At 45.7% G+C, this 485,724-nt stretch overlaps 5 protein-coding genes, 1 long non-coding RNA gene and 1 other non-coding gene across 31 annotated transcripts; 4 read left to right on the forward strand and 3 right to left on the reverse strand.

Moving 5' to 3' along the window:
* Window positions 1–1,329: 1,329 nt before the first annotated feature.
* On the reverse strand, window positions 1,330–207,005 carry LOC128332064 (sodium channel protein type 5 subunit alpha-like). Of its 17 annotated transcripts, none has more exons than XM_053266311.1 (31): window positions 206,665–206,999; window positions 191,834–191,987; window positions 191,271–191,381; window positions 188,940–188,974; window positions 180,508–180,790; window positions 177,308–177,428; window positions 168,560–168,647; window positions 155,455–155,583; window positions 154,567–154,658; window positions 146,616–146,804; window positions 141,154–141,264; window positions 130,817–130,907; window positions 129,579–129,726; window positions 108,375–108,569; window positions 106,813–106,989; window positions 103,834–103,936; window positions 97,884–98,113; window positions 81,508–81,669; window positions 76,405–76,788; window positions 73,511–73,939; window positions 70,243–70,344; window positions 61,005–61,113; window positions 52,509–52,663; window positions 49,932–50,105; window positions 40,805–40,942; window positions 36,259–36,495; window positions 33,481–33,537; window positions 22,514–22,655; window positions 18,641–18,741; window positions 9,307–9,577; window positions 1,330–3,614 (listed from the first exon to the last, which is right to left on the reverse strand). In XM_053266311.1, exons 5-31 carry the CDS (start codon window positions 180,775–180,777, stop codon window positions 2,485–2,487), a joined length of 5,535 nt encoding a protein of 1,844 aa, XP_053122286.1. In that variant the 5' UTR covers window positions 180,778–180,790; window positions 188,940–188,974; window positions 191,271–191,381; window positions 191,834–191,987; window positions 206,665–206,999; the 3' UTR covers window positions 1,330–2,484. The 17 variants fall into 17 exon arrangements, 15 of the variants coding, with proteins under 15 accessions (XP_053122286.1, XP_053122283.1, XP_053122280.1 ...); XM_053266308.1 differs by having other exon boundaries at window positions 180,508–180,793; XM_053266305.1 differs by lacking the exon at window positions 191,271–191,381 and having other exon boundaries at window positions 180,508–180,793; window positions 206,980–207,000.
* LOC128332068 (uncharacterized) lies at window positions 109,863–130,562 on the forward strand. 2 transcript variants are annotated; one of them, XR_008310545.1, is made up of 5 exons: window positions 109,863–109,946; window positions 123,333–123,440; window positions 123,527–124,092; window positions 124,777–125,004; window positions 127,441–130,562. It is a non-coding gene; the product is annotated as an uncharacterized LOC128332068 (long non-coding RNA). The 2 variants fall into 2 exon arrangements; XR_008310544.1 differs by having other exon boundaries at window positions 123,527–125,004.
* A 69-nt stretch (window positions 207,006–207,074) lies between the features above and the next one.
* WDR48 (WD repeat domain 48) lies at window positions 207,075–245,594 on the forward strand. 2 transcript variants are annotated; one of them, XM_053266323.1, is made up of 19 exons: window positions 207,080–207,331; window positions 215,309–215,449; window positions 216,375–216,453; window positions 219,596–219,678; window positions 221,815–221,944; window positions 229,292–229,380; window positions 230,233–230,334; window positions 230,904–231,128; window positions 232,663–232,737; window positions 233,218–233,320; window positions 234,352–234,449; window positions 236,056–236,163; window positions 237,160–237,256; window positions 238,045–238,140; window positions 238,416–238,521; window positions 240,872–240,959; window positions 241,684–241,760; window positions 241,864–242,056; window positions 243,273–245,594. In XM_053266323.1, exons 1-19 carry the CDS (start codon window positions 207,284–207,286, stop codon window positions 243,366–243,368), a joined length of 2,034 nt encoding a protein of 677 aa, XP_053122298.1. In that variant the 5' UTR covers window positions 207,080–207,283; the 3' UTR covers window positions 243,369–245,594. The 2 variants fall into 2 exon arrangements, with proteins under 2 accessions (XP_053122299.1, XP_053122298.1); XM_053266324.1 differs by lacking the exon at window positions 230,233–230,334 and having other exon boundaries at window positions 207,075–207,331.
* Window positions 245,595–254,511: 8,917 nt separating this feature from the next.
* On the reverse strand, window positions 254,512–273,907 carry GORASP1 (golgi reassembly stacking protein 1). Of its 3 annotated transcripts, XM_053266326.1 has the most exons (10): window positions 273,422–273,480; window positions 269,962–270,042; window positions 266,028–266,181; window positions 263,909–264,112; window positions 262,991–263,077; window positions 261,970–262,100; window positions 259,307–259,457; window positions 258,668–258,803; window positions 257,654–257,803; window positions 254,512–255,990 (listed from the first exon to the last, which is right to left on the reverse strand). In XM_053266326.1, exons 4-10 carry the CDS (start codon window positions 264,026–264,028, stop codon window positions 255,713–255,715), a joined length of 1,053 nt encoding a protein of 350 aa, XP_053122301.1. In that variant the 5' UTR covers window positions 264,029–264,112; window positions 266,028–266,181; window positions 269,962–270,042; window positions 273,422–273,480; the 3' UTR covers window positions 254,512–255,712. The 3 variants fall into 3 exon arrangements, with proteins under 3 accessions (XP_053122301.1, XP_053122300.1, XP_053122302.1); XM_053266325.1 differs by lacking the exon at window positions 266,028–266,181 and having other exon boundaries at window positions 273,422–273,907; XM_053266327.1 differs by lacking the exon at window positions 266,028–266,181 and having other exon boundaries at window positions 269,966–270,042.
* TTC21A (tetratricopeptide repeat domain 21A) lies at window positions 273,868–376,685 on the forward strand. Of its 3 annotated transcripts, XM_053266320.1 has the most exons (30): window positions 273,974–274,123; window positions 274,642–274,771; window positions 280,185–280,298; window positions 287,539–287,705; window positions 288,702–288,824; window positions 290,222–290,379; window positions 299,083–299,167; window positions 301,015–301,113; window positions 301,434–301,629; window positions 304,332–304,429; window positions 305,228–305,428; window positions 307,220–307,349; window positions 313,139–313,296; window positions 316,055–316,264; window positions 320,082–320,320; window positions 320,714–320,786; window positions 325,295–325,405; window positions 326,388–326,526; window positions 328,180–328,283; window positions 334,675–334,863; window positions 342,099–342,209; window positions 343,671–343,752; window positions 346,708–346,858; window positions 354,494–354,655; window positions 356,631–356,826; window positions 365,989–366,213; window positions 367,619–367,739; window positions 370,074–370,141; window positions 370,578–375,860; window positions 376,464–376,685. In XM_053266320.1, the coding sequence occupies exons 1-29, from the start codon at window positions 274,097–274,099 to the stop codon at window positions 370,653–370,655; spliced, it is 3,945 nt and encodes a 1,314-aa protein (XP_053122295.1). In that variant the 5' UTR covers window positions 273,974–274,096; the 3' UTR covers window positions 370,656–375,860; window positions 376,464–376,685. The 3 variants fall into 3 exon arrangements, with proteins under 3 accessions (XP_053122294.1, XP_053122295.1, XP_053122297.1); XM_053266319.1 differs by lacking the exon at window positions 274,642–274,771 and having other exon boundaries at window positions 273,868–274,123; XM_053266322.1 differs by lacking the exons at window positions 273,974–274,123; window positions 274,642–274,771 and adding an exon at window positions 275,203–276,108.
* A 26,645-nt stretch (window positions 376,686–403,330) lies between these two features.
* TRNAP-GGG (transfer RNA proline (anticodon GGG)) lies at window positions 403,331–403,402 on the forward strand. The gene has a single exon. It is a non-coding gene; the product is annotated as a tRNA-Pro (tRNA).
* Window positions 403,403–412,306: 8,904 nt separating this feature from the next.
* Window positions 412,307–446,545, reverse strand: CSRNP1 (cysteine and serine rich nuclear protein 1). 3 transcript variants are annotated; one of them, XM_053263834.1, is made up of 5 exons: window positions 446,409–446,545; window positions 423,423–423,627; window positions 417,536–417,795; window positions 415,403–415,699; window positions 412,307–414,147 (listed from the first exon to the last, which is right to left on the reverse strand). In XM_053263834.1, exons 2-5 carry the CDS (start codon window positions 423,601–423,603, stop codon window positions 413,122–413,124), a joined length of 1,764 nt encoding a protein of 587 aa, XP_053119809.1. In that variant the 5' UTR covers window positions 423,604–423,627; window positions 446,409–446,545; the 3' UTR covers window positions 412,307–413,121. The 3 variants fall into 3 exon arrangements, with proteins under 3 accessions (XP_053119809.1, XP_053119810.1, XP_053119811.1); XM_053263835.1 differs by lacking the exon at window positions 446,409–446,545 and adding an exon at window positions 444,065–444,413; XM_053263836.1 differs by lacking the exon at window positions 446,409–446,545 and adding an exon at window positions 423,933–423,950.
* Window positions 446,546–485,724: the final 39,179 nt, after the last annotated feature.

The raw sequence follows: 485,724 nt of genomic DNA on the forward strand, positions 1-485,724 counted from the left end.
AAAAACATGGGGGTGGGGCTAAGTTGAGCAGGCCTGTTCTAGAGGAATAGGGTGTGGATTCTTCCTTTTGGGGATTTTCCAAACCTAACAAATAAATATGGAGACTAATGCTGTAATCAGTGGAAAGCAGTGACAACTTCCACAAGTTATGGCTATCATGAAGTCTATGATACTTCATGATTTCTGTAGTTGGGAGAGCATGGAGTTTGTTGGACACTCCATATAATGTGTGCCAAACGCCTTTATGCTTCATACCTTAGAAGATGCTGCCACCTAAAGGTGTTTGTTGCACTATTATTAACCAAGCTGTGAGGCAGAATAACTGAAATAGCCAGTCATGAATAGAATAAGCAGGTTGGTCCACAGCCCAGAGCCCATGAATGTCTGAAAGGCCCCCACAAGCCAAGCTCCAAACCAATGCATACTGTGGAGGCTGTGCTCCAAAAATCCCTGGAGCACAGATAAAGGAGAGACGTGTATGTGAGGCCTATTGCTGACTGGGCAAAGTCATTTTTGCATAGATTACACTTCTAGGAAAGTTCAAGAAATAAAAGATCTGTCACAGAATTCTATATTAATGTGCTTGTAAATAAGAAGTGAAAGAACAGTTTGAATTCATCAGATGTCAACTTCAAACTTCATTCATTTTATTTTATAATGAACATATGTGATAAATTTGAATCTGAGAAAGATCTTTTGCTTTTCTTGGCCATTGTGTCATTTATTGAGTGTTAAAAATCTGTTAAGAATGATTAAAATATTAATGGTTAATTAAGAATTTCTGCTCATTAAAAATACAAAAAAGTCGCTAAGTGGGTCACTAAGCATATTCCAGTGTAAAAGGTAGTGCATTCTGCTAATTAAAGTAGCAGGAGTGTGTATGCAAAATTTGATTTCTGTAGGTCATCGGGAAGTATGACTTTATTTTTCACAAACAAACAAACAAATTCTTCAAAATATATAATAGAGGGGTCTGGTGCCTGAATACCTGCTCTCCTAGGAGCTGCAGAAATGCATAACAGGCATGCTCACAGTATGAGAAGAAGATATTCCAGATATGCCACACTCCATTGCACCCTGGCAGTCACCCCCTCCTCCAGGAAGAGCACTGTGTGTTCTTCTGAACAAGGACAATCTTGAGAGTATGGCCACAGGACTCTTGTCTGGGAGCCCACAAAAGCCTGACCCTGTTGCCACTCCCTTTCCCCCCTCATTTGATATAGCGATTAGCGATGCAAGGCTTGTACTTGAAGTTGAACTGCTTTATGGTTAAGCACCTAAAAAGTAATCCCCAGCACCCACAATTCCCATTAAAAACAGCAACAAATCTGAGAATCCATTTTTTTTATTTAAGTACTATAGTTTGTGAAATATCCACTGTTATAATATAGATGAAACAGGTACATTGGTTTGCTTGTTTATGCAAATATTCATACATATGTATCACGTTGATATAAGAATGTTCATTTCTCGTATGAAAACATTAAATGAATGCATGCAGTCCGGCTCCTACATGTAGAGATAGGCAACGATTGCATTGTTTTACAGCAGTTGTAATACAGTATTTATACCCAGATAATATAACTGGCATGTTGTGCAAATATTTTTATGCATGGGAACTTAAAGTTCATGTTAAGGGCGGGGTAACTCCTATTCAATAAAAACTAATTTGGATTCAAAGAGAGATATCTCTTCCTAGCCACCATGTCTTTTCTTACTACTAACACTCCTTTAAGAGTCAGAACTTAATCTTGAAGCCACAGCAAATCTTGAACTGGTGACCTGAAGAATATCCTTCAGAAATCCACCATCCAGAAAGTCAGATGATACTCCCCGACTCTATAATAATTTTCAGGTCAAATTTGCTAGTTGGTCTGGACAACTGGCCAGATCACCTTTGCTGGTCACAGACCAGTTTTGCCTTAATGGACAACTGAACTGGAGAAGAATCTGCACTTTCTTGTCCCCAAGTTAGTCCAATAGTAGCCTCCATGCCTCAGACCGATATTTTTCTGAACAGCTGGGCACTCTCCAGAAATATTTTTGAAAAGGCATGAGGGTACTCTGGAAGCATGCAGAGATAAGAGTTAGGACATTAATGGTTCATGTTTTAGAATAGCAAGAGTCCCTAATAGCCATCAAAGCTCATTTTTTTTACAACTTCTCCAGTGATCTATAGGATTCCCAAAGCAATATGCTAAAAAGCCTGGTCATTAAAAAGTTCATAAAAGGTAAGCAACACCCCCCGCCACACACACACACAAATACACATCTTTCCCCCCTTCAAATATTATGGATAACCCTTTAACTGTGATTGATGTTGCAATCTTTACTTCTGCTGAGGAGTTTTCCTACAATCATCAGTGAAAAAGCCATGCAGTTTAATAAAGGTGGCTATAATTGCAGCCTCCTGCTGTAATTATTGTTGCATTATTACATTCCCTGGAAAAGTATGATGTGCCAAGAGAAACAGTGAGTTGTAAGTCACTTGGTGGCATTTCTACTATCTGTGATTATCATCTGAGGAATGTTATCGGTGGTACCTGAGACATTACTGTAAGATGGAGGAATAGATATAGAAGATGGACTTTGGGATCTGACTGACTGACTGTCTTCACTTGCATTCAGCCTGAATTCAGAGCCACCTTCCTCCTCAGGAATGTCTTCCAAGGGTGTATGAGCTTCCCGTGTCACACGTTGAAGTAGGTGCATCCTGAAAGCCCTCTGAATAATGATGGCCGCTTCATCTTGTTTCCGCCTGAGAGTTGTTACGATGGGTTCATAGGCTATCTTCTTTGGATACTTTCCCTCTATCTGGGTCTCAAGAGCATCCATTTCCCCAGTCTCTCCCAGAACCCTTTTGGTGAAAGCAAACAAAATATCCAAGCAGTGAATTTTACTTCCATTGACCATTGGAAGATCCATTGCTATCAGCTGCTGTCTGTTTGGTTTTGGGATACGTAAGGGTTCCACCAGAGCATCAGCAAAGTCTGAAAGCGCTGAATAAGTAATAAATTGGGTTGCTTGAGGATCAAATTTTGCCCAAGTCTCATAAAAAATGTCAAAGTCGTCTTCATCTAGTGGTTCTGTGCTTTCTTCAGAGGCAATACTGAAGTTCTCTATGATGACAGCAATGTACATATTAACGACAATAAGAAATGATATAATGATGTAGCTTACAAAATATCCAATTGCTACACCATTAGTTACAGAGGCACGATTTAGGTGCATCATAGTTACATTGGGAAAACAAGAAGCGTTTATACTGTCCAGCATATCATGAAGAAGTCCATCCCAGCCAGCAGATGTGGTCATTTGCAAGAGGCAAAGCATACTGCCACCAAAAGTTTGGAAGTTGAAAATGTTGTCAATGTGATCCCCACACCCTGCACAAGCAAAGTTTTTCATACCAAAAATAGCATAAATAAACATGATCAGGAAAAGCAGAAGCCCAATGTTTGCGAGAGCAGGAAGGGACATCAGCAGCGCAAAGAGAAGGGTCCGGATCCCTCGGGCTGCTCTTATAAGCCTTAATATCCGGCTAATCCGCACCACACGGATGATTCTCAGGATTGTAGGAGGGAAATTAATTGGAAGGTTTTTAATGGCAGCACCTGTTTTTTTAAAAATAAATAAATAAATAAATAAATAAAAATCCATTTACAAAGCAATCTGATTTTCAGTTTAGACTAAATAGACTTAAGGATATAACTCTACCCTTGGTGTTGCCTAAAGTCATTCACATTTGCATGCCAATCTAGAATAATTTCAAAAATTATATTTCACATAGTCACCAACAGAGAGAGGGATGGTTTTATTTATTTCTATTTATTGTTCCATTTTTATACCGCCTTTCATAAGGTATCTCAAGGTGGTTTACAAAAGCACCTTGATTATTTATTCTGCTGTATTTTAAAATACAATAAAACTCCATAGAAATCTCATTCAAAACCTGTTAAACTCTGTTAAACAGTAAAAACCATAACACCCCCCGCCAAAAACCCCCACAAATCACCGAAACCCACCAAGCCATTAAAAAGACAAAGAGAAGCAGGAGAGCTTGCTGGGCTTCGGAGCCCGGGCCATGCCCCATGCCCCCTTTGCGTGTGATGTCCCATGCAAAGGGACATCCACTCCTCTCCCCCTCACATTTCAGGCAGCCGTTTGCTGCCTGAACAGTGTTTATTTCCCTTTCTCTCCAGCAAGGGAGAGAAAGGGAAATAAACACTGTTTATTAAACACTGTTAAAAGAGAGCGGGGAGGGAGCTCACTGGGCTTTGGAAGCAGAGCCCAAGCCTGAGAGGTGAGCCATGTGGCACGGATGTTATTGGAGGGCTGGGCGGTGGGGCTGGAGACAGGTCACCACCGCTACTGGCATTTTAAAAGGTAAAGAAAAGGGGAAACTCTTCCCTCCTTGCCCCCTCCCCCACCCTCCCTGCAGGCAGCCACCAACACTGTGCCCCATTGCACGCAGCAGCAATATTTAAGTGAAAAGAAGGGATTTCCCCTCAACCCCCCCCCCCCCCACGCAGGGGCAAATAGGGATGTGTGAACCAGTTTGAATTTGAACCAGGGTGGTTCGATGGTTCGAATTCAAACCGAACCAACTATCAGGTTCGAGCTGGAGGCACTCTCGCTCTGGGCCACCCCAGCACCCCCCAAGTGCAGTTATGGGGATGCTGAAACCTCCATTCTTCCCTATGGAGAAAAACCCAAAGTGAGTGGTGGTGTAGTGCACAGAGGATGCTAATCACCCCCATGGGTTGCTAACCCATGGGGTAGTGGGTTTTGTTGTTTCTGAAGTGTTCTGAGTGTGAGGAACCATGAATCTACTCTCATTGCTAAACTTAAAGACACATAAACTTCAAAAATCATTAAAAATTAGCCCTTTGCCCAATTCCTTTCAAATAATTCTGATAGCTTCCTTGCCCCCCTTGGGCACTACCACCCACCACACTCCACTCTAGGCCACCCCTTTGCCCCCGACGTGAAGCTATACATTTTCTGCAATCCTCATTATTCCCTATGAGGAATTCAAAAATACTTTTAAAATTCACCAATAATCAGAGGAGTGTCTGATTGCTTTGGAATTTTGTGGGTGCCTACCACCCACCCCACTTTTGTGCCCCTAGGTGCTCCACAATAGGAGATATGGGCTGGTTTGCATCCCATTATACCCTATGAGAAAAATAATTAAAAATATTTCAAATATTCATAAAAAATCATAGGGGTGTCTGAATGCTTCGGGGTTTGGGCGGTTGTTGGCACCCATGGGTTCTCCACAATAGGGAATAATGGGCTGGTTCAAGTCCCATTATACTCTATGAGAAAAAAATATAAATACATTTCAAAAATTCATAAAAAATCGTACGAGTGTCCGATTGCTTTGGGGTTTGGGTGGCAGGAATCCATGGGTGCCAGCTACCACCCCACCCACTTTTGGAGGTTTGAACCAGTTAAAACCGGTTAGAACCAGTTTGAAACAGTTCAGATTTGAACTGAACCAGAGGGGGGTTCAAGCAAAACCAAAACTGAACCACCCCCTCCTGGTTCAAACCCAGTTTGAATTCAAACTGAACCGGGCAAACTGGTTTTATACACATCCCTAGTGGCAAAGTCCTCTTTGCTTATGGGCGGCAAAGAGGTTAATCCGCTCCTGGTAATAACCAACACCTTGGACCAGTGAGACGATCAGTGAGACCCGGTTTCCTTGGGTGAGCGGGAAGAGAGGGCTAAGCCTGCTCTCCCCGTTCATGAGCGGGCAGGGAGCCTTGGGCGGCCGGATCGGCCACCCACACGATGGCCAGCTCCGTAATGGAGCCAGCAGGGGGTGGGGGGAGCAGGGTCCGCACGGACCCCGCAAGCTCCAGTATGCCCTGTGCAAACATGCAGGGCACACTGGGGAGACCCCCGGAGCCGGGAGGCGGCTTTTTGCCTCCCGGCCGGGGGTCTACTCATTAGCAGGTGCGGCGCCAAGGTGCACCACGGCTATTCATGATCGTAAAAAGCAGGTTTGCTGGAGCACCCGCTCCGCAAACCTGCTTTTTACCAGGGGTTCTCGAGCGGGTTACCCACTCAAGAACCACCGAGCTCGGCTGCGAATCCGGTGGTTCTTACGGTCAACAAAAATCGGGCTAGCCTCTGCTAGAACGATTTTTGTTGATCGTGAGAATTGCCCTCTTGAATTGAATCTGGAAACAAATTGGTTGCCAGTGCAGTTCTTTCAAAATAGGTGTAATATGCTCTGAGTCAGCAGTGCCAGAGAGAAAGCTGGCTGCTACATTCTGCACCAGAAACTCTAGAAGTTTCTGAATATTTTTCAAGGGCAGCCCCACATAAAGCTCATTGCAGTAATCCAGCTAGACGTGACTAAAGCATGGGTAACCATGGCTGGATCTGCCTTCTGACGATGATATAACCTGAGGGTTAGGGTTTAATCCTAGCCCTAATCTTGAGGGTTAGGATGTGCACTCATTGTACTACCTCTTTGAGGATTAGTTCCAGAAGCTGGTGCTGGCCATTGTCCTAGGTGGGATGCTATAGGGTTCCACCTTGTCTCCCATGCAATTACTGTGGTCTCACCAATATGCTGATGGCACCCAGGTCTACCTCTCATTTCCAACAGCTAGCCCTAGGGAGGCAGCTGAAACCCTGGATCAGTGTTTGGAAGCAGTTCTAGTTTGGATGAAGGCAAACAAGCAGAAACTTAATAATCCAGATAACACGGAAACGCATCTGGTTACAGATTCCTTTGCTCTGGATGGTAGTACACAACCCGTCTTTGATAGATTAGTTCTCCTCCTTAAAGACAAAGTGTGCACTTTGGGGGTGCTGCTGCTCAGTCTAGCATTATCAATGGAAGCCCAGGTGATTGTTGTGGCCATGAGTGCCTTCTACCAGCTTCAGCAGGTGTGGCAACTTTGACCATATCTAGTGAGAAGACTTGGTTTCAGTTATCCATTAACTGGTGACATCAAGACACCTACTTGGAAGACTTTCCAGAAGCTTCAGGTGGTACAAAACGTGACCACCAGTAGGGAGCAAACTGCCTGGAGCACGCCATCCATTGTATTCCATCTGTAGTGGCTTCCAATTTGCTTCCAGGCAGAGTTTAAATGATTGGTGCTAGCTTTTCAGTACTACATGGTCTGGGACTGGCTACCTTAAAGACTGCCTTTTAGCAATAGCAATAGCAATAGCAATAGCAATAGCACTTACATTTATATACCGCTCTATAGCTGGAAGCTCTCTAAGCGGTTTACAATGATTTAGCATATTGCCCCCAACATTCTGGGTACTCATTTTACCGACCTCGGAAGGATGGAAGGCTGAGTCAACCTTGAGCCCCTTGGTCAGGATCAAACTTGTAACTTGTAACCTTCTGGTTACAGGGCGGCAGTTTTACCACTGCGCCACCAGGGGCTCCTTTTAATGTGGTGATTCTCTTTATTTAGCAGGGGGAGAGTAACTGGCCCTATCCACCCCCAGCACTGTACCTCCAGTGACTGTTGCTGGTAGGGATGTGAGAAACGTTTCGGATACAAAACGTTTTGTACCCAAAACAACCCGTTTCGGGTGTTTTGTAGACAAAACAAAACACCAGTTTTTCAGATTGTCCCGGTTTCGGCTACAAAACTTTTTGTTGTTTCGGACCTCCATTTTGTGGTGATCTCTGAGTCAGTCTCCATTTTGTGTTTGACATCTCTTTGAATTTCCTGCCCTTCCAGCCTTCCCATTGAATCTACAAGAGTGGATTCTTGTTTTTTACTGAAAATCTCATATGCTACCAGAGAATCTACACTGAACACCTCAGAAACCACAAAACCCAGTATCCTACAGGCTTGTAGGTATGGGGTGGTTGGCACCCTATATGCACTACACCACTACTCGCTCTGGGCCACTCCAGTGCCCTCCAAGTGGAATTATGGGGCTGCTGAAACCTCCATTATTCCCTATGGGAGAAATCTTAAAGACACGTAAACTTCAACAAATCACAAAAAATCAGCCCTTTGCCCAATTTCTTTGAAATAATTCTGGTAGCTTCCTTGCCCCCATTGGGTACTACCACCCACCACACTCCGATCTGGGCCACCCCTTTCCCCTAGATGTGAAGCAATACATACATTTGCTGGAATCCCCATTTTCCCTATGGGAAAACTCCTAAAGATGTGTAAACTTTAAAAATTCACAAAAAATCAGCCCTTTGCCCAATTCCTTTGAAATTTGGGTGGTAGCTTCCACCATTGGGCACTACCACCACCACCCCACTCTTTTGCCCTGGGACCCTTTTTAAAAATCCAAATCGATTCGGATTCGGATCCTGAATATTCGACTACAAAACAAAACGGGTGATTCGGATTCAGAAAATTTGGGTACAAAACAAAATGGGGGTGTTCAATTTGGATACAAATCGAAATGAGAAAATTCCAAAATGCACAGCCCTAGTTGCTGGTGTCTATCTGATGTTTCTTTTTAGATTGTGAGGCCTTTGGGGACAGGGATCCATCTTACTTATTTATTATTTCTCTGTGTAAACCACCATGAGCCATTTTTGGAAGGGCAGTATAGAAATCAAATAAATAAATAAATAAATAAATAAATGAATGAATGAATAATCCAGACATCGAGTCCTTCCCAAGGACCTGGGATGGCTGAATTTTATTATCAATGTTGTTGCTGTTATTATAGATATCGTCTCAGAATAACAAACGAGTCAATAACACCTATCCTGTGTAAACAACAACAACAACAATAATAATAATGAATAATGTAATCATTGGAACAGGTAAAATAAAGCTTTGCTTTACCCGCCCCCCCGCCGAGAAATGTACAGAGGGGAGTGGGGTCTCAGTGTGACTCTAACCCTCCTCCAGTTATGAAGTTTTCCTTACACCTGGAAGAGCATCCCCCTCAAACCTTCCCTTGCTAATAACTGTTAGGCAAAAGCTCTGCCCATAGTTGTAGACTTTTCTCCAGAATACTGAGAACTAGAAACTTGCTATCATATATAAAAAGAATGTTCAGATTTATAGAATTTTTCAGGAAGCTAACAGACTCTGGTCTTAGACCAAAAAGGACCCATCTGTGTGTGCAAGTGCACCTCCTCCACCAAGCAGATCCATAATGGCTCAGGATATGGGAGGGGAAGAGGGCAAGGTGATTCACTCATTCCACCCCTCCCCCACAACAGGTAACAATCAACATTTGGGCAAGAAAGCTTTTTAGATATGTTGGGCCCAGCTGCCCTTTGTATCTGCTTAATGTCAACAAGTAGCAACAGATTGGACTGTTGGTTTTTTTACTTACTAAGTATTGAAAGAATAACCACCACAAAATCAAATATGTTCCAGTTGTCTTTGAAGAAATACAACCTCAGAGCCAATATTTTCATGAGGCACTCTCCAGTAAAGATGGCAACAAATACTGCATTTATAATTTCAAGAAAGTTTCCAACAGCTTCTTCTTGGCCGTCATGTTCCATTGCCATGACCACCACATTAAAAAATATGAGACTTATAATGAAAATATCAAATGCTTGCTTGTTTACGATATCAAAAAGTAATCCCTGGTACTTGTTCTGTGATGAAGAAAGGAAACATTGGCATTAATGGAGGAACTCCAAAATAATGCAGAAGCGATGGCCAATTTTTTATATTCCCTACCTAATTATTTTTCCCTACCTCTGGGACATCTGGCTTACTATGAATGGAAAGGGGGACGATGGATTCATTGAGGCAGACTTTTGCTAGAGGACCAAGATAATTCTAATTTGATATGCTAAGCAGATAGGTATTTGCTTAATCACAGTATTTAGGTTTAGAAAGCAGTTTTCCAGAACATCATCCTAAATTATGGACGATGCAAGTCACTTAATGGTACTAGAGAAAGACATGTTGTTCTGGTAGCTCCGGGTCTTAACACTCACATCCATTTCGGAGGATGAATACAACTGAAGGAAGCCCGGGCGGGTGCTCAGCTGGGGGAGTCAGTCATGTGACTATCCTCTGGGCCCCCCCCCAAGGCAGTGGGCCCCCAGGCAACAGTCTCCCCTTGCCCTATTATAGTTACACCCCTGCTGAAGTTTTCTCCAAGGTTCGCTGCCGATAACCACAGTTGCCGCTGAATCATTACACCCAAAGGCAGACCCGTCCATAACCGCGGTTAAGCACCAATTTTCAGACTCCAAACATAGAGGCAGCAGTGCAGACCCACCCAAGGATACAGCTGCTCCATGCTTTTGGCACTTTTTGCTGGCAGCCACTTGGAAAGCCAGCCCTGCCCTCACCCCCGTCAGCTGCCCAGCTATGGAGTTGCCAGGCTACAGGGAAGCAATACACATCCCATCCTGGACCGTCCATCCTGTCAAGCTGCTCAGCCACTCGGGGCGAGCAGTCATGGGTGTCCACAAGTACAAACAACCCAAATTGAAGCACAAGCAGGGGAACAAGAGGGGGAGGCCGAGCAGCAGACCCAAGCAGGGAAGCTGGAGCAGCCAAGTTCTATTGTTCACAAAGAAAGGGTGGAGAAGGTGCTCCCTAAGTCTTACTCATGAGAAGAACCATCCAGGTGATCAGAATTATCTTGTGTTGCTTTATTTATTTATTTATTTATTTGCACAGTCAGACAGGTGTTATTGACTGGTTTGTTTTATCCAGACATCGAGTCTTTCTCAAGGACCTAGGATGGCTGAATTTTATTGTCAATGTTGTTATAGATATCATCACAGAATATAGACTGTTCCCAGTAAAGTTGCTTTTTATAATTGGCTGATGGTGATTTCTGTGGCCCCTATGGTGTTGAGGTGCTCTTCAAGGTCTTTTGGAACTGCACCTAGGGTGCCAATTACCACTGGGATTATTTTGGTCTTTTTCTGCCACAGCCTTTCAATTTCAATTTGTAGATCTTTGTATTTTGTGATTTTTTTCTATTTCTTTTTCTTCTATTCTGCTATCCCCTGGTATTACTATGTCGATTATTTTAACTTGTTTTTCTTTCTTCTCGACTACAGTTATATCTGGTGTATTGTGTGGCAGATGTTTGTCTGTTTCTGGTTGAAAGTCCCATAATATTTTTGCATCTTCATTTTCTACAACTTTTTCAATTTTATGCTCCCACCAATTTTATGCTCCCACCACGTAGTTTGTATTTTTTGCAGATGTTCCAGTGTATCATCCCTGCTACCTTGTCATGCCTTTCTTTGTAGTCAGTCTGTGTGATCTTTTTACAACAGCTGATTAGGTGGTCCACTGTTTCATCTGCTTCTTTACAAAGGTGGCACTTGCTGTTTCTTGTTGACTTTTTGACTTTTGCTCTTATTGTATTTGTTCTTAGTGCCTGTTCTTGTGCAGCCAGTATTAAACCCTCTGTTTCTTTCTTCAAGTTGCCATTCTTAAGCCATTGCCAGGTCTTGGTGATGTTTGATTTTCCACTTATATTGTGCAAATATTGACCATGCAGGGGCTTATTTCCCCATTTTTCTGCTCGGTTCTTGACTTGTTCTTTCTTGTAGGCCTGCTTTGTTTCATTGGTGTTGAATAGTTTCTCGTTCTTGAGCATTTGAAGTGCATCTTCTTCACTGACCTTGATATATTCTTCAAGGCCTCTTTTCTCCTCCTCTACTGTTTGATGCACTTGCAGCATTCCTCTTCCACCTGAACTGCGAGGGAGGTATAGCCTATCTACATCACTGCGGGGGTGCATGACTGATGGTTATTTTTTTCCTGGTCTTACGATCTAGCATCTCTAGCTCTGCCTGGGTCCAATCTATTATTCCTGCAGTGTATCTAATAACAGGTATAGCCCAGGTGTTTATGGCTTGTATGGTGTTCCTGCCAATGAGTTTGGACTTTAGGATTTTTCTAACTTTCCTGATGTATTCACTTCCAATTTTTCTTTTAGCTTCAGTGTGTGCAATGTTATCAGCCTGGAGAATGCCCAAGGATTTGTAATGTTCTTTCTCTTCCAGGTTCTTGATGTTGCTTCCATTGGGCAGTTCTATTCTTTCTGTTTTTCTTATTTTCCCTCTGTTCATTATTAATGCAGCACACTTGTCTAGTCCAAACTCCATTGCTATATCGCTATTGAATATATGGACAGTGTTTAGCAGTGATTCGATTTCTGACTGGGACTTTCCATACAACTTCAGATCGTCCATGCACAGCAGATGGTTGATTTGACTTGATGTTTTAGATGTTTGGTGTCCGAGGCCTGTTTTGTTTAGTATTTGTGCAAGTGGGGTCATGGCGATTACAAACAACTGAGGGGATAGTGAGTCCCCTTGGAAAATGCCTCTTCTAATGCTAACCTGTCCAAGTGTCTCACCATTGATTGTTAACTGTGTACTCCACATGCTCATTGCTTTTTTTTATAAATATCTGAATGTTTTTGCTGACACCAGTTGTTTCTAAACATTTTAGTATCCATGTGTGGGGCAATGAATCAAAGGCATTCTTGTAGTCAATCCATGCAACACTTAGATTTGTTTTTCTTCTCTTGCAGTTTTCTAAAATCAATCAGCAGCTCGTCTTTTGTGCCTCTGGTGTTCGGGCAATTTCCTTTCTGTTCAACTGGAAGATGTTTGTTAGTTAATAAGTGTTGCATCACTTCATTTGTTATTATTCCAGTTAATAATTTGAACATGGTTGGCAGGCAGGTGATCGGTCTATAATTACTGGGAACTGCACCTTTTGCTGGGTCTTTCATGATGAGATGAGTTTCCCCAGTTGTTAGCCATTGTTCAACATCACCGCCTTGCAAAATGTGATTGAACTGTTTTGATAGTTGTTTATGAAGGCTTGTTAGGTGTTTAAGCCAAAAGCCATGCAGTTCATCGTCGCCTGGCACAGTCCAATTTTTAACTTTCTTTGCTCTTTCACTTATTAATTCTGGTGTTATTATTAGATCTTGCATTTGTTAGTTACATTTTTGACCTCTTTCATCCAGTCTGCTTTTTTATTATAATCTATTGGATTGTCCCATAATTTTCCCCAGAATTGCACTGTTTCTTCTTTATTTGGTGTTTCTACGTTTCTTGCAGTTTCTCCTTCTATACTTTGGTAGAAACGTCTCTGATTCGACTGGAATTGGAGATTCTGCCTGTGTTGTGTAATTCTGGCTTCATATCTGCTAATTTTCTTTGACACTGCTGTTATTTGCTGCTTTATTATTTCCAGGACTTCTCTAATTTTCCTTGAATCTAGGTGGTATTTTTGGATCAGATACTGTTTGGTGTTTTCATTCTTCAGCTTCTTGTCTTTCATATCTTTCAATTCACTAGCATCCGATCTAAGCCTGGAGATTTTATTTTCTAATCGAATCTTCCATTTAGGTGATGTACTGCTTTCTTTTTTTTTACAGGTCCGCTGATATTATTATTATTATTATTATTATTATTATTATTATTACATTTCTATCCCGCTCTTCCTCCAAGGAGCCCAGAGCGGTGTACCACATACTTGAGTTTTTCCTCACAACAACCCTGTGAAGTAGGTTAGGCTGAGAGAGAGGTGACTGGCCCAGAGTCACTCAGCAAGTCTCATGGCTGAATGGAGATTTGAACTCGGGTCTCCCCAGTTGTAGTCCAGCACTCTAACCACTACACCACACTGGCTCTCATCTATTGCCCTGCCATTACAGACCAGGACTGTTCTCTCATGAGAGTGACAGGCCATGGAGGCATACATGCAAGCCGGAGGGCTGCAGAAGCCCAGCCGGGAAACTATGTCCTTGCAAGCCCCAGGGAAGGGTACTCCAGCAACACCTCTACCTTTAGTCTTTACTGCAAGATTACAAGCACTCACCTGGCAGTCAGGTTGCCCTACTGTACTTATCCATGGATTTCTCTGTCCACTATGCCCATGCGGCTTGGCAGGGATAGCTGGATATGCCATCTTCCCTCTCTGTGGTGGCTCATCTACATATGCCACAATGATGGCTCTGGCCCGGGAATTTTGAATGGCTGGTTCATTCCACAGCCCACTGCCGCACCATCCATACAAATGGTTTGTGTTGGGGTGCTATTGGAGGGGTCTGAAAGGCAGACACCCCCTCACACAGAAGGGATTCCAGAGCAGCCAAGTTCCATTTTTCACACATAAAGTGTGGCGGGGGGGGGACTCGGTCCCTTCCTCTTTTGGGGGTAGATGCCCACAGAGGACAGGTCACTGAGGAAAATCTTGGGTCAGCTGAGATCCTTTTTCAAGGAAACCACTACTCAACCCTGGGTGCAGTGGCCAGGCATGAGAGTGACCATGGGGACACCCCCAGACATCTCATAAGATGGACCATCAAAGTGGAGAGGAAAGAAGTGAATTGCCTGGGAAAATCTGCCATGATGCCAGATGCCAAAACATCCCCTTCTCCACTTAACACCACCCTCATGAAAGCGTCAGGCCATGGGTGCTCTGGATACAGCAAGGATGGTTTCTGGCTTGTGGCTGTGGGGACTGCTATCCCAGGGAACACATTCCTAGTCTTGAGGACCATGGGCAAGCTGCCGCGACAACGTGCCCCCTTCCTGCTCCACACCCTGGAATGGCAACTCCACTCTACAGCATTGCCCGGAGAGCAGGGAGGCTCCATTCTCCCATCCATCCCCATGCCTGCAGATTTGCATACAGCGATAGGACAGACTGGGAACCGTGAGTTCTGAATGGCCAGAAAGCTTCATGCCTGTGTCCATCCCTCCACCAACACTCTGCACACACCAGAGAAAGGGGGCATCTAGATTGTCCTCTGGGTGCTTGCAGGTGCGCACAGGGGAGGAGTGTGGGGAGGTTTTGCGGGGATCTGTTCTATTTTAAAATAAAGGTTGGGGAAGTGGGGCCCAGCCACTTCCCAGCAGGGGATTGCATTTATAAAACTGGCTTACTCATGAGCAGGGCCAGAAGGATAAGAATCACTCCAGTGACATTTCCTCTCTGACGAGGATGGGTACCAAAGCCCATACGGACTTTGCACGCATACGAGAGTGTCCGTCCATGGGTGCTCTAAGTTGAGGTGCGTTGGGATCCGATGGGCAGGGGTGTCCCAGAGACTGCTTTCCTGCTCCTGGGGACAGCAGCCGAGGCACCAGGGAAACCAGCCCCCTGCCCAGTCATTTGCACCTGTGGACAGATGTGCCATTGCTAGCGGCCCCAGCAGTCCACCCAGCTGCCCTGGGGTTGGGGAAGCAGAGGAAGGTGGCCTCTCCCGTGATTTCCTGCACCCACTCATCTGCATACAGTGCCCAGAGAGACCAGACCTGGGAACTTTCAAACTTGAGTGAATGTGCTGTCCCATTCGCCCAACCCATGGCCGTGCACTCAGCCAGGCTATGGAACATGAGGTGTGGGGAAGTCCTCTGAGGTGCGTGCAATGCTGAAGAGGGGTTAGGTGAGAAGAAAGTTTCATTTTTCTTCTTCTATTTTTCAACAAGGATAGCTGAGAGTGGGGTGATAACTAGAGTGGGGGGCCCTTGGATTCCCTGGTGGTTAAGTGGCCGGCTCACCTCATGAGCTCGCAGTCCACTCACAACAGTGGGGATGACACTTTAATAGGTTTGTGCATATCCCCAATATTATTATTATTATTATTATTATTATTATTATTATTATTATTTCGATTTCTATACCGCCCTTCCAAAAATGGCTCAGGGTGGTTTACACAGAGAAATAACAAATAAAAAGATGGACTGGCCCTCTCCAGGGGTGTAACTATAATAGGGCAAGGGGAGACTGTTGCCTGGGGCCCACTGCCTTGGGGGGGCCCCAGAGGAAAGTCACATGACTGACTCCCCCAGCTGAGCACCCGCCCGGGCTTCCTTCAGTTGTATTCATCCTAGAGCTACTAGAACAGCTTGTCTTTCTCTAGTACCATTAAATGACTTGCATCATCCACAATTTACAAAACCTTTAAAAAAATAATTTAGGATGATGTTCTATTGTGCAATTGTGGCATATATATATATATATATATATATAGAGAGAGAGAGAGAGAGAGAGAGAGAGAGAGAGAGAGAGAGAGAGCTTTTGAGCATCAGTGAGGGGGGGCCATTTTAAAATCTTATCTCTGGGCCCACTCCAACCTTGCTATGCCCCTGGCTCTCTCATGAGATTGTTAGCCCACTGGGCAGCAAGCTGCTTGCAGCAGCTTAGCGATGGGTCTGGCTGGGGTGCTCTGCCATGGTCTCCCCTCACAACATCTTCCCTGGTCATGGTGGGACAGACCACCCCAGCATCCTTTGCCCTGGTCCATCTGCATATCCCATTCTGGCAAATATGGGTTCTCCCCTTGTATCCCGCAAAGAAAGTAGGATTCCATTCCTCCATGCCCCCGATTGGATTGGAGTTTAAGCTGGGGATTGGAGTCTGAGTGGTGCTTTCAGGTACGGGGTCACTGGGGGGGACAGGGGTGCCATAGCTGGCATAAGCAGCACTGGCATAGTGGGGTATTTAAAGGGCTTTTGATGTGCTTCCCCTGCCAAGGGTGGGCAGGGCATTAGGGTGCGCACAAACCGGGTTCCCCGATTTGGTTCAAGTCTGAATCGGACTTGAACCAGACCAGGCATGTTTGGTTTTGGACACCTTCAAACATCCCCAAATACCCGCCCCCCAGTTTGGTTTGGGTTCAGGCGGTGTGTGTGTGTGTGTGTGTGTGTGTATACACACACACACACACACACACACACACTTACACACACACCACACAGAGGCCCATTGGGCCTCCAAAATGGCTGCCGCCATGGAGGTGAGGCCCACAACAGTCTGAAGACCATCAGAACTGGGCTATTTGTGAATAAATGAAGGCCAGTGGCGGGGAACCTCTGGAGACACACACCCCACGGCCTTGGAGAAGCCCCCGGAGTGGGAGGTGGTGAGTTTTATAACTTTAAAAACATTTTTTAAAAATTTTTTTAAGAGAACCCCCGAACCGCGGGGTGTTCTGTCCAAGATCTGGCCTATCAGGGGCCAGTTCTGTTCAGGGTTGGTTCGACATCGAACCACCAAACCGGCCATGTTCGGTGTCGAACAGGTTTTGAACCAGTTTGCACATCCCTAGCAGGGTGCTCCACAAAGGCACTATTTTGCTCAGCACGCCCCACTGGATATCATCGCCAATCACGGCCAAGTGGCTGACAAGGTGGCACTTTGCCCACAGTCTAGCTGCAGAGCTGGCTGGGATCAGGCTGGGATGCTGAGCGGCAGGGAGGGGCTCCCCTCTCCCTCTACTCAAGTTAGGCTAACGGCGGTTAGTTGTATGTCTGCGGTGCGAAAGGAGTTTGTAATTTTAACTCTGGTTAGTGTTAATTGCTGTTAATGTGTGCACCTGAAGCTGGCCATTATCTAAGAAGAAGATATCTAATTTGCGCTATTAAGCTATGTATTGAATTATGCTCCCTGCCGAACTAAGAGCATCTCCTTCTCTGCTTGTTTTAGGGAAAACCCTCAAGACTTTCCTGTTCTTGCAAGCTTTTAATTAGAATTTTAATAATTTGTTTTATATTGTTTTTATCTTGTGTTATGTATTTTAACCTGTTATTTAAATGTTGGGATTTGTACACTGCCAAGAAATTTATATATCAGGTGGTATAGAAATATGATAAATTATTATAATTATATTATATTATATTATATTATATTATATTATATTATATTATATTATATTATAACATAAGTGATGGCATAAATCACCGTTTGCTTCAGCTCTCTAGTTGCAATTCATATCACGTGAACCATGTGCGTCAATCAGCAGATGTCTTGTTTTGTTGTGTGTACATAGTACAGAGGCAGGGCAGGGCCAGTAACTAATTGTCCAGACTGAGAGAAGTCAGCAGTTTGAGAGCCTGTATATCTCTCAGTAGCAGGTTCCTCCAGCATCACCTGACTCCTTAGGCCAGGAGAATCATGGGCTGTCATGGCTGACTCCCAGCTGGATTGGCCTGTCTTTCCCTGATCCAGCCATCAGTCCTATGCATAAGGATGTGAAAGCTTCTCAGCTTGAGTGTAACAGTGCCTGACCAAGTCCCAGCGCCTGTTTTAGAAATCTCTTCCATCCCTATGAGCCTATAATTCTATAAAAAGATATTCACGACTGGAGATAATGTAATATATCTAATGCAAGTTTTTAGAAAATTAACTCAAGCTCAACATCTATTGGTATTTTCCCATTAAAATCAACATTCTGCAATGAAAACAGAGAGCCCTCGGGTTTGAGCAGTTCTGTCCATATTTCCTGAAATCTTTTTAAAAATTCTACAGATCAATTCAACAGCAATTTTTTTCTAGCACAGTCAACTTGCTGCTTCCAATTCATAGTCACTGATATCAGATGGGGCTACATACCCAGTCACTGATTTTAATTAATCACATGAGAGCAAATACAATTAAATTCATTGAGAAATTAGTCTGTTTAAAGATTCATTTTCTTCTCAACCAACACTACATACCAGCTTTTTAAGAAATGTCACAATTTTTTTGCTTCCACTTACATAGACTTACAAAGAGTAAACCTTTGTAAGCCATTCTGACTCCATAAACAAAAGGAAAAACTGTTTTATATTAAATAATGTGGATTACTATTTTCTTTGTAAAAGATCTTTCTGAATTAGTATTTAAATAGAAGAAGAATCAGGCAGATACATTTCAGTTTCTGACTGCCCTACCAGTGGCCGTGGAATGCGCTTATGCGGTTTCTTGGTACTAAGTTTTTTCAGTGCATTATAATACTTCTTCTGTTCATCTGACAAAAAAATGAGTTCACCACCTAGGTATAAGGACATAAACATTTTAATTAAACATACCTTTCTGCCTGCAAAATATGCATTTTATTTGAGGCACAAGACCTGGTTTGTGAACAATAAATTGGTACTTGCTATCAGTAGGGAAATGTAACAGGTAAAACTCTTGACTAGTTTGTATAGATCTTGCAGAATAATAAAGATGGTGTCTGCATGCTGAAGATTGTGGCTGGACATTCTTTCTTTCTTATATTTATAGACTGCCCACCCAAAGGCTCTGGGCGGTGCACAACAAATTTAAAAAGACATAAAACTAACACCATCTAAAACATACTACTTAAAATATAAAAACAATTCAAAACCATTCAAAACCATTCAAAACCATTAAAACACCCCAAATCAATTTTAAAAACCATGGAAGGCCAGGCCAAACAAATAGGTTTTTAAACTAAACCAATTCCATCACTTGTGCATGAGAGTTCAGGATAGATTATCATATGATCCCCGAACTGCAAAATTGTTGCAAAGCAAGGAGTGAACAAGACCTTTCTGGTTTACAAAACAATCAAAACAGCCAATAAAAGATTAAAACATTTCAACAATTAAAATTAAAAAGTTAAAATTATTATAACACAACACAATTAAAACAGTATGTGTGGTTATGGATAAAATGTTCCCACTTCCCACACAACCCTCACCCTCATTCCGGGAACTTTGAATATGCTCCCTAGGACCATTTTATTTTGCTTTCTGTTAATGAAGTAACGCTCTGGGCCCCTTGGAGGAAGAGCGGGATATAAATGTAATAATAATAATAATAATAATAATAATAATAATAATAATAATAATAATACAATGTTCCTGATGGGATGCAAGGAATTCAATTTTTTCAGTGGTTACTGCTCAAGACTCTCCCACCAACTAAAGTTGCTGTTTTTCCACAGAAACGAATGGTAATTACTCAACCAAGGTTAGCCATGGTTTCCATGACTGAATTGGGTCTGTTTTCAGGAATTCTAACTGATCAAATCAGATATCATTTACTTTTCCTTCAATAACAAAGCCGACTCTCCATTCCTATTGCAGACAGATTCCACATCCCTGAAAATCAGAGTAGCTTTATTACATTTATACATCTTCTTATATATAATATGCCCAGTGTATTCTATCCTATGCACAGTACCAAATGTCCTGTGCATATGAAATAGGGTAGGATGGGATTTAAATTATTGCTTTTGACTGCGATTATTTAACAATGATTGACACAAGCAGTAAATGTTTTGGAAGAGAGCAATCCATTTCAGACCACTGCCCTTGGTAAAAATGTTGTTAACTTCAGAAGGTACCTCAGGTACTCTGGAAGCCACCCAAATGAAAAGTGGAAATCTTGACCATGGCTGGAATATCTCAAGAAACAATGCTAAGACGAGCAATGATGTCAGATGAGGAATATGCAGTTTGGTTTGAAAGAGAGATGTCCTATATGGAACAACCTTTTGGGATGCAATTCAATTGACCCTAGAGACAAGTCTATTCAAAGCAGCTAGGTGTTCTCTTACCATCTTTTTAGCAATCTTGACCCATAATCCCCACCTTTCTTCATTAGTGCAACTGTTGCAAATTTCCATTGTGGGAGAAGACAGATGCAAAATGGCAGGTCTGCCTTCTCTCTGTCACCTATTACCTTACCATCTTCTCCCAGCATTATGTTCAGAGGAGAGCATCCATTGCTCAGTTCCTGATTGACCACTGTGAAGATCTCTTCTTCATTTAACTAGTGATGAGCTAAGTCAGTTCACTCTAGTAACATCCAAGTAGTGGGGAGGTGTTGTGAATGAACACAGATCACCTAAAGATAACCTGTTACAGGTAAGCAACCTATTTATTTTTAGGGTGATCCATGTCCCCTCACAATGTGGGTGATTAGCAAGCTCAGTGAAAGTGGAGGATGTTACTAAAGTACCTTCTTTAAAACTGCCCACCCAAAATTGGCCTCTGCCACTGCATTATGCCTTAGTTTGATGACCAAGTGGCTGCTTTGCAAATGTCCACTATGCTTATTCCAGACACGCGGGCACAAAAGTTGCTATTGCTCTAGTGGAGTAAGCTTTGATAGTAGATGGAGGTTTAACTTTATTCAGAGTATAGCATAGGGATATCAACTGCACCGGCCAGTGTGATAATTGTTGGAGCTAGGACCCTGGCAGCATCAGCTCTCAGCTGCAATGTCTCATAGTGACCACTGGGGGTGGGGAAGGGTCATGGATAAAAGTGCTGGACTCCTCCCTTCTTTGTTCTCCCAGTGTTAGTCTCCATTTTGTCTCTCCAGAGATGGCTATTTGTTTTGGTCTCTCTCTTCAGCCATGAGCTGAAATAAGCAGCAGGCTCTTTCACATTTGTTTGTAACTCTTTCTTTAAATAAATCATTGTAGTTCTTCACTACTAAAGAACTGTCTCAAAACCTCTGGCTTTGCTGCTTTCTCACCAAACTGGTTTTGCTGTGCTATTTGGGGACTGAACTGCCATTCTTCCCCTACAATATCCCCTGTCTAGAAATTGGATTCCTTTCTTATTCCTCTCGTAGGCTATAAGAAACTGATGAGAGTTTCTGAAGTCTTTGGTTCTGCTCATATAAAAAAAGATTGCCCTCCTGACATACATGGAATGGAGTGATTTTTCTAGAAGAGTTGTTGGGTTCAGTAAGAATGAGGGTAAGACAATGAAGCTATTCCCACGATCAGCTGATATCAGGCTAGGGGAGCCTAGCCCAATTTTGGCTGATTGTGGGAGCCACTGGGCTCGAAGGTGAGCCCGGATGCCTCCCGGCGGTTAACCTGCCAAACAACCCCTCCCCATAAACCGGGTTTGCAGAGCAAGCGTTACACAAACCCATTTTTAAAAAATCATGTGTGGCACAGCTCCGTGCCACGGCTACTCGTGAGTAGACCCCCGGAGGGGAGGCGAAAAGCTGCCTCCCGGCGTCTCTCCAGTATGCACTGCGGGCTTCTGGGGGCTGCGCAGCCGCCAATCCTCCCAGCCCCGGCCAGCTTCATCACGGAGCTGGCAGTCACGTCACGGAGCCGGCAGTCGACTCCCGCCCTGCTCATCTGCAGGGAGAGCTGACTTAGCCCGCTCTCTCCGTTTACCTTCACAAACTGGGTCTCACTGATTGTGAGACCCGGCTCCCTGTCTTGGTTAATATGAAATGCAGACACTACTTCAGGTTGGAAGGTAGGGTCTGTTCTCATTACCAGAGGATCTTTTTGCCGCCTGTAGGCAAAAAGGATTTGTCGCCTTGGCTTGAGGGCTTATGGGGGTCGGGGGCAAATTAAATATTTTTAAAACTAATTAAATTAGTTTATCTAACCAAGAGAGGAGAGCTGGTCTTGTGGTAGCAAGCATAACTTGTCCCCTTAGCTAAGCAGGTTCCACCCTGGTTCCATAAGAAAGGGAGACTAGAAGTGTGAGCACTGGAAGATATTCCCCACAGGGGATGGAGCCGCTTTGGGAAGAGCAGAAGGTTCCAGGTTCCCTCCCTGGCATCTCCAAGATAGGTCTGAGAGAGACTCCTGCCTGCAACCTTGGAGAAGCCGCTGCCAGTCTGTGTAGACAATACTGAGCTAGATGGACCTATGGTCCGACTCATTATATGGCAGCTTCCTGTGTTCCTAAATATTAAAATGAAATTAAATATGTTTAAAACACAGAAGCAATATGGACCTAATCCAGATACCACACATGCTTTGTGGGACTGAAAGATTTCATAACTAATGTGTTTAAGTCACTCATGCTGAGTACTTATCTTTTTTCTTTGTTGGTTAAAATTGTCAATAACAACACCAATGAAGAGGTTCAGCATGAAAAAAGATCCAAAGATGATAAAGGCAACAAAGTAGAGGTATGCATATTTATTCCTTTCAAAAGCTGTTGGCGAACATTTCTGAAATAAAGCAGAAAGGAAAGAAACACATAATGATATGGTAGTAGAGGACATAACATGTCAGGTCAATGAATATTTCATTAGCATGATGTTTGATTTGTTTACAAATACAAATGGAGGCCATGCAGATAGATGCTTTGGAGGCCATCAGAGACAACACATTCTCCACTTTGGTATTGCTCTAGGGTTTATAGTCATGGAGGGTGGTATACATTATAGACTTTTTGGCCAAACTGCATGTGACAAGAGGACTGTCTTGATGCTGCAACCTTCTTATAAAGTGGGCATGGGTGGAAAAAGCTGGACCTTTCTCAGCTCACAGAAAACCACTTTTTAAAGCTGTTTTTCTCCAGGTGAAACGTTTTAATTGGAAGTACTGTCCACTAGGAGACTAATAGCTGTAATAGTGGTTTGGGGGTGGGAAAGAACAGGCAGAAGTGGATTATTCCTCCTACTTGCTTCAGAAGCAGGGCTATGAAATGCCGTTGTGCTTGATTCCCTATGGTGGTAGGATCAAGCACCCCACCCCTACATCATTTCAGGACATAATACAGCTGAATAAAAAACAGAATGTCGAATCTCATTTTATAGGCAATCTTAATAGGCACACAACTTGGATCAAAGCCCCTCTATCCCACAGTCATGGTCTTGATTTGGATTGCACCTTGTGCACTCTATTTGTCCTAAAAGTGCTGTTAAAAGAGGGGCAGGTTAGAGGGTTTAGAAAGAATGTTTTTCAGGTCCTTTGAGTCTGTGAGAAGATTCTATTTAAAGAGTAGAACAAAAAAACATTCTCCAAAAGGAGCACTGCCCAAGGAAAGGATAAATAAATTAGCCTTTGATGTAAAAGTAAACACTCATTCCACAAATTCATCACATCTGCTGTCCTGATGCAACAGGCAGAATAATGTGTAACTAGCTAGAGGAGAGCTAGTCTTGTGGTAGCAAGCATGACTTGTCCCTTAAGCTAAGCAGGGTCCACCCTGGTTGCATGTGAATGGGAGACTTGATGTGTGAGCACTGTAAGATATTCCCCTCAGGGGATGGAGCCGCTCTGAGAAGAGCATCCAGGTTCCAAGTTCCTTCCCTGGCTCATCTCCAAGATAGGGCTGAGAGAGATTCTTGCCTGCAACCTTGGAGAAGCCGCTGCCAGCCTGTGAAGACAATATTGAGCTAGATCGACCTATGGTCTGACTCAGTATATGGCAGCTTCCTATGTTCCTATGTTCCTAGCTGGGCCAGGTGCAGAGCATCTGTGCCTCCTCTGGCCCGCTTCTCCCCTCTCCCCACTTCTCCCCCCCCCGTGCAGTTTCTGGCTGGTGGGCCAGCCAGAAAGCTGGCCCTCTACCTCCTCCCGCCCACCAGTTCCTGGTGGCCGGGCTGGCCCACCGCCCCCTGTTGCTTCTGGCGGACGGCCCGGCTTGCCGCCTGCTCCCACTGCTGTCTGTTCCTGCCAGCCAACCGCTGACAGGAGCAGCCCGCTTCTTCGCCCGCCTGCAGTTTCTAGTTGGTGGGCTAGCTGGAAAGCCAGCTCGTCGCCACCTCCTCTCGCCAATTCCTGGCAGCTGCCTGGCCTGCCACCGCCTGCTCCCAGCCGGCCACATCCCTATTTTCTCCCCTGTCCCTTCACTAATCGGCAGCTGCTCATGAACTCTTGCGAGAGCTGCCACGCATGGGATTAGCGATGGGCACACCTAGGAGAAATAAATATATAGATGTCTATGTCTGTATCTGTAATAAAAGCACCAGCCTTGGCAAATTTATGTAAACTTACAGAAGACTAGATTCTCCTGTAGTACATGTTCCAGGAGTTCCTTAGGCCAAATAATTGAAACCCTGGTAAAAAGAGAGATGGCTAAGACTAAGGCCTCATGAGAGTTGCATAAGCCCTGCAGGAGAGGAAGAGACCATCTGCTTCACAGATGGCTCAGGGTGAGAGCCTGCATTGTCATCTGCTGTCGCTGCCTCCTGCCTGCTTGCTGCCCACTGCCTGTCTCGGGGTGACCTGTGGGACTGTGGCTGCTATTCTTTGTGGGGAGTTTGAGCAGTTCCTGTGTACCTCCTGCCCAGACTTGCCACCCCTGGGCTTATTTTAGAACGCTGCCTGTGGCAGTGGGCCTGCCACTGGCGGGGTCACCACCAAAGGGGTGACACCAAAGGGGGTTGCCCCTTTGGGGGACAATGAGGGTAAGAGCTAGTACCCCTGGCCCAGGAATTTACATGTCTCTGTGTGTTCTAGCTAGTTGGTAGTGGTGGGTGGGTATTTTATATTTTAGCTTCTAAGTCTTGGGAAAGATTGGTTTCTAAGGTGTTTAGGTTTGTCTGGTGATGGGAAGATTGGGGGTGTATCCACTGATTATGGGGTGGCTATACTGGTGGTGGTGTGGAATAGAAGAAGTAATGTTGGCAAGTCAGCAGCCATTACAGGGGAAGGGAAATCAGAAATCTAACAACTGTTTCCCCTTATGGCTATCCTGCCAGCTCTTTGACTATGGGGAGCAGTGTGAACCACCCACAGAACCTCACCTTGCTTCTTTGTAATGCCAGGTCAGTCCACAATAAATCATAAATCATTCATGATCTGATTATGAATGAAGGGGCCAACCTGATATATATATTACAGAGATTTTGGGGGGGAGGCTGGTGGTCCAGTCTGGTCCCAGCTTCTCCCTCCAGGGTACTCTGTTAAGGAGCAGGTAAGGGGATGTGGGCGGGGAGGCAGAGTGGCTGTGGTCTGTAAGAACTTCTCCCTTACCAGGATCCTTGTCAAAGTGTCTGACCATATCGAACATTTGTACTTAAGTTTGGGGACCAAGAATAGACTGGGACTTCTGTGGGTGTACCGACCACCTCACTGCCCAATGGAGCCCCTAACTGAACTGACAGATTTGGTCTTGGGCTTGGCGTTGGAGTCCCCCAGGCTTGTGGTGGTGGGCAACTTCAATGTTCACTTCTGGAACAATCTGTCCAGGGCAGGGCAGGAGCTCATAGCAGCTATGACAACAATGGGCCTATCCCAAGCAGTCTTGGGACCAACACACATTGCCAGTCACACGCTTGATCTGGTCATTTGCTCTGATCAGGGTGGTGTTCTGTGGGTGGGGACTCCTGTGATTTCCCCACTGTCATGGACAGACCACCATATGGTTAAGGTTGGACTCACAATCTCTGCCGGGTTGAGGGGACTATTAAGGTGTTCTGCCAAAAAAGTTTGTTTGTTTGTTTGTTTATCTGTTTGCATTTCTAGCCCACCCTATACCCCAAGGTCTCAGAACGGGTTACAATAAATCCAATATAAAACATAATTTAGTTTACATAAAACTTCAAAAAAGCCAAAAATTAAAACCATTAAAACTGTTTAAACCAACAATTAAAAACAATTAAAACAATATAATCTTTAAAATAAAACTGGTATGTCTTGAGAACTTTCTTGAAGGTGGCCAAAATGGAGAAACTCTTCTCCTTATAGGGAATGCATTTCCAAGTCCCAGGGTGGCTATAGAGAAGGCCAGGCTCTGAGGCACCCACCAAATGAGCCAGTGGCAACTGAAACCAGACCTCTTCTGATGATCTCAGTAGGCAGTGAGAAATGAGACCCCCATGCACCCACACTTTGCCTTTGTCTCTCAGTTGGACATTGGGCTGGGGAGGGATGCATTCAGGCAGACATTTAACAGGTGCAGTTTCCCCAATCCCTTTCTAGAGATGCCCCTGATGAATTTCTCCCTGATGTAACTCTCAGCAAGGCAAAGTGTGGGTACATGGAGCCTCATTTCTAAAGCCATCATCAGATACCAAACTGTACAAAGTATTAATTTAATACAAATTAAATGGTATTAATTTAATTGTATTATTTAATACAAAGTATTAAATGTATTTCTATACTGCCTGATATAGAAATCTTCAGGCGGTGTACAAATTAAAACATAAAAAATATAAAACAGTTAAAATTCATAAAACAGATAAAATCTCAATAAATAAAAACACATTGAAATTTAGTTTTCAATTAAAAGCCTGGGAAAACAGGTACGTCTTCAGGGTCATCCTAAAAGCAAACAGAGAAGGAGATGCTCTTATTTCAGCAGGGAGCACATTCCAAAGCCCCAGGGCAGCCACAGAGAAGGCCCAGTCTCGAGTCGCCACCAAACAAGTCGGCAGCAACCATAACTGGACCTCTTCAGATTATCTTAATAGGCAAAAGGGTTCATGACAAAGAAGGCGCTCTCTTAAGTACCCTGGACCCAAGCCTTTAAGGGCTTTATAGGTAATAATCAGCACTTTGCAATTCATTCGGAAACATATCAGCAGCCAGTGTAGATCTTTCAAAATCGGCGTTATATGGTCCCTTCATGTTGTCCCAGAGAACAATCTGGCTGCCGCATTCTGTACCAATTGTAGTTTCCGAACTATGCACAAAGCCAGCCCCACGTAGAGTGCATTACAGTAGTCAAACCTAGAAGTTACCAGCATATGCATCACCATTTTAAAGTCATTTGTCTCCAGAAATAGACATATCTGGCATATTAGCCGCAGCTGATAAAAAGCACTCTTGGCCTCTGCCCGAACCTGAGAAACCAGGGAGAGTTTAGGGTCCAGGAACATTCCCAGACTAGGGACATGCTTTTTAGGGGGAGTATAACCCCATCCAGAACAGGTAGATCTAAACCATCACCCTATAGATAGTATCTCTGTCTTATTTGGATTCAACTCCAGCTTGTTATCCCTCATCCAGCCCATTATCGCCTCCAGGCAGACATTCTTTGGAACACTCTTCCCCCCCAGATTCATTCAGCCCCCTCCCTGGCTTCTTTTAAGGCCCTTCTTAAGACCCACCTGTTTCTCCAGGCGTCTGCCCTTTATTATTATTATTATTTCTTGTTTACACAGTCAGACAGGTGTTATTGACTGGTTTGTTTTATCCAGACATCGAGTCCTTACCAGGGACCTGGGATGGCTGAATTTTATCATCAACACTGTTGGTTATTATAGATATCGTCGCAAAATATAGGCTGTTCCCAGTAAAGTTGCTTTTTGTAATTGGCTGATGGTGATTTCTGTGGCCCCTATGAGTGTTGAGGTGCTCTTCAAGTTGTTTCGGAATTGCACCTAGGGCACCAATTACCACTGGGATTATTTTGGTCATTTTCTGCCACAGCCTTTCAATTTCAATTTGTAGATCTTTGTATTTTGTGATTGTTTCTATTTCTTTTTCTTCTATTCTGCTATCCCCTGGTATTGCTATGTCGAGTATTTTGACTTGTTTTTCTTTCTTCTCGACTACAGTTATATCTGGTGTATTGTAGGGGTGTGCATGTTCCGGAGTCACCCCCGGTCTGGCAGGGGGGGACTGTGACTTTAAGCGGGGGGATGGTAGTACTTACACACACACCCCGCCGCTCTTCCCCCTCCGGCGTTTGTCCGCTGAAAAATCTTCTTGGGGCGGCAGAGTTCCCCCTGCTGTGCCTGCCCCCGTCGTCGTTTGTATTAGGCTGAAAAGAGACGAGCGCTCGTGGCGCGCATGCGTCCTGTGCGGCGCGTGCGCTAGTCTCTGACGCTGACGCACGCGCGCCGCAGTGACGTATGCGGCACGCGTGTGGCAGCATCAGAGATGAGCGCGCGCCGCGCAGGGGGGGGGAACACTGTGACTTTAAGTAGTACTCCCCCCCGCTGCTCTTCCCCCTCTGGCGCTCGTCCTTTGAAAAAGTGCGACTTCTCTAATTTTCCTTAAATCTAGGTGGTATTTTTGGATCAGATACTGTTTGGTGTTTTCATTCTTCAGCTTCTTGTCTTTCATATCTTTCAATTTACTAGTACCTGATCTAAGCCTGGAGATTTTATTTTCTAATCTAATCTTCCATATAGGTGATGTACTACTTTCTTTTTTTACAGGTCCACTGATCTTATATCCGAGTTCTTGTGTTGTTATTGTTGCTGCACTGTACATTAGTTGGTTTGTTTCTTGTAAGTTATTGGTTGATATTTCTGCAAGTGCAGCGTTTATATCTTTTAATGCCTGAGCAAGTTGTTTTTTGGGAACTGTTTTTAGCGCTGGAAGTCGAACCCTGGTGGTTGTTTGGTTCATGTGCTCAGTTATTTTTTGCTTTAGTTCTTGTTGCTTTTCTGTTAAACGGCATTCGGGTTTTTGAGGTGAAGGCAAAGGGTAGGTGCATCATGATGATGATGATTAATTGATTGTTGTTGGCATTTCTGTTGTTCACTTCCTAGAATCTTTGGAGGAGGCAGTATATAAGAAATTTCAATAAACATATTTAGGGGAATCATGCCATTTCCTGATGAAGTTAGTATGGAGAAATAGATCTGGGTGTCATCATCAGCATATTGATAATATCCCAGACCAAACCTCCTGATGATCTCTCCCAGCAGTTTCATGTAGATGTTAAAAAGCATTGGAGACAGTATGGAGCCTTGTGGAACTCCACAAGTTAGCTCTTGCTTTGCAGAATAACAGTCTCCAAGCGACACTACCTGGAATTTGTCCGAGAGGGACATTTGCTGGAACAGAGTGGCAAGTGGGCATGATCCCTGCCAGCTGCCCCAGCCTCTGCCTCCAGGACTCAGATGGCCTCCGTCCATGTGCGGAGTCTGCAAATGCACGGAGACCATCTGAGTCCTGGAGGCAGAGGCTAGGGCAGCTGGCAGGGAATGCCGGTTTGCCAGGGCGACTTGCATGCTGAAATGGGTGAAGGGTGCATGTCAGAATGAAGTGGCGGGCAGGAGCTGTGGACAGGAGCAGTGGCAGGGCAGGGGCGAGCCAGTGGGCAGCAGGGTTGGGGCAGCTGCAGCGGCAGAGCTGTGAGTCAGATGACATGTTTATTGTGGGCAGTGCTGTGAGCACCGTAACTTCAAACTTGCTACTGCACAGACTCTGTTAGTACTATGAATGAATTTTTCTGCCTCTTAATCCAATTTTGAGGATTAATTTTTAAATAACGATCAGTTGGGTCCCTGGGGGGTGTACAAAATGGACTTTTCTGGTATGCAGTCTAAAGACTGGAACTAAGCAAATGGGCTACAAAATAATGTAAATGGCACTTCCTCAGTCTGAAAAAATGTAGCCAACCCTTTAAACCCGTTCAAAAGACAAAAACTTTAAAATGCTCTATCTAAGCCATTTTCCAATGGATCCTCACCAAATTTGCAGAGGAGGTGTCTCTCCCTAGTGAATGTGTGCTGGTGAGCAGGTAGATCAGACAAATGATTTTGATTTTACAAGCAATACAACATTCTTAGCTTATAATGGTGGAATGTTGAAAACACTTTCCAGCTTAACTATACTGGCCCAACAATGCCAGTATAATAAGCAGCACTTTGTATTTGGCTTGGAAACATATTGGTAGGCTGTAAGATTATTCCAGAATAGGAATATTATGGTCTGGAGACCAACCTGGCTGTCACATTCTCCACCAATTGCAATTTCCAGACTATGTACAAAGGCAGCCCAATATAGAGCTGTGATGGACCATGGATTATTCTATGCTTTGCTGGGATCTACCATCAGTAGAGGGGTTCCTCTGATTCCAATTTAGGAGCACACCACTCCTTTGAAGTAAGCTGCCACCAGTTGTAGCCTGATCTAAAGCCACTGACCAGGCTCAGACACCAAATAAATCACTTTCATCTCTGTGTTTGTTTATTCATTTCCACTTTTCTGTGCAACCTGGTTCTGATTCTCGGTTAGCTTTTAGCAAGATTCTTTCAAAACAATTCAATTTTGATCCAACCCATTGCCAATCAATTGTGATGGACCTGGTGTTACTCCATGCTTTCCTGGGATCTACCCTGAACAGAGAGATTGTTCTGATCCCAGTTTAGGAGCAAGCCACTCCTCTGAGGGCCTACCAGTTGAAGACTGACCTAAAGCCTCTGATCAACAACCTCCAACAACTTAGAACTCTCTGGCTTGGGACTTACAGACACTGTAAAGTCGGAATCCACACACCCCAGCTCTAAACAAACAGTATATTAATCTAAAAACCAACTTAGTGTATGACCTTATGAAACACATGGGGAAGAGTTTTGCAAGTAACCCTCCAGAACCATTTAAACCAGACTTTGCAACTTCTAAGTATATGAAATGTATTAAGAAATAAGAAATGCACATAGAATAAGAAATGGGGGAAAGGGGGAAATTGGAAGAAAGGCACACATGAATTCAAAAGAAAATACAAAAACATGAACTAACTAGCACTAGAAGTTGATGTCTGTACATTGAAACATCTGTTCTTTATTTGTAGTTTTAAATTTTCTTTTAATCTGTGCAATAAAAAGGTCTGGAGAGAAGAATTTGGTAGCTAGCTCTGAGTTTTACTTTAGTCTAGTAGTAGGCAGGTCCTTGGTTAAGAGAGCATTAATCTCCACAGTGTCTCCCTTGGGAGACTAGTAGCAGCTGGTGATATTTTGCCTGGTACACTCATGACTGTACTGATGACAAAATGGTGGATGTCTGGGCCCCTATTTCACAGTGATTAAAGAGGGGGAAGGCTTTCTTTCACTTCCAGAGATAGTGAGCTCTGGGATCCAGTGAAAAGAGCCAGTGTATATCTGATGTAACGCTGGTCATAGTCCAGGGTTGAGCTTATCCCTCCAAACTGGAGGTTGCTCCTCCTTAATGTCTCTGAACTTACATGTCTAAAGATAGGTCTGGTTTGAGCAGGCCAACTATTGTGAAAAAAGTTTTAAGACTATAGCTTAATGGTTCCATCCCTTCAATGACAAAAGGCAAGGAGTGCCCTCAGGGTCATAGCAAGGTTGTAGTGGGCCCAGAGAAAAGATTTTAAAATGCCCCCCCCCCCCGAAGCTCAGCTCATGAAGTAAAGAAATCTTAAATGAGGCTGAATAGTGGTAACAAAAAGCATAGTAAAGTGATAGATAGATAGATAGAACCCTATGTGCCACAATAGAATATCATCCTAAATTATTTTTTTTAAGTTTTTGTAAATTTGGACGATGCAAGTCATTTAATGGTACTAGAGAAAGACATGCTGTTCTGCTAGCTCCAGGTCTTAACACTCACATCAGATTTGGAGGATGAATACAACTGAAGGAAGCCTGGGCGGGTGAGCGGCTGGGGGAGTCAGTCATGTGACTTGCCTCTGGGCCCCCCCCCCAAGGCAGTGGGCCCCCAGACAACTGTCTCCCCTTGCCCTATTATAGTTACACCCCTGATTATCCTCATTTAGTAACAAAAGGGAGGAATGCCCCACATTCAGAGTATTCAGGGTGGAATGGAAGTACCAGACATACTTGAGTTAAAATTGAGATGTGTGTTTCATCACAAGATCACATTGCAGTAATCAAGCCTGGAGATTACCAGCATATATACCACCGGTTTAAGGTCATTTATCTCAAGGAATGGACACAGCTGGTGTATCAATCAAAGCTGATAAAAAGCACTCCTGTCAACTACCTCAACCTGAAACACCAGGGAGAGATTCAGATCCAGGAGTACTTCCAAACTATGTATGTACCTGAACCTTCTGCTGGAGTGTAACCCCATCCAGGACCGAAAAATCTAAACCATATCTTCAGTTCCAACGCCCCCCCCCCCCAAAGAAGTACCTCCATTGTACTTGGATTCATTTTAAGTTTGTTATATCTCATCCAGCTGTCATGGCTCAGACTTCAGAATCAGAAGAATCAGAGCAGGAGGACTCGCCTGCTAGTGAGCCACAGCAACAAGAACTGGCAGAGAAACCAGACTCTGGAGCTGAAGATTCTTAACAGCTGCCAGACTTGGTTTCTGATGAGGAAGAGCCTGGGATTTCCCCTGTATTGAGATGACGTATCAAGAGACAAGCTCAGTGGGACTCATGCAGGTGCAGGAGCTAACAAGAAAGAAAGCCAAACTGCTGACTCAGGGAAGCCTGATTGGTCATTGGTTCTGTGGAACCATATATATTCAACAGTCTCCCATGGCTGAGTTGCTGTTTGCAACTTCGCTGGCAGCTTATAGTGTGCTCTTGCATATTATATCTTTACCGTGTTCCAGTTTGTCTTGTCTGTACTTCCCTGCCTTGTTCCCTTAATTCCTTGTTCTGTGTCCTTCGCTTGTTTCATTCCTTGTTTTGTCTTTTCCTTCCACTTATTACTCAGTTATGGGGGGGGTACCTAGTTTCAGTTCAGGGGACTTTATTCATTTACTGCTTTCTTTGTGAGCCTTTTATTTTCCTTTATCCAGTTTCGTTGCTGCTTTCTGTTTACTTTCATGGGGTTGTAAATCCTGTAGGGTTAGCCAGGCTATCAGTTCACAACACCAGCCCAGTTCCAAGCAGGTATTTAAGGAGGCAATGCCATTTCCCAATTAGATTGACCTAGAGAAATAGATCTGGGTGTCATCAGTGTACTGATAGCACCCTGCACCAAATCTCCTGATGTTCTCTCCCAGTGGTTTCAGGTAGATGATAAAAAGTACAGTGGAGGTGGAAACGGGGGTGGGGGGCCACAAGAAGAATCACTACAGTTGTGTTTGGCTTTAGAGGAACTCAGAGGGCCTTGGAAGTCCAGGGCAATGGCAGGGATGGTCTCCCCACCCTTGGAAGTGGAGCTTGCTTGTTATTGTGTTGGGCAGGCCAAGTGGCAAGTCCCAGCCTCCCTCTACTGGAGCTGGAGAGGGAAGGAGCCATTTTCTCCAAAGTTGTGCTGCACTCTCTGAAACACAATGCAGCTGCAGGGATGGTCCCTGTCCCCTTGCCAGCTCAAACCAAAGAGGAAGGCTGAGGTTCTTCTCATCACCCTTGTCACAGTGAGACTGGTGAGCAGATTCATGAGCCTCAAGAAACATAAGAATTTCATTTTCGCAACTTACCCTGTCAGGTGCATCTACAGCAGCATCCATAATAGGTATCCAACCTTTAAATGTTGCCTGGAGAAATATATAAGAAAAACCAAGTTATTAACCATGCAGTGCAAGTGATTTTTCCTAATTTGTCTGGCAGAGCCATAAACAAAAGCCAAGATGGAGATGAGAATATATATCCCCACCTATTTCTCACACCACAGCTACCTTCTTTTCTTAAGTGAGAGAGCCTTCTGCAGCTAGCCAGGATTCTGCTAAGGGCCAAACTGGAAACAACAGGGGCAGCCACATTAGTTCATCCTCATGTCTGACCCATCCTCTCTAATAAAACGCTTGGTGTCCGTCCGTGGACGGACACCAAGCGTGCGTTCGTGCCTGGCCTGTTCTGGGCATGCATGCAACGCATGCCCAGAACAGAGCAAGGCAGCCGCGAACGCCAGCACCCGGAGGCCATGTTGGGGCCGGGAGAAGGAGAAGTGGCCGCCGCCCACGCCGGGAGGAGAGTGCGGGTGAGGGGGCGGCGGCGGAGCCGTGGCCACGGCCAGAGGTGGCGGTGGCAGTGGCGGGGCAACTGGCGGCAGGAGTGCGGGTGAGGCGGCGGCAGGGCCAGAAGCGGCCGCCGCGAAAAGAAAAAAAAGCGGCGTGGGAAACGGCGGCCCAGAAGCGGCCGCTGCAAACAAAGGAGAGAGGCGCCGGGGGAAGAGGCGGCGGGGAAGCTGGCCGAGGTGGTGGCGGAGCCACCGCTGAGGCCTGGCGCCGCCGGTAAAGCCGGGCGGGGGGGAAACCTTGGGGCCCTAGCCCAATCCCACCATTCCTGTCCCCCCCCATATTACTAAGGGCCAAATTGGCCCTAAAAAATGCCGCCGCGGACGCCGCCGCCGAACCACCCTCCCAGCTGCCCGATCCCACCATTTCTACAGGAGAGAGGAGCTCGCTAGCAGAGCTCCTCTCTCTGCAAAGGCTCTTCTCAAACTGGCGCTTTGAGCGGAAAGGACGCCCTTCGGCGGGGGCCGAAGCCATTACTAGCGCCCGTTTTTCAACGGGCTAAAATTCACTTGTTCAGCTATAAAGCCAGGGATATGGTGGAGAGTATGTATGTGAGCTTTTCATATCAAGAGAGATGGACCACCAAAGGGCAGCAGAAGCTTCTGCAACCTGGCCTCTACACATTCCATCATGTCAGCTTGCCCCAGTTGTAGTAGGAAAAGAAAGTCTAGCACAGCTTGCCAAAGGCAGCGAGGCCAAGCTGCACCAGTGGCTTGTAGTGCTACTTCACTAGGTTACACGGGTACAACACCTCCTGGACAGAGGTCATGTGGCCACATACCCTAGTAACATCCAAGACTTGACTATTGCAATGTGTTGGATGTAGGGTTACCCTTGAAGACCTCTTGGAAACTACAGCTGGTTCAAAATGCAGCAGACAGGTTACTGACTGGCAGATTATATATGGCTCACGTCTAACCAGTATTGAAACAGCTTCAGTGGCTTCCCATGTATTTCCAATTGAAGCCGATGATCCTAATCTATAAAATCCTATATGGTTTAGGATTTGGATGCCTCAAGGTCAGCATGCTCCTGTATAAACCTGCTTATGCTGCCACTTGCTGAGGTCAGACAGGTGAGGTGGGACCAGGGAAAAAGAACCTTTCTGTGGTAGCACCCCACTTTTGCAATGCTTTCCCTAGTTCTGTACACCTGGCGCCTACTCTGTACACCGGGCACCTACTCCTGGCACCAGGTTCAGACTTTATTCACTGAGGCTGCTTAATTCAATGCAACATTTACTAAGGCTGCTTAATTCAATTCATTGTGTTTTACTGCTGCAGTTGTTAATTCCCCCCTCCCTTTGCTCCAGGTGGTGGCTGTGGCCAAGACTGCCTTTCAGCTGCTGTGCCAGCTCTGCTGTTTCCTGGAGAAAGCAGATCTGCCCCTTTATTAAGATGGGCCTTTAGAAGTACCATGTTACTATGGCAGTAACATAGGACAGGTTCTTCTTAGTAGCAGCGTCTGGTTTGTGGAGCTCTTGAGGCTCACATGACCCCTATGCTGCAGGTCTTCTGGAGAGCTGCAAAGGCCTTTTCATTTTGACAGGTATTTACAAATTATCTAGTTATCACAGGCAATTTTATGGTTGTTTTAGGACATTTTTAATTATAACCACTTTGCAGGCCCTTATTGGGTGGAGAAGCAGACTAAAATATTAACATAACATGAGCCAGCAGTGTAATGCTACTACCAATAAAACTAATGCAGTTTTAGACTGCATTGACTGAAGCATAGTGTGCAGATCACAAGACACAGTTTTTCCACACTATTCTAAGCTGGTCAGACCTGACTTGGCCTCAACACATTCCATCCTGTGTTCAATTCTGGACCCCACATTTCAAAAAATACCTTATTTTTAAACAGGATTCAGGGAGGGCAACAAGATGTTTTAATTTTTTAAAAATCAGATTTGTTTATATATATATATATATATATATATATATATATATATATATATATATAAGCTCAATATTTTAATGTGTCTTTTTTATAATCTTGTTTTTAAATTTTATTGTGAGCCGCCTTGGGATTTTCTTAATGAAAGGCGGGTTATAAATTTAACAATAAATAAAAAAAATGGTGAGTAGTCTGGAAACCAAGTCCTATGAAAGGTCCCTTCCAACTCTAAAATTCTGTGTTTCTAGTACTAATAATTATGCCTGCACCAGAAGAAGGCAACTTTCCAAAGTTGTCGTCTTCCCACCCACCCCTCCAAAATCGGAGTGCCGTTGAACATACCACCTGGAGGAGAGCCAGATACCCCTTCCCAACATGATCAAAGTTGATACTGCTAGGTTCCCAAGTGGAATTAGGCAATTCACAGATATGTTCAGCAGTAGCATTTGTGGCGACATTCCCAAATTTTCCTCTAAACAGACCCACTCCTAGGACATTAAATGGGAGCCAGAGAACAACGCAGACAAGCAGTACGTTTCCAATGGAAGGGATGGCACCTATGAGGGCATTCACAACAACCTTAAATAAATAAAAGACAAACAAGACCATCAATTCTGCATACAGGCAAGCAATTTGAAAAACATAGGGCAATTACATGTTTGGGGGTGGCCCTTTTTTCACAAATGAGCATCTGAGCAATCTGGTGAATAATATGATGCTGGGCTTTGCTACGAAAACCTACATTCAAACTGCAGCTCATTGTGGCTTTGGGAAAGTCAGTCTCAATTTGCCATTTATAAAACCAGAACAATCAGACTTTGTCTGGCATAAAAATCATGGAGTATCAGCAAGCCCGTTGTCAATCTCATTTGTAGTAGGAGAGGATTGTTTTGTCCTATTATGCTTCTTTCTCCCCTCTGTGATTTTGTCCTGACTGCTGTTTAAACATATAGGTTTCTATAACATTAAAATACTGTGCCACATTTTAAAATATGATAATTCAGGGGAATAGTAGTTGAACAAAAGGCCCATTAATATGATCCATGAGTAAAAAGGTGTTCTAGGCAGCTTTTGATACATTGATTATGGTATCCCACTGAGAGGCTGTTGGATTGGAGGCACTATGTTCCAGTGTGCTCCTAACTCGGGGAACCCTATCTAGAAAAATGGTGTTTGGACACTGTTGCTCTGCCCCATGGCAGTTATTAGACCTGTGTAAAGTTGGATAAAAAATGTCAGAATTAATTCAAAATTGTTTTTTTAAAAATCCAACATTTCTGATCCCATTGACTTTCTGGTATCAGTTCAGAAATACCCAATATGATGTCAGAATTCATGTTAGGAGTCACACCGGAGGTACAAAATGGCAGAAACCACCATTTTAAAAACTTTTAAAAATTGGTTTTTCCCCATAGAGGTCAATGGGGGGGGGGATTGGAAAAAATCCAATAAAAATAAACAGTTGGGTCAAGAGCTTTTAAACTTATCAGAAATGTAAAGAAGAAGACCAGATTCCCTTGTGGTGAATTTGAAGTGAATTGGTCAATCCTATGGTTTGGGGGGTGGGGTGTATTTATTTATTTTTAATCTGGCTTGTTTCAAGCCAGAATTTTACAAAAACTTCTGGAATTTAAACAGAAGAGTACTTCACACATTTTAATCCCTTAATGGCTAGAAGGGAAAGTGAGAAATTCTTTCTAACCACAAAAACAAACATTCAAAGCACTTTCACTGAGTGCTACCTGTTCCTGCAATGGGGAAGGAAAAAAACCTGATCTTTAGTTAATCTCTTTCTATTTAGTGAAACAGTTGGCCTTTAGTTAATTTTTCTTTCTTTCCAGTTTTCCTATTGACCTATGTGGAGAAAAATCTGATTTTAGTTGGATTTCTGACTGGAAATCCGACTCCAATCTGATAAGACATATCCAGGGGGCAAGGAATCTGATTCCAACATTTTCCAAATCGGATTGGGTCAGATTCAGACTGGATCTGACTTTTTCAAACATGCTCAGTCCTAGCAGTTATGCCTTCTAACATCTGCATGAAAATGGTAAGTGAGGGTCTTCTGGGAATGAGGACTGGGTGCATTTTTTTCATCAAGCAAGTGTGGCAGGGAAGGGGCTGAACCAGCACAGAGTCTATAATGAATTGGCTAAAGGGCCAGTAAATGTCAGCTCGATCCAGGCAAAATGAAGGCTATGTTTGTGGACAGTTCTTTCTTAGAAGGTGACATTATCTAGGTGGGGTTACACTCCCTTTAAAGAATCAGGCTTTCAGCTTCTTGCGGCTTTTAGATCTGACTCTGTCATCGAAGGACCAAGTGACCACTGTGGCACAAAGCACCTTTCACCACTAATTTGTGCACCAGCTTCAATCTTTCCTCGAACAGGGTTAGCAGCAACCTATGTAGCTAGCCCAATTAAAGGGGCTAGCAGAGTACTTGGCTCTGGAGGGCTGCATGGTGGAAATCAGGAACCTGTGGGTCAGGGGCGTAACTATAATAGTTTTAGTGTAAACCACCCTGAGCCTTTTGGAAGGGCGGTATAAAAGTTTTAATAAAAATAAATAATAAATATAATAGGGCAAGGGGAGACAGTTGTCTGGGGGCCCACTACCTGGGGGGGGGGCCCAGAGGCAAGTCACATGACTGACTCCCCCAGCCGCTCACCTGCCCAGGCTTCCTTCAGTTGTATTCATCCTCCAAAACTGATGTGAGTATTAAGACCTGGAGCTACCAGAACAGCATGTCTTTCTCTGGTACCATTAAATGACTTGCATCGTCCACAATTTACAAAACCTTTAAAAAATAATTTAGGATGATATTCTATTGTGGCACATAGGGTTCTATCTATCTATCTATCTATCTATCTATCTATCTATCTATCTATCTATCTATCTATCTATCTATAACTTTACTATGCTTTTTGTTACCACTATTCAGCCTCATTTAAGATTTCTTTACTTCATGAGCTGAGCTTCAGTGAGGGGGGGCCGTTTTAAAATCTTGTCTCTGGGCCCACTCCAACCTTGCTATGCCCCTGCTGCGGGTCGTCTATAAGGGCCTGCCCTTCTTCCTTCTGCTGATTTCCAACATACAGCCCTCTAATTTAGCCTTGCTGCTGAGTCAGAGAGAATTCCTCTCTGGCTCTGCTCCAGGGGTGGTTTTCATGGGCTGCATGCTGGAAATCAGCAGAGGGAAACCCACCTTCAGGAGGTGGTGGCATAACTTTCTCATCCAAGAGAATCTCTCTGTCATAGTTGTCTCTTTGCTGATCGAGAGGAGAGGATGATGGTAGCAGCAGAACTCCTACAACTGAGTCATGTCATCACTGTGGCTTCCAGATACCCACCCTGTCCACAAAGAGATAGTAGTGGTGCAAGTTCCATTGGCCAGAGAAGAGAGAGGAGGAAGAAGAAGCTACCATACAAGTCAGGAGGACTTAAGCAGCAGCTCCTCCCTCCCTTGCCTTCTCTACCAGTCAATTGGAGCATTCCCCAGACACCTTGCAATGGTACATGGGCTGCTGAGTGATGCTTCCATCTGGTGGGTGCCCAGTGGCAAAATTAGTAGCAGTATAAGCTAGTTGGCCAAATTGTACTACTGCGGCCTTCACAAAGGGATTAGCCAGGTCCAGAGGAGCTCTTGCCCCTGGACTTCCAGGCAAAGGTCCAGGGCCTCCACATCCCCTGGGGGCCCCCATATCCTCTTTAGTTTGTCACGGGTGGTGTGATTGCCATGCTGCACTGCCAGCTGTGCTAGGCAGATGAGCATGACCTCTGCTTTAGAGACAAAGGGGGGCGTGGGGAAAGAAATATGGGGGATAGGTATATGTTAAGTTGTGTGTTGAAACGTTTCTGCTAATGCATATTTGCATACATATACCTATTTTATATTCTTACATTCTTGTGAGTTCAGTTGCTGTTAGTGCCCTAAAGAACTGCATGTGTCATGGGTGTGTGTGTGGGGGGGGGGGATGATGCTTAACTTGCAGCTGGGGTTGGGGGGCAAGGTCTCCAAAGGCCTTTAGGACCAGGCTCCAAAATTACCTTGGTGCACCGCTGGCCAGGTCTCAGATGGGCAGGCCATTGGACCTGTGCCCAACTTGACCCACCTGTGTTGCCAGCTCTGGTCTTCTCCTAGACAGCTAAATGCTGTATTCTCCTTCTTCACTCCATCTTAAAACTGTTATAAATTGCAGACTTTGGAGCTTTTTCACCATGTCTATTTTCCTATCCCTCACCTCCTTTTTAACCTTAACATTTAGACTAGAGAACTGGAAGGTGACTTTTAAAAGTCACATTTATGACAGTTTAGTTGATCCTAAAAAACTGCTGTGGTTTGGGATTTTTTTCTGACTCTGACATAGTTATAGATTATTATTAGGACTAGGAATCATTCCCATTGGGGTGGCATTTTCAGTAGCTTTCTGTAAGGCAGGAGTTCTCAAATGGGCCTCCAGATGTTGCTTGATTATAACTCCCCCATCATTCTGGGAATGATGGGGAGTTGTAGTTATAAAACATCTGGAGACTCAAATTTGAGAACCTCTGCTGTAAGTGCTCTCACTCTTACGTTCTCTAGACAGGAATCATGGTGAGTGAGGGGGAGAGGTGGTATAGAAATATAAAAATACATAAACAAAATATTAGACATAAGAAAAGAAGTGAAGGAGGAAAAAAGTTGGGACACTGAAGGAAGAAAGCAGCCTAATGGATGACTTATCAGAAAGAAACCGGAAAATTAACTGATTCTCTGCTTTAATACTAACTGGCTCCAAAGGACAGCTATAATATTTTTTTAAAAAAAATCAAATCCAGCTCTTTTGCCTGTTCACTGGTACAATAATATAAATATAGGTACAGTATGCAGAAAAACTATAGTTGGTACCTTGATCCCTTTAAATCTGGATAGTGCTCGAAGGGGTCTCAGGGCCCTCAGAGTTCTGAGAGATTTTACAGAGCTCTTGTTATCACACATGATTTCTGATGGTGTTCCGATCGTTTGATACAGAGAAACAAAGGAAACCTGTGATCATTGAAGAAAAATACAGTATTGGTTGTATAACTGTAAAACATACCCCTGGAGTTACGGCTTTTGAACTTTCAATTTTCAGGCAACCTTTTCCACCATGTTCACTTCCCCCTCCCCCTCTATTAACTTCCCTTCAACGTGCATTTATATTCGCCATAAGAATCTGCCTTATACTGACTTTAAAATATTTATTTATTTATTTATTTATTAAATTTATAAACCGCCCAAGTCAAAGGCTCTGAGCGGTGTACAAGTTTTAAAAGACATAAAAGCACACACCACTTAAGACACAGTGCTCAAAACAATATAAAAACAATTTAAAAACAATTCAAAACCATTTAAAACCAATTAAAATACTTTTAAAAACAATTTAAATACCTTGGAAGGCCAGGCCAAGCTACTAAGTTTCTAGGGCTCTCTTAAAGGCCAACAGCGAGCCTAAACTGTGGATATCTGCCAGAAGTGCATTCCATAAGCCAGGAGCTGCTACAGAAAAGGCCTGGTTCTGAGTCGCCACCAGACATACAGTGGTAACTGGAGATGGACCTCTCCCGATGACCTCGACGTGCAATGGGGAACATACAAAAGAAGGAGCTCTCTAAGGTAGTCCGGACGCAAGCCGTTCAGGACTTTAAAGGTAATAACCAGCACTTTGTATTTTGCGCAGAAACATCAGCAGCCAGTGCAACTGTTTCAAAACAGGCATAATATGGTCTTTCTGGGTTACCCCAGAGACCAGTCTGGCTGCCACATTTTGAACTAACTGAAGTTTCCAAACTATGTACAAAAGCAGCCCCCTTCATGTAGAGTGCATTGCAATAGTCGAGCCTGGAGGTTACCAGCTGATGCACCACGGTTTTGAGATTGTTCTCTTCAAGGAATGGACACAGCTGTCGAATCAACCGAAGTTGATAGAAAGTGCTCCTGGCCATAGCATCCACCTGAGATACCACAGTGAGGCCTGGATCCACGAGCACACCCAAGCTGTGTACCTGTTCCTTCTGGGGGAATGTAAAGCCATCCAGCACAGGAAGATCTACAGTAATTCATCCCTCAAATTCAGATCCCCCACAATAAGCACCTCTGTCTTGCTTGGATTCAGCTTCAATTTGTTATCCCTCATACAGCCCATTACTGCCCATAGGCAGGCATTTAGGGAGTGAATGCCATTTCATGATGATGATGATTTACATTTTATATCCCGCTCTTCCTCCAAGGAGCCCAGAGCGGTGTACTACATAGTTAAGTTTCTCCTCACAACAACCCTGTGAAGTAGGTTATGGTGAGCGAGAAGTGACTGGCCCAGAGTCACCCAGCAAGTATCATGGCTGAATGAGGATTTGCACTTGGGTCTTCCCGGTCATGTACAGTAGTTGTTATAAAGCATTGGTGAAAGAATGGAGCCCTGAGGGACTCCATATAATAGCTCCCATTTTGAAAAGGAACCATCACCAAGCCCCACCATCTGTAATCTGCCTGAGAGATAGGAGCGGAACCACTGCAAAGCAGTGCCTCCTTTCTCCAATTCCCTCAGGTGATCCAGAAGGATACCATGGTTGAGGGTATCAAACACTGCCGAGAGATCCAAAAGAACCAACAAAGTCCTACTGCCTTTGTCGATTCCCTGGTAAAGGTCTGCCAACCAAGGCAGACTCAACCCCATAGCCCACTCCAAAGCCAGTTTGAAATTTGTTTCCTCCAAAACTGCCTGGAGCTGGTCAGCCACCACTCTCGCAATCATCTTGCCCAACCATGGGAGACTGGAGATTGGCCTATAAATATCCATCACTGAGGGATCTAGGGAAAGCTTCTTAGGAAGTGGTCTAATCTCCTTCAAACAAGGAGGTGGGTCTTCAAACAAGATCGGGGTTTTTCGCAGCTCTAAGAGCTGATACCAGGAGCTGCTTATTAAATCCTATGGATCTTGGAGCAGGTAACCACTTTTCAAAATTCTGCTGTTGTAGATTGCCTTTATTAGACATTTTTTCACATATTCAGCATTCTAATCAGCCTTAAGCTTCTTTAGCAAGCTGAGGAGTGTGAAATCCTCTAATTGGAGAATACACTACTAGGCAAGTCCAAGCACACTAGGGTATTGTAAATTAAAGGTAAAGTTGTGCCGTCGAGTCGGTGTCCACAGAGCCATGTGGTTTTCTTTGGTAGAATACAGGAGGGGTTTACCATTGCCATCACCCATGCAGTATGAGATGATACCTTTCAGCATCTTCATATATCACTGCTGCCCGATATAGATGTCTGGGAAACATACCAGTGGGGATTCGAACCAGCAGCCTCTTGCTTCCTAGGCAAGTTACTTCCCCGCTGTGCCCTTAGGTGGCTTAGGGTATTGTGCTGACAATTAAAATAAGAACTCAAGAGACAACACTTCTGCTTCTCTAGTTTTCTTAAATAAATTCTCTAGTTTTCTTAAATAAATAATTCTGCTAGCCAGAGCAGAAGGGGGAAGGCCATAATGGGTGCAAGCAGAGCTAGGAGAACTGAAACCCTTAGAAGGTTGGGAAACACTGGGCTCCAGATATCTTAAAACATCCCCATTAACAATCTCCTACAATACAAGCAGCCCGGCATGCCTGGAAGGAATTGGCAAGACAACTGAATTTTGACCCCTATGTCCACATGGATATGACATTGTGGGGAAACCCGCACACACTGATAGGCAAGCAGCCAATTTTATGGAAGCATTGGGTAGAAACAGCAATTAGTCGGCTATCACAGCTGATAAATAAAGATGATTATTATAAATCCTCTTACCCCCATCAAGTGCATGGCAGCATATGCAACTGAAAAATAGTATATTTGCACAATTCGGACCAGATGCTTTGGCAGCCCCAGAAACTCTGGATAGATAGATACAGTAGATAGGCTGATTGATTGATTGATTGATTAAGTGCCGTCAAGTTGGTGTCGACTCTTAGCGACCACATAGATAGATTCTTTCCAAGATGATCTGTCTTCAACTTGGCCTTGTCTCTCAGGGGTGCATTCATAGCTGTTGTAATTGAGCCCATCCACCTTGCTGCTGGCCGTCCTCTTCTCCTCTTTCCTTCAACTTTTCCCAGCATTATGGACTTCTCAAGAGAGCTGGGTCTTCGCATAATGTGTCTGAAGTATGACAGTTTGAGCCTGGTCATTTGTGCCTCAAGTGAAAATTCTGCATTGATCTGTTCTATGATCCATTTGTTTGTTTTCCTGGCTGTCCATGGTATCCTCAAAAGTCTTCTCCAGCACCAAAGTTCAAAAGCGTCAATACTTTTTCTATCTTGTTTCTTCAAAGTCCAACTTTCACATCCATAGAGTGTCATGGGGAAAACCATTGTCCGAATGATTCTAATCTTTGTAGGTGTAGACACGTCATAGCATCTAAATATCCTTTCCAAGGACTTCATTGCAATCCTACCAAGTGCTAGTCTGTGGCGTATTTCTTGACTCCTGGGTCCTTTACTGTTGATGGTCGATCCTAAAAGGCTACATTAGTGCATGCCATTAAGATGTATGTCCTCTCTCCCAAAACTAAATAAATATTTTTATGCCTTTGTCCATGGAGAGAGGAACTCTGGATTGGATATACTTAGGGACAAATGGAACCTGGAACTCACTCATAAATTGTCACCAGTGCAATAGCAAGATATTTTAGATAGTGTTAAATGCGCAAGTGGCACAAGTGAGTGTATGGTGGTGTCACTAATTTTTTTCCATTGCAAAGGCGTGGGGGTGTTGGGCTGTGGTGGATGGGGCATGGTCTCAAGCAAGTGTTGAGGGGTTTCTTTTACCCAAGATACTCATGGAGGGAGGGGTGCAGATAGTGGGAAATTAATGCGGAGGGATGTGCAGCAAAGATTGGATGACCTTCTTTGCATACTGAGAGAGTGTGGCAAGGTGGAGGAGGCTGGTGGGTCTTGCCCACAGGGTAGTGGCATTGCTTGTTCTAGGAGTCTTGCTTTGCTCCCCCCCCACACACCAAGAACACAGAGGAAGGAGGACCTGGGACAACCCTTGACCCCGCCCGAGGAACAGCCAGAAGAGCCCCACCTGCCATGCGACACCCCCTCAAGAAGCAAGACGAAATGCAGAGGCCCCTAAACAAGACTGTATGCATTACCCAGCTGAGAAACAGGAGGAAGATAGATAGACCACCTGCAGCTCGCCAAGGAGACCTCACAGGACACTGCAGCCAAGTAAAGGATACCTGTGAGGTGCTTCGAGAGCTTGACATGAGGGAGGAAGAACATCGAGTGGAGGACTGCCGGGTATTTGAGGCAGCCATGAACAGTAGAGTGGATGCCTAAGAGACCACTGTGTGGCATGTCGTTGCTGCCCAGGGGGAGACAGTGAGGGAGTTGGTGGGAACAATAGAAAGCAGCGACATGGCCACGGAACAGCATTTCGGAACACCTGAAGAATATTCCCGCAACCAATCTGGCTTTTTCAATCTGGTTTCCGCCCCGGGTATGGGACTGAGACTGCCTTGGTCGCTCTAGTGGATGACCTACGCTGGGAACTAGACAGGGGGAGTGCGTCCCTGTTGGTTCTGCTGGACCTCTCGACGGCGTTCGATACCATCGACCATGGTATCCTTCTGGGCCGCCTCTCGAGTATGGGAATCGGAGGCACTGCGTTGCAGTGGTTCCGGTCCTTTCTTGGGGGGAGGGTCCAGAAGGTGGTGCTGGGGGACTACTGCTCAGCCCCGTGGCCGTTGGCCTGTGGGGTCCCGCAGTGATCGGTCTTGTCCCCCATGCTGTTTAACATTTACATGAAGCCGCTGGGAGAGGTCATCTGGGGACTTGGACTGAGTTGTCAGCAGTATGCGGATGACACTCAGCTCTATCTCTCCTTGTCATCTGATCCTAGGGAGGTGGTGGATGTCCTGAATCGGGGGCTGGAGGCCGTGATGGGTTGGATGTGGGCTAACAAACTGAAATTGAATCCGGATAAGACGGAGGTACTGTTGGTCAGTAGGAGAGCCAATCGGGATGAGACGATTCTACCGGTTCTGGATGGGGTTGCACTCCCCTTGAAGGAGCAAGTATGCAGCTTGGGGGTACTACTGGACCCGGCTCTGCTTTTGGAAGCTCAGGTGGAGGCGGTGGCCAGGGGTGCCTTTGCACGGCTTCGGCTGGCCAGGGGTGCCTTTGCACGGCTTCTCCCTTTCTCGAGAAGGCAGATCTGGCCATGGTTACCCACGCCTTAGTCACGTCGTGGCTGGATTACTGTAACGCGCTCTACGTGGGGCTGCACTTGAAGAATATCCGGAAACTGCAGCTAGTGCAAAACACAGCAGCGAGGGTTTTATCCGGAGCTGCCCGTTGGGAACATATCACCCCCATTTTGAAAGAGCTGCACTGGCTGCCGGTTCGTTTCTGGGTCCAATTCAAGGTGCTGGTTTTGACCTTTAAAGCCCTAAACGGTTTGGGCCCGGGGTATTTGAGGGACCGCCTGCTCCCAAGGGTTGCTGCCCGCCTGACGAGGACATCTGAGGGGGCCCTGCTCCGGGTGCCGACAATGAGGGAGGCCAGGCTGTCGTGCACTTGGGACAGGGCCTTCTCTGTTGCTGCTCCTAGACTCTGGAATGCTCTCCCAGTGGCCATTCGTTCCTCGGACTCCATCACGGCTTTTAGAAAGCTTGTAAAGACTTGGCTTTTTACCCAGGCTTTTACATAATTTTACTGCGGCTTCTGTGTGTTTTTATGGCTGTTTTTATATGTTTTTAGCTTGATGTTTTTTATTGCTTTTTTATTGTATGTTTTAATTTTTGTAAACTGCCTTGCGGTTGTGTTTTTAACAAAAGGCAGTATAGAAATGTAAAAATAAATAAATAAAAATAAATAAAACCATCAAGCAGATAGCCAACCAGCCACAAAAGTTTGCTTTCTGCCCCCCACCCACTGCTGATGTAATCCCACTATAGCATTAACTATATGAATCATCATAATAGAGCACACCCATGTTCAGGAAATTATTGTTAAAACTGGTTTCCATTCATTGCACTATTGTTCAATGTTAAATATTTTGGAAGGGCAGTATAGAAATCAAATAAATCAAATAAAAATGAAAATAAATAAAGCTTTGGGTTATTGCTGGCCACCATCTGTGTGCTGCAGCAATATACATTGCATAAACAGCAGGATGGGGGTCGGACATGGTTTTGTGGGTTGTGAACCACTGGGTTTGGGGGAGATGGGGGCAGTTGCCGGATACCCATATGGTAATAATGGACGGAGGAGCCCTCCACATAGATGGGTCCTGGGTAGCATGTCCTGCCCAGGTGTGAGTGCATGCCCAGGGTAGTGTTTGGGTCGGGGTGGGGGAAGGTGGGGTACATGTTTGCTTTGCTGAGTGTTTCTTGCGGAAAGGTGGGGGTGTAGGTGGCGGCATGGTGGTCGTATTTGGTTTTTGTGGGCCTTAGCAGACCACCATTTAACTGCGGCTAAGTAAAGGGGGAAGTGGAAGAGTGGCACAATTGGGGAGTGGGAAGGTGCTTGGAGACACGGGGATGAGAGAGGTGTCCCACATCCTGGCTCTTATAACCCCACCCAAACACAATACACCCATATTGTTCTCCTTGAGTGTCCAGCAAGAATTTTTTCATGTGGGCGGACAGTGGAGCATCTTTGGCTGCTGCTGTTTTGGGGACACATCATTTCAATGATGTTTGCTCCCAGGTTCCTGGCCTTCTCGACCAGTTGTGAGCATTTGTTTGTGCAGTCCAGGGCAGCTGTGGAGGTCAGGTGGAGACAGCTGTGTGCCCTCACCGACACTGTGCATGCCTTGGACGAGGAGTGATCGGAGGGAAGGAGGTGGTGGGAGCTGCTAACGCACAACAGTATCTGGAGGTTCTTGGAGAATGTGGACGAGTGGGAGAACACTTCCGTGCAAGCTTCAGGATCTCCAGGGCAACCTTCAACTACCTGATGAGGGAGATGGAACCCTATCTCGTCCAGCAGGTCATGGTCATGAGGAGGGCAATCTCTGTGTGGAGGAGGGTGGTCATTGCTATCTACAGGCTGGACTCCAACTCCACATACCTGACTCTAAGCAATCTGTTTGCAGTGGGCAGGTTCACCATTTTTGAGAGCTTGAGGGAGGTGGTGAACCTGATCATGGAGCTATTCACTGATGACGTGATCCACGTGGCTGACATTAGGGAGGTGATGGCTGGCTTTGAGACCCTGGGAATCCCCGTGGTGTTGGGCTGCATTGACGGTACTCACATGGAAATCTTGGGGGGCCCAGGGCGGAGTGAGGAGTACTTCAGACACAAACACTGCTACACCATGGCATTGCAAGGTGTTGTTGACTCCACCGGGCACTTCAAAGATGTCTGCATCAGGGTGGCAGCACTTCAGGAATCCTAGGGCAGCCCTTAAGGTGGCTCAGAATGGATCTAAAAGGGGTATTGGGGTGCTAGCCACTTTAAAGCAATGCCATATAAGGCATGGCAACCCATCCCATCCCCTGCCCCACAGTGCCCCATGGTGGAGACTGGAAATGAAGGCTACCATGGGCTCTGAGCAGAACACACATACACACCAGTGGGGATGTGTGTGGCATAGCAGTGGATTTCTCTGCCCATGGGTCTGTTTGGGGAAGTTCATTTGCAGAGACAGCATCGTTGGCAGCATGGAGAGGAAGGGGTTAAGCTGTCTGGAATGCCAGAGGGCTGTCCAGCGAAGCCAGAGAGAGGGAACGCCCCTTGCAGATGGTGTCCAATCACAGCTGAGAGAATAATGTGGTGACGCTTTGCCCACAGGCTGGCCGCTGGGCTGGGCAGGATTGGGCTGTGAGGGCAAGCTGTGAGGTGAACCGGCCTCTCCCTGTCTCTCTCTCTCTCTCTCTCTCTCTCTCTCTCTCTCTCTCTCTCTCTCTCTCTCTCTCTTAGTATGTGAGGTTGTTTCTTTAAAAAATCTTTGGTTTTTGAACTCAACCTATTGTCTCCAGATAATCGCTTGGGCTAAACCTCTTTACCAGCAGAGCATACTTTGCTGTGTGAGGATTTTAATGTCCCTCCTCACACCCCTCAACATGGGTTGGGGCAATCTTTAGCTTGGCATTTATCTTGTGAGGAGGCTGGAGCAAACAGCAACTAAGCAGCTACAGCCTGCATTGGTCCCTTCACAAACGCTGCTCTTCAGAGGGATTCTGGGGCCAGGATCTTGTAACCTAGATCCAGATAGGGCATGGCGGACAAGCATCGGCAGGAATCAATTCCAGTTCATCCCCTATGGGATATACTATAAGCTAGGTAGCACTTGTGCCATTAAACAAAACCTATGTAAACATATATTATTGCATTGCAATTTAATAAAGCTGTGGCCGGGTGTTTGCTGCACCATTTAACCATACAGGCTGTGTTTGTTTTGTGTCCTTATTGATCTTGAGGCAAAGCACTAAAAAAATAGTATATTGCAAAGGACAATATAGGACTATATATGAAAGATATCTTCTAGGAGCTTGGTCTGAATTCAGAATCTTGCCCACAGCTTTCCTCAAGCTGCCCAGAGTCAGACGAGGTGGTCTGAAGGACATCCTGACTTTCCATCTGGGTTTTCATACTTTTATCTTAAAATTCATCATGATCGGGTAGAAAGTCATAACTAGAAAATACATTCAGGATTCCAATCATTAACCGAAAACAGGCTGCCACGTAGCCTTGTTTACATACTTCCTTAGTTCTACTATTTCTCTAACTCAGATATATAATTCACTCATTTCATGTATATACACACATTCCCTCACTGATCCTTATGTATCAAGAACAGAGAACAACTGGATCTACAAAAACAACTTATTCAACAAAATCATATTTTTAAAAATGGGGTTTCAGGTGAAAAGATTACAGATAAGAAGGTCATCACTTTCTAGACCAGAACTGCATCAAAGGAAAGAAGAGGCAATTTTATTTTTAATACTCATGACACAATTTTGCAGCAATATGCAGAAGAACATTATTAAATGTGATACTTACACATACAATAAAGAAATCAAGCCAACACCAAGCACTGGTGAAATACTTCTTGAAGCCATAAGCCACCCATTTCAGAAGCATCTCCAGGAAAAAGATGTAGAAAAAGAAACTATCTGCATACTTCAAGAGGTTTTTTATGAATGGTCTCTCCTCGAGGTAAACATCTTCAAAGATCTAGAATTTCAAGAATAAGTGCGAATTTAGAATTATGTAGTGAGATATTTAAAATGTGTGCCAGGTGATATATGATGCAATGCACTGATTTGGCTTTCACTGGGGACTTATTCCAACTGCTTCAAGTTAAACATGGAAGCATTCAAAACTGATTGTGCTCCCATGATCAAAGGCTAACTGAACTTCTCCATGACAATGTAAGAAAACCCATTTATTAAGCCACAATGTAGAAATTTGATTTAAAATTATTTGTCATGGATTAACCAGGTTCTATTGAAATTCACTCTAAAATTATGTTTTCAGACAAAATGAATGACCTTTAAAAAAAAAAGAGGTAAATTATTCTTACTTAATCTCTAATTTAATTTAATTATTATATTACATTAAATTTAATTTTGGTCAGAATTCAAAGAGCCACATTAGGTGCGCCTGAGGGCATGGTCGTGTCCAGTATGATTTCTAAAACATTTCAAAAGTGGTTTGCTATGTTATACAAAGAGCTGTAGCTTAAGGAACAAAGTCCAAAGCCCCCTTGGGATTTTGAACTAGTCCGTATGGTTCCTTGAATCCTGGCCATGGTTCTAATACAGAGCCGCCTTTATCATGAATCCTACTACTTACTGAAATCTTATGGGGAGGTAGGGATGTGCAATTCGATTTGACCTTGAATCGATTCGGGTGATTCAAGCACCATTTTTCTGGAGTGAACTGGTCTACCAATTGGGGTCAGTGGGTAGACCAGCCCTCCGCTCCGGACTTGGCATGTCAGCCCACCATGCTAGAAATCATTAGGAAGGGAAGATTAAAAAGCTAATATTTTAATGCCCTTATACAAATCTGTGGTGGTGCCACATTTGAAGTACTGTGTTCAATTCTGGTAACCATATCTTAAGAAGGAAATTGGCCGCCCAGGGACGTAAGTTTGAATGGGGTATAAATTTGATAAGTAAGTAAGTAAATAAATAAATAGTAGAACTTGAAAAGGTGCATAAGAGGGCAACCAAGATGATCAGGGGCCTGGAGCACCTTCCTTATGATGCAAGGCTACAGCATCTGGAGCTTTTTAGTTTGGAAAAGAGGCAACTATGGGGAGACATGATAGAAGTGTGTACAATTATGCATGGAATAGAGAGAGTGGACAGAGAGAACGTTTTCTCCCTCTCTCACAACACTAGAATCACGGGTCATCCCATGAAACTGGAGGCTTGGAAATCTAGTTCCAACAAGTACTTCTTCACACAATGCATAATTAACTTAATTACTCTCTGCCATAGGATGTGGTGATGGCCACCAGCTTGGATGGCTTAGACAAAGTCATGGAGGACAGGTCTATCAGTGGCTACTAGTCTTGTGGCTATAGGTTACCTCCAGCCTCAGAGACAAGATTCTGTTAAATACCAGTTGTAGGGGAGCAATGGCACGAGAGGGGGCAGGCCCTCACCCCCTGCCTGTGGACTTCTTGAAGGCATCTGGTGGGCCACTGTGTGAGACAGGATGCTGGACTAGATGGGCCTTGAGCCTGATCCAGCAAAGCTGTTCTTATGTTCTTAGAGGAATGGTCGATCCGGGTAGACAAGTCCTCCAAGAAGGGCTGACGCGCTAAGTCCAGAGCGGAGGGCTGGTCTATCTGCCAATCCCAATTGGCAGACCTGCTCTCTCTGGAAAAATGGCAACATTTGAGGCTTGTTTTTCCAACTCTCCCCAGAAAAAATGGGCCTCAAAATGGCACTCGAATCACTCAAATCAATTTGAGTGATTAGAGGTTGATTTGTTGAGGCAGTCAGCCAAGCCAGCTGTTTTCAATGAATCAATTCGAATTTTTGTGATTCGATTCGAGCTCAAATCGAATCACAAAACTTGATTTGTGCACACCCCTACGTGGAAGTTTGTTTAAGGCTTCCACCAGCTCGTTTGGTGGCGATACAGTAGGGCCTTTTCTGTGGATGTCCCAGGGCTTTGGAATATGCTCCCTGTCAAAATAAGATTTTCTCCATCTCTGGCTGCCTTCAAAAAATTCACTAAAGATGCACCTGTTTTCTCAGGCCTTTTGCTAAAGTATATTTTTAGAAATGTTTTTGTTGAAACTATTTTTTTAAAAAAATATGATTTTAACATTGTTTTAATTTTTTTGTTTTATGTTGTGTACACTGCCTCAAGATTTATGCAGTTTCTACATGTAATAAATAAATACATACATACATACATACATACATACATACATACTAATCCATAGCACTGAATATGCTCGACATAATGGTTAAATAACAAGTACAAGTATCACCTATTCTCCTATCAAACAAATTGCAGCCAAGAAGCAAAGGAAAAAAATTGACCAAAAGGCCAACCACAAAATGATATTAGCCATAATATTCTCATTTGGGGAAGATATTAAAATACACTTACCAGAGTAACACTGCTGAACAATATCATGAATATGATAAAAGACTCAAACCAACTGTGTATTATAATTTTGTAGCAGGTTTTTCTAAGGTTCCACCACCTGTTGCTTAGAAATGTATCAGTGCTTATTACACAACTTGGGAATAATTTGATCAAGGCTGAAATAAAGAACATAGATGTTACCAGTATCCTGAAAGCATGATAGCAAAGCAAGGGTGTGTGTACGGTAGGTGAGTTCACAAGGCCATTTCGAAGGGGGTAGGAGGATACATGAGCAGCTATCCCATCAGCAGCAGATAAGCAACACTATTGTTTGAGTCTACAAACCCAGGAAGCTGCTGAACTTGTCGGCTTCAAGCCATGCCACTCCATGGCAAGTTCTCCAAGGATGTGCATGTCTTCCCAGAATTACTTTTGCTGCCAGCAGACTGGGGAAAAACTTAATGACATCAGAGGCTGCGCTCCCATTGGCCATAAAGGAGGAGGAGGTGGACACAGCCCTGCCAAATCATTTTGGGTGTCTCTGTCAGACCCCACCAGGCTGCAGCTCCACCCTAAGTTGCCTGTATGGCGGGAACCACAGATGACGAGGCAGTTAACCCTTCCCTGACTCCCAAGGTTGAAAACTCTGCATTGACCTACAAGCTACCCCTGAGATCAGGATGGGGACAACAGGAAAGGAAGGACATCTAGTACCACACAGATAGACTGGCAGTCCAGTCACACACTACTCTCATACAAGTCCCAGGTGGGATTAGGCAAACACAACCCACACAGTGCATTCTGGTTGTCACCTGCACACCTGCATGGCAGGGTAGTGGCAGAACTAGCAGATGTAAGACTGAGCACAGCACAGGTGCTGTTCCACAGGGCACCCAGCTGCAGCATACTCTCCCTGCACCAGCCACCATGGAAAGAAAAGCTCCCCGGAGGAAATGGGTGAGGACACCAGCAGCCCCATTGCTCTGCAGCTGGACATGCATGCTTGTGGGTGCCCTCCCCAATCAAATCGGGCACCCACCACTCACTCTAGCACGATGAATTGAAACAATGTTTGCTTCCACCAACCAAGCAGCAATGCATACTTCATCCTACTGGTTCCTTTGTGAATCCATTTTTTGGAAGGAGGCTTGTATCTCTGCTAATCTGGTTCAAAAGTAGAACTCACAAGCAACACAAAAGCAAGCAGGGGTTGTTGCTCCACCCCATCTCTCTGCACACACCACTGCAACAGAGCACCCTGATGCCACTGCCACAGTGGAAGGCAGGGATGAAGGCTACAGCAGGAAGGGGTGTGCTCCAACAAGGAGCCGTGATGATGGCGTCCGCAGGTTCACCCATGGCCCTGCAGCCCTGACAAAGAAAGAATGCATACACACCACACATACCCCCAGCACACTCCAGAGGGTGATTACCCACCTCAGCTCCCTTGCACCTTGCCGAAGCCAGCACTAACTTGTTTTCTCCCCACATCCTGATGCAGTGACCCCTAGATGTCAGCAGTGCCAACTACTGCTGCATATGATTATACAGGCACAAGAGCGCCTCTGTATTATGGGTGTGTGTTATTTGCCAGGGCAAGCATTTGCCGGGGCTAGCAAGCTCCAGTGTTTTAGTTTGTCCCTGCCTGGAGGGGGTGGAGTGAGCTAGGGCTGGGGGAGGACCCACATTCCTTTGAATGACATCCTGTGTCTCAGCTGGAAGACTACTCTCTACATAAGAGGTGAAGGCCCGAGAGCATAGCTAACAGGGATAGCAAACAGGACATTGGAGTTTTGCGGGAAGTGTGTGGAGGATCCTGGAAAAAGCCCCAGTGATCACAAGGAGCCTGGTGGAGAAGAGAACGTAAGTACAAATCCCTCCCTCATATCCCTCATATTCTTGGGAAAGGCTGTTTGGACTGTTAAATAGCTGACCATTGCAGCTGAGACCTATCCTTCTAATAAACTCTCTCTAAATACTGTAAACAGCCAACAAAAACAGCATGAAGATAAATAGCCAGCAGGGGAGGGGGCACGTCCCAGTGTATTGCACAGAGTGCGACATGTATGACTATTTGCCCCATGGGCAGAAGTAATGGGTGTGTGCTCAGTGCAAGGAGCTCCTGGCTCTCAGAGAACAAATTTGTTTCCTTGAGAACAAGGTGGCGGATCTGGAGAAGCTCAGAGAGACAGAGAGGTATGTGGACGAGACCTTCAGGGACGTGATAGAGGCATCCCACTCCAGGGCTAATAGCTCCTCTGCTGTCAGGGAGAATGGAGGTCTTGGGCAAGGAGGAAATTTGTCTGAGGAAGAGGGAAATGCTCCTTTAAAAGGGACTCCTTCCATGGATGATGAGCCCATATCCTCTTGCACAGGGGATACTCCTCTAGGGGGTGGGGGCCTCCTTGTAGTGGATGATTCGATCATTAGAGGTATAGAGATATGGGTTTGTGACCCATATGTTGACCGCACGGTGACTTGCCTGCCTGGTGCAAAGGTTGCGAACATCACGCAGCATCTAGATAGGCTCTTAGGCAGTGCTGGGGAGGAGACAGCTGTCGTGGTGCACGTCGGCACCAACGATGTGGGGAAATGTAGTTGGGAGGTCCTGGAAGCCAAATTTAGGCTGATAGGTAGCATTTTGAAGTCCAGGACCCCCAAGGTAGCATTGTCAGAAATGCTACCTGTTCCACGCGCAGGTACTGTGAGACAGGCAGAGCTGAGGAGTTTCAATGTGTGGATGAGACTTTGGTGTTGAGAGGAAGGGTTTAGATTTGTTAGGCACTGGGATACATTTTGGGGCAAGCAAGGCCTGTACAAAAGGGACAGGCTGCGCTTGAACCAAGATGGAACCAGTCTGCTAGTGCTTAATATCAAAAAGGTTGCAGAGCAACTTTTAAAATGACGCCTGGGGAATAGCTGAAGGGAACTGAGCAGTATCCCATTTGGCAAAAGCCATCCTTTAAAGTGTGAGGGTGCAAAGGATTCAGATAAAACAGAAGGGGACAGAGCAGAACCGCATAAAGAGCAGACGGGAGCCTGTGCCAGCTGGTCAAAGAGTCAAAAGAAAGATAGCACACATCAGGTGAGACATTCAGCATATAGGTGTTTATATGCCAATGCCAGAAGCCTCTGAGCCAATATGGGTGAGCTGGAGTGCTTGGTTGCTAATGCAGAAATAGATATAGTGGGCATAACAGAAACATGGTGGAACTGTGAGAACTAGTGGGACACTGGTAACTTTTCCCTGAAATCGGGCTCTGTACCAGAGGACTGGAGAGTAGCAAATGTAACACCAATTTTCAAAAAGGGATCCAGGGGCGATCCGGGAAATTACAGGCTGGTTAGCCTAACATCTGTTCCAGGCAAATTGATGGAAAGCATCTTAAATGAAAAAAATTGTAAAGCACATAGAAGAACAGGCCCTGCTGGGAGTGAACCAGCATGGCTTCCGCAAAAATCTTGTCTCACCAACCTTTTGGAGTTCTTTGAGAGTGTCAACAAATGTGTGGACCAAGGTGATCCAGTTGACATTGTATACCTGGACTTCCGAAAAGCTTTCAACAAAGTTCCTCATCAAAGACTCCTGAGGAAACTTAGCAGTCATGGGATAAGGGGATGAGTACATGTGTGGATTGCTAACTGGTTGAAAGATAAGAAGCAGAGGGGTAGGTATATGGAGAGTTTTCACAATGCAGGGAAGTAAGAAGTGGGGTCCCCCAGGGATCTGTACTGTGACCAGTGCTTTTTAATTTATTCATAAATGATCTAGAAGCAGGGGTCAGCAGCGAGGTGGCCAAATTTGCAGATGATTTTGGGTAGTGAAATCCAAAACGGATTGTGAAAAGCTCCAAAAGGATCTCTCCAAACTGGGGGAGTGGGCAACAAAGTGGCAAATGCGGTTCAGTGTTGGCAAGTGTCAAGTGATGCACATTGGGATTAAAAATCCCAACTTTAAGTACACGCTGATGGGATCTGAGCTGTCGGTGACTGACCAGGAGAAGGATCTTGGGGTTGTGATGGATAGCTCGTTGAAAGTGTCGACTCAATGTGCGGCAGCTGTGAAAAAGGCCAGTTCCATGCTAGGGAACATTAGGAAGGGGATTGAAAATAAAATGGCTAATATTATAATGCCCTTATACAATACTATGGTGCAGCCACACCTGGAGTACTGCGTACAATTGTGGTCACCACATCTAAAAAAGGACATTGTAGAACTGGAAAAGGTGCAGAAGAGGGCAACCAAGATGATCAGGGGCCTAGAGCACCTTTCTTATGAGGCAAGGCTACAACACCTGGGGCTTTTTAGTTTAGAAAAAAGATGACTGCGGGGAGACATGAAAGAGGTCTATAAAATCATGCATGGAGTGGAGAAAGTGGATAGAGAGAAATTCATCTCCCTCTCACATAACACTAGAACCAGGGGTCACCCCATGAAACTGATTGTCAGGAAATCTGGGACCAACAAACAGAAGTACTTTTTCACACAACATATAAACAGCTTATGGAATTCTCTACCACAAGATGTAGTGACAGCCAATAACCTGGATGGCTTTAAGAAGGGTTTGGATGACTTCATGGAAGAGAGGTCTATCATCAGCTACTAGTTAGAGGACTAGATTCCATTTCCAGCCTCAAAGGCAGGATGCCTCTGAATACCAGTTGCAGGGGAGTAACAGCAGAAGAGAGGGCATGCCCCCAACTCCTGCCGGTGGCTTCCAGCGGCATCTGGTGGCCCAATGTGCGAAACAGGATGCTGGACTAGATGGGCCTTGGGCCTGATCCAGCAGGGCTGTTCTTATGTCTATGGAGGAGGTGTCCAGCAATCTTTCTTGCAGTATTAGGTTGGATCAGTTTCAATCTGTGACCCTGAGGATGTGGACAAGGTGCTTGGGGTGGTGCGGCCTACCACCTTTTCTCTGGATCCTTGCCTGACTTGGCTGCTTCTATCTAGCAGGGAGATTGCTGGAGGTGGCCTGATTAATAACATAAATGCATTGCTGAGGGAGGGTAGGGTGCTTGTCTGATAGAGGCAATGGTTAGACCATTCCTTAAGAAGCCTTCCCTGGACCCCTTAGCGATGAATAGTTACAGGCCAATCTCCAATCTCCCTTGGTTGGGCAAGGTGATTGAGAGGGTGGTGACCAACCAGCTCCAGGCAGCTGATTATCTAGACCCATTTCAAACTGGCTTTAGAGCTGGCTCTGGGGTTGAGAGACAGCCTTGGTCGGCCTGATGGATGACATTTACCGGGGAACCGACAGAGGAAGTGTGACTCTGCTGAATCATCTGGATCTGTAGGCGACATTCACTACGATTGACCATGGTATCCTTCTGGATCGCCTGGGGGAGTTGGGGATAGGGGGCACTGCCTTGCAGTGGTTCCATTCCTATCTCTCAGGTAGATTCCAGATGGTGGAGCTTGGTGACAGTTCATCCTCAAAACAGGAGCTGTTATATGGAGTCCCTCAGGGCTCCATTCTGTCACCAATGCTTTTCAATATCTACATGAAACCGCTGGGTGAGGACATCAAGAGATTTGGAGCTAAGTGTTATCAATATGCTGATGACACCCAAATCTACTTATCCTTTCCATCTTCAGCAAATTGCACTCATTCTCTAAATGCCTGCCTACAGGCAGTAATGGGCTGGATGAGAACTAACAAATTGAAGCTGAATCCAAGCAAGGTGGAGGTGCTCATTGTGGGGGCTCCGAATCTGAGGGGTGAGTTAGATATTCCTGTGCTGGATGGGGTTACACTCTCCCAAAAGGAATACTCCTGGACCCAGGACTCACCCTGGTATTTCAGGTGGAGGCCATGGCCAGGAGTGCTTTCTATCAGCTTAGGCTGATTTGACAGCTGTGCCCATTCGTTGAAGAGAATGACCTCAAAACAGTGGTGCATCAGCTGGTAACCTCCAGGCTTATTGCAATGTGCTCCATGTGAGGCTGCCTTTGTACGAGGTTCGGAAACTTCAGTTAGTTCAAAATGTAGCAGCCAGATTTGTCTCTGGGGTAACCCGGATAGACTGTATTATGCCTGTCTTGAAACAGTTGCACTGGCTGCCGATATGTTTCCAGGCAAAATACAAAGTGCTGGTTATTACCTTTAAAGCCCTGAACGACTTAGGTCCAAGTTAGCTTAGAGAGCTCCTTCTTCTGCATGATCCCCACCGCATGTTGGGGTCATCTGAGGAGGTCTGTCTTCAATTACCACCGGTTTGTCTGGTGGGAACTCACAGGCAGGCCTTCTCTGTAGCTGCTCCTGGGCTATGGAATGTACTCCTAGCAGAAATCCATAACTTGAGTTCATTACTATCTTTCAGGAGAGCCCTTAAAACCTATCTGTTTGGCCTGGCCTTCCACGGTTCCTGGAGAAAGCATATTATGCCTGTTTTGAAACAGTTACACTGGCTGCCAATATGTTTCTGGGCAAAATTTCTGGGGTTAGCAGAACCCCTGCTAACTTGGCAATGAGGCACCTTTTAATGTGGTGATTCTCTTTATTTAGCAGGGGGAAAGTAACTGGCCCTATCCAACCCCAGCATAGGATCTCCAGTGACTGTTGCTGGTGTCTATCATGTTTCTTTTTAGATTGTGAGCCCTTTGGGGACAGGGATCCATCTTATTTATGTATTATTTCTCTATGTAAACCGCCCTGAACCATTTTTGGAAGGGCGGTATAGAAATCGAATGAATGAATGAATGAATGAATGAATGAATGAATGACTAAAATACAAAGTGCTGATTATTACCGTTAAAGCCCTGAATGGCTTAGGTCAGAGTTATCGTAGAGAGCGCCTTCTTCTGCATGATCCCCACCGCACGTTAAGGTCATCTGAGGAGGTCCGTCTCCAGTTACCACCAGCTTGTCTGGTGGCAACTCACACGTGGGCCGGCCTTTTCTGTAGCTGCTCCTGGGCTGTAGAATGAACTCCCGGCAGAAATCTGTAATTTGAGTTCATTACTGTCTTTCAGGAGAGCCCTTAAAACCTATCTGTTTGGCCTGGCCTTCCTGGATTTTTAAACTGCTGTAAACTGTTTTAAATTGTTTTAAATATTTGCCCTGGTTTTCCAGGGTATTTTTAGCTGTTTGAATGTTTGATTGGTTTTATTTTGTTTTTATAGTTTTGATTTTAATTGTTAATTGGTTTTAATTGGTTTAGTTCTATTGTAAACTGCCCTGAGCCATTTTGGAAGGGCGGTATATAAATCGAATAAGTAAATATCTATACAGGTAGGAGAGCAATCCTCTCCTCCTCCCTCAGTTAAAAGCAGGGTAGCCCTGTTGAGAGCAACCTGGGCTGGAAGAAAATATGTGTAGCCACCATTGCGAGGGTGTGTGTGTGAAAGAACCTAGGTCGACATGCCCAGGGTTCGTGCCTACCACCCCAGCCACACACCCTGCATCTGACGTAAATGCAGGGGATGTAGCCATGTCGCAAATGGGGCCCCATGCCCTGTCTCCAGGTAAATTTCAGCCAGCACCACATTTACAAGGCAGCTGGGAGCACCTCTCCCTGCTTGCAAAGGCAGAGACGCACGTTCCCGGCCAGGCTGGGAACCCAACACTGGCTGAAGCTTCTCAGTAACGGAGCCGCATGGCTCCTTTGCTTTTGCAAGTAGGGAGAGGCACTCCCAGTCACACTGCAAACATGGTGCCAGGCAAAGTTTACTTGCAAATGGGCTGCATGGCCCCATTTGCAAATGTGGCAAGAGTGCCTGTGGAGCCTGGTTGTGACCACTTGATCACAAAACTTGACTTGTGATCACATACCCTTTGCAGCCACAAACGGTTTGAAGGCAGGTTCCAAAAGGAAGTTCTTCTCCTGTCAATCAACAGGACAGAACTATTAACACTGAACTGATGCATCATTTTTGTTCCACTTGTCATACTCTGTGCTTAAGTGTACATTATATAATTTCTTGATAGCATCAACTTTATTGTGGAGCTGACCATTCCAGAGGGGGTTCGTTTGTGCAACCAAATATATTTGTAGATCACTACTGGAGAACAGAATGGCTCCCAAGAATATCAACATCCCTGGCTTTTCTGAACAGGTGGGTCCATGAGCCTGGTTATGGTGAAGAAATAACTTGTGCTCCCACCTGCCTATTTTGCTCTATGCTACTTGTCAGCAGCAATATAGGAAGATGCTGACAGGCATAATCTCATACTGCACGGAGGGAGGCCATGGTAAACCCCTCCTGTATTCTACCAAAAGAAAACCACAGGCCTCTGTGGGTGCCAGGAGTCAAAATTGACTTGATGGCACACTTTATCTTTATTTTACTTGTTTTTCAAGTGAATAGATTAGAAACAAATCATACCACAGTTCCGAGGGCTACATATGTTCTTTGAGGCACACTGAAGTGGCTCTGACTTGTATTTCCACTTGTACTGTGCACTTACCTTCTGGCACATTTGCCAAATAAAGTTGGCTTTAATAGAACTAAATGAATGATCAAATTTTTAAAAAAAATTGAATTCTGCACCAAGAAAGCCAGTCTTTTACCTTGCGGAAAACAATCTTCAGGCTCCTTCTTTTTTGAAGGCAAAAGGCAGGCAGGAGCTGTCTGATCTATTGTGCTGGTCTCAGAATAGCTGATGTCATGATCAGACCACTAGACATGAAAACAAAATAAAAAAAATCAGCATCCTCTTAACATAATTGATTATCACAGCTATAGATACTAGCCAGGACCATTAAATAATGTAATATGGGAGACTTGCAATTCATCTTCTCTCAAATTTAAAACAAAAACAAAACTGAAACACAGTCTTGGAGGCTATGAATATAAGGGCTGCAGAAGCACTGGGGAAAGGGGTCTTTAACTCTTTCCCAGGTTCTGTTTTGGCAATCTCTACATTCAGCAGGCATTACAGACTAGATACTTTTGCTTCCACAGAAGTATCTTTTAGAAGAACGGCACTTCAGAGACTAAAGCCCAAACAACTGCTCTGCCTATCTTAAATACTCTACGTGGGGCTGCCTTTGTACGTAGCCTGGAAACTACAATTGGTACAGAATACGGCAGCCAGATTGGTCTCTGGGACAACTCAAAGGGACCACATAACACTGGTTTTAAGGGAACAGCACTGGCTGCTGATATGTTCCCAGGTGAAATAAGAAGTGCTGGTTATTACCTATACAATACCATCGACTCAGAGGTGGGCCTTCTCTGTAGCTGCTCCCGAGCTGTGGAATGCACTCCCAGCAGAAATTTGCAATCTTAATTCCTTACTGACCTTCAAGAGAGTCCTTAAAACCCATCTCTTTGTCCTGGCCTTTCAGGGTTTTTAATTAGTTTTAATTATTTTAATGCTAACCTGGTTTTCAGGGCTTTAATTGTTCTGATAGTTTAATTGTTTTTAAGATGTTTTTAATTGGTGTTTATATTTATATTTCTGTTTTAATTGTTATTGGTTTTAATGGTTTCTGTTTTTAATTGTAAATCCCCCTGAGCCATTTTGGAAGGGTGGTATAAAAAAAAATCGAATAAATAAATAAAATCCTTAACGGCTTGCATCCAGGGTATTTAAGAGAGCGCCTCCTTTGTCATGAACCCTGCCACCCGATACCATCTTCTGGAGAAGTCTGGTTAAGGTTGCCACTTGCTCTTTTTGTGGTGACCCAGGACCAGGCTTTCTCTGTGCCTGCCCTGGGGCTTTGGAATATGCTCCCTGCTGAAATAACAGCATCTCCTTATCTGTTTTCAGGAAGACCCTCAAGACTCACCTGTTCCCACTGGCTTTTAATTAGAATTAATTTTAATAAGTTGTATTAATAACTGTTTAATGCTACTGTTTTTATTTCTGTTTTATGTTACTGTTTTAATTGTTTTGTGTATTTTAATCTGTGCTGATCTTTAAATATTATTTTAAATTAGAGGTGTACACATCAGGTGGTATAAAAATATGGTAATAGAAATAAATGAATAAATAAATGAATGAATAAATAAATAAATAAATACTGCCACAGTAGCAGCCACTCCAGTTGAATGGGCATTTTGGGTTTTCAAGGTTCATTGATTCATTTCATGGGCATTTTAGGATTTTCTGGGTTTCTTCCAAGGATAAATTTACGAGAATTTCTTAGAGCGTTTCTCTACATCCCTGTAAGTTGGAGGACTCCCATTCAGAGACTTCAGATGAGCAGGTAGGCATTGCTCACTTGTGTTTCTTATGAGAAAGCAGCTGGTGGCCATGGCTGAAATTCTTCCTTTTCTCCCAATGACAGTGCAGACTAGAGGAAGAGAAATTAATTCTGCACATTCTTCTTTTTTGGCAACCTTTTCTCCCCTCCCCCCCGCCCGCCAACCCCCCCCCCCCAACAACCTGCTGTTCAGATGTTGTTGACAATTACCTTTTTACCTTGGAAAAATGTGGGTGGAGAGACTCTAAGGGGTGGGTGGGTAGAGAGTTCTATTTGAAATTTGAAGCAGCAGAGTATAAATTAAATCCACTGGCATAAGACCAGAAGGGGCAGGCAGGAGAGATGCAGAGTAATCAAGAGTAATTTTGCCCAGAATCACAAACATCCAAAATAGCCTCCGATGGTCTCCTAGGGGCACTGAATGAACTTGAGTTTCACTGCTAAAAATGGAATGGAGAGGAAAGGACTGCAGGCACAGGCCCTCCTTCATATTAGTTAGTGCAGAGAGGCAAGGCCCTACTCTGTAGTCTTCCTGATTTATGGTGTTGGACGAGGCATAGGAGCAAGGTCTCTCCCTTCCTCTCACTGGACTGAAGAGTACTGCTGCTGCCTCTGATGAAGTGATAGAGGAACGCAAACAAGGTTCTGAGAGGCATCTGCTTGCCTCCTCCACAATGCAGAGGTAGTGCTGTCTGGAGAAGCTGGAAAAGGAGTTTTATAGGCAGCCCTGTATCACCCCTGCAAAGAGAGAGAAGCGCTGGTCTGGTCTGGCATTGTTGGCAGGAAACCTGTCTAGAGCCAGCAGTTTTCTGCTTGCCCACTCCAGATCTCAAGCAGAGGGCCTAATATTTGCTCTGAAGAAGCTGAACCAAATTAGAAACTTGTTTGCTACCCTCCTGCCCTAAGTTTGAAGAAGGAGAAAACTTTCCATCATGAAACCCAGCTTAAATGGAGGAAGCTCCATGGGAAAAAACCTCCTGTCTCTTGAGCAGGCAGGACTGGAACTGGGAGAAGTCTCCTGGTGATAGACAACCTGCCTAACTGGCACAGCCCTGCTCGAGTGGGAGGAAGTGGTGCAATTTGGATACACTCCTCTCTGGTGGTGGAGAATTATCTGAGCCATGAAAACCTAGCCTTTTACAGCTTTCTTTAAAGGCTGGTTTACAGTCCAGACATCCAGGCTCCACTCTTCCTTGCTCTACCCCATATTGCTTTATGAACCCATTCCCCTCCGTGCTCCACCACCTGACCCAACCTCCTCCCACCCATCCCCACTTCCGCAGTCTGCCTTCTCAGATGGCTTCGCATGTCGGACATCATCAGCGTGCGCCTGCTGCATCGAGCCAACATGCTGATGACAGTATTCTAGCTGTCTGGGCTGCACACGACACCTCTGGGATATGGCAGGGAGGAAGCTAGGGAATCACCCACTGTCCTGGTGGTGCTGCACCATGGCTAGGGCATCACAGCCAGGCCGTTTGTCACAGGCTGGGACTTTTACCATGCCATGTCTAGCCTAAATTTTCCTCGGGCTTGCAGAACAATCTGTCTTCTTCATTGGTTGCTTCTGCTATTGGAAGTTGGCTATCGTTAAGGCTGTTTGATCTTTTGACACTGCATCTCTAACTAGTGATGCAGAGCTTCTACCATACCAGTCTCTACGGATTTTCAACCATGATGTTTTCCTTCTTCATTCCCTCCTCCTGCCCTTGATTTTCCCTTGCAATATTAATTGCAGAAGACAATATCTCACCACATGCCCCAAATATTCGGGATGTGTGAAACGTTTCGGATACAAAACATTTTGTACCCAAAACAGCCTGTTTCGGGTGTTTTGTAGACAAGACAAAACACCCATTTTCCACATCCAAAAGTTTTGTATACAAAACAAAATGTCCCTGTTTCGGCTACAAAACGTTTTGTTGTTTTGGACCTCCATTTTGTGGTGATCTCTGAGTCAGTCTCCATTTTGTGTTTGACATCTCTTTGAATTTCCCACCCTTCCAGCCTTCTGATCGGTGACCTAAATCATGGGCTGACCTGCTGACAATTCTCTCCTTGTTCCCCATTGGCTCTTTTGCTTCTTCCCACTCTTTACTGACCCCACATTGGCCAGCGGAAGGGTTGCTAACCCATGGGGTGCTGGGTTCTGTTGTTTCTGTGGTTTTCTGAGTGTAGATTCTCTGGTAGCATATGAGAATGGATTCTTGTTTTTCACTGAAAATCTCATATGCTACCAGAGAATCTACAATGAACACCTCAGAAACACAAAACCCAGTACCCCAAGGGCTTGTGGGTATGGAGGTGGTTGGCACCCTATGTGCACTACACAACCCCTCGCTCTGGGAAACCCCAGTGCTCCCCAAGTGGAATTATGGGGCTGGTGAAACCTCCATTATTGCCTATGGGAGAAATCTTAAAAGACACATAAACTTCAACAATTCACAAAAGATCAGCCCTTTGCCCAATGGAGAGGAGAACTGGTCTTGTGGTTGAGCATGACTTGTCTCCATAGCTAAGCAGGATCTGCCCTGGTTGCATATGAATGGGAGACTTGAGGTGTGAGCACTGCAAGATATTCCCCTCAGGGGATGAAGCCACTCTGGGAAGAGCAGAAGGTTTCAAGTTCCCTCCCTGGCTTCTCCAAGATAGGGCTGAGAGAGATTCCTGCCTGCAACCTTGGAGAAGCCGCTGCCAGTCTGTGAAGACAATAGTGAGCTAGATAGACCAATGGTCTGACTCAGTATATGGCAGTTTCCTATGTTTCTAATTCTTTTGAGCAGTATATAAATGTAAGTGCTATTGCTATTGCTATTTTGAGATAATTCTGGAAGTTTCCTTGCCCCCATTGGGCACTACCACCCACCACACTCCGCTCTGGGTCATCCCTTTCCCCTTGATTTGAAGTGATACATTTGCTGGAATCCCCATTATTCCCTATGGGAAAATTCTTAAAGATGTGTAAACTTAAAAAATTCACAAAAAAGCAGCCCTTTGCCTAATTCCTTTGAAATTTGGGTGGTAGCTTCCACCCATTTGACACTACCACCACCACCCACTCTTTTTGCCCTGGGACCCTTTTTAAAAAACGAAACAAAACAGGGCTGATTCGGATTCAGAGAATTTGGGTACAAAACAAAACGGTGGTGTTTCAATTCGGATACAAATCGAAACAAGAAAATTCCAAAATGCACACCCCCTACCAAATATTCCAGTTTCCTTTCTTTTATTGTTCTTAAAATTTCCATGTTTTTATTCATTCTTCACAGAACTTCTAAATTGGTGACTCTATCTACCGAAGATATTTTCAACGTTCTTCTATAAATCCATGTTTCAAAAGCCTCAAGCCTCTTACACATATCTTTAGTGAGCATCCAACTTTCAGAACAGTCTGTGCAGACAGTAAAACGATCTGCTGAAGAAAACCTTGGACAGTGGTGCTGATTTACACACGGTGTTACTTATTTACTGAATTACTCTTCCAGAGCATGATTGGTCTCCTGCTCTGCTCAAGGTGTCTTAGATCTAATTTGCCCATAGCTGAACAACAGCAGCAATCAGAGTTTTAGGCAGATGAAGATAATTCAGAAGCAGAAACAAAATTATTTTGACAATGGAGCTTGTGAACTTCCAGAACTTAAATCAGGGGACAGGTTTGCATGAGAAATCATGGCTCTGGTACATGGGATCAGAAAGGTATGGTGGTGTCACATGGACTACTGCAATGTGCTCTACATGGGGTTGCCCTTGAAGACTATTTGGAAGCTTCCACTGGTTCAGAATGCTGCTTCAAGGATGCTCATGGTGCAAGTCATTTCATGAGCATCACACCCATCCTGTGGCAGCTTCATTGGTTACCAGTCTGCTTCTAGGCTAGACTCAAGGTGCTGGTCTTGACATTTAAAGATCTACATGGCTTGGGGCCAGGGTACCTGTCAGAGCGCGTTCACCCATATTAATCTGCCAGGGCCCTCCGCTCATTGTCCAGGTCCTGCTCATGACCCTGCCACTGACAGAGATCCGGTTGGCAGGAAATAGAGACAGCACCTTTTCAGTTATGGCCCCTCAGCTTTGGAACACCCTTCCTGAAGAGATTCACCATGTCCCCTCCCTCAGTGTTTTTAAAAAAACAACTTAAAACACACCTTTTTAAGGAGGCTTTTTAATGCTCTATTTTTTGTTATATCTGGTAGGTTCTTTAGTTTTTTACAATTTTCAGTTTTTAGCTTTTAAAATAACTTTTAATTTGAACCTAATAATGAGTAGGGATGTGCGAATCGATTTGGATACAAATCGATTTGTACCCGAATCTAGCTGATTCGGGTGATTCGGAGACAAAATGAATCACCCCTGTGGTCCTTTGGCTAGATTCAGGTACAAATTGAATCGCGGCTGATTCGATTCGAATCGATTCGGGTTTTGGATCTGTCCTATTAATTTCCCCAGATTCCCAGATTTCATTTTTTTAAAAAGCTAAGCTCTAGCCCTTATAGAAGTGGAGTTATGGAGCAAAATGTATGGTCACTATTTTTCAAGTGTTCGGATTCTTTGGTGTATAATAACTTTCACTCAGTGAATCCTTATGAGGATTCATTACACACCTTCATTTCTTCTGTTCTTTTTGACTGTCTTTTAGACAGTGCCAATTGTCAACTGCCATGTGCCAACTACACCCCACTCCCACCCGCAAAGCAGTGAGGTACTACTCAGTTTAAGTTAAGTGCCTAATGGTTAGAGGCTACCACCCAGATTGCAGAGGGATTTGGCAAAGGGCTGATTTTTGGTGAATTGTTGAAGTTTTCCATAGGAAATCATGTAGGTTTCAGCAGCCCCATAACTGCACTTGGGGGGTGCTGGGGTGGCCCAGAGTGAGTGGTGGTGTAGTGAACAGAGGGTGCCAGCCACCCCCATGGGTTTCTAGCCCATGGGGTACAGGGTTCTGTTGTTTCTGAGGTGTTCTGAGTGTAGATTCTCTGGTAGCAAATGAGATTTTCAATACAAACCATGAATCCACTCTCATTTGCTACCATAGAATCTACACTCAGACCACCTCAGAAACAACAGAACCCTGTACCCCATGGGTTAGCAACCCCATGGGAGTGGTTGGCACCCTCTGTGCACTACACCACCACTCACTCTGGGCCACCCCAGCACCCTCCAAGTGCACTTATGGGGCTGCTGAAACCTCCATTATACCTTATAGGGAAAAACCTTAAAGATGAATAAAATTCAACTATTCACCAAAAACCAGCCCTTTGCCCAATCCCTCTGCAATTTGGGTGGTAGCCTCCACCCATTAGGCACTTAGCTTAAACTGAGTAGTACCTCACTGCCTTGCGGGTGGGAGTGGGGTGTAGTTGGCACATGGCAGTTTACAATTAGCACTGTCTAAAAGACAGTCAAAATGAATAGAAGAAATGAAGGTGTGTAATGAATCCTCATAAGGATTCATTGAGTGAAAGCTATTATACACCAAAGAATCCGAACACTTGAAAAATAGTGACCACACATTTTGCTCCATAACTCCACTTCTATAAGGGCTAGAGCTTAGCTTTTTTTTAAAAAAAATTAAAGCTGGGAATCTGGGGAAATTAATAGGACAGATCCGAAACCCGAATCGATTCGATTCGGATCAGCCATGATTTGGATCCGAATAGAATTTGGGGTGATTCGGATGGGTCAGATTCGGATCCAAATCAAATCAGGGCTGTTTTGATTCGGTTACAAATCAAAACACAGAAAATCCGAATTGCACACCCCTAATAATGAGTGTGGTTTTAACCTGACATTTTATTCTTTGTTAATTTCCTTACTTTATTGTGTCTTGTATCTATTATATTGTTGTGAGCTGCCCCAAGCAGTAGTGCACTTGAGGGGCGGGGTATAAATCTTTTAAATAAATAAAAATATCCATGGTCTTATGCAATCCAGACTGACAATGGAAGTGATCTCAGAGTCATCCCAGAGTGCTTTCAAGAGTCTTCAGGAGGTGAGTATTCCAGTTTCAGCCAACTGACAGAAAATATAGTTCATCAAGACAATCCTGATAAGCCACAAAGCTGAGCATCAGGTTCCCATGTTGAAAAATTCTACCAGGAAGATAATAACTCCACAAAGACAGATAGAAACGTGTTGAGATATATAGATATAGATATAGATATAGATATAGATATAGATATAGATAGATAGATATAGATAGATATGCTTAATTTTGTTAATATGCATTTTTTTGTTATTTCAATAATTAAGGGGGAAGTTGTAGTGATATATAGTTATATTAACAGACATTCCCCTATAAGACCAACATTTTCTTAGAAAACAATAATTTGCGGACATGCATCTGCAAAGTTACATGCATCTGTCTGCTAGGTGGAAGGATTTGGCCTAGTGATTATTGCTGTCCAGACTTGCAACAAATAAAGCTATATTCTATGCCTCATTCTTTAATTTGCATTTATGGACTCAAAAATCATTATAGCCAGGGATCAGGAAGATTTGCAAGTCAACACGATCCCTGACTATCAGAGCCTTCACACTACTCAGTGGGAACTCTCCTGGGAGCGTTAAAGCTTTGTGAGCCAATGTACATGGCTGGGAAGGCAAGGTATCAGTTGGGAATTCTTCTTTGCCTCCAAAGTGGAGAAGAAGGGAGTGGGCTTTTCTAATGTTTGCCATTCCTTTGAGACAAGCATGACTAAACCCTGAGAACTCATTTCTGGGCCTCAGACCTCCAAACTTCTCTAACTGCTATTGATTGATGATTGATTGCTTAAGTGCTGTCAAGTCGGTGTCAACTATTAGCAACCACATAGAACTGCTATTACAAATATTTATATACTACTTTTCACCAAAAGTTCTCAAAGATGGTACATCTCTAGTTAGGGAGTTCAGAACAGAATACAAAATGCACGGAATGGTCTGCCAGCCAACAACCTGGATGGCTTTAAGAGGGGTTTGGATAACTTCATAGAGGGGAGGTCAATCATCAGCTACTAGTTGGAGGGCTAAAGGCCACCTCCAGCCTCTAAGGCAGGATGCCTCTGAGTACCAGCTGCAGGGGAGTAACAGCAGGAGAGAGGGCACATCCTCTGCTTCTGCCTATGGTTTCCAGGGACATCAGGATGCTGGACTAGATGGGCCTTGCGCCTGATCCAGCAGGGCTGTTCTTATGTCAGAACAACTGGTCAAAAACATTCCAAGTGCCATACTGGAATCCAAAATGGCATTATTCTGGCCTCTGCACACACATGGCAGCTATTTGTGTGGTGGTGCTAACCATGAAAATGGCCACTGTGCATGCGCAGAGGTGAGAAGAGCAGCATTTTGCCAGAAGAGCAGCATCAGTATGTTCCAATTCGGGATGTGATCATTCCATTCCAAGCTCAGAACAAGCCCTTCATCTGAAGAGCGTTCTGTTCTGAGCTCAGACCTGCTTTGAGGTGGAACATTCCAGCTGTGATTTGTAAGGACGACCATGGAGGGAAAGCACACAGAAAAAAATACTTTATACCATTAAAGTGGAACACGTTTGCTAGAAATGTAGAACACCACATCCTCAACAAGAAATTAAGCCATTAGGCATTTTTGTTTACTTTACCTTGGGAACATCCAAAGACCAAACACTTATACTTTCAGAAATCTGAGAAGACCGTCTTCTTGTCCTCTTTAACTGCTCTCTCCTATTTTTCAACTTGTTCTCCTGGGGAAAGGTATCCAAACAAACTATTTCTAAACTTTCCGTATCAATTAGGCAACAAAGTACCCTATCAATTTTTAAGACCATATTTAAGAAATTAAATTCAATCCAGAAGATATGGATTTTAAAAACTTAAAACAAAACTTCCCAGAATATATATCAGAGATCAATAAGAACAGATAAACTGGTAATACGAAAAACTATTTCCTTACCACAAAATTCATGAGCCATGTTATGGAAAATTGTGAGTTATCTCTATGATGAATTGTTTTGGCCATTGGCCATAAATAAAGTATCTATCTATCTATGATGAATAATATAGAGAGTGATTTTTTGGTAAGATCCACATCACAAGAGATGGCAAATAGAAGACAGAGTTGCAGCACAAACACACTTGTGTGCAAAAATAAATGGAAAAACCATTTGTTTAACATGGATTTCATTAGACACTCACCTTGTGAATATCCCAATAGTATAAGATTTCAGTGATACTCTGTTCTGTTGCTAACTTTGGTGTTCCTCATGCTATTAACATGAGATGCCTAGCCATTTTGCAACCCTTCTATAGGATCAGACTTTCCAAATTTCAAGGACAGAGGACAAAGTCAGACAAACTTAGTTTTTTTAAAAAAAGTTTATCCTTTCTCTAAATAAGTACAACTTGGGAAACCTTAAGGGTTTTCAAACAATATTGTATTTTAGTGCTAATCCAAATACTTATTTGGATACATTTTCATCTTCCTGTTTGTAGGTGGCAAAAAATGGGGGGCCATTTCTGCCATGTCTGGCAGATGGGGGGGCATGAAAGCACCATTAATCAGACTAGAATGTTCACATCTAATTATCTTTTACTTTCTGACACACCTGCACTTCAAATATTTTTACAAATATGTTTTAAGTATTTCACATTCAGAAGCCTGAAAACGGGGCAATTTTGATTTGTACTGTGACTGTGCTTACAATTTTGCTGCTCTTCCTCCTGTATAAAAGGCTGGCATGATACCCCATTACCCAGCTGAGCCCCAGTTCCTCTGCTGTGGTCTAGTATTAAGTCTTTTAAAATTACCCATAAAATTGACTTCTAGAAACCAACCAGTCTGAAATTTGGCAAGCATGATGCTTTAAAAGAATGAGACAAGGTCTGACAATGTTGTAAAAATCGGTTGGAAAACATCATTTACAGTCATCAGCTGCAAGTCCATTGAAATCAATGTAAAATTATTTTTCCATTCATTTACACACAAACTGTGTGAGTTTTGTGTGCAAAACTACATGTCTATCACCTATTTTCCTTCTCTTGCCAAAATCACTATTACATTGCAGATAGTGGGGTGGGGAGTCTCAAGTTGAGTTCATGAACTAATGGATATTGCATGAATATAGTTGAACTGTCAGGATTCATCCATAGCCAGAACCTGACTTTGACTAGACCTCCTTCAATGAGGAGGAGGATCTGGCCTCTGCAGGGTCTTCCAGCACTGACAAGGATTCCATGGTGCCTTAAGTCCCCTGAAAGAGAGCTGGGGCTCACCTCTCCTGTGAGTGTTTCTTCTGAGGAGGCCAGGCTCTTGGGTGATCTAGCTCACCCTCCATCTGGACTTCTGCTCTAGTTGAGGTACCCCCTCCACCAGTGCTGGGACCCCAATGATGAATCAGAGCTGAACTCCAGAAATGGCATGCACTTCCAATGGGCCTTCTTAGGAGGAGGAAGCAAGCTCTGATGTGTGCCCTGGATTGGTACCAAGCTAGATCCAGGAAGGAACATACTGTATATAATATTTTGCTGTATACATTCTTCTGTCTCAGTCAGGCTTTTGCTTGTGCAGCAGCAATACACTGGGAGCTCAACACAGAACAAACTACCAGTTATCTCATCCAGTCTTCAGCTTTGGTCCTCGCCCTCTGCTTCAGCCTCCCACTAGGCATGTGCCCTAACCGCAGTTTGAGCACTCCAAGGGAAATTAGGAAGGGAACTTTAAGACAAAGAAGAGCAGGTGCTTACCTGCTCTCTGCCACCCCCTCCAGCTTCCTGCTGGGGTGGCACATGTTCCAAAAAACACTGTGCCCGTCAGCATGCACATGGTGCCGGTGAACAGAAAGCAGGTAAGCACTTGCTCTCCTGTGTCTTAAAGTTCCCTTCCTAATTTCCCTGGGAGTGCTCGAATTGCAGTTCAGGCACATCCCTACCTCCCCATCCAGTCCCTTACCTCATTCTGGTTTCCATCATACAGCTACACCCCAGCTATCCTGCCTTCTGTTCCAGCTGCAGCCCTCCTTGACCCAGAGTCCATATCCTGAAACCTGTGTGACCCACTTCACCTCTATGGAGCAGCAGGTATGAACAGAACATTGAAATGCTCTGCCATGTCCCATAAACACGTAAAAGTAGCCATGATGGATCAAAACAAGGGTCCATCAAGCCCAGTATTTTAGGTCCAATTATATTTCCATCATTCCTCTAGGTGCTCATGAGCAAGGTGTAAAGGTGCTGGCCTTCCCCTATTGTTTGTTCCCAGCTTGTTCCTATTCAGAGGCATATTGCTTCTGAACATGGAGGTTCAATTTTGTCATCATGGCTAATACCATAGCTCTTGATGGACTTATCATGCATTAATTTGTAGGGATGGGCGGACGAGGTTTGGGATCAAACTGAACAGCCCCCACCCCCCGGTTCCTTCCGGACCGGAACCGAACCTCTGGACATGTTCGCGAATTATTATTCTTCAATTTTTTAATTAATAGATTTATTTATTTAATAAGTGCCTTTAGCCCCTTCAGGGGGCTTCCTGTATGCTATGGGTGGGGGGTCCATGAGGGTTCCCCTCTCCCCCTCCAGCCTCTGAAGTCACTGCCGCGGCCCGGGAAATTGATCATTTTTAAAAAATTCACAATCATGTCTAGACTCGGACCAGACCCGGGGTGGGTGGGTGGGTTATGGGGGCCGGACAGGACTTGGCCGGTCTGGTTGGAGCCTGGTGTGGACTCGAACCGAACCGGGCCATCTGGTTCCGTGCACACCCCTATTAATTTGTCTAATCTTTTTTTAAAACCATGTAAGCCAGTGGCCATCATAATCATATCATACCTCCTGACAGGAATTACCTAATAATGTGCTATTAGAGGTTTTTTTAAAATGATTCCAGTTGGGAAGCCTAATTTGATACAGTACCTCTTCCTTGTAATCCACTTCTATGACTGTGTGCTCTTCCTCATCAGTTAAATACTCCATTTCAGCCAAGGGGGCATGATCAACTTTCTTAGAGTTTGTCACAACATCCTCTTGTTTCTCATTCACTGATGCTCTCTCCAAATTTCTGAAAGTTTCATTTCTGGCATTTGCTTGGATCTCCTCCATCAGCTCAATGGTGTTGTCCTTTTGGGTAGTAATTGTCATCTGCCTATGCTTTGTGCATGCTGTCTTCTTCTTCTGCATGAATACATTGCAACATGAATCCCACAGCAAATGTTTGATTAATTGGAAATTTCTACGAATGTAAGTCAAGGCCATCTGAACATTAGGATCTTTTTCTTCTGCCTCACTTTCTGGAATGCTGCTACTGAAAGAACTCAGCAGCAAAGCAATAAAGAGGTTGAGGACCTGTGTGAAAAGTTACCAGATGAAGCCAAGAGTGAGGAGACAAAAGCATTTTCAAAAGTACTGTATTACATTTAAGCAATCTTGCTTTGTTAAATATCCTGTAGCCAGTATTAAAACAAAGAGCCAAATATTTTATTTATTTATTTATTTGATTTGTATACCGCCCTTCCAAAATGGCTCAATACACTATCAGCTGCCTCATGCAGCATAAAAATGAATTGTTGTGAAGGGTTCAGACGCAGCTTCTGTGGGGAAATCACCCCCATTGCCCCTAGGCACAGCACCATTGCTGGGTTCAGACTAAACTGTAGTGGAGTTTAGTCTGAACCTGGTGGAGTGTAGAGTTGGCAGCCCATCAACTCTTACCAGAAGGCTCTCCCCATGATGAAGAAGAGTCTCCTTGAGAGGAGGAATCAGTCAGGTCCCGTTGCATTAGATGAGGCCGAGGAGAACTAGGAGTTGTGGGTGGAGACTTCCTGGCTCCTATTTTAAACCTTGCTGCTCCAACCTCTAGTAACTGTGCTTTCTGGCTCTAGCTGAAACATAACTAGCCCGATCCAGCCTGCTGCTTAAGCTTTGCAATCAGCCCAGTATGCAACACCAGCTTGAATCCTCCTCATATTTCTGCCTTGCCTTCCAGTGGTCCAACCTGTGGGTTACTGCCAGCTCTGCTACCAGACTAGGTGGGGAGTGGGAACAGAAGGGTTGGCACAGGTCTATTCTTCAGCTGCAAAGCCAGTATGATGGAAAGGGGAGGCCATTTAGACTCCGTGATCTGTGTGCACAACTAACTGTCCTTATAAAAGGCTCTGAGCTGCTTGGCTTCACTCAGCATATCTCTCTACCACTATTTACCAGTGATACTGGGTATTATTTAAATCTTGCATACAGAGGCAGCTGGTGAGGGCAGTGCGGGGGGAGCAGTGAAGAGTGGTGGGAGGTACCTTTAAAAATCATTACCTTTGTTACCTTTGTCGCACCTGACAGTTTACACAAGCAGTGGTGCCCCGCGCTGCACCTCACACAGAGGATGAGCTGCCTATGGCACTCATCTGGCCTCTGCGCATGTGTGGTAGCCACTTGCATGGTCAGCCATACAAATGGCTGCTGCACATGTGCAGAAGCCATATGAGTGCCGTAGGCAGGGCAGCCTCTGCACGCGATGCTGGGTGGGGTGCTGCCACTTTCCGAGGCTGCCAGGCACGAGTGGTAACAAAAATAATGATTTTTTAAGGTCACTCCTGTCACTCCTCGCCATCCCCTCTGGTGCCACCCTTATCAGCTGCCTCTGCTGACATAGCAATACTGGATATGTACATATTCATCACCATACATATATATATATATCCATGTAAAGGAGGAGGCAAAAAAAAATATTATCTTCAATTATATTACAAGTGCACACACAACTATTGCTGGTTTCTTTCTCCACAAACTGAAATTATCTGAGAAAGTTCTCTGAAATCTCTCCTTGTGAAGAACCCTGAACTCCTCTTCAAGTAATGTTGGAGAAGAGAGCTGGTCTTGTGGTAGCAAGCATGGCTTGTCCCCTTAGCAAAGCAGGGTCCACCCTGGTTGCATATGAATGGGAGACCTGATGTGTGAGCACTGCAAGAGATTCCCTTCAGGGGATGGAGCCACTCTGGGAAGAGCAGAAAGGTCCATGTTCTCTCCCTGGCATCTCCAAGATAGGGCTGAGAGAGATTCCTACTGCCTGCAACCTTGGAGAAGCTGCTGCCAGTCTGTGAAGGCAATACTGAGCTAGATGGACCAATGGTCTGACTCAGTATTTGGCAGCTTCCTATGTTCCTATAAGCCAAGCAATTTCAGCTATAGTATGACCAAAAAAACTCTGTATCACAGGCAATGATCTCTCCACCTTACTGCCTCAGAGTAACTGATTGCATTTATATGTGATCCATCCAAAGCTATTTTCTCTATCTGGAGACAGTCTTTATAGGGGTGTTAAAAGGCAGTACATCTCAACATTGAAACCCCAAATAAATAAGACTATACAGGCCTGAGATATCATCAGTTAAGACAGAACTCCTTCCCCTTATGGAGTAGGCTTTTGCCATCTCTAGGGGGTCTGTGAACACATATGGAGACAAGAGACTATGAAAGAAATCCCTTCTTCCAGAACAAATCATTAATCATGACCAGTTACTGCACAAGTGTGTACATGAAGTTCTGCTTCATTATACTCAATGGCCACACTGTCACAAACTTCAGTTTGTGCCATTTTTGCACTTGCACAATAACACTCCTGCTCAGCCATGGAAATGCAATGTTCCACCACACTCATATCATTACACAGTATGTCAGCCAGAGAGAAGAAAGTGGGTTGTTGAGGCTCAAATGAACTTTCTGCCTCTAAGCCTCTCAGATTCTTAAAAAGGCTGGGAATGGAATAGATTTGCACATTTTGCACACATTTCACATAATTAGGAAATCTTTAAACTCACCACCAGGTTTCCTATCACAAGGACCAGCATGAACATAATGATGCACCATCCATGGTGAGCTACTCGCATACAGTCCCACATGGTTTCAATCCATTCTCCACACAGAATTCGGAATATTATAAGAAATGAATGCAAGAAGTCCCCCATATGCCAACGAAACTGACATATTTCACTAGTGTCATAGCTTGACTTATGGACACACTTGGGATCAGTTCTATTTATATTGTAATAGTTCCCAAAGCCCTGCTTGCCAACCACAGCAAAAATAAATATGGTGAACATCAGAACAAGTGTGAGGTTACCCAGTGGGCCCACTGATTTCATCATGATTTTCATTAGCTTATTTAAGGCTGGCCAAAACTTTGACAACTTGAAGATTCTCATCTGTAGAAGAAAAAGAAATCACCATCAGAAAAAGAGAGTTTTTCCAGCACTGGGTTATTTTTTTAAATGGAGAAACTGATGCGGGGGGGGGGATTTGCACTCCAATCCAGATCTATTTAAATACATACATGCCTGGTTCTATCAGAACATGGACAGGGATGCACATCTGGATATTCATGCAATTGAAAGCAATGTGGTGCAGGGAGATGGCACTTACATTTGGATGTGAATCTGATTTATATCTGTAGCACCTGATCCAGAAGAAATCAGCATATGAAATCATGCTCTTTCACATGGATTGATCTCTCTGGATCACAGCACAAATAAACATTCTGCTTTGTAGAACACTGCTCTGATGAAACTAGATTATTCTGGAACAGCCATATATTTATAGGAACACCTACTCAACTATGGTGTTCTACAGTTGTGCTCATCACATTTAATATCACTTTATCTTGCCATTTCCTAGCACTGTACTTACACCACATCACACACTAGGAGGCTGACAATGTGCTTTAACCTTTCAAAAGGTTATGGTCAAATGCATTATATTTAAGGCAAAATGATTCTATTTGCTGCTAACACTGCCATAACTTGCAGTCATTATATGCAGGAATATGCTGAGAATTATAATAACTCTCAATTTTATAGTGTCATTTACAAGACATTTTTATAAATCATAGAGGGCTTCATAACAGCCCTATTATACTAAGCAGCACTGTTGAACAGTTTATCAACTTCTTGGAGTTCATCATTGTACCCAGATCCAATGAAGACATAAGACAAGTAAATGATGAAGGAGAATGGGGCTTGCATTATTTAGTATATATACATATCTCTCATAAAGCAAGTCTCGTTATGTAATTGCTTTATCACATTATTTTAATCATATTATCACATAAGTTATTTAGTTTTTATAATTCTCAATTTTTAGCTTTTAAAATAACTTTTAATTTGAAACTTAATACTGATTGTGTTTTAGCCTGACTTAACTTGTTTACTTAATTTGGTTAATTTTATTACTTTTATTTTGCATTGTATCTACTTTATAGTTGTGAGCCACCCCGAGCAGTAGTGTACTGGAGGGGCCGGGTATAAATATATAAAATAATAAAATAATAAAAATAATGGGCTTCTATGCTTTTAATCAAGAATCCATATATGAAGAGTTTGGTTTAAATCTATTCATACTAACTATTACTGACAAGTTCTCTTGAAAATTGATTTGCAAGCTTTGTGAAAAGAGAGGAGAGCTGGTCTTGTGGTAGCAAGCATGGCTTGACCCTTTAGCTAAGCAGGGTCTGCCCTGGTCTCATATGAATGGGAGACGATGTATGAGCACTGTAAGATATTCCCCTCAGGGGAGGGAGCTGCTCTGGGACGAGCAGAAGTTCCCAAGTTCCCTCCCTGGCTTCTCCAAGATAGGGCTGAGAGAAATTCCTGCCTACAACCTTGGAGAAGTCACTGCCAGTCTGTGTAGACAATACTGAGCTAGATGGGCCTGGCAGCTTCCTATATTCCTATAGAGAAATTTAGACGGGTACAGGTCAATTAGGCAAATCACATTCCGTAGACAGCTTACTTTCTAATGGGAAAAAACCACATGAACACAGCTGGGGGTTTTTCTGCTAAGGTTTGGCCATCTTGTCCTAGTCAGCTGACTGGTGAGGTCTCCTAATCGAGATATATAATCCAGATATACAAACGCTGCAACAACCAGCAATTCATAATTTTTGCAAACAAGGCAATCAATTTTAAATCATATTCTGTAATGACATCTTTCTGATTAAGATGGGTGGTGTCTAATTAGAAGTGACCTATCAAAACTTAACAAGTACCCCAAAACCATTCCCTTGGGAGGCTAAGACTTTTCCCTGAAACAAGGGATTATGAGAGTTTAAGCAATGGATTTGATTTGGGGACTTTTCTCCCCTTTGGGGGATTTTTCTCCCTCTTTTCCTCCACCTTTCCTCACTTGAGCCTTAAGCTCTGACTACAGTCTCTTTTGATTTTTCTTCTGATTTCTTATCAGGTCTCCTGTTTTGGGTTCTATCCTTTGTGTTGTGGAGACTGATTTGCAGTCTGATTTGGCAAGAGTGGTGAGATTCTTAAGTATGTTTAGACTTTTAGCTCTTTTAACCTATCCTAAATATCCTAGACATTCCCAAATAAAATGTTAACTTAATTTTTGGAGTGTATGCTTCATTTTCTGAGCAGTGGGAAAGCAGCTGGTCAGGACCCAACAACCCCATAGTTAAAATTTGGCTTCTAGGGAATATTATTAATAAAAAAAAATTAACAATTGGGCCACAACTTTATTCAAATTATTCTGGACAAAGAATAAAGATTGGCTCTCCATCCCCTATAGTAGGGGTGTACACAGAACCAGCTAGTCCGGTTCGGTTCAAGTCCTAACCAGACCTGAACTGGACCGGGCCAGTTTGGTCTGGCACCCCCTCGAACCTTGGAGAGGAGAGCTGGTCTTGTGGTAGCAAGCATGACCTGTCCCCTTAGCTAAGCAGGGTCTGCCCTAGTTACATATGAATGGGAGACTTGATGTGTGAGCACTGCAAGATATTCCCCTCAGGGGATGGAGCCGCTCTGGGAAGAGCATCTAGGTTCCAAGTTCCCTCCCTGGCTTCTCCAAGACAGGGCTGAGAGAGACTCCTGCATGCAACCTTGGAGAAGCCACTGCCAGTCTGTGAAGACAATACTGAGCTAGATAGACCTATGGTCTGACTCAGTATATGGCAGCTTCCTATGTTCCCATGAACCCCCCCGGTTCAGTCCGGGGTGGGTGGGGATTGTGAACATCTTTAAGGTAATTTTTTTTAAAATATATTTTTTAAACCTACCCCTTCTGGGGGGTTCTCCAAGGCAGCAGGGAGGGGGTGTCTGTGGAGGTTCCCCCTCTCAGCACAGGCCCTTCTTCCTTCAAAAATGGCCCCATTAGGCCATTCTTCAGCCCGCTCGAGCCTTTCCACCAGTGTGGTGGCCATTTTGGAGGCCACTGTGCCTGCGCAATGGGCCTCTGCATGGCCTGGGTCATGCCAAAATGGCCGCTGGGCTGCGGCAAAGGCCCGAAAGGACTGAAGAATGGCTGAATGGTGCCATTTTTGAAGTAAGGTCGGTGGGGGAGGGGGAACCTCCATGGACCCCACACCTTCTCAGAGAACCCCCCTGGAGGGGGTAAGTTTAAAATTTAAAAAAATATTCACCCTAAAAAGGTCCACGAATCCCCCGAACAGGCTAGAGTGTTGGGCTGGGGTCGAGTTGAACCGGGGGTGGTTTGGCTCAACCCCGCACCCTCAAACTAAACCACTTTGACTTCAAACTGGTTCAGTTCCAAACGTGTTTGCGCATCCCTACCCTATAATGCAGAATGTAGACACTTGCTGTCCACAGCAAGTCTACCTAAGCACAATGAGCGATACACCTTGGCTGCGGTCAGCATTAGCCCTGTGGTTGATGCTGCCATCTTAGCTAACCTATTTTCAAAGCTCTTGACTAAGGGATCACTGCCCCCGAGCCAGGGGCAGATTAATCTCTTTGCTACCCATAGGCAAACAGGCTTTTACTGGTGCAGGGAGAGGGGCATGAGGGAAAATCCCCCCCTTTGCCTCTAAATATTGCCGCTGTTGGCGGTGGGATGGGGCCCGGTGTCGGAGGCTGGTGACAGGGAGAGTGGAGGGACAAGGAGGGAAGAGTGACCCCCTTTTAAACCTTTGAAAAAGCCTCAAGAGTGATTGAAGCCTGTCCCTAGCGCCACCGGCGGCCCCTCCAGTAACATCCCACGCATGGGGATATGACTCACCACCCAGGCTCTTAAGCCAAATGAGCTCTCCCTCGTCCTTTCAGGCAGCATTTTAAATGTTGTCAGGCAGCAAACACAGCCTGAAAAGATGGAGGAGAGCTCACTTGGGCTCTCCGGAGACCGGGCCATGCCTCCTTTGCGTGTGACAGTGGCCACGCCCCCTCCCTGCAGCTACCCCCACTCTCACAGAGGCACTGCAAAATATGAGGAGTGGCAAAAGTTGCTGCTCCTCGAATTTTGCCACTGTAGGCAGATGCCTCCTCTGCCTCGGCCTTAATCCACCACTGCTCGAGCCATAGAGCCCTTTAAGGTTGATGATTCCCCAGCAGGATGGAGAAAGTCCCAAGTAAGGACTATCGAGGACTCTTCCCAGTATCAAACTCATACTTTAAGATGCTCACTACTTTACACTGCTCATTTATGGCACACTGTACCTGCCATTGTGACTGCAATGCCTAACTGCTTAAGAGACAATAGTGCGAGGTAGGCAAAAAAAAAAAAAAAAAAGCCCAACATAGGCCAATCTACTGGGGGCCAAAAAAATTCCTACCCAGTCCCCCAAACACGGTGACCAGCCAAAGTCAACACTATGCCAGGGGAAGCGGGGGGTTGCATCTCAATGCAGACTGAGAGGAAATGGAGGAAGGGCCAGGCACAATCGTGATAGCCTGCCTCCAAACCTCCTCCAACCAATCAAAGTGCCCCAATTGCCTCGTGCTTCATTTTAAGTGAGGCTGGGGCAAGGAAGCTGGGGCATGTGAGGCAAGGATGTGCTGGGGTGCGTGGCTGCATTTTTGCTACATCCATTCAGCCCGTTAACATGAATTTGGGGGAAATAGGCACAAGGCTTCATAAATCCACATGAAAAGTTTATATTTACTATAACAGAGGAAAGGCATCATTACCATTCTAAAAATTGATAGTCCTGATACATCAAGACCCATGCTTATCACAGTTATGATAACCACTGTGAAGTCAAAAATATTCCAAGCCTGCTGGAAGTAGTAGTAGGGATCGAGCGCAATAAGCTTGAGGATCATTTCTGTTGTAAAGATGCCAGTAAAAATCTGGAAGAAGAAGATTGTCAGAACTAAACCAATGTGCCATGTAGTAAATAATATTTATCATATTTGTATACAGCCAGTAGGGGTGTGCATTTTGGAATTTTCTTGTTTCGATTTGTATCCGAATCGAAACATCCCCATTTTGTTTTGTACCCAAATTTTCTGAATCCGAATCAGCCCTGTTTTGTTTTGTAGCCAAATTTTCCGAATCCGAATCTGAATTGATTTGGATTTTTAAAAAGGGTCCCAGGGCAAAAAGAGGTGTCCAATGGGTGGAAGCTACCACCCAAATTTCAAAGGAATTAGGCAAAGGGCTGATTTTTTTTGTGTGAATTTTTTTTAAATTTACACATCTTTAAGAATTTTCCCATAGGGAATAATGGGGATTCCAGCAAATGTATCGCTTCAAATCAAGGGGAAAGGGATGACCCAGAGCAGAGTGTGGTGGGTGGTAGTGCCCAATGGGGGCAAGGAAACTTCCAGAATTATTTCAAAGGAATTGGGCAAAGGGCTGATCTTTTGTGATTTGTCGAAGTTTACGTGTCTTTTAAGATTTCTCCCATGGGGAATAATGGAGGTTTCAGCAGCCCCATAATTCCACTTGGGGGACACTGGGGTTGCCCAGAGCGAGGGGTTGTGTAGTGGACATAGGGTGCCAACCACCCCCACACCCACAAGCCTGTGGAGTACTGGGTTTTGTTGTTTCTGAGGTGTTCATTGTAGATTCTCTGGTAGCATATGAGATTTTCAGTGAAAAACAAGAATCCACTCTCATATGCTACCAGAGAATCTACACTCAGAACACCACAGAAACAGCAGAACCCAGCACCCCATGGGTTAGCAACCCTTCCCCTGGCCAATGTGGGGTCAGTAAAGAGTGGGAAGAAGCAAAAGAGCCAATGCGGAACAAGGAGGGAATTGTCAGCAGGTCAGCCCATGATTTAGGTCACCGATCAGAAGGCTGGAAGGGTGGGAAATTCAAAGAGATGTCAAACACAAAATGGAGACTGACTCAGAGATCACCACAAAATGGAGGTCCGAAACAACAAAACATTTTGTAGCCGAAACAGGGACGTTTTGTTTTGTATACAAAACTTTTGGATCTGGAAAATGGGTTTTTTGTTTTGTCTACAAAACACCCGAAACAGGCTGTTTTGGGTACAAAACATTTTGTATCCGAAACGTTTCGCACATCCCTAACAGCCATTGCCTATGTGTACCTCTAGGCAGTGTATACAATTTGACACACAAATATAAAACAATTTCACAAAATAAACACAATTAACAGTTTCACAGAATAAAAACAGAGTTTTAAATTAATATTAATTTAAAGCCTGAGGAAACAGATATGTCTTGAGAATCTTTTTTAAAGCAATCAAAGATGGAGATGCTCTTGTTTTGACAGGGAGCACATTCCAAAGCCCTGGGGCAGCCACAGAGAAGGCCCGGCCCCAAGTCACCACCAGACAAGCCGGTGGCAACTGTATCCTGACCTCCCTAGATTATCTTAATACGCAGCAGGGTTCATGACAAAAAAGGTGTTGTCTTTATCCTCAAACCAAGCTGTTAAGGGCTTTATAGGTAATAAGCAGCACTCTGTATTTCACTCGGAAACATATTGGCAGCCAGTGCAGTTCTATTAAAATTATTGTTATATGGTCCCTTTGGGTTGTCGTAGAGAACAGTCTGGCTGTTACATTCTGTACCAGTTGTAGTTTCTGGACTCCGTACAAAAGCAGCCCCACATAGCGTGCATTACAGAAATCAAGCCTGGAGGTAATATACAGAAGATAAGAACATAAGAACAGCCCTGCTGGATCAGGCCCAAGGCCCATCTAATCCAGCATCCTGTTTTGCACAGTGGCCCACCAGATGCTGCTGGGAAGCCTACAGGCAGGAGATGAGGGCATGCCCTCTCTCCTGCCATTACTCCCCTGCAACTGGTATTCAGGGGAATACTGCCTCTAAGGCTGGAGGTGGCCTATAGCCCTCCGACTAGTAATAATAATAATAATAATAATAATAATAAGAAGAAGAAGAAGAAGAAGAATAAGAATAAGAATAAGAAGAAGAAGAAGAAGAAGAAGAAGAAGAAGAAGAAGGAGAAGATGAAGAAGGAGAAGATGAAGAAGAAGAAATTGAAAGGCTGTGGCAGAAAAAAACCAAAATAATCCCAGTGGTAATTGGCGCCCTGGGTGCAGTCCCAAAAGACCTTGAAGAGCACCTCAACACCATAGGGGCCACAGAAATCACCATCAGCCAATTACAAAAAGCAGCTTTACTGGGAACAGCCTATATTCTGTGACGATATCTATAACAATTGACAATAAAATTCAGCCATCCCAGGTCCTTGGGAAGGACTCGATGTCTGGATGAAACAAACCAGTCAATAACATCTGTCTGACTGTGTAAAAAAGAAATAATAATAATAATTCGATTTCTATACCGCCATTCCAAAAATGGCTCAGGGCGGTTTACAAAGAGAAATAACAAATAAGATGGCTTAGGATAAGATAGTAACCACAAATAAGATAGTAACCATTGATAGACCTCTCCTCCATGAAGTTATCCAAACCCCTCTTAAAGCCATCCAGGTTGTTGGCTGTCACCACATCTTGTGACAGAGAATTCCACAAGTTGAGTATGTGTTATGTGAAAAAGTACTCCTTTTGTTGGTCCTAAATGTCCCGGCAATCAATTTCATGGGATGACCCCTGGTTCTACTGTTATGGAAGAGGGAGAAGAATTTCTCTCTATCCACTTTCTCCACTCCATGCATGATTTTATAGACCTCTATCATATCTCCCTGCAGTTGTCTTTTTTCTAAACTAAATAGCCCCAGGTGTTGTAGCCTTGCCTCATAAGGAAGGTGCTCTAGGCCCCTGATCATCTTGGTTGCCCTCTTCTTCACCTTTTCCAGTTCTACAGTGTCTTTCTTTAGGTATGGTGACCAGAATTTTATTCAGTACTCCAAGTGTGGCTGCACCATAGTATTGTATAAGGGCATTATAATATTAGCAGTTTTATTTTCTATCCACTTCCTAATGATCCCTAGCATTGAATTGGCTTTTTTCACAGCTCCCGCACATTGAGTTGACACTTTCAACGAGCTGTCCACCACGACCCCAAGATCGCTCTCCTGATCAGTCACTGAAAGATCAAATCCCATCAGCGTATATATGAAATGTGTGTGGGTGCCCCAATATGTATCACTTCATACTTGCCAACATTGAACTGCATTTGCCATTTTTCACCCACTCATGCAGTTGGGAAAGATCCTTTTGGAGCTCCTCACAATCTGTTTTGGATTTCACTACCTGACAGAGTTTGATATCATCTGCAAATATGGCCACCTCACTGCTTACCCCAACTTAGATAATTTAAGAATAAATTAAAAAGCACTGGTCGCATTGCAGATCCCTGGGGGACCCCACTTCATACTTCCCTCCATTTTGAAAACACTCCATTAACACCTATCCTTTGTTTCCTGTTCTTCAACCAGTTACATGTACTTGTCCCCTTATCCCATGACTGATAGGTTTTCTCAAGAGTTTTTGATTAGGAACTTTGTTGAAAGCTTTTTGGAAGACCAAGTATACTATGACAACTGGATCACCTTTATCCACACACCTGCTGACACTCTCAAAGAACTCCAAAAGGTTGGTGAGGCAAGATTTACCTTAGCAGAAGCCATGCTAGTTCTTCCCCAGCAGGGCCTGGTCTTTTATGCGCTTAACAATTTTATCCTTGAGAATGCTTTCCATCAATTTGCCCAGAACAGATGTTAAGCTAACTGGCTTGTAATTTCCCAAATCGCCCCAGATCCCTTTTTGAAAATCGGTGTTACATTGGCTACTTCCCAGTCCTCCAGTACAAAGCCTGATTATAGAATGAGTTATATATTTTTGCAAGGAGGTCAGCAATTTCACATTTGAGTTCTTTAAGGACTCTTGGATGGATGCTGTCTAGCCCTGGCGATTTGCTAGTTTTTATTTTTTTTCAGACATTTTTGAATGTCAATGCTTGTCACTTCTGTCTGACTCAGTTCTTTGGCCTCTGTCCCTGAGAAGCCCAGTTCAGGAACAGGTATATGCTCAATATCCTCTGCCATGAAGAGAGATGCAAAACTCATTTAGCTTCTCTCCAACCTCCATATCCTCCTTAATAATCCCTTTTACTCTCTCATTGAGGCTATTCACATGATCGGCTAAAATCGGGCTAGGGGACTGTGAGTAGCACTGGACTCGCAGGTGAGCCCGGTTGCCGCAAAGCAGGTAACCCACTTGCTAAATCCTCCTCTAAGCCCAGGTTAACGGAGAGAGTGCTCTACTAACCTGGGCTCTACGATCGTGTGTTGCCGTGGCGTGGCTCTGCACCCCAGCAACTCACGAGGAGACCCCCGACCAAGAGGCTAAAAAGCGATCTCTCCAGCATGCTCTGCGCACTTGCACAGAGCATGCTGGAATTTCTGGGGGCTGCAAGGCCCCCAATCCCTGCAGCCCCCGCCAGCTCTGTGATGGAGCCAGCAGTTGTGTGGGTGGCCAATCTGGCTGCCCAAGGCTGCAGCCTGCTCGTGTGCAGGGAGAGCGGGCTAAGTCTGCTCTCCCTGCTAACCCTCTCAAGGTGGGTCTCACTGATCGTGAGACCCACCTCATTTTCTCATTCTCCAACCACCTCCCTGGCAGGTTTCCTGCTTCTGATGTATTTAAAGAAGTTTTTGTTATTCCTCTTGCCGCTTTTAGCTAAATGTTCCTCAAACTCTCTTTTCGTCTCTCTTATTGTCACCTTGCAGTTCTTTTGCCAAGGTTTGTGTTCCTTTATGTTCTCTTCATTTGGGCTGGCCTTCCAATTTCTGAAGGAAGTCTTCTTCTCCTTTATAGCTTCCTTAAGTTTTCTTGTTAGCCATGCTGGCAACCTCCTGGTCTTGGTGGTGCCTTTCCTCCTTGTTAGTAATGCATTCTAACTGGACTTCTAGTATTGTGGCTTTAAGTAAACTCCATGCATTCTGGATAGAAGTGACTCTCCTAATTTTCCCTTTCAGTTTTCTTTTCACCAAACTCCTCATTTTAAAGAAGTTTCCTCTTCTGAAATTCAAAGTGTCTGTGTTAGATTTCCTTGCTATTCTATCCCTGCATTGTATGCTGAATTTGATCGCACTACTGTCACTGTTCCCTAAAGGGTCCATGGCACTGACATCACTCACCAGGTGTGTGCCACTCAGGATTAAGTCCAAGGTCGCCTTCTCTCTGCTTGGTTCCATGACCAACTGTTCTAGGGCAGAGAGAGACCCCCATGCCTGGGAGGCTACTTGCAGCCTCCCAGTCAGGGGTCTACTTGTGTGTTGCTGCGCGCCGTGGCAACACACGAGCAAAAAGATGAGGTTAACCGAGTGCTCGCTCTGTTAACCTCATCTAAGGGGAGGGGTATTTATGGAGGCTAGCTGCCAGGAGCCGCACAGCTCCCGTTGCAGCACACGATCACCCAAAAGCAGGCTAGGCTCCCTTAGCCCACTTTTGGGCAATCGTGAGAAGAGCCTCATTATGTAGCTGATAGATAGGATAGGTCTTTCCTATCTCAAATGTACTTCACCAATAAATCAATTTATTTTAGACTCTACAGTGATCTCCATGTGTGTTCCTTAAATAGCTGCAACAACTAAGCTCTGCACTCTGTAACTGGAGTGGTAGTTTCCTTCGTGCTTTGCTAAATAATCACAAACCCCAAAACGAACAGCCTATCTAGATGCCGCGTGATGTCTGCAAACTTTGCACCAAGTAGGCAAGTCACTGTGCGGTCTACATGCAGGAGCTTACAGGAGCATGTGCAAGATTAATCCCTTGTACATGCTACTGTAAGCCAACTGGGGTAATCACATGCCTGAGGGTAGGGGTGGGAGGAAAGTAGCAAAAGGTGCAGTTGTTTGCATGTTTACAGTCATAAAATGATACAAGAGGCATAATATAAATTCTCCATTCAATATTTCAGTAACTTATTTTTTATATAGAACCAATGCTCTGTTCTCCATTGAATTTTCACTTCCATGCAGAACGCACCAAATAGTACAGAGCACAAAAGTGGGTCCAATAGTTTTGTACAACAGATGTCAAAGGCATTTGAACAATGAAATATATAGAAGTCTAGGGAATCATGAGAAGAAGTTTACAGAGCAGCCACCTAGAAGTGATCATCCTCATGATGGAATACATTATCTCTCATGCGCACACACACGAGTGGGAATTCTTGAAGTCTTGTAGGTTATTTGGATCAGGCTTCCATCTACAGTATGAAATACTGGAGATGCTCTCTTACCTCTTGTTCTTCATTAATTAGGTTCAATCACAGAAAGTGATTAATGAAGAGGGCAAAATCTTTCAAAAGATATCCCATACAATGCCAACACTAGGTTTTGCGTATGTGTGGCTCAGATAAAGTATGCTCACTGGACCCCCTCCACCTCCTTCCATGTTTGTGTGCAACCAAGATTCCTCATGGTCAATTCCCAGTGCCTCATCTCCTGTACCACCCATGTCCTGGCTCTTCAGCAAGCTACACAGATAAAGATTCTATGGTGCAAGTGTATTCTCTAGCCTATGATGCTGGACTGACCACTGCTAGTCGATTCCTAGATTGGATCTGGACACTTGACTCCTTAATACAATGGGATTGTATCAGGCTTTATAAAACTAACTTCAAGTCAACGTGGCAGTCTGGGCAACTTGTCGTAGCAAGTGACCATGCAGACTCAACTCATTCTTATCCTGCTTGCTTGCTTTATTTAAATGTGTAGACCACCCCAAGCTTCCATCTCTGGGCAGTCTGCAACACAACACAAATTAAGACAAAAATAAAAACCTTAACACAATTTAAAACAGTGAAGTTAAAAAGCTTGGGTGAAAAAATGAGTTTCACTCAATGCTTTGCCTTCTCCCATCTCTCCCTCCTCACCTACGCTAGTATCCAACCCAACCACCAGTCCAGATCTGACCACAACTCCAGGCTCTGACCTTTTGGGGGTGGGGCTTGATCTGACTCCAGGCTCCCCTTGACCATGCCCATTGCTGCCAACTCTCCACTTCATGTCTGCACCAGACCTCCTCACCACAGCCTAGCTTGGATCTTGGCCAAGTCCTGATACCACCACTGCCACCAGTTACTCCTTCTCCTTGCCAGTGCTATTACTCTCTTGCTTGCCAGACAGAAAGTGAGTAAGGAAGTGGGGGAAAGCAACTACTGTTGACCCACCTTCTCCTCCACCACTATTGCTGGTTTACTCCTTCTGGACCAGAGAGAGGGGAGGTGCATGAACCGTGCTCCCACATAAGTGTGTATCCTAATATCAGAAACTGCAGGTTGCTTAACTGTAACTGGAGTTCTTCTGGTGGTCACCTGTCCAGTCACACAGATGGGCTTCACGCCTGCATGGAAAATCTAGCGGAACACTCACAAGCTTTTTTTTTTTAAGCTAGGCTCCACCCAGATGCACCTTAGTCACGTGATCTACACCCTTTACCTCAGTTCTAGAGTCCGCCAAGCAAGAGGGGATGGCTGGGTGCAAAAGGGGATGGCTGCAGAGGGGATGGCTGGGAGGGTGTGTGACTGGACAGATGACCACCAAAAGACTTCCACTTACAGGTAAGCAACCTGCAGTTCTTCTAAGTGGTCCCTGTCCATCACACAGATGGGTGCATCACAAGCTCCAGAACCTTGGAGGAGGGGCAGAGCCACAGTCATAAAAACATAGGTAAGCATGTAACCTGGCTGCGGGAAAAAGAATTGGTTAGCCAATTAAGTAAGGTACACATAACACCTGGCTGGGTGCAAAAAGTTCCCCTTCTTTAATCAGAACAGAATACATGAACAACAACGGTAGAAACAGTTGGACAATGAGCAAAGAGCATTATGGGCAAACGGATTGCAAAATACGCTTCCCAAAATCAGCTTCGCGGCAAGCCCTAACATCCAGGGCATAATGTTTAATAAAAGAGGAAGGAGAGGACTATGTGGCTACCTGACAGATAGAGGCTAGGGAGAGACCCCTGTCAAAAGCTGTTGACGTGGCGACTACCCTAGCTGAGTGGGTCTTAATGGGCATGGGAGGGGGCAGCCCTGAGACTTCATATGCTAAATGGCATGAACAATCCAAGGAGAGATAGACTGCGAGGACTCCTGGTGACCCTTGCCGGGCAGTCCATACGTGACAAATAACGCTTTAGTAGTACAAAACAGGGCCGTGCACTCTACGTAAAAGGCCAAGGCCCTCCGAACGTCCAGGGTATGCAGACTACGTTCTAATTGCGGCGGATCTGGATGCAGATGTGCTAAACCCTTCAGAAACTGTTTTAATTCTTTCAGTGCGAACAAAGAAATAGTGTTACCATCAAAGATTCTATGGGCAGAAATAGCAGCCAAATGAATGCGCACTGAAGACATAGACAAATCCAACTGTTTTAGTTCTAGCAAGTAAGACAAAATACACGGTACAGGTGCTTCCATAGGATTGTAGTCCCAGTGCGTGGATACAAAGTTCATGAAATGCTTCCATTTGAAGCATAAGAAGCCATGGTGGAACTTTTCCAGCAGGCAGCTAGAACTGTCTTTAACTCTGGGGGCCAGGAGGCAGGATTCTCCACATCGTTAGGTACATTCCCTGTGCATCCGGAGGGACCGTAACGTTGTTAAGGAGGGAAGGCGGGAGAACCGACTGTGAGATAAATAATAATAATAATAATAATAATAATAATAATAATAATTATTATTATTATTATTATTATTATTATTATTATTATTATTATTATTTTATTTTATTTTATTTTTAATTTTTTTACATTTATATCCCGCTCTTCCTCCAAGGAGCCCAGAGCGGTGTACTACATACTTGAGTTTCTCTTTCACAACAACCCTGTGAAGTAGGTTAGGACTTTGCGATGGTATTGTCTGTCATCAGAAGTACATGGCAACCTCTCACTTCTAGCAGGAAGCCCTTCAGGGCTTTGAAAATTGCCAACAGTTCTAAGTAATGTATGTGATGACAGGACTCTTGCGGAGACCAGTGACCATTGAGGTAGGATGATGTAGGTGAGTTCCCCATTCTCCTTCTGAGGCATCTGTCGTAAGACATACCAGGGCAGTTCCTTTTTGAAAGGGGTTGACTGTGCCAAGTTGAGATCTTGAGTCCACCAATTGAGAGATTCGTGGACACGGATCAGGATAGAAATCTACTTGGAATTGGAGTCCCAGAGTGGATGGAAGGAGTCCAAAAATCATCTTTGAAGGGGATGCATAAACAGTCTGGCCATCGGAATGTGGTTGAAGCCATGAAGCCTAACATGCGCTGTACATCGCGCACTGTGTGCACAGGAGTGTGGCTCAGCTTGTGTGCTAGGGTCCGAATGTTGTTTATTATGATCTTGAGGCACAGACACTCGTGCAGTCACTGAATCGAATACAAGACCCAGAAATCTTATGTTTCGTGTAGGCTGTAGTTGCAATTCTTGTAATTAATGGTTAGTCCCAAGTCCTGCAAGAGAGAAACTGTCGTATGAAGGTGCTGTAACAGTTGCTCTGGTGAGTTTGCTGTCAAAAGCCAGTCATCTAAATAAGGAAATATTTGAATGCCTTTTTCCTGGAGGTGCCCTACTACGACCACCATACACTTTGTAAATATTCTGGGGGCTGATGAAAGCCTGAAAGGCATCGTTCTGAATTGGAAGGTATCTCCGCCGACCTGGAAATGGAGATACTTTCGATGATGTGGCTAGATTGTTATGTGATAATATGTGTCCTCCAGGTCGATGAACACAAACCACAGTCCTTTGGTGAGGAGGGGTAGACTCTCCGAAACTGTCAACATACGGAAGTGATGATACTGGACATATGTATTGAGGAGATGGAGACCTAGGATAGGCCTCAGTCCCCTGTCCCTCTTCGGAACTGTGAAATAGCGAGAGAATAGGCCGTCCTGTAGATGGGGAGGAACCCATTCTATGGCTCCCTTACTTAGGAGGGTACATATCTCCTTGTCTAGTACAGTAGTTGGTGGAGTGGGCCTTACATCGGAGTCTGGGAGCTGTTCTAAAAATTTGATAGCGTACCCAATGCATACAATGGTCCAATCTTGGCAGCAAAAGCAGGCAGAATTCCAGCAATTTATCACTAATCACGCTGAGAGGTGAGCTTCTTGAACTTCAACCATTAATTATAATCCAAACTGAAAGAGATTGGACACCAGACCGGTTTCTGTCCATTGGATTTCCGATGAAGGAGTGTAGCTTGATGAATCCCAGCCCCCACCGCTCGACTTAAATCAAAGCTGTACTTTCCAGCGCAGCCTTGAGATAAGGAGCAGGCTCCGGGGGATACAATGGTCAATCTTGATCCAACCCTTTAATCCAGGGTGGTGAGGGGGGGTAAACTCCCCAAAATATCTCCTCCTTGGTCTCCCCTGTCAGGAAGCATGCAGCCTCATTAGCAGTCCAACCAAAAGTGCAATGCATACAATGGTGAGGACCCAAGCGTCTGATGTAATGTCCTCCCAGTAGTCCAGGTAGGGCCGTAGTCTTGAAGTCGTCCATGGGTAGTCATGCCCACTTGTGGGGGAGTCCGGACTTAAACTTTTGGTGTCCCTGTTTGGGAGCTTGGTAAGGTCTCTTGCGGTACTGATTGTTGGGCTGGTTGTATTGAAGTTGGCAAAAGGGCTGGTCATAATTTGAAGTCGACACAGCTAGCTGTTGATACGGTCATTGTGGGCAAAAGGACCTATTGTAATGGGAGGAGGATACAGAAGAGGAAAAGCTCATTGATTTTGTGGTCTTGCACATCTTTTGTACCCTCTCCATGGTTTCATTGGTCTGAGACCCGAACAAGGCTGCTCCGTCGAAGGGTAGGTCCTCTATTTGGGATCGTACCTCAGCATGCAAACCAGATGACTGAAGCCAATTATGTCTACATAATGAAATAGACATAGTAAGTGACCTCACAGCACAATCTGTGGAGTGCTTTGATGTATGTAGGAGTTGCTTGCTCAATCTAAAACCTTCTTTCTGCAAGGTAACAAACACTTCCTTTGCAGCAGGTGGTAGCGAGTCCAGGTACTCCAACATTCTTTCCCAGAGTAAGTGGTTATATCTCGACATAAAGGCCTGGTAGTTAGCTATTCTGATCATCATGGATAGAATATAGTCTCTTGCCAAATGAGTCCAGTCTATGGCCTTCCTTATCTACCGGAGTCGACAGCTGCTTGTTTTTAGACTTGCTCTGTACAGCCTCCACCACTATGGAGTTCAAAGAAGGATGCTTTAGAAGAAACTGGGAGCCTTCAGGTTGGAACTGGCACAAATTGTCCAGTTTCCTGGAGGTCGACGGGTTGTTCCCAGTAGCTCTGGGCGATCTCCAACAAAGCCTGGTTCATAGGGTATAGCCACAGCCTGGAAGAATCATTGTCCAAAATGTCGAAAAGAGGGTTAGTGGAAGGAGCGGTCTCTTCCTGTAGTAATACACCCAGGGACCCGGCCATTGCAGACATATAAGCGGGAAACAACTTGGTATCACCAGATGGAGAGGACGGGGCCAAAGCATCCTCCTGTTTTCACTGCTTCACGGTGGGGGGGGGGGCATCCTCATCAGAGGACGAGAGACTGGAGTCTGACTCTGAGTTAGAAGTATTCAAAACCTTTTCTGGGAGGACCGGGTCGACTGGGTCAATAGCTGGAATGCCAGTGAAGGCGGAAGTCTGTGGAATGCCAGCCACCTCAGAACCTTGGGTTTGAGTGATGGGAGGCACAGCCAGTGGCAGTGGCAGTTGGGCGCTGGCCACAGGATGCTCCATCCGTGGTTCTAGGTATAGGGCTGCCTTCTGGGCCAGGGTGTGTGCAGCCCCTTGGGTTCTTGCCTCCAAAGCTTCCCTGTTTTTCTGGCCAAAGAAGGCAGAAGAGAGGTACCCATAAGGAGGAGACCAGTTCCTGTAAGCAGAGACCAGTTCGTCTGGTCGTACATGTGGAGAGCACGACCTTGATGTGAAATATCTCAGAGGTGACCTAGAGCGGCACCTATGCCTCCACCTTGCACCACTAAAAATGTATCCCCTATGATAAGTATCATAGTCTTTTGACCTGTGATAGCGATCTTTGTCTTCAGAATAATCACTTTCTGCAGTTGATGCAAAGTCATGAGTAGGGTAATATTTTATAGAATGGTGAGGAGGCAGCTGCCCATCCCCATGTATACTAATGACAGAACAGGAGTCTTTGTCTGAATCATAACAATCTCTGTCCAGGTCAGAGTAATAGAAAAGGTTCTCCTGTTCATATTGAAGAGCCCTGCTATGTGCTCTAGTGAAAGGCTGTTGATGGGAAGCCTTGTGTATGGGAGGAGGAGGACCAGGCAAAGAGGGAAGCCCCACATTTTGTACAGTGACTGAACCTTGTGCTGGTATTGACGTGCCCTGCCAATTCTGGTTGGCACTAGAAACATGTTTCCTCTTCTTTTGGGACTTTCCAGGCTGCGATCACAAATCCGATTGTTTGCTGGGCTCCGAGGTTATTTGCGCATGCGTGGAAGCAGCTAGGGGCGCAGTGGATTCCAACTTCACCGGTACTGGTGACTCTTTCAGTACTGAGTGGGACTGTGCTGCCTTCTTCTTCTTCTTCTTCTTGTGCCCACTGGCAGCTTGCGAAGGAGAGTCCTTGTCAGCCTGCAAAGGCTTTGCTTTTACGGAAGCGGCTGAGGGAGAAGAGGCAGGAGGCTTTGCCAACGTCTCCAGAGATCACTGGGAGATCTGATTAACTGGCACGGTGGAGATAGAGGGAGTCCCTGAGGGAATCCCAGGTCCTCCTGGTGGTATATTGGCCACCCCATATGCAGTCGCAGCAACAGTCAGGATTTGTGAAGAGGTAGTGCCTGCTTGGTTGGTCGCTGACATAGCTGTTTCCCAGAGGTGTAGACGTAAGTGGGAAGCTCGGTTCCGTTTAGCTTGTCTCAAAAACTTCTCTCAGTAAATGCAGTTTGAGGTCTGGTGAGATTCCCCCACGCAAATTAAGCAGAGGCTATGGCCATCTGAGGAAGGGAACACTGTTCTACACTGTAAGCAGTGTTTAAAGGCCACTTTATCGGCCATACACCACTGGGGTTTACCTCAGCGATTCCCTCACCCGTAGAGGGTGAGGAGAGAAAAGGGTGGGGGTTTACAATTATCCACGAGGGGGGCAACTAAAATACAAAAATAAATAGAGAGAAGTATATTCAGGGTAAGAAACAGAATGGAATACACCTAGAAATTAAATAATGTGACAGAGTACAGAAATTACGGAAGCCTGTGAGCATCCTAAGAGGTGACCTCTTCGGTGGATGAAAAAGAACTGAGGTAAAGGGTGTAGATCACATGACTAAGGTGTATCTGGGTGGAGCCTAGCTTCAAAAAAAAAAAAAAAAAAAAAAAGCTTGTGAGTGTTCCGATAGATTCTCCATGCAGGCGTGAAGCCCATCTGTGTGATGGACAGAGACCACTTAGAAGAACAAAATCAGAATTGTCTTGCAAGAACATACCAAGGTCCATCTAGTTCAGCATCTATCTATATATAATTCTCTAAGTCGTACTCGTGGCTAATCCTGTGCGTGGCAGCTCTCATGAGAGTTCATGAGCAGAAGCACTGTGGTGATTGGGCAGTGGGGATTCCATATGCAGATAGGGAGGAGGAGCCTTTGAGAGCAGAAGCACCATGGTGATTGGGCATTGGGGATTACATAGGCAAATAGGGGGGAGGAGCCTGTGACACCATGGTGATTGGGCAGTAGGGATTCCATATGCAGATATGGAGGAGGAGCCTGTGATGGTTAAGGTCATTTGGAATGCAACTGTTACTGGTGGGAAGATGTTCTTGATCGTAGAGGAGAGGAATCTATATATATAAAAGCATAGTGGACAGGGTTGTGCGAAGAGGGAGGAAAGAGCCCAATCAGGAGAAGGAGGCTGCCGTTGTGTGAATTAGATGAGGAAACAAGATGAACAAGATCTGTTAACTCAGAAAGGGAGGGAGGAAGGGAGGGAGGGAGGGAGGAGGAGAAAGACAGGAGAAGACCGAGTGGAGGAGAGAGAATGAGAAAGAAAGGAGGGGAAGAGAGAAAGAAGGAAGGGTGAGGGACGGGCCCAAGCCTGTTAGCGTCATGAGGGAAACAAGCAGCCGTGGTGACAGAAAGGAAGGGCTCAATCAACCACTGCTGCTGTTTGGGGCTACCGAGGCCATTGGCAGAGGGAGGCAGGCAGGCAAGGGATGGGCCCGGGCCTGTCAGTAGCCTGAGGGGAACGAGCGGCCATGGCAGTGGCGTCAGAGAGGAAGGGCCTGGTCAATTGCTGCTGCTGCTGCTCCTATAGGGAGGAGCAGGAGTGAAACTTGGGTGAGGGTGGGGAGGTCTCTGGGGATAGGAGGCTGCAGCTTGGCCAATAAGCGCCACAATGCTGCAGCCATGACCAAGAGGGGTGAGGGGGATGGAGTAAAGGGTTGGAGGAGTGACCAAGAGGGGTGAGGGGGATGGAAGCAACGGGATGGAGGAGGAGGAGCAGGAGTGTGGCTCAGGTGAAAGTGGAGAGATCAGTGGTGAGGGAGGCTGTGGCAGGGGGTGAGGGGAGCAATCAAGTACTAGCATGCAGATGCTCTGCGCGGATTAAGCTAGTTCTAATTAATAGTAGGCAACCAGCTGTCTCTCAGTGGTCACAGTCAGGACATGAAGGTGATGGCCAGTCTCTTCCCATTGTTACCAGTTTTTGGTATTGCAAGGCATACTGCCTTTGTACATGGCAGTATATTTTCCTTATGAAAGGACATTGGACAGGAAAAAGAAATTGCAGTATGATGCAAACAGTGGTCCTTTCTCAGTAGACAGTGGGACTATTCTCACGACCAGCAAAAATCGAGCTAGGAGAGCCTAGCCCAATTTTTACTGGTCATGTAAACCACCGGGCGAGCCCGGTGGTTTACAAGTGGGTAACCCCCTTAATTGCCCCTGCCCTTAGCCAAGGTTAGCGGACTGAGCGCACCGCTAACCCCATCTTTGTGCTCATGTGTTGCTGCGCCGCGGCAATTCACGAGTAGACCCCCGACTGGGAGGCTGAAAAGCAGCCTCCCGGCTTGGGGGTCTCTCCAGCATGCCCTGCGCACTTGCGCAGGGCATGCTGGAGCTTCCAGGGGCCACGCGGCCCCCGATCCTCCCAGCCCCTGCTGGCTCCGTAATGGAGCCGGCAGTTGTGTGGGCAGCCAATTTGGCCACCCGGAGCAGACTGCCTGCTCGTGTGTAGGGAGAGCAGACTAAACCCACTCTCCCCGCTAACGCACTCCAGGGTCTTCTCACTGATCGTGAGAAGAGCCTCAGTGTGTAAGGAAACTGAATAGACAAACCCCTAACCAGGGTTATCCTGAATCGGTGATTGCCTCAAGTAGTATATTGGTCAAAGCGGCAGATCCCACCACCATCTCCAGTTGCCTTATTGCACCTGAACCCAACATCAGTCCCCAAAATATTTTTCACTGCAGCAGGCCAGCCATTACCATTGTCCTGCTCTCCTCTTTCCTTCTGGCCATATCCTACAGCTGTTAAAATGTGTCAAGTGCCTTTTGAACACACTTCCTGCTGCCCCAGCTTCCCTGACCCATGCTTTCCAATCAAGGCCTTGAATTTGTAAGCAGAGAAGTACTAGAGTTTAAGACTATCTAGCTATGCCTTCTGACCCAGAAGCATGAGAATACAGAGGCCCATACAAAGAATACCCCAATTCATGTGATCTTTCCTGCTCAAAAACAGGACAGGGGAAAGAGGTTGATACTGACTAATCATGCAAATCCAGCTGCCATGTGTATGGGGCTCTGCTTGGAGGCTTTAGGTTTTCGCACCTTTTGGTGCATGGTGGAAGAAAGGGCGTCCTAGTTGCTCCTCCAAATGTGAAGTAATTGACATTTACTGCCATTGACAGTAATGTATGAAGTGGGGCTCAGGCACTGGGAAATTCTAGTAGTAATGTTGGCTGTTGCAGATTTGCAACATTATTTTCACCTGATGATGTTCACATCCTTACTTCATATAGGCTGGAGAATAACTGTACATTTTAATCAATGAGATCAGCCTGTGCAAATTGTAGTTTAAAACCACTTGAATGACAGCAACAACATTATCTCAGAGCAATGCAGTACAAAGCTGAATCTTGGCATGCAGCATAGTATGACTTCACTTACTTTGTTCCATTTTTCAACACATTCTTCTGAAAATAGAATGTACTGTAATGCTATTAGAAGACTATTCATTATAATACACAGTATGATAAATAGTTCAGTAAATGGATTTATTATCACTTTCTTCACCCTTTCTTTTATGTGCAACCATAGTGGGCAACACTGCCATATGAGGAACTTTTGAGTAGCACGTTTCAAGCCTGGAGGGAATTCCAGTTTTGATTCTTCCCATTCTAAACAGAGGGAACACAATTTCAAGTATACACGCTGAGTTAGGAAGCAAGAGAATAATTTAAGTTCAGGCATCACAGGTAATTCTTCACACATCTACACACAAGACAACTTGAAAAGCTACACAGGCCCCAGTCAAAAGTCGTATCCTTTGTAAGCTGCTCTTTTACATCCCTTCTACAGTAAGTTTTAAAAATAACTGAGGAAAAGACACAATGACATATTACTATTGTAAATTGCTCCTTTCTAAATACAATAATTCAAAACCTATATTACACTTAAGTGTTCTATGAAGGATGATAGAAAAGGCAAGGTTATAATAAAATATTGCTTGGATTTATTTTATTTTTTTTAAGACACGTGGATAAATAGAAAAGACAGATTGCTTACATGTAACATTAGTTCTCCTAGTAGTCTTCTCTGCATTCACACTGATGGGTGTTCACACCTGCACAAAGACTTGCTATGGAATCCCAGCACTTGAGAGGGATATTTTGGTGGTAGCCCAAACATGAATCGCATGAGTCATGGGAATGCACAGATGACTACTAGAGGAACTAACCTTATAGGTAAGCAACCTGTCTTTCTTTTGCATGGTCTCAGTGCATCACACTGAGAGGATATTACCTCTCATGGTGGGGCAGCTGTGGAGAAGATCTAAAGCGTTGCTTGGAGAACAGAGGTACCAAAGAATGCATCCTTCTCTGCTTGCAGATCCAGTACATAATGGAGGATAAAGGTAGTAGTTTGTGACCAGGTCATGGCTCTGCATGTTATATCCAGAGGAAGACCTGCTAAGAAAGCCATAGACTCCAGATCTTGCTGAGTGAGCACACATCTCAGTGGGATATAGTTTCTTTGCTAACTCATAACACAGTTTAGTAGTGGAGAAGATCCAGGTCATTGAGCCGATACTAAGAATCACTTATGAGGCTCCCCATAGCAGAGAAACAGTCCTGCAGACATGAAATGATGCTGTCCCATGTATGTAGAAGGCAAACAACCTGCAGACATCAAGGGAATGCAATCTCTTCTCCTCCAATATTTGAGGCACTGGTACTGGTAGGGAGATCTGACACAAGTGGAATTGAGAAATCACTTAGATACGAAGGTGACATCTGCTATTAGGGTCACCTTGTCTCTGTGGAATCGTAGGAAGGGTACATTTGCACAAAGGGCTCTCAGCTGATATTTTACTTGAAGTTAAGGCTACTAAGAAGGCCATTTTAAGGGAAAGGAGTCAGAGGTCTGTTTTGGCCAAAGGTTAGAAAAGTTTTCCTTGGGACCAGGAGGAAAAAAAATGAATTAATTCCTTTAAAAAAATTATTTACAGCAGGAAAGGAGCCATTAACATGGTGTGCCAAGATGGCACCAAGATGAACCTTGATTGATTGATTGATTGATATACTGCCTAGTATAAAAATATGAGGAATAGATCCCTCTTCTTTAAATCCAAAAGGTGGATTCGCTATTGTGGTTTGATTAGGGTACAAACCATAGTTACTAGAAAAGCTATAAAATCTCCTCTTAGCTATGTAAATACAGCACATTTGTAGACATTATGCAATACTGCACAAAGGGTTCTCACATACAAGTGGTCAGGCTCCACACAGACAGTTGGAGACTGAGGAGATTGGGGTACTCCAGATTTCTTTCTGGCAGGGTCAAGAGATCAGGTCTGTAGGGAAGATGAATGTAGGAGTCATATGGCAGATGCATCAGAACCAAGCCCATTTAGTCCAGCATCCTATTTCCCACAGTAGCCCACTAGATGCCTTTGGCAAGAGGTGAGGGCATGTGGCTAGTGGTGGAATTGGCTCTCTTGCCAGTTGAGTCTAAATTCCTACTGTTACAATCAAAAAGTGCAGACAGTGGCTTCTTTCGTGAATTACTGAATGGGGGATCAGATGTCTGAACAAAAACATAGTGGGTTGGGTGCCAAACAAATGCGCCAGGCACCTAGTTGTGGGTGAGATAGTGACTGGTTTGTCCCAGACATGTTAACGACATCCAAAAGTGTAGAGATAATTGGTAAAGACAATGTTTCTCTGACTCAATCAAATAGAATCCTTCATTGAGCCCCTGGTGGTGCAGTGGTGAAACTGCCACCCTGTAACCAGAAGGTTGCAAGTTCAATCCTGACCAAGGGGCTCAAGGTTGACTCAGCCTTCCATCCTTCTGAGGTCGGTAAAACGAGTACCCAGAATGTTGGGGGGCAATATGCTAAATCATTGTAAACTGCTTAGAGAGCTTCCAGCTATAGAGCGGTATATAAATGTAAGTGCAATTGCAATTGCAATTGCAATTGCAATGGTAGTTTGATGTGCATCTATCCCTTGGCTATGCACAAAAATAAGATTTTCCTCAGTTGGGGAATCAGGTTTAGAGTCTAGTTCCAGGAGATCTGGAGAGAATTCCATAGTAGTGATGAAGAAAAACTTTATTTGGGTCTGGTTTGGGCCTAGGCAAGTTACTAAACTTGGCCTGTGAGTTATGAACTTCAGTACTATTGCAAGGGTTGCTATGGTAACGTAATGTATCAGTATGTTGTCTAGAAATAATTGGGGGAATTGGAAGTGGAACAACATACAGATTGGAATAACATACAGATTGGAATGTTAAGAACTGCTGGCAAATGGTGATTGGTGCATACTCTCAATGTTATTAGTTACATGGTCTGATGTTTGACCTTTACTGTCATTGGGTAACTAGTTATGTTATAAACTCCTGGTTGGGGGGAACTTTACAATCCTTACTTTGCATAATGCTGATACTTCGTTCTAACACAATTGGGTCAGACAGTGTGCTGTAAGCACGATTGGTGGGCCTATGTTTGTATTAAGATCTGTAACTGTATAAATCACTCTTGCCAAGACTACTGGGTGTGCAGGCACCTGGCATGTTGTGATAATAAAATTTGAACCTGATGGATGGTGTGGCTTCCGCTCATTAAAATGAACTCCTGGAGATTTCTCCATCAGTTAGATCTGAGGCAGTTTCTGGCACTGCTGATTGAGAATTGTCATAATCATATTTGGAATGTGAGGCTTCCTAATGTCCAATATTTGTTGATCCTGAAGAGGAAGATGGACCTGTTTGGTAGCCTCTGGGATTAATATGAATTTGTGTGGGGTCAGTTTTCATGGGATGTTGGCATCCATGGGTTTCAAAGGCTTAGAAATCTCGGGCACAGTAAGTTGTACAATATCCACATTTTTCTTGGTTGAACCATGCAGGCAGTCAATTTCTCATGGTAGCCTCACTGGTTCCTGCCCTTAGAGCAACAGGATGGGCTTCTGTGATGGTAATGGTCAGTGTGTGCGCGTGTGTGTGTGTGTGTGTGTGTAGGGAGAGAGAGAGATCTCAACTGAGACTGATGCCAATGACAGGAATGAGAGTGACATCTTGGTGAGTGGTGGTAATAAGATTCTTGCTCCCAATCACAATGTCTGGATACATACCTCTCGCCTATGACATGGTGGATAGTGTCATGATGATCATAATCATGGTGATGGTGTCAACACGGATCTGGCGTATAGTATTCTTCATAAAGGAGATGTTTCCAGAAGGGAGAATGCCAGGTACTGTCATGTTCCCCTTGACGATTGCATTCCCTGGGTCGGTCCTGAAGAGGGGAAGGTCCACTCTGCATCAGCATCCTGATCATGGAATTCTAGGTCTGGGTCCAGCTCTACCTCCAAGATGTAAAGTACATCCGACTCCAAGTTGGAGGGTAGTACTTCAATGATAGGAGTGGTTCCAGGGTTTTCTCCAGTAGTGGAGAAGGCAGTTTAGAAAAATCCACATACTGTTTATTTTTAATCTATGAGGTTTCCTGTAAGACAGATGGGGCATTCTTTGGGTACTGAGCTGATTTTACTCCTAGGTACTGAAGCTTCTGGTTTCAAGAAAGTAGGTATCAAAGCTGAAGGGGAAGACTTGAAAACCTTGGGGATAATAGGTTTCAGCATCTTTGTTTGGTTTGATAGGGTTGACTGACCTGGTAATGCAGCTGGGAGTGAGGATATTGTGCCCAAGAGGGCAGACTCCTAAACCATCACCATGGTAAAAGAAGGAGCAGGCACTGAGGATTTGAGTGCTGATTCAGAAGCCATTGCCCGGGGAGTGTATTGGCTACCTGGGAAAGCAATGTTGAGGGTGGCCCACCTTATAGAGCTGTTTCCCAGAGTAAAGAATGCAATCAAGAGGCTTTATTCCAATGAGCTTGGTGGTTAAATCCATGGCAGTTTAAACACATCTCAACCTTATGCCCTTCCTCAGGCAAGAGAGACACTTTGAATGTCTATCTGAGGTGGGCAACTGGCCATGGCAAATAATATATTGTTTAAATGTAGTCTTACTGGCCATAGACCAATGACTAAAAGAGGGGAAAGGGGAGAAGCCAAAGGAAATGAAAACACAAAAGGAAAAATGAGAAGAAAGCAATAATAAACTATGAACTTAAAAAGGATTGGAAGGGTTCAGAAAATTTCTCTCAAAACTTTCTCTCTTTTTAAAGACAACAACAGTGAATAGAAGGTTCAAAACATTGCAACTCTATGGCAGTCAGTGAAAAACTGAGGTGCTAAGGTGAGATGTGCACTGAGTGGATACAAAGGGGCAGGGCTTCTGCCCAAGCAGCTCTCTCAAGCTCTGGAAAGTTCCAATGTGGGTCCCTGCACAGGCATAAACACCCATCAATGTGATGCACAGAAACCATGCAGAAGAAAAAAAGCTTTCCATATTGAGCTTAATGCATCTTGTTCTTGAGGGTTTGTTTGTTTTTTAAACCAATCTCCATGCTTAGCATTTCTTTAAATGCTAAGCATTTCTTCAAAGCAACATACGACAAAATTTAAAAATGGAATTAAACAGTCAAACTATTAGAAAATTGAGCATCGATACAAACCCAGTCAGCAGCACAAACCAAACCGTTATCAAAAGAGCATACAAGCAAGATGATATCACTACTCAGACTAAAGGCTTGAAAAACAGTAGAGTCTTCACTGAATGTTAAAATGTCAATAAGAAGGAGGCCAAATGGGAATCCCAAGGTGGGGAGTTGTTTTTAATCAAAGAAGATGGAGATGTTGAACAAAAATGATTGGTTTGGTAAGCTAATAAAGTTCTAGTGGTTAAGCACGTAGTTTCACTTTATACAATGGAATTCTTCAGAACAAAGATTACAATCCAATACAGTTACATGTGCCCACTGCAATCAAATGGGCTGAAGTCTGCTTAACTGTGCTGAGTCTCCCTTCTGACTTCTGAAATTTATATGAAAAAATGATGGAACTAAATGGTAATGGCTTAGAAATAAAGCAACAACAAAAGCTTTTGTTTGTTTTTTAAATGTCATTAGTTCTTTAGACATACAAACCATATATAAAAACCACTTCAATGAGTCTGAATCTCTGATAAACTAAATTAGACACTGACCTATTTGAATGCCTGCCAAATGTTCAGTCCTTCCATAATTTTATTTATTTCTAATAAAAATAGATTTAATCTGGCCTTTCTGTTTTGAGGGCCCAAGCTAAGGTTTTCCAGTGAATGGTGCTCACTGCTCTCAGCCAATTAATCTCCCAATTTTTCAGCATAATTTTCAATATATACTCCATACATTTTTAAAAGAAGGATAATATGGAACATTTTAATTTTTCATACAATAACAAGAAGAACTTACTCATAGTGATTTTTAAAACTATTTATTTTAACTTACCCATGGTTTTGCTGAGGACATGGGCTGCACTTGTTAATTTTTGTCTTTGAAATGGATCATTAAGAGTGTCAATGGGTAGGCGATAAGACATTAACACCTCCTTCTGTGGGTATAGAAAACAATTCAAGGGTTAATGTTATGAAGTGACACGATCAACTCGCCACTGATTTACACAATCCCTACAAAGAAAATAATTCCCACTTGCACTGAGGTATAATGGGAAAAGGTTAATAGTGTAAAGTCCTTCTCAAAATAGCTAACACCAGACTTGGTAGTTGGTTACTTACACAAGCCTTTGTAAAGTAACTGGGGGAAAGGTAAAGAAGCATTCTATCACGTTATTTCATTTAACCTTCTGTAGGTTTTCAAAGTTTTCTATTTGTACTGTTAATGCTAGAAGGAGCATTTTAGAATTGCCTGCTACACAAATGTATCAAAATTTTAGTGAATCAGTAGACAACTGTAGACAATGTAGACAACAGGAGCACAAATGGAGGAGGACTTGTCTTGAATTAGACAAGACACAGCATAGATCAGAAGACTGACCAAGACAAGGCAAACTGCATCCTCATCACACTGTGGTGGCCATGGCACCACTGGTTACCCCAGTTGCTCCGCTTGTCAGCAAGTTGCTTCCTCCGATTCCCACCTCACCCCAAGCTATTGTCTCAGCAACAGGGCAAAGGCCTACATCCGGACATGGTCACTCTATGTGTCACAATGTGGAGAATTCATTTGTCCGGTCACCTGAACTTCAAGAAGTACTGATGGCCTGTTGGAAGCCTTCCACTATGGCTTCGTCTAAAGAAAAATGGACAAGTTTTTCAGAATATGCCGGACTGTCGGAGTTGCCTAATCCTACTTGTGCCCCCCGCCCCGGCTCTCATTTTACCTCATCTGTTACAACTAAAGAGAATGGTGTTGTTGATGTCTTCTATAAGGGTTCATTTGGTGGCCATTGCAGCCTTTTGGACTTCACCTATGTCGACCTCTCTTTTTGCAGTGCCACGGGTAAAGCAATTTTTGAAGGGCTTGGCATATTTGCATCCTGATGTCCGTAATATTGCACCACCATGGGATCTTCCCTGGGTTTTATCTACCTTCACAGGCAAGCCCTTCAAACCCTTAGTCACATGCGACCTACTACTTCTAACTTTTAAGACAGTATTTTTAGTAGCTTTAACATTTGCCTGCAGGGTGGGGGAGCTGTAAGAATTATGCTCTCACTCCTCCTTGATCTTTCAGAAGCAAAAGGTTACTCTCAGACCAAACATTTCCTCTCTACCTAAAGTAGTCTCTTCCTTTCATAGGTCACAATTGATCTCCTTACCTGTGTTCTTCCCTAACCCTACATCATCTGAGGAATGCATGTGGCACACGCTTGATATTAGGAGAGCATTGGCCTTTTACATTCAGCGCACAGCACCTTTCAGAAAATCTTCATTGCTGTTTGTGACTTATGGAGAACCCCCAAGGGTCTCAAGGGCTCTGCACACTGTATTTCAGTGTGGATAGTGCAGGCAATCAAACTTGCATATCCGGTGGCTAAATTGGAACCCCCATTTAGGATTAAGGCCCACTCCACTAGGGCCATGGCTACGTCCACTGCTTTTGATCGTGGTTTACCTCTGGAATCGATCTGTCAAGCTGCCACCTGGTCATCACCAACATCATTTATCAGACACTATGCCCTTGACGTGTAGGCAAGAAGGGACTCTGCCTTTGGGATATCAGTTCTGCAGCCTCTTTTCTACGGATGTGCAGGGGCTGTTCAACTGATTGTCTGGGTCTATGGCAGGCCTGCTCAACTTTGGGCCCCCAGCTGTTTTTGAACTACAATTCCCATAATCTCCAGCCACAGTGGCCAATAGCCAGGGATTATGGGTATTGTAGGCCAATTTCTACAGTAGGGCCAAAGTTGAGCATCCCTGATCTATGGAGTGGTCTATCTTGCTCCATTATCACTCACTTCTTGCCCTGCACTGTGGTCCCCTTCCCCACCCTGATTGAGGCCAGGCATGATAACAAAAGCTGTCCATGCTCCTCCTATGGGCCAATCTAGGGGGCACAGGCAGCAATGGGAAGGAATGTGCAGCAGCCCTCTCACTATCTACAGCTGGAAAAGCAAGTGCTTCACAAGCTGGAGAGAGTGAGGGGATCACCATGTGTTCCTTCCCACTGCCAGCATGATGATACAGGAGCTGGAACATGTCCAGCATGTATTACAGCATGCTAATGCAGGGGACAGTTCTCTCTCTCTCTCTCTCTCTCTCTCTCTCTCTCTCTCTCTCTCTCTTCTCTCTCATTTTAAAAATTTTGTTTGTTTTTACAATATCTTAACAGTCAAATTACATGTCTATCTCATAATACAAAATGAAATTATTAAAGTTTATTTATAAGGATAAAATTCTGAGTTCAAATATTACATTGTGAAATTCTGATGAATGTTAATTTGTCTTGAATTTTTCATCTCTAAAACATATTTTTACATTTGTGACCCTATTAAACGAAGGTGTTTAATATCCAGCTTGGTTTTTAATTAATCCATCTTAGGACCAAGCTAAACATTATGTTAAGGCTGTCATTAGGGCTTAACTTTCATTTCAGAAATGGGAACTGGATCATCTCCCTCCCATGCTCAGAATTCAGCGGGATTAGGGAGCATTAACCCTATCCACAGCCATGTTCCTGCTTCAGATCCCCTCCCCCAGGTGCTATTTCACAAGGAAAAAATGGCCACATTGATACCAATGGAAACTTTTTTTTCTTTGAGAAATACCAACTGTAGGTGGGCAGGATTTGGACTGAGTTGGTTGTGGGAGGGTAGGGATGAAGTCCTGCACCTTTGTCATGTTCCCAATCCATGGTGGGGGACAATCTTGCTGCTCTTTTTGGAACAAACATTAAGTGGTAGCCTCCAGTTCAGCCCATTTCACCCATCTAAATCCCACATATAAAGCAGAGGACACTAAAACTTACAAGCTCCTTTTGATTTTTATCTGGTGGTGAATAAAACATGGTTTCATCTTCTCCATAAGTTTTGGACTTTATGCTTTTGTATGCCTTCTTCCACTTGCTTTTGCTTTTCTTATTATTTTTTGATTCTTGAACTGGCATTTCCACATTTTTATCAACATGCCTTTTGATAGACAGTTCCTGTAAAAGATACTCAGGTGTAATCACAGTATTCGTGAATAAAATGAAGAAATACTGGATTTACCATACCTGCTCTTTTTAAAAGTAGGAGAACAGCTAGCATACAGAGAAACCTTCTCTGGGGCCGAGCAGATAGACCCCCTCAAAGATAGATCCAGAAGAGGAGAGCCTTTCCTCAGTAGATCGAGATCTAGTGACATTTTTGTCTGTGTGATAGGGAACCTATTTTTCATGCACTGCAACATATATAATTTTGTACACTCACAGAATACATTACTTTGTATACAATAAATACTAGTCATAAACAACTTGTGAGCATTTAGGACCATTGGGACCAGTGTTGCTGAGAAAATGTCTATTGTTGCCCTAAATAACATACAGCCTTTATTTTGGCCAGGAGCACAATCCAAACCCACTGAAGATGTCTTCTGTGCTACAGAACTTACAGCAACTTAGATACAAGAGGGAAGTTGTGAAATAAGATATTGTCAGGCCCTCCCGCCAACTCCTGGGAAGCCCAGACACCTACTGGGCGGCGCAGCGGCAAAAGGGGAAGCCGTGGAGCATCCAGTTCCATAGGGAGCTGGCAGTGCCCTCCCCCAGACAACAGAGAGAGTGAGGAGGCTGGGAGCGAGCCACTCAGGGCTGGGCAGGCATAGCCTGATGGGCCATCATTGGTGGCGACAAGGAGGGGACTGCCCCGCCCCTCTGCTACAGCACTGTGTTATGGCACCAGAAGTGGGGGCGGTACCTAGAATGATGGCCACCCAAGAGGCAGCCAAGGTAACAAGTAGAGCATCAGCTGAGTGCATGATGGCGGGGCAAGGGGGAGAATTTCAGGACTGCCCTGTATGCAGGGCATTGTTTAAGGGGCGATTGGCAGGGGATGAGGAGGTATAGGAATTGGCTGGTCCTGGGAGGAGCAGGGCAACCCCTTTCATTGATGGGTGAAGGAGGGCCAGAGTGAATACCAACCCCATCCCCATCTGAGGCCACTTCAACCTCTTCAGCAAGGGGGCAATGGGAGAGATATAGACTACCCAGCCAGCAAGGAGAACATTGACAAACACGAAAGGACATTATTAGATAAACTAGGATATATAGGCTGTAAAAGTAAAAGGAGCACACAGGAGAGACATAACATTTTAACACATAACACCAGTCAATAGCAGCAAGAGGTTTTATTGTATTTACTGACACCTATATTCATATTGCAGTATATGGATATCATTAACTGCATAATTATTCATATATCAATTATTGCAGTGCTTTCCTCTTCTCATTTTAATTGTTATGGCTTAAACAATAAAATTATGTATATTTCCATTGTTAATAGTGGCTACAAAAATAAAGGAAGTTGTATTTGGTATAATAGTTTTACACACCTGTTCTTTCTTTAGTATTTCTTTTGCCTTCTGAAGTAACATCTCCCTTGCTTTTGTATGTGCAAGAGTAGCTTTATGTTGCTCTTCATATGCCATTATTACCACAGCCAGGATTAAATTAAAGAGATAAAATGAGCACAGAAAAATGACTATAACAAAAAAGATACTGTAGCTTTTCCCAGATGTTCTGATTACCTGTAAATAAAATAACTGATCTGATTAGTTTCTAGGCAATTCCAAGATATATAATACCTTTTATATTTGCTAAAACAAGATCAGTTAGTTATACGTGGAAGAAATTGCAAACCACAGTACAAAGACACACAGCAGACTCTTTCGTAATTATAGCTATTGATGGGTATATCCAGTTATAAAGTTGAATAAAGGCATGCATGTTGCCATGCTGGCTCAAACCCATGTCCAATACATGTGTCAGCTCTGGGTGATGAGCAGCCACTGGAAAGTGGTTTGGAGCCTGAAGTCAGGACTGGGAGGATCCAGCAGAGAATCAAGAATGAGGATCAACTGGAGTTGGAAGCAAGCCTCAAGTCAACACTGAAGCCAAGCATCAAAGCAGAGTAGACAAACCAGGAACCAAGACCAGAAGTCAAGCTGCTAGTTGGAGCTAAATTGACAAACAAGAACCAAGAGTAAAAGACAAGCTGAAAGTTAGTGTCAAAAACAGAGGTCAAACTAGTCTTGAAACTGAGGCAAACCCTGAGTCCAGGTAAGAAGCCTTTATATTCTTCCTGCCTTGGAAAGATTCAATGAAAGGCTTGGCTGGGTGAGGTTAGTCATAGGAACATAGAAAGCTACCATATACCGAGTCAGACCATTGGTCTATCTAGCTCAGTATTGTCTACACGGACTGGCAGTGACTTCTCCAGGGTTGCAGGCAGGAATCTCTCTCAGCCCTATCTTGGAGATGCTGCCAGGGAGGGAACTTGGAATCTTCTGCTCTTCCCAGAGCAGCTCCATGCCCTGAGGGGAATATCTTACAGTGCTCACACTTCTAGTCTCCCATTCATATGCAACCAGGGTGGACCCTGCTTAGCTAAGGGCACTAGTTATGCTTGCTACCACAAGACCAGCTCTCTTCTGTGTCCAGGGTCTGAGAACTTTATATTAGGGATGTGCATAGAACCGGGCAGGGGTGGCTCGAAGAAGTGGGGTGGGGTAGGACTTTAAGGGCGGGAGAGGGTGCACTCATAGGCGGAACTTGGGGGGCAGGCAGGGCATGTGCCCTAGGTGCCAATGGGGTGGGGGCGCCACGCCAGTTCCTGCCACCCCCACCCCATTGCCCAGCCCCAGGGCCCCTCAGCCACTTGCCTCCAGCTCCGGCATAGGATCGGCGAGGCCTAGGATCGGAGCAGCCTGCAAACTGCAGAGCTCTTCTCTCCCCGCCTCTCAGCTGATCGGCGGTTGGGCGGGGCTTCCAGAGAGGCCTCCGAGTAGGCCTCCCTGAAGCCTGAACTTGGCAGGCCCCAAGGGAGGCAGGAAGCCAGGAAGGAGGCTGGCAGTGTTCCCTGCAGCAGACCCTCTGCCCAGACCATCCAGTACAGCCTTTGCCAGGTAGGCTGTGAATTCCATTTTGTGGTTAAACCCCCCCCCCATTATAGGGATCTGCTTGCCATAGGGCTTTGATATGGGGGGTGGGGCGAGACTGAGAAGTCTCTGAATATTTAATTTAAAACAGACTGGAAAATGTGCTGGCTTTAAAAACAAAAACTATCTAAAAAGGCCTATAAGTGCCTTGTTTCATGTCAGAAAATTACAAACACTTCTGGAACAAATATTTATTTATTTATTCATTCATTCATTCATAAATGCACTTATGTTCAAGTTGTTTTGCAACCCAGAAGGTCTGTGTGAGAACTGTGAAGCATGTGCTGTGCTTTTATTTTATTTTATTTTTCTTGTGTGTGAACTGCTCTCCAATAACTTGCAGGGACTTCAGGGTAAATCTGGCCAACATGTGAATGCAGCACCTCCATTCCAGAGGAGATGTGTGTTAAAGGGCTTTAAAAGCCTCGTGTGAAAAACCTCCTGGAGTCAAACTTTACTGAATTTGTTTAGAATTCTGAGAAAACAAACATAGGCTCACCCTGCATGGTTGAAAGTCTCCTTTGCTAATCTGCAGCGAGGGGACAATTTTAATAATTAGCGTTGCTAGTGTGTTCTAGGCATTAAAAGTAGCACAAATATATAGTACTCAATGTATATCACTATATACTGTGAAGTGTGCATGTGTGTATTCAGTGAAATGTATTTCCAGGCAGCATACTTATTTTGAAATATCAGACTTAAATCCTTGGGGGCCTGGGGTGTGTGGAGGCCCTGGACTTTGAGGGGCTGGGGGCCCATTTTAAAATCTCATCTTGGCCCATTCCAACCTTGCTATGCCCCTGGTGGTCACTACACATGGGTTTCTGCACAACACCTGCACAGAAGAAACTTCCATGTAGAAAATGTGTCTCTTGTAAATTGACCCTGAATTTTCCATCCATGACTGGGATATCTGAGAGTTAGAGTCAATAATAAAAGAACAGCACACTACTTGAGGCAAATTACAATGATTTCTTAGTCTGGCAGGGGCTGGTTTTGGCCCTGGCAGAACTTGGCTGTCTGCTCCTGTTGCAAATGCCTCTGTCTAGTGTGGCACACTAATGTATCCTCCTCCCTCTTGGTGTCAAAGTAAGCACTGGTGTGATGAATGCACATATACCCCATCATTAGCCAACAGTCATCATAAGACAAAGGCTGGCAGGAATCATTCACTGGTTTATAGACACACACACCCCTTCTTCCCCTATTATGCTAGTGGCTATTTGGGCAGGTGATCCTCTAGGACAAAGTCATGTTTTTTAAAAAGAATGAGATGAGACAGAGAAAATGACACTTGGAATCCTTGCATAACTCCTGACTGTTGTTCTAAGTCTTTTACAGAGATGGCTCATGTTTTCAGGTTTTGATCAACAACCATGTCTAGATGGTACAGTGTTCCTTTTAACAGGGATTTCCAGATATTGTTGACTACAAGTCCCATCATTCCTGTTTGGACAGGGGCGCAATTTCAGTGCTTGCCCTAGGCGCTATTTCCCCTAGTTACGCCTCTGGGTGCACTTACTCCTCCCCCTGATTTCCCCCACCGGCGCTGGAGTTCTGTAAAACCCTTCGGGGCAGCATCGGACCTCCCTGCTGCCCTTTCCCCTCTTCGGCCGGAAGTGGCCAGAAGTACTGGGCACGCATGCTCTTGTGCACGTCAGACAGGCTCGTGTGCAATCGCAATGTGTGTGCGCACCTGGCATGCACATGCATGCCCAGTACTTCCGGCCGAATAGGGGAAGGGGTGGCAGGGAGGTGCACTACCGCCTTGAGGGATTTTACAGAACTCTAGCGCCGGTGGGGGGAAATCGGGGGAGGGGCGTGCACCCTCCCCCATCCTTAAAGTCCTACCCCCACCGAACGTACAAACTGGCCAATGTTCGAACCTGTTCGGGGGGCTGTAAAAGGGCCTGTGAACAGGTTTGTGCACATCCCTACTTTATTTATATATTTATTTATTTACTTACTTAAAATATTTATACCCCACCCTTCTAGTGCACTACTGCTCAGGGCGGCTCACAACATTAAGATAGATACAAAATACAATAAAAGTAATAAAAATAACTAAATTAAACAAAAAAGTTGTCCGATTAAAACCACAATCATTATTAGGTTCAAATTAAAGGTTATTTTTAAAGCTAAAATCTGAGAATTATAAAAAGCTACAGAACCTACCAGATATAACCGCAAAATTGAGCATTAAAAAGCCTCCTTAAAAAGATGTGTATTAAGATTTTTTTAAAAAAACAACAACACTGAGGGAGGGAACATGGCAAAGCTCTTTGGAGAGGGTGTTCTAAAGCCGAGGAGCCACAACCGAAAAGGCCCTGTCTCTAGTCCCGCGTACTGGATCTCTGTTAGTGGCGGGGCCATGAGCAGGGCCTGAGTTGATGAGCAGAGGGCCCTGGCAGATTCACATTGGCGAATGTGGTCTGATAGGTACCCCGGCCCCAAGCTGTGTAGTGCTTTAAAGGTCAATACCAGCACCTTGAATCTAGCCAATGAAGCTGATGCAGGATGGGTGTAATACTCGTGAAGTGACTTGCACCCATGAGCATCCTTGCGGCAGCATTCTGGACCAGCTGAAACAGTCTTCAAGGGCAGCCCCACGTATAGTGCATTGCAGTAGTACTTTATACTTGACAAATATGCTGTCGTTCAGCTGCTTGCCACACAGGGCAGCACTGTGCAGGTTCTCAGATTCCCAGCCTTCACACAGGTAATTCCGGACAACCCTTTGTTGTGTGCACCCTTTGTTGTGTGTCTATGATGCAGGACACCAATTTGATCAGAAAGTCTATGCCCCAAAACTGAAGAAATCATTAGTTGCTAGGGAAAACCCTTTCCCCTACCAGTACTAGCCAGGGAGACAGGCAGCTATCTGTTTGGTGGGATAAACCTAGAACTACTAGCAGCAAACCTGCAAGCATTAATAACTTCAGGTCTAGATAGTGAAACCTTACCCTAGAGTACTCCAGAAAGCAAGCAGTCAGATACAAGTACTTTTGGAAAGACAGGACATTTGTTTTACACAGCACATTTCAAAAACTGGGTGATGAATAGGTTTGAGCCCGAAATGTTTTGGAGGCCATTATAGAGGCCTCCAAAATGTTTCAGCCACCGGGGCCATTTGGGCTTTCAGAGGTGGCAGGGGTGTTCCCTTAAGGGCAGGGGAAGGTGCACTTACCCCTCCCACCGCATTTCTCCCACCGGCGCTCCGTTATATCAAAGCTCCTCAGGGCGGCAGTGTACCTCCCTGCCGCCCCGTTGCCCTCATCGGCCGGAAGTGGCCGGAAGTACGGGATGCACATGCGCCCATTGCGTGCACAGCAGATGGGCAAGTGTGCGCACACGATGGGTGCAAGCATACCCAGTACTTCTGGTCACTTCCAGCTGATGAGGGCAACGGGGTGGCAGGGAGGTACACTGCCGCCCCAAGGGGCTTTGATACAACGGAGCTCTGGTGGGGGAAACGTGGCAGGAGGGGTAAGTGCACCCTTCCCTGCCCTTAAGGGAACACCTTCACCACCTCCAGAACGGTTCTGGGCACTTCCCTGGTGATGAAGATTGGCGAGAGACTGAAAGAGAAGTGGGGAAGTGGCGGCTTGAGTATTCCAGCTAGTGGTGGTGAGAGTTAGAAAGGTAAGCAAATGGAGGAGGAGGAAGGAAGAAAGAGTCTTCCATGCTTCTCTTAAGTCTGCTGCTTTCAGAGGAATGAAGAGGATGGGCCTCTGGTGAGGAGATCCAGGGTTCCATAGTACAGTACTCTCTACTACTGAAGGGGCAAGGAGGAGGTAAGGTCGTCCAATTGGTATCTCAGGGAGTAGATATCAGGCAGGGAGACCCAGGAGTTTCATACCACAGTCGTGTCCACTACTATAGGGCTAAGGAGGTATGGTGGCTACATAGACAGGCACCTCGGTCTACAGCAACCAGCTTGCAGGCAGGCACTAGGTTCCAAGAAGGCTTATAACATACTCAGGTCATTCTCATGACCAGCACTTGCATGGTAGGAGGCAGGAAAGCACACCTTCACAGTCTTGTGTGGAGGCAGGAGATTGCTGCCTACCTGCCGCCCCAGACCAGGGCTACCCTACAATTATGCCTTGGACTTTACCAAGGTAAGTAGAGAAAAGCCACATCCTACTCCACAGCCTCAATCAGTTTGCATGATTGGACTGTTTTCAACAGCTCCCCGCAGTCTGATGCGATCTCCACCAGGCAGTGTTGTGTCCAGCCAGGAAGATGGCAGCTAGCTGCACTGATGTGGGCAGCCTCTCCGCTGCCCACGCAATGCATTGTGGAGGACTTTCTCTTCCAGACCCCTGCTCTGGACATTGCTGCTGCTATGCTCATGTGAGTGCACGAGCATCAGCATCAGGAGTAAGTTTGGATTTTCTGGCTGTGGGAAGGTAAGACCCTGCCTTCCCCACAGCTGACCCAAGTTTGGTTGTGTGCACGACATTGCTGTATTCCAACAACCAGTCAGGGGAGCAAAAGGAGTTCCTGGGCAGTTGAGTGCCAAGTGATCTGCAGCAAGCCCAAATCTGAAAGCACGCCACTCTCAGTGATTCAAGCACAAGGCTAAAGGCAGCTAGACCAAGCTTGTACAGAATTATCTGCAAACAAGCCCACTTCTAGGATTACCCTACTTCACCTCATCGTGATTCAGGCTCTGTGGTTTCTGCACTGGTATAGGGCATAGCATTTGTCTTCATCCAAGAGCATAGAGCAGGCACTCCACTGGGATGCTTTCCAAGGCAGTACTGGGCAGGAAGTCCCACCAGTAGTCCCACTTTCAGAAACCAAAGAAGGTTGCCAGATCTTTGGCATCAGCTCCTACATTACTTTCTGATCTTTGGTCCTGATTTGTCTGCTCAGCTTTGACCCCTAGTGTTGGCTTTGATTCTCACCTTGTTTCCTGCTTCTGGTTGCTGGTTAATCTGCTCAGCCCTATCCAATGGTGATTACCCTCAGCGCAACCATGAGAGTTCCAAAATAGAGGGAAGATTGTATAGCAATATGGCCACATCCACACGTAACATGAACCCGGATGTTACTGAAACCGCGGTTAATTTTTCTAACCATAAATTGCATCACAGACATTCGTCCAACCGCAGCCTAGCAACCTCCATTTTCAGGGCTGGGGAGCCCCTTCCTCCTCCTGACCTGCTGAGACCACATCCCAGCAATCTCTGTAGTGCTCCCATTGCCAGACTGTGAGCAAGGCATCAGCATGTCCCCAGGGCAGCAGCCATTGGCCACAACCGTTCCTTTCCAGGATGGTCTGCCTGCCCTAGGCAGGGAAAGGGCATTTAAATCCCTTTAAATGCCATGCAAGCCCTTCATCTGACAGCAATTGCATCACTGTGCTTGTAAGAACCCCACAACAAAACAGTTCTGCACAAGCACAATTTCTGGTGCGGGGGGAATGCTGGGGGACACTATTTTTCTGTTACTCAGGAGAGGGAAGGAAACATGATGACTCCCTCAGAGGGGATACATACATGAGGGAGGACAAAGGATCCTGGGGTTTGGCTTGTGACCAAGGATGCTCTTCCAATGGCTCACCCTGGCAAAGCAGGAATTGGCCTCTCATGAGAGGGCCAGTCTACTGGAAGGGACTTTAGGCTCATCAACCTTCTGTCTTCTATCAATGTGCTCATGAGTTGAGCTATCCAAAAAAGGGGGGGTACATTTGCATAGAGCCCTCTCCTGGTTAACATTTGCTTGCAGCCCCCTCCTCTCCAGGGAAGCCTTTGACACGCTCAAAGAAGATTTTGATGCTCCATGTGCCCGGGTATAGCCGGGTGGGCAAACTGAGGAAACGCCGGGGACATCATCTGCCATCCGGCCCACATGCATGTCTCCATGGCCTGACACTCTCGTGAGAGAGTACATCATGAGAGAAGGGATTTTATCGCACATTATTAGCAATTCTACCTGGCACACCCGTCCCCCTGGATAGTTCTTCTCATGAGTTGTGAGGGGATATCACCATAGCCTTCCACTCTCATGAGAAAGTGGTCTGCTCAGGAGCAGTATCCATCACCATCACACATGAAGAATCTCCCCGGTCACTTCAGGCGATGCTGATCCTGCTGTTTGGCCCTTCTCATGAGTAAGCCTAGGAACTGCATGTGTTCACACAAGGAGAAAGGGCTGGGCAGGTGCGGAGCCTGACCGCCAGTGGCCGGTTTGGGAGTTGGGAGTCAGGCAGCGCCGACCATTTAACTAGTCTGGGGCCAGGAACGGCCTTAAGGCAGGGAAGAGCTGCTCCTGGCTGTGCTGCGAATGCAGTGCTGGCCATTTAACTCCCGAAGGGGCCATGCGGCCCCTTCAGGGGCTAGACTTGGGCTGGTGCTGTGTTTGCAGCGCAGCCAGTAGCGGCTCTTCCCTGCCTTAAAGGATGCAGATGCAGCGGACATTTAACTCCTGAACGGGGGCTGTGTAGCTCCGCTTGGGAGCTAAACCAGCACCCCCCGTCTGATGTCAGATGTGGGGTGTGTGCTGGGCCCGCAAGGCGCGGCCTCTGATTGGGCATGGCCCTGGTTCTTTGAACCCGTTTGCCCAATAGTGGCTTCACCCCTGGGGCTGGGCCCTGCTTCCCCAACATCACTGTACAAAAAAATAGACCTGAGCCATTCAAGAATTCCTGGTTAGGGCTGCCCTTTAAACCCAACCCTGGGTATTGCCGCCCTACTATAAATTGCCATTCCAACAATCTAATGGGATTGCCCTGATTATGTTGCCATCATGACTGCTTGCAGTTATGAACATACATTTTGATTGCTTCGTTTTTGGAGAGCAAAGCACATACTGCCCATCTTGCTGTTCCATCCTCTTTCTCTCCTGATTGCCAAGAAGGGGAAACAAGGGACACAGTGGGAAGAGGGCATGCCCCCAGTTGACTTTCCAATTTGACAGGCTTACAAGCTTGGGATGGGTGTTCTGAAGACCATGTTGCAGCTCTCCTGATTTCTCCCAGAGAGGCTCCAGAGAGGCTGGTGGTGGATGAGGCCATTGCTCTGGTGGAATTGGCCTTGATGCCAACAGGTGGGTCTTTGCCCTGACATTTGTATGGATGTGCCCTGTCAAGGCAAAAGGCTAGTGCTCTGAGCACATCCAAAGTGTGCAACAACCTTTCCAAGTTGGAAAGGGGGTCACGGAAAAATGCAGGCAGAATAATGACTTGGTTTATGTGAAAACTGGAATTGATTTTTGGAATAAATGACAAATAGTACACATAGCTACTTTGTGCCTGTGGAATCTAATGTAGAGTGGATCAGATCTTAGGGCACACAACCTGCTGACTTGATAAGCCAATGTAACAGGTATAAGAAAAGCTGTTTTGATAGATAAGAACCAAAAAGGTATGGTAGCCATAGGTTCAAATGGATCCTTCATTAGGGCAGCAACACCAGAGAAAGGCTCCATGGGGTAGCAGGTGAACGCACATGTAGGTACAGATTCCCCAGACCCTTAAGAATTTTTTTAGAAAGAAGGTAGAAGAAAAATGTGTTAGTGTACCTTGTTGTGTGGCAACTAGATATAGCTGCCAGGTGGACTTTGAGGGGTGAAACTGAGAGGCCAGCAATTTTAAGATTGGACAGATAAGTTCAGAATTTGCAAAACAGAGGCCCTGAAGAGGAAAAGAGTGTGCAGCTGCATAAGAAGCAAAATGTTTACATTTTGCTGCTTAAGTCTTTCTGGTAGAGGGCTGCCTTTCATGAAAAAAATGCACTCTAGTAGGATCTCACTGGGTTCTCAGGCATAATCCTCCAAGTGGTGAGTTTCAGCATTTTCACATCTGGGTGTAGGACTTGTTCCTTGTGCATAGAAAGTAAATCCGGAACTAGTGGTAGAGGTCTCTTCCTGCCTCTGGAGAGTCTCAGTACCATAGGATACCACACCTGATGTGACCAATCTGGAATGATCAAGATGCAATTCATCCCTTGATGTAGGATTTTGTTTAGAACACATGGGATCACCGGAAGAGGAGGATAAAGATAATACAGAGCCCTGTCCCATGGTAGGAGGAAGGCATCCCGTAGGGATCTGGTGCCCACACCAGCCCTTGAACAGAACAAAGCATAGTGCACATTCTCCTCTGACACAAATAGGTCTGCTTTCGGAAACCCCCACATGTGGAAGATGGGTGACAGGTAATTAATGGACAGGCTCCACTTGTGTGCATCTGAGTGATGCATTGTATGACTCAGTGAATCGTCTTTTACACTGTCACCCCCTCTGATGTGGATAGCTATGGGGTGAATGTTGTACTAGATGCACCAGTCCCATAGTTTCAGTGTCAGGCTGCATGAAGGGTGTGATGTGGTATCTCCCTGGTTGTTCACATAGGCAATAGCCATTGTGTTGTCCATTACAAGTTGGACCACTTTCCCTTGTATCATGGGCCTGAATGCCTTCAGACCTAGGAAGCAGGCCAGAAGCTCTAGTGTATTTATGTATGTTTCTGGATTGCTGTACAAGTCCCATTCACACTATGAGTAAGGGCTCTCCATCCATCGTTGGAGGCATCTGAAGTCATTATGATTTGAAGGAAACATGGCTGGAAAAGGATTCTTTGTTCCAAGTTGACTCTTAGGGGCCACAATAGGAGGAAATTCTGTACTGATTGTGTAGGGCATTCTGATTATGCAGGATATGCATAATCTGTGTTGGTGACCCTTCGAGGAGGTTGAAATTCCTCAAGAACCAAAGTTGTAGAGGTTGCATGTGAAGTTTTGCATGTGTGACTGCACAGGTACAGGAGGCCATCAGGCCCAATGGAACCTGTACCTGGTGGGCTGTTCTCACTGGCAAGATCAAGGTCAGGTTTAGGTGGTGTCCCAGTTTGAGAATCTGATATTCCGGCAGGAAGACTCTTTGTCCATGTCCAGTAGATCTCCTATAAAGAAGATAGATTTTGAGGGGGTCATTTTGGACTTCTTGATATTGTGCATAGGTGTCTGCAAGTTCCAGTCCAACTTGCCCTTTGACTGGGCTGTCAAAAGCCAATCGTCCAAGAACGAATACACCTCCATCCGTGGTCATGGAGATGTGCTATGACTACTGCCATGACCTCTGTAAATATTCTCGGAGCAGTAGAGATTCCCAAAGGCAGGAATTTGTACAGATAAACCTGGAGGCTGACAGTGAAGCGAAGGTACTTGCGATGCACTGAATGGATCCTGACATGAAAGTACGCATCCTTCAGGTTGATGACAATGAGCCACCTGTTGCCTATCAGAAGTTGGATGATGGATGTGATGGAGATCATACAAAACTCTGTCATCTCCATGAAATCGTTCAGGGCTCTTAGGTCCAATATTGGTTGAATTCCACCGTCCTTCTATAGTAGTTGGAAATATCTGAAATAGCGATGCCTCTCCATGTGAGATGTAGGTGGGACAGGTTCTATTGCATCTTTTTCTAAGAGTGATACAACTTCCAACACAGTGGGGGTTGGGGCAGTGAATCTGATTCTCACAGAGTGGGGTTAAGTGTGGAATTGTATTGCATACCGTGATTGAACTATGGCGATAACCCATCTGTCCATTGTTATCTGATTCCAGGTCATTAGGTGGTTTCTATTCCTGGGGATCGGGTATGTGGAACTGGGAAGGGAGTTCTGATGGCATCAAAGGTTTTGTTTAGGGGCCTCACATGGTTTAGTGTGGAGAACATTGGATTTTCCTCTGTGTTGGTAAGGTCTGGAAGAGGGCCTGGTAGACTTCTTAAAGTCCCATTTGTCTGCTGTCTTAAACTGAGATTTGTATTTCCCATACAAAGTACCAGAGGAATACAGTGGTTTTTGTTTTGATTGGTATCCTGACTGAGTAGTCAATACAGCAAAAGACTTGACAGTGAATTTTGACTTTTTAAGTTTTTCCAAGGTTGTTTCCTTACTGAAGAGTCCCTAACCCTCAAATGAGAGGCCTTCCAACTTTTCCCTAGTGTCATGTTGGAGTGTGGAAGACCTCAGCCAAGCATGGTAACAAGGTGCAACTGCAACTGCCATGTTTTTAGACTTGCAGTCCATCAAGTGGTGGACTGTACTAATTTGTTGCATTGTTATATCAGCAGATTTTGTCTGAAGCTCTTTAGCCTTGGTTGCCATTGCTTCTGGCATAGTTTCAGCCAATTCCTCCCATAGGGAATACTTGTAGCAAGACATGCAGGCCATATAACTGATGATGCACATTGCTAGAGTGGAGGTTGAGTAAAACTGTCTACCTAGAGAGTCCAGTTTACATCCCTCCTAGTCTACAGTGTTTCTTGCCTGAGCAGGAAGAGGATGAGTAGTCCACCACCAGAGAGTTAGGCTGTTAGATGTTTGAATAAGTACTCACAGCCATCTTCCTGTACCTTATACATGTTCTCCAAATGTCTGGATGTAGGAGTTGTGGAGGATAGCTTTTTCCATACTTCCATAGAGGCTTGTAGCAATATAGGCAACATGGATAGGGCAGTAGGCTGGGAAGTTTTTGCAGTCTGCAAAAAATTAAATACTGGATCCTGTAGGTTGAACAGGTGGAACCAATGGTACAATTGGAGGCAGAGCCAGAATAGGCAGAGCCGGAGTTGTAGTTAAGGAGGTAAAAAGGTGTCAGTTAGAATTTCTATAGTCAACTGACTAGCAAATATGTGGATGATCCAGAGGTCACAGTGTGGGTCACAACTCGTGATTGACAAACCCCTTGTGGGTGTAGGAAAATATCTTCGTCCCTAGAGGGCTCAAGAACACACGTAACCCATAATGGCTGGGTGTAATGATCAGTATGAACATAACCAGTGAAAGTTGAGTGAGTGGCTGAGGAGAAGGGTGGGTATGTTTTTCTGTGATAGTCAAAGTCACCTCCTTCCTAATGGCACCATTGGGAAGATGGAGGTTGTATAGGGCTATAATGGGAGTTATGCACACTCCATAGTTTTTCAGTCTTCCATTGAATTACACTGTTCCTCTTCTAGAAGCTTGATTTGTGGGACAGAGATGGTGTTTTGGGGACTTCTATTACATCATCTGTGTCTCCAAGGTCAACAATGTCAGGACCCATGGGAGAACTAGGGTATACACCCTAAGCCAAATAAAGCAATACTGGCTTTAGATGGCAATGCCAGTATGTTGCATGGAGGGATCTCCATAGTCACAGCCAAAGACTGAGTGGTCTTCAGAGAGTCAAGGGTCAAGATCTCTGAAGACTTTTGTTGATGCTGAGCAATGGGAACTATACTCAGCTTTAGTATCTTAAAAACCGAGTAATCTATATTGGTACTGGTAGCTCCATCAACTTGGGACTATCGGACTTCAGTGTAGATTGTGATTTCGAATGGCCTTTGATTCTTCTCTTACGTTGATGGTTTCAATGTTGGGTCCATTTTCTTCTGCTTCTGGTCACTCAATGTAAAGGAAGAGTGTGGCCTTTTCTTGTCCTATTTAGACTTCCCCTGTTTAGCTTCTTTTGAAGTCAAGGGGATAGTCTTGGAAGACACATGATGTGATTTTGATGTCAAAAGTTTCAGCATCAAGGATAGTTGGGGCTTGGAGTTTTATGCTTTGTGGTCAGCACTGATTTATTGCCGGATTCCCTAGGTGGTTCTGTAGTCAGTGTTGAAGTCTTAGGAGTTGGCTTCAGTGTCAAGCTAGAGGTTGGGGTCCACATCGGTTCCTCAGGTAATAATGCCAAATTATAAAGGCCGTCTTTCAGTCTTAGATCTCTATTTTTCCTTGTTTGCTTAGAACCTTTTTGGCAAATTTTACAGTGATCGGTTTTGTGTTCCTCTCCCAGAGGAGACACAGGGAATGTTTATCTGAGGAGGAAATGGCTTGGCACTTCATGCACCTCTTTAAAAAGTTTTTCTTTCTGTCATGAAATGACATTATTTTGAAAATGAAGGCAATAAACATTTTTCACTTTTCAGTGGATCTGAGGCAGCGAACCTTCAAATCCAAAAGCAATAAGAACCTTCCGATGCATCCTCACTTGGCGGTCAGAGAGAACTGCAGGTTGCTTACCTGTAACTGTAGTTCTGCTGGTGGTCATCTGTCCAGGCACACAAATAGGGCTTCACACCTGTGGGAAGAACAATCTGGAACACCTATCAAGTTGATCTTTTTTCTTTTTTTTCTTTTTGATAGCCTCAGCTAGGCAGCTGGGCACCTCCCCACACACCTTGGTCACATGACCCTGCTCCCTTCTTCTCAGTTCTGGAATACGCTGAGAAGCAAGGCTCTGCAGAGGGGCAGGCTGGGAGGGTGTGTGACTGGACAGATGACCACCAGAAGAACTACAACTACAACTAAGCAACCTGCAGTTCTTCTAAGTGGTCTCTCTCCATCACACAAATGGGCGCATAGCAAGTTCCAGAATCAAGGAGGCGGGACAGAGCTCTGGACAAGATAGTATACCCCAACAGTAGGAGGCAAACACATCAGAAATAGCTGCGGCCATATAAAAAACAGAAACCTAAGTTGGAAAGCAAATCAACCTTTGTTTCAAACACTGTAACAGACAAAACCCTTTTCTTTCTTTCTTTCTTTCTTTCTTTCTTTCTTTCAACCAGGATAAAATACCGATATAGAGCAGTGTAGTCAGGTAAACAACTGCAGGACAGCCCTGCCAAAACATGGCAGCCCTGCCAAGCCCTAACATCCAAAGCATAGTGCTTAACAAAGGTAGAGTGGGAATACCACGTTGCAGCCTGACAGATAACAGACAGTGGGACAGCTCTATCAAAGGCCGTGGAGGCAGCTGTAGACCTGGTGGAATGAGCTTTTAGTGGGGCCAGCGTGGACCGCCCGGCAATTTCATAGACCAATTTGATCATGTGCACAATCCGTGAAGAGATTGACTGGGCAGAGGCCCTGTCGTCCCTAGAGGGCAGACCGTATGTCACAAACAAGGCTTTAGTTTTCATGAATGCGGCAGTGCGGTCAGTGTAAAAGGCCAGGGCATGTCAAATGTCGAGGGCATGCCAGGCGCACTCCAGTGTCGAAGACGGATTAGGGAAAAATACAGATAGGGAAATAGGTTGTGACCTGTTGAAGGTAGAGACAATCTTGGGAAGAAAAGTTATGTCAACTCGCAAAACAACCTTATCCTTATGAAAGTGGAGGAAAGGGGGGTCACACCGTAGGGCCCTGAGCTCACCCACCCTTCTGGCTGAAGTAATGGCCACTAAAAAGACAGTCTTAAGAGTCAACATTCTCCAGTCACAGGTACCCATAGGCTCAAAAAGCTTATGCATCAGGGCAGTGAGAACACATTGTAAGTCTCAAGTGGGGACTGTCAGTGGGGGGTCTGGGTAGAGGTGGGACAAACCCTTAACAAACTGTTGAACTTCTTTCAGGGTGAACAGGGATGTTTCTGGGGCAGCCTCATGCCTAAATGCTGTGATTGCCGCCAGATGGACCCGAATAGAGGCCTGCGAAAGCCCCGATCGCTTCAGGTTGATAAGGTAAGACAAAATCAGCTGAAAAGGAGCTAGATTGGGGCGTGATTCACCCCACGCCCCCACAAACAAGGAAAAACATCTCCATTTAGCAGAGTATGACTTCATGGTGGAGGGTCTTCGAGAAGCATATAAGACCTCCTTCAATTCCTGGGACCAGAGGGTTGAATCCTCCAAGCTGTCAGGCGCAGGGTGCATATGTCAGAATGCAGTATCCGACCATCCTACATGGAGAGCAGCAACGGTGATGGAGGGAGACGTACAAAGCAACCCCCGGAGAGGTTCAAGAGGCGTGGGAACCAGGGCCTCTGTGGCCACCAGGGCGCTATCACGATGCAGTTCCCGGAGTCCACCTCTAGCTTTTGGAGTACTATCGGAAGTAGCAGTACTGGAGGGAAGATGTAAGAGAACTCCTCTGTCCAGAGAATTGCGAAGGTGTCTCCCAGTGATCCCTTTCCCACTGCCATCCTGGAGCAATACCGAGGGCATCGACGGTTGGTCTCACTCACAAAAAGGTCTATGGTTGGAGATTCCCCCAGAGACGGAACAGGCGGCAGAGGACGTGGGTGTCCAGTTGCCATCCATGGGGGGCATGAGGCGTGCGGCTGAGAGTGTTGGCCAATGAGTTGGTCAGGCCCTGGATGTAGACTGCCGATAGGTACAGTATATGCTGTGGGAAAGGGCCCAGCCCTCTGTCTAGGGCTAGAGAGAGAAGGGCTTGAGAGCCGGTCTCCCCCGGCCTGTTGGTATAAGCCTTGGACATATTGTTGGTCATAATTTGGATGTGTTTCCCGCCCACCATTGGGAGGAAGGCTTGCAGCGCTTTGAAAACAGCCAGGAGCTCTGGGTAGTTTGTGTGGCGGGACAATTGCTTCCTGAACCAGTGACCGTTCACCTGGAGGTTGTGGAGGTGAGCTCCCCAAACTTCCTCTGAAGCATCCGTGGTAACTTGAAGGTGGGGAAGGGGCTATCAAAATGGGCATGGATGCTGCAGATTCTGTAGCAACATCCACCATTGGAGAGAATAGCGAATGCTCGCTGGGATGCAGAAGCATTTTGAATTGTCCCAATGTGGGCGGAATACATCCAGAAACCAGCATTGCAAGGGACGCATGTGGAGTCTTGTGGTTGGCAGGACAGAGGGCGTAGCGGCCATGTGTCCCAGCATGCGCTGGACCTGCCTTGCAGGGCGAGTAGGAGACCCTTAAATGGTCATGGCAAGGCGGTGTATTGTGGTGACTCGCGGGGAGTGTCACGACTGCTGACACGGAGTCGAACATGACACCCAAGAACTTTATGTACTGGGTGGTTGTCAATGTGACTTCTTGTAGTTGATTTTTAGCCCCAGATCGCCCAGCAACAGGATGGTGAGCTGAAGATGTGAACGGAGTGTTCTTGGAGACTCGGCTGCCAAGAGCCAATCGTCGAGGTACGGAAAGAGTTGGACCCCTCTTTCCTGTAAATGGCCCACGATGATGACCAAACATTTTGTAAATACCCTTGTGGCAGATGACAGTCCGAAGGGCATTGCACGAAACTGGAACGTGTCGACTCCCAGTTGAAAATGCAGGTACTTTCTGTGTTGTAGGCAGATGGTAATATGATAGTAAGCGTCTTCTAAATCTAGGGAGACAAATCACATCCCCCTCGATATCAGTGCTAGGATGTCTGAAATTGTAATCATCTTGAAACGATTGCAGTGGACATAGACGTTTAGTGGGCGAAGGTCCGGGAGAACAGACTGTCCTCCACGTGAGGAGATACACATTCTATGGCACCCTTGCTGAGTAGTGATTGAATTTTGTCCTGAAGGGCAGGTGTCAAGGGGGTGGTCTGCCTGCCAGAATCTGGAGGGTGTTGTGTAAATTTGATGGCATATCCTATCCGGATGATGGTGAGAACCCACGGGCCTGTTGTTATGGATTCCCACGCAGCCAGGTAGGGACGCAGTCTCGAGTTCACCCATGGATAGTCAGGTTTGCTTCGGGAAGGAGTCCTGCTTACGCTTCTGCTGAGCGACCTTCTGGTGCTGGTAGTGTCGCTTTCTGTATTGCTGAGGAGGCTGTGAGTATTGAGAGGGGTGAAAGGAGTGGTCATATCCATGCTGGGCTGGCATACGGCCTTGGTATGACCGCTGCGGATGAAAGGGCTGGTTCATTCTTCCAGAAGAGGAGCCCGTGGTGAAACCCATAGACTTGGCAGTCTTATGCATCTTTTGGATGCATTCCATGGTGTCGTCTGTTTGGGCGCCGAACAATGTGGAACCATTGAAAGGAAGGTCCTCAATCCTAGTTCTGGCCTCCATGTTCAGGCCAGAGCAACGAAGCCAGGCATGTCGGCTGAGGGCTATGGATGTGGCAAGAGATCTGCCCATAGCATCTGTGGTGTGCTTGGAAGTATGCAACAACTGTTTGCTAAGTTCATAACCATCTGCCTGAAATGCTGTAAGGGTAAGGTGAAGAGATGGTTGCATGCCCTCAAAGTGCTCTGCTAGTCTCTCCCAGAGGAGGTGATTATATCTGGCCATGCAGGCCTGGTAGTTAGCGATCTTGACCCCCATGGAGGCACAGGTATAAAGGCGTTTACCCATAGCATCTAGGCGACGGCCCACCCTGTCCATGAGGGTAGAGAGCATTTTTTTTTTTTTAGATCTGGTTTGAGCTGCCTCTACAACGATAGAGTTCAGAGAAGGGTGCTTATGTAAAAAGGGAGAGACTTCCTGATGGACTCTATACAGATTTTCGATCTTCCTGGAAACAGGAGCCACAGATGATGGTTTCTCCCAGAAACTCTTAGTGATGTCTGTGAGAGCAGGGTTCATAGGAAGTGCCACAGGCTGCAAAGAATCATCTTCTAGTATGTCAAAGAGTGGGTTCGCTGAGGGCTTAGCAACCTCCTCAGATTGAATGCCCAAGGCGTGGGCCATGTTGGCCATATACTTAGAGAAAATTTTAAGGTGGGAGCAAGGAGGAGAAAATTCCCCATTCTTGTCCTGCTTCCGACATTTAGGTACAGGAGTAGCTGGGCGGGTTGAAGATGTAGAAGTATCAGAATCAGAGTCAGAGTCAGTGGCAGATGACTCCAAAATCTTCTCAGGCAGGACAGAACCCAATGGAGCCAGGAGTGGCAGGTTAGCAGGTGGAGTCTGGGCTGGAACCGTAGGCTGGTCAGTCATTCTCTCCTTTGGAAGGGCAGCAATGGCACGAGCGCCCTCATGGGGCATCACGTTGGGTAAGGGGGAGTCCCTAGAGATAGGGCTAGAGAGCACAGTTCTGAGGTGCGTGCGATCTGACAGGCTGCGGGAGGGGCAGTGCTCATGGCTAAAGTGGTGACCCCACGAGTGGGACAGCTGCCTGCTCCTGTAGGAAACCTCCCTCCAATCAAAGTAAGGGGAGCACAATTGTGAATGTCTGTGAGAGGGATAGGGCAGTTCATAAGCGGAGTGTCTCCTGTGCCCATAGCCTGAGCGATAGTGAGGAACAGCATAAAAACCTCTGAGCAGAGAAGCGTTGGTAACAGAGCTCCTTTGCACTGTCTCCAGACACTGAGTCATAAGGAGAGTAGTAGGTTGCAGAGTCGTAGGGAGAATATGAATGGTCGTCGCGGTATGCCCATTGGTATGGAGAGGCATCTGAGAGGGAGAGAGCAGGGTCCGACTCATTGGAGGACTCTCCTGCTTGCACAATTGTCTCGGTGCTGGTGAGGTGGGGCATGACAACAGGCTGAGAGGCAGCATGTAGAAGCTGCCTAGCTGGTCTCCCTGGGAGATTGTGGGGGCGTCCCCCATGTCCAGAAGAGGCTGAGGGATGCGCCTGGGAGTGATGCTGATCCTCGGCACCATGACGTTTCTTTGTCTTCTTCTTAGCTTCGGTGCCAGGGAGCGCTGCGCTCTGAGCATGCGCAGTTCGCATATCTCCCCGATTGCATCTGCTGTCTGCTGGGGCCAATTTCGGCTTTGCTGCCGATGGCTCCTTAAACTTGTCTTTTTTCTTCTTGTGCTTCTTAGGTCCAGCCGCAGGAGGGAGGGGCATGGAAGAAGCGGCCTGATGCAAGGGAACCGGAGCTTTGGAGGCTGGGGCTTCCTGATTCTGTGAGGTAAGCCGGGGCACCATAGGGGTGGAAGGGAGAGAGGAGGCAGAGGGAGTCCCTGTGGGCATCCCAGGCCCTCCAGGAGGCTGTGCCAAGGCTGGCAATGATCTGCTCATTTCATTGGAAGGTGGTGTAGGTTCGGTGTTCATACACTCCATTGCCTTACACGATAAGGTGCTCTCCCATAAAAACGAGCGTAGACGGGATTCTCTATCCAGGCTTGGCCCTCTGTGAAAGCTTTTGACAGTGATTACAGGAATCAGGGCGATGTGCTTTGCCTAGACAAAAAAGGCATTTACTGTGACCGTCAGCTGAGGGAAATTGTGAGCAGCAGTCAGGGCAGCGCTTAAAGGTAAATTTACCGGCCATAAACCATATGTGGAGAGCACCGCATCAGGCGAGGGTGGTGGCTGTCTAAGTCCCCCTCTTATCTGCCTTGCTCTTCTCCCTCTCCCTCTCCCTCTTCTTCTTGTAAAGTATACACAAATATGAAATTATAACGCAAAATGAGAAAGAGGTGAAAACCAGAGGGGAGATGTAGAAGAATAAAATGAAAAGAAACAAATAATAAGCCTGAAGAACAACTAGACAGGTGACCAGAGATGTAGCTTCTCCAGTGGATGAAAAAGAACTACAAGAAGGGAGCAGGCTCATGTGACCAAGGTGTGTGGGGAGGTGCCCAGCTGCCTAGCTGAGGCTATTTAAAAAAAAAGATCAACTTGATCGGTGTTCCAGATTGTTCTTCCCGCAGGCATGAAGCCCCATTTGTGTGATGGACAGAGACCACTTAGAAGAACTGAGGATAGTGATGCTCCAACTGCCTCTACACATGGTGGGTGGAGTCAGGAGTGTCATGCAGAGCTTTAGAATCTTCCTGATTTGTCTTCTGCGTAGGCACAGATCCCCAGTTGTGTGGATTCAATGGGATCACGTCAAGGATCTGTGGTTATAGCAGCATCCATGTTTGGATGTAACACTCCCGCCGAAAAACCTCAGGATGAGACAGCAAAACTCACTACAAACCAAAGGTTCAAACTGGAGTTTGGCGAGGGAAACAGCGGTTTCACATATTCGGGCATACGCAAATTTCATCTGTCCCATTTAACTGCAGTTGTGTGTTACATGCAAATGTGGCCATATTGTGCTAAACAGAACTATGATAGTTCTGGATTTCAGAAATGCTTTCAGAGCTGGGCAAGTCTCCATCTGGAATTTGGCCAGCAGATTGCATAGAGAAACTCAAAGCTCAGAGAGTTAGGGAATCCATGCATGAAATCTGCAAAGATCTTTTCCACAGCCCCTCTACTCACATTGTTGCTGTTCCTGAGGGAGGAAAGAAGTTGTGGACTTATTGGTGCTACTTATTGGTTCTGGCAGGGTCAAAAGGACAAAATGAAAACTACACTCTGCTCCCTCGAGGTATTCATCCTATTGGCACAGAAACTGAAAGGGCAGCTGGTGACGGCAAGAAAGAGCTGTCTTGTGGTCTGTTAGTTTTGCTATCATTTGGCATAATCTCTGATTAGGAAATGAAAGAATGCCATTTCAGGTGCCTCTAGAAGGATCTCCTTTTTATCAGTGGGAGGGGGCCCCCAGTTTTCTATAGCACAGCGATTCAGTACTGGGCCCTAGGCCAATCCTTAGAGCTCAGTAGATGTCTGACTAGGCTGACAACTGATGCTGGTCTTGAAAAAACCTAAGTCACTAGTTGCTCACTCAGAAGTAATTACTATTCAAACCTATTCTGTGCAATATGGTTCAAATATATATGAAGAATGGTGCTGGTCTTTGCTTGTAAGAAGAGTGAGAAAACATTATTAAACTTAAGCTGTATTAATGAATCTAAAGATATACTAAGCTTATTTAAAATATCAATTGTATACATTATCAGAATGTGAATGTATTTGGTATTATTCATATCATTGCGAAGATAAAAAATGTAATACAAAGTATTATGGCAACGAAACATTTTTACCCTAACACAGATTTTAAAAATATGGTATTTATGGGCAACAGGCTCTTGCAATAAAAATCAATCAATCAATCAAGTTTTACCTTCCGATAGAGAAGTTCCCAGCTATCCTGTGTCATCAGCCGGAACATTGATAGAAAAGCCCATCCAAAATGATCAAAACTTCTGTCCTCATAGTCAACATCATCTCCACATTTCAGACATTTATAGCCGTTTAGACATTCAGTTTTACTAATAACAAATCAAACATGTTACTGATAGCTTTTAGGTAAAAGGTTTCTGTCAGATTGTTTACCTCACAACCAAAAGCTTTACTGAAGCTGGACATTTATATCCTCCTCATTTTGTATTTCTTCAACTTCTGTGCCACCCTTTAATATAAATAGGGCAGCTTACAATAAGTACAACATGAGCTGCTAGGTTTTATTTCAGTTTTAATATAAAAATGGTTTTATTTGGATGAGAGAGCACTGGTTGTTTTCAGCATTTTTGTAACATTTGCTGTATTGTATATAAATACAATCTGAGCAAAAGTTGAACATGCATACCAAAATATTCTATATCTATGTCTATATCTATATCCATATCTATATAAAATACAAAGTGCTAGTTATAATTTACAAAACCCTAAACGGCTTAAGCCCTGGGTATTTAAGAGAGCGTCTTCTTCATTACAACCCCACCGCCCATTGAGGTCATCTGAGGAGGTCTGTCTCCAATTACCACCAACTCATTTGGTGGCTACACAGAGACGGGCCTTCTCGGTTGCTGCCCTGGGATTGTGGAATGCACTCCCTACTGAGATACGATTCTCCCCATCTCTGACAATTTTCAAAAAACACCTGAAAACCCATCTTTTCGCCCAAGCTTTCTCAGCTTCCTAATATTTTTGGGTTTTAATTTCTGGTTATTTTTAAATTTTTATTTTTAAATTGTTAAAGTGTTTTTAAGTTTTTGTATATGTTTTTAACTGGTTTTATGTTATTGTAAACTGCCCAGAGATGAACGTTTGGGGCAGTATACAAATTTGATAAATAAAATAAATAAAATATTTCTATATCTATCTACCTACCTACCAAACCTTCAATATATAGTTCTCTAGCACTCTGAACTACAAACAATTGAAGTCCTGAGTATAAATAATTGTGTACTTGAGAATTGAGTGACACCTCTGGAAAAAACAGAGACTTCTGTAATAGGCAGTATACAAATGTACTAAACAAAGAAACAAAGAACACTGTGCTAAAAATAGCATAAAGTAGAAATGTGCAGAAATATGAATGACTGTTAGTCACACTTACTTACAGTGAGTCATACTTACTTGGGATCCCAACTGAATCCACAAGGCAATGGATTAGAATGATCACAATTCATTTTATGATAGATGGAATTTTCTTCTTGAGGTAAGATTCCTACAGAGTAATATAGGATTATCAGTTATCAACTGGACAATAACTGTATATAAAGATCAGTTTTTAATCAATTAAAGAAATCACAGCTGACATCTTAAGTGTCTTATTTAAGGCTAAACCAGATGTGATAGGACCATAATTCACAGAGCCCCATTTACAGAGTAGGGTGGGATTCTAACTTTAATAGTAAGAGGAGCATGTAGAAGAAGAGGCTCAGACTCTTCTAGCTCCTGCACCTTACTTCCCCACAGTTAATTGCTCCAGTCACTTTTCTCCATTTGCTGTTCTGTTACCAGAAGTCAGCCAGGAATAGAGAAAAGTGCTTGGAACAATGGACTGAAGAAAGGTTTAGTTCACTTTATTGCGATCTTTGATCAAATATGGATCCAATAAATCTACCCTGAGGGTAGATATCAATATAAACACATTCACGCATATACATATTAAAAATCTGTTACATAGAAGATTGAGATAAAAATATAGGATAAAACAAAATTAAAAAGAAAAAGGAGGGACGGTTAAAATTGACCGTTTCTGACACACCATGAGTGAATTTTAATTGCAGCTGTACAGAATTTGGCTACTGAATGCGAGACATAAGTGTGTTTATCAGAAAGAAATAAGTTGATATAAAATTCAGATGAATTTTCAGGCTTTTATCTTTGGGAAATAAAATTGATGTTCAATATAGTGAATAATAGTGTTTATGTTATATTTTTGATTAATGAAAGTACTTCATAGATATGATTCCATTAACCATTATAAAAGTACTGAAAATATACTGCTACCCTTTGATTCTTAAACTAAAGAATCAAAGAATCTTAAACTAAAGAACCAAAGAATCTTAAACTAAAGAATCAAAACTAATGGCTTGTTTTTGGCATACAGTGGTTATCCAGAAGTGTGCATCTCCACACACAAAAACCAAAATCACCAGTCATCATTGGTGGGGGGTGGTGGAGTTGCAGGAGAACAAGCTGGTTCCCCAAGGGTGGAATGTAAGGGGGTTCTGCTGCCCTAGGTTTGCCTTAGAGAAAGATCTGCTCTCATCTTCATTTTGTCTTTATCGTCTATCTATCTGTATATAAAAAAGGCTTAGGTGGTCTGTGGCAAATGGTGCGGATCAAGCCCCGCCCACACAGTGCTTTACCAATTGGAGGCAGCAGAGCAGGAGTACCGTGGTGATTAGGCAGTGGGAATTCCATATTCTGATAGGGAAGAGGAGCCTGTGATGGTTAAGGTCAGTTGGAATGCAGCTGCTACTGGTGGGAAGATTGTAGAGGAAGGAAGAATCTATCTATATATATATAGAAGGATAGTGGGCAGGGGCCTGCAAAGAGTGGGGTTGCGAGGGAGGAAAGAGTACCTTCAGGAGAAGGAGGCTGCCACTGTGAGAATTAGATGAGGGAACAAGATCTGTTAAATCAAAGGGGGAGAGAGAGAGAGAAAGGAAGGAAGGAAGGAAGGAAGGAAGGAAGGAAGGAAGGAAAGAGAGGGGAAGAACGAGTGGAGGAGAGAAAGAAAGAAGGGCGAGGGATGGACTTGGGCCTGTCAGCAGCCTGAGGAGAATGAGTGGCCATGGTGGCAGTGAGGAAGGGCCTGGTCAACTGTTGCCACTGCTTGGAGCTACAGAGGTCACTGGCGGAGGGAGGGAGGCAGGCAAGGGATGGTCCCAAGCCTGTGAGCATCCTGAGGGGAACGAGTAGCCATGGCGGTGGCAGTGACAAAGGGCCTGGATAACTGTTGCTGCTATGCTACGGGGAGGAGCAGGAGCAGGGCATGGGTGAGAAGATCTCTAGGGTCAGGGGGCTGCAGCTTGGCCAATTGCGCCGGCAACACAGCAGCCGCGACCAAGAGGGGTGAGGGGGATGCAGCAACAGGATGGAGGAGCAACCAAGAGGGGTGAGGGGATGAGGAGGAGGAGGAGTGCAGCTCAGGTGAGGGTGGAGAGAACTCTGAGGTGAGGGGTCTGTGGTGGGGGTTGAGGGGCGCAATCAAGTACTAGTGTGCAGATGCTCTGCATGGGTTAAGCTAGTTAACATTATAGCTAATGAGTTCATCCAGGCAGCACCAATCAGAAAAATACATGCAGTGTGGAAGAATTCTAATAGTGCATAGACTGAATGCATTACTTTTCATTGGTGCTCTCTGTAGTTAGCTACTCTTCAATACTTTGGCTATAATAAATTTGTTTTAATTTGTGTAAAATTTTATTTTAGATTGTGGGCTTAAATTTACAGAGTGAAAAAATATATTCCATTTTAACGCTATGTGATCAATTGTTGATGAAGAATGATCTACAGAAATATAAACAATGCATACATATACATGGTTGGGCAAATGGTTGAACGGGTGGTGGCCTCACAGCTCCAGGCAGTTTTGGATTATGCAGATTATCTAGACCCATTTCAAACTGGCTTTCATGTGGGCTATAGGGTTGAGAAAGCCTTGGTCGGCTTGATAGATGATCTCCAACTGGCTATCGACAGAGGGAGAGTGACTCTGCTGATCCTTTTGGATCTCTCTGAGGCTTTCGATACCATCAACCATGGTATCCTTCTGGATCGCCTGAGGGAGGTGGGATTGGGTGGCACTGTTTTACAGTGGTTCCGCTCCTACTTCTTGGGCAGATGCCAGATGGTGTTACTTGGTGTCATGGCTCAGACCTCGGAGTCAGAAGAGTCAGAGGAGGAACGGGAGGACTCAGTTGGGAGTGCAGGCTCAGAGGCACAGCAGCAGGATTTGGCTGGGGAAACAGACTCTGGACCTGGGCTGGAACAGCAGCATACAGAGGAATCTCGACAGTGGGCAGACATGAGTGCTGAAGAGGCTGATCAGGAGGAAGCTGGAATTTCACCTGTGTTAAGAAGGCATCTCAAGAGAAAGGCTCAGTGGGAGACACGCAGGTGCAAGATATCACAGGAGAGGAAATAGAAGTGCTGTGTCAGGAAAGCCTGATTGGCTGTCGGTTATCTTGCGCGCTATATTAAGCAGATTGTTATTGGCGCAGATTGTTATTGGCACAGATTGCTGTTAGCAGCTTTCGCTTACCGCAGACGGTTTTCATACTTAGCATTCTTCAACCTTTCGTGTTCCAGCCTGCCCTTGTTCTGTTCATTCCTTGCTCTGTTGTCCCCTGTTCTGTTCATTCCTTGCTCTGTTGTTTTTTCAGTTATTTCTCAGTTATTGTGGGGGGGGGGGGTACCTAGTTTAGTTCAAGGGTCTTTATTTTGTTTGCTACTATTTTTCTTTGTGAGTCTTTTTTGCTTTCATTCATGCAGCTTCGCTGCTACTGTTATTTCCAGACTTTCTGTTTAACTCAAAGAAGTAGAGCTGAAGAGGTTGTAAATCCTGTCGGGTTAGCCGAGCCAACAGATTTACGACACTTGGAGACTGTTGTTCTGTTAAGTGAGAACTGAAATGTGGAGTCCCACAAGGCTCCATACTGTCTCCAATGCTTTTAAACATCTACATGAAACCACTGGCAGAGATCATCAGGAGGTTTGGTGCTGGGTGTTATTAATATGCTGATGACACACAGATTTACTTCTCCATGCCGACCTCATCAGGAAATGGCATATCTTTCCTAAATGCCTGTCTGGAGGAAGTAATGGGCTGGACGAGGGATAACAAACCACAGTTGAATCCAAATAAGACAGAGGTACTGACTGTAGGGGGCCAGAACCCAAGAGATTATTTAGATCTGCCTGTTCTGGATGGGGTTACACTCCCCGTGAAAGATCAGGTACATAGCTTGGGAGTGCTCCTGGACCCAAAGCTCTCCCTGGTTCCTCAGGTTGAGGCAGTGGACAGAAGTGCTTTTTATCAGCTTCAGTTGATACATCAGCTACATCCATTTCTAGAGGTGAATGTCCTTAAAACAGTAGTACATATGCTGGTAATGTGCTCTATGTGGGGCTGCCTTTGTACGTAGTCCGGAAACTACAACTGGTACAGAATGAAGCAGCCAGATTGGTTTCTGAGACAACACAAAGGGACCACATAACACCAGTTTTAAAAGAACTGCAATGGCTGCCAATATGTTTCTGGGTGAAATACAAAGAGCTGGTTATTACCTATAAAGCCCTTAATGGATTGGGTCCAGGCTATTTGAGAGAGCGCCTAATTTGTCATAATCCCTGCCGCCTGTTACAATCTTCTGGAGAGGTCCGGTTGTGGTCAACCAAGAACTGGGCTTTCTCTGTGGCTGCCCCAGGGCTTTGGAATAAGCTTCCTGCTGAAATAAGAGCATCTCTTTCTCTGTTTGTTTTCAGGAAGAATCTCAAGACCCTCCTGTTCTCTCAGGCTTTTAATTAAAATTAATTTTAATAATTTTTAAAACTCATTTTAATAATTTTATTCTATTTTTTAATTGTCATGTATTTTAATTTGTGAATTTTAAATATTTTAAATTTTGTACACTGCCTAGAGATATGATAAATATGATAAATAAATAAATAAATTTAGATGAATATGCCTAGCCCTGTTCCCCTCCCCCAGAAATTGAGATGTCTACACCCCTGCTCCCAAGCCCTAGCCCAACTGGTCTTGTGAACGACCTTATAGAATATTAGGTTTAGAAGGGATCTTGAAGGCCTTCTAGTCAAAACCTCTGTTCAGTGCAGGGAACTTCTACACCATCCCTGATAGATGGCTCTGTTTGAAAAACCCCTGTGAAAGACAGCCTATGACTGCATGAAGCAAACTGTTCGACTGCCTCATTATGTTTGCACCAGCCCAAAGTCTATTAATCAACAATGTATGTGGCACAAACTTTCTTCCTGTGTTCAGACAGGTTTTGAAAACCCATTTGTTTAAATGGGCTTTAGTTGTACGTGTGCAATGTTTTAATTGTTTGACTGTTGTCTATGTTTCTGTATGATGCTTGGATGATAAAATCATGATAGAAAGCAGGATATAAACAAATACATGACAGCTAAATTGAGGGATTGCAAAAATGACTGAAGTAAAAATTCAAAATGATCTTATCTCAAAGAATTAGGTCTTTAATAAAAGGTAATGCAGCCGGCCAGTGCCTTGTCTGCAAACCACTGCTAACCAGCAAAGAGGCACCAAAGTGGTGGTTCTCTTTTATTTAGCAAAAGGGTAGTGACTGTCCCTTTTCATCTCAGCACAGTATCTTTTCTAGTAGCTCCTTGCAGGCATCTTCCTTGCAAAGAGACACCTTTTAAAGTGGTATTCTCTTCTGTTTAGCAGGGGGAGAGCAACTGGCCCTATCCATCCCCAGCACAGCATTCCTCCAGTGGCTGTTGCTGGTATATGCCTTATGTTTCTTTTGGGTTGTCCCTTTGGTGACAGGGGGCCATTTTATTTATGTATTATTTATTTTTTCTTTGAACAGCAAGAGAGCAAGGATACATCCCTGTCTAACTCCTCTAGAAACCAATACTTCCTTAGTGAGATGTCCAGATCTAGAACAGCGAACTCTAATCCGAGAATTGTCATGAAGCTTACGAATGAGGCATAAAAGGCAATGATCAATTGTGGATTCAGACAGTTTAGGCCATAATTTATCATGTGGGATTAAATCAAATGCAGCCCTAAAGTCAATAAAAGCGGCAAAAAGGGCAGCCTTGTGGGCAAAAACATATTTCCCAACAAGATATTGAAGGATTAAAGCCAGATCCAATACTGATCGATCCACTCTGAATCCAAATTGCTCGTCCAATAGAATGTTTTCTCTGTCGCACCAGTCCACCAGTTTACCATAAAAATGCCTAGCATAGAGTTTATGGGGTCTGCACCCAGACCCCAAGGAGACACGGAGACATTGCTATGGTGGAATCGGCCAATTTTTATTGAGGCTTAGTTGTATTGTGCATACAGGCACATTAGCTGGGATTGGTTCCTCCCTCATTGCAGTGTGGTCCCTAGTGGGCAGGCCACATCCGTGGCTGCCCTCACCTAAATGACCGTGGCAATAGCACCTTGGCTCCAGGCAGTTCCTCCACTCTAAAGCGGGGGCGCCCTTCGTCGCTGACCTAGGGTCAGGTCCCAAATATCAAACGCCACCCCTCCAATGCTGCACAGCCATACGGAAAGGATGTTGCCTGCAGAGAGGTAGGAGTTAAGCAGCATCCCTGATATGTCAAGCCTCAAGGGATCCACCCCTCCTCCTGGATGTAAAAGCTTACCTAAGGTGCCACAACCATTTCTTAGCTGTTGTCCACCGCACTGTACCTGCCATGGCGGGCATTAGCCTAGCTTAACGCCTCGCACCCCACAGCCCCAGCAGCACCGCCGCCAATCCCAACCTCAAATCATCGATGAAAAGCCTCATGCCCATGGCTGAAAGGTGGACCCTGTCACCCCGGTAGAGGGCAGGCTAAGAGAACATAATGTCATTGTGCGGGATGCACCCTCCACCCCTAGAGGCCAGAAAGCGGGCCATTGCCACATTGACTCCATGCCTAGCCCTGTCCACCTTGTTCTGCCTAAGCACCCCCTTCCATACCCTGCACTGTGTTATGTCAGACTAGAGTAGGACCATGCCTGGGCACCACGCTAAAACTACCCCCAGATCCTGCGTGGTCTGCTGTGACAGTGAAATACCTGACTGACTAATTAGGTTGTTCCCCCTGAAATGCAAGAGCAGGATATCCGGTGCTGGATTCTCCTCCAGGTACTCTCACAGCATTGGCAGCAGCTGGGCCCTCCACATTCCCCGCCGCCCCCGCCGCTCAATGGAGGCCCATTGCCCCAAGCCCAATTGTTTTCCTGGATCTGTGCTCTGCGCCTACTTGAGGGCCCAAAATATAAAGGAGTGGCCCAGGACGAGGACTCTGGCCTGCTTCACCTGAGGCTTCGCCCCTGTTCAGGAGAGATAAAGGGGGGGGCAGGGGGGGTCCTGGGTGCAGGGAGGTGTGTAAAAAACCCTACCTACTCTCAACGTAAATATCTGTGGTAGGCTGTGGACCGCCATCGGCCTAAGCTCTTAATGGCAGCACCCGAGTAGCCCATACCTGCTGCTGCCAACGCTGCGCCGATTCTGAAAGAGTGTGATTATATGTGACATGTGGACACACCTGCCACATTGAAGGCTCTCTTCATCACTGCCCAAAGCTGGTACTGGCACAAATGGCCACTGTCATCATGCACAAGGAGGCATCCCTCTGCCTCGCCTCTCAGCTCCATATAGGCCCCCAGGGCCTGTACCGGGCACATGTTTTGGTTGACCGCTCTGTGAAGGGTGACCAACTGCCCCTTGCCCCTCTGGTTGGTCCTTGAGAAGCGGAGCTTCAGTGTTACCGAGGTTGGGCCCAAGGCCAGGTCACACTTCTGCAGGACCCTTCCTGCCAGGCTGTGTGCTCCCCTGGGGAAAAGTTCCCCAACCCTGAACTCTCTGTAGAAGACCACCAGCGCCTCCTCATAAGGGGAAGAGCATACCTCCTCAAGGCGCCACACGGCACGCTGCAGCGCCTCCGGTGTAATAGGCCGCCGCTGATCTGGCTGGGCAGGGCTCTCCCTGGCCCAGCCTTCCAGCATGTGCCGGACTCTGAAGTTGCCTGAGTGGTCAGGAAGCCCCCTGGCCTTCCCATAGAAGGCCAGTGCCGCCAAATGGCCAGCCATGGTGCTTACCACCAGCCCGCTTGCCCGGAGGTGCACCAGGTACTGCATCAGGTGCTCGGGCGAGGCCAGCCACTCCTGGTCGATCCCTACCTGCAACCTAAAGCGCTGAAAAGCCCTAACTCTCCTGTCATAGGCTACCCATTTCCTAGGCGCTATCGACACCTCGATTGCCCTGAGCACCTCTATGCTCCAAGGCTCCACAGCCCCTCGGGCATCTTCTCAGGCAGGGGGGCCGCATCGGAGGCCAGCTGCCGGAAACGCCGCATCTGAAAATGAGACAGGGCATCTGCCAGATCGTTCTGCACTCCGGGCATGTGCTGAGCCGTAAACAGTATGTTATTGCACAGGCAGTTTAGCACCAATGCATGCACCAGGCCCATGACTCTGGGAGATTTGGAAGTCTGGCTATTGACAACCCACACAATGGCCAAGTTGTCACACCAGAAGCGCACAACCGAGTTGCTGAAACAATCTGCCCAGATGTGCACGGCCACCACTATGGGGAATAATTCAAGAAAGGTGAGCTCCCTCGTAACTCCCCTCTCAGCCCAGTCACGTGGCCATCGCTCCATGTACCACCGCCCCCTCAGATATAGCCTGAAGCCAAGGCCACCTGCCGCGTCAGACTGCACCTGAAAGTCTGCCTCCAGTTGTGAGGAGTGCCAAAAAGAAACTCCGTTGAAGGAATCGAGGAAGCTCAACCAGAGCCTCATGTCCTCCCTCATGGACGCAGTTACCCTGATTCGGAAGTGCAGCAGCCTGCACCCCACTGTGGCATCGCAGAGGTGCCGCAAGAAGGGGCCACCTGGGGCCACCACCCAGCAAGCAAAGTTGAGGTGACCAATTAGGGACTGCAGTTGGCACAGAGTCACCTTCTTGGCCTGCACGCAAGCTCTCAGGAGTACCTTCAAGGCCTCCAGCTTATCTGTGGGTAACCTTGAGAACTGCCCTTGTGTGTCTAGTTCTATACCCAGAAAGGTAAGCCTGGTGGAGGGCCCTTTGGTCTTGTCTTTTGCCAGGGGCACTCCCAGCTCCTGGCAAAGGGCAATGAACATGTGTGGCAGTGGTGCATTGATTAGAGCCTGCCCTCCCTCCAAAAAGGTAGTCACCTAGAAAATGTGTGGAGGAGCTGACCTGCGCTCTTTGGCGCAGCACCCACTCCAGCATCATGCTGAATGCCTCAAAGGTTGCACACAACACGGAGCAACCCATAGGCAACGCCCTGTCAATGTAGTATTTTCCCTCAAATGCAAACCCCTGCTGGTCAAAGTCAGCTGGGTGGACCGGCAACAGCTGGCAGACTCAATGTCACACTTGGCCAGCAGTGCCCCAGGCCCACACGCCCGGACCATAGCCATCGCCTCGTCAAAGGAAGTGTAACGGACTAGCCGGTATGCTGTCATTGATGGAGGTGCCCCTAGGGTAGGACAAATGGTGTATCAGCCTATATTCCCCAGGAGTTTTCTTGGGCACTGCACCCAGGGGGGATAGCCTCAGAGTCCACAGGGGAAGCTCGGTGAAAGGGCCTAGTACCCGACCCAAGACTACCTCCTTGTTGATTTTCCTCGCTACTACATGCTTCAACCCCTTTACTGGTTTTAAATTGTGCGCAAAACTAAGCCTATGCGGAAACTGGGATGGGATGGGATCCTAAAGCCCTGGGAGAAAGCAGCTTCCATGTATTGTGTGTGCTCCCTCTCCAGGTAATCACGCAACAACCGCCGCAGTGCAGGAATCCTAATTGGGGTGGGGCCCTTTTCCCGCACTGCCTCCATGGGCCGCTGCAGGCCCTTTGCCCCCACCTGAGTGGTGGCCCCCGGCTCCCCCTCTGAAGCCCTTTGTCTGGGAGCCGGGGTGCTGGCCCCTGCAGAAGCCACACACATGCCTGAATTTGCAGGGAGAGCAGGAGCGCTTCCTGTTCCTGTTGAACTCCCAGCACACCAGGGGACTTTGAACCCCCTGGGTGCCCGCAGCTGAGGCCGCTGATGCTGCTGGAGTCCTTGAAATTAAGAGGCCTCTTTCTGCGCGCAACCTGGTCAAGGGCCTAGCTGGTGTCATGATTCTGAGCCACAGCTTGGGATGTTGCTTCTCCCAAGACAACCCCGGGTTATTAGACACCCGTTCTCTAAAGGCCTGGTCGTAGGACTCCCATGCATTGCCTGCAAAGTCCATAAAGGCCCTATGAATGGTGTCAAAATACTTGATGAGCGCAGGGCCCTTTTCAGGGTACTTTTGTGTGACCACACCCATGTATATAATAAACCCGGAAACCCAGTTGTTCCAGTTACGCTCAATGGGCTTCCTCTTTGTACGTTCTTTGTCCTTTTCCTGCTCCCCCTCCTTGCCAACAAGCTCGGGTTACTTGAAAAGCAGTTGGAAGACATCCATGTATTCGCCCTTCCAAATGCGCTCCTCAACTTGAGACAGTAAGTGGTCACCCAAGGGGACAGGCCCGTCCTCAGTGCTGCTGCCGGCACCTGCCGGACAGCCTGTGTGGAGGTGGTGGTTGCTCCTGCTTGCCTGGCCCCCACTTGCCAAACCTGGTTACAGGTAGCGTGAGGTGATGCCCAATTCATTGAGCCTGGAAACCACCCGTAAGGCCCGATAGGGGGGCTAAAAGGCAAACAACTAGGCCACACCCCCTGGGGAGACTCACCGGATCCAGACCCTTGTCCCTCAGGTTCCTCAGTGGCGCCCCTTGGTGCAGGTCCCACAGTTGTCCCGCCGTCTCCTGGACTGGGCGATGTTAACACAGCCGCCTCGAATGCTGTTAAACAATCGGTAAAGCCCTGCATCAGTTTAGCTTGCTTTGCTGCCCTGGACAACCTATGCGGGTGTGCAGGGGCTGGGCCCCCCTCTCCATCCACCCTCTGAGTAACAACTCCAGATGGACCACCACCATTGCCGTCCCCTTTGTGTGCCGTGCGCTCCTTCTCCAAAGCCTCCAGCCAGGCAATAAGCGCCTTTATGGCTACTACCCTGTTTCCCCGAAAGTAAGACCTACCCCAAAAGTAAGACCTAGCAGTAATTTCTGATGTACCGCTAATTGCCCTAGTGCATTTTGGGGGGCTAAAATTAATATAAGACACTGTCTTATTTTCGGGGAAACACGGTATCTCCATGTCGTGCTCATCCTCTGAAGAGGAGTCGGGATGGGCTGGAGGCCTCTTAGGTGTTTTGGCTGGCCTCTTCCCCTTCCCTGATGGTGCCTTCTTGGGCCCCATGACCAGGCACACCCGCTAACTAGGACACAAGGATAAGGAGGGGGGATGTGTGCGCAGAGTGAAGGTTCCCACGTGCACTTGCCGCGGTGCTGCTAAGTAAGTAATGAACGGGGGGGGGGAGGTTGTTGCGAGCTGCCACTTTTATTAGGGCCTATGGCCTGGACTCCCTCCAGCCTGCCACACAGGCCTTATCCTGGCTTACGCACCCCCCGATCTGGGCCTCCCAAACCTGGGCCGGGTTAACTTTGGCCTGATGTGCTGCGCTGTGCTGCTCCTCGCTGCAGTCCCTTGCTGCCCAGCCATTCCAATTCTCCACTACAGGAAACTGCCATGGGGGGGCATGAGCCCGAAGAGCCCAAACCCTCTGTACAGTCCCCAGGCGAGCAGGACGGCCAAGCTGCAATGCCAGCCACCTGCCGCAGGCCATGCGGCCAAAATGGCGGCCAGCGCTTCCCGCGCCGAGACGCACTACCCAGGCACCTCGAAGCGCTGGGAGAGACGCGGGTGGGCCCAGCCCCAAACTCTCCACCGTTGCTGCCCCGGCTGAGCCACTCCTCCCAAATGGCAGCTGGTACTTCCTGCGCCAGGCTGCACCGCCAGGACACTTCGCCAAGCATTGGGCGAGACACAGGCGTGCGGGCCTTGGCCTGAACCCTCCGCCACTGCCCCCCAAGCTGAGCCGCTCCTCCTTGGGCCAGGCCACGTGCTTGGTGGCCGACCCAGAGTTCCTGCCCGGCACGTCTGCCGTCTTCACAGTCAAGAGGCGGACTGGTGCCGGCGCAGGCGCACTGCATCTCGGCTCTTCCATCCCCACCCCCGGAAGTGGCCAGGGCCAATGGGAGCCGGCTCCCGGTCCCACATGTGCTCCTCCCAGGGGGCTGCGGGCAAATTGGCCATGCCGCCGATAGAGGCGGAGAGCAGCTTGCTTCCCAACAAGATATTGAAGGATTAAAGCCAGATCCAATACTGATCGATCCACTCTGAATCCAAATTGCTCGTCCAGTAGAATGTTTTCTCTGTCACACCAGTCCACCAGTTTACTATAAAAAATGCCTAGCATAGAGTTTAGCAATAGTGCTAAGCAGACTAACTGGATGATAGTTCTCTGGGAGTCTCCTATCTCCCTTTTTATAAATAGGAATAATAATCACTATGCCCCAATCACTTGGGATCTGAATAATTTGATCTATAAAGGTAAATAAGGAAGCTAGAAAAGGAGACCACCAAGCCATGTTACTCTTAAGTACCTCCACGGTAATGTGGCCAATACCTGGGGTTTTGCCTGATTTCAACTGAGTAATAAGAGCATTAGTTTAACTGCATGACACTGGAGGCCATTCCAGTAACAGGGCCAAGATGTCTATTGAATGGAAAGCAAAATCATCCTCCCTTTGAAATAAATTTGCAAAATGATGCTCCCAGACTAATGGGGGAATTACATAATCAGAATGAATGGTATTACAACATAACTGACAGGTAATCAATCTCCAAAAAACCGCAGAATTTCTAGCTCTAGCTGCTATAATTAATTGGTTCCAGTCTGCCTTAACAGCTTTGCCCTTTTTTCACTTTAAAAGAAGTTTATATGATTTTTTTTTATCCATTGCCTCAGCCAGAAGACAAAGTATTTCTATGTACCAGGAGGGTGGCAGTGAGTTGGTAACACGCCTTTATAAGACTCCTCATCAAACCACCCATAGGAGCACCTTAAAAACCCACTGGCTCCCCCAGATTTTGGCTGGGTAAGAATAGGTTGTAAGGCCTGTATGATTTTATCATAAGATCTTAAATGATCTGGCCCAGATTCACAATCACTGGATAATATAACTGAGTGAAGCATACCAGTATTATGAGAAGTCAATAAGGACTCCACCCTAGCATCCAGGCTGTCTGACCATCTCACCCGAGAGGGACAAACCTCTAGATCAGAAGTGGGGGTACAGATCACATCCAATTTAAGTAAGGTATCACCAAAATTTAAAAGTAATTCCCTTGGGAGGTGGTCACTCTCACACCGAATAACAATTCTAAAATTAATAAGTTGAGAGAAAAGAGAAGGCAAGACAGCCATATAATCAATTGTTGAAAAGCCAGTACTGGACCAATATGTATATTCCGCTGGATAATCACCATATATTGCCCCATTAAGAATTTGCAGGTTTAGTTCATTGAAAGTTTGTAATAGGCATAGCCAAGCAAAATTTCCTTTGGAGTCTTTAAATTGACAAGCTAACAATGGGGGTTGAATTTCCCCATCAAATGAGTAAGATTTAAATTTAGCAAGTAATTTTAGGTTGTTGTTGACCAGCCTGGCATTAAAATTGCCAGCGATCAACAAGTTATATATTGAAGATGTACACTGAAGATCTTCTATATAAGATTTCAATTTAGACCATATTGGCTTAATGCAAACAATCCGATTCAAGGGCGGAATGTATACATTAATAAGTAACAGAAACAAGGCCTTAGATTTAATAATGAGGGCCATAGCCATCTGGTCACAACTTGATAATGAGAGACATTCAAAACTGAGAGCAGTGTTAACTGATATGCAAAGACCACAAGTCGCTCTGCCTCTATTCATTAAAGGGATAGCTGCAAGTGAAAAGGTAACAAAATTGTTCAAATACGGGTCCTCAGTCATCCAAGTTTCCTGAAGAAAAAGAAGATCAACTTCCACCAAAAATTTCCGAAATTCCAGATCCAGCAATTTTGATCTTAATCTGGCTACATTCCACAAGAGACTTCTGAGAAAACGATTCTTACAGAGTGGTCAATCAGAATGCTCAAATAAAATATTAGCATGCTCCAAAAATTGCCTATGTCCCAGATCTGGACCAATAGAATCAGCAAAAGCCTGAGGATTGTCTACCTCAGGCTGAAATGACTGGTCAAATAGAGAAGGAAGAAGAGCTGGAGAGCCAGAATCTTGCAAATTCAATGGTAGACATAGGAGAAAGTGCTGCCTTAGTCTGAATAGCCTCCTGTAAAGTTTGTCGGGATGAGCCTGGATTTAAAAATAAAATGCATTGGCCAAAATGTGGATCCACAGAAAAAGGCAGTACTTGACCCTTCAATATAAGCTCCATCTTGTCTTGAGATAAACTGTCTAATGGACTTGGTGATTTTGACAAGATATCTGATTTGATACAAATCCTTTGACTAGGCTCCAGTTCATCCTGCATAGCAATTAATTGTCCATCTGTTCCAGGAGTGGAAGGAGAAGAATAATCAGGAAAAGAATTTCTCTCTGATAAGGTCAAAAGCTGACTGCTATTCAGTTCATCTGAGGAGATACTAAAATTGTTTCCAGAATTATTAAAAGGCTTACAGTCCATCTTAACCGATAAAGTTTGCATTTGATTCATGAGAATCAACCAAAGGGAAAATGTCCTGAACAATATCCTGGGGAGACACAGATCATTTGGCAGCTGAAGGAGGATTACTACTCAACACTTCAGGGGAGCTCTTCCTTTTAAACAGTTTGGAATAAACATCAGCAAAAACAATTTGAGATTGAATGTTGTAAATAGCCAAAAAAAATGTGCATACGCAGGAGAGAGAGCAGGATTAAGGAGGACTTAAAGGTAAGGAGAAGCTTAAGGGTATTCGGTCTTCTGGTAAGTTGTTTATCATATGACTGAAGAGCAATAAAATTAATATGAAATGAGAGGAGTTGTGCAAGGGAATGTTTAATTAAAAACCAGCTGGACCATTGATTTGAATTCAAACGATTTTTAAAAATTGAATTGCTTCAATTGTAAAACTTTATTAAAGCAGCCTATAGGGGCCGCCCTCTCCTTAGGAATCTCCTTATGGTAAATAGAGGCAAAATTGGAATTAGTATTATCCAGATTACCTGAATTCTCTTGACAAATCTTATGAGAGCCTTCAGCAGAATGTAAATCAGACTTCATAGCCTCATGTTGAGAGGAGGTTAAGGTTGAAAATAAAGGTAATTTATTGAATGCAACCTTAAGTTCATCAACCTTAGCAACAATGGTAGACAAACACTGAAATAAACAAATAAGTGTCTCTGATGTAAGAAGCAAGAGTTTAAGACACGGATCAGTAGCAGCACTAGCCATGGGAAAGAAGGACTCTTTAGTCGGATCAGTCAGATTCTCTGCTTGAGGAGAGTCTGTATGCAAAAAGGGAGCGGAAATTGGTGAAGATAAAGACAAAGACAAAGACGAGGGAGAAGCAGAGTTCTCTCTAACTCCATCGGATCCCCTTTCTGCCTTCCAGCCACATCTGATTCGGAAGGAAAATGAGTCGCATTCCCCAGGAACTTAAATTCATGACATAGGCTAACTTCATCATTACTATCACTCAAATGAGCATTCTGTTACTTCAATAGAAAAGTATCCATTTTGGTCTGAACAAAGGCATGTTTTAAGGATCTGGAATTCAGCCCTTGCTCTCGTAATTTATGTCTAGGAGATTTGCTCTTAATCATAATGCATCAGGAGACCAGTCAGAAAACCTCTTTGAAGTAAAAAAAACCCCAAACAAATAATCATTCTTAATGCTCAGTACTCAGCTCTCTCTCACGTAACTGGCCAAATAAATATTAACTCAAATAAAACAAAACAAAGCTGCACACAAGCTTTCCTCGAAGGCAGCCAGCCAAGTTAATAAAAAGCAAGATAAGCAAATAGCTAAAAGATTAAAAGAACTAGCTCACAAAAACGCTGTCCTCCCCTTGGCATCTCAAGTGGAAGTCAGTGGCTATATTGTAAAGTGATATATCGTAAATGCCAGATCAGATACCAATGTTTTCAGAATGGATAAAACTGTTCACACAGCTACCCAAAAAGAAACACTATATATTTCAATAATATATTCAGCACAAATAATTAAAACTTGTTAAAAATACTGACATACAATGTACCTGCACAGCTCCAGGATGTGTTTTTGTCAAACGCAATGCAATTAGGGTTGACACAATAATGTCTTAAGTTGCCCATGAAGAGCTGGAGGCCAACCAGAGCAAAGACAGCCAAACAGAAAACTGTCAGCAGCATCACATTTGAGAGTTGCTTGACAGAGTGAAGGAGTGAGGCTATGATGACTTTCAGCCCTGTGGAGAAAGAGGTCAATTTATATAGACTAGCACAAAAACTGCAGTCCACTTTGATAACATTTCTCCTTATTATTCTTAGAAAAATGCTCTATGGTTTTTGGAAAGCAACCCCCCAAACCAACATGTTGTTCAGCCCTCCACTGCTATATAAATCAAATGAATGAATGAATGAATGAATGAATGACGGAGCGGCACCCCTGCACAGTGAGGCTGCTCCATGCTAAATCAAGATCTTGTCGAGCTGCAGAGTGCATGCAGGGTAGGGGCAAAGCACTTTTTGCTGATTCCCTGATGCTCTTTGTGGTCCGGAAATTTGTCCCTGGGATTCGTAAACAGAACTACCAAGACTTTAGGTGATAACGGATAAATGCAACCTTCTACAGCACATGAAAGAGAAAGTTCTTTTATATCCTTAGAATCACAAGGCAAATTTCAGATTATATAACTACTTGGTTCAGAAGGAACAAAATCTATCCACCCGAGGCAATTTATTTATTTATCATATTTTTATACCACCTGATATGTATATCTTTAGGTGGTGATCTCTTAATGATCTCTTAACACAGAATCAGTTATTCAAGTCAAGCTGCTTTTCATGCACCTGAAGTCAAATGCCGGTTATGCGAGTTTACATAAAGATCCCTAGCCATGCTTGTTTCCTATTTCCTTTGCCTTGCTTACAAGTAAACATGTGGACAAATGTGTTGGTACCCCTCCACGAAATAAGAAGAACCCACAATTGTCTCTGAAATAACTTGAAACTGACAAATGTAATTGGCACCCATCATTGTTTATTCTGCATTTAACAAAAATCAGACTTTGCTTTAGAGGTTTGATGCAAAAGAATATTTCAAATAATAACACAAATGAAAATGGTATGGACAAAAATGATGGGACCCTTAACCTAACATTTTGTTGCACAACCTTTAGAGGCAATCACTGCAAACAAGCGATTCCTGTAGATCTCAATGAGACTTCTGCACCTGTCAACAGGTAGTTTGGCCCACCCTTCCTGAGCAACCTGCGCCAGCTGTGTCTGGTTTGAAGAGTGCCTTCTCCAGACTGCATGTTTCAGTTCTTTCCATAGATGTTCGCTAGGATTCAAATCAGGGCTCATAGAAGGCCACTTAATAATAATAATAATAATAATAATAATAATAATATAATATAACTGTAGTCGAGAAGAAAGAAAAACAAGTGAAAATAATCGACATAGCAATACCAGGGGATAGCAGAATAGAAGAAAAAGAAATAGAAAAAATCACCAAATACAAAGATCTACAAATTGAAATTGAAAGGCTGTGGCAGAAAAAGACCAAAATAATCCCAGTGGTAATTGGCGCCCTGGGTGCAGTTCCAAAAGACCTTGAAGAGCACCTCAACACCATAGGGGCCACAGAAATAACCATCAGCCAATTACAAAAAGCAGCTTTACTGGGAACAGCCTATATTCTGCGACGATATCTATAACAACTGATAATAAAATTCAGCCATCCCAGGTCCTTGGGAAGGACTTGATGTCTGGGTAAAACAAACTAGTCAATAACACCTGTCTGACTGTGTAAACAAGAAATGATAATAATAATTCAATTTCTATACCGCCCTTCCAATAATGGCTCAGGGCGGTTTACAAAAAGAAATAACAAACAAATAAGATGGCTCCCACCCTGACCCCAAAGGGCTCACATTCTAAAAAGAAACATAAGACACACACCAGCAACAGTCACTGGAAGTACTGTGCTGGGGGTGAATAGGGCCAGTTACTCTCCCCCTGCTAAATAAAGAGAATCACCACGGTAAAAGGTGCCTCTTTGCCCAGTTAGCAGGGGATGTTTAATGGCTAAGTCCAATGTTTTGTACTTAGCCATTCTTGGATGCTTTTAGCTGTATGTTTTGGTTCATTATTCTGTTGGAGGATCCATGACCTGTGACTGAGACAGAGCTTTCTGACACGGAGCAGTACGTTTCGCTCCAGAATATCTTGATAGTCTTGAGATTTCATTGTTCCCTGCACAGACTCAAGGCACCCCGTGCCAGATGCAGCAAAGCAGCTCCAAAACATAACCAAGCCTTCTCCATGTTTCACAATAGGTATGGTGTTCTTTTCTTTGAAAGCTTCATTTTTTCGTCTGTGGACATAGAGCTGATGTGACTTGCCAAAAAGCTCCAGCTTTGCCTTATCTGTCCAAAGGACATTCTCCCAGAAGCATTGTAGCTTGTCAATATGCATTTTAGCATATTCCAGTCTGGCTTTTTAATGTTTTTCTTTCAACAGTGGAGTCCTCCTAGGTCTTCTTCCATTGAGCCCACTGTCACTCAAAAAGTGACGGATGGTGTGATCAGACACTCATGGACCTTGACCTTGGAGTTCTGCTTGTATCTCTTTGGAAGTTGTCCTTGGCTTTTTGTCTGCCATTCTCACTATCCTTCTGCCCATTCTGGGGTCGATTTTCCTCTTGCGGCCATATCCAGGGAGGTTGGCTACAGTCCCATGGACCTTGAACTTCTTCATAATATTTGCGACTGTTGTCACAGGAACATCAAACTGCTTGGAGATGGTCTTATAGTCTTTGCCTTTAACATGCTTGTCTATAATTTTCTTTCTGATCTCCTCAGACAACTCTCTCCTTTGCTTTCTCTGGTCCATGTTCATTGTGGGATACACAATGATACTAAACAGCAGAGTGACTACTTTTCTCCATTTAAATAGGCTGAATGACTGATTGCACGATTGGAGTCATGTGTGATACTAATTAAAGAAAACAGCTAATTTGAAAAATCACTCTAATCCAATTATTCATGATCTTTTCTAGGGGTACCAAAAAATGTGTCCAGGCCACTTTAGAATATCTTTGTAGAATAAGCAATGCTTTATCTCTTTTCACACTTGCTTTGCATATCAAAGGTATGCAGGTATACATGGGACAATTGCTTTTCATTTAATCACTTTTCAGGAAGCATAAAACACTTTTTCAATGAGCTGTAAGGGTACCAACAAATTTGTCCATGTGTGAAGGCTTTTATTCTTGACCAGGGTCATGAGGAAGTCTCCTGCCTAGGAAACCTGCCACCTGGGGCAGCCAACTGCCTGCTTCACCTGCAGCAGGGCTCTTCTTCCCATAGGGCTCCTGTCCCCACTCAACCTTCCATTTTCTTCCAACATCCATGCCATAGATCCTGTTCTCATACTCTGGGACTCTGGCAAAGTTGGAATGTGCCTTGAACTGCCACAGGTTGTAGAACTCATCATCAGTGGATAGAAACAGTAGCTTATAAAAAACAGGTTGCTCACCTGTAATTGATGATCTGGTAGAGAGCCATCAACATCCATAAGAATGGGTTCTGCACCTGTGCAGGAAACCCACGGTAGCCATGCCTCAGCTTGCCGAGGCATCCAAGCCCCGCCCACACGCAGAGTGTGCTATTTAAGAGTGGGCTGGACGCGACGTGCCTCAGTTATTGGATGATCGCCAAGTAGGACAACCATCTGGAAAAGCAGGTGAGCTCAGTTGCTTCAGTAGAGTACGCCAAGGAAAAGAGTTTGCACACCAGTACGCACATAGAGATACTACTACTACTGCAAAGGGGAAGGTTGGGAGGGTCTTATGGATGTCGATGGATCTCTACCAGATCATCAGTTACAGGTAAGCAACCTGTTTATCTGTATTGAGATCCGTCGACAGCCATAAGAATGGGTTTTTAGCAAGCCCCCAAAGGAGGAGGGTGCAGTGGTGCTATTGTAACACCCACTTAAGGGCGCTGCTCCCGAAGCTAGCCTCTGCAGCAGAGCGCACATCTATGGCATAATGTTTCACAAATGGGAGGTTTGAAGACCAGGTTGCTGCCTTGCAGATATCCAGGAAACTGACTCCCAAAAGGTGTGCTGCTGAAGAAGCGTAGGCCCGAGTAGAGTGGGCTTTAATGGCTGCTCCATGATGCAATAGAAGCTTTCCCGTTTCTTGGATGTAGGGGTGGAGGTATGGAGCACCTCCCAAGCACATTTTGCTGTGCGTATAATAACAGGGAGCATTGGAAGTGCCACTGGCTCGGTTGACTGTAATTTAAGCATGAAATTGTACACTGGATCATCTATAGTGGCCAATTCCGAATGGAGGTCTATACCCAGCGCTTCAGCCATGGTCTGAATGTGCCTGTGATAGGCCTTAAGCTCATCATTTGGAGAGACATGAACAGTCGGGGCCACATCTGTTGGTGGTTCTACAAGATTGTCCTCATCCTCCGGATCCGACTCAAAATCTGAGTAACCATGATGTTCTGACAGGGAGCTTGTCGATGAAGAAGGAACCACAGTTTGCATTTCTACTGCGGCTACCAGAGAAAGAGGAAGGCACAGAGTTTGCGTAGACACAGAGCGCATTAGTGGAGGTTTAGTTTGTGCAGCCTGGTGTGCTATGCATGGATGGCTAGTTTGTGTTACCACTGAGACATAGGTGGGCACACGAACCAGCTGGATATCTGGAGGCAGCGGTGTTAATTGTAGAGCTGAAGGAAGAGGCATTGCAGGCCTCCAAGGGCGGGCCGGGTTCTCAGCGGGCGGAGTCATAGAAACTGCTGGTCTGGAACCTGGGATGTGTACTGGTGCAGAATGAGCATAACCGCAGGTATTTCAAGAAGTGTGGAGTTGCACTGCGAAAAGAGTCGAGCAAGGCTGTGTTGGAGGGTTTGGCTCCAACAGAAAACCATTAAAAGTCGATGTCGAAGGAGTGCTTGTAGAGGAATCTAGCAGAGACAGGAGCGACTGCGTGGTGGTTTCCTATAGACCAACTTTGGCGTCCTCTGTGTCGAACTCAACATCGAAGGTTGGAAGTGGGGAGCAACGTTGTGGAGTTACCAGTCTCGACTCCGAAACGTTAACGTTAAAGAAGTTAACGCTAAAGAAGTTAACTTTAGCGAGCGGGCGGCGGGAGAACTCCCTGCCGTCCGCTTGCTTTGCCGGCTGGGCTACAAATGGCTTCTAGGAAGCCTTTTGCGCGCACGCGCGAAAGGCTTCCTAGGAGCCATTTGCAGCCCAGCCGGCAAAGGAGAAAGGGGACGGCAGGGAGTTCTCCTGCCGTCCTCCTGTAATGGGGGGAATAGTTGGCAAGAAGGGGGCGGAGGGGAGGGGGGAAGCCCTTGGTATCCACAGGGGGCGGCCGCCAGCCGACGGGGGGGGGGGGGGCTTGCTTAGCATGAAGAGGGCGGGCGGCAGGGACTTGGAGCGATCCTGCTGCCCGATTATGTCTACCAAGGAGCCCGCGGCCAGAGTCGGAGATTGAAGCGGGTGGCACCCTGCTGCCCAATTACTACAAGAAATACGTTTTTTTACTGGAAGGGGTAAGTAAAGCTCCCCCTTTTTAAATTTGAACCCCCCACCCCAGTGCCGGACCGGTTCCGTGCACACCCCTAGAGGTAGGAGCTTGCCTCCCCACCAACCCTTCCTCAGCTTGGTTGTGAGAAATTAAAATCAATTAAACAACAAATAAATAAATATTATTCAATATGTAATCAATTTGTTGATTATAATATGTAATCAATTTATGTTATTTACCATGACAAAATGCTACTTTAGATGGCTTCAGAGGAGATTAGACAAATTCATGAATGAGAGGTCTATCTGTGGTATTAGTGATGATGGCTATGCGGAACCATTATGATCAAAGGCAATATGCCACTGAATACAGATTGTGAGGAGCAACAGAAGAGCTCCTGCAATCATGTCTTACTCATGACCTTCTCTGGTTGGGTCACAGAGAGGAACCGGGCACTGGAGTAGCTGAACATCTGGTCTGAGATCAGGGTCCTTCTTTCAGTTGCCCCACAACTACAGAATGGGAGGCTTCCCCTAGAGCTCTGCCATAACCTTAGCAAGACAACCTTACCAAAGGGCAAGTCTTATTGATTTCAGTGTGCTTAGAACGACAGCCTTTGTTTTTGACCTATGCCCCTATCCTAAGGCCTATGCTACATCCTCCAAGAGATATATTGGCTTCGAATCTATATAATTTGAGTTCCAGTTATATTGTATGTGCCACTGTACATCTTTTGAAGAGTAAAGGTATTGGGGACTGCAACACTATTGATTGCAAACATTGAAACCTAGCAATGAAAAACGCTTTACTGCTGTCAGCATGCCTAACTTCTAATGAGAGAGAGAGAGAGAGAGAGAGAGAGAGAGAGAGAGAGAGAGAGAGAGAGATGCTGTTATTCAGGGCAAGTATCTGAAGTTATTTCATTTATTATATGCTCTAAATCTTATATACTGTACATAATCCTCCACTGCTTCTTAAGGGAGCATTTCTCAGCACATCTTGCCTTCTAAAGTTTAGGGTTTTAACACAGGATATTACATCTACTTTTTTCTTCTTCACTTTTTTTTTTAAAAGCACGTGTGTCCTGGTTTTTGTAGAATGGTTTGCATGCTTTTGCACAGGGTCTTTGGTATAGTTTTGATATATACTGTAGCAGCTCACCCTAACATTCTGTATGTGGGTGTGGGTGTATGCCAAATCAGCCACAGTTGCCTCTCATTCCCGGCAGCTCCAGTTGCAACTCTCTCCTATGCTACTCTGCCCCAGCATTAAAGAGAGCTGTGCTGCCTGCAGGCTGACCATTCATCAGGTAGGGATGTGTGACCTGATTAATCATTGACCAGCCCACACAGCTCTACCTGCTGAATTGCCACCCTGCAGGCAGGACAGCTCCCATTAACATCAGGGCAGAGCAGGATAGGAGAGAGAGGCACACTTGAAGCTGCCAGCAATGAGAGGTAGCTGCACCTGGTTTAGAGCATACATACACACCTGGCTCGTTGGGGTGAGCCACTATTACGTATATAGTATACAACACTGGGAACATTTTAACGAAGAAAGAATACAGTAAAATAAATAAAATTAAGCGAGAGGCAAGGCAGTTGGAGAATCTGGCAGTGCTCATTCTAGACCCTCTAACCAAACAGTTCAAAAGCCATGAGAGCCCACTACATGCTTTAGGTGCCAGGGTAAAAGATAGGGAATTGAGAACTTTATATAATTCCCTTCTCCCATCAGCACTGACAAATGATAAGAATATAAGAAGAGCCTGGCTGGATTAGGACCAAGCCCATCTAGTCCAGCATCTTGTTTCCCACAGAGGCCCACCAGATTTCTCTGGGAAGCCCAAAGGCAAGAAATGAAGGTATGCCCTCTCTCCTGCTATTGCTTCTCCTGCAACCGGTATTCAGAGGCATCTTGCCTCTGAGGCTGGAGGTGGCCTATAGCCTCAGATAAAAGGGGTATGAGTCACAGCTTCCATATTTCTTAGTTTGAGTGACTTACCTACTTCAGTAGGGAGGAGAGCTGGTCTTGTGGTAGCAAGCATGACTTGTCCCCATAGCTAAGCAGGGTCTGCCCTGGTTGCATATGCATGGGAGACTTGATGTGTGAGCACTGGAAGATCTTCCCCTCAGGGGATGAAGCCGCTCTGGGAAGAGCAGAAGGTTTCAAGTTCCCTCCCTGTCTTCTCCAAGATAGGGCTGAGAGAGATTCCTGCCTGCAACCTTGGAGAAGCTGCTGCCAGTCTGTGAAGACAATACTGAGCTAGATAGACCAATGGTCTGACTCAGTATATGGCAGTTTCCTATGTTCCTAGTTGACAAGTGTGTTTGTAAATAAAATGTCAGTTGTAAACACTGGCAAGTAAATGTTTTGATCAGGCAATGGGGAAAGTACAGTAGTCTCTTGCGACTGTCAATAAATAAGGAGGAAAAAAATCAGCTTCTCACCTGGGATCACAGAAATAGCTTTTAAAGATCTCAGAACCCTGAAAATCCGGAGAGCTGAAAAACTACCCAAACTACTAGATAAGGCTACATATCTGAAAATGAAAAAAAGATATGTCACATAATTGACAGGCCAATAATGACTACTAGTCATCATAGTTTGCTTTTATAGCTACAACTACCGGTAAGTATGTGATGGTAGAAGTCCCACACGCCTCCCATTAATAGCAGTGAGATTTACATGTGTGTAAACATGCATGGCAGTGGGCTTTTATTTAAAAATAAAAATAAGGAGGGCAGAATATCATAATAGCAATAAAATTTGCCTTAGTTAAAAGAATGCAAAGGGCAATGACTAGAAGCAAAGTGGCAAAAGCATGCTCAGGTGCAGAAGGGTGAGGCCTTGTGAGCCAACCGCTCTTCTACATCACCACCAGGGGCATGGCAACCGTTGAGCAAGGGGAGACAATTGCCCCCAGGCCCCAAGGGTCTGGGACCCCCACAAGGCTTGCCCTCGGCCAGGGCACCCCCTTCCCCCCCCCCCCGCACCCAGCTGGTAAGCAAAGCACTTGGCCGCTGGGAGAGGGAGACACATCCCTCTCCACTCCAGCCAGCATTTCACACTGGCTGGAGGAATAAACTCTCCCCCCAATCTGGGCATTGGCCCCTCCCATGGATCTGACATCATGGGGCTGTGACAGCCCCAACAGAGTTTCATTTTCCTTGTCAGCAGTTGGTGCAATCGCTGAAAGGGAGCTCCTTTCCTTTCCCTGGACTAGTGTGGAAGCTATCTCTAAAGGAAAATGGAGCACTGCATAGTCAAATATTCACCTGACAGGGAAAGCTAGAAAAAGTATTCTGATCTAGAAAAAAATAAACACTGAAACTTACGTCATAATTAAAACAAAGAAATCCAAGATGTTCCAGGGGTCTCGAAGATATGTGAATTGATTCAAAACAAATCCTCTTGCCACCACTTTTATTGCAAATTCAGCTGTATAAATGGTTGTGAAAACCGTCCTGAAAATCAAAGCATCAAAGAAAATAGAATCATTAAAAGTGTGGATGGAATAATGCACTAAAAGGAATAATGCATTAAAAGTGCGGATGGAATAATGCACATTGTATTGTTTCCTAAATGAAACTCAAGAAAAAAATGTGGGTATACATTACAAGCAGAGTGTGTTTGTGTACATTTCATTATATTATTAAATTATTATTATTATTATTATTATTATTATTATTATTATTATTATTATTAAATATTCCCTTTCTGCACTGATCCAGATGCTGGACTAGGCCCACACAGTTTGTGATTCAAGAAAGTGAACACAGAGACATATACTGAGGCCTGCAAGGTGCATATCCCCCTCCCCCATTTTGCGCTACGCTGATGATGCCACTCTGATAGCCAAGAATGTGGATGATCTGCAAGCTCTATTAATGAAAGTTAAGGAGCACAGTAAAAAAAAAAGGGGGGGGGACTACAATTAAATGACAAGAAGACTAAATTAATGAAAATGGGTATAGCAACCAGCCTCAGAACTGAAAATGAAGAGACTGAAGTGGTGGATAGCTTCTGCCTTTTAGGATCGACCATCAACAGTAAAGGATCCAACAGTCAAGAAATACACTGCAGACTAGCACTTGGTGGGGTTGCAATGAAGGCCTTGGAAAGGATATTTAGATGCCTACAAAGATTAGAATCATTTGGACAATAGTCTTTCCTGGGACACTCTATGGATATAAAAGCTGGACTTTGAAGAACCAAGATAGAAAAAGTATTGATGCTTTTGAACTTTGGTGCTGGGGAAGACTTTTGATACCATGGACAGCCAGGGAAACAAACAAATGGATCATAGAACAAATCAATCCAGAATTTTCACTCAAGGCACAAATGACCAGGCTCAAACTATCATACTCTGGACATTTTATGCGGAAACCCAGCTCCCTTGAGAAGTCCATAACGCTGGTGAAAGCTGAAGGAAAGAGGATGACCAGCAGCAAGGTGGATGGACTCGATTACAATAGCAATGCATGGACCATTGAGAGACCTTAAAGGCTAAGGTGAAGACATCATCCTGGAGAGAATCTATGTGGTTGCTAAGAGTCGACACCCACTTGATGGCATTTAATCAATCAATCAGGTAGCAAGCTGAAAGAAAGTGTATCCACCATCTCTGCTGAGGTGCCTGCCACTCAAGGCTGGCAGGCTGCAACTAATTTGGTTGGTCACAAGTTGAGCAAACAGACACATGGCTCCTCTCATAAGCTGATACTCTGCTCTTACACACACTTCCTTGGAAGTAAGCAGAATTTATTTCAATGAGATTAAAATAATCTCATTAGACACTGTCTCTATATGAAACTGCAGATTACAGACGAGTCTGATGAAGTGCAAGAAATAGCACATATGAAGGGAGGAGGATATTAGCCACACTAACAGTCTGACTAAAAGAAAGAAGGTGCTCTCAGGATTTTGGATTAAGAATACATTTAGTATGGGGGTTTGAGCAACCAGGAAAATTCAGTGTGGTTGGATTGCACTTACAATCTGCTGTTTCTTATCCCTGCCATCCAATATGGACTATTTCTACCAAACCTGGTTTAGTGTTCTGGATCAACTGTTTGTATCTTTGCTTTTCCAATCTAGTTTGGATGCATCACTATATGTCTGTAGAACAGGACATTAGTTTTTGAAAATAGTTACTCTAGGGGTTAAGGCCATTGTGACTGGGGGTGGTTGGAATAGACGTCCTGTGAAGACCCATTTTTAAGAACACCTGAGTTATTGGCCACATTTGCACATAACACAAAACAGTGGGTCCAATGGGCCCACAGTTCCTCTCCCCCCTCACCCTACTCTCCCATCCAAATTCAGATGTCACGGAGAGCTCAAGACTGCAGAGAGGAGGGGAACTGACTGCCTTGGCTTCCTTCTTTACTGAAGGACAGCCCTGGCAGCCAATAGCCGCTGGAGTGAGGGAGGAGCTTCCTCCCTCAAGATGCCTCTAAATGCCAATTGCAGGGGAGCAACAACAGGAGAGAGGGCATGCCCTCACCTCTTGCCTGTGGGCTTCTCAGAAGCATCTGGTGAGCCACTGTGAAATGGGATGCTGGGCTAGATAAGCCTTTCGCCTGATCCAGCAGGGCTGTTCTTACAATATGTTCTCAACTCTGGCTGAGATGCAGCCAGACTGCAGTGCCACTTTAGGACCTAATGCTGGCACTGCAGAACTGGAGGTCCAGGTGGGAAGCCTCAGTGCAAACTGAAGGTACACATCAGAATCTGGGGAAGGAAAGTGCAGGTCCATTTTCTGTTGTGACTGCAGTTGCCTGCATTCAGATGTGCAGGTTTTGAAACCAGAGGTCCCTTCACCTCTGGTTTCGTGTTATTTGCAAATACAGCCATGTAAATTAAAATGAAACTACAAGTACAAGAATAAATAAATATTAACTGCTTATTAAATTCTAGAGGGACAAAATCCTTGTGTGTATGCAGTATACAAAGTTTTTCTCCCTCAATTTGGTAGTCTATATTTTAAAAATAAAAGGAGGCAGTGGAAGTTCCCAGAGACATAGGTTTTGGGAAGTATATAAATACGTTAAATAAAATAAAATAAATAAAGCACTTTTAAGTCCCAATGATTTCAAAAGAAGAGAATTAAGTGTACGGTTAACCCTCCCACTGAAATCAATAGAGCTTAAGGTGTCTGCGGTTTGGCGGGATTGCACCCAGAAGAGTACAATGTGGCTGGATTGCACTTACATTTTGAGCCCTTTCTCACGATCAGAGAAAGGGCTCCAAAAGGGTGAGAAGAGAAAGCCTCAAAACACTTACTTCCCCTGCAGATGATAATCTCTCCCTTGGTGAGCGAGCAGATCTCTTTCCCAGACGATTCCCAGCTCCTGCTGGCAGCAGAGAGTTTCTGGGGCTGGGAAGCCCCCAGAAGCTCCATAATGCACTGTGTGAGCGTGTTGTGCATTATGGGGAGCCTCACAATGCCAGTCGGAAGGATACTTGTGTGCCGATGCAGCACAGAGCCGTGTGGCACTGACACAGGATACATTAGCCCAGGTTAAACTGTGGTTAATAGCTGAGGCACCCGACAGGGTTTGCCACCGTGCTGCTGCCAGGAGCCGTGCAATTCCCAGCAGTTCACGCCTGCAAGCAAAGCCGGGCTGGGCTTTCCTAGCCCCGGTTTGCCTGTGTGTGTGAATAGCCCCTTTGATTCTCTTGCAACCTCATTAAATGCTTCTTGCACCAAACTGGCTCTTGGCATTTTATAGTCAATACAAGGATTCTCAAAGTCTGGAGGCAGACAACAGTTTATCCAGAGAGTTTAATATGATGCAATAAGCCACTGCTGATTATGGAATAAGCACTTTTTTCTTTTTCTTTTTTGTCTCACTGTTCACTCTGGTCAAATAGGTTTTGTGGGGTTTCATACTACTACTTGAAACAAAATAAATAAGTATCCATTTGCAACAATTCTCTCTGTTATCTTCAACGGTTTTAGGGCCAAACTGGATGAGAGAGTGAAAATCTGTGATCAAATTTCCCATAATGTTTTTTCTAATTAAAGCAGCTGAAGGAGCATTCATCTCAGGACCACAGTGCTGGGGGAAGAGGCATTTTAACTCTTTTACCTGTATTACTTTCATAATGTAAATCACCTTCCCTAGGTTGCTATTTGACCTATCCTGGAAAATTTATGGATGCCCCTAAAATCAGGTTGCTTACCTGTAACCAATGATCTTGTCATGATCCATTGCAATCATAACAATGGGTTCTGTGCCTGTGCAGGACCATTCAGGCAGAATTGACTAGCTCCCCAAAGCTTTTAGCCCTGCCCCTTGCACGTGGTGCATTTCCTCAGTTTGGGCAGGCTAGCGTTTTTTACTCAGTTCCTGGAGGACCGACAGTGGAGTCCAAATATTGTATGGCAGCAGTGTACAGTTCCACAAGGTAAGTAGTGTCTCTTTTACTCTGCAAACATACATTTTGATACTTCGCATACGGCAGTGGGGCCAGCAGGAGGATCTTATGACTGCAACAGATCACTACCAGATCAATGGTTACAGGAGAGCAACCTGTTTATCTGGATCATGATCCATTGCAGTCATATGAATGGGGGACTAACGAGCTGTCAGTCTGGAGGTGGGCATAGTATGTTTAAGGTAAGACCCTTTTCAGCACATTCATCCCGAAGTTGTCCTGAGCTACAGAGCAAAGGTCCAAGGCATAATGCTTGACAGGTATGATCAGAGGCCCAAGTAGCTGCAGTGTAGATGTCCCTGAACCTGATTCCTGCCATGTGGGCAGCAGAGGTAGCATAAGCCCTAGTAAAGTGGGCCCGTATAGACTTTGGAGGGCCCACTTTTTGGTGCTTGTAAGCCAAAAAAAATCAACTACATGATCCAGTGCAAGAGTCTCCATCTTGATATTTGGCAACCTTTCATGTTATCCTTGTAACTCACAAAAAGCCATTTTGTCTTTCTATAGGGCTTGGTCAGTTTCAAGTAGAAGAGGAGAGCACGTCTCACATCCAGGGAATGCAGCAAGCGCTCGAGAGGCATTGTGGGATTCTGGAAGAAAGTAGGTAAGACTATGTCGCTATTAATGTGCAAGTCAGAGGCCACTTTGGGCCTGAATTCGGGGTCAATGTGAAGCACAACTTTGTCCTCATGGAATTTTGCATAGGGGACATTTATACATAATGAACTTGCTGACACAGTGAGCCAACGTTATGGCTAACAAAAAGGCCATCTTGCGAGTCACCAATTTTGAAGGTGCCCTGGCCATGGGCTCAAATGGAGGCTCCGTCAGGGCTGAAAGGACGAGGTATAGGCTCCATTGGTCAGTGGGACGCTGGATAGGCAGGTAAACGTTGTTTAACCCTTTAAGGAATCATTTCGAGTCCAGATGAGAGAAGACGATTTTACCATCCCATTTGGGATGGCAAGGAGAGAGAGCAGCCAGGTGTACTTTGATGGAGACATTGGCCAGGTTACTGTGTTTCAGAAATGTGAGATAGAGCAAGACTTCTCAGGAAGTAGCAGCACTAGGCAGGAAACGGTGTTCCTGAGCATAAAGTCTGAACTGCTTCCACTTGCTGTTGTAGTTTACACGAGTAGATTTCTTTCGGTCATTAAGGAGGATGTCAGTCAAGAGTTTATCCTCCACGCAGTCAAGTTTAGAGTTTTTAGGTCGGGGTGGTGTAGCCTTCCGTTTTCTTGTAGGAGAAGATCCTCACGTTGGGGCAGATGCCTGTGGCGACCCTTCGACAGTCTGAGTGCCTGTTGAAACTATGTCTGCCAGGGCCACCATGGAGCAATCAAGATGCAGTCTGCAAACTCCTGAAGGATTTTCACTAGTACCATGTTTAGCAGAGGGTAGGGTGGAAAGATGTATAGAAACCATCGACCCCAGTCAAACTGCAAAGCATCTTTTCTGGAGCCTTGACTGATGCTTGCCCTCAAGCAATACTGGGGACACTTTTTGTTTGTGGGCATAGCAAACAGGTTGATTTCTGGTGTACCCCAGGCCCGTAACAACAGACAGAGGTATTAAAGAGATTTCTGTACTAGGCGGTATAGAAATGCAATAAATAATAAAGGTTGATCTCCCATTTGTGTTGCTGCGGATAAAATGAGGACCTGCTGAGATGGTCCGCCAAGGTGTTCTCCACTCCTTTGATGTGGATTGCAACCAGGCCTATCTGTCATGGTATGGCCCAGTTCCAAATTTGCAGGCTGAGCATGCAGAGGGAGCAGGACACTGTCCCTCCCTGGTGGTTTAAGTAGGAGATAGCCGTAGTGTTGTCTAGGCTGACTTGGATGTGCTCACTTGCCAGGGATGGCTGAAAGGATTTGAGAGCCTGCAACACCACCAGGAGCGCCAAGAAGTTGATGTGCATCTGGCATTGGCTTGGAGACCATAGTCCCTGAGCTCAAAGATCCCTGCAATGGGCTCCCCAGCCGCATAAGGATGCATCCGTCATGAACCGTGCAGAAGGTTGGGATACCTGGAACGGGGCTCCAGACAGCAGGTTGATCTGTTTTGTCCACCATCGTAGGGACACTAGGATTGCTATTAGCATCTGTGTAATGTCTACATTTGGATAAAACATGGAGAGAAACCAAAGTTGGAAACGTAGGAGACACAGCCTGGCACAGTGGAGTTGCACAAAGCCATGAGTCCCAGCAGCTTCTGTACTTCATGGGCATTTTGTGTGGGTTGGCCCATGAATGAAGTTACGAGTGTCTTGATGTGGAGGAAGTGCTCCTCAGGAAGGAATGCACATTGCAACTGTGCATCGAGGACTGCCCCTATGGAGTCCATGCGCTTGGCTGGCTCCAGTCTGGATTTTGACTAGTTGACTTGAATGCCCAGTTCTTTGAGTAAATTCAGGACTGTCAACACCTGCAAATCGAATTTGCTTTTTTGTCTGCCTGTCAAAGGCCAGTTGTCTAGGTAGGAGAAAATGGCTATGCCTTGTGTTCAAAGGTGAGCGACAATGATGGCCATGCATTTCGTAAATACACGGGGAGCCATTGCCAACACAAAAGGTAGGACATTGTATTGGTAGACATGATGACCCACCGTAAACTGTAGGTATTGTCTGTGGTTGGTTTGGATCCTGATGTGGAAGTACGCATCCGGGAGATCCAACGCTGCGAACCATTCCTCCTCGTGGAGAAGAGGAACGATGCTCTGCAGTGTCACCATGTGAAACTTGCACACATCTACATGATGGTTCAGCCACTGTAGGTCCATTATTGACCTCAGTCCCCCATTTTGTTTGGGGATCTGGAAGAAATGGGAGTAAAACCCCTGCCAGTGAACTGTCCACCGAACAGGCGATATTACCCCCTTGTCCAAGAGAGTCTGAACTTCATCCATCAGTAGTGGGGATGCAGGCCTGTACTTGATCCCAACGAATGCCGGAAGGGTCTCAAACTCTGTGGCATAGCCCATTTGGATTATGCGAAGGACCCAAAAATCTGATGTTATGTTGCGCCATGCGAAGGCATGACTCACCAGCCTGATGTTGGAGGTGGCTATGAAGGTTTTTCAAAGTAAGGTAGATGGTAGAGACTCTTGGGTAAGGTGAATCAGTGGACTGGCCCCCTGATCAAAGATGCTGCTTGTTGGAATCAGCAGGTTTAGGGCAGTGAGGCCCTTTACTTCTGGTTAGGAGGTTTTCTCCTGAAACACTGATAAGGTTTGCAGAAGTCCCTCTTGTCGGATTGTTTATATAAATATTGCCATCGGCCTTATTGGCAGTACTTAGACATGATGATTGAGCAGGTGTCGAAAATGTTTTTGCCATTGACTGACTTTTTAATGACATCTGACCATAGCGACATCTGTTGTCTCACAGAAAAGACCCTTCCCATGGAAGGGCAAATTTTCTACTCTGTCCCTATGTCGGGCTGCAGCGTGGTAGACCATAGCCAGGCATGCCTCCTCAGTGCAATAGCTCCCGCTAGAGTTCAAGACTCTGTCTCCACTAAGTGCTTGGCATTGGCCAAATGTTGGCGAGTAAGAAGTGTCACTCTGGTATGTATGTCATTAAACTTTGCCAAGAACTCCTCTGGCGAAAGGTCAACTTGTTGTTAGAAGAGTGTGTATATTTGGCAAAGCAGGCCACATAAATTAGCAATTTTTACTCCCAGACAATACACGGGATAAGTTTTTCGTCCTAAGACATCTAACTTGCAACCCTCTTTGTCCCCTGAGGTAGTGTGCCATCTACCAGATTTAGAGGAAGATGCACAATCTACCACAATTGAGTTTTTTGGGGGATGTTTCAGGAGGAAATCATCCTCATCTTCCTGAATCCTATACAAATTCTCCAGATGCTTAGAGGTCGGAGCCAAAGTTTGCAGGGTTTGCCATGCAGATTTGGCCGCTGTGGATATAACTGGCAGGATAGGAAGATGTACTGACTGGGTCGAAGCTGTGCAGTTGAGGAACTTGTAAAGTGGATCCTCTATGTCGAGAGGTTGCTTTTTCTTTTTTAGTTCCAGTCCAAGTGCCAGTGCCATTTCAGAGATTTGTCAATGGTACAACCACATCTCTTCATTCAAAAAAACATTGTTGGAGGGTACCATCTTGAGATGCGGATCATCAGAATGATCGGACGAAGTTGAAGAACTGGAAGAGTCAGAGTCCTAATCCTCTGTTAGTATCACGGTGTGAGGTCCAGAAGGGGCAGGGACCTTCTTTTTGGACACTGTTTGCGTGGTGGAGGAAGTCGTGTCAAGGACTGTAGTTTGGGTTGTTTGGCTTTTAAGGAGTTGAGACCGAGACATCTCCGTGGTCTAAGTGGACATGCAGGAAAGTAAGATTGGACTTTTCGGTACTGTGTCAGTTTCTAGAATTGGAGGGGTAACCTGCGTCAATATCAAAGTCAGAACCAGAGTCAGCATCAGCAACGTGGTAACTTGAGTTTATGTTAAGATCACCAACGTGATTGGGGCAGGCAGTTCCGGAGGAGGAATGACTTGGGTGCTGTTGGAACCATCGATGTCAACAGCTAATGTCGAGCCTTCCAAAGTTTGTAATCTTGGTAGTCTGAAGGAAGGTGTCATGGCTCAGACTTCTGACTCAGAGGAGTCAGGGCAGGAACGGGAGGATTTGCCTGCTGGTGAGGGCTCAGAGGCACAGCAACAGGACTTGGAAGGGAGCCCAGACTCTCAGGGGCATATCTAGGGGTAGGGCAGGCAGGGCACGTGCCCCGGGCGCCACTTGAAGGGGTTGCCATTTTGTAAAATTAATTTTTTTTAAAAAAATGGCTGCCAAAAACAAAATGGCCACCGTGCATGCTCAAATGGCCTCTGTGAGGCTCTAGGTCATGCCAAGCTTTGCAGAGGCCATTTGAGCATGTGCAGTGGCCATTTTGTTTTCAGTGGCCTTTAAAAAAAGAAGAAGATTATTTTTAAAAACGGCCACTGCACATGCTCAAATGGTCCCTGCGAGGCCCTAGAGGCCAGCGGGGTGAGGGGGAATCTTTGCAAACCCCCCCAGCCTTTAGGAAGCCCCCCAAAGGGGCTACGGGTAAAAATAATAATAAATATATAATATAAGACACTGTACACATATTCAGATTGGCACTATGTACAGAGAATCAGGGCTTGTGAATACTGAGCTGATTCTTAAGAGCTAGGATTGTATTCATTTGCTCTTACTTTGCTTCTTGTGATAAGTGAGTTAAATGTGATGTCTTGCTAATATGGCTATTAATGGTGAGTTTGTCTTTGAATCAGTGTGAAACCCTTAATATTAAGGCCCACTGGGAGTTTCTTGCTCTCTTTCTCTCATTTTAACTGTCTTTCTGAAAGACTAGAATATATTCCAAGCAGTGACAGTTTACTCTGCATATCCTTTAATTATTTTCAGAGTATCTGGGAAAAGTCAAATTCTCCATTGATTTTAAAAACTTATGTAATGGTGATGCTACAATGCATAGTAGAGAATTAGACAGGCACTTCTGTTTAGTTTTCCAAGTACACCTCCACATAGTATTTGGGTATTTCATGAGCCCCCACATACTGAAATTTGTAGTTTTCCAGCATTTTTTGGTCTGGCTAAGTCCACTGCTAAATAGTTTTTGAAATATTAAAAGATTAATGAGCCTGACTTGTATTTTTCAGCTAATATTATGGTAAAGTTATCTGAAAGATGGGTGTCAGATGCTTGGACAGGGGGTGCAATTTCAGTGTTTGCCCTAGGCGCTATTTTCCCTAGATACGCCTCTGCAGCTGAGGATTCGCAACAGCTGCCAGACATGATTTCTGATGGGGAGGAGCCTGGGATTTCACCTGTCTTGAGAAGACAGCTCAAGAGGGAGGCTCAGTGGAAGTCACGCAGGTGCAGGAGATCACTAGAGAGGAAGCCGAAGTGCTGACTCAGAGAAGCCTGATTTGCTGCTGATTCTCTTGAACCCTATATATTTGGTACTCTCTCAATTGCTCAGGGCTGTTTGCAACGTTTCACTGGCTGCAATAGACAGTGTGTTATTTGAATACCAAAACTTTGTCCGAGTTCTAGTTTGCCTTGTTTGTGCTTTCCTGCTTTGTTCTGTTAATTCCTTGCTTCTGTCGTCCTTTGCTATTTTCATTCCTTTGCTCGATGTTTTCTTTCACTTATTACTCAGTTATTGTTAGAGGGGGGTACCTAGTGCAGTTCAGGGGACTGAATTCATTTCCTGTTTTCTTTGTGAGCCTTTTATTTTTCACTCGTGCAGTTCCGCTGCCACTTTCTGTTAACTCACCGGGGAGTGCTGAATAGGGATGTGCAAGGGTCCAGACTGGTCCGGACCGGCACGAGGGGGGCGGTCTACCTTTAAGGGCGGGGGGTAGAACTTACCCCTCCCGCCGCTCTTCCCCCTCCGGTGCTGCATTTTAAATCGAAGTTTTCGGGGCGGCAGCGTTCCTCCCTGCCACCGTCGTTGCCCGGAAGATGCAGTAATACAAGCACGCATGCGCGCCCGTTGTCGCCATGCACGCGCCGGCGACAGGCACACACGCACCGCAACGCGTGCTTGTATTACTGCATCTTCCGGGCAACGACGGGGGCAGGGGCGGCAGGGAGGAACGCTGCCGCCCCGAAAACTTCGATTTAAAACGCAGCACCGGAGGGGGAAGAGTGGCGGGAGGGGTAGGTTCTACCCCCCGCCCTTAAAAGGTAGACCCCCCGCAGTGCCGGACCGCCGGACCGGTCCGTTTCCGAACCGGTTCGGAGGCCTCCAACATGGTCTCTGAACCGGTTCGTGCACATCCCTAGTGCTGAAGGGGGTTGTAAATCCTGTTGGGTTAGCCGAGCTAACAGATTTACGACAGCAGTCCTGGGGAAGGAAAGTATGCAGCATCTCTGCCACCCCCCTCTCAAGAAGTAAACCTTGAGTGGTTACGTATTCTCCGGCTGCCCTCCAGACATGTGGGCTTGTAGGTTGTGGTGTTGACAGTCAGCTTGCTGTGTGGAAAGGCTGACAAAATCAAAGCCCCTGGCGTCTTCAGCATCAACAAAGTTATGCCATCATCCTCAACAAAGCTATGCCATTGTCCTCGGTATTTAGCCTATGGTTCAAAAACCCATAAATGGTGGAGCTCGAAGGCATGCTTTCGCTCAAGTCTAGTAAGTTCAATAATCATTGGGCATCACCCAGTCCCAAGATGGCTTCCATGTCATTGTCTTCGACCTGCTAACTCTACTAATTTGGCAAAGAGGCACCTTCTAACGTGGTGATTCTCTTTATTTAGCAGGAGGAGAATAACTGGCCCTATCCACCCCCAGCACAGTAGCTGCAGTGACTGTTGTTGGTGTCTATCTTATGTTACTTTTTAGATTGTGAGCCCTTTAGGGACAATCCATCTTATCTTATTTAATTATTATTTCTCTGTGTAAACTGCCCTGAGCCATTTTTGGAAGGGCAGAATAGAATTCGAATATAAATAAATAAATAAATAAATAAATAGGTGTGAAAGGAAATTGGTGAAGGACGAGAAGCTTGTGAAATTGGGTGAACCGCTGGAGAAGGTGACTGCCTCGGCGTTGAGGCCAGTGAAAGGGAACGCTCTTGATGGCGAGCGGAGTATGTTGTAGTATTGCCCTCGATGTCGACGCAGATGTCAAAGCTCGGTGTCGAATCCAGGATCACAACATCAAGGATCGCAAGACAGGGATAAGGCATTGCGGGCACTGACTGGAGCGCCTTCGGAGAAAGAGAAGCATGGGACGTAGTCTCAGTGGAGGTCTTCAAACTTTTCAGCCAGTGCCTCATGTGAGGGGGCTGCCCATTGGCATCAAAGCCTCAATGCTGGGACTTATGTTTCTTCTGACAGGAAGACTCCAAAAGCGGTTTGGTAAAAGTTGCCGCAGAAGTCTGGGTCGAGGATTTAGAATGTGCGGCAGAAGTCCTTGACAACTGACTTCAGTACCGTGCTCGATGCTGACTTAATTTTCCCGATGTCGAGGGCATGGGAGATTTTGGTATTGTGGTGCTAGGGCAAAGCACTTCATCATAATGAACTGCCCTCAGTCGTAGCACTCTGTTCTTTCTTGTTTGGTGAGAGGAAGTTAAACAGATCTTACAGGTGGAAGTATTGTGCTCTTCACTCAAACAAAGTAAACACAAGTCATGATCACCTGCTGATGGGAGTTTAGCGTTGCAGTGAATGCAGCATTTAAAAGTCATTTTTGTATCCATTATGGGATTGGGAAATAAGGATTTAAAATACTCAAGCGTATGTTCGAAGTCCGAGTCCATCCAAAGTCTTAGCCGAATAAAATGTTTGTTCATTTTCGTCAAAGTTAAGGGATTTAGAATAAGAATTGTCTGGTCCAGCCCAAGGTGGTAACACGTTATTAACTAATCTTTTTACCTTTTTTCTAACAGAAAACTGTTCCGGTCCGAGAAGTTAACTGTCTGAGATCAGAAAGGAACTGAGGAGAAAACACTAGCCCACCCAAACTGAGGAAATGCACCACATGCAACGGGGGGTGGGGGTGGGGGTTAATCGCTTTGAGGAGCTAGTCAATTCTGCCTGAAAGGTCCAGCACAGGCACAGAACCCATTCTCATGGCTGAAACGGATCACGATCCAGATTATAAGTTTCCCCTGGTGAGATAAATAGCAAGGTAAGTGGGGTTACATCAGGAAATGACACAGGAAACAGTTAGTGCTGCTCTTCCCCAGAACCATAGTCCTAATCCCACACACAAGCTGTTTTTAAAAGAGGTTTTTAAAAGACAGATCAAATCATGGCCCTCCAATGTCTCATTCAGTTTTGCCTTTAAAAGCCATTGTCTGTCTCCTGCTAAAGATTATCAGAAGCTACAATGCAACCTACATTTCATTGTCATGTAGCTCCCATATCACACTACAGTTTTTCCTAGTTACAGTCTTGCAATGCTGCCTAATTCAGTCCAATAGATCAGTTTACAATTGTTTGAGGGGAGTGCATAAAAGTTTACAGTAATACTTACTCAGTGATGTTGTTATCTTGTGGCAATTTGTTCAAAGTCATAAACACACAGTTGACAAGAACAACACATGTTATGAATGTCATGAATAATGTAAATAATCAGTTAAGGAAATGACATTTCACTGAAAAATACAAAAGTACTAATACATTCAACATTTATTAATATACGTAGTAAAAGGTGAATCATCAGACAAATATGACTAATACTTTTATTTATTTATTTATCAAATTTATATACCGCCCAAACTTTTGTCTCTGGGCAATTAACATAAAACAATTAAAACACATAAAAAGTTAAAACAATTCAACAATTTAAAATCAATCACAAAATTAAAACCAACAAATTTTTAAAAGCTGAGAGAGCTTGGTTGAAAAGATGGGTTTTCAGATTTTTATTTTTTTTTAATTTGCCAGAGATGGGGAAGATCATATCTTAGTAGGGAGCGCATTCCACAATCTCGGGGCAGCAACCAAGAAGGCCTGTCTCTGTGTAGCCACCAGACAAGTTGGCAGTAACTGGAGACGGGCCTTCTCAAATGACCTCAATGGGCAGTGGGGTTCATAGTGAAGAAGACGCTCTCTTAAATACCCAGAGCCAAAGCTGTTCAGGGCTTTATAAGTTATAACTAGCACTTTGTATTTTGCCCTGAAACCTATTGGCAGCCAGTGTAGCTCCATCAGCAAAAGAGTAATGTGGTTTCGCCAAGATGACCCAGAGACCAACCTGGCTACCACATTCTGAACCAACAGAAGTTTCTGGACTATGTACAAAGGCAGCCCCATGTAGAGTGCATTACAGAAGTCAAGTCTGGTGGTTACCAACAAATATACCACTGTTTTGATGTCATTGATCTCGAGAAACGGGCGCAGCTGGTGTATCAGCTGGAGCTGATAGAAAGCACCCCTGAGTCCGACCACCGCCTCAACCTGAGAAACCAGAGAGAGATGTGAATCCAGAAGTACCCCCAGACTGCGAACCTGTTCCTTTTGGGGAAGTGTGGCCCCATCTAGAACAGGTAGATTAAAATTGTCTCTAGAGTTCTGACTCCACACAATAAGTACCTCTGTCTTATCTGGATTCAGCTTCAGTTTATTCTCCCACATCCAGCCCATTACTGCTTTCAGGCAGGCATCTAGGGAGGATATGCCAGCTCCTGAAGAAGCTGACATGGAGAAGTAGATGTGGGTGTCATCAGCATATTGGTAAAACCTGGCTCCAAATCCCCTGATGATCTCTCCCAGCGGTTTCATGTAGATGTTAAAAAGCACTGGAGAGAGTATGGAGACTTGAGGGACACCATACTTAAGCTCAGATTTTGAAGAGCAACAGTCTCCAATTGACACCATCTGGAATCTGTCCGAGAGGTAGGAACGGAACCACTGTAAAACAGTGCCTCCCACCTCCAACACCCTCAGATGTTCCAGAAGGATACTATGGTCGATAGTATCGAAAGCCGCAGAGAGAGCCAAAAGGACCAACAGAGTCGCACTTCTTCTGTCCATTGCCAATTGGAGATCATCCATCAGGCCGACCAAGGCAGTCTCCACCCCATTGTATGCCTGAAAACCAGTTTGAAATGGATCTAGATAATCAGTTTCCTCCAAGACCGCCTGGAGCTGAGAGGCCACCACCCTCTCAATTACCTTGCCCAGCCATGGGAGGTTGGAAACAGGCCTATAATTGCTCACCTCTGAGGGATCTAATACAGGCTTCTTTAGAAGAAGTCTAATTGCCTCCTTAAGACAAGGAGGCATACTGCCCTCCCTCAGAGAAGCATTTATGATTTCCACCAGGCTGCCTACAACAGCCTCCCTGCTAGATAGAACAAGCCATATTGGACAAAGGTCAAGAGAACAAGTGGTAGGCCTCATCACTCCAAGCAGCTTGTTCACATCCTCAGGAGTCACAAACTGAAACCAATCCAGTCAAATCGCATAAGTGGAGTTGTTGGAAACCTCCAGTTTAGACATCAAATTAATTGTGGAGTCTCCATCTAAGTCGGCCCGAATCCGAGAGATTTTATCTGTGAAAAATTCATTAAACACATCGCAGCGGGTAACTGATGACTCCAAATTCTGGTTCAAGGGAGGGGGAGCAGATATTAGTCCCCTCACAACCCTGAACAACTCCGCTGGACATGAACTCGCAGAGGCAATATGGGCAGAAAAGAACCGTTTCTTTACCACATGTATTGCCTGAGCATAGATCTTTAAATGTGATCTATGTCGTAATCTGTCGGATTTGATTCGAGTCTTTCTCCACTTGCGCTCCAGTTGCCTACCTTGCTGCTTCAGCCCCTGTAGATCTTCCGTATACCAAGGGGCCAATTTTGAAGCAGGTCGGGGGGTACGCTTAGGAGCAATCGTGTCTGCTGCCCTGGTGAGCAAGTTGTTCCAATTCTCAACCAGGGTATCAACAGGATTACCGGCAAAGCCAACATTGAATCCCTCCATGACAATGGGGAAATCACAGGAGTCCCCACCCACAGAACACCACCCTGATCAGAGTAAAAGACCATATCAAGAGTGTGACCTGCAATATAGATCGATCCTGAGACCGTTTGGGATAGGCCCATAGTTGTCATGGCCACTATGAACTCCTGAGCTGCCCCGGACAAATTGGTCCCCAAGTGAACATTGAAGTCCCCCAATACCAAAAGTCTGTGAGACTCCAACACAAGTTCCACAACCAAGTCCTTGAGCTCAGTAAGGGATTCCGTTGGGCAGCCAGGCGATCGGTACACCAACAGAAGTCCCAATCTATCCCTGGTCCCCAAACCTAAGTACACACATTCAATATGGTCTGATACCCTAACAGGGACCCTGGTATGGGAGATATTATCCTTATAGACCACAGCCACTCCACCTCCCCGCCCACGTCCCCTCACCTGCTCCTCTACAGAGTATCCTGGTGGGAGAAGCTGAGACCAGACTGGACCACTAGCCTCACACGGCCTCCTCCAACCAACCACAGCACTTATTAGTGCTGTGCTTTTTTAAAATAACATGAACTTTTAAAAACACATTTCCCCCCAAAGCAAGATAAAAAAGAACAGAACAGAAAATATGCATTTTTGGATGAAAATAATAACAGACAAAGAATGACCTCAAATTTGAGGAACAAAGAGAAAGGTAGAAGCATATCAATAACTGTAGACAATTAGAAAGATACACATTTGTACCTAGGAGGTACATACTCACTTGCAGTTCTTCCTTGTTTTTTATTTAATAAAAACTTTATTAGAACAAAATTTACATTGCAGAAAAAATTGATCCAAACACAAACAGCAAAACATCATACAACAAACCCCGATTCATCAATCCATTCACACTCTCATGATGTCTGGGGGAAGAAAACAACCATAATTCTCCAATTGGTGTAAAGAATGAAATCTAACAGATTAAATAAAAAACGTTATTTGTGGTCTGCTTGCATGGGACTGAATAATATGGGTTAACTTTTCTGAAATCGTGATATGCCATAAGTTCTTATACCAGATATCCATTGACATGTACTGATTTTTCCACTGCTTGGCTATAGCTAACCTGGCAGCAGTTACCATAAACACTATTTTTTTTTTAATGATACATCACAATTGACCCCAGAAAAACAGGTTGCTTACCTGGAACAGGTGATCTGGTAGTGGTTCCATACATTCATAAGGACTGGGTTCTGCGCCTGCGCAGACCATACTTCGGATAGAATTCTCTAGCTCCTCGCGACGCCCTACCGCCGGCAGTGCATGGCTGCAATACCCTTAAACGGTGGTTAGGTGTCCCCTTTCCTCAGTTTCTTGGTGCCCCCTTTCCTCAGTTTCTTGATGCCATTCAGTGTGACTGAGGACGACTGGCACTATGATCTTTAGTAGAGTCAGACAGTAGGTTAGATAGAAAATTGTTGCTAAGCAATCAACGTAGCTTAATCCTCTTGTTCACCCCAAATATGCAGCGGGGATGGACGGGCGGGTCTTATGAATGTATGGAACCACTACCAGATCACCTGTTACAGGTAAGCAACCTGTTTATCTGGATAGTGGTTCCAACATTCATAAGGACTCGGTGAATCACAAGCTGTTAAGTATGGATTGGGTGCATGAAGCTACGGTAGGATTCTCTTTAAAACCGCCCATCCAAATTCAGCCGCAGCTGCTAATCTAATGTCCAAAGCATAATGCTTGATGAAAGTCTGGTGTGACGCCCATGTGGCTGCCACACAAATGTCCTGAAATCTAATGCCCGACAGGTGTGCTGCAGAGGTTGCATATGCCCTGGTGGAGTGTGCCCGTACTTTAGAGGGCGGATCAACGTTCTGTAATTCATAAGCCTGCCTTATCTAATCCACCAGCCAGAAAGCTAACTTCTGGTGGGATGGGGGCTGTCCCCTATATCGGCACTTTTCACAAACGAATAGAAGTTTCATCTTACGCACTCGCTGTGTAGCTTTCAAATAGTACAGTAGCAACCTTCTTACATCTAGAGAATGCATTGCTTTGTCGTTGCATCTCTGGATCCTAAAAGAAGGTTGGCAAGACTATATTTGCATTGAGGTGGAAATCAGTGATAACCTTTGGTCTGAAGTCCGGGTCTAAACGCATTATCACACAGTCGGGGTGAATCACAGTGTATGGTTCATCAATCCGGAGGGCCCCGAGTTCACTCACTCTTCTTGCTGTGGTTATTGCCACTAAGAATAAAGTCTTAAGAGCTGTTAACTTCAATGACGCTGAGGCCATGGGCTCAAAAAGGGCTTCTGTCAGTGCCCCTAGCACCAGTGAGAGGCCCCATTTCTAAGCTGGCTGCCAAACAGGTGGGTAAAGATTATTTATCCCTCTGAGGAAGTCCTTGCATTTAGGATGCATGAAAACAGTCTTGCCATTCCAACCTGTGTGCCATGCTGACAAAGCTGCCATGCGAACCTTTATGGACACATTAGCTAACCCCACTCTCTTCAATGAGGTGAGATAAAGGAGCACTTACTTAAGTTCAGCCTTCTTTGGTTGAAATTGATGTTCTCGCGCATAGGCGGTAAGTCTATGCTACTTAGCATTGTAGTTCTTTCTCGTAGATTCCCTACGAGTGTTCAAAAGGATCTTCTTCAGAAACCTATATTCCAAGCTGTCAGGTTTAGTACTGACAGGTTGGGGTGGAGGCTCTGGCCCTGATTCTGTGAAAGTTGATCTTCCTACTTGGGGAGGCGTTTGTAAATTCCCTTCGAGAGTTTGAGTAGCTGAGTGAACCAGGGCTGGTGAGGCCACCAGGGAGCAATCACGATTGCCCACGTACGTTCCTGAAGGAGTTTGGCCATGATCCTGGGAAGGAGCGGAGTTGGTGGATATATATAGAAGAAGCTCTTCACCCATTGAAACTGAAAGGCGTCGCCCTTGGAATGTCTGCCCAGTCCCATTCTGGAACAGTAAGCATCGCATTTCCTGTTGAGTTCTGTTGCAAACAGATCCACCTCCGGCCACCCCCAGGTTGTGAACAGATCCTGAAGGATCTCTGTGTGCAGTTCCCACTCGTGTTGATGCAGTACAATTTCCCTGCTTAACGAATCTGCTAAACAGTTTAGACTCCCCTTGATATGTATTGCTTGTAAGTGGAGGCCGCTTGGAATAAACCAATTCCATATCTGCAAGCACAGGTTGCACAGTGCACAAGATACTGTGCCCCCTTGTTTGTTCACATAGGCTATTGCTGTGGTGTTGTCCATCTGTAGTTGGACCACTGTGTCCCGAAGTTCGTTTCCCAACGTGAGCAAAGCCCTGTATGCAGCTAGTAGCTCTAGGATTTTGCATGTCGCTTTCCTTTCGATTCCACAGACCCTGAGCCTTTCTGACTCCCATGTGAGCCCCCCCTGCCCCTCATGGATGCATCTGTCGTTAGGGTACAAGATGGTAATGGGTTCTTGAATGGCACCCCCTTCAAGAGATGAGTCTCTCTCGTCCACCAACGTAACGATAGCAGAACCTTTCGCGGCAGTAGCAGCCGTTTGGTCTGTGGATCGTGTTTCGGTTGAAAAAGACGGAGGAACCACAGCTGTAACTTGCACATCCTTAACTTTGCATAGGGTACTGTAGTGGTGCATGAAGGCATCAGGCCCAGAAGAACTTGTATTGATCTCGCCCTCTGTAGCGGTGTAACTTGGAATCCTCATACCAAGGCGGCAATTCTTAGGTACCGTTTCTCTGGCAGATACGCCATCTGCTGCAGCATATCTAGACGTGCTCCGATGTATTGTAGGCTTTGCGCTGGGTTCAGATGAGATTTCTTCCAGTTGACCTGGATTCCCAATTCGATTAATAGAGATTTCATAATCTCTATGTCCAAAATTAATTGCTCCCTGGATCTGGCTGTCAGGAGCCAATCGTCGAGGTACGGATATACTGATAGGCCAAAAACCCTTAGGTGCACCACAATGACTGCCATGCATTTTGTGAACACTCTTGGCGCCGTCACTAGTCCGAATGGCAGAACATTGTACTGATAGATCTGCGTCCCTAAGATGAAGCGTAGATATTTTCAGTGGTTTTGCTGTATGCCTACATGGAAGTACGCATCCTTGAGATCGAGCGTTGCAATCCATTCCTCCTCGTGGAGCAGGGGAAGGATGCCTTGCAACATTGTCATGCGGAATTTTTGCACTTCGATTAATTGATTGAGCCAGCATAAGTCCATTATTGGACGGATCCCACCGTCCTTCTTTGGAATCTGAAAGTATCGGGAATAGAATCCCGATTGGTCCTGAGACCACTGAACTGGAGATATGGCCTCCTTCCGTAGCAATTCCTGCACCTCATCCCGTAGGACAGGAGTATCTGGTGTGAACCTCATCCCCTGGAATGGAGGTAGCTCCTTGAACTCTATAGCATAACCTGTCGAAACTATTCGTAAAACCCACCGGTCTGATGTTATGCAGTGCCATGCTTGAGCATGACTGGCCAGTTTGATGGTATTTCCGGCAGGCGACAAGGTGATCTTTTTCCTCGCGCTCTTGTTGGTGTTGAATGTCTCGCAGGGATTCGGGGCCAAGACGTTGTCGGTCAGTGGGCTCTGTAACAGATCAAAGCTGCTGTTTTGGTTGCTGGGACGCTTTATTGCGGCCTTGCTGGTTAGACCGGTTCCGTGGCTGGAACTGACGTCAATTATAACATTGGTACTGGCGCCTATAATCTCTTCGCTCCAGTTGGCTATAGTAACCCTGCCTCTTTTGATAGGGTTGGTACCTCTGATATGACTGGTACCGCGTAGAACTAAATTTTTGGTTCGTGAAGGAGCATGCCGTCTATTTGGATTTTTTCCACTGCTCCATGGTTGTATCAGTGTCATCTGAAAATAGACCTTTTCCTCCAAAAGGCAAAACTTCAATGCGGTCTTTCATATCTTGTTGTAGTTGAGTAGCCCTCAACCAGGCGTGATGCCTCAAAACAACTGCAGATGTTAAAGCACGTGATTCGGACTCAGCTAAGTGCTTTGCATTAACTTGTTGTTGTCTTGTTGTCGTAGTGGTACGTAAAAAGGTAGCTTCGAATTTCTTCAGAAATGTTTCGTGATCCAATGTGGCCCGTTGGTCATACAGAAGTTCCCATAGCAAGTGGGTGTACTTAGCTTGGCAAGCAATATAGTTCACAATCTTTATTGATAGGCAAGCAGTTGAATAAGTCCATCTTCCCAACACGTCTAGTTTGTGTCCTTCCTTGTTTGCCGGGGTCGTATGGTGTTTACCCCCTTTAGTGGTCGTAGCACAGTCTATCACCAATGAGTTTGGTGTGGGGTGCCTTATTAAATACTCATTGTCCTACTCCTGGGCACGGTATAAAACCTCCAGCCGCTTGGCTATACATCACAATTGACCCCAGAACATATATTTACTAATGCTAGCTGGGGACATAATCCTATTTTCTGATTTGTGATCTTACTCATCTTTGTGAATACCTCTGTCCAAAAGTGTAAGACCCTGGGGCAGGTCCACCAAAGATGAAAATAGGTTCTGTTCATCCCACAACCACTCTTAGTGCTGTGCTCTAAAATTTAGTGCTGTGCTCTAAAATTAGACATTTATAAATATGATGAATTTTCATAAGTGGAACTTTAGTTATTGAATTTGTGTTTGTTCTGCATAATTATCAGAAAATGTTGTGAAATCCATGATTAGAACAATCAAGCTATCACAGACTCTGACTTCAAGTAACCTGAGTCACAAAACAAGTTCCTCTCAGGCTCTTAAAATTCTTGCCTTCATTTCCTGAGTAACCACATTCATGCCTGCCCCCAAACCCAGAATTCCTGAAGATGCAAACAAACAAACAAACAAACAAACAAACAAACCCCAACCCCAAAGACTGCCTTCTTAACTCATACCCCAAAGCTGGCCAGTTTACCAGTGTGCCCCACTAGTGATTTCATTCACACAATCAAAAACTGTGTTCTACCCAGGTTTGGGAGCTGTGCGTGTTCCCTGTCTTTGGTTGTCTGGAAGCAAGGTAGGAGGAAAATCTGGGTGGGAGTGGGGGAATCATTTCCACATAAGGTAATCAGGTCTGGACCATGAAAAGAAGCTCATTCATTAGGTCCCCAGATAAACGTTTACTGAGACATACTTCTCAACCTAATATACTCTTTCTGGTTGTGGTAAACTTTGATGACTTTTCCCCCCCTAGAAGATAGAAAAAATGCCCATATGTTATTATAAGTCCCAGTTTTCCATGAATTCATAATATAAAGTAAGAATGAAAAAAACCACAAAAAGGATATAGATGTACCAAAACTTTAATAGCTAGTCTTCTTAGTGGATGGAAAGGACTAAGTAGAAATAAAGCTTTGGTGGCAGTAAAACGAAAGATTCTGTTCCTGGCTGTTAACACCATAAATGACTGTAAAAATATATGTAAATATTGTTTAAATATCACATAGCATTTAGAAAGAGACCAAGTTTAAAAACAACAACCCTACACCTAAGGTATACTGTAATTACTAAGATTTATTTATTTATTAAGTTAAGCTTAATGTAACCTCACAAATACTTACTTCTGGGGGGATACCAAAACATCCTGGAATTGCCAGCAATTACAGCACACAGTTTTTACAGCAAAAACTGTGTGCTATAAATCACCAGTCACCAACAATTACAGTGATTGGGTTTATGGAACACACTAACAAGATCCCCAGCATCAGGACAAACAGAGGCATATAAAACAGGGACACCTGGAATAGCCATTAATTGACATAGGAGAAGTACCCTTGGGGTTACTATGGCAGAGGATTGTTTATGACAGCAGTGAGACTACAAAGAGAGCTTGAGGTCATTCATACAATCAAAATCTGTGTTCTACCCGGATTGGGAGCTAGGGATGTGCACAAAAGCTGTTTGCCCGGTTCGGTTCAAATTCAAACCAGGTTCGAACCAGGAGGGGGAGGTTTGGTTTTGGTTGAACCCCCCTGGTTTGCTTCGAATTTGAACCATTTTGAACTGGTTTGAACCTCCAAAAGTGGATGGGGTGGTAGCTGGTACCCATGGGTACCTACCACCCAAACCCCAAAGCAATCGGACACTTGTACGATTTTTTAATGAACATTTGAAATATTTTTAATTATTTTTCTCATAGGATATAATGTGACTCGAACCAGCCCATTATCCCCTATTGTGGAGCACCTAGGGGCACAAAAGTGGGGTGGGTGGTAGGCACCAAGGGGAATAATGAGGATTCTAGCAAAAGTATAGCTTCACGTCAGGATAAAAGGGGTGGCCAGGAGTGGTGGTGGGTGGTAGTGCCCAAGGGGGGCAAGGAAGCTAATAGAATTATTTGAAAGGAATTGGGCAAAGGGCTGATTTTTAAGTGATTTTTGAAGTTTACGCATCTTTAAGGTTCTTCTTCATAAGGAAGAATGGAGGTTTCAGCAGCCCCATAACTGCACTTGGGGGGTGCTGGGGTGGCCTAGAGGGAGTGCTAGTGTAGTGCACAGAGGGTACCAACCACACCCATGGGTTGCTAACCCATGGGGTACTGGTTTTGTTGTTTCTGAGGTGTTCTGAGTGTAGATTCTCTGGTAGCAAAGGAGAGTGGATTCATGGTTTGTCATTGAAAATCTCATTTGCTACCAGAGAATCTACACTCAGAACACCTCAGAAACAACAAAAACCAGTACCCCATGGGTTAGCAACCTATGGGGGTGGCTGGTACCCTCTGTGAACTACCCCACCACTCACTCTGGGGCACCCCAGCACCCCCCAAGTGCAGTTATGGGGCTGCTGAAACCTCCATTCTTCCTTATGGAGAAGAACCTTAGAGATGTGTAAACTTCAAAAATCACTTAAAAATCAGCCCTTTGTCCAATTCCTTTCAAATAATTCTGGTAGCTTCCTTGCCCCCCTTGGGCACTACCACCCACCACACTCCACTCCAGGCCACCCATTTTCCCCTGACGTAGGAGTGTCCAATTGCTTCGGGTTTGGGTGGTTGTTGGCAGCCATGGGTGCTCCACAATAGGGAATAATGGGTTGGTTCAAGTCCAATTATACACTATGAGAGAAAAAATAAAAATAAAATTCAAAAATTCATTAAAAATCATACGAATGTCCAATTGCTTTGGGGGTTGGGTGGTAGGTACCCATGGGTACCAGCTACCACCCCACCCACTTTTGGAGGTTCAAACCAATTTGAACTGGTTCGAATCGAATCCCCCCAGTTTGGTTCAAATTCGAACCTGCAGCTTGAACCTGATGGCCGGTTTGGTTCAAATTCGAACCATCGAACCAAACTGGTTCGAATTTGAACCAGTTTGCACATCCCTATTGGGAGCTGGGTGTGCTCCCAATTTTCGGTTGTGTGGAAGCAAGGTAATAGGAAAACCTGGGTAGAGGCAATTTTGTGATGGAAGCATGATTGTGTGGAGGAAAAGCTACCCAGGTTTTCCTCATACCTTGCTTCCAAAAATTGGGAGAGCACACAGCTCCCAAACTGGGTAGAATAGTTTTCGATTGTGTAAATGTCTTTTTCCGGAATCCTGGGGGAGGAGTTGCCAGCTTTATGCATTATTGGAGCTGGGTTTAAACAAATGGATCTTCATCTACATCAAGTGTAGCCTGAGACTCCAAAAAGGTGATTTTGTGGATGTTTAATAGTGTCAATTATTTCTCTCTACATCAAATAAAAGTGCCAATACTTGCCATAGATGAAATGATTAGCTGCCATTTAGTGTCCCCATCTTATATTAGACAAAGCTAGATGAGGTATACCTTCTCATTATTATCACAATGATAAAAGCAGTAATTACAGGACCTCTGTTCAATTCTTAATCTGATGATTAAGATTTCTGGATTATGGAATATGTGTATCCTATCTTCATCATACCGTCTTAATCTGATGCATTAAAACAAGGATGGTGTTCCAGCAGAAATGAGTTTGTAGATACTCAATTAAAAAATTCTCTTAAGTAAATGATGCAGTATTCAAACTGTAATGCTGCACATGCTTATCTGAAGCAGTGGCACTGAAAAAATTGTTTTATCTGGATCTATTGGTTGCAATATTGTACATAATTAAGTGCACGTAAGTACCATCAAAATTAACAGGACTTGAATGTTCATAACTGCATACATTTCTACAGTTTTGTTATCTGGATAATGCACATAGAATATATTGGCTCCAATCAACAGATCAGTGGAAGCTCCAATGTGCATGTGGTACCTTAAATGGGTATAACTGTACATGAATAGATGACTTATGTCAATGCAGAACAAGCTTTCCAGTTAAAACCCATAAATTAGGCTTAAAGATTTACCACAGATCAATTAATGCTTTCCCTATTCTGAAGAACATGGTTTGAATGTTAGAGACTGTGTGTGAAAATCTTATTTTGGCTGCCACCAGAAGATTCTACTGCACTTTAGCCTCATGGGAACTTATATCAAAAATGACTTTATAATTTATTTATTTTTTAAAAGTGTATAACCTTGCGATCTCTATAATAGGGATCCACATCTTCCAACGGTTCTCCAATTAGCCATGGAGGGGGTTTTCCATAAAGAGCAGGCAACTTTTTGAATACTTTCAGATCAAGCTGTGGCCGAATATTTTCTTCTTCTTCCTGTTCATCTCTACCCAGTTCTAAGTTCCTGGCACGTTTTGCTTTCTTCTCAGCAATTCTCTTTCTAATTCCATCCAAGGTTTCCGGGGTGAAACGGAGAAAATTATTTGCCGTTGAAAAAGAAAAGTTTGGCATCTTGTTTTCACTGCTACTGCAGATAGGAAGAGACAAATGTGTTTATCACAGTGGAAATAAAATTTTACAGTAAAAGTCACATAAACTAGATTATTTTCTATTAGCTGGTCTGCCATTACTGGTTTTCTGACTGAGGAACCCTTGATAAATTCCTAAGGAACTCTAGATTTCCCTGGAACACAGTTAATACCATATTTACCCAAATCGAAGACAACTCTAAATTTAAGATGACCCTTAAAAACACAGGTTAAATACAGAAATGAATACTCTGAATTTAAGACAACTCTCTGAATTCTTGCTAGAAAGTTTGGAGGGGAGCGTTCTTTATCTACCCCAGCTGCAGCAGAAGTGCACAGGTAAGAATAGCGGTGCTAATTAATATTGTCTAGAGACAGGTAGTTAAAGTTCTAAATTGAGTAGTTTATTTAGAAATCCATCATGGAGATAGATAAGGCCTACATGCCTTGCTGCTAGCTACATACAGGAAGAGGAGAGGGAGAAGGAGGAAGTCTCTCTCTCCAGATGAGAGAATGAAACCTTAGACTATCAGTCTAACAAAGGGGAATCAGAGTAGAGAAAGCATAGTCAGAGAGGGGTTCGCACAGAGGCCAGGTGAGTGGAAGAGCCGATCCCTTGCTGCAAGGTGTGCTGGGCAGTACGCCATTGCTCAGAGCATCCTTCAGGTGCAGCAGCACTGGGAGTAAGCACCTACTAATTCACGTTTAAAGGCGCCTTTCGCTGCCCCACTACTGGCACCCTCACTGGCTGCCACTGACACCTCGTGCCCCTAGTGGTCAATAGGATTGCTGGTGCTAAGAGTTGATGCCATCAGGAGTTACATCTCCAACATTTCTAACATCAAAGAACTTAGTAAAAGTCTTGGATTCAGGTAAATACAGTGAATTAGAACTAGCACATTGATTCACACTGTTTTCTTTTCATTCTTTCTGAAACCCACAGACATACACCATGCAAAGGTACAATGTGAATTTTCTCCACTGATACAGGCATCAAATTAGATGTGATGGTGGCATTTTCATTTTATAATTGTGTGTTTACTGCATTCACATACAGAGGGTACGTGCCATATGTTCACATGGAATTCCTTAACAAGTGAACATGGAATTACAGCCTGTGTCTGCTTTTAATGTCAAAAGAGGCATGTGGGGAATCGAAATCGAAATAATGTGGTCGAGGGGCTGACTGACCTTTCCCTGCCTCACCTTCTGGCAGTCACCTTCTGGCCCTAGGCACTTTTTGCCCAGTTTAGCTTACACACTGAAGGTGAGCTGGTCTGGGAGAAAAGTGCTTGGAGCAATGAACTGCAAGAAAGTACTGTGAGAAAGGCTTCGGTCCCCTAAGCCATATACTCCTTTTGAAATTAAAAGCGACTTGCTGTGTATGAGTTCTCTCAATGAAACTGCCTCAAATCCCCATTATTCCCTATGGGAGGAATGCAAAAAATGGGAAAAATCTAAAATCACAGAAGTGTCCAATTGCTTTGGGGTTCGCTGGGTGCTTGGCACCCCTGGGTGCTCACCAACCACCACAGTTTTGTGCCCCTAGCAGGCCACCATACCAACTCACAGTGACACAACTAAGAAGACAACCAACTGGGAACCAAAAAACCACCACAGAAACAGACCTGCTGCTTTGCCCGCACAACTGCAAAGCCAAGGGGACCAAACCAAACAACAGCACAGACTACACAACAACAGCCACAAACCAACAAGATCTAACAAGATGATGCAAGGCAGTAAAACCAACTCAGCATGCAAACTGCAAAGAAAGAGGGGCAAGGCAAAAACACACCAACACACTGAAAGAGAACTTAAAGTAACACACACCATGCACTTGGTTTTTCTGCTCTTCTCTTTGTGTGCAAGGCATGTTTTTTGCCTGTGGGGAAAGAAACGCCTCAGAGTGTCTGGTCCACCACCTCTTTGCTGAAGGCTACACAGGGCCCCAGGCACATGGTGGCACCAGAGTACATATAGTCATCAGTGGTGTGCATGTGTATTTGCATTTAGTGTGTGCGTGTGTGTGCTGCTAGCTAGAAGAGGAGGAAGAGAAGGGGGCTCTGAAAAAATTAAAGGGATAGGCAAGTCCAGCTCAGTGGCAGGTCAGTGGAGGCCACACACAATGTGGTGTGGCAGGAGACCACTTACTCATCATGGCCGGTGCATGTGTGTCTGGTGTGTGTGTCTGCATGCGTGTCAGCAGAACCAAACGAGAGGGGAAAGGGACCCAATTAAAACAATTAACAAATACATATATACACAAGCATATTTACAAATCCATCTATACAGCAGCTATACAGTAATATTTACACCAACAACAACTATCTACCTACACAAACCAGACCAAAACCACTATCTACAGAAAGGAAAGAAAAAACCTCTACTGCTACTACTGACAACATCCACCACTTACATACACACACACACACAACAGAAGAAACCTCCATGCACACACACACTCACATGCACACACTACACTTCTATCTACACAAGCACATATTTACAGAATCTGAAATATATACAAATATACATTTTGGCAGGCCCCCTGCCCTCCCTGCGCAAGTCAACTATGTACAACAGCAAGCATCACAACACACATCAACATATTTACACATCTACACAGTGCCATACTGGCACAAACTGCTTAGTGTCTGTGTGTGTGCTCATGGCCCTCCAAGTGCTGTGGTCAGGTGGAACCAGGGGCTAGTTCAGCATCAGGTTATGCCAGTGGTGGGGCGTGTATCCAGTTGCCAAGTCACAGCACTAGCGGGCACACTACAACATGGCACAGCTGAAGGAGGAAGGGGAGGGATGAGCGGAAGCTGCTGCTGGGTAGGTGACCAGCACCATGGGTCAACCATGGGCCAATCACTCACCCAGCTCAACCTCCAGCTCGGAGTAGCCCAGTAGCGGGATATTAACCTCGAGGAAAACCAGCTGCTCAACCAAGCCAGGATCCAACCGGGACCGAGCGAGTGTTACCACGTTGCCAGCATGTGAAAATACCCACTCGTGCTGGACACTGGTTCGTGAGCAGGTGAGGAGGTATGTAACAACCACCACCAGGTCCGGCCAGACTTGGAGCTGGGTTGCCCAGAACTGTGCACAGTCCATCTTGGGGTCTTCCACCACAGTCTCCTCCAAGTATTGGGCAGTACATTGCACAGCACTGGTGGGCCTGGTAGGCTGATCCTCCCACAAGCCAGGCAAGGCACACCCACTTAAACCACTGGGTTGATTTAGCGGGAGGAACTGCCTGCTGCGTAGGCACTGCTGCCTGGGATGCCGTGCCACCAGACTGGGAAGAAGGGGTGGGAGCTGAAGGGTCGCCCACAGTGCTGCTGCTGGGTGTGGGTCACACACACTCGGGGGGCTAACCATCACCACCCTCCTGGTTTCTGCTAGTCCTAATGACCTCCTCTTCCCTAACTCTATCAACCAGGAGGTCCCTCCGCCTGGGCAAGTCAGCCACACATATGGCATTGCCCTTGATGGTCGGGTCACAGAGACAAGCCAGGACGTACTCCTCCCTGTCACCCAACTCATTGACCAGCCTGCTGACAACCCCACCCTCAGCCTTCCAGCCAGAGCACGCCCCTCTGGTGTGGTCAACGAAGTCTGGCATTCGCCCATCAGCTTCTCCAGGAGGAGAGCTGTGGGCAGGGCCTGGTTCAGAGGAGTGGTGTCACCACACAAGCTCTTCATGGCAAACAGGAAGGGCTTGAGTGCAGACACCATCTCGGACATAAGCTTCCACTCTGCGTTGGTTAGGTCTCACACGCTGAAGGACTAGTTTCTTGCCAGGTCGTTGAGGGCCACCTCCTTCTCCAGCAGGCGCTGGAACAAGAGGAAGGTGGACTTCCACTGGGTATAAAACATCCATGGGGATGAGATGTTGTGGAAGCCCATGGACACATTGCTGTTCGCAAAGCAGGCACCTGGACTTCTACTCCAGTGGAAGTGGGCTGCAATCTTGCAGGGCTTCTTCACAAGCACAGCTGTGGCAGCTACAGCACCTACCATGGGGCAGCCATGTTCACCTTTGCCTCCTTGAGGCCAGAGGCATCCCTAACAGTCAGGTGGAGTGTGTGTGCCATGCAGCGGATGTTCACAAACTCCAACACTGACTCTACTGCTGCTGTTACATTGGAGCCATTGTCTGTCTCAATAAACCCCTTTTTGAGGTGTGGCAACCTGTCTATCCACCCCGCAATTTGGCAGCCGAGTACAGCTGCCAACCTCCTCCCTGGTGTGCTTGACATCCAAGGTCTCCACGTGCAAGACAGCCCATCTGTGCTGAAATGCGGTGTGGGACATGCTGGAGCCAGAGGCAGCACCAGAAGTCTGCTCTCTCTCCGGACCCCACCAGTGGGCAGTCATGGCTAGGAAAGTAGCGTGCATCCCACTCACACTGTTCCACAGATCAGTGGCGAAATGCACGCAGCATGGCTGACACGAGCTCCCTGCACCGCCTGTACAGCAAGGGGACTACACTCAGGTTGAATGTGGTCCTTGAGGGGCACTGTAATTGGGCACTAGCAGCTGGAGTATCTGGTGGAAGCTGGAATTCTCAACTAACTGAAAAGGCTGGTCATCAATGGCCATCACCTCCCCTATCAGGCAGGTGAGGAGACGTGGGTCCATGTGACCAGGGCGCTTCTTGCCCGACAACTGAGTCCACTGCTTGACTGGCAGTGTGCCCTGCTTCATGGAAGCTGGTGCACTGCCCTGGTCAGCGCTAGTCGCAGGCACACGAGGTGCACTAGCACTGCCAGCAGAGACAATGAGATCCAGGTGATGCTGTTGCATGTGTCACCACATGGAGGTCATCCCCAGATGCTTAGCATCCTTGCCCCAACTGACCTGTGCCCTGCAGTGGACACAGTGAGCAGTGGTTGTGGCATCTTGAAGAACCTCAAAATGCCACCAAACATCACTGCTTTGGGTGGCCTCTAACATCCTGGGCACCATCTTGAGTGACAGCAGACCTAGAGGGGCTGCTGTTGCTCGCCCACTGCCATCACCCACCCCCCTTCCACTCTGCGCGTAAGAAAAAGGACCCGGCTTAACTGGGGGAGGGGCCACCCCCTCCACCTCAGCAGCAGACCCTTCCCCCTCGGAGTCAAACTGGGAGGACCCAGCACTGGACTCCACCATAACCTGGGCATCATCAGGGGGGCCCTCACTGAGTGTGAGGAGTGCTGGAGCAGCTGCAAGGGGGAGGTAACATCTGGCTGCAATGCCAGCCGTCAAGCCCCTGCCCTCCACCCCGACCACGACAGAAGCTTCCCTGGCAGGAAAGTCCCCCGCACTGCCAGGCTCCACACAGGGCAGCAGCACTGGTGGTGCACCACCTGATGGACCTGCCAGTGCCACCACTGGTCCAGGACCTGGCTCAGCAGCAGCAGGCTCCTCTGGATAGGAGAGTCTTTGCACCACTGCCTCTCCTGGGACAAAGAATTCATTGATGGGGACCTGTGGGACACCAGGATGGCATCTTCTCTGCTCCCCACCCCGGCTTCCCACACCAGCTTGGGGAAGGGAACACCTCCCACCTCTGCCTGCCAGCTTGCTGCGAGCTCTGATCGCCACATGCCGCTCAGACATTCCCAAAGACCCTGGGAACTTTTTAAAAAATTGGGAAAATGTAAAAAAGGGGGGGTTATTTTTAAAAAACCTATTGGGGGGCCTTTTTAAAAAAAACCCTATGGTGGGACCTTTTTTTAAAAAAGAAAACAAAAACCCATATTTAAAGAAAACACTTTTTAAAACAAGCCTACCCACTAGGGTTGCACGTTTTGTATTTTTTCTGTTTCGATTTGTACCAAATCTGAATCAACCCCATTTTGTATTTTGTCCAAAATTAAGCTTTCCGAATCACCCCAGTTTTGTTTTGTATCCGAATTAATCCAAATCCGAATTAATTCAGATTTAAAAATCGGTCACATGGTCAAAAGAGTGTGTGGGGATTATAGTGCCCAATGAGTGGAAGCTACCAGAAAAATTTCAAAGGAACTGGGCAAACTGCTGATTTTGGGTGAATTCTTGAAGTTTGCACGTCTTTAAGATTTTCCCCATAGGATATGATGGAGATTTCAGGAAAAGTATAGCTTCACGTGGGGGGGCCCAGAGTGGAGTGTGGTTGGTGGTAGTGCCCAGTTGGTACAAGGAAGCTACCACAATTTTTTCAGAGGAATTTGGTAAAGGGCTGATTTTTAAAGAATTAATGAAGTTACGCGTCTTTCAGATTTTCCTCGTAGGGTATAATGGAGGTTTCTGCAGTCCCATAACTCCACTTGAGGGGCACTGGGGTGGCCCAGAGCAAGTGGCGGTGTAGTGCACATAGGGTGCCAACCACGCACATGGGTTGCCAACCCATGAAGTACAGGGTTTTGTTGTTCTAGAGGTGTTCTGAGAGTAGATTCTCTGGTAGCATATAAGAGTGGATTCATAGTTTTTCATTAAAAATCTCATTTGCTACCAGAGAATCTAAACTCAACACCTCAGAAACAACAAAGCTAACCAATGGGTTAGCAATCCAGGGGCGTGGTTGGCACCCTCTGTGCACTACAACACCACTCATTTTGGGCCATCCCAGTGCCCCGCAGGTGGAGTTATGGGGCTGGAGAAACCTTCATTATTCCCTATGGGGAAAAATTTTAAAGATGCGTAAACCTCAAAAATTCCTAAGAAACCAGCCCTTTGCCCTATTTGGAATCAGGGTGCACCACCCTTGGGGCACTGCCACCCAACCCACTGTTTTGCCCCTGAAGCCCAATATAAACAAGTTGAAAGAGTGAAGAGAATGATGAACAACGACACTTAATTTTTTGGCACAGTTATTTGAGAATTTTGCAGCAGGTGGGAGCCTGTCCCTGTGGCACTAGCACAGCAGCACAACCCATTTGTGGATTCAAGCAATCTTTCAATAAAAACACTCTCTCCCCATGGAACAGTGACCACAGGTCATTTGAGATAGCAAGACAGAGCAATGAACTGCCTTGGTACTATGGAACAGCTTCAAATGTTTTTAACTGAAGTGGAGTGAGCTGTAGCCCAAACAAATCAGCCTACTGTTCAGAATTGTTAAGATTTACCATCACTGCATTTAAGAAAGTGCAAAACCATGGATCATGGTTACAAGAAAAAGAGAAGCAACTAAGATTCCTGGGGGTGTCAACAGATTGACAGGGGTATTCCCCACCCCCCTCCTTTTGTCTTCTGTAGTCCCATGTGGATGACCTGTCCCTGCAATGGCAAAAGGTGTGAACCACTGGTTTAGACATCATGTCCCACCAAATTACATTGTGGCCTAAATTACATTAGACTGCTCAACTTGGGCAACAAAACTTAGACACCACTATAACTCATAAAAATCAGAAGAAAAACAAAATAGCTCTTCAAAAGAGCCCTGAACAAGTCAAGAGATTCTTTCTAAACCTTTGGAAAGAAAAACCTGTGTAATTTCAGAACTTTCCTAACCAGCTTCTCGAAAAGCTTTTCCACACAATTTATACCATGGCTTTTAGCAAGAGCTTTGGAATTGCATTGAGCTCCCAAAGATATGTGGGTATTTCTGTCTCAAAATGCTGTCTTCCAAATCCCTTTGCAAGGTCAGTTTGCATTTCAATCACACTGAATACAACACATACTTAACTAAACCATTCAACAGCGTTTTGCATATTTTATCTTCTGCTAATCACTCACTGCCTCAGCTGGAGTGGAGAGAGTCAGAGAAGTCAATTTGAATTACAATGCTTTTCCAAAGAACAAAGCATTCTGTCCGAAACACAGTCATTTCGATTTGGAAACAAAAATATCTGTTTTTTAATTCTTGATTTTGTTTTGGTTACAAAACTTCCAAAATTGCCATTTTAGGGCACAAAATGTTTTGTACCTGAATCAAAATTCACAAGCCTACTACCCACCCACTCCACCCACAACAATACAATACAATTTTTAAAAATGCAATAAAGTACACAATGGGGGGGGGGGCAACTAAGGGGGAATCTGTGGAAACAAGAAACAACCTGTAAAGAAAAAAACACAGAAAATATACCTACCCACACCTGATCACGAAATGAGGCCCTATTTAAGAAACACTAAAGGGGATAAAGGGGGCAACAAAAAGTAATCACTTACCCCCTAGTTGTCCTGGAGATCTTCTGCCCTCCACACTGGAAAAAATAAAAGCAGCAGAACAAACACACACACAGTCACACCAGGGGAGAAAAGGTTTAAAGCAGGGGAGAGAATGGGGGGGGGGCAGAAAAAGAGGCAGAAGGGAGGATTGGGAACAGAAACACACAGCAGTGTCTGCCAGGCAGACTCTCACCACACTAGCAGCTGCAATAGGCCAGAAGGAAGCCAAGGAAGACTGCAGCCAGAGTGATTTCGCTTGACCAGAGGCTTGGCTTTAAATAGGATTTGAAACTCCCTCCTTTGGGAGCCCCCACCTTTGGCCTCCCCCCTGGCCAATAGGGTGCCAGTTCTCAAGGACTGGCATAGTGCAGAGCCTACCAGAGAGCCAGACGCATCTGGCCAATCAGGAAAGCAAGAGCTCAGCCAATGAAATCAAGCAACACAAGTCACACAAAATGGAGGACAACATCTAAAATGGCCTCTAGAACCTTCAAACCGGCTTGGACCGAACCTGGCTCAATCGGTTCGAACTCAGACCGGCATTGCCAATGCAATGCCCTATTTGGTCCGAGTTCAAACCAAGCTGGTTCGAATTAGAACCGGTTTGAGTTTGAACCTGTTTGCACATCCCTACAGACATAGAGTTACAAATGTGTCTGTCACTGTCACACTAGAAATCCTAGGATCTTAAATACTGAGATTCTGAAATGAGTAACACAGAATAGATGGTGGCCTCCTTAATAGTTAAGGGATGTCACTGTACATCTAGTGGGTTTTTTCCCTTCCGGTGAAACAATACTTCAGAAAACCAGGATTTATGATGAGTACACAAAACAGCAATTTGGAGCATCCATTAAGAAGTCAAATATACTTGTTTATTAGCATGCTAGCATTCTGTCTGAAACAGCTAGCCAGGGGCACTAACTCACAAGCAAATGACTTTCTCTGATCTGTTGTCCTTCTCGCCTGTCATTCCTGCCTGCTATTTAGACTCTGCAACTACCTTCAGTAGTTTCTGCAGCTACCATCGGTGTTTTTACTGCTGCTGCTTTGTGTTTTATGTATTATTGTTTTTAATGGGTAATTAAATTTTTAAATAGGGATATTATTTTTATATTTATATTATCTGTACTTTTGTATTTTAATGCATTGTTTTAATTATATAGTGAACCGCTTTGAGGCTATTTTAATGAAAAGTGGTATAGAAATTGAACAGTAAATAAATAAGCCTGGCTCATGCACTCCATTCCATATTTCTATTCATATTTTCATGTAGCTGAATGCCTCTGGAGAAGAAAGTGTTTATTTTAAAAAAATCTATACCTGTCTCTTCCTTCCTAATAACAGATGCTCAAAGTGACTAAGTATCATCAAATTCAATTAATAAAACCACATATAATGTCATTAACAAAACAGAACTCACAGAAGAAACAGAGATCTAGGGGTAAAATAACAGACTTCACCAACAAACTGAAAGCCTGGCATAGCATAGTGGTTAGAGTTTTGGACTAGGACCGGGAAGACCCAAGTTCGAATCCCCATTCAACCATGAAACTCACTGGGTGATTCTGGGCCAGTCATGTATTTCTCAGTCATGTAACTCTCAGCCTAACCTACCTTCACAGGGTTGTTGTGAGGATAAAAATAACCATGTACACTGCTCTGAGCTCCTTGGAGGAAGAGCAGGATATAAATGTTAAATAAATAAATAAATAAATAAATATTTTTTAAAAAATTATTTAAATAATTTTACTGAATGAATGAGCCCCTGCCACCACAGGCAAAAGCAGTGGAATACCCAATCCTCATTTACCCCAAATAAAGTCTGAAGCATTATAATGCCTCCAGCTGTATCAGCTATCCAATCTATGCATGCTCAGGGCCTTTCGACAAGGAGCTACCCCACTATGAGGAGGAAGCTGCAACACACACCCTGGGTATCTCTCGCCTTGACTACTGCAGCTGTTTCTGGTCTCTCATCTCACCTTTGTCCTCTTACCTCTATCCAGCACCCTACCTTGAAAATCATCCAGCACTCTTGTCACTCTGATTATGTGATGCTCCTCCTTAAACCTGGCTTCATTTCTAGATTGTTCGCAAGCTTCTTGTACTTTCCTTCAAAACTCACCATGGCTTGCTCCCTTTATATTTCTGCTGTAACATACCAACTCATCCCTTGCCTAATCTCAAATTCTGTGATCGAAGAACTCTTTTATCCCTCTTCAAAAACCTCCTTTTATATATAGCTTTTGGCCCAACCTCCTACCATAATGCAACAAAGCCTAAGTACACATATATGTAATTATTGTGTATTCTCCCCCAATACCTTACTTTTCTCCCCTTCCTCTGTTGTTTTCTTGTGCATATTTTTAGACGGTAAGCTGCTCGAGGCAGTGAGCAATCTTCTCATTTTTTTGTGTAAACCACCATGCATACCATGTGCTACATAAAGTAAACATAGTAACATTAATTATTTGAAAACACAACAATTGGTTTTCATTTGAAAAATCATAAAATGATTTTATGAATCTGTTAAATCAGTACCATTGTGCATAATACTAAGTTCTAATATACAAATATTTGAACCATATCAGCAGCATTTCTAATGTATCCCAGAAGCTTTTTTGCATCTTGCGCATAAGCCAGTGTATCATGCTTGGAAAGTATACACTGAATGAATAGCTTTATAGCACCTTCTTAGAATTCTGCATTTATAAAGTAATTGATACATACAACTAATTGTGCATATTTTCATGAAACATATGCTAGCTTAAAAACAAGATCTATCTATCTATCTATCTATCTATCTATCTGAGGACATTTTCCACATGATCCCCCATAATTTTCCAGGGTTTCCCAGAAACTAGTTTTTGTAACTGTAAAAAATAACTTACTTTTTCTTTTTTGAGGAAAAGCATCCAGATTCACTTCATCTCAATAGACGTTTACAGATTTCATTTTCCAGTTAAACTCTTCCAAAAGAGCAAAACGTTCACCTTGGTCATCAGATTCCATATGAATATTAAGAAATGCTTTTCTTCCTTGCTCCTGTTGTTGAAAGTGTAATTTGTATGGAGTTGTGGTGGAATGAGAGAAGCTGAGCATATTTTTGGCTTGAAAGTAATAAATGAAATTTCAGGAGGTATTACCGGAAACAAAAGCATGTGCGGAAGTAAATGGAGATGGTGATAATTATTCATTTAAATAAGGGTGAGCTATTTCTCTACTGTAGAAACATTCTGAAGCTAATAACACAAAAAGGTTTTCCTCATCAGAACCAAGGGGAAAGGGCAATTAGACAATATTCTGTCTTGCAGCCTCTTAAATGTGTACTCACTACTCAGTATGCTAGCACTACTGCATAGCAATTATTTTCAGAGCCAATCCAATTATTTTGATATTAATTGAATATTTGTTTCCTACCTTTTCAATACCCCTTCAATATATATGATTGGTCGGACTGCTATTGAAAAATATAGAATGTCAGGTTTTAAAATATGGGTACAATTCACCCACCTTAAGTGGTGCAGCAGGGAAATGTTTGACTAACAAGCAGAAAGTTGCCGGTTCAAATCCCTGCTGCTACTATATGCACCTGCACACATTCATGCAGAAGGTTCCAAGTTCCCTCCCTGGCATCTCCAAAATAGGGCTGAGAGAGACCCCTGCCTGCAACTTTGGAGGAGCTGCTGTCAGTCAGTGTTCCCTCTAAGAGGGATTCCCAGATGTTGTGGACTACAACTCCCATAATCCCTAGCCAAAAGCCATTGTAGCTGGGGATGCTGGGAGTTGTAGTCAACTACATCTGGGAATCCCTGATAGAGGGAACACTGCTGGCAGTCTGTGCAGACAATACTGATGTAGACAATACTGATGGACCAATGGTCTGACTTCCTATGTTCCATATGGCAGCTTCCTATGTTCCATTCACACAAAAATATATACATGTGTACAGAGACCTGTACACACGTACAACATAATATCTGAAGAGGGCTAAAGTGTAGCTCTTTTATTTTATTTATATTTCTAGAACACCATCGATGTAATTAGCACTTTGCAATATATTAAAGGACAAGTCCTTGTCCCAAGGGTTTTATAATCTATAAATTAGCACAGGGGAGACAACAGTAAGAGAGGGAAATGGAGGCAAAATTAGCAGCTATTTCAAATGGGATAGAACTAGTGATTATTTACTTATGTAATAAATTTGTATACTGCCCACTATCAAAGTCCCTAGGCAGTTGACAGCATAAAACAAACCAAGAATTTAACTGTTAAAACATATAAAATCAGATTAAAATAGCCATAAAAAGACACCAACTAACTAAAAAGCTTGGCTGAAGAGATGTGTCTTTAGTTGTTTCCTAAAAGCCAACTAGGATGGAGCAGCTCTAATACCAGCAGGAAGTGCATTCCACAGTTCTGTGGCAACTACAGAGAAGGCACACCTTTGAGTCATCACCAGAAGAGATGGTGGCACCCTCACCGTCCCTTGAAGATCTTAATAGACAGCAGGATTCATAACGGAGAAGGGGTTCTCTTAAATACTGTGGGCCCAAGCCATTAAGGGCTTTATAGGTAATAACCAGCACTTTGTATTTTGCCTAGAAACCTATCGGTAACCAATGTAGATCTTTTAGAACCAGAGTAATATGGTATCTATGGGACATCCTGGAGACGAATTTGACAGAAGCATTCTGCACCAGTTTCAGCTTCCAGACTATGTACAAAGGCAGCCCCATGTAGAGTGCATTGCAGTAGTCAAGCCTGGAGGTTACCAGCATGTGCACCACTGTTTTAAGGTCACTCACTTCCGGGAAAGGGCACAGTTGGCGAACCAGCTGAAACTGATAAAAAGCACTCCCGGCCACTGCCTCCATCTGAGCTATCAAAGAGAGGGTTGGGACCAGAAGTACTCCCAAACTGTGAACCTGTTCTTTCTGGGGGAGTGTAACCCCATCCAGAACAGGCAGATCTAACTCATTTTCCAAACTGCAGCTTTCTGCAGTGAGCACTTCCATCTTGTTTGGATTCAGTCTCAGTTTGTTATCCCTCATCCAACCCATTACTGCCTCAAGGCAGCCATTTAAGGAAGTAATGAAGCTAACATGGAGACACGGATTTGGTTGCCATCAGCATACTGATAACACCCTGCACCAAATCCCCTGATTATCTCTCCCAGCGGATTCATGTAGATGTTAAAAAAGTTTTGGAGACAAAATGGAGCCCTGAGGGACACCATACAAAAGCTCTCACTTTGGAGAGCAACAGTCTACAATTAACACCTTCTGAAATCTGCCCTAGAGGAGGAGCGGAATCACTGCAAAGCTGTGTCTTCTAGCAGATTTAACTCAGCCTTTGACTTAGAGCAAACCCATGTGAGGGGAAGAAAAATGCTAAATCATCCCCTCTCTGTGCTTTCATTCACAAAGACTGTTCCTTTAAACTTTCCTGTACTTAGTAGCTTACTCACTGCCACCACCACCCAATTATTACAGAGTTTAAACCGCCCGCCCCCTGGATTTAGGTGGAATTCCAGGGAGTCTCTCCTTCTCTTTCTATTAGAGAAGTACAAAAACCTTCCACGTGCAAGCTTACACGTGGTGAGAAACCTTGGTACCTGAAAAATCAAATTGAGACATGTTTGCACCAGAGTAAACCCCTTTCCAGCCCTCCTTTTCTGAGTTAAAAATCCACTCAGAGAGGCTGCTTAAAATTTGCAAAGATTAAAAAAAAAACTTTATTCAAAATACTTCAGACAGTTTTTGTCTGAGGCCTTCTCAGCTTTTAGTTACAGGTAAAAGAAACAGCAGTTGCAAGAATACTTCAAAAACAAAAGCTCTCCAGCTGATATTGGAGCAGCACACTTTAAAAATTGTGGTTGCCCAGTTGCAAAGAATATGGATGTAAGAAAATACAAAAGCACCTTTAAAGTTCACAAAGACTCCTAGGTAAAACAATAATTACCAGTTGCAGGGATACAGAGCACACAAAAGGAAAATAAAAGTCTAACACAAAATGACTAACATATTGTTCCCTAGGCTAAACTTCCAAAAGCCAAAAGCCTTGGTTTCCTTCCCCCTTGAACTCACCCTAAACTCCAGGAGAGAATTCTAGCCCCTGCAGTCATATCTTCCAAGAACTGCAGTCCTCCTTTTGGCAGCCATTTCCCTGGTTACCCATCCAGCTGCCAGCCCAGCTTAGCTTCTTCTGTACAAAGAAATGCTTCTCTTCCTGCCTCATCGCCCTCTAGGTCCCACCCACCGTGTGCTGAGTGGCTGATCCCTAGAGGTCATCACCTGTCAGTCAGGACAGGGTACACTTTCAGTTCACTCTTTAGGGGAAGGAGGGGCTGCTCAGTGACTGATCACTACATCCTACACCCAATCCTCGCAGGCAATCCAGTAGGATGCCATGGTCGATGGTATCAAAAGTCGCAGTGAGAGCCAAAAGGACTAACAGAGTCACACTCTCTCTGTCAATTCCCCTTTGAATATCATCCATCAGGACAACCAAGGAAGTCTCCACCTCATAACCAGTCCCAAAACCAGTTTGAAATGGGTCTAGATAATCTGTTTCATTCACGATGGCCCGGAGTTGAGAGGCCATCACCCTCTCAATCACCTTGGCCAACCATGGCAGTTTGGAGACAAGCCTATAATTGCCTAACTGCAAGGTAGGCCTAACTCCAGTGTAGGCCTCTTCAAAAGAGGTCTAATAATTGCCTCCTTTAAACAAGGACATCGTACCTTCCCTCAGAGAAGCATTTATTATCCCAACCAGGCCCTCTCCAACAATCTCCCTGCTTGATAATATAAGCCATGCCATAAAGAGAACAGGTGGTAGGACGCATAGTTCCAAGCAGCTTGTTCCTGTCCTCAGGAGTCACAAACTGAAACTGGTCCAGTATAACCACACAAAAGGAGTTACTGGATACCCCTTCTAAAGACTCTGCACCAACAACCTGAATCCAGGTCAGCTTGAATTCAAGAAATTTTGTTCACAAAAAACTCATTAAAAGCTTCTCAGTGGCTAACTGATGGTTCCAAAGCCAGAGTAGACGGGACTTGTATAAGTTCCCTCACCACCCTCGACAATTCCACTAGATGCAAACCTGCGGACACAATATGCACAGCAAAGAATTGCTTCTTTGCGCACTAATTGCCAGAGCATAAGTCTACAATTGTGCTATGTGCTGTAATCTGTCGGATTCAAGCCGAGTCCTTCTCCACTAATGCTCTTGTCGTCTATCGAGCCGCTTCAGCTCCCACAGTTCTTCCGTATACCATGGAACTAATTTAGAAGTGGGCCAGAGGACACTTAGGAGTGATCGAGTCTATCACCCTAGGAAGCTCATTATTCCAATTTTCCTCCAGGGTGTCAACAAGAACACCGGCAGAGCCAACCTTAAAGCTCTCCAAGGTTTATTGGAATCCTATTGGATCCAATAGCCTCCTCCTAGAACAAACAAGTTGTTCTAGTAAGTCTAGTAATCAGCCTACTTTCCTTTTACTGTCTCTACATCTGGACTAAATCGGATGCAGATTGAGTTCCACAAGTTAGATCTCTTGTGCCTCAAATGTTCATGTGTCCGCCATCTTGAATCAGGTTGGATGTCATCATTACAGACAACAACGTTGAGGTGTCCCTGTATGTCACTCACTACAGCTGTTCAAAATTTGGTTCAAATCGGTTTGACAGTCCTCAGGTTAGTGCACTTGAGCCTCAAAGGTTTATGCATCCACCATCTTGGATTGGGATGGGTGACATCATCACAAACTACACCATTGGGGCATCCCTATGTGTTCATTCAGCTGTAGCAAATGTAGTTCAAATCAGTTAGACTGTCCACAAGTAAGTGCACTTGCACCTCAAATGTTTACATGTCCGCCAACTTGAATTGGGGAGGAAGGCATCATCACAGTCTTCACCATTGAGGTGTCCATATGTGTCCCTACAACTGTAGCAAATTTGGTTCGAATTGGTTAGGTGGTTCACAAGTTAGCTCACTTGCACCTCAAAAGTTTATGCTTTCGCCATCTTGAATCAAGGTGGATGACATCATCACAAACTACACCACTGAGGTGTCCCTTTGTTTTACTCACTACAGCTGTACCTAATTTGGGTCAAATCAGTTAGACAGTCCACAAATTAGTCCACCTGCACCTCAAATGTGCAGACATCCGCCATCTTGGATTGGGGTAGATTACATCATCACAAACTATGCCATTGAGGTGTCTCTAAATGTTCCTACAGCTGCAGCAAATTTGGTTCAAATCGGTTAAGTGCGCTCTACATGGGGCTGCCCTTGAAGAATATCCGGAAACTGCAGCTTGTACAAAATATGGCAGCTAGGGTTCTATCTGGAGCTGCCCAGTGTGATCACATCACACCTATTTTGAAAGAGCTGCACTGGTTACCAGTGTGTTTCCAGCAGGGGCGTAACTATAGGGGGGGCAGGGGGGCACGTGCCCCGGGCGCCATCCCGGCGGGCCATGTGGGGGGTGCCAAAAAATGGCTTCCCCCCCCGCCGCCCCCCCTGGATCGCCCGCCGAGTGTGGCGGCGGGCATGCAGGCGGCAATTCGGCGGCAGGTCGCCCACCGCGCCGAGAGCGGCGGTGACTGGCCTGGCGGCGATGGGATGGCCTCCTCAGTGTAGCAGCCGAGCGGCGGCGCAGAGTGCAGGCAGCGATGCCGAGCCTGCCTTCTGGCCCGGCGTCGCTTCTGCGCAGGCACGCCTGGCGCACCTGCGCAGAGGCAACGCCGGGCCAGAAGGCAGGCTCGGCGTCGCTGCCTGCACTCCGCACCGCCGCTCGGCCACTACACTGAGGAGGCCATCCCATCGCTGCCAGGCCAGCCACCACACCAGCCACCACCGCACTCGGCGCGGCGGGCGACCCACTGCAGCCCGCCACATCGCCGCCACCGCAGCCCGCCACATCACCGCCGCCGCAGCCCGCCACATCGCCGCCGCGGCCCGCCACATCACCGCCGCCGCGGCCCGCCACATCGCCATCGCCGCTGCACGCCGCCACCGAATTGCCGCCACCGCCGGCGATCTGCTGCCTGGGGGGCACCGGCGCCGGCCCAGGTATGTGGGGGCCGGGGGCAGTGGGGGGCGCCATTTCAGGGCGCTTGCCCTGGGCGCCATTTCCCCCCGATACGCCACTGGTTTCCAAGTTCAATTCAAGGTGCTGGTTTTGACCTTAAAGCCCTTAATGGTTTGGGCCCAGGATACCTGAGGGATCGCCTGCTCCCAAGGGTTTCTGCCGCTTGACGAGATCATCTGAGGGGGCTCTGCTCTGGGTGCCAACAATGAGGGAGGCTCAGTTGTCGTGCAATCAGGACAGGGCCTTCTCTGTTGCTGCCCCCAGGCTTTGGAATGCTCTCCCAGTGGCCATTCACTCCTCAGACTCCATCACAGTTTTTAGAAAGCTGATTAAATCTTGGCTTTTTATCCAGGCCTTTACATGATTGTTTTATTGCTGCTTCTGTGTGTTTTTATCCATGTATAGTTTTCTGTATTTGTATATTATATATTTTAATATCAAATTGTTTTTATATTTTTAGCTACATACTTTTAATTCATTTGTATTATGTGTTTTAATTTTTGTAAACCGCCTTGAGATTGTTTTTAATGAAAGGTGGTATATAAATCAAATAAATAAATAAATAAATAAATAAATAAATATATTATGATTACTGTACCACAGTTCTTTTATGGCTTAAATTTTACTGCTTTAAAATACCAGAGAAAATATAACAGAAACTAACATTTGATCTGCACCTGAAAAAAAAATGTCTGCTGTAGAAAATATCTGTTTACAGAAAGTTAAGAATTAGTCCTTTTCCCACACAGGAGGGAAACAGACCAAGATAAAGCAAATGATTTTTATAAGTGTTACTGCTGTATAATATTGTTTCAGTCAAACTTCATTTTAAAGTGGGATTGAGGGGGTTTACTGTCCTGACAGTCATATTAACAGAAAAGCTTTTCTGGACCAGTATTAAGAAGAACTCTAAGGACCACTACCTTGAGAAAGAGTATCTTAAGCAGCTTTGGAAAGACACAAAATATGTATTTTCCTACACACAATTTTTAATGTAGGCCTGGGGCCAGAAAAGCTAACAACAAAGATTTCCCAGATGTGTACTGAAGGTATCCTTTGGCTTTGATTTACATTCTAATTGAATGAAGCAGTTATGTATCCTCTCTTTCAAAATATTTTTTTAAAGTTCCTGTTTCCTTCCTTATACCACAGAATGAGACTTTAAGCACTTTTAAAAGCTTAACAGTTCTTATAGAATAACAGGATATGGAAGGCTTCTAGGATTACATATTAGCCACTGTTAGCCAGAGCACTTTTTGACATTCTAATTCGTCTAATAAGCAGAGAAAAGGAAAAACTTGTGTAGCACTTTGAAGGAAACTGTTATTGGAATCTTATTATAAATAATGATTATTGAAATACTGTACACCCCTCTGGCACAGCAGTGTTGTGATTTTCTTTTAACTCTTCTTACAATGGGCAAGCTGCAACAGAGACTCAGATTCATTCATCTTTATTATTATCAGATAGCAGAATGGCTATTTTAAATCTAGTGAGAACATTTATACTAACACATACTGTTGGGGGGAAATCAAAGATGGAGAAGTGAACCAAAGTTTTACTCCCTGTCTGTGGTATTTGGGAAAGATGCTGTGAGTGCAAAACAATAAACAATAGCCTCTTTGTGGCTTGAAGGTTGGACATGCACAGTTATAACAAGTTGTTCTAGTAAGAACTAATCAGCCTACTTTCCTTTCACTGTCTCTACTTCTGGACGAAATTTGGTACAAATCGAGGTCCACAAGTTAGATCTCTTGCGCCTCAAATGTTCATGTGTCTGCCATCTTGGATCGGAGTGGATGTCATCATTACAAACTGCACCACTGAGGTGTCCCTGTGTGTCACTCACTACAGCTGTTCCAAACTTTGGTTCAAATGGGTTAGACAGTTCTCAGGTTAGTGCACTTGTGTCTCAAAGGTTTATGCATCCGCCATCTTGGATTGGGATGGGTGACAGCATCACAGTCTACACCATTGGGGCATCTCTATGTGTCCAATCAGCTGTAGCAAATTTGGTTCAAATCAGAGACTGTCCACAAGTGAGTGCACATGCACCTCAAACGTTTACATGTCCACCATCCTGAATTGGGGTGGATGACATAGTCGCAATATTCACCGTTGAGGTGTCCCTATGCATCCCTACAGCTGTAGCAAATTTAGTTCAAATCAGTTAAGCTGTTCACAAGTTAGCTCACTTGCGCCTCAAAGGTTTATGCTTCTGCCATCTTGAATCAGGGTGGATGACATAATCACAAACTTCACCACTGAGGTGTCCCTGTGTGTCACTCACTACAACTGTACTTAATTTGGTTCAAATTAGTTAGTCAGTCCACAAATTAGCCCACTTGTGCTACAAACATTCACACATCCGCCATCTTGTATTGGGGTAGATGACATCATCACAAACTATGCCATTGAGGTGTCCCTATGTGTCCCTATAGCTGCAGCAAATTAGGTTCAAATTGGTTAACCATTTCACAAGTTAGCCCACTTGCACCTCAAAAGTTTATCCATTCGCTATCTTGAATCCGTGTGGATGACATCATCACAAACTATGCCATTGAAGTGTCCCTGTGTGTCACTCACTGCAGCTGTACCCAATTTTGTTCAAATAGGTTTGTCAGTCCACATATTAGCCCGCTTGCGCCTCAGAAGTTCATGCAGAAGTTCATGCTGCCATCTTGAATTGGAATGGATGACATCCTCACACACCAAGCCGTTTAGGCATCCCTATGTGTTCCTACAGCTGTACCAAATTTGGTTCAAATTGTTAGGCGGTTTACAAGTTAGCCCACTTGTGCCTCAAAAGTTTATGCATCCGCCATCTTGAATCAGTATGGATGACATCACAAACTTTGCCGTTGAGGTGTCCCTATGCGTCACTCACTGAAACTGTATCTAATTTATTTTACGCATTTATAGATAGTGTGTGTAAAAGGATATGATTGGTACTGCTGGATCAAAGAAAGATAGCTTTGTTCTCTGGCAGTGTTCTGGTACTTGCTATGGCACAGTACTTTAATCCTGCCCTCCTCCTCATTTTTGCAGGATTTATCCATTCATTCACTCACCATTCTAAGTCCTACAATTCTCTACTTGGATTTGGCTGGCTGCATGGGAAGAAGAGAACAAACGTGCAGACCACCACAGCAGCTCCTGTGGTAAGCAGAAGACCCATTGGTCAGGATGGATCTTCTACCAACCATAATACTTTCAAGGGTGGGAGGGTTGTTACTGTATCTTAAGTTCAACACTGAATAACTATCAGTGTATTTGGCAAAATTAAAGCTTGGCCATTTGCTTTAGAGTTGATTATCAATCAACCAATCAATCAAGTTTTTACTGCAGCCAATAGACCAAATCTAGCAAAGAGACTTAGAATTGATTAGAATCATACACTTTCTTTTGTTGCAGTTCCATAAGTGTGGAAGGGATCGGATAAGAAGACCGAATAAGCTCTATCCTGTGGATGTTTTATCAGAAGTACACCCTACTGAGTTTATTGGGACTTACTCTCAGTGGACTTACTCCCAGATTAGTTCAGGGAACTCTTAATTCTCCCAGAGAATTAAGAGTTCCCTGAAATATCAGGTTTGGGTTTTTTGACAGTAATAAAGGTATGTCAGTGTCACCAAGAGGCTTGCTGGTAATAGCTATTTTCATTTACAAGAAGTCCTCAGGCTTATGACACAATTGGTTCCTGAAAGCTGTGTCTTAATGTGAAACCTCTTAACCTAGAACTATTTCCACATATAACTATGTTATAAATGGGAGTTTGGTTTAGAAGTTTGTCCCCGTGGGCATTCTGTAGAGAGTGGAGGAGAGGAGTGGAGTAAGAAAGCAAAAGGGAGGGAAAGGAGAATAAGAAAATGTAGTTGTTTCTGAATAAACTCTTAGATAGATCTATATAAGATTACCCTGTGCTTGTGAGGAAAGCAGCTGTAAAACAGCCAGATGTTCTATTTTTTTCTGTTGCTGTCCAAAGCTGGAGGTGTATCAGTCACAGACATCCAACAGAGAAGTTGCAGTGGAAAATCAGAAATTGTTCACCCATGCCACCCTTCCTGGCTGGCTCTTTCTTATTTTTCTGTGGAAGGCAGGCAGGCAACTGGGTATCTTGTCTCCATTTTTAGTAGGTCATAGGTAGAGAGCTAGAGGGCTCAGTTTATATTCCCTACTCAGGAATAAGGCTTAAACCTCGTACCTTTCATTTTCACCAAATTCAGATGTAAGAGGAAACCGGAGGTCCCTTCACCTCCAGTTTCCTAACCTGCACATATGAATTTGGGGAAATGGAGTTCAGGGGTGGGGGAGCGACCCATGGTTTTTCTCCCTGAACTCCAATCTGAACCTTTGGTTCAGTTTGGACCCCACAAACTCAGTTTCTGTGGTGCCAGCATTACATCTGAACACTGGCACCACAGTTTCAGCTCCACAAAACCGCAGTTGAGGGAAGAAACTCCTCCCTCACTCCCTGTGTGGGCTGTCCTTCTGTCAAGAAGGAAGCATGCACAACCAGTGCACACACACCCCGTAGTCTTACTAACTGCAGAGAGGCAGCTCTCCCCAACATCCAAACGCAGATGGGAGAGCAGGGAGAGGGGAGCGCGGAACTGAGGGTCCATTGGACCTGCGGTTCTGCATTAAGTCTTAATGGGGACAGAGTCTCAGCTCAACCTACTTCAGACTTCTTGTGAGTATAAAGGGGGGGTAGGGGGGCAATTACATCCCTGATCTCCTTGAAGAAGGGCAGGATACAATTGTAATAGTGGGCAGGACTGAGAAAAACTATCTAAATCTACCCACCTTTGGCGTATGTAATGGTTTTCTGAGCGACCAGCTGCTGCCCTACATCTGGCAATGATGGTTGCTTCTGACAGCAGCATAGCACAGCTGCCCTAGCAGGTGTGCTAGGCACTTGGAAGTAAATCTATATGACATCCTGACATAACAAACTCCATAGGGCAGTGATGTGCTTCCACTGTGACAGTAGCCTCTGGAAGCACAGGAGAACTTCTGGAAGAAGTTCCTACTTGGTCCATTGCAGAACAATGCATTCGTAAAACAGAGGCTGATGGAGCAGTGGGGTCGGGTCATGGGATCTTGTAGCTGCTGCCAGTGCTTATGTGCTTGCTTCATTAGTCAGCTTGCTTCATTAGCCACTACTTCCTCCACCTTTGCATCCATATTCATTCAGACTGAGCTGCAATCCAATGTATACTTATAAGTAAATCCTGTTGAACTTCTGAGGAAACATGCAGAAGTTTGGGCTGTAGGAGAATGCCTTTTCACATACTTGTAATAATAGACCCTCATCCATGGCTTCTGGAAAACTACTTCGGAACATATCATAAAAGTAGAAGCTCCTTCTTAGCTATGTGAAGTCAATGCTATTACAGAAGGAGATGAGGGAATTCATTGGCAATGAGACTGGAGAACTAACAGGAAAAGGATAACTAACAAGGAAAGGAAATTAGGCCCTTAAGGTAGCTACATTTTGTGCTGTGGCTGTTAACATCAGAAGTAACGTTGGCAGGAAGAAGTAACGTTGGCAGGTCAGTGGTTCAACTCCTACCTTTCAGGCAGGTTCCAGATGGTGTCCCTTGGAGACTGGTGTTCTTCAAAAACTGAACTTCTGTATGGTGTCCCTCAGGGCTCCATATTGTCTCCGATGTTGTTTAACATCTACACGAAACCACTGGGAGAGATCATCAGGAGATTTGGTGCAGGATGCTATCATTATGCTGATGACACCCAAATCTACTTCTCCATGTCAGCATCATCAGGAGAAGGCATAAACTCCCTAAATGCCTGCCTGGAGGCGGTGATGGGTTGGATGAGGGATAACAAACTGAGACTGAATCCAGAAGACGGAGGTACTCATTGTGTGGGGTTGTAATTCGGGAGATGAGTTTGATCTGTCTGTTCTCGATGGGGTCACACTTCCCCAGAAGGAACAGGTACAGAGTCTGGGGTGCTTCTGGATCCGAGCCTCTCCCTGGTGTCCCAGGTTGAGGCAGTGACCAGAGGTGCCTTCTATCAGCATCGGCTGATATGCCAGCTCCATCCGTTTCTTGAGATAAACGGCCTCAGAACAGTGGCACATATGCTGGTAACCTCCAGACTGGATTACTGCAATGCATTCTATGTGGGGCTGCCCTTGTATGTAGCCCGGAAACTACAGCTGGTTCAGAATACGGCAGCCAGGTTGGTCTCTGGGTCATCTTGGAGAGACCATATTACTCCCATATTGAAAGAGCTACACTGGCTGCTGATAAGTTTCTGGCTAAAATACAAGGTGTGGCTAATAACCTATAAAGGCCTAAACAGCTTGGGCCCTGGATATTTAAGAGAACGTCTTCTTCGTCATGAACCCCACCGCCCATTGAGATAATCAGGAAAGGTCTGTCTGCAATTGCCACCAGCTCCTCTGGGGGCTACTTGGGGATGGGCTTTCTCCGCTGCTGCCCCCAAGCTTTGGAACGCACTCCCTGCCGAAATCAGAGCCTCCCCATCTTTAATTTTTAAAATATCTTTAAAGACACATCTGTTCACCCAAGCTTTTAATTAAATACTGTTTTAATAGTTTTAACATTGTTTTAAAATATTGTTTTACAAATTTTAAATTGTTGTAATGTTTTAATTATAACCATTGTTTTAATTTTTGTTGTAAACCTCCCAGAGATGTAAGTTTTGGGCGGTATAAAAATAGGTTAAATAAATAAAATAAATACATAACATCAGACAAAAGCAGAGTAAATCTGTGCATTTGGTTATCTTTTATATAACTATGTTTTAGGGTTTTTTTTGAGCTGCATCTTATTGGGCTTATTGCGACATTGGCACCAAAGGTGGTGGTTGTGTATTTAAAATGTTGTTTACTATGTTTGTTTGTACCTCTGCCAGTGACTGTAATAATAAAGATTCTGATTCTTTGGTAGACATGTGAAGGCAATGCTATTGCAGGAGATGGGGGAATTCATTGGCAATGGGGCTGGATAACTAGCAGGGGAAGGGAATTACGCACAGAGTCACAGGGAGAGTCGGATGAATATGGATGCAGTTGAGTAAGGAGAACATATTTAGGCAGGCAAGAGGGGGTTTCATAGGTAAAGTAGCATGGGGGAAACTGTTTTTGGTGTTTGGGATGTCTTGTGTTTGTAAACACATATCGTTAAAAAAAGTATGACTTAAGAAATATTAGGAGGGATGGAAAGGAGGCTGTCTAGTAACACTAGGAGCAGGAAGACCTGGGTTCAAATCCCCATTCAGCTGTGTGAAGATCAGGTGACTGGGTCAGTCACACTCTCTCAACCTAAACTACCTTCAAGGGTTATTGTGAGGACGAAAAAATGGGTGTCGTATGTATGCTGCTCAGTATTCCTTAAAGGATGGGAATGGGACATTAATTTGAATAAATTGGGAGGCTAAGACATTAATTTGAATAACATCAAGCCTGACTGAACAGTTTTTAAAAGCACTGTAAGATGGCTTCTTCTGAGTTTCAGGATTAAGTTTGGTGGTGACATTTCACTAAACTCGATTACACTTTATCATCTTCTGCCAGGTTTTTTGTTTCTTTTAAAATATTGTTACTCACCCTAAGGCTTGAAAATGCAAAGGGCTACACATCTACATAAGAATATATCTATATAAATATATAGCTCTCCCTCAGAATTCAAACACTTTATAAATAAATAAATGAACAACAAAAACAAAACCATGTGAGCAGTAACAATGAGCAGTATCAATGTTAGTCTGATGCAACAAAAACAACAAAGAGGTTTGCACAGCACCTTAAAGACTTAACATAAAAGCAAAAGCTTTTGTGGACTACTGTGCATTTCATCACATGCATGAAGTGTCAGTTACTAGGTACTGGACATAGGGCTAAAGAGATGAAAGTGCTCATATTGATGTGTTTAGAAAACCAAAGAAACTCCATGTTTGCCCAGAAGACCTCATTCTAACTTAAAGTAACCCCAGCCCAGCTCAGGGACATCACTGCCTCTCATGACTGGCATCATTATCTCTCTCCAGCTAAAATGTATCTATGAAACTTGCTAAGACAGCTAAGCTTCCCAGGCCAGAAAACAGGATCTAACCAATTATAGTAATCACCAGATGAACAATGAATCATTCGCATGCATACTAGATACTTGGGCTATGTATACTGTGTCTAGGGTGTCAGCATCAGATTGTTTGTATGAGAGCGTTAGCCTATTGATTATCTATTGCTGACTGCAGTAGCAATAAACCTCAATTAATAATTCCCAGTCCTTGTGTCTGACTGATTGGCTAAGCAGACCCAGGAACGAGTCCTATTCACATCAATATTACATGCCAGTGCTCATACTACATGTTAAAATGCAAAAGATAAGATTACATTTTAATTGATATCCTCAGATGTATTAGAATATTACTGAAGCTGCATTGGGTCTTTTGAGAAAGGCAGGGTACAGTACTTTTAAAAAATAGTGACTATTCACAACTTTTAAAAAAATACTTAAGTACTTGAAAAAAAATACAGTGACTATTCACAACATTAGTCATAGTGGTGTGTGTAAACTCCAGGAATGACTTCAGTCAGGATGTTGGCAACCTAAGACACAGACCTGTGAACAAGGAGACCATTTAGCTATGGTGCATGAAGGGACTATGGGGGACTATTTTTTATGCGAGGCGAAATTTACACCAGCCATGCTGAGGAGGGGATGATATAATCTCCGTGGATGAACTAAATTCGGTTAAGTATGTTTAAGCTAACTCGAGTGCGTGTGGAAGCGAGCCGGCCTTAAGCCTATCGGTGTCTCAAGCCGGCAAACAGAAGTAAGGCCTCAAGCAGGGCATCACACAAGCGCGAAAAAAGGCGGGAAAATGTGCTTGAAGCTCCGGCAAAGGAGAAACGCCAACTGGGCGAGACAGCTCACCCCTCCCGCTTCCAGAAGCGCGCGCAACGCTTCCACCTGTCACCTAACTGCCCGCCCAAACTGTCGCGAGATCCCCCTCACGCCCGCCGGGGGGCGCTGTCTCGTAATAACAGCTGCCATAGCAACCGCACAAGCCCCGCCTCCCCCTTGTAAACCTTCAGGCCACCTCGTCCTATAAAGCGACCGCCTGCCGAGGATTTCAAAAGGCGGGAGGGAAGAGACTGGCAGGCTGGCGGTCCGAGGCGGGACTTCCGGGCCGGTGTGAGGCCTCCTCGGACATGACGACAGAGTGTCAACATGCAAGATGGCCGCTCATCACCGACAGAATACGGCGGGGCGGCGGAAAGTGCAGGTGAAAGGAACGGAAGGGGGCGCCGGCTGGAGAGGGAGCGGGGCTGGCCGGCCGAGGGCTGCGGGGGAGAGCAGGGAGAGCCGCGGCCTGGCGGCGCGCGCGGGGAAAGAGCAGGGGGAGGGTGGCGGCGAAGGTGGGGGTGGGGAGGCGTCTCCAGGAGGGAGGCGGGCTCGAAGAAGGGGCGAGCGCGGGGGCCTCAGCCGGGCAGGGCTTCTTGTCAACGGGAAGACGCCCGCAGGCTGCTCTCCCCGCTCTCAGGCTTCCCCTCCGCCGCCACTACTCGATGGCGAGGGGGTCGTCGGTGGCGACTCCCTCCCAAAAGCTCTTGCCCTTGGGCCCTGGTGGCTGGGAATGATGGGAGCGATCATAGTCCAGCATCATCATCTGGGGACCCGAGTTTGGGAAGCCCTCATGGCAGGACTGCCCGACCTTGGCCCTTCAGCTGCTTTTGGACTACAACTTCCATCACTCCCAACCACAGTGACCAGTACTCGGGGATAACGGGAGTTGTAGCCCAACATCTGCAGGTGGGTCACTGTTGTTCAGCCCTGCCTTATGGCTGTTGCTGCCTTGGGTCAACAGACCAGTGTGGTGTCGTGGTTGGAGTGCTGGACTAGGACCAGGGAGACCTGAGTTCAAATCCCCGTTCAGCCATGTAACTAGCTGGGTGACTCTGGGCTGGTTACTTCACTCTCAGCCTAACCTACTTCACAGGGTTGTTGTGAAAGAGAATCTCAAGTATGTAGTACACTGCTCTGGGCTCCTTGGAGGAAGAGTGGGATATAAATGTTATAATAACAATAATAGTGTGGAGGAGTGTTTCAGGCTTGTGGTCTGTGGAAGGTGTTCTTGAATGCTGGTCTCTCCCCTTCCCTTAAGTAAAGGTAAAGTGTGCCATCAAGTCAGTTTTGACTCCTGGTGTCCATAGAGCCATGTGGTTTTCTTTGGTAGAATACAGGAGGGGCTTACCATTGCCTCCTCCCTTGCAGTATGAGATGATGGCCTTTCAGCGTCTTCCTATATTGCTGCTGACTGAAATAGAAGCACCAGGGCTTTGAACCAGCAACCTTCTGCTTGTTAGTCAAGCATTTCCCATTCCCTTAGGGAGGTTGAAAAAGTCACACTGTGCACTAAGGCATTCCTTCGAAGAGGGAGAGAGACGTTTAGTTTACCTTTTGCTATTTTAATATATGGTGGTTTTACCAAATGTAGCAATGTCAATTAACATTGGGGAACAATATGAACCCCATACCCCTGCAATCTGAAGTAGTACAATCCAGGATGTCACCCTTCAGGCTACCACCTCATTCTGTACATGTGTGTTGTTTTCTGCTCTGCTTGTCAGGCAAAGGTTGGCTTAAAGTTAAAATCTAGCAAGAGGTACCTGTTAAGGATATGTTTGTGTGCATTGGAATCTTTTCTGGTGATGCAGACCAGATTTTGTGCCCTTTCCTGCAGAGAGGAGAACAGACAGAAGGAGCTTCAGGTTGGCTTGAGCTGGCTAGCTTGGCTGCTCTTAATGTTACATTGCAACCCCAGTGTATGAGGACTCTGAAAGTTTCCCCACCAAGAAGCTGGAGGGGGGCTAAAATTGAATGGGCAAACACACAAGCTGCTGGTTTTCTTCTGTTTAATTTATCTCGTATTCCCAAATCAGCTCCTAAGAGAAGATATACAGAGGATGGCAATATCTGAACCGGCAAGAACTGCTGCTTGGGAACACCTCAGTATTGTGCATTGTTAAAACGTAGATAAATGTTTTTAGCCTGTCCTGTTTTTCAAGGGTTCATGATGAGTAACTGTAAGAAACAAGTAATAAGCATTCTTGCATTATTCTAAACAAAGTCCCACTGCATACAGTGTAAGTGTGCAGAAAACTGCAGCCTCCAGTGTATGTAGCAGTATGAGTTACTAGCTTTTAAAACGATGTCCTGATGTGGGAAGATGTATTGCTTTTCTCTTGAAATATTTTCGTAAATGTACCTGCTGTCTGTGCATTGACACACTGAAAATATAAGTAAAACAGAACTTGATGCATCTATCCTACTTGTCAGAAAGCTTGCTCTTCAGCAAATGAAGGGGACTAGACTAGGATCAGGGTTGCTTTTTCACCCCTGCATAAAAAGAATAGTTAGTTCAGGGCTCCTGTACTGAAAATGACAAACTTGCATAAGTAAGAAATACTTCCTTTTAAAATGTAATAACTTCCTGAACTATAGATAGGAAAGAAGTGGAGGGTGAAAAGCAGATGGTTAAGTGTGAAACTTTCCCCTATCTGAGCTTTCTTTTATCATGCAAAGCAACTGTGAGGGACTCTAAGTTGAGTAAGAGGAGATGTGGGGAGAATAGGAGTGGAACTACTTAAGTTTGCTTGCCAGCGCTTTGCACACTCCTCAAGCTTTGCACACGGAACTACACCTAATGTGCAGTTTTACTCTAATTGCCTTCTTATACTAACAAATTGCCACTAATAGAGCTGCTACTGTAGGTTGCAGAAAATACTGTATAAAAACCCTTGTGCTGTGGTGCAGCGGTGAAATAGTATTGTCTAGTGAGACTGATGTGTAATCTCCTTGCCATATGAAACTTACCTAGTTTTATTTAGAGCAGGCTTTCCCAGCTGGTGTGCTGTGTGGTCAGCCTGGTGTGCTGTGTGGTCAGCCAAGTGCACAGTAGAGTGAAGTCTGTTCAAATGTGAGGAGTTTTAACTCTTTGCTTGGAGTTCAGCACCCCATGATGCACCAGGCCAGCCAGGTACACCATGAGGTGCTAAGCTCCAAGTATGGGGAGTCTAAACTCCCATCACTTGGAGCATATTTCATTCAGCTGTGCATACAATTCCAGTATATAAAGGGGTGATTTGGCTGCAAGCTCATGGGTTTAAATCCCCCCTTTTTGCAGCTTTCATCCTTTACCTGCATGAAAAGGAGCCAGTTAGCTGCAAACACAGGGTGGTTTAAATCCCCATCTTTGCAGCTGAATTGCGTCTTTATGCATTGGGGAGATGGCTCCTCCTTCCCAGTGCATAAAAGTGTGTGTTCAGAAATAAAAATAATGCTATGGCAAAGCTACAGCAAAAAAAATGTGCCCCAGCTTTTTTGAGTGGTGGTGGTCTGTGCCTCAGGCACAAAAAGTTTGGGAAACACTAGTCTAGGGGATTGCCACTCACAGCAATTGGAGAGAGAGATCTGCTTACCTCTTAACATACTACTTAAGTTTAAATGTATGCAGCCCATGCCCTTTAAGAGTAAGTTTTTAGTGGAGTCCTGCTTTAACCTTTTCTATCTACTCTCCCTCAGACTGTCTCCTGTCTTATGCTACCAAGCAATGCACTTTCCTTTATACCCCTCCTTAGTTCTTTTTTTCCAAAGGAAGTGTTCGGATTGATTGAATAGGTAGGCATGTGTCCATGATCCAGATAACATGAATACTGGAATGAAAACGCTTAAGTAGAAACCATAGGTCTTCTACTATGGCTGAACTATACACCAGTACCTGTGGTGTATTACATAGGTCTGTAATAAACCACAGTTAAAGCTATATGTTAAGTATGTGATTCCTTGCTCTTTTTAATAAATTACCTGTGCTCTAAGAATTTTGTGGTATTGTCTCAATTTCTTCAGTCTCCACTTATTTGTTTAATGGTGAATTTGTTTATTATTTATTTTATTTTAACATTTATATCCCTCTCTTCCTCCAAGGAGCCCAGAGTAGTGTACTACATACTTCAGTTTCTCCTCACAACAACCCTGTGAAGTAGGTTAGGCTGAGAGAGAAGTGACTGGCCCAGAGTCACCCAGCTAGCATCATGGCTGAATGGGGATTTGAACTCGGGTCTCCCCGGTCCTAGTCCAGCACTCTAAACACTACACCACACTGGTTTAATCTATTTATCTGAGATGTTCAGTTCAATTGCTACACTAAAGCAATCTCATGTAGGTTGTTCTGTAGTGGGAGACTGTACTGGTAGCCCTTGCTATTTGCCAGTTCTGTTTTTGCCTTTAGGCTTGTATATGGAAACTCTGAATAACAAATCTTACCCCTAAGGGAATCAAAGCAGAAATAAAAGGAATAAAGTACAATGCCTTGCTCTGCAGGTCTCCAGCAAGCCCTCCCAAACATGCAAATCCTCTGAATTTTTGCCAAAAATCTCAGGGGTAGGGAATTTCTTTTGGAAAAAATAGCCACAAAATGGCTCTGTACTGCAAGATGGCAGCCAGAAATGGCATTGGAAGTCATTTTGAAGTATCAGGGTACCCCTGACCCCAATAGGGGAGGTCTGTTCCTGGGCAAGCCAAGCAGCACCTTTGCTACTTAAGGGCAAATAACACTTTGATCTTAAGTCCTCTCATCTGGGCTGATTATTGGGCTCCATCCGCCCAGGAACGAACCTCCCCTATTGGGGTCAGGGATACCCTGATACTTCAATTTCTAGCCAGCTAGCGACCATGGCTAGGAGGAATTTGCCTATTTTAAAAACTGTGACAAAAACTAGTTCTCTTAGATCCAAACGCAGATAATGAGGGCCACCTGTATTTTATTATATTATATTTGTGCACCGCCCCCAAAATTCCATGTCTGGGTAGTTTACAGCAACATAAAACAAATTAAAACAGAAAATAAAAGCTTACAGCAACTAAAAACCACAAGTCTAGTTAAACTTGTTTGAATAAATGTGTCTTTAAAGCCTTTTTAAAAATTATCAGAGATGGGAGAGGAAAGCTCTTATTTCAGCAGGGGGTGCATTCCAGAGTTTTGAGGTGGCAACAGAGAAGGCCCATCCCTGTTTAGCTGCCAGATGAGCAGGTGGCTATTGCAGATGGACCTCTCTGGATTATCTCAATGGGCAATGGAGCTCCTTGTGAAAAAGCCATTCTCTTAAATACCCTGGGTCTAAGTCATTTAGGGCTTTATAGGTTATAACCAGCACCTTATATTTTGCCCGGAAACCTATTGGTAGCCAGTGTAGTTCTTTTAATATAGGAGTAATATGGTCTCTCTGAAATGACCTAGAGATCGACCTGGGTGCTGCATTCTGTACCAACTGCAGTTTACAGACTACATACAAAGGCAGCCCCTCACAGAGAACATTGCAGTAATCAAGTCTGGAGGTTACTAGCATATGTACCATTGTTGGTTCCCGCTGAAATAAGAGTATCTGCTTCTCTTGTTTTCTGGAAGACCCTCAAGAGTCACCCGATTTTGCAGGTTTTTAATTAGAATTAATTTTAATAATTTGTTTTAATAACTGTTTTATGTGATTGTTTTTATTGTAGATTTTAATCTGTGGATTTCATGGATTTTAATTATGACTTTTTATATTGTGTTAAACTTTGTACACGACCTAGAGATGTACCTATCAGGCAGTATAAAAATATGATTAAATAAATAAATTTCCCCTTGAGGTTGTTTATCTCAAGAAACAGACATAGCTGGTGTATCAGCCAGGGTGTATCATAGCTGGTGTATCAGCCAAAGCTGATACAAGGCACCTCTGGCCACTGCCTCAATTTGAGACACCAGGGACAGGTTTGCACTTTTTACACAAAAGCACTCCCAGACTGTGTACCTGTTTCGAGGAAGTGTGAACCCATCTAGAACTGGCAGATCAAAATTGTCTCTGAGCTCCTACTTGAATAGTTTGTTGTCAGCAGCATTAATAGTTGTTAATAGATAATTAGTGCAAAAGTGGTAACTAACTGCTCATGAAAAAATGTTCTTTCATGGATAATCTTGCTTTCTGTTTGGTGGCTTGGATCCAGAAAGGTTTATGTATGCAAAATCCTGGTGTGTGTTTGGGGGTGTGTGTGCATACTCTTTCCTTCAGTAGTAACTTATTGGGTCTCAGGCTACTCCTACAGCAAGCCTGCACAACATAAGGCCCAGGATCTGGCCTGTGAGGACTTCTGTGCTGTCTCCCAGTGGACAGGGAGGAATATCCTGCAGTAACAGCAGGAATCATGAAGAGCTCTTGGCCTATACCATAGCCATATGAGATTGGAACCTAGGTCTAGCTGCTCTTTACAGCCCTCTGGCAAAACTAATTGCTGACCAAAGCTTAAGATAATGTAAGAATGCATTTAAAACACTCTCTTTATCCTTAAATGAGCATGTGACTTGAGATCTCTTTGTGACTTCTCAGTAATAACAAAATTGCACATTGCTGATGCTTATTCTCATCAGGCAATTTATTGCAGTCCTCAGACACTTATGCTGGACTAAAAGGGACTAATAGCCTCTACATATTATGCAATACCAGATTGCATTTGTAATTTTATTTGCATAGCTAAATCCCTCGGGACATCTACAGATTTTTGGAAACGGTATGATCTACACTGTCTTGTGCTTTCTTTCATTACGTAGAACCAGTGATAATCTGATTGAATTCTTCTAAGTCTACAGATCAGATAGGTGTATCTCTTCTTTGAGAGCCCAACAGAGTTGTGCTCTGAATAAGCGAGATTCCTCTATTTTCTTTTCCCTCATCCCTAAGCAAACCAATGTGTTTATGAAGACCTGTTTTGAAGGTTTTTGGCTTTGGGATGGGGAAAACTATACAGGTGCGTATAACACCCATTCTTACATATACAATACTCCTCCCAGCTCCCACCATACTTGACAGGTTATAATGCTTTGTAAAACCTGGATGAGATGGTCTCATCATTCAAAAACACTAATGCTGTTGCTCTGACTATTGTTGCATAGCTTTGGACTTGGCTGTTTCAACCTTTACTCCCTTAATCTGTTTTCATATTCAGCAAAGCACCTATCTACTGATGGGTAGTGATATGCCTTTTATACTGTTGACATTATCTGTGCATGATTGTAGTTTTCACTAGGTTGAATGTAAAGCATGGCGCAGCATTACTCATTTGTCATATAAATAGTAAGATGGCTTAACCGAAAAGGATGTGGGTGTTAGTAAATGCACCCCAACAAATGAGTTGGCAAAATTGGATGCCACACGAAAAATAGCTGAGTGTCTCTTCAGAAATGTTATATAGGTGAATGGTTCCTTGTAGCAAGTAATGTTCTCTTAAGAGGGGGTCCATGTATCTGGCCATTTTTCTTGCTGAGAGATGCTGTGTGGAGCCAAATCGTGACATCAGTGCAATATAAGGATCTAAACAAGGACTGTGTTAGAACTGTATGTTGCATTTCGACTTGAGAGTCTCACTAGACTAGTAAGCCCCTTGGCCCCTCTGGATCATGCACTTATGTTTGCAGGCTCCTTATCTGTTTGCTTATCTCTTTGTGTCCATTTCTAAGAAGATTGAATCTAGTGGTTTGGGTCAAGAGCCCAGAGGCAAGGAAGCTGAAGGAAAGGTGCAAAGTAGATAATGGTCTGAGAGGGAGGAACCTGAAAGAAAAACAGGTGAAGAATGAATACAGTGGAGATGGGTATTTGAGGCACAAAAAGGCTAATTTAAAATGGTTTCATAACATTTGTTAGAAGAATAGAAGAATGTGTGGCAGGCTGGTCAAGAAGAATTGAGTTGGCTAAGAAAGTGGGACAAAGTAGATGAGAGCCTAAAAAAACAGGAACTTGAACAAGTAAACAAGACATGCTCTTGAAGGATTAGTCAAGGAGAATGTAGGATAGGCTGCACACTATTATCAGGAAGAAAGTAGACTAGTAAGGGAGGAATGGGAGCTCTGGGCCTGGAGGCCAAAGGGGCATGGGGTCTAATGTCTTGGTTTCTTGTATTCGGATGAAATGGGAAATGGCGTTTGCTACAAACCACAAATTGCAGCTCTTTCCTTCTCATACTGTGGCTCATTCTCATGATGGCAAAACATAGTAAGCTTGTTGCACCATAATATATCATGCGCATATCTTTTGTAGGATGTTGAGGCATTCATGATTATGCTTTTTAAAATAAATGGAAATCATTGTTGACAGTGAGTGGTTAGTGAAGAAATCTACAGCTAAAGGTATCTTAATGCTTTAATTGGATCTCTGTCAACACACTTTAGGTCTCCTATGTAATTAGAGATGAGGTGGAGAAGTACAATCGAAATGGGGTAAATGCATTGCAGCTGGACCCAGCACTAAACAGACTCTTCACTGCAGGCCGAGACTCTATCATCAGGATATGGAGTGTCAACCAGCACAAGGTAAGTCAAACACAGAAGGTCATTTAGGGTTTCCTTTAAAATCTGTACTTAGGATCTTGGAAATAGTCAATATAGCCAATGAAATCCATTTTATGATTTAAATTTTTTTCATTATATTTGCAAGTACCACAAAGCTGTCGATCATATTCACGTACCCCAACTTAGCATTTGAGCAGGGAGATGGGTGGGATTTTAAGTTGTAAGCTGTTGAAAACAAATTGGGGCTTTCAGAAAATATGCAAACTAAAGCTTATCAAGTTTAGTGTGAAACTAACTGCAACTACAGTAAGTGCATATAGCATGATTGGAGTGAAATCCTGGTTTTGCAGAAATTGCTGTATAAGTTTCATTGGCCACGCTGTCTAAAGCAATTGCATTGAAAAGTAGCTTAAATGGTCAGAGATCACCTATAGAGATGTGTACGGAACCCCAGAGGTGTGGTCTGGCACTGGGGTGTGTGTGACTTTGAGGGCGGGTGGGTAGTACTCCCCCCCCCCCCCGCTCTTCTCCCTCCAGCTCTGGACTTCTGTAAAACATTTTTGGGGCAGCAGAGTTCCTCCCTGCTGCCCCTGCCCCCGTCGTTGTCTTTCAAGTTGAGAAGCAGTAAAAGCTGGCCCTATGCATGTGCCTGTCGCGGCGCGCACGCCTGTTGCCGCTGCGCACGCTGCATACATGTGGCATGTGTGCGACGGGCACATACGTGGCACCAGCTTTTACTGCTTCGCAACTTGGAAGATGACGGGCGGCAGGGAGGAACTCTGCTGCCCCAAAAAAGTTTTAGAAAAGTCCAGCACCGGAGGGGGAAGAGTGGTGGGTGGGGAGTACTACCCCACCCTTAAAGCCACACTCCCCCTCCCCCGCTGGACCGGCCGAATTCCGGACCGGTCTGTGCACACCCCTAATCCCCTATTCTTTTTCATTCCAGCAAGACCCTTATATAGCATCTATGGAACATCACACAGACTGGGTGAATGACATTGTACTCTGCTGCAATGGCAAAACTTGTAAGTACCTTTCTCAATAATATAAGACTTCTTTAGAGTTAAATGCATGTCAGTAAATATTTACTTTTCATAATGGAGGGAAGTAAAGAGTGGGGTCCCCTAGGGATCTCTACTGACCAGTGCTCTTTAACTTATTCATAAATTATCTAGAAATTTGGGATTCTTGGTGAAGTTTCAGTTTCAACTTCAGAGTGGCCAAATTTGCAGATAACACTAAAATATTTAGGGTAGAGAAATCCACAACAGGTTTTGAGGAGCTCCAAAAGGATCTCACCAAACTGGGGAAGTGGGTGACAAAATGGCAAATGCAGTTCAGTGTAAAGTGATGCATATTGGGGCAAAAAACAAAACTCCCAACTTCACATGTAGACTTTCAGTTGTTGTAGCATATCAGTTCCAGGCCGTTTTGGATATCAAACACTATCTAGACCCATTTCAAACTGCTTTTTGAATGGGCTGTGGGGTTGAAACTATCCTGGTAGACCTATGGATGATCACCAATTGGCTATCGATGGAGCAAGTGTGACTCTGCCGATCCTTTCAGATCTCTCAGCAGCTTTAATACCATCAACCATGGTATCCTTCTGGGTCGCTTGAGGGAGGTGGGATTAGGTGGCACTGTTTTACTCTGGCAGATGCTAGATGGTGTCACTTGGAGGCTGTTGCTCTGCAAAGTGAGAGCTAAAGTGTGTAGTTCCACAAGGCTCCATATTGTCTCCAGTGCTTTTTAACATGTACATGAGACCCCTGGGAGAGATCATCAGGAGATTTGGTGCAGGGTGTTACCAATATGCTGATGACTCTCGGATCTATTTCTTCATACCAGCTTCATCAGGAAATGGTATATCTTCCCTAAATGCCTGCTTGGAGGCAGGAATGGGCTGGATGAGGGATAACAAGCTGAAGTTGAATCCAAATAAGACGAAGGTACTGACTGTTGAGGATCAGGACCCGAGAGATAGTTTAGATCTGCCTATTCTGGATGGCGTCACACTCCCCCTGAAATATCAGGTACATAGCTTGGGGATACTCCTGGATCCCAAACTCTCTCTAGTTTCTCAGGTAGAGGCAGTGACCCAGAGCGTTTTTTATCAGCTGCAGCTGATAAGTCAGCTATGTCCATTTCTGGAGGTAAATGACCTTAAAACAGTAGTACATTTGCTGGTAACTTCTAGGCTTGTCTACTCTAGTGCACTCTATGTGGGGCTGCCTTTGAACGTAGTCCAGAAACTACAGTGGTACAGAATATGACAATCAGACTGGTCTCTGGGACAACCCGTAGGGACCATATAACACCGATTTTGAAAGAATTGGATTGGCGGATGATATGCTTCTGAGTGAAATACAAAGTGCTGGTTATTTCCTGTAAAGCCCTCAACAGTACTTAAGAGAACATCTTTGTCATGAACCGTGTTGCCTATTAAGATCATCTAGAGAGGTCCGGTTACGGTTTCCGCTGGCTTATTTGGCGACTCATGACTAGGCCTTCTCTGTGGCTGCTCCGGGGCTTTGGAATGTGCTCCTTGTTGAAATAAAGAGCAGCTCCTTCTCTGTTTGCTTTTAGGAAAACCCTCAAGATGCACCTGTCTTCTCAGGCTTTTAACTGAAATTGTTGAACGGTTTAATGTGTTATCTTGAGAGAAAGTTTTTCTTTATTTTGTGATTTTTAACTGTTTTTGTATTTGTGTGTTCTAACTTCGTACACTGCCTAGAGATGCATATGTCAGGTGGTGTAGAAATATGATGAATAAATATACATTGATGGAGTCTGAGCTGTTGGTGACTAACCAGGAGAGAGATCTTGTTGTTGTGATGGACACCTCATTGAAAGTGTCAACTCTCAGCTGCTGCAGTACACAGCAGCTGTGAAAAGGGCAAATTCCATGCTAGGAATCATTAGGAAGGGTTCTGAAAATAAAACTGGTACTATTATAATGCCCTTATAAAAATCTGTGGTGGGGCCACATTTGGAGTACTGTGTACAGTTCTTGTCACATATCTTAAGGATATTGTAGAACTGGAAAAGGTGCAGAATATAAGTATTCGTAGTAGTAGTATAAAAGAGGGCAACCAAGATGATCAGGGGCCTGGAGCACCTTCTTTATGAGGCAAGGCTACAGCATCTGGAGCCTTTTAGTTTGGAAAAGAGGCGACTATGGGGAGACATGCTAGAGGTGTATAAAATTATGTATGGTGTAGAGAGAATAGACAGACATTTTTCTCCCCCTCTCACAACACTAGAACCAGGGGTCATCCCATGAAAATGATGGCCAGGAAATTTAGGACCGACAAAAGGAAGCACTTTTCCACACAGCACATAATTAACCTATGGAATTCTCTTCCACATGATATGATGGCCACTAGCTTGGATGGCTTTAAAAGGGGCTTGGGCAAATGGAGCACAGGTCTCTCAATGGCTCCTAGTCTGGTGGCTATAGGCCACCTCCAACCTCAGATGCAAGATGCCTTAAATAACATTTGCAGAGAGCAACAGCAAGAGAGGGCATGGCCTCAGTTCTTGCCTGTGGACTTTGCAGAGGCATCTGGTGGGCCACTGTGTGAAACAGAATGTTGGACTAGATAGGCTTTGGGCCTGGTCCAGCAGGGCTGTTCTTGTGTTCTTAAATTATAGTACTCAGGATTTCTATAGTGCTTTTCCCAAGGTCTCAAAGCACTTTCTTTTATGGAGTGGTTGTAAGGATTACCAAGACAAAGTAGGCTAGCATTAATCATCTTAAGATTTATAGACCATGTCCCCACAAAAATACTGGAAGTGGCTTGCAAAAGACTGTTAAAAATGCAGCTCCACCATAAAACAGCAGTAATAGTCAATTAGCAACATTGGGCAACAAACATTAAATGTTAATTAAAATTAAGAGAAGAATGCCGGACAAAAGAAATGCGTATACCCAGCATTGGAAGCTGTAATATGAAGTGATCTGATGGGTCTCTCCAGAGGGAGATCCAGAATAATGGTTCCAGCGGCTCTGGCACTTCTGTATGCTTTTTAGAGCAGTGACTCAGTATTGAGTTAGCTTGCAGTTAAGCACAGAATGCATAACACTTCTAATTACTGAAGGCTAAAGATTGACCTTGTTAGATACCACAAAGATGTAACTATTGTAACTATTTTTCTTTGTAGTGATATCTGCTTCTTCTGATACTACAGTAAAAGTATGGAATGCACATAAGGGATTTTGTATGTCAACACTAAGGACACACAAGGTAACAGTTATCGTTGTCAGCTATTGGTGGGTGGCGGCCCATGATGGGTCCGATAGTGGGGGATAAAAATGTGTTATAAATGGGAAGTATAAAAATGCTGAAATAAAAATGAATATCTGCAGCTGTAAAATCCAATAGTGCCAAAGTCTTACAACATTTTTTTTTTGTAAATTCTCTTCAGACCAATGTTTCTCAAAGCATTTTACATACAATTAAAGAAAAACCTAAATGATCTGGTTTCTGGCTGTGGCTTGTTAATGATACTGCTCCTGGGAAATTAGCAAACCCCGCTGACTAACTTCTGGGCTTGTGTAGGGAACCAGTGAGTTTAGATGGAGCAGCTCACTTCAGAATAAATTTGTGCAAAAGCTTCAGTCTTGGAAATGACTGACAGAGTTGAAGTTCAAAAATAGGATCAGGTTTATTTTAGGGTTTTTAGGGTACAGGAAAGACATATTGATTGATAAGCAGCACAATATTGGCTAATAAAACTAACAAGGGTAGCAGTAAGCATAGTACTAAGTTGAAACTCACCAAGAGGCATTTTAGCTTGAATTCGCTCAAGGCTGACTGGAAAAATTGCCTTTGAGAACAGCTTTAGAGTTAGAGTGGGAAATAGGGGAGCAAGAGACTTAGGAACAGAGATTACCCCTGCTAACTAAGCAAAGAGGCAACTTTCAAAGTGGTGATTCTCTTATATTTAGCAGGGGGAGAGCAACTGGCCCTATCCAACCCCTGCACAGCATCCCTCCAGTGGCAGTTGCTGATACCTGCCTTATGTTTCTTTTTAGATTGTGAGCCCTTTGGGGACAGGGGACCATCTTTATGTATGTATTTTTCTGTGTAAACTGCTTTGAGAACTTTGGTTGATGAGCATTATATGCATATAGTAGTAGTAGATTAGTATACCTTGCGTCCTTTCTCGGTGGTGTGTTTGGACACTAGTTGCTCGACCAATGTTGAGGGACCTCTTTCCTCACAGACAGGCGGGAAGGCAGAATGCAGGAGCGGGTACCTGAGTGCCACTTGAGGGTCAGGGAGCCAGGAAAAGTTAAAGGAGATCTAATCTCAGGGGACAAGTCTCTCTCAATGCAGCCAAGTGTGTTGCACATATCTGGCCTGGGAGCAGAGCTGGTCTGGAGGTGAAAGCGGGACGGGTACAAGAGCCAAGTCACAGCAAGATGGTATAGGTATAGCTGATTCCAAGACACATAAACACACAATGGGTGAATCCAGAGAAGAGAGACACTGCTTGGTGGTCTTGGGGACAGAAATAGGCCACATCTTGCCCCGGGGGCAAATGCTGACCACATCTTTCTACTGAAAAGGTTGACATACGTGATAGACAAAATACATTTTGTCCTGTTCAAACTTTTATGGGTGTGCTCTACCAGCACAGTGAGGTGAATAGGCTGAGAAACCTGTGCAGGATGGGGTGAAATGGACTCATTAGGAAGAACCTTTATAGGTGTTGGAATGTGTTAATTAGCAAGCTAATCCGGGGAGGGGAGTACTTGGCTATCCCTCTTAGAAGAATAGCACTTAATTAACTCGTGTCTACTTCAGCTTCCTCACCTGCACGGAGATCAGAGAGGAAAGCAGAGAAATAGTCCTCCAGTTAGACATGACCTGGAGTTACCTTTCCCCATGCCTTCTGCCAAGTGACATACCCTCGTGAGTTAGCTTTATGCAAGCAAATGGTGAGCCCAAAAGTTCAGAGAGACAAGATGGAAACTACAAGCCTGTAGTTCCAAATCGGGTGCTGCTGGGAGCCCCCAAAGATGCTTCCCATCTTAGTAACAGGATGCTCTTTCTTAACACTGCAGTAAGCCCAATGTAAACATCCCCCAGGAAAATGGTCCTCAGAACTCTGCAACAGATGACAGCTACTAGGGGTGGGGCCTCTACTCCTTCGGGCCACAGATGTAAAAGGTGCCCCGGCTGCCATCTCTTCTCAGAAGTAATTGCTGAAGGGGACTAGATGGCAATGGTCCTCATTCCTGCCCAGGTATTTTTGGCTGCTGTTGTGGCAGGCCTGGTGTAAAATACCCCTGGGAAAATAGACTACCACATTCTATCGCTGGTAGACAATTGCTTCTTCCCTATTGTCATACTGACTTATGTATTTGATTTCAGGATTATGTGAAAGCTTTGGCATATGCAAAGGATAAAGAATTGGTAGCATCTGCTGGGCTGGACAGACAGATATTCCTCTGGGATGTAAATACGCTAACAGCACTGACTGCCTCAAATAATACAGTTACAAGTAAGTGTCCCAAAGAAGTACAGTGCAGGCTGTCTTTTTGTGAAGGGAATCTTTTGCAGCCACTCACTGGTCAACAAACACAGTTTTGAAACTGACAGCCTCAAGGAAAGGTGTTTATAAAAGGCCAACGACTAACAAAATACCTGCCCTCGTGGGAACACTGAAGACTCATACATTGCAGGAACTTGGACAGGGGTGTAGTGTAGATCTGGATTGTGATCCATTGTATCCATAAGAACTGGGTTTCTGCGCCTGCGCAGGGACCTCCCGGGCTGACTAGCTAGCTCCTCTTTGCGCCCCGCCCGTCTGCACGTGCCTTGCAGCTTCCGTTAGAATCGACGGTTGGGGCGCCTCTCCTTCAGTTTTCTCTTGACCGCCAAAGCGCTTACACCTCTTGGCTGTTGCTCCTCAATTATTATCAAAACTTTTGACTTCGGACTGTTTGACTATTCTCTACTGAGCGGATTAATTGGTTTGACTTCAGAACGAACAACGGACTTGATTTGGGACTCTGATTCTAACTTCGAAGTTTGTACAGGACGGTTTTGACTCGGAACGGTGAACGGACTTGATTACGGACTCTGCTTTGTTTGTTCCTAAGATTGTTTACTGAATTTGACTCGGAACGGCATTTGGACAATGGAAGCTAAGAAGACATTCAAACGATGTGAAAAGTGTCGAGCAAAGTTGCCTTCGACTGATTATCACGACGCCTGTTTGATGTGCCTAGGAGAGAATCATAACACGGCGGCATGTAAGATATGCTGCTCGTTTTCAAAACAAACTAGGCAAAATAGAGCTCTCAGGCTTCGAGCTGCGTTATACGAGGAGGCACTTCGGCCGCCAACTCCTCGTCCGTCGGCGTCGATGAGTTCCGGTTCAACATCGGGAGCTTCGATGTCGAAGGAGTCCGGTGCGTCAAGCTCCCCGGGATTGGGTTCCAGTGGGTCTGCTGATAAGCAGTCTAAAACCACTGTTGACACTCTGTTTAAGAAACCAAAGGAGGTTTCCAAAAAACGGAAGCATAAGGATAGAGATCGTCATGCTTCTGAGAGGGAAGGTCGCCATCGTGAGGAGTCTCGACATCTAACTCCCTCACCGACGGCAGCACAGATTTACGACGTGGACTCGGCTGAGTCCCCTACAGCCTCGACGTCGACACCTCCGGTATCGACGGTCAGGATGGTCTCGGCTTCGACATCGACGTTAGTCTCGACGTCGACACCAGCGCCGACATCGAGATTGGACCAAGGCAGTCTGGGACAGGCGTCGACATTGGAATCGACATCGACGTCGATATCGGCGTCGAGACATTTGCAAGTCTCGGCATCGGAGCCTCCCATAACTGCCCAGGCGGTGTATGCCATTCCTCCGTCGGCATCCACGGTGCCGGAGCAGATATTGAATGTGAACACTGCTCCTTCATCGGTGTTGACGGCTTCGACATTGAGGAGGATTCCTCATCTTTTGTCACCGGCATTGACGCCGGCACAGTCCCCCTCGACGCCAAGGACTCCGAGTCTGGCTACACACGGGGACGGACTTAGAGAACTGCTGGAGTCGAGTTCGAGTACACCCTCGGGTGCGACGTTTCGCGGCTTCCTGTCGACAGGCTTAGACGAGGGTCCTGGAGGTGGAGAGCTGGCTGATCTGCCTCATGTTGCCTCACTGACACCAGCAGTGGTCCAGGATCCAAGAACCGATGTCGGGTGCTCTACAATGCTGCAGCCAACTCATTCCTGCGGTTTCCGCCATGGGGTGCCGGATGATTATGCAGAGTTCTTGCGTTGGAAAGCGGCACAGGTAGAAATGCAACCAGTGCAAGGGCTGCGGAATTTTGTGCAGGCTGGACAACTTGCTCAGCCGCTGCTGCAGTCAGAGCATGCGGACCATCAGGGGCCGTCTGTGAACTTGCCTATACAAACACCATTGGTGCAAGTTCAAACCTACATTCCAGAGAATTCACAATTACCTGTGGTCCAGACGAGGATGCCAGAAAAACCTGCTGGGAAAAGAAAGAGGAAAGCAACACCTCCTCCTTCTGAACCATCATCTTCACCCTCTGATGACAGTGAGGACGATGAGTCGGGACCAGCCTCTGACAGAGATGATATCAGTCGTAGGTCTGACCCCCCTTCGGATGTGCCACCAAAACTATCCACCTCGCCAACTGAGGAATTGAAAGCTTACCATATCCTCATAAGGGACATCGCTGAAGCCCTGGGCATGGACGTAAGCTCTCCGGATGCGGACGTTGCTGACCCGGTCTATAATATGATGAAGCGGTCTAAGACTTCGCATCCTGTTGCCCTCACCATGATTCCTGGGATAGACAAGGCTGCGAAGGTGGCATGGGACTCAGTGGGGGTCGGGGCTCCGACTTCCAAGCGCATTGAAAATTTGTATAGGGTGACTGAAGGAGAGAACTCTTACCTGTTACGTCATCCTATACCGAACTCCTTGGTTGTCAGTTGCGCTTCATCCACCAAGAGTGGACACCGTCATTCCACGCCTGCTGACAAAGAGGGGAGGAAAATGGACGTTATGGGTCGAAAGATCTATAGCACCTCCAGTTTAGCAATTCGTATTGCTAATTATGCGGCGTGTATGGCACGCTATAACCATTTACTTTGGGATGCGCTCTTACAGGATTCATCCTCTTTGTCTCCGGAGGACTTCCAATGGAGATTTAATGATGTGTACGAAAGAACAACGGCAATAACGCGCCAACAACTGAGCGCATTTAAACACTTGTCGGAGACGGAATCGAGAGCAATGGTGACGGCAGTGAGCTTGCGCAGGCATGCGTGGCTTCGCTCAGCAACCCTGCAGGCAGACATGAAGGAGAAAGTCGAGTCCTTGCCATTTGACGGCAAAGGTTTATTCCATGAGGACACGGACACGTCAATGGAGACGTTAAAAAAATCTAAATTCACTGCCCGCACCTTTATGGTGCCTTCGAGCGGTTCCAGCTCAACCGCAAGGAGCCGCACTTATTATCAGAGAAAGAGTGATCGGTATCGGGACCGCAAAGAATACCGAAGACAATTCAGACCTTACCAACGCGGTAAGGGCTTTAACCAAAAACAAAAAGGAAAAACAGCTCGTCAAGGCGACAAGGACGCTTCCAGCAAGAGCTTTTGACGGGACTGTTCGTCCACTGCATCAGTTTTGCAGCAGCCAATTAAGTCCAACGCTACAATCCAGGACCCACTACATCGGCCCTGTAGTTGCCAGGATCAACATCAAACTGGCAAGCCGTGCGCCAGCATGGCACAACATAACATCCGACCGGTGGGTACTGAGAATAGTGCAGACTGGATATGCGTTGGAGTTCGAGACAAGGCCTCCCTTCTCTGGACTGGTCTATACGCCGGCCACGGAGGTGTTGCGGGAGGAGGTCAAGGTGCTGCTGGAGAAACAGGCGATCACGCGGGTGCAATGGGCGAACAGACTGACCGGCTACTATTCCCGGTATTTTCAGATACCAAAGAGAGACGGTGGAATAAGAGCCATAATGGACCTGAGGGGGCTCAACCTCTTCATTCTGACCAGGAAATTCAGGATGGTGACGCTGCAGGGAATTCTGCCTCTGCTGGTGAACGAACAGTGGGCAGTTACTCTGGATCTCAAGGACGCTTATTTTCATATCGGGATACAGGAGAGTCACCGCAAGTTCCTCCGGTTTACAGTAGGGGCACAGATCTATCAATATGTGGTGCTTCCATTTGGACTTTCTACTGCGCCCAGAGTGTTCACAAAGGTGATGGCGGTGGTTGTAGCCCACCTGCGAACTCAGGGCTTGAGGCTGTATCCGTATTTAGACGATTGGCTCGTGGTGAGCCACGACAGGAGTTTACTGACCCGCCAAGTGCAGATGCTGCTAGCCTTGTTGGAGTGCCTCGGCATCAATGTGAATTGGAAGAAGTCGAGACTCGAACCCATGACTCGAGTGAACTTCATCGGAGCAGTGCTGGACTTGAAATTGGCCAGGGCGTTCTTACCTGCGGAAAGAATTACCCAAATGCACGAACTCATACGTCACTTTCGGAGGACTCCACGGCAGCCAGCGGTTCGAATCCAGCGGATGTTGGGTTTGATGGCATCATGCACCGCAACGGTGTCACACACGCGCCTCCGCATGCGCACATTGCAGCATTGGTTTCTCCACAACTTCCGACCCAATGTGGATGGCCAGAATATGCACTTGACACTACCACAACATGTCCTCGCCAGCCTGGGGTGGTGGCTAGACATGGACAATTTGGGCAAAGGAGTCGAGTTTGTGTCCAAGGAGCCCACCTCCCGGATAACGACAGATGCCTCGATGGCGGGCTGGGGTGCGCATTGCGCCAGCGTATGCGTGCAGGGGACATGGACCCAGTTGCAGAGACTTCAGCATATAAATTACTTGGAGCTATTGGCTGTGTTTCAGGGCCTAAGGGCATTCGAACCTATGATAAGGGGACGGTCAGTACAGCTGGAGTTGGACAACACGACGGCGATTGCCTACCTCAACCATCAAGGGGGGACAGTGTCACTGTCTCTTTGCCTACTTGCGAGAAAAATATGGGACTGGTGCATTCAACATTCAATTCACCCAGTGGCAATACATATAAAGGGTGTAGACAACTGCTTGGCCGACAGGCTCAGCAGGGACATCAGTTTCAACCAAAGACACGAGTGGGAAATCAACCCGATGTATCTCGACAGGGTGTTCGAGATCTGGGGGGTCCCATCGATAGACTTATTTGCCACGGTTGCCAACAAAAAGTGTGCCAATTATTGTTCGCGTGCGGGCATAGGCCAGGGATCCCTGGGGGATGCTTTTCAACGGGCCTGGAAGACGGGGCTGTTATATCTTTTTCCCCCGCTGCCGTTAATGGGCCGTGTGGTTGCGCAGATATTGCGGGACCAAACGAAATGCATACTTCTGGCCCCATGGTGGCCACGCCAGCCGTGGTTTGCCACACTTCTGGGAATGTCTCATTCAGTGTTCCACAAGTTCCCCAGGGCTCCAAACCTGTTGCAAAGAGAACACGGAAAGGTGTTACACCCCGAGGTGCACTCTCTCAAGCTGACCGCTTGGAGAATCAACTATTAAACAACATCTTACTAAACAGTAGGCGTGCGTCGACAAGACGCAGTTATGCCTGCAAGTGGAACCGCTTCAAGAGTTATATGAGGGGGAAGAGTGTCACGCCATTGCGTGCGACCCCTCGGGATGTGCTACGTTACCTGACATCGCTCAAACTGAGTGGATTGGCGAATGTCTCCATTAAGCTGCATTTGGCAGCAATCTCGTCAAAGCACAGGGGATGGGATGGGTCCACGGTTTTCTCCCACCCGGAATGTAAGCGTTTCCTGAAAGGTGTAAATAACCTTTACCCTCCTGTGCGCAGCCCAATGGAGCAGTGGAGTCTGTCTTTAGTACTCTCCGCCCTAACGGAGGCACCCTTTGAGCCACTGGCGACTATTCCGCTAAAGTTTCTGACTTTGAAGGTGGCATTCTTGGTAGCCATTACATCGGCTAAGAGAGTGAGCGAGATGACGGCCCTGCGGATGGATAGACCCTACACTCAATTCTATCCACACAAGGTTGTGATGCGTCTCGATCCGAGATTCCTGCCAAAGGTGGTAACAGATTTCCACTTAAATCAAGACATAGTGCTGCCAACTTTTTTCAGTAGTCCAGAGACAGACTTAGAGAAGGCCCTCCACACGTTGGACGTGCGTAGATCACTCCTATACTATTTGGAGAGAACTCATGGCTTTAGGAAGAGTAAAAAGCTTTTTCTCTCCTTCCGGGGGCGTAGCAAGGGCCGTCCAATCTCTCGCCAGAGACTTGCTCACTGGCTAGTGGAACTGATTTTCCTCGCCTATAAAAGCCAGAAGATAACACCGCCAAAGACGGTTCGGGCTCACTCTACTAGGGCCTACGCAACGTCTGCGGCACATCTGTCAGGCATTAAAATGGCAGATGTCTGCCTGGCGGCGACATGGTCATTGCATCTACCATTCGTGAAGCATTATGCTTTGGATCTGCGGATGGCTAGGGAGGCGAATTTTGGAAGATCAGTGTTGAAACGTGTGTTGGCATAGCTGGGGGTCATCTGCACCCGCCTCCTTATGGGGTAGCTTGCTAAACACCCAGTTCTTATGGATACAATGGATCACAATCCAGATAAACAGGTTGCTTACCTGTAACTTATGATCTGGATGTGATCCGTTGTATTCATAAGTCCCTCCCAGCCGGCCCCGCTGCAGAATGCCTGGACTAGTGGATGCTGGTGTGCGGATCGTCATTTATATGGCGGTCTGCGAGAAATCTGAAGGAGAGGCGCCCCAACCGTCGATTCTAACGGAAGCTGCAGGGCACGTGCAGACGGGCGGGGCGCAAAGAGGAGCTAGCTAGTCAGCCCGGGAGGTCCCTGCGCAGGCGCAGAAACCCAGTTCTTATGAATACAACGGATCACATCCAGATCATAAGTTACAGGTAAGCAACCTGTTTTGTCTGCCCACAGAAACTCGGTCTCTGTGGAGATCCCCTCAAGCTACACAATGTGGGCAAGTTTTGTGGGCAAGTTTTATTCTAGTCCAACAGTGTCAAGTACAATGCTAAAAACTTTACAACTGCAGTGCTACCTCCCTCTTTTTAAAACTTTAGTAAATAATAACTGGACTAGTTTTCCATTTTAAAATCCTTATCTGCCTTTCAATATGCACTTGAAATACTTAGTTTATGTGGTGGTGGTGGTGGTGAAAACTTGCTGCAGAGAGTATTATGCTGGTCTAGTTTCGTGTGTGTGTGTGTGTGTGTACACACATAAAAGTATAGCATGGATATAGACCCCAAACAATCATGGGCTAAGAAGTCTCTTTTGCTAATAGTGTTCATTCCTAGGCGTGCTTTCTCTTGTATGCACACACACCCAGACAGTAGTGTAAGAGCATTAGTGCAAGCTGCTCTCAGCGCTGCTGTAGCCCCTGTGCCTACAAAAGTGTTGTTATTGGGATGCCTTGGCAACAGTGTAGGCTGCATTACGGGTGATCTCCAGAGCTGTGCGGGAGAGGAGCTCAGAAACTGAGTGGAGAATATTTTCCATTAGCAGAGCTCTGCCCAGTTTCTGGGTTCTCTTTCTCCTGCAGCTACTTATGACAACTCTTGGCAGTGCACTAACTCTTTTTACACTGGTGTTGCTGTGATTGGAACTATAATGTGCTGACCTCTCTTATGCTGTTATACAGTAGGCTATTGCTATATATTTGATCCTCTTTTTACAAAGTACTTGTTTATTTCTAGTAGATTGTAATAAGTCTTACAAAATGCTTTTTTGTTTTCAATAGCTTCTTCCCTTAGTGGGAACAAAGATTCTATCTACAGCCTTGCCATGAATCAGATGGGAACAGTAATTGTATCAGGGTCCACCGAAAAGGTACAAAAGACTCCCCGCTCCCCTTCCAGTTTTGCTGAAATGATTGCCAGCTGAGTTCATAGACAACATCATTTGGAACTTGTAGTGTAAAGCTTCAGTGTTCTTTGAACAATTCCTATCTCTCACATCCTTCAAATGAATTTGATTAAACATTTCCACTCCCGAAAAAGCTTGCGATTGGTTGGATCATACCAAAGACCTGATGAATCCAAGGAGGTTCTCACTGGAACCATAGAGGTCTAAGAATGCAGCCATATCCCACTGACTTCCAGAAACAGAATATTTCATATACTAACGCTGCTGTGCTTGCTCTCAGTTCTCTTCTTCCCTTACACACATTGGTCAAGGGTTTTGACCAGTGTGTGCTGCTTATGGGTCAGTTTTTTCTTCACATACATGCCTGCCTTTCCCTCATCAACCACAGAAATGCTCCATTTCTGGAAGAGGGGAGATCTGCCTGGGAATAGAGTAAAATGGTGGAGGAGGGGAATATGAAGGTGCACAGAACAACAACTAGTTCAGTGAGTTCTCCTGTTGCTACCTACCAGTTCATCAGTGTAGGAGGATATTGGGATAACTGGGTGCTCCCATTCTGCTCTTCCAGTCCCTGAAAGGCCTTCCTTACATTGGAGGTAGGGGTTGGAGAGCATCTCTTTTGTGGGCTCGGACACAAAGAATTTTGCAAAGATATATCCAGCACTTGTACTACACAGATAAACAGTGTGTAGTCCCTGTTCAGGACGCTTAAATGAGGTTGGTACAAATATGAAGGTTTTCTAAAATTAAAGAGTTTGAAATCAGATCATCTTTGTTTCATTTTTGACTTCAGGATTTTCCTCCCCCACTTAACAGGTTTTAAGGGTGTGGGATCCAAGAACTTGCGCTAAGCTTATGAAACTCAAGGGGCACACAGACAACGTTAAGGCTTTGTTGTTGAACAGAGACGGCACACAGGTATGATCTGGCACAGTGTTTCTATGAAGGCTTCAAGTACAAACAGCTACTGTCATACAATAAAATCTCCTCTTTCCAATACTCACTCCACAACATAGGCTGTCTTTTCTAAAGAAAAAACTTTAAAAAGAAACACATTCTAGAACTGTAAGTTTAAAGGTTCTGGCTTTCTTTGAAAAATTATAGCTGCAGTAATAATTACTTTGTTTTAGGGAGCTAATAGGCACAATACATTAGTGATTTAATTGTCGGACATGACTACATATTTAAAACCACATATACAATTATTTTTTAAAACCCTGTAAGTGAACAAGTAACTGAGAGCATATTAGTGAAAAGCTAGACTTTGTATAGTGGCTGGTATCCAGACTAAATTACTCTAGTAGTCCCATTGAAATTTATGGAACAAGCTAGTTTGTCCCATTTCTAACTTGTCTTATTTCTTCCAGTGGCACTGTTCATGGATAATTTAGTCTGGATGTCAGCCAGTGGCTTTAGAGAGCTGCACATTTACTTTAACAGCTGTATATTTATTATGGTTTTAAGCTGAATTACCACTCTTGTTACAGTGTCTTTCTGGCAGTTCTGATGGAACTATCCGACTCTGGTCACTTGGTCAGCAGAGATGTATAGCTACATACAGAGTCCATGATGAAGGTGTATGGGCACTTCAGGTCAATGAAGCTTTCACTCACGTCTATTCAGGTGGAAGAGACAGGAAGATATATTGTACAGACTTGCGCAATCCTGATATCCGGGTGCTCATTTGTGAAGAAAAGGCACCAGTTCTTAAGGTGATATGCTTAACCATGCTATACAATACAACTGAGCTTTTTGTCTGCAAACCTTTGACCCGCTCTTTGCTTCCATTAGGTGCTTCTTGGTTGCCCACTTTAGAAATAAAGTTTGAGGCATAGCATTTATTGGGAGTATGTAGTTGAGGATGTCACTTGCTATTTGCTTATTGTGTCTGTAACTAGGTGAGACCAAAATACTTGGGACATTTTCTGTTAACTGTTGCTCAGCTCAGTAAACTTGAATTAAGTTTTCTAATGCAGATGCAAACACTACTGAAAAGGTGGTCTCTTTTTTTGTAGCAGTACATAGATGGGAAGATTATTTTCATAAGGGCATGATGTTCCTCCCCATGTTTGGAGCTGTTAATTTTGTTATGACTACTGTTTAAACAAAATGTTAACTCTTGGAATCAAGTATGGTAATTGGAATAACAAGGTCAGCTTTCCAAAGTGCTCCACAGTACTTGATTGCCATGACAACTGATCAAAGCAGGCATGCACAACATATGGCCTGCGGGCCACATGCGGCCCAAAAGGTGTTCCTTGGCCTGCAGGGCCATTCCGCATGCGCCCCGCCTCCCTCCTGACCCGGACCTCCGTGGTGTGTGTGTGTGTGTGAGAAAATAAATTTCTGCCACTGCACAGCCAAGGGATGGCTGCCAGAGGATGAGCCAGGAATAGTCCTCCTCTCCCCCGGCAGCAGCTCCTCCCACTCTGAGCGACACAGGGCCTGCTGTTCGGCCCCGCGTCTCTTCCCAACTGTGATGCTCGCCTGTGCCTCCGTGGAGTGGGGTGAGAAGGACTACTTCTGGCTCACCCCCCAGCAGCCGTCCCGCGGCTGCGCAGTGGCAGAAATGTAAAAGCACGGAGGTTTCGTGGGATGGGGTGGTTCCCCTCATAAAACCTGCTCCCTCCCTCCCTCCCTCAAGCCAAGCCTCCTGCCCCATTCTTTCCCCCTTTGTTCCCCCCACTCTCCCTTCTGATCAAAGTGTAATCTTTTCATCCAAAACTATGAGAGAAACTTCTCTAATTTTTTTCCTTACAAGTGCTGCATGTTAAATGTGGTGATTTGGCAGAGGTGGAAAGGAAGAACAATGCCTTCTATTTATTTTTTACAAATTGTATTGTATTTATTTTATTAGAATGAATTTTAATTCAATTTATTTTATATTTAAATTAATCTTGGCTGCCAGAACTTCATCAGTTAAATTTTGATGAAATTTATTTTAATTTTGCTTTAATTTGATTGATATTACAGTGTGATATTATGGTACAGTGTGCTCTCATAATGCCAGCATACAAAAGTACAGTTTAATAATGGTTAATGTTCAGAATTGATGTACCCTAAAACTTGGCCATTTCATGGAAATCAAGTTCTTCCAGCAGAAACTCCTGATCTTGGACCAGTAACCTAATTCTGTACTGATTTTATTTCCCCCTACACTGATACTGTATGTTCAAAGGAGTAAATGTTTTACCAGTGTGGAACAGTAGAAAGATGATCTAACAATTTGGTCTCTTGATTATTCAGATGGAACTAGACCGATCAGCTGATCCTCCTCCAGCACTTTGGGTTGCTACAACTAAATCATCTGTGAATAAATGGGTAAGAATGGTATTAAACTTGACTGTCTTTAGCCACTCTGGGCACAGTCTGTGTAAAGCCCTGCTACCTGGATCTCTTCTACTTCCCCTGCATGTGCCAATACAGGCAGACAAACCTGTGCAGTCATTGCTGGTGCTGTCCTATTCCTGACTAGGAAAGCTCTGTAATTCCTGGGTCTCTTGCTGTCTGCACTGGTATTCGGGGGAAATGTGGGGAGAAAGGGAATTGCCATTCCACCTGGCTGAACTGGGGGGAGATGCCTTCCCCATCAACTTAGCTGGGACCAAGTGTCATTTGGCTCCTCGCTGCCTCCGACTGTCCCCTGCAGTGGTCCCTAGTACTTAGTACTCATCTGCAGTACTGCAGTGGTCAACCAGTACTTAGTTATTTAAGAATTGGTACTTGAATTATTTTTCTTCCTCTCTGTTCCTTTCTCATGGTGGCCTTTAATTATAGTCCTGTTTCCTTTTTTCTTTTCAGACTTTGAAGGGAATTCACAACTTTAGAGCTTCAGGGGATTATGACAATGACTGTACCAATCCAATCACACCCCTTTGTACACAGCCTGACCAAGTTATCAAAGGTGACAATAACATTGGGAATCCTTGGGATATATTACTTTGGGGTTGACAGATGGCAGGGAACAGAGAGAAAATAGGATGTGATCCAGTAGTCTTCCCACAATCTGGGATATATTGTCAGTCCATAAAGCAAAGCACAAGGGTTCTTGTCTTAAAAACATGGCTGTGCCAAGTGCACAAGCTCCACTTCAAGAATTTTGGGCTTCTTGTTTGTATGTCTGTCGGTCAGAGACTACTCACAAGTTTTCAGCTGTATCCCTTCCTTCATTCATTCAGTTTATAAACTGCCTGATAAAACCTCTTTAGACACTTCATGTAAAGTTCAAGAAATTTAAAAACCAACAATTAAGAGTTGAAACAATTAAAAGTAATATATTAAAAATTACTAAAAGTCTGAAGAAACAAGTATGCCATTTATTTATCGAATTTGTACACCGCCCCAAACTTTTGTCTCTGGGCAGTTAACAATAACAACCATGACCGATAGAAACTCTTGTTTTGTTTAACTGAAAGCCTGTATTAAGAATTGTTGTCAAGTACTATACCCAGGTTTCACATTATTATTATTTTTATTTTTATTATCATTATTTCGATTTCTATACCACCCTTCCAAAAAATGGCTCAGGGTGGTTTACACAGAGAAATAATAAATAAATAAGATGGATCCCTGTCCCCAAAGGGCTTACAATCTAAAAGAACATAAGACAGACACCAGCAACAGTCACTGGAGGTACTGTGCTGGGGGTGGATAGGGCCAGTTACTCTCCCCCTGCTAAATAAAGAGAATCACCACATTAAAAGGTGCCTCTTTGCTCAGTTAGCATGGGGTGTTGTGTGCACAACATGAAGTTGTGCACACAAGAGCAGAGCACAAACCCCTCTTGGGGAATAAAAAAATGAAAATACCCAACACAAGCTACATCATCTTCATATAGAGGATGCTTTTCTTCTGCTGATGACTTCTCATGTGTTCCCTTCTTTAAAATGTTAGATCTTCATGGAGTCTCTTAACTTTTATTTATTATCTTCTTAGGGGGTGCTAGTATTATCCAGTGCCACATTCTCAATGACAAGAGACACATATTAACCAAAGATACAAATAACAATGTGGCATACTGGGATGTTTTGAAGGTAGGTCATATGGCAAATGTACAGGATTGGATTTTCTTTTATTTTGCTGCATTCACATACACACTTTCTAAAGTAAAATGTTTTCCCCAAGCATATTCTGGTGTAAAAAGTAGTGTGTTTGGCTAATTCCGGTGACATGGAGTGTTCATGCAAAATTTGATATCTATAGGTAATCAAGAATTAAGATATTTAGAACTTCAAAAAACTATAGAAATTATTTACATTTTCGCTGTGCCTATTCCTATGTAAAAAGTAGTACATTCAGCTGATTTCAGTGGCAGAATCATGTATGCAAAACTTGGTCATCGGGAAGTATGACTTTATTTTACTCAAAGAAATAAGCAAAGTCTTTAAAATATACAATAGATATAATATAATTAACTTAATGTTTCTTAGGTTGATATTTAGACTGTGGTCTGCCAAGCACTGCAATTAGAAAACAAAGGGTTGTTGTGGATGGTAGCACACTCTACAGCTGGTTTATGGTAACTTATAGTTGTAACAATCAAAAGGGAGATGGGGGTGGGTACAAAATTCTGCATCTAGCTTTGAGGACCCGGATAGGCTGCCACCACCCACTCTTTAATATGAGCAGATTCACCCTTCCAAGGGAATATTCTGGGAGAGTAAAGTGGAAAACCTCTCCCTATAAGAGACTTGAGCAGTCTTAGGCCTTCAGGAGCATGTTACTAGGGCAGGACCCAATAAGTAGTGACACTCTTTAACAACAAGGATTTCTTAATATTTGGATGATCAGGGAAACTATAGAGGCAACAATTGCTGCTTCCATTCAAATAAAACCCTTCCCCAGGAACTACAGGTACCATGCAGTCAGATCCAAGTACTTAAACAAATATAAATTCTCTGACTCATCTAGCTAAACTGGTCCCTATCCTTCCTACTTAACTTCCAGGTAAGGGACTTCCAGTGTATTCTCAGTCCAAGTCTGTTAGTCTCTCCTTTCCCTACAGTAGATGCTGATCAGACCTCACTCCGAAGCCTCCAGGGAAGAACTGAACACATCCCTCCCCTACACCTCCATAGATTGTTTTCTAGTCAACTCTGCCCCTCACTCTGGATTAGGCCATTAGGATTTGATTCTCCTGGTCTTTCTTCCTTATTTGGAGAAGCCCATCCTCCAAGCAGTTATTCTAATTGAGGCCCAGTCCTCCCTCAATTCTATCGCTACAATAGATCATGCTACTTGGCATCTTGCATTGACTATTTTATAAAGAAAAGTACTTCCAGATATACTCAGTTGGCCTAAATTTGTTAATCCCTTGCTAAAAATGGAACTAGGCTGTGCTTTAAAAAAGTCGAAACATGCACACTCTAAATAAAAAAGCAGAGTTTCTACCTATCAAATAGCTGGTTATTTACAAGCAATTTCCAAACACATCAAGAGACCCTTATTTGTTGCTTGAGTGTACTTGGAGAACATCCTTCTGCCTTTGAAGATCTGTAGGCTGCGTATTTAAAAAGATGAGCATGAGAGTGTCCAAAACTAACTCTTCAACAGGGAATGCAAAGGAAGGTTCTGTATTAAGCAGTTCCTTGTATTTCTGCACTGAGTAACCACTGCAATGTTTGGTGGTCTTGTATGCAGGCATGTAAAGTAGAAGACCTTGGGAAAATGGACTTTGAAGAAGAAATTAAGAAGAGGTTTAAAATGGTATATGTGCCAAACTGGTTTTCAGTAGACTTAAAAACTGGGGTAAGGCTCATCCTAATGTCTTTTCCACAACACAAGCAATTTGGTATTGTGTTTATATAATTAATCCTCCTGTACTTGGAAAGACGCTGTAGTATTTGTCAGACTGTTAAGTCTGTAATGGGGGGGAGGGGACTTTAATAACTTTATAGTAGTAAAGAGGTATCGGGATGGTATCATCCAGGGTCTGTAATAAGCTCAATGTTATATCCTGTGGGGCATCTCGGACTTGTGGACCACCTAAAGCTGTGTGTTTGGTGGCTGTTTTTTTGGCGGGGGTCAGTGTGGAGGGAGCCCTGAATTCTTAAAAAAGCATCTGTAGCAATATAAAGATGCTGTTGTGGTATTGAATGGGTGGTCTTCATATTGGACTCACTTAGATTCCAATTCCCTGAACTTGCAGTTTCATTCCTTTCCCACTTAATTTTAATTTGGGTTCTAGTTAATCCCAAAGCTATTTCTGTGAGAACTGAAAAAAACATACACAAAGCAGGGTGAGGGGAACACTCCAAAACAGTTGACCTCCTTACAGTAAGAGCATATGTGGCTAGGAAATGCCATCGATGAGAGTGGGGTGTCTTACATATTTCCTATCCTTTGGGGTCAGCTATAACACTAAATGTGTAGGAGGATTAAAATCTGTTCATTCATAAATGGTTTCTTTGTGTTTAGTCTTGTAAATGTTTATACTCTTGCATGATTTAAATAGAGGCACACTTCTGTGCATTTGAGAATTTGCAATTAGCATGTCAGTGAATACTAACACTTCTGGAAATGAAGCAGCAACTGTAAGAAGATCTGATTGTATGGCCTGAAAACTAAATATGCCAATCCTAATGTAATATGATTACAGATGCTGTCATCTGCATGGAAGCTTTGTATAATCAAAGTGTGCTTGTTAGAGCTTCGAGGATGCTCTTGAATGCAAAAAGAAATTGTGGGGTTTGCTTTTAATACAGTATTCATATTGCATTCCTCCCAACGGTCTTCTTTTGACAGATGTTGACAATTACTTTAGATGAGAGTGACTGCTTTGCAGCTTGGGTCTCAGCAAAAGATGCAGGGTTTAGCAGTCCAGATGGATCTGATCCAAAATGTGAGTGTGCTGATGTCCTTATTTCATAAAAAGACAGCAACAATCTTCTTTATATTCCCATGTTTTTGGAAAGTGGCAGTGTTATGAATTTGCTGTTTAGCTGTCAAATACTTAAGGAAATTCTCTGAATTCAGGTTATCATCATGGCAGTTTGTTGGCTTGGTTCTTGGAAGTTTCTCTTGCTAGACTCAAATTGCCCAGCTTGTCTTTGTCTGCAATTCTTCACAACTCTATGAAGTGGAATCTGTGGAATTGTAGCAAGCTGATCATTCCTCTGCATGGATTGAAAACTATACCCTGATCTTGCAGTCATTCCAATTTGCAATATTGTGGTTTGAGTTTTCAACAAGGGCTCCTTCAGTAAGTTGCTTTTGGACTAACTCTCTGGGATTTAGATCAGAAACAGGAGTTAAGGCCCAGATCCAAAGAGCTACCTCGAGTACACACAAGGGGCTTGGACATGCCCAGTGGGTCTGACTCGCTCTTTTCTCCTTCCTCCTGTCATTTGATCAGCAGACTCATGTTCCATATCACAAGTCTGCTATTGTAAAAGAGGTTTGCCTTTGGCATAAGGAAGGAGCAGGGCTGCTCTTTGAGAAACACCAGTCAAAGTCCCCTTACACATGTGGAATTAGCTATGCAGTTCTCTGGATCCTAGCCTTGGTGTCTGTGATAATACTAGAAATACTCAGCTTTTTAAAATATAAACCTATTTCCAAATTCAAATATACATAAACATCAATAATTTCTTATTGCTTTCTTCCACTTCTGAATTGTGCAAAATATAGTAAACCTTGGAGGACTGTTACTGCAGGCTCTCTTGGAGTATTGGCCGAGAACACACATCAATCCTATGGATGAAGAAGAAAATGAAATGAACCATGGTGAGTATTTCTCTGTGCAACTTAAGAATATTACATCTCTTGGGGGCCCATGTAGCAGTGTAGCAAAAGGTTTATGTATAAACATGGATCAGTTCCAGAGTCTTGACGGGGAGATGAATTGGGTAGATGCCAGTTATTTGTCTCTTTGATACTAGTCTTAAAATTACTTTGATTTAAAGTCACTTTCTGAGTTTGAAAATGGGACGTTCTATTCAGAATTGGATGACTGCATGGCCTTAAGACTGTCCGTCTGTCTTCTCTCCATTCCTCAATAGTGAACGGTGAGCAGGAGAACAGAGTGCAGAAAGGAAATGGATACTTCCAAGTGCCACCACACACGCCAGTTATTTTTGGTGAAGCTGGAGGACGCACTCTGTTTAGGTACAGACTGAAGAATTCTGTGGGGTGGTGGTGGTTGAGTGACTGATAAGCAAATGGTTGAATTTGCAGAAGTTAAAACCATCACAAGGGAACTGGATCTTTTGATAGTGGAATGCCTGAGCTGTGGATTTGGAAATATCTGGATCTGATTTTGTCTCTCTAGCATGAACTTCTCCTCTTTCAACCTTTTGTCCTCTTTCAGCCTCGGGACCCCTTTCTCACCCTATTTGCAATACGGGGCTGATAGCAACCTGTGTTAGGATTACTGATAGCATACATAAAGTGATCTGAATGCTTAGAGTGATATCAATAAGAAATATTATCTTTAAAGACACATGAGTTGATTTGTGTAGTGTATTGTGGGTAGTGGGAAATTTTTCCTTTTCTGACTCAAGCCAGGTTAATGGATAACCTCCTTGACCAGTCTGAACCAGTTCTGCAGCATGAGGGAGACTTTAGTGCTGAGTCATCCCTTTCTTGTGCTATTAGAAGCAGACTGGCTGGTTTAAAAATCTTTAACTTTCAAGACCCGAAAGTTAAGAAAAGAATTCTGGTAAATCCAGAAGTTCTGGTAGGTTAATATTGCTGCCATCAAGCACTCGGAAGACTTGCAGAGAACCAGACAATTGGACTGAGTGCTTTAATCCAAGGTCCCTCTGTAACTGGGTATTGCACAAATACAAAAATACGTTTCCCCTTGCTAATAGGCAAGAATAAAACCAATTGTTCTCCCATGCATTGGCCTGCACATAGTTAATTGTTAATTTGGTCAAGCTCTCTTTGAGATGAGTTTTGCACCAGAGAAAATCCCCCTCCTCCTGCTGGGTGCAATAATCAACCCTCTGAGGGGCTTGTAAAAAGAACAGAGAGAAAATTTTATTCAGTTACTACAGACTGTTTCTCTGAGGCTTTTAGCTTTCTAGAAACACTCAAAAATACTTAGTTGGTTACAAGAATACTTCAGCAACACCCAGATCACTTATGGGTGGTACAAAATGGAACTTAGTTGCTCAGCTGCAAAAAACAGATATTTAGGACAATGCAAAGCACACACAAAAGCAAAACAAATTCCTGACACAGTCTGACTAAAGAAAAAGTTCCCTGGGCTAAATTCCCTAAGCCACAGCCTTGACTTCTTCCCCTTGAACTCACCAAACTCCTGATGAGAATCAAGCCCCCTGCAATCCTGTGTCTCAAGGGTCCACAGTCATCCTGCTGCAGTAAACCTCCATTGCCGCATGTCATCCTCCATGCTCCCATCACAGACTCAGGCTAGTCCGCACTCCCTGTCCAAACTTACTTTCTTGTTCCCAGAATTTCCCCCTGCAGCTCTCATGTCCGTCCCCCCCCCCCCCCACACACACACACGGTTGACTGATTGGTTGAGCCCTGGAGTTTACCATCCTGTCTGTCAAGACAAGTGTTCACTTCCTGTTAACTCTTTAGAGGGAGGGGAGACTGGTCACTACAGTTTGGCTATTGGATTATGGTCTGCATTCAGATATCCATTCCTGACTGCCTTTTTCTCATTGCCCAAGAATGGAAAGTTACTCTGAATTCCCCTTCAGTCCTAGTGATTGTCACTGGGACAGCTGGTTAGAATGAATGCATGCATGCATGCATACATACATACATACATACATACATACATAATAGTAGGCAGGTGCCGTCCATTCACTGATGTCTACAGGTTCCTCCTGTGTGGCTGGTTATTTCAGGACTCCCTGGGGATGTCTTTGGGGTAATTGTCTAACTGGGGGTCAACATCAAGCCAAGTTTCCTGTAAAAACCTGAAATATACTTAGTAAACGAAGCATCCCTAACTTTCGACGTCCAGCCTGCCACATTCTGTGTTACGAAAGTCGGGTCTGAATGATGGTCTCATTAGGTTGGTTCAGTTGTCCCATGGAACCACAGTTTGATTCTGTACAATGTCTCTGAGCTTCGGGAGTTCACGCTTTCCCAGCCCCTGCCCTCACAGGAATTTTACTTCCAATTTAGATTAACAACCACCTAAGTATGGTTGGGATGTCCCAAATGACCAGTCTTGATTTGTTCTAAGGAAATGGCTTCAAATAAATCTGGGTATGTAACCCACTTGGTTCATATTCAGGTTTATTTGAAGCAAATTGGTTAGAATAAACCAGGATTGGTCAGTTTGGCTGTCATAACAGATCCTTGTTTCTTTCTAACCTAAATTAGAAGTGGACTTCGTGGGAGACTTGGACGTCATGGTTCTGTTTGACATTTGAACTGGCCCATTGCTTGTTTTCATAAGTCCAGTAATGCACCAAGATTTTCCCTTAACCTCTCAATGAACCTCTCTCAGAACTCATTCCTTTCCACTCAGATTGTTGTGTCGGGACTCCGGTGGTGAAACTGAATCCATGCTCCTTAACGAAACTGTGCCACAATGGGTAATTGACATCACTGTGGATGTAAGTGTCTTTACTAGTGGAGAGTGTCTAGTGTGCGTATCTAATGCAGGGTTCATTAACTATATTGTGTATTGGTGCCCCTGTTATATCTCTATAGACTAATAGGATATGTGGAATATGGTTAATACAAAGCATTTTGAGCCTTAATCTTGCACCTGCTAACTTGATCTTATGGTGATGCTTTTATATACTAGTTTTCACTTGAGTTATTTGTAGAAACAAACTTTTAAAATGCAATATGGATACCAGTTGTTGAGCCTACAGTTAAAAGGTTATGTGTGTGTTACAGAAATGTGTTTTTCTGTGTGTATTACTTGATGGCTTGCTTTGTAGAAGTTCAGGCATTGTGCACCAGTTCCACAAGGATCATTTTTCAAGAGCAAGCCCCCACTACTGCCAGGCCTTGGAAATTTGGGGGGATGTTAAAAGCATCGCATATTTCTTTAGGGGAACCCCTGATACATGCACACATGAGATCATTCAGAATCCAGACCAAGATTGCCTGCCTGCAGTTCTCTGCTTCTCATGTGCCAAACTGATGCAACATCAGTAGGTTTTTAGCTTGCCAAAAAAAAGAAATCTAGAACAATGATCTATAAAACTTGGTGGAGAGGTCCATAACTACATGATATGGTTTATTTCAGAAATTTAAACAGTGTTGTTGTTGGTGACATGTAGTTGTTAAAAATAAGAAGCAAACTGTTTCTGTTGTCTTGTTTTGTAGAAAAATATGCCAAAATTCAATAAGATTCCCTTCTACCTCCAACCTCATTCCTCTTCTGGGGCAAAAACATTAAAGAAGTAAGTGGAAAGTAAAATAGAACACTCCTGCCTTGTAAAGATGAGTTGGTTGGAATCACCTTGAAGCTGCATGTCTCGACACCAAATCTCTTCCTTTCTACAGGGACCGACTGTCTGCAAGTGACATGTTGCAGGTCAGGAAGGTGATGGAGCACGTTTATGAAAAAATAATAAACCTGGACAATGAATCACAGACAACTAGCTCTTCCAATAATGAAAAAGCTGGAGAACAAGAAAAAGAAGAGGACATTGCAGTTTTAGCAGAGGAGAAAATTGAACTTTTGTGCCAGGACCAGGTAAGGTCAGGTAACCTACTAAGGATGGTTGTGAGGTTCAAATATGTCATCCTTGGCTCCTTTGGGGAAAGGCCGTGATCTTTGGGGCAGGGCAGAGGGTGCTATGAGTGAGACTGAGGAGGGTCTAGAGATGTGAAGCCCCAGGAAAAAACCAATCATGTTTTTGGGGGGTGGGAGTTTTTTCCATTTTCCAGACCCAGGACTCCATCCAAATCCCGTGCTTGCAAGCCCTGGCCAGTCAGTGATGGGGGTCAGTTCGAGGAAGACGTTCCTCATGTTGGCCCAGCCCTGCCTCTAGCAGTCCCCCAGTCTGCAGGGATGTTGCATTCTCGACCCCCCGCTATGGGGAGAGAGGCCAGCAGAGCATGCAAGTGGGCAGTGATCTCCAGGAGGATCAGTGCCATAGTTCATGAATGTACTATAGCTTTGGCAATGTATTTGCTGCAATCTATACCTTGTATCTCCAACAATACTGTCTCATCAGCATTACAAATATAACAAAAATTATAACATCACCTGCAGAAGATGCTTAATAACATTTATCTGTTTTTAAAGGCCTGTGAAAATAAAAAGGCCTTTTCCTGGAGCCAGGAAGTCATAAGATGTGGCACCAGGCAATCTTCCCAGGGAGGGTGGGAATATTCCATAAATAGGACACCACAATGGGTAAGGTCCTCTCTACAGTTGCCACCTAACTTGAGAGCAGATAGAGGCATTCAGAAAAGAGCTTCTGATGGAGAGAAACCTTGTGAGTGTTCTAAACTAACAAACTTTCAACCTGTAAAGGCAGTCTGGAAAAACAGACACTGCCTTTATCAGAAGGGAGTGTCATTGCTTGCCTAGTAAAGTCCAGCAGTCCAGTGCACCTAATTGGTTGCTGAATTCAGAATATTCTAGCACACAAAATGATTTTCTGGCTATAAATTATTTGGGCTGCAATCCTGAGGACCAGCAAGCACATAAGTTCTCCTTTTTTTCATTTCTCAGAAGCAAATTCTGCTTTTGAGAAGGAGACGAATGGAGGTTTACTTCTCTATAGCAGCTGTGGAAATACATAGGTTGGTGTCCCTCAAGATCAGATCCCTGTTGTACATTCACTGAAACCCATTTTCAGGAGGAGTGTAACTATCAGCTCAGATAATTTGTCAAGAAATCAACTTAAGAGTTGTGCTTAATCACATCTCTTTTTTAAAAAGCAATTTGCTTTGCACAACAGGTTTTGGATCCAAATATGGACCTTCGAACTGTCAAGCACTTCATATGGAAGAGCGGTGGTGACTTGACTCTCCACTACCGCCAGAAGTCAACGTGAACCAAGTGGTGGGCCCAACTGGTTATTAACTTACTTGAGCTTCCTGTTCTGGTCCCAGCTGTAGTGCTCTAGAAGCCCACTGAAACCCTAAGGTAGATCTGACACTTCTAATGCCTCAGTGCGGACAGAGTCTACTTGAATTGAAGTGACTAATAAATCTGTAATATAGATGAATCTCTATGACCCAAACTAAAGTCTGTCCTTATCAAAGTACAAGTGAGAGTGATATGAGAAGCCCTTGAGTGGTCTATGTTTGTGTTATGAGGTGTACAGAGACCAGGTAATCCCATGCAGATGTTTGCTTCCATCTTTGGGGCTTTTATTTGGTTTTATTTTCAAGATTATCATACTTTTCTGCTCAAGCTTGATATGAAAACACTTTCTCAGCCCTGCTGCTAACTTGTTCACACTGTAAAAACTGCATGCGCTGTACCTTGTTAATAACATTCCATGGATGCAGTTCATACTTTTCAAGAAAAATTGGCCACTTTTCCAAAACAAATTATTGAAGAGGAGGAGATTTGTTGTACAGTTGAGCAGAACAGCCTCTATAGCATAAACCGGAGGGATTAATGTCCTTAGACTTGTTGATATCTGTCCTTCAGTTGTGATCTTGTATGAAACCATTTTGGTTCTCAAAAGTAAACAAATGAATAGATGGTGTGATTACAGGGTCAGTACAGTGGTGCAGTGCATCATGATGCAATATGTCAAACCTTTAACTAGCTTTTTAAACAATTAAAATGTAACTTCTGTATTCTGTCCATTTTTCCTTTTAAGAAGACAGTCACAATGCCAGGTCATAGTCCTCCACACTTCTGACAACTTGGCAGACTCTAGAAACCATAGTTACAAAAACAAAACATTCTTGCAGGTTTTCCTCCAATGGTTTTTTATATGCATTTGTGGATGTTTTTGTTGTAAGCTGTATACAGTTTAATCTCTTTTCCTTTTTCACTGTTTCTAAAAACATTTTACAGCTTTTTCATATTCTTCATTATAGTCTTGTAGAATCTAAATTATTGAGGGTGGGGGGTGGAACATTTCAGTGTTTGGGCAAGAAAAGCTGACTTTGAATTTAAAAACAAAACTGGAACACAAATATCCTAACAAAATATGTCATGGTTCTCATTTGAAACAGAAGCACAAGTGCCTTCTTAAGGGCCAGTATAGCAACAGTAGCTTTTTCCCTCGAGATGAGTGTTCTTCTTTTCCTTTGTGGTGGCTGTTGAGATAAAGCTGAAGTCTACAGGCCATCTTGAGTATGCTTTAATGACAGTAAGATGACTGCAAAGGGCCTGATCCCAACATTCCTTGCAATATGGGAGCTGCTGCTGTTCCAGTCATTTGTGTTAACTGGGCACCAGGTGGGATGATGCTTCCCATGCCCCAGTTGTCCTACTCAAGCAGCTGGCAGTGCCAGTATAAGCAGTACAGAAGTGAGGACTGTACTAATCCACAACACAAGGAATATATCCAGTGGTGCTGTAGAATATTCTCAAATTGCCTTATGCCTTTTGAGTCTTTCAGCTCACTTCCAAGGGAAAGAATGGAGTTTAAAAAACACCCTAATAAACTTTGGTAGTGATACAGGGAGCAACATTAGAGCACCTTTTGGATTTTTTTTTCCCTCTTGGGGGCATGGGGAAGCACTCACATGGTGTCTGCTTTATACACCTTTCCAGATGGTCAAAGCAACTGCCCTACTGCAAGAGTGGCATTTGGATTCACCCCAAATCATTAACCACCAGTGCTCTAGATAACACAGGCACTGCTTAAACACTGGTTCAGAATGAAGCTCGCATGCACCTTTCCCATCTTGAGAATCATTCATCATGTAAATTCCATTTGTGTGCAGAAATCTAGTTTGCCACATTTGTGCTACATGCACACTTTAGTGAAGTTGGTGAATTCATTGGTTAAGCTGAACTGTACATTGTCCTGAATTGTATCTATAAATAGCAGAGAGGAAGAGCAGTCTGTGCTTTGTTCTTATAGACATCAATTCTGGATTTTTTGCTCTCCTTAATGTACTCATTGAAAGTGATTTTAACTCTCCCCTGCTTCCTTCCCCTCTATTGTTTTGAAGAAACCAGCCAAGGTTCTAAACTTTGTTTTCTACAAACCCACTAATGTAGTTTCCAGAAAGACTGACAGAGGGCCTGCAATGCCAAAAGGATGAATATGTATTTCACAATTGTATAGAATAAAAAACTTTAGCTAACATTTGTAAGCAGCTTTAGTCATTTTTATGTGATCTTAAATGTTGCTTGGTCATCATGTATTTAGGATGGAGCATATGTACAGCTATACTGGCATTGTTAAACAGGCATGGACAGTCATGCTTCATTCAAAAATGAATAAGGTCGTGCCAGACTTTAGTGTTTGTCTAGTTCCTGTTACCCAGGAGTTTAGCCTTAGAATGTAGACAGGCTGCTTGGAGGTCTGAGACCAACCACATGTGCACTTGACCCTTGGGTAATGAAATTGTCCACAGCTGGACTGGTTTTCTGGGTTGTGGGAGTGCTGGGCTCCATCTTCCCCCTCTAGAGGAGGCTTGGGGAGATGTTCCTTGCTCCAACACTGATGGCCAGGTGCCATCAGTGGCCAAAAGTGCCATGTACCAGTTTTGGGTTACCAGCAGTGACCCTACCTAGGGAAGATGGATCTTGCATTAGTTACAGCCAGGCTAGTCTTCTGTAATGTGTTCTGGCTCTCTTTCAAGGCATCTCATAAGCTTCAACTTCTCCAGAGTGCTGCCCCAAAAATGTGTTTGGGAATGAGACAACATGCAAGCACATCATCTACTCTGCAGCAGCTTTACAAGTTTGCTTCTGAACCACATTAAAAGTGCTGATGTTAACCTTTTTGAAGTCTTACAAGCTTTGGGGCTCAGGTACCTATATAAACCTACCCAGGCTCCAAGTCCTTTCATATCCTCCTCTCTGGTCTGCCATTATCTCAAACTTTTATGGTGGTGACCAGAGGCAGGGCTTTGCTGGTGCTGTGTCTGTGGAGCATGTTCTAATCAGAGTTAAAGTGGCTTGCAAGTACTGCAATGGAAGCAACAAGCAGTTATTAGTAATGAGCAGGAATAGGGACATTGGCTCACTTACCGTGAAGGCTGCTGCTTGCTGCTGCAGCCAACTTAGGACATCTCTCAATGAGTTATCCTTCCCATGTGCTCCTAGGTAGGACTAATTGAAAAGTGCTACAAGCCTTAAGAGGCTGGGCCAAATAACTCCGCTCAGTTCTATTAGGCCAAATGTGCGATAAGCACTGAACATAACTAGTAGTGATATATATGTCACAGAACAAGAAAAACTGCCATCAACACACACAAGCCTGGTGTAGAGGTAGGCCAGAACGCTGCCAGGAAGGAACGAGATGTCCTCAGCTCCAGCATCAAGAATCAGCCTTCACAGTAAATGAACCAATGCTGCTTTCTCTGCTGCCTGGAGCCAAGGACATCTTTGAGTGGGACATACCATAGCTCTGGCCATAACAGTCTCTGGGAGAGTGCTAGCAAACAGCTCGAGTAGAGGTAGAGCAAGCTCTCTGCTCAAGAAACACAAGTGCTCCCTTAGTATAAAGCACTGCCTCTGTAGGAACCATGGGTTGAAGCTCCAATGTATTAATAGCCTTACTCACTAGAGGTACAAAGTCTTTGTACAAATAGACGTTAAGACAAGGTTGAAGTGGGGTTTTCCTGGCCATCTAACCATCCCCCCACCCACCTCCTTGTCCAGAGGATCCTGCCCTGGGTCCCCAGACAGTCTCCATGGGTATAACAGGCCCATTTGAACCATTCACAATGTCCAATAAATTTTCTACATAGCTGAGAGATAAGCTGGAGTAAAGATTAGTCTAGAGAAAAAAAGATAGTAGCTTTTTAAAAGTGACAATCCGAAGATAAGAGCAGGATTATGGAGGTCCTCCTAGGAGCACAGCAGGACTAAAAACTGAGTGGGGATATCTGGCCCAGGCTCTTAAGGCTTGTAAAAACAGGTTGCTTACCTGTAACTTATGATCTGGATGTGATCCGTTGTATTCATAAGAACTGGGTTTCTGCGCCTGCGCAGGGACCTCCCGGGCTGACTAGCTAGCTCCTCTTTGCGCCCCGCCCGTCTGCACGTGCCCTGCAGCTTCCGTTAGAATCGACGGTTGGGGCGCCTCTCCTTCAGATTTCTCGCAGACCGCCATATAAATGACGATCCGCACACCAGCATCCACTAGTCCAGGCATTCTGCAGCGGGGCCGGCTGGGAGGGACTTATGAATACAACGGATCACATCCAGATCATAAGTTACAGGTAAGCAACCTGTTTATCTGGATTGTGATCCATTGTATCCATAAGAACTGGGTGTTTAGCAAGCTACCCCATAAGGAGGCGGGTGCAGATGACCCCCAGCTATGCCAACACACGTTTCAACACTGATCTTCCAAAATTCGCCTCCCTAGCCATCCGCAGATCCAAAGCATAATGCTTCACGAATGGTAGATGCGATGACCATGTCGCCGCCAGGCAGACATCTGCCATTTTAATGCCTGACAGATGTGCCGCAGACGTTGCGTAGGCCCTAGTAGAGTGAGCCCGAACCGTCTTTGGCGGTGTTATCTTCTGGCTTTTATAGGCGAGGAAAATCAGTTCCACTAGCCAGTGAGCAAGTCTCTGGCGAGAGATTGGACGGCCCTTGCTACGCCCCCGGAAGGAGAGAAAAAGCTTTTTACTCTTCCTAAAGCCATGAGTTCTCTCCAAATAGTATAGGAGTGATCTACGCACGTCCAACATGTGGAGGGCCTTCTCTAAGTCTGTCTCTGGACTACTGAAAAAAGTTGGCAGCACTATGTCTTGATTTAAGTGGAAATCTGTTACCACCTTTGGCAGGAATCTCGGATCGAGACGCATCACAACCTTGTGTGGATAGAATTGAGTGTAGGGTCTATCCATCCGCAGGGCCGTCATCTCGCTCACTCTCTTAGCCGATGTAATGGCTACCAAGAATGCCACCTTCAAAGTCAGAAACTTTAGCGGAATAGTCGCCAGTGGCTCAAAGGGTGCCTCCGTTAGGGCGGAGAGTACTAAAGACAGACTCCACTGCTCCATTGGGCTGCGCACAGGAGGGTAAAGGTTATTTACACCTTTCAGGAAACGCTTACATTCCGGGTGGGAGAAAACCGTGGACCCATCCCATCCCCTGTGCTTTGACGAGATTGCTGCCAAATGCAGCTTAATGGAGACATTCGCCAATCCACTCAGTTTGAGCGATGTCAGGTAACGTAGCACATCCCGAGGGGTCGCACGCAATGGCGTGACACTCTTCCCCCTCATATAACTCTTGAAGCGGTTCCACTTGCAGGCATAACTGCGTCTTGTCGACGCACGCCTACTGTTTAGTAAGATGTTGTTTAATAGTTGATTCTCCAAGCGGTCAGCTTGAGAGAGTGCACCTCGGGGTGTAACACCTTTCCGTGTTCTCTTTGCAACAGGTTTGGAGCCCTGGGGAACTTGTGGAACACTGAATGAGACATTCCCAGAAGTGTGGCAAACCACGGCTGGCGTGGCCACCATGGGGCCAGAAGTATGCATTTCGTTTGGTCCCGCAATATCTGCGCAACCACACGGCCCATTAACGGCAGCGGGGGAAAAAGATATAACAGCCCCGTCTTCCAGGCCCGTTGAAAAGCATCCCCCAGGGATCCCTGGCCTATGCCCGCACGCGAACAATAATTGGCACACTTTTTGTTGGCAACCGTGGCAAATAAGTCTATCGATGGGACCCCCCAGATCTCGAACACCCTGTCGAGATACATCGGGTTGATTTCCCACTCGTGTCTTTGGTTGAAACTGATGTCCCTGCTGAGCCTGTCGGCCAAGCAGTTGTCTACACCCTTTATATGTATTGCCACTGGGTGAATTGAATGTTGAATGCACCAGTCCCATATTTTTCTCGCAAGTAGGCAAAGAGACAGTGACACTGTCCCCCCTTGATGGTTGAGGTAGGCAATCGCCGTCGTGTTGTCCAACTCCAGCTGTACTGACCGTCCCCTTATCATAGGTTCGAATGCCCTTAGGCCCTGAAACACAGCCAATAGCTCCAAGTAATTTATATGCTGAAGTCTCTGCAACTGGGTCCATGTCCCCTGCACGCATACGCTGGCGCAATGCGCACCCCAGCCCGCCATCGAGGCATCTGTCGTTATCCGGGAGGTGGGCTCCTTGGACACAAACTCGACTCCTTTGCCCAAATTGTCCATGTCTAGCCACCACCCCAGGCTGGCGAGGACATGTTGTGGTAGTGTCAAGTGCATATTCTGGCCATCCACATTGGGTCGGAAGTTGTGGAGAAACCAATGCTGCAATGTGCGCATGCGGAGGCGCGTGTGTGACACCGTTGCGGTGCATGATGCCATCAAACCCAACATCCGCTGGATTCGAACCGCTGGCTGCCGTGGAGTCCTCCGAAAGTGACGTATGAGTTCGTGCATTTGGGTAATTCTTTCCGCAGGTAAGAACGCCCTGGCCAATTTCAAGTCCAGCACTGCTCCGATGAAGTTCACTCGAGTCATGGGTTCGAGTCTCGACTTCTTCCAATTCACATTGATGCCGAGGCACTCCAACAAGGCTAGCAGCATCTGCACTTGGCGGGTCAGTAAACTCCTGTCGTGGCTCACCACGAGCCAATCGTCTAAATACGGATACAGCCTCAAGCCCTGAGTTCGCAGGTGGGCTACAACCACCGCCATCACCTTTGTGAACACTCTGGGCGCAGTAGAAAGTCCAAATGGAAGCACCACATATTGATAGATCTGTGCCCCTACTGTAAACCGGAGGAACTTGCGGTGACTCTCCTGTATCCCGATATGAAAATAAGCGTCCTTGAGATCCAGAGTAACTGCCCACTGTTCGTTCACCAGCAGAGGCAGAATTCCCTGCAGCGTCACCATCCTGAATTTCCTGGTCAGAATGAAGAGGTTGAGCCCCCTCAGGTCCATTATGGCTCTTATTCCACCGTCTCTCTTTGGTATCTGAAAATACCGGGAATAGTAGCCGGTCAGTCTGTTCGCCCATTGCACCCGCGTGATCGCCTGTTTCTCCAGCAGCACCTTGACCTCCTCCCGCAACACCTCCGTGGCCGGCGTATAGACCAGTCCAGAGAAGGGAGGCCTTGTCTCGAACTCCAACGCATATCCAGTCTGCACTATTCTCAGTACCCACCGGTCGGATGTTATGTTGTGCCATGCTGGCGCACGGCTTGCCAGTTTGATGTTGATCCTGGCAACTACAGGGCCGATGTAGTGGGTCCTGGATTGTAGCGTTGGACTTAATTGGCTGCTGCAAAACTGATGCAGTGGACGAACAGTCCCGTCAAAAGCTCTTGCTGGAAGCGTCCTTGTCGCCTTGACGAGCTGTTTTTCCTTTTTGTTTTTGGTTAAAGCCCTTACCGCGTTGGTAAGGTCTGAATTGTCTTCGGTATTCTTTGCGGTCCCGATACCGATCACTCTTTCTCTGATAATAAGTGCGGCTCCTTGCGGTTGAGCTGGAACCGCTCGAAGGCACCATAAAGGTGCGGGCAGTGAATTTAGATTTTTTTAACGTCTCCATTGACGTGTCCGTGTCCTCATGGAATAAACCTTTGCCGTCAAATGGCAAGGACTCGACTTTCTCCTTCATGTCTGCCTGCAGGGTTGCTGAGCGAAGCCACGCATGCCTGCGCAAGCTCACTGCCGTCACCATTGCTCTCGATTCCGTCTCCGACAAGTGTTTAAATGCGCTCAGTTGTTGGCGCGTTATTGCCGTTGTTCTTTCGTACACATCATTAAATCTCCATTGGAAGTCCTCCGGAGACAAAGAGGATGAATCCTGTAAGAGCGCATCCCAAAGTAAATGGTTATAGCGTGCCATACACGCCGCATAATTAGCAATACGAATTGCTAAACTGGAGGTGCTATAGATCTTTCGACCCATAACGTCCATTTTCCTCCCCTCTTTGTCAGCAGGCGTGGAATGACGGTGTCCACTCTTGGTGGATGAAGCGCAACTGACAACCAAGGAGTTCGGTATAGGATGACGTAACAGGTAAGAGTTCTCTCCTTCAGTCACCCTATACAAATTTTCAATGCGCTTGGAAGTCGGAGCCCCGACCCCCACTGAGTCCCATGCCACCTTCGCAGCCTTGTCTATCCCAGGAATCATGGTGAGGGCAACAGGATGCGAAGTCTTAGACCGCTTCATCATATTATAGACCGGGTCAGCAACGTCCGCATCCGGAGAGCTTACGTCCATGCCCAGGGCTTCAGCGATGTCCCTTATGAGGATATGGTAAGCTTTCAATTCCTCAGTTGGCGAGGTGGATAGTTTTGGTGGCACATCCGAAGGGGGGTCAGACCTACGACTGATATCATCTCTGTCAGAGGCTGGTCCCGACTCATCGTCCTCACTGTCATCAGAGGGTGAAGATGATGGTTCAGAAGGAGGAGGTGTTGCTTTCCTCTTTCTTTTCCCAGCAGGTTTTTCTGGCATCCTCGTCTGGACCACAGGTAATTGTGAATTCTCTGGAATGTAGGTTTGAACTTGCACCAATGGTGTTTGTATAGGCAAGTTCACAGACGGCCCCTGATGGTCCGCATGCTCTGACTGCAGCAGCGGCTGAGCAAGTTGTCCAGCCTGCACAAAATTCCGCAGCCCTTGCACTGGTTGCATTTCTACCTGTGCCGCTTTCCAACGCAAGAACTCTGCATAATCATCCGGCACCCCATGGCGGAAACCGCAGGAATGAGTTGGCTGCAGCATTGTAGAGCACCCGACATCGGTTCTTGGATCCTGGACCACTGCTGGTGTCAGTGAGGCAACATGAGGCAGATCAGCCAGCTCTCCACCTCCAGGACCCTCGTCTAAGCCTGTCGACAGGAAGCCGCGAAACGTCGCACCCGAGGGTGTACTCGAACTCGACTCCAGCAGTTCTCTAAGTCCGTCCCCGTGTGTAGCCAGACTCGGAGTCCTTGGCGTCGAGGGGGACTGTGCCGGCGTCAATGCCGGTGACAAAAGATGAGGAATCCTCCTCAATGTCGAAGCCGTCAACACCGATGAAGGAGCAGTGTTCACATTCAATATCTGCTCCGGCACCGTGGATGCCGACGGAGGAATGGCATACACCGCCTGGGCAGTTATGGGAGGCTCCGATGCCGAGACTTGCAAATGTCTCGACGCCGATATCGACGTCGATGTCGATTCCAATGTCGACGCCTGTCCCAGACTGCCTTGGTCCAATCTCGATGTCGGCGCTGGTGTCGACGTCGAGATTAACGTCGATGTCGAAGCCGAGACCATCCTGACCGTCGATACCGGAGGTGTCGACGTCGAGGCTGTAGGGGACTCAGCCGAGTCCACGTCGTAAATCTGTGCTGCCGTCGGTGAGGGAGTTAGATGTCGAAACTCCTCACGATGGCGACCTTCCCTCTCAGAAGCATGACGATCTCTATCCTTATGCTTCCGTTTTTTGGAAACCTCCTTTGGTTTCTTAAACAGAGTGTCAACAGTGGTTTTAGACTGCTTATCAGCAGACCCACTGGAACCCAATCCCGGGGAGCTTGACGCACCGGACTCCTTCGACATCGAAGCTCCCGATGTTGAACCGGAACTCATCGACGCCGACGGACGAGGAGTTGGCGGCCGAAGTGCCTCCTCGTATAACGCAGCTCGAAGCCTGAGAGCTCTATTTTGCCTAGTTTGTTTTGAAAACGAGCAGCATATCTTACATGCCGCCGTGTTATGATTCTCTCCTAGGCACATCAAACAGGCGTCGTGATAATCAGTCGAAGGCAACTTTGCTCGACACTTTTCACATCGTTTGAATGTCTTCTTAGCTTCCATTGTCCAAATGCCGTTCCGAGTCAAATTCAGTAAACAATCTTAGGAACAAACAAAGCAGAGTCCGTAATCAAGTCCGTTCACCGTTCCGAGTCAAAACCGTCCTGTACAAACTTCGAAGTTAGAATCAGAGTCCCAAATCAAGTCCGTTGTTCGTTCTGAAGTCAAACCAATTAATCCGCTCAGTAGAGAATAGTCAAACAGTCCGAAGTCAAAAGTTTTGATAATAATTGAGGAGCAACAGCCAAGAGGTGTAAGCGCTTTGGCGGTCAAGAGAAAACTGAAGGAGAGGCGCCCCAACCGTCGATTCTAACGGAAGCTGCAGGGCACGTGCAGACGGGCGGGGCGCAAAGAGGAGCTAGCTAGTCAGCCCGGGAGGTCCCTGCGCAGGCGCAGAAACCCAGTTCTTATGGATACAATGGATCACAATCCAGATCACCTCAATTAGTCCTGCCTGGGAGCAGGTGGGAAGGATAACCCACTCAAAGATGTCCTTGGCTCCAGGTGGCAGAGGAAAGTTCTTGAATTATCATTATATGTCCATTTAATTTTACATTTAGTTTCATGCTTAAATGTGATGATGCCCCCTACAGTAGCTGAAACATATTGAACAAAATTCAATCTGATGTGGAAAAGAAACCAACACATTTACAAATCAATTGCATGAAATAGTTAATTGCATCTGACAGGGTCTCTTGTTTTCCAATAAAGTTTTTTAAATGGTTGTTTCTTCCCCTTGTTCATATCTTCTAAGACTTTTCACAATTTCCCTGAGGAAAGTGTAAATGTTTAAACAGTAAAGTTAGGCCAAATAGAGAATATGAAGCATGATACCAGTATTTTGTATTAGACATAGTAGGTGAGCAGGCAGGCTTGTTTTACACACCTTCCACCCCCAATGAGCAAGTTATGCTGTTGGGAGTGTGACCCCTACTCCCAGACAAGCAGTGCTCCGCTCCAAAGCCTGGAACAATGTGTCCTGGTCCCCAGAGATGCCACACTGCATGAGTGCACAGTGGGGACCCACCCCACCCGGGGCAAGCAGCCAGCACTGACAGACTATGGAGTAAATGTGGTTAAGGGAGTGCTTGCTTGAGAGATGGGCTCCCTAAATGGGTTTGTCACCAAGGCACTGCTGAGATTCAGTCAGCTTCCACAGGCTGCCCCAGACTGGTCTTGGCTGCTCACAAGATCAGCCTCCTGGTATTCTTCCATTCTCAATGGAAACTGTGCTAAAATTGGGAATGGGATTTCTAACCTGTAAAAACAACACTCATTAAGAGAGTTTATTTCCAATATTTAAGAAACCAGAGAATCAAGGTGACTCATAAAAACAATTTCAGAAGATGCCATTCATCACAGCTAATATAATCACAATCGTTTCCATCATTCATATTGAAACTGTGTTGGGTGACAGAGTAGTGCAGTCTGTTAAATTACTAGTGCCAGAACTTGGGCAAGTAGAAGGGGCCCACTCCCATAGGAAGCAACAGAGCCTTGCTTTAAAGGTACAGTCCCACTTCGTGCCAGTGGCTGATCTGCTCAAGGCACACACACTTGAAGCCAGCATGCATTTATTTACTTTGAAATCAAATTAACATCCTATTAATGTATTTTGCAATATGTGTACTTTGTTAATTTTCAAAGGCCCAGGAGACCATTTTCACCAGCATCTAACCCCAATAATAAAATACAAAACCCTACCAATTTATAGTGGTTTCATCTTTAAACTGCTCTTCAGAAACTGCTTTCCATCAGCTGTAGTAAGTGAGATTATTGAATCAAACTACTGAATGGGATAGCAGAGAGTATTTGGGTTCAAAACTAAAACTACAAGTTAATATATGGGTATGATCCCATATATAGACCTACATCCAGAGGGCTTGTTTCCCTGCAGCAGCTCTTTTGCAAACTGGTACTGTACCTTTGAGCTGATTGGATAGTGTCCTTATGAAAATATTTTAATGCAGATTTCTGCCTTGGTATCAAAGATAAAGTTTTAAAATTATTCTTCAGAAATTTAAAATATGAAAAATAATCATTTCACTAACTATTTACGAAATAAAACTTTAAGTGGCAGGAAGAAAAGTTCAGAAGTAATTAAAACTGCAACCTAGAATAGCGGCTAACAAGCTGTCAACTGAAACTACACACTTTATGGCCTTGTTATCAACTGCACTTTTGCAGCTGAACATGAGAATTTAATATAGAAAGATTGAGCTTTTCTCACAGTTGGAGTTTGGTTTTTTAACTTGTTCACAAGTCAAACAAATGGTCAGCACTGAGCAGGATTTAGACAGATGTTCAAACCTATCAGCCAACTGACTGAACCTTGGCTGTGATGATGAAGGCAGCTGGAACTTACATTATTTCCTGTGGTGCTGTAACAGAATAAAAGTCTCTGGCCATCAAACTATGATGTCCTTAAAGCGTGTAGCAGGCTGTAGAGCTCTGGGAAGGTGGGGTGTCATTTTTAAAGTTCATTCTGTACAGTTTCTTCTGCCAGCTCCTGAACCTTTTCCTCATCACTAGGTTGAAATGCTTTGGACAAAATGGGGTTCTCAGTCCCACCTGGCAGCAGAACAGTTTCTGGAGTACTGAAATCTGCTTTAGGTGTTGTGTCAACAGAAATATCCATAGGAAGGGTTGGTAATGGAGAAACTGAAGGCATTTCTTCCTCCGATTCTGGCCGAGGACTCGAGCCCTCTGGATAAGAAACGGAATCTTCCGAGACTAGAACAGAGGCCTGGTCTGAAAAGCAAGTTCAAATCTATTTAGTTTAATATTAATTCATTTATTAATCAAATTTGTACACCGCCCCAAACTTTCATCTCTGGGCTGTTAACAATAGCATAAAACAGATAGAATATATACAAAAACTTATTTAACCATTTAAAAATCACCTACAAATTAAAACCTTACAATTTTAAAGAACTGTAAAAGCTTGGTTGAAGAGGTGGGTTTTCAAAGGCCCTTAAAAAATTGTCAGAGATGGAGAAGATCGTATCTCAGTAGGGAGTGCATTCCACAGTCTCAGTGAAGCAACCAAGAAAGCCCATCCCCGTGTGGCCACCAGATGAGCTGGCAGCAACTGGAGGCGGATCTCTCTGGACGACCTCAATGGGTGGTGGGGGCTCATAATGAAGAAGATGTTCTCTTAGATAATAGAGCAAAGAGCGATGGCTACAGCCCTCAAAAGATTAAATGGTACTAACAACTGAGGGAAGTGGCATTCAGCCAAAGCAAATAGCATAATTATCTTGCAACCTCATTCAGCCACGTTAAAATATGAACAGTGTTTTCTTCTGATTTGCCTGCGTCTTCAGACAACTAGCTTTCCCAGAGTATCTAGACTGGTCAGCTAAGTAATACTTCTCTCCCCATTCCCCGTGTTTTTTTGAGTCGGTGACAGCACTTGAGAGCAGCTCTGGGCTGGGCACAGCAGTTTTTGCAGCCAGGTCATTTTGTATCTTAGATTTTCACCTTCCAATTCTCATTCTAGTTCAGTTCAGAGGCAGTCACTGGCCTGGTTCACATAACTGTTTGAATCTAGGTTTAAGTTAGTAGTGAACATTAACATGACACAGTGAACTCACACCAAGATTACCACTATCAGTTTGTGTCCCAAAATGAATCTTAGTTTCTTGAATTGTGCTAGTGTCAGTTACCAACATTAAACCTAGATTTAAATGATCACATGAACTGGGCCACTGAAGATGATGTAGAGGGATCAGTGGTCTCACTCAGCATAAGGCTGCTTCATCTAGCACTGATCTTGCTACTGGAGGGAGGAGGATTGTTTATCAGAATGGCTAGTAGACTCTAAACACATTCAAAACAAGTCACAACTATTTATAAAACAATTCAGTTAGGGTTATAATACTCTGGTTAAAAGTCCACAGGCAGCAGGGAAGGCGGGGGGAGGAAGCAGATATCCCCTCACCCCTTCCAGCCATCTCTCCCCCAACCTGTTCCTCAAAGAGCTAAGCTGGCTGGCTCCATTAGCTATTTGTTCACACCAAAAGACATCTCTGTTGATCCACTTAGTGAGCTGGCCTAGGGCAGAAAGAACATTCCACACCTTTGGGAGGAGAATAAAGACCTTTTAGTTCACCAAGCTGCTATTAAGTGTGTGCTACTGTTTTATAATATTCTTTTACAATGGCTTTTGCCAAGGACAGGCTAAAGCCAACCTCAAATTACATTATTATGTAATTGTGCTGACTGCGCTTCTTCTTTTTGTTAGACACTTACTGTACCTTCTGAGCAGAGGGAAAAACAGGATAAGAATTAATCTGATCTAGGACTACTAAGTTTTATTACAGCCATGTAGTAAAGGCTGCCATTTTGTGAGCTTCTAAATTGCCACATACACACGTTCAAAAGTAAACTAATGGTTTCAGAATGTGCTTACCAAAGTATGAAGGAGCTCTACTGTCCGTTAGTATGCTATCTGTTGCCTGAGAGTCTGTTGTCATGTTGAAAGAAGCAGAGGAAGGCACATTGACTGTTTTCACTAAGTCAATTAATTCAGGAAAGGGAGCACCAGACATATCTATAAAACCTGAAGAGAAAAATGACACCAGGAATTTGAGAGAAATAAAACGCATCAACTTAATGCTGAAATTTATTCAATGTTTCTGAATACTACCAAAGCCACATCTTCAGAGCACTACCACATACACATACAACCTGACCCAAGGATGCTGAAATCCATGGAAAAGACTGAAGTCTAGAGTGGTAGCACTAATTCATGTATGCCTCTACAAGCCTGTTTGGCATGATGTTCTCTCCCACTTTGCTATGTGAGACTTTAGAGGCTGGAATGGATCCTCTCTTGCTGCAGGAAACTGGACAAGATAGCATTCAAGATAGTATTCCATGGCACATCATGAAATCACGGGACTAAGGCGTGATTCAGCTAATCACTGGTGTCAGCTTTTCATAGCAAATCTGGAACTAGCAAGTATCACTGGCATCAATTGCTGCTGATTTCAGCACTATGAGAATTCCAGCTTTCTTTTTTCTTTAGAAAAGCAAATTTCTAACTATTATATGTGGCTATGTAAGGATTTTCAGTTGTCACCGGTGGGGCTTCCTTGATCCTTCCCATGAGCAGAATATCTTATATTTCTAAAGAGCTGGAAATCTAATGGACACATAACTGAAGTACCTGCGGGCAAGAGGAAGATACTGGCACACTTGGGGTACCTGAGGGAGAAAGGTGCTTAAAACCTTCACCATGCTTAGGCACAGGGATATACTGCAACACATTGCTGCGGATCCGTATTTGTACTATGCAAATTAAGAAACTGCATAATCGGCAGAGGCCAACTAATTCAGCTTAATGCAGAATTTTGCAGACAGAGCTTTGCATATGAACAGCCAACATTATGTTCTACAAGAGTAACAGGCAAACACAGATTACCTGGGTCCATGACTCTCTGGACAGGAGGAGGAGGGTAAAGAGAATTTTCTAACGAATACATATTCACACTTTGATCTGTGCTGTAGTCTAAATGTGAAGCTTCTTCACTTTGGGAAGTAGGTGCCAACAGAGGTGTCTGAAATAAATATGACAGTGAAAAAAGTGTTACATATTTCATAGGAACACATATATAACCAAACCATCTTACTATGGTGGTGAGATGTCTTTCCCCCAGTACATGATTAGCTGCCTTCTCCTAGTGAAAGATGGACAGGGAATTCAAGCCAGCTAAGCTGAAAGAATAGCCAGTTTCCAAGGGGGGAAAGGGTTCTGCCTCCAAAAGGACAATCAATGCAATGCCAACCAGCCAGCCCACTCAGTAGACCTTACAAAGCAACAAGATCACGAGTACCAGACCACTGATGCTCAAGGAATGCAACTGCCACCCAGGAGGCCCCAGAGCAAATCTGACTTAGCCTCTAGGCAGCCAAATGGGACATCCCTTCTGGAAGACAAAGCAGAGGACAAACAGCCACTTGCACACGATCACTTATGGTGTGCAAATACAGCTCAGCCACAAGCTGTTGCATATTAACCCCATCCAAACCCGCAAAGCATCTTTCACTATGAAATGCCTACCTCTGTATAGCCATTGGTAGGTGGCTCGGGAGGAGTGTCCCCCAAGGGCGAAGGAGACACAGAAGGGGTACCAGTCTCTGGTTTTTTCTTTGGTACAGCCAGCTGTGTTGGAATTCTGTGCAAGTAGCCATATCCAATGCCACACCCTAAACTGTACAAGACGAAAACAAACAAAAAAGGGTAAGAGAGTTTCACATTTGCCGATTTTGCCAGAAAGCAAGAACACAAAGCATACTAAAGAAGTCTGCCCCCTGGTCTTCAGAGCTGGGATTCACAGAGCACCAAGTGAGTCACTTGTGAGCCAAATCTCAGGAGGACGTCCCAAACAGGAATACTACTTCAATTTCTGTGCCCTCTATCTGCACTGATGTGCCCTCAAGGTAGCTCAGAAAACAAATTTAAGCACACAGTACTGTAGCCAGGGTGCTTGGCTTTAACTAGTGTACCTGGCTTGGGGGTGGGGGTGGGGAGACAGAAGGCAAGGACTGCAACCAAACAAATAAATGCCCCAGAGGACAGGAGCCAGTTGAAAGAAGGGGAAAGGGAGGGGGGGGGGATATAGGGAGAAGGGAAGCAAAGAAAAGAGAGAGAAGATTAGTCTTCTTAGATTAATGTTGAATTATACAGAGACCAGGGAATCTGTAGATGGGCAGGGCCAAGAAGCAATATTTCTTCACCACACTGCCCCCCACCCACAGAATAAAGAACCTGGGACCCCCCTAATTAGGGCTAATTTCCATAAGGATGCAGTATGAAAATACAGCACAAAATTTAATATACACAACCAAGGGTTCCTAATCTTGGGTTTCCAGATGTTGTTGGACTACATCTCCAAGCAACTGAGGATGATGGGATTACAACTCCCATCATCCCCATCTGGAAATGATGGGAGCTGTAGTCCAATGACTGGGGACCCAAGGTAGAAACCCTTGCACTAAACCCTAACAAAATAAGAAAAATCACAACAGTATTAAAAATAGCAAAATAAATCCCCTCCTAAACCAGAACGATCCAGTCTTCACTGCCTGTCTAAAAACCAGGAGAGATTACACCATACGATTCTCCCAGAGGAGAGTTCCAGAGGCTAGGTGTTGTGATGGAAAGGGAGAGTCTTGTGTGCTCTCAAGCCAAACCTCAGCAGGCGTCAGTCTGCAGAGCAGAGCCTCTCCAGCATATCTGATGGGCCAGCCACAGTCACAAGGGTGGAGGTTATCCCTTACAGGGCTCAGACCATTTGGGGCTTTATAAGGAACCACCAGCATCCTGAATCACACCCAAAACATACAGGAAGCCAATGCAGGTCATGTAAGATAGGAGTAACATGCCCCTGAAAAGCAGCCCCCACCAGAATTCTGGCTGTAACATTCTGCATCCATTGTGGTCCCTGAATCCCTTCCAAAAACAGTCCTAAGTAGAACACTGAGACTGCAGTAATTGCAACGAGGGTCCTCTGTGTGACGATGTATTATTTATTTTTCTATGTAAACCGCTTTGAGAACTTTGGTTGACAAGTGGTATATAAATATTGTAGAAAAGGTGGTAGTAGTAGTAGTAGTAGTAGTAAAGTCCAGATGGGGGAGAATGGGAAACAAGGTCTCCCCAACCCTTGCAGAAAACCACTGGGGAGGGTTTTCAGCCCCTGACTTCTCCTCCCAGCAACAAAAACCAGTATCAGATGGCACATGGGTGCTTCCTCTTTGCCACTTGCCCTAAGTGGGGAACCAAAAGAGGTGCACTTTGAAGGGGAAGGAAGGGTTCAGCCTCCTCTTGCACCCAAGGAGACTTGTCTGTACGGTGGGGGGAGGCTCTCCCCTTCAGTCCATACACCCCACGTGTATAGAGTTCACACACCTCACAGGGTCCCCAAATTTGTTTTTATTTGTTTTTGAGACCAACACCCCAAAACATACTTCATATTCAGGATCACTGAATGTGAATTAGTTACTTCTCATGACACCGGCACTGCATTTTTACCAGGCAGAGGCAGCCTTGCTATGCAGGATTCCCATAAGGGTCCATAGTAGCCAGGACCAGGGGGCAGGGCACAGTAGCTGTGAGTAGTAAAGAAATGCAGCAGGAACAAGGCACAGTGGCCCTGGAAGGGGGACTTGTGCACATGGGGCAGGCACGCCATGTCTCAGCATCAAAGCTTGCGGTGGCTGGAGTACAAGTTATTTTTGTCTCAGGAGTTGAACATGACGACACAAAATGCTTTTAGAAGGGAAAAAGCAGAGGCAGGTGGGAAAAGAAAAATCATAACATGTACACTCCTGTTCCCAAGTTGCTCTTGAAGATGTTCAAGAACAGGTTGTGAGCCACCAAAGGCTTCATTTTGTTGCCGGCCTTATACATCAAACAGAAGCACCTCTCAGACCACAACGTATGGCAGGTGAGCCTAGTTCAGCTTGGCAAATGTTACACAGCAGTAATACAACACACAGAAACCAGCCTGGTTTTACAGTGCATAAGCATACGGAGCTCATTCTCTTATTAGTAAAGCACATGTTGATTCAAGGACACCAATATAATTCTTGCCAAAACTCAGTATCAGGTTAAAATTAGACACAGTATTATATTTACTAAACAAGGATAAGTTCTGAAGCATGTCATGCCGAGAATAAGTCTGACTTCATCTCCAAGCCCCGTCTCTTCCAGAACCATACCTTCCTTCGCCACCCCAGGCTCCATTAGGGGTTACAAAAACCTCCCGGCAGGAATCCACTTCTGTGTTATAGACCATCAGCTTCAAGGGCTTCCCTTCGTGGGATTCTATCAGTGAGAAGAAGTCTTCTGACTGAGCAACAGAGAAATAAGTCTGCCATTAACACAAGATCTACACTCCATCTGCCTGCATTATGTCATTGCCAGCTGTCCGGTTGCTGCAGGACAGAAGACCACCCAGCCCCACCCACCAGTAAAAGAACTGTTCTTCCCTAAGCCTTTGCCTGCTATGGGTGGCGCAGAAAGGGCTAAACCTGGAGCATTAAGCAAAAGGGTTTTACCTTGCAGATGAAGATAAGGAGGATGACCGGATGCAAGAAGAAGAAGAAGAAGAAAACCACCTTTGGGAAGGGAATAGGAGGGAATGGGCAGGCCTTCATCTGGGACTAATGGCTTTAAGATCCTCCCACTCGTGCAGAAAACATTCAGGCTAAAACTCTGGGGAAACTGGTCCATCTTTTCTCTCTCTCTCTCTCTCTCTTCACACAAAATTATAGGTGTGACATTATTGCAAGTCTTGGGATGGGGAGGAGGATGGGTATTTAAAGAGAGGTACAATTTTTTGAACAGGGACTTTTAGCCAGTATCATGAAGAAATTGCACAGGAGAGGAGACAAGCAGGATAGCTGAAGTGTGACAATCAATAACTGAAAACACCCCTGTTTACCCCTACCTAAAAGTGCCAGGTGTTTTTTCACACCTAGCTTTTAGTTCACATCTCCTTCAGAATGGAGGGTGTGCGTTCACTTATGAGCCAAATTTACCTCAAAGTCACTGCGAGCTATCTGGGAGCATTTCACACATAATTCAGGGTGGGTTTTTTTAAATTGTGCTTTAGAGTGTAGCCTGATTTATAAACAGGGTAAAAAAAATCCACTTTTTGTGTTGTTGGGGGGGGGGCAACTTGGAACTTGCAGTAACGCCTCTTAGTAAACCCACGGTGAAGCCTGCTATCACACTTGCCTCCTGCAGTATCTGGTCCGATCCAACAATATAGTCAGTGTGAGGCTGCAGGCCAGCTAAGGCTGCAGGGGAAGCTGGTTCCACATCCTAGAGAGAGAATGAACAGTTATGATACCTACACTGATTCAACAAATCATACAGCAAAAACCTTAATTTTGGAGGTTTTCAAATTGATTTCCTATGAGAAGGTATTAATGGTGGATGAATTCCCCAAGAGAAAGTTTTTCCACCATTACTGATCCCATCCTGAGATCCTGCTGGATGGGAGGGTTGGGTGCATGCTAATGGGTTCCCAACCTTGGGTCTGGTTGAACTAGAACTCCCATCATCCCCACCGACAGCGGCTGAATGCCACTGCAGCTGGGGATTACTGGGAGTTATAGTCTGATAACATCTCAAGACCCAAGGTTGGGAAGCTCTGCCTTAGGGCACATGCTTTTTTTTTGCAGAGTGAGGCCCAACTAGTGCCACCCAAGGGCACACTAGAAGGTTCTGCAATGCACCACTGCTAACAAACCAGTGTGGAAAGAGCGACCTGAGGGAAAGAAGCTATAAAACCACCGTCTTCATTCAAGGCAATGCTGCCAGGGAGGGAAGAAGACATCCAGAGGCCACGGTCAAAAGAAAGAGTCCTTCCTTATTGATTGATTGCATTGCTATACCACCCTATGTACAAATTTCTGGCAGGTTTACAGATTTAAAACAAACAGTTAAAACAAGAGATCATTTAAAATAATTTAAAATATCGACAAAACTTTTAATACATTAGGAACTAAAAGCCTGATAAAATAGAAGTGTTTTCAGGTGCTGCTTAAAAACAGCCCGAGACAAGGACCTCTGCTCACCCTTCATCAGGGGAGGCACCTGAATGCAGTACCAAGTAGCTGAGCTACAAGGCAGCCCCGGTTTCTTGCTTACCAGCACATGCCACACAGGTTCGTTGGCTCCCTGGAAACTGCAGAACCTCACGCTGGCTCCCAGAAGTCCCTGCCCTCCCCACATGTTGCTGGGGGTCACCTCCACTTCACGCACTTTCATTGTTTTGGTGTTGTAGACTTCCAGCTTTACAGCCTTCTCAACGTTGGCTTTCAGCAGGTCTTTTAGGGTGTCACCTTCCTTATTCTAAAAACACAAGGAGAGGATATTTTAGAACTCCGCTTCTGGACACAGCGGCCAAGGGGCTGCCAGAACTGCAACACCAAGAACAAACGATCTAAAGAATCACTCCCACAGATTTTATGAGGGGACAGAATGGCAACACCAGAAACCAACGGAGGCCAGAGGATCAACTTGTCCTCCACAATGAATCTTTTCCAGTAACTGTCATGGAGAAAAGATCTATCAATGGCCAGCAGCTACAGCAGCTGAATGAAATCTCCCACGTCAGTATAATTCATTCAGAACCAGGTGCTGAAGACCTTAGCTCTGATCCCACATGGTTCCAGTTTATTTATTCTGAAGATTTACGCCCTGCTTTTTGATTAAATTATCTCCAAGGTGGCTTACAACAGATTAAAAATATGAAAAACTATTTCGTGAACTTTGTTCCTCCAGATAAAAAAGGCCGAAGTGTCCTTTCCCTCCAAAGCCAGTTTTGCAGCAACTAGCACTGGGACAGAGTTTCTGCCAAGGAGGGAGGGAAGAAGCTCCCTGCAGCTACTTTTGGGGCCAGGCTGGCCCTCCTCCTGCCATGGTATTCTTCCTGAGAGGCAGAGGCTGCAAATTCCCAGTGGCCCTTAGTCCTCTGGCTGAAGGCAGAGGCTGAAGTCTGCTCTTCCTCATTTCTGCAGTCCCTAGGAATCATTTAGACACTGAAGCAGCATCCTTCTATAACTTCAACAGTGCTGTACTACCTACTTGTATTGTTCCACTTTTTAAATTATTAAAAAGTCACCAAAGTTTACACACATCTCAGTAATTCCAGAACTGGAGACTGAAGGTTTTTGTCCCAGCAATCAGCATTAAAAATAATTAACTGCTTAGAAAAATATGGCAGCCTTATCTTTTTACTTTGCAGGGGTTCACCCACCCACCCCTTGGAAATTTTCCTCCAACTTTTTTCTTCCTGCTTGTTCTTTATTTCTACTTTGTGGAAGAAAAATGGCAAAGCAGAAATGACACAGAAGTCAAACAAAAAAAATGTCAATTAGGAGTTATCCTGATTTTATATATTTTTTAAAAATCTGTTAACAGTAAATTTTGAGAGATAAGCTTTATTGAGAAATTAATGAAGAGTTCAAGAGTGGTAATGGAGAATCTAGAGAAATTCCTGTGAGCCACAGGACCAGCCATCAGAGAGCACGGGAGCCCTATAAAGTGGGGAGTTTGCAGGAGTGTGTGTGCATATGTGTGTTTTAAGAGTCAAAACAGTTACAGGGATAGAACTGTATTGGTATTGTGGCAGTGGAGGAAGTGGGGCTTAACCCCCACCCCACCCCCACGCTGGTTTCCTAATCAAACTCTCCTGTATAGCCCAAGAAGCTGCCATTTGCCCTGCAGGGAAAAAGACAGAGCAGGGACACTTGGGATCTTGATCAGGAGAAAGATGTTGTGGAAGAAAGAATTAACCTCCCCATCCCCATGGCCAGATCCAACTCCCTGCCTTCCCCCACCTCTTGTGCAGATCTCATCAACTCATCTAGAAGATACTAGGAATACTAGCTCCTACCAATAATCCTGTTAAAAAGTTAGGCAGCGTTTGCTTTGGGGTGTTTAAAAAAGTAAACTTGCACTCCTAAACAAGCTTCCAGAAAAGGAAGTCTCACTGAAATAAATAGGAGTTACTTCCAAGTCAACATGGCTAGGAGGAGGAGGAGATTACAAAAGCAGGACCTAAAACACAGTTATGCCACGTCATCATCAAGTGAAATTGCACTTGCCGGCCCTAAGAGACACAAGCCAATCTTCACAGCAGCTTGCAACATGTTAATTATTGACAGGGTCATATTTGAACAACTGTTGGCACAAGCTTCGTGACAGTGAAACTGGACAACGCCCGTCCCACCTTCCCAGCATCCCTTCAGCGTGCCTCAAGCACCTGCTCTGCTGAACTAGAGATGAGATGCTAGCAGCACAAAGGACTCCCCAGGTGATTCCAGTTCCGTGCTGCAAAACCACACAACCAGAGCCACTAGCCAGCCTGTTGTCAGCAGCACTTTTCCATATCTATGTATACGTGGCCATCATCGATCCTGCAGAGGAAAACTGACATCAGTAAAGGATGCAGCTGTGCCTCCCACAAGGATTTAAAAGAACCAGAACGTGGGTTCTTTCCCAATGGCTCTCGCTGCCAGCCACATCTGGTAGGACTTCATGAGTGCACAAGGTCATCAACAGGGAAGAGCTCCTTGCAAATCCAGGCCCTGCCATTACCAGGTTCAACTGCTCTGAGTGAAGAAGAGCTGCCCAGCTTAACAATCAAGGCACTTCTGTTCTAGGGAATCCCTCTCCTCCCCACCCAAACAAAGGCCACCAGGCAGGTTAATGCAATGTCAGAGTGGCTACTGTGAACTCATGTGAACCAAGACCAGCCTCTGCACAGAGACAACCTCCCTCATGCCCAAACTCCCTTGCAGATGAACCCATAACTGGTTATAGCCTTTATCAACAATTAGTTTTCTGGTACAGTCACTTTGAGAGAGAAATAAGAACACAAGAACAGCCCTGCTGGATTTGGCCAAGGCCTGTCTAGTCCAGCATCCCTCTGTCCCACAGTGGCCAACCTGATGCCTCTGGAAAGCCACTGAAAAGCAGCACCTGAAAGTAATTACACTCCTCCACCATTGCTTCTTTTGGGGAGCACACTGCTGCTGGACCATCCTGGAGCATCCAGCCATCCTAACAGATGTGTCCTCCATGAATTTGTCTAGTCTCCCTTCAAAACCATCTTCTCTAGGGGTTATCGTCATATCCTGTGGCAGCAAATTCTCTAGATTAGGTATGCACTGTGTGAAGAAGTATTTCCTCTTTTGTCCACCCTAAATCTTCTATCAATCAGTTTCATGAAATGACCCCTCATTCTAGTGTTGTGACAGAGAGAGGAAAACCTCTCTCCACACCATGCAGAATTTTGTAAGCCTCTGTTATGCACATGTCATGTCTCCGCTGCTTTTGGTTTTAGTTAATTTCCATTAATTTTATATTGTTTTAATAGTCTATTTGTTTTGCTGATTTTGTGAGCGGCCCCGATCAATAGTTTACAGGAGGGGCTGGATGGAAATACTTTAAATAAATAAATACTAAAAATAAATAAAAAGCCCGAACGCTGTAGCCTCTCTTTGTAAGAAAAGTGCTCCCACCCCCTGATCATTTTGGGTGCCCTCTTCTCGACTTTTTCCGATTCTGCAATATCCCTTTTAAGATGCAGCAAACCTTTTGTGGAAGCTCAAGTGCACAGTGTCAACAGAATCACCTCTATCTACATATCTGTTGACACTCTCAAAGAACTCTTAACAAGCTGGTGAGGCAGGCATGATCGGTGGTGGTGGATCCCCTCAGCCCCCATCCTCTAAAGTGGTCTGGTCTACCAGCATGTTCTGTTGTCACAAATGCCACCTTCTCCAAATTCCTTTTGCCTCTTTAGCACCTGGGCAGCCAGGCAGCACCTCTCAAAGCAAGGTTTGATCCAAGGACCTCTACTCTCAAACAGCATTCCCTCTAAGGCATGCATGTTTTTTGATGTGCACTCAGTTAATTTTAGATCCCACTCAGATTGAATTGGGAAGGTTCCACTCTGTATGCACACACACTGCCTTGATACTGCCACCCAGAACAAAACTCATTCTGCACTCAGGTGAAAAGAATTAGAACACTGCTTGTAAACACTAGCTTATAATCATTCAATCAATTTATATCTTGCTTTTCTTCAGTCATGGAACTCATAACTTTGTGATCGGTTTGCCTGTCGCTTTGCAGATAAAGTCGCTTGCATCCGTGCTGACCTGGACTCCAGAGTTTTGGCAGTTCCAGCAGACGTGCCTTTGGTACCATCTGGTCCCGTTGTGTTGGATTCTTTTCGGTTGGTGCGGCCTGAGGATGTGGACAAGATCCTGTGCAGTGTGCGGGCGACTTCGTGCGCTCTTGACCCTTGCCCTTCATGGCTAATAAAAGCTGCCAGGGAGGGGACAGGTAGATGGCTGGAGGTGATCGTTAATTCTTCATTAAGGGAGGGCAGGATGCCATCGTGCCTTAAGGAGGCGGTGGTAAGAACTCTATTAAAAAAGCCCTCCCTTGATCCCTCCAGCCTGGACAACTATAGACCTGTGTCTAACCTCCCCTTTTTGGGCAAGGTGATGGAGCATGTGGTGGCGTCCCAGCTGCAGAGGGTCTTGGATGATACGGATTATCTGGACCCTTTTCAATCTGGCTTCCGCCCCGGGTATGGGACTGAGACTGCCTTGGTCGCCCTAGTGGATGACCTACGCCGGGAACTAGACAGGGGGAGTGCGTCCCTGTTGGTTCTGCTGGACCTCTCGGCGGCGTTCGATACCATCGACCATGGTATCCTTCTGGGCCGCCTCTCGAGTATGGGAATCGGAGGCACTGCGTTGCAGTGGTTTCGGTCCTTTCTTGAGGGGAGGGTTCAGAAGGTGGTGCTGGGGGACTACTGCTCGGCCCCGTGGCCGTTGGCCTGTGGGGTCCCGCAGGGATCGGTCTTGTCCCCCATGCTGTTTAACATCTACATGAAGCCGCTGGGAGAAGTCATCCGGAGATTTGGACTGAGTTGTCAGCAATATGCGGATGACACTCAGCTCTATCTCTCCTTGTCATCTGATCCTAGGGAGGCGGCGGATGTCCTGAATCGGGGGCTGGAGGCCGTGATGGGTTGGATGTGGACTAACAAACTGAAATTGAATCCGGATAAGACGGAGGTACTGTTGGTCAGTAGGAGAGCCAATCGGGATGAGGAGATTTTACCGGTTCTGGATGGGGTTGCACTCCCCTTGAAGGAGCAAGTACGCAGCTTGGGGGTACTACTGGACCCGGCTCTGCTTTTGGAAGCTCAGGTGGAGGCGGTGGCCAGGGGTGCCTTTGCACGGCTTCGGCTGGTGCGCCAGCTGCGTCCCTTTCTCGAGAAGGCAGATCTGGCCACGGTTACCCATGCCTTAGTCACGTCGTGGCTGGATTACTGTAACGCGCTCTACGTGGGGCTGCCCTTGAAGAATATCCGGAAACTGCAGCTAGTGCAAAACGCGGCAGCTAGGGTTTTATCCGGAGCTGCCCGTTGGGAACATATCACCCCCATTTTGAAAGAGCTGCACTGGCTGCCGGTTCGTTTCCGGGTCCAATTCAAGGTGCTGGTTTTGACCTTTAAAGCCCTAAACGGTTTGGGCCCGGGGTATCTGAGGGACCGCCTGCTCCCACGGGTTGCTGCCCGCTTGACAAGGACATCTGAGGGGGCCCTGCTCCAGGTGCCGACAATGAGGGAGGCCCGGCTGTCGTGCACTCGGGACAGGGCCTTCTCTGTTGCTGCCCCCAGACTCTGGAATGCTCTCCCAGTGGCCATTCGTTCCTCAGATTCCATCACGGCTTTTAGAAAGCTTTTAAAGACTTGGCTTTTTACCCAGGCTTTTACATGATCGTTTTCTACTGCAGCTTCTTTGTGTTTTTATTTGTTGTATTGTTTTTATGCCTGTTTTTATGTTTTTATATTTTTAACATGATATTTTTATTGTCTTTTTATTGTATGTTTTTAACTTTTGTAAACCGCCTTGGGGTTATCTTTTTAACGAAAGGCGGTATATAAATGCAAAAATAAATAAATAAATAAATAAATAAATAATAAAAGGTTCCCAGGGAGTCTCCCATCCAAGCACTGACCAGATCCAGACTTGCTTAGTTTAAGCAACACGGCTGTACCAGATGCCTTCAGACAAGTCCTGAGACAAACTAATTTATAGTATACCACAAGCATAGATACCTACAAGTCCACGTTGTTGTTGGTTTTTTGAAAAAATTAAAAAGGGACTTACCAACCTGGTGTGTCCTATAGTGAGAATGAAATCAAAGAATGGCTCCAGTCCAGCATGCTGAGCAGGGGAGTTTTCCTGAACCTGAAAAATTGCAGAGTTAACATGTATGTGAACTGGATGAAAAGAACACTGGTGCAAGTATGCATAGTCTAAATAAAGCTGGCAGTTTAATACTAAGAGTGTTCATACCAAGCATGTTTATGAGCCAACAACAAGAAACCTGTCATCAGCAGCTGGGAGAGGTTTTTCTGGCCTGGAGCAAAAATACCACAGCTAGACGGTAAATACATTCCTCAGAACTCCCTTCCACTCAAAAAGAAGCCATGAGCCATCATAATGGAACATCTGATATATGCAACTTTACAATAATCAGAAGAGAGAATCAGCTGGGAAGAGTACACAGTGGAGAAGGAATACTGTGTAGTGTGCACACTGCATGCAAAAGCATTAAGCTTCAGTGATTCTTCAGCAGACATCAAATTCCTTGGACATGAGCTACATGTAAAGATCCAGCAGGCAAAATACTGATCCACGACTGCCTCCATGCTTGATTTGCTTTCAGGCACTTTAGGCAAGAGCCCCTAGGAGAATCATCAGGCTATTCAACTATATCATATAGCCCTTAAAAGCCACAAGAAATAATGGTCATCCTTTATACTGCAAAAATTGACAGACATGAAGATCAAGGCTTCCCATATTTCAGCTGTGCCCAGAAAAACTGTTACTTCCCAATTTGTAGAAAACCAGGGTAGTGATCAGAATGTCAAACTAGAACCAGGGAAATCCAGATTCAAATCCCCACTAAACCATGAAGCTCACTAGGTTACCATGGGCCAATCATTATCTCTCAGCCTAACCCACCTCACAAGGTTGTGACAATACAGTGGGAGCAGGGAAAAGAGAGCCCTGTACTCCATCCTGAGCTCTTTGGAGGAAAAGTGGGATATCAATGTAATACACACATTATTTGTATTTATCTACCACCTGACTGCAAAGGCTCTAGGCATACATACATAATATGCCACCCTTCCTTGCAGAAGTTCAGTGTAGGTTTAACAGGGCACCCAAGGAGTTTCCCATCTTGGCCTAGACTCACTTAGCTTTAACACAATCATGTGCTCTTAAGCCATTCTCTGGCTACTACACAACTTTACCTGAAACATTCACTGGGCATAATGTGCACAGGTGTGTTATATAATACATACATACATATTAAGACTGTGCAACAATCTGAAGTTGCAAATACCGTATAGCAAAGCAAGCCAAATTCTGGAGGAAGTGGCCAGCCACTACGCCCAGTAGTCTTATGTGGCAAAGAATAGTAACTATGGGAGAAGGACAGATGGCTGGACAATGCAATAGTGCCTCATGGCATGTCTAACAGAATGACTTCACTTTCTTCCACAATCATTTTATATTTTCAGGGTTTCCTCTGCAACCACAAGGATAAGAACAGGCTGAAATACAAACAGAAAGCTGAACATTCTAAGGGTACTAAATTCTGGATCAGCTATCAGATCTCTAAGTCTATAAGCAAAGCAGCAGCAAACACTAAATCTTATTTCTCCTGAACAGCTTCTTTAAAAAAGAAAGAAAAGGAAAATGGAACATTACAATATCTCTACAGTCACGGTTCATAGCTTCTGCACACAAAAGAAGAAAAGGTACAGGCTGTGCCGAGACCTGACTTAAGTATTTTCACCCACAAAGAGACATTACAGAGCTGATGTATTCACTGTATCAGAATATCTAGAGAGTTGGCGGAATAGAGAAGAGAGGGGAGAGAAATCTAGTGTGGTCACTCTTGTGTAGAAGGAAGTATTAACATATTTGTCACACAGAAATAAAACTTTTGATCCATTTTAGGATCTTCCCTTTCTCAAACTGAGACTTCTTTACACATTCTCTATCATCATCTATAGAGGGATGTACATAGCACTTTACAAAGAATTCAAAGACAGGCTAGACCAGAAAAATCGATTGGATCTGGCATGTAGAAAGTGCAGAACCAGGTGGTGACAGCTGTTCTGGATTAAATAATCCAGCATTTTAATTGTGATCTTTTAAAAGCGGCTAGACAGATGCATTCCTGTTACTATATTTCATATTCACATTCAAACACAGCCAAAGCAAGGGTGGAGATGAAATAGTTCAGATTCCAATAAGCCAATGTCAACAGTTTGGGAGGTAGTCTCAGTGATTTATGAGACATTATATACAGCAGATAAAAAATATTTGACCACCAGGGGGCCAATATTCAATTTTTAGGAATTAAGGATTTTTCATAGTAAGAATTGTTTTGCTGGATTAGATCAAAGCTTCATCTGGTCCAGTATTCTGCTTCCAAGAGCACCCTGTCAGATGATCCTAAGCAGCTCAAAAACAAGGCACACAGATTATGATGACACAGGTTTATGAAATTATGCACAGTGTGCAGGCCATGGAAAAGAAGTTTTCCCTCTCATTAAATACTAGAACTCATATATGAAATTGAGGTCATATGTTTATATCCACTCTTCTGCTCACCAAAACTACAGCAATAATAAAACAACAACGTATTATAGGACTATAATCCAAAACCAGCAATCTGTATCAAATCTATTTAAACAGCAAACTTGCACAGCAAAAACCTATGGGAAGAAACATGCTTTTCATTTTTGTCTAAAAGTCAAGAGAGCAGTGGAGCAGGAGGGTTTTCAGAACAGCCAAAATAAAGTTCTTCTTCACACAATGCTTAATTTATGGAATTTACTGGAGATGTGGCCGTGGACACTAGCTTCAAGGGCTTAAAAGAGGATTAGGCAAATTCAAGGACAAGAAGTCCATGGATGGTTTCCAGCCGAGATAGCTAAGGGAAGCTTCTAGGTTCAAGGCCACGTGTCTCCAAATGTCAACCGTGGGGGAGCGAGGGCAGGAGTGGGCTGTTTGCCTACATGCCCCACTTGTGGGCTACCCAGAGGTGTCTGGTTGGCCTCTGTGGGGAAGCAGGATGCTGGACTACACAGCTCTTCAGCCTGCGCCAGCAAGCTTCTTAGAACATAAGGAAAGCCCTGCAGGTTCAGGCCCACCATCCATCAAGCCTAGCACTCTGGCTAATGCAGCATGGGCCCCTGGGAAGTCCTCAAAGGAGAGAAACTCCCGTTTTCCTCTTCCCATGTTCCTCTATATTCCTCTTTCCCTGTTCCTAGGCGTCCCCCTGCCGTTGGTCCCCGGCAGCTGGAATGCAGCGATAGACTGCTTCTATTCAAGGAGGCTCCGTTTGGTCAGGACTGACAAACCACATCCCCCCCCCAAAAAAACCCTGTCTCCTTCTTTACATGAAGAGGGGCAGGAGGGACTGCCAAATCCTGCACCTGGGCCAGGCTCCCAGAGATTAGAGCTCGCCTGACCCCCCAGCTCTGCCCAAGCCCTCCTGGCCCAGCAACCTCGCCCTCGTCCTGTCAGGGACCTGGGACCTTACCCCGTGCACATGGTATCCCTCGGAGCCCCCATCAGGAACCTCGGAGCTGGAGCCCAGCCCCATGGCTACAGAGAGGCAGGCTCAGGCGCTCAGAGGGAGAGGAGGAGCCGCCGCCGCCATTCGCTTTCCATCCACAGCCTTCGTCTTCCTCCCGGCCAACGCCGCAGCAGCGACTGAGCATGCGCGAACGCCCGGACCACAACGGAGGGAATGGGATGGGGAAGAGGGAGGGCCTGGACCATAGAGTCGCCGGCGCGCTCACGTCCCAGTGGACTGGACGGAGGGAGGCGGGGCCATCAAGAATGGGCGGGCTCCTCCCGCGCGGCTTGGAAGGGAGGCGGGGCCTGTTGGGCCGACGGCTGTTGTAGTATCACTTTGCCATATCCATCAACGAGTGGTACACTGTAGGGCTTTCTGATAGGCTAGTGTGATATGGCAAAGTGATACTACAGTGTGCTGGGATGACGACCAACGAATCGGCGGCTGCGCACCAGACCGGCTCTGCCGCGGGGGCAGGAAGGGGGCGTGACTCATGGTCGCTAGGCACGCAGGGCGACGATTGGTTCTCGAGCGGAGGGCGGGGACGGCGGCTCGTGCCTTGTCCGCTGGGGCGGGGCGAGAACCCGCGTTGCTGTGACGGTTGTGGCCGTTGGTGGTTTTTCTCCTGTCAGCGCCATGGCCGACGCCGACCCTCAAGCCCTGGTACTTAGAGAGGGAGAAGAGAAATGTCTCGGGGCTTGGTGGCGGCTGGCCGCCGAGCCTCGCTTTGCGAGCTCGCTTGTCCTTTGCCCAGCCGACCTACGCCTCCTTTCCAGGGGGCGCTGCTGGAGGCGGCTAACATTCTGTACAAAAACGTAACGATAGGATACCAATCATCCTGTGGAGGGAATTGTCTCCTTTTTATTTATATTAAAAGGGGCGGGAGATTGCCAAATTCTGCACATTGGCCAGGCTCCCAGAGATTAGAGCTCGCCTGACCACCACCACCCCCAGCTCTGCCCAAGCAAAATGACCACAAAAGAGAGAGAAAAGAGCCCTTTAACTCGTCTGCTTTAGTGGCATGAAGAGCTCCTTGAAATCGGCAAGTGGAGTGCCCCTGTCTCCTGCCAATGCCTGCAGGTTAAGGTTCCTTTGCTGAGTTTTCATTAGTCACTCTAAGCTGTAAATACAGTGAATCGAACAAAATCTGTAAATTTTCTTCTCTTTCTCTCCCCTTCAAGGCTAGAATTCTGTTCTATGCTCAAGAGAAATACTTCAACCATGTCATTCAGTTGGCAAACATCGAACTGGCGAAACATGCTTATGATCCAGTATTGCTGTTTTTCAAAGCATTTGGAACCCTACTTCTGGGTAATCAGGAAATTTAGAATGCTGTCCTGTATCTTCCCACCCCCACACACATCCTCAGACTGGCAATTAGAATAAACTCAAATTACATTGGTGTAGCATAGTAGCTGAGCTATATGAATCAGGATTTCCGCATTTTGAATCTTGTCTCTGCCCTGAGTTCAGTAAGTGACCTTAGGCAGCCACTCCCTCTCAGATTCAGCTCCTCAGACACAATACGGGGGTAACATTACTTAGTTTACAGGGTTGTTGTAAGGGTTACTTCTACATAATACACCTTCAAATATGCTTCAGTGCAGCTTGTCCCAAAATGTTCCCCTATGCCTGACAAATCACCAATCCATCTACAGCTCAGCTCCACATGCCCAGCTGGCTCTACACATAGAACAGGTAGCATTTTCAAGAATGCTACCTTGGAGGTCCTTATCATACCTGTGTAGGTCAGGTGTGGTAGGTAGCGCACTGTGGAAGCAGGCAAGTCAGAGTCAAACCAGCAAGGGGTCAAGCCCAAAATTAGTCCATTGGGGCAGACAAGGCAAAGCCAAACAAGCAGGAGATTGGAAGCCAAAGACAGGATAAGGCAAGGTCAGAGTCAGAACAAGCAAAGCATCAGGAGCCAAAGAAGTAGCATCAGTCCATTAGAAGTAGACAGGGCCAAAAACAAGAAAGGGTCAGAAGCCAGAGAATCTAAAAGCAGAGTAGGAGCAGAAACAAGGTGGCACACATTCACAACAAAATTGCTTCAGCAAACAGTGGAGGCAAACCAAAGCCTTATATACACAGCCAGCACTGCAGCCCCTCCCAAGCCTGGAATATCTTGAAGGGGCTGCACCCTATTTCTTAAGGGCTGGCTAGAGCATAGCTGGGTGGCTGCAGATGAGGATTGGGGTGTTTGTTTGTTTGTTTGTTTATTTATTTCATTTATAAACTGTCTATCCAATGGCTCTGGACTGTGTGCAACAAATTTAAAAAGACATTAAAACATACCATTTAAGACACAGTGCTAAAAACAATATAAAAATGCAAAAACAAAACCATTTAAAACCAATTAAAATACTTTTTTAAAAAAATTAAAAACCTTGGAAGGCCAGTCCAAACAAGTAAGTTTTTAGGGCTCTCTTAAAGGCCCAACAGCGAGCCTAACTTGTAGATATATGCCGGGAGAGCATTCCATAGGCCAGGAGCAGCTACAGAAAAGGCCCGGTTTTGAGTCGCCACCAGATGTACTGTTGGTGACTGGAGACGGACCTCTCCAGATGACTTTAACGAGTGATGAGGATTGTACCAAAGAAGGCGCTCTCTAAGGCAGCCCAGACCCAAGCCATTTAGAGCTTTAAAAGGTAATAACCAGCACTTTGTTTTTCACCCAGAAAAATATTGGCAGCTAGTGCAACTTTTTAAAAACAGGCATAATATAGGCTCTCCAGGTTACCCCAGAGACCAGTCTGACTGCCACATGTTGAACTAACTGAAGTTTCCAAACTACGTACAAAGGCAGCCCCACGTAAAGCGCATTGCAATAGTCAAGCCTAGAGGTTACCAGCTGATGCACCACTGTTTGAGATCTTTCTCTTCAAGGAATGGACGCAGCTGTCAAATCAGCTGAAGCTGATAGAAAGCGCTCCTGACCATAGCTGCATACCTGTTCCTTCTGAGGAAGTGTAACACCATATAGCACAGGAAAATCTAACTCATCCCTCAAATTCTGATCCCCCACAATGAGCACCTCCATCTTGCTTGGATTCAGCTTCAATTTGTTACCTCATCCAGCCCATTACTGCCCATAGGCAATCATTTAGGGAGTGAATGCCATTTCTTGATGATGATGATGATGATGATGATGATGATGATGATAAGGAGAAATAGATTTTTCTGTAGATTTGCTTCTGTTTCAGATGACGCAGGCAAGGGTATGTTGAGGGAATCAGCAGGTGCTGGTGTTTCTATTGGTGGAGGCAAGGGCCCCTCAAACCCTGCCTCATCCTGTGAGTCATTGTCAGGCTCAGGAGTCATGACCACGTCATCCTGGGACAGCATTCATGATAGTCCTGGACATGGGCATCCTATCTAGCAACCTACATTTGGTTCCCAACACTACCCAACAACATTTCCTAATGTCACTGATGTTGATGTGCACCACAATCAAGGACTCTTCGCCAACATTATCTACCAGCCCAGGACTGCACTGAGCACACACCGACATCAAACACACTGACCACTCATAAACACATCGTATGACAATAATCAATAAGCACATTAGAAGGACATCACCCTAAAAGCAAAGCAAAATCTAAAAACAACAAAACCAGCATGAAAGCCCAAATGAGCAGAAAGCCTCTAATTTAGTTTAAGAAAGGCTCCGTTCCTTTTTGGGGGGAGGGTCCAGAAGGTGGTGCTGGGGGACTACTGCTTGGCACCGTTGCCATTGGCCTGGGGGGTCCTGCAGGGTTCGATTTTGTCCCCCATGCTGTTTAACATCTACATGAAGCCGCTGGGAGAAGTCATCCAGAGACTTGGACTGAGTTGTCAGCAATATGCAGATGACACTCAGCTCTATCTCTCCTTGTCACCTGATCCTAGGGAGGCAGTGGATGTCCTGAATCGGGGACTGGAGGCCGTGATGGGCTGGATGTGGGCTAATAAACTGAGACTGAATCCAGATAAGATGGAGATAATGTTGGTCAGTAGGAGAGCCAATCAGGATGAGGAGATTTTACCGGTTCTGGATGGGGTTGCCAGGGGCGTATCTAGTGTGGGGCAGGCAGGGCACGTGCCCTGGGCTCCACCTGAAGGGGGGGGGCATTTTTCTAAAATTAAAAAAAAATTAAAAATGGCTGCTGAAAACAAAATGGCCACTGCGCATGCTCAAATGGCCTCTGTGAGGCCCTAGGCCATGCCATGCCTCGCAGAGGCCATTTGAGCATGTGCGGCAGCAATTTTGTTTTCAGTGGCCATTAAAAAAAAAATTTTTTTTAATGGCCATTGCACATGCTCAAATGGTCCCTGTGAGGCCCTAGAGGCCAACAGGGGGAGGGAAAACCTTTGAAGCCCCCCCCCCCCCCGCCATTAGGAAGCCCCCAGAAGAGGCTACAGGTAATTTTTTTTTTTTTTTTTTTTAAATTAATATAAGTCATTGTACACATATTTAGTTTGGCACCATGTACAGAGAGTCAGGGCTTGTGAATACTGAGCTGAAGTTTACGTGCTAGAATTGTATTCATTTGTTCTTACTTTGCTTCTTGTGATAAGTGAGTTAAATTTGATGTCTTAATAATATGCCTATTAATGGTGAGTTTGTCTTTGAATCGGTGTGAAATCCTTAGTATTAAGGCCCACTGGAAGTTTCTTGCTCTCTTTCTCTCATTTTAACTGTCTTTCTGAAATACTAGAATATATTCCAAGCAGAGACACAGTTTACTCTGCATATCCTTTAATTATTTCCAGAGTATCTGGGGAAAGTCAAATTCTCCATTTATTTTTAAAACTTATGTAATAGTGATGCTACAATGCATAGTAGAGAATTAGACAGGCACTTCTGTTTAGTTTTCCAAGTACACCTCCACATAATATTTGGGTATTTCATGAGCTCCAGCATACTGAAATTTGTAGTTTTCCAGCATTTTTTTGGTCTGGCTACGTCCACTGCTAAATGGTTTTTGAAATATTAAAAGATTAGCGAGCTTGACTTGTATTTTTCAGCTAATATTATGGTAAAGTTATCTGAAAGATGGGTGTCAGATGTTTGGACAGGGGGCGCAATTTCAGTGCTTGCCCTAGGCGCTATTTCCCCTAGATACGCCTCTGGGGGTTGCACTCCCCTTGAAGGAGCAAGTACGCAGCTTGGGGGTACTACTGGACCCGGCTCTGCTTTTGGAAGCTCAGGTGGAGGTGGTGGCCAGGGGTGCCTTTGTACAGCTTCGGCTAGTGCGCCAGCTGCGTCCCTTTCTCAAGAAGGCAGATCTGGCCACAGATTAGAAGGGATTAGACATGCCTTAGTCATGTCACAGCTGGATTACTGCAATGCGCTCTACGTAGGGCTGCCCTTGAAGAATATCCGGAAACTGCAGCTTGTACAAAATGCGGCCGCTAGGGTTCTATCTGGAGCTGCCCATTGTGATCACATCACACCTATTTTGAAAGAGCGGCACTGGTTACCAGTGTGTTTCTGGGTCTAATTCAAGGTGCTAGTTTTGACCTTTAAAGCCCTTAACGGTTTAGGCCCAGGATACCTGAGGGACCGCCTGCTCCCAAGGGTTTCTGCCTGCTTGACGAGATCATCTGAGGGGGCTCTGCTCTGGGTGCCAACAATGAGGGAGGCTTGGTGGTTGTGCACGTGGGACAGGGCCTTCTCTGTTGCTGCCCCCAGGCTTTGAAATGCTCTCCCAGTGGCCATTCACTCCTCGGACTCCGTCACAGTTTTTAGAAAGCTGGTTAAATCTTGGCTTTTTATCCAGGCCTTTACGTGATTGTTTTATTGCTGCTTCTGTGTGTTTTTATCTATGTATAGTTTTCTGTGTTTGTATATTATATATTTTAATATCAGATTGTTTTTATATTTTTAGCTAAATACTTTTAACTCATTTTTATTATATGTATTTTAACTTTTGTGAACCGCCTTGGGATTGTTTTTAATGAAAGGTGGTTTATAAATCTAACAATAGATAAATAAAGTTGATCAGCATAAAATATACACTTTATATAAATTAAGGAGCCATGAGAACTAGAAACTTGGTTTTTTTAAAGACCTGAAAGTGAGAGGACCATCATGTTTTGCATTAGAAAGCCAATTTCTACTCCTTTCTTGTGTGATCATATAATTTTTATACCCTTGGATTTAGGCTCTGCCCTCACGTTTGTGGTGGAGAAAACTGAGAAATCCACAAGCATGATGGGCTATTTTAGTGGGGGTTTTGACATCATTCTGGCATGTGGCTACATGAAGGACCAAACAAGAATTATGTTAAGCTCATCATTAATGATGATAAGCTTTTCTTCCAAAATAGCATCTGCACGGGGATCCAGATTGGGATCATAGTTGGGATTATTTTAATCCTTTGCACCTGCCATGGTTTGGATCTGGACTGAGAACTCTCTGATTGCTACTTAACAATGAAAAACCTCCTTTTGGCACCAACTGTTTGTTGTGGCTTCAGTCCAAATCCAAAATATGGCAGGAGCAAAGGGTTATAGCAGACACAACAGTTCCAGTCTGGATCTTTCTTGCACCAACTAATTGGAAGAAAAGCCTGTCAGCACTAATGACAGGCTTAATGTAACATGTATTTGACTCAAAGAGATTTAAAGGGGGCATTTGTTAAGGGGATTTGGGGTCTATGTTCGTGGAAGATCAGAGTGCTAAACAGAGGACTGTTGAAAACTTAAAAACTAATCAGTTAGTTGTATTATACCTTTGCAGGCAGAGTCCAAGAAGGCATCTCCCTGCTGGAGAATGTCCGAAAACGCCATGTAGATGTTTCCTTATGCTGCCTCCTGGGCCTCATTTATGCACATAAAAAATGTGAAAATGTTGGTAAGTTTTTTGAGGCAGTTAAATACATTATGTGCCATTAATAATGCACCTAAAATCTTTGCCTAGTATGGGGGTGGGGGGATGTAGTAAATTCTTGACTTCCAGTCTGAATTATTAAACAGCGTGATATTGCAAGTTGCTTACCTGTAACAAGTTATCTTTAGAGGGATTCACAACACTCGCCTGACCTGCCCTCCCGCCCATCTACTTCTAGGATGTTTATTTTAAAAAGGGTGGGAGAGAGAGAGATTGAGGAAGAAAGATGGAAGATCTTAATAATGACTAAACAACTTATCTGACTCATCTTCCACTTCTGCTCTTCTCAATGGCCACTCAGGAACTGAGGGAACAGGCACTCTCCTGCCTAAATTAACAATGTGCCACAAGCACACAACGGCAGGACTAAGAGTTTCTCAAGGAGCTTGTGATTCTGCACATGTGCACAAATGGGAGGCTTCTGCACATGTGCACAAACCTAATTGTGAGTGACTGTGGATCCCCTGAAAGATCACCTGTTACAGGTAAGCAACTTGCTTTTCTAGACACGGTTTTTATCCTTTCCTACATGAAAAGCTTACATTGTTGGAGAATCCCTGTTTGAAGGTTGCTCGTGAAAATCACTGTATTGGGCTAACTGGGCCTCCCACAACATCATTAACTAGATCAATTGACCTCTTCTGAGCTGTTTTTAAATATTTTAATACTTTGAGAGCCAAGGCTGATTTATCTTTAAATGCAAGCTGGCAGTTTATTCAGCTAAAACATTTACTATCATGGCTTTTTGGTCCTGATGCAATTGCAGCTTCTGCAACACTGTTTCTGTTATTAGATCTGGAACATTGATTGGATGCACCTAAGCCTGTAACTTGCTCTATCAGAAGCTTAAAGATATTGATAAGTGTTATCTTGATTATATTGGAGGTCTTTGGAACAATGATTTTGAATATCCTATCATCTGGGGCATGATTTATTTATTATTTATTTAAAATATTTATACCCCACCCCTCCAGTACACTACTGCTCGAGGCAGCTCACAACAATCCATTGAATCCCTCAGAACGGGTTCTGTGCCTGCACTGAAGCCTGTCAGTGTGGAGTACCACAGCTCCTCTTGGCACTTGCACCCCTGCCTCATGTGACCACGTGGCTATTAAAGGCAGGAGGAAGCCCCTGCAACTTCTTGTTCTGGTTCCTTGATTTTAGTGAGTTCTTTTTTTAAAAAAAGATTGTTTTATCAGCTATTTTGACCTTTGGACTGTTTTAGACTACGTATTTTGTGTAACGGACTATTTGAGGTGAAAGATCGGACTGTTAATTTTGGTTTTGAAAACAGAATGGCAATGAATGACCCTAAACTGAAAAGAAAATGGATAAAATGACTTTCAAACATTGCTTTAAATGTAAAGCGAAGCTACCCTCACAAGACGGCCATGACTTATGTTTGCTATGTCTGGGGAAGCCCACAACATCTCTGCATGTGAAGTTTGCCAGTCTTTTTCAAAGCAAACATGACACAACCGGGAGCTTCATTTGAGGGCTGTGCTTTATGACGATGTGTTAACTTCCCCTGGTCTGTCTAAAGAGGGAACTCATCCGTCTTCTAATAAAGATGGCTCAAGGGCTGAGGCTTCAACTCAGTCTAAACCCTCGATGCTGACATGGTTTCATGGTCCCGTAAGATCCAAAGTGCAAACAGTGGTAACTATAGGCTTGTAGTTCCAAATACAGAGTGGCGCTCCTCAAGGGGAGCCCCCAAACAGGCTCTCTTTGTAACATCTTAACTGTGGTTTGTGCAGCTTGCATAAACTGGAGGGCATGGCAGCAGAATCCAGACAACATGATGTCGCCTTCAAACATGTGGTTTGGGTTCGAAAACCGACCCGCGATTCAGTGACAAAACCACAGTTTCACATATTCAGACTACCGCAATCTTGCACATTTGCCTCCGGTTTGGCGTTATGTCCGAATGAGACCAAAGACATCCCAATTCTTGTTGCAAGGGATGTTGCTTCTCTTTTCTGCCCATTCTTGCCATCTCCACCCTGAAATCGCAAAGCCATTTTTAAAAGCATCTGGGCTCTGTGAAACAAACAGCCACTCCTCAACTCTTACCTAGACTCGAGACTCATGCATGCTGAAAGCACAGTATAGTATCCCCTTTTCCCGTTGCCAGCTGAGCATCCCCCTCCCATCCCTCTGAAAAAAACCAAGACATTTTAAAGCATCTGGAAATGTGAAACAGATGCATCCACCAGCTCTTCATGGAGACCCATATGCATGCGGGAAGCACAGAAAAACATTACTGTCATAGCATTCATGTCTTAGGGAGCACCTTTTCTTAAATTTTATTTTATTTTATTGTTACATTTTATATCCCGCTCTTCCTCCAAGGAGCCCAGAGCAGTGTACTACATACTTACGTTTCTCCTCACTCACAACAACCCTGTAAAGTAGGTTAAGCTGAGCAAGAAGTGACTGGCCTAGAGTCACCTAGCAAGTATCATGGCTGAATGGGGATTTGAACTCGGGTCTCCCCGGAACTAGTCCAGCACTCTAACCACTACACCATGCCAGCAACATATTAAACAACAAAGTAATTAGATCAGCAGCTCTTCTTATTGACTAGGCACTCCCCCTGCAGCTAAACCCCACCATCCTCTCTCCATAAAACTTTCCTTAACAACAGCACTTCACCCTCCAAAAAAGGCAATATTTAACATTTTGCTCCTTAAACACTCCTGTTGCAAGAAAATGCACACGTTTAAACATAAAGGCACATATTTACAGACAATGGGGAGCAGCACATTAATATGCTTCAAAGTAGCAGGGTCTGTGAAACAGACACCAGACTATTCTTAGCTGGCATGCATGGAAACGGTGCGGGGAAGCATTAAAACATGCTAGACCAAGTAATATTACCCTCATAAATTGTATTTCTCGACATCTGTGATTTCACTCATTCCAGGATGCCTACCTTTCTAAAACATTATGAAACATTAGAATAGCAGCTCTTCTCGCTGACTACAACAATCCTCCCCCCACCCGAAAGTAACAGGTCTTACCTTAGTTAGTACTGCTGATTCTCAGCAGGTAAAGACACAACTGGCCACTGATGTATTTTCCAAATCAGTGTTGAAGAAGGATTCCTATTGACTAAGATTCACCGGGGGTGGGGGGGGGCAGTTTTTTTAAAAAAAAATTAGAAACCCCTATACAACAGTTATTCACCCTAAATCTGCACACGTACACAATTTTATATAGCAATCCTCCTTACATATTTAGCAATAAACCAATAAATATTTGTAGCTGCATTTTTAAATGAGATTTTCTGCAAAAAAGATAATTCTTTTTGTCTTCAAGCTTCATAATGTTATATAGTGCATCCTGAAGAGTTTCAGACTTGCCTAGGTGTTTCAGAATCTTTCCAGCGTAGGACATGTGATCTGAGGCGAGAGACATTGAAGAGAACGCCCTTGGATACAAATCACATTCAATATGGATTCCATACATAATTTGGCACATACGTGTCTCAAAACCTCATTTTCAAAAACAGTAGTCCAGCTCATGTGTGCAATTGTTGCGTGCCTGCATCTCGAATACAGCCATTATTTATTTTATTTTATTTTATTTTTAAAATTTGTAGACCGCCTCAAACTTCCGTCTCTGGACGGTTTACAACAACATAAAAGAGATTAAAAATGAAAGCCTTAAAACAATGTAAAAGCACAGTCCAGTTAAAAAGCTTAGGTGAAAAAATAAGTTTTTAGAGACTTAAAAAGTTGTCAGAGATGGGGAGGCTCTTGTTTCAGCCCATCCCTTCATAGCCACGAGGGCGCTTTCCAGATCACAAGCTGTGATGGGGTAAAATGCTTCTGTTTGGCAGGATCGTATTGAAAACGATCCCCAGAATCTCAAACTCCTACAATGGGAAAATACAGCCATTTTCCTGCAACAGACTTGCAACGTTGTATAATGCAAAGATAAAATCTGAAATAAGGCATCAGAAAAGTGAATGGCACCTTGCTGTCAGGTGCTGTCAGCGCAGGGACTCACTGTGGTGTCACAACACAGGAAGTATGGAAGCACACTTAGGAGATCCGTAGTGACCCTGTTGTAGGGTTTAATCTGGAAAGCACCCAGACGATCCAGTGTCAAATGCAGACAAAACTCTCCAGATGATCTCAGTGGGCAGTGGGCTCATGGTGAAGAGCTGTATAGGAAGAAAGGAAGCTGTATAGGAAGCTTGTAATTTGCCCAGAAACCTTTTGAGAGCCAGCCAGTGTAGCTCTTTTAGTATAGGAACAATATGGTCTTTCTGAGAGGACCCAGAGACCAACCTGGGTTTCTGACAATCCATGACAATCATTAAACTGTCTCAAGATAACAGAAATGCAGGGCAGCAAATCACACTGGCCAATGGAATTCATTTTCCTCTGTCTTGGGATCAATATAAACCACTTCTTCAATATTTAATTCCAAGTAATTATTCAGGACCACATGGAATGAGTTCATCAATCTCCACAAGTTAAGGACAGAGGCAGCCAGAATAGTAGATATAATGAGAATGTCCATAATCCTGGAAAGTGATGGGGTGGGGTTAGCACAAATGGGCCTAGTCAACTTTACCCTTCTGTTCAAATACATACTGTGGCCAGAGTGAGCCTTGGGTTATCAGCTGATGTTCCATCCTCATCCTCAGATGCTGTAAACAGACTTTTAGCAATAGTGGCTTGGAGGACCTATCATTGTCCTCCAAGCTGCTGATGTACCTTCTTTTGACTGGCCTGGTCCTCAACATGGGTGGGTGGTAGTTCCTTAAATTCCAGAGGCCTCATGGGGGTTATCACTGCAGGATTCCATGACTGTACAGTCAATAGCCCACATAGGCCCCTAGGGGGGAAATACCGCATGACTGATCCCTTAGGGGTGGACTCTCAAAACCCTTTCCTGTTGGTTGAGGGTGGTGGGGTGAGTGAGGGAACATACCATCCCAATCACTTTTCAAAAAATGTGCAAGATGACCACCCTGTATTTCCACACATCCCTCTCTGAGCCATTCAAATGGGTCAAACCCATTCCTACTTGTCAAGGGTGGTGGGGTGTGTTCATAGACAGGTAACAAAGAGCCACAAACAAGACTTCTAAAATTATTTATTTATTTCACTTTTGCAATTTGCTCTTTGGTTGTTGTTTTTTCCTTAAGCAGTGTGTACGGTTTTTAAATTTTGCTCCGCACTGTCAGATGAAGTAAAGCAGACACATCAGCAGTAAGAGGTTCTTGGGCTGTCTGAAGTTGGTGGCTTACAATCACAAGATTCCAACCGTCACTACACATGCAGCATGCATCATAGCACTCGTAAAGCCATGTTCTGAAAAAACAGAATGGCAGCCTTACTCAGTGTCAGAAAGGACTCTGAACTATTGTAGCATCAATATTCCCTGAGACCATAAAACTGGCCTCTGCTTCACCCCTTTCTTCCTATACATTTCACAGGAGACTCTGTTTCATAATCTGAATTATCAATATGCTTTGCAACTCTTGCTGAAGGCTCTTCTGCAGCTGGGGTGGCAGGCCCTGCTGTTGCAAGAGGCTCTTTGGCTTCATCTTCAGCAGTCAGAACACTGACCTGATCTTCCAGGTACTTGCTGGATTCCCTACACTGCAAAATGGCAGAGTTCATGCAGTGCCAAAGGAGAGTCCTCACATACTCTGGGCTCTGGGTGTGATCTTGCACCCCACGGTAAATCTGGCCAATCCTGTCAGCTGAAACAGCACTTGAGAACCGGGAACCAGTCCCAGGCAGGGGATGGTCCTGGGTGTAATGGTGTATAGAGCTCAGCAAACTCCCTATTGGCTGAAACACCACGTGAGAACTAGGAACCAGTCCTAGAGTGGGGGAAGGGCCCGGATATAAGGGCACATAAAGCTTGGCTAAACTTCTCTGTGTCCTTTACACCCACTCCATGTTGCTCAGGGTGGACCATGCCAGTTCATAGAGGGGTTACATGACATCCCTCCTTCTCCAAATCACCACATGGTCCCCATGATTAATCCCTATACAAACATATTGATACCCCCATTTTCACACGGCCTTGGGCCAAAATAAACCAATACATACATACACCACATTTTAATATATAGGATATTTTCTACAAATTTTATATAAAATAGGATCAAACAATCATCATATCAAATATTCATATCATAAGGGCCATAAACCTGTAATAATTGAGATGAAAAGAGAGGTGTGTCCTATAACTACTCACAAGATTGCTAGCTGCAATCATATTCCTGATTCTCCATTCTGTTTGGGAAATTATGGCTGAGATCATCAGAACCACTTCAGGTTTACCCATTGTGATTTTGGGATTTTTATTTATTATACTCAATTTTTCAGCCCAGTTTGGCTTCATAAGCAGCTTACAATTAAAATCTCCAAAGAAGTATTATGTAGTTGAGGATATGTGGGGTTGGGGACAGTTTTTTCTGGTTAGTAACACAGTCCAGGCTCTTCCCTCTAGAGGGCAGGGGCAGAAGGAGCTGCAGATTCAGGGGCTTGCTGATGGTGAAGATGCCAGCTGATAGAAACAGCCCTCTCATTCAACTGCAATGGTTTTGGGAGACTTTAAACAACCTGATCCCATACAGAGTTGCACATACCTATTCGTGAAGTATCAGACTGCACTTCACATATTTAGCAACAATAGCACAACGTCATTTACTGAACCTAAGATTCTATTTGTTGAGCTCCAAGATGTCTAATAAAAAAATATCTGATGTAGAGGTATTGGAACTGTATTTATCCTAATCATTTGTTTTATAGTTTCCCAATATTTTCAGACAATATTCTCTCATCAGATCTATAGCCTTCATTGTTCCTGTATTGCAGCCATTTCCAAATGGTTTTCAGAGGATAAATTCTGGATTACAAGGCTAAAACAATTCAATTTTGCAAGAATCAAAGAAAAAATACATTCTGTTATTATGTAACATAAAATAAAGAACAACATAAAAACTATGTTGATATTTAAGATATTTAATTGCTCAATCCTCTAAGATTGTGTAGTGTCCCTCCATGCATTTTCACCATCCATCCCCCACGATCTACCTGCCTCCTTGCTTGTTGCTGCGTTTTCCCAGCACAAAAACTTCCTTCTTGGACTAACTTGTGATATGTGAAAATAAGGCAAGTAGAATACAATGGTAATGTGTGCAACCCTCTGCCCTGTTTGCTCTTAGATGCTGCTGCTGTTTTGGACTTAGAGAACAAATTAAAGGAAACACGGAGGACCGCTGGAAGCAATGCATTATATTATGCTGGGATGTTTCTGTGGCTAATGAATAAAAATGATAAAGCAAAGGAGTATGTCGACAAAATGCTAAAAGTGTCCAATGGAGCAAGAGAGGTAGAATATATCAGGTTGTTCACTCAGCAAAACCACAGCTGAACTTTGAAATGTATTTAAAATGTGACCTGATCCATCTAGATACTAGTAGAATGTAATCCAGCGGAACAGTTACCACAATCCAGCAAGGGTGACCCTTGTGCAGAATAATTTTCTGTACATGTATTACCCTTCTGGATCAAGACCCAAACACACAAAAGGAGCTGAGGGTAGGAAGGGAGGAAGATGGAAACAGCACAGCAGCAGATCGGCTGAGTGATAAAGATATAGAGCAGGCAGAATGGAGCAATATATAGGGCACTAGTGCTAGCATGGTCGATGCAAACCATTCTGAGGTTACCTTTCTCCACTGTACAAGAACTGCATCCAGCATTCAAGGATATACGCTTAATGATCCTTGAGAGAGTACATGCCATCAAACGCTGATGGTACATATAGTAACTTCTCACAGCACCAGTCAGTCACCTATGTGGGGAAGTGGACAGATTCCAGGCATTTCCTTTATTTGCTTGCTTGTTTGTTTGTTTAATCCATTTCTATACCGCCAAAAATGCAAGTTCTCTGGGTGGTTTACAAAACTATAAAAACAGCCAATAAAAGATTAAAACATTTCAACAATTAAAATTAAAAAGTTAAAACTATTAAAACACAATTAAAACAGTATCTAATTAAAAGCCTGGGTGAACAAACGTGTCTTGACTGCCCTTTTAAAAGTTGTAAGGGATGGGGAGGCTCTTATTTCAGCAGGAAGTGTGTTCCAAAGCCTCGGGGCAGCAATGGAGAAGGCCCATCCCCAAGTAGCCACCAGACGAGCTGGTGGCAACTGCAGACGAACCTCTCCAGATGATCTCAATGGGCGATGTGGTTCATAGTGAAGACGACGTTCTCTTAAATACCCAGAGCCCAAACTGTTTAGGGCTTTATAGGTTATAACCAAAACCTTGTTCTCTGCCCGGAAACTTGCTAAGAGGGCTTTTGTGTTTTAAATCACTACAGGGTCTCGTTTTGAAAGGATGGGTATATGTTACCTGTGACAAGCAACATGCTGTTAAGAAATCTATCAAATACCTGGATGAAGGAATTCAGGACAATACAGATATATTTGGGATGATGGGAAAGGTAGAGTGATTATTTGTTCCTTTAGAATTGTATCATTTTTATTTGTTGTGGAGGTGTGGGGCCCAAGCAGCGGAGACTGTATACCTGATGGTCAAGATCTCAGGCTACTGTCAAAAATGCAGACATCCTGCAGCTAAACTTATGAAAGGTTAGGTATGCCAAAGCCACTTAAAATACATCAGCCTGTTTTCTTAAGTCTGAATAGGATTGGGCTGCCTTTAGCTAAAAAGCCATATTTAGTTGGGATGTTCCAAAATAAACAAAGGTGTTCAGATGTGATTTGATTATCAGATTTAGTAAAAGACTAAAATGTGCTTGTCCCAAGCTTCATTTGTTATTAGCAGAAGTGGTAACAATATATTCAGGACTGTGTGTACTCCACACTCTGATTGTTATGATAAAAATACACCCATTCCTGTCTCCAGGCAATTTTAATTCTGTGTCATGAAAAGCTGAAGTCTACAGCCTATATTTGTGATGCACATTGAACAAATTTGAATTATGTCTCATATTTTACATAATTTACCCTGGTTTTGCTTATGATAGGAAGTGACTATGAGTTGTTTGGCACACTGAAGCCCCACCCCATTTGACCACCAGACATCTTATCCAACAGCTCCCCTAGCTCCTGTGATTTCAGCAGGCATTAAGGATAGAGGCTGCTTTAAAAAAAAAAAAAGGCAAGCTGAGATTCCCAGGAAGTTGAGTTCTTCCCTGGGTATCACATTCTGTGCTTTTTCTGCCCTCTTGTGGAACTGTGGCATACACAAAGCCTCGGGTATATCCTACACTACAGTGCTTAGGGATTAGGATGCACTAATTATGAAAGTATTAGTGAAGAAAGAGAATACTAGAGAGAAACTGTCAAAGGTTCAAGTACTGTGGCATCTCTATGGCTACCTTCACTTTACAAAGCTGTAAGTGGGTATCGGATTCATTGGGCTGGCAAAATCTATACTAGCTGAATCCATTATAGATTGGCCACAGAAACTGATTATCATGCTCCTGCTATCTTGTACTGGAATTCAGTTCGATTTTAATTCCTTATTACACAAATTCAATTTTCACATTGTTCTGTATATTATTGCAGGATTTAGGAATTATGTTGATCTATGAATTTCATATTCTCTTTGTTTGAGAAGTAAAACAGATTAACAATCAGTTTTTGATTGACAATCAGTTCTGGTGGAATGACAAGAAAATAACTAAGTCAGTGAAATCTGTAGATTATGCCAAATCTATGCTGGTTTGGCTAGGCAAGATGGTGACCTCTGTACTGACCCACATGGTTTTAGGCTGCTGATGCAATTGACATAAGGATGTTAGGCACTTTTTGCAAATGATGGAATAACTTATTTTCCTCTGCACCTCTCTCCACCCCTTGTCTCTTTCTACAGACAAAATATTTCATGGTGCAACAGAATTATTCAGGTGCTCTGGAAATAATTAGCCAATTAGTGGTTACTTTCCCTTTCTTCACACCAGCCCTTGTTACCAAGATGAAGCTTCATTTAGCTTTACAAGACTGGGAGCAAAGTGTAGAAGAAAGTAAAAGGTAGGATAATATTTTAACAAATTGTTCTAGAAAGAACTAATCAGCCTACTTTCCTTTCGCTGTCTCTACATCTGAACTAAATTTGGTGCAAATCGAGGTCCACAAGTTAGATCTCTTGTGCCCCAAATGTTCATGTGTCTGCCATCTTGGATCGGGGTGGATGTCATCATTACAAACTGCACCACTGAGGTGTCCCTGTGTGTCACTCACTACAGTTGTTCCAAATTTGGTTCAAATCAGTTAGACAGTCCTCAAGTTAGTGCACTTGTGCCTCAAAGGTTTATGCATCCGCCATTTTGGATTTGGGTGGATAACATCACACAACACACCATTAGAGCATCCCTATGTGTCCCTACAGCTGTAGAAAATTTGGTTCAAATCGGTTAAGTGGTTCACAAGTTAGCCCACTTGTGCCTCAAAAGTGTACATGTTCACCATCTTGAATCGCTGTGGATGACATCATCACAAACTATGCCATTGAGGTGTCCCTGTGTGTCACTCACTGCAACTGTACCAAATTTGGTTCACATGGGTTAGGCAGTCCACAAATAAGCCCGCTTGTGCCACAGATGTTCATGTGGCTGCCATGAATTGGATTGGATGACATCATCACCACCAAGCCATTAGAACATCCTTATGTGTCCCTACAGCTGTAGCAGATTTGGTTCAAATCGTTAGGCAGTTCACAAGTTAGCCCACTTGCGCCTCAAAGGTTTACGTGCCCGCCATCTTGGATCAGAGCGGATGACATCATCACAAACAATGCCATTGAGGTGTCCCTATGTGTCCCTACAACTTTACCCGATTTGGTTCATATTGGTCCAGGTGTTGCGAAGTTGATAGCAAGGACTTATGGACGGACACGGACACAAAGAACATTGGGTGATCTCATACGCCTACTGGAAAGTAGGCTAACAATGGGGAAAATCTGGAAAGTGTCGTGTCATTTTGAAACAATTTAACCTAGAAAGTTGCTACTTAACATGTAATAGTAATTATAAAAGGTGGGTAACATAAAGGCCAGTAGTTGTCTCTTCTCAGTTACAGGGTATTTGGGGCCCTGTACTTCAGTTTACATTTTGGCACTCCTCCACTCCTAGTCTTTTGAATTTATAGCTCTTCCAACTTTGAGAGACATATTGACATCTACTAAACATGGATAGAATGTAAGAAGAGCCAATGAAGGATCCACCTAATCCAGCATCCTGTTTCCTACAGTAGCCAACCAGTTGCTTCTGGGAAGCCCACAAGCAAAGCATAAAGCCCAAAGTCCTCTTGTGCTGTTGCCCCACAGCAACTAGCATTCAGCAGCACACTGCCTTTGGACCTTCAGGTTCTGCTTAGCCACCCTTCACTAGAAGAGTCACCACAGAGACAACTGTTTGAGTTGGCTTTGTCTAGTCAAAAGGGATAAAGGAGATAAGTGTCTAGATTAGCCAAAAAGAGCCTCACTTCAGTATATATTGTACAGCTGGAACATCTTGTGGTAAAGGATCTGGATCATGATCTGTTGTGGTCATAAGGAATGGGTTCTGCGCCTGCGCAGGGACCTCGCAGGCTGATTGATTAGCTCCTTGTGACGCCCCTTCCCTCCTGCATGTGCCATGCTAAGTCGTTAAAATAGGCAGTTGGGGCGTCCATTTTCCAGTTTCTCTTTGACCGCCTTAGCGTTCAAACCTCGTAGCTGTAGCTCCTCGTAACTATTTTTCTTTTACTGACAAACTTGGAATCGGATAACAGTATTGAACAACGGACTTTGGATTGGATTACGGACTGGACTAGAGTTAATAGATGTTTCTAATGGTTTTACTCGGATCGGCAAACTGACTGGTTTTGTGTTGTGGACTAATTCTGGCAACAGATTGTTTTCCTTAACTGACGTTTGACCTCGGACCGGAAAACTGACTGACTTTGTGAAGCGGACTGGTTCTGTCAAAAGATCGTTTTGCCAAACTACCATGGAAGTTAAAAAGACTTTTAAAAGGTGTATTAAATGCTGCTCAAAACTGCCTTCAATGGATTATCATGAGGCTTGCCTGATGTGTCTAGGAGAGGAGCACAATACTACAACATGTAAAGTATGTTGCTCCTTCTCCAAACAAACTAGACAAAATAGGGCACTGCGCCTTCAGGCCGTGTTATAAGATGAAGCGCTTCGCCCGCCAACACCGCGCCCAAGTTCTTCACCAGCCTCCGCATCGATGTCAAAGGTGAAATCGACATTGAGGTCGACAACGAGCTCTACAACGTCGAAGGTGCCTTCAGAATCGAACTCTACGGCATCGAAGACACAATATGATGTCTGCGGAACTGTACATCAGCAGTCTAAAACCACGTTGATGGGCACGATGAAATCTGCTGACAACGGTTTTAAGAGACCAAAGGATGTTTCTAGGAAGGGACAAAAAGAACGTGAGCACCAAGAAAGAGTGATATCCGGGGACACGGAGGCACCGCCCATGAAGAGGCATCGCACCCCTTCCCCAGCTGCGGCGCAAACATTTGAAGGCGACTCGGACGAGTCCGCCTCTGTTACTCTCCACAGCTCAAAGGAGCCTATGGTGCAACTAAAGGTATTGACATCGACAGAACTGGCCCTAACCGCCCCACCTACACCGACCACTCTGGTGCTGAAGGCAGGAGTAAGTCATCTGCTGTCCCTGGCACGGACCCTGATCCAATCTCCCTCAACACCAAGAACACCGGGATTGCGGGCACAGGACAGGGAACATTATACTGACCTATGGGACCTGATGGACTCTGCTTCGAGTACTCTGTCAGGGTCCACCTTCCACAGCTTCCTGAGTACTGGACTCGATGTCAAGGTGGGAGAGGAGGAACCTGAACACCCACCAAAAACTGCTCCTTGTTCACCCTTGCGGGTCCAGCAGATACCTTTGCTGCACTCTTCGACATTGATGGAGCCATCCATGCCGAAACAGCCTTCGACATTGATGCCCTCAACATCGATGCAAACCTCAATGTTGACAGTCTTCAACATCGAGACTACCTACAATATCAACTCAGCCTTCAACATCAATACCAACGCAGCCTTCTGCAGCAATACTACCCTCGACATTGACGCATCCTCAAGCAACAAGGCAGCCTGAACATACCTACGGATTCCGCCATATGCTGCTAGATGACTTTGCTGAATTTTTGTGGTGGAGAGCCATGCAGGCACCTGGACTGGTGCAGCGACAGGATCTACATTATGCGCCACAGCCAGTACTGGTGTCAGAGCAACCTGCTCCTCAACTGCTTGCAGCACTGCCACCCCAACTTTCACAGCTACATGTTCAGGAGCAACCACCTAGAAACCAGGGGGCAAAAGAAAGCGGAAGTCAAACCCACCACCCTCAGAACCACCCTCCTCCCTGGGGGACTGCAACTTGGAGGAGGAATCTTCGGAAAATTCAGATTCTGATGACATTAGCAGGAGGTCAGATCCACCGTCGGATGTGCCACCTAGACTTTCTACTTCTCCCACAGATGAGTTGAAAGCCCTTATCATGCCCTTATAAGGGATGTTGCAGAAGCCCTAGGAATGGATCTGAAGTCCCCAGACACTGATGTGGTTGATCGAGTATACAATATGATGGGCAGGTCTAAAACATCCCATCCAGTGGCACTTACTATGATTCCTGCGATCAGTAAGGCGGCCAAGACAGCTTGGGATGCCTTACACATCACCACTCCCACTTCTAAATATTTAGAAAACTTGTACAGGGTATCTGAAGAGGATAATACGTACCTGTTGCGCCATCCGGCACCTAATTCACTGGTCGTAGACTGCTCATCAACATCCTGTGGAGATCGTTGTCACACAACACCTGGAGATAAAGAGGGGCAGAAGATTGATGTTAGGGGAAGGAAAAATCTATACAACAGCCAGCCTAGCTATTCGAATTGCAAATTATGCTGCGTGCATGGCACGTTATAGCCACCTGTTATGGGACTCCTTATTACAAGACTCTATGTCCATGACTCAGAGGAGTTCCAGTGGAAATTTAATGAAGTTTATGAAAAAACAACAGCAGTGACTAGACAACATTTGAGCACCTTTAAGCATTTGGTGGAGATGGAGTCACGCACAATGGTGACAGCAGTGAGCATGCACCGTCATGCCTGGCTTCGTTCTACGTCGCTGCAACAAGATATGAGGGATAGAGTTGAAGGTCTTGCTTTTGATGGCAAAGGCTTATTTCATGATGATACCGATTCTACAATGGAGTCCTTGAAAAAATCAAAGTTCATAGCCTGCACCTTCATGACATCTTCAGGTGCAATGGGAAATGCAGCCTTTACTCTTTTACTTTAAAGCCTTTACTCGCCAAAGACCCTTCAAATACCAGGACAGGAGAGATTACAAGTGACAGTATAGACCTTACCAAGAGTCTAAAGGCTTTAGCCAGAAGTCAAAAGGAAGCACTACATATCCAAATAAGGACAACCAGAAGCAGAACTTTTGACGGGACTGTCCGTCCACTGCACACGCTGACACTATCCTTCAACAACAACACTGGCTCCTTAACACTATCGGAAGCTGTACCGATGGACCCTTACCATCGGTTCTGTGGTTGCCAGAAATACCATCAAACTGGCAAGCCATGCCCAGGCATGGCACAATATAACATCAGATTGCTGGGTGCTGCGGATAGTTCATACAAGCTACGCGCTGGAGTTCAAGGCCAGGCCACCATTCTCCGGCTTGACGTTCACCGCAGCTACAGAAATACTACAGGGGAAGTGAAGGTCCTGTTGGAGAACGATGCAATTGCTCGTGTGCAGTGGCCAGACAGGCTGACTGGTTTTTACTCCCGGTACTTCCAGATTCCAAAGAAGGATGAAGGAATCAGGGCAATAATGGACCTCCAGGGTCTCAACTATTATATCCAGACCAAAAAAACTTCAGGATGACAACTTTACAGGCTATTCTTCCCTTCTTGGCCCAAGGGACTTGGGCAGCTACCTTGGACCTAGAGGATGCTTACTTTCATGTAGGCATCCAGGAGAATCACCGCAAATATCTTCGGTTCACAGTGGGGGACCAGATATACCAATATCAAGTTCTTCCCTTTGGTCTGTCGACGGCACGAAGGGTTTTCACCAAGATGATGGCAGTGGTGGTGGCCTACTTGAGGATGCAAGGGATGATGGTCTATCCATACTTGGACAATTGGCTCCTGGTGAGCCACAGCAGGGAGTTGCTGGTCAAACACATTCAATGTATGGTCCACCTGCTCGAAAAACTGGGGATCAATATCAACTGGAAAAAAATCAAACCTTGTCCCTGAGAAGTGGATAAATTTCATCGGTGCAGTTCTGGATCTAGAAAAAAGAGGGTATTTTTGCCTCAAGATCGCATTCAGCAGATGCACTCGCTTATTCTGAGCTTTGGCCAGAACCCACGGCAACCTGCGGTGCAAATTCAGAAGCTGTTGGGTCTAATGGCCTCTTGTGCAACTACAGTTCTCTACACGCGATTACGCATGCGCACACCACAACACTGGTATCTGCGCAACTTCTGACCCAATATGGACAGTCAAAACATGTACTTGGAGATCCCGCAGATGGTTTAGAAGGATTTGCGTTGGTGGATGGTGCAGGAAAATCTGGCACAAGGTGTTCTGTTCACACCATTAGTCCCAACCCACTGGATAACTGCAGACACTTCATTGACAGGTTGGGGTGCGCATTGCAATGGCCATTGCATCCAGGGGTCATGGACGTGTCTCCAGGCCAGACAACATATCAATTATTTAGAACTGATGGCAGTGTTCCTGGCTTTGAAGGCCTTCGAACCACAGTTGCGAGGGTCTGTGGTCCAGGTAACACTGGACAACACAACAGCAATTGCTTATTGCAATCGCCAAGTGGGGATAGTCTCCATATCACTGAGCCTCCTTGCTCAGCGGATCTGGGAGTGGTGCATTCGCCACGTCATCTATCCGGCTGCACTCCCCATAAGAGGGGTGGACAATCTCCTGGCCGACAGCCTCAGCAGAATTGTGGATTACAACCAGAGGCACGAATGGGAAATAAAGCCATCGTACCTTCGGAAATTTTCAACATCGGAGTCCTCGCGATAGACTTATTTGCAACGCATGCCAACAAGAAGTGTGCAAGCTACTGCTCTCGTGCAGGCATTGGGCGGGGGTCCCTGGGGAATGCATTCCAACACTCATGGAGTGGTGGGCCTGCTGGCATTAGCGCAGATCATTTGAGACAAAGCGAACTGCATTCTACTGGCACCATGATGGCCACGCCAGCCGTGGTTTGCACCACTTCTGCAGTTGTCACAGGGAGTTTACCTCAAGTTTCCTCAGGCACTGGATCTGTTGCAAAGAGAACGAGGGAAAGTCTTGCACCCCGAAGTTCACACATTAAAGATGACAGCCTGGAGGATCGGTCTATGAGGGACATCCTACTAAACAGTAGGAGACAGTCCACACAAAAGAATTATGCTAACAAGTGGAAACGTTTTGGGGCCATTATGAAGACTGGGGGTGTCAGGCCCAAGCAAGCCACCCCTTCGGATGTGATGCTGTACCTGACTACCTTGAAATTGAAAGGCTTAGCAAATGTGTCTATCAAGATACATTTGGCAGCCATTTCAGCAAAGCACAAAGGTTGGGATGGGACAACTGTGTTCTCCCATCCAGAATACAAGCACTTTATGAAAGGCTTAAACAACTTATATCCCCCTGTAAGAAGAAGAGCAATAGAGCAATGGAGTTTATCTTTGGTGTTATCGACAGTGACAGAGAGTCCATTTGAGCCCTTGGCGACTGTGCCCCTCAGAATGCTTACATTGAAAACAGCTTTCCTAGTGGCAATTACGTCTGCAAAGAGGGTTGATGAACTAACAGCTCTCAGAGTAGACAAACCATACACCCAAATCTATCCCTACAAAGTAGTCATGAGATTGGACCCACGATTTCGCACGAAAATAGTGACAGATTTTCATATTAACCAGGAGATTGTACTGCCCACATTTTTTCAAGGTGCGGAGACACCCTTGGAGGTAGCGCTCCATTCTTTGGATGTGAGACGAGCCCTCCTATTTTATTTACAAAAGACTCATGAATTCAGGAGAACAAGGAGACTCTTTGTGGGATTCAAGGGGAAATGTAAGGGTTGCCCTGTTTCAAGACAACGCCTAGCACATTGGTTGGTGGAGGCAATTTGCCTAGCGTATAAGTGCCAAGGTGTTGCCCTGCCAAAGACTGTACGTGCACACTTGACAAGAGCATACGCCACATCTGCGGCCCACCTGTCCGGCATTCGGATGTTGGATATTTGCATGGTGGCCACTTGGTCTTCTCAGCTACTGTTCGTAAAGCATTATGGATTGGATTTGAGAATGGCGAAGGAGGCAGATTTTGGGAGAAATGTATTGAAAAGGGTGTTAGCATGAGCTAGGGTTGACTGCACCCACCTCCAAGAGGGAAAGCTAGCTAATCACCCATTCCTTATGACCACAGCGGATCACGATCCAGATATACAGGTTGCTTACCTGTAACTTAAGATCTGGAAGTGATCTGTTGTAGTCATAAGCCCCTCCCGGCCATCCCCGCTGCAGTACGACTTGGAAAAAGGCAGCATTACACTGCGTCTTGTGGATTGTCACCTTGGGCGGTCTGCGAAAAACTGGAAAATGGACGCCCCAACCACCTATTTTAACGACTTAGCACGGCACGTGCAGGCGGGGAGGGGCGTCACGAGGAGCTGATCAATCAGCCCGCGAGGTCCCTGCGCAGGCTCAGAACCCATTCCTTATGACTTCAATGGATCACTTCCAGATCTTAAGTTACAGGTAAGCAACCTGTATTACTCATTCACAAGTAATACTGGTTGATCGCTTGATCACATTTATGCCCGCCCACCCCCACCTTCTTGAGCACAAATTCCCTCCTCTCATAACTGCATTTATCAGCAGCAACGTTAACATAACATTTATGAGATGTAATGTTCAATGTTAAGGGGGAAATGAGGGAATTGCCATCCAATAATAGAGGGTCAGGATGCAGCACATAATCTTGCTAATTTCTTCTGGCTTATTAAGGTGTCTACCATTTTTATGACTGTGCCAACTCATAAAGAGCCAGCATAGTGTAGTGTTGGATTACGAGTGTTCAGTTAGGACCAGGAAGACCTGAGTTCAAATCCCCATTCAACCATAAAACTCACTGTGTGACTCTGGGCCAGTCATGTATCTCTCAGCCTAACCTACCTCACAGGGTTGTTGTGAAGATAAAAATAAGCATGTACATTGCTCTGAGCTCCTCGGAGGAAGAGCAGGATATAAATCTAAAAAAAGGAAGGGGGGGGGGGAAACAGAAATCCTTCCTCAGTCAGGATTCAAGTCACATTCTTAATTTCCTTAAACCTCCAATGAAGAAGATTCCTTGATTTCATAAGCAAACCAGTTCCACTACCCAATTGTTTTTGAAAAGTATATGTATGAGATGAATCCTCAATGTCTGACCCTTCAGTTCATTATATTTTGTCAGAATGTGACTGTGTAACAGCATGTAGCTTTTAATTAATTCATTTTGTTTGTTTGTTTAACATATTTGTATACCACCCAAAATGCAAGTCTTTGGGCAGTATACAAATATTAGCTGAGATATTACTATCCAATTGCATATGCTATAACTGATTTTGCTTTTTAATATTTTTGAACAACTTACTATTAAGAATCTTAAGCAGAGAAGCAAATGATATAGATGCACTTCAACATATTGTTGTACATCAACTTGCCATGACTGGAAATATAAATATGGTAAGTGTTAATATATTTCCTGACATTTTAAATTTAAGATAGATTGATTACTTTTACGATAATTATGGCCTTTTGTGATAAGCTGTCTGCACAGTGGCATGATGAGTAACTGATTGTTAGTGATGCTCATTGCATTTTTGTATCTTTTGCATTAAGCACATATACTTGGGGATATGTGTTAAGATCCCCGCCCCTGGCTAATCTGAGTCTGACCCTGAGGAGGCAGGATCATCATTGGATTCAGCCCCAGACTGACACCAGGCCAAAACCTGAGAGAGCTCCAGAGTTGGAGGCCCCCCTAATCACCTGAGAGCATGAGCCCCCCCCCTATACTTCTACGGCGGCCAGAATTATATATGCACAGAAATGGAAGAGTAATGAACTGCCTTCAAAAGAAGACTGGCTGATAAAAATTTTGGAATATGCGGAGATGGCAAAACTTACAGCACTAATAAGAGACCAAAACTTGGAGTGTTTTAAAGAAGATTGGAAACCATTCTTGTTGTATCTAAAGAATTACTTTCCTACTATGGACTTTACAGCAGGGTTTGAAATTTAGTAAAAAAAAAACTGCAGGTTGGGTAGATTAGCTATGTTTGTAAGGGTTTGAATTTATGTTTTGAATTATTATTATAGCAAGGGTAAATTTTATAGTTGATGATTCACGAAGAGATGTGTGTGGGAAGTCCACCTTTTTGTGTGTATTTGCAATGAATGATAATATTACTACTGTTAAAATTAATAAAAATTGAATTTGGAAAAAAAGAGAGAGAGAGAGAGAGAGCATGAGCCCCCACAGAGCAGCACCCTCAAAACTTAACCCCCAAGGAGCTGGTCTCTCCCACACCACTACACTCTTTGATATCTGCACATCAGTGCTGGCAATAGACTAAGCAGGATCAGATTGCAAAGAGGAGAGATGCCAGAGTAAAGGCCCAAAGGCTGCCACTTTAAGGTTTCTAGTCTCCAAGCAGGGAGTGGGAGCCCAAGAGGGGTAGCCTGAGCTCAGAGCTGTTTAAGAGCTCAGTCTAGCTCTGAATTCTCTTGGATCAACATGGCCTGTGGTGGTGTCTGTGATACTTCCCCTAGCCCATCCCTTCTGGACTCCTGTCTACAGCATGGTATAGGACAATCTGGATAGTGATCCGTTGCATTCATGGCCTGCCAAATTGCAAGCAAATAAGTCCAGGGATTTCTGTGCAGTGACACTTTAAAGTTTGAGGTCTGCCATTCCGTTTTTGGAGTTTTGACAGCAAACAATATTCTAGAATGAGGACTCACTACATACTTATAACTTTTTTATTTCTTAGCAGAATAGGATGCAAAATGTTAAGATGATAGCCCTTTCTGAGTGTATAATACCTGAGAAATTGCAGACAAATAAGTGCATGGGTTCCTGTGAAGTGACACTGACACTTGCAGTGACATTTGAAGTCCTCCCCATTTTTAAATTGAAATAGGCCAGTTTGCTTTTATTTATTTATTATTATTTATTCAATTTATTTATTTGGGCCCAAATTGACAGCTGCGGAATCAGATCTAAATCAAAGTAAATTGGCCCAAATTGCCCCAATTTGATTTGGATCCAGTTCAACCTCCAAAGCATTTCATAGCCCAATTCATCATTCTATATAACAAATTTCCTTTTAAAAATCAAGTTTCCAGGCTTCGTGGTTGTGGATTAAAGTTTTAAAATGTGCAGGCAGTTATGTGCTGGAAGGTTCAGAAACCAAATGCAGCCTGGCTTGGCCATCCCAAGTTGTGTTGTTAAATGGCATTCAGAGGAGTCAGATCTAAGAAGTGTCAGTGTCTCTGATTATGAAATAATATTCATGTTCTTAATGCAGGCATTGCATCACCTTAGGGAATTTATTGCTGCTTTGGAGCTGAAAGAGCCTCAAAGACCAGAACTTCACCTTCAAAAAATTATTGTGATCAGTAGACTGGTAAGGGCATGTTCTTCTTTACCATGGCCCATCTTCCTAAGTTCTTACTCATTTTCTTTTGTATCCTTGGTGCCTTATCCATTTGAAATGTTCTGTTCCTCTTTTCCATCCCAAGAAATGTGTTAATCATATCCATGTGAAATTTCTGACAAACTGATTTCATAGAAAAGTTATGCTTAGGTTTTTTTTAAAAAAAATTATTTATTGTTGAGATTTGTATTGCATCACATGGTTCCTGTTTGCAATGACATTTTTAAATCACATATGTGTCTCATAAATATGACTTAGTAGCCCTTTCTTTTCAATTGTGTTGCACTTAGTCTGGGAAAAATCATGAAGTCCTGCAGGAAGTTTGTGAGTTTATTAAAAACTCATGTGGTAAACTAACATCCACTGATGCACGATTTGCAAATGAACTTGGATATCAACTAATCCTTCAGGGAAACTGGAAGGAAGCTTCTGTGTGGTATAGAAAAGCTGTAGAGTTGGATGAAAACACTGTGGATTCACTGACAGGTAATGTATTAGAAATGTAAATTAACATAAAACAAGCTTCTGTCTGAGCCCTCAGCCTTTGGACTATAAGCCATTCCCAAGTAACTTTTCGGCCTAGTTCATGCAGTTTCTTGGCTTGAATCATGCAGATTCTCTGCATAGTGCCACTGCCTCCCCTCTACCATCTACATAAAGTGACATCTGATAGGACAACTCTATGCATAGGGCCATATGTGCAATGGCCTGTTTATAATTCGTTTCTCTCAAAGAAGGGGAGAAAGATCACCCAGTTTAGGGCTGCCTTGTGGAAAAGATGACAGGTCTCTTGAACTGTTAAGAGATACAAATAAGAGGAAATTTCAGCAGGTACAACTTGTCATGCAAAGGAAATAAAAGCTGTAACTGCTGAAATTCCTTCTTCTGTGCATATTGTAGGTACAGATGCACAGGTCTGTCCTCTTTACCATATGGCAGCCCTACCCCAGTCAGTTCATTATGCATATGGTGCAGGCATCTACAAATCCGCTTGCCAGTGGAGAGTGCTCCCACACAGGCCTCCTCCCCAGAGGTCTCATCTCCACTGCCATTTTTGAGAAGGCAACAAACTGCCCAGAGACATAAATTTTGGGCAGTCTAGAAATTTGTTAAATAAATAAATAAATAAATAAATAGCAGGAAGCCTGTCAGAGCAGTAGGAAAGGACTCCCACTTTTTAAAAACCATCTCCAAATCCCAGTGCAAGTAACAGAAGACCTTAGTTCTCTCCTAAGACCTCTGCCTGTGTGCCAGAAAAGGATTTGAAGGAAGAGAAGGAATTGACAGGAAGCACAAATAATGGCTGGGTAGTGTGTTAAGCCTAAACTTGTGGATCCCTCATATAGTCTTACATATGGAGCTCTCACATCGGATGTAACACTTGGTGTGCTAGAGGGCAGGGGCATAGCTATAACTGAACAAGAGATGACAAATGTCCATTGGCCCCTGCCTGCTGACTGAATGACAGCTTGCTCTTGGCTCTCCCCCTCCCACCTCTCCAACAAGATGAATCACTGCTGGTGCCTGGTGGCTCATCCTGGCTTCAACAGAGACAAGTCCTCTCCAGGAAGGGACAGGAGAGGAGTGTCAGGCAGCATCCTACCCTTCTGCTCTCCTCCTGACTGCCTGGCTAGTGCTGAGGCTCTGCCCACCCCTCTCAGCCTGGCTGATAGAAGGAGAAGGCAGCAGGTGAGCCTGAAGGGGCAAGAGTCGACCTTCATTTCTTGTCCCAGGGCCCACTGTAACCTTGCTACACCCCTACTAGGCCGGGGGGTGTCACACCTTCTCGGAAACTATGCCCCTGCTAACTATTCCTATTCAGCCTTGCATAGCATCCTTTCCTGTGGCTTTTGCTAGTGTCACCCTTGTGCTTGTTTGTTTTAGATTGTGAACCTTTTAGGGCCAGGGAACCATGTTCACCTTCCTTTTGCTGTATAAATCACTTGGTGTACTCATTGAAAAGCTGTATATAAATATTCAAAGTAAAAGATTTTTGTCATGATCCATTGTGCATTCACAATACTGGGTAATGCACCTGTACAGTAGCCTCACAGGTAGAATTCTCAAGCTTCTCAAAGGTGCTCTGGCCCCACCCTTCATGCTCAGTGAGCCCGTTAATTGTGGTGGTTGGAGCACTCAAGAGTAGTATGTTCTGAAGTGCGCAGAATACACAAAGGGGCATTTTGTGCATCCACCCCACAGTGAAATGTGAACTAGCAATAATTATTTCTGGAAATCTCACATCTCACCCATCCCCTAAAAATGGCCACTTCTAGTACATGTAACTTAGCAGCAGCCTCTAGCTCAAGACTGCACAACATGTGGCCCATGTTGAAGTCCTCCAACCAAGTACCGTGGTCTGCCAGGCACGTGATAAACCCCACCCCCAAACACACACACACACCCCTGCAATTACTTAGCAGACAGCAAAAATAGGTTTATGAAGCTTCTAGTGGGCCATCGTGCGTGCATGGCTGATTGTCTGCATTTAACTGGGAGGGTCACAAGCAGTGTTCCCTCTAACAGGGATTTCCAGATATTTATTTATTATTTATTATTTATTTATTACATTTATATTCCGCTCTTCCTCCAAGGAGCCCAGAGCAGTGTACTATATACTTGAGTTTCTCCTCACAACAACCCTGTGAAGTAGGTTAGGCTGAGAGAGAAGTGACTGGCCCAGAGTCACCCAGCTAGTACCATGGCTGAATGGGGATTTGAACTCGTGTCTCCCCGGTCCTAGTCCAGCACACTACACCACGCTGGCTATTGTTGACTACAACTCCCATAATCCCCAAGCAAAAGCCATTGCAGCTGGGGATTCTGGGAGTTGTAGTCAACAACACCTGGGAATCCCTGTTAGAGGGAACACTGGTCACAAGTGATTCAGATCTAGGCTAGGATCTGCTCTTAAGTTGCATGTTACCAGAAGTGGCCATTCATAGGGTATGCTGGTCATGTTAGCTACAGCAGCACAAAGAAAGAGATCATGCAGTTAAAGCAGCATCAGCATCTAGGCAAGTGATGCAGCTCTATCCCACTCTGGTTGGTGCTTTAGTATGGACTGTACTGTGGAACAAAGTTTGGCAACTGATTTAGAAGTAAAAACATGTCTTTATAATTTAAGGTATATTTTTGCCCTGTTGTTGAAAATTAAATGTATTGCTATTGGCGCAATTACTTTGCAGGCATTATTTGGTGCTTGGTGCTGGGAGGGAAACTAGAAGAAGCAGAGCAACAACTGGAATTCCTCAAGGAAGTTCAGCAGTCCATTGGAAAATCTTCAGTTAGGTTACACTTATTTTCTTTGATTTTTTTGTTTGTTTGTTTGTTTAAATTCATGCACATACTCTAAGCTTGGGACTGACAACCATGTCATGGTGTGTTTCTTCAGGTAATGGTTACTGTTGCCTCCTCCACTGTCAATTTCCACTCAGCTGCAATAATGTTGCTAGGTTCCAAAAATGTTAGAAAAGGTCAGCTGCTGACAAATTGATCAAAGAAAGCTGCTTGTTTCACCCCCATCCATCCCAAGTCACTTCACATTTTACTGAAGCAGCAGCCCTTGCTGCTGTAACTTGCAACTGGTTTCATGCTGGCTACATTCAAAGCCTTGCCATTACCCCCACTTCCCAATTGCTACTGCTAAAGCACATCTCGTCTTGTATTGGCATGGCAGATCAGTTTGCACCGAAAGGTATGCTGCTGAGAGGAAGAACTGGAATGCTCTAACTAGCAGGGCAGAGAATGGCTTTGTTCTAATCATTAGCTACAGAGGGCCCCTTCCCTTTATGGGAAATCTGCCACTCAGCCAGTATATTAGGAGACTCTGAATTCTGACATCTCTCAGTAGCTTTTTGTTGCCGAGTGAGATAGGAATTAATATAACACTGGTTGAAGAGGTGAGTGGTTTGTTTATGCATTAAGGGGAAGGGAGGGACTGATTCTGAGCTCCCACCGTCTAAAGTCTGGTTTATTTGTCCATCTGCTCTGGGCCTTGAGGGTATAAACCCAAAAGGAAACTATGGGTTAATTAAAAAAGAAGTCTTCAGTTCAGTAAAATTTAGCCATCTCTGTTTCACAGGTCCTAGCTTACCTTCAGGCTATGATTGCTTCAAGGACAAAGAAGAATGAGAAGAGCGCCAGTGCCCTTCTCAATGAAGCTGCAGAACTTCATTTTTCCGCTTTGCATGGCCTTCCTCTGAGCATTGAATACTATGAAAAGCTCAACCCCATGTTTTTGATTGAAATAGTGAAGGAGTATTTGGTCTTCTGTCCCAAGCAGGTGGGAAATATTGTATTGTGCTCTCTGCTTCTCCAAACAGTGGGAAGTTTCAGGGGACAGCCATTTCCAGGATCAGGTTGCTTGTGAGGACTTGGGCTCTAATATTTGTCTATGTACAAATTGAGCAGGCAGGACCTGGACAGACAGAGCTAGCCTAAAACATCAGTTCTTGTGTAAACAAACAGCAGACAAAATGTGTAGTTTTCCCAGGCTCCCTTTGCCAGCCAGCTGCAAACATTCAGAAGTCTGACTCTTGTGGGGCCAAGCAGTGTGAGGACTCATCAGGGGAGCTAGGCAGAAGTTAAAGTCAGAAGCCAGGAAGTCAGGTCTACACAGGAGGAATGGGAAATCAGGTCTAGTCAAGCCAAGGTCAGGAGCCGGGAGACCAGGTCTACACAAGAGCAGGGCAAGGAACAGGCTACAAACTTAGGCAACGATGTTGCTGCAGCAAGCACTTGCAGTAGACAGAGCCCTTTTCAAGGGAAGTGAATCCTATCCTGGCCATGCCCCCTGGTCTCAAGTGTGGCAGTCTTAAAGTGGCTGCTCCTTCTCCCTCAGTCACAGGCTGCGACATAGCTGTGGCATGGCTGCAGCTTCTTCCTCTGAGCTGGAGGAGGAGGAAGTGGGCAAAGTTGCATCCTCAGGATGAAGGGGAGATTCCAGAGGTACAGGGTCCCCTAAGTTCTGGAGCAGGGGATTCTCTTGTCCACTTCTTCAGCCTGGTCTTCGGAGTCTATCTCAGGCTTGGGGTCTGCCTTGGCTGAAGCGGGGTCAGGCTCAAGGTCCATCTCAGATGAGGAGGAGTCAGACTCAGGGATCATTACATCTCTTTTGCTTGTGAAATTCCAGCTGCTAAAGTTTTTCTGTCTGCCACCAAAGCAGCTGCGGTATGTGTCATCATTAGCAGCCACAGCCTCAGAACCTCAGTTTAAGAAGCCATATTTGTAACCTTCAGTACCACTGAGGAACATTTTTGGAGATTCAGAAATGTCAAGATTATTTAGTATTAATAATTAGTTATTTATTCATTCATTCATTTAAAAGCATTTATACCCCACTCCTTCAGTGCACTTCTGCTTGGGGCGGCTTACAGCATTAATAAAATAGATACAATATAGAATAAAAAATTAATAAGGTAAAAAATGTTAAAAGAGCAGACTAAAACCACAATTAAAATAAGTTTTAAAAACTGAAATTAAAAGTTATCAATGAAAAGCTAAACGCTTTAAAAAAACCTACCAGATAAAAGCAGAGGATGAGATATTAAAAAGCCTCTCTAAAAAGAGGTGCCTTCAGTTGTTTCTTAAAAACACTGAGGGAGGGAGCATGGCAAAGCTCTTTGGGAAGGGCATTCCAAAGTTGAGGGGCTACAACCAAAAAGGCCCTGTCTCTAGACCACGCCAGATAGATTTCCATTAGCAGGGCCTGAGATGCTGAATGGAGGGCCCTGGCAGGTTCATATGCATGAATTTGGTCTGACATGTACCCCGTTCCCAAGCCATGTAGGGCTTAAAAGGATTAGCTCTTCACTTGAGACATCACAACAGCATTTTTGTAACAGTATTCTTTATACATTATTATTCATCTATTCATTCCTTCTCTGTTCTGTTTTGAATAATGATGATGTAGTTTATAAATGTTTCCATAATCTGTCATAATCTTGGAAATCTTATGCACAAGGTAGCCAGATTTTGTCTTATGAATAGCATGTTTTCCAGACTAAAAGTGGAAACAGAATAAACAAGTGTATTTTATTCTGTATTTTATATTTCTGGAAAATATTTCTTGCAGCCTCGGTTACCTGGTCAAGTTTTATCCTCTCTTCTGAAGCAAGCAACTATAATTTTGAATCCCATTGTGAAAGCAGCTCCTGGGATGATAGAACCTCTTTTTCTAATGGCACAGGTTAAATATTTATCAGGCAAGTTGAGATCTGATCGATTACTACAAGGAATTTGTTTTTTAAATGCTAATAAATTTTAGTTATTAGTAATCTTCAGTTAAAAGTTTTGGGAAATGTTGATAAACTCAATAAAGGTTTGAGATGAAAAGATACAGAGATGAAATATTCCTTCTCAGTGAAGGTAGATATCGTGAGCTGGGTTACTCCTCCCACTCTCACTCTGCAGGGAGGGTCATGGCAATCATTGCAGCCCTTTTGACCTTTGGAAAGAGGTCTCGCCAGAGTTCGGGTCTTGCCCGCTCCACAGAAACAGAGTCTTTGGAGCTCCTGTTCCTTTTTTCATTTCTATAAATGTAGGATTTTCTACCTATCCCTTCCCCAGATTTGATCACTAGGATAGGAAGGGAAGCCTGTTGCATTCATATTGAACCAGTGGTGTAGGGAGCATCCCGGCGGCCAAGGGACATAGTTGTGGGGGTGGGGGCTGCTTCTAAGCCTCGCCCCGCTGCACTGCCTCCTCTACTTAACCATGCTGGCAAGCAGGCGGTCTTCTCGGCAGGCTGCTGGGCAGATTTCTCAGTGGGCTGGCAGGCAGGCTGGCAGCCTTCTCAGCTGGCTGGCAAACTTCTCAGTAGGTGGGGGGCGGCACAGGTCGGGTGGCAGTGCAGGGATGGGGTTGTGGGGCCCTGGTGGGCCCCTTGACTCTCCAGGCCCAGGGACATTTGCACCCCATTGTCCAATGGACGCTGCACCCATGTATTGAACTTATTTCATGAATTGATGTTTTACCTGAGATTTTCTGTTGCTACAATTAATGGACCTATATATGATTTTTTGCTTCCTGCTTTTCTTAATTGCCACTGCAGATTTAATATATTGGTATTGGCCTTATTGACTTAATTAATTAATTAATTTCTGCCTCAACCTAATTGATTTTCTGTCTTAATTACTCAGCCTTATATCTGATTTTCTGCCACATTTAACTGGCCAATACTTGGTTTTAATTCCTGCTTTAATTATTGGTTGTACAAACTAATGCCTGTCTCAGGTGACCTTGCTGCTTGAGAGATAGGTTAGGGATGGTTGTGTCTCCAAGGGATTTCCCTTGACTAAAATCAGAAAGTGTAAGAGTGACATGATTGACATGGCCCTGCCTGTGTAGTGATTGGGAGAAATAACCCATCTCACAATATCTTCCATCTGCTGAAGAAAAGAAACATTTGTAGCAAGTCCAAAGTTCCTTTTTAGGAGAGTGCTTGTACACTGGTTAGTATGCCATATCCCATAATAGTCTCCATAATGGATTTGGGGCCAAAGGGTAGACATTTGGGGGGCTTTGCCCTCAAGGCTGTTGCAGGATGTTTTTGTGCACAGGTGATGAACATAGCTTCATCACTTGAATCCTAGGCTGGTTTAGTCCCCATGCTGCGTTCAGACAAGAGGGGAAAATGTATAAGCTCACCCCCTCCCATCATTTTTGGTGCCAAGTCCTTTGCAGGAGCTTTGTTTGGCTGAAGCCAGGGAAGATCTGTCTGTAGCTGGCTGAAGGCTTACGCAACTTGGACACTGCTCTTCTGCTGGGGATTTTCCTTAGGAGCAGACCCTGGCAGTTTTACGGGGCTGATGAGAAGGCAGGATTCCTTCTGACAGTCCCTCCAGCCATGATTTGGAGCAAATGCCAGGTGCCTCTACCATTGGTATCCTGCCCAACTTTCCCATTTCTCACCCTTCATGATTTCACACTTCACTGGGAGACGAGAAAAGCATATATGTGACATAGATTGAATCATCTAAAATAAAAAAAATCATATTTAGCAATAGCAATAGCACTTACACTTATATACCGCTTTATAGCCGGAGCTCTCTAAGCAGTTTACAATGATTTAGCATATTGCCCCCAACATTCTGGGTACTCATTTTACCGAACTCGGAAGGATGGAAGGCTGGGTCAACCTTGAGCCCCTGGTCAAGATCGAACTTGTAACCTTCTGGTTACAGGGCGGCAGTTTTACCACTGCGCCACCAGGGGCCATAGTGTTTTCCTTCCACTTAATTCTGTACATGTCATAGAAATAGGGCTTCGTGCATTTCGAAGCATTTAGTGATGAACAGTGGCAATTAGTGTTCAGTACTTCTGTAGAGGTTATTGAAGAACTCTCTGTTGTGCACATGTTTTATGGGCAGAAGTACGTTTTCTGAAAGGAAAACAACGTTTGGTGAATTCCTCAAGTTCTTATTTGCTCTGCTTGCTATGGTAGCAGTAGTCCTCTGTGGTAGGGAGAGGCATTCTGGGAAGGAGGGCATTGCTTGGTACCACATAATACAACCGTGCTCTCTTTTAAAAGGGGTCTAAATGAAGAAGAAAGAAATAGGATTTTAGACTCCTGAATGAGCTCCAGTCTCACTGATTTCCACTAAATTTGCTTCAAAAAGTATGAATGTGTGATTGAAATGTATGTCAGTTAAAGTCTGTTAAGCCTCCTTATAAGCTATGAAGATAAGATGGCTGATGGTGCTCACTCTGATCCTCAACCTGGGGCTAGGCACATCAAAGACAAAGGGAAGGGAGGTTGGAGATGTGCAATGAATTTTACAGTTCCCAAAGCAGCAATCCCAAGTATTCAAAATCTCATAAATGAAAGGTCCTCCTCTTCCTCACTAATAATCAGCTCACATAGCCATTCACTTGGCAGTAATGTGTGAGGGCAAGGAAGAGTACATATTTCAAGCCCCATTCAAGACACATTAAGGGTGTTCTACAGATGTAGAATTTATACAGCACTCACAGTAGATTCTTCACCCACAGCGTGAGCCTAGCTTTGCAATTTGCATGGCAGAGATATATACCAGCAAATCAAATAGTGCTTCAGCTTTTGTTCATCTTTCATCTTATTAAAGATGAAAACATTTGGAAAACAATTTGGAAAACAATTGCAAAACTGCTTGAGGAATTAGAGGAGGTGTCTTTCCTGGTTATATCAGAGGTGCTAACCTATTGATCTCTGTAGGAATTCATGGTCCCTCACAACTTGGTCTTCTGCACCTGTGCAGGAGTCACGCAGAGGAATCTATAGCTCCGATTATAGCTCCCTTTAAGGTGTAGGGATACCGGAGCCTATAAAACAGATTGCAGAGCACCTCCCTCTTCAGTTCCTTCTTGTCTGCCGCTTGTGCTGCCTCATGAAGGATCTGCTCCTTTTCGCTCATTCCTGTGAAGACAGTAAGATAGATATTTTCAATTGCTTTTTCGGCTTGACTCAGACTGCTTTTGACTACTCTATTCTCTCTGTTTTTTCCTCTATGTTTTTGACTTGGATTGACTGACAACTCTCTGGTGTTTTCCCCTCCAAACTTGTGACCTCGGACTGGTTTAAGGACATTCTCTTTAAGCTCCTCTGGTTTTGAAAGTTTTTCTCTGTTTTTTGGCTGACTCATACTGTTTTGACCCCAATTATGTCTTCTCCAAAGACTTTCAAACGTCATGCTACATGCAGAGGCACCATGCCTTCTTCGAATGGCCATGAGGACTGCCTTATATGTCTAAGTGTTGGTCATAACACAAGCACCTGCAAAGTTTGTCTTTCTTTCAAAAAGAAATCCGCCTCAGTAGTGAGCTATATTTAAAAGCTTCTCTCTAAGAAAATATTTTGCGCCCTGGGACTCCGAGCCTGCCGTCGACACCAAAAGGAGCTCTCCGATGACAAAAAATCTGGCTTCAATGTCCTCAGTGCCGAGGACTCTGCCGATGCCAGTGCCTGCAACAGCCTTCAAAGATTACTGCCTCAACGTCAACGGCTCCAATATCGACGTCATCCTCGATGCCTGCATTTCAAGCTGATGTTGTCCAAAATCTCTTCTGCCAGTTCTGTCACCAGCTCATTCACGATCTCCTTCACGCATTGTCATCTCACCAACTCAATCACCTGTTCGGCTGTCCCCTCGTCAGATGCCAAGAGGGAATACTCCTGCCAAAGAGTCACCCACTTTATCCCCCTTGCTCAGACAAGAGATAGGAAAAAATGCTGGGATCAGCTAACTCCACACCATCTAATACTACCTTTAAAGGCTTCATTTTCTCTCAAGCCTAGACAATGTTGACTCCGGATCTCCTCTTCCTATACCTAAGACTGCCTCAGGCACTCCAGCAAGGGGGATGCCCCTGTATTCCTCTTCCATGCCAGGGCAGTAACACTACCATTACTTTGCACCATATCTCCCAGTATATCCTCTGAATTATTACAGTTCTTCTAGTGCTTTTGTCTCTGTCCATCTCCATGCGAGGGAGCGTTTCAGATCTCATTCTCTTTTATGGTTCGCCTGGACTTCCCTACAATTCTGAGGAGTACAGACTGTGGAAGTCGATGAAACTTAGGGGTACTCTATCCATTCCCCTACCAGCAGTGCCAATGACCTGTTCAAGTGTCCTACTATACCTAGAAATCCCTCAAGGCCAGTGCCACTAGTCCCGAGGGCACCTCCTCCTATTCCAGAACCACCTGTGGTCCCTCTGGAGCTGGTGCATACTAGGGATCCTACCCTGCCGATGGAACCGAGGCCCCGCGCACGGATAATGAATCTACAGATTTGTCTGTCCCAGATTCGGACATCTCTGAGGACATCAATTCGGACATCAATCTTAACCGTCAACAGTAAAGGATCCAGCAGTCAAGAAATACTCCACAGACTAGCACTTGGTAGGGTTGCAATGAAAGCAAGAATAAAGGATATTTAGATGCCGTGACGTGTCTACACCTACAAAGATTAGAATCGTTTGGACAATGGTTTTCCCCATGACACTCTATGGATGCGAAAGCTGGACTTTGAAGAAGCAAGATAGAAAAAGCATTGACGCTTTTGAACTTTAATGCTGGAGAAGACTTTTGAGGATACATGGACAGCCAGGAAAACAATCATAGAACAAATCAAAACAGACTTTTCACTGGAGGCACAATTGACCAGGCTCAAACTATCATACTTCGGACACATTATGTGAAGACCCAGCTCCATTGAGAAGTCTATAATGCTGGGGAAAGTTGAAGGCAAGAGAAGAATAGGACGACCAGCAGCAAAGTAGATAAACTCGATTATGACAGCAATGAATGCACCACTGAGAGACATGAAAGGCCAAGTTGAAGACAGATCATCCTGGAGAGAATCTATCTATGTGGTCGCTAAGAGTCGACACCGTCTTGATGGCACTTAATCAATCAATCAGTTAATCTTCTCTATATGTTGTGCTGCTTGTAGTTTTTTCCTTGGTGTCTTCTCTAGATGTTGTCAGTCCCTTTGTAGTGGCTGATTCAGGAACCGAAGAGGGAGGCTCTCTACGGCCTGCTTTATAGGCTCTAGAATCCCTATGCCTTAAAGGGCTTGATAGCACCTAATTGGAGCTATAGATTCCTCCACAGGTCTCCTGAGTGGGCACAAAAGACCCAGTTGTGAGTGACCATGGATCCCCACAGAGATCATATGTTCTGGGTAAGCAACTTGTTTATACTCTCTATCTCTGGGTTTTTGCCCAGTTCTAGCTGAACCATGCTGCAAACTTGCATAACTAGTTTATTGATGTATGCCCCTGGTGAGGAACAGGTTTGAAATGAACATGGTAAGGGGACTTCCAGACCAGCATTGCTATTCTAAAACTGTTAAATTTGTCTTCACCTTAACAAAATCATTGGGTACATAGTGGTCCAGTTAACAAATTGCCCTACTTGCTCAAGGAGGCCTGCATTAGACTTTGAGAATGATGGTTTAAGAACATTCTAGAAAGGGAATGCCAAGAAGAAAACATCCTGGATATTTTGCAGGAGAATTGGAAACTGCTCAGGGTACTCTGCAACGTTGTTTAGAGTTGGACCCCACATCAACAGATGCCAGTCTTCTTATGGCTGAGATCCACCTCTCTCAAGGAAACATCAAAGAATGTTCCCTGTCACTAGAAATAGGAGTCAGCTACAATTTTCAGGTGAGGTTGAAGAAATATTTTAAAAGCTGTGCACAATCAGTACTTGTAAGAACAGTGTCCCCCTCTTTATTGAAAAAGAACTCCATCAATATCAATAGTTCTTATTTCAGAAAAAACTATGTTCAGGCTGGGATCATTAGTGTTCAATATAGCATCCTTTCTTTTTGAAATAAAAAAATGTGGGCAGAGCTTCCCCTACCAAAAAGAGAGCTTTTTTGCTCCCATCCCAGTATGTTTGTTTTGGTGCTGCCACTGGGCACTAAGGTGACCAGATGCCAAAGAGAACAGTAAACTAGGAATACAAATCAATTCGAATACAAATAAATTTGTACCCAAATCTGACTGATTCAGATGATTTGGAGACAGAACAAATAGCTCCTGTGGTCCATCGACTAGATTTGGGTCCAAACTGAATCGTGCCAGATTCTAATCAGTTTGAGATTCGGATTCCTCCTATCAATTTTCCCAGATTCCCAGCTTTCATTTTTAAAAAGCTAAGCCCTGTAGAAGTGGAGTTATGGAGCAAAATCTGTGGTCACATTCAAGTGTTTGGATTATTTGGTGTATAATAACTTTTCCTCAATGTATTCCTATAAGGTTTCATTACTCACCTTCATTTCTTCTATTCATTTGGACTGTCTTTGGACATTGCCAACCGTCAAGTGCCATGTGTCAACTACACCCCCCTCCCACCTGCAGTGCAGTGGGGTACTACTCAGTTTATGTTCTAGGAATTTTTTCAAGTGTTTAGACTCTTTGGTGTCTAATAACCTTTACTCATAATGAATCCCTATGAGGATTCATTACACACTAAAGAGTCTAAACACCTCAAAAATTCCTAAAATATAAACTGAGTACCCAGTGGTTTGCGGGTTGGGGGTTAGGTGGCATACGGAATGCCACTAATCACACACACACACACACACACACACACTGCAAAGCAATGAACAGAAGAAATGAAGGTGTGTAATGAAGACACCAAAGAATCTAAACACTTCAAAAATTCCTAAAAAATAAACTGAATACCCCAGTGTGTGTGTGTGTTGGGGGGGGGGGTTGCCACATGGCAGTTGACATTTGGCACTGTCCAATGATGTCAAAATGAACAGAAGGAATGAAGGCATATAATGAATCCTCATAGAGATTCATTATGAGGAAGTAATTAGACACCAAAGAATCTTAACACTTCAAGATTCCTAAAAAAATAAACTGAATACTCCACTACCTTGCAAGTGGGGGGTGTAGTTGGCACATGGCAATTGACAGTTGGCACTGTCCAATGACAGTCAAAATGAACAGAAGAAATGAAGGCATATAACGAATCCTCAAGGGATTCATTATGAGGAAAAGTTATTAGACACCAAAGAATCTTAACACTTCAAGATTCCTAAAAAATAAACTCAGTACCCAACTACCTTGCAGGTGGAGAGTGTAGTTGGCACATGGCAATTGACAGTTGGCACTGTCCAATGACAGTTAAAATGAACAGAAGAAATGAAGATGTGCAATGAATCCTCATAGGGATTCATTATGATGAAAAGTTATTTTATACCAAAGAATCTAAACACTTGAAATATAGTGACTGCACATTTTGGTCCATAACTCATCTTCTACAAGGGCTAGAGCTTAGCTTTAAAAAAAAAAAAGAAAAGAAAGCAAGCTGGGGTCCATGTTAGGGTTAGGATAGGGCAACTTCAAATCCCCATTATTTCTTTTGGCAGAAATATACAAAATCAGTAAAAACCTAAAGAAATAATTAAAAATCAATCAAGTGCCCCACTGCCTGGAAATATGGCTGGTAGGTGGCACCCATGGGAGCCTACCCACCACACAAATTTGGGGCCCTTAGGACCTTTATAAGTGGCCTGAATCAATCCAAATCAAATGAAATCCAAATAAAATTTGGGGTGATTCAGGGGGACAGATTTGGACACAAAACAAATCAGGGGTGATTCAATTTGGGCACAACTCAAATAAAAAAAATCGATTTGTGCACATCCCTACAGTGAACCTCTATTTTTAAATAGTTGCATAGAAGGGGACATTTTGGCTAATGAAGGCAGCTTTTCACCCTTGGAAGGATACAAAACTTTGCTCCTTTCAAATTACCTCTTCTGCATAAGTAGAAAAGGCAGGAGATCTGCTCTCCTTATATCCCACTACTCTCTCTCTCTCTCTCTCTCTCTCTCAAATACTTTCACAAAACAATAATCATGATGGTGATTTACTGTGTTCCCTGTAAAAGGGGTTCCCAGTTGTTGACTATAACTCCCAACATATAAAGCATTTCAAACAATCTCAAAACCAAAGACAGGGCCAGTAGATAAAGAATAGTCTAAACTGCAATATCAAACAGCCAACACCAGAAGAAGAAAAGACACTGGTAAGGCAAAAGCCTGTTTGAAAAGGAAGATCTTTGTCTGATGGCAGGCAGCCAATGGAGAAGAGGCACCACAGGCCTCCCTTGGTAGGGAGCTTCCCAACTGAGACATGGCCACCAGAACGCATCTCCCATATAAAACCAAACACATCTTAGATCAGTGGGAAATGGAGCTCCATAGAAGATCTCAGTAGTCGGGCAGGCTTGTACAGAAGAAGGTGGTCCTTTAGGGACCCTGGTCCAAAACCACAAACAGCTTTAAAAATCAGCCCTTTGAATTGGTCCCAGAAACAAATTGGTAACCGGTCAAGCTGATTTAATGGAGGAATCACACACTCCTGATTACCTGATAATGTCATACTTTAATATTTTTGCCAGCTTCGTGATTATCCAATGTATCATTTCATCAAGGCCAGAGCGCTGAATAAATCTGGGGAGTATCCTGAAGCCATTAAAATTTTAAAAATGCTTATCAGTTTACCACAGATGAAAGAGGCTAAGAAAAGCCAGGGGCCCCGAATAACAACAAGTGAACAAGTTTCCATCTATCTAGAACTTGCCAAAGGTCTTCGACTCAACGGGGAACTGGTAAGAAGCCTGATAATATCAATCTCCATGGTTAAATCAAATGTCAATAATTTTACAAGGAAGCAAGGCCTTTTGTAGTTAGATGAACAAAAGTAAACTTGTCAAAAATGAATCATTAATAACCATGAGCCTTTAAATGTCTTTTGAAGAGATTATTATTTTGTGGAAATGAGTGCTATAGAATGTAGAATCAGGCTTTACAACCTTATTCAGACCAAATAGGCAATGTAAACCACCCTGAGCCATTTTTGGAAGGGTGGTATAGAAATCAAATAAATAAATAAAGGAATGCAGGCTACAAGAAAGTACAGGGAGTCCTCAGCTTAAATGCTCCAAATTAAGACAAACAGCACTTAAGACATTTGTAAATTGCCACCTTTAGAACACTCGCTGTAGAAGTGGAGGCTCCACTAGATGGCTGCTGGTGTGTGGGCTTGAGGAGAAGAAGGTAGCAGTGGTGGCTCAGGCTTACATGGTCATCAAGACCCACGATCCTGGTGGCGACAGCTGCTGCTGCACCTGGCTGCAGAAGGACTGACTGACTCACCCATCCAGGAGGACTGCCCCTGCCATCTCCTCCTCCAGACTTCCGTTCCTCCAAGCATCGCTGCTGTGCTGTGATGATGAGAGGGAGGCAGCTTGGCCTGCTCCCAGTCCACATGCCCCTTCTTGTCCACCCTCCTTCCTTCTTTGTTTGTTGCTAAGGAGAAGGAGAAGACTGAGGCAAGCTACCCGGTTGCCTCCCTACCTTCCACAAAAAAGTGAGAAGGAGCCAGAAAGGCTGGGAAGGAGGTGGGTGGCAAGGGTGAACAATTGATGGCGGAGAATCGGAAATTGGTCTGCTGATTGTCTGTACGTCTGTGACTGATGCCACCAGCTTTGACAGGAGGAGAAAAAAAGGTTTTCCCAGCCTTGGTTCAGAAACCAAACCGCCATGGTTTCTTATGGAAAAGTAGGTTCCAAGTTTGGAAGTTTTGCCTTAAGACACAGTTTTGGGGAACCAATTGGTACAAGTCTGAGGCCCTCCTGTAGGATTATTAATGGTTATCATTTATGTATGTAGTGCTATCTATGTGCATAGCACTTTGCAAAATACAAGAGGAAGGTCTATGCCACAAGTGGCTTCCAATCTGTAAATAAACACAGGTGAAACAATGGAAGAAGGGGTGAAACATGGAGGCAAGGGTCCATGGAAAAAAATGCCATGTGCCCTCCCCCGTTTTCTTAAGCAGTGAAACATTCCAGGGGCATTGGACTACTCGGATTCTGGCTTTCTTTGGAAGAGAGATGCCTGAAGTCTTCCTAGTATTTGTCTTTGTAATGTTTGGTTTATTTACAAATTCAAATCGACCATTTTGTGGAGCTGGAATAGCAGAGCAGGGCAGTCCGGAGGAAGAGCTGGGAGAGGCCTTTGGCAATGGCTGCTGCTCCCAGTTGGGAGAAGCAGACCCAGAAGGGGAGGAGCAAATGGTGATGTATGAGCCCCTGGTGGCGCAGTGGTAAAACTGCCGCCCTGTAACCAGAAGCTTACAAGTTCAATCCTGACCAGGGGCTCAAGGTTGACTCAGCCTTCCATCCTTCCGAGGTCGGTAAAATGAGTACCCAGAATGTTGGGGGCAATATGCTAAAATCATTGTAAACCGCTTAGAGAGCTCCGACTATAGAGCGGTATATAAATGTAAGTGCTATTGCTATTGCTATTGCTATTGCTAGAACACCCTCCCCTCCTGGACTGTCACTTAGCACACTCACCAACATAAACAAATTGAATAAAGTCATCATCAATAGTATCATTTCTGAGAGTAATACCTTTACTAGAGTTCTTGAGTGCTTTGAGACAGAGAGCTCTTAGCTCTATCCAATTGTTGTTTTTACTGTTGCATCTGAAATTGCAACTGAACAATCTACCCCTGGCTATATAGCACTTTATTTTGTGTGTACATCCCATTATGTTCTATCCACACAGTGGGTGTGACATATCAGATGGGCAATGTTGTCCCCTCCTCCTCAGTGAAGTTCTCTTCTTAACATGGCTCCCGAATTAATAATTTATTGGACTTGCCTCTCTTCCTGCCCCATCATCCCTTTCTCCTGACAGCTAGAATTACTTCTTTATTAATAATTGGGGCGGGGGGGATGAAAGTAGGAAAAGGAGAAAGAAGTCAGTTTGTTTGATTTACAGTAAAATTAAAAGCCAGGCATTTCTGTAAACTTGCTCAGCCAGTGTTTCTGAAGGAGGAAGTGCAAAGAATGACAATAGGGCTTGGCCTCCAAAACATCAATGCACACATCAAACTACACCTCTTAAAGACAGAAACAATAGTGCTAAAGTGGCTACACCTGAGAAGAGTGCCCTGCTGTTCTGTCCTTTCCCAAAGAATGAGATTTTCTGCAGTCTGGGAAGAGATGGGTGAGGAACAAGTTAGCAGCATTACATCATTGCATTGCCAAGGTCCTATTGATGCTGTTGTTGTATGGATACCCTGTAAAGGAGAAGTGAACGAGGAGTGGCCAGGCCATTCCAACACAAACAGCTCATCTGAGCATTTTCCAGATTATGCTCTGCAACAGTCTCTTAATGTGTCTGCTAAGTGCCACTTCATATTGCCCATGTTTCAACATCATGGCCACTGCCACCTCTCCTCACTGCCCTCTGTAGCACTCTGCTGCCTCCTTGCCTCTTGCCCCTTTGCCCCTGAGGTAAGAGCTCTGGAGGCTGGTTGCAGCAGCAGTGGCCCAGCAGAGAATCAGCTCCGCCACTTAGCCAGAGACTCATACTAGTGCAGCTGAGTGGATTTCTGAATCCAGCCTTCACCCGTTCACTTTTACTGAAGAGGAAACCCATTGATTGAAATCATTTACTTCTCTGCAATCCTATTAGTTTACTACAAGGCAATGGAGCAGTCCTGGGCAGGGAGAAAGAACAGTCACTTACTTAAGAGGAAGCCCATTGAACTGATTCATTCTGTGCAATCCAGCTTGTTTACTGCAAGGCAATGGACTCCCCCCCCCCCCACACACACACCCTTGTTTATTGCAAGGAAGCCCTTGCAGGGAGGCCATTTGCATGGAGGCCATTTGCTGGCCACACAAACTGCCTCTGCCAACTGGTGGCCACCTCCACCACAGTGGGTGCTGGGCAGCGCATCACTGCTCACAACCACTTTCAGGTGTGGCAGGAGGAGAGGTAAGCACCTAGTAATTTAGAGTTAAAGATGCAGCAGCGCTCACACCAGCCACCCCTGCCAGGGTCCCAAACCCAACAGATTTGGGCAGCTCATCCTCACTGAAGGAGCCTCCTCTGCCTCCTCCCTCCTATTATTATGGCCTTCTCTGCCATTGGATTCCCCGCCCCACCGCCGCCATTGAACCGCCTGTGCAAGGCTGCAGTGATGCAGGACTCAGTTAGATTTTTGTTTTGGAATGGCGCCTTCCCCAGCTGGTGGCTTTGTGCAAGGCAGACCAGGAAAAAAAATTTAATAAAAGAAAGGGCATCACATCATTCCCCGCCCCCATTGCGACCCCTTTGGCCCAAATGGAGCAGAAGGAGTGGGCAGATAGATGCATTTCAAGGAATATATGGACACCTCCTGCCTGGAAAACACGTTGCAGTGGACAGCAGTATGAATGGCCCTCAGCCTACCATGAAACACTGAACAACTCTTTGCTCTTGGTTTTAAACTGTTGCACTATTACGTCACACTTTGCAACTCTTTAACCGGCACGAATCTCGTAATCTGGAAAACGCCCTGGAAGCACCTCGTTTTTTATTTGTGAAATGTCGTTTGTGTAAGACACTGTTGTTTTAACATTCCAGCATGAAGCTACTAAGATCATGCAAGATGCTATCAACGAATTCAGTGGAACATCAGAGGAGATCCGAATCACTGTTGCAAATGTAGATTTGGCTCTCAGTAAAGGAGACGTGGATTTAGCCTTAACTATGTTGAGGAATATCACACCAAACCAGCCATATTACACTGAAGTTAAGGAAAAGATGGCTCAGATTTATCTTCAGATTCGAAAAGATAAACGATTGTACATTGGATGCTATTGGTAATGTCTTAAGTTAATTTTGCTTTTGCAAGAATTCATTTTGTGCTTCCCTTACTCTGGCTTGACTATGGCCAAAGAGGCAGCACTGAGCTTGAGGTGGGATGTCTGGTTACAAAATTGGTTGGAAAAGATAAGCCCATCTCTTTCCCCTCTCATCAAAATTGCTGGGTCTGGCGGGCACATTGGGCACAGTCCTGAGTAAGGATGATTAGGTATATTCACACCCCCAGGGTGCTTTTTAAGAAAGCCGAGCTTTTGCTCCTTTAAGCTCTGGTGTCCATTTAAAACAGTTCCTTTTTCCCCTTCTAATTACTTGTGAAATTATACAGTCAAATTTTACATGCTGAGATTTGCTTCTTGTTATTTCTTAAATAACACCCCTCTTTTATATAGTGAACTATGTCAAAATCTGCCAAGTCCTCATACAAGCCTTCTCTTGGGTGATGCCTACATGAATATTCAAGAGGTTAGTGTGAAGTGACAGTTTGTCTAATGACACAGTAATAATTCCAAGAAATGTAAGTGTGTGTGTGTGAAAAAGTAATACTGTCATGGATATTGAAATTAAATCACCCCATTTTTCCTTGTTTGATTTGATTCAGCTAGGCCTAGAGATGATGAAAGTTTTACGTATGTTACCTGAAACCCATGTTTTTCAAAGATGCTTTCAGGATGTGCTTTTAAGACTCAAGTTTGCTCTTCCTTCTCAAATATAAGGATTAGGGGGAAAGGTGAATTATAAATTTGAGTTAAAGTAACAATAGATCAAATAAGCAGCAGTAAACAAATATCTACATGACAATTAGTTTCCTATTGAGATGAATGAAATGCTGATGTGTTTCTCTCAGTTTTGATTCTGTAGACTCATGAGAAATGTTGAATAAAAAAGGTGGAAATTTTGATAGAGATTCAGATTGCCTTTTGGGCTTCCTCATTGGCTCTTTTCTTTCTTGACAGTTTGTAAATACAATGCTGCTTGAACTATGCTCCTCAAAACAACTTTTCATGAAATGTCCTATACAATCAATGCTATTTTTCGATGTCCTGAGCTTTGTCTATGCTTGTGCCTGTATATGCTGTACTAGAAGCTATACAAGTAGACTAGTATTTTTATAGACGTGTTTTCTCGAGTACTTATCTTTCATTATTGTCATTACAATACCCTCATAAGGAGCATAAACTCCTGGTGCAGGGTAATTTCTGGATTGCAGCCTTGAGCACTAGGATTGTGCATAACCAGTTCAAATCGAACCGGGTTGGATTCGAACCAGCCCAGTTCAACCGGTTCAAACTTGAAACTAATCGGCCTCAAAAAAAAAAAAAAAAAAAAGCAGCTGCTTCAAGTTCAAACTGAACTGAGCCCAGTCTATTATGGACTGGTTCAACACAGTCCAACCTGGTTTGGCAGGCTATGCTAGCTAGTGAGGATTTGGTGAAGATTCCCCTTTACAGGCAAAGGTGAATCCTGCCTTTAAAGGGCTTCTAAGTGCAGCTGGGGGGGCTACAAGAGAGCATCTTGCCAATGGCGCCAGTGGCTCTTTTAAACCCCAGCACTCCCTGCAGCAGCAGCAGCATGGTTCTATCCTCCATGCATGTGCAGAGGTCATACAAATGGCCTCTGTGCATGCATGGAGGCTGGAACTGCACTGCTGCTGCACAGGGCACACTTCTGGGGGGAGCACCAGGGTTTAGAGGAGGCGGCAGTGAGTTGCCCTCTAGCCATTGCCACCCCCTGGCTGGCTGCCCTTAGAAGTCTTTTAAAGGCAGGATTCCCCTTTGCTTATAAAGGAGAATCCTCTCCAGGTTCCCCTTTGCAAGCATATCCCATTGAACTGGGTCAAACCAGTTCAACCTGGTTCGATTGAGTAGGCTGAACCCCCAGTTGGTTTGAGGTATTTTGCATAATCCTTTGGTGTATTCAACCAGTTTTGGATATGTGAGATATGAAAGGGATGTCTGTGCCGTCGAGTCAAAAGGCTGGCTTTAAACCCAACATTTTGTCATGGATTGCTTAGATTACCTTTTTATACCCCAGTATTTAGATAAGCTGTAAACTGTATCAGAAAACTGTTGTGTGCAATAGGGGGTGTCCATGGAACCAGTTTTTGCAGTTCAGTTTGAATTCAGTTAAAATTCAAACTGAACTGCAAAAACCAGTTCCGTGCACATGCTTATTGCACACAACAGTTTTCTGATATAGTTTACAGCTAATCAGAGGAGAGGAGAGCTGGTGTTGTGGTAGCAAGCATGACTTTTGTCCCCTTAGATAAGCAGGGTCTGCCCTGGTTGCATTTGAATGGGAAACTTGATGTGTGAGCACTGTAAGATATTCCCCTCAGGGGATAGAGCCACTCTGGGAAGAGCAGAAGGTTCCAAGTTCCCTCCCTGGCTTCTCCGAGATAGGGCTGAGAGAGATTCCTGCCTGCAACCTTGGAGAAGCCACTGCCAGTCTGTGTAGACAATACTGAGCTAGATAGACCAATGGTCTGACTCAGTATATGGCAACTTCCTATGTTCTTATGTAAATACTGGGGTCTAAAAAGGTCATCTAGGCAATCCATGACAAAATGTTGGATTTAAAGCCAGCCTTTTAATATCTTACATATCCAAAACTGGCTGAATACACCAAAGCATTATGTAAAAACTTATTAATACTACTGTTGTTCTACAACATAGGAATACGACGGATATATTTTAACAAATACGATGAATATTTATATACTGCTTTTCAGAAAAGTTCCCAAAGTTATTTACATAGATAAATAAACAAAATGGCTCCCTGTCACCAAAGGGCTCACAATCTAGAAAAGAAACATAAGATAGTCACTGGAGGGATGCTGTGCTGGGGATGGATAGGGCCGGTTTTTATAAGACACCACATAGCATAGGTGAGGGATTTGTTCAGTATTTGGAAGCTCATATGCTGGAAAGCAGATTATATTATTTATCATTTCTATTGCACCTTTGCTGTGCAAAATGCTTTGCACTCAGAACCTCCTTTTAGAATTACTTACATCCTTGTCCCCCTATCCAGTACCAAGTAACCAACTGTTCTGTGAGAGTTTTATTTATTTATTTGTTGTTGTTGTTGTTGTTATTACATTTATATCCCACTCTTCCTCCAAGGAGCCCAGAGCGGTGTACTACATACTTAAGTTTTTCCTCACAACAACCCTGTGAAGTAGGTTAGGCTGAGAGAGAAGTGACTGGCCCAGAGTCACCCAGCTAGTATCATGGCTGAATGGGGATTTGGACTCGGGTCTTCCCGGTCCTAGTCCAGCACTCTAACCACTACATCATGCTGGCTCCTGGCATGCTGGAATTGTTTGATGAATGAACAGAGAAAAATGTTCTCCTCTTCAGAATCCTCTCCTCTTCTTGGCTGTTGTGTTCCTCAGCTTGCACCACACTTTAAGGATCTAGGCTTTTTGACTAGGATTAGAACTGACACCCAAGTCCAGAACCCTGTCTCTTCACTTATCCAAAATGGCCTTAGGTACTTGGCCTGTTTTAATCTGCCATTAATTTTGACAGACATCTTTCTGCCAGCTGAATTGTCCAGCTAAGAGCCTTTCCAGATGGAGGGGTACAATGTGGGAGATTCAGTGGACTTGCACAATTAATTCTATGCAGAGTCAGTGCAGGTTGTCTACACACACTGCATTTCCTCCTACAGTTCCCCATCCACACATTGTGAATTATTGTGGTAATTGTTCCCACAAAGCTTCCTTCCTCTCTCAATATCCCACCCACCATCCCTTCCAATTCCCTCCCACTACCTCTGCTAACTTTGCAGCTGGCTCTGTGCATGCTCTGCAAAGAAGACAAAAGTGTGGGAATAGTAGGGATTGAAAGATAAGACAGTGATTCAATTTTTTTAAATCAATGTCGTTATTACCCTGTACCACCATGCCACTCAGCTGCTGTGGTTTTCTAAAAGCCTTTAGCTCTGTGGATACATGTTCCTGTACATATATGCACATTAAAGAATCCACATATTGTGTGTTTTTCCTGTTTTATCTGGTCATGGCAGCATAACTAATGAACCTTAGCTACCATGCCATACTCCTGCTATGGCCTTTTAAAAACCTTTGGCTGTCCATGGTTGCAAACTCACATCCCTGCACTGGTGTGAGTGACTGGGAAGGTACTATGATAGCAAAGCACCTTCAAAAATTTAAGAAAAAAGTGTAGTGAGGCATTGATGGATCCCCAAGATGATCCACACCTTGATGAGTCACAGACTGGAAAAGGGCTGTATCTTGCCCAGATGCAGAAGTGAGGGGCCTCTTCTGCTTCACCACCAACACAGATAAACACACCTTCACAGGTTGCGCACAGTCTGCCCACACATGATGACATGATGATGTCACGTTACACACACAGACACGCACACACAGACACACACACACCTATAACAAGTGAGTAAACGATGTGTGACAATTCCAGTCTAAACATTCTTTCTGGAAGTGCCCTAGATCAGAGTAAACATTTAGATTTCTACTTATTTATTTAAAACACTTATGTCCTAGCTCATCATTATTTTAGTCAAGGTCTCTATAGAATTTGAGTTAATAAGAAACTAACAATAAAAGCACCTGTCTCAACAAAAACAGTCAAACCATTTCGAAAGAGCCAAAATCAAACCCTAAGTTCACAACTATCAGCCACCCTATTTTTCAAAACCTACATGGGCTTCTCAAAATTCTGGTAAAATTCTCTCTGGCTCACTCACCAGAGATTCTCAGTCCTGAAATAAAATGTAAAGACCACAAGTCCTATGCTTGTTTACTTGGGAGTAACTCATTGAATGTAGTGAGCCCATCTGACCCCAAGAACAGATGTGAAGGCTCAAGCACTATATTGTCCTCAGCACTGATGAACAAGAAATAGAAAATTCTCCAATACAGTCCAAAATAACTCTATTACTCTGACATCCAGAAATAGTTGCTGTATTTCTGTCACTTATTGTAGCCTGAGAAAGCCTTGGAAGTTTATGAAGCAGCTCAGAAGAAGAACCCCTTGGATGCAACAGTGGCAAGGAAAATTGGGCAAGCATATGTGAACACCCATCAATATAACAAGGTTCAGACACAAATAATTCTTCTTGCTGAACATGATTCAAGCCCCACCCAAGCACAGCCAGCTGTCAGCTCGGGGCATAACTAAGGGAGAGGGGGTCTGTGCTCACCCCTCTCTCCAGCGGCCCCTTGGAGTGATGAGATAATGAAAAAGATAGGGAGGGAGGGAGCTGGGGACCCCCAGAAGCTCAGGGATCTGGGTTCTTTGAACACATCCACTCAATTATAGCTAAGATAAGAACAGCCCCTCTGGATCAGGCCCATGGCCCATCTAGTCCAGCATCCTGTTTCACACAGTGGCCCACCGGATGCCGCTGAGAGCCTACAGGCAGGAGTTGAGGGCATGCCCCCTCTCCTGCTGTTACTCCCCTGCAACTGGTACTCAGAAGCATCTTGCCTTTGAGGCTGGAGGTGGCCTATATAGCCCTCTGACTAGTAGCCGTTGATAGACCAGCTACACCCCTGTGTCAGCTGTCCTCTCTTTAATCTGTGCTGCTAAACAGAGTTTTAATGTGGGCCTGCATTCAAGAGCATGTCCTAGAATCGCCTTGCTTGGTTCTAAAGCTCCAAGGTGCCAAGCAAAGAATTTACACTTGATTGAAGATGACTTGTAGCCCTTAATGAAGCTGTCTACTCAGTTTTGGTGGATGAAAGCAGAAAAACTAAGCTAAAAAAATCACGTCATTCAGCTTTCTCTGGAGTGCCGCACTTCAGTTTAGAGGCTGGGAGCTGCATGTTTGAGCACTCCCTCAGGGAGAAGGGTTCAAGCCTAATCTTCTCCCTAATAATGCTTTTCTCTGTGCAGGGAAGACATTATAAGAAAAATTGGGAAAGCTGCAGTGAACTGGTACAGTCCAATGAGCAGTACCATAGGATACTCTTGATCATGTAGCTCAGGTCTAGGACCTATAGGTGTCACAAAAGCATGTATTTCATTTGTAGCTCATTCTTGAGCTTATCTGTTGAAACATATTAATTCCTTTCAGGCTATCAATTACTACGAAGTTGCTCTCAAGATGAGTGAGCAGGACTTCTTGTGTCACGATCTAGCTGATCTCCTCTTAAAGCTCAAAAAGTTTGGCAAAGCAGAGAAAGTTCTAAACCAAGCACTAGATCATGACCCTGGTAACATTTCTCTTTTCTTGGAATCTTTCCCCAAGGTTTTCATCTTGACTTAAGGCAGAAGCATGCACGATAAATGTGATTACTAAAGATTTGCATGGGAACAAATCCTAGGCTACATGTGGCCCTTCACTGCCACTCTGGGGAATCATGGCTGGTTGTTTCTTTACGATCAACAATCCTGCCACTTCACAACTAGTCTGTAATGACATTGTACTTGACCCAACCAATTGAGTGTTTTCCAGATTACGAGATCTGCACCTCTTAAAGTGTTGCAAAGTGCAAAGGTATTAGGTAGTGGCTGGAAACTGAGAGCGCAGTGTTTTTCAATGCATCGTGACAGGGTTGTGGCCATTCAAATTGGCCCCCGCTGCAGCAGGTTTTCTGGGCAGGGGCTGTCCATATTCCACCGGAATCGCATTCACTGCACCCCACCTCCATTTCAGGCTAATGGGATAGCAGAGTGGGAATGACATGAGGAAGTTTCATTTTAAATTTTTTTCCTCTGGGCGCTTTTGTGCAAAACTACCACTAGGGTAAACAAATGGGATTGTGCAGAAGTAAATGATTCAGTTCAATGGGCTTCCTCTTAAGTAAGTGGCCAGATCTGCGCATGCCCCAAAAGCAGAATGCAAAAGGAAGCAACAGTGGAAGAAGTTGCTGCTGCACCGCTGCTGCACCGTGCAAAAGCTGGGCTTGGGTGGCGAGGGAGAGAGAGAGTGGGGAGCAGCCCACCGGGAGCTAGCCCTACCTTTGGAGGGTGCACACGGGGCCCCTGTCTTCTTCTTTGCCACAAACCCACTCTGCCAAGCCCATCTAAGAGACTTCTAAGAAGAGGGGCTCTTTTCTGGCCCCCTCTCTGAATGTGTGGATTGGGGAAGAAGGAGGCAGGCAGGGAGGAGGTGGGGCTCTTTCCAGAGGCTGAACACACACACCCTTCCTTGGCTCCCTTCTGCCCCAAGCTTGTCCCCTTCCGTCCCTTCCTGCCCACCCGCCCACTTGCTTCCTCCACTGTCCACACTACACTACGTTGCAATGCACAAACTACGGAACAAGCTGCCTAAAAATGGGGAAATATAGCTACTTTCCTGCAACACATTTACCACATTATAGGGCTGAAACGCATCAATACAATTCTAAACAATGCATTGGAAATATGGACAGCACCCTGCTGACAATGCAGCGACCGCAGTGTCACAACACAGGCAATTTGGAGGGGCACTTAGAGGACACGTTGCAAAGCTGTTGCAGGGAGTAATCTGGAAAATGCCAAGAAGATCTGTTCCAATCGGAATTCCACCCCCGCCCTGGGATGCTTTAACTTTGATGCTTTAACTTTTTTAAAAAAGCCGGGAGCTCTGATAATGGATCTTCTAGTCTGACCCTTTGTAATAAGCAGTTTACTAACAAATATCCAGATTAGTCAGGTATTTATCAGAGATGCAGAAGCAAACACCCAGGCTATGTTAGTTCTAGAGCAACATCAGTCCCAATAGTTCTCTCTGCACATCCAGACAGAAGTGCTTCTCTTGTCCTTTTCAAATTCCACTTGCACTAATCAAATATTTTTCTAGCCGTAATCTACGCACAACAGAAAATCTTGGTCATTGTCATAAATGAAAGCTATAGAGATATAATTCTTTTTTCACCTTCCAGTTGATGATCTGCCTTCTATGATGAAGGATGTCAAGAACCTGATGTTGCTAGCAAAGGTTTATGAGGCAACTAAAAGAGAAGTTGTTCTGGAAACTCTGAACAAGGTAAAAAATAATAATAACTTAGTTCAATTTCCATGTACTGCTGGAAATGATTCCAAATCGGTTAGCATCATATATTCCAATGCACTTCTTTCAAAGTTGCTGAATTGCCATCTCCAAAAAGGGTGGTGTGCCCTGGCAACCACTCCCAGCACCTTCGCCCTTAAACATTTCTCTGGGAAGTAGTATTATGGATTAATTCTTCCCACATGATTTTTTTAACACATGACTTTTCTCTTGTCTTAAGAGCGCTCCCATGACATTAAAATGTAACTTGGGAAGCAGACTAACTTACTGATTCGTTATTTAAATAATCAAATAGCCCCATTTCACACTAATTTTTCTACAGCAGAAGCTTGTGTAGGTTACAGCCTGCTTCTTCAAATGCAGAAGTAGAACAGCTGGTAGCAAGAAGTACAAGATCATTAACAGAATCCTTGCTCTCAAAAGTCCTTGTACAAATTACATGGCAAAGCAAGGATTCATAATGATAAATGGCTCACTTGGAATTTTTTTAATGGGAGAAAAACCCATCTTATCCCTTTAGGACCTGGTTTACACATTCATGTATTTACACATATGGCACTTAAGGCAATAAAGCAGGAATTTATACATCCTGCTTTATTGCCTTAAGCTCCATGTGCCCATCAGAATTTATTTTCTTGAGAATGGCCGCTCCGTAGGTCCCTTGTGGAATGATTATAAGATAAAAATGTTCACCCACAGGTAGTGGATTTTTTTTTTTTTAAGATGTGTATCTATTCATCATTTATTACCTTAAGCAAAGCCCCATCTGGCCAATTGAGTTTGGCTGATGGACATGTTAGGCAAGATATCCTGCCACATTTGTCGAACTGCAGCAGTAAGAGCCCTAGAAGAGGTAAGGGGCGGTGGTGGCATTTCATTCTGTACCTATCTATGCTGCTGGTGTTGATTTTAGAAGCACAGCTGGCACCTGGATCAGGTGGCTTTATATGATGGTGTTGCGGTATTTGTATTGCCAATTGGTTGGTGTGTCGCCCCCACCCCCAGTTTAGGGATTGTTTAGATGCATGCTAGTATGAGACTTCCCCTCCCATACTGTCCTAACATAGTACATTTGATCTTAATGGTGATCCAGTATCCTTCACAACATGGGCTTTGTGCCTCATAGTGCTCTGAAGCTCTGCCTTTCATGCACAGAGCATGCTTGGTATCTTCGGCGGCAGAGCACTTTCCAGCTCAGTTCCTGCTCAACTGCCATTGTGAACCCTTCCCTTGGGATTTGCTCCTCATGCTTGGTTTCTGAAAGACACAAAATTTACAGTTTGCTTATTATCGTTCTGACCTTGAACTGTTTTTTCTGTCTATTCCTTGCCTCACATTCTGGCTGCGTCTCAGTGGACTAAAAAAAGCCTGTTAAATGTTGTTCCTCCTACGCAGGACCCTCCCTCTTCAGATAAGCATGACCTCTGCCAGCTTTGCTTAGGGGAAGACCACAACTCATGCACCTGCAAAATGTGTTTATCATTTACCAAACTCACTCAGAAGAGCAGGGAATTGTGTTTGAGAGCAGCCCTTTATGAGCAAGCCTTATGCTCACCAACTCAAATGCCACAGTCTCCTTTGTTGTCGGCACCATCAACGTTGACTCTGTCAAAATTGGGCTTGGCTTCAAAAGCCACCCCAGGCATTACCAATAAGGCAACCTTCAACAAAACCCAAGTATATTTCAAAGGATGGCCACCACAAGCATAATAAGAAATGGAAACACTAGGAGGAGGATACAATGTACAAACATCAAGATACCTCATCTTCAATTTCAACATTGACATCAACAGCCCCAGGGTTGAGCACCACAGTAAGCTCTACCCTTCTGGCCATGAAAGACCATCAACTGTCCATGTCATTATCAATCTGACCATCGGCACTTCCATTGATGCCGACTTTGAGCCATATGCAACCTTAAACACCTGTCCATCACCTGTCTACTTAGTTGACATCATCTATACTGAATGACACTCAGACACCGTCCCTGTCGGTTGTTCAGGTCATCCATTCCCATTCATCATCTTCTACTCCGGAGATCATCAAGCAAGCTTCTACTCTTCCAGCTTCGACTTCTCAGGTCTCAACGCTGATACCGGCTCCAATCTCGATGTAATCAGCTTTACTTCTGATACCATCTGCCTCTACTGAGACTCCAGCATCCTTGATGTTGACGCCTCTATCGCTCTCCACTGAGCGCCACAAATCTTAGAGAAACAGAATCTTGCACATTGGTTAGCGCCATCTCCTTAAGGTGACATGCATGGCTCCATTATTTCTCTTGCAGCAGGACATGAGAGACAAAATTGAAGATCTCCCCTTCAATGGGGACAGTCTGTTTAGTTCTCAAGCAGATGAGACTATGAATGAAGAAATCTAAGTTTACTGCTAAAACTTTCACTTCCTTTGCCACTCAGCAATACCAGCCTCAAATGTTTAGGAGGTCTGACAAACCACGGTACCAATATGGTTGTACCGACTGCAAAGACTTCAGGAAATATTTCCAGAACTCCCAAAATCACTCCTTCCTGGAAAGGCAACATCACCAACAAAGTACCTCATCCAAGGACCAATCCAAGCAGCCTTTGACTCCCCATTCCCCCCCTGCCTGTTGGAACTTCTGGACCCATCAATCTTGGCCCTTTCCTTGCCACCTGGCATCTTATTACTTCTGACGCTTGGGTGCAAGACATTATTTCCACTGGCTATGCTATAGAATTTCACACACTTCCTCCTTTCCTTGGAATAAAACACACACCCCTCAACTCATACACTATTAACAGAAGTCCAAGAACTGTTTGTCCAGAGGGGTGATAGAACCATTTCAAAGATAAACCAATGGGCACGGTTCTATTTCAAGTACTTTCAAGTACCAAAAAGAGACAGTGATCTCCAACATATACTGGATCTTCATCTCCTCAACAATTCCATTCACGTGAAAACATTTCAAATGCCCACTCAGCTACAGCTCTTCCCTCTCCTAGCAGAGGAAGAGTGGCTTGCCTCTCTAAACCTCAAAAGACACTTACTTTCATGTGGTAATTCAGACGAGACACAAGAAATACGTATGGTTCACCATCAAGGACCAGGTTTACCAGTATTCAGTCCTCCTATTTGGCCTTTCCAAAGCCCCACACATCTTCAAAAAATGTATGAGTGCCATCATTGCCCACCTCAGGATGGAAGGCATCTCAATATTTGCGTACCTAGACTGGCTGATCTCTCCAGACAAAGCACTGCTCACCAATCGCATCCAGGCAATGCTCACTCTCCTAGAGGGATTTGGGAGGCGTGCAGGTAAATTGGAAAAAATCCTCCCTCATCCCCCAGATATCTCAGACTTACATAGGTGCCATATTGGATACAAATGCAAAGTGAGCATTTCTGCCATAGGAGCGGTAGCTCTCTATTGTATGTATGATCCAATCTTTTCCTACACTGGGGCGTCCCCCAAATGGGCCTCTTTGCTTCACAACACAACAGGAAATTTCCCCTCTTCTGCTCAAGAGCAGCAGTGGGCAAGGCATCTCTAGGGGATGCCTTCCAAATCCGCTGGAACATGCATTTCTACTTCCCGCTCTTTCCTCTCCTATCATGTGTCCTCAGCAAAATCTTACAACACAAAACTAAATACATAATACTCATACTGTAGTGGCCAAGACAGCTCTGGTCTCCCCTGCTCTTACAACTGTCTCAAGGCCCTCATCATTGCTTCCACCACCACCCTGACCTACTCTTACAGAACAGGGGCCAGGTACTTCATCACAGTCTCCAAACGCTGAACATAACAGCCTGGAGGCTGAACTTCTAAACTGGATCTTGCTCCATGAGAGGAAAGCCTCAACCAGATACAATTACTCCTGTAAATGGAAAAGATTTACAAATTATGGTAAGACCAAAGGCTTCAAATCAACTTCTGCCTCTGTAAATCAAGTTCTCCTGTGTTTGACTACCCTAAAACATACCGGCCCTTCCAACTTATCTATCAAGGTCTATATGATACCTCATCTATCCATATGGACCTCTTCTATCAAGGTCCATCACAGCCCTCTCTGTGATGCATAAAGGATGGGATGCTAAAACTCCTTTCCCCCACCCAGACTGCAAAAGGTTTCTAAAAGGGCAAAACAATCTTTCTCCCCAGTTACAAAACCAGTTGAGCCCTGGAGTCTCTCCTTGGTACTTTCCACCCTTACCGAGGCACCTTTCGAACTGTTATCCTTGGCTCCTATTAAGCTGCTCACCTTCAAGACAGCTTTCCTGATTGCAATAAATACCACTAGGAGGGTCAGTGAACTCACCGCTCTTAGAGCTGATGTTCCATTTACCAAGTGATTCTCCTGACAGCCAGGTAGATAATTAACTGGCTGGCCAGTGCTGGCCAGCCTTCTCAGTCTCCTAGCTCACAAGGGAGACTCTTATCTACTGAGTCACTGCTCTGAGTGGTCTGAGAAGCTGCCTGGTGGTTTAAAATCCTTAACTTTCAAAAGCCTAGAAAGAGTGGGTGGGGGGAGATTCTGATAAAGCAGAGGTTCTGGTAGTTTAAATTCGCTGCCACCAAGCACTCTAAACTTTCAGAGATTGGACTGCTGGACTAGAATGCTTTAGTCCAGGGTCTCTCTTGAACTTGTTATTGGGCCAATATAAAAACCTGCTCCCCAAGTGTTTGCTTGCACATGGAGCTACTGATAGCTGAGCTGAGCTCTTAGAGACGCTGTGCACTAGTGAGCTTCCCCCCTCCCCTCTTCTCCTGAATTAATAACCACCTCTAGGAGGCTTGTAAAAAGAAAAGAACAAAAACAGTTTATTCAGTTGCAGGTCCATCTGAAGCTTTAGCTTTTTACATGCACTTAAAAATGCTTAGTTGGATACAAGAATATCTTAGTTGGTTTCAAAACGCGCAGATCTTCTTTAGGCGGCACACATCAAAATCTTAGTTACGAGTTACAAAGAGTAGATATTTAGGAATCCAGAGCACACAGAAAAGAAATATAATTCCTAATGTAAAGTGTGACTAAATATACTTTCCCCTACACTAGACTCTGAAGCCCCAAGAGCCTGGGCTTATTCCCACTTGAAAACTCACCAAAAATCCTGATGAGGTCAAGCCTCCTGCAATCCTGTCTTTCAAGGATCTGCAGAATCACCATACAGGAACAAACTCTATGCTGGATTCCTTGCCCCTCCATGCTCTCCTGTTTCACTTCCTTCTTCTTCCCAGCATTCCTCCCAGCAGCCCTCATGTCCCACCCACCTGATGGATTGATTGGTCAAGACTTGCAGTCTCCAGCCTCCTAAATTAAGGCTAAGGATTCACTTCCTGTTGGCCCTATTAGAGCTGGGAGGCTGATCACTACATTCCCCATTAAAGTTGTTGTGTGCACTGACCCCGCCTTCTTACCAAAAGTGGTTTCAGAGTTTCACATTAACCAGGATATTGTCTCTCCTATCTTTTTCATGAAACTGGTCTCCCCCACCCCACCCCCAGACCGGAATATTCTTTATATTCCCTGGATCTGCAGAAAGTGCTCCTCTTCTACCTGAACAGGAGTGAGGACTTCAGAAAGTCCAATAGACTCTTGGTTACCTTTGAAGGTACCCCCAAGGGCCAGCCTGCATCTCAGCAAAGGTTTTCTGAATGGCTGGTCCAACTCATCTCCAACTGCTATGACCAACAAAGAGAACTTGCGTTTTGGGCGGTATAGAAATGTATTAAATAAATAAATAATAAAGAAAGAAATTAAGCCTCCTAGTACTATCAAAGCCCATTCAACTAGGGCTGTGGCCAGCTCTGCTGCTCATTCGTTGGAGATTGACTTTTCTGAAATAAGAAAAGCTGCTACCTGGTCTTCCAACATGTCCTTTGTAAAACACTATGCTTTAGATATCCACTCTGTGGCTGAGGCTGCTTTTTGGTGGGCTGTACTAAAAAAAAATCTGTAATTCCTCATCCTCAGACTCACCTCATTTTAGGGAGAGCTTGCTACTTGCTCGCACATGTTGTGAAGGATACCGGATCACCATTAAGATAAACAGATTGTTCACCTGTAACTTTTGATCTTTTGGTGATCGAGTATCATTAACAACACCCACCCAGCCTCCCCATTTTTCAAATGTACCTGCTATACTTACCTCTTTTGTTTTATGAAGCTCTTTCTACACAGTGGCCATTCAGGAACTGAGCTGGAAAGCGCTCTGCCACCGAAGATACTGAGTGCGCTCTGTATGAGAAGCTTCAGAGCGCTATGAGGAGCTTGAAATCCTCCCACGGAGACTATTGCACAGGTGCAAAGCCCACATTGTAAATGATACCGCATCACCAAAATATCAAAAATTACAGGTGAACAACCTGTTTTTCATTTTCAAGGCAAATGGCATCCAGCAAAGAATCCTGAAGCGAGTCCGTGTAGAACAGCCAGAACTGATCCCTCCTCAGAAACAAGTGGCACTGATTATCTATGTACAGTTTGCTGAATTCTGCCGAGAAGAGAAGAACTATGCAGATGCTCTGAGATACTACACGGAAGCCCTGTCCTGTGTTCCAACTGACAGTAAAGTAAGCATAACCTCAGTTTTCCACACTCAAAAGCACGGATTGTTTTGGTTTTGCGGTTGTTGTTTTGCATCTTTCTCTATGACTTCCTCAATACCCCGCTCTGTCTCTTATGGCAAGAGTCCCTTATGGCTTAGTGGTAGAGCACATGCTTTGCATCCAAGAGGTCCCAGCTTCAATTCCTGGCATTTTCAGGTAGGACTAGGGAAGAACCCTGTCTGAAACCCAGGAGAGCTGCTATCACTCAGAGTATGTAGACTATACTGAACCAGATGAACCAGTGGATCTCATTGAATATAAGGCAACTTCATACATTCATGTATATGTTCATTCTAAGGCCAGATCTATGCCAAGATTAGGCAGCCACAGAAAATAAACTTCAGTGGACCACTGGCGATTTTCAGGTTGACCACCTACCACCTGTTGGTTGCTGGGATTCTTGTGAAGAATACTATTCTGGGTGGACCTTCATTTGATGACCCAACAACTCATTTCTTAAACAGAAATGCCTATTCAGGACCTCTTAATAGTTAAAGCATATCAGATTGTGTTAAGAAATCCTGAGTAGGCATTCTTACTTCGTAAATATAAAACACAGGAATCTATATATTTAATTCTCCTGGGTGTGCCTTGGAATGTGCGTCCCAGCACCCAGCTGATTGGCTGGGCAGCAGACGCGCCTGATTGGCTGAGGCGCACCCAGGAGGATTGGTTGCTGCAGTGGTGGCCCGAGCCAGGCCCGGCTGCGGAGGCAAGGCCCAGGAGGGGGGAAAGAAAGTGGGATGGGGGCAGAAGTGACAGTGGGGAGAAGAGGTGGCTGGGCCTGGAAGCAGAAACTGGGGCAGAAGCGGGGGGGAGAGGTAACTGCCGGCCCCAAAGAGTGCACAGATGCTCTGTGCGGGGTCGGCTAGTTCTGTATTAAAATAACAACCCTAAACCAATTTGGCATTTGTAGCTATCAATGAAAACAACCAAACTGAGAATTGGAATTCAGTGGAGAGAGGGCCAGAGATACCTATTAATCTGGATTGTGATTCGTTGAGCCCATAAGTGAATGGGGTTCTGCGCCTGGGCAGGCACCTCTCGGGCTGACTAGGTAGCTCCTCGCGATGCCCAACTGCCCCTTCGCACGTGCTCCTGCATGCTAAATATATTGAGCAGCTGGGCGTCCTCCATTAGTTTCTGTTTGACCGCCACAGCGTTCAGACCTCGTTTGGGCTCCTCGGTAGACAGGGATTGCGAACTAGAAGTGAGTTATTTGGTTTTGGACTTTGGATACGTTAAACGGAATTGGCTATTTGCTTGACTGATTTTTTGGCTTAAACCGGACTGTTTTTGGAACTTGACTAACTGCTACACGGACTGTATTTGACGAAAGATCGGACGGAAATTTATCATTTGTTCTTTGACCTGGACTGTAATACGGAAAATGCACACGGAATGGAGAATAAAACTACGTTCAAGAGATGTGTGAGGTGTCGGGCAAAATTGCCATCCACTGATCATCACGATGCTTGCTTGTTGTGTCTCGGAGAGGAGCACAACACGGCAGCTTGTAAGATCTGCTGTGCCTTCTCGAAACAAACGAGAACGAACAGAGCGTTGCGCCTTAAAGCTGCACTTTATGAGGATGCCCTCCGCCCGCCGACCCCTCGCCCTGAGGCTTCGTTGGCATCGACATCGACTCCGACATCGATGGCGGAGACACACGGAGCTGTCATACCACAGTCTAAAAGCGTGCCTGATACAGCTTTTAAGAGACCATTGGAAGTCTCTTTGAAGGAGAAGCGTAAGGAGAAGAAGCCTTGTCAAGAGAAAAACGTCGGAGGCTCTGCCAAAAAAAGTATGAAAACTGGGCATAAGCATAAAACCCCATAACCTTCATCGGTGCAAGGATCGGAGGGTGAGTGGGGTACGGAACCTCGTACATCAAGCCCAGTCTCGGCATCGATGGGTGCGAGGAGCACTTGGGACCCTTCGACGCCGAAGCCCTCGACGTCGAGGGCAGAACACGCAAGGGATCCATCGGTACCGAAGCCCTCGACACCGAAGCCCTCGACGTCAGGGGGAGAGCACACAGGAGACTCTTCGACGTCGAGAGCAAAGACTAAACGCAACTCATCGACATCGAGAGAAAATTTTCAGCGTGTCTCTCTCTCACCTGCGCGTACTCCTCAACAGTCCCCATCTACGCCACGGAATTTCGGCAGCCAACGCTCCAATCGGAGTGTGACCTCGGCACTCAGGAGCCTGATGGCATCGGGCCCTAATACTCCTGCAGAATCTACTTTTCAGGGGTTCGTGAGCACCGGTTTAGATGAGGAGGAGGAAGAAGAGGAGGAGGTAGTAAATGTGGAGCCTTGTCTCCCACCTCCAAAGACTCCATCTTTTCCCCCGAGGATTGCAGCCGAAAACTTGCTCCAGTCTCCCTTGGCTATAGTGCCACCGTTGGCGGGTTATATGGATGGCAGTATACGCCACCCCGCTACACAGCCATCACATTCATGTGGGTTCAGGCACTCTCTCTCACACGATTATGCTGAATACCTTAGGTGGAAAGCGCAGCAGCCTGTTCCAGAGCAACCCCGGGAAGAGAGGCTTCCCCAGGGGTCAGGAGACCAGACCACAACATCCAGGGCCAAGACCCTACAGGAAAAACCTAGTGGGAAACGGAAGAGAAAAAGTACTCCTCCACCACCAAGCCCATCATCCAGAGAATCATCTCCTGCGTCAACGCGTGAGGATTTTGATATTGAGGGATCAGATTCAGATCAAGTCAGTGGACAGGCAGAACTTCCATCCAAGGTTCCACCACGCCTTTCAAGGTCCCCGACTGAGGAACTTAAGGCGTATCATGTGTTGATTAGAGAGATGGCAGAGGCCTTAGGTTTAAACTTGCAATTGCCGGAAACTGATTCCACTGACCCGGTCTATAACATGATGTCCAAATCCAAAGCTTCACATCCTATATCTTTGCCCATGATACCGGCTATAGCAAAAGCAGCAAAGTCAGCATGGGATGCGGTGCACTCAGCAAATCCAACCTCAAAGCGCATTGAGAACCTATATCGGATTTGTGAGGGAGAAGACACTTACCTGCTGCAGCACCCGGATCCTAATTCCATTGTGGTTGATTGCGCATCTACATCAAAGGGCGGCCGCCAACACACAACACCTGAGGACAAGGAAGGCAGGAAGATTGATGTATTAGGCCGTAGACTATATGCTACCTCGAGCCTAGCTATTAGGATTGCAAACTACGCAGCATGTATGGCTAGGTACACTCACCTCCTATGGGACAACTTGCTGCATGACTCAACCTCGATGTCTCAGGAGGCATTGCAAGTTAAGCTCCATGAGGTGTATGAAAAGACAACTTCGGTGACTAAGCAACAACTTAGTACTTTTAAACATTTAGCTGAAACTGAGTCTAGGGCCATGGTGACTGCAGTCACCATGCGGCGCTATGCCTGGCTACGCACAACATCTCTTCAGCCAGACATGAAGGACCGTGTTGAAAATCTTGCTTTTGATGGTAAGGGTCTTCTCCATGAGAGCGCAGACGCCACGATGGAAACATTGAAGAAGTCAAAGTTTACGGCAAAGACTTTCATGGTGTCTACCTCAACATCTGGCTCTCGTGCATACAATTATAATAGACAAAGGCCTTATCGTTACCAGGATTGGGGGGATTTCAGAAGGCAGAACAAACCCTACCAGCGATCAAGGGGCTTCAGAAGCAACAATAACAACAACAGCAACAAAAACAAGAACCAGAGTAATCGTAACAACAAGGAGGCTGCAAAGCAGTCTTTTTGATTGCTCTGCCAGCCCGCTGCATTTAAGTACAATTGCCAGGACCACTGCCATCGGCCCTGTAGTTGTCAGCTCAACCATCAGACTGGCAAGCCATGCTATAGCATGGCACAACATAACATCGGACCAGTGGGTTCTGAGGATTGTGGAGACGGGTTATGCAATCGAATTCACAGCTTTGCCCCCGTTCTCAGGCCTGCGTTTCACGAAATCAACACCAGTTTTGGAGGAGGAGATAAGGGTGTTATTGGAGAAGAGAGCAATTGTACCGGTGCAGTGGGCGAGGAGGTTGTCCGGATTCTACTCCCGTTATTTTCAAATACCCAAGCGGGATGGTGAGATACGGGCAATCATGGACTTGAGAGGACTCAACGACTTTGTCTGGACCCGGAAGTTCAGAATGACGACGTTGCAGGAGATTCTACCCTTTCTGGAGCAGGAAGAGTGGGCGGCAACGTTTGATTTGAAAGACGTATACTTCCATGTGGGCATCCAGGAAAACCACCAAAAATACCTCTGTTTTACAGTGGGGGAGGCAATTTACCAGTATGCAGTCCTCCCTTTCGGATTGTCAACGGCTCCGAGGGTTTTTACCAAGGTGGTGGCAGTAATAGTTGCGTACCTTCGAACCTAGGGCCTAGTGGTCTACCCGTATTTGGACGACTGGCTCCTGGTGAGCAAGGACAGACTGTTGTTGGAGACTTAGATACAGATGATGCTCCATCTTCTCCAGGAGTTGGGAGTCAATGTCAACTGGAAAAAGTCAGATTTGACCCCAAGAAAGAAGCTAAACTTCATAGGAGCTGTCCTCGACTTAGAGCTGCGGAGAGCATTCTTGCCGAGGGAGAGGTGCAGTCAGATCATCGCTTTGGCGAATCAATTCCACAACAAACCTGAGCAGAAGGCAAGAGGGGTGCAAAGGCTGTTAGGCTTGATGGCCTCTTGCAACACAACGGTACGTTATACAAGACTTCGGATGAGGCCCCTGCAACGGTGGTTTTTGGACCACTTCCGTCTCAATGTAGACAGTCAAAACATGTTGTTACACCTTCCCAGGGGGGTGCAAACTTCCCTGCAGTGGTGGATGGCAGAGGAGAATCTCTTAGAGGGAGTACCGTTCCGGCCTCTTCTTCCTACGGCATGGTTCACAACAGATGCGTCCCTACAGGGGTGGGGAGAGCACTGCGGCCCAGATTGCATCCAAGGACAGTGGACGCCTCAGCAGGCCAAACTGCATATCAACTACTTGGAGCTGTTGGCTGCTTTTTTGGCGTTGAAGGCCTACGAACCACAGCTCAGAGGTGCTGTGGTACAGATCCAAATGGACAACACTACTGCTATCGCTTATTTGAACAGACAAGGGGGGACGGTCTCACCGACGCTTTGCACCTTGTCAATAAGGTTGTGGGACTGGTGCATCAAACATGCCATGTATCCAATGGCAATTCACATCAGGGGTGTAGACAACCAGCTAGCGGATGCTCTCAGTCAGAGCACTCTGACCAATCAGAGGCACGAATGGGAAGTCAAACGGGAATATGTCAGAGAGATTTTCGATCTCTGGGGCACCCCTTTGGTGGATGTGTTTGGCACAGAGAAGAACAGAAAATGCAAGAGATATTGTTCCCGTGCGGGGATAGGTGCGGGGTCTCTAGGAGACACATTTCAATGCGAGTGGAGCAGGGGGCTCCTTTACCTGTTCCCGCCGATGCCTCTCCTCAATCGAGTGTTAGCGCAGATCGTGAGAGACGAGGCGAATTTCATACTGATAGCCCCTTGGTGACCACGTCAGGCGTGGTTTGCCCTGCTGCTTCGCCTGTGCAGGGGGAACCATTACCGTCTGCCAGCGACGTCAGATCTCCTGCAAATGGCAGGGGGAAGGATACTACACCCGGAGATCGGGACGCTAAAGCTAACAGCGTGGAGAATAAACTTTTAAGAACAATTTTGTTAAATAGTAGGCGTAAGTCAACTAGACGTAGCTACTTGTGTAAATGGAGGAGATTTAAAACATTTGCAAAGCTGAATAAGTTCAGGGCACAGCGGGCATCAGTGCGCCAGGTACTGCTTTATTTAACTAGTCTAAAGTTAAAGGGCCTGGCAAATGTATCGTCGAAAGTGCATCTGGCAGCTCTATCCTCAAGACTCTCAGGATGGGATGGGAAATCAGTGTTTTCTCATCCGGAGTGTAAGAGATTCATGAAAGGGCTGAATAATCTTTATCCTCCACTTAAAAGACCTTTGGAACAGTGGAGTTTGTCCTTGGTTCTTTCAGCGTTGACAGAAAAGCCTTTTGAGCCACTGCATGGGGCTAGCTTGCGGTTGCTAACGCTCAAGACTGCATTCCTAATTGCAATAACCACGGTGAAAAGGGTGGGGGAATTGTTTGCGCTAAGGGCAGACAAACCCTACACCCAGTTCTACCCGCATAAGGTGGTGATGAGGCTTGACCCTAGCTTCCGCCCGAAGGTGGTCACAGAATTCCATCTAAACCAAGAAATAGTCTTGCCAACCTTTTTTTAAAAACCCCAGTCGCCATTAGAGAAGGCACTGCACGCTCTGGACGTCCGCCGAACTTTGTTGTACTACTTGAAGGCAACTAAGGAGTGCAGAAAGTCTTGTAAACTGTCTGTGGCGTATAAGGGCAAGTGCAAGGGGTTGCCAGTGTCTCGGCAACGTATTGCCCATTGGTTGGTGGAACTGATCTTGTTAGCTTATAGGCTGCAGGGGGTAGCACCGCCCAAGACTATACGAGCGCATTCAACTAGGGCTTACTCGACTTCGGCTGCTCATCTTTCTGGAATTAAGATGGATGACATCTGTGTGGCCGCAACATGGTCTTCCCAACAGCCCTTTATAAAACATTATGCGGTGGATTTACACATGGCTCGCCAGGCTGAATATGGGCGGAGTGTGTTGAAGAGGGTGTTGCCTTAGAGGCCATCCTTCTGCACCCACCTCCGAGGAGGGTCAGCTAACTAATCTCCCATTCACTTATGGGCTCAACGGATCACGATCCAGATAAACAGGTTGCTTACCTGTAACAGGTGATCTGGTAGTGATCTGTTGAGTCCATAAGACCCGCCCAGAAGCCATCCCCACTGCAGAAGTATGAACATCATTTAGCAGATTGCGTATGCTGAGCGGTCTGCACAGAAAACTAACGGAAGACGCCCAGCCGCTCAATATATTTAGCGTGCAGGAGCACATGCGAAGGGGCGGTTGGGCGTCGCTAGGAGCTACCTAGTCGGCCCGAGAGGTGCCTGCGCAGGCGCAGAACCCCATTCACTTATGGACTCAACAGATCACTACCAGATCACCTGTTACAGGTAAGCAACCTGTTTAAATTCTCAGGACACTCCCCAAATTGTAGTTATCAAAATTCCACTGCTAAATAGGTTGTGTTTCCATTTTATTTCTAGATAATTCTGGAACTAGCTCATCTGCATTTGATGCAAGGAGACACTGATCAGTGTGAGCATTATTGTGCCCTGATGCTTCAAGATGACAACAGTAGTGAAACTGGAACAATGGTACAGTACTCTTTTGCCTTCCCAGGTTTAAACTGTTATATAGTGGACTAGTAATCCAGTTTGCTAGATCCTTATGGGCCACCATACATTTAGCACTTTGTGTCTACCAGGAGGAAGGAATTTGAAAAGCTTCTGAACTAAAACTCTGCTGCTACTACATTTCTGTGCAGTTCCACTGAACACATAGGGTAAAGGGTCCAGGGATTCACATGAGTCATGATTAGCAGAATCTTTACTGACAGACATCTCAGTGACCAGCAGTGTAGGGAGGCTGGTGGCAGCCTGTGTGCGGCCCCCTGGCTCTGCCCCCCATGTCTGACATCAGATGCGGGGGACATGGTCTCTCTCCCAAACGGGGCCGCACCTTTAAGGCAGGGAGAGTCACTCCGGCCGCTCTGCCAATCCCCGTTTGGGACCGAAATAACACCACCATCCCTGCATATGACCTCAGATGCAGGGGTGCGTATCTGGGGCCGTGCTCGCGGCCCCTGATTGGTGGCAGCCCGGGTTCTTTGAACCCGTTTGCCCAATGGCGGCTCTGCCCCTATCAGTGACACAGACATGCACAAATTTAATATCTATTCACTAGCTAGCATGGCTGCCCTCTTCCTTCTCCCACCATGCATCCAATCCAGCTCCACTGCAGAGCAGAAAGACTTGTTTTTAAAAGCCTTTACTGTCACAGGATGCCTCAGCCCACACTTTAAGAAAATCACTTCCAAAAGAAATTTGATTTTGTACTGGTACTTGTATATGAACTTCTTTGCCCACATCAAGGTTTACGGATGGCTTGCCAGACTACCAGCAACTCAGGGTTGGGACAGCAGATGGAGTTACAGGGATCCAGATCATGGACAGGGATTGGAATTGATGCATGCAGGCAAGCATAAACACAGACACCCAGTCTGTTGCACACATATGGCACAGGCACTCAGGGCTTCTTCAAATGTGATGAGTCACTTCTTTGCAGAACACTTGCATGTAGGAAGAAGTGTTTATCAGCTGTGTGTCGGTTAATATGTGTGACAACAGAAATATTTTGCTGCATGTAGACACTGCATGTGAACACTATGTATACACACAGTGAAGTAGATGTGTATGTTGACAACTGCACTGTGCAGTTTTCATATATGAATGACCTGTGTGTGCTTTACACCTTTTTTACTTCTCAGAAATGCTACCCATGTAAGAAATCAATCATTATTTGAAGCTGCCCTTGATGATCCTAACATCAGGTTCTGATTGCCAATATCTGACACAGGGGTGAGGTTAAAAGAGCCTTTGTTGCTCCAGCTTGCTCGTGAAAGACCAACAGTGGTTCACCCTCAGGGGGATTTCTCTAAATGCATCTTTGTCTCTTTTACAAAGTTTCATGAAAGCTCAGAAAATTTCCCAGTCTCGGTTCTTTACAACGCATTTAACCCAACTGGTCTGTATGTAAAATGTTTATTCTTTTACTAGATGAGGGCAAATCTTATGTTTAGAAAAGAGGAATATAAAGAAGCTATACGTCTCTACCAAACTGTTCTGGAGAAAAGACCAGGTATTTCCGATGAAAGAGTGTGTTTATGTGCATTCATGCAAGAGTGCCTGACAAACTGCAGGTTTTGTGGGTTCTTTGCACCCCATCTGTGGAGTGAGTATTGCTTATTTCAGATTGTTGTACTTCAACAACTTATCTGTGAAAAGAGTTGGAAATATTAAAATCATCTTTGAGGTGATCCATGTTCCTTCACAACCTGGGTTCTGCACCTGCACAGCAATCCCCCGTGGAAGAACTTCAAGCTCCTAGAGGCACTCTTTGGCTCTAGCGAAATGCACATGTGGTGCAACCGTTATTTTCAGCAGGAGAGCGTCATTTTCCTCAATTCCTTCTTGACCACCATGCTGCTCACATTGGGAAGAATTTGCTCTGCTTTTCTCAGTCATCAGCTTTCTTGAAATTGTTTTTTTTTTTCCCCCAGCTTGACTTGGACTAGTTTTTGGCTTCTTCTGTGTATCCCTCTGGCTGGTTTCCCTGGAGATTTTGGCTTCGACCACAGTCTGTTTTCAGCTTTCTCTTTCGTCTCGCCTCTTGTCGCTCTGATGAACATTAGAAAAACTTTCAAAAAGTGTGCCTCCTGCAGGTGTACTTTGCCATAGGACAAACACAATGAGTGTTTAATTTGTTTGGGTAAAGGGTACAATGTAAAGGCCAGTAACATCTGCCTGGCCTTTCCTCACCAAACTGAAAAGAGCTGTGGACTTTGTTTGCTAGCTGCCCTTTATGAAACCACACTTTGGCTGTCCATACCAATGCCAGATTATCTGGGACCATCATCATCATCAATCAACATCCACTAATCATGATTGAGAGCTGCTCCTGATATGCACCGTCCATCGAGTTCAAAGTCAGCTTCGGCCTCAACATATGCTTCTTCCCCTTTAGCTCCTTTCCATAGGGACCATGAGGATTCTACTTTTTAAGAACCCGATGGCGGTTAGTGTCGACTCCCAACGTCGCTGCTACAAGAAGCATAATCGTGAGCATTCCAGGTCTCCGGGATTGTCAAGCACCAAGCACCACAAGATTTATTTCACTTCTTCTACTTTCTCAATGTCAACAAAACTGAAGCCATCTACTCCGCCAACACAGAAGGTGTTGCCCCATACCCTTCACCGTCCACTCTGCAAGGGTCTTTGAAAGCTTCTATACCTTTTACATCCGCTGCATCAACATCAAGAGTGGATTGGTAACTGGTTGAAGGACAGGAAACAGAGGGTAGGAATAAATGGACAGCTTTCACAATGAAAGGAAGTAACAAGTGTGGCCCCCCAGGGATCAGTACTGGGACCAGTGCTCTTTAACTTGTTCATAAATGATCTAGAAGTTGGGGTAAGCAGCGAAGTAGCCAAATTTGCAGATGATACTAAACTATTTAAGGTAGTGAAATCCACAGCAGATTGTGAAGAGCTCCAAAAAGATCTCTTCCAACTGGGGGAGTGGGTGACAAATGTGTTTCAATGCAAGCAAGTGTATTTCCTGCCTGCCAGCTAAGCCAGTTGTCCTGTCTCCTTGCAAAGCATTTCTGCTCAAACTGCTCTAGCATCAAGCTAACAAAATGCATTAGATATGGTCAAGCAAGCAAAGCAATTCCCACATCATCTTGTCTACCTTCTTCCAGGGCCCTTCTTTTCCAGAGGTCAAACAATTTCTTGGCATGGTCAAACATGTTCCTTAGCTCCTCATCTCTTTCAAAGGAGAGAATAACCTACTCAGCCTAACCTACTTCACAGGGTTGTTGTGAGGAGAGACCTAAGTATGTAATACACCGCTCTGGGCTCCTTGGAGGAAGAGCGCAATATAAAATGTAAAATAAATAAAAATAAATAAAAATTAGGGTCACCCTATCTCTAGGCAAAACCTCTCTTATTGGCTTGTGGAGCTCACCTTACTATGTTACAAACAACAAGGGGTTAAGCACTACTTTAAGATCAGGGCACACGCCACTCAAGCCATGGCTGTGTCCACAGCTCATATGTCTGGCATCAGTATGAAGGACACCAGCAAGGCGGACATGTGTTCTTTGGACTTACCTTTTGTTAAGCACTATGCTATGGACATCCGTACAGTGGCAGAGGCCAACTTTGGTCAGGTAATCCTCAAAAAGTTTATCTGAACAGTATCCTAGCGCCCACCTTCATATTGGTGAGCTGCTTAATCACCCCGGTTGTAAGGGAACATGGATCACCTCAAAGATAAGCCGGTTGGTTACCTGTAACCAGCGGCACACCTAGGTAATTTTGGAGCCTGGACCTGAAGAGCTTCGGAGGGCCCCACCACCACCACGAGCCCCCTCCATAAAATTGTTTTGTGGCTTCCAGGCCAACAACCAGGACCATGTTGCAGACGACAAGCTGCCCTGGCCTGGGGCTGCTACACATGCAGCACTTTTTCTCACACTAAAGGTGAGCAGTTGGGAACGTTTTGTACATCACTGCTGCTGCTGCCGGCCTGCGCTTGTTGAGGGGCTGGAGCAAATTTGGGGCTGGGCAGGGCCAGAGCAAGGAGGTGGCAGCAACTTGGGGGCACCAGCAGTGCCAGCACTCCCTGGCTCCCTGGGGCTAGCTTATTATTGCTTCCTATCTGCCGCCTCCGCACCAGGGCCAGGCCACGCTCACCAGCGCCAACTGGCCCACAAGTTCCCTTTGCCTGTAACAGGTGATCTTTCTGGTGATCCATGCTCACTCACAACACCCACCTAGCCTACCCTGATGCTAGGATACCAACACAGTTGTAGTGACTTACCTGTCTTCATCCATGTACATTCCTCTTCACTCATTACAGTGGACGATGAAAATAACGGTTGAGCCACACGTGCAATTTGGCAGAGCTGAAGAGTACATCTAGGAGCTTGAAATTCTTTCACTGGGGATCACTGTGCAAGCGCAGAACATGCATCACCAGAAAGACCACCTGTTACAAGTAAGGAACCTGTTCTCCTCTGTGTGTTTTTAGATAACTTCTCAGTCATTGAGAGCTTGATTGATCTGCTGAGAAGAAGTGGCAAGCTTGATGAAGTGACACCGTTTTTTGAACTGGCCAAGAAGAAATCAACTCGAATACCTTTGGAGCCTGGTTATAACTACTGCAAGGGACTTTACTGCTGGTAAGTTGTAGAGAGCAATATGTATGGATGTCACAGACTTGGGTCCAAACTAGATATGATTTCAGAGATCTATGATAGGATTGAAAATGAATAGCAGACAAGGGAGGGTGGGATTCAGATCAAAACTGTGGCACTGCCAATGGAGGATTCGCACTTTCTCCTTTTCCATTTTACCAGTGAAAACACTCCCCTGCACCCCAGTGCTGCTGTTTTCCCCTGTAGGGGAAACCTCAACAGGTATTACATGGGTACTACTCATAAGCACAGGGCAAATACCATCTTTAAGGGCTTTTGATTTACATCATGAAAATAAGGGGGAGTTAACCCCACTCCCCCAGTACCATGGTCCCAATTGAATTCAAAGTCCCCCACAGCTGCTATTTAATTTAATTTCTTTTCTTTTTTTAAGTACAGGAGATCCTTATCATGGTTCTTCCTCATAGTCTCTGTGCCATTCACACGAATAAGTTCTCTTCTGTAGCTGCACAGAGTCTTGATCTTCCAAGGTTTTGCTCAGAGCTGTCTTCTGCATTGGTCTTATAGGCATGGTGTGTGTCATTTCCCCTCAGTTCTTCATCGACCACTGCAGCAGCTGCTTCATAAGGAAACTGCTCTCTGGTCAGCATTTGTTCCTTAGCTTTTCTTCAGATGCTTCTAGTTTGGTCCTTGAATCCTTCAATAGCTATAACTACATCCACAAGGAAACTCACTGTAGCGGTTTTGCATCTAACAAGAGTCTGTGGCTCCTGTCTGTCCTAGGGAAGTCCTTGGGAATTATATTCTAATTTTTAGAAATCTTTTCAACTTCACAAATTTAATTATTATTTTTCACACATTTAATATATTATAAAATTACTGCATGCAGAATTTCCTTTAACTTAAATAAAGTAATTATTATGTTCTTATACAATGCATAATCCACTTGTGGAATTCTCTGCCACAAGATGTGATGACAGCCAACGACCTGGATGGCTTTAAGAAGAGTTTGGATAACTTCATGGAGGAGAGGTCTATCAACGGCTACTAGTTGGAGGGCTGAGGGCCACCTCCAGCCTCAAAGGCAGGATGCCTCTGAGTACCAGTTGCAGGGGAATAACAGGAGGAGAGAGGGCATGCCCTCAACTCCTGCCTGTGGCTTCCACTGGCATCTGGTGGGCCACTGTGTGAAACAGGATGCTGGACTAGATGGGCCTTGGGCCTGCTCCAGCAGGGCTGTTCTTATGTAAAGTAAAACTCCTTTATTTTTCTACATTCCTGGTAGGAATTCTCGTGTGTCTTCTGGATTCCTTAGCCAAAGTTCAATACGTAGTTAAGGGTGCCTAAACAGCATAAGCACACAACTCTATACTGAATTATTGCCCCCATAAATATATTGATCTGGATCGTGATCCGTTGAGCCCATAAGTGAATGGGTTCTGCGCCTGCGCAGGCACCTCTCGGGCCGACTAGGTAGCTCCTCGCGACGCCCAACCGCCTTTCTGCACGTGCTCCTGCATTCCATCTATATAGTGCGGTTGGGCGTCTTCCGTTAGTTTCTGTTTGACCGCCACAGCGTTCAGACCTCGTGTGGGCTTCTCGGTAGACAGAAATAACAAACTTTACTTATACGGCTTGAAAATTGGTTTTGAATATTGGACAGGATAAACGGAATTGGATATTTGGCTTGTCGGACTAAGTTAGAAGACAGATTGGACTGATTTATCTGGCTTTACCTGGACTGCTAAACGGAATTGGAAACTTGTTTAACGGACTAATTTAGACGACAGATCGGACTGATTCTTTGGCTTTACTTGGATTGTTGTTGAATTTTGCAAATTGCTTCACGGACGGTGTTGACGAACTACAGTTCGGATTGCTTACAGACGAACTGCTTACGAAAAATGGAGAATAAAACAACGTTTAAGCGTTGTGGGAGGTGTCGGGCAAAGTTGCCATCCACCGACCATCATGATGCCTGCTTGTTGTGTCTCGGTGAGGAGCACAACACGGCAGCTTGTAAAATTTGCTGTGCATTCTCGAAACAAACGAGAACAAATCGGGCGTTGCGCCTTAGAGCCGCGCTTTATGAAGACGCACTCCGCCCGCCGACCCCGCGCCCTGTGGATCCGTCGACATCGACTATGGCATCGACATCGGCTGCGGTATCGGGTGCGGGGAGTCACGGAGCTGTCGCAGTACAGTCTAAAACCGTGTCTGATAAAGCTTTCAAGAGACCTTTGGAAGTCTCCTCGAAGGAGCACAAGCGGAAGGAAAAAAGGCATCGACGAGAGGAAAGCGTCGGGCATGAAGGTGAGAAGACTGGACGTAGGCTGAAAACCCCATCACCTTCCTCGGTGCAGGGATCGGAGGGCGAGTGGAATACAGAGCATCGAACTTCAAGCCCGGTCTCGACACCGAGAGCCTCGACGTCGACCTCGACATCGAGAAAGGAACGAAAAGACAAATCATCGGTACCATCACCCTCGGCGCCGAAGCCCTCGACATCGAGGAGTGAGCACACCGGGGTCATTTCGACATCGAGCTCGACATCGACATCGAAGGCGAAGAGCAACCGTGACTCTTCGGTGCCGAGAGAGACTGTACACCGCGTCTCCCTCTCCCCTGCACACACTCCTCAACAGTCTCCCTCGACTCCACGGAACCAGGGAAGCCACCGCTCTGATAGAAGTGCGACTTCGGCACTCAGGAGCCTGATGGCATCGGATCCAAACACCCCTGCAGAATCCACATTCCAAGGGTTTGTGAGTGCAGGGTTGGATGAGGAGGAGGAGGAAGGGGAAGAGGAAGTGGAGTTGGAGCCGGCGCTCCCCCATCCAAGGACTCCATCGCTTTCCCCAAGAGTGGCAGCAGAACCTTTGATCCAGTCACCCTTGGCTGTGGTACCACCGTTGCCTGGGTATTTGGATGACAGCATACGCCATCCAACAACTCAACCCTCGCATACGTGTGGGTTCAGACACACACTCCCGCATGATTACGCGGAATATTTAAGGTGGAAGGCGCAACAACCCGACCCACAACCTCGGGTAGAGAGTCATCCACCTGCAGCCACTGCCCACAGGGAGAAACCAAGTGGGAAGCGGAAGAGAAAGAGCACTCCGCCACCACAGAGCCCATCGTCCAGAGAATCTTCTCCTGGGTCAGTGCATCAGGACTATGGTACTGAGGATACGGATTCTGATCGAGGCAGTGGACAGACAGAGCTTCCACCTGAAGTGCCACCTCGCCTTTCGAAATCCCCAACTGAAGAACTCAAAGCGTACCATGTAATGATTAGAGAGATGGCAGAGGCTTTGGGGTTAAATCTGCAGCTGCCAGATACTGAGTCTACCGACCCTGTTTACAACATGATTTTCCAGTCAAAGGCTTCGCATCCAGTATCTTTACCTATGATACCGACTATATCAAAGGCAGCAAAATCAGCGTGGGAGACAGTGCATTCAGTGAATCCAACTTCGAAGCGCATTGAAAATTTGTATCGGATATGTGATGGAGAGGACACTTACCTGCTGGAACACCCGGATCCTAACTCCATTGTGGTGGATTGTGCATCTTCATCCAAGGGCGGCCGTCGACACACGACTCCTGGGGATAAAGAGGGCAGGAAAATTGATGTGTTAGGCCGCAGGCTGTATGCTACTTCAAGTCTAGCTATCAGAATTGCAAATTACGCAGCGTGTATGGCGAGGTACACTCACCTCCTATGGGACAATTTACTCCATGATTCGACCTCCATGTCCGCGGAGGAGCTGCAAACTAGACTCCATGAGGTATACGAAAGGACGACCGCAGTAACAAAACAGCAGCTTAGTACTTTCAAACACTTAGCTGAAACTGAATCCAGAGCCATGGTGACAGCAGTCACCATGCGTCGCTATGCCTGGCTACGGGCAACATCTCTCCAGCCAGACATGAAAGACAGGGTTGAGAATCTGGCTTTTGATGGAAAGGGTCTTTTCCATGAGAGTACAGACGCTACCATGGAAACACTAAAAAAATCTAAATTTACAGCAAAAACTTTCATGGTATCCACTTCAACAACTGGCTCCAGAGCATACAATCCCAATAGACAAAGGCCATATCGTTACCCAGATAGGGGAGGCTTCAGGAGACAGAACAAGCCCTACCAGAGATCTAGAGGCTTCCGGAACAACAACAACAACGGCAGCAATAGAAACAAAAGCCAAAATAATCGTCATAACAACAAGGAGGCTGCAAAGCAGTCGTTTTGATTGCAATGTCAGCCCACTACACTTAGACACAATTGCCAGGACCACTACCATCGGCCCTGTAGTTGTCAGCTCAGACATCAGACTGGCAAGCCATGCTATGGCATGGCACAACATAACATCAGATCAGTGGGTTCTGAGGATTGTGGAGACGGGTTATGCAATAGAGTTCACAGCTCTACCCCCGTTCTCAGGGCTCCGTTTCACGAGATCAACACCAGTGTTGGAAGAAGAGATAAAGGTGTTATTGGAAAAAAGGGCAATTGTGACAGTGCAGTGGGCGAAGAGGTTGTCCGGATTCTACTCCCGCTATTTTCAGATACCCAAGCGGGATGGGGGGATACGGGCAATCATGGATTTGAGAGACCTCAACGATTTTGTCTGGGCCCGGAAGTTCAGAATGACGACGTTGCAGGAGATTCTACCCTTTCTGGAGCAGGAAGAGTGGGCGGCAACGTTAGACCTGAAAGACGCTTACTTCCATGTGGGCATCCAGGAAAATCACCGAAAGTATCTACGCTTTACGGTGGGGACTACGATTTACCAATATACTGTCCTCCCTTTCGGACTATCAACAGCTCCAAGAGTCTTTACCAAGGTGGTGGCAGTGATAGTTGCATTCCTTCGCACTCAGGGCCTAGTGGTCTACCCGTATTTGGACGACTGGCTCCTGGTGAGCAAGGACAGAAAACTGTTGGAGACTCAAATTCAAACGATGCTACATCTTCTCCAGGAATTGGGGGTAAATGTGAACTGGAAAAAGTCCAACTTGACCCCAAGAAAGAAACTCAGTTTCATAGGTGCCATCCTCGATTTAGAGCAACGAAGGGCATTCTTGCCGATGGAGAGATGCATTCAGATCATCGCGTTGGCAACTCGATTCCACAACCAACCGGACCAGAGAGCAAGGGTGATCCAGAGGCTTTTAGGCATGATGGCTTCGTGCAACACAACGGTTCGTTACACGAGACTACGGATGAGACCCCTTCAACGGTGGTTCTTGAACCACTTCCGTCTCAATGTGGACAGCCAGAACATGCTGTTGCACCTTCCCAGGGGTGTACAGGCTTCCTTGCAGTGGTGGATGAAGGGAGTAAATCTCTTACAAGGAGTACCGTTCAGACCTCTGCTTCCGAAAGTGTGGATCACAACGGACGCATCCCTACAAGGGTGGGGTGCGCATTGCGCCCGAGATTGCATTCAGGGTCAATGGACACCTCATCAGGCAGAATACCATATCAATTATCTGGAGCTAATGGCTGCATTTTTGGCGTTAAGAGCTTTCGAACCACAACTAAGGGGATCTGTGGTACAGATCCAGATGGACAATACTACAGCTATAGCTTATCTAAACAGACAGGGAGGGACAGTTTCTCCAAGACTCTGCACCTTGTCGATGAAGTTGTGGGACTGGTGCATCGCCCATGCCATATATCCAGTGGCGATTCACATCAGAGGGGTGGACAACCACCTGGCGGATGCTCTCAGTCGGAGCACTCTGAACAACCAGAGACACGAGTGGGAGGTCAAGGGAGATTGTATCAGACAGATTTTCGATCGTTGGGGCACCCCTGCGGTGGATGTATTTGCCACGGAGGGGAACAAAAAGTGCAAGAGATACTGTTCTCGTGCGGGAATAGGTGTGGGGTCTCTGGGAGATGCATTTCAGTACGAGTGGAGCAAAGGGCTCCTTTACCTGTTCCCGCCGTTGCCTCTCCTAAATCGGGTGTTGGCACAGATCCTAAGGGACAAGGCAGACTGCATACTGGTGGCCCCGTGGTGGCCACGTCAGCCGTGGTTTGCCCTGCTGCTTCGCCTGTGCAGAGGGCAGCATTACCGTCTACCACCAATGTCAGATCTCCTGCAGATGGCAGGGGGCAGGGTACTGCACCCAGAGATAGAGACCCTAAAACTAACAGTGTGGAGAATAAACTTTTAAACAAAATTCTGTTAAATAGCAGACGCAGGTCTACTAGGCGTAGCTACTTCTGTAAGTGGAAACGATTTAAAGCATATGCTAAGGCGAGTGGATTCAAAGCACGGACGGCGTCTGTGCGCCAGGTGCTGCTTTATTTAACTAGCCTGAAAGTGAAGGGCCTAGCAAATGTATCATTGAAACTGCATCTGGCTGCTCTATCCTCGAGACTTCCGGGGTGGGATGGAAAGACAGTATTTACTCACCCCGAGTGTAAAAGGTTCATGAAAGGGCTGAATAATCTCTATCCTCCACTTAAGAGACCTTTGGAGCAATGGAGTCTGTCTTTGGTGCTTTCTGCATTAACGGAGAAACCCTTTGAACCATTACATGAGGCTAGTTTGCGGTTATTAACGCTAAAAACTGCATTTTTGATCGCAATAACTACAGCGAAAAGAGTGGGGGAATTGTCAGCGCTAAGGGCGGACAAACCTTACACACAATTCTACCCACATAAGGTGGTGATGAGGCTGGACCCTAACTTTCGTCCAAAGGTGATAACAGGGTTCCATCTGAATCAAGAAATAGTCTTGCCAACCTTTTTTAAAGATCCTCAGTCTCCTTTGGAGAAGGCACTGCATGCTCTGGACGTGCGTCGTACACTGCTATATTATTTGAAGGGGACTAAGGAGCACAGAAAGTCAAATAAACTGTTTGTGGCCTATAAAGGCAGGAACAAGGGGAGGCCGGTGTCTCGGCAACGTATTGCCCATTGGCTAGTGGAGCTAATCTTGTTGGCTTATAGACTGCAGAATGTAACGCCGCCAAAAACTATAAGGGCTCATTCTACTAGAGCCTACTCAACCTCGGCAGCTCATCTGTCAGGGATTAAGATGGATGACATCTGTATTGCTGCAACATGGTCATCGCAACAGCCGTTTATAAAACATTATGCAGTGGACCTGCGCATGGCGCGACAGGCGGAATATGGGCGAAGTGTGTTAAAAAGGGTGTTGCCTTAGAGGGCATTCTTCTGCACCCACCACCACGGAGGGTCAGCTAACTAATCACCCATTCACTTATGGGCTCAACGGATCACGATCCAGATAAACAGGTTGCTTACCTGTAACAGGTGATCTGGTAGTGATCCGTTGAGTCCATAAGACCCGCCCAGAAGCCATCCCCACTGCAGAAGTAGATTCATCAATTGGCAGATTGCGCATACAAGGCGGTCTGCACAGAAAACTAACGGAAGACGCCCAACCGCACTATATAGATGGAATGCAGGAGCACGTGCAGAAAGGCGGTTGGGCGTCGCGAGGAGCTACCTAGTCGGCCCGTGAGGTGCCTGCGCAGGCGCAGAACCCATTCACTTATGGACTCAACGGATCACTACCAGATCACCTGTTACAGGTAAGCAACCTGTTTTTAGCAAGACGGATGGGTACTTTCAAAACAGCTAAATCTCAACTGTTTCCTCCCCACAAACAGGCACATGGGGCAGCCCAATCAGGCTCTGAAGTTCTTCAATAAGGCTCGTAAGGATAGTGACTGGGGCCAGAAAGCCCTTAGCTATATGATTCAGATATGCCTCAATCCTGACAAGGAGATAATCGGTGGAGAGGCTTTTGATAACCAAACTGGGGATGCAAGGTAAACCGAAAGTCCTACAATGGAATAGAAAAATCATATTCTTAAATAAGATTAACAACTTGAAGGCTTTCTTCACATTCTTCTTCCCCTCTAGATATACTTAGATAGTGCTGTGCCTTTTCCGCCTTCAGACTACATATGCAATCACAACTGAAGGAGAGAGAGAAAGCCCACTTTGTCTACAGTACAATCTTGTTCACCCAGATGTTTCTCTTATTGTTCTTTCATGTTAAGACTGTTAAAATGTTTAGATTCCATGTTAAGATTGTTTTCTGCATGTGTGTTGGATTGGTTTTAATGACTGATTGTATTTATTTTGTCAACGTATATCCTGCTCATCCAATCATGGTTCTTGTCATCATTGAGTGATATGGACGAATGTATACATGCAAATGTAAACATTATCTTCTTAATGTTATTTTGTATTGATATTTTATTTTTGTCATGATTTATGGCCAAATAAAATGTGCTGCTACTGGTAGTTACAGTACTAGTGAAACTGAGCACCATAAGTGTTATTTGGTCATGTATTATTTGCATATAAAGAAGTTATGGACTTTGAATCGGTAGTGGAGTCTAACAGATGGTGGGTGACATGGTGCACAGTCTTTAATTGATAAGGACCCTCTGGGGCTGCTACACAACTTTAAAAGGTAGCTCCAACAGAGTAGCAACAGGGCCGCAACAGAATGACTTTAAACCACTTTTGGACAGCAGCGCAGCTCTCCTTCCAACTGAGGGAGCACTGTGCTGCTCATAATTCCACAACAACCCCATCACAAAACTGCCAAGACTATCTTTTAAGTTGTGCAGGAGCCCCAGTGGGTCCTGGCCCTTGAGGGAAAACTGCACATTATGTTGACTGGTAAAAACAACCCTCAAGATTTTCTTTGGGATCCTCACTGCATTTGCACTACAGCACATGGTTTCTGCACCTGTGCAGTAGCCTCACTAGGAAGCTTCCAAGCTACTTGTGGCACTCCAGCTCTGGCTCCCCCCTGCAAACACAGCACAGTTAGAAAGAGGCAGCTGAAGCGGGAAGCAGCGAATGCCCAATTTTTCTCCGACTGCCAGGCTTGCTTCACTGCCTTGCTTTTCTGGAAAATTAACAGCGAGAAACTACATAAGAAATAGTGGCCTACTTTATTCAGCTACTTGTAGAGCTCTCTGTATTGCCAGAGCCAAAACCTTTATCCTGTGGAGTCTAAAAAAGAGCACCTAATGGTGCATCAGGGAAGTAACTTGCCTAGGGAGCAAGAGGTTGCTGTTCAAATCCCCGCTGGTATGTTTCTCAGACTATGGGAAATGCCTCTACCGGGCAGCAGCGATATAGGGAGATGTTGAAAGGCATCGTCTCATACTGCACAGGAGATGACAATGGTAAACCCCTCCTGTATTCTACCAAAGAAAGCCACATGGCTCTGTGATCACCAGGAGTCAACATCGACTCGACGCCGGCATAATAACCGGACCATATTTTCTTAGTATAGATCGTAGGTTATTCTAGAAAGCACTGGGAGCTCAAAATTCAACCTACATACTCTGTTTGACTTAATTATTCAGTAGCTGCTGCCAATGAAAAATATTTACAGTTGCAGTAATGGATTGCTACAGTCACCTTATTTGTAGAGGATTCTCAACAGGCTGCTGAGGAGAGGGAGGAGGAGATGCAATTTGGCAACAGGATAGCATGTATGAAACTGCCTTCTTTCCCTCATTCTTATCTCTGTGTAACCTGTTCAAATAGCTGCCTGTAAAATCAGCAGCTTGCTTGCAAGCTTCTGCTGGGTTCACAGCAATTTCCTGAATTAGGGTTAATGCCTGTGCAAATTATGCCGTGTTTAATTGGTCTGGAGCAATCTAAATCAGATAGTAATCCTGATATTATAGAATACAGGAGAGATCAGTGATACTGTTTTAGTATCACCCAGTACTTGATAGTATAGGAAACATCAAACTTTTTCTTTTTCAACAGTATTCTAAAGGAAAAGAGAGAATCTGAACAGCATGGGATACGTACAGCTGAGAAGCTTCTTAAGGAATTTTACCCTCACTCACAAGAAAGTCAAAATCAAGTGGAGATGTTGCAGAGCTACTGTTTAATGGCCACAAAAGAGAGGTATAATGTGGAGAAGGCCCTTCATGCATTTACAGAAATGGCCCAGAATGAGGTAGGAAAATCAGCAGTGTAAGCAAGTTGGCCGAGTCAGGCTCTGCATAGCAACAAAAACTTTAGTGGCAGGGGCAGTAGCTCTGTGGAAGAGCATGTACTTTGCAAGCTGGGTGGTCATAGGATCAATTCCAGCCATCTCAAGGGAAACTTAGGGAAGATCTCTGTCCAAGTCTCTGGAGAATGGCTATGAGAGAGTGTAGAAACTACTGAGCTAGATGGACCCGTATCTATCTCAGCAGAAAGCAGTTTCTTACATTCACTAGATGTGAATAAGCCTTAAAAGTTGCCTTGCTTGGCCTCATGGCAGAGGATATTGCCTGCTGCTCCTGCTGTTCAAAAGTACTTTTCTTGACTATACTGCTGTCTGTTCCTTTAAATTAGGGACTTGGGCAGAGATGGGCAGGAATGGTGCTCAATGGGTGTGGTTAAAGTAGAAAATAAGTCCCCCACCATGTTATGTACAAGCCATATAATGAAGACCATATAACAAATTAGTTTAGTATCATTTTATCATCAAAGATACCCTCAGCCTGAGATAGAACAAAAGTTCAACCAAATATGACAATTGGAAATTGTCAATGCGATGGAGAAATAGTGAAGTCCATTGTATGGAAAGTAATGTAAAGGTCGTTCACATAATCATTGTTGGGCTTGGGAGGGAGGGGAAGGGGAAGGTGGGGTTTAACCCACCTTCCCCACAGATGATCCAGGACAACCTAAGCAGTACCACGCACATGATCACCACCAATGAAATGCTCCCCAGCCCCTGGGAATACTACAATGCACTGAGTGCAGAGCATTGGGGGATTCCCTCATAGGTAGGCGCTCTAGGCTCCTGTCTCTGTGTCCCCTTGGGCTACATGCAGACTGAGGAGACACATGATCCTGGCAGTCAGGTTAAGGGCGCATTTGCACCCTTAACCTTGGTTAAGAGCAGGGCTTAACGGTAGGGTTAGGCTGGGCGGGAGCGCCAGGATCCGCGTGGATCCCAGCGCTCCACGTGGGCAGCCTAACCCAGGCTGGACTGCCCTGGCCTGGGTTAGGCTGCTCATGACAACAGCCTTATTGTCTATTTCAGACAAGTCCACAAATACACAACAGTGTAGCTGTATTTTCCATTTCGCTCTTAGTCTTTAGAAAGTGGAGAATAATCTTAGAAAAATTCCATCAACTTGACAGCACTACTTTTTGCCTTATTGGGATGTCACAGTAAGTTGGTCCTCTTAGTAAATTTTCTAGAAGAAACAGAGGTGGCTATACACATCATTGCATTCTGGAGCATTTGGACTAATTCTGTCATGTTTATGGAACTTTTCTAAGATTATTCTCCACTTGACAAAGACCAGGATCTAAACAGAGGTCACCATGTCACCGTTTTGTTTTGTGGACTTGTTTGAAATAGACTATGGGGGTATGTGCACGATCTACTGGGCAGGTAGGGGGCGGGCTTCACAAACCTTGCCTTCCCCGCACATGATCATTGTTTGCTTGGTGGGAGTGTGGAGCATGCTCCCACACAATCCCGGCTACTCCGTGCAGTGTGGAGCAGGGAGGATCACTCTGAGGCTGGGACTCGTCCCAGTCTCTGGGTAGTCCACAGTGCACTGTGCACCAAGTGCAGTGCACTGGAGAATTCCCACAGGGGACGGGTGCTCTAGGTGCCTATCTCTATGTCCATGTGAGCTGCAAGTAGCTTGTGCTGACACATGATCCCGGCAGCTGGGTTAAGGCAGCCGGGTTAGGGGTGCATTTGTGTCCTTAACCTCGGCTAAGAGCCAGGCTTTGGAGCAGGGTTTGGTGCCACGGGGCTGCCGGGATCCACATGGATCCCAGGGGTTCTTGCAGGCAGCCATACAGTATATGGCTTGGCTGCTCATGAGAACAGCCTCTATATTTCCATACAATGGACTTCACTATTTCTCCATTGCAATACATTTAGTTTTATCAATGTGATCTCCGATTACCATCTTTGGTTGAACTTTTGTTCTATCTCAGGTTGAGGGTATCTTTGATAGTATAAAACTATACTAAACTAATTTGTTATATACTCGCCATTATATGGCTTGTATATAACATGGTCTTCAGGTAGGGAGACATGGGATCTTATTGGTTCTGAGTTGCTTGATATAAAAGATATAATTTTTCTGTGCTTCAAGTAGGACAGGAGAGACTGCAGTACCTACAAAAGATGTCTTCAACTTGTACATTCTACATGTTATGTATAGATCTGGATAGTGGTTCCATCATCCATAAATAGTGGGTTCTGCACCTGCGCAGATCAGCTTCAGGTAGAATTCGTTAGCTCCTCGCGACGCCAGCAACCGCCTGTTGCACATGACTGTAGTAGCCTCTAGTGGCGGTTGGGCGTCTCTGCAATCAGTTTCTTTCTGACCGCCATTGCGTTCAGTTCTTGGAGATAGTTGCTCCTCGAAGAAAGTTTGTTTATCGTTTATCTGGACTGCTGAACTTGGAGAATGGACTTTGACTACTCTTTCATATACTCCTTTGGACTTGGCTTTATTTCAGATAATTTGGCTTGAAATTTGCATACGGACTCGGCTTCCCTCACGGACACTCCTTTGGATTTGTCGCACTCTCTGATTTCCCCCTCTGACGACGGAACGGACTCGGCTTCCCTCACGGACATCCCTTTGGATTTGTTGCAGTCTCGAAATTTTCCCTTTGACAATGGAACGGACGACTATTCTTTGAAAATGACCGAGAGATCTGGTAAGACAGATGGCTCCGGGAAGTCTGGGAAGGACAAGACAACCTTTAAGCGGTGCACTAACTGCCGCGGGAAGATTCCCTCGACGGACGGCCATGCCCTCTGCTTGTTCTGCTTAGGAGAGCGGCATGACATGAACGCCTGCTCAGTCTGCATTACTTTTAGCAAGCAGACTTTGAAGAATTGTGCAGCACGCCTTAGGGTGTATTTGCTTGAGGAGTCTCTAATGCCTAAAAGAGATACAGAGAATACTGTGCCGGGTCCTGCTCCGGAAGGGCAGTCTAAATCCCCGAAGGAGGCTTGTTCCTCGAAATCGACCGAGAGGGCCTCGACATCGAGGGCTACGGCATCGAAGGCTATGACATCGAAGGCTGCAGCATCGACCGCTTCGACCTCGTCCGCGTCAGCCCCCTTTTTAGCGACCAGAGGAACACCACAAGAGAAAGCACAAGGAGAAGCTTTCAAAACAGGAGCCGCCTCCAAAGAAACAGAAGCAGCTAGTGCCGGTTCCGGAGCACACTCCCTTGCCTTCAGGTCTGCAGAACTATGTCATCCCTCGAAGGCGGGCAGCTTCCTTGTCCCCGGAACCGACACCTCATCAGTCTCCACTGACTCCACTGTCTCGACATCGAGGTCACTCGGCGTCAAGGGAGAACAAGCGAGAGACGGTTGCGCCTTCGATACTGACTCCTCGACACCGACGCCACTCGCCGTGGAGACCGGCGTCTACAGCCTGCACTGCTCCGGAATTGACAGTAGCAGTTATTCTTGACACTGAACTCGATATTGTTCCAGACATCGACGTCGACATCATGCCCGATGTCGACCTCGGCGTTGTGCCCTATGAAGAAGAAGATTCAAGGGTTATACAATTGCCAACATCTGGGATGGCCCCTGTAACCACACCAGGGCAGAGGGAGCTTTCTCCCGGTAACAGGCTGATGCACATGCTTACTTCAGAGGAAAGTACACCAGCTACCTACACCTTTACTGGTTTTAATGAAGGAGACAATAATGTTCTGCATATTCCAAAGACGCCCTCTCTGTCAGCGAAGGCTACACCTGTAATGGGTCTCCTACCCAGAGATGGTTGGGGAGATTCAATTACAATAACTCGTGAGGAATACTCCCTTTACAAGAGATGGCTAGAGGAAAGAGGATGCTCCCCCCCCCCATTAGGGTGGACAGCACAGAGGCGGCTGTGCAAACTGTCATGCAAGCTGCGAGGACTGAAATCGCAGTACAAACTGCAGTGCAACCAATTATTCCTGTGCAGCGGGCGGAGATGGCCATCCAAGCCTCTGTACCGAGACCCACTCAACGCACGGTATCGCTTCAGGCGTATTTACCTCCCAGACCGGAACTCACGCTGCTAGCACAGTGATCAATTTCGTTGCAAACTGATGTGCCACTTGCGTCTACACAGCCGTTACGCTCTGTTCGCCACCAGGCAGCAACGCAGACAGCGAAGGAACCGGTTAGAGTGACCTCTACAGCTGTAGGCAACTCGTCGGTGTCGTCTAGGGAAGATGATGAGGATGAAGATGTTGAGGAGGACTATACCTCAGACTCAACTGAAGGTGATCCCAGAGACCCAGAGACTCCTTCACTCCCGGATCCGGACTCGGATGTGGCAGCAATACCATCAATTTCTCCAAATGAAGAAATGAAAGGTTACCATCAGCAGGTAGCTGAAATGGCTTGAGTGCTGGGTCTACACCTCAAGGAAAACACAACTGACCTGGAGGACCCCATTTATAATATGATGCGGGCCGCCGCAGGCCTCCAGCCAGTTTACCCGCCCATGCTGCCACATATTTCAAGGGCTGCTAAGTCGGCTTGGGAGGTATTACAGACTTCAACACCTACTTCCAAGCGACTGGAGGCTCTATATCGCATTCAAGAAGAAGACAATGCTTACCTAGTGCACCATCCCGCTCCAAATTCTCTGGTGGTGGATTGTGTAACAACAACTAAAGGCGGCAAGCGACATACAACACCGGCAGACAAAGAAGGCCGCAAGCTGGACATGCTTGGCAGGCGAACTTATTCGACCGCATGCTTGTATATCAAAATAGCCAATTATGTAGCTTGCCAGGCAAGATTTACGCATTCCCTCTGGGAGGCTTTGTATGATCAGCGCGCGGCGCTGGAGCCAGGAGAGTTTGTCAAGAGGTTCGAGGCAATATTTGTAAAGACAACTGCAGCCACCCGCCAGCAATTGGCGAATGCTAAGCACCTGGCTGAATCCAAATCTCGAACTCTGGCTACTTCTATTATTCTAAGAAGACATGCCTGGTTGCGTGCAACGGGTCTCCAACAAGACATGAAGGATCGGATTGAGACACTGCCATTTGATGGTGCGGGTCTCTTCTCTGACAGAATGGATGACAACATGGAGCAGTGGAAGAAATCCCGAATTACAGCTCGGTCCTTTACTAATTCCAAATATACTGGGAAAAACAGACCTTACAACCAGTATACTCAGTACGGGCAGTATCAAACTCGTCAGGGTTCCTGTCGTCATTCTGACAGGAGGGACTTCAAAAGGCCTTACCAACGTTTCTGCAATAGCAACAGGCGACCCTATTACCCGAGGAACAGGACAAACCAGACTTCTCAGAGTAAGAGGACGCCACAAGCAAAGCAGCAGCTTTGATCTGCCTCTGGGCCCACCAACACCAAGCAAAGTACCTCATCTAACCGAGATCAAGCATTTGAGTACCAGGAACACCATCTCCTTGAACACCGCCAGAATAACCATCAAACTGGCAAGCCATGCCCAAGCATGGCACCATATAACATTGGATCAGTGGGTCCTACGCATAGTTTCAACGGGATATGCGCTGGAGTTCAAGGAATACCCACCGTTCCTGGGAGTGAGATATACTCTGGAAACACCGATATTGTGGGAGGAGGTGCAGAAGCTCTTATTGAAGGGAGCAATATCACCGGTGGTGGGCTTTCGGTCAGACGGGATTTTATTCCCTCTACTTCCAAATCCCCAAGCGCGACGGGGGCATAAGACCTATAATGGATCTGCGAGGCCTGAATCAGTACATTGAAGTGCAAAAATTCAGAATGACAACGTTGCAAGCCATCCTTCCACTCCTCCATGGGGAGAACTGGATTGCAACGCTGACTTAAAGGATGCGTACTTTCACATAGGCATTCAGCAGAATCATCGCAAGTACCTACGCTTCACCACGGGGAGCGAAATTTACCAATACAATGTGCTTCTGTTTGGGCTAGTCACCGCCCCCAGAGTGTTCACAAAATGTGTAGCGGTGATTGTAGCCCATCTCAGGGTACAGGGTGTGTCCATTTATCCGTACTTGGATGATTGGCTTCTGACAGCCGAGACAAAGGAGCAGTTGCTGAGGCACATAGACATGGTGACGAACCTACTGGAGGACTTAGGGGTGCAGATCAATTGGGAGAAATCCTTTCTCAAGCCAGCAAAGTGCCTGCAGTACATTGGCGCAGACCTGGATATGTCAGCCCAGAAGGCATTCCTCCCAGTAGCTCGGTTTTCCCTTCTGCGTGCCCTGATTTACTGTTGTCAAGAGAATCCCATGCAAAGACAGTACAGGTACTGTTGGGTCTGATGGCGTCCTGCATCACCACAGTCCTGTACACAAGGTTACGGATGCGCAAGCTACAGCTCTGGTTTCTGAGGACCTACAAGCCGAGATCTGAACTTCAGGCCAAGTGGGTTACTCTTCCATGGAAAGTTTTGGATTCGCTGAGTTGGTGGACAAAAGAGTCGAATGTGCTCAATGGCATTTGATTTTGCACAAGGGAGCCCGCGTTGACAATGACATCCGATGCCTCCATGCATGGCTGGGGGGCGCACTTGCTGCACCACAGAGTTCAAGGAGTATGGACTCCAAAGGAGAGACTTCTGCGCATCAACTTCCTCGAACTGCTGGTTGTGTTCAGAGCCCTGGTCGCCTTTCAGGGAGAGCTTGTTGGGAAAACTGTCCAGTTACAGATGGACAATACAACAGCCATTGCTTATGTCAACAAGCAGGGCGGAACAGTGTCGATGCGATCTCAGTTATGGAACTGGTGCATCCCGCTCGGGATTTACCCCATGGCCATTCATATCAAAGGCAGCATGAACCGTCTAGCAGACTCACTGAGCAGAGACCTAGTGTTGGAGCAGCACGAATGGGAATTGCATCCGGAAGTGCTGGATCAACTATTCAAAGCTTGGGGCAGACCAAGGGTGGACCTATTTGCGACCACCGAGAACTGCAAGTGCGAGCATTATTGCTCCCGGATGGGAGTCGGACCACAGAGCAAGGGCGATGCCTTTCAGTATCTCTGGAGCCAGGAGCTGTTTTATGCCTATCCACCCACGCCCTTACTGCCCAGGGTGGTGGCCAAATTCCTACACGACCAAACGAGAGCAATAGTGATTGCGCCATGGTGGCCAAGACAGCCGTGGTACACACAGCTACTCAGACTATCGAGAGGGAATTACAGGAGACTCCCTCAGTGGACAGATCTAGTCACTCAAGATCAAGGCAGGGTGGTACACCCCAACCTGTCTGTACTGAATCTCACAGCGTGGAGGATAGGCTTCTGAAGAAGATCCTCCTAAATACCCATAAGCAGTCCACGAGACGAAGCTACAGGGTGAAATGGCGTAGGTTCGCTGCACAGGCTGCCTCCAAAGGCTATAACCCTAGGGAGGCGAGTCTGAAAGCCGCCCTTCTCCACCTGACCACTCTGAAGCAGAGCGGCCTAGCAAACATATCTATTAAGGTTCATATGGCGGCGATATCGGCGCACCACAATGGATGGGACGGCAAGACAGTCTTTACCCATCCACGTTGTAAGGACTTTTTAAGAGGCATCAATAATCTATATCCTCCAGTGCGGCAGCCGGCTGAGAAGTGGAGCCTCTCCTTAGTTCTTTCATCTCTGACGGAGGCTCCATTTGAGCCACTAGTTACAGAATCTCTAAAACACTTGACCCTAAAAACTCTGTTCTTAGTGGTAGTAACCTCTGCCAGACGAGTAAGTGAACTGTGTGCACTTCGTATTGACAAACCCTATACAAAATTGTATCCAGAAAGGGTTGTCATGCGCTTGGATCCTGAATTCTGGCCTAAAGTAGTGACGGATTTTCACCTGAATGCCGATATTGTACTACCTACCTTTTTTAGGGATCCGACGTCTCCCCTCGAGTGGGCGATGCATTTGCTAGACGTTCGACGGGCTCTTCTGTTCTATTTGAAGGCCACAAGTGCTATATGTAAAACACCTCGAATGTTCATAGACCTACAGGGGAAGTTCAAGGGGTGTTCACCAACCCGACAGAAACTTTCCTTTAGGTTGGTGGAGTTGATTAAACTAGCGTATGACCAGCAGGGGGGTCAGTCCCCCCAAAACAATTAAAGCACACTCTACTAGAGCTTACGCCACGTCGGCGGCACATTTGGCTGGCATTTGTTTCACTGACATCTGCACGGCGGCAACGTGGTCATCACATCAGACGTTTGTGAAAGACTACTCTATAGATATACGAGCAGCAAAGGCTGCTGACTTTGGACGGGCAGTTTTAAAGAGGGTGGTACGGTGACTGGCAGATTATGCCCACCACCAGTTGGGTTGCTCGCAATTCACCCACTATGGATGATGGAACCACTATCTAGATAAACAGGTTGCTTACCTGTAACAGATGATCTGGTAGTGGTTCCATCATTCATAACGCCCTCCCTGCCATCCCCACATCTAAATGACAAGCCACTGTAACAGAAGCATCGTACGGCCATGTCGGCCATCAAGAAACTGATTGCAGAGATGCCCAGCCGCCACTAGAGGCTACTACAGTCACGTGCGACAGGCGGTTGCTGGCGTCGCGAGGAGCTAACGAATTCTACCCGAAGCTGATCTGCGCAGGCGCAGAACCCACTATTTATGAATGATGGAACCACTACCAGATCATCTGTTACAGGTAAGCAACCTGTTTTTCCATAATTGTTTTCCCCATAGGTATTTTCCGTGCCAATTAGTTGCAGCTGGCTTCATATTGAGCAGAGGATCAGCTGTTTAGCTCTTTTCCAGCAAGCAGTTGTTTGCCCTCCTACTTCCCTGCTGCTTTTCTCCCCAGGAAGGGGAAGGTATGGAGTGTCAATATCTTTTCCTCCCATAGTTGGGAAAGCAGTTTGGACTAGGAATCATTTTGAGCAAACAACTAGCAACATAGGGGTTAAACAAGTCCTGTATATCTGGGTTCTGTTCCCCTATCCCTGCTCATCCTGATTTAAATGAGTTTTACAACATGTTTAGAAAATCTATAAATTATGGAATTATTTCTGTGGTCTTGTAGTCAAGAAATCAATAGCTCCAAATAGGAAATCACAGTTAAAATCAGGATTTTTTTTTAAATCTGTCTACAATCTATATGTTTTTTCATAGAAGGAAAATGTCCCAGCCATTTTAGCAATGGCCCAAGCATTCATGATTCTTAAATCTACATCCAAAGCCAGGACCCAGCTGAAACGTTTGAACAAAGTGAATTGGTCTTTGACAGATGCTGAAGAGTTAGAAAAGGGTTGGATTTTGTTGTCAGATATCTACTGCACAACCGGGAAATATGACCTTGCAACTGCACTAGTGAAACGGTGTTTACAGTACAATAAGGTAAGAAGAAGGATGCTCATTGCAGTGGACGGAGATCTCCTCCTTTAATTGGGCCCTAAAACAAAAATAACTAACCATTTAGGCATGACAGTGTTTTATACTCAGAATGCATACTGAATTTTGATTATCAGTCAATCAATCAACCTTTATTACGGTCAGAGACCAGCATAAAATATAATATACATATTAGTACTAAAGGGACTGATAGTAAATACGGGTTGCAAATCATAAAAGGTCTAAAGTTAAGAATGATTGCGTTTAAAAAAGACAAATTATAATGGATAAAATGATTACATATATACACATTAATACTAAAAGAAGGAAAAGAGCTAAAAATACTATTTCTATTATAATTTAAAAAAACAAAAACAGAAGAGATAAACAAAAGGGGGGCATAAAATATAAATAAAACTGAACACACCAGATTAAAAATTACAAGAGTTTTGATCAAGGAACCTGCCTTTCTCGATTTGAAATGATTCGCTCTTCCTGAGAATTCTGTTAGGACTTCCCCAAAAAAGTTTTCTAAAAGTTCAGAAAGACCACAGCTATTAAGAAGCAATGAGGAGGAAAATAGGGGGAGGGGCCACAGCACAGACAGTATGTGGTGCCAGGTTCAATCTGTCTCCAGGCAGGGCAGGGAAAGACCCCTGTCTGAAAACCTAGAGAATCACTACAAGTACTGAGCTAAATAGACCAGTTGGCATAAAGCATCTTCATCTGTTCCTAAATCCAGCTGTAGAGAACACCTGCACTGACTCCCTTGCCCTGACTGTTGCTGACACTGAAAGGTATGTTTGGCAAAAAGGAAGGATAGATAGGAGGGAGAAGCATGAAATAAGCAATGCTTATTTACAACCCTTGCTGAAATCCCAAGATACTTTGGCTCAGGTTAGAAACCAAAGATTTGGGGTGGAAATTTTTCCCATACTTTATTTTTGGAAAATTTTCCATTTCTAAAATTTCTCCTTGGCTACTTGAAAAAAATTGGAGATATACTGCAGTGAAGGGAAATTAATATGGTGACGGTGTTTTTCTTTACTGTATAAATGTAAGATAATGTGCCAAATCAGGTCAAAATCTATTCAGGGTATCAGGAAAATGTGCATGGTCATTTTTTTAAAAGAAAAAGAATGCAAATTTTATGTTAATCGGGGAAATTTGCATGGGGAATTTTTCCAAATCATTTTTTTCTGAAAAACCCACATCTCTGATTGCAAATAAGTTCTGACCCTGAAGTAAGAACCTTCTGACTCTCACCTCAGATTCCAAAACTCAGCAACATTACTGATTAAACTCTGAAAGTAAGTTCAGTTCACCAAGATGTTAAAAACTGTCACAAGTATTAAGCCTGGATTGCCATTTTCAGAAATAATTATTTCTGCATTATCATGTTTTTGTTTAGTCGTGCTCTAAAGCTTATGAATGCTTGGGATTTATCGCAGAAAGGGAAAAAGCATACAAAGATGCTGCAGCTAACTATGAATTAGCTTGGAAATACAGTAACCACACAAATCCTGCAATTGGCAAGTAGAAAAATCAATATTTTCATTCAATTTATCTGAATGCCATGAAGCTTAGAGTTATATTTTGCAAGATTCCTTTGGAGTAGAGAGTGCTGGAGTCTATAGTATCTTCTTCATGAAAATCTGTTTACTAGAAAAATGGGTCTGTGCACTAACACACAATGATAGAGAAGTCACAGTCAGCAGAGACACTGCTGTTCCCAAGGCCCCAGACTTTATCTATGTGTTTGTGTTCGTAGCCATGAAACAGTGCTTACAGGTACAGGCTACTCCATACTCTTCAGTGAAGCTGTGCTTCATTGAAGGCAGAAGTCTTTATGGATTGAGGAACTCTGTATACACCTTGTAATCCCTTGGTACAAGAAATTGTTTCATCACTGCCAATGGCAACATCCTCACAGCAAAGAACCAACTAAATATGTATGAATATAAATTGTATTAAAAGTGAAACAATCAAATGTATATAGTGATCTTGATAAATGATATGAAGTACATCGATAAGATATAACGACCAAACATCAATAGAAATGTACACATAAGAACAACAGAACAGTATAATATTGTGAACTATGTAAACACAACAGATTTCTGGTATTCTGATGGAAACCTTTGAGGAGGCAAATCCTTGATAAGCCTTTGGGAATGCCATTTATATAAGATGAGAATACTACATTGAATGGACATATGGTGGGAGAAGATTTACGGACTCCCATTAAGTATCTATTATTCAGCACAAAATTAGAAAGAAGACACTATTGACATTTTTTGAAGAACAACTGAACTTTTTTGAACACTTTTTCAAGTTTCACCGGAACAGCAAATATTACCAGAAAGATGTTGTGTTTACATAGTTCACAATATTAAACTGTTATATTTGTTCTTATGTGTATATTTCTGTTGATGTTTGGTCGTTACATCTTATTGATGTACTTTATATCATTTATCCATATCATTATATGCATTTGACTGTTTCACTTTTAATACAATTTACATTCATATATCTAGTTGGTTCTTTGCTTTTGGGTAACATCCTCACAGCAACCAGTTGTGGAAATCTGGCAGCAACAGATATTGAGATGTAAAATACTGAAACAGTAATATTATTTAACTATTCCAGTTGCCAGCAAGACTGTTGTATTCTGTCCTGTAATCTTTTGTATTTTGTTGTTTGTGTGTTTGTCCCCGGGGGGGGGGGGGGGCGGGAATCCTGTAGACAGCGTGGAGGAGGAGCCGGAAAGGAAAAGAGAGGGGAAGTAGAAGGAGAAAATGGAGTTGTTGCTGAATAAATCTTTGGTTAAATCTACATAAGATTTCTTTGTGGGTATGAGGGAAGCAGCTGTAAAACAAATATATATTGAGCCCTTTCTCATGATCGGGAAAAAGGGCTCGAAAGGGGCGAGGGGAGGAAACCTTGAAATGCTTACCTCCCCCGCAGACAATCTCCCTGCCGTTGCTGAGTGGAGGAACACCCGCCCAGATGACTGCCAGCTGCTCCTGGAAGCACAGAGGTTGGGGGCCAGGAGGCCCCCAGAACTTGCCTAATGCCCCATGCAAGTGTGCGGTGCAATATGGGGAGCCTTCTGGGGAGCCTTGTGGCACCAATACACAATCAGTTAGCCAGGGGTGAGACATGTTTGTGCCCTTAACCCTGGCTAACAGCCAGGGCTCCCTACAGAGTTTGCCACCGCGCCTCCCAGCGGTTTACATGCGCAGCAAAGATTGGACTTAGGCAGCCAAGCCCGATCTTTGTTGCGCATGTGAACAGCCTCACTGAATGAAACACGTAAAACGGTTCCAATTTAACAAAACATACTTTTGTGCTAGCTTATAATCAAGATTAATTTGCTAGGTTGCCAATTCTTAAAGTATACCTAACCATAGTATACAGTTCAGTTGTTATACATGGCAATTTCTTTCAGCTGTTTTTGTTAAAATGGTCACAACACTCCCCAGCAAAAGCAATCGGATTTTAATTCACTGGCTGGCGGGATGCACAGCATTACAGCGCCATGATGCTGCACTGCAGACTCCTAAAGCAGCCCCGACACTGTTAAAAATGTTAAAAACCTTTCCACCATTTCCCCCATGGTTGCAAATGGGGGGAACTGTGGAAGTGGTGCTGGTGCTCCCTCTCAGTCTTAATAGCATCGGGCTGTCTTTAGGTGTCTGAGCAACCCAGGGGGCAGTGTTACAGCTCCATAATGTTGTGTATCATGTCAGCTAATTGTCCATCCTTATTACTCCTAAGAAGCCATTACAATTTCATTTTTAGATCATATGTAAGTGAACATTTGATACTAAGCAGGACCCTAACCTTCCTTTCTCTTCCTTTAGGATTTAAGCTTGCTTTCAACTATCTAAAAGATAAGAGATATGTGGAAGCAATAGATGTATGCCATGATGTAAGTTTTACAGAGGTGCACAGTTAGCAAATAGTGCTATAGATCAGTGAGTTTCACATTTTGGATCCCTGAGGAACATTTTCCTTATTGATTTAACTGCGAAGAAACCTAGTGGGTCTCCCATAGAAAGCCAGTGCTTCTGGGTGCATTCTACGGCACACCCTCAGTTTGTACAGAGCCCTGGTCTGACCTGCATGAGTGTGCCGGCCCTTTCCTGCAAAGGGAGATCTTTAATAATGGGCAGATAGTCTTTCACAATAGTTTGTCCATATATAAGTCATCTCCTCATTGAGGAGGAGGATAAACTTTGGTAGGACCCCAAGACTCCTAGGAACACAGTTTCATAACCAACTGTTGCTGTGTATAGTATGAGGTGTGCTGTTGTTGTTGTTGTTTTGTTTTTAAATGCTATTCATTAATTTATTCTTTATAATAGGTTCTGAAAGCTTGCCCAGATTATCCAAAAATTAGAGAAGAAATTTTGGAAAAGGCCCAAACAGCAATTAGACCCTAGAATGGGTAATGATATAGTCTCCTGCGCCATCTAAAAATATGTCAGTCGAGTTTGAGAATAATACCATAATCTTCAATAAAGATTTCTGTACATTTTAAAACTCTCTAATTGGTGCCATTATTAAAACCAACTATAGAAATTAAAATCAGCCCTAGCACTCTGCCAAAGTGGCTTCTTGGGAAGGAAAAGCTGTGATTGCTGGTACAACACATCCTATTGGGCTTTTGTTTGGCACTGTCTCCTCCTCCCCCCACACCCACCCACATTTAGCAAGACATGTGCAGAGCCTTGCAGTTTGCCAGTCACCAGGAGTGACTTGAGTTGCCTCATCCTGCCACACAGATGAGCAAACTATTCAGGGAGAGCCACAAGACAATATTGGGCAGGTCTACCTTCAAGGTCTATCAGAACCATGGTGCAGTATTTCCCAGCATACACAGCACTGCCTCCATCCCCATCCCAAGGTGACATGCGCAGATACTTGGAGGCTTCTGAGTCTCGGACAAGTAGAAGCAGAAGGGAAGTAGTCTGTGTTTATGTGTTCCTCACCCCTCACAGGGAGAGGCAGTGCATGCTGTCTCTGCTTTCATAGGATCCTGGAACCTTGCTGTGGAAAAAGTGTCAGAAAACTGAAGCAGGGATTGGTTGCCCACCCTCCCCTAGTCTTTCTTTCCAGGGCTGTGTCGTCATGCTCTGAATGCCTTATATATTTAGAACCGTACAATTCACTCACCTAATGAGGGAACCATGTATGCTGAATCCCCTCTTCATTCATAGTGATCTCCAGGCAGCCACTGCTGGAGAACCCTATATGTGGACCTACAGAGTCTGGAAAGCAGACCCTGAAGAGTCTCAGCAGCACCTAGCAGTGTGAAAAACATCTAGATGGCATCCAGGCCCCTTGATAGGATTTTGAAATCTACGGCTGTAATGTGAACCAAATGTCAAAGCATGTACACTGCCTTCAATGCATTACTCCACTCACTTTGATGGACATGAATCAAGCATTCTTTATTACGGTCATAGACCAGCATAAAGTATAAGGGTGCTTACATATTAAAAGTGAGAGTAGATAAAAAGTAGACAGGCTGATTGCATACAGTATGGTACTTAAGGTGCTTAATAATACTAAAAATAGTAGAAAATACATCAGGAGCATGAGGGCATAAGAAGCCTGAAAAGTTATAAAATTCATAGAAGTGCATAAAAAGGGATGGGAGGGGACAAAAATTGATGTAAAAAAAGATTAAAAGACATGAGAAGACAAAAATACATAAAAACCTAAGTAATAAAACTGGATAACGGCCAGACTATAAGGCTCTAGTTCAACAAAAAAGGGAGGAGCGTAAGCATTTCTATTGAATCAGTATTGAGTGAGCAAGTGTAGAGCCTGCCTTGAGTCACCAAGGGTCAGCTAAAGGCTGATAGGACTCACTGCCCACCATCCACCGATTAATGTGTTAGGAATTATCTCTGGTAAGAGATACCCTTCTAATATAGCGGAGTGCACAGAGGCACAACACAGTGGAGTCTGTCCAGGCATGCTTGTTTGCTGAGAGCAAAATAACTTGGAGCCAGTTCATAGTTTCAAATCAATATATGGAGTATTTATTAGTGAACTCCATTCTAGATCGTAAAGTGGAGAGATAGGATCTCTAATCTACTGTAGCTAGCTAGCTGGATGCAGAGGGATAGATTCTGCATCTCTGCACACATGGTGCAGGGAGAGAGGAGCATGTGTGTTGCAAGGGAGATGAAAGGGAAGAGGAAATGGCAAGGAAGGAAGGAAGTCCCTGAGAGTAGCAATCTACATACCAAAGGGATAGCATCAGAGCAGAAGAGAAGGGATGACCAATGTCTTGACCTACCTAGCTCTCTGACTCACTAGTCTGTCCCCCTCTGTCATTGAGATATGAGACAGTGCAAAGTCCTTCACTTCCAACAGAATGCTGGTCGCAGCTGCACAAAGCCTGGCAGCACTCGATGTGATGGCAGGCTTAGAGTCAGAAAGCAGCAAGGAGCTGTAGAACTGGCTCGAATGTCCTGGATGCTTGCATAGCAATGGAAGAATGAGGGAGGCACGAATGTCTCTATAGAACAAACAGTAAAGGAGGACATGCTCGGTAGTTTCAATATGCCCTGAGCCACAAGGGCATAATCAGCCATAGAGAGCCCGTGTGGTGTAGTGGTTAGAGTGCTGGACTAGGACTGGGGAGACCCAAGTTCAAATCCCCATTCAGCCATGATACTTGCTGGGTGACTCTGGGCCAGTCACTTCTCTTTCAGCCTAACCTACTTCACAAGGTTGTTGGGAGGAGAAATGTAAGTATGTAGTACACAGCTCTGGGCTCCTGGGATGAAGAGTGGAATATTTAAAAAATGTTTTTAAAAGTTAAAAAACAAACAAACAGGGAGGTGGGATTTGGTGGCATTGTTTTACGTTGTTCCACTCCTATCTCTCTGGCAGATTCCAGATCGCATCACTTGGAGACTGTTGTTCGGCTAAGTGAGAACTGAAGTGTGGAGTTCCACAAGGCTCCATACTGTCTCCAATGCTCTTTAACATCTACAGGAAACCGCTGGGAGAATTCATCAGGAGGTTTGGTGCTGGGTATTATCAATATGCTGATGACACCCAGATCTACTTCTCCATTCTGTTCTCTTCACGAAAGGGCATATCTTCCCAAAATGCCTGCCTGGAGGCAGTAATGGGCTGGATGAGGGATTACAAACTGAAGTTGAATCCAAATAAGATGGAGGTACTGACTGTGGGGGGACAAGACCTGAGAGATGGTTTAGATAAGCTTGATCTGGATAGTGGTCCTGGATATTCATAACAGTGGGTTCTGCGCGTGCGCAGGCCAGCTTCAGTAAGAATTCTATAGCTCCTCGAGATGCTGGCAACCGCCTACTGCACGTGACTAGCACCATCTAGCGGCAGTTGGGCGTCCTCTTATTCAGTTTCTTTCTGACTGCCGTTGTGATCAGACTTCGGAAACGCTTGCTCCTCAGTTACTAAAACAAAACTTACAAAATACCTACGACTCTCTGGCTATGACAAAAGACTGAATTGACTACTCTTCCGGATATTGTTTTCAACTTGGTGAACCGTGAACTCTACGAAAAAACTCATAAAGACGCGGACTGTTTGACCACTCTACTTTCGTTTTCCCTCTCGGCGTGTTCTCAATCTCGGCTACCCTCCTCTCTGACTCCGGAATGCCTGACCTTCCTTTACCAAGCTCCAAACGGACTCCTTTGCAATGAGCGCCCCACAGGGTAAGGAGAAAACGACTTTTAAGAGGTGTTCTGAGTGCTGGGGAAAACTCCCGTCTACGGATGGCCATGACCTCTGCCTTTTCTGTTTAGGCGAGGCTCATGATACTTCAAAATGCCCCATTTGCCTAACATTTAACAAACAAACGCTCAAAAATCGTGAAGCGCAGCTAAAGGTGTTCCTTATGGAGGAGGCGCTGATGGCTCGGAAAGACACGCCATTGAAACCGGGTCCTGCTGCTCATTTGCAGTCCAGTATCCTGCTGAAGCCTAAGACAGCCGCAGTTGGCCGTCCCTCGACATCGAGGGCATTGACGCCGGGCGCTCCGGCATAGACAAAACTGGCTGTTGCTTTTTAAAAGCCTTCGGAACCTTCTGCAGCCGCAAAGAGGGGTGCTGCCACGACACCGAGTAGCAGCCCAAAGAAGAAGAAGCGCAAGGATAGACACAAGGAGCTGAGTCATCCTTCGACCTGTACCCCATCGCCATCGGGGTTGCAGACAGTTCTACCGCCACGACATCGAGCGCTCTCTTTGTCCCCGGCATTGACTCCTCGGCAGTCGCCTTCTACTCCGTTGTCTCTTCAGCATGCTGTGCCAGGAAGGGAGAGGGAGAGCATCTCGGCGTCGAAGGTTGGCGACCAGTCGACCTCGAGATCCAAGCCAGCATCGTCTCAGACAGAATGTTCTGCTCCTGCCTCAACGCACGCTAAACCATTGACGTCGACAGCGGACTTCCTTATCGAAGACCCGACAAAGGTATCGATTGTCTTGGACACCGTGCTTGATGCCGAGGCTGCCGATGCCGAGCCTATGGAGGAGGTTGTGTCTTTCAACCAGGAGACACCACCTCCCCAACGCAGATTGACACGCTTGCTGGAGTCGGAAGTGAGCGCACGCTCTACAGGAACCTTTACTGGCTTCAGTGTCTTCGAAGGTCCTATTCCCAAGACTCCTTCTTTCTCTGCTACCACTACGCCTGTGATGACACATACCAACTGGAATGATGCCTGCGCCATCCCGAGGGCGCAATACTCCTTGTTTACTCAGTGGCTTAATGAACGTGAGCTTGGGGCTCCAAACTTTACCTGCTCTGATTCTGCCACACAAACGTCTCCATATCCCACACGTCAGGTACATCAAACTGACTCTGTGATTCAAACTTCGTCATGCTTCCCAGAACTCCGCTCGGTGTTATTCCAAGCGGACTTCCCTGGAGCGCTGTTGCGACCGCCGCTACTGGCTCACCCAGTGGCCACTCAGACTTCGACGACCCTAACTGGGCAGCCTAGGCCACAGCCTCTGGTGTCCACAGTTCTTGGAGACTCGCCCACGCGTAATGCACCTGCGCGCCGCTCGCCTAGGCGGCAGTCGCCCATCCCTGTACGACATTCTCCACACCGACATTCGCCCATTCCTATCTTGGAAGATGACAGTGGCGATGGGACTGACTCTTATGAGTCCGACACCATGGAACCGGACCCAGGGGATCCTGACGAACCAGAACTACCAGATCCGGGACTTAATGTGGCTGTTGTTCCCTCTGCATCACCCAATGAGGAGATTGAAGGCAATCTCTCCAGTGCAGTGGGCACAGGGACAGTCGGGGTTCTACTCCCGGTACTTCCAGATCCCGAAAAGGGATGGGGGCATACGTCCCAGCATGGACCTAAGACACCTGAATCTGGAGCTACTCGGGGCCTTCAAGGCGCTACGAGCCTTCCAGCCACACATAGCAGGTCAGGTGGTCCTGCTGCAAATGGACAACACAACAGCCATTGCTTACGTAAACAAGCAGGGCGGAACAGTGTCGAGGTCACTCTGCAACCTCAGCATCCGGATCTGGGACTGGTGTATCCCCCAGTCAATTCATCTCATCGCAATTCATATCAAGGGAACACACAATTGCCTACCAGATCATCTGTTACAGGTAAGCAACTTGTTTTTCTGGAAGGGGTTATACTCCCCCTGAAAGATCAGGTACATAGCTTGGGAGTGCTACTGGACCCAAAGCTCTCCCTGGTTACTCAGGTTGAGGCAGTGGCTAGGAGCGCTTTTTATCAGCTTCGGCTGATACGTCAGGTATGTCCATTTCTAGAGGCAAATGATCTTAAACAGTGGTACATATGCTGGTAACCTCCAGGCTTGACAACTGTACTATGCTTTATGTGGGGCTGCCTTTGTATGTAGTCCGTAATGCGGCAGCCAGATTGGTCTCTGGGACAACACAAAGGGACCACATAACACCAGTTTTGAAAGAACTGCACTGGCTGCCGATATGTTTCCAGATGAAATAAAAAATGCTGGTTCTTACTTATAAAGCCCTTAATGGCTTAGGTCCAGGCTATTTAAGAGAGCACCTCCTTTGTCATAAACACTGCTGCCTGTTATGATCTTCTGGAGAGGTCTGGTTACAGATGCCACCAGCTGATTTGGTGGTGACCTAGCACCGGGCTTTCTCTGTGGCTGCCCAAGGGCTTTGGAATATGCTTCCTACTGAAATAAGAGCATCTCCTTCTCTGTTTGTTTTCAGGAAGAACCTCAAGACTCTCCTGTTTCCACAGGTTTTTAATTAGAATTAATTTTATTAATTTAAAAAAATCTTTTAATATCTATTTTATTCTATTGTTTTTATTGCCATGTATTTTAATTTGTGACTTCTAAATATTTTAAATTTTGTACACCACCTAGAGATGTACATATCAGGCGGTATAGAAATATGGTTGAATAAATAAATAATATTGGTGAAGAGTGATACCAGAATAGGGACCCACCAGTCCAGATTATTTTTAACAGCCTCTGGCAATATAAGGTCCTTCCTTGGAGCCATCCCCTGTCTTAATTGGGCAACTAGACTGTGGATCTCTGAAGTTGACACCAGAGCCCATGCTGGAGTATCTTCAATGGCACAGGCAGGGCTTCTGCAATCAGCAGCAGGGTCTTTGTAAAGGCCATGAAAGTATTTCTCCCAGAACCCTGGGTGAATGTGACAATCCAGGTGGTTTGGCCCGTAGCTGGGAGAGTGCTTTGTGAGATGCCAAAACATGGTAGAATCTTTGGATCTAACAGCCTGAATGAGCCCCATCCAGGCATCTTTTGTGACATCTCTTTTCTTACAAGCCAGTGGGAGTTTGTACTGTCCTTTCTGCTGAAGGAGATTCTGCGCAGCCAAAAGTCCAGAACTAGATGTATAGACTTGATAGGTGGTGGCAAGGGCTTTGGGGTGGGGGGCATTAATACAGTCCTTGTCATACCACTGCTTGGAGGCCTGCTGGCGCTGTGCATGTGGTTCACAGTTCTTACGAGAGAAGAGCTGCTGTAGTTCCTGGACTAGGACTTTGTAGGACTCCAAAGGTGCACCAGCAGGGTTGTTAGTAGGGATGAATCTGGATAGTGGTTCCAACATCCATAAGGACTGGGTTCTGCACCTGCGCAGACCATACTTCGGATAGAATTCTCTAGCTCCTCGCGACGCCCAACCGCCGGCAGCGCGTGGCTGCAGTACCCTTAAACGGCAGTTAGGCGTCCCCTTTCCTCAGTTTCTTGTTGACCGCCAAAGCGATCACATCTTCAGGAAACTTTGCTCCTCAGAGAGATTACTGAATAGATACTACGACTGGCACGGACTTTTACTAACCTTTCGAACAATCCTTGGCTAAGACAAACTGATCTAATAATATTTAAACAACAACAAAAAGATGCGGAACGGACGATGGTTTTCCCCTGGTGAGCAACTCGGAATGGACGATGGCTTTCTCTGGCAAACGACACGGAACAGATGACGGTTTTCTCTGGCGAACTACTCGGAATGGCAACGGACTTCTCTTTGGTAAACAATTCGGACCCAAAATAGGTCTAACTTGTTTGGCTCTCCATGAGTTTAGTCAAGGAAATGGCAAGGGAGAAAACCACCTTCAAAAGGTGCCGCGATTGCTGCAGGGAAATCCCTTCAACAGACAGGCATGAGATTTGCCTATTCTGTCTAGGAGAGGCCCATAATATTTCTAGATGCTCCACATGCTCTACCTTCAATAAGCAGACTCTGAAGAACAGAGTGGCTCGCCTTAAAGTGGCGTTAATGGAGCAGGCATTGCAGTCTGAGCATCGTGGGGCCTTGGACTCGAGACCTGCTGTGACGCAGTCTAAAGTATCGGAGTCCGCGTCATCTAAAGACGCCGTCCTAGCTGCTTCGACATCGAAGAAATCGACACCGAGCTCCTTGACTTCTAAGGTTTCGACTCCGGCTGCAGCCGAAGCCATTAAGAAACCGGAGGGGACCCTGCCGGTTCAGAAACGAAAGAGCTCGACACCAAGCATGGGGCCGAAAGAGAAAAGATTTAAGAAGCACCGGGCAAAGGAGATCATGATTGGCTCCGAACGCACACCTTCCCCTATGGGACTTCAGACCTATCAGAGCCCTCGGCGCCGAGTGGCCTCACTTTCGCCTGCCTCTACTCCAAATCAGTCTTCATTAACGTCTAGATACGCATCAGCAGAACCATCAACGTCGAAATCGGCATCGACGTCCAGACACAAACCAGCATCGACACCATCGACGTCGAAATCGGCATCGACGTCCAGACACAAACCAGCATCGACATTGAAACCAGCAAAGCCATCGACGTCAAAAATGACCCCGATGCCGAAGATGGCTACAACAGAGGCTTCGACATCGGAAGCAGAGTTGACCTCAAATATACCTGGGACAACGATGCTTATAGCAGAGGCTACGAGGTCAAAGACAATATTGACATCGGAGGTGGAATCGAATCTTTATGTGCTGGACGAGTACACAGAGGAAGCAGCGATCAAGACTGACCTCGGGACCGACACAAGACAGTATGAGACAGTGGCAATAATCCATGAAGATGAACTCGAACTGATACCAGACCACGACGTGGACTGTGAGGTTCAACCTCCAACACATGACATTAATGAGGAGGACACTCTCCACCGCATGCTACACCCTCCACATATACCTTTCAGGGATTCAGAGACACCACTCCAGTCCCGAAAACACCGTACTTCACATGTCCCTCTACTCCTACAACAGGCCTTCTACCCCAGGGAGGGTGGCGCAATACCTGCACCATCTCCCCAGAGGAGTACTCTCTCTGCCAGTTGTGGCTGTCTGAAAGAGAACAAACGCATTCACCGAGGGTGTTAAAGGAATTGGCAGTGCAAACTACCGCTCCTATAACTTTACAAAGGACAGTCTCACTGCAGGCCGATTGGCCCGCGGAACCGGAAAAAACTATTAGGAAAATGAAGTCAGTTTGCCTACAAACTACACAACTCCCTCAAAAGGAGGCACCATCTCTAAGGTCTGTTTTGCTCCAGGCGGATCTGTTAGATCGCTCAATTCCCACTATTGGGGAGGATCTCTCTTCACAGTTTGGGGGCAACATTCCTCCTACTTCACTGCTGCGTCCCACATCAGGAGATGATGATGATGACCCAGATGGCTACTCATCAGACACAACGGAGCCTGACACTCCAGAGGAACCCGTACTTCCTGATCCAAGTGATGATGTTGCAGCAATCCCTTCTATTTCTCCAAATGAGGAGATGAAGGGATACCATCAACAAATTGCGGAGATGGCCCGTGCCCTTGGCCTGGATGTAAAGCAGAAGACACTGGATTTAGATGATCCAGTATATAATATGATGAACAAGGCAACGGGGTTACAGCCGGTGTATCTGCCAATGTTACCTCACATATCATGGGCGGCCAAGTCCGCTTGGGAAATTCTCCAGACATCGACACCGACCTCCAAATGGTTACAAGTTTTGTACCGTGTCCAGGAGGAGGAGAATGAGTATTTGATTAGACATCCCACACCAAACTCCTTGGTGATAGACTGTGCTACGACCACTAAAGGGGGTAAGCACCATACGACCCCAGCAGACAAGGAGGGGTGCAAACTGGACATATTAGGGAGGCAAACCTATCGACTGCTTGCCTATCAATAAAAATTGCGAACTATATCGCTTGCCAAGCTAAATACACCCACTCGCTGTGGGAACTTCTTTATGACCAACGGGCATCTTTAGATCACAAAACATTTCTGAAGAAATTTGAAGCTACCTTCTTACGTACAACTATTACAACAAGACAGCAACTGGCTAACGCAAAGCACTTAGCGGAGTCTGAATCGCGAACTTTAACATCTGCAGTTGTTTTGAGACGTCATGCCTGGTTAAGGGCTACTCAACTACAACAAGATATGAAAGACCATATTGAGGTTTTGCCTTTTGGAGGAAAAGGTCTATTCTCGGATGACACAGATACAACCATGGAGCAGTGGAAAAAATCCAAATTGACGGCACGCTCCTTCACGAACCAGAAATTTAATTCTACTCGGTACCAGTCATACCAAAGGTACCAACCCTATCAAAAGAAGCAGGGTTATTATCGCCAACCAGAATGAAGAGATTACAAACGCCAGTACCAGCGCTACAATCGAAGACAGTTCCAGCCACGGAACAGGAGTAACCAACAAGGCCACAATAAGGCGACCCAGCAACCAAAACAGCAGCTTTGATCTATTACAGAGCCCACTGACCAACAACATCTCGGCCTCGGTTCCCTGCGAGACATTCAACACCAACAAGAGCTCGAGGAGAAAGATTACCTTGACGCCTGCCGGAAATCCCATCAAACTCGAGCATGGCACCGCATAACAGCAGACCGATGGGTTTTAAGAATAGTTTCGACAGGCTATGCTATAGAGTTCAAGGAGCTCCCTCCATTCCAGGGGATGAGGTTCACACCAGACACTCCTGTCTTGCAGGAAGAGGTGCAGGAATTACTGCGGAAAGAGGCCATATCACCAGTTCAGTGGGCTCAGGGCCAGTCGGGATTCTATTCCCGATACTTTCAGATTCCGAAGAAGGATGGAGGGATTCGTCCAATAATGGACTTATGCTGGCTCAATCAATACTTTGAAGTGCAAAAATTCCGCATGACAATGTTGCAAAGCATCCTTCCCCTGCTTCATGAAGAGCAATGGATTGCAACGCTCGACCTCAAGGATGCATACTTCCATGTAGGCATTCAGCAAAACCACCAGAAGTATCTACGCTTCACCTTAGGGACGCAGATCTATCAATGTTCTGCCATTTGGGCTAGTGACGGCACCAAAAGTGTTTACAAAATGCATGGCAGTCATTGTTGCTCACCTAAGGGTACTCGGCCTGTCAGTGTACCCGTACTCAACGATTGGCTCATAACAGCCAAATCCAAGGGGCAATTAATCTCCGACATAGAGATTGTGAAATCACTATTAATCGAATTAGGGATCCAGATCAACTGGAAGAAATCTCATCTGACCCCAGCACGAAGCCTACAGTACATCGGAGCGCGTCTCGATATGCTGCAGCAGATGGCGTATCTGCCAGAGGAGCGGTACCTACGCATATGCACCCTAGTGCGAAAATTCCAGGTGACACCACTACAGAGGGCGAGGACAATACAGGTTCTTCTGGGCCTGATGGCTTCATGCACCACTACAGTACCCTATGCGAAGTTAAGGATGCGCAATTTACAGCTTTGGTTCCTTCGTCTTTTTCGTCCAAAACGCGATCCACAGACCAGACGGCTACTACTACCACGAAAGGTTCTGCTATCGTTACATTGGTGGACAAGAGAGGCTCATCTCTTGGAGGCCTGCTGGCTCTGTGCATGTGTTTCACAGTTCTTACGAAAGAAGAGCTGCTGTAGTTCCTGGACAAGGACTTTGTAGGACTCCAAAGGTGCACCAGCAGGGTTGTTAGTTAGTAGGGATGATTTTATGCACTGCAGGTGGTCAGAGGCAAATAACTCACTCAGTGTTTGATCCAGTGTGGGGACCATTTGTTTGTTTGTTTGTTTGTTTTACATTTTCTATCCCGCTCTTCCTCCAAGGAGCCCAGAGCAGTGTACTACATACTTACGTTTCTCCTCACAACAACCCTGTGAAGTAGGTTAGGCTGAGAGAGAAGTGACTGGCCCAGAGTCACCAAGCTAGTCTCATGGCTGAATGAGTATTTGAACTCGGGTCTTCCAGGTCCTAGTCCAGCACTCTAGGCACTACACCATGCTGGCAATGCCACCACAATAACACCACACAATAACACCACGCTGGCAATTTAGCGCTGCCATATGCTTCTTCCACCAATGGTATGGGGAAATTATAATGATTCTCTGGTGAATGAAGGGCTTTAAAAGGAGCGAAATCAGGAGATGATCACTGTCAAATTTGGGGGTAACCTCAGAACTCTCCACCAGAGGGAGCAGGTTCCCTGAGGCAATAAAGTAGTTGATCAGGCTCATTCTGGAGCCAGCCAGATAGATAAACTTAGCAGGATGGTCATTTTCAGGTGAGTCATTCAAAATGCAGAGGTTAAGTCTGGTGGTCATTAGACCCGCATGATTTGGCCTGTGGTCCTCTGAAAGGTGGATAAGAGGGAGCAAGTCTGCCTCAGGGTTAGGTGGATAGGTCCTCTGTTGAGTGTATAGGGTATGGTCATCAGGACCCAGCCTAACCTTGAAATCACCACCCATCACCACATATGCATTAGGAATGGAAAGGAGGAGGTCTGCTGCATAGTTGTCCAGTTCATCCCACATTGATCTGACCTGTAACATCCTCCGTTGTGGAGGGAGATAAATGTTAATTATCAACAGTTTGCAGCATCTGAATTGAATCAAAACTGCCATAGCATATTGCTTGAGTGGTGGAAGCGGTTTTGAGGATGCGTGTAGAGAGGTAGCGATAAGCACACCCAAGCCTCCTTTGTATCTGCCACGGCCTGCCCCAGGTATGGCTCCAATTGTATATAAGTGAAATCCATTGAGTAATAACTCCCCAGTTGTCCAGGATTCCTGAATCAGAATAATATTATGGCAGGAGAGACAGTGTCTGAAGAAGATGTCTGAGACAGAGGAACCCCACCTGGCGACATTCCATGATAAGAGGACAATTTTACACTGGTCTTTTGGATGTCATTGTGTGGAGCTGTGAGGTAGAGGTTGTGGGAGGGGATCCTGCAATGTTGATGGATCCACACAGGATTGTTGGGGCAAGCATAAGTCCTGAAAGGAGGTAGCAGGTGGAACACTTACAAGTTCCTGGACACCCACCTCTGTGGACATTGATCCTCCCTGGCGATCTTTGCAGGGTGGGTAGGAGGTTCCTGTGGCTCCGTCAAATCAGCTGGAGAGACTGACGCAGTAAAGTTATCAGAGAGGGGGTCACTGTCAAGGAGAGTTCCTGGACCCATGCCTTGTTTGTCGATGACCTATGGAGTTACAGAGAGGGCCTGGATCGATGGGGGCATGACCCCTACCTCTGTTGATCAGCCTACTTCCAGGCATGTATGCACCTGTTGTTGCTTCTGAGGCGATGACTGCCCTGAAGGAATCTCGTCCTCCGCAAGGTTGTGGCTCAAATTGCGGGGCAAACAGAGCTGAGGGAGTGATAGACTCTCTGGGACATCCGGGGCAGATTGTGACTCATTGCATTGTGGAGATGATGTGAGAGAGGCATGAAGACCCTCCCCTGAGGTGGCTGTTTCATATGGGCTGGCTGAGACTAGCAGTGCAATCACTTTGTCAAAATGTGGGTTGCTGGCAAGTAGCATACCTGTCTTGCAAGGCAGCAGTCTCTGGTAGGGGTCCCTTGACTGCTTCGTGACTTGGGAGGGTTGCAGGTATGAGGGAAGGTTCTTGGATGCTGTTGGACGGCATGGGTGCCTTTCCCCCCCAGGGTGGGTTCCACCTGGGCACCTGCCGGGGTGTGTGTGTCTGCAATGTGGGAGGAAGATTTCATGATATCTGTGATGTCAAATAACTGTAAGGCTCACCCACAAGTTCCGGCAGGTCAGTCACTCCAACAAGGCAGGCTTGTTGGAGGAAGGCCCTGCATTATCCATTTCACTACCACTTTCAAAACTCAAACAAAGGTCTGACAAATGCACCAACAATTTTCTTTTAGTCTGAGTATGTGTGTAAGTAGCAGAAGCTTGGCGTGATTTTGGAGCCGAGTAGCTGGAATCGTTTGAGATTGCTTTTGAGAATTGACTGTCCATGTCAGAGTCTGAATCTGTGCGTGTGACATCCTCCTCATGCCCTGATTGCAAAGTTAAAGCCAGCAGGGGTTTAGTATTGTTTTTTATTTCAAGCAATTTATCTTTAAGGTGATTCGATTCATTCTTAATGGCTTTGTGCAGTTGGAGTTCCCCAGTCAAATTGGCAGTAGCTTGCTTGGCTTTGCCACAGCTAGGCGTATCAATTTTGTCACTAGTGCTGCATTTTGAAAGGTTAGAAATAGCCTTCTCAAATGTGGACGAACAGGCAGAAAGAAGTACGAGATTAAGCCAATGTTTTCTGGTTGTGAGTTTGAGTGGTAGGACAGAGAGTGAGCTATCTCCTTGTGGTTTGTCCATCTATCATGAGCACTACGAGGAATTTCAAGGACACTCTGATTATTTTGTAGCACTCGCCGAAAGTTTGGCTATTAATTCCCAAGAGTCCTGGTGACATCTTATGTAAAGAAGTGGAGACTGATGCAAAGGGAGGGGCTGGTCGAGGGTTAGTGACAACATGCTCTGATGAGTTTTTAACCCCTTTGTGGTCCTGGGCTATAAACTGATCAAAAGCCTGCCTCAGACTGTCCAGTGTTTCAGTAATACTGTTTATCCACCTGAGAATGGTGATTAAGGATCCTGCTGAGATAATGCAGGCATCACTGAGTTGTTGAGTGATGAGATCGAATGGGGGCAGGATGCATAGCTGGAAAGTGTCAGTCCTCTGTCTCTCCAATTTGGAGAGCTGCTCAGAGCGGCACTCCGAGACGGCTTGGATCCACTTTGCATGAGTGCATCCAATTGCCAGCTTGCATGAAGCAGCCTCCTTGACTGAAGAGGAGGTGGCCTCCGTACCCAGAGCCATAAATCTGTTCTCGGCACTCACAGCGTCTCCCACTGCCACCTCTGAGAAGGGGAGGAAGGCATTGATCTTGATTTGTTCCTTCTTTCCAATGCATCCTCCACTGTCGCCATCAGGACTTTTGCTGGCAGGGCTTTTGTGAGATCTTTTCCTCCAGGCCCAGGCCAGGGGACCAAGTTGGAGGCAGGAGCTCATGAGTTGAGCTGTTAACTGGTCGCCATGTTGGCTGCACCCCTCGATGGGCATCGCAGACCTAGGTCAAGAGTCATATCCAGTAACACTAATAGGGAGCATAATAATAACTGACCCTTATATGTGGCGATATGTTCAAGTTGTGCTTTATTTATCTATGTTCATAAATAATTGCTGGGCAGGATAGGGGATGTTCAGAAATTAAATTGCTCTTAAATCAGATATGTTCAGAAAAGTGTATTATGGAAAGCAGTGTGTGCTTAGCTTTCCATTCCTGTTTAGTTGCATTATGGTCAGTCTCTAGGTGTGGAAGCACCTTTGTACAGGGGAAGTCTCCTAACTAAATTAGAGCTAAAATGAGATCAAGGGAGGGGAAAATTTCTTAAGTTACTTCTCTGAGCTTGAACTTGCCTTTAAACATTCAAATCTGTTTAATCCAAACTTTCCCCAATTCAAACTTTCCCCCCAATTGTACAATTTATGGACACTGTTGTTCTTAATACCATTCATAAATTCAAGAGGCATGATCTGGCCAATGTTAAGCATTTTTACTTCCTGCTGATTTTAGTTGTGGAGAGTCAAGCACATGCTCAGCTTTCCCTTTAAAATCAGTGGGCTGTAAAAGTACTTAACTTTGCCTGGATGATACCCAAAGTACACAAGAGTTGAATGCTACAATTGATACTTAACATTCATACCTTCCAATTCATTGCCAATGAGCACAAATGCTTTGGCGTTAGATGCTGGCTTTCAAACTCTGTCTTTTCAGTTGAGTGTGCTGTTTGACCTCTGTGTTCAGCCTGCACAAACCCCCTCATGTTTTGCTCAAGGAAAATCAGATGGTAGCTTCAGGGGCCCAAAGCTGCTGACAGAGAAGCAAAGACTGTTTTCTGTACATCAAGGGGATTATGGCTCCCAGGAGCCTCAAATAATGCCGTTGGAATTTTACTGCTGAGAGGCCCTCGAGCCTTAAACCAGGCTCCAGAGTTTCTGCATTCATGCATTTGTTCTGGATGCACATGTGCTGCTTTGGCTACTACTGTAGTTTTAGGTGGGCACGTTATTAAAAGTTGTTTGTTGCCACCTGCGGCGTTTACACTAGAACTCAGGATCAAGCTGTAGTAAAATTGTAAGTGTTCAACACAACCAAAAACATAATGCATGATGTCTCCCTCTAACTGTGGCGTTTATGCTGATGTGGTGTTTCAGCTGGGTTTCTGCCATTTTCCAGCCTTTTTTCCTTACTGCGGCTTTTACGCCGATGTGGCCTTTGTGACTAAAATTACAGTAATCAGTTTTCTGTTTTGAGCACTCAGCACTGTTCAGTATGCAGAAAAATCACTGAGTTCATACAAACCAAGGGCTCTTCCACACATTACCCAACAACAAGCCGGGGTTTGCTCTGAAGGGAACACAGAGAGGCAGCCGGTTTCAGTCTCTCTGGTGAGTAAGCAATGTATTTTCAGATACTTGTTCACCACTGTCACACTTTACAGTTTTAGGTGCACAACTGCAGTGTCTTAGACATATTCCTGAAAAATGTAATGCAGGAAGTGAGCATAGCAGCCAAAGAAATTTGTAACTTATTGACAAAGTTATATTGACAAATTTGCAGGGCCACATTGATGGGGTGAGTGGATCTTCTATGCAACATTTGATCTGTGCTGAATAGGTTCTGTGACTGCTTCAGCACATACTCATTATGTCCAAGTTCACTACTGTGCTTTCAACCCACTTTTGGAAGATTTTCAGGGGCCTGATTAATCTGAGATATTTTCTGAATTGCAATGCATATGCACAGCCACTTTGCACATGGTTACCTGTTGGGTTTTTTGTTACCAATCATGCATTGTGAGGGGGCTGGCTGACTAGTTTCCAAGAGCAAAACTAATTTTTCATGCCATCACAAGCTACTTAGTTGTGGGTTGAGCTGTGGCTTGCAAAATTGCAGGTACTGCTGCAAATGAGTCAGTCAACCCACCATGACAAATATATTAGCCCCTATTCTTTTCTGTCTGGCCTAGCTTCTGAGTGGAAAATAGTAGTTGGTGAAAGGGTTAAGAACCTCTTCCCAAAGCAGCTTTTCTAAACTAAAACCACCTCAAGACTGATATACACAAGACTGAATGCAATGTCTAGTTGAATACAATTCTCTTCTCTGTCTCTCCACTAGGTGGGGATGTCACTACAGAAAAGTAGAACTTTAAGTTTGATTTGTGCAAATATTAACATACATAGAAACCGTATCACTGAAGGATGCATTGTGCATGTGGCCACACTGAGTCATATTTGCCTCAAATAATGCATGTTTTGGGGAGAAGAAATGGAAACTGAGTAGTGAAGAATCATTGCCTCACTTCCAATTTTGATGATTCTGTGTAGTACTGGGTGGGCCACCCTCTATGCAATCTGTAATTGGTCATTTTAAAATGGATTGCTTAAGAAGGCATCTGCTGGATGTCCAGAATCCATCCAATTTTTGAATGATCAGTTACAAACTGATCAGGCTTCAGTGTCTGTATGCATCCAAAGTCATCTTTATGGGCCTAGAGAAGCTCACACTATGCCCAAACTAGACAGCTTCCACCCCAGCCCCTCCCATTGCATTAAATACTGGAGATGGGGGAAAGGACACAGAGGGTCATATGAATATTTGATGCTGTGCTATTCTGACTTTGACCATTGGTCCACCTTGCCCCATCTTGACTGCTGTGATTGGAAGCAACTCTCCAAGACTGCAAGGACTGAAAACAGAGATTTAATATATTTAATATATGAGTGAGAGAGAGAGAGAGAGAGAGAGAGCGCACTGATTAGTGACAAATAGGCACACACATAAGGATTTTTTTTCCTTTAAAGGTATCAATCCCACAAAATGACTATAGTTTTCACTATATTGAGAAGATCCACCAGGCACAGTATTTCACTTACAATAGGTGTATTATACTGGGACCATCTGGACCCAAGGACAGGAGGACGTTGAGAAATTCCACCGTGATTTCAAGAACTTCCACGCCACCATCCAACCAAGCCTGGACCAGTCAATGCAGGTTTCCGTTTCTGGGCATTACAATGCAACTACATGTTGGGCATATATGCCCCACCCTATACATATGCATGGGAATACCACCTACCTCTATGCATATCAACTTGCTTCAAGCTTCCACCCAGCACACACCACACTTGATCCATTGTCTATAGCTAAGCCCAACAATACAACCATGTGTGTCCAAGCTCAACAGACAGAGATTCACAGCTGAAGAATGTACACCAGGTATTCCTAAAATCACACTAGCCACCCAACAGAGTTAAAAGGCAGGTTGATAAGGCCAGACTGGTAGGGCCGTGCAAAGCTTCAGCGGGCAAATCCATTTGGATGAGATTCAGCCCACTTTGGCCACTGAAGCTTAAGAACAGCCCTGCTGGATCAGGCCCAAGACCCATCTGGATCAGGCCCAAGACCCATCAGGCCCAAGACCCAAAACAGCATCCTGTTTCTCACAGTGGCCCACCAGATGCCGTAGGAAGCCTACAGGCAGGAGTTGAAGGGATGCCCTCTCTCCTGCTGTTGCTCCCCTGCAACTGGTACTCAGAGGCATCCTGCCTTTGAGGCTGGAGGTGGACTGTAGCCTCCGACTAGTAGCCGATGATAGACCTCTCCTCCATGAAGTTATCCAAACCCTTCTTAAAGCCATCCAGGTTGTTGGCTGTCACCACATCTTGTGGCAGAGAATTCCACAAGTGGATTATGCGTTGTGTGAAAAAATACTTCCGTTTGTTGGTCCTAGATTTCCTGGCAATCAATTTCATGGGATGACCCCTGGTTCTAGTGTTACGGGAGAGGGAGAAGAATTTCTCTCTACCCACTTTCTCCACACCGTGCATGATTTTATAGACCTCTATCATGTCTCCCCACAGACGTCTTTTTTCTAAACTAAAAAGCCCCTGGTGTTGTAGTCTTAACTCATAAGAAAGGTGCTCTAGGCCCCTGATCATCTGGTTTGCCCTCTTCTGCACCTTTTCCAGTTCTACAATGTCCTTTTTTTAGATGTGGTGACCAGAATTGTACGCAGTACTCCAGGTGTGGCCGCACCATAGTTTTGTATAAGGGCATGATAATATTAGCTGTTTATTTTCAATCCCCTTCCTAAGCTTCAACTCTGAACCAAACTGGAAGACTTCTGGCTCAGTCCAAACTGAAACAACCATGACCAAATCAGGCTAATTCACATCCAAAGCTATTTGGCGACTTTGCCCTTTCTCTCCCACCATCGTTTTAAAGCGTGTGCATGTACTTGGCAACTGAGGATGCCTCTTCATGCATATGATGAAGTGGCCTGTAGCCAAAAAAGCATATGCTGAAATAAATGTGTCTTTAAGGTGCTACATGACTCTGTATTAAGTATCATCTTGATTAAACAGGGGTTGGTTTCTTGTTAGTATTACTGGGATAGTGTACAGGAAGCACACTGAACATTTGGACAGTGTTACTGATGTCTAAGTCTTATTTATCAATATAAGCCAATAAATGTGTGCATGTGAGTGAGTGTTTACTATTTGGGATCCCTGGAAAATGTGCTGGAATGAATGGAGGTTGAGTAAGCACCCTTCTGTACTTTGGAAGCTCTCGTGAATGATTCAGATTACCCTTTTGCCATGGATCCAGCAAGGAAAAGATGCATAACTACAGGCTGGTGTAATTCAGCCTGGTGTGATTATATTAATTTCAATCACAATGGCTTCCCCAGGGGAACAGGGTTTTGGTAAGGATTGACACATTGCAAGAGCACTGTTGCACAAATTCCAGAATTGCATGAATGCAGTTGCTCGATGGTACAGTTATGGGCATGGCCAAACCATCACATAATAGCCTCACCATCACACAAGTAAGTTTATGCCATTTCCAGCATTTGCGCATCTGTGTGGATGCTCTTGTTACAAGCATGCAGCAGCTCTCGTGGTGCCAACAACACCTGAGGGATGCTGTGTGTGGTATGTATTTATTTTTTATTTTAATTTTTCTACATTTATATCCTCCTCTTCCTCTGAGGCGCCCAGTGCAGTGTACATGGCTATATTTCTCCCCACAACAGCCCAGTGAGGTAGGTTAGGCTGAGAGAGAAGTGACAGGCCAAGAGTCACCCAGTGAGTTTCATGGCTGAACAGGGATTTGAACTCGAGTCTCCCTGGCCTTAGTCCAAAACTCTAACCATTACACCACACTAGCCCCCACATCAGCCAATGATCTCATGCTCTCTTCCACAGAAAAAAAATATGTTTCTCTGGAGAGAAGGAACAACTGTCACAGCAGTTTAAGTTCGTAGTGCAGATACACTCATTTTGGCCCCCACACGGCTGCTCTTTCTGGCCATTGGCTTCTATCCTGGAGCATCCTGCACTTCCAACCTCTGACCACTAGAGGCCCCTGAATCCTTGCTTGTGTTACTTGGTCCTGCATATTTAACCTGCTGCTGGGCCAGACAAGTTCTTCCTTACTTCTTCTGTATCCTTGGCGGGTGGGGGGAGGCAGACATCTGTTATTGATTAATGGAGTTCTTCCCAGGGGGTGGGAGGGGGTAGGGACCCTAACAATCCCAGCAACAGAAGGCTGGGTGTGGCTACAGCTCAGCTGGGAGTTGCCCAGAAAATTACCAGGGTAACGATACAGCAAATATAACTTGTTCCTATGGTTACTAAAACAAAGAAATGCATAAGTGATGCAAGAAAGGGTTAAGGCCTCACCTCTAAAAATACGTCTCTCAAGCTTAGGTGCGGTGGCCATCTTCAGGGGAGCAGTCTGGAAGGGGTCCAGTAGTCTTTGTAGCTGCATGACAGGCAGATGTTCAACAGATTTGCTTCATCTCCAAACCAGGTCAAAGCTGCACCTGCCAAAACTCTGCCTATGTAATGAAAAAACAAAGGAACACTGCCAGGGAAAGGGGTGCAGGGAACGAAGGAAACACTGGACATGAACTTTAAAAAGACAGTTGAACAACCAACATTTTAATGACATGTTACCAGAAAAAAATAATTAATGGAAATAACTAGATTAACCCCCCCCAATCCTGCTATGCTGCCTCATTTTGTGTGTGTGTGTGTGTGTGTGTGTGTGTGTGTGTGTGTGTGTGTGTGGTTGTTCCTGAGAGGGATGAGCAAAGTACGCTGGGAGGTATACTCCCAGTAGGGTCACCCAAAGCGTGAAGGTCATCCCAGCTGTGCAGCTAAAGCAAGCAGGCACCTATATTGGGCAGCAGCAATATAGGAAGGTGCTGGAGGCGGGCGGTCACTTCAGTGACAATGACAATGACAAAGGCATCATTCCGTACTGCACGGGAGAAGGCAATGGTAAACCACTCCTGTATTTTAGCAATAAAACCACATGGATAGACAACACAGAATGATTGTCGATGTAGTGCCGGATGATTGTCCCCTCAGGTCGGATGGTACTCAACATGCTACTGAGGAAGAGAGATCCCTCCGAGTAATAATGGTGTAATAATGGACAACTCTTTAACATGACAATTTTTCAAGTCTATACTCCAACAACTGATGCAGAAGAGGAAGCTGATGAGTGTTATGCTCAAGTTCAGTCTGAAATTGACAGAACATGCAAGCAAGTTGTGATGTTGGTGGCTGGAGACTGGAATGCCAAAGTTGGAAAGGGTAAGGAGGAAAACACAGTCGGCCTATCTGGCCTAGGAAACAGAAACAAAGCAGGAGAACGACTTCTTAATTTCTGCCAAGCCAGTGATCTCTTCATTGCTAACACATTCTTCAAACCACCAATGTGGCACCTATACACATGGACATCACCAGATGGAGTACACAGAAATAAAATTGATTACATTATTGGTGCAAGGAGGTGGAAGAGCTCAGTTATAACAGCAAAGACATGGCTGGGGCCCGATTGTGGAACAGATCACGAACTGCTCATGTGCAAGTCCCAAGTCAAGCTAAAGCAGAAAAACAAAACTATCCAGCTTCCATGATATGATCTTGAGAATGTACCAACCATTTTCAAGAAGAATATCAGGAAGCGCTTTGAAGTTCTGAACCTCATTGATAGGGAACCAGAGGAACTGTGGAATGAAATCAAAGAAGTTGTTAAGGATGGATATGAAAAGAGACTGCCAAAGACCAAGAAACAGAAGAAAGCAAAATGGATGTCAGAACAGATGGTGGAAATTGCCCAGAAGAGAAGAGAAGCCAATGTCAAGAAAGATAAAGACCTCAGGAAGGAACTTAATAGAGAGTTTCAGAAAGTTGTTAGAAGAGACAAGGAGCAGTATTACAATGACATATGTAAAGACCTTGCGGATGGAAATAGACACGAAAAACAAGGCAAGTTTTCCAAAAGATCTCTGAACTCAGAAGGAGGTTCGAACCTCAAATTGTTATGTTAAGGGATGCCAAAGGACAGATAGTAACCGATTCAGAGAAGAGCAAACAGAGATGGAAGGAGTATCATGAAAATCTGTACAGCAGGAATGTCAACCTCCAAGATACTTTAGAAGATATTCCCTACTTGCAGAAACCTCTAGTACGGGAAGATGAAGTTAGATCAGCACTCCAGTCATTAGCAAGTCGGTAGGCTACAGGAATGGATGGAATAGCTGCAGATATATGGCAGGCAGCAGAAGAAGACTCAGTCAAGGCTCAAACCAAACTATGCCAGCAAATTTGGAGAATGACACAGTGGCCAACAGATTGGAAGAGGTCAGTCTATATACCCATCCCAAAGAAAGGAGACTTAACAGATTGCGCAAACTATCACACAATATCCTTAATTTCACATGCTAGCAAAATAATGCTCAGGATCAACCAATGCAGATTAGAGCCCTACGTGGAAAGGCAAATGCCAGGGTTCAAGCTGGTTTCAGAAAAGTCCAAGGAACAAGAGACATCATTGCTGACGCACACTGAATAATTGAGAAAGCCAAAGACTACCAGAAAGAAATCAATATGTGCCTTATTGACTACAGAAAAGCCTTCGTGTCAACCATGTCAAGTTGTGGAATATCCTTAGGAAAATGGGCATCCCAGAACATCTCATTGTTCTCATGAGAAACCTATACACAGGACAGGAAGCCACAGTCCAGACAGAACATGGTGAAACAGACTGGTTCCAGATCGGCAAAGGAGTAAGACAAGGCTGTATACTTTCTCTTTCTTTATTCAATTTATATGCTGAACATATACTGAGCGAAGCTGGATTGGAAGAAGATGAGCGTGGTTTTAAAGTGGGAGGGAGAAACATCAATAACCTGCACTATGCTGATGATACCACTCTGATAGCTGAGAATGAGGATGATCTGCAAGCTCTAGTAATGAAAGTCAAGGAGCAGAGTGAAAAAATTGGACTATGATTAAATGTAAAGAAGACGAAACTAATGACAACGGGTACAGCAACCAGTCTCAGAATTAATAATGAAGACATTGAAGTGGTAGATAGCTTCTTCCTTTTAGGATCAACCTTCAACAGTAAAGGATCCAGCAGTCAAGAAATACGCCACAGACTAGCACTTGGTAGGGTTGAAATGAAGGACTTGGAAATGATATTTAGATGCCCTGACGTGTATATACCTACAAAGATTAGAATTGTTCGGACAATGGTTTTTCCCGTGACACTCTATGGATGTGAAAGCTGGAGAAGAAGCAAGATAGAAAAAGTATTGATGCTTTTGAACATTGGTGCTGGAGAAAACGTTTGAGGATTCCATGGATAGCCAGGAAAACAAACCAATGGATCATAGAACAAATCAACCCAGAATTTTCACTCAAGGCACAAATGACCAGGCTCAAACTATCATACTTCAAACACATTATGTGAAAACCCAGTTCCCTTGAGAAGTCTATAATACCAGGAAAAGTTGAAGGCAAGAGGAGAAGAGGATGACCAGCAGCAAGGTGGATGGACTCGATTACGACAGCAAAGAATGCACCATTGAGAGACCTAAAAGGCCAAGTGGAAGATGGATAATCCTGGAGAGAATCTATCTTTGTGGTCGCTAAGAGTCAACACTGACTTGATGGCACTTAATCAATCAACCAACTAGATTCATTTAGGTCTCAATGCTAGTTGTCTTAAGACATGCTTCAGCATAATAAAAGATAGCATATCTATTTAATCTACCATCTCTTTCATTTTGTCTCTCCTCATCCATGAAGCTGACTGGGGTGACCAAAGGTCAGTGACTTTCCAGCCTGACTTACCAGCCATCTAGCACAGTACTATCTACACTGACCGCCAGCGGCTCTTCTAGGTTTCAGGCAGGAATCTCTCCCAACCCTACCTGGAGTTGCTGCCAGGGATTGAACCTGTGACCTTCTGCATGCAAAGCAGATGCTCTGCCACTGAGCTCCGGCTCCATTCCCATTGTTTTGAGGAGAAAATGGGTTTCTACAGAAGCACTCCTTTCATTTCATTTCACTGTGCAGGAGGGGGGCGAGGAACTTCAACTGATGCGGAGTGAAGGGGTGGTTGAATCCAGGGGTGTATCAAGGTTGGAGTGGGCCTGGAGACAAGATTTTAAAATTGGCCCCTCGCTGCCTTCCTCTCCTTCTCCTGGCCCCATGTCTCTGCTGCAGAAAAACATTAAGGACACATGTAATATAGTGTAGCATATTAACAGAGGACAGGAGACTACAGTTACAAGGTGTAAACAGCAGCAGAACCAAATAATACAAAAGTATCGACTTTGTGAAAGACAAGGGGGCAATTCATGCTTGGTACCCACAAGACCAGCTCTCCTCCCCTTCTGTGGGTTCCAAAGGAAACTTCTGTTCCAAGCTTGACAATTTTTGTCAGGGCTGTAGCATGGCGGGATTTAAAAACATACGCGCGCACACACACAATAATTTTCATGTGTTCATTTAAAATGAACAGTAATATGAACAATGCATCACATTAAAAATATTCAAACAAAATTCAGTGTTATTAATATCAAAAAAGGGCATATAAAATATCCACATCCATTTGTACTGAAACATTGCACTTCATATCATCTTTAACTGCTCTGATTCCCCTCCCTGACCTTGCTGTTTCTTCTCCAAAAATCAGCCTCAGCCAACACATTCATCCCAATCCCCTTAATCAGGAGGCGAATTCCACCACCCTCCTCTTGCAAAGGAGCGTTTAGTACGAAGGACTCTGTCTCCAGCACCACCCATCTCTGCGGCAACATCTCTTCCTCTGCTCTCACGGTCTTACTCACCTGTTTTTGAGGGAGCAGGGCAGGGAAAAGACACAGAAAAAGAGACAACAGGGTCTCCGGTATGGGAGGCTCTTCTATGTCTCCACGCTCATCTCCGGCACGGGCATCTCTTCCCTCCCTGCCTTCCCTTCCCTTCATGTATGGACAGCCCTGTCTCTGGAGCAGGGGCATATCTAGGGTGGGGCAGGCAGGGCACGTGCCCCGGGCACCACTTGAAGGGGGCGCAATTTTTTAAAAGTAATTATTTTTAAAAAATAATGTCCACTGAAAACAAAATGGCCACCATGCATGCTCAAATGGCCTCTGTGAGACCCTAGGCCGTGCCAGGCCTCACAGAGGCCATTTGAGCATGCATGGTAGCCATTTTGTTTTCAGCGGCCATTTAAAAAAAATAAGTTTAAAAAATGGCCACCGCACCTGCTCAAATGGTCCCTGTGAGGCCCTAGAGGCCAGCAGGGGGAGGGGAGACCTTTGCAGACCTCCCCATGGCCTTTAGGAAGCCCCCCAAAGGGTCTACAGGTAAAAGATTTTTAAAAAAATTTAATATAATATATCACTGTACACATATTCAGATTGGCACTATGTACAGAGAATCAGGGTTTGTGAATACTGAGCTGAAGCTTATGAGCTAGGATTGTATTCATTTGCTCTTACTTTGCTTCTTGTGATAAGTGAGTTAAATGTGATGTCTTGCTAATATGGCTATTAATGGTGAGTTTGTCTTTGAATCAGTGTGAAATCCTTAGTATTAAGGCCCACTGGGAGTTTCTTGCTCTCTTTCTCTCATTTTAACTGTCTTTCTGAAATACTAGAATATATTCTAAGCAGTGACACAGTTCACTCTGTATATCCTTTAATTATTAATTATATCCTGGTTGGGCCTGGGAAATGCGGGGCGGGCTCTGCCTAAAGGATGGGCCTAGCACAATCTTTCTTGTGTTTTCCCACCTCTGCAAAGATGTGTCTTTTGCAAAAATATGAAATTTTCACTCAGAGACTTGAGCCCTTCCAGACACTGATTTCTTCTGCCATCAGTGCAAATTACCGTGGAGAAAATCATGGGGAATCCACGCTAAGAAGAAAGAGGTTGCGTTATATTCTTAGTGCCATCTGCTGGCAATCTGTAAAACAACTGGGCAAGAGTGTCTGTGGCCAGGTTACATGTGATCGTGTTGATCTGTCTGAGGCCTTCATTCGAGTTGAGTACATGAGTGGCCTTGATTGTACGTACCCTCCATTTAGTACACCTCCTACTGAGCTGTTAGTACTATACTGGAGCTGACTTTTTGTACTTGCCATGGACACAGATTACTCAGCGCGAATGAGTCAACACACACACAAACACACTGTCCTCAAGGAAGCACACTGCCCAGTGGAGACATTCCATTCCTGCTGCAGACCCTTCATGCTGACTCACAGACTGACTAGACAAAAATAAATTGTAATATCACTCGGAGGTGTGGTTACCCTGCATTTGTGAAAAGATACTAAAAAGCATACCAAGCAAAATTACCCAGGTAAAAAAACCATCATAATTCCTTTTCAAAGCCCCTAAAATGCTAGAGAAATCAATAAATACAAGATCTGGTCTCACTGGATGGTAACCTAAACTAAGAACTGAGGTGGAAAAGACAAATGTGATTCTTCCCATCTGTCTGTCCCACTAATTAACCTGGGCGTGAGCCACCAGAATTTTCTTTTGCATGTGTTTCATTTCAGTAAGTGGGAGCTATGCAAAGAGCATTTGACCTTAATAGTTCAACTCATGCCCTATTATGCCCTTTGTCAAAGTTGAAAAGCCTATTCTTCTCATGCCCTATTGCTCTGGTTGTAAAGCTTTCAAAGCCAGAGATCATTATCAAGGGGTCTAGGCCCCTAGTCACATCGAGTGCAGAAAAAGGCAACTAAAATTAACGGGGTCGGTGGGGTGGGTAGAATATGCGGGATTGTTTTAGTCTAGACAAAAGACAACCAAAGGAGGACATGCTGGGGTGGGGTGGGATGGGGTGAGGGGCACAACTTCAACCCCACAACTGTTGTTGGACTACAACACCCATCATCCCACGCTCTCCCCCATGCGCTCCCTGTGATATATGAGGATTGTCTTCCTTAGAGGCCTTCAGGAGAGCCTTAAAGACCCATCTTTTTAGCCTGGTTTTTCATGATATCTAGTTTGAATTTTAATCTGGTTTAAAAGGTTTTTGTTTCATTTTAGTTGTTCTGTTATGTGTTTCTTATTTTAATGTAAACCGCCTTGAGCCACTTTAGAGACATAAATCTAAGTGGGGGGGGGTGGCCATTGGCATGGGCCTGACTGTCGGGGTGGGTGTGGATATGGGTGCTGTCCTGGAGCATGCTGGCATTTCTGAATTTGTGACTATACTACTGCCCAACATGCAGGGGGGTTCTGATGGCATGGAGATGGCTGTGCATAGGCTTCCCTTTCAGATGTGGTGCTGAGTGCATGGACTTTGGGGACGGGGACAATGAATGAGCCCCACCTCTCCTTCCACATGGTCACTGGCCACATAGAGGAGATTGGGGCCAGTATTCTGTGCCTCTGCAAGGCAGACCATGGCCCCATTCCTCCTCTGCCAGTCCAGCCTTTGCTTTAGTCTAAAGAACAAAAAGCGGGGCGGGGGGGGGGGGCACCACCAAGACCGCCTTGCTAAGAGAAAGCGGCTTGTCGCTTGTATTTGCTTCTGAAACACCATGAGCACATCTAAGGTGTTGTGTGGAAGGAAGGCATCAAGAGATCTTGAATTCAGCTCCTTAGGTAACAGACGTCCTAGAAAGCCCTTGGAATCTAGTGACAAGGCAGATTAAAAAAGCACATGGCCATGGGCCATCTTGTTCACAATGATAAGGAAAATCCGCTTCAAATCCTTCCAGAAAAACCCAGCAAATATGTCTGCTCATGTCCCGTGATTTGGGCAGAGCAGCCAAAATCTAGCCGCTGTGAGAGAGGCATTGCAACCAAAGAGGGTTAAAAAAAATGCAACATGTTCGTTTTATTTATTTCAAAGCTTTCCTTTCCATTTAGGCCCCTAAGGCAGCTTGTGGGCACGCTTGATCAAAGTTCTTTATGATCCCAGCAGGGGCAGGTTTCCACATGTAGACCCAGCATAGGAGAAACCAAGAGACACCCATGCCCCATGTCTGAGTTGGAGGGCCACCCAGCGGGCTTCTGGTGTGGCTCACCAGCCCCTTGATGGTAGCACGGGGTGGAAGGGGTAGCAAGCTCTCCTCGAGGCCACTGGTGGTGTCCTGGACCAATCCAGGAGTAGAACACATAACAGCATCCAGGTTAGAGGGTGGGGTCATAGCTCAGTGGTAGAGCTGCGTGCAGAAGGTCCTAGGTTCACCATTCAATCCCTGGCAGCATCTCCAGATAGGGCTGAGAAAGGCCACTGCCTAAAACCTTGGAGAGTCTCTGCCAGCCAGTGTGGACAATCCTGAGCTATATGGACCTTGACTCAGTAAGGCAGACTTCTATGTTCCTATGACAGAGTCACTCCTGCCCCACAGTTCTTAATTTTATTTATTTATTCATTCATTCGATTTCTATACCGCCCTTCCAAAAATGGCTCAGGGCAGTTAATCATATTAATATAGTACTTTAGAGCATAAGAACAGCCCTGCTGGATCAGGCCCAAGGAGGCCCATCTAGTCCAGCATCCTGTTTCACACAGTGGCCCACCACATGCTGCTGGAAGCCTATAGGCAGGAGTTGAAGGGATGCCCTCTCTCCTACTGTTACTCCCCTGCAACTGGTATTCAGAGGCATCATGCCTTTGAGGCTGGAGGTGGACTGTAGCCCTCCGACTAGTAGCCGATGACAGACCTCTCCTCCGTGAAGTTATCCAAACCCCTTTTCAAGCCATCCAGGTCGTTGGTTGTCACCACATCTTGTGGCAGAGAATTCCACAAGTGGATTATGCGTTGCGTGAAAAAGTACCTCTGTTAGTCCTCAATTTCCTGGCAATCAATTTCATGGGATGACCCCTGGTTCTAGTGTTATGGGAGAGGGAGAAGAATTTCTCTCTATTCACTTTCTCCACACCATGCATGGTTTTATAGACCTCTATCATGTCTCCTCGCAGTCGTCTTTTTTCTAAACTAAAAAGCCCCAGGTGTTGTAGTCTTGCCTCATAAGAAAGGTGCTCTAGGTCCCTGATCATCTTGGTTGCCTTCTTCTGTACCTTTTCCAGTTCTACAATGTCCTTTTTTAGATATGGTGACCAGAATTGTACACAGTACTCCAGGTGTGGCCGCACCATAGTTTTGTATAAGGGCATTATAATATTAGCTGTTTTATTTTCAGTCCCCTTCCTAATGATCCCTAGCATGGAATTGGCCTTTTTCACAACTGCCACACATTGAGTTGACACTTTCAACGAGCTGTCCACCACGACTCCAAGATCCTTCTCCTGGTCATTCACCGACAGCTCAGATCCCATCAGCATATACTTGAAGTTGGGGGTTCTCATCTTAATGTGCATCACTTTACACTTGCCAATACTGAACCGCATTTGCCATTTTGTTGCCCACTCGCCCAATTGGGAGAGATCCTTTTGGAGCTCATAAGAACATAAGAACAGCCCTGCTGGATCAGGCCTTTCTAGTCCAGCATCCTGTTTCACACACTGGCCCACCAGATGCCGCTGGAAGCCACAGACAGGAGTTGAGGGCGTGCCCTCTCTCCTGCCATTACTCCCCTGCTACTGGTACTCAGAGGCATCCTGCCTTTGCGGCTGGAGGTGGCCCACAGCCCTCCGACTATTAGCCATTGATAGACCTCTCCTCCATGAACTCATCCAAACCCCTCTTAAAGCCATCCAGGTTGTTGGCTGTTACCACATCCTGTGGCAGAGAGTTCCACAAGTGGATCACGCGTTGTGTGAAAAAGTACTTCCGTTTGTTGGTCCTAGACCTCCTGGCAATCAATTTCATGGAGTGACCCCTGGTTCTAGTGTTGTGTGAGAGGGAAAAGAATCTCTCTCTCTCCACTTTCTCCACACCATGTACAATTTTATAGACCTCTATCATATCTCCCCGCAGTCTTTTTTCTAAACTAAAAAGCCCCAGGTGTTGTAGTCTTGCCTCATAAGAAAGGTGCTCTAGGCCCCTGATCATCTTGGTTGCCCTCTTCTGTACCTTCTCCAGTTCAGCAATGTCCTTTTTAAGATGTGGTGACCAGAACTGTATGCAGTACTCCAAGTGTGGTCACACCATAGTTTTGTATAAGGGCATTATAATGTTAGCCGTTTTATTTTCAGTCCCCTTTCTAATGATCCCTAGCATGGAATTTGCCTTTTTCACAGCTGCCACACATTGAGTCGACACTTTCAACGAGCTGTCCACCACAACCCCAAGATCCCTCTCCCGGCCCGTCACCGACAGCTCGGATCCCATCAGCATATACTTGAAGTTGGGGTTTTTTGTCCCAATGTGCATCACTTTACACTTGCTAACATTGAACCGCTTTTGCCATTTTGCCCCCAGTTTGGAGAGATCCTTTTGGAGCTGCTCACAATCCGTTTTGGATTTCACTACCTGGAAGAGTTTCGTATCATCTGCAAATTTGGCCACATCGCTGCTTACCCCTGCTTCTAGATCATTTATGAATAAATTAAAAAGCACCGGTCCTAGTACAGATCCCTTCTTACTTCCCTCCATTGTGAAAACTCTCCATTTATACCTACCCTCTGTTTCCTGTCTTTCAACCAGTTAGCAATCCACACATGTACTTGTCCCTTTATCCCATGACAGCTAAGTTTCTTCAGGAGTCTTTGATGAGGAACTTTGTCAAAAGCTTTTTGGAAGTCCAGGTAGACTATGTCAACTGGATCACCTTGATCCACACACTCGTTGACACTCTCAAAGAAGTCCAAAAGGTTGGTGAGGCAAGATTTACCTTTGCGGAAGCCATGCTGGCTCACTCCCAGCAGGGCCTGTTCTTCTAGGTGCTTTACAATTTTATCCTTGAGGATGCTTTCCATCAATTTGCCTGGAACGGACGTTAGGCTAACCGGCCTGTAATTTCCCGGATCGCCCCTGGATCCCTTTTTGAAAATTGGTGTTACATTTGCTACTCTCCAGTCCTCTGGTACAGAGCCCGATTTCAGGGATAAGTTAAATATTTTAGCAAGGAGGTCGGCAATTTCACATTTGAGTTCTTGGATGGATGCCATCCGGCCCTGGTGATTTGTTAGCTTTCAGTTTTTCCAGACAGTTTAGAACATCATCCCTTGTCACTTCTATCAGACTCAGCTCTCTAGCCTCCATCCCTAAAAAGCCTGGTTCAGGAACAGGTATATGCTCAGTATCCTCTGCCGTGAAGACAGATGCAAAGAACTCATTCAGCTTCTCTGCAACCTCCATATCCTCCTTAATAATCCCTTTCACTCCCTCATTGTCTAATGGTCTATCTGCCTCCCTGGAAGGTTTCCTACTTCTGATGTACTTAAAGAAGTTTTTGTTATTCCCCTTGATACTTTTGGCTAAATGTTCCTCATACTCTCTTTTTGCCTCCCTTATTGTCACCTTGCATTTCTTTTGCCAGAGTTTGTGTTCCTTTCTGTTCTCTTCATTTGGACAGGCCTTCCAATTTCGGAAGGAAGTCTTCCCTTTTATGGCTTCCTTGACGGTATCCATTAGCCATGCTGGCATCCTCCTGGACTTAGTGGTACCTTTCCTCCTTTTGGGTATACGATCTAACTGGGCTTCTAGTATTATGGTTTTGAGTAAACTCCATGCACTCTGGAGTGTAGTGACTCTCCTGATTTCCCCCCTCAGCTTTCTTTTCACCATACTCCTCATTTTGGAGAAGTTTCCTCTTCTGAAATTCAAAATGTCTGTGTTAGACATCCTTGGTGATTCTCTCCCCGCATGTATGCTGAATTTGATGGCACTGTGGTCACTGTTCCATAAAGGGTCGATGACACTGACATCACGCACCAGGTCCTGGGTGTCACTCAGAATTAGATCCAAGGTCGCCTTCTCTCTGGTCGGTTCCATGACCAACTGTTCTAGGGCACATTCATTTAGCGTATCTAGAAATTTGACCTCTTTGTCCTGACTTGAATGTGAATTTACCCAGTCTATGTGTGTGTAGTTGAAATCACCCATAATTACAGCCCTGCCTCTCCTTGACGCCTCCCTGATTTCCTCCTGCAACTTCCAGTCACTGTCGGCATTTTGATCGATAGCATGTCCCCAGTAGCACATTCCCTTTCCGGCCTTGTATTGTCACCCACAGGGTTTCTGTGGAGGACTCGAGTCCACCTAGGTTTTCTAGCTTGTTAGATTCTATCCCTTCTTTAACATACAGTGCTACCCCTCCTCCAAGGCGCCCCTCCCTGTTCTTTGAAGCTCCTCACAATTTGTTTTGGATTTCACTACCCAAAAGAGTTTGGTATCATCTGCAAATTTGGCCACCTTGCTGCTTACCCCTGCTTCTAGATCATTTATGAATAAATTACGTGGAATACTTTGAAGTATTCAGAATGCTTCACACACATCTCAGGAACCTCACAACCACCGTGTAATGTAGGACTGCTCAACTTAGGCTCCCCCAGTGGTTTTTGGACTACTCCTCCCATAATCCCCAACCAGAGTGGCCAATAGTCAGGGATTATGGGAGTTGTAGGCCAACATCTGCAGGAGGGCTGAAGTTGAGCAGCCCTGGGGTAAAGACAGAGAGGATTATTTTCCCCAAATGGCAGCTGAGGTTGAGAGGGAATGCCCCACCTAAGGCCACCTAGCCAGTTCATGGCAGAGGTACGATTTGAACTGGGAACGTCCTGATTCATGGCACATATCTTAGCCACTATTTGTTCCTGCACAGGCAGCTGGCTTGATGATTTGACCTGGGAAAAGCAGTAGCACGGTGGAGGAGCACATGCTTTGCAGAAGGTCCCAGGCCCTGACATCTCTAGGTAGGGCTGGGAAAGATCCCTGTCTGAGAGCCAGGAGATCTGCTGCCAATCAGGGGAGACAACACTGAGCTAGATGGACCAATGCTCTGGCTCCATATAAGGCAGACAGTTTCCTGTGCTGGATGGGGCTGTAGCTCAGTGGCAGAGCATCTGCTTGGGATGCAGAAGGTCCCAGGTTCAATCCCTGGCCGCATCTCCAGGTAGGGCTGGGTTGGAAAAGAGCTCTCTTGTCTAGAGCCCTGGAAAGCTGCTGCCAGTCAGTGTTGACAATACACAGCTGGCTAGCTAGAGATAGATCTGACTCAGGGGCTGATATAGTGTGAAACCTTATGCATGTGGTGGGACATAACGTTTGTGCAGTTGTGCAAGCAATCAAAATGGTACAAATGGAGTTGTGCAACCGTGAGGCCATTCTATAGCAAGGCAGGGGTGGTGGTGGAAATTCATGCACAAAAAAGTGAAAGGTTTGCACTTGCACACCTGTGCAATTGTTACATTTTACTGCGTGCATAACGTTATGCAATCTGTCAGCCAGTATAAAGCAACATCTCATTTATGCAAATGAAGCAAATGCTAATTTGCCGAATATATTCAAAGCACAGAATTAAGATTTCTTGCATGCCGAATTTGGCTCAGAGCGCTACTCGGCACACAGAAGAACACCAAATCTCCTGCCAAAGCAACACCCTCTAGAGCAGGAATAGGCAAGGCTGGCTCTCCAGCTGATGTTGAACTACAGCTCCCATCACTCCCAGTGACAATTTATTGTAGCTGGGGATGATGGGAGTTGTAGTTCAACACCCACTGGAAAGCCAAAGTTGCCTGCCCCTGCTCTAGGACAACATTCATGTGACTGACACAAACTATTCCTTTGCCTTATTCATTCATATACATTAAGATTGTGTAAGGGGAACAAGCACACATTTCATTTTAATGCTGTGTGTGTGTGTGTGTGTGTGTGTGTGTGTGTGTGTGTGTGTGTGTGTTGGGGTGTCCCCCCCCCACTTTTTGGCACGGGGTGGGAGTGACCTTTCCTTAACACTGCTTCCCCCCCCCGCCCCCGGCCACCACCTACTGTTTGCTTCATGTCATCAATCTAGAGAGACCTGAATGCTGCATTCTGTGAATTGTCAGAAGGCGCCAGGAACTTTCATACATTGAGAAAAGGGCTCTGTTAACAGTAACGCTTGTTCTCCGAGCCTGGCCACCCAGAAATAATTTCAGCGGCTGGATTGCTTTCAAGAAGCGTCACCGTCCTTGTCAGAATGAAACACTGAGGAAACAGGAGCTTAATGGCTTCCAAGTTCTCCTCCCACTAGAAGAAAGCCAAGCCACGAAGGAGCAATCAGGGGCTGAAGCCAAGCCCTTGGAGGACATTGAGAACTGCTCTGCTGGATCACACTAAAGTTCTATCTAGCCCAGCATCCTGTTTGCAACATCTGGCCAGTCAAATGGTCTCTGGACACTCCCCAAAAGGGTGTGATAGAGACAGCCATTCCTCGTCTAGCATTCAGAGGTAGACTGCATCTGAACATGGAGGTTCACTAGCACGGCTAATCATAGTTGATGGGCCTGTTCATAGGAGCATAGGAAGCTGCCACATACAAGTCAGACGAGTGGTCCATCTAACTCAGTATTGTCTACACAAACTGGCAGCATCTTCTCCAAGGTTACAGGCAGGAATCTCTCCCAGCCCTATCTGTAGATGCCAGGGATGGAACTTGGAACTTTCTGCATGCAAGGATGCAGGTGCTCCTCCTATAGCAACCCTATCCCCTAAGGGATATATCTTACAGTGCTCACACACACACACACACACACACACACACAGTCACCCATTCAAATGCAAACAAGGGTGAACCCTGCTTAGCAAAGAGGACAAGTCATGCTTGCTATCACAACACCAGCTCTCCCCCCATTCTGGACAGGGTTTTTTCAGATCCTTTGTAAAGCCACTGAATGAGTGGCTCCTGTGATACGTTGTAGCAACAGACTCCACACTTTAATTATGCAATGCATGAAAAAATGCTTGCTTTTCGTTCTTTCCTAATCTGACTCCCTCTAGAAAGCAAACCTCAGGGATCTCCTCCTATTCCTTTCTCCTTCCATCCACATCTGGTGTGCCCCCCCACCCCCCTCTTCCCTCCTTTCACAGAAGACATCTTAATCTGCAGACTACACTGAATTATGAACATTGCACAGTACTGGAGCAAACGGCTAATTCAATTTGCAGGATGCCCCACACTTCCCAATGCAAATTTCCCCCACTAACTCCACTTCCGCCCTTGCCTGGAACTTCGGAGCGCGGAATTCAGTCTTTCCTTCCCAATTGTGCACACATCTGACCTGAGCATATTGGCCAGCACTGGCCTGGAGTTGGCAGGCCTGGTCATCAGATCTGGTGTGTGGATCGACATCTTGAACTTCTCAAGTGTTCCTTCTAAGCAGGATCCTCCAAATTTCACATCCAACAGAAATCAGGCAAGGGCAGCTAAAAATCCACCGCCAGTCCTGTGTTAGTCTTGCGGAAGGTCGTTTCATTCCTCCCGTTTTCTTATCCTTTCTCACCCTTCCTCTCAGGCAGGAATTCCCAACCTTGGTCCTCTAGATCAGGGATTCTCAGTGTTGGGACCCCAGATATTGGACTTCAATTCCCATAATCCCCAGCCCTAGTGGCCTTCAGTTGGGGATTATGGAAGTTGGAAGTACAGTAACATCTAGGGACCCAACCTTGAGAATCCCTGCTCTAGATGATGATGAACTACAACTCTCACCAGCCCCAGACCCAATAGTGGAAAGCCATGGGAGCTGTACTCCAACAATAGCTGGGGTTGCAAGTTTGGGAATGCCTACTCCAGTGAACTCCAGGCAGTACGCAGAGTTCTTCCCCAACCCCCTTTTATCCTCCGCATAAGACCATAGGAAGCTGCCTTCTACCGAGTCTCCCTCTCACATAACACGAGAACCAGGGGTCATCCTATGAAACTGATTGCCAGGAAATTTGGGACCAACAAACGGAGGTACTTTTTCACACAACACATCATCCACTTGTGGACTTCTCTGCCACAAGATGTGACAGCCAACAACCTGGATGGCTTTAAGAGGGGTTTGGATAACCTCATGGAGGAGAGGTCTGTCAAAAGCTACTAGTCAGGGCCAGATTGGGGGCACTGAGAGGGTGGTGGAATGTATGGGGGGGGCCTCTGGGTTTTGAGAAAAATGAATAATTAAAGGCGGGAGTATTCACTGCTCCCAAATGCGGTGGGGCACAGGAGCACCTCATGGATGTGGCGCACCAGGAATATGCCCTGTTGCCCTGTGGGCCAGTCCAAGCCTGCTACTAGTCAAAGGGCTATAGGCCACCTCCAGCCCTGGTTTGAAGCTGAAATCTAGTCAGAATTCAACAATACAAAAAACAAAAACAAAAACCACCATGTCCATGTTTGGGGAGGGAGGAAGATAGGCAACTGGATCTCCAAAAGGTTCTCTCCTATGTTTGGTGCTGGGAACTACAGGTGCAACAGAATGCATCAATATCACAAGCTGTGAGAGAGTTCTCACCTCCCCCCAAATATTCAACAAGAAAGCTCAATTCCTAGTTTTAGCTGAAGGGAGAAAGGCCAGATCCTGGAGACATCAAAAGCAGGCCAGTTTTGGCCATCTCTTGATGAACATATGAAGCTCTCTTCTACTGAGTCAGAGCCTTGGCCTGACCAAGGCTCTGACTGGGTAGGGTTGCCATGTCCCATGGAATTTAGGGTAGTTCCTGGATTTTGGCTCCTCCACCCCGCTGCAAAATTCCACCCGGATTTACACAGATTTCAAATGGACTGCCCGGATTTTACTCTGGATCCAATCACATGGGAGGGCAGAGGAGGAGGGGAAGTATACAAATTTGTCAAATAAATAAAATGCAACTTAGTTGCTGCATAATTTGCACAATAGGCCCCTCAGACTTAGGAAGCCTGAATAGGGCAATCTCATGACTTGGTTCCACCTGTACTGATCAGAACAGGGTCTCCGCAGGAGCCGTTCCCAGCCCTACCTGGAGAGGGTTTGCTGCAGTGGTAGAATCAGTGGGTTCGCACATGTCATTGTCTCCCAAGTGACCATAAACACTCAGTTTTAACCAGCTTCAAAACTGACATAATCAAAAAGTGCTTAGCGGGTTGCTGTGGTTGGTTCAATGTTGAGGCACTCTGCAGAGCCTAGCAAGAGAAGTGGCAAAACACTCCACAAATAAGAGACCCCAAAACCCAGCAGAGGAGGATGGAGGAAGCACATTGCTGGCAACCAGAGGAAGGAAAGATGCACGCCCAGGTGGGAGGTAGAAACCGCTGCTGCTGCTGCTGCTGCTTGCTCCCCGGGAAACGCGTCAAAACTGTACACACCGTACAATGTAATGCGCACAAAGCAGTCCTTTCACATCTGACCCTGACAAAAAGTGGTGTTTCTCCCCCTCCCGTTTCAACTCTGATTTCGGGAGTCCATTCCTGGCAGAAAAATATGGAGTACCACACGTATCTATATGGGCAACACCACCCTCCGTTGAAATCCGCAATGAAACCTATTCAGACTGCCATGTAGAAAGGCTCACTCTGCCACTGAACTATGGCCTTTCTTGGAATATGGGAAGAGGGCTGGGATAAGGCCAGGGGCTTTTGGTGACCAGGAACACACAGTCACATTAAGCACAGTCCAGGGTGCGTTCAGCTGGGGCTTTGGAACCAGATATGGGAATAGGTTTCTATTGTAGCTTGTTCTCTGCACAAGGCAACCCCCCTGCTTGCATGATTCTGCCTGCACACAGCTGTTGCAGACACATTAGAAGTTGGCAATCTTTCGGTAGCAAGTTGCATAGGCAAGGAGGGTTGTTTCTGCACATGTGACCCTTCTCCATAGCAACCACCCCAGCCTTGGAAGACTTGTTCCTTGGCACAAATTCGAGTTTTACCAGCCTCCCCGCGCCACACACCCCCCCCCCCCCAGTGCTGAGAAGGAGCACAGACATGGTGGCCATCTTCCAAACCAAAAAGTTGTTTTATTGAAAGTGTAATGAATTTTTCTTCATATTGCTTGGATGAAATGACAGACAGCAGCTTGTAGACAAATAATGCTTTCTTTTGTTTGTTTTTACTACACATGAAAAATGGAAAAACACGAAACAAAAAGCATTTTAAACGTGTACCTCGAAGCAATGCAAGCACAATATATACACAGAGAAGAGCTAACATAAAGCTGTTGAAACGGAAGCGTTTCAATCAATACATTAGATAATTACAGATTGTGTCAATAAATAGCTAGTTTTTTTTTTGAGGGGGGGCTGTTTAGACAGGCAACATTTTTACACAAGATGGGGGGGGATATATATATACACATCAGTGCACCCTGCAGGGTGAGGAAGGTTTGGCACAAAAACAAAGAAAATGAATAAATTAGAGGGGGGATTGTGAAGGCAGGAGGGGGGCCCTCCCCCCCAATCTCCCAACATTCATTTAAAAATGATTTTTAGAGATATAGATATATCTGCAGAGAAAGCTAGGAATGTATGTTCTAAAATTGTTGCTTTAGTGCCAAAAATACAAAACAGTACCAAAAAAAATCCATGTGATATTATCGAATGTAGGCGGAATTAAAAACAACAACCACCTCTCACCAGTTAAAATAAACTGGGATATATCTCTTTCAATTAATATATTCTCCCCTTTGCCACATTTGCCCAGAACAACAGTGGGCTTCCCTTGATGCCATATTATACAGTAGGAGCTCTCAAACTTGGGTTGCCAGATGATGTTGGACTACAACTCCCATCATCCCCAGCTGGGGGTGATGGGAGTTGTAGTCCAACACTTTCTGGGGACCCAAGCTTGTGAATCCTTGCTAAGACTTTGCTCTAACTACTGACCTTTACAATAAAAAATAAAAAAATCTTTGCATAGACCAAATGCGGCTGTCTTCCCTAAAGGTCCGAATGTGGAGGGAATTCTGGAAGATCTGGAGAACACTAGAGGTCAAAGTGCAGGCTTTATAATCTCAGAGAGGCAAGAGGGCCAATTTATTCTGTTAATGAAACACTACCATTATGTGTCCCATTGGTGTACGCACTAGCAATGCCTAACCCACAGGGGCAAGCCACAACTTTATGGATGGGGGGGCCTGTCCAACCATCAAGTCAACAGGCAAGCACAATCCAACTGTGCCCCCACAACAAAAAATCAAGTTAGCTCTTCCCACCTATGCAGATGACCATGCACAAACCACCACCTTTGTGCCATTTCTTTTTCACGTTCAAGAAAAAGACAGTTTCAACCAATACAAGCAACCTCTCTGATTTTTAGGACAAAATGTTTCAAGATGCATTTTGGTGTGTTAAGGGTGCCATAAAACGATGCTAAAATCATTTTATGATTTCATTTTATGCCTGCTAAAACGAAAGGAGAGCTGAGCAAAACTTAGCATATTACAACATTGGGCCGCAATCACCCAACCTATGATCTCAGGCTCCTCAACCTTGGGTCTCCAGATGTTGTACTACAGCTCCCATCACCCCCTAGCCACAATGGCATTTCACCATTTTGACTAGGGATGCTGGGAGTTGTAGTCCAACATCTATGGACCCAGGTTGGGACCCCTGGCCTAGAGAGCGATTCTACTGAAGTAGTTAAGGCCTATCCCACAACCACATGGACCCTACCCTTGGATGGCTGAAGGCACAATTCCACCTTCCATTGTTCAGATGCTTGGGCTTGAACCCACCAACCCTTGCGCACAGGTCAAAGCACACAGGCCCTTCTCGGGGCATTTCATTCTAAGCATGTGAGATTTCCCAACAATTGCAAGGAAGAAGATCCACCTCCCAACCATCTGTTTGGATGTTGCTCAGTTACAGGATCACACCAAACTCTTCCAACTTGCCTTTAAAAATAAATCAATGCTGCTGCAATCTTTATGGTGATCTTTGAATACCTGGGACCAATACACAGGGGTCCTGCTGGTGTAGGCACTTGTGTACTACTAAAAACACAGATCAGATGTCCAGTTGAATGTACTATATGGGAATGGCCAAAGAGTGTTTTGTTTTCAGTCTGACTTTGGTACACACTTCTCTGCCTCAGAGAGTTGCAGATGGGCAACTCAACAGCTCCTAAGCTGCACAATCCAGAACAGTCCGTTTGCGTCTGGCCCCAGGGAGTGCTGCTGTGGTCGATCGGGGTGCTATTCCCACCCACCACATCTTGACTGATATCCAGTGGCTAGCCATACCCAACTCAAAGACCTCTAGCTGAGTGGAAGGGACACTTGGGGAGCATGGGAGGGGACACGCATGAGTCATGAGACACATCCTGCCACAAATGAAGGGCGGAGGTTGTAGCAGCAACCAAGAAATCATCAGCCAAGAGACAGTTGAAGAGGAAAACGCTTCCCTGACCAAGCAACGCCCCCTTGTCCAACACGCTGCCATTTTATTGGATTCTGTTGTTCAACAATTCAGCCATTACTGGGTTTGTGGTGGGTGGTTCTTCTTTTGGGCATTTCTAACACAATAGAAAAGCAATAAAATATTGCAATGTCTTCATTTTAATTACTCACATTGGCTTACTTATAAAAAGTTGTATAAATATCCCAGCCTGGCAGAGTCCACGTTTTCTTAAATTAATCCCTTTCCCACTACCAAGTACTAAGGAGCCCTTAAGCCGGGGGGGGGGGGGCGCGCCTCTGTCACAAGTCTGCGAAGATCACCAACCCTGGCCAAGCCCCACCCCAGATGGGACACAGCACAAAGTAGAAGAGTCTACACAAACACACTGCACTGCCATCAGTACTTCCCCACCCCCAGTCCATCACCCCATGATGCAAGTGTTCTCAGGCTTGGGTCCCCAGATGATGGACTACAACTCCCATCACCCTCTACCACAATGGCTAGAGGCCACTGAAGCAGCGGGTGTTGGGAGTTGTAGTCCAGAGACTTGTGGGGACCTATGCTGGAGAACCCCTGCATTATGGAACTTCAGCTCCCTCAGAAATGAGCCTTGCATGTTAGATCTTGCTTTTGGGAGCTAGGGAGCTGCTTCCCCTCTTACCAGCACCCAGGGAGGGGGGCGTTGCAGCTCAAATCTGCCAACTTCACATTGGAGGAGGCGCTTCCACGGACATACAGAAGCACCCCAAGGCATCAGGACACAGTGTGTATGGGTTGGTTTGTTTTAAACAGCGTTGCTCTCCCCATTTCAAAAGCTAGGAAGTCCTCTGAGTCACAGCCTTGGCTGCACCCAATGGTTTCCACATAATGGTTTCCACCATAATAGATCAGTTCTAGAACGAGCTCATGGCCAAATCCTTAATTAAATAAATTTTAAAAATAATTTACAAAACCCAATCCCCTCCCCCCCCCCAAAACCCCCTTTAAATAGTTCAATCACTTTTCACTTCTGAATGTTTTGGGGTTTTCATCTCTCATCCATAGCAGAATTATGGACATCTCACACTGCTATGGAACTTTTAAAAGATGGAAATGCAGCAAGAAAGACGACGATCCTTCTTCAATAGTAGCATCACCCAACGTGCATTCTTATGGTATGAAACACTAGAGCCCCACCAGGCGCAGTGCGGCCGGCATGAAGTGGTGGTGGGGGGCTCCCTTTCTGCTCCTTGCAGTGCGTAACAGCCGGAAGCCCTCCAGGACCTGGGGCCAAGTTCTATGAGAAACCCCCTTTAGCTGTGCACGCCGTGGGCTGTTCTCCTTTGCCCCACACGCCCCATCACAGCAGGACCTCCTGCTGCACTGTGCCTTAACTTCAGAAGCAGTGGATTGAACAGCAAGACAGACTGAAAGAAAAGCAGAGAAAACCTTCCAGCTGTGCAGCTCCCTCCCTGCAAAGCACGAACATGGTCTGGAACCGATTTCACAGCTTCCCTGCAAGGAGCCTTAGCGGAGGGAGACTGAGCAATTTCCAGAGGGGCTTTCTTGGCTCTTCTCAATAAGACCACAATCCTCAGGGATCCCTTGGGGACCCGTGAGAATCAAGCAGGACGCCAAGCACACAGTGTAGAGATGGGGCTTAGAAAGATTACACAGAGACAGAAAAAGCATCCAAGTGTCTTGAAAGTAAAGCCCTTCCTGTGTTTTATTCAACAAAAAAGAAAGGACACCCAACATCATGACATCTTTGGATCTGTGCCACTAAAGATCCACTTCGCCTTTCAGCTCCTTGATAAACCACAGTACGATTCAAGGTATGAAAATGTAACAAATAAATAATGACAGATATATTATGTAAAAAATATGATTGTACACATAATACATCTGAGGTATTACTAATTTAAATAAGGTTCCATGCTCAGTTCAAGCTTCAGTGGCTATTTAAAACTGTGGAATTTTTGCAATAAATAGAGGGGGGAAATGATTATGTATATAATAGTGTATGGGTTTCTCTCTCTGTAAACGTCTCCCCATTAAGCAAGAGCTAACTCTCAAGCAAATCATTTTCACAATAAATATATATATATGTATACATATAATTCCCAAAGTGTTTGAAAAGGTATCTGCCAACATGGAATATGTTTGCAGAAGGTGCTTTGTGGATGAGCCACAATGTTAAACGCAAGGAATACTTCACAAGAGGTCTTGTTTTCCCCATACAAAATGCAGGTAAATTGGGTTAAGTTTTGCAAAGCTGACTTCTGTCTCCCCACCCCCCACCCCCATGCCATGAAAAGGCCAAGGGTTTTTGCACAAACAGTAAGAAAACTGATTGTAGCTGCAGTATTTCAAAAGTGTCTGAAAAGGAACACAATATTTCCCCACTTAGAAAGCTCTGTTGTCACCATTCCCTTCTCTTGCGGGAAGGGTTGCAGATTCACAACACACTTTTAGTTTCTGTCGGGGGTTTCCCCTCCCCTCCTCTCAGAAGAAAACTAAACTTTCACGGTCTCCATTAGGGATGACTTAATGGCATCTTCGAGAAGTTGATTGTCTGTGAAAGGCGCAGGGATCTCGGGGACCGATTCAGACAAGCCAATCAGGGACTCTAAAAAGCAGGTGCTCTGGTCCCCAGACTGGGGTAAGCTGGGGAAGTTCGGTAACTGGAGCTGTAATGCCGAAAGGTTGTCCAGGTTCTCGTACTCCTTCAAGGAGTTATAAAGGGGCCCCAGGTTGTAGTCCGAGAAGGACTGGAAGAAATCCAAAGAGTCCGAGGAGAGGCTCAGATCCGTATAGCTCTTGGAGCACTGCTCTGCTGAGGGGGACACGAAACAGGGGAGACTCCCACACTGTGCTCCGGTGGAGGCTTCCTCAAAGAAGCAGCTCGCATCCTGGTTGGCGTTTTCATCCAGACATTCGGTGAGGTTGGACAAATGGCTCAAACAGTTCCCAGGGCCAGGCTTATCGGCCGCGTTAGTCACGCACCGGTCCTCCACATCTGTGCTGAAGAAGTCGGCCGGATGGAAAGAGCTCAGGTTGTCCTGACAGTTGCTGACAGCGCTGCTGTCATCCTCCGCGTCGGAATCGTTGAAATGGAGGATGCGGGCCAGACCGTCGTCGTCAACATCCGACTGCGACTTTTCGGACGGGACAGCCTCGTACTGCTCTTCCAAATCCTCGCTCTGGTTGGATGAGATCGAGGAGTCCGTCATGTCGCTGCTACAGCTGTTCTCGCCCATGGTCTCCAGGTCCGTGTTGAACTGGAAGACGGGCGTCAAAGGCACGGTCCTTTCTTCAAAGGCTGCCTTGCCCACGGGACACCCAAAGGGGTGGAGCCGCTCCCTGAACGCTGGCTCAGGCTCAAGGCTGCTCTCATTGCTTTGCTGGTTCTTTTCCAACTCCAGCTTCATGATGGTGTGAATGAAGTGAGTCTGTACGCGGGCCTGGTTAAATTCTATTCTCCCTTCTGTGTTCCCACAACCATCTTTTGTGCAACCGCAAGGAAACGACGTGTGATCCATCTGTTAAGAGAGAGACAGAATATTAGTTGCGTGAAGTTTACCTTCTGTTTGGATTCTTAAAAACCCCAACTTCTGGATGTTTTGGGCTCAATCATTTGCTTTTGCCCAGGGCTCTCAAACTGTGATCGTCTTGCAGATGTTGGCGACAAGGCCCATAATCCTTTACTACTGGTCATTGTGATGGGGGAATGATGGGAGTTGAAGTCCAACAACAGCTGGAAGGCCAGTTTGAGACCCCTGCTTTAGCTTATGCCGTTTGGGGTCCATTCACATATGCACATTTTTAAATGACCTTGCATCACTCAAGGATTCTCAGCTATTCAGGTGAATTGTTGTCTTTAAAATGATATTTGAGTTGAAATCATGCAATACAGTAGTTCTACCCACTTTGGGTGTGGGGGGAGGGGGGGCGGAGGGGGGCTTATCCTTGCATACAAATCACTACTTAGTGGTTAAATGCATCAAGCAAGTAATGTGCATTGGTGAACCAGTCTTCAATAGAAAACAGAAATGTCTATCTAGTTTTTGTGTTTTTTAATCACTCACTACAAGCTCACGAGAAACCACACACACACACACACACACACACACACACACACACACACACACACACACAAAACACAACACCATCTGAAGTAAAACAGCAACAAAACAAAAACCCACACACCCCACCAGGACATAGATGGTGCTACATAAATAAAATCCAGAAGTGTTGTTAAACATAGCCAAGTACTGTTTTGATATTTTTATTGTTGTGCAGCATTCATAAACATGGTTATGATTCATAAAGTACAATTATGATTACTAAGAGCAAAGGAATGTGCTATGCACATCTTGTTTCTCAGGAACACAGGAAGCTGCTGTATACTGAGTCAGGCCATTGGTCCACCTAACTCAGGATTGTCTACCCAGACTGGCAACAGCTTCTCTAAGGTTTCCTGCAGGAGTCTCTCCCAGGCACACCTGGAGATGAACCTGGGACCTTCTGCATGCAAAGCAGATGCTCTACCACTGAGCTATCGACCCATTCCCGAATATTTCACAGCTCCCGCACATGTAGTCACCCAACCAAACGCAAACCAGGGCCGGGCCTGTTTCACGTGGGGGACAATTCATGCTCACTACCGCAAGACTGGCTCTCCTCCCTCACTTAGGGCGCCTTCCTACAAAGGCTAGACGGAAGCAGTTTTTAACCAGCCCTTTCCAACGCAATACCCCGTTCGCCATTTTGGTCCCCCAGGAGAAGGCCACGCACCTGACACTTAATGCCTGCCAAGCTGCAGCTGCACGTCTCCGGATCACAGAATTCCTGGCAGTCGCAGCCACAGTCCTCCCGGGAGAGGCGGATGCTGTGCAGGTCCCGCTTCTCCTCCCGGTCAATCTTCTTGACCCCGATGGCTTTGAGCAGTGCCCGCCTCTTCTTGGCTGGGTAGGGCTGGAGGAAGAAGCCGTCCTCGACCTCCATGCTGCTGACATCGATGTCGTCATCAGAGATGTCTTCCGTGGTCAGCTGGTTGGCCTCCTCGGACTCCTTCGTACCATTCATGGTTAGCTACGCATCAAGGGGGGAAAAGCACCAGGGGATGGATGTTAGAGGCAGAGGCAAGCACCGGAGGAACTCAAGCACCAAGACAGCCTCCTCTATAGAGCCAGCTCCCCTTTGCCAAGAAGCGAGGTCATGGGGTATAGTGGTTAGAGTCTCTGATTGGAAACGGAAGGACCTGCTTCAAAGCCCTGCTCTGCTGTGAAATTCACCAGCCGGCATCAGGCTGGTCATGCTCTCTCTCCGCCTCACCTACCTTGCAAAACTAGCAAGGGTGGAGGGGTGTGGGAGAACATGTACGCTGCCCTGAAGTCCTTGGAGGAGCAGAATAAAAACACCAGCATTCAGTAACCCCAAGACCTGTCACCCATAAAGCCCTGAAGCTTCGGAAGATCTGAACTGGGAATCCCCCACAGCTCAGGGGTTCTCTGACTTAGGTCCCCAGATGTTGCTGAACTACAACCCCCATCATCCGCTCCCACCATGGTCTTTGTGGTCTGACGACGTCTGGGGACCCACCTTGGAGAAGCCCTGCCATGATTCACGCTTCTGGATTCCAAGTCTATTTTTTATTTTTGATACATTTATACATGTCGCCTATAACAAGAATCTGAAGGCGGTTCACACAATCAAATAAAGCCACCAAAAAAGCTAAACACATTAAAAACATATACACAACTCCATCTGAAACAATAAATAAAAATTTACGTAAAAGCCTGGCTGAACAGGTCTCCAAAGGTTTTCTAAAAGCTGTAAGTGGTAGAGTCGCCTTTGCTAGCTGCCAGGCCCTCCACCCCCCCCCGCCCCATTCAGAGGCATAACCCTAACCTGTGACGCCAGCAAAGGCAGAGCTTTTGAGATCTGCAGCCAAAGATATGGCTGGCGATGCCCAGCCCCGTCTGAGAGCGACCCTGGCCAGGGACAGCTCTCCCCTTCCAGTGGTGGTCCTGTTCTTGGGCCACTCCCCGCTCCGCTCTCCCCCTTCCAAACCTCCTCTCCTAGCCCCCTGCCTCTTTTCCTTTCCTCCTCCCCCAGCCTCTTCTGCCTGTATCGATTGCCTTGTCCAGGATCAGAGGGGCCCCTTTGATAGTCGACCCCTCTAGCGCAGGCAGTGAAGCAGCTCGCTGCCAAAGGCTCCATCTCGACCACAAGATCCCTTGGCACGTTATAATACAAAGAGCCAGAGGAAGGGGAGAAAGAGACACACTGCCAACAATTAGGCCAACGTACTCCACGCATGCCTCACCGCATACCGTCTGATTGCGACATTTTCAGGCCTCAGAGTAGCCAATTAGACACCCGTCCCAAAATAGGTCAGTTAGTCCAAGAGGCCTATTTTTGTTCCTCTCTCATAAACCGGCCAGGTTATGTTACATATGAACACATGCGGCTGCCACATACTGAGTCTGGCCAGTGGCCCATCTAGCTCAGCACTGTCTTCACTGACGGGCAGCAGCTCTCCAAGGTTTTAGGCAGGAGTCTTCCCTAGCTTAAGTGGAGCAGCGGGGATCGGGGAAATGTTTGACTAACAAGCAGAAGGTTTCCGGTTCGAATCCCTGCTGGTACTATCTCGGGCAGCAGCGATATAGGAAGATGCTGAAAGGCATCATCTCATACTGTGTGGGAGGAGGCAATGGTCAACCCCTCCTGTATGCTACCAAAGACAACCACGGGGGGGGGGGGCCTCTGTGGTTGCCAGGAGTCAAAATTGACTTGACGGCACACTTTACCCTTTACCTTGCCTAGCCTTCCCTGGGGATGCCGCCAGGGATTTAACCTGGGACCCCTTCTGCATGCTAAGCAGATGCTTCCACACACACACACACCCCGCCTGCCACAACTTACTTTCCACTTCCGCGCTTCCAGCTTCTCCTCTTTCAAGCGCTCCTTGAGCTTCTCCCGCCGCACCATCGCCTGCTCCTTGGAGAACTCGGCAAGCGTGAACTCCCGGGAGAAACTGTGCTTGGTGACCATGCCCAGGGTACAGCCCCCGCGGCTAGGCACACTGGTGAAGCCCTGGCAGCGCTGGAAGTAGAAGACCGTGACCCGGTCGAACTCCACATGGTTGCGCTTCAGCCGCTTGCACTTCTTCAGGATGGACAGCGCTGGGGAGACAGGAGGGAGGGAAGTCAGAAACAGCCACCACCAACCATTTCAGCTTGCCAATCCAGGAGGACCAGAAACTCGCTTGCTTCAGAAAAACCTCCATTATTTGGAGGTTTAATAATAATTAAAGGTATTATTATTATTTTAATGTCAGCCATCGAGGGAGTGAGTCTGAGTCAACACGAAATCACAAGTTGCCCCTGATGCCTTATGTCATATTTGCAAGATGACAGACAACTATGTAGGTTTGAGGTATGGGGTATTGTCTGGGGAAGTTATAAACAATCACCAATTGACTCGGGATGGCGTCGTGTACCCCCTGCCAAGAAAAACAGCCATCTGGAATCCTGCACTGAACAAGTCCCAACTCTGCAATAGGAGCTACACACGTGAAGGACATATGCCCAGTTGCGCACAAATCCAGAGTCCCACTTAAAACAAAAAAGCATGAGAAACGTTTGGGCAGAGGAACAGAACGGAAGAGCCAAAGAGACCTCATACTCTGTTACTTAGCATCTATACAAAGCTTTAGGGCCCTTCAAAGGACTCCACAAACAACCTCTCAACACTCCTTACAACCACCCTGCGAGGTAGGAATGCATTATTATCCCCATATTGAATGAAGGTGGGGGAGGGGAGTGAGAGCAGCTTGCCGGAGGCACCCAAATCCATGGCTGAAGTGAGATGTGAAGGAGGGGCAGGAAGTAGGTAAACAGAAATCAACACATAACAGGTTGCATCCAGTGTTAATATTGGCTTGATCCAGGGGGACAGCTACCCACCCTGGATGCCCATGCCCGGTTGTAGATTTTGGTGGCTCTTATTTCCGCCCAGAGACAGACACTGCGATGCTCCTTTTCTCTCTCTCACACACACACACACACACACACACACACACACACACACACACACGTAGGTAGCTGGGCTACCAAGCAAAAATCCACAAGGTAGTTGCTTCTGGGGGGTGTTTTTCTCAAGGAAATTTGTCCTCCTGACAGCAATGGGGACATGAAATATTCATGGCTCGTTGCTTTAACCAGCTCGGCGCGCCATCTGCATGCTGTCAGCCAGGCGACTTACAAGGGCCTTTGCAGGCTAGAATTCTTTTCTTTTTTTAAAGGAAAAATGCAGACACCCAAACAGTTTTGTTTCAGGAGAGCGAAAACAAGATCATCAAAACAGCTGCTCTGAGGACATTTCCGTGGCTGTCCACTGGGAGGAACTACAAATCTGGAGCAGATTCCCAGGGGACTAATTTGAGAGCAGCTGCAAGGCAGTTAATCTTTGGGCAGGTGATCCCAGGGTAAACACGGCCAGCTCCAGTGCCTGGTTTATCTTAAAGCGCCTGCAACATGGCCTCATGTCTCTTAGAGAGTTTAACATTCAACCTTGCTGGTGTTATCAGGTGCTTCCTCCCTCGGCTAATGCAAATTTAAATAAAAGCCAAAAGAGATTTTGGTTTTTGGAGTTTTTTGGGTTTTCTGTTTTCTGTTTTTAAAGGGAAGGGGTGCATACAGTGAAAGCAATTTTGGAGGAGAAAAAAGCAACAGGCCAGCTATGAGGGCCAGACTAGAAATCACTTTTGAATAAGCACATGAAGGGAGTATCAAGAAGAGAGCCGGCGCAGTGTAGTGGAAAGGACTGGGGAGACCCGAGTTCAAATCCCCATTCAGCCATGAAACTAGCTAGGTGGCTCCGGGCCAGTCACTTCTCTCTCAGCCTAACCTACCTCACAGGGCTGTTGTGAGGATAAACATATCGATGTACACTGCTCTGGGCTTCTTGGAGGGAGAGCGGGGTATAAATGACTCAATGACCCAGTGCAAGCCCAGAGAGATTACATGAAGCCATCGGCTCTTCCCTAGTATATGTCACTTAACATAATCTGATATTCAGTGGTATACTGCCTCTGAAATGGGAGGTTCTGCAGAGCCATTGTGACCAACGGCCATGAACTCATTACACTAGGTCAGAGGTTCTGAATTACAATTCCCATCATCCCCAGCCACAATGGCCACTGAGGCTAAGGATGATGGGAGTTGTAGTCCAACACCACTTGGAGAGCCAAGTTTGAGAACCCCTGGACTAGCTGATTCCCGCTTCAAGCAAGCCATTCTCTCTGCCCCAAAACACAGAGATTCACTTGGCTAGTGTGATTGCACACATTCCCAGTGCTTGCCAGGACACAGATTTCTTGCCACCAGGAAGTCATTTTTGGATTCACCCTTTTGGCAAATGTACCTCTCAGATCTCAGTCTCAATATTTTAAATGCAACTTAGTAAGCAGCTAGGCCTCATGGCTTAGAAGTGGACATTTCCTTCTGTAGCACACTTAACAGCCCTGTGCGATCAGGGAATCATTTCTATTCATGGGTGGGAATTCAGAGAAGAGTGCAGAACTGCATCTTTGGTAATTCAATGCAAGCAGAGGATCTTGCCAGGGCTTGTGGAGCCCAACAGAAACTCAGGATTTGAACTCAAGTCTTTACAGCTCAAGTCTACGCCCCATACCAGACAGGCTCAGGCGGTTGCAGAGGGAAGGATAGCACCATGCCAGCTGTAGGCAGGACAGCATGTACACTCAATGCTTTAAAAACAAAGATCGAAACTCCAAGTCACAGGAAGCCAAACTCTAAACCAAATTAAACTTCAGCAGCAAGCAAGATCCAAAATCGCTCGCTCCTTATTAGTATACCCGCTTCAGTCGTTTTGGACTCCATTTTCCATATTGGAGGCTGTGAATTCCAGAAGAGTTGCAAAATAAACCCAGCATGCCCACCAGCTGTGGTTTGGCACCTGCTGTGGTTATGCAAATAGCATGCAAATTAACTGCATGCAGCCAACATACGCAGACTGGCTGCAAACCCTATAACTTAAAGTACATGTCTACACAGCCCTCTCTGAATATTTATTGCAAGTCTCTCTCTCTCTCTCTCTCTCTCTCTCTCACACACACACACACACACACACACACACACACACACACACACACACACAGCTAATCCAAAGATTCAGGAGTGGGTTATGGCACTGGCATCTCTAGAGCCAGCAAGACAAAGTTTCCCATAGAAACAAAAAACGGCTTTCTCCCTCTCCCCTACAAATAACGGTGTGCGCTTTGCTTATAGCAGTTTAGCTTAAGCTGGCAATTTACTGAATTCAATTAGATGGAGATACGCAGAGGTCAAACCAATCTTAAGTGCATCCGTGATACACGTTTGTGCTGGTTTAGCCCAATCGATCTGGAATCCATTTACTTAAAATTGGCACAACTCTTCCTTATATTAAATAATGAAGCCCAAGCCTCCCTGGGGACGGGCGCAGAGCTCAACAGCTGCGAAGGAATCTGCAAGCCGAGGATTAAACATGCGGTATCTATAGTGACCAGTTTCCAACCGGCACAACGCTCTCCCCCTCCCTGCCCTGCCTCCACAAAGGGTGTCTGCTGAGGCGAGATGGCAAGCTTAGCCGTTCTAAGGTACCATACCCTTGATCCTGCACATAAAAATCAGCCCTCAGCACTCCTCCTGATCAAAAGCTGAGCTTATAGGCAATGCTTGCATGGCTGTTTTCAACTTCATAGAAAAGGGGAGATTCTCCCCCCCCCTTTTCCCCCCCTTTTAGTTGGGACTTCTATTTAAGGCACTAGGCAGGGTTTTATGCACAGATACGTAGGGTTCCTCCACAGGGCCTGTGAGAAAAGTTATAGCAAACTCGGTGAAATGCCCACATCAGCATGTTTGGGGTCAGGAGGGAACCGTGTTGCATTTCTTGTGCCATCTCCTGGCCCACAGCACAAGATAATCCTGATGGCCAGAAGTTGCGGTGCCTCTCTGCCACAACACAGGCCTGTAGTGGCTACCCGTGACCACTACAGACATGGCAACGCTTCAGCCCAACTGGTGGACGGGGGTCATGGCTCAGCAGCAGAAGGCCCCAGGTTCAATCCCTGGCAGCATCTCCAGGTAGGGCTGGGAGAAGACCTTTGCCTGCAGCCTTGGATTGCAGACCAGGGCTACCCAACTTTGGCCCTCCTGCAGATCCCATCATCCCTATTGGCCGCTGGGGATGATGATGGGCCAACAGCAGCTGGAAGGCCAACCTTGTGTTGACGATACTGAGCTAGATGGTTCAGTGGCCAAAAAACCGCTTCCTCTCTTCCCCTGCCTCATGAAGATAGCAAACTGCGCCCGTCAGACCTAGAATCAGGGGGCCCAGAATCTTGCTGTGATTTCTTCCAGCTGATCCAGAGGTTCCCCTGCCGAGGTTCCAGCCATATGGCATTCCTAGGAGATAGTTTTGCCCAGTCATATCAAGCTCTATTCATCTAGCAGAGGAGAGGTGAGGAAATAAAGTTAACTACTTATTCATATTATCCTGGAGTCCCTCTCCCCTCAGATTGTTCACAGAGCCAAGGAATACAGAAAGTTCATTGTTGCCACACAAGAGCCAGAAAACAAAAAGAAAGACCCTTTGTTGTTGTTAACAAGACTTCCAAAGCATTCCGAGGCTGAAGCATGTTTGCAAGTGTCTGCTCAGCAGAGTTAAAATATTCATAGTGGTCTGGCACATAGTTGACTGATTTAAAACTACACCTTTGCTGGAAGGGGAGCACTTCAGTGAAAAGTGCAAAACTCACAGCCATTCGGAAAGGATGCGATGGGCCCGAGTATAGTTTGAAAATGAGACCGTATCTACCCAAATAGAGGACAACTCTGAATTTAAAAGAGGACTTCCCTTAAAAATACAGATTAAACACAGGTTATAGGGGTATTTACTCCAAAGGCAGAGGCCTCTAATTTAAGACAACCCCCCAGTTTCTAAAGATCAAATAACTAGTGAAAAGACCTCGTCTTGGATTCAGGTAAATACAGTAACTTAGCGCCCTGGGCATTCTGCATAGGAAACATCCATTACCGAGTTCTACTTGCATTCAGTCCGATATAAATTTATGGAAACTGCATGAGCCCCAAGCTGATTTGCCAACATTTAATTGCTTATTTTAGATTTAAAAAAACAAACAAACACCCATTTAACTTGGATTAAGACACTATGTACTCTAGCCAACAGTAAAAGTATTATTTAAGATGTTATTTGCATTCAGTATAAACAACTCCTGGTGTCCTCACCTTCAAAGCTCTCCACAGCTTTGTCCATATGATCTTTCAGCCCTTGCCTCTCTTTTTTACCCCTGCCTCTGACCCTCCCGCCTCCAGTTAAACCAAACGTGTATTTACGCGGCTTCACCCACACAAAAGCCTTTGTAGCCTCATGTCGACACTTAAGTCTGCACCACAATTTTGCAAGCCCGGTGCGATGCAAGAGGCAGCAACACTCAAGCGAGAAAATACGGGGTTATGGACAATACTACTCTGGGACGGGCCTTCTCCATGGCTGCCCCAAGGCTTTGGAATGTGCTCCCTGCTGAAATAAGAGCCTCCTCATCTCCGACACATTTGCTCACCCAAGCTTCTAATTAGACTCAAAGAATTTACATCATTTTATATTTAAAATTGTTTTAATGTTTTAATTTTGTTTCCAGTTTTGTTTTATTGTAAACTGCCCTGAGACGTAAGTTTTGGGTGGTATCTAAACATGTTAATTAAACAAACAAACAAATACTTACGGGTGAAATTAGGGTTTAAGGCCATACTGGGCTTAACGTCGCCTCGGGAGTTTTCCTCGTCCGAGTCCCAGCCTGAAGAAGCTGAAGAGGAGCAGGAAGAGAACGGGGAGCAGGAGGAAGAGGAGGAGTAGGGGGTGTCGTCTTCCAGTTCATCGTATTTTCTTTTTAATACCCCCGTCATGATTGGTGTGGGGTTTTCATATAACTGGGGGAGGAAAGAAAAAGGAAAAACACAGCTGTGAGCAAGAAGTGGAGTTCTTTGGGGCAATCTTCAGGAAACTGCAGCCACTGCGGGGTTCTTTTGGTCCTCACAATTTATAGCGTAGGCTTGCCAGAAGCGTTCCAAGCCAACCCTGGGATTCCCCTTCGAGGCGTACTGGGGCGGGGCGGGGGTTTCCTTGATCCAAAAGTTAGTCTTGGAGGAGGTGGCTTCCTTGAAAGAACAGCCCGCCCAGCAATGCCAATCTTCCCCTGAAATCTACCACCGTCGGAGGAGCTGAGCCTACTCACGGCTCGTGCAGAGCAAGGATCAACTCTATGGGCCAGGCCAGGCCTCTGCAAACACCAACCGTGTGCCCCGGCTCTGGGATCCTTTGCAAACTGCCGAGGAACCCCTGCACGCAAATCCACATGAAAAGCCGCCACCCCCCACCCCCGAAGGAAGGGAGCTGGAAACCACCAATTGGTATCCGTGCGAAGTTTCCCGCAAGCACATCTCTATGAAGAAATATTTGGAATTCCCCAAGAAGAAGAGTGCCTTGCTGGCTCCAAGGCTTCTTAGATTATTGTCTTTTTAATAACTCCATTGGGATCATCCCAAAAACATAGCGCAGCCAGCATGGGTTGCCATGATGGTCCCAGAGAGACCGGCCAAAAGGAATAAGAAGGGCTCCAATTCCACTTTTTCAGTGTTACTGATGATAATCTCCAAAGCACTTGCGCATGCAAAGCTCTTCATACTCCGCATGCCACCCTCAGTAACTGTTACACCCATTTCACAGAAGAGATAAGCAAGGCCAAGAGAGTGTAGGATTAACAAAACACACAGTCAGCAGGGAGCGAGAAGCGCCACGTACAAGCAGAGAGTACACAGACAACATGTGAAATTGCCTTCTGCAGTGCCAAGTAAGGCCACTGGTTCAGCTAGTCCAGTATCAACTACTCTGACCGGCAGCAGCTTGTCAGAGAAAGATCTTCCCTAGGCCTGCTATCAGAGATCCTTTAAACTGCAGGCGCCAGGGATCAAACAAGAGGTGGCTGGGTGTAACCAAAGTGGGCACACTAAAATGAGACAATCAAGTCGGAGGTGGGGGGTCCTGCGTCCGCAAAAGACCTTTGCAGAGTTCTTGCATCAGCGACCGGCAGGCTAAGTGAAACGTACACAGCAGGAGGGTGTGCAATGCTCACACAAGAACCCCAAGCCTTCCCTTGCGGAACACGCAACTAGGCGCATAGTGCATGAGAGCCTGGCTGCGATCTCCTTTTTCTAACGCTCCCCCAGTTGAATTTCCACCTAGCCTGATATTACACTTGCAAAAAGTGAGGAGGAGAACACGCAGGCCAGAGTGGGTTGAAAGAGAACAGCCTGTTCCACTGTGACATTTCACTCTTGATAGGCAGAGCCAGGCTTTCCATTCACTGCCTTTCTACCCGGCTGCAGCACAAGCACCTGCCAATGAGCGAAACCGCTTTGCAGAGCAGAGCAAAGCAACAAGAAAGAGCCCCTTGTGGAGCAGATGCAGCCTCCTGTGGGCTTGTGCCCAGGCTTTGTTCTGTCAAAATGTAGGAAGAGCTGCCCTCGCTCTGCCCGTCTCCGCCGGATCCTCATCCAATGCAAGGCCACGCGCTACCTGTTGGAAAGCAGTGCAGACAAACCCGAACTGAAACTACCTCTTGTCTGGTTTGCTACAGTCCCACCCTCCTTTTCAGCTGTTCAAACAAACCGCAAACCTGCAGCCCTTTGAGACTTTTGCCCTGTAGAAGTGCCACAAATGTATGAGAGAGTGGAGATCCCAGGAAAACAGGCTAACTCAACAGCACCCAACTCAGAAGGGGAGCCAACTTGGAGCTTTGCAGACACCCACCTTGAGTGCACCCATCACATCCCTCATTGCAAGTAGCAAAAGCACCTCCCAGGCCTTTCCCCTCCCCCAATAAATGCCTCTTCCAGGCACGGCCAAAAGGCAGCGCTTCTTATCCTCACAACAACATTTATTTTCCTATGTAAACCACCTTAAAAAAAAACATCTGGGCCCCGAGATGTTGCTGGACTACAACTCCCATCACCCCCAGCTGCAAAGTCCACTGCGGCTGGAGATGGTGGGAGTTGTAGTCCAGCAACATCTGGGGACCCAAGTCTGAGAAGCTGAGTTATGGGGGAAGCACTGGGAAGAACGACACTTCCCAGCAGTCTGTGCACACCTTCCCAGAGGGCTCGGTCTCTCTTAAAGCCACTCCTCGCACCTGGCACTGGGGAAAGCAGCACAGCTCTTGCACAGTGGAAAGGGCTCTCAAGCTGCTTTGCCCAAGGGGCCCCCAGCCACGGGCTTGAAAAACAAGAAAGATCCCTGCTGGATTCAAACCCCCTCCTGAAGCAGAGCAGGAAGGAGAAGGCAGGCTGCAAGGCTGGCAACAGGCACGTTTTCGGTTGCTAGCAGAGATGCTGCTCCAGGCTTGCCTCAAAAGCAGATGGCACCACAAATCAACCAGCCGTACATTGCATAAGTGGCATGATGCAATGGGGTCGCATGCGCGCCCTGCTCCAAGTGGACGGGGACTGAATGGCTGTAGGATAGCAGTCTCCAGCCACACACCCGCGTTTCCACCACTCAGCACTGTGGGCAGCATTAGGCTCAGAAGGGGGGGGGGCATGGAAGCGCTCCGGGCGGTTTGGGTCAAATTTGAGCTGATTTGTTTTGCTTCACTTCCTAGGGATCCCTGGTGTTTATAAAGGAGAATCCTTATCGGATCCCCCTTTACAAGCATCCCGAACTCGGCCAAACTGATTCAATCCGAACCAGGCCCAGTTCAGCTCCAACTCCTCCCAGTTATGGGGGGGGCGGGTCCAGTTTGAGCTCGAATCAGTCCCGCTTTTTCTTCTTTTTACATTTATATCCCATGCTTCCTCCAAGGAGCCCAGAGTGGTGTCCAGGGTTATGTTTATCCTCACAACAATCTTGTGAGGTCAATTAGGCTGAGAGAGAAGTGACTGGCCCAGAATCACCCAGCTAGTTCCATGCCTGGATGGGGATTTGAACTCGGGTCTCCGCGGTCCTTGTCCAACAACCAAACCGCTACACCACACTGGCATTCATTCTATGGACCAGGGGTGGGCCCTCCAGACCCCCTGCTGTACACTATGCCCAACACTTATCATGCTCCCAGCGCTTACTCACAAAATGCCAAAAAGCTTCCGGCTAGCCTAGGGCAGAAAGGTGCTTTCTCAGATCACTGCTGGAATGTTGCCCAAAGTACAGCATGGATGCTGAAGAACGGAGAACATAGCTGCCTGCTCTCTCTCTCGGTGGGTAAGCCCCTGGCTCGAGTCTCACAGTCTCAGGAGTAATATGCCAGGCCGGAGAGCCGCACTGAAGCTCCCTTCAAAACATCCTACGGGCCTCTTTGATTGAACCTGCCGCTTTGTTTATCGGAGTCTGAAGAGGATGAGCCCAAACCTGGACATGGCAGCTCGGCTATTACTCACAGAGTGACTCAAACCAGACCTGCACGCACCGGTTTAGCCACGCCACACAAAAACAGCAAAACATGCAAGCAGAGTGATCCTGACGGCTGGCGCTTTGGGAAAGGTCCTTGTCCGTGGCTGCAGATGGGATGCAGGAGGCAGGCGTGGGCAGACCTGCGGGGTCTACTTTGCTTTGCTGGACCCCCAAAGTCCTCCAGCCAGGGCCATAAGCATCCCTCTAGCTCAGCATTGTCTACCCTGACTGGCAGCAACGCTCCAAGCTTTCAGGCAGGCCTTTCTCCCAGCCCTACCTGGAGATGCTACCAGGGACTGAACCTGGGACCTTCTGCATGCAAAGCAGATACTCTTCCTCTGAGCTGCGGCCCCATCTCTGGTAGTATCAAATAAAAACTGGTGGCCGGGGCTGGGTGGGGGAGCGGGGGGGAAGCTAGTTACCACTTGCAGTGCGCCAACCTGCACACCAAGCGGAGATCAACCTCCTAGTTATTAAAGAGGACTTTTAACATCCTAATTTGTGGGGAAAGCATTTTCCCCCTTACACACACACTTTTCTTCAATAACTGAGGAGTCAGAAATTCTTGCTCACTAACTGAAGCCATCTAGTCATCAAGCAGCAGGTCCTGATTTCAACCAATCATCTTTATTATGGTCCAAGACCAGCATAAGATAGAACGGCAGAGCATGATTCAAAATAATAAAAACCAATTATAGATCCATAAAACGATATTACTTGAAAGTTACTACTCTAAAATTCTATGCGTCTAAATCAGGACCTGTATACTATTAGAGTTGGGAGAGAACTTGGGGGGTTTTCCGGCTGCCTTTTGTCCCCCCGCCAATATGGGGAAAGCAATATGGACTCCCCTCCCAGCCCAGTAAGAGGCCACAGGCTACCCAGTCACTTGTTTTTCCAGATACTGATGTTGGGCAGGCAGGGGCAGCGTTCTTCTTGTTTTGGAGGCAGCTTAGGAAGTTGGTGGGGTTTTCTGTTCTGTTGTGTTTTTTAAAGTACGAAGCAAAATTCCAAGTTGCACATGCTAAACTTCCAACCTGAGACCCACCTTCATGAGAAGAGATTGTATTTAACTAGACCTGTTCTTGGGTCACATAAAGTGATACTAAACCATGGCCAGCTTTGAGCATTTATGGGTGTGCCTTGGGAGTTGAAAAATTCCAAATTAGTAACTGCAAATCCCCAACATCCAGAACCACCCCAAATTCTCAGCTTTCTGCACAGGGCAATTTTAAATCTTGTTGAGACATCTCAGAGCTTTTGCCTGCCTCTTCACAGACCTGGCACAAAGGTGTCATACATGAAGCCAGTGACATTTAAAAGGTTAACACACACACCTGTTTCAGCAAAGGCCTCTTTTGGCTGCAAGAAAAGTTATTAAACATTAACTAGAAGCAGGCACAGTGCTTGCAGTTAGTTTTACAGATCCTGGATGAGGAAGCACAAACATATTGTGCATGTTTTTTTAAACTTTGATATTGGATTTGTATTTCTATATTACAATTTAATATTTTAACTGTGTAACTTTTCTAGTTTTATATTGTTTCAAATGTTTTGTATACCACCTTGAGACTGTTTCAATGAAAGGTGGTATAAACATCTAACAATAAAATAAATAAATAATAATAAACATGCCTTCCATTGCTTTGCAGAGGCACAGGAGCAAGGCAGCGTCTCTCTGTGTTCAGGCACAGTTTTCCAATTCCATTTTGAGCCACTGTCCCCCCCCCACTGAATTTTAGATTTCCTCTTGGGTGAGTGAAAAACAGAGAGATCTTCTGTGCAGTCATGCTAGCATAGACCCCTGCCAGTCCATGTGAAGATCTGCAGCTTGAGGCCCCAATCCTATTCCTCATCTAAAGCTGGTGTTGAACAGAACATCTCTGACCCACCCCAGATAGAAACACAGAGCAAGCAAAGCAGCAACTTTTCCTCAGCTCCCTTCTTCCCGATTCAGGTGGGGAGGATGGGAATTGTGAGATCAATGGAGGTTCCTTGCTGAAGGGAGGATCTGGGCACAAAATCAATACAAATGCATGTTCTTCCTCTATCCACCCTGCCTCCATTTCTCCCTTCCCATCCTATGTAATCTCCCTTGTGCTGCACTTTAGATTGGAAGCCGCTTGGGGCAGGGACCTGCTCTCTTGTACTGTGCACAGCGCCATGCACACAATTAATTATGCTATCTGATCCAGCCAGTGTGGTGTCATGGTTAGAGTGTTGGACTAGGACCAAGGAGACCAGATTTCAAATCTTCATGCAGCCACAAAACTCACAATGGGTGACTCTGGGCCAATCACTTCTCTCTCTCAGCCTAACCTACCTCACAAGGTTGCTGCGAGGATCAACCTCACCACGTATGGCATTCTGAACTCCTTGGAAGAAGATCAGTAAGTTCAAGCCAGCCTGTACAGTTCTTGGCTTGGGACGGCACAAGACGGAAGGCATCATTGCTTTCACTGAATGCCATATGCCCGACTGCCAGGTCTCCCTACACTTCCTCTGCCCTAAGCCCGCCCCCCCTCCCCTCCCACACACACTTAAAAGCACACCCTCTTAAAGCACAGGGGTGGGCAACCTCTTTCCAGGGCCAGGTGTAAGAGCCGAGTTCGGGGAAAGTTAACCTGAAGCTGCAGGGGAGGGGCGGGAGAGTCTCCCTCCCCACTTCACAGACCAGGCCTGCTCAACTTAGTCCCCCCAGCTGTTTTTGGACCACAATTCCCATAATCCTCAGCCACAGTGGCCAATAGCCAGGGATTATGGGAGTTGTAGGCCAACATCTGCAGGAGGGCCAAAGTTGGGCAGCTCTGTCATAGACCAAGGTAACCGGCCCCCAGCCAACCTGCGGGATCCTTCGCGGAGACAACCTCAGCATGTCAAGGAGAGCAAACCCAGGCTGCAGGTGGCTTGTCCCTCACTGGCTGGCTGGCCTCTCGCCAGGACGGAGGGAGGCGGCGGCGGCCGCAGATGCTGCGAAGGCGGAGGCCTCCCATCCGTTCTGGCACATGTTCTGCCCAGCACCCAGCTCCAGCCTGGGAAGCAGTTCACGTGGAAGCCAAAGTGCCCGGAGAACTGAACGCATGCAGCCTTGGGGCGCAACGCCGCAAGCCGGCAAGGCCGTCTCCCGGCAAAGGGGCGGCGAGGGTGAAGGCAGTGGCCCAGAGGCTCTTCTCGGCTTGCCCTGGTGGGGCGGCCAGCCATGTTTTTGGGTCCTGCACAACTCCAGCTCCGCTTCAAGCCCAAGGGTCACGTGTTCGGCCTCTCTGGGAGGGCGGCTCGCTCTCTCCACACACCGGACTTGGGCCACAGTCCAGAGGAAATAAGCAGGTCACTCAGTGGTGCAGGAAAGCTCAGCACACGGACATTTCCGATGCAGCAAGCCGCCCAGGGGCTTCCAAGCAATACTGAAACACCTTCATGCCAAATGCTCAATCCCCTGGATTTCTGCTGCTCGGATGGCGAAGAAGAGCGGAAGGAGAGGGAAAGCGCAAGCTGGCAGATCTACTGGCAGGAAGAAAGCCACGGCGCGTCTCCAGAGAACCAAGACATTTGCTCGTAGGGGCCAAACTGGGAAGGACTCGAGATGCTGGATGAAACCAAGGCCACCCTCCAGGGCTGGGCCAACATCAAACCTTTCCTGGCCTGAATAAGTTTGCATTTTCGGCACGGGTTGTGTGGGAGATGTGCCCGAGCAATGCATCCTCAGCAGCAATGCAAGAGGCCCTTGATACATTGCTCAGATCACCCCTGCTGCTTCCTGAGTTCCACTCCCCAGGGACTGCTCAGACTGTTTGGACAGCAAGGTTGGGCTCTGCGTTTTTAAGTTTCCTGGCTGTTGCTCAAATTAAGCTCCCAGTTTAAAGATGATGTTCCATGGCACTAGACTTCACACCTTACATTTTTAGGTATGCACCTGAATGCAACGTGTGAATGCAACAAATGTTCACACACACACACACACACACACGAAACACATTTGTGTGCACAAGGCACACCTTGTCACAAGTCCACGGTGGGCTACTTTTCCCCATCCAGTTTGCACACAGTGGCAAAGTCCCTGCAGAATGTCCGAAATGGCTCTCTGCACGGATCCTGTGCTGCCAGCCAAGGCAAACGGTGTTTTAGTTGTGCAAAAGTGAACACACAGAGAGAGGTGGCAGGAGAGCTCAAGCAAACTTGCCATTTATATATTTCAATCAAGATGCCATAACATCGCAGATCTAGGACACTGAACTACGATTACTCAGAACTAAGATTACTGTAGATGGGGATTGTAGTCCAGCAATAGCTGGAGAGCCTCAGGTTGGCCAACTGTGTCTATGAGTAAGAAAGGCACTTTGCACATGGTCAGAGACACTAAGTTCCTTCAGATAATTCAGGGCTGAATCTTGCTTCTAACAGCAGGTTCAAGGATTTTGTTCAGGATTAAAATAACCCTTGGTGTTCTGAGGAAACCACACACACACACACACACACACACACACACCATGGAATCTTGTTGCATAAATGACAAGAGGAAAGGGTTTAAATTATCTCTCTCCAAAGGGTTCAAATGGACATAGAAAGGTAGCACTTAAAAGGGGGCAAAAGTGATTTCCATTATTTTATTGCACTGCCAATACCATATGCACAGATCAAGGCATGCTTTATTCTTAATTAATGGAAAAAAGCTTTTAGCAGAATTTCTCTCCCCCCCCCCCCAATGCATCAATCCCATTGTCTCTCTTCACTCTTTTGTTTTATTAGTTTCATCTGGAATGTTGCCCAGGTAAAGATGTCAAAGGGCGGCTTCACACATTAAGTAGGAGGAGAGATACCGGAAATGCAAGTTAGTCCCTCCCTGCACACTTCTGGTGTAAAGTTGGGTGGTGGAGTGGAATCCATGCTCCCCGCCCACCAACCAACATGCACTGAAAAGCTGGTAAAGATACGACCTTGAGGTTCAGAGAGGCAGCACTCTTGTTCATTTCTTGCCTCAGCCATGAACTCACTACATCGCCTAAGGCGCCCTGCTAGTTTCACAGCCTCAACCCCCACCTGTAACATGCAGTCCATAACACTGGCTTACCTGACAGCAGTGATTACGGAGATAACCTGTGTTGTAATGAGGTCTAAGATAATGCAAGGATTACTGAGATAATATATGTGAGGTGCTTTGAACATTCTGGAAGTACTATGCAAATCCTAAGTACTTCTACATTTTTACTGGTGCAGAAGTTTGAGTTGAGTGCACAGATGAAAGTCCTCAGGGGTCACCCATCTAAGCACTGAGCACCCAAGGCTTTACTTCGCTTCCAAAAGGTGGCTGTATCATGAAGCCTCAAGGCCACGTTCTGGACAGACAACCTCCTTAAAGTTTCTCATCTTCCATGCTCAGAAAAGAAGTTACAAGTGTGTTCTAGGTGTTCTGAAACTTGGGTCCCCAGATGTTACTGGACTACAACTCCCATCATGCCCAGCCACAATGGCTGTTAACCATCGTGGCAGGAGATGATGGGAACTGTGGTTCAGCAACATCTGGGGACCCAAGTTCGAGAGCCCCTGAATCAATCCACACTGTTCCTTTTAGCATCCCCTGGCTCTGGTCTGCCAAAGCTGATGTTTCCATCAATGAGTCAGTCTTGAGGGCGACACAAAACCTTTGGCAGATTTCAGAACAACAGACTAACAGAGAAATCTTTTTGGCACGGATACTCTACAAACAAGACTTGGGGGGGTGGGCATTTGCACACCTTCCATTTCAATTCAGAACCAAAAAAAAGTTATTTCATTATTTAAAAGTTTGGGGGAAACTAGTTTAAAGCATAGTGGAGTAAGATGGGCTTTTTGGTGTGTGTTTTTAGCAACCTGAAACTACATATACATATACATATCACACACACACTCTCTCTCTCTCTCTCTCTCCTCTTCTCTTGTTAATTTGCCAAGAGAGACATTTTGTTCTGGGCTTAGAGGTTTACTCATCTCTTGGATGGAGAACAGCTTTTGGAACAAAAGTACATCATGGAGTGGATCAAACCCGCAGGAATCCCTCTCTGGCACGGCCAACTCCTACTATCCTGGGAATACTTTCTAACAAATATTCAGCCCAGATGTGCATTCCGCTCTCATCCCAACATCCAGCTTTCACAAAAGGAGTGGAGGTCAGGCCACAAAGGGAAGGCAACGGAGCCTGAGCATACCTCTGAAGTGTGCAGGAATGCAGAGACAGCAGGGGACTCCAGCTCCCCTCTTCCTCCCATATATGTCAACAGCAACATGTTTGGAGTGAGCTGCTTTTAAGTCACCTTCCCATGGGCTTAGCCAGCCAAGAAGAGGGGAGCAGCCAAGCTCCAGAGCCAAGTCAGGAACTGTAAGGGTGTCATCCCATACACAAAGCCCCTGGGATGCGAGGAAAATCTAAGCAAGACGGAGGGAGGGAGATGCAGGATTCTAAGCAGAGCGCTGCATATTTTGCACAAGGAAGAACTCAAAATTCTGCCCTGGCACTAACTCAAATTAACGGTTTCACAAGCTGTGCAAGAGACTGGTGAGCAGGCACTCACCTAGGGCAAGTAACAATCCCCCTCGGGCAAGGAGGCTGCACACAAGTTTGTTAATGGAGGGAGCCTAAGCGCTCTACTAGATCAGACCCAAAAAAGGAAAAGCCCTGCATCCCTTCTGGGAAGCACACACACACAGGATTCTGAAGGCCACACTCCCCAGTGCTGTTGCTCTTTCCCCAGCAACTGGTATTCAGAGATAGACTGCTCTTGTACATGAAAGTTCCATTTAGCCACCATGACTAATATAGAACTGCTGAAAGATCTCCGTGAATTTGAAAGGAGGGGAGAATTACTAACATTAGTGGACTATTTTTTTTTAAAAGGCAGACCAATAATATTGTAGTCATCTTTGCAAAACTGCAGTGTAAATTAATTAAGTAAATTTGCATGAACATGCTTATTTTGGGGAGAAGGGCAAGTAGCCACCAGGTCTTTGAGTGAAGCCTCATCTGTAACCACTGGAAATCCTGTGGCCTCCGAGATTTCACCTAGCATTCCCCACACGCTTTCAAGCTTCTCCTTGCAGCTAGAAGAACTAGAAACTTGCTTTCTCAAGGAGGGAGTGGAGACTCCGCCCATCCCCAAACTCTGTAACTTGCGTGGAATCACAGCACGCACGCGCGTGTGCGCGCATACACACACACCCTTAGATATAGGCACAGACATACCCAGCCATCCTGCATCACATAAACATTAAAATGTAACAGCATCACTACTAAATAGTTTTAAAACTAAACAGTTATTACCATATTTTACAGACTATAAGACGCTACGGACTATAAGATCACCTTAATTTTAATCCAGTTTTTCAGAGTTTTAACATATTAAACTGTTAAAACATATAAGACGCACCTGAATTTTGGCAGATATTTTTCAGGGGGGAAAGTGAGTCTTATAGTCCATAAAATATGGTAAGTCGTCCCCTAACTGTAGGGAGTGCTATATTTACACAGAATGCACCGTCAGGATGGTATCAGGTCAAGGTGGGGGATGAAACTCTGTCCTGCAGGAAGGTCTACTCCGTGACTTTGCCGCCATACACCCTCCTGCGAAGCCCACCGCCTCAGAACCCCAAATCTGTCTCAGTATCAAGGGCTCGTCTTTGAAACAGGCGAAGGAAATGCCATGATGCCTCTGCACATGTGCAGAGTGCCATTCCTGCACACTACCAAATAACCAGCAGCTTGTGCCTCTGGCACTGGAGGAGGGAGTCATCCCATTCAACATATAGCTTTGGCTCCAGTTCATGTCACTAACTCTCCAGTTCAGACATACAATTTTAAAACGTGGATCAGTAACACGTTGTATCAAAGTATTTCATGCAAAATAATATTAAACTTTTTGCAACTTTTTGCAACTAGAATAAAAAAATCACTATTTAACTTGAAAAAAGTTATATTTAACTTTTAAAGAAAAGTCATTGCTTTAAAAAGTTTTTTGGTTTTTTTTACAAACTAATTACAATAGGATTATCAAGAAAGTAAATACCGTTGTAAGCTGTGTACCAAATCAATGAATGGCCTATTTCGTGCCAGTTACCTTGTTTTGTATTTAGGTGTCTGGTTTGGAGTGGAGCGGGGATTCTCAAACTGGGGGCCCACAGATGTCGATAGACTACAACTCCCATCATCCTGAGCCACAGTGACCTTTGGCCACTGTGACTCAGGATGATGATGGATGTAGTCCATCACCATCTGGGGACCCCCGATTTGAGAACCTCTGGATTAGAGGCAACCAAGAGATTTGGGTTCGCAGTTCTTGTATACTAAAACATCTCTGAACTGGTTTGGCTGGACTCCCGGTTAGGTGGTAAGTAAGTAAAGTGTGCTGTCAAGTCAATCCTGACTCCTGGCACCCATAGAGCTCTGTGGTTCTCTTTGGTAGAACACAGGAGGGGTTGACCATTGCCTCCTCCCGCGCAGTTTGAGATGATACCTTTCAGCATCTTCCTAGATCGCTGCTGCCCGATATAGTCGCAGCGGGGATTCGAACCGGCAACCTTCTGCTTGTTAGTCAAGCATTGCCCCGCTGCGCCACTTAAGGTGGCTCTGTTAGGCGGTAGGGCTTCCCAATTCAGAGGGTGTGATTTCCAGGCAGGATCAAGCTTCGACATCCCTTCCACCCAGAAAACACAGCTTGCCAGTCCAGACTTATGAAAGGTCATTGTTTACAGAAGTGAAGTTAAGGACATTTGGCTGCAGGGCTCCCTGGGCCTCTCATACCAGGCTGGGCACTTACATTTGCAAACAGAGCAAGTTGCCATCGACCAGCTTTCCAACATTAACAGGCAGGCTGGCAGGTCCACAGGGGCATTTTCCAGTGTGGGTTTCACGTCCGTGGAGCCGGTGCCAGGCGTGTGGGAGCTCGGATTGGGCACCGGATGATTTACAGCGGAATCCCTGCCCTGAGAAAACAAGCTGGATGGCACCATAACACACGCCTGCGATTCACCAGGCTTCAGGCCGCTAACACCCACCCACACTGGAGTTATTTTCAGATCCCAGGGCTGTATATAACAGCACTCTGTTTCCTGGAGAAGGCTCCACATACTCGAAGAAAATGCTCATAGGATTAAGAAAATATTCCAAGGATGGGCTTGTCATGGGTCTAGAGACAGGATCCAGACCATTGCCAGAATCTGGGGTGTGGACAGAACATTGCCCAGGTCTGCTGGCTCTGGTAAAACTCCACGGTTAAGAGCCGGTAAGCCAAGGCCATTGGACAAATACAGCCCCCCTGCAAGAGATGCTCAGCTGTCAAACAAGAGAAAGTGGTGCTTCTGGCAACCCAGCTTACAGAAAGCTCCCTTTAGGGTGTGGGCAGCGGCACCTCCCTCACGACCCAAATTGGCCCACCCTGGAAACGAGGAGGCGATGAGGGCCGAGTAACCACCTCCTCCCGCTTCAGATTCAGTCCGCAAACTGTTTCCAACTCTCTCCCTGTTTTGCAAAAAGTCCCCATTCCTGGCTGCTTGAAAGCCACTGCGATTCCTCCGAGGCAACCAAGGGAAGGCCCATTTGCAAGCCTGACCCAAGCCTCTCTGGGGATGCTGTCCACACAAACCTCGATTCGTAGTCACACAAATACGCACAAACCAGTTGCGGTTTGTCCTAACACACCAAGGGGGGTGCCAATGGAGGCTCAGCTGCCTCTGCTTTCAGGCAGCAGCAGCAGGGGTGTAGCGATAATTGAGAGGCTGGGTTCAAAGAACCCGGGCCGCCAGCTCCTGAGGGCCCTCTAGCTCCACCCCTCCCTACTTTCTTCATTATCTCCCTCACTCTGAGGGGCCGCTGGGGAGAGGGGTGAACACGGGCCCCCTCTCCCCTAGCTACGCCCCTGGGGAGCAGCCTAGGTTGCTCCTCTCTCCCCTGCCAGAGAGCCGCACCACCCGCAGGCTGGCCATTCATCAGGTAGAGCTACACAGCAAAGTGCCATCCTGCAGGCAGCACAGCTCCCGAGTGGATGGGGGAGGAGAGAGAAGCAAGCTCAGCGGCCTCCTTTGGTGCCCCCAGGTTCATTTATTTTTATTTATTTTTACATTGTATATCCTGCTCTTCCTCCAAGGAGCCCAGAACAGTGTACTACATACCTAGGTTTCTCCTCACAACAACCCTGTGAAGTAGGTTAGGCTGAGAGAGACGTGACTGGCCCAGAGTCACCCAGCAAGTCTCATGGCTGAATGGGGATCTGAACTCGGGTCTCCCCGGTCCTAGTCCGGCACTCTAACCACTACACCACGCTGGCTCTCACTAGGACCAGCCGCCACAGACACACCCCCTGGCTGCCAGGCCACTGAGAAATGTGTTGCTGGTGGCCAGGAATGCGAAATATTCCTCCAACCCTCTACACCGAAACAATCCACCTTCCCCAGCAGAGGAAGAGAAAGCGAGATTACTTCCCAGGGCTCTCTTTCAAATATTCCAAATAGCTCAAACCGGACTTCTGGAGATTTTCCCAGAGCAGTAAAAATGCAATACCCTGCGATTTTCTGTGCAGGCACCCTAGGGAAACCACCACCAACGAATGCTCAGAAGAGGCTGAAGGCAGAAAGAAAGACACACACACACACACCCGCCCGCCGCCGCCCCCATACCCGGGATCGCTGAAGGAAAGGCCGTTTCAGCAGCCTCGTTTCAAGGTAAACGGGCTAGGCTTCCCGCTCCTCCGGGTGGAGGGTTTTTAAAAACCTAGCTGGCTCTAAGGTTTCATAAGCTGGCTGCAGCTAAAAATAGACCTGGAGCCTGCCACGGGACAAAAACGCGCGTGCATGCGTGCGCACGCACACACTCGCTCCACGTCCCAGAATGAAAGCAGGAATCGGTGGCGGGTGTGAGAAGGTCTCTCTCCACTCCAGAGACTGATGAGGCAATCTCCCCCACCCCACCCCACCCCAGCAGCAGGAGTAAAGAGTGCTTTGTCTCATTTGACTGGCTGGGAAGTCCAGGACCAGGCAAGAAACGCGTTGTGCGTGGCAAGGGAAGCTGTTCATGTGTGCACACAGGGCCACAAACACAGGGCACAATCCACGGAGAGGTTCGTCCACCAGGACAAATGGGAGCCACCCGAGAGGCGCGGCCTGTCTGTCACCCGAGTGTGACAAGGAACACGACCCAGAGAGAGCAAATACATAGCCTGAGGACGGCAGCAGCTAGCAAGATGGACTTTGGCCTGGCTTCCCCTGGGTCTCTCTTGGCTTAGTCTGCCTCACAGGATAAACTGGGGTAACCCTATCCATGCACGTCACTCAGGTGGAAAGTTTTCTGGAAAGTTTCCGCATACTTTCTTTTTCATGGAAAATTGTCCCATTTCTAAAATTTCTGCTTGGCTACTTGAAAAACACTTGAGATGGTGGGGGGGGAATGAATATGGTGGAGGTGTTTCTTTCTTGTCGTTTTACTGTATAAATAGGAAACAAACAGAATGCCAAATCAGATCACCATCTATTTAGGACATCAGGAAAATCTCTGTAGGGATTTTTTTTTGGGGGGGGGAGAAAATAATACTACACATCTTATACAAAAGAGGGGGAATTCTTATGGGAATTCCCTCCCCCACCCCCCGAAAATTCTTCAGAATTCAATTTCTCCCTCCAGAAAACCCACATTTCTGCCCGCCTGCTCCCCCCCCACCCATGAGCTCACTGGAGCAAGAGTGCAATGCAGGTAAGAGTAAAATCAAACACAAGACTGCCTCTGGGTTGAGCTCCATCTCCGTATACGGGCCAGGCCAATCTAGTCCAGCCCTCTAAGCAATTTCATCACTGCCTGCCCGTCTGCCCAGCTCACTCCCACCAGGTGCAGATCAGGGGACCCTTGGACCAGCTGCAGCAACCAAGCCCACAGCTCAGGGGTGGCCAACCTGAAGCTCACCAGCTGTTGATGGACTACAACTCCCATCATTCCCAGTTACTGTAGCTGGGGATGATGGTAGTTGTAGTCCAGAAGTTGGAGAGGCTCACTTTGGCCACCACCACCACCCCATAGCCACTTCAGCTAGCTAGCTGAAAGCTTGCCTTAATGCATTTTTATCCCACCTCTCCTCCTTGGAGCCCAGGGCAGCACACAAGCCTTCCCCTCCACCTTTTATCCTCACAACCGCCCTGCGAGGTAGGCTAAACTGAGAACAGGTGACGGGTTTAAGTCACCCAGTGAGTCCTAAGCCCAACACTCTGGCCACTCTACCACATTGCCTCGCTGTCTGCACAAGGCTAGGTACGCAGGCTCCTATACGCACCAACTCCTCCGCCTACTGTGAAGGGTGAACAATGATAACATACACAATCGGGGGTCAAATAATTGACTGCCACTAAAGTTTTGTTTAATCGAGGCTGCGATGGGGGCTCTGCACACGGCCAATGTGAAAACACCCTCTGCCCTTGGTCTGTAGGCAAGCCCTCCATTTGATTACATCTTATGAATAATTCACAGCAGGTCCCTGTGTTTGTCCTCTGGTGGGTACACGCTGTAGGTTTCCGCTCTGCGTGGAGGTGCGCCACACGTCCCTCTCTCAGGAATGCAAGACACTCGCCCAGCAGACCTCACAGACCCGCCTGGAGCCTCCCTCACCCCGGCAGCAAGTCCCTCACCCTCACCCTGGACAACAGGGCTTCCTTTCCAAGGACTTTGCTTCCGAAGGACGAGCAGGGACGGGAGAGCCCCGATGTCCTAAATGCAGGCGCTCAATCACGACACCTCTGCAGATTTACGACGAGGGGGATAAGCATCTTCACGGACTGACTTGGGTGCGTATCACGAGAGACAAGGCAGCCACAATCCGCCACTGAATAATGCATGGGGCTTTCAAGGGCCTGCCTGCGCTTTGATGCAAGAGCTGGAATGCACAGGAGCCAGAGCCGCAAATCGGCCCAAACTGCGGCCCTCTCGCGATCTCAGCGTGGTCTTAAGCCCAGTCGCCTATGGCTATGGAGAGGACACGCATAAAAATCATCGGCCCACCTGAAGCCACCCTACTGTAAGCACTCATGAGACGACTCAAAGTCTGCCAGACGCATTCTCAAAAGCTAGAGTTAGCTTAAAGAGGGCTCTGCCATATACTGCCAATCTCCAGAAGATTAACAATCCCACCACCACCGCTCCAATAATTAACCAGGAGGAACACAGAAAGCTGCTGCTTGTTGAGTCAAGCCTCTCGTACATCTAGTCCAGTATGGTCTACTCGGACTGGCAGTGGCTCTCCTCCAAGCTTTCAGGCCGGAGTCTTTCCCAGCTCCACCTGGACATGCCACCAGGGATTGAACCCAGGACCGACTACATGCTAAGCAAATGCTCCACCACTGAGCTTCAGCCCCATCCTCAAGAGGCAGGAAAATGACCACCGTAAGCCTCTCTGAAATAGGCTCAGGATCGGCAAATACCCAACAGCAGCCCTGATTAAAACCAGGACTACCCAACTTGGGACAGAGCAGGGACTAGATACACCTCCGAAGGCAGCAGCTCTCTAACCTGAGGTCCAAAAATATTGCCTGGGGGTGATGGGAGTTGTAGTCCAACAACATCCGGGGAGCCAAGTTGGAAAACCCTGTCCGAAGCCACATAGCAATTCAAACCACTGAGGTCCATCTAGCCCAGATGGGTTCACTGCCAACGGACAGCAAGCTCTCTGGGGAAGGCTCTTTCCCATCACGGGCTCCTAGGAATCCTTTTAACTGGTGATTTAGCCTAGGACCCTCTGCATACAAAGCAGGGGCTAGGGATGTGCAAGAAACAGACTTTCAATTTTGTTTAGAGCTCAAAACAAGACGCAGATTGGCCAAAACGTTTCATTGAAACAGAGGTCAACCCGGTTGTTTCGACAGAACAAAACTCGAAACGTTTCATGCACACTCGAAACACTTCACTGCTCCCCATGGGTATCTCCTAAGGATGCCAAAGTGGGTAGGTTGGGTGGTAGGGCATGATGGGTGCTACCTACCACCCAACCAGAGTCCCCTCTAAGGCGTGCGCATGTGCATGCACTCACACGTTTTTGCATGTCCACTCAGTTCATTTTAGATCCCGCTCAGGTTGAATCAGGAAGGCCCCACTCTGAATGCTTGTGCGTGCACACTGCCTTATTAATGCCGCCCAGAACAAAACTCATTCCACACACAGATGGGAAAAAAGAGAGAACACTCCACCCAACCCATAAAAGAAGCAAACAGGTGATTTCAAACTATTTTTTTAAACCTCCCTCCCCCAAACTCCCCTAGGATCGCAAGCCAGTTGGAAGCCAGTATCAGAAAACCAATCAGCAAGGGGGAAACAGGCCTCCAAAACTGCACTCGAAACATTTCCATCACGATGGGGTTGTTCTGTTTGGAGCTCAAAATAAGCCCATTACTTAAAGGGGGTTTTGTTTCGCACTCAAGACACTTGAAATGGTCCATTTCGAGTCAAAACAGTTTGCACTTTCCCAGCAGGGGCTCCACTGTGGCCTCTCCCACACCTGCAGAAGTGGCAGTATGAGCAGAGCCATGCCAGACTGGGTGCCTCCCATCGAGTTAAGTGGGCTCAACATAAACCGAATAGTGCCATGGAAACAGCACATAAGTGTAAGGAATAAATAATTATCTCCTCCCAAGTATTCAAAAGTGCTTCCTAAAATTATTAAAATTGCAAAATTATTAAATTAATATTAATATTAATTTAATATTTTAATATTAAAATTATTAAAATGACAAATTATATCAGAAACTAAAACCTCTGAATGTGAGCTAATTTTTTTTGTGTTTTTTTTTAGAAAAGTGGATTCCTTTTCTCAATTTTATTGACAAATGTAAGTCTACTTATATACCAAGTTAGAGCAATTAGGGATATTATGGGAAATATCTAAGTTTAAAATATATAGATAATAATGCTGAATTTTGTTTGTAAATGCTTGTTTTATGCGATACATTGTTTTTAAATGAAAAAAATGAAAAATAGTTTTTTAAAAAGTGCTTCATGTATGAATCCTTATGAATCCTTACAACCACCCTGAAAGGAAGGCAAGAAACATACCTGTAAAGTAGAACATGGTTTGCTCAAGTTATCATGACTCTGTCAAGATCTGAACTGCAGACCTCCTGGGTTAAATGCCCACCTTTGAATCATTTTGCTACACCAGCTCCAAAGCAGGATGTTAAAAACAAATTTTTTAAAAACCTACAAGGCATTGACAGGAGAAACACTGTGCTCCTCTAGGCAGCAAAAGCAGCACCTGGATCTAAGAGACCAGGACCACCTGAGCCCTCACCTCTGCCACTGCCACTTCTCTGCAGTCATGTCACCTCTCTGAGCCTCAGTTCTGTTTGCAAAATGAGGACACACAGCTTGCTCCCATGGCAGTGTGTGAGAAGAGCTCCGCACATCACTTCAAGCAACTCTTAGCAGATAATTCATTCCTCAGCAGGGGCACTGATATCGCCGGCTTGCTTCCCTGACCCACACTCCTGACATTAGAGATGGCACTTCTGCGTACAGTGGAGAACCCTCACTCAAGTTAATACCACCCGCGTTCCAACGCTGACATCTGTTTTACCCCGACGGCGGCAGATGCCAAGAGGGCATGTGTTAGTAACTCAAGAAGGCACTAAGTTAGCCATGCTTTCCTCCAGCTTTATAATCCTCTACAGACCGCAGGGAGGGGAGGAGGACGGTACTGAGAAAGAAGTCTTGAAAGCGTTTATTTGAAGGTTGCAAACTATAGCGCACATTCATTGCAGAACAAAGCTGCCATTTTTTAAAACCATGGAAAGGTGTGTGTGTGTGTGTACGTGGTGTATTTTAGCACAGAATCCACTCCACAGCACTCAACTCACTACTGGCCCCGCGGATGACATATGGGGGATTTATCGCAAGCACCTCGGCTTGGGAGTAAAATGCAGGGCTCTGCAATCTGCATCCTTCTCAGATCTTAGGGACGCCCCAGACTGTCATCCACACAGCAGTTTCGCAAACAAAGGTATTGCCGATCAATCTGCCTTTGTGCCAGTAGGTGTTGCTGTCGCTACGAGGAAGAGCAAGAGATTGCATTCTAAGTTTGCCTATCTGCAGCTGAAAAGAGGCTGCTGTTGCTTTGTTGGTCCTGGAGAATAAGTAGTACCAAAACAAGAGAGGCGATCTCTGTTCCTATTTGTTTAGAAGTACGCAAACTTCCCGGATACACCAAGTCCTACGACAGGTAGGAAAAGTAGAACATTCTCAGAGATACAGAAGAGTTATGGGTGTCATCAATAAGTCACTCAGCCTCTCAGACTGTGCCCTTGTGAGTAGGGGGGGGGGGTAACCATAACCTGCTTTCTCCTCTCTGTGAGAATAGGCTGTTTATGATGAAGAGTACTATGCAATTCAAAAGCTCGCTCCCTCTTACGGTTCATTTTAAGTGTGAAAGAAGGCAATCTCATTTTGTATTTCTTGGTGACCGAATACAATGTGGACGACTTCTCCTAACCTAGTTTACTCAAAGCTTTGTAGAAAATAAGCAGGCATAGGACTCCAACCATGCAGCCCGATCCTATGCATGTTCACATGGAAAGAGATTCCAGTGAGATTAACAGGACTTACTCCCTTGTGCTTCCACTGGGCAGGATGCTGTGCTGAACAGGGACAGTTTATTAGGGAGCCACCACTTGAAAAGGTGCCTCTTGACATAATTAGCAGGCGCAAAACACAGATGAAATACATTGCATGACTCAATACTTTGTCATGGCTAACTTAAGGCTCACCAGTTTTCAAAGGGAACTTAGTCATGATTAACTTAGTCTGGATCCCTGATTATTTAAGGTTCCAGAGATCCACTCACAAAAGGAGGGTGCCCGCTGTGTGTCTGTATGATTTCCTGTTCCGGCCCAGCCTCCTACCAATCACTCTCTGCCATCCCCCCCAGTGTCAAGTTAACCCACCTTCAGGAGACTGCCTGTGCTTGTTGCATCTCTTTACGAGTTGCTGGGTTACTTCCTTCCAATCCGGTGGCACATCGAAACCCGGAGGCAGACTAAGGGGGTAACACAGACTCTTCCACACCAGGAACAAGTTTTTTGTCCCAGAGAAGAGAGTGCCTCCCACTTCCTCTCGGATGTGTACGCACTTCAGCTGTCAGAAGTCTGTGAAACGCGGGCATGACATCAGCAGCTCTGAATTCTTCCAGTATTATTCAGTCACACACACACAGAGCCGGTGAGGCAATGCCCTCAACGGGCAACATCTGAGGTTTCGAAGAAAACTCCAGCTACTGCTGTTTGCTCCCGGGTGACTCACCTCCCTGGCATAAGAGCCCAGGCCAGAGCAGTATTTCCCCAGCAAAACTAAGTTACGGGAGGCAGAGAGGGGAAAGGAAAACAACAGGGAGGGGGAAGTCACAAAGGAAAGGAGGAAAATCCCCTGGGGAAGGGAAAGACACAAGTTTCGTTTTCACTAGGGCAGGGGTTCCCAGAAGTGCCTGGACTACCACCCCCATCACCCACTGCCACACTGCAGCAAGGGTGGTGGGGTTTGTAACCTAACCACATCTGGGCACCCAAGGGTGGGAACCACATTGTGGCGGGGGGGGGGTGGGCATTGTAGTCCAACATCTGGGGACCTCTGCCCTAGTGAGTGGGTTGAAACCATGACAGACAGAGGACCTTTCAGCTTTAGGGAGCTCCTGGAACCCCCTCAGATTCGCATCCTTTCTTAGCTTGCCTCGGGGGCAGGGGAGAAATGATAGTGCCAGCCCCTGGAGAGAGAGCCCAGCAAGGAGCCAAAGATCATTATCTCCCCGGGCTGGAGAGCTCTGGCAACTTAATTAACTTCTTTTGAACTGTTTTATTGCCCATCGCTACAGGACATTAAGGCGGCGAGTGAGCGGGCGGGGGGCGGGGGGGGGCAGCAGGTACGCTGGCCGAACTGCTCCTGAATCACCACGAAAGCCCAGACCCAGGCGGGGGACACCAAAAGGCGGGGGGGGGGGCGGGGGCCACAGAGGGCGACTGGGCAGGCGTCCTGAGCGCGTCGGGAGTAGCCCTTTCCCTTCGCCTAACCAGGGATCAGCCTGCCGGCGGGCGCCTCCGCAGAGATCACCTGGGGCAAGGAAAGAGCGAATTAAGCTCACGCCGGGAGAGGAGGAGAGGCCAAGAGGGTTCCCCGGGATCACCCCTGGCATCAAGACAAGGGCCACGATCCGCCAAGAACCCTCCTTGCCCGCCTGCCGGAGGCTCCCCGCTCAGAAGCCAACCCCCAGCCTCCCAAGTCAAATCGCCGCGGCAGCTGCGGGTCGCTTCGACGTGAGTCCTCCCCAGGCAGGCGGCTCCTGCATCTCTTAAATGCGACCCCCCGCCATCCGCCAAGATCCTCATGGTACCCCTTCCCTTACTACAAGGGGCCCAATCATGCCCCGCTCCCAACTAGCGCCATCCAAAAAGATCGACCGCTGGCAGCCCGCGCCCCCTTCCGACGGTCGGAAGTCCTCGCTTCCCTGCTCCACGGCTCCCTCTACAGGCTGGGCATATTCCCTCTGCTCTCCCTTCTCCCGTACAACATTCCTCCGTCTTCCCTCCCTTCCAGGGACAGTCCAGGATCCAAAAACACACGAAGGTAACCCGAGGCTAAGCAGTCTTGGCGTCCTCCACCTGCCCCCCCCAAAAAAAACCCCTGAATTAATAGGGCCGGGGACAGTTCTCGCCCCTCGTCTGCACCGCTGCCGCCACCTTCAGACATCCCACCTTCTCTCTCTCTCTCTCTCTCTCTCTCTCTCTCTCTCTCTCTCTAACTTGGTTCTCCTGTAAACTTGCCATTGCAATTACCCGCCTCGCTTCTCAGCCGAAAACTCCTCCAGTCTCCCCATGCCCCATCGCGCCCCATCAAGTCCTGACTGGCGGCCTCTTAAGTCTGCCCCTCGCCGCCCCCATTCTCCAGGGCGCCCCCTTCCGGACGTATTCACCGACTACTGCGCTTCCATTTAAACCCGAGTTAACTCCTGATCTGTGCCAGTCCCCCTGGCCGGCGCCGCCGATATTTCCCCCTCCAGCCTCTTTACCGCCCCCTTTCGCTTTCTCCAAGAAATGCACCCGCGGGGGGGGGCACAGAAGGCACCCGAGGGAGAGCCAGTGGGGGACACCCTCCTACAGCGCCCCTCTACCTCTACCCGCATCGCAAGGCTACTACTACCCCAGGATCCCCCGGCAGCCCCGCATTCCCGAGCCCGGAGCCCCGCTGGAGGCGCCGCGCTTGCCCCGACGGCGACGAAGCTGGCGAAGGCGAGACACTCACCGGCGCCGCTCAGGGCTCCCTGGGCAGCAGCAGTCGCGGCTTCTTGCTGGGGATGGAGAAGGAAAGCAGCCGGCTTCGGACTAGCGAGGAAGCTCCTCTGGAAGGCGGCTGGCGCCGGGCGGGAGTGGACGAGGAGGAGGAGGAGACGGCTCAGGCGCGCATCGGCGTGGAGGGAGTCTGGCAGCCGGCGCCGGCTGCTGCTGCTGCTGCTGCTGCGTCTGAGGCTGCGGAGGAACTGGCTGGCTCGCCCGTGCCTGGCGCGGCTGTGCTCTGCCGCCGCCGCCGCGGCTCCTCCTCCTCCTCCTCCAGGCGCAGCTGCTGCGCTGCCCTTTTTCGTCAGTGGAAAACTCCTGGGCTCTGACGCAGGCGGTGACAAGGGAGCCTCAGCCAGAGGCGGCCGGAGAGAGCCCGGCCCGCTCCCAGCCCACACGCCGCTTCCTGCCCGTCCGACCGCCCTCCTTCCTTCCTTCCCCGTCGAACCATCGCCCAGGAGGAGGAGGAGGAGGAGACGGAGCCAAGCTGCCGCTGCTGCCTTCCCCGGAAAGGCCAGAGCAGGCAGGGATTGGCGGAGAAGGAGGTGCCCGCCGCCGCTGCGTGGGGGGAGGCGAGCGCGCTTCGCTGCGCCTGCCCGAGAGTTGCCGAGAGACAGAGGCTGCGATCCCTGAGGCACGCTTGCCCGGGCACAGCGCGGGGGCTTGGGGCGGGAGGGGCGCTGGGAAGCCCCCTCGCCCAGGGGCCTCCCTCTCCCTCCCTCTTCTCCGGTGCCTGTCAAAGCTCCAGCGTCCGTGCAGAGACGTTGCTGGCGGAGAAGCGGGAGTTCCCCCTCCGCGGAGCTTAAAAGGGTTGCCACGGATTCCCGCCTACTTCAGTGGGATTTCTAGGGCCCGTTTACTCGCGAGTAGAGTCTCGCCAACTGCAACGGAGCATGCAGCGCCATCCATTGTATGACTGCTCAGAAGGAAGTCCAATGTGTTCAGTGGGGTTTAATCCCGGGGAAGTGTGCATAGGATCGTAGCCGTACTTATTAAAATATACTTAAAATTGCAGCCTGTGCATCCTTACCTGGGAGTAAGACTCGATGAACACAGTGGGACTTACTTAAGAGTAAACATACCTAGGACTTCTTTTATGCAGCTCTCCTCTACAAGATTCTTATGTTTTTTAAAGTATCAGTTGTATTTAACTTGTCTTCCTCAAAAGAATCGTGGGAATTGTGATTTGGGGGAGGTCCTGAGCCTTCTCTGTGGGAATCTGTGAGAGATTCCCTAGTCTTCCTCTTCTCTGCAGAATTAAGATTGCCAACTTTTCCCACTGCCTTGCTCCTGTGCTTTTCATGGTAGCCTGGCACACTAAAACAGAGGAGACACTTTCCCCACCACTTTTTCTCCATGCCAGGAAAAATGTGGATGTGCCTGAAATTTTGGAAGTGCTTATGGCAGAGTGTTCTTGATTTGTTTTCTCTAATATAAAAGATTTTTATTTGCTTTATAGGATATGTATCGACTTGACGGCACACTTTACCTTTACAGAGTTACATAACCACATACAAGTAAATCAAAGATGTGGTCAGAATCTACAGAGAAATGTACATTTGATTTCCAATATAATCAATAAAAGCATTCCGGTTTTTAAAGAAGATGTGACAATGTTGTCTTCCATCTTTGGTTGGTGCATAATCAGTTAATTTAGAATTGTATACCTATGGACCTTGTTCCTCCATGTGTTTGGACTGGGTACCTTCTCTCCCATTTTTGGCAAATATGAGCCCAACTTCAAAAATCATGAGTAATAATGATCAGAGGTCAGTAGGTAAATAAGACTCTAGTAGGATCTAGCCCTCTTTGGGAATGGAAAAGGTAATATTGCTCATAGTAAACAGATTTATGCCGTGTTTGCCGCACCGCTCCTGTGTGGCAGCAATGTGGTGGGCAGAAATTCAACAGGTGTTGTTTTTATCATTACAAAGTGGCAGAGGAGAACTCTTCCTGTTACATTTCTGCCTGCCGTCTAGTTAAAGGTGCAAGAAAACCCCATACCGAGCAAATCTGTGTCTAACCCAAAGCCTCATTTATAGCGTCTCAAAGGGCAAAGCATACATCCTGCTATCCTCCGCACTGGAACACAGTAATACTGCTGTGTTGCACACCTCCTATTCTCAGTGAGGCCTGTGCAGGAGAACTTCTTTGCGCTCGAGTTAATGAGCAGGAAAGAGGATGCGATTTGGATTTCGCACCTAAATGAAGGCACAGACTATTTCAAGAAAATAGACTCTCACTCCTTCATAAGGTTGAGCTCAGGGTTGGCCAGCCTGAAGCTCTTCAGCTGTTGGACTTACAAACTGCATCACTCCCACCACAATATAGTACTGCTGGGGGTGATGGGAGTTGTAGTCCAACAACAGCCTGAGGCCTAGGTGCCTGACCTCCCCTTTTATATGCTTAAAAGGAGCACAGTTGCCTTCCCAAGGGGTTGCGTCAACTGGACCAGCAGAGTCAGTCCTTCTCCCCTGGGTTTTTCTCTTGTACAACAACCCTGTGAGGTAGGCTGGGCTCAGCAACAGTGAATGGCCCAGCGTGAGCCAGCGAGCTTCCTGGCTGAGCAGCGATTTGTACCTGGGTCCAAGAGCTCCGAAGCCAACAACCCACTGGCCGCTGGACCACACTCTGGTTCCCTTTTGCTTTTTGTTTCAACAAACAAATGTCGGGGAGGGAAAGCTCTCTTTAGCTTCCTGCTCAGCAAGGAGGTTTGTGGGAGGGCTTCTTTGAGGGTGGAATTAAGAGGAGAAGAGATGGACCCTAGCTCAGCAGTGGAGTATCTGTTTTGCGTGCAAAAAGTCCCAGGTTCATTCCCTACAGCGTCTTCATGTAGGGCTGGGAAAGACCCCTACCTGAAACTCTGGATCACTGCTGCCAGTCAGTGTAGACAGTATTGAGTTAGATGGACTAATGGTCTGACTTGGTATAAAGCAGCTTCCAATGTTCCTATGGCACCCTGAGCTCTATGGAGGAAAGACAAGAATAAATAGATTGTATGCTTCTTGAGGCAGGGACCTCTTATGTGAGTAAAGCCCCATTACGCACGCAACATTCCTATCTGTTGGCCCCAAAACCAGGTGCCTGAAGCACTGTGGAGATGCCAAGCAGTTCTTCTAAACGCCTTTGGCTCTGGGTTTTCTTGAAGCAACCTTTCCAGCCATGCTAGTGGCAAGTCTGCCTTTGGAGGCGTGCAGGCCTTCCGAGATACGATCTGCAATACCCTCCCGCTTAGAAACGGCTGGCAACCCCCTGAGTTCCAGAGAGCAAGGGAGAGTGTTGTTTCCCCTCTAACCTCACCCGGAAAATCCCATTCCTGGTTGACTGGATCCAGCTTCCCCTGGAGGGGCTCTCTTTTCCCTCCGGGGAAAGTGTGGAGCAAGAAACAAACAAAGCTGGCTAGCACTTCCCATGTACTCATGATGTTTACCTAGATAAAAAGGGGCCCTCAGGCAGGCGATGAATGATGGGTTACTCTCAAGCTGCAGGGAGACCCTCAGTCTGAAGGAGAGGAAGAACCATCCCAAATGCCAGAGTCGAGTCAGCACGGAACCACTGAAACGCCACCAAGGAGTAAGCAAGCTTTTGAGTTCTTCAGGCAGTAGGGAAGCAAAACCGAGAGAGAACATTTGGACCTGATGGGAGAGCCTCAAGCTCTGCAATTTGTATGGCTCAAGAGGGGAGTGCAGGAGGCTGGATGCGGACCTGATTGTTTTCTCACATTTATATCCCTCTAAGGCTGGGATTCTCAAACTTGGGTCTCCAGCAGTGTTCCCTGCAACAGGGATTCCCAGATGCTGTTGACTACAACTCCCATCATCTCCATTCAAAGGCCACGACAGATGCAGATGATGGGAACTGTAGTCAGCAACATCTGGGAATCCCTGTTACAGGGAACACTGGTTTCCAGATATTATTGTTGTTGTTGTTGTTGTTACATTTATATCCCACATTTACAAATGTGTCCAACATTTATATTGTTGGACTACAAGTCAGCCATTGTGGCTGGAGAGGACGGGAGCTGTAGACTAACCACATCTGGGGACCTAAGGTTGGGAACCCCTGGAATACTGTTTGCATACCAGTTTCTTTGGTCTCATTGACAAACTCTTGCCAAACAGGTTTTACAGGCCTACATCATACTCTTCTGAATGCCTCTGCTGTGCAATTCCATCTCCAAATATGTTTCTAGACCTCATCGCGGTGGGAATATGTGCTCCCTTTGGAGGGTGGAGCAGATGCAGGGATCGCTTGATAGGCCACATGGTCATGATTGTATGCAGCCATGTACATATGGCTAATTGGTTATACCCTTGGATACAATGGAGAGGAGAGCCGGTCTTGTGGTAGCAAGCATGACTTGTCCCCTTAGCTAAGCAGGGCCCACCCTGGTTGCATCTGAAAGGGAGACTAGAAGTGTGAGCACTGTGAGATATTCCCCTCAGGGGATGGAGCCGCTCTGGGAAGAGCAGAAGGGTCCAAGTTCCCTCCCTGGCAGCATCTCCAAGATAGGGCTGAGAGAGACTCCTGCCTGCAACCTTGGAGAAGCTGCTGCCAGTCTGTGTAGGCAATACTGAGCTAGATGGACCAAGCGTCTGACTCAGTGTATGGCAGCTTCCTGTGTTCCTAAACTGGTGTTACACAAGCCACCAAATGAATCACTGTTGTCCTTAATTAACTTTACCTAGGAGTCAACTTCCACTCCCAGTCTAGAAGGTGTCAGAAGTGAGCGATGCAAAAACACCCAAGCATCATGCATTTATTCCAGCAGGGCTGCACAACTTGGGGCCTCCAGTGGTTGTTGGACTACAACCCCCATCATCCCCAGTCACAGTGGCCAATAGTCATTAAGAACAGCCCTACTGGATCAGGCCCCAGGCCTGTCTAGTCCAGCATCTAGTCCAGTGGCCCACCGGGTGCCTGTGAGAAGCCCACCGGCAGGAGGTGAGGGCACGTCCTCTCTCCTGCTGCTGCTCCCCTGCAACTGGCATTGAGAGGCATCGTGCCTCTGCGACTGGAGGTAGCCTATAGCCACCAGACTAGTCGGCATTGATAGACCTGTCCTCCGTGACTTTGTCTAAGCCCCTTTTAAAGCCACCCAGGCTACTGGCCATCACCACTAGGGATGTGCACGGAACCGGTGACCTTTGAGCCGATGGTGGGGGGGATAGCTTTAAGGACGGGGGAGGGTGCACTGACCCCCACCCCCCTGCGTGCTTTCCCTTCTGGCGCTCTGGGTAAAAATAGTCTGGCAGGGACGCAGCGTACCCGCTTGCCTCCCCGTTGATCCTCCTACGTCCAGTCGGGGGATCAATGGGGCAGACGGGGGATCGGGGGACATGGGGTCGGGGGTGGTCAGGGGATCAATGGGACCCAGTCACTTCCAGTCAGGGGATCAATGGGGCGGCAAGGAGGTATGCTGCCGCCCCGCCGGACTATTTTTACACAGAGCGCTGGAGGGGAAATGTGAGTGCACCCTCCCATGTCCTTAAAGCTATACGCCCACCTTCAAACCGGCCCGTAAAAGGGCCTCCAAACTGGTTCGTGCACATCCCTAATCACCACATCCTGTGGCAGAGAATTCCATAAGTCAATTATGTGCAGTGTGAAGAAGTACTTCCTTTACTCGACCCGAAACGTCCTGGAACTCAGTTTCATGGGATGACCCCGGTTTTAGTATGGCGAGGGAGGGGAAATCTTTCCTTTCTGTCGACTCTCTCTACTCCATGCATAATTTTATATACCTCTATCATGTCTCCCTGTAGTCGCCTCTTTTCCAAACTAAAAAGCTCCAATGATGGGAGTTGTGTCACCCAACATCTGTAGGAGGGCCAAAGTTGTGCAGATCTGATTAACCTTCCTTTCCTTTCCTTTCCTAAAAAAAAAAAAAGGCTTACCTCAAGTTCTTTTTTGTTCTAGGAGGATATTTCTTTCTTCTAATAATCACGCCCATCTTTTTAAAGGGTGGCTCTGGCTGACAGTGCTGCAAAGGCAATACTTTTTGCGTTCTTCTGTCAGTTGACTGAAGGCCAGCGCAAAGTTTTTCTAGATCTATCAACACTGATGAAACGGCATGTCGAAATGCCGACCCTTGCCAAACTTAGTTACAACAAACAAACGTTTTCATTTGGGACCTCAACTACTGGATTTCCAGGAGGCCCTGAAAAGAAAAAGGCCAGCTACAATGATGCTTCTTCATCAAACCAGTAGAAGTGGGAGATTGTGGGGCAGGCAGGGAGTCACAGTAAATGGAAATTTTCCGGGACTAACACCCCCCCGCCCCAAACACACACACACACACACACCATGCATCCTGTCTCCAGTTCCAGGTTTGTAATTGATGTGGCTGGCAAGAAGCCAGGCCTGGCAAGTGGTCCCGTCTCCACAGGACAAAACCCTCATTACTTTGGGCTCTTGGAATTCTCCAAAGGTGTGCTGGGATCTCTCCCTCATGTCGCCATGAGGTAATAGGAATTGCCAGGCCGATTTGTCTGAAAGTATCCCTTGTAAAAATAATAGCTTCTGTCTCTAGTATGGCGATACATGAGAAAGCGGCAGAAGGGGATTTTAAAAATTAAAACAAAAATAAAAAACAGAGACAACACTGGGGCACTTTATCAGAAAGTGTGTCGTGGTTTTCCACCCCCTCCTTGCTCTGTCATGCTGCCAAGAGTTATTTTTTTAAAAAAATCAAAACTGTTCAGTAAGGCTGGCGTCCAGTTGGATATAATAAGGTTACTTAGCTGGAACCGATGCTGTCAAACAGAAGCTTTCGTTGCACAAAATATGTTGCAGGTCTGCCTGCCTTGTGCCTTTTGGTAATTCTGTCAGCTTTCAACTGAAAGTATTGAAAGTACAAAGTTACTTGGCTTATGTGCACGACCAATTGATACTGGTTTCAAAGCAGCTTTTAACTGTCATGCCCCCTGCCACCAAGAATCCTGGGAGTTGTAGTTTGCGGAGGGTGCTGAGGACTCTCTCAGTTCTCCTTCCCTTTGGGGATGGGCCATAGTTCAGCAACTGAGCACCAGCTTTGACAACAGAAGGTTCTTGGTTCAATCCCTGGCAGCATCTCCAGGTAGGGCTTGGAAAGAGCCTTGTCTGAAACTCTGCAGAGCTGCTGCCAGTCAGAAGAGACAATACTGAGCTTAGCTAGATGGACCAAAGGCCTGACTCAGGAGACAGCAGCTTCCTATGAAAGTCTGTTAGAGTTCTGCTTGATCAGACCAAAAAACCACCAGGTCCTGCATTCTGCTTCTCACAGTGATCACTAAACGCCTCCAGGAAGCCTACAAGCAGCAGGAGACTAAGACAAGAGCCTTCCGCTGTTGCTCCCTAGCACCAAATATTCAGGGGTATACTGCCACTGGACATGGCAGCTCCAATCCTATGCATGCTCGCTCAGAAGCAAAAAAATATTGAGCTCGATGGGATATACTTCCATGTGAATGTGAAGTATACCCTACTCAGTTCAGAGGGGTTTATTCTCAAGGAAATGGGCATAAGCCTGCAACCCTAAACATCTAGATATCCAGGTAGCCTTAAGTCCTGGTATCTGGCACATCACATTTTAGAAATCAAACCCTTCCTAAAGCAGAAATTGGAAAGGTTTAAGCAGGAAGCATATTAATTAGATTACCAAAAAAGAAAAAAGAAAAAAATGGGTGGTGGGGGCGGGGAGTCTGGCCTTGGCAGAGGTATCTAGTTACACACACACTCAACAGAGTAGAAGGCACTTGTTTGCACAATAGCTTATCTTAAGATAACAACTGCTTGACTTACTACAACTTGGAATTGTTTTACAGGAAGCAGGCAGAGTATGCCTGAATTGCAGCATGCATCTGCAAGAGTAATTTGGGGGGATTTAGGGTAGAGCAGCAGGCCCTCTAAAATGTCACGGAGGAAAACAGGGGCCCCTGTATCTGTTGTGACTCCGCTATTTTCACCTCGAGACCCGTTGCTGGAACATTCCCCCCATATCCCTCCCATCCTACTCCATGTTGCTGAAGGCCCCGTGGGTCTGTGCTGCCTTCCTCTGGCCTATCCTGCACTCCTTGCAAAAGCAAAGAGGACAATATGTCTCCTGGGCAGTTAGGGCCTGGGGTGGGGGGTGGGGAATGTAATCTGTTATTGATTGTTCAGAATGAACCTTGAGGAGAGGAGAGCTGGCCTTGTGGTAGCAAGCATGAATTGTCCCCTTTGCTAAGCAAGGTCTGCCCTGATCTGCACTTAAATGGGAGACTATATGTGTGAGCACTGTAAAATATTCCCCTCAGGGAATGGGGCAGCTCTGGGAGGAACATCTGCATGCTTGCATGCAGAAAGTTCCAAGTTCCCTCCCTGGCAGCATCTCCAAGATAGGGCTGACAGAGACTCCTGCCTGCAACCTTGGAGAAGCTGCTGCCAGTCTGTGTAGACAATACTGAGCGAGATGGACCAAGGGTCTGATTCAGTATGTGGCAGCTTCCTATGTTCCTAAGCTTACCAACCATGTGAAACAGCAGGTTGTATTCTGCACAGTGCTTTAGGCCCAAGTTGCACAGGTGATGGATTCATGCCTTCAAACCGCTGGATCGGATGAACCTCACGTCTGAACCAGACGTAGCCTTGGGCACATCACGGTCTTTTAGCCAAGTCTACCATGCAGGGTTGTGGTGTTGATAGAATGGACTGTCTCCATTTTCTGGACACCATGCTGCTCTTCTTCCAGGAAGCTTGAATTCAAAATAATGAATCCACAGAACTGTACAGTTGGTGTTTCCAAATCTCTGAAGTGTGATGTCAATTTCATTGATTAAAGTGAGCAGGTACGGTTAGGCCCAGAGTGCCGGTATCAAGTTTCAGTCGCACAGGAGTACTGCCACCCATGCTCAGATTTAAAGGTTGTTGTTTTTTTAAACTGCCATTGATTTTTAAAGCATACCAAAAAACAAAGGAAAACACTCACAGCAAGAGCAAAAACATGTCTTTCTCAGCAGGCTCTGTTACAAAATGATAAGATTACATCAGCTGAGAACAGAACAGAAGCTTGTCTTCTGAAGTATATTCCTTTACATACGTTGCATTATCAGTTTCCAGCCCAAATCGGCGGCTTCTAGACTATGGAAGGGCTTTGAAAACAAGGTCAGTGTGGTGAATTTCATAGCCGCCTCCTAAACCTTCGACAGCTGTCCTTTTTCTGAAGGCTCAGAAATATCTCTCCAGTGCTTCCTGGACACCAGTTTGAACAGCAAAATCACATCCTGATAATTGTTGAGATGATTTTTTTTTTAAACAAAAACAATCCAGAATCTTGTGTTACATGAAAGACCAATACATTTATTGTAGCATACGCTTTTGTTGACCCCATGGCTTGAGTCCCCAGACATTGTGGGGCTACAACTCCCATCATCCCTAGCCTCACACAGTTGTGACTGGGGATCTTGGGAGTCGTAGGCCAGCAGCACCTGCCCCCCCCCACACTCTCCCAGGGCTGGGAACCCTGCAGGAAAGGAGAGCTGGTCTTGTGGCAGCAAGCATGACTCGTCCCCTTAGCTAAGCAGGGTCTGCCCTGGTTGCATATGAAAGAGAGACTAGAAGTGTGAGCACTGTAAGAGATTCCCCCTTAGGGGATGGAGCCACTCTGGGAGGTGCAGAAGGTTCCAAGTTCCCTCCCTGGCAGCATCTCCAAGAGAGGGCTGAGAGAGATTCCTGCCTGCAACCTTGGAGGAGCCGCCGCCAGTCTGTGTAGACAATAATGACGTAGATGGATCTATGGTCTGACTCGGTATATGGCAGTTTCCTATGTTCCTATGTTCCCATGCATCAGATGAAGTGAGCTCTTGTTCACCAAGGCTGTTGTTACAGGAAACATGCCATCTTTCCGGCACAAGAAGACTCTTCGTTGGTTTTGCTATAATAGACCCACACAGTTACCTCTCTGAGCTTTGGCTGTACAATTTAGAAGTAAGATATTCAGATGCATTGGCCAGGTCAGATTTCCAGAGAGCTGGTCTTGTCGTAGCAAGCATGACATGTCCCCTTAGCCCTAGTTGCATATGAATGGGAGACTACATGTGTGAGCACTTTAAGATATTCCCCTTGGGGGTGGAGCTGCTCCACAGGCAAGTGGGCATGCCCTCTTTCCTACTATTGCTCCCCTGCAACTGGGATTTAGAGGTATTGTGCCTCTGAGGCCGGAGGTGGCCTATAGCCACCAGACTAGTAGCCACTGATAGACCTGTCCCACATGAATTTGTCTAAGCCCCTTTTAAAGCCATCCAAGCTAGTGGCCACCACCACATCCCATGGCAAAGAACTCCATAGATTGATTATGCATTGTGTGAAAAAGTACTTCCGTTTGTTGGTCCTAAATTTCTTGGCAATCAGTTTCATGGGATGACCCCTGGTTCTAGTGTTATGCGAGAGGGAGAAAATTTTATCTCTATCCACCTTCTCCACACCATGCATAATTTTATAGATTTCTGTCATGTCTCCCCACAGTCATCTTTTTTCTAAACTAAAAAGCCCCAGGTGTTGTAGCCTCGCCTCGCAAGGAAAAAGTGCTCCTGGCCCCTGATCATCTTGGTTGCCCTCTTCTGCACCCCTGTTGTGATGTTTTGTCCCTTCACAACCAAGTCCCAGATGTAAATCTTTTTGCCTTGCCATGCAGAATTTAGCCGAAGCCACTGGGAAATGGAAACCAAGACAGCCCCTCTGATATAGCCCCACTACGTCATCTGCATTAGCTCTGCCTCACTTTCTGTTTCTTGGTCACACTGATGTGTGAGCTTGGGGATTTAAAAAAAAAATAATTGCTGATGAAGGCGTATGCTGAAACATTCAACCAAAATATGGTTTCCTCTAATTAGCTCTTTTGTCAGTCATCTTTTTGTACAACACACAGACACAGACACAGACACCATATCTAGTTGTTCAGAGAAGGAGCTTAGCCACAAAATTCAGATCTGAAGGATGCAGATAAATTAGGGTGGTTAAAGGAAAAGCCTGGATTTCCCTCCCTTACTTCACTTTCAAGTTCATCTGTGCTGCCCTCAGTGACTCAGTGACATCATTTTCCGACTTAGAAATGACTAAGAAGCCATCTCCGGATTGGCCGAGGCACATGATGAAAACACAGCATCTGTTGTGAATCCTTATATAGGCAAGCGCTTCCGGAAGTGGACGACCCCAAAAGCTTCCGGACCACAGCAAGACTCTATCCCTCCCACATCCCAAGAGCTTCCACATGAGATGGAACACACACACACACACACACACACACACACACACAGCTGTCTCTTGCAAAATGTCCATGTGTGACGGGCAAAGTTTTCATTGGAATTTTGCCAGAAGCAAAATGGACAAGCCGGCTGTGATTCAGACACCTCGTAAACAGGAAGCTGGAAGGGCATGAACAGAGGAGAAGATGAGAAAGAAGACCGAAATACAGGAGTTCTGAAGGAGAACAGATTAGATGGTGCATGGTGGGGCGTATAGGAGTCAGAGGGATGTGCGGGTATGCATGTGCACACAGGCACGCACACACAAGTGTGCGCTAACTTTGCATCCACAGACGTGAGAGACGTGTAAGGAAGTGACTGACCACAGTGTAAACATTCTACGGAGCCCACTTAAGAGGCAGATAAGGGCCCCGGCTTGGGGAGGGCACTTTCCTGGAACTGCTGAGTAAGGGACCAGAGGTCTATGACATGACTCAGCAGAAAAGTGTGTGCAGCTGTGTTGAAAGCCGGCATCAGAGCTGCACACGGACTCCTCTGCAGAGTGGAGTAGGGGCCGTAGTAGGGTGCAGATCCTCCACTTCACACACACTGAAGCACCGCACGCACGCACATGCAATAAGAGCTACAAATCGATTAAAGATTTAATTGATTAATCATCGGTCAATTAATTAATAATATATTTGCCTCAATACAGTTGCCTTTTAGAGATTTATTTTTCTTAAAATCCTATTTCAGTAACATACCAGAATCAAGTAACCTCTTCCCCTGCAACACCCACACACCCACACCACCACCAAAATAACAGTGCTATTAACAGCGCTATTAACTCTCTAGCAATTAAAATTTGTGTTCAATAGAGCAGGAAACCTTAGGATGGTAGGATGAGAGGAGTAAAGGTCATCAGCATGACAGATGGAAACCTTTAAAGGTAGGTTTAAGGAATCTGTGTAGAGAATGACTTGGTTCACACAATTGTCTGAACCTACATTTAATGTGGGTTACTGACATTAGCGTAATTGCGTGAACCCGTGCCAAGGTGGTTTACGGCCCGCGATGATTCTGAGATTCCCGTCTTGGCCTGGGTTCACACAATCATGCGAACGTCGTTAACCCACATCAAACCTAGCTTTGAATGGTTGTGTGAACCAGGCCAATGTATAGTAAACGTGATTGATTTGATCGTTTGGGCTCAGAAACAAACAACACGGATTTGTATGTAATCATGAAAATACAAAAGAAGCAAACGTGCATAGAGATGAGGCAGAGCAAAGGCTACAGCTGCAGTCTTGAACACATATCCTCCCACTGAAGGAGGAGAGACTTTCTTCCAGGTAAACATGCATAGGACTGTGTTGCATATTTGACAGTGGGCAGGTTGTCTGCCCTTCACCAAGCCGCCTTATAAGCAAGGAGGCTATCTTGTTTCAGCTTCCTATCTGCAGCAGAACGGGGGGGGGCGGGGGCACGGGGGAAGGAGTCTCACATGGTTGTTCTGCAAACAGAGTAAAGCCTGGAAAGGACTCTGTAAACGAAAAAGGTGCGATATAAATGATTAACAGGTGAAGGAAGCCATGGAGAACAGAAACAGACAGCGGACTTCTTCTGATAACTCAGCCCTTTATGGTCAGCAACTTCCTGGAAAAGCCCAGGGCAGCACACGGAGACGGAGAAAAAGGAAGAAACAAAACCCAGCCCACCTTATCTAACGCTTTGCCCCTCGAGTCTAGTCCGTTCCGGGGTCGAGAACTGTTCAGGCTGCTTAAGAGATCACACGCGACTCACCGCTCACACAAGCTTCTGCAGCCGCCAAACGGAAACAGTTCACGTGACAGGCCTGCTCACTGCTTCTACGGCACTTTACACCCCACAGGCGCAGCTTGCCAAGGTGGGGAGGGGCCGTGCCTACTAAGGCGTGTGTCCTTGCACGCCTGCCACTACTCCACTAGTCGCCACGGAGCCTCCCCACCTTCACAGTTCATGCTGGTGGGGTTTAAAATGCCATGGAAGCGGCAAGCATGCCGGTTGCCCAGACAGGCAGCTCGCTGTGCATTATGTGAGTCACTCTTCTGCCAGGTCTCTCACATGGCCTTCTCAACCTGAGGCCTTCTGGGTGTGCTCCTTAAAGAGGCAGTACACAAGACGAAGAACCCTTTCTTGTCAGAAAGGCCGTGCAACACACATACATGAACTGGGCAGGCACATGCATAATCCACACTTGCTTGCCCGCCTGTCCTTTGGATGTCCCTCCCTTCTGAAGTGAGGAGGACTACAGCTGGGCAAAGGGCCTTCTCAGTGCTGGCACCTTGTTTGTGGAATAGACTCCATGAGTGGGCTTGCCTCGGCACCTACACTGATCTGTTGTTCTGGTGCCATGTTCCCCCCTTTCCCCCCATAGTTCAGTAGCAGAGCATCTGCTTTGCATGCAGAAGGTCCCAAATTCAATCCCTGGCAGCATCTCCAAGTAGGGCTGGGAAAGATGCCTCCTGCTTGGAGTCCAGGAGAGCCGCTGCCAGTCAGAGTAGGCAGTGCTGAGCTAGATGGGTTGGTGGTCTGACTCAGTAGGTGACAGCTTCTTACAGCTATGGTAAAGTTGTTTTAAATCATTCTAATCTTAATTTTGTGAGCTGAAAGCATTCCCAGTAAAAGCGAGATAAAGGTTAAAAGCGCGCCGTCAAAACGACTTCGACTCCTGGCGCCCACAGAGCCCTGTGGTTTTCTTTGGCAGAATACAGGACAGGTTTGCCATTGCCTCCTCCCACGCAGTATGAGATGATGCCTTTCAGCATCTTCCTATATTGCTGCTGCCCGATAGAGTACCAGTGCAGACTCAAACCGGCAACCTTCTGCCTGTTAGTCAGGCATTTCCCCGCTGCGCCACTTAAGCGGTGAGATCCACATTCATTAAATCAAACAAACAAATATGGGGCCAAGCATCTCGTTGGGCCCTTTGTCTTACGAGAGGGCTGTCACTGCAAAAGAGTATGGCCGTTATCTTTGCTCTTTTTCATACGGGGGGGGGGTCACGTTGGCAAAAAAAATCCTTCAAGGCATGGGAGCCATTTCCCCTGGGGCTGACCTCTTTTCACACAGGCCCAGTAAACCCAAGGATTGCTGGTCTTGTGGTAGCAAGCATGCATTTCCCCTTTTGCTAAGCAGGCTCTACCCTGGTTTGCATTTGAAAGGGATGACAGGTGTGAGCACTGTAAGATATCCCCCTTCAGGGATGGTGCTACTCTGGGAAGAGCGCTTGCATGCAGAAGGTTCCCTCCCTGGCAACATTTCCAAGACAGGGCTGAGGGAGACTCCTGCCTCCTGCAACCTCGGAGAAGCCGCTGCCGGTCTGTGTAGACAATACTGAGCAAGATGGACCAAGGGTCTGACTCAGTATATGGCAGCTTCCTAGGTTCCTAAAGAGACAAGGAGCCACGCTTGGGGTTGATGTGGGGGGGGGAGGGCGCCGCTGGTCCCCAGGCCTGACAGTGAAGCTCACGGACTGGTGTATGGGCTAGCCAGTATGTTCCTTCTCTACTGCAGGGGAGGCACAGGAGAGAGGAGGAACAGCTGTGGCAAGGATTCTCCCCTCTTGAAGGGCAGCGCAAACGGTCCAGAGTGAAGGGCGCAAGTGCTGAAGCGGACGTGCCGGGGGGAACCAACGCCGCCGCCCCCTTGCCTCTTTCCCAGAGCTTCTGAACAATTAGGTCATGTGCAAGCCAGGCTGGAAGCATTTGTCGTGGCCGCGATTCCAGAGGCAAGTGCCGCAGGGGAGGCGGGTCTGCAAGGTTGGGGCCTTGCATGATTCACGAACAGGTTTCGCCAAATCAAATGCGAGAAGGGAATAAAAAGCCCGTTTAACGCAGGTGTTGCTTTCTTTTCGGAAGGGCCCGCACAAAATCTCCCGGCGCAGCCCAGCCTGTGAGTCATCTGCACCTATTTTCGATGTCACACCCGGCCTAGTCTCCTTCGGCACAGGCCCTTTGGCTTCCCAATAGCCACACCAGGGGAGACCTCCCTTCCTGCCTTCAGCGGCTGGCCAAGAAGCAGACGCCCTGCTTGCTGCGGTGCCAAAGGAGTTCCATGGCCGAGACCGACAGAGGCAGGGAAGAGCGGGAGGAGGCTCCGGCCTTGCAGAGGGTGTCAGGTTGACAAATGGCCTGATCCAGGGAAACAGAAGGGGGGGTGCCTTGGGCCTGATCCAGCAGGGCTGTTCCTATGTTCTTCTGTAGTGTACGTGCCTGCTACCGAACAGGGGCTGCGGCTGGTCCTAATGAGCGGGGCGGCAGGGGCGGGGGCCCCACAAATGAGGCACAGGTGCCTTGGGCTCCATTTGCTCCCCCCCTCTCTCTCTTCTCGCCCCACCCCCAGCGTTGTTAACGAGTCATTAATCAGGTAGAGCTGTACGGGCTCGACCTCTCTCTCATCCTGTCCCACCATGCCCCTGCATTGAGAGCTGCGTGGCCTGCAGGGCGGCCATCCGTCAGGTAGAGCTGCGCCAGCTCGGCTTCTCTTTCATCCTGCCTCACCCCCCGCACAGCTCCACCTGGTGAATGGCCACCTTGCAGGCAGCGCAGCTCTCGTTAACGCCAGGGTGGGGTGAGGCGGAACGGGATGAACAAGAGAGGCACAAAAGGAGCCGCCAGGAGGAACCAAAGGCAGCCGGGCCTCATCATTCCCCCCCCCCCGCTCATTTGGACAAGCGGCTACTGCTGCTACTGAACTTGGCGAAACGTTGGCTACTCAGCCCGAGGCACCGTCCTCGGAGCTGGCAAGCCCTACCCGATGCAGGGGGAAATATTTCAGAGACTTGGAAGCAATCTTGTAGGACAATCCTTTCCGGAGGCTCTCTGCACTAGACAAACTGGTTTGGCAGGGTGAGAGAGATACATGGAGGAGAGGACAGGCCAGGCCTTGTAGCCACCAGAGAGCTAGATGAACAAGCCTCGAAGTCCAAAGGCAAGAGGCCTCTGGTCGGCAGCTGAAAGGGAGGCAGGCAGGCTGGAGAAGGAGGCCATCACCTTCACGCTGTGTTTGGGAGCACCCAGAGGTACTTGGAACCAATCCAGCACTGTGGCATGTGGTAATTATAACATTATTCAGTATCAATGGCAGTTTCTTAGGAACATAGGAAGCCGCCTTATACTACCGAGTCAGACCCTTGGTCCAGCTAGCTCAATATTGTCTACACTGACTGGCAGCAGCTTTCCAAGGTTTCAGGCAGGAGTCTCTCCCAGGCCTATCTTGGAGATGCTGCCAAGGAACCCGCGACCTCTACAACTGAATTATTATTATTTTCTTGTTTACACAGTCAGACAGGTGTTATTGACTGGTTTGTTTTATCCAGACATCGAGTCCTTCCCAAGGACCTGGGATGGCTGAATTTTATTATCAGTTGTTATAGATATCGTCACAGAATATAGGCTGTTCCCAGTAAAGCGGCTTTTTGTAATTGGCTGATGGTGGTTTCTGTGGCCCCTATGGTGCTGAGGTGCTCTTCAAGGTCTTTTGGAACTGCACCCAGGGTGCCAATTACCACTGGGATTATTTTGGTCTTTTTCTGCCACAGCCTTTCAATTTCAATTTGTAGATCTTTGTATTTGGTGATTTTTTCTATTTCTTTTTCTTCTGTTCCGCTATCCCCTGGTATTGCTAGGTCAATTATTTTAACTTGTTTTTCTTTCTTCTCAACTACAGTTATATCTGGTGTATTGTGTGGTAGATGTTTGTCTGTTTGTAGTCGGAAGTCCCATAATATTTTTACATCTTCATTTTCTACCACTTTTTCAATTTTATGGTCCCACCAATTTTTGGCTATTGTTAATAACAACAACAACAACAACAACACTTATTAACTAACAAACAGCTTCCAGTTGAACAGAAAGGAAATTGCCCGAACACCAGAGGCACAAAAGACCAGCTGCTGATTGACAAAATGATTTTAGAAAACTGCAAGAGAAGAAAAACAAATCTAAGTGTTGCATGGATTGACTACAAGAAAGCCTTCGATTCATTGCCTCACACATGGATACTAAAATGTTTAGAAATAACTGGTGTCAGCAAAAACATTCAGATATTTATTAAAAAAGGAATGAGCATGTGGAGTACACAGTTAACAATCAATGGCGAGGCACTTGGACAGGTTAGCATTAGAAGAGGCATTTTCCAAGGGGGACTCACTATCCCCTCTCTTGTTTGTAATCGCCATGACTCCACTTTCACAAATAATAAACAAAACAAGCCTCGGATACCAAACATCTAAAACATCCAGTAAAATCAGCCATCTGCTGTACATGGACGATCTGAAGTTGTATGGAAAGTCCCAGTCAGAAATCGAATCACTGCTAAACACTGTCCGTATATTCAATAGCGATATAGCAATGGAGTTTGGACTAGACAAGTATGCTGCATTAATAATGAACAGAGGGAAAATAACAAAAACAGAAGGAATAGAACTGCCCAATGGAAGCAAGATCAAGAACCTGGAAGAGAAAGAACCTTACAAATACTTGGGCATTCTCCAGGCAGATAACATTGCACACACTGAAGTTAAAAGAAAAAATGGAAGTTAATACATCAGGAGAGTTAGAAAAATCCTAATATCCAAACTCAGTGGCGGGAACACCATACAAGCCATAAACACCTGGGCTATACCTGTTATCAGATACAGTGCAGGAATAATAGATTGGACCCAGGCAGAGCTAGAGATGCTAGATCGTAAGAACAGGAAAATAATGACTGCCAATCATGCTCTGCACCCCCACAGTGATGTAGATAGGCTATACCTCCCTCGCAGCTCAGGTGGAAGAGGAATGCTGCAAGTCCATCAAACAGTAGAGGAGGAGAAAAGAGGCCTTGAAGAATATATCAGGGAGAGTGAAGAAGATGCACTTCAAATGGTCAATAATGCGAAACTATTCAACACCAATGAAAGAAAGCAGGCCTACAAGAAAGAACAAGTCAAGAACCAAGCAGAAAAATGGAGAAATAAGCCCCTGCATGGTCAATATTTGCACAATATAAGTGGAAAATCAGACATCACCACGACCTGGCAATGGCTTAAGAATGGCAACTTGAAGAAAGGAACAGAGGGTTTAATACTGGCTGCACAAGAACAGGCACTAAGAACAAATGCAATAAGAGCAAAAGTCGAAAAATCCACAACAAACAGCAAGTGCCGCCTTTGTAAAGAAGCAGATGAAACAGTGGACCACCTAATCAGCTGTTGTAAAAAGATTGCACAGACTGACTACAAACAAAGGCATGACAAGGTAGCAGGGATGATACACTGGAACATCTGCAAAAAAATACAAGCTACCTATAGCCAAGAATTGGTGGGACCATAAAATTGAAAAATTTGAAGAAAATGAAGATGTAAAAATATTATGGGACTTCCGACTACAAACAGACAAACATCTGCCACACAATACACCAGATATCACTGTAGTCGAGAAGAAAGAAAAACAAGTCAAAATAATCGACATAGCAATACCAGGGGATAGCAGAATAGAAGAAAAAGAAATAGAAAAAATCACCAAATACAAAGATCTACAAATTGAAATTGAAAGGCTGTGGCAGAAGAAGACCAAAATAATCCCAGTGGTAACTGGTGCCCTGGGTGCAGTTCCAAAAGACCTTGAAGAGCACCTCAACACCATAGGGGCCACAGAAATCACCGTCAGCCAATTACAAAAAGCAGCTTTACTGGGAACAGCCTATATTCTGCGACGATATCTAAACATTGACAATAAAATTCTGGCATCCCAGGTCCTTGGGAAGGACTCGATATCTGGATAAAACAAACCAGTCAATAACACCTGTCTGACTGTGTAAAAAAGAAATAATAATAATAATTTGATTTGTATACCACCCTTCCAAAATGGCTCAGGGCGGTTTACTATGGCCTCATTCCCTGGCTTAAACGGAATATCTCACATGTAGTCTCCCATCCAAATGCAAACCAAGATCAAATCTGCTTAGCAAAGTGGACAATTCATGCTTGCGACCACAAGACCTGCTCTTCTCCTTCTTCCAAGGTGTGGATCCTATCCTGCTCATTCACAAAATGCAATTAAGATTATCTGCATAGATTTTTAAAATACCTGTCCGCCTTGATCTCTGGCACTCTGGCATTCAGAAATCACCTAAGGCCGGGGTTCTTTCATTTGGGTCCCAAATGATGTTTTTGGACTACAACTACCATCATCCCATGCAGGTGGTGAGGATGGGAGTTGTAGTCCAACAGCATTTGGGGAACCAAGTTTGAGAACCCTGACCTAGGGGGAAACGAAGGGTTACGAGCAGCTGTGTGCAATCAGTATCATCTGGGGAGGTCAAGTGGTGGGCTCAGCAGCGCCCCAGATCACATCTCCACTCGGAATTTCCACCCCGGAATGTCCCTTACTACATGTGTCTGTAATGTGGCATTTGCCCCTCCAGGGCTCAGGAACAGACCAGGAGTGCTTGGCCTTGCAGCTTTGTTGGAAACAAGCAAGTGTGAACCTGATTCAGTGGTTCACTTCTGATTGGCGGCCATGTGTATATAAATATCACATTAGAAAGAGGGGAGAGTGACTGTGTGGGAACTGGGATCAGGGTAGGACAGCTTTTTGTCCACCGTTGGTAAGTGCTGGGGACGGAATGTGAGTTGGCCATGCCCGGTCTACCCAGCTCCTAGCTTCCACACAATCACTCCATTCACACAACCATGTATACCTGAGTGCAGCCTCTGACCTGGGTATGCATGGTCATGTGAATGGGCGTGTGTGTATGTCAGAGGGTTCACCCAGGTATACATGGCCGCGTGAATGGGGTGGATTACTCTCCCTTTGTCCTACTTTGACCTTTGTAACCACACGGCCGCAGACTGGGAACTCTCACAGCTCCTCTAGCATGGTTCTGATTATCCTGTTTAGGGTCACATCAACAGCCCTCATGGCTGACGTCCTGAGCAGCAGGATGTCTGTGGGAGTTGTACAGGGGAGTGTTGCTAAGCCTGGATGTTGTGTTCCATACTGGTGCAGCACAACAGCAGCACGCCTGTCCTTGTGCAACAGTTGTGCAAGCTGTGGCACGCCTCATCTCTCTTCAAGGGAGCCTTTGCACAAGAGCACTATAGTGCAAGAGCACTGTTTCACAAATCCCAGGGTTGTGTTTTTTTTGTTTTTTGTTTTAGCATAACCATGCTGACTTCTTACAGAGCACCTCTGTTCATTCAGCAAGCACAGGATGCCTGCTGATTTTGACAATATTTTCCCTGTCATCAATCACAGACATTAAAATCTTCAGGATTACTTTCAAGATCACCCAGAGATCGATGCTGATACCAGGAGATCCAAACTAGACCTGGAAGGTTGGTAGCTCTAGCATGAATCTAGCATGAAGGTTGGTTGCTCTAGTATGAATCTAGCATGAATCCAATCTCATCACCCACACAGAGGGCCAAACCAAATCTGTAAGCAGACTCTCCTGCGTTTTTCTAAAGGGTGTATAGTAGCCTCATTTCCTCCTAATTTGGATTGGGGCCATGGGAGATTAATAATAATATGGCAAGAAACCGCTTCCCCCAGCCATCCACTTCTGCTTTATACAGCACAAGGAGAAAAAAGTTGATTTCCTTTGTTATGCAGTCCATTAAACTAGGTTTCTCGCATCTGTACCATTCACCACAACTTTTTATGGGACTTAACTGTTAGCAAAAGGTTATGAATCCCAGATGTTCAAATATGGATATTGCTCATAAGAAGAGGTTTACTATGTGGCACTTGCAATTTAAACACACACACACACACACAGACCCTACAAGCTTCATGCAAGAAAGCTGGAAGTTTTCCTTCTGGAATTGATATTGCTCGTGCCAAGCGGGGAAATAGATCATCCTGCCTGGAGATGTCGACCCAGAGGATGGGAAAAGGTCCTGTGCCTTTTGGAAGAAAAGAAGAGAGTTGCTGAGACGATAGCCAAGGGAAAGGAAATGGATCGACTGCGTTTCGCAAGATCGTTCGCTCAGCAGGTGTTTTGGACATATACGATCCAGTTATATACCCCGCTGAAAACAGGAGGCCATCAGCACGACAGCCATCCTTTGGCAACCATGGTTTTCCCAACCACGGTTCTGAATATATGCGGATGGGAAATTGTGCCAGGTCTTGCCAACTGTGGCCCAAGTATCCACAGTTGGTGAGGTTTTTTAGTGATGGCGGGGTGGGTTTCCCAGCAATTTGGGGAGGGGGTTCAGAGGTTCAATCTGCTCATTCCGCTTGGTGACCTTTGCTGACCTTGCTGTCCCTTGCCAATTTAAAATGCCTTTGAGTGATTGGGGGGGGGGGGGTTTCCAAAATTTCCAGAGGTTCAACTGCTCATTCTTCTTGGTGGCTCTTGGTGATATTACAGGATTTTTTGTGATTTTTTTTAGCAATTTCTTTTATCACACACCCCCCCCATTATTTTTAGGTCTTTTGGTAGCCGTGGTTCCCCATACCTCCTGTTTCCCATAGATGTTAATACTTCTCCAACTGCGAATTTGCCAATGGTGAGGTTTTGCCAGAAAGGAACCCTCGTGGTTGGCGAGGGATTGTCCTATTTAATGGCTTGGCTTCTAGAAATCACCACTAATTACTTGGCCATCAAGTTAATCTAGAAATGCAAATCACACCTAGCCAAGGTAGGGGAGAAATTAATCAGCTTTCTGCGTGGAGCCCTGCCAGATGGCGATTTTACTTTGGAAGGGCAGGTGGGTGTTCATGTATTGCCCAGATTTAAATCAAAGTCCCTGTGAGCTACTGGGGGGCACTCGATACACAATTTGGGTTTTTCATTGTGCACTGGATCTTACCCCGATTTATGTCCGGGGTACAAACAATTCCACTTTTTGCGCCATGAATGCATGCACATTTATTCACACACAAGCTTGTACATTCGTGCAGATGCTTGTATGCATGTACAACGTAATGTCTGGATGTCTTCATGGGGGAAGACCCTGTGGGAAGCAGCCGTGGAGTCTGTGGGAAGCATTTGGGGCAGGGGGGGTGAGAGATGGGTACGCTTGATCAGGATCTGGGTTCTGGAGGATAGAGGTGCAGATTCCACACACACACCCCCGGGGTTGCCATGTTCCCTGGAATTTAGGGTAGCCCCCGGATTTTGGCTCCTCCACCTGGCTGCTAAATTCCACACGGATTTACACAGATTTGAAATACGCTGCCCGGATTGCCCAGATTTTATTCCGGATCTGATCACATGGGAGGGCAGAGAAGGAGGGGAAAGCCTAAAAATATGTTAAATAAATAAATAAACAAATAAACACACACATAAATGCAAATTAGTTGCCACACAATTTGCATACTATGCAAATTAGGCCACCCAGATTTGGGAAGCATGAATATGGCAACCCTAAACCCCCTGCATTTGAGGGGTCCTCCCCACTCTTTTATTGCACCTCCTCCTCATCCCTCATAATTCACATCTCTCCCACAAAAGTGTCTTTCCTCTTCCTGCAAAAAGATTTAAGGGGAGCCTGGACAAGTCACTTGACTTTACCTAATGTGCTCAGTCACTTTTTGCATCACATAACCCAACTTTTGCATGACTTGAATTTTTGAACAGCACTGATGTTCTTTCGGACCTGCACTTACTTACTTACCTCTTTACTTACTTGCTTACTTACTCTCCCTCTCGCCTCCCCCTCTCTCGTTAAAGGAACTGCACATGTTATGTGGTTGCACATTAAAGCAAAAAACAAAAATCACCACACCCCTGGTATAGTTTGAAACTGCAGAGGAGAGTCATGCAAAATCCTCCCCAGGAGCTTTCCCAGACAGCAGGCTTACCACGGGTTTACTGCGCGTCTGCAAGGCTTTACTGTGAGTTCAAATTTGTCCACAAAAACTGACGCAAAAAGCGGACATTTTTTTTACACCAGACATAAATCAGGCTAGGCTCTAACATGCTATGAAAAATCCAAATCATGTGCAAAGTGCTCTCCAATATCTCTCATGGATTTCCGTGCGAATCTGGCCGATCTCCATTCCAGTGGAGAAGCGAGCTCAAAGCCCTGTCTGGGAATGCTCCTGGTGCTGCTAAAATGCACATAGAAGAAATGGCCGGTTCTGGTGTAAAATCCTAGCAGAAGCTGCCTGCAACGCCACAGCAGTATCTCTGCAGGCACATACCTATCTCTTACAAGGCCTTCCCAGTAGCGCTATAGACATGTCTGCAGGTCATGGGATCCTGACCTTGGTGTGTTTTTGCTCCCCCCGCCCCCACCATGAATTAACTCCTGAACTATTGACTTTCGCCCTGGGCTGCACGGCAGCCCCATCTTGCATGCAGATTTCTTCCCTGGATGTCTCTCAGCTGCCAGGACCTCTCAAGGACTAGCAAATCCTTCAGCCTCAGTCGTAAAACTGACCCCTGGGGAACGGCACCCAATGATTTCGGAGATGCTCTCCGAACAGGGCAGGCCCCCTAGCTTGGCTTGGCTGCAGCAACTGGAGGTCAGACTAGAAGATCTCTAGGGGAGCCAAGAAAAGGTGCTAGTGGGACCAGGAGCAGAGCTAGGGAAGATGATGGTGTTTAATGCTACAGATGTTGGACTACAACTCCCATAACCCCCACTCTTGTGGCAGGGGATGATGGGAGTTATAGTCCAACAACAACTTAGGCAACTAGAATGGTCAAGGGCTGCAGCACCTTCCCTATGAGAGGGAGGGAAATAAGTCTTGCGGGGAGGAGAGCCATTCTTGGGGTAGCGAGCATGAATTGTCCCCATTTGCTAAGCAGGGTCTGCCTTGGCTTGCATTTGGATGGGAGACCAGATGGGAGCGTTGTCAGATTTTCCCCATAGGGAATGAGGCCATAGCTCTTTGGTAGAGCATCTGCTTGCCATCTCCAGGAAGGGCTGGGAAAGACTCCCCCCTATAACCTTGGAGAGCCGCTGTCAGTCTGTGTAGACACTTCTGAGCTAGATGGACCAAGGGTCTGACTCAATAGACAGCAGTTTCCTATGTGCCTGTGAATGACTAAAGCCCTTGGGGGCCCTTTTGGATAGGATCAAAGTCAGCTACACACTTGACTGAGGTTTGTAACGTTATATACAAACCATCCGAAATGGCAGGAAACACGTCTTCAGAGCACGCACAATTCATTTATGGACTGGCTGCCACAAGTTCTGGTGAGCTTAGATGGCCCCAAAAGGGGATGTGAGAAGTTCATGGAGGAGCTGGAGAGGTTTCTCAATGATGGCTATGTGGCACCTCCATGTCTGGAGGCAATCTACCTGTAAATACAAGTTGCTCAACAGTAGGAGGGAGCTATTGCCTTTGTGCTTCCCAGAGTCATCAAGGTGGCCAGTGTAGAACTAGGGGGCCCTTTCATTTCTGATCTCCTCGTGCGTGGTGGAACAGGAATCATCTGCTGCTCAATGGTTTTTGAACCATGCTCTGGTTCCGTCGGAAATCTAGCCAGTTTCTCAAAGAGAAGACCAGTCACTGCAGTGGCCACCCGCCAATAAGCTTCTCTTGCACTGTGGAGCCACACAAGGGCACTGAGTGCCTTGCAGAGAGCATCCCTTTGCACATGCAACAGCCCACCTCGAGAGTGACCCACACGGGGAGGCTCTCGTCAGTGTTACGGCCGTACCCACGCTCCAAGCGGGTAATGGATGGATGCACCGTTCTCCTGCCTTGAGAACCAATTAGCAGGCACTTGGCATAGTTCTGTAAATTATTAAATACATTAAATCACTGGGATTGAAATACAGTTCCTTATATTTAGTTTTTTGCTGGTGGTGTTTTAGTGCTACAGATGTTGGACTACAACTCCCATCACCCCCACTCTTGTGGCAAGGGATGATGGGAATTGTAGCCCAACAACAACTGGGGACCCGCGGTTGAGAACCCCTGATTTAGAGATTCTCAGCATTTCTGGCTATGACCCTGCTACATCTCAGCTATCCTTGCCAGATCAAAACACCTGATGGCACGACCCACCATAACCCCCCTGTTTAGGATGGTTTTTATTCTCCCAACATGCCTCTTGGCATAGATTTCTTTTCAGTGTATTCCTGATAATCATCATGGTGCTTCTGGGAATTATACCACACGCCTCATCCTGTTAGTCTTGGAAGAAGCACAATTACTTCCTGGAGGAAAGGACAAGAAAGAAAAGCATTACTGGTGCCCGCAAGTAGAGAACGTGAATTGGTGGGCAAGAAAGCCGACCTCTTTGGGTACCTTCAGAATAAGAGCTAGCTAAGAATGCTAAGGCCGAATGGTCTGCTTGCACTAATGCATTCCTTAAAGGTGCAATTCCAAATTTCTTTTCAAACGCACAAATACTTGAGCAGGGGAGGGCTGAACACGGAACACAGGCACAGACCACAAAACCTGGCATTCTTTTGAATAGATTCAGACTCTTTCTGGATGCAACAGTCTTTCTTGGAAGTATTTAGAGAAACTGGCTGACATCTAGACCAAATTGCTCAATAGCACTGCTCTCAGGGTTATTATACAGGACTACTTAATTTCAATAGGACTGCTCAGGAATCGTTTAGTCAGGATGTCAGACACTAATTGGAGGGGGGTGGGGAGAAAAGAAAAGCTATTCTTCCAATGAGATCTTCCACCTGTTTTCTCTAGTAGGGTACTGGTGCCTTTAAAATCTGCACAATGTCCAGAAATTCAAGAGTGAATTTCCCCCTTCAACACACACACTCTCCATGCTTAGAACAGCTTCACCTCTTGAATGTCTGGCTGTCATGCAGCTGTTATGCAGCTGTTAAAGGCACTCAAATCTTGCCAGAAAAGAAAATAAGCTAGCAACTCTGCTGCCAAAATGTAATAGACAAATGACAATCACTGATATTTATTGGGGAGGAAAGGGTCAGACACTGTTACGTTGTGCTGAAAACTATGGTTCTATAAAACGAACCAGGTTTACTTCATGCGTTCTCTGAGTCAAAGGTTCACATGCCAATCTTTATTGGTTTACTCAAGAGCTATCTAGCATTTCAGATTATCAGCAGACACATACCACAAATGTGTTTCAGTTTTACACAATGATCTAACTGTCACGTTTCCACCTCCCCCTGCCCAGTGAAACCTGGGAAATGTAGTTTAGTGAGGATGCTGAGAGTTTTCTGTTGCCCCATCACAGAACTAGTTTCCACAGCTGAGACAGGCCCTATTCACATGTTATGTTCAACACATGTACAATCTGTGTACTGTGCAGGCTGCTACAGACATGTACACAGGTACAGTTACCTTAAGTGGCGCAGCGGGGAAATGCTTGACTAACAAGCAGAAGGTTGCCAGTTCGAATCCCCGCTGCTTCTATATCGGGCAGCAGCGATATAGGAAGGTGCTGAAAGGCATCCTTTCACACTGCGTGGGAGGAGGCAATGGTAAACCCCTCCTGTATTCTACCAAAGAGAACCACAGGGCTCTGTGGGCGCCAGGAGTTGAAATCGACTTGACGACTTGACACTTTACTTTTGCAGTTCTTCACAGGTTATGTTGGGCACAGGTTCAGCAGTACCCTTCCTGTCTGTGACTTGCATTTGAGGGGGCCTGTGCCCAGGTTCTCTTTTAACATGAATGCCATTACCTAGTCGTTCGCACAAGCACATGTACATGCACACAGATATATGAACACACGTACTGCGTAATGTCTGAACAGGGCTATAGAAAGGGCTGCTGGTTCAGGATGGGCACACTCTCAGCACCCGCCCCCCGCCCTGGTCTTATCACATGTATCAGGCAGAGTTTGTCAAAACTGTTCCTGTATGAATGACTGTGCCTGTGTTCATTTTAAAAATGAACCTGGAATATGCAGGCCTTCCAAATGCACGGTACAGATAGGAAGCAGGAAGCTGTACTGGAGTTCAGCATAACCTATGAATCACTGCCCCTGCGTATGAATTGGGACCGGTGTACATTGTACACACGTTGTACAAGTACTGAGCATAACATGTGAGTAGGGCTTAGAGTAGGGCTTAGCCCCTGCTAAGTTGGCAAAGAGGCACCTTTTAATGCGGTGATTCTCTTTATTTAGCAGGGGGAGAGTAACTGGCCCTATCCATCTCCAGCACAGTATCCCTCCATTGGCTGTTGCTGGTGTCTATCTTATGTTTCCTTTTAGACTGTGAGCCCTTTGGGGTCAGGGTGGGAGCCATCTTATTTATTTATGTATTATTCCTCTGTGTATTATTCCTCTGAGCCATTTTTGGAAGGGCGGTAGAGAAATCAATCAATTAATCAAGCTAGATCCTGACACTGATCCCTGGCCCAGGCTCATTCTGCAGGGCGGGCAACCCTATGCCAGTATATCCCGAAGGCAAAATGTCTGCAAGCCCCTGAGGACACGAGTCTGGCCATACCATGAAGCCCATTCCGGTCCACCTACATAGCCCAGAAGTTCCGTCCTGGTCTCATTGGTGCACCCCGGCAGCATGCTGCTCATGGTTACCGTGGCCCTCATCGGAAGAAGTGAGCACAGTCTCTGGGATGGCAGGCATTTCCGTAATGAAAAGGCTGGGCTGCCATCACAGATGCGATGGCTGCCTCTTCAGATGAATGCTCTGTGACTGTGAATGGCTGCTGCCCGGGAGCGGGGTGGGGTGACGGAACCCGGGTGGGACTTCTGGCCTTGCTTCAGACGAGCACAGCGTCTTTTGTATCACATCTGAATTGGGCTCATGTGACAGCGGCCTGGCCTGTTGGTTGGTTTCAAGGTGGACTGTGCCAAATATGTATAAAAGCCTAGGCTGTGCATCCCTCAGGGACATATTCTTTTGGGTGGTGGGTGGGCATAGAGGGCTTCCTGGGAAAGGGGAGGCTGTCAAACACGGCCGCTTCTCTGCTGCAGCGGTGCAGGTAGTTCATTTCTGCTAGCCTGCTCCCTCGCTGCACCAATGAATCCTTGCAGGAGCAGGAGAGCTGATCTTGTGGTCGCAAGCATGAATTTTTCCCTTTGGAACAGAGGAACAGAGGAAGCTGCCATATACTGAGTCAGACCCTTGGTCCATCTAGCTCAGTATTGTCTACACAGACTGGCAGCAGCTTCTCCAAGGTTTCAGGCAGGAGTCTCTCTCAGCCCTATCTTGGAGAAGCCAGGGAGGGAACTTGGAACCTAAATGCTCTTGCCAGAGCGGCTCCATCCCCTAAGAGGAATATACAGTGCTCACACTTCTAGTCTCCCATTCATATGCAACCAGGGCAGATCCTGCTTAGTGAAAGGAACAGGTCATTCTTGCTACCACAAGACCATCTCTCTTCCCCTTTGCTAAGCAGGTTCTGCCCTGGTTTGCATTTGAATGGGAAATGACATGTGAGCATTGCAAGATACAGTATTCCCCTTAGGGGATGGGGCCGCTCTGGGAAAAGCATTTGAATGCTTGAATGCAGAAGGTTCTAAGTTCCCTCTCTGGCAGCATCTCCAAGACAGGGCTGAGAGAGACTCCTGCTTGCAACCTTGGCGAAGCTGCTGCCAGTCTGGGTAGACAATACTGAGCCAGGTGGACCAATCGTCTGACTCGTCAGTATAAGGCAGCTTCCAATGTTCCTATGTCTGTCAGCCACTCAGTCCAATTTGCTAAAACACAAATGCACACAGGCACACACACCCACACACCCCAGAAAACAAGAGACATTACTGGCACTATTCCCAAAGATCCATCAGAATAGAAATACTTTCCCGTCCCTCCACCCGCTTCATAGAACACTGCTCCTTTCTGTTCACTAGGAAACCTGAAATCGCTCCTGTTCCCCGCACTTTCGGCTCCTCTCTGCCAGGCCTGACTTCCCCTCCTAAGCTGCCTCCCTGAGTGTAGACAATAAGTGCACGCAAGGTAAGCATATTACTGCAGACTCCCTCTCTATAAATAGGCTCAGCTGCCTGTGGAGCTTGTTCACGCTGCTGTCAGATCACAGCCAAAAAAATGGACGACATACTCACAACGCAACCCAAGAGAAAAAAAGAGAGAAAGAGGAAACTATTTGGCAGTGCAATGGAATGGTGCATGAACTTCTGCACATTGCAGAAGACTCTTGCATACTTGCCCCTTGTGTGTGTGTTCCTCTGTATTGAAAGGGTTCTCAAACTCGGGTCCCCCAGGTAATCTTCGAACTTTGGGATTATGGGAGCTGACGTCCAACAGCATATGGGGACCAGTGTTCTCTCTAATTTTTTCATCTGTGTGTGGAATGAGTTTTGTTCTGGGTAGCAGTATCAAGGCAGTGTGCACACACATGCAATCAGAGTGGGGCCTTCCTGATTCAACCTGAGCGGGATCTAAAATGAACTGAGTGGACATTCAAAAATGTGTGAGTGTGTGCACAAGCACACACCATAGAGGGAAGTTTGAGAACCTCAGCTGTACTGGAGATGCAAGAAGAGCAGTGCCCAGCAGACGTCTTCTAATAGCGCAACTATTTCTTGCTCACAACTCACTAGAAAAGTCCAGCACATAAAACTTAGACTGGTGGCAGTGGTGGTGGTGTGAGGCAAACAAGCACAACTTATCTTAAGACGGTTTCTAGCTTCTTGTCCCTCTGGGCCTGGGACTAGAAGCCCCAGAAGAGATCATGCCAGCCCAACCACCCACACAGTTTTCTGCTGCACAACTAACACCGTTTGCCCAGTTCTCTCACAAGGCCTTCTCCTCCTGAGGCCTTCTGGGCAGTACCTAACACTGGCACACGTTGTGATGAATGTGTGCAGATCCAAGGGGGAGACTATTGCCACAGTGCCACCCCCTGCACAGGCTCATAGCTCCTGCAACAAATGTCTGGAAAATGATTTTGGCTACAGATCCTAAGATACTTACTAGAAAGAAACATGCATTCTTTGACTGTTGTTGTTTGACAACCTCTTCCAGTTTGGGAGTACGGAAAGTTAGTCCAAGTTGCCGTGGCAATAAACGTATGCTAGTTAAGCTTGGGGATGTGGCCTGACAGCAATTAACATTTTTATGACTGGCGTTTTCGTCTTTCCTTCCTTCCACCCCCACCCCCACCATTCACCAAGATATTAGCGGAAGTTTCACTTTCATCTTCCAGTGCTCTAAACACTCATAACAATTCCGGCAACAGCAAAGCAGAAGGATTTCTTGTTAAAGGACTCCTGACAGCACACACACCATATGTGTGCCAACAGCCATGTCCTGAGACAGATAAAAGGAAGGGCTTCATCACGCAATGCATAATTAACACAGGGAATTCGCTCCCAGAAGATGTGGTGATGGCTTTAGAGAGGAATAAACATGCATAGCTGGACAGAATTCCCCCAAAGAGAGAGCCTCTGAACATCAGAGGTTTCTGGCCATGCACTGTTGGAAACAGAATGCTAGTCTAGATGGGTCTAATCCAGCAAGGCATTTATTATGCTCTTAATTTTTGTATTTTAAATTGTAAACCACCCAGAGATCTGTATATGGGGCGGTATAGAAATGTGTCAAACAAACAAAAATAAAATTCTGGAGCTCAAAAGGCAAATAGTTGAGAGCCATACAGGAAGGTTGATTTACATGTATGTTTGCATTAACTTTCCTGCAGGTTAGGTGTGGAAAGCACACCTTGCGCCCCATCACAGCGCCATCTACACACAATTCTGTTCACAGTGTTCTTGAGAGACAGCCACACAATCATGCATACCTGGGCATAACCTCTGACCTGGGTTTGCATGGTTGTGTGAATGGCACACGAGCAAAAATGGTGAACATTTGCATGTGCCACTACAACACACACCTACAATACACACTTGTCTGTGCACACACGCTTGGTAATTGAGAGCCCCATTCCATGTTTCAGAAGCCTGCACACAGTGCGAGAAAATCCTCAGAACTGGGGAATCTGACAGCACTATTGCAGAAGAGTGTTATATTCATCGGTGAAGGCCCTGTGGGGCGTAGCAGTGGTGTCTGTGGAAAGCGTCTGTGGCAAGGGGAGGAGAAATGGGTCTGCTTGATCAAAGTCTGGGTTCTAGAGGAGCCCCGACTACCCACTTCACTTTCCCCATTGTTATTGGCCATTGAGGGCATCATCAAACACAATGCAACTTTTGCATGACTCGAATTTTTGAACCACACAAATGTTCTTTTAGAACAGCACAGCACATCTCACACACACACACACCCCCAGAACTGCACATTTTGTGTCTGGTTGCCCATTAAAAACAAAACAAAACACCCCAGAACATGTTCTAGAACCATGGCTCCCATTCCGAACATGTACTTATTCCACACACGAAAACGCTGAAAATGCCCACTGAAGTCCTGTTGCAGACTTCTTGATGGAATTCCTGCAGCCTAAAGCATGACAGATCAAGTCCTATATACAGATTTCGTCTTTTTATTTGGCAATTCTGAGATCTCTGTCATTATTTACAATGCAAAATAATAGTATATTGTCACGCCTGCTCTTAGGAACGTGATCTGTACCGCTTGTTCTGTTATCGTAACGGTAAAAGCAAAAGAAAAGCAATTGGACAAATAAAAAAAAAATTAAAAGAGTGTACAGTGGCAGGCGACATTCTGTCAAACACTGCACTTGAAAAGGAATGTGGAATGTGCTCCTAGAGCAGGGGGTGCAAACTGGGATCTCCAGCTGCTGTTTAACGACAACCCATTGTGGCTGAGGTTGATGGGAGTTGTAGTCCGGCAACAGCTGGAGCCAGGGTTGCCTATCTCTGTACTAGAGCAAGACTGTTGTGTTGACTGTTTGTGCTGCTAAGTCTGAAGTTTGCTTTCCCGACGAATAGTGTGTTAGCAGACACGTGTTTGTACGTGTGCAGCACAGCACACAGCTTGTGGCCCACAATCAGGGATCCTCAACGTTGGGCCCCCAGATGTTCTTGGGCTTCAGCTCCCAGAATCCCCAGGCCCCAGTGGCCTTTGGCTGGGGATTATGGGAGTTGAAGGCCAAGAACATCTGGGGGCCCAACGTTGAGGATCCCTACCTCAGATGTTGTACAGGGAATGTTTATACAATAGCAGAAGGCCCTACCCAGCCCCGGCACAGCATCCCTCCCATGGCTGTGGCTGGTGTCTGCCTTATGTTTCTTTTTAGCTTGTGAGCCCTTTAGGGACAGGGAGCCCTTTAGGGACAGGGAGCTGTCTTATTTATGTATTTTTTATTTTTCTATGTAAACCACTTTGAGAATTTTGTTGAAGAGCGGTGCATAAATATCAGTAGTAGTAGTAGTAACAGAAGGGTGCAATTCCAAGGATCCCTGCGATCTTTGTGATCTTCTTGCACTAGTAGAGTTTTGTTCATTGCGCAAGCATAGCATCAGATGGGATGCCAGCCAAGAGAGCGAGCTGGTCTGAAAGAAGAGAGCTGGTCTTGTGGTAGCAAGCAGGACTTATCCCCTTAGCTAAGCAGGGTCTGCCCTGGCTGCATTTGAATGGGAGACCACATGTGAGCACTGTAAGATATTCCCCCTCAGGGGATGGAGCCATGCTGGGAAGAGAAGAAGGGTCCAAGTTCCCTCCCTGGCAGCATCTCCAAGATAGGGCAGAGAGGGACAATTGCCTGCAACCTTAGAGAAGCTGCTGCCAGTCCATGAAGACATTACTGAGCTAGATGGACCTATGGTCTGACTCAGTATATGGCAGCTTCCTATGTTCCATTGTTTGGACCAGACTTCACCAGCTGATCACCATATTTACCAGAGTGATCATGACTGGGTTGTGTGCAGTGCTCCCTGTAACAGGAATGCCCAGATGTTGTTGACTACAACTCCCATAAACCCCAGCCAAAGGCTGTTGCAGCTGGGGATGCTGGGAGTTGTAGTCAAAAACATCCAGGAATCCCTGTTACAGAGAACACTGGTTGTGTGAATCGGCAGCCTCTCCGTATCATCACAAAACAAGTGTACCAGCTCACGCATGCGCACGGTGCCGTATGCGCTCATACACCAACCAGACATTGTTAGCCAGGAGTCCTCACCCCGGCCCCTCTAATAGATCCCAGCTCTAGCTGTTCTCCTGGCTTCTTAGATCCACCCCTCCCCAGGTTAAAACAAAGAGTTTTAAACTATAATTTACTGTTCCTCCCCCCTCACCCCAACATATTTCTAAATCAGTTCAATATGCCTCCAACCACTAAAGCGTTTGACTTCGTTCCAACCCTTTTTTGTTTTTTGTCTAAGGGAGAGAGAGCGAACGAAAGGAAGGAAGAGAAAAATGCACCGATCATTTACCCCGCAGGAAGATTTAAAGCCAGAGAAGTGCGAGGAGTTTTCATAAGCACTTCGATGTGGCAGTGATCTGAGCCGGAGAGACCCATGTGCTTGTCAAATCACTTCCCATTATTAGGAGCCTGGGATCATCCCCTGGCGGCCCCCCGCCTCCCCGCCTCCTTCCTGCCACTCACGCACACCAGCAGTCAGCCCTTTGGAATGCATCCTGTCCGGAGGCTCACAGAGAGTTCACACGGGGAGGTGAGTCTGGCTCGCCTGGGCCTTAAAAGGAACCAGAGAGCAGTTTGGGTCTCGGGATTAGCGCGCTTCTGAGTCCCCCGGTTTCTAAAAGTGGCCTGACTGTCAGCCCCGCAGTAGCTTCAGGTGCCATTCAAGGCAGGAGAGGAGAGCTGGTCTGGTGGTAGCATGCACGACTTGTCCCCTTAGCTAAGCAGGGTCCACCCTGGTTGCACATGAATGGAAGACTAGCACTGCAAGATATTCCCCTCAGGGGATGGAGCCGCTCTGGGAAGAGCATCTAGGTTCCAAGTTCCCTCCCTGGCAGCATCTCCAAGATAGGGGCTGAGAGAGATTCCTGCCTGCAGCCTTGGAGAAGCCGCTGCCAGTCTGTGAAGACAACACTGAGCTAGATGGACCAATGGTCTGACTCAGTATATGGCAGCTTCCTCTGTTCCTATGTAAGGCAACGTATGTGTTGGGAGGCTGGCAAATGTTTGGAGATGTGGTGCTGCCTTCTCCTGAGTAAGAGCGAGCGTCTCTCCCATGATGAGGCAGGGTGCGTGTGGTGTGGGTGCGCCAAGTGGCACGGGGGGGGGGCATGCACCACCAGCTCCAGTCTGCTGCCACCAGAGGTGCCACTCCACCAGCTTCCCATCCCTGCTGCCACTACCCTTCCTCACCCCACCGAGGCATGCTGTGCTTCTCCTCCTCCCCTCTCAGACGGAGAATCTTTGTGTGATCTTGGCCCCCCTCTCTCTCTTCAAAGAGCAAGAGAAAGCCGGAGAAAAGGAGAGCCACACAGAGAAGCCTGAGTCAATTTTGTTATTAATAGGTTAAAGCAGGGTTTCTTAACCTTGGGCCCCCAGATGTTGCTGGACTACAACTCCCATCACCCTCAGCCACAAAGGCCATGTCTGGGGATGATGGGAGTCGAAGTCCAACTTGGAGGCCTTGGACTTGGGCCCCGAAATCCAGGGGTAAGAGTGCCTCTGGATATCGGGACTGAAGAGTGTATGATTTCAAAGGTATTTTGAAGTAGACAGGTAAGTCTCTGTAGCCGTTCGGGGCTATTATAATGCGGCCTGTTATAGTTTTCAGCACTTACCCGTATCTCAGTTTGTGTTTATATTTTTTGTGTGTGCATTTTTGTAACCATTTCCATGATGTTTTGAATGCAATATCTTTTCTGTAGTAGGTTTTTAAAAATAGACAGGGCTGCCTCCTCATCCCTCTGGGGTGCGTCTCTCCCCCCCCCAGATGTGGCACCGTCTGAGAGGGCTTGTGTGCTGTTGCCAGAGTTCCAGCCGTGTGGGCTGAGATTGCAGAGCACACCTGTGTGTAATGGGGGGAGCATCGCATGGCCCTTTGCTCCAGGCAGCAACATGTCTTGGACCAGCCCTTGGTCCGTCTTGCTTAGGACTGTCTACTCTGACTGGCAGTGGCTCTTCAAGGGTTCAGGCAGGAGTCTCCCCAGCCCTACCGGCAGATGCTGCCTGAGATTGGCGCTGGGGCCTTCTGCATGCAAAGCAGGTGCCCTTCAGGTGAGCTACAGCCTCCCCATCCCACTGGTCTCTGTAACATCAGACCAAAGGAGGGGCTACCTCGTTCAGCATCCTGCTGCCCACAGCGGCCAACCAGAAGCTTCTGGGAAGCCCACAAGCCAATGAGCCCTCTCCCATGGTTGCTCCTCAAGAACTGGAATCCGTGGCATGCAGTTCTGAGCAGCATGCAGGTACCACTGTGTTATCATAGATGACGAAGTGGCATCTTAGTCGAGCACATAGCCACATGAGATCCTCTCTTCATCCATGGATTTGTATAATCCCCTTTTAAAGTTGTCTAAGCCAGAGATACTCAAGCTTGGTTCCCCTGATATGATACAACTCACATCATTATCTGGCCACCCAAATTTGTTAATCCCCAGTCTAAATTACCTAAGTCATCCCATTCAAGTGTAAATATAGGATATTGTGTCTGATTTGGCAGCACTGAGAAGTTACCTCCTAGCAGCCACAAGGGCTAGGAGCTCTGCTCTTTCTTTTTCAAAAGTGAAAGTTGAAATTGACAAGAAGCTAAATTCTGTGCCCAGCACCACCTTCCTTTTCTGCAATCCCAGAGAACTGTGTCATGCACACAACCCTGTAATTGTTGTTATTACCCTTGCTGTTGCTGTTACTGCCAACCAGGTGCTTTGCAGAATAACATGAGGTGGGACCCTGCCCCAGAGAGCTTACAATCAACGTAATGAAGATAGTCAAGGGAGGGGAGGGGAGGAGAGGGGAGGAGGGTGGTGGAAGAAGAGGTCAGAATAATAAAGGATGAACATGAGCAAATGCTGCTGCTGCATAGACTTGCATTTTGTTAAATTGTTGCAGGTGGGAGTGAGGACCAGTGTTCTCGCTATTCTTTTTCTGTCTGTGTGTGGAATGCGTTTTGTTCTGGGCGGCAGTATCAAGGCCGTGTGTGCACACATGCATTCAGAGTGGGACCTTCCTGATTCAGCCTCAGCGGGATCTAAAATGAACTGAGCGGACATCCAAGAATGTGTGAGCGTGCGCACATGCGCATGCCTTAGGGAACACTGGCGAGGACCAAAGTCAATGTTTTCACGGAAAAAAGTGGGTTTATGAGGGGGATTTGAAGGTGGCACCACATGCTTGTTCTGTGACAAGAGTTCCAGGCTGGTATCGGGGTCAGCAAGAGAAAGTGGGTGGATTCATAGGAGCATCTTTTGGATGCTGAGCTGGCGGGAACACAGGCAGGGATAGATGGGGATCAGTAGTGGCTTTTCCTAACAAGCCAGGGTGGTGGTGGTGGAGGAGTGTGCTTGCCAGACGAGGTGCAGCTCACTGCCTCTGGTTCCCAGCAGTGCAGTTTGTGCTTCTCTCTCTTACCCTGCCCTGGCATTAACGAGAGCCATGCTGCCTGCAGTCTGGCCCGCCGTCATGTCCCTGCACAGCTCTACCTGATGAAGGACCGGGCTGCAGGCAGCTCGGCTCTCGTGAGTGCCAGGGTGGGGTGGGGTGGGGTGCAAAAGAGAGGCGCAGCAGACTGAGCTGCCCGGAACCAGAGGCAGCAGCACCTTGTTTAGCAGCCCCCTTGGCCTATTAGGACGAGCTCCTACCCATGGGGATGTGAAGGGAGAGAGATGCAGCTGGGACAAGTGGGGAGACCTCGGCAAGCTCTACAATCCTGGATGTTTCATTCCAGGAAACATGCTTTAAATGATTTGAATTGTGAACTGCCCAGAGGCACAAGTTTTGGGTGGTATAGAAATATATAATTTTCTATACATCAATAAAAATAACAATAAATAAATAAATAAATAAATAAATAAATAAATAAATAAATAAGGAAGCAAAATGGTCCAGCATCCGTACACAGAGGCACAGATCCCCCTCTCAGCCTTTGAGGAGTCCCCTCTAAATGTCCTGAATCCCCTCCTGCCAAATTTAGTGACCCATTTCTTCAATGTTTCTCACTCCCCAAAGTATCTTTCCTCCCCCCCACCCCAATTTAAAGTGAGGAGTTGCTCCTTCTGTCTTCATCCCTGGTGCTCAGTGACTAAAAATGGAGTGTTGGGGCTTATAGGATCTGCCTTGAGTCATGTCCCGCAACCCTAAAGGACATACTTTTGTGGGGCACAGAGGGCTTCCTGGGGAAGGCATAAAAAACAGCCTCTTCCCTTCTAAACCTGCGCAATTAGTTGGCTAGTTCTGCTAGGCTTCTCTCTCGCTGCACTGGTGCATCCTTGCACTGGATGTCAGCCATTCTAATCAAGATATGTAATATATATATTATCTATCTATCTATCTATCTATCTATCTATCTATCTATCTATCTATCTATCACATTTCTATACCATCATATATATCCCATACCACCACATACCAATATCTCGCAGAGGTTTGCATATAATCTTGTCAATCAAAGAAAATGTTGTTTGTTTATTTTTTAAAAGAATTTTAAGTGTTGTTTTCTGTTACTCCCCTGATTCGGCACTCACTGGTCAGACCGATGAAAGCTATGAGCAAGTTAGTTAACCGAGTACCTGCATGTTTATATCTCTAGGCCTAGAGATTACAATTCTGTTTTGCAAATGAAAGCTGCCAGTTCAGGAGAGTGGCCCAAAAGACCTCTGAGGACTTCAGTCTCTCTTTCAGCCATACCCATGCCTGCATGCAACCTTGGTGAGGATTCTTTGTCAGAGAACAGCATGGGACAGCCTCAGAAGCACCTTTCAGGCATCATATTTGTCACAAGCTTATCCCACTTTTGTTCCAAAGATCTCACAGTGGTGGACCATCATTTTACCTTCACAACAGCCCTGCGATGTAGGCTAGGCTGAGAGATGGTGGTGTCTGATCCAGAGAGATTCGTGACTGAGCAGAGAATGAGCTCAGGGCCTTCCTGGTTTCAGTCTAACCACTGCAAATTAAAACAAACAAACAAACAAACAGAGGATACCAGGATCTATAAATCTACAACACAACAAAAACCAGAAAGATCTACCAAGGAACACTGACTAGAACACACATAATACTTCACATGATAAAAGACTCTAATAAAAGTAACTGACCACCAGTATCATATAGAATGGACTATAACACAGACACAAAAAATACAATTGTAAGAGAAGTTAAAAAAAACTATTGCCATACAAACAACTCATATAAAATAATCATGTAAATCCACATAGCCACAATGCTAACCTGATATATAACTATTTCTAGATGTAAAGTCTTTTTCAAGCGGATAAAGCCCTCGTTCTGTCATCATTTCTTTTGATACACTCTTAATACACTGATTCAGACGTTATGCTGTATGAGTATACAGATCTGTATGTGTTTGTGTGAATTACTGTAAGTACATTCATGTTAAAAGTGAACCTGGATACAGCCCCTTCAAATGCATGGTACAGATAGGAAGGGTATTTCTGTTCTTACGTTCAACATAACATGTGAATGACTGTACCGGTGTACAGATCTGAACCAGTGTAAACTGTACACTCATTGTATGAGTGCTGAACATAAAGGGTGAATGGGCCTATAGGCTTCTATGTACAGTTGCTTCAAAATATCTTTGTAGACGTACCCACGGTTGCTCTGTTTCTTTCATTTAAAAAACCCTTTGTCTTCTAAGCCCAACGGCTTCATAATAAGGCTTCAAGAAAACCTCATGCATACTGTACACCTTTAATGCTTTTCTGTTTCCAGTCTCAAAGAAAGTGGTCTAACCACTACACCATGCTGCCACTCACAGGTGCTGGGACTGAGCTCTGGCTATTAAAAATCTGTTCTAGAGGTAAGTTTTCTTGCGAGTCTTGCCTGAGACTAAGCAGAGAAGAGTTTGAACTTTGGAGCAGGTTCTCTTGCATCCCTCCATGTGGAAAATGAGAACAATATGCCGGCACAGAGGTCAACCTGGAGTCAGAAGAAAGACAATCGCTTCCTTTCCCTTTCCTTCCGCCCAGCCGGGGTGGCCAATTTTGCATCCACAGAGCCTTCTCAGGCTCCAGAGAGCTCAGACCAAACTCCCTTCAAAATCATGACAGCACAAAACTGGAAAGAGGCAGCTGTGAGCCTCCCGTGTGTCTGGGAAAGAAACCGGGGACATGCAGAGGACGCTCCGTCTCCGAGAACGCATGCCTATGAG

Source organism: Hemicordylus capensis, chromosome 6 (assembly GCF_027244095.1).
Source record: "Hemicordylus capensis ecotype Gifberg chromosome 6, rHemCap1.1.pri, whole genome shotgun sequence".
Lineage (NCBI taxonomy): Eukaryota > Metazoa > Chordata > Lepidosauria > Squamata > Cordylidae > Hemicordylus > Hemicordylus capensis.

Excerpts from the sequence above, each read along its gene's own strand:
- WDR48 (XM_053266323.1), top strand. The coding sequence starts at position 207,284 with ATGGCCGCTCATCACCGACAGAATACGGCGGGGCGGCGGAAAGTGCAG. Across the intron at positions 221,945-229,291 it reads CTCAAATAATACAGTTACAA|CTTCTTCCCTTAGTGGGAAC; the intron begins GTAAGTGTCCCA and ends TGTTTTCAATAG. Across the intron at positions 240,960-241,683 it reads TAATTGACATCACTGTGGAT|AAAAATATGCCAAAATTCAA; the intron begins GTAAGTGTCTTT and ends CTTGTTTTGTAG.
- GORASP1 (XM_053266325.1), bottom strand. The coding sequence starts at position 273,484 with ATGGGGCTGGGCTCCAGCTCCGAGGTTCCTGATGGGGGCTCCGAGGGA. Across the intron at positions 259,458-261,969 it reads GCCTGGGGTGGCGAAGGAAG|TTTAGGGTGTGGCATTGGAT; the intron begins GTATGGTTCTGG and ends CGTCTTGTACAG. Across the intron at positions 258,804-259,306 it reads CTACCAATGGCTATACAGAG|ACACCTCTGTTGGCACCTAC; the intron begins GTAGGCATTTCA and ends TATTTATTTCAG.
- TTC21A (XM_053266319.1), top strand. The coding sequence starts at position 273,883 with ATGACGACCAACGAATCGGCGGCTGCGCACCAGACCGGCTCTGCCGCG. Across the intron at positions 342,210-343,670 it reads GTAGTGAAACTGGAACAATG|ATGAGGGCAAATCTTATGTT; the intron begins GTACAGTACTCT and ends TTCTTTTACTAG. Across the intron at positions 346,859-354,493 it reads TGCAAGGGACTTTACTGCTG|GCACATGGGGCAGCCCAATC; the intron begins GTAAGTTGTAGA and ends CCCCACAAACAG.
- LOC128332064 (XM_053266305.1), bottom strand. The coding sequence starts at position 191,857 with ATGCTTTTCCTCAAAAAAGAAAAA. Across the intron at positions 188,975-191,833 it reads TTTTCCTCAAAAAAGAAAAA|TGTGGAGGGCAGAAGATCTC; the intron begins GTAAGTTATTTT and ends TATTTTTTCCAG. Across the intron at positions 73,940-76,404 it reads TTGTGATAGGAAACCTGGTG|GTCCTCAACCTCTTTATTGC; the intron begins GTGAGTTTAAAG and ends CTTTTCACACAG.
- CSRNP1 (XM_053263834.1), bottom strand. The coding sequence starts at position 423,603 with ATGACGGGGGTATTAAAAAGAAAATACGATGAACTGGAAGACGACACC. Across the intron at positions 417,796-423,422 it reads CTTAAACCCTAATTTCACCC|CGCTGTCCATCCTGAAGAAG; the intron begins GTAAGTATTTGT and ends CTGTCTCCCCAG. Across the intron at positions 414,148-415,402 it reads TGGCAGGCATTAAGTGTCAG|ATGGATCACACGTCGTTTCC; the intron begins GTGCGTGGCCTT and ends CTCTCTTAACAG.